The 576,716-nt window shown below is 43.4% G+C and overlaps 1 protein-coding gene across 2 annotated transcripts; it reads right to left on the bottom strand.

Moving 5' to 3' along the window:
* Nucleotides 1-204,694: 204,694 nt before the first annotated feature.
* On the bottom strand, nt 204,695-545,063 carry INSC (INSC spindle orientation adaptor protein). Of its 2 annotated transcripts, XM_060262945.1 has the most exons (13): nt 544,974-545,063; nt 428,458-428,528; nt 358,231-358,576; nt 348,444-348,496; nt 346,507-346,630; nt 339,884-339,997; nt 319,693-319,818; nt 255,987-256,158; nt 244,532-244,710; nt 221,956-222,022; nt 219,260-219,415; nt 216,474-216,550; nt 204,695-204,965 (listed from the first exon to the last, which is right to left on the bottom strand). In XM_060262945.1, the coding sequence occupies exons 2-13, from the start codon at nt 428,484-428,486 to the stop codon at nt 204,837-204,839; spliced, it is 1,572 nt and encodes a 523-aa protein (XP_060118928.1). In that variant the 5' UTR covers nt 428,487-428,528; nt 544,974-545,063; the 3' UTR covers nt 204,695-204,836. The 2 variants fall into 2 exon arrangements, with proteins under 2 accessions (XP_060118928.1, XP_060118929.1); XM_060262946.1 differs by lacking the exon at nt 216,474-216,550 and having other exon boundaries at nt 544,974-545,062.
* Between the last annotated feature and the right edge of the window lie 31,653 nt (nt 545,064-576,716).

Raw genomic sequence — 576,716 nt, 5'->3', positions numbered from 1 at the left:
CCCGATCTCCGTATTAAAGAAAAGATCCTTTCCTCCTAATTCACTCTACCTAGTCTTCATATTGCTAATTTCCCCATTCTAAAATAGGAGACTCAAAGCTATATGAGCAAACATGGAAGTTCAGTTCTGTTTCTTATATTGTCCAGTGATAAACAGTGTCTTTTTTGCCTCCCAAATCGGAATAAAGAGGCGGACACGACTGCATTGGTATAAATAATGGGCTACTTTATTAAACATCATAAACTCCAGCAAGGGCACCCAAAACGCGGCTTGGTCAGGGCTGGGGGTCTCAACAGACTGCTCCCCTGCCATTAGTGGGCAAGAGACCCAGCCCCCAGCTGGAGCTATGTTCCACAGCTTCTGCCAGGCTGGCCCAGCAGGGAGGCTCGCCCCAGAGGGCCCAATCCCAGATGCACGTCTCATTAGAAGGCACCCTCTAGTCACGCCTTCAGGACGGTCTGTATTCTCCTCACCCCGGGTCATCAAACCCCAACGTTGATCATGCCAGACCCCTAATTCCCCAAAAGGGGGATGCTTCATGGTCCTCCCCTAGCCGCATAGTACCATAACCCAGGAAAACCTGCCACCACTAGAGCCAAGTCTCTACTTAGACCTTAGTACCCACTGGGAGCCCCAAGGCCACCAGCAACCCTTGCTGGAGATCTCTCAAGAAAAGCATATTAACCTTTTCTGAGAGATGAACCCCATCCCCTCTGTAGAGGTCCGGAAATTTCCAAGAAAAATCAGGGTGGGGCAGATAGTGGCCCAACCCCCCTTCCAATGCCTTCCTAATTGCCTTATTAGCCTTGTACCGGGCCCTCTCAATAGCTCCAGGGGCCCAAGCACTGCACCAAACAAGGCGGAGCAGCATGGCTGACCAAATTATGGTGGTCCCAGGCCATCGCTCCCTGATTTTACTGAAAATCATCACAGGCCTGCCAAAGGCCTTGCCTTTCAACAGCCCGAGATCATTACCTCCCAGGTGAACAATTAAAACCTGAGGAGGAGGATCCACTCTATCGTGGAATAACAAAGGCAGCAGGCCCAGCCACTGAAGGCCCCGGTGCCCCTGCCATTCAATACAAACATATTGGCTGAGCCCCAGCTGAGAGGTGACCGAAGTTCTCCGTGCCTGGTGAGCAGCCCAAAACACGTGGCTATGGCCACAGACGAGAACTCGGCTCCTCTGGCCAGGAAAAACAGCATCTAAAAGAGAACAGTCAAACAAAAACATAACCATTAACATTAGAACCAACAATCAAACCTAGGGACTGAGCAAAGGTCGAACATAAGACTTGTAAGCCAATGAGCGCCACCGGTAACCCCAGCTCACCTAAAGCCCATGACATCACAGTTCAAAATTGATGCTTCGTCAACGGGCTACCATTACTGTGGCAGAACAGAAACCCCTCGTTATGCCCCCGGACTGCCAAATAAGCCGCTAACGCAGCGACGGGGCACAGTTCGAGGTCTGAACAGTTACCCAGCTCAAGCTCTGTACCCTTTTGAAACTGATCCATCTTTGAGCGGTGAACAGTAATCACCACGTGACCCTCAAACAACCTCACATCCCGTAGGAAAAGAGCCCTGCCAGAAACATCATTTCTGGATTGTGCCACCAGCTCGTTAACTCTAAAGGCCCCCCAAAAAGTCTATTAAGGACGCGGCATGAAACAAAACTGCTTCGAAGGAAGAAGCACACACCAAGCCCCAAACTCCCTTCAGGCCCCTAAGAATCAGCGGAGACAAAGGTTTCCAAGTATCCACCCTAGGTCCAGCCTCTCTGGCCAAACCCTCCGGCATTTTCCGAATACGAAAATCAGCTGTCTCTTCTTTACAGCCCAATGCCTTGCTGGCAAAAGCCAGTGCAGACAGGCGCCCCCTAATGGATCGCACGGCCAATCCCTTACCTCGAAGCGAAACACAGTAATGGAGCAACTGCTCCACCGGGAGAGGCCAAATGATGCGATACCCTACCTCAGCCCTAAAGTCTTCAAATTGCTGCACAGCCTGTTCGTAAGACTTCCTGGTGCTAGGCGCAATGGCTAGGCCTATCGCTCTGCAGACCTCGGCTCTCCAACCAGCCATAGCTCCCGGGGCATTGGCACTGCCTCTCTGTTGGCATCTGGGGCCAGTTGACAAAACCTCTCCGTCTGTTTACGAGAGAGAGTGTCAACCACCCCATTACTCACCCCAGGAACATACTTGGCTAAAAATAAAATATTAAGCCGCAAACATCGCAGAGTGAAGGCCCTCACCAACCTTATAACCCGCCAGGTTTTGGATGAAAGGGAATTAATGACATGGACTACTGCCATATTATCACACCAAAAATGAACGGTGGATTGGCCATATCCTTCCCCCACAGCCAAACCGCGACTAAAATGGGAAAGAACTCGAGAAACGTAAGATCTCTGTTCACACCTACCTGTACCCAGGAGTCCAGCCAACTATCTGTGCACCAATGTCCGTGGAAATAGACTCCAAAACCCAAAGACCCAGCAGCATCAGACATGACCTGGAGCTCAGCTTCAAGCTTCATGTCCTCTTTCCAAAAAGAGACTCCATTAAAGGACTCCAAAAATTCCTACCAAACCCTTAAGTCTTCCCTCATGCTGCTGGTAACCTGTGTTCTATGCTGAGGCAAGCGTAGCCCTGCCATTGCATTACAGAGCCTCCTAAGAAAAGCCTTCCCCGGGGCAACCCCTTTGCAAGCAAAGTTAAGGTGCCCCACAAGCTGCTGCAACTCTAACAAGGTAACCTTCTTTTTAAGAAGAAAGGAAAAAATCCTGGATCTTAACTCAACTATTTTCTGAAAAGGTACCCTGGACAACTGCGCTACAGTGTCAATCTCAATCCCCAAATAGGTCAGCTTTTGGGCCGGACCCTCCATTTTCTCTGGGGCCAATGGGACCCCAAGCTCTGCTGCCAGTTCTATAAAGCCCGACAGCAGCTACCCACAATGCCCAGTCCCCTTGGGGCCCACAAAAAGGTAGTCATCCAAATAATGAACGACATCCTGTAAACCCACTTTCTCCCACACAGCCCATTCCAGGAATGTGCTGAAACACTCAAAAGTGGAACATGATACAGAGCAGCCCATGGGCAATGCCCTATCCATATAAAATTGGCCCTCAAAAGAAAACCCCCAAAACTCAAAATCATCAGGATGCACTGGCAGAAGGCAAAATGCAGATTTAATATCGCATTTTGCCAACTCTGCACCCACCCCACAGCGTCTCACCATGGCAACAGCCTGGTTGAAGCTGGTATACCTAACGGAACATAAGAGTTCAGGGATTCCATCATTAACAGATCTCCCTCTGGGGAAAGAAAGATGGTGAATCAAACGAAATTCACCCGGTGCCTTTTTAGGCACAACACCCAATGGGGAAACCCTAAGGTTATCCAATGGTGGATGGGAAAACGGGCCTAAAATCCTACTTTCAGCTAACTCTTTGGCAATCTTTTCTCTAACAACCGGCTCTAAGCCCTTAACAGAACTAAGATTTCCAGACATAAAAGGGCCCCGAGGCCCTTGAAAAGGGATCCTAAAACCACCCTTAAAACCTTCCAACAAATAAAAACTGTCTGCCCTACGTGGGTACCTGGATAGCCAACGCTCAAGAGGACCCACCTTTATTGGGCTGGGTCCCTTTTCCAGTCTGATAGGTACCACCTCCGCCACCAGGCTTCTTAGGATTTTTGCATCCTCTAGCTCTTGGGCAGCTGTCAAAGGAGTGAGACCCACCGCACATGGGGCATTCGTGCTTAAACTGGCATGCTTTCCTGCTACACACCCCCTGAGAATCAAATTCCCAACAGAGCAGGTGGTGTTGAACCCCCTGCCCCGCTGAACCATGGGGAGAGCTGGAGGATGCAGAAGACGTAATGAATGACCTGCCCACCAAACGACCGCTATCCGAGCGGTCACCCAAATTTGGCTGAGCTGGGGACATAACCTGCAGCCGCAGCTGCTGTTGAATCCGATCCGGTAAGGAAGGATACAAAGCAGCCCTCATCCGAAACTCCTGGTCATACTGCAACCCGGCTGGACTGCTAAAGGTTGTGTACCCTTTATAGATAATGTCCAAGTATTGAATAAGGGCAGCTGCCCTCCAAGGCTGAGCCCTGGCAATCACCCCAGCATAAATGAGAAACGCTGGAAGCCAATTAGCCCAGGTCCAATCCACTTTATGCTTCCTTAACTTCTCTTTTTCCTTCTCATCTAACTCCTCCTTATCCTTCTTTTCCACCTCCCGAAAAAGGAGGGAAAAACCATCTACATACTCCCCTTTTAGGATTTTTTCCCTGGTTGCGGGTAACAAGTGATTCCCCAAGGGCAGCACTACGTCCCCAAAGGGTAAAGCAGTAAATGGAACAGCCCCATACAAAGGAGGGTTCCCCAAGCCCCCCATATATGAACCTGCCATGCCCTGCTGCCCCAAACCTGACCACACTCCACCCTGGCCAACCTGCCCATCTGACCAAGCCCAATTAGACAACGCAGCAGCCCCCGCAGAGGAAGCAAACCTCAAACCCGCACCCAGGATGCCCTGTCCACTAGGCAAAGCCTGGCCCCAAGGCCCCCAAGGCCAAGCAGACCCAGCATATAATTGCGAAACCTCCCCAGCCTTACCAACCAATCCTGAAGGTCCCAATGATGACCTGATCCAGCCGCACCAGCCACAGACACCGATCCGCCATCTGAACCGTCGAGACCCACGGTACTGCCCGAGAATGCACCAGATCTGCCCTCAAGAATCGACAGTCTAGTGAAAGCATTCGCCTGAAGGGGTCTTTTAGAAACATTACCCTTTTCCCCTCCCTCAATAGGAGAAATACCTGAGACCTGCTCCAGCGCCCAAAGCCTCTGCATAATATTGCTACCAACAGCCTTGTCACCCTCATCGTCCGACGAAGATAACGGGGGTGGAAGCCTCTTAGCTGGGGCCTTAGGAGCCTGCCTTCGGTGCCAGCTTTCCCCCCTTAGACGTGCCAGACCCTTTACCACCCAACATCATGTACCACAAACAGTGACCCACAAAATGGCCACCAACCAGAGCCCGTCAAAAATGGCCGCCTTTCCCCTGAAGAATGGAACAAGAGCCCTACCAAACTAGCCGCCTTCCCACTGGGAAGAAAAGGAACAGAAATCCTTTTAAAATGGCCACCACCCCTTGGGAAGAAAGGAACAGAAGCCCTTTCAAAAATGGCCGCCTCCCCCAAGGAACAGGAGCCCCAATCAAAATGGCCACCTTCCCCCTGGAAGAATGGAACAGGAGCCCTTTAAAATGGCCACTTCCCCCTGAGGAGAAAGGGAACAGGAGCCCTTTCAAAATGGCAAAAAACCCTGGTGGTCTCCCATCCAAATACAAACCAGAGCCAGCCCTGCTTAGCTTCTGAAATCTGCTAAGAAAGAAGGGTTGGAAAGATGGGACTTTATTCCCCCCAAAAAACCCTGCAGGAGTGAAAGACCACCACCAAGAAACCCTTTTTTCCGTATAAGGAGGGGAGAGCCAGCCACAACAAGAGCCCCCAAATGCACTTTAACATAAAATTCCTACCGCCTTGGAAGCAATCCCACGCCGCTAGAACTTCCAAGGAGTTTGCTCCAAAGCCTTCTGTCTGTCTCAAACACCTCCTGCCGACAAGAACACACCACCCGGATCCCTCACCACCGCCGAAACACGTTGTGCAAAAGACTCCACCGACGCCAAACGACGCAACGCGAGGCCAGGCTCAACGGAGCACCTCAACACACTCCCAGTCTTGGACTGATCATCAAAGAACTGCACAGGGGAATGGAGGTCTGGCCGTTAAAGCGACCAGGCCCCGCCCCCTAAATTCACTCCCAAATGGGCGAGAGTCCTCTCTCCCTCCTGGGAAGGCAAACAATGCCTCTGCAGCCTAGCAGCCTAGCAGCTTTCTCAGGGGGAAGCGGCCATTTTAAAAGGCTCCTGTTCCATTCTTCCAGGGGGAAGGTGGCCATTTTGATTGGGGCTCCTGTTCCCTAGAGGAACAGCAGCTTTGCTGCAGTCTGCAAGCATACGATTCTCTCTGTCCCTAGAATGTGTCTTTTGTTATGCAGTGTGAGTTTAAGGAATAGCCACCATGTCCCATGCTGCCACCGAATTGTCAAGGAGCTTTGCAAAGTAGATATCTGTTGTTGTTGTTGTTGGGTTTTTTTTTTGGGGGGGGGGGTAGTCCTTTAGAAATATTCATTTTCTCTACTTTATTACAAGTATTCATTTTGTTACTGTATTCATTCTTGTTTCTTTAGTTTCAATCAGAAACATATTTCAAGCTGAGAATTCTAAAAGGATAGCTGTATTAGTTTCTTGTTAGAGTATTTTGCACGCAGCAGAAGAGCTGAAGGAGAGGGACAGGCAAAAACACAGGAATTAATAGACAAGAGAAACAGATGTATTCAATGGTAGATATATTTACCAGGAAAGTATCCAATATTCAGAGTCGTTGCCAGGCCAAGGTCATACACAGTAATCAGTAGACACTTCAGTAGATAACAGTATACAGCAGTAAGTATACACAGCACGATCCAAGCACAGTAGCCTAGGATCCAACACCAGCAGTGTCTGCTGCCACCCAGACAGTGGGCCGCACAGTACCCACAATCCTTACAGGCAGACTGAGCAGGCTCACTGAGCTTCCCTAAGTACACGTACCAATCATGCAAGGTTGCATCAGCTCTGTGAGTCAGCACAAAGCCTAATTACAGGTGAGGTCATCCCACCTTACCTCAGTAACAGGTAACAGCTGGATCATGATGCAGCATGACTCAGCATGACATTGCAGAAACAACATTACTATTACTAAGATGGAGTCAGTCAGCCATTTTTAGGACTGAGTTCCAACATTTCTTCCATTAAAAAATAAACACAGGCTTCATAGCACCTTGGAGACTAAATTCTATATCAGCATAAGCTTCTGCCAGTTAGATGTTACTTCATTTGATGCATGGAATAGATAATCATTTTGCAAACATCTTTGTAACTAGTGTTATAAATGGTAGAGTGGTGATGCAAAAGTTGTAGCATACAGATACTTGTCAGTCCTGCTATAAATGATTTTGTTGTCAGTTCCTGCCTAAAGGACTGGAACTGTTGTGGCTGTTACACAGAATGGATTAGGGGAGAAAGGAAAAGTCCTAGTTCTCATAGGTTACATGGAACACAAGGTCCAGTCAGAAAATAATAAATCTGAAAATGGGTGAGGATCATCGTCGTTGTCATCGTCGTCATTGTTGTTGTTGTCATCGTCATCATCATCATCATCATCAATTAGATTTAATTGATCGCCCCATCCCAGCCAAGGCCAGGCTCTGGGCAATGTACATTTGATAAAAACATAAGTGGGAGCGGGGCATGGACTCATGGAATTGGACGTGTGAGGGTGGAACTCCCCTCCTGTTCACCCTCAAACTGCCACACAAATGCTGATTTTTAATCTCTCCATATACTATGAACATGGAGGACGACTTCTGGTTTCCGGGCGATGAATGAAGGTGGCTGCCGCCGAAGCTCCAAAAACGCTAAGTTGTTTTATTAGCCTTTTAAACAGCATTTACTTTTTTTCTGTTCCTTTAGGCTGTTAATTGTTTGAAGCAGCTTAACAGCAACATAGTCAGTTCTTCCTGGCCGACTTTTATCTCCTTGTTTTATAAATAGCTGGTCGCTAGGTATTTACTGGCTCGTTTCCCAGCTGATGTTTTTAGAGGAATAGCATGTAATTGCTTGCAACTTGAGAAGTTGCTAAATTTTGCCATGACTGAAAAGACTGTGTTTGGTGATGCATCCCTGCGGTTTAATATCAGCCTGAGTCAAGGAAATAAAGCAGTTACTTTTTGCTATTATATTTTGAGACTAATATGGGTGTGTCTAAGTGTAGAGGTAATTTTCCCAAGATGACTGAATGAGATCCTCTTCATTGTCTTCAATTCCAAATACTTCTCCATTATCGGACATTAAGATCATCTCGTGGAACGTGGCTGGTTGTTGGAATAAATCCAAAGATGCGGAATTTATTAGTTACCTTAAGAACTTTGATGTCATCTTACTCCAAGAGACATGGTCCCAAAGTCCGATTCATCTTGAAGGTTATGTCCTATTTGCTCCCAGCCTTTAGAACCAACTCAAGAGGCCATTTTCAAATGGGTTTGTTTATATTTGTGTCTCTTCTTCATAATTCTGTAGGCATCCCCCCACAGGCTGGAAGCGTTATGGAACAAGCTATCAAGCTTGTTTATGGGAATCTTTCTATGATTTTGGTAAAGATATATATCCCTCCTGCCCTAGATAAATCGGCCCTTTACATCATTGGGAACGTTTGAATGTAATTGTGAGTGAATTGGAAACCAAATTTCCCTCTTTTTAAATAATAATAGCATGAGATTTTAATGCAAGAGTGGGCAATGATGATAAAATCTTTTTTAAGGCCCTTAACCTCAATCTAGATGATACCTTACCACCTTTTTTTCCTATAGGAGGCAATCTAAAGATAGCTATTCAAATTTGGCAGGCATTTGCTTTGCCAAATTTTGTATCCAACACAATAGGGTCTGGTTAAATGGTTTGGAAAGATTTTCTTAATGGGGGGATTTTACATTCATTTCTATGAAAGGTTGCAGTATAATTGATTATATTACTGTCCCTTTCTCACTAGAATTTTACATAAAAGATTTCTGTATAGGTCATCTCATTATTAGTGATCACCTTCCACTTATCTTGACCCTTCATACAGAGTCTTCCCCAGAGTCTTAATCCCTCTTTACACTTGTTGGAGTCTACGTCCTTACCAAAAATCTGCTGGAATAGTCAGACTGAACAAGCAGCTCAGTTACTTTTAAATTCTCATTCCCTTTTGAATCTTAAAAGGGTTTTAACCACCGCAACAAATTCTTCAGTGCTAATAATAGCCTATGATTCTCTAGTATCTAACATTCTTAGTTCACTAAACATTAAAAGGAAAGAAACATAAAATCTCTGCAGCCCTGGTTTGATGAAGAATGTAGAGTCGTTAAAACTCTGTTGCACAACACCTACAGATGTTACCACAACTCTGGGGCTTTGTCTTTACCATCAGAGTACTTTGATCTTAAAAATAAGCTGTCCCAGGTTATTATAAGCAAAAAGAATGATTATGCTAAACTTCAATGGGGGGAGCTATACCAGGCCATAATCTTAAAGAACTCTAAAAAATTCTGGTCTATTGTATCAGGTGCCCATAGAGTTGATGCCCCTTCTATGTCTGCCATTTCCCTCAACGTCTGGTACCAATATTTCTTCTCTATGTTCTCCCAAAGTAAACTATACACTTCTAGACCTTTTGAACTTTCTCAGGTAGATCTTCCAGAGTGGCCCTCTGTGACTTCTGATGAAGTTAAAGATCTAATTTTGCAATTGAAATCAGGTAAAGCTGCAGGACCAGATGTTATTCCCTCTGAAATCCTAAAGTTAGATCCAGATTGGTGGGCTACTCCTCGTGCATTTCTCTTTACTAGTATTGACAGAACAGGCATGATCCCTAAAGCCTGGCTTAATTCAATAGTGGTTCCAATTTATAAAAAAGGAGATCCCGCCATTCCAAATAATTACAGGCCAATTAGTCTCCTATCCACCATTGGTATATTATATTCTAAGTATCTGCTGAGGAAACTTGAACAATGGATGACATGAGAAAAAATTCTTAGTTCGGAACAGCTGGGTTTTTGTAAAGGCGAAACTACTCTCGATCATTGTAATACTTTGTCCCATCAAATTTCCAAATACACCATTGGGAAAAAGATGAAATTGTATGTAGCCTTTTTAGACTTAAAGGGAGCATTTGATTCAATTGACAGAGACCTGTTGTGGGATAAACTGGAACAAACAAGTATTGATAAAAGACTCCTTATGCTCATTAAAAAATTATATACTTTCAACTTTTGTCAAGTCAAATGCTCTTTATCAGGCAATCTTACGTCAAAAATCCTGTTAAGAAAGGGGGTTAAACAAGGTTGTGTGTTGGCCCCCTTTTTGTTTAACCTCTTTCTTAATGATCTTGCTCCCTTTTTGTCAGATACTGACCATCATAGTCCAAAACTTGGTGCCAGACATGTTCCCTTACTGTTATATGCAGGCGATACAGTCTTACTATCTTGTTCCAGAATTGGATTAAAGCGTTTGGTTGTTCTCTGTATCACCTTTCTTAACAATAATAAACTCCTATTGAACTATGACAAATCTAAAATTGTTGTTTTTTCCAAATCTTGGAAACCAACTAAATGGTCAATAGGCGGCAAAGAGATAGAACAAGTAAAATAGTACAAATACCTAGGAATTCATTTTCAATATAACACACTTTGGACTAATCATTGTAACTGTATAATTAAGTCAGTCAATGTTAGCGTTGCAGCTATCCAGCGCTTCTTTTACAGCAGAGGCAATCAGTTTATCACAGCAGCGCTAAAAATCTTTAAGGCTAAAGTGATACCGCAGCTTTTATATGGGGTCCCAGTGTGGATCACAGCCTTGGATAATAACATTGAAGGTGTCCAATCAAAATTCCTACGGAAAATTCTGGGATTCCCAAAGTGCGTATCATATGCAATTTTGTGTTTAGAAACAAGGACAAATCTTGTGTTTAGAAACAAGGACAAACACAAGCATGGCTAATGTCACTTAAATACTGGCTATGGCTACATTTCCACTCTGACTCAGAGAACCTTTTATATCAACTGCTCTCAGAATCTAATTTATCAAATTGGCTAGTATTTATTAAGAGGAAAATTAAATCTATGGGCATTGATTTAGATTCACTTCTTATGCTATCCTTAAAAGAGGCATTTTTGAAACTTAAGCTCAGAGTTCTAGATATTGAAATGCAAACGTTATATGGCCTGGCCAACAAGTCTTGCTCCCCGCTGAATTTCGAACTTCCTCTCTCAGTAGGGAAATTAGCATCATATTTCTCCTCTCTACAAGCTCCACAGCAACAGCGTGTGTTCTCGTTAATGAGATGTAATGCATTACCATCTGCTATCCTATTTGGTAGATTTAACAGGATTGAGTACTCTAATAGACACTGCTTTGTAATCCCAAGTGTATTGAAACTATTTCCCATGTATTATTGAACTGTCCTTTTTATTATGATATTCATTGTATATACCTGAACGATAGCAGATATGTTGGGCTGTGCTGATTCAGGCAAATTCCACAAACTTTTAAATGACACTTGCGCTGAGGTAACTTTAATGGTGGCTAGATTTCTTCAATAGGCCATGGAAATACGACAGAGAATGGTTCTGGAATGACCACATTTTATTTGTTTTAATTATTTAATTTGGCTAAACTCCTCATATATATTTTACTTATTTTATGTATATTAGCTCCCTATGTACTCTATAATCTAGGATTTTATATTATTTATATTGCTATTTTACTGCTAAATCTGTTTTATGCCAATAAAGGCTTGCTGTTGCAACTCCATTACTATAAACTTGGGGAAGGTACTTGGATAGAAAATGAAACAAAATAAACCTGAATTGGCATCACTTTGGGCGTATCTTCAACCAATGGCCTCGGCGGGGCCTTCTTCTCCTGCAAAATCAATGAACTTTAATATGGTCACTGCCTCACCATTGCCTTTACCTAATTGCGGTTTCTTCACCTTGCAAGAATTTCAAGATTCTCTCCAATCGTTTAGAAGTGGCATTTTAGATGCTACTCAAAAGATTAACTGAGTAGATAGAAGTTATGCAATCTTCCCTAAATTATGTCTCTCAGATGGCTGAGACTGCCATGCAAAATAGCCTGGCAAACCAAGAAGGTCTTCAAAACCTTGAAAAAAAAGACAAGTGGTCCACTGAATGGATACTCACACTGGAAAATAAGGTATGTGAACGCAATGTGAAATGCCGCAGATTTAATGAGAAGGAGGAAGGGAACATCTCTTTGATAAATTTTTTAGAGTCATGGTTGATGGATGTGCTTCAATTGCAGGATCAAAATCCCCACCACCACCATTCAATTCGCTTACAGAATGGGTGTTTATTCCCCTTCTTGCCCACAAGGTCCTAGAGACATAGTATTTGAATTTATGGACCTCCATTTAAAACCAAGCTACTTTCTATCTCCAGAGAAAAAGGGGGGCTCCCATTTAATGATAGGATTATTCAACCATTTCCGGATTTGACAGCTGAAACTCTGCATATTAGAAGACAACTGAAATTCATCATTCATCATCTGGCAAATGATGAATATAGATTCACTATAAATGGTTTCCATCAGAGAACCTTATTGTCTGTAATAGAGGCAAACCATAGACTATTGAAAGCATTGAAGCTGGCCTCTCACTCCTCAGATCCTTGAAAATAGAAGTGCCTATGGATCTTGGAAAATACTCAAATAAACACAAATGATGCCGATAATGTTTCCCCTCAGAAAAATAACAAGCTCCTGGTTATAGATACCTCAAGCGATGGTTAATATTCTGCTTTATTGGTTGCAATATGTTTTTCAGGTTTTCATGCTTTTGCATTTGTGTGTGTTTTCATATATTTGGTGCTGTTATTGACCATTTCCTCTGGTTTGGGGGGGGGGGGGGGTTCAGGGGCATCTTTTTTCTTTAGTCCCTAAGTGGTGAGGTGGATGTGGCATAGTGGCCACTCAGACACAATCCCTGTTGGGATTATTTTTACTTTATTTTATTTTTCCTTTGGGTACTTTGGGCAAGGGGAGGGTGATGATTCACAGTTAGTTTGTTGCATTCACCCTTTCAAGATACTTTTTAATATTATCTTTCAGTTACGGCAGTTGTTTTATGGTTGGACATTGGGGATTGGGGTGGGAGGTGGGGCATTCTAGCAGTTTTTGTTTACAAGTTTTTTTTCTGTCTGTCTGTCTACTGAATGCGCGTTTATTTACGCAGGGTGTTATTGCCTTTTACTGCAAATATAGTTGGTTGTTAGCATTAACTAACAAGACCTGTTAAAAGTGTATTTTTTATATTTGTTGATCCTATCAAGTGGAATGGGGGAGTAGTTGACTCTTTGTATCATCTTTATCTGCTGCCTATTTACTACTTTTGCTCAGCAGGGTTAAATTAATTTATTATAGTGATGTGATTTCCTTAGCTAAATTTTTATTATTAATGAATTCTTATTGATATGAAATCCATATGCATGACTTTGATATTTATCTGTTGCCTATATGCTACACCTGCTCAATGTTATTAGATCAAAAGCTGCTACTACATCTTCTAAAGGCTTTTAAAAGGTTTAAATCAATGTATTATATTAACATGACTTGTTAGCCGAGGACCTGTCTATCTACGGGACCGCTTTTACCTATATGTTCCCCAGAGAGCACTGCATTTGGGAGCTCAAAATCTGCTATCTGTTCCCAGACCAAAGGAGGCCAGATTTAGCTCTACACGGGCTAGGGCCTTCTCAGTGGCAGCACCAATGCTGTGCAATGCTCTCCCAGAGGCCATAAGAGCCCTGCGAAATCTCTCCCAATTCTGTAGGGCCTGTAAAACTGAACTTTGTCGACAGGCCTATAAAAACTAATGTGGGAGAAGGCTGCCTCTTCTATGCTGCTGAGCTATACCATCAAAAGGACCACTAACAATCAGAAGAAATGTGACATCACAAATAATCTGATCCACCTATGTTGAAATTCTTGTATAGCACCAAATAGTTTTAAAATTGTTATTATTCAATTGTATTGTTATAAAATTGTAACTGAAATTGTGGTTTTAATATGACTGTTAGCCACCCTGACTCCACTTGCAGAGTGGGCGGCATATAAATTTAAGAAAAATAAATAAATAAAAATAATTAAATTTTTATTACTACTGAATTCTTGTTAGTATATTATTCCACTGAATTTTATCTGCTGTCTATATGTTACTCCTGTGCAATATTGTTAGGTCAAAAATTGCTGCTACCCGTTTTAAAGGTTTTTAAAGGGTTTAAATTAATTCATTATATTAATGTAATTTGTTTAGCTAAATTTTTATTATTAATTAATTTTTGTGGCTATGAAGGCCTTATGCATGATCTTATATCACATCTGTTCTTTTTAAATGAGATGTGTTCTTCCAGGTATTTTTTAAACACAATTTTTTTTATCAGTGCATTTCTCTAGAATTCAATAATATACTGCTACTGGGTATTTATTTGTTATTTTCAAAAATATTCTTAGCTGAGAGTTGGGCCCACCCCTTATCCCCCTTTATTTGCATCTTGCACTGGGTTTTGTTATTATTTAATGAATTTTACTGTAGTTACATTAAATTGTAATGGTTTAAATAACAATATTAAATCCAAGCATATTCATACTTATCTAAAAAACTTAAAAGCTGATGCGGTCTTCCTTCAAGAGACACATCTTAAGAATGGTATCACTTATCTTTTAAAGTCAAATTGTTTTCCTTCCTGCTTTTATGCTCTAGGCTCTTCTCATGCTAGAGAAGTTGCTATTCTTGTCTCAAAGTCATTTCATTTAACTTGTCAAGAAATCAAAAAACACCCTCATGGCAGGTATATATATTTTGTTTTAAACAATTTTATTATTCAGCACAATTAATCAATTACTATCCAAAAATAAACATCAGAATATTGCATCACATTTCCCATCTCCCTCCACCCTTTCTGTGACTTCCCTGGTGCATTCTACTTAAAATATAGAAAGAATAAAAGGTAATATTAACCTTTTAAAAACCTATTTTTAAAAAAGAACTTATAACTATAATAAGATACAAATAAGAGCAAAATTACTTACTACTATTATTATCTACCTTAATTAATAATCCATTTATAGTATTATTATACTTAATTCTTAACATTGCCTATCTTAATTTTAATCCATTGCTCCCAAACCTTATAAATGAAAAACATTATATATTTCTATAATTAACTATAACACTTAGTAGCACTTTACTTTTTAAAAAAATTAACCATTATTAAAAATCACCAAGTGTCCTTTCACCTTCCACTGTTTTTCAACATATTTTTGAAATTTATCCCATTCCTTGTTAAATTTATCTACATTAAGTTCTTTTAACATTCTAGTAAGCTTGTCCATTTCGCTCCAGTGCATAATTTTCATAAGCCAGTCCCATTTTTCTGGTATTTTGTTTTGCTTCCACAACTGTGCATATAATGTCCGTGCAGCTGCAAGCATGTACCAAAGTAATGTTCTATCTTGTTTCGGAAAATTTTCCATTTGTTATCCAACAAAAAGATTTCTGGTGCCTTCTTTATACTGTAACCCAAAATCTTTGTAATTTCTTGCTGTCTCATTTGCCAAAATTGTATAGCCTTTTCACAGGTCCACTACATGTGATAGAAAGATCCTTCATGTTTTTTAGATTTCCAACATCGATCAGACATCTGACTGTTCATTTTTGACAGTTTCTTAGGAGTCATATACCATCTGTATAACATTTTAAAACAATTTTCTTTTATGTTATTACATGTCGATATTTTCATAGAGTTCTTCCATAGATATTCCCATTGTTCCATCTGAATGTATTTATTTACGTTAATTGCCCACTTTATCATTTGAGATTTAATCATTTCATCCTCTGTAGACCATTTCAATAATAGTTTATATACCTTCGAAATCATTTTTTCATTATCACCAAACAGCATTCTTTCCAGTTCAGTTCGATTTTGTCTTATTCCATCATTTCTAATATCTTGTTCAAGCAGACTTTTAATTTGTTGCAATTGAAACCAATTATATTTATAATCCAATTCTTCCACTGATTTTAATTCCACCTTGCGCCTTGTATTTTTAGCAATTGTTTGTATGTTATCCATTTTTCTTCCTGAATATCAGAGTATAATTTTATTACTTCTGTCGGCACAATCCAAAGTGGTTTCCTCTCATCACCATATCTCTTGTATTTCAACCAAGTTTTTAACAAATTACTTCTTATATAATGAGGTGAGAAAAAACCATCCACCTTACTTTTCCCATAGCACAAATATTCATGCCAACCAAAAATATTTCTATGGCCTTCTAATGTTAATAATTTTTTTATTTAATAACATTATCCATTCCTTTATCCACACCAAACAAACTGCATCATGGTATAATTTTAAATCCGGCACTTGAAAACCTCCCCTTTCCTTTGCATCAGTCAAGATCTTCATTTTAATTCTTGGTTTCTTGCTAACCCATATAAATTCTGAAAGTTTCCTCTGCCATTTATTAAATTGTTTATCTTCTTTCACTATTGGAATTGTTTGGAATAAGAACATAATTCTTGGTAATACATTCATCTTAATTACCGATATTCTACCCAGTATAGACAGGTTCAACCTATTCCATTTTAATAAATCTCCATCAATTTTCTGCCAGAGCTTTTCATAGTTCTTCTTATATAAATCAATATTTTTTGTTGTGATTTCTACTTCTATATATTTTACTTTAGAAACCACTTCACAATTTGTTAAATTTTGTAGTTCTGCCTGTTTGCTCTTTGTCATATTTTTACACAGAATTTTTGACTTTCTTTGTTCACATAAAATTTTTTAAAGCAGCAATGGTGTAACTTGAGTCGGGTTTTCATTTATAAACATAACATCATCTGCAAAGGCTCTGTACTTACAAAACAACCTTTCAATTTCAAACCCTCTATCTCCTTATCTTCTTGGACTTGCATAAGCAATATCTCTAAAGTCGTTATAAGTATCAATTGCCTTGTTCCTTTACTAATTACCATTTTCTCTGTTAAATCTGCATTAATACAAAGTCTTGCTTGTTGGTCAGTATATATCACTTTTACCATTCACTCAAAGTCTTCACCCAATCTCAATTTCTCCATTACTGCAAACATAAATTCCCAATGTAGATTGTCAAAAGCTTTCCCTGCATCTGCAAAGAACAAAGCCACTTCTTTTTCTGGATGTTTATCATAGTATTCAATTATATCAATTACTGTTATGATATTGTCTCTAATCTGCCGTCTGGGAAGAAACCCTGCTTGCTCTTCTTTAATAAAGTTATTCAAATGCTGATTCAGGCATTCTGCTAGTATACTAGCATACAGTTTATAATCATTATTAAGTAATGAAATTGGTCTATAATTTTTTACATTTGTGGCATCTCTGTCCTCTTTCAGAATTAATGAGATTACTGCTTCTTTCCAAGTATTAGGTAGCTTCCCTTCAACTCTTATAATGTTCATCAATTTCAGAAGCTTTGGAAGTAGAATCTCCTTCAGAACTTTATAATACTTTGCTGTAAATCCATCTGGACCAGGAGCTTTTCCCAATTTCATTGAATTAATTGCCGCCTCTATTTCCTCTTTTTCAATCGGGTCATTTAACACTTTCTTCATATTTCCCGCTAAAAGTTTTACATTTATTTTCTGTAAAAATGTCTCTATTTTTCCTTTATCCACCATGTGACTTTTAAACAATTTTGCATAATATTTATAAAATTCTCTTTTAATTCCTTCCTGTTTTAAACAATTTTATTGATAGCATATGGTAACAATATCCATTTATATAATCTCTATCCCTAACCCATATGATATTTTCTAATCCCCTCTCCCTCTGTTACTAGACTCCCGCCAAAGTTATATACTTAAAGTTCACTTATAAAGGTACCTTTAACTATAACAATCTAAATTCATATTCTACCTTTTTCTAATACTCATTATTAAAAAATTGTCCAATGTCTTTTTACATTCCATTCTTTCTCTACATAACCTCTAAATTTCTTCCACTCCCTTTTAAACACTTCCAAATCATAGTCTCTTAGAATTCTTGTTAGTTTATCCATCTCACTCCACGATAAAACTTTCACAATCCAATCCCATTTCTCTGGTATTTTTTCTTGCTTCCACAACTGCGCATACAATGTCCTAGCAGCTGAGAGCAAGTACCAAATTAAAGTTCTATCTTCTTTTGGAATTTTTTCCATTTGTAATCCCAACAGAAAAGTCTCTGCTACTTTCTTGAAGGCATATCCCAGAATCTTAGATATTTCTTGTTGTATCATCTGCCAGAACTTTTTCACTCTTTCACATGTCCACCACATATGATAAAAAGAACCTTCATGTTTCTTACATTTCCAACATCTATCTGACATCTTTTTACTCATCTTTGCCAATTTTTTAGGAGTCATATACCACCTATACATCATCTTAAAACAATTCTCTTTAATACTCTGACATGTTGATATTCTCATAGAGTTCTTCCAAAGATATTCCCATGTATCCATCTGTATTTCCTTGTTTGCATTAATTGCCCATTTAATCATTTGAGATTTTACTACTTCATCTGTAGACCATTTCAACAATAACTCATATATTTTCAATATTAATTTTTCATTATCTCCAAGCAGAACCTTTTCCATTTCTGTTTGTTTGCGTCTAATTCCTTCAGATTTAATATCGTTTTCCATCAAACTTTTTATTTGTTACATTTGAAACCAGTCATACTTGTTGTTCAGCTCTTCAGCAGATTTTAATTCAACTTTATCACCTTGGATCTTTAGTAATTGATTATATGACAACCCTCTCTCTTCATCAGATTCAACCGTTATTTTTATTACTTCTGCTGGTATTATCCATAATGGCTTTCTTTCATCCCCATATTTCTTGTACTTTATCCATGTATTTAACAAATTATTTCTGATATAATGGTGAGAAAAAAACCCATCCATCTTTTTCCCCCATAGTACATATAAGCATGCCAGCCGAATTTGTTTCCATGAGCTTCTAGCAATAAAAGTTTTTTATTTAACATCATCCAATCCTTTATCCACGCCAAACAAACTGTATCATGATATAATCTTAGATCTGGAAGCTAAAATCCTCCCCTCTGTTTAGTATCTGTTAAAATTTTCATCTTGATCCTTGTTTTTTTTCCCAGCCCATACAAATTCTGAGATCTTCCTTTGCCATTTATTAAATTGTTTACTATTTTTCACCATCGGAATAATTGAAACAAATACATTATTCTTGGCAAAATGTTCATCTTAATTGCAGAAATCCTACCCAACAAAGACAGATTAAGTCTATTCCATTTCACCATGTCTTCATCCATCTTATGCCATAACTTTTCATAATTATTTTTGTACAAATCAATATTCTTCATTGTTATTTCGAAACCTAAATATTTAACTTTAGAGGTAACTTCAAATCCCGTCAAACTCTGCAATTATTTCTGTTTATTTAGTTGCATATTTTTACATAGAAATTTCGATTTTTCTTTATTTATATAAAGTCCTGCCATTTCTCCATATGCTTTTATCTTAGCTAGCAACAAAAGTATCACTTGTATCGGATTTTCAGTTATGAACACAATATCATCTGCAAATGCTCTATATTTATAAGAGAATCCTCTGATTTTCATTCCTTCTATTTCTTTATCATCTTGTATTTGCCTTAGCAAAATTTCAAGAGTCATTATAAACAACTATGGTGAAAGCGGACATCCTTGTCTTGTACCTTTGCTTACCTTCATTTCATTTGTAAGGTCTGCATTTATACACAATTTTGCATGTTCCATATATGTTTTCTTTTGTCATTCTTATAAAATGCTCTCCAAGATTTATCTTTTCCATTACTGCAAACATAAAGTCCCAGTTCAGAATATCAAAGGCTTTCTCTGCATCTACAAAAAATAATGCCACCTCTTTTTCAGGATGTTTCTCATAATATTCTACAATATTTACAACAGTTCTTATATTGTCTCTTATTTGCCTTTTAGGGAGAAATCCTGCTTCATCTTCCTTTATAAAGTTAATCAAATATTGCTTACGTCGTTCTGCCAGAATTCTTGTATATACCTTATAGTCATTGTTTAATAATGAAATTGGTCTATAATTCTTTACATTTGTGACATCTCTGTCTTCCTTAGGAATCAACGAGATTACAGCTTCTTTCCAAGTATTTGGAATTTTCCCTTTTGTTCTTATCGTAGTCATCAATTTTTGCAATTTTGGTACTAACAACTTCTTTAAAAAAATTATAAAATTTAGTTGTATATCCATCTGGCCCAGGAGCCTTACCTACTTTATTACATTGATTGCTGCTTCGATTTCAATTTTTTTCTATTGGATCATTCAAAATCATTTTCATATATTCAGTTAAGGGCGCTATTTTAATATTTCATAATACTCTTCCATTTTTTCTTTTTTTATTTTCACACCTTTGAATAAATTTGCATAATATTTTAAAAATTCCCTTTTGATTCCTTCTTGGTCTATTATCTCTTTTCCATTAGCCACAATTTTGTTAATAATTTTATTTTCTTTCTTTTTCTTCAATTGCCAAGCTAAGTACTTCCCAGGTTTATTCGCACTTTCAAACTATTTCTGTTGCAAACTTTTCAAATTCCATTCTAGTTCTTTATTCAACAAATGTTTCACTTGAGTTTGTAATATAGTAATTTCCCTTATTATTTCCTTTTTCCCTGGTCTTTTTCTCCATTCCCCTTCTTTTTTCTTTATTTCATTTTGAATGTCCAACATCTGTTTTTCTTTTGCCCTCTTATCTTTATTATTCAATGTAATCAATATTCCTCTCATTACTGCTTTGTAAGTATCCCAAACCGTCTGGAATTCTATATCATCAGTATCATTTATTTGGAAAAAAGCTAGGTTTCCTTTTCTAGAAATGTCACAGTTTCTTTATCTTGTAACAAATCCTCATTTATTCTCCATCTTCTTGTTTTCTTTTGCAGTTTTGTAGCCCAAAATATTGGATTATAATCTTCACGTATCTTTGGTAGAATCTCTACTTTTCTAGTTATGAGGCCCAAATTTTTAGAGCCCCATAACATATCAATTCTAGAAAAAGTATTATGTCTTGCTGAAAAAAAGGTATAGTCTCTTACTTCAGGGTTAAATTTTCTCCAAATATTCTCCAAGCTTTCTTGTTTAACCAACTCAAAAAAAGATTTTGGTAGTTTCCCTCCTTTGTTATTGCCCTTTTAGCCAGACCTACCTATATTGTTTTGTATTGTTCCATTAAAATCACCCATCATCAAGATCTGGTCATAGGACACTTCATCCAACTGTCAATTGATGTCTTTTTTAAAAAAACATCTTTTGCACCATTTGGTGTGTATAGTCCTAATAACAATGTTTTCTTTGCGTCAATCATTACTTCCACTGCTACATATCTTCCATCTTTGTCTTTAAATATCAATTTTGGCTCTAATTGTTCCTTAATATAAAAAACCACACCCCTTTTCTTTTGTTCCGCCAATGAAAAAAATTCCAACCCCAATTGTTTATTCCATAAAAATTTGTAATCCTTTTGTTATATATGAACTTCCTATAGACAAATTATATTACATTTTTGTTTTTTAATCCAATGAAATGTTACTTTTCTTTTTTGTGGTGAATTTAGTCCATTTATATTCTAAGATAGTAATTTGTAATCCATTATGGTGCAAAGTCTTTATTTTCTTCAAAAAAGCTACACATCTCCTGCTCATTCCTTATTGTAATCCTTCTTCCACTTAGCTCAAAGCCCAAACCTTCAGGTATTATCCATCTGTATCTCGTTCCCTCAGCACGTAACTTCTCTGTCAGTCTCTTGTATTTCTTTCTGTCATTTATCACTTGTCTTGGCAGCTGTTTCATTATTTTGACTCTGCTCCCTTCCACTGTCAGAGCCTTTTGAAAGTTTTTATTCAGAATTTTCCCTGCCATGTCTTTTGTCCTTAATTTTATAACTATGTCTCTTGGTAGGCCTTTATCTTTTGCATATGATGAATTAACTCTGTGCATACTGTCAAACATGTTTCTGGACCTTTCAGGATCTTCCTCTAAAAAGTCAGCAATTATTTTCACCATATATTCCATTAAATCAGTTTCCTCCCCTTCAGGTACTCCTCTCAGACGCACTTGAGTTTCCATTTATCTGCAGTCATGTACTGTTACCTTCTCTTGTAGCTTTAAGAAGGTGGAAGCATGTACATTAACTTTCTCTTCAACATCCTTGACTCTTTGTCACTACAACCACCTCATTTTTGAAATCTTCAATTTCTTTTTTAAGATCTCCAATGTCCTTCTTAAGTTCTTTTTTACAAGCTGTTAACATCTTTTCCACACCCTTCATAATCCTAGCCTCCATAGCATCAAACTGACTTTGCTCTTTGTCCAAAGAGTGGGCTCTTGCACGAGTTTGTCTTTCTTCTGACATAAAAAAAACCCCTTCAAAAATTCTAAAGTCTCCAATTTTAAAATCCAACACCAAATCTAATAGCTTAGAACTTTTAAAATGAGACTAATTTCACCATTCTCCGACCTTCTTGAGCTTAAATATTGATTTTTAAAAGTTTTTTAGAATTTTCTTTTCTTCAAAATGGCGATTGTAAATTCTCTATGGTTAAAATTCCTAGCATAGGCCTTCTTCTTGCTCCTCTCACCTTTTTTGTTAGTCCCGTTTCACTCTTTACTTCCTGGTTCACTAGGCCCCAGTTCACGTTCTCCAATTATTATGATCTTTGGAGTGCTTGTTATGTTGATTGCAAGTGCAGAGCTATGACACCGATGCATACGTCAGCCACCACAGGTATTCAAAACAATTCTTTTCTTTCACAGTTTCTATCAAAATCCTTAATTTAACAGAGTCCAAGTTTTAAGTTTTCTTTTCCTCACCTCCCCTTCTTTGTAATTCGATCTTTCCCACCTTCCAATGTTATTTAGATTAGCTTTAAAAAGCCTCAGAGTGAGAGATTGTAATTAAGTACCTCTTAACAGCTATGCAGTTTAAACTTCCGTCTTCTCAGTTTTCAGATGTTTATCAGTTCCAAAAGAGAATGAGATCCCGACAGGCTTATGCCAATTAAATGGCTCTATAATCCTCTGTAGATGCTGAAAACACCACTCTTCTTCGGCAGTCCTCAAAGCCTCAAAAAAATCTCCTCTGAGATCTTTTATTAGCCAAGGTTAACCATCTCAAAGTTGCTGTACGTATCCTGGACAAATCTCTATCTGAGAAATGTAGGCAGAAAGCCAAAAGAAAGACTTTTTACTATCCTGAACAGAGAATTAAGTTTCCCCTTATTTTTTTTCCCAGATCTGTCCAAAATATTCTTAACCGTTCCATTAAAGTCTCCCATTATCATAATTTGTTCATATGTCACTTGGTCAAGTTGTTGCATAATGTCCTTAAAGAAAGAGTCTTTAGCTCCATTAGGAGCATACAATCCCAATAACAAAGTTGTTTTGTGGTTTAACATCATTTCCACTGCAATAAACCTACCATCATCGTCTTTAAAGATCAGTTTTGGTTCTAAGTCCTGCTTCACATAAAAAACCATGCCTCTTTTTTTCTCCTTGGTCAGTGAAAAAAATTCCAAACCTAATTGCTTATTCCATAAAAAATTGTAATCCAATTGTTTAATATGTACTCTTGCAAACAAATAATGTTACACTTTTGTTTCTTAATCCAATGAAAAGTTGCCCTTCTTTTTTGTGGTGAGTTAAGTCCATTTACATTCCAAGATAATAATTTGTAATCCATCATGGTTTTCTGGTTTTAATCTGTATCCCTGAATTCTTTATTTTCAATCAGGAATTTCTCCATATCTTGCACACTTGTAATGGTACATCTCTTCCCTTTGTATTCAAAACCCACACCTTCTGGAAGAATCCACCTATATCTCAATTCACTCTTTCTCAACTGATCCGTCAATTTTTTGTATAGTTTCCTGTCACTTAGAACTTTTCTTGGTAATTCTTTCATGATTCTGACTTCACTACCCTCCACCATCAAATTACCATCATATTGTTTACTTAAAATTCTGCCCGCCAAGTCTCTTGTTACACATCTTACTACCACATTCCTTGGTAGTTTATTTTTCCTTGCATACTCGGAATTGACCCTGTAAATATAGTCATATAAATAGTTAGTCTCATCAGGGTCATCACCAACAAATTCAGCAATAATCCTTATTATGTATGTTCTTTAGTCCATTTCATCTTTTTCAGGCACCCCTCTCAAACGTATCTGGTTCTCCACTAATTTGCAATCTTGCAGTACTGCTTTTTCCTACATTTTTTTTTATAGTTGAATCTACTGTATTAATTCTTACATCATGGTCTGTCACTTTATCTTCAACATCTTGAATTCTTTTAGATATTGCTTTAGCTTCTTTAGTGAGAACTTCTATATACTTTTTTAATTCCTTCTTAAATTCACTTACAGATTCCTTAATCACCTTCACCAGTCTTGCCTTCATGGCATCCATGTGTTCTTTTTTCAGATTTGTTAACTTCTTCTAGTGTTTTGGCTCTTGTCTGTATCTGTTTCCCTGGCTTTTGAGCTGACATTACTGCCTTCCCATTATAAATATAGGCACCAAAGTTGATGTCACCAAAGTTCTTTAAAACTGTACAGTCTTATAGATCAGGATATGCCCTTTCAGGCAAGCCCAAAATCGCCGTCCTCCTAAGCTCCAAAGCCAAGATATTAATTTTTAAAACTTTGTACTTTCCAAATAATGGCTGCCGATGTTTCTCTATGATTGTGATCCTAGAGAGGCTTAGGAGGCTTACTTTTCCCCCTTCTCTTAATGGCCACCACTTCCCTTTCTTGCCACAAAGTCTTGTTCTCTATGGTAAAGAAGTCTCGTGATAGTTCTATGATGTCACTTCCTGTGACATCTTGTTCTGCAGTTCTCTTCTAGTTTGGAGGGGGTAGCTGACTACAGGTATGCATAACAATTTCAATTCCCCCCCTTTTTAGCTGTTACTTTAATTTTCTCAGTTCCAATTTTCCCCCTCCTCCTCCTTCTTTGTTTTAGTGTCTTATATTAGTATCCAGCTTTTTATTTTTCTTCCAAATAAATCTTAATTTAGTCCCGGAGCAGTAGATAAAGATCTTTTACCTTTTAACGACGTGATGCTTCAAAAGCACCATTCAAACTCCCTTAGAAGTTAATTAGTCCCAAAGAAGCTTTGGCTCATGATGAATTTAAGTCGATTTAATGACTCCAGATATCCTCTGTAGACGTTGGAATGCAATTATTCTCTGGAGACTCTTCAAAGTCAAAAAAGAAACCCCACTGGGATTCCTCGTTAGCAAAAGTAACTCTCCTAAGAATTTAATAAGCATGTCTTAGCCACCTTCTTGCCTAGAAGATGTGGATAGCAGGCATTAAAACACCTTCTCTGCCCAAAACAGAGGGTCTAGTTTGCTCCTCACTGAGAAGCATGTCAATCCTCCAGGAATCCAAAACTGGAAGCCACCGGCAGGTATATATATATTTAAATGGTAGTTTAAATGGCACTGCAGTCACTTTAGCATCAGTTTATGCACCTAATTTTGGGCAACTTTATTCAGAATACACTAACTAAATTACATGATTTCCAAACAGGGTCTGCAATATTGGGAGCAGACTGTAATTATTTGATAGACCTAAACCTAGAGAGGAGGTCAAAGTTTAATAAGATGGTTAAAAAACCAACATTCTGCAACACACTGTCCTAACTATACTGGACTGCACAAACTCATGCAAGACTTTGACCTTATTGATTCATGATGGTGTCTACATACTCAGGAACATGATTTCACTTATTTCTCAAATCAATTTCAAACGTATACCAGAATAGATTACGTTTTTCTTTCCAGCTCTTTAGTTAATCAGTTGAGCTCAGCTACTATTGACCCCAAATGCTGGTCTGACCATACAGCTGTATGTACTCTGTGTGTTTAGGGGTGAGGCAGACAAAGATAGAAGTTATACTTGGAAGTTTAATAATTTATTACAAGAATTATTAAAAAACTGGAACAGCACATGTCTGAATTTTTTCATCAAAACCCTTTTTCGGGATACTTATACAGCAGTTCATAGAGGTTATTCTATCTCCATTGCCTCAGCTCATCACAAACAGTGGGCTAAAATATAAATAGATTTACTAGATCATATTAAAGTCCTGGAAGATAAGCATAAAACCTGTGCTTAAAAGATTTATAAAAAACTTGACTGAGCGCAAAACACTGGAAGCTATGGAAATCTTTATGGTTAAACAAAATCTCCTTTATTTAAAACAAACTTGGTGGTATAAAGGTCCCAGATCTTCCCATTTATTAGCTTGGAAGGTGAAGAAAAGAGCAATGAATTATTGGGTCAAAGTCCTTAAGGATCTTTCATGCAAAGTGCACACCTCTTCTTCCTCTATTTTATCTATTTTTAAATCATATTATTCAAAGTTGTATCAGTCTACTAACCCCCCTATGAACTCTATTTTTTCCTTCTGTAAATCGGTTCCATCACTGAAAATATTATCAGAATCCCACCAATCCTTTTTAGATAGACCAATTGATGAACAGGAGCTAGAGCTTGTTATTAAATCCCTGAAACTTAATAAGGCTTCAGGCATTGATGGTTTCGCTCCTGAATATTATAAAGCTCTACGTAATGTACTTTCTCCCTACTTGTTAGTCCTCTTCAATCATATATTAGACTCGTGTTCCCCTCCACTCTCTTGGTCAACTGCTAATGTTGTGGTTTTTCCTAAGCCTGATAGGGATCCTTCTGATCCCAAATCTTATCACTCATTAATGAATTGTGATTATAAATTATTCGCCTCTGTTCTAATTCAACGACTGAATAATATCATGTGAATATATATCCATTGAGCAAACAGGTTTTATCCCGAATAGGAACAACACAGATCATATTTGAAAATTAATCAATGTAATCTCATTTTGCTGTATTCATAATGTTTCTGATACTTGCTTGTTAGCATTAGATCTAAAAAAGGCCTTTGACACGGATGAACCTTTATATATGCAATCACTGTTGTGTGAAATGAACTTTGGCCCAAAGTTTAGACATACAATTGGAGTCCTTTATAATTCTCCTCAGGCTATTTTGCACATTAATGAACTCAATTCATTGGTGATTCCCTTAACAAGAAGCACGAGGCAAGGGTGTCCCTCGTCTCCCCTTCTCTCTGCCCTTGCAGTAGAGCCTTTAGTCATTATATCTGCAATAATGTTTTGAATCCAGGAATTTTGGTGGGTACCAATAGAGTTAAAATAAGTTTATTTGCTGATGATTTAGTTTTATTCATTTCTGGCCCTAGCACCTCTTTCCCTCAGATGGAACTTCATACTAAGCAATTTAGTGAAGTATCAGGTCTTAAAGTAAATGTTTCCAAATCCCTCTTGTATCCCATTAATCTTCACCCAGACACTGAAAGACACATCTGCTCTACCTATCAGTACTGTTGGGCATCTTCTAAATGGAGGTGTCTAGGTGTTAATATTCCTTCTTCTTTGTCTGATCTCTTACACTTTAATCATTTGACACTCTCTGAGATTATTAAGAGCCTGTTTACTCATTGGTCATCTAAGTTCTTATCCTTGTTAGAAAGAGTACATCTGGTGAAAATTATTCTATTACCTAAGATATTATTTTATTTTCGAGCACTTCCCATAGACATCCCTCTTTCACTCTTACAAAAATGGCAGAGAAACATTAGTACTTTTATTTGGCAAGGTAAACGCTCAAGACTCTATTTCAATGTCATTCATCAACCAATTCACTTAGGAGGATTGGCAGTGCCTGATAATTGTTGCCATTATGAATCTATAGTTCTGTCTGGCTTGATTAAGTTTTATAGGCCTGCTTATTTGGCAGAATGGAAAGCACTGGAAGAAATTGAATTAGCATCTTCCTTTCATGGATCTATTTGGCACCATAAATCCTGTCTCCTTCCTAATCCATTCCTCAAGGCCATCTATAAAGTTTGGAACAGGACTTCTTTCTTCCTGCCCCCCCACCCCCCACCCCCCATCTCATTACTGACTGAATTCACAAACCATCCAGATTTCCCTCCGGCAATGCATGCCTCTTCCTTTATCATTTGGAAAAAAGTGCAGTTAATGCGCATCATAGATGTGTTGTCTAAGGGTCATGTAATGCCAAAATGTGAGCTGGAACATAAGCACAATTTAGTTTTACCTTGGTTTGAATATATGCAAATTCGTAATTTTATTGAAAGCCAGTTTGGTGTAGTGGTTAACTTATCTGGGAGAACTGGGTTTGATTCCCCAGTCCTCCACTTGCACCTGCTGGAATGGCCTTGGGTCAGCCATAGCTCTGGCAGAGGTTGTCCTTGAAAGGGCAGCTGCTGTGAGAGCCCTCTCAGCCCCACCCACCTCACAGGGTGTCTGTTGTGAGGGAGGAAGGTAAAGGAGATTGTGAACTACTCTGAGTTTCGGAGTGGAGGGCAGGATATAAATCCAGTATCATCTTCTTCTTCTTCTTGAATCGCATCCTTTTCATCCCGCCCGAGAGCTAAATTAACTGACTTTGAAAGCATGTTGACATTAGATGGTGTCCTGGTTAATGGTTTAATTTAGAGTATTTATCTACCCCTTCTAAAGCATGGTGACTCATCTCAATCACCCTGTAAGTTAGCCTGGCAGAATGACTTAGGATATGCCCTCACAGATGATCAATGGGCTCAAGTTTGGAGCTCCCCTCTTCTTACTTCCAAGTCTCTGAATATTATTCTTTAGGAGTATAAAGAGGCTTCATGTTGGTATTTACGTCTTGTCCATTTATGTTCCAAAATTATTCCTCATCTTGTTGGAAAGGCTGTCGTGCAGTTGGTTCTTACCTGCATAGCTGGTAGCTCTGCCCAGTCACTACAGAATTTTGGAGTAGTGTCTTATCGCGTATTAAACAACTAACTGGTCTGATTCTTCCGCTGTCACCTCAATTAATTTTATTAAATATTTGGGAAGACTATAATGTTTCAACTCCACGACGTGATTTTTTTAATGTTCATGGCAGTGAAGCATATCTTAGCACTGAAATGGAAATCGGTAGACCATCCTTCCATTAGGTCCTGGGCTTCTCAATTAGACAAAGTGGTGGGCTTTCATGGCTCTACATTACATCCTGGTAGCAGGACAAAAAATTATGTAAATGGGAACCCTTCTTAAATTGGAAATTTGGGCCCACCTGTGCTGCATTTGCTTTGACCCATGAAGATTACATCTCGTGTTTAATTTTGTGTTAGGTAGTTTAATAGTGAGTTATTACAAATTGTTTTGTATTTGACAGCATACCTCTACAGATGAGTTTTCTATTGAATCTGTATGCTTATCTTATTTATTAAGCAGCTCTAGAATTATACTGTGCACCATTATCATCTGTGTTATGTTTAGGCAGCCTTATGTGTGTATTGATATTCTATTTCGCACTATTCTGTAACTTATTTATTTCTCAATAAACTGGTTATTAATCTAAAAAAAAAAGATAAAAACGTTAAGTTAAACAATACATTTTAAAACAGTAAAAACAGTAAAAATTCTGAACCCTGATGGCATCATGATGATTATCGGGGGGGGGGGGGGGATTCTAGCAGGAACTCCTTTGTGTATTAGGCCAAACATCCCTGATGTAGCCAATCCTCCAAAAGCTTACAAGGCTCTTTTTTGAAAGCTCTTGGAGGGTCGGCTACATCAGGGATGTGTGGCCTAATATGCATAGGAACTCCTGCTAGAATTCCACCTCTGGTGAATATGTTTAGCCTCCCAGGCTATCAAAGCATATGGCACAGGGGAGGAAGCTTCTGGAAGGGGATGGGCAGAAAGAAGGGTGCCAACCATTGCTGTCCTCAATTGAAAGCTTGGCAGAACATCTCTGACTTACAGGCCCCGCAGAATTGCAAACAATCATGTATATAATAAATTATGGTGCACTAGAACAGTTGGTCACAGATCCAACTAGAGAGGTAGTGATCTTGGACTTGGTTCAGAGTGAGTTTTAACACCTGGTGAGAGGTGTTAAACAGTGACCATAATGCTACTAAGTTCAGCATTTGGCTCAGTGGAAAGTTACCCCTAATGTCCAAAAGTGTAACATTTGATTTTAAAAAGAAGGATCCTTACAGACTGAGGGGAATAGTAAAAAGGAAGGGGAAGGGGAAAAACAAGAGAGTTAAATACCTAGAGGATGCTTGGTACCTATTTTAAACCACCCTAATTGAAGCTCAAATAGAATGCATTCCATGGGTTGGGGAAAGCACTGCCAAGTCTAAAAGAAGGCCTGTATGGTTAAAACACATGTCAGGGAAGCTACAAAAAGTAAGGAGGCTTCTTCTAAAAAGTGGAAGGTCTGACCTGGTTAATTGAACAGAAGGGACAGAAGGCTCTGGTAAAAGAAATGCAAGTCAATAATTAGGCAGCAAATCTCTCTCTCTCTCTCTCTCTCTCTCTGTCTGTATATAGATAAATAGATGATAGATAGATAGACATATATATAGCTATGGGGAAGAGGGGTGGGCTCCCTCTTGGGTATCCTGCCCCCCCAGGGAAAGTGTATGCGCAATACATAGCCTCTTCTTTCCCGGTGTAGTGAACGCCGCGTGGTCACTGTCCGGCTATGCCTGGCAGATGGTCACTGCAATGGCCTCTCCTGCATTACTGCATCCGTGGCAACACCTTCCCGCTGGTCCTCCCCGTTTCTCACAGAGTTTGCCACATCATGGTGCAACCGAATGTCCGGCGGTATAACCGGATGGGCAGGCTGGGCTCACCAACCTCGCCAGCCAAGAGAAGGAAAACTCTAACATCAAACCCGGGCAGATAGAGCTCATTAATGTAATACCTACCACCTGGAGGACTCGCTGCCGGCGTCCCGGCTTACTGGGCCATGGCAGATGACCCCAAGGTGAAAGGGTGGAGCCAGTACCGCGCACACTGTGCTTCACCTAAAAATTCCTCTGCGTAGGCCTGAAGGGCATATCCACATCCACAACCGACAACACACCAAGTCCTGCAGCGATGGGCAAGGGGCGAAACGGCAGGTGGAAGATGCCACTGGAAGCCGCAGTCCCGATCCTGCATGTAGGCGGTTCAGGGTATTGGTCGCCTGATGCTGACCCGGAGACGAAAGCATTTTTCGGCAGCACCCTGAACGTCCAAGCAGCCTTATCTAGGGACAGCACTGCTTGCTCCACACGGAGAGGGGCCTAGAAAAGGTGGCCTAAACAAAGCTCGTCTCCCCCACCCCAGTTGGCTAGCCGCGGTCAACGGGCATCCTTACTTGCGGTCGAAAAATAACAACAAAGAAAAGGCATGCACCTGCCTCACAAAGTGTGCAAAGACTAAAGCTTGCGTGTTGGAACATCAGAACCATGCTTGACACAGTAGACAGTGGTCGCCCTGAACGATGCTCTGCTCTAGTTGCCCACGAACTTCTCAGGTTGAATATGGACATAGCAGATCTCAATGAGGTCCGTTTCCCTGAGGAAGGTAGTCTTCAAGAACATGGTGCTGGCTATACCCTCTACTGGTCGGGTAAGTCAAAGGCTGAGAGCCGCCTTTTTGGCGTTGGCTTCATGGTCAGGAACTCCATTGCCTCCAAACTTGAAAACCTGCCAACAGGTCACTCAGATCGCATCATGTCCATGCACCTCCCACTTCAAAACAAGCAGCATGCAACACTCTTCAGTGTGTATGCCCCAACCGTTCAAGCAGATCCTGCAGAAAAGAACAAGTTCTATGCTGATCTACGCAACCTCATACGGAAGACCCCTACAGAGGACAAGGTGATCATCCTTGGTGACTTCAATGCCAGAGTAGGTAAAGACTTGGAAGCCTGGAAAGGAGTACTTGGCAAACACGGCATTGGCAACTGCAATGATAACGGGCGCCTCCTGCTAGAATTCTGCATGGAGCACCAGCTCACCATCACCAACACTATCTTTCAGCAGAAGAACAGCCTGAAGACAACCTGGATGCACCCACGGTCCAAGCACTGGCACCTTATTGACTACATTCTGGTGCGCCAGAGAGACCTTCGAGATGTCTTACACACCCGAGTAATGCCCAGTGCGGAATGTCATACGGATCATCGTCTTGTACGCTGCAATCTCCGTCTTCACTTTAAACCCACACCCAGGAGAGGAGGTATCCCTCGGAGGAAGCTTCAGGTTGGCAGCCCTCAGTCAGCTGAAGTTAAAGCTGCCTTCCAGGCAAAACTCCAGTGAAGAATTGAGGACCCCAGTTGCCCCACAGACCCTTCTCCAGAAGCACTCTGGGAACACCTAAAAACTACCATCCTGTTGATCTCTGAAGAAGTCCTCGGGTTCTCCACAAGGAAGAACAAGGACTGGTTTGACGAGAACAATCAAGACATCCAAGAATTACTAGCGAAAAAGAGATCTGCCTACCAAGCACATCTTGCTCAGCCCTCCTGTCCCGGGAAAAAAGCAATCTTTCGCCTTGCATGTAGCAACCTCCAGCGCAAGCTTCGAGACATTCAGAACGAGTGGTGGATCAAGCTTGCAGAGAGAACCCAGCTGTGTGCAGACACTGGTGATTTAAGAGGGTTCTACGAAGCCCTAAAGGCAGTATATGGCCCATCATAACAGGCTCAGAGTCCCTTGCGTAATGCAGACGGCCAAATGCTCCTCACAGACAAGGCATCCATACTGAACCGGTGGTCGGAGTATTTTCAGGTTCTCTTCAGTGCCAACCGCGTAGTTCAAGATTCAGCAATCCACCTCACCCCACTTCAACCAGCAAAAACAGAGTTGAATGAGATCCCCACCCTAGAAGAGACTGTTAAAGCCATCAAGCAACTGAAAAGTGGCAAGGCAGCGGGAGTTGATGGAATCCCACCAGAGATCTGTAAGCATGGGGGCACAGTACTACATAGCACACTTCACAAAGTACTTGTCACCTGCTGGGAACAAGGCAAACTACCACGGGACTTTCGCGATGCAATCATCATCACTCTACACAAGAACAAAGGGGAAAAGTCAGACTGCTCCAACTACCGGGGGATAACCCTGTTCTCCATCGCAGGCAAAATCCTTGCCAGAATACTCCTGAACAGACTGGTGCCCACCATTGCAGAAGAACTCCTCCCAGAGAGCCAGTGCGGCTTCAGAGCTAACAGGAGCACCACCGACACAGTATTTGTTCTCAGGCAGCTCCAAGAGAAATGCAGGGAACAAAACAATGGTCTATATGTGACTTTTGTCGACCTTACCAAAGCTTTCGATACCGTTAGCAGGAAAGGCCTGTGGCAAATCTTGGAACGTTTAGGATTTCCCCCAAGGTTCCTCAGCATGATCATCCAGCTACATGAAGACCAGCGAGGCCAAGTCAGACACTGCAACGACCTCTCTGAGCCCTTCCCAATAGGCACAGGTGTAAAGCAAGGCTGCATTCTCACGCCAACTCTCTTTACGATCTTCTTTAGCATGATGCTTCAAAGAGCCGCAGTAGATCTAGATGATGACGATGGTGTCTACATCCGCTATCGCACCGATGGCAGCCTGTTCAACCTGAGGCGACTAAAGGCTCACTCCAAGACAATGGAAAAACTTATCCGAGAGCTACTGTTTGCTGATGATGCTGCACTCGTCTCCCACTCAGTATCAGCTCTGCAGCATATGACGTCCTGCTTTGCAGAGGCTGCCAAGCTATTCGGCCTAGAAGTTAGTCTGAAGAAGACAGAAGTTCTCCACCAGCCTACACCCCAGGAAGATTATCACCCTCCCTGCATCACTGTGGGTGAATCAGTTCTGAAGACAGTCCAGCAGTTCAGCTACCTGGGGTGCATCATCTCCTCAGATGCCAAGATCGAGGAGATTGAGGAAGAATCGCACTGCTACAGCACCAACCCCAAATCAGACTTTTCCCTGCAGCCACTGTGGCCGGATCTGCCTGTCCCGCATTGGTCTTGTCAGCCACCAGCGAGCCTGCAGCAGACGTGGACTACTGCACCCTTCTTAAATCTTCGTTCGTGAAGTCAAGCCGAGATATCTATCTATCTATCTATCTATCTATCTATCTATCTATCTATCTATCTATCTATCTATCTATCTATCTATCTATCTATCTATCTATCTATCTATCTATCTGTCTGTCTGTCTGTCTGTCTATAGATAGATAGATAGATAGATAGATAGATAGATAGATAGATAGATAGATAGATAGATAGATAGATAGATAGATAGATAGATAGCTGGAACAGGAAACCAGCCGGAGAAGCAGTGGGGTCTTTGGATGATAAAGGAATAAAGGGCTTGCTAAAGGAAAATGGGGAGATAACAGAGAAACTCAATGACTTTTTTTTTGTTTCTGTGTGGAAAGAATGGGGCATGTACCCATGCCACAGCCCCTGTTTTCAGGAAGGGAGTCTAAAGAACTGAACCAAATTGAGGTGAGATGAAATTCTAGACCTGGGGAAATTAAAAACCAATAAGTGTTCAGGTCCTGATGGCATACCTCTGAGAGTTCTGAGGAACACAGATGTGAGATCATTAATCTACTAACCTGTATATTTAACCTATTACTAAATTCAGCTGCTGTACTAGAATGGAGAGTAGCAAACATGACACCAATTTTTAAAATGAAATCCAGAGGCGAACCAGGATATTACAGATCAATCAGCCTAATGTCTGCCTCAGGCAAATAGCAGAAACTAATCAAAGAGAGAATTGTTTTCCTGACCTGGATATTTCAAGCAAGCCTGATCTCATCAGATCTCAGAAGCTAAGCAGGGTTGACTCTGGCAAGTACTTGGATGGGAAACCTTGGAATATCAGGAGTCAGGAGGCGGGGGCAGGCTTTATTCAGCCACCTCCCTGGATATCTTTCAGGCCCCCAGTAGGGGTCAATCACCAGAGGTTGCCATGACTTCCAGGTGCACACACTCAAACACTCTCACATGCACACACACACATGCACATTTTAAAAATACAAAAATAGAGAATTGTTAGACACATAGATGGACAAAGCTTGCTGATGGCAAATCATAATGGCTTCTGCAAATATGAAGTAGAAATGCCTTTAAAAGATAGCAACTTGTTGAACTATCTGACAAGTAAAGATCACATGACTGGACATATTGCATCAGCCTGCAGTTGGTGCTTCAGTGACTCAGCATGTCTGTACTGATTGGGCAAAAATTATGTGTACTGATTGGGCAAAAGGACACATAACTCTGTATATAAGTCTGTGCTATACTTGCTAGTGTATGCCATTGTGGTATCAGGTGTCTGGCGAGGCAGTTTGTCAGTAAGAACTATGACTGACTATAAGAACTATGTATAAATATTGTAAATAAAATTGTAAATAGAATCAACCTCTGCTGGTGTGTATATACACTGCTTTGGAGCTACAACATCTACCCTGATATAAAACTTCCATCAGGGTTATGGGCCCAGAATTCTGTGCTGCTCTGTGGAGGTTCTACTAGAGGTCCTGAGGAGGATATTTTGCTGCCAGTGACGCAGAGGGTGTGAAAGCAGAGAGTGACCTGTCTTCCACCGGCGCTGCAATTGACCTTGAAGAGTCGGAGAAGGAGGCCGTGAGTGACCAGTGCTTGCCTGTTCGTGAGGTAACCATGGCCCAAGCGGCAATGGCTTTGCTTGTTGAGAAGCTGACCTCAGACACCTATATGGTTTGATCACTCCGAATGGAACATTATCTAAAGCGGGAGGCTTTGTGGGAGTATGTTGCGTCTGCCCCGCAAGCCCCAACAGCTGCAGATACCATCAAGGACCAAAAGGCCTTGGCAACAATCATACTTAGCATTGCTGATGACCATCTTGTGTATGTTGCACACAAAGTTACAGCTGAGGAGGCATGGGATAGCCTCAGGGCTGTGTATGTTCAGCAGACAGCTGGCTGTCTCATATCTTTAATGAGGCGACTGTATAGGACGGTTATGCAGCCAGGCCAGTGGGTTCGGTCTCATCTAAATTCCTTGGCTACCTATTTCCAGCTTCTTGTGCAGAGAGGGAAGCAGATCCCTGAAGATGATCTTAAGCTCTTTGTCAGAGCATTTTGACCCACTTATTACTGCGCTGGAATCGATGGAACCTGCAAAACTCACTTTAAGTTTTGTTTCTGGCCATCTTCTGGATGAGGAATCTCGTCAGCTTCAGAGAGATGTAGTTGCTGACAAGACCGGGAACCATGCCAAGCCGGAAGGGAGGAGAGGAGCCGACAGTTGTGTTCTTGCCAAAGACAACATGGAGAGCTGCAAGAAACTGCAGGAGCCTGTTGCCTTGAGAGTGCCGCACTGTTTTATCCGTGGAGCTACAAACCATCTCAAAAGGGAATGTACAGCTACACTGAAAAGTGGAAGTGGAAGGAAGCCTTGTTTTGTGCAGAAGCTACAAGCCACGTTAGTTATGGCAAATCCACCATCTATGGAGGAGGTTTGGATTATTGACTTGGGTGCATCTCAGCATTTTGCCTGGGACAAGAATCTTCTGCAGGATATTCATCCTTCTACATTGGAACACGTGAGTCTGGCTGATGAACGCTCTGCTGCCGTAATGTGTCAAGGGAGTGCATGTTTTCCAGCTTTGAACCATGTATTTAACAATGTGCTCTGTGTCCCAACCCTTGAAAACAACCTCTTGAGTATTTGTGCCTTGGACAAGGCTGCTTTCAGTGTTGTGTTTAAGAACAAATGCTGTAACATTCTCAAAGGTGAAAGAGTCCTTGCTATTACACACCCCACCCTCCTTTTTACACACCCCACCCTTGACCGCTGCCCCCAGTGTAGCACACGTCGTGGTACAAGCTCGATGCCTGCACCTGCCTCCGCACTTTATCAACCCAGCATCTTACTGAGCACTTTACCCAAGCACTTTATCTACTCAGCACCTACTTAGCACAGACCTGCACTGACTAGCACAATAGCACTTTCCTTATTCAACATCCTACCTCCATCCACTTAAAATCGACAATTTATACTTAAATTTTAGCCAATTAACTCGTGATTGTGATTATTATATTGATTGGGTCTGATTTTTACATGTTATTTGGCAAATAAATTGAGGGTTATTAGGGAGAGATTGTATTAATTATTGCCACTGATTTATAATATGTATTTTACCAATTAATATAAAGAGATTGTGGGGCGGGCTTAATCAGGTTGATTTGGAATTAGGATTAGTGGAGTGGAGTGGATTGGGGAGTAGTTAAGGGTGGTGCTAAAGGATTCTTGAAGCGGTGGCTATGACAACAACAAACACCACCAGTGGGAGATGACAGGCCCAGGGATTCCAGTGCTCATGGGGAGGGGGAGGTATGGCGGTGGGAACAGACAACGATACAAGGGAAGGGGACAGAGACCAATTAGGGCTCGGTCACCTTCCAGTCTGTATCCCATCCCAAGGGTGGCAGGTAGTAGGGCCAGATTAAATAACCCACCTCCGTCATTGGTGTTATGTAATGCCAGGTCCATTAATAACAAGACCTCTGTCCTCCGAGAGTTTTTGCTCGAGCAGGACATGGACCTGGTTTGCGTGACTGAAACCTGGGTACAAGAGGGAGATCTGGTAGCTCTCTCTCAAACAGCTCCCCCGGGTTACTCGGTCTTTCACCAATCGCGGACTAGTGGGAGGGGGGGAGGAGTGGCGTTGTTCATACGTGAGGCTTACTCCTTCAGGGCACTCCTGGCTCCAAAGATTGAGGGTATTGAATGTGCGGGCCTGGCGTGGGAGGTTGGAGAGGGGTTGGCAATTTGGCTGGTGTACCGTTTGCCTAGCGCACCGGCCAACGCCTTACCATCCCTGCTTGAGGCCGTGGCAGGCTGGGCATTGGAGCACCCAAGGCTGATGATCCTGGGTGACTTCAATGTCCATGCGGATGACCCGACCTCTAAGCCGGCGGCAGACCTAGTGTCATCCACGGCAACACTGGGACTCTCTCAATTTGTCACAACCCCCACCCACCAGGCCGGCCACATGTTAGACCTGATCTTTGCGGCCGGGGTTATGGTGGACGATGTAACTACAGAAGTAGTGCCATGGTCAGACTACCTTGCTCTCAGGGCTCATATGGACATTCCATTCTAAACCTGCTTAGGCGACGAGCGTATTATGGCTTGCCCACGGAGCAAAATGGACCTGGAACGGTTCCAGATGGCTCTACAGGGTTCCTGGCCTTCTTGCGGTTCCCTCGATGGCCTTATTGAGTCTTGGAATAGCTGACTCTCTACGGCCATTGATGAGATCGCACCTCGGCGCCCTCTGCGACCTCGGATCAGGCTGGCTCCGTGGTATAACCCGGAATTACGCCAGCTGAAACAGGGCCTCAGACGGCTAGAGAGGCAATGGCAGCGTACTCGGGACGAAGCGACTAGAGCATCTTATAGAGAATTTATGAGGTCCTATGAGATGGCAGTCAAGGCCGCAAAGAAGACATACTTTGCGGCTAAGATTGCGTCTGCAAATTCGCACCAGGCACAATTATTTAGAGCAATTCGGAATTTAATTACATTGCCACAAGGCAAGCCAAATGTTAAGGAATTGGAGATAGGCTGTGAGGCTTTTGCGAAATTTTTTACAGACAAAGTCCAATCGCTCCGCCACATTGCCCTGCCATGTTGAATACAGTAAGTGGACTCGAGGCTCCGTGCCTGCCTTCTGGTTTGATCTTGGATCATTTCGACCCCCTCAGCTTGGAGGAAGTCGACAGAATCCTCTCTGCTGCATGCCCAACAACTTGCGATTTGGACCCCTGCCCCTCCTGGTTAATTAAAGCTTGCCAGGAGGAGCTAAGATGTCCTATATGGGATATCATAAATAGATCTCTTTCAGAGGGTTTCTTTCCAACTCCTCTGAAGGAGGCAGTGGTCCGCCCTCTCCTGAAAAAGGTTACATCAGATCCGGCCAAATTGGCGCATTACCGGCCGGTTTCAAATTTGCCCTTTTTGGGCAAAGTAATAGAGAGGGCTGCGGCGTTGCAGTTGCAGAGTTTTCTGGATGACGCTTCCACCTTAGATCCTTTTCAGTCCGGCTTCCGCCCAGGCCATGGAACAGAGACGGTGTTGGTCGCCCTCATGGATGATCTCCGGCGACATCTGGATCAAGGCAGTGTGGCGGTATTGCTGTTGCTAGACCTATCGGCGGCGTTCGATATGGTCGATCACTGGCTGCTGACCCGCCGCCTCGCCGACGCAGGGATTCAGGGTTAGCCTTACAGTGGCTTTCCTCTTTCCTTGAAGGTCGGGTGGCGATTGGGGGAGAGCTGTCTCAGAGGCACCCACTTAATTGTGGAGTGCCTCAGGGGGCGGTTCTCTCTCCAATGTTATTTAACATCTTTATGCGCCCCCTTGCCCAGATCGCCCGGGGACATGGGCTGGGTTGTCACCAGTATGCTGATGACACCCAGCTCTATCTATTGATGGGAGGCCGGACCGCTGATGCCCCTGTAGACCTGGACCGGGCATTGCAAACCGTTGCTGATTGGATCAAGCTGAGCGGGTTGAAATTGAATCCAGCGAAGACAGAGGTCCTTTGCCTAGGCCGCAGCACCCCGGAAAGAGGGATTCCCCTTCCAGCTTTTGATGGGACACCACTGGTACCACTGCGTGAAGTCAGGAGCTTGGGAGTGCTGCTGGAGTCCTCCTTGACAATGGAGGCCCAGATAGCAGCCACTGCCAAATCCGCCTTTTTTCATCTTAGGCGGGCAAGGCAGCTGGCCCCCTTCTTGGAGCGAGGCGACCTGGCATCAGTGATCCATGCGATGGTCACCTCGAGATTGGACTACTGTAATGCCCTCTACATGGGGCTGCCCCTGTACCAAACGCGGAAACTGCAGCTAGTGTAGAACGCAGCAGCCAGGCTACTAGTGGGACTACCTCGGTGAGAACACGTGTGGGAACTGCACTGGCTGCCAATTGTATACCGGGTTCGTTACAAGGTGCTGGTTATCACCTATAAAGCCCTATATGGCCGAGGACCTGCCTACCTCAGGGACCGCCTCCCTCCATATGTTCCCCAGAGAGCACTGCGTTCCAGCTCACAAAATCTTTTGGAAATCCCTGGGCCTAAGGAGGCCAAACTTAAAACAACCAGGGAGCTGGCCTTCTCTATAAAAGCGCCCCAATGGTGGAATCAGCTGCCGAAGGAGGTGCGGGCCCTACGGGACTTCAACCAGTTTCATAGGGCCTGCAAAACTGCCCTCTTCCAAGAAGCCTTTAAGACGTAACCAGAATGAATATGACGCTGCCTGGATAAATAGAGACTGTAGCACCACTGTATTGTTTTAGCTTATTTTAAAAACTTATTTAGCTTATTTTTAAAACTAATTTATATTTTGTATTTATATTGTTGATTGATTTTATCTGTTACTGTCATGCCATGATATTGTATCATGCTCTGTAAGCCACCCTGAGCCTGTGGGGAGGGCGGGGTATAAATAAAAATTTACTTACTTTCTGCTATAGGAATGCTCAAGAACAATGTGTATGTACTGGATAATAGGTTTGGTAAGGCACAGTATGTTAACAATAAGAGCCCCCATGACAACTGCATTCATTTGTTGCATAGCTGTCTAGGTCATGCTAGTTTTAGCACCATTAACAAAACTCTGGTATTAATTGGCAAAGAGGTAGTAAAACACTCTTGGATTGTGATGTTTGTAAACAATCCAAATCCAAAATGCACCCAGTAGCAAAGCAGAGTGTAAGGGTAACAGAAAAGCCCTTAGCCCTAGTGCACTCTGATGTTGTGGGGCCATATCCCCATAGTCATTCTGATCCACGTTTTGTGTTGGTGTTTATGGATGATTTTTCTCGGTTTACTATAAATATTAATATATATAAAAAGAGAAAATCTGAGGTATGTGCTACAATGAAACTGTGGGCATCATGTTGTGACAGGATGCTTTCAAATATTTCAGTCATCATTTGAAGTCTTTTTTATGGAGGTATTAAATCATATGCAGAACAATTTAATGGAACAGATAGGGGATTAAAATTTAAACTTGATGGATTAGAAAATGGATTGAAGGACACAAAAACGGATATGACGAACTTGACACAAACCAAAAATTCTATTGATACAAAACAAATACTAAAGGAGCAAGATACGGGAGACTTTGAAATTAAACGAAGAAATGGAGAATAGGATTGTTAGATCATACATGGATAAGGTAAAATATACATCAAGATTTTTAAGCATACCAGAAGAAATAAATGAGGATTTATCTTGTTCAATAGTGGGAACATTGGCCTCCATGTTGGAGAAGGAACAAAAAAAAGCCGAGAGGGAAATTGACTATATATATAGGCTAAACGCTCTAAAGCTAAAAAAGAATGGTTCACTTAGAGAAATACATTCAAGAGACATAAGGAAACAGATCAAAGATGCAGTTTGGAGGATGGAAAGGAAGCAACTTATTAGAGGTCAGAAAAATAAAATAATGAAAGAGATATTATTGATAATTAGGCATTTAACTCCAAAATCAAGAGAGGTTTTAAATAACCAAGAGAGAAATAGGCATAAACGGAAAAAATACCAAAAATGGAGGATTCATCTGGAAAGTATGGAATTTACCAAACTTAGATAACTGGATGGTGCTGCTGAATGGAATGCCAAAGCAAATAGTTATAGATAAGTGGTAAGGAGTATGAAAGTAGTAAGGTATTATGTAAGGTGTTGAGTGTCAACAGTAAAACATCTTTAATGAGTTTTCCTTGAGTGTAAATGAAAAAGATAAATGGGTTTAATTTGTAATGCAATAGTGAAGGTGAATGCATTTAATGGTGAATAGAGATAATGGAATTTGAATGTATATATAACAGTGAAAACACTGTCTTCGATCTCCGTTTTAATAATTCTATTTTTTTTTTGGTTTGGTAATGGGCTTGTACACAATATGTTAATTTAATAAACTATAAATATTAATATATAAAAAAGAGAAAGTAAACAAACATGTAGACAGCAGTGATCCAGTAGACATTATATACCTGGACTTTCAAAAGGCTTTGACAGGGTCCTCACCAAAAAATCATGTCACCCCATAGTCGACATTTCTCCAAGCTAAAGAGTCCCAAGCGTTTCAACCTTTCTTCATAGGGAAAGTGTTCCAGCCCTTTAATCATTCTAGTTGCCCTTTTCTGGACTTTCTCCAATGCTATAATATCCTTTTGGAGGTGCAGCGACCAGAACTGCACACAGTACTTATTCCAAATGAGACCGCACCATCGATTTATACAGGGGCATTATGATACTGGCTGATTTGTTTTCAATTCCCTTCCTAATAATTCCCAGCATGGTGTTGGCCTTTTTTACTGCAAACGCACATTGTCTTGACATTTTCAGTGAGTTATCTACCACGACCCCAAGATCTTTCTCTTGGTCAGTCTCTGCCAGTTCACATCCCATCAACTTGTATTTGTAGCTGGGATTCTTGGCCGCAATGTGCATTACTTTGCACTTGGCCATATATATATATGTGTGTGTGTGTGTGTGTGTGTACACACATATATTGACCACTGTGTGACACAGAGTGTTGGACTGGATGGGCCATTGGCCTGATCCAACATGGCTTCTCTTATGTTCATAAATCCCAAGTCTTGGTTAAAACTTGTACAGCCGTGGCCAGTCCCAAGTTCAGTTATTTAATGGTTATAGTGAATTTGAAATCCAAGGTCTTTGTTTCTTTCAGGGTGGGGGAAAGCTAATATTGATCTTCTAAAGTCAAATGTAGTACAATCATCATCACATGATTCCACATGACGTCATCATCGATCTGCCATTTTCCTGTTCTTTCCCTATTTTAGCCCTGTTCTTTTCCCAAGGGCTGATACTTTTGGGGTTTTTTTATATATATATAGCAATTTGCTTTATTGGCATTATAAAACTGTTAGTATAGAAAGAGTAGGATAAGAAAATGTAGAAATAATAAACATGTATAAAAAACATATTCCATCTTTCAGTTCCATTCTTAAAAAGTCATGAATTAAATCATTATAAAATGGCTTAGTTTACCATAGTACTACGTATAAGTAGAGCTGCCTGGAAGAACTTTGCCACAGTTTCAGTAACAGCATCAGCAGTATTGTTTAGCAAAAAAAGCAATTTACTTTTGCGCAAAATAGAAATATTATCTCTGTGGTGTGCTGATGGTTTTTTAAGTACTATTTCACCTTGTTCTTGGGATTGTGGGAGTTTTGGGTACATGTGGTTTGGCAGCATAACAGAAAAGCATAGTTCTGGTTGACAGTCTCCAAACTATTTGGCATGGTCACTTTTTAAAAAATATCGATATTGCTGCTATTACAATATTGAGAATTGATACCACTCTTGTCATTTATTTATTTAATTTATATCCCGCCCTCCCCGCCGAAGGCAGGCTCAGAGTGGCTCACAGACCAAGGGTCAACGCAAGTACATAAGAACATAAGAGAAGCCATGTTGGATCAGGCCAACGGCCCATCAAGTCCAACACTCTGTGTCACACAGTGGCAAAAAATTTTATATACACACATACACTGTGGCTAATAGCCACTGATGGACCTGTGCTCCATATTTTTATCTAAACCCTTCTTGAAGGTGGCTATACTTGTGGCCGCCACCACCTCCTGTGGCAGTGAATTCCACATTAACTCCCATTAACAGCCTGGCTGCAGTGTCCTGCACTACCTGAAGTCACCAGATTTGGGACAAGGGCAGCCCCATGCAGAGAGCATTACAGTAATCCAGTCTTGAGGTGACCGTGGCATGGATCACTGTTGCCAAGTTGTCGCGTTTGAGAAAGGGAGCCAACTGCTTCGCCATCCGCAGATGGTAAAAGGGTGACTTAGCAGTGGCAGTTGCTTGGGCCTCCATTGTCAAAGAGAGATATTAGGCAATATTTCTTGCTTCATGATGCCGTAGCACTAATTTGCTCAAAGTCAAGTTACAGATATTGTGCACCTATTGTATACATTGCAATGGGACAATTGGATTCCACCTCTGATGTTTGTGTATGTTGGTTTAGTCGCTTTGGATAGACTTTCTGCTCATTAGTTCTTTAAGTTAGAATTGTCCTGAAACCAGCTGTTCCATCCCTGTATCTTCTTGCCAATAAATGGATGTTGTTTTGAGCATACCAGTCTTCACAGTATGATCCCAAGAGCAGGGCCCTAAATGAGTGCCCTGTTTCTGATTTGCAAGAAAGAGAACATTTAAAAAAAAAACTGTGTCCATTAAGGGTATGGAGCATATACACATAAACTTATACATGTAGACTTCATGCTGGTAAACCAGAGAACAGTAACCAGAAAAAAGCCCAAAGGAAAAAAGTCCCAAAACCCCACAGACATAAATGCTTACAGGAAAAAAAGCCATCTATGGTGCTTTACATATTTTTCCATGATGGCTTTTTTCCCTGTGGGCGTCTTTCAATAAGGGCTTTTTCCCATGTGGGCTTCTTTCCATGTGGGTTTATTTCCACATGGAAATAAACACTGTGAGCATTTATGTCTGTGGGGGTTTTTCTCTGGGCTTTTTTCCTTTGTGTTTTTTTTCCTAGAACCCCAGAGAACACATGTAGGGTGGACATTGGGCCAATGTTTTCATGCCCATGTTCCCTCTATGTGGATTGATTTTTGTATATGTAATAATGTGTGTAATGGACCACTTTCAGATCAAAAGATTTTCCCATTGAGTTGTAGGCTTCATTCATAGAGTGCATTGTCTCACCCCTCCCCCCAATTACAGCTTACCACTGAAGAAGATTTTATACAGAATTAAGTTTTGTAACTGGTGAAAGTGTTTTATGAAAATATTAGAGGTTGTTTTAAAATAAGTGTATGTGTAACCAGTTCCTCTGTTGCAATTTTGAAATGTACCTATTTTTAGCATATGCTTGGCTGTTATTTTGTAAACTTATTTTCTATACTGAGAGAAAATGCATTAGTAAAACAAAATGATTTAAGGAAGGATAGCAAATGTTCTTTAACCTTTTACTCTCAAATGTGTGTTAAGCTGCAATTCCATCATGCCACATAACTTACATTGTTTTATCGTCTATTTTCGTTATTAAAAAATCTTGGATTTATGATCTAAAAAAGATTTTAGTATCCATCCATATGAAATATACTAAATACACACACGTAAAACCACATATATCATTATTTTCAAATATTCATTGGATGAGTAAATACATTGTACACATACCAGGAGTTTGTTACTCTACATAGTGTTAGGTGTTTTACAAAGTTTGGGAGGGGTTTTCTTATGGATTTCATTATATCTTTGCAACCCTCTTCAAACAACAACACTTCCAATGACTATCTCTATAGTTTGAGAACAATAAATCTTAATATAATGGAGTTAACTGTATTACTTCTAATTGAAGATAATCTTGATTGCAGCCAAAGGGCACCATTAATGCTCTGAAGAAATGACTAAGATTTCAGCATTTGAACATTGTACAGAAAATAGAACTAATTAGCACTAATTTGGTTTGAAGATTAAAGAAGAATCTTTTTTAATTTTTAATTGAAGATAAACTCTCAGAACAAAGAAAGAATAAGTACTTTTTCCAAATGAAAAGAATTTTTTTTTTTACTTCTGCATGATCACATTCATATGGGACTATGGGAATCCTGACCCCATTAAATATCAAATAATAAGCATTTAATTATTGACAGCAAATACATTTTTAATAATGATACATGGTTGTTGTTTTTTAAAAAATAAAGACACAGACAATAAAGTGCTTCTGACCCAGAATTTCTTTTAGGGGCCCTCATCACTATATAATCTATAGCCTAATTTTAAAAGGAAAGGTTCACAAAAGGACATGTCATTTTTCTTTCTCTGTACTACAGATTGAGATACCATAAGTATAGTGTCTGTGAAAATGCTCCCTAGAAGTACCCCAGTTCTTTCTTAATCATGCACTTAAGCTAAATAATACATTGAATGTGTCATAACAAGGAGGACAGTCATGATAAAAAGTGATTTAACCCCTTTTTACTCTACAAAATAATACTTTCTTTTCTTTACCTGGGGACTAGTTGTCATTTATAATTTCTGACCTAGGAAGACATAATGGATTTACAATGAAACCCTGATGCTTTCCCAAGCAATATGGAGATGCAGAAAATAAGCACCCCATTACATTAGTAGACAAAGGGGGGCATGCTTTCGCTAGAACTCTAGATTGTTCTTCTGTGTTATGTTGGCAAATAATGTTACATTTGTGGAATCTGAAAGGATAGGGGGTTTTTTTGTTAATCACAGTGACTGAAGATTTTAAAAAATGATGGGAACTTATTCTGACATAAAGACAGGGAATGTGGCCCTTTTTAAAAAAAGAGAAAAAACCAAGAGGAAAGAGGCCATTGGGCTGAAAAATGTCACCCTCATTTTGTTTCAGCAGGGAAAAGTAGTGAAGGGCTCCCTTTCCCATCAAAGAATCCAGCCAAGTGAAGCAAAAACTTGAACCCAGGATGGCCAATTCTTTGCTTAGAATGTGAACATTTAGAACTATAAAAATGCTACAAATACTGAACGTTTTCTTGATAAACTAGACTTGCCAGGCCCCAGGTCCTGGTGGGGGATCCCCTGGTTTTGCAAGCTCCTCCCCACCACCAGCCTGCTGGCCAGCAGGGTGGGGGAGAAGCCCCAACAGCTACAATGCGCCTTAAAACTTTGGCAGGCTTAAAAGAACCTTGCAAACTGCTTGTGTTTTGGACTATGTGTGTGCCTTTAAATCTCAGCAGGAGAAAAGCTACATGGGCAGGGTATGCAAGCAGAGCCATGTGACTGTTCCTAGTGAGTGTGTGAACAATGTGAGAAAGAAAGAGGAGCCAGTAGTGTCCCTCTGTTTGTTTTGCATTGATTTCAGAAATTTTGTATATAGAAGAAGAAGAACTGCAGATTTATACCCTGCCCTTCTCTCTGAGAGACTCAGAGCGGCTTACAATCTCCCATATCTTCTCCCCCCACAACAGGCACCCTGTGAGGTGGGTGGGGCTGAGAGGGCTCTCACAGCAGCTGCCCTTTCAAGGACAACCTCTGCCAGAGCTATGGCTAACCCAAGGCCATTCCAGCAGGTGCAAGTGGAGGTTCAAAGCCGGTTCTCCCAGATAAGAGTCTACACACTTAACCACTACACCAAACTGGCTCTCCCCAGAACCTGATTATGGAATGGAGGAAAACTAGACTACTCTCCTTCATTTTCCTCTTAGTCTGAGGAAGTTGGTTGAAATACAGCAGATGGTTACATTCAGGAATTCCCATTATTAAATTGTCCCAGTGAGATCACAAAAGTGTGAACTTGCAAACTGTTTCTTTTGGCTGCTTTGTGAGCTTGTGTGTGTGTTCACTTCCATTTAGTGGAAGTGCAACTGCTGGGGGACAAGGAAATGAAGACTGTATTCAGGAAAACTGCACTGCTGTATTTTTGTTTATTTAGGGAATGGGAAAGTCTCCTGGCTCCACCCCCAGAGTCCTTAGATATTTTCTGAGTTGGACCTGGCAACCCTATCATGAAAATGCAGCAGAATCCTGAAAGCTCTGCAAATTTGAATTTTCAGAACAGCAGAAACTGATACAGAGCTACAATTTTTGACCCAAATATATGCCACTGTCAGATTTGGGTAGAGTTGCCAGGTCCCCCCTGGCCACTAGCAAGGGATGGGAGAGTAGGGTTGCCAGATCCAGATTGGGAAACTTCTGGCGATTTGGAGACTGAGTTTGAGGAGGACAGGAACCTCAGTGAAGTACAATGCTAGAGTCTACCTTCCAAAACATCCATTTTCTCCAGAGGAACTGATGTCTGTAGTCTGGAGATGATCTGTAAAACCAGGGGATTCCCCAGCTTCCTGGAAGCTGGCATCCCTAGAAGAGTGATCTCCCTCCCGCCGCCAACAAAGATACGTCCTTTGACAGCTTGCCTGCATGATATTAACATCAGCCCCTACTTCTGCTAAGGACTTGTAAAACTAGCCATTACTGTTAGCTCGATTTCCTCAGGGAATGTGGAAGAGCAACTGTATTGGACCTGGCCAGAAGCTTTAAGCATTAGCTAAGACTGATGATCCTTTTGGTCTAACAAAGTCTGGCCATAATCACTTCCATTCTTTCTTGGTGGCTATGAATTAACTGAATGATCTATCAATACACATATTGCTTTGGATGTTTTTACTTATGTAAAAACTTTACTTCACTGGGTAAGATTCCATCTGTGATTATGTCTCTGTAGATAACCCATGAGCACAACATGACAGTAAGTGACCTGTATATGCACAGCATAAGGGTTAGGATTTTGATTGGTAGAGAATTCCATGGATATCTGACATCCCAGCCTACTTAGGTTTTTCTGTCTAATTTCTCCATTGCTTTAATCTCTCTGTACAAAACACTCACAGGAGCCACACCAACCCCTGATCTATTGCCACAACCTTTGAATTTTCAGCTTTTATTCTTTTAAAAGTTGGCTTCCATCTATATTCCATGAAGTTATAAAAGAAAACGCACATCACACATTTCCCTCAGTAATCCTGCAAGGAAAAGGACTAAAGATTTGCTTTTTTTTTTTTTAATGAAAGCTGGGAATCCAGAGATCATGGGATTAGATCAATAGAATGTTAATGTGACAGGCCTTTTCTATCAACTAATAGACCCACACAGCCTCCTATAATTTGAGGAGAATTACGTTTGTTTTAAACCATAAGCCCTCTCCTCAGTTACCAGGTGTTCTAAAGGTACCAAGTGTATAGGCTTTGGTTCGCTGCCAGAATATAGAGATCATTGAGGCAGGAATTGTGTATAAACAACACAGAAGATTAATCAATTCAATAATTAAAATCAAGTTGTATAGAGCCCATTCTCTAAAGCAGGGCTCAGGGCAGTGTACAACAACATACTAAAACAAATATATCATACAGTTAAAAACATTTAAACATTACAATAAAATTCCAATATCAATTCAAAATTAAATGGATGGTGGTTGAAATTTCCAGTCCTGCTACTAGGGGTGTGCAAAAAAAAAAAAAAAAAAAAATCGGATTCGGGTGTATTCAGGGCTAAAAAGTTTAGGGGGGCATATATCTCCTAATAGCAGATTCAGTAACTGAATCTGATTCAGGAGATATTCAGCTATTCCCGAATATATTTATTTATTTATTTTATTTGGGATTTATATCCCGCCCTTCCCACAAGTGGCTCAGGGCGGCTTCCAGTGATAGATCCAACAAAATTACAGTATTTAAACATATAAAGAGATCAGCATTTAAAACAGATAAAAACAGATAAAACCATGGTTATCAATAAATATTAATAAATATATCAACTGTATATAAAAGAAAGAAATCCGGCAAGAAAGAAATCCGGCAAGGTATAATGGTCCCATTATACCCTATGGACCATTGAAATCAATGGCAAAATAGGATATTTTGAAAGGTGGTTGGAAGGCAGGGGGTTTGAATTAGAGGCTCCATATTTTCAGGAATGCTACAGGAGTCTCCCCCCTACAGAACCCCCAAGTCCCAAAATGATTGGACCAGCGGATCCAATTCTGTGGGCACCCAAAGAGGGTGTCCTCATCTTTCCATTATACCCTATAGGCCATTGAAGGCAATGGCAAAATAGGGTATAATGAAAGTCAACTGGAGAGAAGAGGGTTTGAGGTAGAGGCACCACATTTGCAGGGCAGCTACAAGGGCCTCTCCCCTACAGAACCCACAAGTTCCAAAAAGATTGGACTAGGGGTTCCCATTCTAGGGACACCCCAAAATGCCCATTTTTCCCAATGGTGGGGGAAAAGCAATCAGTCAGTTTTCCCACAGTGGGAAATTTGATTCTGGGGAGCAGAGGGTTTGAGGGAGAGCCCTCAAATTTGCAGGGCAGCTGCAGGGGTCTTTCCCCCACAGGCAGTGCCATGTCCTTGAGCAGAACCAATGCCACCATGTTACTGCCACTGGCACAAACAGTACATTAGATCAAACTAGAAAATCTCTGTTATTCAAAAATTGGAGTGGTGGCTCTCTGCAAGGACTGCTGCACAGAACCAGTGCATTGAATACACTACTGCCATGCAGCAGAGATGGGGCATGGGCTTCCTGCATGTCAAGCATCTGCCCACTGAACCACAGCTGTACAGAAGTAATACCTGTGTGGAATCCCTCAACACTCCACTTGTTTGTCACTGAAATAAAATCTTGGAAACTGGGGCGCTTAGGTTTTTAAAGAAGCTGATGGAAAATCAAAGCTGCTCAAGGGGAACCTTGACTGGCATGCCAAGTGGCATGCAGATATCACCTCTGCTCTTCTTTTAAAAGCAAGCATCTTGGGAACCTGTCATTGCACCATACTTATCCTACATCTTGGTTCTGGCATGGCACATTCCCAAAAAGAGAAGCATTCTTTTTCTAGTACAACAAAGCTGAGAGACCAGTCATCATAAAAACAGTCAACACAATGGAACCCCCAGGTCATAACAGAGATATTGGCTTCCTATCTCAGTAGACATAATAATTAATAACGAAGTTGTTTAGTTCTCAGCTTTTCACAGAAAACAGATTATGTTGGTCTTAAAGGTGCCACTGTAGTCAAACTTAGTCCTCAGGCATGTTATTAACCCCATCAGTACCTGTTCTGAATCCAAAATTGTAGGGGGTTTTGCTCTTGTTTAATATGTTTATCCACTTCTAGCTGCAGTTACTAAGTGATTTTGGCAACAAATCCCCCCCCCCCTATGAAATATGAGGGGACACCATATTCATTTAATCTCATGGAGCTCTGGTGTTGCTTATATCACCTAGCATTGTACTTTGCTTGCCCTGAGGTGCCACTGGCACACTTCTAAATGTCATTCTCTCACATTTAGGTGTTCAGGTTTGTAGTTGTATGCTGCTGTATTCTTTCCTTGCTCCATTTTTAGTTTTACTCAGTGAACACCCAGGTCTTAGTATGCATCTTGACTCTAACAGGTTCTTCCTGACCATCAACCAACCCAGCAACAATGCCCCACTCCCCCCGATAAGGCCAAAATCAACTCAACCTGAACCTGATTTCAAACTGCAACAAAGATAGAAAGACAGAAAGAGTAATCAGGTAACAGAGGAAGCAAGTCACAAAGAGTAACACAAGACTGTATCAGTAACACCAGATGCAAGGCCCACCCAGGAAAAAGGGCAAAAACACAAGTCTGTATAAGACAAAACAACACAGAGAAACACAGCAATCCACAGACACCCACCACCAGTCCCCTCCCCGGCAACCAGAATAGGGAGGGGGGGAGGGATTTAAAAAAAAACCAAAACCCCAATCCTAAATTCACAACAAATTACACTGTGCAGCAAAAAAAAAAAATACAGAAAAGCAACAGCAGTATACAGGAGAACCAAACCACAAGACATAACCCCATGACAGCAGCTGCCCATCTACCCCAAGCAACAAAGGAAACTCTTTAAAAACATCTGTCAATGTCCACAAAACAGTAACAATAAAATCTGCAAACAACCATTAATACAACTTGTGATCAGAAATTTAACCAAACAATGAACAACAGTGAACAAAACACCCTGCCCCCCCATCCAGCAACAAAATAATAACAGCAATAATACAGTAATATATTGAATGAAAGTATTGAAATGTTTCTACAACTAGCTTTTAAACTAGCACAAAATTTTAACTTCTAAAGACTTGACCAACCCCCTCCTTACCCCAAAAGAAAACCCTAACCCACCCAAAGCAGGCACTCATCCTAAACAGGGACACTTTATAAAAAGAGACCAGTAGCTCTTTTAGAACTGAATTCTGGTGAAAATTAAGAGCTGAGCAAGTTATTATGTCCACTGAGATAGGAAGCCGATATCTCTATGAAGTCCTGGGGGTTCCTGAGTTTTGAGTATTTTTGCAGTGAGTGGTCTCTTAGCTTTGTTATCATAGATAAGAATACTTCTTTCTTCAGGTGTGTGCCATGCCAGCACCAAGAACTAGAATAAGTACAGTTCAATGACAGGATTCCAAGTTACCTGCTTTTAAAAGAAGACTAGAGGTGATATCCATGCAACTTATTACCACATAAGTTAAGGTTCCTCTTGAGCAGCCTTGACTTCCCAGAAACTTCTTTTAAAACCCAAGTGTCCTGTCCTAGTTTCAAAATTTTTCTTTCTTACAGTGTAGTGTTACAGGATTCCCCACAGGTATTTCTTATTTAGGGCTATGGTTCAGTATGCAACTCCTTTGCATGTGGAAAGTCCATGCCCCATCTCTGCTGTTTGGCACTTGTGCGTTCAATGCACTGGTTTTGTGCTGCAGTCCCTACAGAAAGCCCCCATCCCAATTTTTTAAATCTGAGGGATTCTCTAACTAAGGTCCTGTGCATTGCACTATCATTGCCACAGTAGCACTTGTTCTGCTGAGCAACTGTGTTCCTTGCGAGCTAGCACCCTCAGCACAGTTGACTTGACTGCAGAGATTCTCGAGGAGAATCTGACTGCTGCCTGGGGCAGGCTGTCCCATCATAGATGATGCCCCTAGAGTTAAACCCCCTGGTCCAATCCTTTTCAAAGTTGGGGGTTCTGTGTGAAAGAGGCACCAGAAGCAGCCCTGCAAATTTGGTGCCTCTCACACAAACCCCCTCCCCCCACAGAGGGACTTTTCCAACTGTAATTACAGTGGGGAAAGGGCCCTATTTGGGTGCCCCTAGAATTGGACCCCTTGATCCAATCTTTTTGAAACTTACGGGTTCTGTGGGGGAGAGGCTCCTGCAGCAGCCCTGCAAATGTGGAGACTCTACTTCAAACCCCCTGCCCCCCCAGCCGCACTTCATTATACCCTATTTTGCCATTGACTTTAATGGCCCATAGGGTATAATGGAGGGACAGGGGCACCCTCTTTGAATGCCCCTAGAATTGGACCCCTTGGTTCAATCATTTTGATACTTGGGAGTTATGTGGAGGAGAGGCTCCTGATGAGACTCTGAAATTTTGGACCCTCTGAAACCCCCTGCCCTCCAGCTGCACTTCACTATATTACCATTGTCTTCAATGGCCCATGGGGTATAATGGGGCCAAATGAGAGTCGAATTTCGGCAACAATTCGTGGCTGCAGTATACGACTCCCGAATCAGAGAATCTGATTCGGCTCTATACAGCATGAATACAGCCTTATCAGCTTTTTTCGGGGGGTGTATTCAGTTCAGCCAAACCGAATGTACACCCCTACCTGCTTCTGCCCTGCAGGGGGGAGGGGGAAAGTGTGCCTGCTAAATGGATGCCATCACTGTCCTTGACCAAACGCCCGGCAGAACATCTCTGCCTTACAGGCCCTGCAGAACTGCATCAAGTCTAGCAGGGCATGGATGTTACTTGTCAGAGAGTTCCACCAGGTAGGGGCCAGGGCACAAAAAGTCCTGGCCCTGGTCAAGGATGCTGGATATCTCTTGGGCTGGGGACCACAAGGAAGTTCTTATCAGCTGAGTGTAATGCTCTTTGGGAAGTATACCAGGAGAGACGGTCCTAAAGATACATTAGTCCCAAACCATTATGGGCCTTAAAGGTGAGCATCAAAACCTTGAACTTGATGCAGTGCTCAATGGGTAACCAGTGCAGTTTGCACAGCACAGATCAAATATGTGTCATTTACAGGTTGGTTTCAAGGAACAGATCAGCAACACAGGTGTCCAGGTAGACAAAGAAGAAACCCAGCTTAGGCACATAAATGTAAACTAGTTATGACTTCAGAGAGTAGTATGAATTTTTTCTAGTGCTTTCAGGCAGCCTGCCAAATATTTGCAAATGGGTTGACAAATATTCAAACTTATCATTGAAAAATCAGCTCTTATTTATTATCAGCAAATAGAACATGAGTCAAACTGACAAGTGTTCAAGCATCCCACATTGTGGGGAGGATTCAGCTGGAAACTTTGTCTAGACGCCTGTGGAGGCCCTCAGCAGTTTTGCCACACAAGAATATGAACAAGAAGAGGTTTGGCCAGCTGTCAGGCAGATTTCTCTTCTTCCCCAGAAATCTCTGCTTTCTTAAAGCATAACATTTTTCTTCATTTTAGACTTCTCAGTCTGTTATCCCTCCTCAGCATTTTCATCCAATTCGCCTTCCCCTGTATATTTAATTTGTCAACTTTGCAAACCTAGAGGACGAGGCTCGCATTTTTAAAATTTTATCTTATATACAGGGCTTAGTTTCTGTTGGTATACTAGAAACAGACAAATTAAAACAACCGTTTTTACTGTTGTAATATATTTTAATAGTGGTTTTCACTAGAACTACAGCAACTCATTGTTAGACATACACTGCCATAATTTTCTTGCTCCACACAGGAAAATCTAGGTGAATAGAGACCACCCTATTCCTGGATTTTGCAGCCTCACTTCTTATCAAGACAGACACCTTACTTCCTCCAAGGCCACTGTCAGAGAAGTGGGTGTCCCAGGTGAGCAGGAGTTGGGAGCAGTCTCCTATACCATGTTTTTCGGCTGCGGTGGGGAAGCTCACAGCTGGTAGCGTAGGGCCCAGTGCACCATATGTTTCTTCTATATGTGGAAGGGTGGCTGCCAGTCAAAGAGGAATCCCAGCAGGAGATGCCAAAGGCCAGTGATATGGGACTTAAAGTGCAGGGAGAAATGAGAGGGGTGTTCGCAGGTGAGACAAGGCCCTGCCCGGTAGATCTACAGGATGAGCAGTGAATTGTTGTTTATTACATTTTTAGACCACTCTTCCCCAAAGGGCTCAGGGTGGTGTACAACATATTTCAAACATAGAATAGGCTAAAAATACAACAATAAAACTAATAACAGGTATAAATGAGTCAGGCTCCTAAACAGAGGGACAGGGATAGCAGGATTGAGGGGGAGGGTTGGTGTGTGTGAGGGTGGAATTGGTGGGCTGGGATCAAGGAAAGAAGAGAAGGATAACAGTGGAGCTTTGGAGCCAGCCGGGGAGAAGAGGGAAGGGCCTATCAGTAGAGTCTGTGTGAGGTCTAGACTCTAGAGGATTGGCAGGACTTGTAAGGGTGACCCCAGAGTCCTTCCACCCCTTTCTGAGGCTGGCTGAGGCTAAGGAAAGGCCTGATGTGACAGAGAAGGGTCTAACCTTCAGAGGACCAGGAGGGAGGCAACAGAATGATTATTAGAATGAACAGAGAAGGTAAAATGGTATGGTAAAAGAACCATGTTCCTTCCCTGGCCACACACCCCCCCAATGGAAGAAGGACTGGCTGCTGGCAAGGACTGTGATTCTTGTGCAAGGTGGTCATGGGGGAGGCAAGGGGTCTCTCACCTCACACAGTCATCTGGTGTGAGGCAAAGAGAGTCTTGTTCTCTTGTAGGAACAGCTAGATTTGTGTCCAGTAGCACTTTAAAGCCCAGAAGATTCAGGGGATATAAGCTTTCAAGAGTCAAAGTTTCTTTCATCAGGTACAAATGGATGACTTTCAAAAGGTTATAACCAGTGTTCCCTCTAAGCTAACTTAGTGTGAGCTAGTTCACAGATTTTTAGCCTCCAGCTCACACTTTTTTTGTCATAGCTCAGGAAGGATGGCCCCAGAGCACACTAATTTATGCAGTAGCTCACAACTAATGCCAGTAGCTCACAAAGCAGAATTTTTTTCTCACAAGACACTGTAGCTTAGAGGCAACATGGGTTATAATCCCTTGTTGGTCTCTAAAGTACTACTGGACTCAAATTTACCTGTTCTACCACAGACCAACACAGCTACCCTCTGAAACTTGTCCTGCATGTGGCCATTCAGAGTAGCCTCACCCAGGGTGATGCAAGGGGAATCTTATTTCGCATTTTGCAGTCTCAGGTGAGGTGAGAGGAGTTTTGTCATGCATGGAGCAGTATTAGACAAGGAGAGTGTTGTGCAGTACCACCCTTAGTGAGATGAGGAGTCTCATGTTGCAAATTAGGCATGGAGAATCTTCTCTTATGTATGGCCACTTCAGAAAAAAACGATAGGGTGCCTTGGAGCAGCCAGTGCAGTTGCCCGCCTCCCACTTCCTCAGAGGAAATCACGGGGGTGGGATGAGCCTATGAAGGCTCACAGGGGGAAGTTTGGCCAATCAGGGAGCGGTTGGTTAGCCAGGTCTGGCAGCGGCTGCCATCCCCATGAACAATCTGGTCCAGCGTGAGCTCGGACATGGACGTGCACTTGCACCTGGAGCTTGTCAAGCCACATGGAGTTCCACAAAATAAAAACACAAGGCTGGAGGGACTTTGAAGAGAAGGTTGCAAGGGAGGTGTTAGGTTTTGTGGTGGCAGGGGTAGTTTTTTCTCTCTTTCTCCCCACCTCATTTTTTTACCTGCACTTTCTCTCCCTCCCCCCATGGTTTTATCTGTGCTTGGCAATATGGCTGCTGCATGTAGTCCACTGGGAGCGTCAATCATGGGTGGGATTGTCAGCAAGGCATCATCCCCTACCCCCCCCCCCCGCAGTCTTACTTCCGCTGAGGGGTGTTTGATGCTTGTGGGGGCACTTTGGTGGTGCTCCACTAGGATGACCAGAGGAGACGAGGCAGGCAGCAGCACCCTTCCTTCCCCTGGCTGAGTCTTAATGCCACTACAAAAGATGCTTACAAGAAGTTTTTGGGTGCCCTGAGGTGCCCAGGCAAGTGAGCAGAAAACCCTCTTCTCCCCATGCTGCGGTTTCCTGCACTCACTCTGCCCCACTCTGAGGCTTACTGCCATCACAGGCAAGGGGTGCTTGCTTTGTGTAGTGGGGGGGGGGTCACCTGGAGGCACCCTGGTGGGAGAGGAGAGCTGGGGGAGAGTGGGCATGGGATTAAGGGCAGGCGAGGGTGACCAAGGCTGACGGGGACATCCCCCTTTTCCCCGCAGAGCCTTTCAGCTGCTGCAGCCCTCTCCTTATGCAACTATGGTGGGAGGGGCTAAGGAGCATTTCATCAGGAGTAGAGGGATGTAACAGGCAAGGACGCTAAAGCATGGCCTCACTTGGAAGGATGCAGCCATTCCTTCTCCCTCAGCTGGCTGACTGGGGAGGGGGAAAGCAGAGAGCTCAGGTTTTTAGATGGATGGTAGAGACATATCAGCATCCCCTTAGCTTGGGAAGCAAGCACCCATGCCAGGATAGATTATTGCAAGCCAACCAGTGGCATTCAGGACAAGCAGTTTGAGAGGGCAGCAGACACCCCCCCACCCAGAGACCCCCTGTGTTGCCCTGACACCCCCTGCCATGTGCACAGAACATTTTCCCCAGGAACCGCAGAACTCAGAGTGCGAGTGCATCAGCCACAGAACTGAGTCCACCTCATCAGCCCCCCCCAGTGCCCTGCGTACAGCAGCCCTGTGGGGTCGGGTAGGCTGTCAGCCCGGGCAGGCCGAGGGGCGGCACTCCCCTCCCCTGTCCAGCCACGCGTAGGGCAGCGTGGCAGCTCATAGACTGTTCCCCCCCAAAAAAACATTCCCTCGGAGAGGCCACTGACCGGGGGGGTGGTGGTGCCCAGGGAAGAGACAACAGAGGGCACAGCTCAGAATTTATTTTTCTTGAACAGAGTGCAGCAGTCTCCCTGGCACGTGCTGGGCAGTCTCGCCGTGGGTGGGGCTCCATTTCGAGCAGCGGGCAGAAACAGCTGAGGGAGTTGTGGGGGGGCGGTGAAGTGACACATGTGGAAGCCTCTGTATTGGAGTCCCACCTGCAAAACAGAGATAGAGATCTATATAATACTTACTATAATAGAGATAGAGATCTATATAATACTTACTATAATAGAAATAAGACATATCTCTTGAATACTATTCAAATTAATTTAAATTATTAGGAAGAGTGCATACCCAATATTCAAACATAAGTAAAAGCAGGAGAAGAGAGAAAAGTACATTCAAAAATGTCAAAACAAAGATGCTTCCAAATTGTGATCTTAACTTCTAATTTGTAAATTTATAACTTTTAATACTTCCAGATTCACCGAGGATTTAGCTTCTAAAAATAAAATATCCCTTTAGCTATTCAAAATATTTTTATTCTCTATAGTTTGTTATTAGCTATTGTTTTATCCTTTTAATATTTTCTCCCCAGTGTGCTTTAAGGTTTTTTTTAAAAAAACACCCTCTTTATAAAAAAAATGCTTATAACACCTTCCCTGTATTGTTGATATCACCATTTCCTAGATTCCAGCCTATTTTTCCATCCAATTCCCTATTTTTAATGTAGTGTCCATACAAACCTGCAAATTCCCTGTTTTAGACTTTTATTTATACCATCCAATTGAAAAATTTAAAAAATAAATAATAAAGCCCTAAAGATCCAAATTTCCATCTCAAAATAATACACCAATTCCATGAAGATATGCCAATGTTATCCAAATGAAGACGCCAGAGCTCATAGTCTTTTAAAAAGAAAAGTTTTAATTGTCCTAGAGATTGCCATAAAACTGTGGATTTTTGTTGAATCTGCCAATTCTCCCCTTGTTGCTCTTCAGTACAAGAAGCAATGAAGCCAAAACAAAGTCACTCTCCTTTGTGTTCATCTTGATAGGTTGTAGTTTGGATTTCTGCTGTGAAACTGCGTATGTCACCTCCATTTTGAGTTCACACAAAACATTTTCAGATACTTCTTTGTTCACTTTTCCCAACTCATTAGGAAGATCTTGATCATCTTGTTCTATCTGCTCCTGTATAATTTCAGCCTCATTACATTTAACCAGAAACTTCTCCACCCGATCTGTTATCAACTCCTTTAAGAAATCAATTCCCTGTTTTATAGAGGATATGGTAGCCATAAAGTCTTTTGGATCATCCGTTTTTACTTGCTCTATCATCTTTCCACAAAATAATTCAGTTCAATAGTGAAGGCTGAATAATACCTCAAAGCCCCAAATTAACAAATCCTTCCAAATCTCTACTTAAAAGATATTTTTCTCTAACATTCCAGTTTGACTCAATTCAGCTCCAATAAGTCCTCAAATGCATCTCCATTTTAACATCAGTCAGCCTGTGTTCAAGTTGCAATATGAGATGTTGTTTAGTTTTAAACCAAGCCAGCCCAAATCTGTTTGTTATTTTCTTTTGGAAGCCGTTCTTATGGGGGAGGGGTTCTCTTCCTCCCCCTCTTTCAGAACAGTCCAAGTTGGTTTTGCAATAAGGATTTCAGTAGTCGGTAAAGTTGTAGATCAAACTTACTTGCAAGGTACCATTTTGATAGTTGTAGTAGAAAAGAAGATGCTTTAAAAGATCGTGAGCATGAAAAAGAGAAGAAGCCAGTGGTCATCTCTGTTACCATTCAGAAATGGTGATCAAATCAGCTGGGCATCACAGCAACAGCTGCTCAGGGAGTCAGTCTCCACCAAACTCCAGAGCCTTGTCAATCTGCTTGCCTCCCAAGACCCTCCCTGAGTCTTGGAGTCAGAAGACCCCCCAACTGCCAGATTTACAAGCAGCTGCCAAAAGCGAGTCCAGGGCTGCTCCTAACGTTGAGATGCCGGGACCGGAAGCTCTGGTAGCTGAACAATGTCATAGGTGTGTCAGTGGTCTCAGGGGCTGGAAGCATCATTCCACACCCCGGGGTACAGTTCTTGTTGTCGCATCTCTTCAGATCTGATAGAGTGCATCTCTCCGAGACTGGGACTGACATTTTCTTAGCTGATCTGCATGACCTGGTGGTCTCTGATTGGCAGGAGGAGAGTTAAGCCAAGGCTAACCCCCTCTGTGGTGGAAAAGCACGGGTTAAAGGGCTTTTTGAACTGGCAAGCACCCCGAGACAGCATCAATGGGGGGCAATAGGGCTACCTAGAGACTTTTCAATACAGGTGGCCTGGTTGGGAGCCTCTTTGGGGATGGGGGAGCATACTACCAGCCTTAAGGCTTCACAGTTGTGGGCTGGGGTGTGCATGCCCATCCCCTCTACACACTAGCATGCAGGCTGTGACGGGTAACGTATGGAGCATTCCAGACCTTGCCCCAAGCCAGGGTGGGTTTGCCCTGTTAGGGAGCTTGCTTTGCAAGCTCAATGTAACCCATGCTTTATGATGTATGTAATGGTGCAGATCAGTTTAAGTGTAAATAAAGTCCCAGTTTAGCCCATAACTGGTGTAGTGTTTTCATTCTAGGGCTGGGTGGGCATAGCAAGGCATGACTCATGCAGGGGAGTCCCAGATTAGAAAAGGAATGTCTTTTCTTGTGTGGGTTCTCCTCAGGTGAGGAGAATGCAAAGCAGTTCCAGATGTTATATAAAGTTTCTCCTTTTGCTTATGCTACCCTGAGAAAAGCAAGGAGTCTCTCCTCTTGCATAGTGGAAGTGCCAGGTGAGGCTAGAAGGCTCTCATTTTGCATGGAGACACCCTGGTAGAGGCAATAGTATTCTTCTTTGATGCAGGGCATTCCTTGGTGAGGTGAGGAGAGTCCCATCACATTCAGGGCAGCCTTGGATAAGGCAAGGCCAGTTTAACTATCCCAAAGGGAGCCCCAGCATAGAGGTCAACACCCAGACCATCAGCCAACAAGGACTTTTCCTAGTAGCTTTTATGGCCAATCTGCCCCTAATGATAATACTAGTACAATATCCAACAATACATGGCTCCTTTTTGAGACTCTAAAAATCTATTTTTATGTTTTCTTATATTTGTTATTTTTTCCTCATTTTGATGTTCCTGATCCCAAGTAAAATCCACTTCAGGTAAGTATGAAAATAAACCCTTAAACCAAAAACCACCAATTGAAGTGACAGGTAAGAGTTAATTTAGGTAAGAGTTAATGAGCTCTTCTCTTAGTTGTGTGTGCAGTCTAATCTCTCAGTATTTGGTGTTCTCTGTTAAACAAGTAGAACAGACATTTTCTTATGGTGAGTTAAAAGAATTGCAGAAAGAATTTCTTAGAGAAAACAAAGGAATGATTATTTAAGAATGTTAATTTAATAACACACTTGCACCCTTTACTTCTGTCTGATGGTTTAATTATTACTAACTCAGTGCAGTTCATTAGGGACCTATTGTGCTGCTGTTGGCAAAACAGTAATGTCACTGCATGTTAAATAATTAAAAAGAGTAAAAACAAACATTTTCTTTTGTACCCTGAATTTATAAATTGCTTCAGTATGTGCATCCCTTTAATCAATAAGTGCTAATCTATTTTATTTTGTGCAGCAGAATTACAAACTCCATCTTCATATTAGAATAGTGTACATTTTCTCCTCTTCACAGAATTGCTTTGTAGAGGACAATTCTATTCAATATATGTTAGCAGGATGAAAGGAGTTTTAAAAACTGAGATAATCTCATCAGTGTTCCATATTAGATTCATTTGGGTGGTAAGACAGTGGATTCAAATCAAGCCGTACACCAGTTTGGTGTTACACTATGATCCACTTTTTTCTACCTGGACAGATGGTAGAGGAGGGAGATCAATTTAGGTATGCATCTTGTGTCCTGGAACCACATAGAAAAAACTTGGGTTCAAACTTGTCTTTCATTGAGTGGAACTGCACTTACATATACACTACAACTACAACAACTGGGAGCTTGCAGGACCAGTAGATGGTGGAGTGTTGACAACACATCTGCCATGACTTCAGTTCCAAGGAAACACAATTGAAGTTAGAACTCTTAACTGTATGGTAAAACAATAGAATGTCCAGTGATTCTTAGAAGAATGTAATGTCACTTCTGTGTTCTCTGTGGAAGTGACATCACACACCCTCTGCCATTTTAAATTTTTTCTCCCACCGATCTCTCATCCCACCCCCAGAACAGTAGTAGACAATGAGGGTTACCAGCAGGTAGTCTCTCATTCCCTGATAGTTAGAATGATTTCTCAGTAGAACAGGCTTCCTTGGGAGGTGGTAGGCGCTCCTTCCTTGGAGGTTTTTAAACAGAGGCTAGATGGCCATCTGACAGCAATGAAGATCCTGTGAATTTAGGGGGAGGTATTTGTGAGTTTCCTGCATTGTGCAGAAGATTGGACTAGATGACTCTGGAGATCCCTTCCAACTATACGATTCTATGATTCTATGAGAAGGGGAGACCTGGCAACACTAATTTACACACGGGGAAGTAATTTTTGTTTATTCTTCCTTCTTGCTGCATTCCATCCACCAACTACATCCCATACCACTAAAAAGGGTCCCTGATTCTCAAAATCAGTTCTTCATGTGCAGTGAAGTCACAACAACAAGGAAGAGTAGGAAAAGCCACATTCCATGCACAGCACCCTGCTTTTAGTTAATTGGATCTGTTCCATTTTTATTGACTCATATACCAGCTTGGTTCAGTAAATGGCTTTTAAGAACCAGTCACCAAAAAGGCAATTTAAAAATTACATGGCTAACATGATGGAGCTCCTTGTGATGAGTCATTTGTGTCAGCAGAGTAGAAGAGAGTGGCAGTTCTTTACTCCCTGGTCCTTGACCATTCTGCAGAAACTGCAACCAACCACCTGAAGCATCTGTGTTATATTGCATGACAACAGAATTTAGCAGAGAGACTTCATGGTTTCCATGGCATATTCTATGCCTCACTTTTACAAAAACATCCAGTGCATAACTTTAGGGCCACATTGTTGCCATTAATATATTAGATACTCAGTCCTAGTTGACATTTGTAAGAATCCAATGAACAGAATCCTCTCAAAGTGAAGCATTTCAAAGTCCTATTTATATCCATGAGAAACTACATATATCTCCCATTAAAGTTTAAGGTTGCGAGCACACTACAGAATGGTGAGATCTGGCTGTGCTTTTAATTACACTGTTTAATTTTTTTACAGAAAGTGTTGATCAGACATCCTTCCCTGAACTGGCTTCACTGTGCAGTTGCCTCATGGTTGATCATTCAGATTGTTGCAGCATCCCTTTATTTTTTTGTCTTTCACCCTTGTGCATAAGCATGTATCTGAATCTCCAGCTCCTTTTTTGACAGCTCTACAACCCCTCTACCAAGTACTCCAGCTCATCTCAGCCTCCCTCCCTTTACCTCTCTTCCTTGGAATATATGGGGAGGAGGGTAAAGTGGAAATATACATAAGAGCATTCCCATTGTCTTCAGTACATTAACCCCTGTGTTAATCATGAGATGCTCTCAAATAGCAACTCTGGTGCAGAAACAGGAGAGATGGGTTTGGGAGGGGAGGGGCTGTTGCTCAAAAACAACTCCCCCAGGGACTCTTGATCCAGAATTGGTTGCGGTGATTGACAACACCAGAGGTGATTATGGGCTCATGTGCAAAACACTACCTGATCATAGAATCATAGAGTTGGAATGGACCTCCAGGGCCATCTAGTCCAACTTCCTGCACAATGCAGGAAACTCACAAATACCGCCCCCCCTAAATTCACAGGATCTTCATTGCTGTCAGATGGCCATCCAGTCTCTGTTTAAAAACCTCCAAGGAAGGAGAGCCCACCACCTCCCGAGGAAGCCTGTTCCATTGAGAAACCGCTCTAACAGTCAGGAAGTTCTTCCTAATGTTGAGCTGGAAACTCTTTTGATTTAATTTCAACCCATTGGTTCTGGTCCTACCTTCTGGGGCCACAGGAAAACAATTCTGCACCATCCTCTATATGACAGCCCTTCAAGTACTTAAAGATGGTGATCATATTACCTCTCAGCCGTCTCCTCTTCAGGCTAAACATCCCCAACTTGTTCAACCTATTCTCATAGGACTTGGTCTCCAGACCCCTCACCATCTTCATCGCCCTCCTCTGGACCCATTCCAGCTTACCTATATCCTGCTTAAAATGTGGTGCCCAAAACTGAACACAATACTCCAGGTGAGGTCTTACCAGAGCAGAGTAAAGCAATACCATCACATCACATGATCTGGACACTATACTTCTGTTGATAGAGCCCAAAACTGCATTTGCCTTTTTAGCCACCACATCACACTGTTGACATGTTCAGCATATGATCCACTAAGACCCCTAGATCCTTTTTGTACATACTACTGCTAAGACAAGTCTCCTCCATCCTATAACCATGCATTGGATTTTTCCTACCTAAATACAGAACTTTGCATTTATCCCTGTTAAAATTCATTATATTGGTTTTAGCCCAGTTTTCCAGTCTGTCAGGGTCATCCTGTATCCTGTTTCTGTCTTCTACTGTATTTGCAACCAATCCCAAATTAGTATCATCGGCAAATTGAATAAGCACTCCCTCTACTCCATCCAAATCATTTATAAAGATCTTGAACAAAACAGGCCCCAAGACAGATCCTTGAGTCACTACTCTTGTCATTTCTCTCCACGAGGATGAGGAACCATTCACAAGCACTCTTTGGGTGCGATCTGTCAACCAGTTACAGATTCATCTAACGGTAACAGGGTCCAAACCACATTTTACCAAGTTGTCAGCAAGGATAGTATGTGGAACCTTATCAGAAGCCTTACTGAAATCAAGATAAATGATGTCTACAGTATTTCCCTGAACCAGCAAGGTAGTCACTTTCTCAAAAAAAAGTGATCAGGTTAATCTGACATGACTTGTTCTTGAGAAATCCATGCTGGCTCTTAGTAATCACATCCACTCTTTCTAAATGTTCCAGGACTGACTGTTTGATGATTTGTTCTAAAACTTTTCCAAGTATGGATGTCAAGCTGACAGGTCGGTAGTAGTTACCCGAATCCTCCTTTTTCCCCTTCTTGAAGATGGGGACAACATTCACCCGCCTCCAATCTTCTGGCACCTTTCCCCTTCTTCAAGAATTCTCAAAAATAATAGCCAGAGGCTCAGAAATTACATCTGCAAGCTCTTTCAGAACCCTTGGATGCAGTTGATCTGGCCCTGAGGATTTAGTTTCATTTAAAGAAACTAGGTGTTTATGTACTACCCCTATGCTGATCCTAGGTTGGAACGTCATACCCTCCTTATATGTTCTGTTTTTGCCATGTTTGTTGAGCACTGTTTCCCTCAGAAGAGAAGACTGAGGAAAAGTAGGAATTGAGCAGTTCTGTCCTCTCTTCATTACCTGTTACAATTTCACTTTCCTGCCCTAGCAACGGACCTACCATGTCCTTGCTCTTTTTCTTACTCTGAACATAAGAAAAGAATCTTTTTTTGTTGTTTTTAGCATCTTTGGCCAGCCTAAGCTCATACTGAGCTTTCCTAACTTTTTCTCTACAAGCACTGGTGATTTGTTTATATTCATCCTTGATTATAAGGCCCTCCTTTCAATTCCTAAAGGAGTCTTTTTTATTTCTCAAGTCTTTAGAGAGCTGTTTATGGAGCCAACTCAGATCCAAAAGGAAAAAAAGGAGGTGGAAATGGAAGGGAAGGTTCAGACTTCCCAAATGGCTGGACTTTGCAAAAGGGGAGTTCGGTCAGCTGGAAATGTGGGGTGAAAGTGGTTGACCACCAGTTACTGACCCGCCACTTCACCAACACAGAGATTCAGGGGCTGGCCTTGCAATGGCTTTCCTCTTTCCTTGATGGTCGGGGACAAAGGGTGGCGATTAGGGGAGAACTGTCCCAGAGGCACCCACTTAATTGTGGAGTGCTGCAGGGGGCAGTCCTCTCCCCAATGTTGTTTAACATCTACATGGGCCCCCTTGCCCAGATTGCCCGGAGGTATGGACTGAGTTGCCACCAGTATGCTGATGATATCCAGCTTTATCTACTGGTGGACGGCCGGCCTGGTGATGTCCCAGAAAATTTGGACCCGGCACTGCAAGCCGAGGCAGGTTGGCTCAGGCTGAGTAGGTTGAAGTTGAATCCAGAGAAGACAGAGGTCCTTTGCCTGAGCCGTGGTGGCCTGGGAAGGGAAACCCCTACCAGTTTTGATGGTGCGCCACTGAAAATGGCGCACAAGGTCAAGGGCATGGGGGTGCTACTGGAGCCTTCTTTGTCAATGGAGGCCCAGATAGCAGCCACTGTTAAATCTGCCTTTTTTCATCTTAGGCGGGCGAGGCAGTTGGCTCCCTTCCTGGAGCATGATGACCTGGCAACAGTGATCCATGCAATGGACACCTCGAGGTTAGACTACTGTAATGCCCTCTACATGAGGCTGCCCCTGTTCCGAACCCGGAAACTGCAGCTAGTTCAGAACATGGCAGCCAGACTGTTATTGGGACTTATAAGTGGGAGTATATACAGCCTAGGCTGCAGGAACTGCACTGGCTGCCAATTGTGTACCGGATTCGTTACAAGGTGCTGGTTATTACCTTTAAAGCCCTAGGGACCATTTCTCCCCATATGTTCCCCAGAGAGTACTGAGATCTGGCTCGCAAAATCTGCTGACAATCCCTGGGCCAAAGGAGGCCAAATTGAAAGTTATGAGAGAGAGGGCCTTCTCTATTACAGCCTCCCACTGGTGGAACCACTTACCAGAAGAGGTACGGGCCTTGCGGAGCCTTGACCAGTTCCGCTGGGCCTGCAAGACCACCCTCTTCCAGCTGGCTTTTTAATGTGGAATTATTTTACCGTCGTCATTAAAAACTGTATCATATCAAGATTGTAGCACCGAATTAAATTGTGGTTTTAAAATTGTTAGTTTTAATTGATGGTTTTAATGTAATTTAATATTTAATTGAGAAATATAATTCTCATGAAATTGGGGTATTTTATTATTGTATTGTTGTAATGTCTATATTTTATGCTATGTAAGCCGCCCTGAGCCTGCTTTGGCTGGGAGGGCGGGATATAAATTGAAAATTATTATTATTATTATTATTATTATTATTATAAAGCTCTGGTGTCCATAAAGACTGGACTTTCCATTATCTCTGATTCCAAGATGAGTCAGAATGTGGTGCCAGCAACTGGGGAATGGGAGGCAGATGTTACTGTTTGATTGTGCTCTTTAAATCCACAAGGATACTACAGCAATATTTGATCAAACTGCTCATGTGTCCGTAGTTTAAATATATCGAAAACTGCTTAATTTTCTCTGGATTATATCCTAATTTTTTTTCAGCCAAACATAGTGCTAATCATATAATGTTTCTTCTCCCTATTTAAAATGATGTAAAAATGAAGTTAAATGCCTTTTGTATTTTGATGCACAATAAATGTAAATAATCAGAGTAATAAAAACTAATTGTTCAAAATATAGCCTTTGTTGTGTCCAACCTATCACTTTATTATATGAAATAAAACAATAATGCATCTGTATGCATATACAAAACTGAATCATAAGACCTGCATCTAGCAATTATTTTCTCTGCATCTAGCAATTATTTTCTAAGTTTTCAAACTCTGTTCTATCTAAACTGATGATAACAGTTAAAAAGAAGGAGGTTTTGAAAGCCATCTGTTTTTGCTAATGTGGCTTTAAGTCTTAATTTTGCTGCTGCAAAGTGGAGTTATGTCAGAAGTATTTAGATGAAAGGTATGCCTTGCTAAATCCTGCCCCTTCTTAATTAAAAACATGAACATTACAGTTCTGTCTAAGTCTGCTCCTCTCGTGTGCTGCCTCGTTTTTCAGTTGTATGATACTGAGCTGATCTTTTATCTGCAAAGTAATGGACACTATTTTTGGATATTTATTAATTTTTTTAAAATCCCAATGGGAATATTGACAAGGAAAATAGAAATAATTCCTCAGAAGGCTAGGAATTAATAAACTATTGCTTTTTTCTTGCAAGACACACCTTTTTTTTAGAAGACTAGATTATTAGAGCCACTGATCAACGCTGTTATTAATTAGGGTGGAACTACAGCAGACTCTGGCCCATTCTGCATGCACAATTTACTGCAGAGAATCCAAGAAGTCAAGCCTTTAAGCTTGACTTTGGATCTGTGTGCCTGCAGCTTGCAACATTCTTTTTTCTCTGGTGTATTTATTCACAGTATTTGGAATATGCCTATATTTATTCTGCAGCTATAACTAAAATCCACAGTTTTTCTTAATTGGGCTGGGAATGTCATGGGTGGTGGTGTCCAAAGGAGTGTATATATTCCCTCAGATTCTTCTCCCCTTCCTTTCTGCCCCTTGAAGGTCACTCTCCTGCCCCAAACAAAATGGAAGTTGGTCCACCCACTTTGCCTCCTCCACCATTCATAAATGTGTAAGCTCCACTTTTCCCCTCATTTAATTTTTTTTATTAAAAAAATTGCATGAGATACCTCTTCACAAGCTCTGAAAGTGGGGAGGGAGGTAGTGGAGGAGGAAAATACTGGCTTCTGTTTCCTGCCTGAAAGCACAGCCATCCCCAGACCCAGAGGCCTCCCAGCAGCGTAGCATTCCTTGCATAACCCTACCAAACTCATCCGCTCATTGGGAAGAGAGCCCTTGGGAGGGGGCACTGCACCTTATGTGTGAGTGAGTTGTGCATCAGTGTGTCTGATGTCCCAGTTCCAAGTCAACTTGAGAGGGGAGTTCTCTCAAAGAAAAAAGGGTGGTTGTGATTGGAACTGTTTGGGAGAAGCAAGTGGAAGAAGAGATTTCATGGCTTTCTCATGCTATAACTCTCACAGGGCCTAAAGGAGCATGACTTTGAACAAAGAGGACTCTTTGTGTACTAGTAAGGCTGAGTCTAGAGACTACATTCCATTGCAGCCTCCACCACCCTAGAGGATACATGGAAAGAGGATAGAAAAAGGGGGAAACAGTCTAGAAGCAGTTCTGAGCAGTAGTGGGAATTCTGAGGGGTAGATTAGAGGACATTTTCAATATTAGCTGCTTAAAAACAAAGGTGACTCTGAGATATGCAGATGTATCTCAGAGGTAACAGGAAAGCCCTGGAACAGAAGTACCTAACATACCTTTGAATCTGCCAGTGACCATTGAGTTGATAACTTTGGAAGCCTTGTTATAACTTGAATTACTATTTAACCCAGTTACAGAAATAGACATCTCCACATGGAGCGAGCCAGGGAAAGTGGCTACAAGGGTAGATCTCAAACCTTTATGCCCTTCCTCCTCCCTCAGCCCAGCAAAGCCCAATCCAGCCCAGCCTTGACTATCTTTGCTGTTCCTACCTCAAATAGTATGAAGGTCTTGTCTCTTGCCCTTTGCCAGGAAAGGCTCTGAGAGGGAGAAGCACAGAATGGGAGTTTTTTCAGCATTGCCTTGAGCTCTGGACTGAATGGCCACCTGGGAGGGTCCCATCCTTACTCTGTCTGTGTCAAGAAGAGGCTTCTTGCCAATGGTTTTATGTCATCTGATTTCTAATACTGATCATTGAGTCTAGTTCTATGTGATATGCTTTTAATATCCTTATGATAACGATTGTTTGTTTATGTGGTTTAATTATTAATCCGTGTATTATGCTTTACTTTGCTTAGCTGCATCACTTGTCAGATAGATAGAATAGAGTGCACAAGAGAAAAGCAACCTGAGTATTGCTGACCTTGGACTGCAGGTGCTTATAAACATCCCTGAGAAAAAACATTTAAGAAAAGACATTTAAGAAGAACAGGGGGGGATTTGCACAGCTAGATATTTTGAACACTTTTTGCCACACACATTTGCGTTGATTATGTCACTCACTGCCATGCATAAGGTATAAGTGTCTGGCCCTGCCTGGAGGCATTAGTCCTAACAAGGAACATCTTGCTGTGAAAATGCATCTTTTCAACAAACTCCTTACTTGACTCCAGTCAAAGAGGCTGAGTTGATGAGAGCTACATAGAATTTGACAGTCTGGTGGAGTGGGGATAGGCAGCAGAAAGGGAGGGAAGGTCCCTCATTGTTTTACACTTATTTTTTTTTTACAAGTGGCATGAGTCTAGCATAAGGAGATTAATGCTAGACTTGCATCACTTGTAACAAAAAATGTAAAATAATGAGGGACAAAGGAGCTTGCGCACCAATGAATGGTGGAAGAGACAGTGTGGGCGGAATGACCTCCATGTGTGTGTGTGTGTGTGGGGGAGAAACCTTTGAAAGACAGGAAAAGAAGGAAAGAAAATCCGAGGGAATCTGTATGCTTTTGAATTTTAATATTTTGTTTGGAAGGGAACCAAAGGGGAAATCCACCACAAAAGGACTCTCAGAAACCTCGGATAAACAGTGATTGGAAAGTGAACTGAGTGCTCAAATGGGGGAAATCAAAGCAGAACAAAAAAAATAAAAACAATGGAAATACAGGGTGAAAGTGGGAGCAAATGTAGAATGAGAAAGACATGCACAGTGAAAATGAGGGGAACCACCTGTATACAAACGACCTCTGTTACTGCCAAACTGGATATGCAAAATTAAATGAAAACAGGGGAGCAGGCAAATGCTGAATCTCCATCCCTATGATCTACCACCTTTCCCTTGAGCCAGCTTCTCAACTATTATTCTCTCAGCAAAAACAATTTGGAGAGAGGAAGGTAAGAAGAAAAATGGCCTTCTTATGGCACTGGAACTCTGGAGCTACCTCTCTAGGGAAATTCATCTAGCTCTCTCTATCATTGTCTTCCAACAGCAGGTGAAGACTTTTGTTTTGTTTTGTTTGGTATTCTCTCACTAACTGTTATTAGCACTCTTCCCTATTTGTATGTTTATATGTGTTTATGGGCTTACATGTTTTATTTAATTGTTGTAACTATTTTACATTTTTTTTTAAATTGTTACAATATTTGCTGACTTGGAGCTTTGGGTGGAAATTTGATATGGAGATGTTTTAAATAAATAAATGGTGGGGGTGGAAAGATTCAACATCCCATTTCATAAATGCTTTATGGAGATACATATTTGAAGACTAGGGTCTGTTGCAGACAACATAGCAGTGATATACACTAACAATTGAATTTAAACACTACTATGCAGTTCAAAAATAATTTTGCCTTGTAATAGTATCACTCTGGACTTGACAGTGAGTTCCAAGCTCTTCCATCTACTGTGGTGTTGGTGAGCCTTTCTGTACAATGTTTTGTGCTTCTGGATAGGGACAGACTTATCCACAGGGCAGCTGTTCCAGGGTTCCCTATCACATCTGCTATGCCCCCACCCCGATCTTTCCCTTCTTGTTTAAATTTAAACTGTTTAAGCCTTGCTGCTTCAGGCTGCCACAACACCAGCCTGAAGAGGACTTCCTTCCTTCCTTCCATTAACTGGGGCGGGGAGCCTTCCTCCCTCCCTCCTTCCCCCCAGAGAAGTATATGGCCTTTTTTGACTTCTCAGGGTGAACAAGCTTGCCACCTGCTGCCCTGCCCTTCCTGCCTTGGATGGCAAGCAAGGACAGAGAAAGACTGGAGGAGGCAGGCAGGCAGGGCAAAATGCCAGTCCAGCACCTGTGCCAGTGTGGTGGGGGAGGAGCTCACTGCTGACATCATGACCTAGGACACATGATGTAGTTGCTGTCCCAGGTCACATGAAAGGTCCCAAACCACCTGGCACAGGTGCAATGAGACCATTCTGCCCTGCCTGCCTGCACCATCTTCCTCCAGTTATTTAATGTTTTAAAATGTGTTTAAGTATTTTAATTTTATTTAATTAGCACTCCTCCAGCACTCACACCCACCAAAAAATTCCTGGCTTCAGCTCATGTGGAGGGAAAGACTGGATTCATGGTTGGCAATGTCAGCTTCAGGGAAGCAGTCAGAGAAATCAGTTGTAGGGTTGTGGAGGAGCCAGAATGGGAGGCAAAAACAGCCCTGTAAACAGCAAAACTCCCATGGCCCAGTCCAAACCCACTTTCTAACAGTGGCAAGAAAGAAGAGGAACAGCAGACTCCTGCCTGAAAGAGCAGGCTCCCACCATTACATTTTTTCCCTTTCAGACTGGTACTGTTCTGGACTTTTGGCCAGGGTCTCAGAATTACTAACACTGCCGCTGCTTATATCTATAAGCAGCTCATTGTCAGTAAAGGCAGGTATGGCAGAGTTGCTCCTTCACTGTGCCATTTCCAGCCCCAAACCTTATCCACCTCAACAAATTATTCAAAGCATTGAAGTATACATTTCTTTAATCAAGCCTCCATAACCTGGAATTTCCACTGTAGGCCACTGTCTTGAAACTGTAGTTAAGTGGATGAGAGAAAACAAGTTGAAACTGAACTTAGACAAGATAGGGTGATGTTGATGGGGAGCCTAATATATTGTAAGGGATTATGCTACCTATTTTATTTAGATGGTTGTTGTTGACCATTAAAAACCTGGGTGATCCTACTCATCTTTTGAAAAAACAAGATTATAAATTGGCAAAAAGTGATTTTCCCACAAGCGCATTTGCCATGGAAGCTCTTTCTAGATTTGGTTGATTTAGTTGATTTAGCTACAGTGATTGGGGATGCCAGACCCCCTGGTGGGCACAGGGGTCCTCTGTTTTAGAGCCCAACCTCTTCCCTGCTGGCCAGTTGGCCAGTGAGGAGATTATCCCCCCCCCCAAAAAAACACAGGGAAGAACTCAGAAATTAATGTGATGTGCTTATGTGACTCAGAAGTAATGTAAGCATGTTGGGGGGGGGGGGAATGCTCTGTTTTTGAGCAAAACTCTAAGGTTGAAGTTAATTTTGCTCAAAAAACAGAGTATCCCTCCACATCCCTTACATACCTACATCACTGCGGGGTCATATGGGGATGTTGTGTTTACTTTTGGCATTCCTCCCTGCTCCCAGTAAGTTCTCCTTCTATTCCCCACAAGCAGCTCTGAAAGACCTGACAACCCCAGGCCTTGAATTCAACAGGTGCTCACAGGAGCACAACTCTTGAACTTTTCTGACACCCCCGTCCTCCTCCCCACCTACCTTGTCCATTGAACAGTAGGTGCAGCTGCACAACAATTTCTGGGTTAGGAGACTAGGCAGCCATCCAGCCACCAGGAGCTTTGCCACATCCCCAGCAGCCCTCATTAACCCCTGGAGAAGCCCATGCCACCCTTTCTCCACTTCTTATGTGATTTTGGGTGGGGAGTGGCTTGCTGACTTTTTGACTGTGGGGGGCAGTGGCCAAGGAGAGCTCCAGGTGAGCGAGGCCTGCTTGGACTAGCTGGATCTCTAGCCATCCCAAGCAGACCTCACTCGCCCAGGGCTCTTCTTTCTTGCATCATGTTGCTTTTGGCTTGGGGGGAATTGCTAATGAGTTATGCTAATGAGCTCCACCACCTATTTTTCTACAAAATGACCCCTGGGCAACCCTAACAGTGATCCATGCTACAGTAACCACATCACAAGTTTGCAGGCCTCTGTGCGTGAGGACATGTTAAAACTCTATGGGCTCCTACAAATAGTCAGATGAAGAGATATGTACTCAAGAGTGTCTTTATTCTCAGAGGAAGTCCAGGTACAAATGCAGTCTCCCCTCATGATTACAACACTTGAAGTTTTGTGCCTCCCTGGATATTTCCATGATAGCCCTTATCCAAGCATCTTGTCTCATATCTCCTGGGCACAGAACTGCATCTCCTTGGGTACTTTTATGTTGAAGCTGAAGAGAGGTGCCTCTTCTCCCAAACTGCCCTGACTCTTTCTTCCCTGCCTCTTGCTCCATTTATGCTGTGGTGTGTTTCTGCCCTACCTCTTTACTCCTCCCAGGAAAACTTCTCTTTCCTCCAGCTGAATAATGAGGGCTGTGCTCACTCTGGGACACTTCTTCAACCACATGTATCTGACCTCACTTAGCTCTTCCTTCACCCCAGTTGTGTTGCTGATGCTGTGGGTGCACAGGATCACATGCCCATGCTAGCTGGTCAAGTGAAGTCTGGGAATGAACTTGCTGCTGCCCCCACCCCGGACAGCCATCCTCCATTCCAAACCTGGAAAGCTCCTGTTTTCACACTGCAGTCACAAGGCTTGGTGTCTTCTGGCTGATCCAGCAAGTGGCTCCAGCCAGGGATGGGGCAGTCAATATGGTCTGGGCCTCACAGCCAGATTACTCTAGTAATCATTATGTGAGGCTGTCTTTGGACTATTCAGAAGCTTCAGTTGCTTCAGAATTCAGCAGCTAAACTGTTGTCTACAACTAGCCATTTTGAGCAGATAAATCTTGTCTCAACATCATAGCACTCACTGCCAGAGTGATGGTTATTTAAAACCCTTCATGAACTGGGACCCACATATTTAAAACATACAATCTCCTGGTATGATCCTGTGCAACAACTCTGGTATTCCCAACAGGTTCTTTTGTCTGGTTCCTTACCTATACAACTAAATTCTGCTATAGTCCAGTCCTGGCCTTTTCTATGGCAGTTCTGGTCTCATGGAATGACCTTTTGTCTGGTTCCTTACCTATGCAACTAAATTCTGCTATAGTCCAGTCCTGGCCTTTTCTATGGCAGTTCTGGTCTCATGGAATGACCTTTTGTCTGGTTCCTTACCTATGCAACTAAATTCTGCTATAGTCCAGTCCTGGCCTTTTCTATGGCAGTTCTGGTCTCATGGAATGACCTCCCTGTGTCTGTTAGGGATACACTGAACCTCCTGGATTTTAGAAAACTCTGAAAACCCAACAGATAGGGCGTTTTCGCACTGACCTTTTACTGGCGCGACCACCCTCCTCATGCCGGCGGATCTGCAGGGATTTCGCACCAGAAGCGCCGGCGCAGCCAAAAGAGCCGGCTACTTCCGTCGCGAAACCCGCTCAAACGTTTTCCTGCTTCTTGGCGGTTTCCGTTTGAGCTGGTTTCGCTACGGAAGTTGCCGGCTCTTTTGGCTGCGCCGGCGCTTCTGGTGCGAAATCCCTGCAGATCCGCCGGCGTGAGGAGGGTGGTCGCGCCAGTAAAAGGTCAGTGCGAAATCAGCCATAATGTTTTGACATTTGATCTGTTTCTGGACTCATTTTTTTCTAATATGGTTGTGGTTTTATTATTGCAAATCTTTAATTTGTTATTTTAATTTTTTTGTATGTTGCTTTGCACTCTGATTTTGTAACAGAAGTAGGTTACAATATTTTAAATAAACACCACAGAATACCAAGAAACCTGTGCTCCCATGAATCTCCATGTAATGATTTGCTTAAGGGGAAACCTAAAAAGCTGTGTGAAAAGATCCTTTATGAGACAATCCTAAGGAAAGTTATATCCTTCTAATTTAATTGACTTCAATTGACTCAGAAAGATGTAACTCTCCCTAGCTTTAACTGGAAGCTTCTACATTTCCAAGTACATTACAAAAATGAAGATAAGCATAACCAACATACTAAAATAAAGTAGTTCTACTCATTTTCAAGTTAAAAGTACAGTTTAACAATTCTTACATAACTTAATTCAAGTTATGTGTGAACCTATCAGCCGAAGCAGGTAATGAGAACTTTAAATCTAGCCTCATGAAGCAAAGGCAAGTTGAATGCTGGTAAAGCCAAACCAGAGATAAGTATAAGCACAGACCTCTTTAGTAAAACATAGATCTTCTTTAGTTTATGCTACATTCACAGGAGTGTTTTATAGTCCTGCATAGAGGTTGCCATAAAACAAGATTTTAAGGATCTCTTTCCCATATTTCAGCCATAAATGTCTTAAAGATCTGAGAGGTGAAACTACCAAGGTTCAATATTAACATGTTTATTACAGATGACCTCACTATTGTGTTCCCTATAAAGAAAAAATATTACAAAGCATTAACATATTTTGAGCCTTAAATTAATAGAGATTTACTGTTTATATGTGAATCTAATTTTCTTACTTGCAGTGTGATTATTTTGTATGATAATTTGGTTGACAACACCATTAATGAACATCCAATCAAAAAAGTCAATGAAATGTAATATCAACAGGGTGGATTTTGCAGCTAGTCACACTATTAGCAAAAATAAATCCATCTACTACTGAGTTTGTAACCAGGAATTTCACAGTAAATCTACTATTTCCAGGAACCAGGAAATAAAGTGATGCATGTCATTGTGAAAAAGTACCATACAATCATTTGCTGTGATCTGAAAGGTATCTTTGATTATTAGATGGATATCTTAAATGTAGGCTGCATACATTGGTCTATAATAGCCTTGTACTTTAGGGCAACTATAAAAATACTAAATGGAGAGGGGTGTCGCGTTTTCAGCGTGCAGGCAGGCAGGAGTCCAAAGCCAGTCCAAGGTCAAAGTCCAGGAAATCAAGCAGGAGCCAAGTCACCAATGGAGAATCACAAACTGGAATCAGAAGTCAAAGTCCAAAAGCCAAAAGGTCAGGGTACCAAGGAAATCAAGCAGGTCAGGATCAGGAAGGAGTGTGGATGCAAGCCAGAGAGTAGACTTGTTGCTTCCACAAGGTTACCAGGTCCTGGGTGGGAGCTACATGGGAGCCTCAATCAGCCTGCTCCCTGGGTGGCAGTGACTCTGCTAGAACTCAGGGCTGAGAGATCTGAAGCATCGGCGTGCTTCATGTCTTCGCTCTGAAAGTTCTTTCCAGAGCCTGCTTCAAACTCTTGAGATGGGAGGAGGAAAGCTTGGAGGAGATTGATCGTCAACAGCTGAAACTGGTGCCTGGAGAGTGATTGATGGGTCAGCTGCTGTTTGTTCAGCTGAGGAACTGGCTGGCAACTCTTCCAGGTCTGTTAACCCTTCCAGCTCCTCCTTGTCAGGGCTCATGACAAGGGGAGTTGAAGAAAGATTGGTTTTGTTTCCCACTTTCCTAAAATGCAAGTGTCAAAGATATAAATTTTAGTCTGCATCATTCACTAATTACCCCAAGCCTCTGCAACTCTCATATTCTTAATAAGCAACACCATTTCTTAAACAAAAAAAGAGTAAATCTGATTCTATAATGGCTTGGTTTGGATATAACGTATTTTACTCAGAAAATCTATGGTATCTGTTAAAACATTTCAGTATATTGTATGCTTGTATGCTAATTTGCTGTTCAACCTCTGCCTTTTATATACATACATACATGCTGTCCCTAATGTCTTAAATATTTAAATGGTTTAAATGGTTTAAATGTTTTAAAATTTTAAATGTATTAATTATTTTAACTGTTTTATGCTTAAACTGTATTTATGTGGAACTATGTGCTGTGAGCCGCCCTGAGCCACTTGTTGGGAAGGGCGGGATAGAAATTATAAAATAAATAAATAAATAAATATAAATAAATATATATATATATATATAAAAGGGAGAGGTTGAAAAGCAAATTAGTATACAAGCATACAATATACTGAAATGTTTTAACAGATACCACAGATTTTCTGAGTAAAATACAATATTTAAACAACCTTCCAGAGAACACTATTTTAGCCACCATGGGGATGGGATCTCTGTATATCAACATCCCACACCAAGATGGATTACAAACCATAAGGAATACTATTACTGACAAACACACAGCTGACTGCCACCAAATTCTGCCACTTTGTTCTCTCCACGACGACTTCAGATTTGGCAATGAACTGTTCCTCCAGATCAATGATACATGGGCACCCAAATGGCCCCACAATATTTATTTATTTATTTATTTGTTTGTTTGTTTATTTATTTATTTATTTATCTAAGATTTATATCCCGCCCTTCCCACTAGGTGGCTCAGGGCGGCTTACAACATATAAAACTAACATAAAATCTAAAATTAAGCATTAAAATCAACATTTCATAAGTTATAGTTAAAAATCTAAACATTTGTTATATACAAATATGCCAATATATATGCAAATATGCCAATATGTTATATACAATATGCCAACACCTTATGGCTGACTTGGAGCCTGTTTTGTTCAACATCTTTATAAATGATTTGGATGAAGGAATAGAATGAATGCTTATTAAATTTTCAGATATTAAATTGGTAGGGGTAGCAAATACAGTAGAAGACAGAGAAAGGATACAGCATGATCATGACAGGCTGGAAAACTGGACTAAGACAAATACAATGAATTTTAACAAGGATAAGTGTAAAGTTTTGCATTTAGGTAGGAAAAATCAAATGTATAATCATAGGATGTGGGAGACTTGTTTTGGCATTAGTATGTGCGAAAGGGATCTAGGGGTCTTAGTGGGCATTCCTGACACAGTGATTCCTCATTGGAACAGGCTTCCTTGGGAGGTAGTAGGGTCTCCTTCTTTGGAGATTTTTAAACAGAGACTAGAGGGCCATCTGACAGCAATGCAGATTCTGTGAACTTAGGCAGATTATGGGAAGGAGGGCAGGAAGGGTTACAGCAGTAGTTAGTTCTCATACTCCTTTCTTACATGTCCAGGGAAATGTTGATTGCCACTTTAGGCAATTTTTTTCCAGACTAGTTTGGCCAGGGACCCTGGAGGTTTCTTGCCATCTTCTGGGCATAGAACAAGGGGCACCAGGTATGGAGGAGAGGTATTTGTGATGATCCTGCATCACAAGGGTTGGACTAGATGATCCTGGAGGTCCCTTCCAACTCTATAATTCTACAATGATGCAACTTTTGGTGCAACTTAGACGCAATGGCATCACTCCAGGGGCAATGCTGTAGCACTCAGCCAAGTGCTAGAGAGTCACGCTGTCATGATGCCATCACTTCTGAGTCACACCAGAAATTGCATCATCACACAGGATATGTTGCACCATCACATGGGCTCTCACACCCCCTTGGTAAGTTCCTGCCTCCCCCTGTATTCCAGTGGTTGCCCAGACATGCCTGGCAATCCTATCTATCACTGGTCTGAGCAATAGGTCTAAAACAAGCCCAAGCATTTTACTGAAGTAGAAATTGTTTTAATGCACTTCAGTTGTTCTTCTCATATATTCTTGGTGTTGTTTGCAAGATGAAGCAGGCCCCACCAGGCAAAAATGATTCCCCACCTTTTTATTCATTACTATAATTCAAAAGCAGAATACAGAAATCATCCTCCAAGATGTTACATTTTCATGCTTGTATGCAGGAAGGAAAGGAAAGGTCCTCTGTGCAAGCACCAGTCGCTTCTGACTCTGGGGTGACGTTGCTTTCACGTTTTCACAGCAGACTTTTTACAGGTTGGTTTGCCATTGCCTTCCCCAGTCTTTTACACTTTCCCTCCAGCAAGCTGGGTACTCATTTTACCGACCTCGGAGGGGTGGAAGACTGAGTCAACCTTGGGCCGGCTACCTGAATCCAGCTTCCGCCGGAATTGAACTCAGGTCGTGAGCGGAGAGTTCAAACCACAGTACTGCAATACTGCTGCTTTACCACTCTGTGTCACAGGGCTGCTTCGGAAGGAAAGGTCCCCTGTGCAAGCACCAGACATTTCCAACTCTGGGGTGACGTTGCTTTCACAACATTTTCACAGCAGACTTTTTATGGGGTGGTTTGCCATTGCCTTTCCCAGTCATCTACACTTTCCCCCCAGCAAACTGGGTACTCATTTTACTGACCACGGAAGGATGGAAGGCTGAGTCAACCTCGAGCCGCTACCTGAAAACCCAGCTTCCTCCGGGGAGCGAACTCAGGTCATGAACAGAGCTTAGGACTGCAGTACTGCAGCTTTAACACTCTGTGCCATGGGGCTCCTGTATGCAGGAAAGGGGTCCTGAAAAGACAGGCATGATACAACTATCCTAGGTTCTTATTATTCACCTTGATAGGGCTTTTTTGAACATTGTGCTCATCACTGCTCAATGGTACCTGACAAACGTAGTGTTAGTTATCAGCTAGCACAAGCGTGTGATGTTAATAAAGAACTGTGTGTGAATGTGTTTTTAAACACTGCAGTGCAAAGAATGAGCTATTTTCAGCTAACATTGAGCTGCTAATGATTTTAATGAGAGTGCCTTCTAGATTCATATTTTTTTCATAAAATACATCACACTAAAACAAAAATCAATGAGAAACATTAATTAGGGGCTTTTTAGACGCCTTCTGTGGTGCTGTTTTTCTTTTGAGAAGCACCAGATGAAGAATGCTGTGCTTTATTTAAGCTAAGTTGTTTGACATTTAGATGAGAGAAAAAAGAGAAAAAATACTAACAAACACAGGAACAATTTTTGACAGCTCTTTGTCATGCAAGAAAGAAAAAAGGGGGCTGACTGTAAGATCCTACTTTGAAGCCCTGGAAATTTGTAATGAAAAATTTAAGATACAAGAGAGGAAGAAAGATGAGCTATTCATTTGGTTCTGCATATATTAACACTTGTAATTCAAACTAAAGGTTTGCTATGTGTTTTTGTAATTTTGACTCTAATAAATATCTTGGAGAATTGCTTTGATACTCCAAGTTCACGCGTGTAGCTTGCATCCACTAAGAAAAATGGATAACAATAACCAGTGGGCCTCCTAGTACTAATGAGAAGGTCATAGCTCTTTAATTATCACAGACATGAAACTGAAATGTTTCAAAGGCTTTGCAGATTACTCATGCTATGGGAAAGGCTGTGTATCTGTTTATAGGTCTGTATCTCTCTATCTTCTCTCTCCCCCCCTCCTCCCTCGCACACCCACACAGAATTCTTCCATTCTAAATCCCCTCTGCTCTTATGTACATTTCATTTTCAGATTAAGCCTGTTGTTCTTTGCACATGGAATTCATCTGGGAAATTTAGATGAGTGATTGTTAGCAGAGGGCAGTGCAAAGTGGAAGAAGGGTGAATGGAGGCTGAGGTAAGGAGATGTGAGAATTAGGGGTGTGCATTTCACACGGCCGAACCTCATAGACCACTGAATCACCCCTGATTCGGAAGAATACGGCACCGTATACTTCTGATTCCATTTTCAGGTCAGTAAACGGGAGCCGTATATGGCTCCCCGTATACTTCCGTATAGATATTTGGAAGTATACGGAAGTCAATGGAAAAGGCAGGAAAGGAGCTTCTGCAGCCTCAGGGGAGCTGCTTGCTTCCTTTCCTGCCTTTGGAAGCCTTTTCCCGCCTCTCCCAAAGTCTCCCTGGGATCAGGGAGGGAGGGGGGAGAGGAGCCCCAGCAGCCAATCCAAAGTATGCCTTTGCAAAATGCATTGCAAATGCATGCTTTGCAGGGCTTTTGTGTAGCTGATGGCTGGGCTAATCCCTCAGCCATCAGCTACATTGTTGTTCTTTTGTTCTTTTGTTTACTTGGGGAGTAGATATGATGAACTATTGGGAATGTTTCCCTGCTGATGTGCGTAGTGGGGCTCTGTATGTGTGTGATGATGATACCAATTCTGAGTCTTGAGACATTGGGGGGGTGGCTCATCCAAGTCCTAATACTTATATACTGGCCCAAACTATTCAGCCAATACCTGAGTACCCGCAACTTTAACAAAAAACACAAACAAAGAGTGGTATACAGGAATTCTGAGACAATCCCTTAAAGACAAATGAGTTCATTTTATTTGTTTTCACTTTCCGTTCTTCCTGTTGACAACTTTAATTTGACCATGCACAAATCAGAATAGGACCTGCTTAGGTTCTAAAAAATATTCCTTCTCCTCCAAAATGCTTGTTCCAATAATCAGTCCCTCCATTGACTAGCTCTTAGTTACCAGGTTCAAATCAATGTGCTGGTTATCACTTCAAAACTCTTCATGGTCTTGCAGCCTTATATCTGCAAGATTAGCTATGCTCCACCACAACAGCTTCACTCTTCTGAGCAAAGCATTCTGAAGGTGCCACCATGCAAATTTTTAGGATACATGGTTGTTCTCTGTTGCAACTTCTATCTTGTGCAATGCCCTGCCTGACCTACCTGAGGAAGTCAGGAAAGCATCTACACTTCTGTCATTCTGTAAATTATGTAAAACAGAATTGTTTAGGATGATTTGAAAGAGGAACAGTGCAAAGATATAATGGTTCAAGAAGGTACTTTTATAAAAGAACAGTCTGTAGACTATACAGCAATGTAAGTTATTATCTTTTTATTCTATGTATTATCCTGTTCTTACTGCATTGTATTCTGAAATACTATTTTTAGCATTAAAAGGGAACCATATGTTGACAATCATTTGAGGGCCAATTGAGTAAACATGTTGCTTTTATTAAAGAGGCAAGTGCTGCTTTAAAGACGATCATCTGCTTTATAAAGAGTAAAGGTAGAATTTTGTTGCTGAAGCAAAAAGCAATTTTCTTTTTAAAAAGGTATTGTTCATTTGGAGAAAACTTCAGATCACTCCTAGAGTTATCTTCTTTTGTTATGAAACAAAATAAACTATTGACTCAAAAATCTGATTCAATCTCACCTATTAATCATAAAAAAACAAGTTTCCTCTCAGTGGCATAAAATATAAATGATGTATTATTGCATAGCAACCAAAACAGGCTTTCTTTTTCAGACCACATGTTTAATTGTTCAACTAATGGATCAAGTTATTTTTCTATTCCTTATACAAAGAATATTTCCATACGTAATACATCAGATCATTTATTTCATTCAGTTCACACCGTGAAAAGATATTCAATTTACTAGCCCCAAATTATAGCAGTTTCCATCAGATTGAAATGTAACTGCTTCCCTTGACATTGATGTACTATGTAGAAAAAAGATAAAATACAATAATTATTACAAATAGTATTTTAGTGCAATTAATAACTGAAAAATCAGAATTAAAAAGTACTTTACATACAATGAGCAACACATTCCTTCATTACATCTTTCCCCTTATGCCAAATTTAATTGCCTCCAAATTTCTTTATCATGTCCTCAGCTTTGCTTGTACTTCTTTGCAACTCTGAAATTCTCTCAGGACATAAGTCATATGTGATATCCTCTTCAGAATATTTTGTTCATACTAGTCCTCTACACCTTCTTTGTCCAGATGCTATTCCCTAACCCCTAAAAGTCTTTTACCTTGATCTATGGCTACAATATCTCAACGTGCAAGGATGGAAGAGGGTGATAAATGTCAAATTCAAATTCATCTTGGTTTTGCCATATTGCCTGTCAGCTGTAATATCAGATGCAGCCACTTCATTTAATAAATCATGTTTTTAAAAATTATTCCAATATATAACTGATTCCATGCTGAACAGAAGAGGTTAATCTGCCTTTTTTTCAACCTTATCCTTCTCCCAAGAGGCTCATGGTTAGGGTCAGCACTAGGGTTTCTGGCACCCCAGGCTGCCCCCACCTGCACCTGCCCCACCAACCGCAGGGAGGGGAGGCGCAGCAGTGGTGGTGTAGCCATGGAAGGCAGGCTCCAGGGTATGGGCAAGTGACGCATGCACAGTGCACTCTTGGAGGCACTCGGAGACTGCCCTAAGAAAGGCAGTCTCCAAACATGTCTGAGAGCACACTGCACATGCGCCTCTCCCCAGCAGCCCCCACTCAGCCTTCTTGGGGCTGCCTGAGAAGGCTGAGTGAGGGTTGCAGGTGAGCAGCGCATGCACTCTCAGAGAAGCACTTGGAGACTGTGCTTATTAGGGCAGTCTCTGAGTGCCTCTGAGAGGACACTACACATGTGCTGCTCACCTGAAGCCCCTGCTCAGTCTTCTTGGGCAAACCCAAGAAGGCTGAGTGGGTGCTGCTGGTGAGCAGCACACCAGTACATGTGCAGTGTACTCTTGGAGGTGTTTAGAAACCGCCTTTCTTAGAGCAGTCTCTGAGCACCTCCAAGAGTGCACTGTGCACGTGCCACTGCAGGTGCAAGTCATGGGTGAATAATGTGTGTGCTCTCGAAGTGGCATTCAGACACTGCCCTTCTTAGGCCAGTCTCTGAGCACCATTGAGCCCACTGTGCATGCAGCACTTGCCTATAGCCCCCACTCAGCCTTCTCAGGTCTGTCCAAGAAGATTGAACGGGGCTGTAGGTAAATGGTGCATGTGCTCTCAGAGGTGCTGGGAGACTGCTCTAAGAAGGGCAGTCTCTGAGTGCCTCTGAGAGCACACACACCACACCTGCTCAACCATCCTGGGTCTGTGCTTCCAGCAGAAGCACAGAGCTGAGAAGACTGAGTGGTGCGGTGGGCAGATGGTGTGTGTGCTTGGAGATATTCGAAGCTTGCCCACCCTTGCCATGGAAGCCTTCTGCAGCAAGGGAGAACAGGCTACAAGTGCCTCCAAGCGCCCTTGTGGCTAGGTGGTGCCCTAGGCAGCTGCCTACCCAGCCTACTGTATTTTTTTACTTAAATAAACTTTATTAATTATTCAAAGAACTTATGTACAAGGTGAGATATACAAAAGAGACTGCAAGATTTAAATAATAATATACCAAGAAAATTCAAATAATAATATACCTAATGTAAAAGTCTGCCAAGAAAACATCCTGATGTGATGTCAGGATGGGTCGGTAATGACCTGGTGATCACCCAGGGGATTACCTTTACCTTTTTACAATATAAATCTTCATTATATGATACTAATATAACACAAACCCATACCTTTTCAAAAATGAGTTCTTTCCCCTTCTTATTCTCAATTCAAGGAATATAATTATAAATTCAACATAACATAATAATCTTTATGCTTCAAATGCATTTCAAGTGGTTAAAATGTTAAGAACAAACCCAAGTGAAGCTTGGATTTCAATAGAACAAGAATATGCTGATCCCTTTTCATTAAGAAATACTCTTTAGACAAAATATAATAAAATATATTTTTTCAATCACAGCAAATCCTTTTTTGGAAAGTACATTGCAAATCTGGGATAATTTGATGAAAGACATTGCCCCTGACACTTCTCCTATGGCTAGTATATTAAACCAAATCTGATTCCCACAATTTTTAGTAGCCAAACTTTCACATCCATGAGCAATGAAAGGAATGGATATTTTACAGGAGTGGGTACATAGTGGGAAAATGATTACTAAAACACAGGCAGAAGAAAAACTAGAGAACTATGAATTGGTTCTTATATTCAAGATCTGATAATCTTCTTTAATTAAAAAAGGAGTTTTGAACAGCATTTAACAGCATTTAACACAGTTAGAGCTTATATTAAAGGGATTGGAAGAAAATGAAAAAGGAGTACTTTCAAAATTATATAAATTTATTATAGAAATATTTTATCCTTACCCTCCAGCATACATTAAACATTGGTAATGAGAAATAGCAGTGGATATGAACTGGCACAATATATGGATAGCCTCATCCAATTCCTCTAAAATACTGAATATTAGGATACAATTTTAATTTCAAACCTTTAGTGGCATAGCATAAAATTCAGAAAAAAAGATTTGGATAGACAAGATAAGTCGGAATTGAACTTAGGTTAGAAATAAAATCAAGCATAGTCAAAATTGTGTTGGAGAATGGTGGCCAAAAATTTTGCAACAGCTCAGGTAATTTCTAAATTAGAGTTGTTTAGGAAAAATCAACAGAAAGACAAATTGTTCTGATTGACGGTAGGAGGGGAGAATCTGCGAAACAATTCCTGACGGGGTTTTTCATACAGATGACAATTATTCAATAAGTGAAAAATTGTATCAGGGGCGTTTGCACCACAGGAACAGAGTCTTTCATGAAAAGGAATTTGGAGATATCTCCCCCACAAGACCTTGGAGGGAAATGCATTCAATCTGGCCAACATAAAAGCTCAAAGATATGTACAGATCACTAAATTAGTTAAATATCTGTGCATCTTACCATAACAGATGTCCAAACCTAAAGTAGCTGGAGAGATGGGAGGACCAGACCACCTCACATGTCTCCTGAGAAACCTGTATAAGGGTCAAGAAGCAACTGTCAGAATGGGATATGGAACAACTGATTGGTTTAGAATAGGAAAAGGAGTTCGACAAGGATGTATAATGTCACCCTGCTTATTTAATTTATATGCAGAGTACATCATGTGGAATGCTGGCCTGGATGAAGCAGAAGCCAGAATTAAGATTGCTGGGGAAAACATCAACAACCTCAGATATGCAGATGACACTACTCTAATGGCAGAAAGTGAGGAGGACCTAAAGAACCTCTTGTTGAGGGTGAAAGAGGAGAGCACAAAAGTAGGCTTGAATCTCAACATCAAAAAAACTAAGATAATGGCATCTGGCCCCATCACACCTTGGCAAATAGAAGGAGAAGACATGAAAGTAGTGATAGACTTCACATTTCTGGGATCCAAGATCACTGCAGATGGTGACTGTAGCCATGAAATTAAAAGACGTTTGCTCCTTGGGAGGACAGGTTAGGCAAACCTGGACAGTATAATAAAAAGTAGAGATATCTCCCTGCCAACAAAAGTCCGTATAGTCAAAGTGATGGTATTCCCAGTAGTAATGTATGGCTGTGAGAGATGGACCATAAGGAAGGCCGAGCGCAGAAGAATAGATGCTTTTGAGATGTGGTGCTGGAGAAGAATCTTGAGAGTCCTTTGGACTGCAAGAAGATCAAATCAGTCAGTCCTAAGGGAAATCAACCCTGACTGTTCCCTGGAAAGTCAGATGCTGAAGCTGAAGCTCAAATATTTTGGACTCCAAATGAGAAGGGAGCACTCCCTGGAGAAGATCCTGATGCTAGGAAAGACAGAAGGCAAAAGAAGAAGGGGATGGCAAAAGATGAGATGGCCGGACAGTGTTACTGATATAAGTAACACAAATTTGAGCAGACTTCGGAGGATGGTGGAAGACAGGAGGGCCTGGTGTGACTTTGTCCATGGGGGTCGCAAAGATTTGGACTCAACTGTGCGACTGAACAACAACAACAACCTAGTCCTAATTGCTGGCAGGGCTTTAAATCTAAGGGTACTCCACATCATGTGGTGGAGGTGCATACCGATCCAAAAATTTTGGAAGGAAATATATGATACAACAATTTCTATTTTTAGGATTTCAATTCATTTTACCTTGAATTTACTACTATGTGATATTTGGACAAGTTCCTCAATAAGGAAAGACCAGAAAACCGTACTGTCAATTATGTTTGCAGCTGCACATTTGACAATTGCAAAATCTTGCAAGTCACCTCAGTTGCCAACATTAACATTTTAGTATAATAAACTTCAGGAACTATATGTGATGGGAAGAATAATTAATAATCCCTATTTTGAGGATAATACCATGAATATTTTCAATAACAGATATGATGAAATGTGGAGACTTATATTAAATTATTTCAAAAATAACAATATCCTGATGAAAAGAAAAAATTATTATGTACTGGGACATGCCGGCCCTGCTCTCGGTTACATATATGAGCTTTCCCTCTCCTTCCTGTCATTTGATTCCAGTGGCACCTTTACGGTAAGCCGATAGCTTACCGAGTCCGGTACAAGGTGCTGGTTATTACCTTTAAAGTCCTATATGGCCTAGGACCTGCCTACCTGAAGGACCGTCTCTCCCCACATGTTCCCTAGAGAGTACTGAGATCGGGAACTCAAAATCTCCTAGTTATCCCCGGGCCAAAGGAAGCCCACTTAAAATCAACAAGGGACCAAGCCTTTTCTATTATGGCCCCCTCCTAGTGGAACCAGCTGCCGGAAGAGGTGAGGGCCCTGCGGGACCTTGCCCAGTTCCGCAGGGCCTGTAAGACAACCCTCTTCCGGCTGGCCTATGACTAGCTGGTACAAGAAACTGAGCGTAGCTATACTGGATGTCTGCTGCCCCCAATGTTTTAAATGTTTTAAATGGTTCAATGTTTTAAATGGTTTAATGCTTAAATTTAAATGCTTTATGCTTAACTCCTATTTATGTTAGATTCCTGTGTTGTAAGCCGCCCTGAGCCACTTGTTGGGAAGGGCGGGATAGAAGTCATAAAATAAATAAATAAATAAATAAATAAATAAATTTTTTTGGTCTTAAATTGCCACTGGACTTAAACTTTGTTCTAGTGAACTTCATAGCAGAGATGGGATTTAACAATCACAAATGACTCCTATGAGAAGGAAAAATGAGAGAAGCCTAAAGAAGCCAAGGTAGATCCATAGATAGCTTTCTAAAGACTTAGGAAATAAAAAAGACTCATTTAGGAAATGGCAAGGTCTTATTAACAAGGAAGAATATAAACAGATAACCAGTGCTTGTAGAGAAAGAATTAAGAAAGCTAAAGCTCAGTATGAGGTTAAGCTAGCAAGAGATGCTAAAAACAATAAAAATTGTTCTTTTCTTATGTGCAAAGTAAGAAAAAGAAAAAGGACATGGTAGACCCCTTGCAGAGATAAGAAAGTGAAATTGTAACAGTTGATGAAGATAGGGCAGAACTGCTCAATTCCGACTTTTCTTTAGTCTTCTCTTGTGAAGGAAACAGTGCTCAACATTGCAAAAACAGAACATATGATGAGGGAAGGGAGTTGCAGCCTAGGATCAGCATAGGGGTAGGTAGTACATAAACACTGAAAATGATTCCTCATTTAGCACTTGCCTCCCTTCTGTGCAGGGCTCCTTACAGGATTCTGTATTGGCATCTTTGGAGTGGGGCTGTGTGTTCCCTGCTTGCTCCCTGCCCCAATCAAACTCAAGAGTCGAGAATGATACCGGGACAAAGACTAATGCAGAATCAGTCCTAGTTTGCCCCCCAAGGTCGGAATGAAGAGTGCATTGGAATGCATTGGAATAAAATTTGGGCCACTTTATTAATTAACAGCATAAACAGCAAGGGGACCCCACCAGCGGCCTGGCCAGGGCTAGGGGTCACCACGACCGCTCCCCTGCCATTAATTGGCAAGAGATCCACCCCCCCCCCCAGCCAGAGCTGAGAAACTCAGCTCCCTCCAGGCAGGCCCAGCAGGGAGGCCCGCACCAGAGGGCCCAAACCCAGATGCACGTCTCGGCAGAAAGGCACCCTCTAGCCGAGCCTCCTGGACAGTCTGCAATCTCCAAACCTGGGTCTCCAAACCTCAAGGTTGTTCATGCCAGACCCCAAATTCCCCAAAAGGGGGATGCTTCCTAGCCGCATAGTGTCCTAAACCCCAAAAACCTGCCAACAAAAGTGACCACCTATTTAAAGGCACCTTCCCTAAGCCAATTCCACAATCCACTGCACTGCTATGCAGGGTAGGAGAAAAACACACCTCAGCATCAGCCAATCAGCCGAGGTGTAAAAAATTCCTACCCGGCTCCTCAAATGAGGCAACCAGCAAAGCCTACATAACAGCCAGGGCGGGAGGGCTGATCGACGAAGGACTGCTGGGGGAAAGCTGGAGCTAGCCGTTAAAGCGGCTAGCCCCACCCCCCACATTGCACGCCCAAACGGGTGAGCTCTGACTCCTCCCTCCCAGGGAGGCAAACAGAGCCGACATAGCCTAGCAGCTACGCTGCAGGCTGCAGGCTCACGATTCTTTAAATGAAACTAGGTCCTCAGGGCCAGATGAACTGCACCCAAGGGTACTAAAAGAATCTACAGACGTACTTTCTGAGCCTCTGTCCATTGTTTTTTGAGAATTCTTGGAGAACAGGTATGGTGCCAGAAGACTGGACAAGGGCAAACTTTGACCCCATCTTCAAGAAAGGGAAAATGGAGGATCCAGGTAAATACAGACCAGTCAGCTTGATGTCTATACCTGGAAGTTTTAGAACAAGTTAACAATCAGTCCTCGAACATTTAGAAAGGATGGCTGTTTCAAAAATGCTAACAAACCAGGTAGATGGCTAGCATACAAACTGAAAAAGGAACAGGTGACAAGAATCATCCTAGCCCTTAGGGGAACCGATAACATAGATTTATAAATAAGGAAATGGCAAAGATAATTGAGAACTACTATAAAACTCTTTATAAAGTCTCAAAAGTAAATAAAGAAGTGATTGTAAACTACCTTGCTCATTATAGTCCTAAACCCCTCACTGAGAACAACGTAAAATTTTAAATGAGCCTATAACTATGAAAGAATTGGTGGAAGCTATGGCAAAGCACTTGGTCCAGATGGTCTACCGGTAGAATATTATAAAACTTTTGAAGATAATTTAATCCTTCCATATAAATTCCTGCTAGACAAAATAGGAGAGGAAGGTGGGATACCACATTCCTGGGAGGAAGTCACTATTTAATTGATTCCAAAAAAGCAAGCGACTCAAAAGAGGTTAAGAATTATAGACCAATCTCTTTGTTAAATGTTGACTATAAGATCTTTGCATCTATATTAGCTCAATGTTAATAAAGTATAAATAACAAAAAAAAATCTATATTAGCTCAATGTTTAAAGAAAGTTCTTGTGGAGGCCATTCACTCAGATCAAGCAGGTTTTCTTCCTAGAAGACATTTGAGTGACAATGTGAGAGTAATATGCAATATTTTAGAGTATTATGATGCCCATCCTGACAAGCAGTTGGCACTAATTTTCCTAGATGCAGAAAAGGCCTTTGACAACCTTAACTGGCAGTTTATGTTACAACAATTGAAACTTATGAACAATGGAGCAGATTTTCTAAAAAGAATTCATGCTATTTACTCCCATCAAACAGCAAAAGTGGTAATAAATGGAGACTTAACAGATACTATTGAGATTAAAAAATGTACAAGATAAGGCTGTCCTTTATCTCCACTACTATTTAGTCTTATGCTAGAAACATTATGTAATCGGATCAGAGAAGATTTAAACATTAAAGGACTTTCATTCAGAGGAGAACAATTTAAAGTAAGAGCATTTGCTGATGATATGGTTTTCATTTTAGAACAGCCTACCAACTCTGTCAAACATCTAGTTCTAAATCTTAAGCAATTTGGAGAAGTGGCTGGTATGAGGATAAACTACCAAAAACAAAATTTCTAACAAAAAAGATGACTGCAGTCCAAATTAATAAACTTCAAGAAGTCAGGATTCACCTACGAGAAGAAAGTAAAATACTTGGCCATTCAACTCACCAACAAAGTAAGTACCATATATAGAGAATAATGAAAAAATAATCAAAGAAATTAAAAGGACTTGGAAGCATGGAAAGATTTGAGTATCTCTTTAATGGGAAGAATAGCAACAATTAAAATGAACCTATTACCAAGGATAGTATTTCTTTTTCAAACAATATCTATAGTGTTACCTAAGGCATTTTTCCAAGAGTTAAGTAAACTAACTACTAGTTTTATTTGGCAGAACAAAAAAAACCCACCAAGAATAAAGTTGAAGGCATTACAAGACTCTAAAAGGGCTGGACTTGCCCTCCCAGACTGGCAACTTTATTACACAGTTTGTGTTTTAACCTAGGAGAGAGATTAGATACTATTGAGAAATAGGAGATTGCTAATACTAGAAGGCCACAATCTTGCTAAAGGATGGCACTTGTATTTGTAGTACCAGAAAATGGATACTCTAAAACGCTTTAATACTCATTTAATAAGAAGGTATCTTAACCAGGTGTGGTCTTGGCTAAAGCCAAAAATCTACAATAAAGTTCCTAAATGGGTCTCTCCAACTGAAGCCCTCATTCAGCCAATATTACTATCTTCAAACACGATACTTACTTATGAAGAACTGTTAAAGGACAATGACGAATTGAAATCACAAGAAGACTTAATGGTTTACAATGTTAACTTTGATTGGTGGACCAGACTTCAGCTTGAATCGAGGTATACTAGAGACAAGGTATTACTACTCAACAATATGGTTTTGATAAGATTATTTTGGGAGCAGATCACCACTTAATTTTTTAAAAAATTACTCAATGTTCCTTCAAATGAAACTACAAGATGAGGAAGTAAAAGAAGTGGGCCCAGAACTTGGGCTACAATATTGAAATGGTAGTTTGGGAAATGTGGAAATCACACATAAAGCTTACCATTAAAGAAAATATTTATAAAATGTTCTATAGATGGTATATAATGCCTGATAAGCTGTCTAAAATGTATACTAGGGATGTGCAAAAAAAAAAAAAAATCGGTATTACACGGATTCGGAAGTATACGGGGAAAAAAATTCAGAATCCCCATATACTACTGAATACCGTATTCGGAATAGCCGCATATACGGTAGATGCGCGGCTATTTCAGAATATACGGCCCTATTATACCCTATGGGCCTTTGAAATCAATGGCAGATAGGGTATATTTGAAGCAGCCTGGAGGGGAGGGGGTTTGAGGGAGAGCCCCCAAATTTGCAGGGGACCTGCAGGGGACTCTCCCCTCCAACTCCCCCAAGTCCCAAAAAGATTGGGCCAGGGGATCCCATTCCAGGGTCACCCAAAGAGGGTGCCCCTATTCCATCATTATACCCTATGGGCCATTGAAATCAATGGCAACATAGGGAATAATTAGAGGCTACTGGGGGGCAGGGGGTTTGAGGGAGAGCCCCCAAAACTGCAGGGCAGCTTCAGGGGACTCCCCAGCATGCAACCCCCCAGCCCCAAAAGACGGCACCCATCTGTGGGCACCCCAAAAGGAACACTGCTCCCAATGGTGAGAAAAAACCAATTAGAGCCACTTCCTCACTGCAATTGTCATGGGAAAAGTGGCTCTGGGGAGCAGGAGGTTTTGAGGAGAGCCCCCCAAACACCATCCGAATAAGCACAGCCCCCCGAAACCTGATTGGCCAGTCCAACAAGCCGCAGAGCACCCTGCAAACTTCAACCAGGCTCCATGCATTTCTCTTGCACCACCCCAGAGGGAGGCAGATGCTGCTGCTGCCCTCTTAGCTTTTGCAGGTGGAAAGCTGGAGGAGCTAATAACATGCATGGATGAAATGGATGGGCCAGGTTGGAATGGAGTTATCTGCATTTGGATGGACCTCTCATATCCATCTCTCTCTCCTCCCCCCCCCCCCCACATTTGGTCTGCAGCAGGACCTCACTCTGATAACTTCCTTGGGCCTTGGGCACTTTTACCTTCAAGGGCCCCTCCCACCACAAGAATATCAATTTTACAAATTATTTTTGATATAACTTTAGGCAAAATTTAATCAATTTTCATGAGCCCTAATTTTTTTTTCTGAGAAGATTAAACATTTTCTTCAACTCTTCAATCCATTTAGAAGGCAGAAAGGGGATGCTAATTATTCTTCCCTCACCTCAAGCTGCATCTTTTGCCACTTGCTGCTGACCCACCAACTTGTCCTGAATATCTTTGGATTAGCTGGTCACTATTTGAGGCCAAGCAGGAATTGGGGGGGGGGGGGGGTCATCATTTCCCAGATTGGCATTTGGTCAGGGCCCTTTTTCACCTGCTTTGTGATACCCAGACTGGTAATTATGTAATTAAGTAAGTAAATCCTGGGTTAATTAGGCTTTAGCAGGGAGAGGGCAGTATGCTCATTAAGGTAGGAATAAGTGGTGAGCACTCTGAGCCATTGGGTATGATGGAGGGTGTGTCCTGAACAGAGTGTCATTTGCTGGATGGTGGGGTGGGACTTGGGAAGGAGTGGCTCTGGTTCTGAACAACATCTTCCTGAACCTGGTAGTGGCTTAATTGTGCATCAGGGTAAGAGATTGGGACTGGGCACCTCTTAGCACTCTGTGTACAAGTGAGAATAAACAAGCCAGTGGTAGCTGCTGGCCAAGTTGGGAGCCAGGGTGGATTTGCCAGAACAAAGGCAGCCATGGACAGCCTGCCTAGTACAGCCCAAAATTACAACATAGATTAGCAGATTTGAATAAATTTAAATAAACTAGTTAAACCCATGTTGTTTTCTCGAGGCATGATTTGAGGTACTGGGGAAATGGCTTTCATTTGTATAAGCAATACTTATTCTATTATAAATGCACTTCTCAGCTTCAATAACTCTATGGGAGTAAACAAAAATATTTAAGAACTCTTGTCTTATAACTGAGAAGAATTTGAAACAGGAGAACTTTTGTACAGTTCCAAAAGAGTAGTATTATATTCTTATAAAGAGTGACAAAAATCCCATTAAAAACTTTAAACAAATGACATTTAAAAGTATTTATGATCAGAGGGTTTTTTGTAGCAGGAACGCCTTTGCATATTGGGCCACACACCCCTCAATCCTCCAAGAGCTTACAGGGCTCTTATTACAGGGCCTACTGTAAACTCTTGGAGGATTGGCTACATCAGGGGTGTGTGGCCCAATATGCAAAGGAGTTCCTGCTACAAAAAAGCCCTGTTTATCATAAATTATTATGCCGACGCAGGGATTCAGGGGCTGGCCTTACAATGGCTTTCCTCTTTCCTTGATGGTCGGGGACAAAGGGTGGCAATTGGGGACGAACTGTCCCGGAGACGCACGCTTGATTGCGGAGTGCCTCAAGGGGCGGTGCTTTCCCTGATGTTGTTTAACATCTATATGCGCCCCCTTGCCCAGATTGCCCGAAGGTATGGGTTGGGTTGTCATCAGCATACACCCAGCTCTATCTACTTATGGACGGCCAGCCTGCCTGCGTCCCAGAAAACTTGGACCGGGCGTTACAGGCGGTGGCTAGGTGGCTTAGGCTGAGTGGGCTGAAGCTGAATCCGGTGAAGACAGAGGTCCTTTGCTTGGGTCGTCGTGGCCCGGGAGGGGAAATCCCCCTGCCAGTCTTCGACGGGGCGCCGTTGACAGCGGCGCACAGGGTCAAGAGTCTGGGGGTACTATTGGAGCCTTCACTGACAATGGAGGCTCAGATAGAAGCCACTGCCAAGTCTGCATTTTTTTCATCTTAGGCGGGCGAGGCAGCTGGCTCCTTTCCTGGAGCAGGACGACCTAGCAACGGTGATTCATGCTACGGTCACCTCGAGGTTGGACTACTGTAATGCCCTCTACATGGGGCTGCCCTTGTGCCGAACCCAGAAATTGCAGTTAGTGCAGAATGCCGCTGCCCGGCTGTTATTAGGGCTCCCAAGATGGGAGCACATTCGGCCGAGGCTTTGGGATCTGCACTGGCTGCCAATAATATTCCGAGTCCGGTACAAGGTGCTGGTCATTACCTTTAAAGCCCTATATGGCCTAGGACCTGCCTACCTTAGGGACCGTCTCTCCCCACACGTTCCCCAGAGAGTACTGAGATCGGGTTCGCAAAACCTGCTAGTAATCCCCGGGCCAAAGGAGGCCCGTCTGAAATCCACCAGGGATCGGGCTTTCTCAGTAACGGTGCGTTACTGGTCGAACCAGCTGCCGGAAGAGGTGAGGGCCCTGCGGGACCTAGGGCAGTTCCGCAGTTCCGCAGGGCCTGTAAGACAGCCCTCTTCCGGCTGGCCTATAACTAATTGATACTGAGAATTTTTGGATGGAGCTAGAGTGCACTCTGACAGACAGCTGGTTTTTATGTCCTATGTTTTATTAATTTATTGTTTTAACTGTTGCCATGTAATTGTTTTTAAGCCAAACCTATGTAAGTTTAATATGTTGTAAGCCGCCCTGAGCCACCTCGGTGGGAAGGGCGGGATATAAATAAAAATATTAAATAAATAAATAAATAAATAAATCATAAATTATTATTGTTGCTATTTTTCATATTTATTGTCTACTGAAACTACTGAAAGCAATGTACAAACAGAAACAACAAAGAATTTAAGAGCAACTCAGCTTGGACAGTAACTCTTACAGTTACTGCCTGAATAATAACAAAATTCACTTCCATCTCAGAGAAATTTCACAGACATTTCCAATACTGTTCTTTGGAGAATGCCTGCCTGTATTGGAGGCTTTGTTGTTGTTGTTTTACTTGTGTATTTTATACCCTTATAAGCATTAGGAGAAAGATAAAATAAGATATAGTTTTCTTTGCATTGTACAGTTATTTATGTACTTCTGTTAAAGTAAACAGAAAACAGAAAACAGCCGAATACATCCAAGAGAGCCTCTGCCTGTAATAAAAATTACAAAAAAAAAGTCTTGCTACCCAGAGGACTAAAAGTGATGGATAGAATAAAAACTTTACCAAAAATATCAATAAAGGATGCATATTGAAAGAGATGCCCAGAAAAGGATAGCTGCATAGATTTCAAGATACTCCAAAGGCTCCTGAGTACAATACCCTTAAGTTTGCTTTGCTGAAATCTGTTGGCTATATTCTCTATTATTTGCCTTCTTCCTTCATTTGTTCAGTGCTAGTTCAATTTATGTACCCCAATTGGATATACCTGGCAAACAAGATCACTTGTGCATAATATAGTTTACATGTGTCAAAGGTATATTCCTTAAGAGTGTATTTGTTTTCTATAAAGAAATATGAACTCCTGCGGTACTGTGTCTATTCCACACACACACACACACACAACCCCCAGTGTCTACTTATCACCACATATGCTTATCAATAAAATCACAGGTAAAGTTGTTCTATGTCTAGCATATCATATTCAACAAATTAAGTAGCATGTTGTTATACGTGGACAACTAGTCAATCACAAAATACTCATGGGCAAGCCATTCTTTGGTTTGCATTCCCTCAGTGTATGTTGATGCAATGTTGTTGTGTAAGGCAACAGTAGTGTGGTTTTATCTTGAGAAATTGCTACCAATTAGTATATCTCTATACATCTCAGAGATACTTAGAATTTGGGATATGGCACTTTTTACACAGAATCTTGTTAAAATGTTTTCTTTTTCTTCTCAGTTTCTCATGTGAAGTATATTTTTAATTATGCATCATCATCCATACATAAATTCATTTACGCATATTAATTTTTGCTCCACTTAGCAGAGTGGTCACTTAATTAAATGTCTTCAGTTGTTTTAATGAAAAGGGGGGAAACTGAATTTAAACAGATTCTTCTAATGCCATATATTTAAACATACTATTTGTTGCCTTTATTTCAGCCCATTTATAGCACTGATACTAGGACATCTGTGAGTATGAAATTAAAAAGTAATATCCTTTTCTAAAGCCTGTAGACTGTTTAGCAGATTTTTAAATGAAATCAAAATTATACAGATTTTTCATTTTGATAATTTTACCAATTCACTAATTCTTTAATCTTTACAGGTCATTGAACAGTTTCCCATTAATGAGGAGTAGTTAAGAAGAAATTTTACAGTTTTTCTTTTTTTCTTATTCTCACCCCCCTCTTTGAAAAATGTTGCATATCATTTGCAAATTAGAAAGAACTTGTTCCATTTATGGTACATTTATTTAAAATAATCGAAAGCATGAGATCCGGCTGAACACTATGTGCAATGATGCTTTAAAACAAATTACCATTTATTTATAAGCAAGAAATAGACTTTTTAAAAGCATAGAGACTGCATTTCGTTATTAATGGTGTTCTTCAAGCAAAACTGATATTTTTCAGTGTGATGATGCTGAGAGGAAAAGGGGGGGGGGGGCAGAAAGATACTGGAAAAATTGCCTTGGGAGCAAGCCAGGTTTTTGTACATATAAAGATTTTATTGGAACAACCAATCAGTCCATGGGCAGGTCACACCTTCATACAGTAAGAGATCTTATGTCAATCTGTACTCATTTAAGCACCTCTTCAAATAATAATTCTAATATTTCAGCAGCAAGCCGCATTATTCAACGGGAGACATAAAACTTCCTTTCTCTTCTTCAGTTTTGGCTTAGCAATGAGGAATTCAAAACTCAACCATCAAGTTAATTGCCTGAGGGAATTAATATTTCTCAATTACTCAGGACTATAATTTCATACTGTGGAAATATTGAAAAAGGTAATTACTTCGGTTCAAGCATGTTAAATTACTATTATTCCATACCACATGCTTCTGAAATGAGTAGCATGTTTATCTTTCTAAAGTGATGTGTTAACCACCTAGAGCTTCTAGGACCACAACATGCCTGAGAGCCACTTGGATGACATCAGCAGACACAGATATTCTAGCACCTGAATACCAATTTTGTATGCTAAATGAATAATCACTTGCCTAAAATTAAAACTAGAATTACCTCTTCATGAAAGTATCTGTAATTTTCTACCTGATGACCTTTCTCCAAGCCTGTTACAGCCAGACCCTTTAAGAGAACCAGGGGGGCTTGGCCACCTCTAGCTTTGGAGACCTTAGTCAGAATACACATTAAAATGATCTCACATGAAAATCAAAGAAGGCACAACCTCCCCCCCCCCCGAGATATAATTTAATTTAAAATAAATAAATAAATAAATGGAGAATTTTGGTGTGGTAGAGAAGCACAAAATAAATTGTGTAATCAAATGCAAAACCCCCACAAATTTCTAAATTGGAAGCCCATTTTGAACTTGAGGCCCAGGACAAATGGATCTCCTGCTCCCATTGTTTGGTCTTGATAACAGCTGACACCTTCAAAATCAATCTGAATTCTATTTGCTTTAGTTAAACAATTAAGAGATAGCCAACACTACATGCAGGTTTTAATCCAAATAAGCAGTTCTGGCATTTCACATCAAATGACACCTTTTAATAACTTGGTCTTCCAAAACCCATATCAGGCTTTATGTTTGGCATATCAGCATTATGTATGGTGTTATTTCACCATTCTAAAGGAAGTACGTAGTGTCAAAGACAGGGTCTTGTCTGTACTTCAGCTTTCTCCACACAGTGAACCACTTACTTCCTACACAGTCTCACTTCAATTATATACTTTGTGAAAATATTTTTTTCTTTTTATGCTTTTATTTGAATTATTTTTCCTGTTTCTGGGTTTTATTATTTTATACATTTTATTATCGGGTATTATTATCTTTTAAATTGTAATTGTTGTTTTTAAGATGAAACTGTCATTATTAGCTAGTTTTATGATGGTTCCATTAGATAACTTTACCCCTTAATTTTCCCAGTGCCTGTGTTGGTCCCACTGAAGCACCCAAGTGTAACCATGAGATTCATGGATCTCAGGAAAGCACACTCTTGTAAGAAGGAAGGAAGGAAGGAAGGAAGGAAGGAAGGAAGGAAGGAAGGAAGGAAGGAAGGAAGGAAGGAAGGAAGGAAGGAAGGAAGGAAGGAAGGAAGGACTCTTCAAAACTCAATACCAAAAATATTTTTAAATGACAAGCAAAAGTCTAATTTTGAAGGGGTTTCCTTCAAATTTGTTTGATTTCTGTGGTATAGAAGGGCACAAGTGCACTATTTTGTTCCATTGTTCTGGAAATCAAGTATGAGTGTTGTCTTCTAATTCTGCAGTCCTAGTCCTACTGCATTATTCATTGGATGTCTTATGATTGCTTTGTTGTTGTTGTTTGTTTGTTTTGCTGGGGGGTTGTTTGTTTGTTTAAATCATGTAGTCTACCTTGAATCTCAAAGACAAAATTGGGCTATAAATAAAGTAAATAAAAAAAATTAGAACCTTGTTTGATTTCTAGTATGTTATGGTGCAGAAACAAAAGAATAAAACTCCAAAAAAAATAAGATCCTTTCAAAATTAGTTAAAGCAATTCAATGTACAACATTCTAATTATGAAGGGAATTTTAATTTGTGTTGTTTTGTTACTGGAATATAGACAATTACAACTGCAATCGCCCTGTTATGGAATACAGAAATAAAAAAGAGAATGACATCTCTACATATACATGGAAACAGGGGAAGTAGGAATGATACTCTCAGTAACCCTTAAGTTCTGATCCTCAGGTTCTACAAATTTAAGAAATAGTTGCAGGAGCAAAATCACTGGATTAGAAATTTAAAGAGTGGCAGCTTTGTTTTTGAAGTACTGAAATCACAAAAATTGTAGTGACTGTGTGTGTACAGCTATCATTTGACATGGAAGTGTTCTCTTATATAAATGTTTCAGCATCTGTGCATAAGCAGCTCCTGGCTGTGAACCTGATGATGGCAGGACTCAAACAAGAAATGAAAGGAGTTGAATGATTCTCTGTTATTTATACTTGGTATGTTGTTCGACTATATAAGTCTTATTCCCTTTATATCGAACATTCTGGTGGTCATAATTTATGCAAGTTTCTTGTTTTTGTTTGTTTGTTTGCCGCTATGTCTCTCTAAAATAAATCTATATTTCAATAGAAAATATTGGAAATGTCTCATTAGTAGATAGTCACTTTGAATTTCAGTTTAAGTTATTAATAAAAAGAGCATTTGAGGCATTTAAGAATCTTGTCATAATAACTTCTGATATAGTACAAAGGATGGGCTTTTAGATTGTAGATAATAGTCAGACTGTTTTTTTCAAGAGTTCAGATTATATGTATCAAGTCAAATGGAATGAGCTTGAAAGTACAGTTGCTTTCCCTGTCCCAGAGAGCCTGTTACCATGAGGTCCTGTGGATATTATGTGTTCAACATTCTATGAAAAAGTGAACAGAAAAAGCTTTCAGAATGAAGTCAGCTGTAAATGCATGTCATGTTTTAAACTTCAGATGAACAATCTAATGATTGGAGGGGGTTTTTTAAGTTAGCATATTAATTACAACTCTTTAAATTATTAATAGGCTTACAATCCAAAGTTCAGGTATACCTTTTAAGCTGTACAACTGTACATTTATAAGAATAAATGAATATATTGCAAACTACAAACTGACAGCACAATGAGTTTGCAGAGGTAAGCTCTCAGTACCTTTTCCTTCCTGCAAAAGACCCCTGAGACCTCCAAAAAGCTAATGATCATGGGTCACAGTCAGGGATCCTCAAGGGCAAAAGTGGCAAATGGGATGTCAGGGATGAGGGGAAGTCAAATAAAATTGCTCCATTCTTCTTGTTCCACTAAACTGTCCCTGCTAACAGCAGTGGGAAACAGAATTTCCCCTTATTTCCTCTTCTTGCTATACCCCCATATTCCCTACTTGGTATTTTGTCCATGAAGTCCCCTCAACCCTGAGTATTGATTTTTCAAGAGTCACGGGACTGCTGAAAAATGAATAGGCAGGAAAGAACCACTTCACTGGAATTTTATAGGATCCTAACCATAAATTATCTACAGTATTAAAACAAAGTGTTTCCACAATATTTCAAGTACTCCTGCTAGGTTTCTTGAAATTGTTATGTTTATATGCCAAGGGTGTATCTCATTATTAAAATTACCAAGACCTTGTGGCCACAACCCACTAGAATTAGCAGATTTGCACCCATTAAAATCAACTAATCTAGGTCTGTTTTCCATAGTGACCAACCAATTGCCTGGGAGGCCCACTGCAATAACACAGGAGCTAAAGCCTCAGGTTGATGTTCCCTCCCTGCTGTCAAGACCCCAGCAGTTCAAAGAGCACAAACAGTCCATTAATGGTTGTTTATTGACTCATGACAGTAGTTTATGGGCAGGACGGACTTTGCAAAGACTGACAAGGCAGGCTTTTTGCCCTCATATAGGCTAACTTAAACAGTTACATTTTCAAAGGAAAGCGGGAAGCAAGAAAGTGGGAAGCATCAATCCCTCACCCCAAGACATTACCAGGCCCCTTTTGCAGGTGATCCTAATCTGGAGGAGCGATCTTGGTTTCCCTTAGTAATCCCCTCAGACCAGTGTGAAGGAATTTAGATAACTGTTACAAAGAAATAGCCGCAGCAGAAGCGAGGAGATAAAAGTGAAAGTTCTTCAGCAAACAGAAAAATGGCAAGACACTTGACATACTGCCCCCCAAGCCCTCACCCCCCCCCCATCCAGCTTGTCAGGGAAGCAGTGATGAAAGTCTTTAGTCAGTCGGGGGGCTCATGTGTCAGAAGCTTTCACCCATTCCGCTTGGCTAATGGAGAAGTGAGTCCATTTGATGAGATAGTAGAGTTCACCCCGCTTCCACTTCAAGTTGAGAATGACTTGCACTTCATGGTGAATCTGACCTCAAACCAGAGTCGGAGCTGGTGGTGTCGGCTAGGAGTGCCAGGATGAGGGTTTCAGGAGGCTGGAGTGAAAACAGAGGTGGACATGTTTTAATGCTTTAGGCAACTCAAGTTCAACAGTCTGTTTAATGGGGAAGGGCCCTAAATATTTTCACCCCAACTTTTTCAAGGGTTGAGAATTGGGCAAGTTCTTAGTGGAGATGTACACCATGTCTCCCACTTTGAGATCCCACAGTTTGGAGCAGTGTTTTTTATAAGTCTCATTGACTTTTTTCCAGTTCAGACTGGATTACTGACCAGCCGCAAGCTGTGGACTTCCACCATTCAGAAAACTTGGGGGAATCTGTGGGGCCAGCACCATCAGGCAATTTCAGGAAGGGCTTTCCTTCATAATCATTCACAATGAAGAATGGGCTGGTGTTGGTGGATACTGGTGTTATAAGCATATTCTGCAAAGGGCAAGAGGAAGACCAAGTTGTCCTGTTGGAATGAAATGTAACAGCGTAGGAACTGTTCAAGCATGTCATTCACATGTTCCATCTGTCCGTCCGTTTGTGGGTGGTAGTTCAGCAGTATTCTGCCTCTGACAAAGGAGGTCACATATAGCAGTTGATGAACTTCTATGGATTTGTTTGATCACCACTCCATCATATGGCAGTGACATCTACAAGTTGATAGCTTGTGCAAATAAGTATTTTATCAGAAAAAAAGAAGAAAGTTGATTATTTTCCCGCTCTCTTCATTTTAGGCTGCTAATGTGCCACAATAACAGAATACATGAGACGATATATAATGAACATTTTGGACTAGTAACCTTTCTGGCTGTATTTGTAAAGCTAGAGAATGGTCCAGGCTTCTGACCCTCAGCCATGAATAATAATAATAATCTGTCCTTCAGGTTATATGTCCTGTATATTGATATAGCAGCTTGCCAGGTAGAACTTCAGCTTCACCTAGTGACAAGACAGGATTATACAACAATAAATTACCAGGCAAAATCAGTATCATCTTGAAAAGAATGCATGCTTAAATAAAAATGTAATTCAGAAAACTAACAAAAAATGATGACTTTCATTCAGTTAAGAAACTGTAGCCAGTAAATTGTAAACATTTTAATTAAAAAATTGAACTGAGAATTGTCCATATTACTTAAAAATAGATCACAAGGAGAAATACACTGAACATTAACACGCTATTATTATCCTAAAATAAATACAGGAATAAAGGGCTATAACTTTCTCTCTCACTTGGAAATGATATCTTAAAAAAAAAAATCTTTTAGAAGTTCCTGGGAAGTAAATTCTTCACTACCATCACCAAGTGGCATGACATTTTCAGGAATGTACCCAGAGGATCTTCCGTCCAAACTTTCAGGCACATAAGAGGAAGTATCCTTTTGAAGTTCAAATTTCATGGTTCCTATCTGAAAACAGACAGATACTTTAGGAAACATCCTTCATAAATTATATGTATCACAGGAGTTTCCACATGAAAATATATACAACTTTATATTATGGTGCTGGGAATACCACAGGGAAGTGGACCCAGTGCAAATCTTGTGACTTCCAGCATCTTACAAATGTAAGAGTTTGAGCTCTTTCTCAGTGCTGACTTTACAGAATCTGATGACAATTTGGCCCCTCCCAGCTAAGACTGGGGGCCGTCATTTGCCTCCCCTGGAAGGAGAGGAGGCATGGTATGTTCCTGGCATATCTGGGAGTCCAGGGGGCGGGCTTATTAGGGCCAGCCCCAACCCCTGTGGCGCAGTTTGGACGCTGCTCTCGCAGGGATCGGAGGCCTTTCAGCTATCCACTGCGAGGAGAAGCCTGGGCAGTGTAGGTGGACCGTTGAGGCCCTGAAGCAAGTATGCGGCAGTGCAGCGAGTGGTGGCAGGCGATTTTTGCAGTGAGCATCGTCCCGGAAGAGGAGCAGCAGCCCAGCAGAGCTTGTGGCAGTGTGTGGAGCATGGCAGCGTTAATGGGACTGGCCAGGGGGGGCCAGCTGGGGGGCAGCAAGCCGTGCTAGCTGCAGGGGGACAGAGGGCAGCAGCCAGAGGCAGCTGGTGGTTATGTCAGCTGTGCCTTAGCTGGGCAGCAGTTGTCGGGCCTTCCAAGCGACGCATACTAGCATGTCAGGGAGGGAGCCGGCGGCGGTATAGGGTTGGAAGAGCGGGACCTCACGAGTTTATCTTGCAGGTGTGGCCAGTGGGGCTCATTTAGCAGGCACTTTAGAGCCCTGAGGGCTGGGGGTTGCCCCCATCAGAATGACCAACAGGTGCAGTAAAGGGGGGATGGCACCCAAGAAGGGGCAAGGCCCGCCCAAGGGCAAGCAGCTGGCCAAGAGGCCACCCAAAAGACCAGCAGTCTTCGGACGAGGCAGAAGGCCAAACAAGGTGCGCTATCATCAAACAGTTGGTGACGTTGGAGAAGGCTAAGGGTGTAGGTGGCACCCCGTGGAGATTCGCTGATCTCAAGGGTTCTTGGAGGGCAGCTACTATGTCTTTTCAAAAAGAGATCCTTGCGCATCTCTCTGCATTACAGGAAGCCGGCGAGGGCAGTGGGGCGAGGGAGTGTGAGCAGGTCAAGGAGGACTAATCGGAGGAGCTCCAGGCTCTGGCGGTAGTGCCCCTGATGGGGAAGGTAGATCTCACGCCCTGTCTCAGGGCATGGCAGGGCCCCGGGGACCGAACATGGCAGCGAGCTCACAGGGGCCTTTATCGCCAGCATCAGCTAATATGGCTGGCAACAGGTGGGTGGGACCAACATGGGGGCAGCCATCTACTAGCAGAGCCATGCCCACAACAGGGGTAAACCCAACGTACATACCGTCATTGGTGGTCCCCTTGGCACATGCCAATGCCAGCAGGTGGCCAAGGGGTAAAGGCAGGTGCGACTGCTGTTCAGGGGGCAATCTGCTTCCTCGTCCCCAGCTTGGCCTGCAGGGCAAAGGGGTGGATGGGGAACAGCATATCACCTCCCAGTTCCTTACAGTTCTGTCCCATTTCACACCCTCCCCTTTAGTCATCCAGCCATACCTTTGGGTGACAATCTCATGGTGGCAACCAGGGAAAATTTTTTAAAAGGGGAATACATGGACGTTTTTAGTTTGCTATAAAGGGAACTGGAGAAGAAGACCAAAGAGAAGATGGATGAGAAAGCCAAATAAAAGCTAAAGCACAAGAAGGTTGACAGGACCTGGGCTAATTGGCTACCAGGTTTTCTCATCTATGCCGGTGTCATCGCACAGGCGGACCCGTGGCGAGCTACTCCTTTTTTCCAGTATTGCGATATCATATATTGTGTATACACAGATTTTAGCGGGGGGGGCGTGGCTTCAATATGATGAGGAGTTCAGGATGAGGGCAGCGGTTAACCCCAGCCTGCCCTGGGATCAAATTAATCAACAGCTGTGGCTGCAGCTTATGGTCCCAGCGAAGCCGAACATTGGGAACCAGTCTGATAGCAGGCACATTGTACAAAAATCTTCAGCTCCGATAGGCACCCACGTTCCCGTGGGGCAGTTGGTTTAGCCATGACTGCTTTGTTGGGAGTTTACCTCCCAGGGGACCTGTGCCAGAAAAGCGTGCAAGTACAAGCATGAGTGCCCGTTTTGTGGGGGCCCCCATGCCTTTACAGTCTGTAATAGGGCTAAGCCCAAAGGAGCTGGCAAGCATGGTGGGGGGACAGGGCCTGGTCAGCAGAATGGAAAAGGGGCCCAGCCCCATTCGTCTGATGGTCCTTAGGAACCTGTTGCGAACCTACCCCAAAAAGGGTGATAGGGGATATTTGTTAGCGGGGTTCACTAAGGAATTCCACATACCATATCAGGGACTGCAGGCTCCCTTTTTCTGTTCAAATTTACATTCAGAGAAAGGTTTGGAACACATAGTGCGGGCTAAAATTAAGAAGGAATGTGCCGAGGGACGGGTCATGGGCCCTTTTTGGGAACCTCCAGTCATCAACCTACGAGTGTCTCCTTTAGGGGTGGTACTCAAAAAAGTGGCAGGTGAGTTCCACTTAATTCACCACCTCTCTTTCCCTAGGGGGCACTCAGTGATCAATGCCATACCAGTGGAATTGGCGTCTGTAAAAAATACGTCTTTTGATTCGGCTGTACGTGTAGTCCGGCACTGTGATGTAGGTGCGGAGATGGCAAAATGCAACATTAAGTCAACTTTTCGCCTTCTCCCAGTGCACCCTGATGATTTTGTTGGGCTTGACATTTGAGGGCAGTTTTTACATGGACAGGGCCCTCCCTATGGGATGTTCCATGTCCTGTGCTGCGTTCGAATGTTTCAGCTCATTTTTGGAGTGGGAGCTGCAGGTCAGGGTGGGGTCACGTGACACAGTGCACTATCTTGATGATTTCTTCTTTGCGGGGCCTGCAGGATCTGGACAATGTGCCAGGCTGTTAGCCACATTTGAGGAGCTGGCCAGGGAACTGGAGGTCCCATTGGCAGGGGAAAAAATGGAGGGCCCGGCTACTGTCCTAACTTCTTTGGGGATCGAGCTCGATACCAGGCAACAGGCTTCACGGCTGCCTGCCAACAAGCTGAACAATATGCTCAGTATGGTTTGGACAGTTAAGGGAAAGTGTAAGGTTTCCATCCTGGAGCTGCAATGCTTAGTGGGCCACTTGAACTTTGCATGCAAAGTGGTGGCACCAGGAAGGGCATTTCTATGGTGGTTATGCAATGCCATGGCTGCCCCAAGGATGCCGTAGCACCGAACCCGGATCACAGAGGGGATGTGCTAAGATCTAGCCCTATGGGGAAGTTGTTTACGCACATTTAACGGGATTTCATTTTGGAGGGAGGATCTGTGAATTGAGGCGGAGCTTCAGATTACATCGGATGCCACTGGCACAATAGGCTTTGGCATCTATTTCAGAGAGCACTGGTGTGCAGAGCGATGGCCCCCAGAGTGGCTGGAGTCCGGCTTGTGCAGGAATATGACCTTTTTCCTATGGGGCTTGGCTCTTGCCAACCGGACAGTGCACTTCTGGTGTGACAACATGGCAGTAGTGCACATAATTAACAATTTGACCTCAAAATCTCCTCCTGTCATGGGCCCAGTGCAGGCCTTCACGTTGCGTTGTTTAAAACTAAACACGTTATTTTTTGCTAAGTATGTTCCAGGTACTAGTAACGGTGTGGCGGACGCTCTGTCTCGCCAACAGATGAAGCGATTTCGTCAACTCACCCCGGAGGCCGACCAGGTACCTGTATGCATTCCCAAACACTTATGGAGTCTTGGAGAGCAGAAGCTAGCTGGGCGATTCAACTCACCATAGTGCCTAGCACCAGAAGGTCATATAGCCGGGCAGCAAACCAATTTAGTGCATTTAGAGGGGAGGTGGGCCTAGCTGAGTGGTGGCCAATACCAGTGGAACACCTGATGCAGTATTGTGTGTTCCAAAAAGGGAGAGGTCTCTCGATTAAAACCATTAGAGGCCAGTTAGCAGTGCTGGCCTTTTAACCAAGGCCCAGGGATGCAGGGAGGCAACACGGGATTTTGTATTCAAAAGATGTTGGAGGGGTGGTCCCGTGAGGCTGGGCCCTGGGGCGACGAGAGGCAGCCCATGTTTCCCAATGTCTTGAAAGGCCTTCATGCCATGTGGCCACTGTCTGCAGGTCTGCTTATGAGGAAGCGCTATTTCATGCTGCAGCATTAACGGCCTTTTTCAGGGCATTGTGGGTCTCTGAGTTTGTGGTCCTTTTTCGCCGCAACACCTCAGCCCATGTCTTGTTAATTGGCGATGTGCAGTTCAAATGGTACCAGGTGCTATTGCACATCAGGTGGTTGAAAATGGACCAGAGACAGCATATTTTGTTGATCCACCTCGGTGGTAATGACCTGGGCTTGCTGAAAGGCAAGGCCCTCTCATTGCAGGCGCAGGCCAACCTTAACCTGATCCAGGATAGGTGGCCTGGCGTCCAGATCCTTTAGTCAGTAATGTTGCCACGTAGGGAATGGAGAGCAGCCTGGGACCCGGCTGGATTGGAGAGGGCCCGCAAAAAAGCTAACAGGGCCTTACAGAAAGCCCTTGAACAGGGGCTTGGAACCTATATCTCCCATCCGGCCATACATGCCAGCTTAGCGGAGCTGTATAGGCTGGATGAAATACACTTGTCGGAAATGGGCAATATGGTTTTTATTGAAGACATGCGGCAAGGGCTTAAGAGAGTATTGGCTGGCCAGACGGGCACGAGGACCTAAACAGAGGCTTGGCCCCGGTGGTGGCATGGGTATTGGTGAGTACCTGGGGCACCCTTTTTGGGAGGTAACGGGCTATCTGGATCAGCCATTAAGCTTCACAGCTTGGGGTTGGAATGCAGATGGCCTGGGGATCCCCACACAATGGGGGCTCCATATTCCAGGCTGAACGGTTTGGGGAGAGTTGGGGCTTTGTTAGGTGGGGATCAGTTTGGACCCCACCAGCCGGGTGGGAGCCAGTAGATTGGCTCATACCCGGGGCAGGGTGCTCACCCAATCCAGGGCAAGGGGGTTGACAGTGCCTGTCCCCGGCTTGCCTAACCCATAGTTTGCCCTTGCCGTTGATGTTAAAATTAATAAAGTGGCCTTTTAATCCCAAAATACCTGTCTCTGTCTCATCATTTCGACTGGGGAGGGGGCAATTGATTTTCATAGCAACCATCCTTTCATACAAATGTAGCTGACTCCTGTTTGCGTATTATGTTGCACAATATATATTACTTTAAACTATATTACCATGCTGTATCTGTCATGGATGGAGCAAGTAACTTATATGTGGAGTTTACTGGGAGAGTGCTGGGGTAGTTGTGAATTTTCTGTGTTGTGCAGGGGTTGGACTAGATGATTGTTGAGGGACCTTCCAGCTGTTTCTATGTGCCAGTGAAACAAGCTTCCCCTAGATATTTTAGTTACTAATTTTTAAGGAATTCTAGGCCAGCGAATATTGTTTTCTTAGTGAAATTCCTTGTTCATGAGAGTTTGGGCATTATGTGTAAGAAATCGTTAATATAGTATCCTCTGTGGTTTGAATTCACCCTTTCTCCCTTTTATTCCTAGTTGGGATTGATTGATTGTACTCAAGACTGTAGGTTAGAAGAGTGAGGGGGAGAGACAGTAAATTCACTAGTTCAATCTTCAGTCCCTGGCATCTCCACTTAACAAGGACCAGGCAGTCAGCGATGCAGAAGACCTCTGCTTGAGACCCTGCAGAGCCACTGCCAGTCTGAGTTGACAGTACTAACTTTGATGGACCAATGGCCGGATTCATTATAAAGCAGCTTCATTTGTACAGATACCTTCATGTGTACAAGAGTGGAGACCTAAGAGGCCAGTGGTATCTATGTATCAGTTAAAATCCTGTCTCTCTAAAAATTCATGTGGTAGGAACATGTTGACCTTAAGAATAATTATGGGCATGTGCTTCTATCTAAAATTAATTAAATTTTTAAATTGAAGATGGTGTAGGGGTGTGTCAAACTAGAATCTGTGATACCTAGGCTCAAATCCTTATGCCATGGAAGCTTTATGGTTGATTTTGGTCCTCTCTCTCTGTTCCCCCCCCCACACACACACAGCCCACCAAACCTTCCTGCCAGGGTTGTTTTGATGGAGGAGAAAAGAAAAATGTAAGCTACTTTGAATCACAACTGGGGGGAAAGTGGAGTATAACTATAAATAAATAAATATAAATACATTCACTACAGTGAAAACTTCTAAGCATGACACATTCTGTGGGATACCACCGATGTCCTTCTATTAAAACATTTTTATTTTTATTTTTTTAGTTACCACTATACCATTTGTGTTCTATGCTATCTGATGTGCCCTGATGTTGAAGAAGAGATTCAGTTCACTTTCTACAGTTTGCAAACACAAAACACTACCTGAAAACCACTAACAATAGCTTCATGCAGTACCTGCTTTCAGAGTTCTCCCTGGAATATTGGCTAGCTTGAAAAAAATATGTTTCATGAAGCAAGATCCAGATTTGCAAAGTACTGTTCTAGCTGAATTGTTTGAAAAGACATATGGCATCCCAAGTGTAACAGATAGTTGAATCTCAAAGGGGAACAATTGTTCATTCATCTGGACCAAGTGACATTCTTTATGCAAGAATAATTCCTGATTAAAGGATGAGTTTTAATGGAAACTAATTAGGCAACCTCTTTAGCCTGGGCATAATGATCAAATGAGCTGTCACACTGTACCTGATACAATGATCTCACTTCGTACAAGATTTTATTCCTTAGCAATTACACTCCCACATTGCACTCCATGTGTTTATTGCCTGGAGCACACATGTCAAATTAAAGAGCAGCTTATGCACCTGATATTTAATTATTGCCTAGCACTACAGACAACCGGGAAATGTCAAAGCGAGCAGTCCTCCATAGGAGCCGCTAAAACTGATATCTTCTTTGGTGAATTAAAAAAACAACACAGGTAAAATATGTATGGACAATTCAGTTGTCTCACAATATCACTGTTACAAAATATGTCCTCCCAAATCTTAAATAATTTACCATTGCAATAAATAAGATTCTGTCATGGCAGAGAAGTGTATAATGAATGAGCACACATTTATTTAGATTAAAATGCCTAGTCAAAGGCATTTACAAAAATATGGTCACATCTGAACTATTTCTGTCTCGTTCATGTTCCTTCAAAATTAGTAGAATCTAGGTTATTTGTACAGTTACAAAGTAATACAGAAGTGTTACAACAAGTGTTCACGTGGCAGCAACCATACTTTGGCAATTCCGTTATGCCACATTACTTTAAAAGCATCCTTAGTAAATTGGAAATGTTCCTAAATTCCTTCAAACTCAAATCACTGCTTTAATTCTAGTTGTAATACAGCTAAAATGAAAACCTGCCGTATTTTTTAAGCAAGCAAAAGCATTTCCAGAAAACTGAGACACATTAATCGGAAAAGAAAGTTTTATAGCTATGCAAGAGGGGGGGAAAGGTGAGAAGGTGAGAAAAAAGTCCAACTAGGCCAGTTGAGGGAATGTAATTTAATTTAATTTTATTTCTAAAAAGGCATTCTGTGAAAGCATTCCTTTTAACTTACTGCTCTGCAATAGAACACCCAAAGAGGAATCTGTTGGTGTTCGGGAACTAAGAAAGTTGTATGTGTGCATCTTGGACAAATCCTATTCCAAATAAAGGAATTTAATTACCCATCATCTTAATTGCACAGTCTAATACTAGAAAGGCTTAATAAGAGTGCTTTTGTATTTACAAAACTGCACAGCTTGTGAAAGACCCTCAAAACATTTGGCAGCAATCCCAGTCGAGGTATGACTGACTAGAACCTCTAATGACTACAACATGTAAACAAGTGTTTTGTTTCAACTGATAATCATTAACTTTCAGTGTCAGACTTATCCCACAAGGTTTTGTTCACTGCTTCACCAGACTGCTTTACAAAGGCATCTGGGGCTATGGGAGAAAGAGGAGGGAAAATGCAGTGCGTATTAAAAAAAGAAAAAGAAAAAAGCAGAACACTATAAAGTCTTGTCCATCTCAAACTAAAGTGGCACTATGCAACTGAAAGGGGTCATTAGGTAAAATTATTGTAACAAGGAACAAACAACCATGCTAATTTCTGCCATTCTTTGATGGGTCTGCTCACTGCTTAATGAAAGCAGTGGTGCTATATGTCCTATGTTTTACTTTTTAAAAAAGATGCCAAATGTTCAATGCTCCAGCAATAAAAAGAGAAGGATTGGAAAGCAATTATTATCCTTGGAGTGGCAAACACGCTGAAACACTACTTACGCCTAAAATAACTGAACTAAGAAGATAGGGTTATTCTAAATTACAACTTACCCCACTCAGGTCGGGCCCCCCACATTTTAATTCTGCCAAATCAAATGTAAGACTTCTGTGTGAAAATGACCTCAAAAACTGTTTTCCACAGTGTGGAAATATTTCTCACTCCTTGACATAGTAGTCCCAAGCAGTTTACCCATAGACTTCAATAGACTTACAAGGATATACACTCTGCTTTGGTTTTATAGTCAGAATCATGTTTTGGCACCACTAAAGCCAGTCTCTGTTTGGGATCCTTAGATAGAGAAAATTGGGTTCAAAATGGAACAAACATTTCAAGATCTGATTTCATAGAACCAGAATTTCATTTCTACATAATAAGGTCAGTAATAAATTCAGTATGTTTACTTGCTAATGAATAACACCAGATATTAGTATCCAGTGTAAAAATCTATTACATGCTTGGTGAGATTCGATGTACAAAATTAATTTTTCCAGGTATCCAATTCAGGATGATGAGCTGTAGTGACTTTCCTATCTCTGTAGTGCCTTTCCTATTGAAGGAAAAGGTTTATTCACGCAATTCTCATACTTCTTTGATATAATTCCTTGGGAGGGGAGGGGAGAGAATGAGAGAGAGAGAGAGATGTCAAGAAAGGAATACTGGATTGAGTTTTTCAAATGTCTTCAAGTCTGTAATTGTTTATTTTAAGTAACTGCTTCACTTGCTAATAATTCCTCCTAGTTTTATTATATGTATTAGCACATTATGTTTTTATGTTCCAATTATGGCCCATGATTATTAACAATGTTAAAATATCATTACTGCCAGCAAGGCAACATTATCATACCTTCGGATTATAATTACATGGTTTTAAACAAAATCCCCCCAATAGTACAACACATGGCAAAATGCAGAGACAGCAACAAGGAAGGAAGGAAGGAAGGAAGGAAGGAAGGAAGGAAGGAAGGAAGGAAGGAAGGAAGGAAGGAAGGAAGGAAGGAAGTTATATTCCTTCCAGATGTTAATAACTGGTGAGGGTGGGTATTTGATGACATCAGTAGGAAAAAAACCAAGCTAGATCCTGAAGAAACCTGTTGACTTCATGAACAATCCTTGTAGTAATGGTTCCTATATACCAATAAAAATTTTGATTGCTTATATTCAGCAGGTTTCATTGTTTAGAAATGTGCCATCGTACCTTCACACACACACACACACACACACACACACACACACACACACACATATATATATATATATATAATAAATGAAAAAACTGCACTTGAGATTAAAGTGAATTGTTAGGGGCAAACCAAGCCCACTATATTACTGCAAATATTTTGACTGTTTTAAATAGGAGAAATTGATAATTTTAGCTGTATAGAACTTGACATAGTCTGTTCTAATTTCATATAAATGATAAGTATTTTCTGTCTCCCATTTCATTTTCTGAGTATACTTATGTATTAAGACCATTCACAACAAGTTCTCATCTAGGTAAAATGTCCACTTGATGTATTTTTATGGTAGTTAGTTTGTTTAAAACTTTAGAAAATTTGTAAGGGAGACATACTACACAGAGGGTATTCAACAGCTAAATGTCTGCACAGAGATAGGAGAAAATATCCCATAGCACAATATAGTCAGTTTAGCACAGCAATCATTCTCCTTACGTATATAAATCAATGACTTTCAGAATAAAATTTGATAGGATTTATGCTTTTTCTGAAGAAGAAGAAGGAGGAGAAGAAAATGACTGGTTTTGTCCCTCTATTTCTAATGATTCTATTTTATTTTCATGTATAAATAGCATTTCCCCAAAGAAGATTCTACATAGTGGTGGTTTTCTATACTTGAGATCAATATATTTTATATTATTTCAAGCTAACAAGCTATCAGCACTATTACAACATATTCAAAATTTTACCAAGTATAATTTTATATAGAATGTACTTCAAAGAAATCACAAAATAATATATCTAACATTTTATCTAAAATAGAGTTTTATTTTTGGTGGCATAAACATTCTTGAACTTGAATCCTGTTTCATCAGGTACCCCCTGCAACATGTCAGGTATAATTTCCTTCAGCTGCTTTTTTCTAAGCAAGCTTGTAGCCATCTCTGTATAATTCTAATAACACATTCCTAGGAATAACTTCCATTGAATACACCTGAGTTGGATTTTTAGTAAACTGTTTAGGACTATACTGTATGGCTGTCAATTTTATTTTGGGAGACTTTTTAAAAAAGTAACATAAGATCCCATAAGATTCTGCTAGTGATGTACCTTATTTTGTTTTATTGTTCTGCTGTTTTGGTTTTATTGTATTGTTTTAAATTTGACTTGTTGGTATTTATTGTCTAATTTATGATGTGATGCGCCCTGATCCCATTATGGGAAAGTGTGGAATATCAATTCACTACATAAAGAAATAATTGAATAAACAAAGGAACTAAAAAGCTCTGAATTTATACATAATGTTATTTTTCTACCTTTCAATAGATGCTTGAACAATAAGCCAATTTAAAGAATGCATTTTTTTCTTGAAGTATCTGAGTTAACCATTATTTTGCATTTACACAGTAAGTGTTGGCATTTAAGACATGTGTATATTAAAACTTTACAGAAGAAAAAGTGCCTTTAACTTAGCTGTTAATTGGACCAATAAATTAAGCTACTGAAGCACAATTTAAAAAAAAAAGGCATATCCTTGAGGCAAGAAAACAATTTGGGTCAGGCTAGTTGCTTTTTCCCCTCTCTCATGGATTGCTGCCTTGTTGTGGCTAGAGGGCTTGTGCGGTTCAATGAGGCTGTGGGCTATGCCATGCAGGGCCACTCAAGATGGACAGGCCACCGCTGAGACTAAATGTGATCCACTGGAGAAGGAAATGGCAAACCACTCCAGTATCCTTGCTAAGAAAACCCCATGAACAGTAACAAAAGGCTAAAAGATATGGTGCTGGAAGACGAGCCCCTCAGGTCAGAAGATACCCGATATGCTACTGGGGAAGAGCATTCAAGTAATCACAGAAAGAGTGAAGCGGCTGGGTCAAAGCCGAAAGGACGCTCAGCTGTGGATGTGTCTGATGGTGAAAGAACAGTCCAATGCTGCAAAGAACAATACTGCATCGGATCGTGGAATGTAAGATCTATGAATCAAGGTAAGCTAGATGTGGTCAAACAAGAGATGGCAAGACTGAACATCGACATCTTGGGAATCAGTGAACTAAAATGGATGGGAATGGGTGAATTTAACTCAGAGGATCACTACATCTATTATTGTGGCCAAGAGTCCCATAGAAGAAATGGTGTGGCCTTTATAGTTAATAAGAGAGTGAGGAAGGCAGTAATGGGATACAATCTCAAAAATGACAGAATGATCTCGGTCCATATACAAGGCAAACCATTCAGTATCACAGTAATCCAAGCCTATGCCCCAACCACTGATGCAGAAGAGGCTGAAGTGGACCAGTTCTATGAAGATCTACAACACCTTTTAGAATTAACACCAAAAAAAGATGTCCTCCTCATTAAAGCGGACAGGGATGTCAAAGTAGGAAGTCAAAAGATAACCGGAAAAACTGACAAGTTTGGTCTTGGAGAACAAAATGAAGCCAGGCAAAGGCTAATAGAGTTTTGTCAAGAGAACAAGCTGGTCATAGCGAACAACCTCTTTTAACAACCTAAAAGGACATCACCTGATGGGCACAACAGAAATCAAATTGATTATATACTCTGTAGTCAAAGATGGAAAATCTCCTTACAGTCAGCAAAAATAAGCTGACTGCAGCTCAGATCATGAGCTACTCATCGCAAAATTTAGGCTTAAACTGAAGAAAACTGGGGAAACCATTAGGCCATTCAGATTTGACCTTGATCACATCCCTTATGAATATACAGTGGAGGTGAAGAATAGGTTTAAGGAACTAGAGTTGATAGACAGAGTGCCTGAAGAACTATGGATGGAGGTTCATGACATTGTACAGAAGGCAGCAATCAGCACCATCCCAAAGAAAAAGAAATGCAAGAAAGCAAAGTGGCTGTCTGATGAGGCTTTACAAATAGCTGAGGAAAGAAGGAAAGCCAAAGGCAAAGGTGAAAAGGAAAGATTCACCCAACTGAATGCAGATTTCCAGAGAACAGCAAGGAGAGATAAGGAGGCCTTCCTGAAGGAACAATGCAAAGCAATAGAGGAAAATAATAGAATGGGAAGGACAAGAGATTTCTTCAAGAAAATTGGAGAAATCAAGGGAACGTTTCATGCAAAGATGGCCATGATAAAGGACAAAAATGGTAGGGACCAAACAGAAGCAGAAGAGATCAGGAAGAGGTGGCAAGAATACACAGAAGAATTACACAAGAAGGATTTCAATGTCCCGAACAACCATAACAGTGAAATCGCTGACCTTGAGCCAGACATCCTGGATTGTGGTCATATAGGCTTTAGAAAGCATTACTAACAACAAAGCGAGCGGAGATGACGATATCCTAGTTGAGCTATTCAAAGTCCTAAAAGATGATGCTGTTAAAGTGATGCACATATTATGTCAACAAATTTGGAAAACACAACAGTGGCCACAGGATTGGAAAAGTTCAGTTTATATTCCAATCCCAAAGAAGGGTAATACCAAGGAATGTTCAAACTATCGCATCATTGCACTCATTTCACATGCCAACAAGGTCTTGTTAAAGATCCTACAAGCTAGGCTTCAGCAGTATGTAGATCGGAAACTACCAGAAGTTCAAGCTGTGTTTCAGAGAGGTAGAGGAACGAGAGATCAAATTGCCAACATTCAATGGATTATGGAGAAAGCATGGGAGTATCAGAAAAACGTCTATTTTTGGTTTATTGACTATGCTAAAGCCTTTGGTTGTGTGGATCACAACAAATTGTGGCAAGTTCTTAAAGAGATGGGAGGACCAGACCATCTCATATGTCTCCTGAGAAACCTGTATAAGGGTCAAGAAGGAATTGTCAGAATGGGATATGGAACAACTGATTGGTTTAAAATAGGAGAAGGAGTTTGACAGGATGTTGTCACCCTGCTTATTTAATTTACATGCAGAGTACATCATGGTGGAATTCTGGCCTGGATGAAGTAGAAGCCAGAATTAAGATTGCAGGGAAAAACATCAACAACATCGGATATGCAGATGATACCACTCTAATGGCAGAAAGTGAGGAGGACCTAAAGAACCTCTTGTTGAGGGTGAAAGAGGAGAGCATAAAAATAGGCTTGAAACTCAACATCAAAAACATTAAGATAATGGCATCTGGCCCCATCACACCTTGGCAAATAGAAGGGGAAGACATGGAAGTAGTGACAGACTTCACATTTCTGGGATCCAAGATCACTGCAGATGGTGACTGTAGCCATGAAATTAAAAGATGCTTGCTCCTTGGGAGGACAGCTATGACGAACCTGCGCAGTATAATAAAAAGTAGAGACATCGCCCTGCCAACAAGAGTCCGTATAGTCAAAGTGATGGTATTCCCAGTAGTAATGTATGGCTGTGAGAGATGGACCATAAGGAAGGCCGAGCACAGAAGAATAGATGGTTTTGAGATGTGGTGCTGGAGAAGAATCTTGAGAGTCCTTTGGACTGCAAGAAGATCAAATCAGTCAGTCCTAAGGGAAATCAACCCTGACTGTTCCCTGGAAAGACAGATGCTGAAGCTCAGATATTTTGGGCACCAAATGAGAAGGGAGCACTCCCTGGAGAAGATCCTGATGCTAGGAAAGACAGAAGGCAAAAGAAGAAGAGGACGGCAAAAGATGAGATGGCTGGACAGTGTTACTGATGTAACAAACACGAATTTGAGCAGACTTTGGAGGATGGTGGAAGAGAGAGGGCCTGGAGTGACTTTGTCCATGGGGTTGCAAAGAGTCGGACTTGACTGCGTGACTGAACAACAAACAACAAGTTGCTTTTTAAAAATCCAAATAAGACAGAGTTCTTTATTTTTAGAAAGTGAAACTATTTAAACTAGAGTCTGAGTCTATTTGCACTGCAAATTTCAGAACACATTTTAAAACTTATTTCATCCCCAATACATAAAGTGAAGCTGTTGTCTTATGCTGAATACACTGATTGCCTGGCACCACCCAATGGTAACCATCAGAAATGCAGATAGAAGTTTTCTAAAACAAGAAAGTAAATCTGTCCAAGCATACCTAAGCAGTGGATGGAGGATGGAAGAATGTTGCTTTAACTTTAAGGGAAAAAATATTAAACAGACCCTCTAGCAACAACTTTTGTCATTTTTACAAGGATGGTTTCCAAGGGTACAAAATATATGCCACCTAAAATTGGTACTGAAACCAAGTTAAATGAATAAAAGTGAACAACAATCAGTGGTGGCATCCAGTATGTGATTAAGTGAGGAATTCCTAGAAACACCTTAGATGCACAGTACAGTTCCTGCTGAATCTCATCAGTGGTATGTAAAATAACATCATTTCTTTTAATCTGCTTTTTCAATATGAGAGTAATTAATTCTATAAAGTTAGAGGGACAGTTGGATTCAACTACCATTAACTTAGTTAAATAAACTGCAAGCAAATTTCCAATAACTTTTAGAAATATTTTAAGCAACTGTAATGTTAGTATTTCTTGAAAGAAAAATTTAAGAGAGATAAAAGAGTTGCTTAATTTAATGCATCTAGCATGAAAAACTTTGGTCCACAAAGATAAGCAGGGGGTTTAACTATGCTAGAACAGTACTATGAAGGCAAATTATTTTGGGGTAGATAGTATTAGGTTGGTAATGGGATTGTCAAGTACATTTTAAATTTCTTGCTTTAAATTTAAATAATTATTTTGTATAGGGATGGGCACAGATAGAAAAAAATGGTTCAGTCCAGGGCTTGTGAGCCAGGAGGCCCCAGAGCAAACCCCAGACTAAACCACAACTCATACAGAACCAGTTCAGGCAGTGTCAGGCATGCCAATGTTATTTCCTGCATACCCACATTACCCAGAAGCAACACACACGTGCCAGTTTCAAATAGCATTGTGCCCTGTGTCACTTCTGGAAAATGTGGGCACACTGGGGGTGGGGGGGGGGCTGATGTTACCCAGATGCCACAATCCTGAGCCCATCTGAAAAGCTCAGTGTGAGTATTCGGGAGAGGCACCTTCCCCAGACCTCAGGTCGCAAGACCCAAACCAGGCCAAGTTCAAGCCAGACTTCAGCTCAGCGTTTGGAGTTGTGTCCATACCTAATTTTGTATGATTTAGTTAGAATTATCTTAATATCCTTGTTTATGGTTTATATGCATAATTTCCTTTGTTAAAAGAAGACCCCTCAGAGGTTAAAAAAGACCTTCCAGTGTTTTTTGTAATGCAGATAGAAAATTTTTTACCTTCAGAGCATGACTTTGGCTACAGCAGCCAAAGTACCTCTGAAAATCTTGTTCCTGGGGATTCCCCGGGAACCAGGTTTGATTCCTCACTCCTCCACATGCAACTGCTGAAGTGACTTAGCTGGGTTGGAGGGAGGTGCTGGGATCTGGGACAGAAATGCTGATGAGGTGAGTGTAATTTTCTTACCCTAAACTGCTGGGGAATATGAACGTAGGATAGCGAGAGATACCAAAAATAACAACAAAAACAGGTTCTTTTCTTATGTCCAAAGTAAGAAAAAGAGCAATGCTTATAGAGAAACAGTTAGGAAAGCTAAAGTTCACAAAAAGAGCAAGGACATGGTAAGCCCATTGCAAGGGCAGGAAAGTGAAATTGTAACAGGTGATGAAGAAAGGGCAGAACTGTTCAATTCATACTTTCCCTCAAACTTTTATTGTGAAGGAAATGGTGCTCGACATGGCAAAAACAGAACATATGATGAGTAAAGGGAGATGCATCCTAGGATCAGCATAGGAGTAGTACATAGACACCCAGCTTCTTTAAATGAAACTAAGTCCTGAGCCAGATTAACTGCATCCAAGGGTACTAAAAGAACTCACAGACATACTTTCTGAACCTCTGTCCATTATTTTTGAGAATTCTTGGAGAACAGGTGAGGTGCCAGAAGACTGGACAAGGGTGAACATTGTCCCCATCTTCAAGAAAGGGAAAAAGGAGGACCCAGGTAACTACTGGCCAGTCAGCTTGATGTCTATGTTTGGAAGTTTTAGAACAAGTTATCAGTCAGTCCTCAAACATTTAGAAAGGATGGCTGTGATTTCTAAGAGCCAGTATGGGTTTCTCAAGACAAGTCATGTCAGACTAACCTGATCTCCTTTTTGAGAAAGTGACTACCTTGCTGGATCAGGGGAATGCTGTAGACATAGTGTAATGTACTGATGTCGGAGATGTTCAGATAGCAACATGCTTTCTTAGCTAGTACATCACAAAGACAACATGGCAGGTCCGGGTCCCCTGTTATATACATTTCCTGGAACAACCTTCTTCCTGGTCAGGTCCAAACCTGGCCAGTTAATCGTAATAGGCAGGCTGTGTTCGTCCCTTCCAGGCACCGCCCACAGATGCGCTGTGCTGTACTTTCCGGACGAACGCCAGACACAACACTCCTCCCCCCCTAGTTCAAGATTATCTTTCAAATGAGTGGGCAGCCGCTGCTCTCTGAGCGACCACCAAGGTTTGATCTGAGGACCTGCGACTGCTGCCTGGGGTTCTGTAACCGCTGGTTCCTTGCTTTGGGCCGTGGTCGGCAAAGCATTGTCTCGATCCTGCGGAGGTATCTCCCCCACCCTGTAAGGCTCCTCTGCCAGTGACCTGGAGAGCTCGGCAGGCTTGCTTCTTGCGGTGGCCCTGTGCTCTCCCTGTTCCTCACTCCCCCTGGCCCTGCCGCTTCCTCCGGCAGAGTGCGGTGGCAGAGTTGGTCTATGTGTCTGCAGAGGAGCTGTCCCCCTTCTGATGAGTTGCAGCACCCGAGCTGGTATCCACTCTGGCCCGCTCGCAAAGTTCTTGGCATAGACCGGATCTCCTGGAAAGAACCCCCTAGTGGTCTCCCTTGTCTCCGGGGAGCTGCAGAGGTCCAGGGCCCAGTTGGGTTGCAACCTATCTAGCCCGTAGCCTATCTGCTTACGCCCGTAGCCGAATTGGGGTTGATCCTGTTCCCAAACAGGAAGGCAGACAGTCGGTGATCTCAATCCCCTTGAACTATGCGACCCAGGGCCTCCTTGGTTGTGCGAACCATGCACTCTGCTTTGCCGTTAGTGGCCGGGTGAAAGGGAGTGGACCGTATGTGGTGGATGAGGTACCTATTCAGGAATTTCTGGAACTCCCGGGAGGTAAACGCTGTGCTGTTGTCTGTCACTACAGTGCCAGGGATTCCGTGGGTACAAAAAACCAACCATAAGGTTCTGACTGTGGCCGCAATGGAGGTGAAAGTGACTGGGATGACCTCCAGCCACTTAGTGTAAGCATCCACCAAGATAAAGAATATTTGCCCCTGGTATGGCCCTGCAAACTCTAAGTGTAGCCGGGACCATTGTTACACCTCAACTAACTTTTTATTGGGGAATATTAATATTTCTTAGCTCAAAATGGTGAGTCTAAGAGAGGTGAGGTGAGCCAGGATCTCTGTCTATGTTTATGGAGATAGACCACTGAAAATCCTTTGGTTAATAATAGATTTTATTATAGGTATAGGTTTTCAAATAGTTGCATCCCAATCAAACAATTTCAAGCATACAAGAGGAATACAGTGGTTAGCTGAATAAGTATGGATGTGGGGGGAGGTTATACAATACCTAGATCTTGCAGAGTAGGCTCAGTCAGAGGAAACACAAGGCCTCTGGAGGGAGATTTCTCTTGAGAAGAAGGGGGGTGAGGGTAGGAAGATGGAGGGAGGAGATGATGGAGGAATTCCCTTTTCTTCCTTTTTTTCTCCTATTTCTCTAATCCTGACAGGTGGGATTCCCTGTTTTCTAGGGTAAATTACGTCATACCAAGCAATTCAATTACCCAATGAGGAAGCAGAGTGTCACACCAATGGAAAATCAGAGTGTCATATGTGGAATATCCAATCAGAGATCATTGTGTCATAGATCCACACCCCAATAGAGGAATTTTAATTACACTGGCCAAATGACTTTTTATGGCCCTGTTTTTCCAAACTGATTCCTTTGAAGCTCCCCAAAAGTGATAGATTTCTCCCTTAATGTCAAACATGGATAGGCATCCATCAAGTGTTCAGGTGATTGGTTGACTTTGATAGCCTTAGCAGTAATTAAAGAAAAATAGAAACTTTGTTTCCTGGCAGAAATATGAGACCACTTTACAGGTATACCACACATTCACAACAAGATGGCCACTTAACCTCTAGCCTTTGTGTTTCTGCTGTCTTGCCCTGAAGAATAACAGAACATATATATACAAGTCATTTATTTGTGTTGCAGGAGTCCTGGTAACCCTTATTTTTTTATGTTTTGATAACAGGACTTAAAAGGTTGCCAAAAGAAGTGAATGAACTTTTACAGCTCTGCCCACCATGTGTCCCTCTCTGGGCCTGGAATTCTTCATTTCCAGGAGCAGAAAGATGGATGCTTCTTAGCTGTTCAGTATTTGGCCACAATGTATGTTCAGCCTGTGAACCAGACTTGACATCATTCCAGCCTGCCTAGGGCCTAGAAGGAACTGCATTTTTCTCCGTTATGCGCAAGAAAGACCATTCCAATTCAAATGGGCATTGCTGTGTCATATTAATATTCTAGGGTTACATTGCAATATCACATTCCAGGGGTGCATGGCTTGGGAATCAGTACAGGGGTGTCTTTCTGGATATCACCACAGCACCTGATTGGATTCCCCACGGTGAACGGGGGTGCTGGGCAGATTCAGCCGGGACTCTTGGCAGGACGGGCACCTCCTAACCCACCCCTCAGTCTCTTCATCCATTCCCGGCCACCATACATATCTCCACGCCAGAGCTTTCATACGCACTATCCCTGGGTGCCTCTCGTGCAAGGCTTCAAGTACTTGCTTCCAGAGTGGGGGAGGGACCACCACTCTGCTGCCCCAAAGGATACACCCTTTGTGTAAGGAGAGTTCTTCCTGGCGGGAAACAAATCATCTGAATGCAGCGTCCAATTTGCCCGTGGGCCAACCCCTCCCCACCCAGTCCGAAACGCATACAAGGATGCGGTCTCTGCTCGTGAAACTGGCTACCTCCGCTGCGTGGAGGGGCCACTCCGGCAGAGACTCCAGGAGCATCATGTGGTGGGCCGGGGATGGATCTGGGTCCATCTGCAGCAGCAGAAGGAGGCTGAGGGCGTCTGTGTGGCCCATTGCCTTGCCGGGGCAGTAGATGAGCGATTAGGTGTATGAGTTGAGGAACTTGTTCCAATGCAGGACCCACTGTGACAGGATCTGCGGTGTCTGGCGGTCTGGGGCGAGTAGCCCGAGCAATGGCTTGTGGTCTGTGGCAATCGTGAAGTGCCTACCATACAGGTAGTCGTTGAATTTGTATATACCCACCACGATTGCCAAAGCCTCCTTATCTATTTGGGTGTTATTGCACTCAGCCTGGGTCAAAGAGTAAGAGTAATAGGCCACAGGGATCTCTCTCCCGTTCGGGAGTTGGTGGCCCAGGACAACACCCACTCCGTAACGGGAAGCATCGCATGCTAAAATCATGGAGAGGGACTCATCAAAATGGTGGTGTACCTCATTTGAAACCAAGATGTCCTTGACTGCCTGGAAGGCTACGGTTTGCATTTTTCCCCAGACCCATAGGGCGCCCTTATCTAGGAGTCTGTGTAGGGGTTTGGCCAGGGCTGCTTTGTGGGGCAAGAATGAGTGATAAAAGTTCAGGAGCCCCAAAAAACTTTGTAGCTCCGCCCTGCAAGTGGGAGCTGGGGCCTTACTATCGCCCTGGTCTTGTCGGCTGTTGTGTGAATTCCTGTGGCATCCAACGCAAACCCCAGGAATTCCACCCTTGGCACCCCAAATGAGTACTTCTCCCGCTTCACTTTGAGACCCACATTATGGAAACAGCGGAGCACCTCTTGAAGGCGGCGGCAGAACTTGTCCACAGAACTCGTCGGCGTCAGGTGCAGCTATCAAAACATCATCGAAAAAGGGTTGTACTATGGGAATCCCTTTAAGGAGAGAGTCCATTAAGTTTTTGGAAATTCCCAGAGCCACACTGACCCCAAATTGTAGCCTTCGCACCTTGAAAGCCTCCCAGTGCGTCACGATGGTCTGAGCCCAGCCATTTGCTCATCCACCAGAATGAGTGGTATGCTTGGGCCAAATCCAACTTCCTGAAAATCTTGGAATCGGCCAGGGAGGCATGGACATGACTGACCACCAGAACGTGGTATGGGTGGTCCTGTAGTGCTTTATTAATTGTGCATTTTTAGTCTGCACAGATGCGCACGTCCCCATTCAGCTTGACTGGGGTGACTATGGGGGTTTCCCAAGTGGCATGGTAGACGGGCTCTAGCACCCCCTGGGCCATGAGGTGCTCCAGTTCAGCTTCGATTTTTGGCTTAAGTGCAAACGGAACCCACTGAGCCTTCAGCCTTAAGGGCCTAACAATCGGGTCCAGCTGCAATGCGATAGGTGGCCCCTTGTACATTCCCAGAGCCCCATTGAATACTTCCGGGAACTCCTGGAACACTTGGTCAAAATTGTCGGCCTGTATGTGTTCCACCCCTACAATTTTGATGCCCAGGGGCTTAAACCAAGCCAATCCCAATAGGATAGTGAGCCAGCACTTCAAGAATGTCCAGAGCCCCTTTAAAATTTTTGAACTCCTCTCTAACTTTGGCCCACCCCATGATCTGCACTGGATTCTTTTGAAAGTTCCGCAATATGAACTTCGCTGGCCACAGGGCCGACCAGTTGTGGGGGCAGAGTTTACTGAGGGTCTCCTGCGAAATAATGGAGATGGAGGATCCCGTGTCCAATTCCATGAGGCAGGGACCCCCCTCGATCAAGACCTGCACTTTGACCTTGTCGGGGGTGTCCTGGGATAAGTTCATTATCTGGATGCTGTTTGCAGCCATCATGTGTGTGACTGTCGAGTTGTGGTGTGCAGACTGGGGCCTCCTGTTGGGTCTGGCCCTGCAAGCTCGGGCAATGTGGCCCACATTTCCGCAGCTTCTGCAGTTCGCATTATGGTAGAGGCAATCTCGGTGCTCGTGTGGGTCCCCACAGCTGGCGCATTCGGTGCTCGGCTTCTCCACTGCCCATGGTCGGTTTGGTGTTTTCAGCCCGCTGTGTGGCTGGCAGTGAAGCTGATGTGCCCCTTCCTCGTCAGAGCCGTCTGAGATTGAGGCAGCGGCGGCCTGGTTCACAGAAGGGCTGGTGTGCATCTGTTCAAAGGCAGTTGTCTGTCGGAGCACTTTTGTGAGGTTGATGTCTTTGTCCTCATATGCTAGCAACTTTTGGCACATTTTCTCCTCCTAGTCACCCACCACAAAATGGTCCAGCAGGATCTCTTCCAGGTCCCCCATGAAATCACATCTCAGGGCTAATCCACGGAGCTGCAAGATACTCGGCGGCAGACTCAGTGTCTAGCATGGTAGAATTCCACTGGTAATTGATTGTTTTAGGGTCCTCCATAAAGCTGGCCTGTGAAATATCATGGAGGACTAAGGTCTATTAACTCCATTATTCTTTCCCCCTCCCCCTTCTTGCTTTATTGCTTGCAAAATAGAAGTAGAGAGAAATGAAACTAACTTGAGAAAGAGTAATCAGCATCTTCCCATACATTCCTGTTAGGGAGTATGGCACATCTGGGGAAAGCAAGGATGGAGTCCTGATAACGCTATGAGAACATAGACATCTATGATAGTTTATGTGTGAGAGTGTATCCCTCGCCCCCACCTTTGGAATCCTTTTGAAGTATGCCTTAAAAGTATTGTATCAGTGTATCTTTAGCATCACTCTCAAGAATCTGTTACACAGAAAGTATCGGTCTATCAATAAACGTAGTTTTGTATCAAACCTGACTCGTTATTGAAAACCGCATGGTTGACATTTTGAGCGTGATCCTATAAGAAGTTTAACAGCCCTGGCGACTTTGTAACCAGATGGCTGAAAAGACTGCAGTGAGCAGTGAACTTGCAGAACCTGAAGAAGGGGCGAGGGCACCAACACCACCGTGGCACATGCTGGATGCTTGGAGAGTCGCTGGGAAGGGCTCCCCTCTCCACATTCAATAACTCTCGGTCACCCCGTGCCAGTGGCAGCCGCGTACCTCTACCACCATGATGGACGAGGCCCCGGCGTGCAGAGATGCCATCCTAACCAGGCACATGCGCCGGGTCAGGATGACCACAGGAGCAAGCGAGGCAGCTGAGCCTGGAGAGGAGGGGAGCGCAGCAGCGGACTGCATGGAAATCGATCCACCTTTGGTAGAGGTGGAGGCGGCTGGAATCCATGAAATAGTGGGCCCGGGGGATGAGGAAGACAAGATTGCTCGAGAATTCTGTTTGATGGTAAGAAAGGAAGTCGAAGAGGTCGCCAAGGGGTTGTGAGATGAGATGCAAGCGATGACCACCATGATGGATGGAGAATTCAACTGACAAGTTGACCATATCCTGAGGACAACTGACCCAAGAAGAGCCCCGCAACCACCTGTGGCTAGACCCTCGGCAATACCACCCCGGGTGCAACCAGCGGCACCCCTGGCCCCTCGAGAAAGCGGCCGAGGGAGGGAGTTGGAGGCCACCTTCGATGGGGACCTCGAAGAGGTGGAGTACTTCGATGGGGACCTCGAAGAGGTGGAGTACAATCCAAGCCAATAGCTACATGCATTATTGGGGTAACACCTTCCCTGACGAATTTAGCCGTGTGGACTATCTGGGATCGAAGCTGAAGGGAGCCGCTAAGCGATGGTATGTGAGTTTGTATGAGGCCATGAGCCCGGAACTGGACAACGTGGCCACCTTCCTCCAAGCATTACTGACCCAGTATGAGGACCCCCTACAGAAGACCCGCGCGTTAGTCACCCTGAGGGACATACAACAAGGTTCTAAGTTGATTTGTGAGTACGCGGCCGAGTTTCGCACCAATGTGGCTAAAGTGAGGGGGTGGAGTGAGCTAATGAAGATCGAGCATTTCACCCGGGGGCTGAATGTGAGTGTTCTGGATCAAGCCCTGAGACAAGCGAGGCCAACCACCCTGGTGGGGTGGATACAGCTGGTGGGAGAGGTAGAGACCAACATGAAGAGAGTGGCCATGCAACGCCAGCAGCAGAGCGGCAAGATGGGTCATGATCAGAAACCAGGGGTAAAGACAGAGGCAAAGAAGACCCAGGTGGGGGGAGGAGCAGGGAAGCCCGCGGTGATCCGCAAATGTTTCCATTGCGGGGACCCGAACCACCTGGCCAGCAGCTGCCCTAATCCCCCTAGGCCGGCATCAACCACCACTAAGACAAGCACTCCAACTCCAAGGAAGCAGACCAGCCGCCCTAAGGATGCGGCGAAGAGCAACGTGGCAGTGAACTCCGTGCTGGACGAGGAGACCACCGTTATCGATGAGCCGAGTGAGATGTCCTGGGAGGATGAGCCAGCGGGAAATGTGGACGACGTGCTCTAAATGGTGCCAATCAGCATGTCGCCAATGAACCAGCACCACTCAGGGTGAGAGTAACGGGGTCGCTATATTTTGTACCGGTGATTTTATTAAATAGCAGACTCAGGAGGTTCATACAGGTGAAAGCCTTGATTGACTCGAGGTGCACGAGGGACATAATCACCCCTAAACTGGTGGATGCTTTGGGGCTCCTCACGGCAGCTTTGCCACATGCCATCCAATTTGAGCAAATGGATGGGTCAGTGATGAGGGGGGAGCCATGCGTATTAGAGACTCAATTGTCATTTGTGGACGTTCACCACAGATGAGAGTGGCATAATGGGCATTTGCCTATGGCTTCAGGAGGTGGGGGAGGGCCCAATTTGATGCCCCTCTGGCCCAGCGTCCAAGGCAAATGCCTAATTTGCCTAGTGACAGGGTCACCACTGAATGTACAGCTTCCTGTCTGTATTGCCTCAATACACTGGAACTGTACTATTCCCAAAAAGAGTGTTTCAGGAAAGGAAAGGAATTATTGGAGCATGTTTAGACTATGATGGCATGTGGATGCTAAAACAAAAGTGCTTCAATTTGGTAGCCAAAGTGGAGAAAAAACGCTGTGTGGAAAAAGCCTAATAGTGAAGTCCTAAAATAACTTTTCTGTGGGTAAGCCTAATGAATGCAATTGGATTTGTTTTTGAGTTGGCTTACATAGGACCACTTCTTTGCAATGCAATCATAAGCAGAATTACTTCAATTACCTTATAAAAATGTAAGTCTGCTTAGGTTGGCACTATAAATTCATCACATTTGTGTTCTTCTGTACTCCATAGTACATGTTAAGAAACAAATAAATTTCAGCTTCCTGTTGACCAGGTTAGATTGACAGACCTGCAGTGACTTCTGTTGACTTTGAATGGTGTAACTCCACTTGAGGTAGTACTAACAAACGTAGTCTCACTCAACCCCCAACCAAGGTTTTTGTGATGAGAAAAGGAAGTCCTATGTACACCGTCACCATCACTGCAGACTTCTTGGAGGGAAGGGATAAAAATGTCATGGATCATGAATAATAAGCCACATGCTAGTGAAACCTTATACAAGATTTGGAAAATATTTATACATGAAAGGAAAATTGTTTATGAGATAGGTAACATATGTTCAAATAATTTCTCTATTTTAGCACTGTAAACCCCACTGCTGAAAAACCTTTCAACTTTACATATTTCCAAATGACTATTTAAAAGCTTTTATTTACCATCCATATTTTTAAAATGTGTTAATTAAAATAATCTCTTTTATACTTATTAAAAATAAATTACTACACATTTTAAAATTTTCATCCCTGTAAATTTTCCTCGTAATTAGTTATTTAAACTGTGCTGAAAGTCCCAAGGCAATAGATTTCAATATTAATTTTTTTCCATCTCAATTTTTTTAAAGGGAATAGTTCCCCTCTTTTAGTCTGAAATTTTAATTTAACGGTATTAAGAAGAAGAAGAGTAGATCTTTTATACCCTGCTTTCCCCTAACTTTTAAGAGTCTCAAAATTGCTTACAATCTCCTTCTCTTCCTCTCCCAACAGGCATTTTGTGATGTAGGTGGCATTGAAAGAGTACTGAGAGAACTGTGATTGGCACAAGATCACTTAGTGAGGTTCATACAGAGAAGTGGGGAATCAAACATGATTCTCCAGATTAGAGTCTGTCGTTCTACAACACACCACAAATAGTAATTTTATTATGATGTATCCTTTGTCATTTAAAGTGGGCATCTATGACTCTCATTTCTGTTTCAGCCTCTTTAATTCATAATGCAGAACAGGACAGGATACATTTGAAAAATGGAACACATTATCAGAAAAAATATAAAATACCCTACTTCCAAACTAAATATTGTAATCACAATTCAGAGATGTGTGCTGTAGGTACAACCATTACCTGGGATTCCTGAAGAAGCTACCGACCAACCCTGGGCACATGCATATTTTTCACTTGCAGATTTATCCAATGCCAGGATGAGAACAAAACACTTGAACTGAAACAGTTCACACATTGCTCCAAAGCCAGATGTAGACATTCTGCAGTATGCATAGTCACATCATTATTTTATTTCTTCCTCTCATTTCTGGTGATACAAACTGAATGAAATAATATCACACAGCTCCCCAACAAGAAGCAACAGCTGTCAGTGAATTATACCACAGTTAGAGGCTGAAAACAGAGCATGATGACATCATGTCACACTGTATGTATTTCTAAACATTACCAGGAAAAGAAAGGAGATTCCCCATACCGTACTGTACTGTACTGTACCATACCACACCATACCATCAAAATAATACAACACTGAGTTCTTTGTGTGCCCCTGACATTCAACAGAACACTTCTATATTTGCCTGCCATATAGGAAAAGGTGTCTCTAATCAGAGAACTTCAGATTAGAGTTGCCATGAATTTCGCAGTGAACTTGTTCAGCCAATGAACTGACCTTGTTTGACATTCACAATCCAACTGTGAGCTGATCAAAGATGTGTTCAGATTGCAGTGAGCAATTCAAACAAAGCAAGTAATTTTCAAGCACTTTGGAGACCTGATGGTCTGAATTCAATACCTTTGCCCCGTAAACCTAAAGATGAAGATGTAGAATCCCATGTCTAGCTAATCCTCAATAGCTTGCTCTCAGATGTCATCTATTGTTTTATCTTGTTACATCCTGAAGTTTCATGCAAAAATTAGTATTAATTATTATACTCCTAGGATTCCAGAACATGAACACTGTCCCTCTTGCGCTACAGAGTACAAACAAATACAAAGTGCATACATTAAAGTATGAGAAAGTGATGCATACACTACATGTTCTGTATGCAAATTCTCAGGATTGTAGCTAATTATATTGTCAGAAAGCAGAACCAAGATATTTCTACAATGATGCCCCTTTCTTGTGGGAATACCACTTTAAAAAAGCCTTTCTTTGTTAAAATATATAAAGATATGAATTCATATTTTTGTGCAAATGAGTTTTACTTTTCAAGGATTGCATTCCTCTCCTTGGAATATCAGAGAGAGAGAGAGCACAATATTTTGTAAGTATGATTAAATTTAGATTATAGCACTTTAGTTGGGATGCAATTTCAAATGTGTCACTAACATAAAAGAACAAAAGATATCAGAACTTTCACTATACTATTTTTCTCATGTAACAACTTTTGCAACAACAACATTAATACATTCCATGCATTTTGTTAGCGTTACAGTGCCATTCAAAAATGTCATAATTCAAAAGGCAGCTGCATGGAAACAAGCCCTGACAATATCTAATTGAGCCTTTTTTATTGCTAATATAGTAATAGAACTGTACTGTCCAGGCCACATTTTGGATAGAAGCTTACAGGAGTGAAGCTCTGGAACCTCTAAATTTTCTAATGCTCTTTCTTTCTTACCCCTCCCCCCAAATACTTGCTTCTGGGCTCCATTGTTCAGACCTGTGAGAATTTTGCTGAACTCAAAGATTTGACAGACTTTCTAATTTTCCATCCCCCCACCACAAAAATGGAAAAATAACCAAAAATATAAAGCAGATAGATGGAAATCTTCATCATGCCACTGTGACCACATAGGAGAAAGTAATTTAAAAAACATGATGGTAATAAGGTTTTATTATGATGATTATAATTCAAGAAGCATGTTAAAGTAGATGCCAAGCTGATATTATTTAGTACACTTTCTGGTGATGTCAGGGGTGAATGGCATCTGCAAATTAGTTGTGCTAATGAACACTGGCACCTCTTTTTCTATTAAATGACCGCTGGTACTGTCTATATGTATTTTATGGTCAGATCTAAAGAGTTCTGTGAGCAAAGAGAACACTTCTGTGCAGACATTGGTGGGGGGAGAGTTAGACAAAGAGGTGCCAATTTTCTTGACTAACTACTTCAAGTTACATATTGAATATTGCTCCACAGAATCTTCAGCCTTAAGAAACAGCCTTTTTGTTGTTGTTGTTCAGTCACACAGTTTGGCCCATTTCTGGACACGCTGCAACAGCGGCCATAGGCTGGGGGCTGCGTTTGCCTCCTTGTTGGAGGAGGAGGCTGATCCGGCTTCCCAGACATCCAGGACTCACTGGAGGACGGAGTGTCGGGACTATAAGAGTCCCGCCCCCGCCCTGAAGCCATGCAGTTCTCTGTGGCTCTCGGCCCACCCACCCACCCTGCAGCAGTACAGGTTTAACCGGTCGCCAGGTAGGAATTTTTTCACTCTAATCTGATTGGCTTATGGTGAAGTGTTTTTTGCCTACCTTGTACTGCTTATTAGAGAGGGAATAGATGGTAATAGTTTGTTAATTGTTGGCAGAATGAGCAAGAGGTTACGGAAACCCAGGGGAGCACCCAGGGCACTGCACCAGTTGGGTGCAAGCAATTGGCAGGAGTGGCAGATGGGCTCTACGGCTCAATGTCACAGAATGCCGATTGTGTGATCCCTTCCCACAAGACTGGCTCTTCCTGGGTGATTATGCCAGTGTTGGGTAGGATGATCTTGCCTGGCCAGCCTGCCATGAGCCAAATCTGTGGCTCATGACAGGGGCAGGGTGGCTCGCTCACAACTGAAAAAGGAAGGGTCAGGGGATGACCCCGGGGCTTGTCCAGCTTCTGGTAACCCTTGCCGTTTCAGTTACATTAAAGTTATGTTCAATAAAGGGGCCCATTTTACCAAATATACTGTGTCAGCCTCTTCATTCTGATTTGGGGGGCAATCGAGTCCGACTCTGTCTTTCCCAGCATCAGAGTTTTCTCCAGTGAGTGCTCCCTTCTCATGTGGTGGCCAAAGTATTTGAGCTTCAGCATCTGACTTCCAATGGAACAGTCTGGGTTGATTTCCCTTAGGACTGACTGATTTGATCTTCATGCAGTCCAAGGGACTCTCAAGAGTCTTCTCCAGCACCACAGCTCAAAAGCATCTGTTCTTCTGCACTTGGCCTTCTTTATGGTCCAACTCTCACAGCCATACATTATTACTGGAAATACCATCGCTTTGACTATACGGACATTTGTTGGCAGGGTGATGTCTCTACTTTTTATTATACTGCCCAGGTTCACCATAGCTGTTCTCCCAAGGAGCAAACGTCTTTTAATTTCATGTCTACAGTCACCATCTGCAGTGAACTTGGATACCAGAAATGTGAAGTCTGTCACTACTTCCATGTCTTCCCCTTCTATTTGCCAAGGTGTGATGGGGCCAGATGCCATAATCTTACTTTTTTTTTTATGTTTCAAGCCTATTTTTGTGCTCTCCTCTTTCACCCTCAACAAGAGGTTCTTTAGGTCCTCCTCACTTTCTGCCATTAGAGTGGTATCATCTGCATATCTGAGGTTGTTAATGTTTTTCCCGGCAATCTTAATTCTGGCTTCTGCTTCATCCAGGCCAGAATTCCGCATGACGTACTCTGCATATAAATTAAATAAGCAGGGTGACAATATACATCCTTGTCGAACTCCTTTTCCTATTCTAAACTAATCAGTTGTTTCATATCCCGTTCTGACAGTTGCTTCTTGACCCTTATATAGGTTTCTCAGGAGACATGTGAGGTGGTCTGGTACTCCCATCTCTTTAAGGACTTGCCACAATTTGTTGTGATCCACACAATCAAAGGCTTTAGCATAGTCAATGAAGCAGAACTAGACGTTTTTCTGATACTCCCATGCTTTCTTCATAATCCAGCAAATGTTGGAAATTTGAACTCTAGTTCCTCCACCTCTCCGAAACACATCTTGAAAGTCTGGTAGTTCCCGATCTACATACTGCTGAAGCCTAGCTTGTAGTATCTTCTCTGCTCCCTTTGTTGTTAGTAATGCTTTCTAAGGCCCATTTGACTTCACACTCCAGGATGTCTGGTTCAAGGTCAGTGATTTCACTGTCATGGTTGTCAAGGACATTGAGATTCTTCTTGTATAATTCTTCAGTGTATTCTTGCCACCTCTTCCTGATCTCTTCTGCTTCTGTTAGGTCCCTACCATTTTTGTCCTTTATCAAGGCCATCTTTGCACAAAACGTTCCCTTGATTTCTCCAATTTTCTTGAAGAGATCTCTTGTCCTTTCCATTCTATTATTTCCCTCTATTGCTTTACACCGTTACTTTAGGAAGGCCTCCTTCTCTCCTTGCTGTTCTCTGAAAATCTGCATTCAGTTGGGTGAATTTTTCCTTTTCACCTTTGCCTTTCGGGTTCTTTCTTTTCTCAGCTATTTGTAAAGCCTCATCAGACAGTCACTTTGCTTTCTTGCATTTCTTTTTCTTTCATAGAATCATAGAGTTGGAAGGGACCTCTAGAGTCATCTAGCCCAACCCCCTGCACAATGCAGGAAACTCACAAACACTTCCCCCTAAATTCACAGGATCTTCATTGCTGTCAGATGGTCATCTAGCCTCTGTTTAAAAATCTCCAAGGAAGGAGAGCCCACCACCTCCCGAGGAAGCTTGCTCCACTGAGGAATCACTCTAATGCTCAGGAAGTTTTTCCTAATGTTGACCCGGAAACTCATTTGATTTAATTTCAACCCATTGGTTCTGGTCCTACCTTCCGGGGCCACAGAAAACAATTCCACACCATCCTCTATATGACAGCCCTTCAAGCCCTTCTCAGCCGCCTCTTCTCCAGGCTAAACATGCCCAGCTCCTTCAATCTTTCCTCATAGGACCTGGTCTCCAGACCCCTCAAAATCTTTGTGGCCCTCCTCTGGACCTGTTCCAGTTTGTCTATATCCTTCTTAAAATGTGGTGCCCAATACTCCAGGTGCGGTCTTACCAGAGGAGAGTAAAGTGATACCATCACATCACGTGATCTGGACACTATACTTCTCTTGATACAGCCCAAAATTGCATTTGCCTTTTTAGCCACTGCATCACACTGTTGACTCATGTCCAACGTATGATCCACTAAAACCCCTAGATCCTTTTCGCGCATACAACTTCTAAGACAAGTCTCCCGCATCCTATAACCATGCATTGAATTTTACCTACCTAAATGCAGAACTTTACATTTATCCCTGTTAAAATTCATTTTATTGATTTTAGCCCAGTTTTTCAGCCTGTCAAGGTCATCCTGTATCATGTTTCTGTCTTCTTCTGTGTTTGCAATCCCTCCCAAGCCCTTTGGGATGGTGTTGATTGCTGCCTTCTGTACATTGTCATGAACCTCTGTCCATACTTCTTCAGGCACTCATTCTATCAACTCTTCATCTCCACTTGTATATTCATAAGAGATGTGATCAAGGTCAAACCTGAATGGCCTAATGGTTTTCCCAGTTTTCTTCAGTTTAAGCCTGAATTTTGCAATGAGTAGCTCATGATCTGAGCCGCAGTCAGCTCCAGGTCTTGTTTTTGCTGACTGTAAGGAGCTTTATCTTTGACTGCAGAATATATAATCAATCTGATGTCTGTGTTGCCCATCAGGTGATGTCCATGTGTAGAGTCACCTTTTAGATTGTTGGAAGAGGGTGTTTGCTATGACCAGTTTGTTCTCTTGACAAAACTCTATTAGCCTTTGCCCGGCTTCATTTTGTTCTCCAAGGCCAAACTTGTCAGTTGCTCTGGTTACCTTTTGACTTCCTACTTTGGAATTCCCTATGGTGAGGTGGACATGTTTTTTGGTGTTAATTCTAAAAGGTGTTGTAGATTTTCATAGAACTGGTCCTCTTCTGCATCAGTGGTTGGGGCATAGACTTGGATTACTGTGATATTGAATGGCTTGCCTTGAATACGGACCAAGATCATTCTGTCATTTTTGAGATTGTATCCCATTACTGCCTTCCTCACTCTCTTGTTAACTATAAAGGCCACACCATTTCTTCTATGGGACTCTTGCCCACAATAATAGATGTAGTGATCCCCTGAATTAAATTCACCCACTCCCGTCCATTTTAGTTCGCTGATTCCCAAGATGTGGATGCTCAGTCTTGCCATCTCTTGTTTGACTACATCCAGCTTACCTTGATTCATAGATCTTACATTCCACGTTCCAACACAGTATTGTTCTTTGCAACATCGGGCTTTCCTTTCACCATCAGACACATCCACAGCAGAGCATCCTTTTGGCTTTGGCCCAGTCGCTTCACTCTTTCTGTGGTTACTTGGACTTGCCCTCTGCTCTTCCCCAGTAGCATATTGGGCACCTTCTGACCTGAGCCATATCTTTTAGCCTTTTGTTGCTTTCCATGAGGTTTCTTGGCAAGGATGCTGGTGTGGTTTGCCATTTCCTTCTCCAGTGGATCGCATTTTGTCTGGGTTCTCAGCTGTGGCCTGTCCATCTTGGGTGGCCCTGCATGTTATAGCCCACAGTCTCACTGAACTGTACAAGACCTTTCGCCATGTCAAGGCAGCAATCCATGAGAGGGAAGGAACAGCTTTGGAGGTGGGATTTAACAAGAAGATGCAATGGGAAGAGCAGAAAAACCCTGCTGCACATCTGGAATATGGGGCAGACTTGGATTGAAGACCATATTTAAAGTTTCATAGAATTCCTTTGTAGCATTTTTTTTTTTGCAGGTACCAATATTAATTCCTTGAATTTTAACATATATGAAGATTGTCAATAATTGCTTTATGACTGACAGGGGAATCATGGAGATTTACTCCAGTCTAAATACGTTAATTTCAGTAGGTTTACATTGGAGTATCTCTATATGGGATTTCACTATGAGAATATTTAGTGTAAAGAAATACTGTTCATCTGATAGTATGCTGAAACAGGTTTCTATAAAGCTCACTGGTAAAATGAAGTTGGGAATCTCAAGCCATTTCTCCTAATTTGAATTTGTTTGCAAAGATCTATGAATTTGTTCTAAGCAACATATTTTTCAGACTTTCTAATACAGTTGGGTGCAGCTTTAAAATTAATAGAATCTGGCAATTTTAAACTTAGCATATACTTTACATGCAATAGATAGTGCCTTAAAAATAATCAACTACTTCTAGGCATGGAATCTTTACAAAACAAAATTTGAATAATTTGAACAAAACAAAATTATCCCATATGTTGAATTTGGTATCTGCTACAATTTAAACCTTACTCTTTATATTTTTTTTTTCTGCAATCAGTCTACAAGTTGCAAATTTGACTTGGCTGCATTCCTTTCTTCTGTTGATCTCCCCTCTGCTTTTTTTGCCTTATGGAGTCAGAGTAGAACTAGTTTATTTCTTTTGCATGCTCCAAAATTATTTCTGTAGAAGTTTGCAATTTTCGGTAGCATCATGCCACCACTGCCTTTTAATATTTTTTTGGTGTGCATGTGATTTTGTGTTATATTTACATGATGTAACAGATGGCCTGTTTGCTTAAATATAGTGAGGTCATTGGACAATGGGTTGCCCACCACTGAATTCAAATGTGGTTGGCAGTTGGGGGGAATTGACAAATTTTAAATTTTAATTCTTCTAATTGGTGGTTTCCCTCAGTTATTTTGATTCATTTTGAATTGAAGAATCATTGCTTTCTTTTTCATCTTTCTTCCTCCTGAAGAAAGTGCCACAGACCCAGCACACAGTGTGTTGATGTTAATAGTGCATGTCATGGTACCGTGCTTGAAATCCTCACTGAATGCTTGCTTTGTTTATTTAGACAGGCTTCAAATAAGGAAAAGGTGCCACTGTGCTGTATATTCCGTTGGAATGATAAAATGAGTATCTAGCCATACTGCTGTACTGAGGAACTCCTATTGGGCCTGCTGTTGTAGAAATGGTTGTTCTCCATCAGTATTAGGTCTACCCAGGAGCACAGATTGGTGGAAGGACTTTGTGCTGGAAATATGGAATATCACAGCGGATGTACAGTCTCCATATTAAATTGAGATTTCATATAACCCACCAAAAATTTATGGAAATAGATTTGACCCTGAGAGGTGAGCTACTAAGGCAGAGCACCATGATTCCATTAAGAAGAGACTGGTGGTGGCAATTTGATACCTAGTGGATGCAAACTCCATGAAGTCCACAAAGAGTTTCGTGTAGGACTCTCCATGGTGGGGGAAATCATCCTGAAGGTGTGCTTTACCATGGAGATCAAGCTCCTAAGAGAACCATCTGCTTAGGCAACAAGGTCACAAAGTTAAGCTATTCCTTTAAAAAAAACCCTTCTTATATTGATATAATGAGAGTCTTATAATGATCTAATAATTAATTACCCCAGTCCATCTTCACAAAATGAACTATATGTATTATGTAATGTGGATTAATGGAAGACTGTGCTTGACTTGCTTTTGAAGTTAATGGATGGCTTCACACATCTGGGGTCCCTGCACAGCATAGGTGCTATCAACAGAACACATCTCCCCATTCATTCATGAGGAAGAAGAATTGATGAACATGGCAACCAAAAGAAATATTGCTCAATCCTGCTCCATGGGACTGTTGACCAAATTGGGTGATTCATTGATGCAGAGGTGGGATGGAGTGGTGGGAATCACAATACTATTGTGTTCTGTGGCTCTAGAATATGCTCAGCAATAAATGTGGGCATTTTTGTTCTTGGGAACCCCACCATCACTTTCAAAGATGTGAGTTCCAGCTCTTATAGTTGCAGCTGGCACTTACTCAATGAGGCAGTGGTTAATGAAACTGCACAACAGAGCTAAGGACATGCAGGAGAAGAATTTTGGCTATGAATTCTGTGGTAGGGTGTGCCTTGGGCAGGCTAAAGGCTTGATGACAGTGCTGTTCAGCAAGCTTCATAGTATTTCAGGAAAATGTCACACAATGATAATTATGTGTGGGATTCTTCACATTATCTGTGAGGAAAAGGGACATGATAATCTTGTGAAGCACTGCAACCTAGGACTGATACTTGTGCCAGAAGGGGGTGAAGACTATGAGGGAACCAACCAGTGCCATCTTGCAGAGGGGAAGTTGATGCAGAATTTAACTTATTAAACACTTTTTTTCTTACTGCAGGGAGGGGATGCATTACAATAAAAAAATCCTGCATGAGAGGCTCCTAACCAGCTGCACTTTGCCTGTGCACTGCACAAACACTTTGTCTGGCAGGCAGCAAAGCCGCGGCATGCTCTGGGCCTCAGCTGGCCCCACCTGTCCTGCTCTTACTGGCTCAGCACATGCTTGTCAGGGAGAAATGCTCATCTGAGAGGGAATGAGTAGCCTCAATTAACCTTGGGAGCTTCATGGCTGATAGGGACTTGAACCCAGCACCAGCCCTCCACTCTAGCCACTGTGCCACACAGGACCTTCTTGCCAATGCTTTTGTGGGGCTGAATGGCCCATTTCCCAACCAGAGCAGGCAGCTGCTTAGACAGGAGAACATGCTCATCATAATCCAGATATTAGTGCTGCACTGGCAGATGCCTTGTGACATGCCAGTGGCTGGGAAGCAGCAGGAGCACCCTCATGGCCAGCCCAGGAAAGCCGCACTGTGCCAGCCAATGGGCAGCCCCTGGCCAGCATGGCACACTCAGCAGCCCACCACTGCAGCCACAATCACCTGGCACCCAGAGGCAGGGAAGATTGGGTGGGGGTACATCATATTCAAAAGGGGTGCAGCCCTGGGCACCACCCTATGTGTTCTGCTGTTCCTTTGAAAAAAGGTTGTGTGGTTGTGTCATCATGTATTTCATTAGCAACAGAACATTATAACATAATATTGTTGGGGTTTTTGTTTAAAAAAGGCTGGATGTATGGGGGAATAGCATGGTTGCCACCATAGCCAGCAATCGTCAAACTAGGTATAACAGTTCATAATAGCTCTATTCAGTAATTCCGAAGCACACTAAATGTGTTGTCATGTATTTCCCCATCAATGGAACTTTCTCTTTTCTTGTGTGTGCATATTCCTTAATGTTATAACATCATAACATTGAAAAAAAGGCTGGAGGTATTTTGGGGAACAGCAATGTTGCAGCCATTTCAAAGGTCCTCTGTTCCTCCTTAGCTGGCAAAGAACCCCACAATTTCAGTTTCAATTTCATACCTTTATTCTCATAAAAGCAGTGGTAGTTTACAATCAAAAATAGATACAGAGGCCTCACAAATGATAAAAATAGGAGCATAAAACAATCAGTTAAAATAATAGCCAATTATATAAATCAAGAATGAATAGACACCCAATGATTAAGACACAGTGGTGTGCTTAGACTTAATTCTGTAAAAATTTCACTAAAAGGTAGTCAAGTCAAGTTAGCCTTTATTGGCATAAAATATATAAATATATATATCAGAGCAAATTAGTTAAAAAGGTAAAATGGAACGATTGCATACATATACATAAGAGTAAGCATATAAACTGTTTCATGAGATCCGTGTACCTTTAAAACAGAGTAAAGAAACGTAGCTACCTTCTCAGTGACACTAGATGAAAAATCATTCAAAAGTCTATAGACCTTAAGTACATCAGAACAATCAACCATGCTAACTAAAAGAGGATGTAAATATCCACTGTATATGAATTACAAGATCTGTATACAAATTATAATAAAGAAGAATTTGAGTAATTGACTTCACACATTTTTGTTTACAGAGGCAGTATCTGACTGAGTAGACTGTCTTGTTGAATCTGCCATAAAGAATGGCAAAGGGCATGGTGTTACATTTGGCAAGGGAAAAAGCTCTATGCCGCTGTGGCACCTGCAAGACAGATAGATATAAGGCCATTTTCCCAGTACTGAGAGGGATCTTAAAGCTCAGTGTGGAACAAGTTTTCTTAGCCAGACTGTATAGTTCTTGGTGCTCAATATCTAGCAACCTGTTTTTAATTTGTTGGACTGTAGTGTGAAGGACAGCATGGGCATTAGTTCTAGACCTAAACCCATTTCTTTGATTTTTTTTCTCAATATGTGCTGACCAATTTGACAGCTCAGAGAGCATTTGATTGATATAGCTCCCCGGTTCAGTTATAGTGCAAGCGTAGCCAGAATTTGAAGGTCATGAACCATGCACTAGTAACCATTGGGGACATGCCAGTTTCTAAGCAGATAACTGTATATGGGACACATTTTGGCATGCCCAGAATTTTACACAAGAATTTGGATTGGGCACATTCAATAGCATCTTCATAAGATCCAATCCAGATTGGAATGACATACAGAAGTTGTGAAAACACTTTGGCTTTGAATATTTTTATGGCAGCTGGCATTGGCAGGGTGGGGGTGATGAATTCAGCCTCCCCCCCCCGCCCCCTAGGCAAACACCTAATTTGCCCCCTCCTGCACCTCCTTCTCCCTCCCTTCCCCACCCCAGGTCTATTTCAGTGTTTGGAAGGGTGATCGAGCGCTGCTCCAGGCTGTCTAAAGATGGCTCCCCTAAACTGCACTGCATGCTCACTCAATGCCCAAGCAGGCCGGCAACAGCATGAATGAACTGCATCCTGAAAGGGCACTGCCGGTGCTCCCTCCTCCCGACTTCCTTCCGATGCAGGAAGTGGAGAGGAGGGAGCAGCGGCGGCGCCCTTTCAGGAAGCGGTTCGTTCATGCTGCTGCTGGTCTGTCTGGGCACTGAGTGAGTGCACAGCACAGTTTTACCTGCTGATCAGCTGAGTGGCGCTCGATCGCCCTTCTGAACATTGAAATAGACCTGGAGTGGAGAAGGGAGGGAAGAGGAGGCATGGGGGGGGGGGATGTTGCGCTGTGGGGGGGGTGGCATGGGAGCACTATGGAGGGGGGCGGCAGGCCCTCCGGCCGGTGCTGCCTCTAAGTATGAGTCATTGATGTCTGCAGTCGTGGGATTATTTTCACGTATGTCTGAAGGAGAAAGAATCCACAAAAAAACTTTGGAAAATTGGTAGGTCTCCCAGCTATAAACTATAGGTGGGATGGCACCTTGATGGTGCATCCTGATATATAAATTTAGGACTGATGGCGGAAAATGGATGCATCTACAACTAACATCGAAAGTTAATGTTTCTTTGGTACACAGAGAATAGTCAGGAAGAGGGCCATCAATGTAAACATTGATGACAAATGGAGGTAGTTTTATGGAGAGATACCATAAAACAGGTGCCAGAGATTTTGCACTTTAAAGGGAAGGAAGTTTCTCAGTAAAATAGAATTCATATCTTTGATATCTTCAAAGAAGGACCAGCTGGAATGCTGAGAATGTTCCTGTTGCATGTACTTACCCCAAGGTGTGACAAGAGTCATCATTTTGTGAAGATAGCTACCCCTTTTTCATTATTATGATACCTTCCAGAGGCTGGGCTCCTGCAAGCTGGTCAGGCCCTTTGGCTGGCACCTGGAAATGTCCCATGTATAAGTCAGGGTGCAAGGCCTTGTAACTTCTGGGGTATATTACCAGGCTTTGGGGGTGCCTTTCAGCAGGCTGCCCCAGTTGGAGGGCAGAGAGGTGAGCTACAATGTTGAGGCTTTTAGCCACATGCTTTGGCCTCACACTGGCATCTCCTCAGATGTCAGCTCTTTATAAAAAGGAAGGTTGCAGGGGCACTGTTATGAACAGTGGCTGTTATGAATGACCATTTGTTTGTAGTCAAATCTTAGAGTTCTTGCTTTTGTCCTGTACTCCATGGTGAAGCAGCTGTGGCCCATGGACTGCATCTGCTCCACAATCCTTTCCAAGACTGTGTTCCAGTGGCAAGACACCAGCACCTCCTGTACTTACTCCTCCTCCCAGATGGACAATGCATCAAGTGTCTCTCTCATGCCAGAAAACTCCACAGTCGTTGTTTACTGTCCTTTGATATTGTTGTGCCAATGCTATTAAAGTGTCCCATTTTGGGGAAAGAATTTGTTAATACTGAAGAATTCACAGAAGCCGGAACATGTTCATAGCAATATGTAGATTTAGAGCTACTAAGACCTAAACATTTTTTAAAATTATCCAATTTTTAAAACCTCAGGTCAGGAAGGAGGACAATTTGCAAAAAGTTGAAAAAAGATGAGATGAGGACATCTAGATCACACACTTCTCGGGTGGGGGGACAATTAAAAATACCTAATTTGGGTAGAACAATTGTGAAACTAAAACCCCCAAAAGGAAGAAGTACACAGATTGTATAGCAATCTAAATCCTGTTGAGAAGTACAGCAACTCCAGGAGTATGATCTTGAGTGATGCAGTGGCTGAACATTATAGCTTAACCCCACCAGTAATGTACCATCAATATATTGCTATCAAAGTTACGTTAAAATAAAAAATTGTCTGTCTTCCACAGATATACCTCTACAAACATTTGTTATTTAAAACATTAATGGTGAGGCAGAGGTAGGAGTGGAGGGCTGGTGAGGAGGGAGGATGCAGACTGGAGGTAGCTTCTTGTAAATTGGCAGGGCCCGCCCCCCATCCACAAAATGAAGAATTATAGATGAAAAATAAAAGCAACTCCAACTCAGTTCATGAAAAAGACTGCGGTAATTGTGGTGCCAGAAAATCAGGGTGGGGGGAGAGGCAGAAAAATAAAGTCACTGCTAGGAGCACCCAAACATGTTTGGAAAACCCCAAAACCCTGATGCAGTATGGGACCAGAGCCAATGGAAATTGCATGTGCAGAAAGGACCTTCGAAAGAAAAGCAGGATCTCTCAAGGCATAGCAACCTACTGAGATTTTCAGCAAAGCCTTTAAATTGCATACAAAGTGTTCATCATACTTTTACCATATATTTTTGGTATCATGAAAACTTTGTGGTATCATCAAGAAATAGAAATCACTTTACAAAGGAAATCCCTCACCCTTTGAAGGAGTAGAAGTACATTCCAGCTTATATAAGAAGTATATTTTTGTTCATGTACAAATGTTTCACTTTTTCAAAAGAAATGTATTTCAAAATGGACTAATAGAAACCTAATTTCTTAAGAAAGGGAAGGTTTAAACATTAGTTCCAATGTAATGGAGAGAGTTAGGAGAGAATACTTAGTGGCCACCCCAGAATTCAGAGTCCCTCATTATCCTTGGAAAAATTTACATTTGGGTTGATGATAATGCTTTTCAACTGTCATCTTGCATTTTTAATAGCAGAAGTGTCCCAGAACTTATAAAATATGGCTATAGACAGCAGTAACAAATGTACAAGTTAGCCTTCTCATAGAGTGCTGATGCCCAGAGGCTACAGTCAGGCACTCTGGATATGAAAATGGATATACCATATAATCAGGAACATAATGCCCATGGCATTCAACTCCACTTAGCCTGCAGGCTTCTAAAATTATGGGGGAAAGTCTACCTGATTGTGGGAGATGATATTAAGGTACAGAATGCCAAAGAGAATCATATTTCAAGATGCATTATGTTTCATTTTACATGAGCAAGTCCAATTTATTGTGCACAACAACCTTGTCCTCAAAAGGCTCTTATGTGAATCAGTTTATTTGGGTAAAAAGTTGTATTCAATAGGCCTTGGCATGGATCTTCTATGTAGAGATTCTGTCTATGGAGTCTTCATTGGTATGAGTTAATTCCCATGAAATGGCAACATGTTATATTAGTAAGTAAGTAAGTAAGTAAAAAATTTTTATTTATATCCCGCCCTCCCCCGCCAAGCAGGCTCAGGGCGGCTAACAACAGCAAAATAACAATACATTTAACAAAACATTAAATTAACCCCAAACCGATTAATACATTAGTTAAAACAGTTACTAAATATTAGTGTGTTCCTTTCATGATTAGATGCTCTGCTCTGTAGATGGATTTCAACATCTTCTAAAACACAATTCAAAAACATTTTTAAAACACACACACAAAAACCCTACAAAACATCCAGTCACTTACTGCCCTGTAACCACACTGAAATAGTTCATCCCCATAAAATGCAAGCATTAAATACTGTGAGATTTATATTTATTTATTTAAAACATTTATATTGACTAAAATACCTGATGTGGCTAAAAAAAAAAGTGCAATGCTTACAACAAACAAGGGGAAAGAACCAGCATAAAAAGGTGGAACAGTTTTAAAAAAGGAAAAGTGCAGTTCAATAAAATATAATTAAATTTACCCTATGGAAGAGAATGAAACTTTTATATCTTAAAAACAAAGCAAGGCCAATTCTACAAAATTACCAGTAGGACTGAAAATCAATAAGATCAGAGCCATGGAAAGAATAAATACTAACAGCAATCAGGCCCATAGCTACAAGGGGGCCTGTTGGGGCACAGCCCCACGACTTCTTGCCAAGGCTCCCTGACTCCGCGGCCCCAAGAAGCCCCCAAGTGATGGAGAGGTTGCTGGCGGGGTGGCACCAGAAGCAGCAGGGGCCTCCTGCTTGAGTTAAAGGGCCTGACAATCAGCTGATTGGCGAGCTCCTTAACTTAAGGGGGGTGCTGGCTGCTGCTTCTGCCCCCCACCAGTGCACTATTTTAGTGTCAGAGAAGGAAGGTTGGCAGCCAGAGCGACTCTCCCTACTGCTCTTGTCGCTGCCCTCCCTTTCCGCCACTAAAACTGCATGCAGGGTCAGGGGCAGAAGCAGCCCCCAGCACCCCACCTGAGTTAAAGGGCCCATGGAGCAGTTGGGGGCTGGAAGCTGCTTCTGCCCCTGTGTGCTATTTTAGTGACAGGAAGGGAGGGCAGCGACGAGAGCAGCAGGGAGAGCCACTCTCTCACCAGGCTTCCTTCCACACCACTAAAATAGCATGTGGGGCCAGAAGCAGAAGCAGCCCCCAGCTGATCCGCGGGCCCTTTAACACACCGGAGACTGGGGGCTGCTTCTGTCCCTGGCCCACTTACTATTTTAGTGGCGGGGAAGGGAGGGTAGTGACCAGAGAGGCAGGGAGGCTGCTCTCTCACCAGCATTCCTTCCACACCACTAAAATAGCACATGGAGCCAGGGGCAGAAGCAGCCCCCAGCACCCCGCTTTTGTTAAGGGGCCACAGATCAGCTGGGGGCTGCTTCTGCTCCTGGCCCCATGCACTATTTTAGTGGTGTGGAAGGAAGCCTGGTGAGAGAGCGGCTCTCCCTGCCACTCTCATCGCTGGCCTCCTTTCCCTGCCACTAAAATAGTAAGTGGGGCAGGGACAGCAGCAGCCCCCAGTCTCCCGTGTGTTAAAGTCTCTCCCTTTAACTCATGCCGGAAGCTGGGGGCTGCTTCTGCCCCCAGCCCCACTCACTATTTTAGTGGTGGGGAAGGGAGGCAATTAGAGCAGCATTTAGAAATCCATCATCTCATCTGAGCTGAGAGGGAGAAATAAATTTGAGGGTCACTTGCCCATTTATTGCATGATAGCTCACTTCAGATCTCCAGATAATGTCCAGAATGAGGCACTAAGGATTCCAGGTAGTACTACAGACCATGGAAGGGTCAAAGACAGACAAAGTCTACCCAGTTTGCCACTAAAAGAAATAGAATGGAGGACAAACTTCCTTGCCATTTTCACAGACTGGTAAAGGGACTGGGTGGTGTCTGCACAAATGTTTAATCCTTTATTCCTTTGGCATGTTAATTCTCATCAGTATGTCTAATCATCAAAATGACTAAAACTGTGAATACTTAAATCTAGATACTGAAGCTTTGAACAAAAGACAGATCATTCTACAAACCTGAAAAGCCACAGGTTTGCAGGAAAAATTTAATCTTTAAGAAAAGAAAGAAAAAAAAATTGGGGTGTGTACCTCCCAAAATAATAGAAGCAGCACCCATTTCTTTAAGAAATAAATTCCCTCTGTAATTTATTTATTTATTTATTTATTTATTTATTTATTTATTTATTTATTTATTTATTTATTTATTTATTTATTCTATGACTTATATCCCGCCCTTCCCATAAAAATGGCTCAGGGCGGCTCACAGCAAATAATAAAACAGAGTTTAAATTATTATTACATATATAAACATTTTAAAAAGTCAGAACATTTAAAAACCTAAAAACCTTAAAATCTTAACATCAAATCTATACAGTATGGTTCACAGAAGTCTAATAAGCTACATTTATTTCCCAGTCAGGTGTAGGCTAACCGGAAGAGGGTTGTCTTACAGGCCCTGCGGAACTGAGCAAGGTCTCGCAGGGCCCTCACCTCTTCCGGCAGCTGGTTCCACCATGTAGGGGCCATTATGGAAAAGGCTCTGTCTCTGGTTGTCTTAAGATGGACTTCCTTAGGCCTGGGGATGTGAGAAGGTTTTGAGTCCCAGAGCTCAGTACTCTCTGGGGGACATGTGGGGAGAGACGGTCCTTCAGGTAGGCAGGTCCCAGGCCATATAGGGCTTTAAAGGTAATGACCAGCACCTTGTACCGGACTCGGTATGTTATTGGGAGCCAGTGCAGAGCCCGAAGACCCGGCCAAATGTGCCCCCATCTTGGGAGGCCCAATAACAGCCAGGCCGCGGCATTCTGCACCAGCTGCAATTTCCGAGTCCGGCACAGGGGCAGCCCCATGTAGAGAGCATTGCAGTAGTCCAACCTCGAGGTGACCGTAGCATGGATCACTGTTGCTAGGTCGTCGCGGTCCAGGAAGGGAGCCAACTGCCTTGCCCGTCTAAGATGAAAGAACGTGGACTTGGCAGTGGTTGCTATCTGAGCCTCCATCTTTAGGGAAGGCTCCAATAGCACCCCCAGGCTCTTGACCCTATCCGCCGCCGTCAGCGGCGCACCGTCAAAAGCTGGCAAGGGGATTTCCCCCCCCCCCCGGTCCCCGACGACCCAGGCAAAGGACCTCTGTCTTCGCAGGATTCAATCTCAGTCCACTCAGTCTGAGACACTCAGCCACGGCCTGTAGTGCCCGATCCAGATTTTCTGGGGCGCAGACCGGTCGGCCGTCCATAAGTAGATAGAGCTGGGTGTCATCAGCATACTGGTGACAACCCAGCCCATACCTTCGGGCAATGTGGGCAAGAGGTCGCATATAGATGTTAAATAACATCAGGGAGAGAACCGCTCCCTGGGGCACTCCACAATTAAGTGTGCGCCTCCGGGATAGTTCCCCCCCAATCGCGACCCTTTGTCCCCGACCTTCAAGGAAAGAGGAAAGCCACTGCAAGGCTAGCCCCTGAATCCCCGCGTCGGCGAGGCAGCAAGTCAGTAACCGATGGTCGACCGTATCGAACGCCGCCGATAGGTCCAACAACATCAGCACTGCCGAGCCACCCCGATCCAGATGCCATTGAAAGTCATCTACCAGGACAACCAACACCGTCTCTGTCCCATGGCCCGGGCGAAAGCCGGACTGAAGTGGGTCAAGGATGGAAGCGTCCTCCAGGAAAGTCTGTAGTTGCCTCGCCACTGCCCTCTCAATAAGTTTGCCCAGAAAGGGCAAATTTGAGACCGGCCTATAGTGTGCCAATTGGGCCGGGTCTAAAGATGGTTTTTTTAGGAGGGGGCGGACCACAGCCTCTTTAAGCGGCGCTGGAAAAAGCCCTTCTGTCAGGGATCTGTTTATGATATCCCGCACAGGATATCTGAGATCCCTCTGGCAGGATTTAATAAGCCAGGAAGGGCATGGGTCCAATTTACAAGTTGGGCAGGCAGATAAGAGAATCCTGTCAACTTCCTCCAGGCTGAGGGGGCTGAAACCGTCCAGAGTATAATCCGAAGACATGCTCGGGGCCTCGGTTGCGCTAACTGTCTCAAAATTGACGGGGAGGTCAAGGCGGAGTGATGCGATCTTATCCGCAAAATAGTTCGCAAAAGCCTCACAGCCTATCTCCAATTCAGTAGAATTTGGTCTGCCCTGAGGCAGCATAGTAAGATCTCAAATTATATCAAACAATTGTGCCGGGCACGAGGTTTCAGACGCAATCTTAGCCGCAAAGTATGTCTTCTTTGCGGATTTGATTGCCATCTCATAGGTCTTCAAACTCTCTCTATAAGATGTTCGGGTCACTTCGTCTCGAGTATGCTGCCATTGCCTCTCTAGTCGTCTGAGACCCCGCTTCAATTGCCGCAGTTCCTGGTTAAACCAGGGGGACGGCTTAAGGCGGGGGCGCAGAGGATGCCTAGGTGCGATCTCCTCGATGGCCCTGGAGAGTCCATCGTTCCAGGACTCTACCAGATCATCCAGGGAATCGCCAGTGGGCCAGGTATCCCGCAGGGCCGTCAGGAACCGTTCCGGGTCCATCAAGCTCCACGGGCGAGCCAAAATACACTCTCCGCCTAAACAGGTTTGGGGTGACACATCCATACGAGCCTTGAGGGCAAAGTGATCCGACCATGGCACTGCTTCCATTGCCATATCGTTCACCAGTACTCCCGCCGTGAAGACCAGGTCTAACGTGTGTCCCGCCTGATGAGTGGACGTTGTAACAACCTGGGAGAGTCCTAGTGTCGCCATGGATGACACTAGATCCATCGCCTGGCTGGAGGTCGTGTCGTCGGCATGGACATTGAAGTCACCCAAGACCAATAGCCTTGGGTACTCCAATGCCCAGCCCGCCACGGCCTCCACCAGGGATGGTAAGGCGCCGGCCGGTGCGTTAGGCAGTCGGTACACCAGCCAGATCGCCAACCCCTCCCCAACATCCCACATCAGACCGGCACATTCAATGCCTGGAATCTCCGGGGCCGGGAGAGCCCTAAAGGAGTAAGCCTCTCGTATGCATAGTGCCACTCCTCCCCCCCGCCCGCTAGTCCGGGACTGGTGAAAGACCGAGTAACCTGGGGGGGTCATCTGGGAGAGAGCCACCGTCTCCCCATCTCGCACCCAGGTCTCGGTCACGCAAGCCAGGTCCACGTCCTGTTCCAGTAGGAAATGCTGAAGGACAGCGGTCTTATTATTAATGGATCTGGCGTTGCATAACACCAGTGTCGGAGGCGGGTAGATTCGTCTGGTCCCACTACCTGTCACCGTCGGGATGGGACGCAGGCTGGAAGGTGGTCGAGCACTCTCATGTCTCGGCCTCCTTCGTTTGTAAGTCTGCCTGCTCCCACCGTCATACCTTCCCCTCCCCAGGAGTACCGGAATCCCCAGACCAGTCATCTTCTGTGGTGGGCACCAGCTCATCGATTGATGATGACAATAGCACGGGAAGTAAAGTGCTGCTGTATACAGAATAACAGAGTGATAAAGTGCAGAGTGTTAAGGTGCAAAGTTCTTCTTCTTATGTTATGGAAATTCTAAAAGTCTAAAGTGCAGTAGTGTCCAAAAAGGTGCAAGGCGGCAAAGAGGTGGAAGTTAGTTCTTAGTCCTGATCTTATTCTTAGGTGGTATAGCTGCATAGTTCTTATAGTTGCTAGTATTGATGTTCCTATTGGGGGGGGGAGAGAGAGTCTGAGGACCTAAGGCAACCTCCACACAGCTCTAGGGATCCAGGGGGGTACTAATCCTCCCCATTTCCCACAGCCATCGGGCCGTCGCCCTAGTGACTCAATTACAGGATGAATTGTAGTTCACCCTCTCTCCCACTGGGTGTCCTCAGCTCACTCTCCACCCTATGTGCGGACTCCAGGTGTTTCCAATTCCGCAGTTGTCAAACGTTAGGGAAGAGAGGAGAAAGGTGGAAGGGAGAGGCAGAGAGAGAGGGGGGGCCGTCATCCCACCGGTAGCCCAGCTACCCTGGTACTTCGCCCCCCTTTACCCGCAGCTGCCTCCAAACACCCTAAGTCACAATCTCCCCAGTCAAAACGCCATTCCTTGGCGCTGCTCGCCACTCCTCACGCTCTCCGCCTCGCACCCCTGCCTCGTGCAGTCTCTGGCGCGGTCTCCGGCAGGACGGTCTCCCAGGCAGTTGGTCCCCAAGCGGACGGTCCCCCAAGCAGTTGGTCCACGGACTCCACCGCCCCAGACTCCCGGCCGTCTCCGCTCGTCCGCGCTCGCAGCCGCCAGCGCTGTCAGCCCGACTCAGTCCGCACTTCCAGCCACGCCGTCTCCACTGCCTCAGCGTCGGCATTAGGGCCGGGGCCGTCTCAGCCCTCGTTGGTAGGCACTTTCAGTTGCTCACTTAATCGTCCTCCGTCCTCCATCTGCTCCGTCTGTACCAGCAGTAGGTTAGTTCGCCGGCAATGTAGCTTAATTATAGATGTTATAGATGTTATAGGTGGCGTCTCCAGCGTTCCAGCAAGGTTTGCTGTATATTGTTGTTGTTGTTATGATAGGAGCTCTAGCGCGGAGCTCCTCACCTCGCCGCCATCTTCTCCACCATCTGAATAATGGTGAATAATGAATATTGTGGGGGTTGCTAGGCAACTGCAACAATATTGCTGGCCTTCATACATTTGCTTTTGCAAGTTAAAGGGTAGATGAGAGGTGATGCAGTGTTTTAGACTAGGATCTGGGAGATCCAGGTTCTAATCACCACTCTGCCATGGAAGTTCTCAGCCTAATCTACATCTCCAGGTGGCTGCTGTGAGAGTAAAATTGAGAAAAGGAGAATAGTTTAATCTTGGGGTTTTCATTGTGGGAAAAGGCAGGGTATAAACAAAAGATAAATATGACTGAAAATGTGGGCAGACAAAAGATAGATTGGTTGGTTGATGGGAAGGAGAGAATGAAGTAAGGGATGGCTGTCAGGAGGAGGGGAAGAGGAAAAAGTGTAGGGAGGAGGATCAAGTGGAGAGTGAGATGCAGATTTCCTAGAATGGCAATCAGCACTGCACAACTGGGCCTGGATTCACACAACTGGGCCATAGTTTCCCCCAGGGCTTTTTTTTGCAGGAAGAACTCCTTTGCATATTAGGCCACACATCCCTGATGTAGCCAATCCTCCGGGAGCTTACAGTAGGCCCTGTACTAGGTAAGTTAGTGTTCAGTTCTCCCTTGCTGTGCCAACTGCCCTTCCTGAGGGGCTTCCCCCATATGTATCCTAAGCATGTATTACAGGAGGACCAAGCTTTGTGACCCCATGTCATTACCTGATGCCTCATCATCTGAACTAGTCTGTTCTAGCTGTGGTTTATATTGTGCTTTGGAAGGCTGTGATTGACTTATCTGAAGGTGCACTGATGCTTAGGAGTGGAGTAGAGATAGGACTTGTATTTTCATTTGCATGAGCATCTATGAAATGTTTAGGAGGATACATCAGGGTTTTCAGTGGCATAACACTGCACTGGTGTGAGGGACATACCCAGAGCTGCAGAAACTGATTAGGCCAGCTCTGCCCAGGACACATCCCTGAGATTATCAAATTCTACACCAACATTGGGATATGCTAGTATGTGTCTTAATTACACTTGTATAGAGTTTAGCCACCATGCTAGGTCCTTTGGTGAGAGGGATTAAGATTGCACTGTTATTTTCCCAATGAATGTGTTTCTCACAGAAATCAACAGAAAAATGAAGACAGTCATGAACTGAATGCAGTAATGAATGAAAGGGAAAAATAAATAATATATATATATTGTGCATTTTACAAAGCATTTCTGTGGAAATGAAGTACCCAATAATGAGATGAAACATCTGCCAATGTGAAGCAGTGTCTAGAGAATCAGACCCAAATAGAATATGGATAATATGAGATCATAAAATCCACAATTAAGAAAGTAAATTATTTTTGAGTGAACTGTTTGATACCCAGACAGAGAAGAGGTTATATAACTTTGTGTGTGGTTTTCTTTGCTGGGATGAATTTGGGAACCAAAATCTGAAGTTCCATTTTTAGACATGCATCCTCTGTGCAGAAGAACATATGCTTGTGGTTTATCTGTTGCCAGAACTTAACATTATATTGCACTACGTTATGTTTTATTGTGTACACATGAAACTAATAGCAAACAGTGGTATTTAGTAATGAAATATAAAAAGCTATTCAAAGAGAAATTAGTATGTAATTTTAAAGAGAAATTAGTATGTTCTCTTTGAATAGAGCATCTACACATTCTAAAAACTGACTATGATAGGATAATATAAGAATTTATACATTGTCCCTCTCTCTGAATCAGAGTCTCAGAGCAGCTTACAATCTTCTTTATCTTCTTCCCCCATCCTGTGAGGTAGGTGTGGCTGAGAGAGCTCTCACAGAAGCTGCCCTTTCAAGGACAATCTTTGTGAGAGCTATGGCTAACCCAAGGCCATTCCAGCAGCTGCAAGTGGAGGAGTGAGGAATCAGACCTAGTTCTCACAGATAAGAGTCTGCACACTTAACCACTACACCAAACTGGTGTAACAAACAGTTTTTTGGGGAAGAATCCAGGAACAGGTTCATTCAGAACTCTATTAAGAGAAAAAAAAGAGAAATAGAAGCTCCAAACTCTGAGAATCTTTCTGCAGCACCAACATGCAGAGAATGTATTGTGAATTGTTCTCCAATGCAATTATTAAAAAATGGGAAATTCCTGGTTAGGAATGAGCATGAACCACAAAAATGTGGTTCAGTTCAGTTCATGGGTGAAACATGAACTGAACCACGAACTCCATGAACCCAGTTAGCTTGCATACAAATTGAATTGGGTGTGTGAAGTTTGTGCCTGAAACAGCTGAGCTGCAAGGGCTCAGCTCTTTTTGATCTAAACAACTGAGGACTGCTCCCACACCTTAGCTGCTTAGATTGGGAACAGCTGAGCTTCAAGAGCAGGCTCAGCTGTTTTGAACCTGAAACAGCTGAGTTGCGGGAATAGGCTGCCCCTGTGGCTCAGCTATTTATGATCTTTTGGTGGCTTTTGCAGGAATATTCTAGTGTCTTTCATGGGAAGGAGAAAGCAGGGGTTTAAACCTCTGCCTTTTGCTCCCTGAAAACCCATGAAACTCCATGAATAGCCTTAAAAGCTTGTAGAGGTTTGTGGCTGGGCTACAGTTTGCAAACCACAAACTGGCCACGAACAATCTATTCCTGATCCCATGACCTGATCCTTCTTTTAGTCAGGAACTATGGGTTCAGTGAGATCTCACATTTAAATAAATGGGATACATCACAAGTGACCGCTTATTTTCTTTTTAACAAAAGGGTTAGGTCAGGATGTAAGACCTACTCTGTGCCATGTAGTGATTAGTCTGAAAAAACTGTCAGTACAAGGCCAAAGATTTTGTAGGCAGGGCTGGCGTGTTGGAGTAGGCCAAGTAGGCAGCTGCCTAGGGCGCAACCTGGCCTAGGATCACCACGAGGTGCACCCCCCCCCCATCCTCATGTGCTGCAGCCACTGCCTTCCTGACCTTGCCGATGCCTTCCGAGGCTCAGGAAGCCTCAGCAAAGTTGGGGACGTGGCAGCAAGTGTGCTCAGAGTTCAGCTCTAAGCATGCCCGCTGCCATCCGGACCTCGCAGAGGCTTATAGCTGATAAAGAACGTATAAAGAATTTGGTTTATAAAGAACTTATAGCACCAGAGCACTTTGTCAGTTATTGTCTTCAGAGAAATTGAGGAAAACATTGGCTACCTTATTCAGAGACTAAATGCAGGAGAAAACATCCCCAAAATCTGGAGGTCAGAAGGTCAAGATTGCATCAAAGGTTTATGAATTCCATCTTGGTCTTTCGACCAATCTTTTCCTTTCCTTTTCAGATCTCCTCTGATCAACAAATCTTGAGCAATGACTGCTAGAGTACTCAGAATGTGAACTTTCATATGCTAAAAGCACACTTCATCAGAAAGCTCACATTTTGAATAAAACTTTGTTGGTCTTAAAGGTGCCACTGAATTCCAACTTTGTTCTATAGTTTCAGACCAACACAGCTGCCCAGTTGGATCCAAAAGAGTACTCAGTTTCTGAAGGAAAATATGGTAGACAGGAGTTTAACAACCAATAAGATTATATTCAGATCACTAGCCTCAGATAGGGAATAACATCCCTTTGAGAATTACTGAATGATAAATATGAGTAAAAAGGAAAATCCACCAATTCCTAAAAAACAATATAAAAGAAAACATTCCAGAATTTTATGAGATAAAGTATCAATTTTACCCAGACCACAAGAACAAAGCTGAATATGGAATATTACAAAACATCTCATGCAATACTTCAGAAGGGTTAGCATCAGGGCTTTTTTTTGAGCAGGAATGCACAGGAACGCAGTTCCGGCAGGCTTGGCACCAGGGGTGTGGCCTAATATGCAAATAAGTTCCTGCTGGTTTTTTTCTGTTAAAAAAAGAGTCCTGGTTAGCATTAAGATGAGTTAGAGCAAATGCCCTAGCATGATGAGGAACCCTTAAATATCTTGTGTAGGACAGCAAGGACTGAGGTGGTGAAATGCTAAAGATTTCGGCTGAACAAACTCTATGAGCACAAATCACCACTATCAGAATTGAGCTTGATGAGATGACGCTTAACAATATTGAGGGTCTTTGCTTTACCCAGCTGGAGAATTTCTTCTAAAGTCAGGCAAGCTGTTGTAATTTAGTGTCAACTGTCTTCATCCATACAGAGTAAAAAGCATCTCATTTAAAGCAAAACAGCAATCCATCCACTTCTATTGGAAAGATAGTCTTTATTCTAAGCTTAAGAGCACTAAGCCATGCTCTAGCTTCCAATGACTTTTGGCCTAGTTCAGCTCTGAGACACATCAAGAGACGCCCATTATCCCACACAAAAACTGACAAAGGGAATGATCAGTAGATCCTGAGATTGTTGTTGTTGTTCAGTTGCACAGTCGAGTCCAACTCTTTGCGACCCCATGGACAAAGTCACGCCAGGCCCTCCTGTCTTTCACCATCCTCTGAAGTCTGCTCAAATTTGTGTTTGTTACATCAGTAACACTGTCCAGCCATCTCATCTTTTGCCATCCTCTTCTTCTTTTGCCTTCTGTCATTCCTAGCATCAGGATCTTCTCCAGGGAGTGCTCCCTTCTCATTTGGTGGCCAAAGTATTTCAGCTTCAGCTTCAGCATCTGTCTTTCCAGAGAACAGTCAGGGTTGATTTCCCTTAGGACTGACTGATTTGATCTTGCAGTCCAAGGGACTCTCAAGAGTCTTCTCCAGCAACACATCTCAAAAACATCTATTCTTCTGTGCTCAGCCTTCCTTACAGTCCAACTCTCACAGCCTACATTACTACTGGGAATACCATTGCTTTGACTATACAGACTTTTGCTGGCAGGGTGATGTCTCTACTTTTTATTATACTGCCCAGGTTTGCCACAGCTGTCCTCCCACTGAGCAAACGTCTTTTAATTTCATGGCTACAGTCACCATCTGCAGTGATCTTGGATCCCAGAAATGTGAAGTCTGTCACTACTTCCATGTCTTCCCCTTTTATTTGCCAAGGTGTGATGGGGCCAGATGCCATGATCTTAGTTTTTGTGATGTTGAGTTTCAAGCCTACATTTGTGCTCTCCTCTTTCACCCTCAACAAGAGGTTCTTTAGGTCCCCCTCACTTTCTGCCATTAGAGTAGTGTCATATGCATATCTGAGGTTGTTGATGTTTTTCCCGACAACCTTAATTCCGGCTTGTGTTTCATACAGGCCAGCATTCCTCATGATTGCATATAAATTAAATAAGCAGGGTGACAATATACATCCTTGTTGAACTCCTTTTCCTATTCTAAACCAATCAGTAGTTCCATTTCCCATTCTGACAGTTGCTTCTTGACCCTTATACAAGTTTCTCAGGAGACATGTGAGGTGGTCTGGTCCTTCCATCTCTTTAAGGACTTGCAACAGTTTGTTGTGATACACACAATCAAAGGCTTTAGCATAGTCAATGAAGCAGAAATAGATGTTTTTCTGATATTCCCATGCTTTCTCCATAATCCATCGAATGTTGGCAATCTGATCTCTAGTTCTTCTACCTCTCCGAAACTCAGATTGAACTTCTGGTAGTTCCTTTGCAATAAACAATTTTATTGGTAACATATGGTAGCAAATCTATATCTATATCTTACAACTTAAAAAAGGAAAGATTTATCTACCCCATATCTTACTTTTCCCCCCACCCCTCCCCCTGTTACTTGACCCCCGCCAGTGTTATTTACTTAAAGAAAAACAAATATTAAAGGTACCCTTAACTATTAAAAAACCAAAAGTTATATTCTTGTTTTAAAAAATTTAATCATTATCAAAGATTGTCCAATGTCCGCCGCTCCTTTTTACATATCTTCTGAACTTCCACTCCATCTTAAAAAATTCTAAATCATAGTCCCTTAATATTCTTGTTAATTTGTCCATTTCACTCCATGACATAACTTTTATAATCCAATCCCATTTCTCTGGTATTTTTTCTTGCCTCCACAACTGTGCATACAATGTCCTAGCAGCTGAGAGCAAGTACCAGATTAAAGTTCTATCTTCTTTTGGAAATTTTTCGATTTGTAATCCCAACAGAAAAGTCTCTGCAACTTTGTTAAACTCATATCCCAAGATATTAGACATCTCTTGCTGGATCATCTGGTAGTTCCTGATCGACATACTGCTGAAGCCTAGCTTGTAGGATCTTTAACATGACCTTGCTGGCATGTGAAATGAGTGCAATAGTGCGATAGTTTGAACATTCCTTGGCATTACCCTTCTTTGGGATTGGAATATAAACTGATCTTTTCCAATCCTGTGGCCACTGTTGTGTTTTCTAAATTTGTTGACATAATGTGTGCATCACTTTAGCAGCAGCATCTTTTAGTACTTTGAATAGCTCAGCTGGGATACCATCATCTCCGCTCGCTTTGTTGTTAGTAATGTTTTCTAAAGCCCATTTAACTTCACACTCCAGGATGTTTGGCTCAAGCTCATCGATTTCACTGTCATGGTTGTCTGGGACATTGAGATCCTTCTTGTATAATTCTTCTATGTATTCTTGCCACCTCTTCCTGATCTCTTCTGCTTCTGTTAGGTCCCTACCATTTTTGCTTCTGTTAGGTCCCTACCATTTTTGTCCTTTATCATGGCCATCTTTGCATGAAACGTTCCCTTGATTTCTCCAATTTTCTTGAAGAGATATCTTGTCCTTTCTATTCTATTATTTTCCTCTATTGCTTTGCATCGTTCCTTCAGGAAGGTCTCCTTATCTCTCCTTGCTGTTCTCTGGAAATCTGCATTCAGTTGGGTGAATCTTTCCTTTTCACCTTTGCCTTTCATTTTCCTTCTTTCCTCAGCTATTTGTAAAGCCTCATCAGACAGCCACTTTGCTTTCTTGCATTTCTTTTTCTTTGGGATGGTGCTGATTGCTGCCTTCTGTACAATGTCATGAACCTCCGTCCATAGTTCTTCAGGCACTCTATCAACTCTAGTTCCTTAAACCTATTCTTCACCTCCACTGTATATTCATAAGGGATGTGATCAAGGTCAAATCTGAATGGTCTAATGGTTTCCCCAGTTTTCTTCAGTTTAAGCCTAAATTTTGCGATGAGTAGCTCATGATCTGAGCCGCAGTCAGCTTATTCTTGCTGACTGCAGAGTATATAATCAATCTGATTTCTGTGTTGCCCATCAGGTGATGTCCTTTTAGGTTGTTGAAAGAGGTTGTTCACTATGACCAGCTTGTTCTCTTGACAAAACTCTATTAGCCTTTGCCTGGCTTCATTTTGTTCTCCAAAACCAAACTTGTCAGTTTTTCCAGTTATCTTTTGACTTCCTACTTTGGCATCCCAGTCCCCTTTGATGAGGAGGACATCTTTTTTTGGTGTTAATTCTAGAAGGTGTTGTAGATCTTCATAGAACTGGTCCACTTCAGCCTCTTCTGCATCAGTGGTTGGGGCATAGACTTGGATTACTGTGATATTGAATGGTTTGCCTTGGATACGGACCAAGATCATTCTGTCATTTTTGAGATTGTATCCCATTACTGCCTTCCTCACTCTCTTATTAACTATAAAGGCCACACCATTTCTTCTATGGGACTCTTGGCCACAATAATAGATATAGTGATCCTCTGAGTTAAATTCACCCATTCCCATCCATTTTAGTTCACTGATTCACAAGATGTCGATGTTCAGTCTTGCCATCTCTTGTTTGACCACATCTAGCTTACCTTGATTCATAGATCTTACATTCCACGTTCCAATGCAGTATTGTTCTTTGCAGCATCGGACTGTTCTTTCACCATCAGACACATCCACAGTTGAGCGTCCTTTCACCTTTGGCTCAGCTGCTTCACTCTTTCTGTGGTTACTTGAACGCTTTTCCCCAGTAGCATATTGGGCACCTTCTGACCTGAGGAGCTCATCTTCCAGTGCCATGTCTTTTAGTCTTTTGTTTCTGTTCATGGGGTTTTCTTGGCGAGAATACTGGAGTGGTTTGCCATTTTCTTCTCCAGTGGATCACATTTAGTCTGGGTTCTCAGCTGTGGCCTGTCCATCTTGGGTGGCCCTGCATGGCATAGCCCACAGCCTCATTGAACCACACAAGCCCTCTCGCCAATATAAGGCAGCAATCCATGAGAGGGAGATCCTGAGATTACTGAGATCCAAACTGAAACACCATAGAGTAACTGGGAAATTATTTTTGAATCGAACACTTGAATTTCAGCAGGAACAGGGCTTTTTTTGTAGAAAAAGCCCAGCAGGAACTCATTTGCATATTAGGTCACACCCACTGACATCACTATTGTTCCACATAGGGCTTTTCATAGGAAAATCCCAGCAGTGCCTCATTTGTATGTTAGGCCACACCCCCTGACACCAACCCAGCCGGAACTGCATTCCTGCTCAAAAAAGCCCTGAGTAGGAATATATCGCCCTCCTCTAAAGAAAAAGAAATGTAAGATCACTCCTGTAATAGACTTAATCTTTTGTGTGTGTGTGATTTATTTGTTTACTGCAACTTAAGCTGGGGAGACCAAGAAAGGTTTGAAAAGAAAACAATTCATTAGTAAAATTTTCTAACTTGTTCAATATGAAAGCTACAACCCGTTTAGAAAGTCTTAAGTTACTATTTTTGGAGAAAACCAGTCTTTTGGAGAAAACCTGAGGTACTGCTCAGTGTATAATATGTTGATTACCCAGATATTATACACTGAGATATTAGTGTATAATATCTAGATTAAGCAAAGTAGTCTTTTATCAGTTGATGAGCCCTCTAGTTTTTCCTATAGCTTCATCTGGCTGACTGAATCAAATGCACCCTTGAGGTCCATAAAAGCCACATACAGCTTCCCCTTTGGCAATAAAAAAATCTGTAATGTTTCACAAATTTGTGTGCCATTCTTCAGCCAATCTTTGTATTGATAGCCATATATCATCTAGGCTTTTTATCTTGTAGGTACTTTTCAGCAGTGAATCTCTAATTTAAGGAAATACTGTGAACTCAGCTGTATGAAACAATCTGTGATGTACTGATAAATGGACAGTCTAGTTTCACTAAGAGCTGATATCCTTCAGTGAATTCATCCTGTACAATCCTATCAGTACATGAATTTGTTGTGTTCAGAAAAAATTACTCTTAATTATTGAGATCAAGAGGAGTTTAATGATGAAGATTCCTTCTGTATATAATTACAGCAAACAACTTGCTTCTAGAACTTCCTTTTGACTTTCTAGTCTGCTACCTCTACCATCCTGGGGGAGGGGCAAAAGTACTCAGGGAGCCAACCATTTGCTACACCAGTGTTCCTCAGAAATCCACTAGTATATACCCAAGATTCAATGAGTGAGGAGGCCTGCTGGGAGGATTATATGTATTGTGCAGTACAGGCTGACTGCAGTGACTGCTGCAGATCTTACCGTTCTGCCATATCCCCCATGGTTTCCCAGAGCAGCTTGCTAAGGCTGTACTGAACAGAGGGAATTCATAACTCTTCTCATCAGAGCTTAGTGTTTTCCTGCTGCTGTTCAATAAAGTCTGGTGTATTCAAATGTCATGTCTCTGTCTGTTTGGTGTCGGTCAGTTAAGGCTTGCTCCACTCCCTCCTACCTCCATACCCTCATGCCCTGCCACACTCTTCCTAAGTTCCACTTCCCTAAAGGACTTACCTGAACAATTTCTTCTCCACATATCTCAAAGGGTGGGCTCTGATTCAAAGGAAGTTCATGCTGGTGGGATTCATTTTCTTGATGTTCATGGTGCCATTGATCTTCTGTAGTATTGAGTTACACTAGACTGATGTGCACCTCCCCCCTTTATGGTCGCCACTCACTTCCCACTGAAACACTCTGGTGGCTGCTGTATGCACTCATGGTTGGGGGCTGCAGGTTGTCCAAAGAGAAACATGTGTGCCCCTGCAAGGGATGGGCCTCTGGGTAGAAGGAGAGCTGAGGTACAAGGGGGCTGATGGCTACTACAGATCCTTGCATATGATACAAAAAGGTATTGAAAAGGCAAAATGTCAGTCCCGGGTAATTCACTGGCTGAACTATCCCCTCCCCCTTCTGCAGTTAGTGAGGGGGAAAATATTGCCTGGTGTCTCCCCATGTGGGGAGAGAACCAGGGGTGCTGGCCATGCATTTCAAATGCCTTTCAAATGCCACACCTGTCATTGTGAGGTTCCATGCCCAGCCCTGTATGGTTGGTGGTGAGGCCATGTATGGTTGGTGGTGATGCCAGAGCTGTAGTGGAATGCATAATGTCTAACGGTGTTTCTCCTTTACAGGTGTCTGCTTAGCCCAGTACTTAGGGCCCTCATCTTAGGTATTGAGGCTGTGGGTTACATAGTAACACAGACATTCGTCTGTGTGTGCTCCACAGGGTAGGGGAGTGTCCAATAACCATGGCTCCATTGGTGGTTGATGCTTGACTGCACCTTTTGTGACATTCAGGAGGACATCACTGCTTGCTGTTGCATGAATGGTCGATATTGCCAGGGTTGCTCAGGACTTTAGCATGCTCTCTGTGGGTCTGTGTCTGGTGGAATGAGCTTAAGTTGTTTCCCCCACCAAAGAATGTCCATAGGAAGCCAGTCATCAGCACTGCAGTTATGCTGGCAGCCAGCCACCACTGCTGCTGCAGCCTTCAGCACCGGGCTGCCCAAAAACTGGCATAAAATAACATATGGTCAACCTAGAACAGTCTGAAATACTGGCTTGGCTCAAGAAATTGTATTGTTATGGACACCACTATACTGATATGCTATCACCTTGCACTTTGAAGGATGATAGGGATGATATCAAGGATAAACAAATAAATGTACTTTCCCATTTTTAAAGTGGAAAATAAAGTAGAACTTTTTAATTAAGATGCATAATGCAGTACCTTCTGTAAATTAGAAAATTAAGCTTTGTATATGGCTAGAGGCTTTAAAAATATACACTGCTAATATTTTAAATTATGCAGTTGCTTTAAGATATTTCTCCATCTCTCTGTGAGCCTGAGACAAAACTTTTATCAAAAAGAGGTTCAAGATTGCTTGAAGCAATTCATCTCTTCCCCCACCAAAGTTGCAAACTGTTTTTTGTTTGTTTGTTTGTTTGTTTTACACTATGGATTGGATCCTACAAATCCCAAGTGAAAGGAGCTCAAAATGGCAGATTCTCAACCTTCCCCTCTTCCCAGAAACCCCCTAAGGCTGCTCAAAAGTCAATATTTGGGGTTGGGACAGCCCCATGGGTTAAACACTGTAAAATAGGGTGGGAAGTTGATGCAGTGGGAATGGAAGAAGTAAGTCAAATTGCCCTTCCCTTTCTTGCATCAGTAAAAAAACATGTTCTGCTGAGCTTCTTTCTCTAGGAAGAAATTATAGTAATTTCTCTCTGTTTCCACTTTCCACTGTCAGTGGTTGCCAATGGTCTGGAGGGGGGAAATCATGTCTCTTTAATACAAGCATAATGTATAAAAATGTGCATATGAAGTTTATCATGTCATGGAGGTAAATAATATAATCTGTTAAATAAAGTCCCATAAAGCCTCTACTAGAAGGGTAGGACATTTTTTCCTCCAGACTGCTGGCATCCCTGCTTTCATGTCTCATGACATGGAAGCAGAAGGTCAGGAAGAATCTGCTTCCACCAGAACAAGGTGTTTGTGGTTTGTAGGATCCAACCCAATATGCTTATTCCAAAGGATTTCTCTGTTTACTAGCTAGATAAAGGGGTAGTTTGATGAGGCACTGTAAGAAATAGTGTTGCCAGCTTTTAAAGGGGATCCCTCTAGCTATTCCTTTAATATCATTTTGATCTGCAAGTAATCACCAGGAGATGTTATTTAATTTAATGCCATGAACGCTTCAACTGTTTATTTCCACTCATTGGATCTCTGTTAAAGGGACAGGATACTTTCCCCTCTGTCCATTTGGAAGCATTAGTAAGAAGCAATTTTGCATTTCCCTCCTACATTTTATCCAGTATACAGAGTGCATTTGGTTATTGTACTTGGTTATTCAGGAAATCTTAATTATCTGACAGCAGTTGTAATCCTTCTCCATTACTATCCATACATCTTACTTCCTTTGACTCCCTCATTGTCTTCCAGTGTCCCTTTACCATATATGTTACTCATTCTCCATTATCAACATGATGGGTTCTTCTTTTTCTGTTTTCACATTCTTCCATATTTCTCCTCAAAATACACTTATCCAAGCATGCCCATTCTTTTGATCAACTCTTCATGGTGACCAGGGCTTTCTTTGTAGAAAAAGCCCAGCAGAAACTCATTTGCATTTTAGGCCACACCCCCTGACATCATCATTGTTTCACATAGGGCTTTTTGCAGGGAAAACTCAGTGGAACCTCCTTTGCATATTAGGCCACACACCCTGGAACCAAGTCAGCCGGAACTGCGTTCCCGCTTAAAAAAAAAAAAAGCCCTGATGGTGACATTAATTTTTCAGTAACAGTAATTTTCCCATAACACTTCTGTATGTGAACATAACTTGCCCACATTTGTCAAATACACTCAGGCTGAATTCAGACAGGCAGCACCTGCAGCAGCATCTCAGATTTTTAAAAAAGCCATCACAGTTTGAGATGCCCCAGGGTGCTCAGCGGCACACACCCAGGTGCCAAGACACGCATGGGCTGCACGCACACTGCAGGAGCAGTCACGCTGCTCAAGCACATTACAGGCACCTCTCTGGCGTGCCCCAGCTGTTCAGACGGCTGGGAAAGGCACCAGGGAAGTGCTTCAATGATTTGCCACTGGGAAGTACCCAGTGGCTTTTTGAAGTGGACATATCTCCCATCTAAATGCAGCCACAGAGGGTTTTGCTAGCTGTTTGCTTCCTGACATCTCATACCCTAATTTTCTGGTAAGTTACTGAACATTCTGTTTAAAGGCTTGACAAGCACTCCATGCTTTGAGGGATATCCTTAATCATCAATGATTGTCAAAACCTTCAGCATTCCAAAGAAAACATCCATAGCTACTTCATGGCCTTTCCTTTTGTATATTGTATTTGTGAGCCCTAATTTGCCTGGTCAACTCTGTCAAATTTTCACTTTATTTCTTTGTGGTTAAAATCTGAACTATCATTTCTCAATTTTCCCTCCCTATGCTGCCTCGTAGCCGGATTTTTTTCAGTCTTTCTGGCTTCTCTTTGTGGAAAGCATTTAGTACTGCAATGCAAGAATCAAAGGGAATGGTTTCTACCATAGCTATACTGGTATTGTTGCTGAATGCTATTTTTATATTTCGATACCACAGAATGTAATTGCCACTTCATCAGAAGATCTTAGAACATACTGTTCTTTTCTAGTTTCCACAGAACACAGTAGCTATTTGGAATATTACACTGAAGGAAAACAATTTGTTATTATTTTTGTCTATTAGACCCAGGTTTCCTAAAGCAGAGTTATACAGATAAAAATTATTAAGGGGGGAATTATTTCCATTGTAAGAAAAAATGACAAAGAGTTAGTGATGACAGAGTACCCTGGGCTTGATTTAGAATTGGATTTACATTTTCCTGAGCCCAATTTCAAGTCTTAGAAGCACCAGTACATTCCTATTTACCTCCATTAAGAACCAAACAGTGTTTCCAGATGTTTCCCATCTCCCAATCATATCCTGCTAGGCTGGTGGCAGCTATAATGACAATGGTAACAGCAGGAGATCTGAGATCTGCTCCATCCCCCTTGGTGCTTGGAATCCCTGGTGCCAGGGGCAATGGGAACTGCAATTGTCCCATGGTGCCTGAGTTCATAGGAATTTTCCTATTGAGAGTAGGAAAGGAAAGAGTGTCTCCTGATCACTCTGTCTTAGACTTCCCACACTATTACTGGAGTTGACACCACCAGCCAGGCATATAAAGGGAAAAAGGTATGGGGCAGAGCTGGGAAGTTCTATTTCATTCAATTGTAGCTCAAGTTGGAAACATACTCTAGGGACATGCCGCTTGGTTCAGAACACTATGCATTACAAGGTGGCTGAATCTGAATAAGTCTTCTCTCTTTTCTTTCATCTAGGAAGAAGGAGGAAGAGGAGGAGATGGTATTTACACCCTGCCCTTCACTACCTGAAGGAGTCTCAGAGTGGCTTACAATCAGCTTCCTTTTCCCTCCCCTCAACAGATACCCTGTTGAAGTAGGTGGAGTCGAGAGAGTTCTCACCAAAACTGCTCTTGAGAGGAACAGCTCTGTGAGAATTTGTGAATGACTCAAGGTCACATCAGCAAGTGTATGTGGAGGACTGGAGAATCAAACCTGGTTCTCCCAGATAAGAGTTCATGCACTTAACCACTACACCAAACTGGGTCTCAGAAATATATTTTGCCCTTAGAACTTATTATCATATATTTCCTTAATAACTTAATGTTACCTGCAGAAGAAATAACAGCCTTGGATGTGATTAGAGCCAGCATGGTGTAGTGGTTACACTGCTGAGCTAGGATCTGGGAGATTCAATTTAAAATTTCCACTTGACCATGGAAGTTCAATGGATGACTTTGGTACAGTCTACAGTCCATCAGCCTCAACTAAATCATGGGATTTTTCTTGTGAGGATAAAATGGGAGAGAGGAGAATGGTATTGACACTTTGGGTCCACATTGGGGAGAAAAGCAAAGGATAAATAGCAAAAATAATTACATTAAATGAATCAATAATTTGGGTCACAGAAGTGCCATGGGGTCCTCTTTCTCCCAGCAGGTCCCTGTTTTGTGCCTGCCTTCCTACCCACTGACTCACATGCCTGTGCATCCTTCCCACAATCCCTCAGAAGCCCTCTCATCACCTGCACTGACAGATACCTGCACCACTCACATGCCCATTCTGTGACAATGCTGGGCAATGTGTATAGCTGGAGGCATGGAGAGCAGAGTGCTTTCAAGCAAGTGGAGGGAGAAAGGGTATGTGGGAAGCAGAAGATGGGTGTGGTCAGTGCCAGTGGGCCCTGCTAGAAGCCCTGACCTCTGGCAGCTGCCCCACTTCAGGGTATGCTGACACTAGCTCTGCACTCACACATTTCCCACCATCATGTATAGTCTAATTCTCTGTCCTGTGCAAAGATGCACCATTTGTAACTCACTCAGGAGCACATGTTTCGCCATGCAAAGTTGGAGTAGGTGAATCAGGTATTAAGATATCACTTCATGGTATGAATGGTTAAAAATGTTCTCAGCAATGTCCTTTCTCTCTTCAATTTCTGCACACATAAATAATGTGTTGTAATGACAGAATTTTATGAGAATTTTATTTAAAGGCTTTTAGAACATAGAAATAGCTTTCCACATTCTATGTACCGTGAAATAGCCTGCACAATATGATAATGCTTTGTGATTTGGGAAACACCAATAGAAATCTGCTGAAGATAAAAGAACAAATGCTTGAATGATCTGCTGAACACTGGAGTCATTAAAGTAATTTACATTATAATGTAAAAACACTGATGTTAACAAGGGAGTAAGAAGGACATAAACCACACATTAATGCCAACAGTGTAGCACTTATGTTATAATAAACCCTGATACCTTAACATTTTGAACAACAAGTGTTATCACTCCAGGATTCATGTATTCCTGGTATGTAATTTGCATTCACACACCCAGTCATCATTGTTTTAGTATTATTTGAGATATAAGTTATCACAGAATTCATTTCTAATGCATTTTACATTATCACAAATGTGCATTAAGCCTTCTTTACTTAGTCCCTTTGACTAGGTGGCCTGCAGTGATTTAATGACCTTACAAAAAAGATGCAGCACATTATGGAATGCAATGTGAACTATGAAGCTGCTATGGCTTACCCATTTACTAGATGTTTAGCTTTCTAAGCCACATGCTATTTTAATGCATGGACTTAGCACACATCCAGCTATGTCTGTATGTGATTTAGTGCACATTTGATTGATCTGACTCAGAAGCCCTTAAAATTATAAAATTTCATTATAAGAGTAACACTACAGGAGGTGGGCAACATAAGTTCCACTCATTCCAAACAGACAACCCATTAGATTATAGAAGTGCAGTGTGACTAAAATAATCCTTCTCTGCTTTTAGAGTAGGAAGATGGGAGGTGGAGGCCTGGACCACACAGAACTGTGGAACAAATCTTATGCCAAATCAGGCAGAAATGTTGGAATGGGGTAGAGCCCTCCCCAGATACAGGCAGTGTTTTGAAAAATATCCCATAAAGAGTAATCTCCCTGAAGCTGTTGAAAGAGAATGGGGCTTTTTTTTTTAACCAAAGAAAACAAATACTGCTCAATATTTACATTAAAAATATATGTATAGATTATACTAAGCAATGGCTGGTGTAGTATAATGCTTTAACTCTGATTAAGAAAGGTCCCAAATGTACAAGGAAACTATGACTTAGCCATGAACAGGTAGCGAAACGGCTTAAACATGGTGTGCTAGGTGGCACTGTAACATTTAATGCCAATTAACGGAAACCATAATTTGCAAACCCATTTCAAACCATGATTTATAGCCAATCATTAATCCTGCTCCAGGTATTCTGACATAACTGTAAAGGAAAACAAACCACAGCTCTGCATTATATCTGTAAAGGTCCAATAGTTTAACTCGGAATGTTGCCTGTAACTTTTTATCAGTGTAATCTCATATAATGTTCTATTTCTGTAACTTTGTTCATGAAAGAAAAATTAAATACATGACTTCTAATAGTTGCCTTAAAATACAGCTATGGTGTAAATTCACAGCAAGATCATAATGTTATTATGGAATGATTCTACCTTTTCAGTCATCTATCACCTACCCAGGTGGTGCACACCTGTAGCTATTGCATTCCCTTCTTATTTTCAATATATAAGGCTTAGGTAGTAAACATACATTGCACACTTTCTAAGGTGTCAGGAGGATGGAATAACCCTTGGGAATCAGACAATAACAAAGTGGTGGTTTGTATGCCAGCTGTTTTCTGCCAAAAGATGCAGAGATGCTAAACAAGATGCATCTTTACCACATCTGGCTAGTAAAAAGCTTTATTTTTTGACATTATCAACCTTTTTAGTATTCAACAAAATCTTTTAATCATCTGACTTTTAATAAGTTAATCCATTCATTGTCTGGAGCTGTGCAAAGTGACATAAAAGCACAATGAAGCCTAATTAGACTTGTTCTGTGAAAGTTAATTTGTCAAACCCAGAAGCATAGTTCAGAGATAAATGCTAATATTTGAAAGTCAAATTAAAGTTGAAAAGGTTTGTAATAACAGTTAATTAACTCTTGTTTTGTTTTTGTCTTAGAAAACTTGAACCAACTGAAATACTGCCTGGTTCATCTTTAACACTTTGGACCACAAAGATAAAATTCAAAGCTTTGAGATAAGGCTTTGATGTCAGTATTCTCCACAGATTAGATATTATTTTAAGATCTCTTTGTTTAAAAATTCATTTTTATTATCCCTGCATGAAATGCATGGCAATTCCCAAAATAACTAACCATCAGGGCAATTAACATCTTCGATCGACACCATATTCCTGATAATTAATACAGACTTTGTACCTCCCCTGTGATAGCTGCAAGGGTTTGATTTTTCTGAGCAACTGTTCATTTACAGCATCAGTTTCATCCTAATGAAAATGGATTGTGAAACTTTAATGAACAAGACTTTGCTGTCATTATAATAAAGACTTTGAAACAACACGAAGACCTACATAACAAGCATCTGACTACATGCATGCTGCTACAGTATATCAAGCCAATTAAGCTATACAATGAATATTTACACTGTTGTGCATTTTTCTTTAACCATATGACATAAGATAAACTCATAAAAGTGAGCATTTCATTCTGTTCTGACAGTCCCTGACATTAGAGTTTAATAAACTAGCATCTGTAGTGTGATGGGACTTGATCTGCCCATCTTTGTGGTAAACAATTTAAACCCCCCTCCCAAAAAATGCCTGAAAATCCAATTTACATACAGTAAATATGTGCTTGTTATAAAGAGGAAAAGCCCAGCAACAATGGGGTGCTCTATATCTACTGTTTGGTGTCTGCATCTAGTAGCAGGTATTTTATAAAATCAAGTAATTACAAAAGACATCTGCCAAGGCTCATAAGCTTGTTACCAACCTGGGTATTTATCCCTTGGCATGGTGTAAAGTAAATAATTTATCTGTTCCAAGGCAGACAACTCCAGTGGGAAATGCTTTGTTTTGTCAGCAGTTCTGCTTTAACTAACTACAGACAATAGTTCTTTAAGCTGTGACTTTACAGGGTGCCCTCTAGAACCATTTTGTGGTGATATCTTCAGAATTCGTTTCTAGCAACCAGCAGCATGCTGCTAGGCTGCTAGAATGTCTTTGTCTCCCTGGGAGGAAAGGGAGGACTTTTGCAGCCCATTTGGGCATGCTTTTGAAGGGGCGGGGCTTGCTGTGATAGCAGCAGCACCATCTGCCCCCCTACCTCAATCTCCAGGCTGAGATCGGGGCAGATGGAGCTCCTTTGGCAGCTCTGCTGTATTTGTCAGTTTCAGGGCTGGGAGACTGAGCAGTGCGTTCGCTTGCTCCTCTGCTGCCTGATCAGATTGTAGATAAGGCGCGCTCCTGAAAAGCGGCCTGGATGGAGGCTGTAGGGGCTTGTCTCAAGTTCAGCTGCTGAGATCAGGCGTTGGACTGATGGTGTTTTGGAAGAAGAGCTCCATTTCACGGCCTGTTATTTCTTCCCTTTCTCCCCCCTCCACCCCCCCCCCCAAATAAGGATTCAAGGGTTCTCAGGGTAGTGGTGTTTTTCTGCGCACCTTTCTCTTTTAGTTTGGACAAGGGGAGGGGGATTTTGTACGGGGCCAAAATTTTGTTTTCTGGGCTGCTTCAGGCTGGGTCGGCCATATTTGCTTCTTCGTCATAAGGACAGCAACCATTTTGGAAGCAGTGGAGTGGAGGCCATTTTGCAGGTCTGTTTCAGTATAAGGCAGCTTCATAAAGGCATCCAGTATCACCTTCTGATGGTTGTTCTTTGTGAAGGTGTAGGCAGCCATTTTAAGTGGTGCCCAATGGCAGTTTCCCGAAAAACTGGGTTTTTTTCTGAGCTTCAAAATTTCCAGAAATTTTACTTCTCTAGAAGAAAATAAGTAAAGACTCCTCCTCCCATTTATAACTTGTAGTTTGGCCCTCAGTTTCCAGGAGTTACATGGTTGGAGGTAACTGCCAAGTTAGCAGTCCTTAAATGCATAAATGTCTTTCAACCATCCTAGCTACATACATTTTGTTTAATACTATTGTGTTATGGTATGCCCCGGGGATTTCTATATCAGTGCTCCAAGATGGTTTGGACATGAGGGGACTGGATGGTTGGTGATATGGCAGTCTATGCTTCAGGGAGGCATCTATAAAGCTTTGTTCTATAGTTAAATAAGAGAAAAACTTTGACTTTTATTAGAAAGCAGTATTATATGCTTCTATGAAAACATAATTAAAGGAAGATGGTTACAAATCATTCACAGTTGCTTTCTGTTTCCTATTCATGTACTGGCTAATACTTGCTGACTGGAAGCTCTGTATGATGTAGGAATTGACATTAAAATAGTATTCTGCTTCAATGTGGATAGTTTTGTTGAAACAAAAAAAATCCAAATATGTATGCTAAAAAATGCAAATATGCTTAGATTCCAAAGTGTTGAAGTCACTTCTGGTTAATCAAGACAGACATTAAGACTATTGTATGATACCATAAGCCTTTGTTTATGCATTATAATCATAAATGTTTCTTTTCCCAGTATCTCCCCAGAAATCCTATCTAATAAAAACCCATTTCCAGATGACTTGACTGGAGACAGCAATCTAGACAATTCAATTACTTGTTTACAGAAAGCATACTAACCTGAAAGTCTAGTATTTGAATGTCATTTGAGAAAATTCAATTGTTCCTGGAAAATCTATTCTGTTGTAACACCATTGTGGATCCAGGGCCAGCCTAGCCCTTCTGGTGCCCTAGGCAGCAGAGCTCCATCCTGCCCCAGTCACTGGGCCTGCTGCCTACTCATGAGTAGCCCCATGCCTACTTGCGAGTAGGCGGCAGCCACAGGGATACAATAGAAGGGCTAGGGCCGGCCCTAAGGAAAGGAAAGGAAAGGTGCAGCGGTAGCAGTGACTGGGAGGGGGGGGGGGTAGGGCAGAAAGGGAGGTAAGGGAAGGAAAGTGCAGTAGCGGCAGCAATGGGGGGGAATTGAGAAGAAAGGGAGGGAAGGAAAGGAAATCAGGGGGGTGACGGGAAGGGAAGGAAAATGCGGCGGCAGTGATGGGGGTGAGAAGGGAAGGAAAAGGGCAGCGGAGATGGGGGGCAGGCGGGAAGGGAAGGAAAAGTGCGGCAGCAGTGGTGGCGGCAATCGGGGGAGCGGGAAGGGAAAAAAGAGCGGCGGTGATGGGGGCAGGCGGTAAGGGAGGGAAAAGAGCAGTGGTGGTGATGGGGGGTGGGCAGAAAGGGAGGGAAGGGAAGGAGAAGTGTGGTGGCAGTGGAGGGGAGAGAGGCAGGCAGGCAGGCAAACTAGGTGTTTGTCAATTTCGTGCCACCTCCCTCCCGGTGCCCTAGGCAACCGCCTAGTTTGCCTAGTGGGTGAGCCAGCCCTGTGTGGATCACATGTGTTCACCTCATGCATGCAACCAAAATAAGAGTCAATTATGACTTCTGGGGTTGGATCACGGAGATTTGAGACGCTTCTCTAAGAGGAGTGGACCGGAGCCTTTTGTTTTAGGCAGAGAAGACGATCTCAACACCAGCTGTCTACTTTTCTCAGACAGGGGAAAGGCCAAGATGTGCTCTGGAAAGTCTGAGGGGGTTTACTTTGGCTGAAGAGGAACCCCGGGGGGGGGGGGCTCCTTTGAAGCTTTGAAGAATCCCCATTGAAGGATTGCACTCCAACATCTACAGAGGGCTCCGTGGTCATTAATTTGACTTAAATTCAACTCGATCCAAGCTTTCTTGGGACTATTCTAAACTATATCTATTTACTTCTGGAAAGGACGGGGTTGAGAAGGGTCTACTCGGTGGTAAGGTAGAAAGATTGCTATCTATCATTTTGGGACTAATATAAACGTCATATGAAATAAGGATAAAAATTTGGACTCAATTACAATAATATAAAGTAAAGAGGAAGAGAAGGGGGCAATTTTGAGACTTTTTGGAGTTTTAGTTAAGAGCAAAAAAACAACTTATGTTTTGAATACCTGTAGTTTCTTCATGAGCCCCCATGAGGGGAGTGCTTCAAAAGGGAGTGCTTCAAGCTTCAAAATCCAGTGGTCAAATTTAATTTGGTGAGATCAAGTCAAGAGCCTATATTTGCTATGGGAGGACAGTAATGTCAGAGCATAGAGTGGGACTGAAGCTTCGTCAGAGGGCCAATACATTGGTAGAAGTAAAGATGGCAAAAGCAGTGCAAGAACAACTTGATGCCATGGAGGTGAGGTTAGTTAAAGTGATGAAAAGTATAATAACTGACAATGTTAAAGAGTTAAAGAAGGACATTAAAATAAGTGCAGAAGCAGTAAAGATGGAAATTAAGAAAAAGATTGAGGATCTCAGAAAAGACTCACAAGCAACATTAAACAAAGTACATATTGTGGAAAATAAAGTGTAAGATCAAGATTCCATGATTAACAAGTTGCAGGAGAAAGTAGTTCTACAAGACTGTAAACTAATGGAAAACCAGATACTTTTGAGAGGAGTGCCTGAAAATGAAGAACTGGATTTGAAGACATACCGTATTTTTCTGACCATAAGACGCACTCCCTCCCCAAAAAAAAGTGGGGGGGGGAGTGCGTGCATCTCATGGAGCGAATACTGAAGAAAAAGGAGACGAGGCAGGGAGGGGAGGGAGCCTGCAGCCCCGAGAGACAAGCGCCGGGATTGCTCCTCCGCCCCCACCGCAAACCCAGATCCAGACTCACCGGACCATAAATGCTTCCACTGTAAACCCGGTCACCGGCGGGACACGTGGCTGGCTCCCTCTACGCTTGCGTGCCTGGCTCCGTCCACGCGCCTGGCTCCCTCCACCCCACCGCAAACCCAGCACTTTGCGCATGCCTGCATGCCTGGCTCCCTCCGCACCTGCGTGCCTAGCTCCCTCCGCCCCACCGCAAACCCAGCGCTTTGCACGCACCTGCATGCCTGGCTCCAGCCCAAAGGCTGCAATGGCGCCTGCATCCCCGATGGCTGTGCTGGGAGGCAGCGGAAGATGGCAGAAGACGAAGGTGCGTCTTATGGTCCAAAAATACGGTACATAACAGGAATAATTGATGAGTTTTTGGATATGGACCCTGAACATTCTAGTCATTTTTATGATTATATATATAGAGTCAACTCAATGTATGCAAAAAAAAAAAAGCTACCAAGAGATGTGGTAGTCAGATTTGTGTCAAGGGATATGGTGTGAAGAATCCTAAGTAAACAATTTGAAAAAGCTTTGGAAGTGGATGAAAGTAGAGTGAGAATTAGGAAAGAATTGCCAAAAAAAGTTATAAATGACAGGAGAGTATACAAGAAACAGACTGATAAATGGCAGGACAGAGATGTGTGATACAGATGGATTCTACCAGAAGGCTTAAGCTTTGAACATGGAGGCAAAAGGATTACAATTAATAATGTTCAAACAATGAGAAAGTTTTTTGAGGATCACAGGGACTTTGATGATACAGAATAAAAGAAGAACCATTATGGATTAAATTATTATCTTGGAATGTAAATGGACTAAATTCACCGCCAAAAAGGTTACATTTCATTGGATTAAGAAACAAAAATGTAACATAATTTGTCTGCAAGAAGTACATATTAAACAAATGGATTACAATTTTTTATGGAATAAACAATTGGGTAAAGAATTTTTTTCCTTGGCTAAGGAGAAAAAAAGGGGAGTGATTTTTTATGTTGAACAGGATTTGGATCCAAAATTGATTTTTAAGGACAATGAAGGAAGATACTTAGCTGTGGAAGTGACAATGAATGACAAAAAGACATTTTTGTTGGGACTGTACGCCCCTAATGGAGTGAAAGACTCCTTCTTTAAAGATATTGTGCAACAACTAGATGACTTATAAGCAAATAATGGTAATGGGAAATTTTAATGGAACAATTGTTAATGATCTGGATAGATCAGGGAGACCAGGGAAAAAGAATAAGGAGGGGAAGTTACCAAAGTCATTTTTCGATTTAGTAAAACAAGAAAGTTTAGAAGATATATGGAGGAAATTTAATCCTAAAGTGCGGGACTATACCTTCTTTTCAGCTAGGCATAACTCTTTCTCAAAAATTGATATGTTATGGATGACAAAAGAGCTAGGATTTATGACAAAAAAAATAGAGATTCTTCCTAAAGTTGGAACTGATCACAATCCATTGGTGTGGTCGGCAAAGAGTGTGAAAAGATCAGGAGATGGAGAATAAATGAAGATTTGCTACAGAAATCTGAGATAGTTGTGTCTCTTGAAAAAGAAACTAAAGCTTTCTTCCAAATAAATGAAAAAGAGGATATTCAATTTCAAACTGTGTGGGACATGTACAAAGCAGTAATGAGAGGCATTTTAATTACAATGAATAATAAGGATAAAAGGCCCCAGGAGAAACAAAAGTTGGACATTCAAAAAGAGATTGGGAAAAAAGAAAAGGAATTGAAAAAAAGATCGGGGGAAAAGAAAATAATAAGGGAAATTACAATATTGCAGAATCAATTGAGACATTTATTAAATAAAGAAGTTGAATGGAATCTTAAGAGACTCCAACAGAAATCTTTTGAAGGAGCAAATAAACCTGGAAAATACCTGGCTTGGCAAATGAAGAAAAAAAGGGAAAATAAATTTGTAAACAAAATTATATCGAGAGGTAAAGAAATTGTTGATCAAGCAGGAATTAAAAGGGAATTTTACAAATATTATGCTAAGTTATTTCAAGCTCAAAAGGTGGATAAAAGTAAAATAGATGCATATTTACGGAAAATTCAAGTAAATCCCTTAACAGATAATATGGAAAAGGTATTAAATGAACCAATTGGAAAAAATGAAGTTGAAGCAGCCATAAATTCAATGAAAATGGAAAAAGCACTGGGTCCAGACGGTTCTACTGCAAAATTTTATAAAGTCCTTGCAGAGACATTGGTGCCTAAGTTTCAGAAGCTGATGAACATCATACGGATTGATGGGATAATTCCAAATACATGGAAGGAAGCTACAATTTCGCTGATACCAAAAGAAGATAGAGACACAACAAATGTAAATTATAGACCAATTTCATTACTGAATAATGACTATAAAATATATGCTAGGATACTAGCAGAGCGACTCAAACAGCATTTGAATAACTTTATCAAAGAAGAACAAGCAGGATTTCTACCCAGGAGACAAATTAGAGACAATATTAGAACTGTTATTGATATTGTTGAATATTATGAGAAGCACCAGGAAAAGGAGTGGCATTATTTTTTTGCAGATGCAGAGAAGGCCTTTGATAATTTGAATTGGATATGGATAAACTTACAAGAATCTTAAAAGACTATGATTTGGAGAAGTTTAGGAAGGACTGGGAGAAATTTCAAAATTATGTTGAAAAACAATGGAAAGTAAGGGGAAACAGTGATTTTTGGATAAAAGTTGAATGGAATAATGGACTATAGCTTAAAAAGTCTATAAGGGGGAAATTTCTCTTTGAAAAATGAAGATGAATATTTTTGTTTTAATTTCTTCCGTATTGCTATAAGGTTTTAAAATGGAGATTCTTGATTTGTTAAGTTACCTTTCTTTCTTTTTTTCTTAATTTTTAGTAAACACCGGTGGAGGTCAAAAAAGTGGGGGAGGAGTGGAAAGGGGGGAAAGCAATGTATTGTTTATATTTGGTATTTTTTTTAAAAAAAATTAAAGATTATTGTAACAATATATTGCAAATGAATAAATTGTTTGACATGCAAAATAAGAGTCAATTATGAAACCCAGTGTAGTTTCATGGTTAGAGTATTGAGAAGCAGGGAGACCTCGGTTCAAATCCCTATTCTGCCATGAAATTTGATGTCACTCTCTCCCAATGTAGCCCCACATCACATGGCTGTTGCAAGAATAAAACAGACTAGTAGAGAACCATGTACATGGTCCTGAGCTCTGTGGACAAAAGATAGGATAAAATTAACTAAATAAATAAAATAATGTTAACCCTCTAAGGAATGCTTCTATGTTCAACCAGCATCCATGGACAAATGCTGCTGACACTGCTGCCTGTACAAGAAGCTTTTCTTTTCAAAACAACCTGCAGTAGGGCTGCTGACGGCATGTGAAAACCTGGAAGAACAGAACATCCAGGTTGCTGCCCAGAGACATCTGTCTAGGTGGCTCATTATAAATTACCCTTCTCCAACACTGGTGCTGTGCAATGTCAGGTCTATCAATAATAAAATCTCTGTCCTCCAGGATTATCTGGTGGAACAGGTGGTAGACCTGGCTTGTGTTACTGAGACCTGGGTGCGAGATGGTAAAACTGTTGCCTTGCAGCAGCTGCTCGCCCCCCCCCCCAAGTTTTTCGGTCCACCACCAGTTCCGGACTAATGGGCGGGGTTGTGTGTGGTGATGCTTATCCGGGAGACTTTCTCCTTCAGGACACTCCCTGAGACACGGAATGCTGGCATTGAAAGTGTAGGTCTGGTGTGGGATGCTGAAGAGAGCATGGCCATTTGGCTGGTGTACCGTCCACCTAACACACCAGCTAGTGTTATGCCTGCCCTAATGGAGGCTATATCTGCTTGGGCATTGGAATATCCCAGACTATTGGTTCTGGGAGACTTCAATGTCCATGCAGAGGATGTGACCTCCTCTTAGGCTAAGGACCTGGTGTCCTCCATGGCAGCACTAGGGCTCTCCCAAGTTGTTTCAGTTCCCACACATCAAGCAGGTCACAGGCTAGATCTTATCTTTGTCTCGGGGATAGGAGTGGACTGTATTACAACAGATGTGGTGCCACGGTCAGACCACTTTGTCCCGAAGGCCCGGCTATCCATGCCTGACCCTCCCTGTTTAGGCGGCAAGGGGATTTACGCTTGCCCGCGGAGCCAAATGGACCCAAGTAGGTTCCAGGAGGCTCTGCAGGATCCAATTCCCTATGGTGGCCCATTGGATGAGCTGGTGGAAGACTGGCATAGCAGTCTTTCTGAAGCCATCAATGTGGTCACTCCCTGGCGCCCTCTCCGCCCCAGTACCAACTTGGCTCCTTGGTATTCCCCGAGCTGAGGTGGATGAAATGGAAACTGAGATTACTAGAGAGAGTGTGGCAGAAGGCCCAAGATGAAGCTACAAGAACATCTTATAGATCGTTTATGAAGACCTATGAGATAGCGATGAAGTCAGCAAAGAAGGAGTTCTATGCTGCCTCCATTGCTTCTGCAAAATGGCGCCCAGCTCAATTATTTAGACTAATTCTGTCCTTAACATCTTTGCCTCAGGGCATGCCAAACACTAGGGAATTGGATATAGGCTGTGTGGCTTTTGCGGATTATTTTGCAGATAAAGTCTTGTCGCTCCGCTGCAACCTTCCAGCCACAATTGATACAATAATGGAACTGGAAGCCCCTTGCCCGTCTTCAGGTTCAGTTTTGGACCATTTCAGCCTGCTCTCCTAGGATGAAGTTGACAAGACCCTGGCTGCTGTGAAACCCACCACGCCCCCTTGATCCTTGTTCGTCATGGCTGGTAAAAGCCTGCAGTGACAGCATACGAACTCCCCTGAGGGATGTCATCAACTTGTCCCTCTCAACAGGGGCATTCCTGGGGGCTTTGAAGGAGGCAGTGATCCGTCCTCTCCTGAAGAAACTATCTCTGGACCCTACGGTCCTAGCAAACTACTGTCCAGTTTCAAACTTGCCATTCCTGGGCAAGGTAGTGGAGAGGGCGGTGGCAATGCAGCTTCAGGTTTTCTTGGAGGACGCTGTTGTCCTGGATCCCTTCCAGTCCGGCTTCTGCCCTGCCCATGGGATGGAGATGGTGTTGGTCACCTTGGTGTATGATCTCCGGAGGTGTCTAGATCAAGGTGGTTCGGCGCTGCTGATCCTTCTTGATCTGTCAGCAGCATTTGATACGGTCGACCGTGAAGTGTTGGCCCACTGCCTCACCGACGCAGGGATACGGGGGTTGGCCCTACAATGGCTGGTCTCCTTTCTCCAAGGTCAGGGATAGAGGGTGGCACTTGGAGGTGAACTATCCCATGGGCACCCATTACAATGTGGTGTGCCACAGGGAGCAATTCTCTTCCCAATGTTATTCAACATCTACATGCGCCCCCTTGCCCAGATCATCTGGAGGTACGGGCTGGAATGTCATCAATATACAGATGACACCCAGCTCTACCTGCTGATGGATGGCCACCCAGATTTGGCCCCAGAGGAATTGGGTAGGGCATTGGAAGCTATGGCTGGTTGGTTGCAACAGAGCTGGCTGAAACTGAATCCATCGAAGATGGAGGTGCTGTGCCTAGGTTACAGGGGACTGGGATCAGAGATCAGGCTCCCATCCTTTGATGGGGCTCCATTGATGCCTACATCAAGGGTGAAGAGCTTGGGAGTATTTCTGGGTGCTTAACCATGGAGGCCCAGGTTACCACCACTGCCAGATCGGCCTTTTTCCATCTGAGGTGAGTCAGACAGTTGGTCCTGTATCTCGACCCCCACGACCTGGCCACAGTAACCCATGCAATGGTCACTTCCAGGCTAGATTATTGTAACTCTCTCTATGTGGAGCTGCCCTTGACCCTCCTTCAGAAACTCCAGCTGGTGCAGAATGCTGCTGCACGGATGTTGACTTCGTCGCCTGTACAGCCATGGATCCATCCTGTGCTGCGTGAACTGCACTGGCTACCCATTGAGTACCGGATCCAGTTCAAGGTGCTGGTACTTACCTTTAATGCCCTATTCGGCCAGGGGCCAGCATACCTTCAGGACCACCTCTCCCTATATGAGCCCCGTAGATCCTTACGATCAGCAAACCAACAACTTTTGGTAATACCCAGCCCCAGAGATGTCCATCTGGCCTTGACAAGGGCCAGGGCCTTTTCAACCCTGGCCCCTTCCTGGTGGAATGAGCTCCTCCTGGAGATCTGGGCCCTGTGGGATCTGCTTCAATTCCACAGGCCCTGTAAAACAGAGCTCTTTTGCCAGGCTTTCAGCTGAGGAAGTGGGCATCACATGCTATCAGCCTCCCCGCCTCATTCCATCTACAAGATCTGCTGGACCTGGACAATAGGTCACATCCGTGAGGCAGAATCTGCCATCTTAGTCTGTCTAATTTTATATTTTATATTTTAAACTAGTCTTTTACTGTTTTTACTGTTGACTGTTTTTATGATGTAACCTGCCCTGAGCCTGTTCTACGGGAAAGACGGGCTAAAAATCGAATTAAATAAATAAATAATCCCTGTTCCCAAACCACTGACACAAATGCTTCTTACATTTGTACAAAAGGGCAAGCTATTATACCTGAGTAAAGCCCCATATATTAAGCTTCAAGTCATCATGCAGTTTGCAGTCCTCAAACAACTTAATCATGAGTAACCATAGTCCACCAACTACTTACTTTGAAGTAATTACATTGACCTCATTCACATGTTTGCAATGTCAATACAGATGCAAAAAGTGTTAGCTGAAGAGTTGACTTTGGCACCATCATTGCCTATGAAATTTATATTTAACAGATGCATAAAGCCCATTATACACATATTTTGGAACTGACATCAGTTTAGCCAGCGAGACTGGCAGACTCCCTGAAAATACAATTACATAATAAAAGAGTTCAGTATTTTGCTTATTGTATCTGCCATTTCTAGGAAATTACTGTGTACCTAATAGAGTTTGTTGCCTCCTTATTTAACATTTCATTTTGTTAATGTTATTAAAGTTTGCAAGTTAAATTATTAGAAAAGCAGAACAATTTCCTTTCAGATTACAGCCAATGTTTCTACAAGAGCCATAACAGACTGGGGGTGCCGTCAGATCAATGCAGCTGAACATTCCACCTGTACAAATGAGCTCATTGTCTGTGGACTGCAAGCCTCTCTGCACCTCTCCAAGCAGCCAGTTTTCAGTCCTGGTTTTGAGCCTGCTAGACCATGTTCTGATGTCAGACTTGATATAAAAACATTCTTGTTTCTCTTAGTTGTAGACGACATGCAGGAACAAGACAATGGGACCTTAACTGAAATAAAACGAAGAAAAAATGCTTAATATTTTCGTTCTAAAATTGCTACTAAGATATTACGTGCATATCATGGTACAAGAGAAACATTTTTTATGGTGGTTTGTTTGGTTCATTTTTGTGGTTCATTCTCCAGACATCCTGGCACCAATTCAATAAATTCCTAGGCAATGCTGGGGGTGGACTTTTGGAGAGTCCTAGAAACACTCAAAGCAGTTGTCCATAGTTTGATTGGCAGCTCTAGGAGCCAAACACTGCTATATGGGAGCAGATTATATACCAGTATAATACCACACCCTGACTCAGTTTAATTCACTTTGCAGCACAAATTAAGAAGAGTTACTTTACTTGTTTCCTGCATTGCTGATTTAGGGGAGGCTTTGAGGGACTCCTTCCCCCCCTCAACATAGTGGGACAATTTTTTTAAACATGACTTCCAGCTGGGAAAGTGTTCCTTGCTGTGGTTTCAGGGACCAAACCTGAAACTAGAGATAAGCTCTCCTGGGGGGGGTAGGTGCTATAACTCAGGCATCCCAAATCCAATATTTGACAAACTTGGAGGGCTGATGGATGAGAGCCTGCTGAAGAATTTGGTGTCTCTAACTCATAAGGGGGCTGTTCTACCACCTCCTGAACCAAACGAACAGCAAACTGTTTTGGGAAATCAAATGAATCATGAACCAACACAAACCACCATTTTCCTGGCCCATGCCCATCCCTAATCTGGACCAAAAATGATTAAAGTGTATACCTAAGAATGTAACATGTGAATGTGATCAGCACAGGTTTGCAAAAATGTATCATACAGGTTCCTAGGAGTTAAGAGCTGTTTTAGCCTGATTTCAGTCTGACTTGCAAAACTGAGTTGTCTGCCACATAATAAGGTGAAACAATTTTACAGTATAATCCTACACATGCTTACTTAGAAATAAGGTTTATTGAATTCAATAAAGCATAATCCTCAAGTACATGTGCATAGCATTGTCAGTTTAATCAGCCCCATCTGTACTGTTGCACAAGCATCTAAAAAGTCTTGTCTACGTAGATGATGATTTTCTGATTGAATTGTTTTCTATATTTTGTAATCTATTTTGTGTCTCAGTGAGAAAGGGAGGCTATGAATTAGGTAAATAAATTGTGCCATCTAGGCTGGGTCCAGATGGCCAGTTTAAGCCGACACAGGCACAGCCCCCAGATGGATTAAAAAGTCAAGTTTATACATGCATATCTGCCTCCCGTCCTGTTTCCGTACTCACCCTGTCCTCCAACGTCTCTGAGGTGGCTCAAAAAGCTACCATTTTGAAAGTGGTAGTAAATCCTTCTGCTGCAAGCCATTCACCTTTCTGAGCATCTGAACAGGGGAGCGCACAAGTGAGGCAGATTGGCAGTGTGAACCCACCAGGCAGCCCCAAGTCACTTCTGGATTTTAAACAAAAAACTAAAACATTGCCACTGAGAGCATGACCTCTAAAATATATGGGAAAAAAGAAATCCAACACGTGCTAAAGGAATGGTGCACATCAGCTAATACATTGAAAAATATTCATACAATGTAATAAATCCATAATGTCAGCTAAATCATCGAAGTATAATAATTCCTATATATTGAAAAATGTCGAATCCAATAAACTTTTCCAATAAAGTACTTGTGCTGAGTTGTTTATCCATAAACATGCTAATTCTGGACACCACAAAGCTGACGTCGCTCACTAGCTGGTTAGGATGTTTCATTCAACCTTACTCATGGAGGGAATGGTAAGTTGTCCAGAAAGTCATATATCACTCCAATATATTGACATTCACACCAAGCACAGATTGTCTACTACAGAGAAGACTCTCAAGATTCCCCATGTACCTGTCTTGGAAGGTAAATCAGCAGTAAACTTCTAGGCAGGTTACTATGTTGAAGGACTCCCAGGAAAACCCATAGCTGTTTTTAAGTGTTAAAGAAGACACTGGAAAATCTGGTCATAGATCTTCTACGCCACATGTAGTACAATGAGGGAAAAGAGAAGTTACCCTGAAATGGCAAAAGGGAGATGGAAATACATTGCTGGGGGAAAAAATGGCCTGCAGAAAGTGCATGTGGAGGAAGGAGATTAAAGGAAGAAAGCTTTTAGGTATCAGCAACTGGGTGAAGGAGTAGCATAACTACATGGGAGCAGGGAAAAGACAACTCTTCATGGAGCTTGCTTTTCTTGTCTTGATGGCAGTTCCAACCATTTGATGTTGCCTGGGTCCCTCAAAGGTCCAGGACTTCCCTGAATCACTGTCTTCCCTTGCTTCAAGAGGAAGCCTGTTACAGCAACCAATGATGGAGAGTGAGGCAGAGGCAGGCATTCACGAGGGGGCTGGGAAAGCCATCTCTTCACGTCAGCTGACTCAGAAGCACAGAGGAAGCTCAGGCTGAGATGCCAGTGGCCTCAGAGTAAGGCAGCAACATGGGCCAAGATCCAGCACTGGTGAAGATGCCACCTGCACAGGAAATCACAATGTAAATGGGACCACGCAGGAGAGGCTAAGCCACAACAAAAAAGAAAAAATTCTCCATGTAAAATGCAATCTGAACAGGGGAGCGTGCAAGTGAGGCAGATTGGCAGTGTGAACCCACCAGGCAGCCCCATTTTTACTTGTTGTGAATAATAAGTATCAAAATACAAAACAAATATTATCAGTATATATCACCAAGTTAAAACCTCATAAGTTATTCAATGCTTCTACTGCCCTTATGTGGCTGAAATTTAACTTGATGCACTGATAATATTCGTTTTGTATTTTGATACTTATTATTCACAAGTTAAAATTGCATTTTACATGGAGAGTTTTTTCTTTTTGTTGTGGCCTGCACAGGAAGAGCTGGAGAGAGTGGCACAGGCAAGGATCAACAGCTTGATTCCCAATGCAAATGCTGGGGTTCCTTGTGTGCAGCTGCTGGGCTGCGGAAACCTCTCTCATGGGAGCAGAAGGTGGTGTGGCAGCTAGCAGGTCTGAGGTGTCCAGTGCAGTAGTGGCCAGCACCTCATGGTCAAGGGGCTCACCCAAGTCCAGAACTTCCACGGTCTTGCTGGTGGCTGGGAGCAGAGGTGGAAGCTCCAGAGGCCGGTCCTCTGTGGTAACGGGTGGAACCCCCTGAGGTTCTGGCAAAATCTGATGATACAGCTGTTGTATGTGCCTTCTTAGGACTTGACCATCATCCATGGAGACCTTGTATGAGATGGGCCCAGTGACCCTGATGATTCTCATGGGGAGCCAAGCGGGTTTACTGGAAAAGTTCTGGGCAAAGATGGGGTCACCTGGAAAGAACCCTCGGGGTGCCTCACAGACCACGGGAAGCTGGTGCTGTTTCAGGGCCCAATCCAGATGTAGGCAGTCCAGGTGGATGGTGAGATGCTGTCCCATGAGCAGCTCTGCTGGGCTGCAGCCAGTGGCTGAGCTTGGAGTCACCCAGTTGCTGAAGAGGAAGGAAGCCAGGTGATAGTTCCAGTCCCCATGAATGATCAGGCACAAGAAGTCTTTTGTGGTGTGGACCATCTTCTTGGCTTGCCCATTGGTGGCCAGGTGAAAGGGCACAGACCGCACATGCCTGATGAGGTAGCGGCCCAGATATTCTTGAAACTCCCCAGAGGAAAAGGCCATTCTGTTCTCTGTGACAAAGGTGTCTGGCAGCCATGGATGGAGAAAATCTGGTTTAGGGCCCAAATGGCTGCCCACAATGAGATGGAGGCTAGTGGGACCACTTCCAGCCATTTGGTGTATGAATCCACCAGGATGAAGAAGATTTGGTCCTGGAAAGAACCCACAAAGTCCAGGTAAACCCGGGACCAAGGGGTGTGGGTGGATTCCCACTGTTGCGCTGGGGCCTTCAGAACCTCCAGTTGGGTCTCCCAGGCCTCAATCTCCCTGTTGATTCCTGGCCACCACATGTAGCTGTGGGTGAACACTTACATCCACACGATTCTGGAGTGCATCTCATGCAGGGCGGATACAACCACCTGGATTCCCCACAGCAGACAGCCCGTGTGAGGCAAGAGTTCATCCTGGTGAGAAGCAAAAGCTGTAAAATTCAGGCCCACCCCGCTGGCTGGTCCGGAAGTTCTTCCACCAGGAGGACATGGTGAGCAGGAGCAGGATCGGGGTCCATGGAGCATAGCAGCATGTGGCTGAGTGCGCTGTTGTGGCCCATTGCTTAACCTGGCCGGTGCTGCAGTTTGTACTGGTAGCCGGCAAGGAATACAGACCAATGCAGGACCCAAGGGGACAGCATCTGGGGTGTCTGGTGGTCCAGGGTGAAGAGGCCCAGCAGGGGCTTGTGGTCTGTGACAATGGTAAAGGGCCAGCCATAAAGGTAATCATGGAACTTTTTCATCCCCACCATAATGGCCAGTCCTTCCTTGTCAATCTGTGCATAGTTGCGCTCAGCCGAGGACAAGGTGCAGTAGTAATACGCTACTGAAACCTCCTGGCCATCTGGTAGCTTATAGCCCCTGGACCGCCCCTACACTGTATGGTGATGCATCGCAAGCCAGGATGACAGGCAGCTTCTTGTTGAATTGCACCAGGATGGAGTTAGAGATGAGTAGATCTTTCACTGCCTGGAATGCATTGGTCTGCCTGCAACTCAAAAGCTGATGAAGGGGCTCGGTGATGGCAGGAAGGCATGTTTCTGTGTTTCGTCTGACACTCTTTGATATAGAGAATGGAATGTGTGAATAGTAGTGCTTAATCTATTGCAGAAACTAAAGGTAACCCGCTTGGCCTCCTAGGAGATGGGAGTTATCTTTGTACCAAGGTTGCTGCTCACTCCCTTGGACATGTAGCTGAGAGCTTTGTAGTAAATATGTGTGTGTGACCTGTAACCACTAAATTTAAACTGTCTTTCTGCTCTGAGACCAGGCACGCTTTTACAAATCATTGCAAGGGTATATAATCTGAGGCTGTGACATTGTGTATAACTTTCAATACTCCTTGACATCAAGGCAGTGTCTATGTATCCAGATCCTTACAATAAACACTTATCCAATTCCATGGGGAGTCATCATTATTGAAGGAAAATTGGGAACTTGACACTTACTCATCAGTGCAGGGGCATTGTGATGGCCTTCACCTTTTCTTGTGTGGGTGAATGCCACTGGCATTGACTGTAAAGCTGAGGAAGTCCACCCAATCCACCCCCAAAAGGAATTTCTCCCTCTTTGCCTTGAATCCGGTGGCCTGGAAGCACTGAAGCACGGAGCAGAGACAGGCGGCGAACTCATCCTCCTTTGAGGCGGCGATCAGAACATCATTGAAGAATGGAATGATTCCTGGAATCCCTTTTAAGAGAGAGTCCATTAGATTTTGGAAGATTCCTGGAGCTACGCTGACCCCCAATTGTAGCTGCCAGACCTGGAAGGCATCCTGGTGGGTCACAATGGTTTGGGCTTCTGTGGTGGCATCACCCACTGGCAGTTGCTGATAGGCCTGGGCCAGGTTCAGCTTCCCAAGGACCTGACTCCTGCTAGCGATGCCAGGACATGGCTGACTACAGGCACCAGGTATGCATGGTCCTGTAGTGCTTCATTGATTGTGCATTTGTAGTCCATGCAGATGCAGACGTCCCCATTGGCTTTTATGGGGGTGACAATGGGGATCTCCCAGAGGGCAGGGGAGACTGGTTCCAGAACCCCTTGAGCCACCAATTGGTCCAGTTCCTCCTCTATTTTTGGTTTGAGGGCAAATGGAACTCTGTGAGCCTTCAGCCAGATGGGGTGCACCTCAGAGTTGCGGTGCAGTGAAACTGGTGACCCTGTATAGTGGCCAAGTGTTCCATTGAAGATGGAGGGGAACTTGTCACACATGGCCTTAAAGTCCTTACAGTCCTGTTTGTGGACCCCCGTGACTGAGATCCCAAGGGGCTTGAGCCAGGCTAGCCCCAGTAAGCTGGCCCTTCACTACAAGTAAGTCCAAAAGGCCACTGAAACACTTGTATCTGACTTGAACTTTGCCTACCCCCAGCACTGTGACTACATTTTGCTGAAAGTCCTGAAAAATAACAGCGGACTCCCTCCTCAGGCACAGTCTGCATAGGGTCTGCTACTGACTCGTTGGGTCGTTGGTTTCACTCAAAGAAGTCAAAATGGCTGTCCAGGCGAGTTGATTGTGGTGCAAAATGGGTCATCAGCACTGTAATGATCTGCTCATAGGTGGCACCCTAGAGTGAGAGAGGCGCGATGAGGCTTTGGGCAAGCTCCAGAGTGGCAATCCCTCAGGAGCTGAGCAGCAGGGCCTTCTTCTTGGCAGTGCCATAAATCTCCTGGAACTCCAGGTTGTATTTCAGGTGTTCCACCCATGACTCCCACAGCTTGGGTTGAACTCTGGGAGCAGTCCTGGAGCAGCAGCCATAGTTCCAAGATGAGGAGCGCAGTGCAAAGTGGCACTGGTCAGTGGCAGTGCAGTGCACTGATCAGGCGGACAGGCTCAGCTCACTCAGCAGGATCCTACCTTCGTTGCCAATGTTAAATACTGGGTTTAGTGGAAAGAACTAGGACTCCCAGAGTAGTGATCAGCATCTTTTACTCAAGTTATTTCAACTATGCATAAGCATGGAAACAACCAGACTTGTTATATACAGTGAAACTCCACCCTGCTGTAGACCCATAGGTGCATTCAAACTTCACCTCAGTCCCCCTATAGGTAAACCATGGCAGCCCGGCCAAGCAGACTGCAGGTGTTTCAATCCTACCTTTCCATTGTCTACAGGGTCGAAGCTCACACAGTTATAAGATCCTCAGCCCGGACATAACACATGCTAAGGGAGGAGAGAGCCTACAAAGAAACCTATCAAATATGTAGGCCAAATGACAGCGTTTCCCTTTCCCAGAAGCCAGCAGAAGAGGCTCCAGATGAACCCTCCGTTTGGTTTAGCTGCTTTGTAGCCTGTATTCTGTCAGGAGTTGTGGTATGCCAATCCTCAATTATGCTGGGGGGAAGGACATATTATGTAAACCCCTGCTGTATATTTGTTCCAATTTTTTTTAAAAATAATAATTTCCACATGGTGTCAGTTTAAAAATAGCTTGCCATCAAATGGAAAAGGGGTGCTATTCACTTGAGGGGGAAATTCTGCAGCACTTTTCCATACACTCAAAGCTTTTAAACAGAAACAATAAAACTGTAAAAGCATACAAATCAAAGAAAGAAATTAACAACAAAAAGTTGTACGGAAATTCTACAGTAATATGGGTGTTTGGATCTGATCAGGGAAGTAAGTTGCAAAGCATAGGAGCAATTCTGAAAAAGGCTGTTTCTGTTCTAATGCATTGGCCGCCCCTGTCCCATTGGCTTCTTCAATAGGCCCAGTGGGGGCCAGGTCGGGCTCTGATTTCCTGCACTTGATGCAGTCCACCTCCTCTGAGCTGAAAGCAGCAACTGCCATCAGCCTCTCAACCCTCCCACCCCATGGGGCCACAAACAGGACCCATGGTCAGTCCGGCCCCAGCTTCTGTTCTGACATTATAATGCAACTGTCAAATGACTGCTGCCCTCGTTTTAGTTTGCTGGGGGGGCTGTTTTTGAGCAGGAACACAGTTCTGGCTGGCTTGGTGTCAAGGGGTGTGGCCTAATATGAAAATGAGTTCCTACTGGGCTTTTTCTACAAAAAAGCCCAGTGTGGAACAATGGTGACATCAGGGTGTGTGACCCAATATTCAAATGAGTTCCTGCTGGGCTTTTTCTACAAAAAAGTGCCCTGGTTTGCTGGGAAGGCTCATACATGAAGAGACAGCCCATCAGGTATATGGATCTCAGGCCCCAGAGAGTTTAAGGCTCAGTCACTAACCACCTGATCCTCTTAAAATGGCAAGAATGCAGCCCTTTCCAGCCAACACTTTGTACTGGGTCTTCACAGCCATCACCACCAAATTTTTCATAGTCACATCAACAGATCATTAATACAGAGTATTAATTCTAAATGACATGTTAGGGCAGAATTTAGTATAGAATATTTTTACTTGATGTTTTTGTTTTCTGTGTGAAATGGAAAAAAAATGTGTGTGGGGGAAGAATTTAAATCACACCTCCAGTCTGAACTTATTTATGTAGCAAACATTTACATCTATAATAGCCTATCATAGTCATAAAACTGATGATGTCATAAAAAGTTTAACAATGGCTTAGTCCCAACAAAGTAAAAATACAATTCTCCTGTACCCCTTCAGCTACTGAACATAAATGGGGTGGGGAGTGCCCACACCACCTCTGTAGAGAAAAACTTGGTGAAAAAGAAATGATTTGATGGCCCTTTTAAAAGCCTGTAGTAAGGACATTATGATGTCCTCTCCCACTTCCCTCTGTTTTCTCTCTTTCTGAGCAAGCAGACCTTTTTATCTATGTTCTTTTCTGAAGAACAATGGTTGTCCCACACTATCACAGTATGATATTTTGCTGCTGACTAAGCCCTGGAACCTGAAGGAAGGGGAAACTATATTCCTTTAACTTAAGCAACTGAAACTAAAAAAGTTCTTTTTAAGTGCAAAAATAAAATATTTTATTCAACATAAAGGTAAGAGAAAATCAGGGATAAAACGTCTAAGGTAAATCAGTTACAGGCAGAGACTGCAGTTCAGATATTTCAAGAAATTGAGAGTTTCTTAAGCTTTTCACAGATGAGGGACTTTTGTTCCAGTGTTCCCTACACACTACAGTACACTTTCTTGGGCATATTTGACTCTGTTGGTTTCCAGAAGGCAGGATTCTCCGTCCAGTACCCAGATTCCTTCACTATACACACCAGTACTCTTCCTGAGTTTTAACTGACTTCTCAGGATTTAAAAGGCAGTTTCTAAACACATCTGACCAGAAATCACTTCATTCTTCAGAGCTATCTCCCAGTTTTAATTGGGTATGTAAATCCCTCTCTCACTAAAGCAATGGCCCCCAACCTTTTTGGAACCAGGGACCGGCCCCAGGGCTGGCAGGGTGTGGGCACCGAATTCAGCCTCCCCTCACCCCCTAGGGCCGGGGAAGGGGCAGAGAAGCGCTGTCTTTCTGGGCTCTTCAAAGGCTGACCCTCCCCACCGATCAGCTGATTGACAGGAAAAAATGCACAGGAGGCTGGCTGCTCCTAGGCCATTCTGGCATGCTCACGATCAGTGCTGGGGGCAGCAGCAGCAAGCGACCCGTTGAAAAAGTGGCCCCACCCTTGCCTCCTCCCCACTTCCTTCCTCGGCGTGGGAAGGAAGTGGGGAGGAGGCAAGGGTGGGGCCACTTTTTCAGCGGGTCACTCACAGCTGCTGCCCCCAGCACTGATCATGAGTGCACCAGAGGGTCATAGGAGTAGCCAGCCTCCCCACCGATCAGCTGATTGACAGGAAAAAATGCGCAGGAGGCTGGCCGCTCCTATGCCCTTCTGGCATGCTCACGATCAGTGCTGGGGGCAGCAGCAGCAAGCGACCCGTTGAAAAAGTGGCCCCACCCTTGCCTCCTCCCCACTTCCTTCCTCGGCGTGGGAAGGAAGTGGGGAGGAGGCAAGGGTGGGGCCACTTTTTCAGCGGGTCACTCACAGTTGCTGTCCCCAGCAGTGATCATGAGCGCACCAGAGGGTCATAGGAGTAGCCAGCCTCCTGTGCGTTTTTTCCTGCTGTTCAGTGGGGGGGGGGAGGTTGGCCTTTAAAGATCCGGGGAAGCTGGTGCTTCACTGTTCCCTCGCAGGAGTTATAGATGGAGGAGGAGATACTGAGGGGGGGGGGGGCGGTAATGTTGCTAACAGGCCATGGACTAGTACCGGTTAACGGCTTGGGGGTTGGGGGCCCCTGCACTAGAGGATCAATTCTCTTTTCTGCCCCAAATGTGATGCTTTAATAATTGTTCTTATGTCTTTACTGTTGTTTTATCTTGTTTGGTCACACTAATTTGATTGTGTGACCCTTAATCTTTGTGCCGCCCTGAGCCTGCCTTTGACAGAGAGGGCGGGATATAAATTAAATAAATATAAACAAATAAATAAAATGGGAGTCTTCATTTAACTACCTACTCCTCCTGCCAGCCTTCTCAGTACTCTGTCTGTTAAACTGTTCTCAGTTACGGCTAAACACAAACCCTGTAAATACTAAACTCTTCTCTGTCAGGTCTAGACTCAGACATGTCATTATTAGTCTTATCTCAGTCAGGGCTGAATTCATGCTCCATGCTCCACTCAACTCTTCTCCATCAGGGATGGACTCAGACTGCTTTCTCTTCAATATTCAGTTCTGAAGTCTCTCTCTGCTCAACTGATACTAGCCAATTAAATTCCTTGGAGCAGCCTGTCACTCAAGGCTCTCTGGCTCTGTGAGGAATTAACCCTTCACAGTCCATTAACTGTTTATGTAGCACTTATAAGATTCTTAAAGTGCAGTCAATCATAGAGCTCATGAGCACTTTAGCTGGCAGCTCTTTGAAATGATGTGACCAAGCAAGAACTGTGCTAACTGGTTCCTGCTAGTAAATAAGAACATAAAGTTCATTGTCAATCTCTAGTACATTAATCATATTCTATCAATACTGTGGTTTTTCCTCCTTCTTTCTTGTCCCATTTGATTAGTTTCAATACCATTGTAGGCATGCATAGGTGATGATATTGAGACACTGAGAGATGGAGGGAAAGAACTGTTTAAAATAATAAACATTTCTAGAATATATATAGCATTGTCATCAGACTCTAGATGTCAGTCAAAATACATCTACAGAGCGTAGAAAAATGCACTGTGAAATGTTTTACATTTCCAGTAGATGTCAGCACATCTCACTCAGTAAGCAGATGAGGAAATCTAAACACTGTTTAAAAGCTAGGAGAGAGAGAGCAAGGGAGAGAGAAATTTCTCTGCTCTGCTTCAAAGAATATAATCTTAAATGCTATTTTTAAATTAAAAATCTGTATATTGAAGCCGCATCTCAAAGACACCCTGAATCTGCTGTTTGCCCTATTGGGAGAAGTATGTTTCCTCTAACAGGGCAAATAGCAGTTCTAGTGGTGTTTATCCCTTCTGCCCCATTCTGAATGCAGGAGGCCCTGCATTTGCTATCCATCAATAAACAGTGGCCATATCATACATCTCCCATTGTCTCAGCTACTTTAACTTGGACTCTCAGATCGTTGATGCATAACAATCCTTTGGAAACTGATAAAGGTGAAAAAAAAAATGGTTTGATGGTCCTTGCTGTTCCTGCCTGGCCTCACCAAAGGCTCCTAAAACAGAAGTAAATCTGCAGCAAAATACCTTATATTTAGTGTGTGTACTGTTTAGAGGAGGACAATCTTAGTAGTAGTAGCTGTTGGTGTGGCTGACAAGAAAAAAGTTAGAGGAGTGTGTTTAATGATTAAAAAGGAGGCAGAGTGGCTCTACTCTAGCATCTTGTTGCAAGTGCAAAGACTTTGGGGGTTCTGGAACAAGGTGTCCCCAGTATTGTCACTGTCAAAGTAGACAGTGCTGAAGAATGCTTTTGCTGGTGTTTGGGGCACCCTGAATGCATACTCATACTTGCCAGTCCTGTATGTTGTTGACCCAAGTAGCTTGAGAAACTCTTTCTCTAAAAGTACAGGACTTTTGGGGAAGCACAGATTATTACACACATTTCTAAAATTCACGATCCAGTAACCATAGCCAAAATGAGAATGAAAACTAAGTCGGCACAGTGTAATAGAGACCTGACCTGGCTAATGCATGCTAGCCTGATCTTGGAAGCTAAGCAGGGTTGGCCATGATTAGTATTTGGATGGCAGACCACCAAGGAATGTCAGGGTCTCTATGCAAAGGCAAGCAAACCACCTCCAATATTCTCTTACCTTGAAAACCCTATGGGGTCACCATAAGGTGGCTGTGACTTGATGACAAAAAGAAATTTAAAAATAGAATGTTATATTTGTAACGAGTAGAAATGTGTTCAAATCCCCACTCCGCCATGAAACTCACTAAGTGGCTTTAGGACAGTGACAGGCTGTTGTGAGAATGAACAATTTATGCCATCCTGAATTTCTTGTACTAACTTGGAGGGAATAACAAGTACAAATCTAATACATGCCATGTGGATGTCTGTGAATAAAAAGAAATGATCTTTGAACTTCTGTCTCAGTGCCTTTAAATTAAAAACTCTTTCCAAACACAGCTATAAAATGAAAATCTCCCCTCACCCCCCTCACCCCAAGTCTCCAGGCTGTTTATTAAAAGGATGGCACAGTAAGGAAACAATGAGAGCAGCCAGCCCTGAGAAAATTGGTTAATGATTAACTTTAAGGCTCCAAGAAACATCCATGCTTTTTTTTTAATTAAAAAAAGCTAATAACTCTGTCTACCTGGAAGAAACAAAAACTCTGATTATTTGTCTGGGCTAGCTACAGTACTTTTATTTGAAGAAAAGCATTTACTATGAATAGACAGAAAGTTAAAAAGATGACTCTTACAAAGGTTGAAGACACAACTGCTTTGAAATGGGCAAGGGTAGTAAATCGTGCGGAAGAGAAGAGAAATGCTGACAAGATCAAAATTCTTCAGAAAGCTGCAGCCCTCAGCTGCAAGGAGCTGGATCGAGAAAAGGCAGCTCTTCAGAAATTTCTGGAAAGAGTTCAAATGTCTACAGGACACCTAAATAGAGGCACTCTGCAACTAAATGAACATTCAAGAATGAACAAAATTCTTCTTTCCAAATAATGCAGTATCCACTGAGTGACACCTGGGTTTAGCTGAAATTCATTTTTGCCACACAACTTTTCTGGTGCTCGGAAACTGCTGAAACCAGATTTTAGTATGTAAAAAAGCAAGGCTACTCCTTAAGAACATGGACTGTTTTTGCATGGCCTCATTGAAATGGTGAGTTTTGTCTTGGAAATTTAAATCAGCCTGAGTAATCTGAATAAAAATGAGACATGCTAGGAAGGGCTAATTAACTGCAGTTTTCAAGACTGAACTGAACCTTTTTATATAGTCTCTATATTGCTGATGGACTTTCACTAAGACTGCTGGAACTTCAGTCATTCATATTCCAAATTATGCTTCAAGGGGAAAAGGGAGGCAGTGTGGTGACGCAAGGATAATGTTGTATAGTTTGAAAACTATTTTTTATTTAACTGCTTTACAGCACACTCTTGTGCTGTTACTCCAATCTAAGCTCATTGATAAAGGATTGTTCTGTCAGAGGAGTTTTCAAGGAAGTTTTGAAAGAGAAAAAAAACCCACAAAAGGGATAAAAAGAAGCTCGAATAGCAAGAGGGACTGAGAAGGGTCACTTTGTATTGCATAATAAATACCAGTAAAAAAGGGAGTTTGGTGTTGAGTGGATAAAAAGAAACTTCTCAGCCAAGACTGACCATACATGATAGAAGGTTATTTTCAGTGAGAAACTTAATTTATAAGGACTATACAGTTTGGATCCTGGGTCCTCACCTTGTATCATGAGACAGCAAGTACACATGACTTCTGGGTTCTCCTCAATTCCCATGCATGTGGCACCTGATTCAGATTGTGACTACAGTAAATGTGGGAAACCACCCCTGCTCCCTGCACAGAGAATGCAAACTCCCAGGAAAATTTCTACTGCAGCCATTCATATACATTCAGTTTTTGAAGCAATTTGTTATTAATGTTACAGGAAAAATCATTTTGCATAACCACGCAGGCTGCGGAAGAAAAAAAAATGCAAAGTTAGAAAAAATGAACATGCTATTTATGGGTTCTATGTCCAATCAACAGCTTTCATTATAATGCATGGTACAACACAGTTGCAGTAGCAGTCCTATAAGTGTCTTGTAAATTGGACAGTAGAGCAGAAGCAAATATCATTCCAGCTGCAGTAGCCAAAACCCTGAAGGGTCAAGAATACCATATTCAGATTAAGTTGACACTAATTGCTTTTGGAAGTGCCTGCATAAAACCCAAAGGGGCAAATTCTGGCATGTAGTACAGCAAGGCCAAAAGATGGTGGATTGAACTTGTATATCGTTGAAAATGATGCTCCTCTGTTACTAAAAATGTTGCATGCTTCATTCTAGGTTTATTTTAATCCAAATGAACATGTGGAAAACCAGGCAGACACATTCAACTATGGCTATGAAGATCCTGTGAATTTAGGGGGAGATATTTGTGAGTTTCCTGCATTGTGCGGGGGGTAGGACTAGATGACCCCGGAGGTCCCTTCCAACTCTATGATTGAACCTGGTTATGGGTTCTGACACAGAAGGCAGAGGGATTGTAGTAGCTCTGGAATGATGTTTGCTTCTTAGGGTTACCAGGTCATTCCTAGCTGCAGTCTTCTAACACAAACTGTGTTAGTCTGAAGAAGTTGGTTGAAATACAGCAGATTGCTATATCCAGCAACTCCCATGAGAAAATTGTCCCAGTGAGATCACAAAAGTGGAGGCTTGCAAACAGTTTTGGCTGCTTTCTGAGTGCATGTGTGTTCACTTTTATTTAGTGGAAGTGAAACTGCTAGGGAACCCTCTGAAGGTAAAAAAGAGGAAGAGGAAATGAAGTCTGCAGCCAGGGATGACCTGGTAACCCTAAGAAGCAAACATCATTCCAGAGCTACTACAATCCCTCCACCTTCTGTGTCAGATCCTACCTATGAAGAACAAGTAATTTACAATCTAATGGACATAGAGCCTCTAAATGGTGTGTTGTCAAAACAACTCTGTAACCGCACAAGCACAGACTATGACTTATAGGTTTATATGATCCTGGGCCTGAGTAATGGGGCCTAGTTACTCTGGGAAAGTCTGTATTGGACTGACTACTGGACATATTTCTGTACTGGAGTGACTACTGGACATTTCTCAGGCTACCCTTGGACCCGGTGACTGATTAACAAGGAATTTGGAGGGGAAACTAGAACCAATTGGAGTGTGAGGGGTGGTGCCTGGGAAGAAGGAATAAAAGGCCTTGCCCAAACGGGGAGGATGTTCAGTCCTAGGGAGCAGAGCTGAGGAGAGGATGCTGCAGACAGAGGCCAGTCATCAAGAGACAGCTAGGAACAGTCTAGATAGGCACATTAGGGTGTTTTATTTTGTTTGTTCACCTGCCTTTACTGTTCCCATTATTCTACAATTATTATTCTGCCTGGGTTCTGACAACTCATTTAGTCACATATAAAGTAAAATGTCAACAAATCTGGAAAATGCAACAGTGGCCACAGGATTGGAAAAAATCAGTTTATATTCCATTCCCAAAGAAGGGTAGTGCCAAGGAATGTTCAAACTATCGCACCATTGCACTCATTTCACATGCCAGCAAGGTCATGTTAAAGATCCTACAAGTTAGGCTTCAGCAGTATGTAGGAAAGTGTACCCCTTTGGAAATTCTGCATGAGCCATGCCTCCTAAGGAGTCCACTGCACATAAAGTGGTGGCTAGTGCCCAGGCCAGTCCCTGTAAGAAGGGCACTTCCACCAGTAAATAAGCACCAGTTAACCTGCTGCCCTGCCCAGCAGGGGCACCACCACTAAAAGTAAGTCTGGCATCTCTTTTGGTATATGAAGCCCAGACTTTTGGTGCTAGGCAAAGCAGGATCTAGACCCAGCCGTTAGCCAGCAGACCTCTCTGTGTGCACAGTCTTCTCACAGAGTGCCTCCCCCTCCTGTGGGGCCTGACAATGTGGTTTTCCAGCAAGGTGCTAGCTTAATTGTCAGAGCAGGTTGATCAGCAGCAAAATAGCCCTGGAGCCCCCAGTGACTACAGATACTGAAGGCAAGAGGAGGCCTTAGTTTCCTGAATTTGACATCTCAAGTGACTCCAGAAAAGTGACATCATTGTGCCAGGCATGTTGAGCCGGGGACACTATAGGATTTTTGTCTCTTTGCTCCAGCAAAGAAGAGTCACACCAAGCACCACAAGTTGTAAGGGTCAGCAAAGGCCACTTTGAGCAGCAATGGGACTTTGGGTGAGTCTTTCTCAGAAGAGGATTCTGCTCATGCCTCTAGTAATTATTGGGTGGCTGGTGCCCACATATCTGGCATATCAACTTGGGTCCTCAGGTATAGGGGAGGGTTGAGCCCAGTTCAGTGGTGGTCTGGGGCTCCTCATGCTTCATCCACCTACACCGATTATGAAGACCCACCCCCAAGCATCCACCTCCCTTGTACGGTCAAGGAATATATCCAGGATGGACACTACATCAGTGTTTTCACTCTCCCTCAACCCAAGGCTGAGGAGGGTAGGCTATGTGCCATGACAAGAAGAGTGCTATTGGGGTGGGGGTGGGACAGAGCACACCTTCCAAAACTGGTTGATGGGGTATACATCCTTCATGGAGGTCTTCCAATCTGCTTACCCAGATTATGGCTGGCATTTGTCCAAGCACATGGAAAACATCCTTAGGTAGGGTTGCCTAGTCCCTCCACTGCTGTGGTGGGGGACTTCTCTTGTGCACACTTTGTGTACATGGCACAATTACATCACCCACAAGTGACATTGTTATGCCAGGCATGTCAAGCCAGGGACGCTCTAGGACTTGCATCCCTGGCATGACACTCTAGAATTTGCAGTAAAAACTCTATGATACCATAGAGTTTTATTGAGAATCCTAGAGCATCCTTTGTGCAACATTCCCAGCTCAATGACATCACTTTCAGGTGATGTCATTGCGCAGGGCATGTTGTGCAATGATGGGGCCCTTTGGGGACAGGGATCCCCCTAGCAACCTACTTTATGCCGGTGGGTTGGAACCCCCCAAACTGGGGTATCCCCTAACCCTGGCAGGAGCTTGGCAGCCCTATCCTTAGGGCATGGTCCTTAATGAGTGACAGCAGAGCCATCTAATATAGTGATGCCTTTCAGAAGCAGGCATCCCATAGTGAAATGACCAAGTGGGACCTTATTACTGACAAGTTGTAGCTGTCAATAGTTAAACCTCATTTCAAGGCCAGGTCTGATCCCACCAGGGCTATGGCAAGTTTCCGTGGGACATCACCTGTAGTGACGGCTAGGGAAAGTATCATAGAGCAGGATGCAAATTTGACCATAATTGTGATGCTTGCTTTGGCCCTCATCCCAGGCTGTCTTTCCCTCAGGACACCAGCACATTGTAGTCCATTTGCAGGGCCCAATCCTCCACCAACTCAGATGGCTTAAAGGATAGTTAGGTGTCACCACTGGCTCAGCTAAGTAGCTCCCCTCAGTATGCAGAGCTGTGTTTGTCCCAGTCCCCCATTCATACCTTTATTCCTTTGTTGGCCAATTACCCCAATAGGAATGCCACAAGATACCTTCTTTAGGGCTTTAATATTGGTTTCTGCATCCTGTTCACTGGCCCCAGGTTCCCACAAACTGAGGTAATCTCAAGTCTGTATGGAAGTTGCCAGCCATCATTGCCCAGAAAGTTGCCTAGTAGTGCACAGCAGGGAGAGTGGTCCACCGTCTCAGCTCTCCTCCCATTCCTAATCTTAGGGGTTTGCCCTTGTGTGTAATGCCCCCTCCAAGGCCCTGGGGAGTTCAGGCTGATGCACCACCTGTCATGCTTCTGTTTGCACTGGCCTCCTTTCAGGAATTAGCAGCTGAACCAGGGTGTGTGTGTGCGCTCCTGGCTCAGGATACAATAGAAGGCCTCTGATGTGTTTGGAAATCCTTTTAAATTCAATGCAGGACACATCTGGTATACCCAATAACAAACACCTGCTCTCTGGGCTCTCGTAACACAAGAAAGCGGCAGGACCCAAACAGATCCAGGCACTCCTTGGTTGCCTCAGCTTTGCCTGTTGGGTCATGTCTCCAGGTGAATTTTTTGTGCACAATTCCCTCAGGCCACTGAACTTTTTTTCATCTCCACATGTGAGGGAGGACCTGCATGCCTGACTCTCTTTTTAAATCAGGCTTTAATTGAGTGTTCATCTGGCAGTCACCTTGGAGACCAGGTGAGGATTTGCAGGTTCACTCAGACATGTCCAGCAGTTTGGGGTTCAGTTTTGATCTTGCAGGTCGCTGGGAAGCCCAACACTGGCCTCCAATTTGGGCTGGGACCAGTATTCTAAGGAACCTTACCTTCCTTGAGTTTTTCCCAATTCTGTTGGCAATGCTCATATGGTGGGACCTTTTCAAGAACAAATGGGTCCTGTTCTGATGCAATAACTAGGCTATGGTCAAGGTGATTAACGAATTGCCATCATGCTCTGTGCAGGTTATGCAGTCAGTATGCATGTTCGCCTTGTGATCTGCCTCACATCTAACATATCCTTCTCAACTCAGTATATTGCAGGCAGCAGTAATGACATTGCAGATACCTTCCATAGGAAAGACTCCTGGAACTGGCTCCCCAACATGGAATACCACCTGGACCACTGTCCAGAGGAGCTGTGGACTCTTGCCCTTACCCCATAGGACTGCAAATGCTCAGTTGTATACCGCATGTCATGACTTTTAAAATGTTCACCTTTCCCCCTTTTTAATGTTTTTTTTAATTAGAAAAAAATGTCAATATTTTATAAAAATTCTATTTTTCCCCATAAAAATAGGTCTCAATTATTTGAATACTGCATGAACAACAAGAAGACTGTAGATTTATACCCTGCCTTTCTCTCTGAACGAGAGACTCAGAGTGGCTTACAATCTCCTATACCTTCTATCCCCACAACAGACACCCTGTGAGGTGGGTGGGGCTGAGAGGGCTCTTACGGCAGCTGCTCTTTCAAGGACAACTCCTGTGATAGCTATGGCTAACCCAAGGCCATTCCAGTAGGTGCATGTGGAGAAGTGGGGAATCAAACCCGGTTCTCCCAGATAAGAGTCCGCACACTTAACCACTACACCAAACTGGCTCTCAATAATAAATAGCCTTTTGCTCTCAACAATAAATAGCCTTTTGTTTTCAGTATTGTATATGTTTACTTTAAATCTGAAGATCATGCTAAGCTCAAGTAAATGCTTTCTTGACAAGCATTTACTTCTTTCAACTGCTTTCTTGACAAGCATTTTCTGTTTATTCTTCCAGGTTCAAATAACACTCAAGGATGCTCTAACAAGCTTTTGTGCCATATATGTGGTTTTATTTCTACAACAGCCCTTCAAGTTACACTAGTATGAGACATGGTGTAAAGGCTAGCCAAATAAGCTTTATGGTTGAATGGGAATTTGAACACAAGTCTCTCTGCTCTATATCCAGCTCTTCATATCAGCTCTATTTGTTTTACATGTTCCATATTCATCAAAGCAGTTTTAAAACAAAAGCTTTCCTTGCTCAGTTTTCCTTTACTTTATTGAATTCCTGCTGCCTCAGGACCTATCCCTGGGGAAGTTAGTGCTGGCTCATTTTATAATTTATTTAACATATCATGTACACAACATCTGCAGCCTGAATGAAATATGAATGATTTAACATTAGCTTCATAAGACAAGAACTTTCAAATGTTTTATGCTCCTAGACAAAGAGGCTCTCCTATTTGCTTTCGTGAAGTATACCTAAAGAATGGATCTTATTAGCATGCTTGCAAGATAAATCTTAAACAAACTCTTGTTAATCGATTCATTCATAGGATATATTTTCACTGATGTAAATATGGAAGTTGGTTCATTGTCAGAAGTGTCACATAAGCTAGCCCACAAATTCCCCTGTACTGAACACATAGCCTTTGTCAATCAAGGCTACTAATCACTGCATTTGTAGGGGATTGGGGGCATAACCCACATATCGGTAGGACTCATGGCTCAGGACCCCTAGGCGGATTCTTTTTACTTCTTGATAAGGCATTCTTTCCCATGCTGCTGCTTCAGTGATTTAGTTGCAAGGGAGCATGACAGGCACCAAGCAGCAGTGGAGATGTAATTTTGAAGACTTGGAAGTGTAGAGAAATTGTCATGAAGAAGTTATATGTTTTTCAGCATCATGCTCTGAATTTAAGTTCTGGCTGGAGGGAAGTCTTTGAGTGATGATTTTTATGACTTCAAAGCTTATGTCCATGGCCGTTTTCGCACTCAAGTTTTACTGGCACCACGACCCTCCTCACGCCGGCGAATCTGCATGGATTTCGCACCAGAAGCGCCGGCGCACCCAGAAGCGCCGGCTACTTCCGTCGCTAAGCCAGCGCAAACGGAAATCGCAAAGATGCAGGAAAACGTTTGCGCTGGCTTAGCGACGGAAGTAGCCGGCGCTTCTGGGTGCGCCGGCGCTTCTGGTGCGAAATCCATGCAGATTCGCCGGCGTGAGGAGGGTCGTGGCGCCAGTAAAACGTGAGTGCGAAAACACCCCATGTTATTGTCAGACATCACATTCTCTATATATTCTGCTCTGTGCTTGGTTCTAAATTGGTAGAAAGCAAGGCTGTCAGGAAGATCTTCCTGACAGTTAGAGCAGTTCTTCAGTGGAGCAGGCTTCCTCGGGAGGTGGTGGGCTCTCCTTTGGAAGTTTTCAAACAGAGGCTAGGTGGCCATCTGACAGGAATGCTGACACTGTGAACTTAGGCAGATCATGAGGAGAGCAGGAAGGGTTGCATCAGTGCTAAGTTTGGGGTGGTGTTTTTTGCTACCTTCTGGGCATGGAGCAGGGGTAACTGGGGGTGGGCGACAAAATATTTGTGACTTTCCTGCATTGTGCATGGGGCTGGACTAGATGACCCTGGAGCGCTTCCAGCTCTATGATTCTGTACATCATTTGCTTTTCCACACTGACTGTTTTGGTCCTGCACTGTGGGCTGGGAACATATTACTTGCTTTCTGGAATGTGCAAATAGTTGCTGTTTTTTTCCGGGGGGTGGGGGTTGGTACTAATTATGTGTGCAGACCACCACTTGTGCTGTGGAAATATCTTTTTTTCGTGCTGTGTAAACCAGAGCATTGGATTCTGCTAACCACCAGGTCTGCATACATGCACAGAAAAATATCCAGTCATCTTTTAAAAAGGGTGAATTGTTTTGTGGGCAACTCCAAAGGCCCCAGCATTCAATTTAACAGCTTTATTTATAGTACTTAGCTTCTGGACTTGATATCTGGAGGAAGGCTTGTTCTTGATCTTGGAGGAAGGCTTGTCCAGTAACTTCTCTGCTAGCCAGGAGAAGGTGGAAAGTTTCTGTAATTTTCACCCAGTACCTTCTGCACCTGACAGACACAAATCTGACATCAGGAATTACAAAAGTGAGAAACCTGTGGGAGAATACTTTAACCTTCCAGAACACTCAATGGGTGACCTCAAAGTTGCTGTTTTAATGCAAAGGAACTTCAAGAACAGGATGGCGAGGGGAATTGCTGAATTACAAATTATTATGAAACTTTGAACAAACACCTCCCCAGGACTGAACAGGGATATTGGTTTCTTATCTCATTACATATGCTAAACCCACTTTCACCAAGTATAGCTATATAACCACAATATGCCAATGTATTTCTTTTTTTAGAATAGTATATCAGAATAATGTTTTTTGTACTGACATACTCAAATAAGGGATCTTGGCTGTTTATCTCATTAAATCTACTAAACCCATCTTCCACTATATTTTAGTATTTTTTTCCTAATGGCAAACCAGAATGATGTTTATATGTATGTTACATGTTAAAAGGTAAATTAGTTGAGAAAGAAATGCTCTCATTTTGGCCCAGGCTTACTAGCAATAGAATAATTAACAGACATTCCCACATTCTGACATATTATATTTTATTGGTTTCCCACGCTAATGCTACCCAGAGCAAAGGTTTCCTCAATTTGTTATTTTTTCTATTCTGCCATTGGATTTTAACTTTCTACCACTTTGCATTCTAAACCACTGCCCACCAGCTATATGCAGCTCTGCTCACTGTACCTGATTCCTCATCTGAAGAAGTGTGCATGCACCCGAAAGCTTACATTCTGAATAAAACTTTGTTGGTCGAAAAACTTTGTTGGTCGTTGGTGCTACTGGACTCCTACTTTGTTCTATTGTTCAATTAGTGTTGGGCCACATATATGCAAACAAAAAATATTGTTTACTTTTTGTAAGTTAAAATATTTCAAATTACTTTCAGACCAGGAGTTTCCAATGCAAATTATCTTTAATAGTGTTGGGAACAAAAATATAGAAATACTTATGATGCAAAGAAATGTTAGAGCAAAAAAAATGTAAACAGTTTCTTCTAAATGTGGTTTTACATTTCATGTCTTGAGTATGTCTCCAATATTACGTGGCATACAAAACCAGACTTTACAACATGCTTGCTCCTCAAGCCAAGGTTGTACAATATCTGATTATATATTTAAAATATTCCTATATGAAATCACAGCTGGGCATTCCAAAAACAAGAACTTCACTTGGTGCCTAGCATTTGCACCAAATCTTTCAAAAAGTTTAGGCTGCTATCCAGCTCTCATTTATGTATGACTAACCCCCATTTGTCTTGGGAAAGAAACATGGGAAATGAAGCTTGTACCTTTGCGATGAGAAATGAAATACAATAGCCCCAATCTGTGCTTTACAACAGGAAATTATGAGCAATGGCTCAGATATGTCAAACTCCAAGAGAATAATCCACAGGTATATTTTATTTTATTTACTTTATTTATCAGATTTATATCCCGCCCTCCCTCAACAGGCTCAGGGTGGCTAACAACAGTTTAAAAACATTAGCAATTAACAAACATATTAAAATTAAATATATAAAAACATTTCCATACAAATTAAAAATCCGAGATGGCAAGCTTCTGATTTCCATTATATTAGTTCAGTGAGATTGTCGACGCTGAAGGTAATAGCCATCTCCCTCTAATCATTAAAGGCAAGTTTGAATAGTTCGGTCTTACAGGCCCAGTGGAACTGTGGCAGGTCCCACAGGGCCTTGATGTTTTCGGGGAGGGTATTTCACAAAGTGGAGGCTATTACCGAGAATGCTCGGGCTTTAGTGCTGGCCAATCAAGCTTCTTTCGGTCCAGGGATCTTAAGGAGATTTTGAGACCCTGAACGTAGTGCTCTCTGGGGTATGTATGAGGAAAGGCAGTTCCAAAAGTAGACAGGTCCCAAACCATATAGGGCTTTAAAGGTTATAACTAGCACCTTGAAGCAAATCCAGAACGCCGCAGACAACCAGTGTAATGCTTTCAGCACAGGTTGAATGTGCTGCATTAACAACCTGGCTGCTGCATTTTGCACCAGTTGCAGCCTCCGAAGTTGAGTCAAGGGCAGCCCCATGTAGAGGGCATTACAGTAGTCTATTCTCGAGGGGACCGTTGCATGGATCACTGTTGCCAAGTCGTCGCGCTCCAGGTATGGAACCAACCGCCTTATCCGCCTAAGATGGTAGAATACGGATTTGGCAGTGGCTGCTACCTGGGCCTCCATTGTCAGTGAAGGCTCCAGGAGCACACCCAAGCTCTTGACCCTCGACACTGGTGCTAATAGCATCCCACCAAAGGCCAGCAAGGGGATTTCCCTACCTAGGACACTGTGACTCAGGCACAGGACCTCTGTCTTCACTGGGTTCAATTTCAATCGACTCTGCCTGAGCCATTTCACTATGGCTTGCAATACCAGGTCCAGATCTTCCAGGGCGCAGCTGGACTGGCCTCCCAACAATAGATAGAGCTGGGTGTCATCCGCATACTGATGACAACCCAGCCCATATCTCCAGACAATCTGGGCAAGGGTGTGCATGTAGATGTTAAACAACATCGGGGAGAGGACTGCCCCCTGAGGGACCCCACATACAAGAGGATGCCTCTGGGACAACTGCTCCCCTATAGCCACCCTTTGTTCCTAGCCTTGGAGAAAAGAGGTAAGCCATTGAAGGGCAGACCCCTGAATCCTCACGTTGGCGAGGCAGTGGGACAGAAGCTGGTGGTCAACTGTGTCAAACGCAGCCGACAGATCTCAAGAGATCATCCATGAGGGCGACCAGTACCGTCTCCATCCCTTGGCCTGGCCAGAAGCCGGACTGAAATGGGTCTAAGACGGAAGCGTCATCCAAGAATCCCTGTAACTGTACTGCCACTGCCCTCTCAATGACTTTACCCAGAAAGGGCAAGTTCAACACTGGCCGGTAGTTTGCCAATATGGCCGGGTCTGAAGATGGGTTTTTGAGGAGAGGGCGTACCACCATCTCCTTAAGGGGCATAGGAAAGGTTCCTTCAATCAGGGACCTGTTGATAATCACCTGCAACGGGGCTCGCAATTCTGTCCAGCAAGCACGTATCAACCAGGACAGATACGGGTCCAGATTGCAGGTAGTGGGACGTATAGTACAAAGGACCTTGTCAACTTCCTCCAAGCTGAGTGGAGTGAAATGGTCCAGGATCAAACCAGAAGACACACTTTGGGCCTCAAGTTCACTCACTGTGTCAAGGTTGGTGGGAAGATCACGGAGGAGCAGCAGGACCTTATCTGCGAAAAAATCTGCAAAAGCCTCACAGCCGATTTCCAATTCCTTATCGTTTGGTCTGCTCTGTGGCAAGTTTGTAAGCATCCGAATTGTTCTAAATAATTGGGCTGGGCGAGAATTCACAGCTGTAATCTGGGTTGCAAAGGTTTAAACAGTTTACTGGAATTGGATACTTCTTAGTTTCTTATACCACTAATTTAGGATGATGTTACACTTGCTATGGGTGTGTCACCCATGCTGGCTATAACTTTTAGAATGATCACATTTTCAACCCCCTGGTAGACATTTCTGGTCCCATTCTTGAGTGTAGAAATGCTGAAAAATAGTGATCATCACTGGAAACAGTTCTAAATGTTATGGTTTTGGAAGGACCAGTGAGATATCACTTTCTGGCACAGAAAGTATAATATGTACAATGGCCCTTTATAATTTCATCCATGTGGGCCTCAATCCACCTTCACTGAAACTGTGAATTTGGTGATCATCAATTAGTGCAGGATTATGTTAACTATCTATGTGTGTTCTTCTGTGTTCCTAGATGATTTGTTAAAATCAGTATATCTTGATAAATCAGCTAACACTTATTTTTTTTAAAAAAAATGGTAAATATTTAACAAACTTACAAGAAGTCCCTACACATAAATCAGAAAAGAATTTGCTCTAATCCAAACATAAAAATATGATGAATGTCATGGGGGGGAGGCATTCACAACTGGCTTTAACAGACATTTTTAGAAATGAAAAGAGAAAGAATTACTGGAAAGGTGATCAGTTCTTCCACCATGACTACTTTTTACACTGCAAATCAAAAACTCTTGAAGCTCCTTTCTTATTTTAGGAAAGATATGTCTGCCAGCACTTTCTTAGAGGTGTATAGTGCATTGCTTCCCCCCTAAGGGGGAAGGGACGGTGGCTCAGTGGTAGAGCATCTGCTTGGGAAGCAGAAGGTCCCAGGTTCAATCCCTGGCATCTCCAAAAAAGGGTCCAGGCAAATAGGCGTGAAAAACCTCAGCTTGGGACCCTGGAGAGCCGCTGCCAGTCTGAGTAGACAATACTGACTTTGATGGACAAGGGTCTGATTCAGTATAAGGCAGCTTCATATATATAAGGGGAATGTAGCAGTATAGAAAAGACATATGGCATCTCCCAAACATATTTCCAGCTTTTCTGAATTCGGAGCATTGGTAAACTTATCTGGAACCAGGGTTTTTTTTTTTTTTTTTTTTTTTTTTTTTTTGGGGGGGGGGGAGCAGGAACGCACAGGAACGCAGTTCCGGCTGGCTTGGTGTCAGGAGGTATGGCTTAATATGCAAATTAGGTCCTGCTGGACTTTTTCTACAAAAAAATTAAGGAAATTTAAGAAAATAAATAAAATAAAAGCCCTATGCAAAACTATGGTGATATCAGGGGGTGTGGCCTAATATGCAAATGAGTTCCTGCTGGGCTTGTTCTACAAACAAAGCCTTGTCTGGAACTCTGAGGAGGATGGGGCAACTGTTTGAGTAAACAGGAGCTACTCATGCTGAGCCTCCCATTCTATGCAACAGCCAAAGCAGGCCTGCATGAACCCTCAGTTGACTGGAAAATGGGAGGAGGTCTTTTCTGCCTGCACACAGCTGCATCGATTGTGAATCAGGAAGGAACTGAGCTCTTTGCACCCCTATGCCCATTGTTATGGTCTCACCAGCACCAGCTTGAGAGCAAATAGCACCCTAGGCAAGTGCCCCTCACTGGTGCCATCCCGGGCACACTCCACTTGCCCCCCTGATGCTGCCTCGACCACCCAGCCTCCTCCTGATCACCACCACTGCATTCTGCTCTCCCTCCCCTGCTGCCACCGCAGCTGCCACCAGCCTCCTCTAGCCCATCGTGGCCACGCTCCACTCACCCCCCCCACGCTTGCCGCTCATGCCTGCGCGTTTAATCAAATGCACAGGCACAGGTTGCGATAAGCCAGTAAGGCTGTAGTCATGGAGAGCAGGGGGAGGGGAGTGAGTGGTGGCGAGAGGAGCATGGTGGTGGGTTGTAAGGAGCTGGCAGTGGCTGCAGTGGCGGGGGGGGCAGCGGAGTGCAGCTCTGGGCAGGAGGAGGTTGGCAGTGGTCGCAGCAGGGGGGAGGAAGGCAAACTAGCCAGTTGCCTTGGGCACCACAGAAGGGGGGGAGCCCAATTCGTCACCCCCTGCCTCTCGGCACCCTAGGCAACTGCCTAGTTTGCCTAGTGGGTGAGCCAGCCCTGGGTCTCACAATATATCAACTTATAATAATATCATAATAAATTAAATCATAAATAATGTTGTTAGCAATACAATCCTATATAGCATCAATTGCTTTGTTTGGTACATTGCTCTGTTTGCTACATTGGTCTATTTGTCTACATTGTCTATTTATACAAAACTCTCTTCCATATTGGTACAAAGCAGAAAGGAATCCACAAGCCTTGGCTTTACCAACTGCTGGAAATCTGATTCTTGAAGGCCATCAGGACTCATTACAGCTAGTCGCCGTAATGCCGCCTGTAAAAAAATGAGATAATACAGTTTTAGAATACAAATAATACAGTTTTAGAATACATGAGATAATACAGTTTGAGAACACACGCATAGCTGGTCTTGAGGACAAAAGGAGATTGAGGAAGAATCGCACTGCTACAGCACCAACCCCAAATCAGACTTTTCCCTGCAGCCGCTGTGGCCGGACCTGCCTGTCCCACATTGGTCTTGTCAGCCACCAGCGAGCCTGCAGCAAACGTGGACTATTGTACCCTTCTTAAATCTTCGTTCGCGAAGCCAAGCCGAGAGAGAGAGAGAGAGAGAGAGAATACAAAGCTTGCTTTCTGCAAGGCTAGATGCAAACTACCAGCTGGTAAGAACTACTTGTTCAGACTGACTCATATGTCAAGAGCTAGCAGCAGTCCATTGCACCACTTACAATGAACTCATTCAAAGCCATGGGCATTTACATGAAATCTGTGAAGCTGTTGACTGCTGTATGAAACAGGCTGTTCTAGGCTTGTGTGCTGTATAAAACTGAGCATTCTGCAGCAAATTTGCTTATTTAGATGTATGGGGTTCAGAATGGGTAACACCAGCAACTTTATTAAATAGGTGGGCCCCTGACTGAAAACATTTCTTCATTTATACTGCCATATTGACTTATCTTTGCCCAATGGATGTTTCCATTTTAACAACAAATGTGACATCCTTTCTTCTGAAACCTAATCTCAACTGTGAGTGCTTGAAAAGAAAGCCAATTCTGCCAAACTTTTTCTTCTGGCCAAGTTACTTTTGGACTTGTAGAGAACAGCATCACACTAACTTTTGAAACATAACCAGTAGTTGAAAAAAGGCTAAGAGATCACCATGTAAATAAAAATCTTGATATTTACAAGATGGATAAAGATGGATCTACAGAGGGATAAAGTGTAATAATAAGAATAAATAGGTGTGCTTCCCCAGATGTGTTCATATTTTACAAATATCTGTCTTTCCACTCTGTGCTTTGCCTAGGCAACTGATGCCAAAAGAATACTTGAACTTCACTCAGCAGGCCAAAAGAGTAAAGTGATCTTGTGGAGTAGGACTTTTCCCATTTTTCCCCTGTTGAAGTGAACTTTTTGTAGCATCAGTTCACTTCCACAATTCATGCTGGTTATACACTCTGGCTGGGCTTTTAAAGGTTTCACATTTGTCAGTATGGGTTAGTCTGACTAGAGTCACATTTGGAAGTATGCATTATAGTCCAAGTGAGAAGAGGGTCAAGAAGACTAGGATAAAGAGTAGTTAGAAAGAGAGAGTGATATCCAGGCCTCAGATTCAGCAGGAGCTCACAGTTGCTTTTGGTGGGGGGCGGGTTGCTTTTGGCGGGGGGGCGGGGTGGCATATGCTAATGAGCTCTGCCACCTATTTTTCTACAAAACGACCCCTGGTAATATCTATCTCTGTCTCCGTATACACACACTTGTGCTAATTCCTTTATAGAACCCTTTATAGAGAAGACCACTTTAAACCATGCTATGTGAAAGCCAGTCTTGCCTCAGACCCTAAAATCCTTCAGCTGGCATGCCATTTTCATTTCTATGGGGTCCATGCCAGTGAAGCACTTTGAGGGTCAATCTTTTGCTGGACTTTACATCCTGCAAAGATTTATAGCATGACCTCAGGCAAGTCACTTCATCTATCTGCTTAAAACAGTACGATTTAAAATTTACACAGAAATTATCTTTGCAAGGTACTTAGCATACTGCTGGTTCCATTTTGATTGGTGTCTATAAGCATTACTGTATTACAAATAATAAATCACATGATTTCCAAGCATGTGGGGACAAGAATTGGAGTACAAAACTCCATTGTACAAAGAAATATTGCCCACTTATCTTCATTAAAAATAATGTCGCTATTATACAAATTATTTTATCTGTCATAAGAGTGCAGTTACAAAATACCGGATATCGCTTGCAGCAACTTGATAATAAATTTAAAAATGAAAAACAGCTAACTGTCTTCTAAAAGAAAAGAAGAGTATTCTGGACCAGCAAGCCAGTACTTTCTAACTTTTAAAATCCCATTCTAGTAAGATCATGGGAGCACATTTGTCCATAACACAAGGATACTAGGAACTTAAGGGCAGGGGCCTGGGGCTCAGCCAGAGGCATTACTAAGATAGGTCCCTAAAAGAACTGGGATCCAATGGCATCATAGGGAGGAGCCAGTGACATCACAGGGAGGGGCCACCATTACCACTGCCTATGGAGGTGGGGCCATGGGCAATTTAGGGAGAAGCTCCCCAGAAATTTAGCGGGAACACCCCTAACGATGCCCTGGGCTGGGCCAAACCCAGAAAAAGGGGGAAATTCACCAGTAGTTATAGTGGTATTTCAGCGGTCTCCTGCTGTGTCCTATTTTTGAAATTCATTTTTAGAATGGTCATTTTAAGATCTGCAAACATGCATGTCGTGTGCATAGGATAAACTAATGGTCATAAATTTGACAGTAAAAGGCAACGCAGAAAAGCCTTTAGAGGAACTTTTGTTTTTTTAAAGTTTCCCTGGATGTTCATTTACAGGTGTTCTGTTTCTGCCTTATTCATAAGAGTAACATTGTACTGAAATTTTAAAAATCATGGCATCACAGATACCTTCATTTGGTAAATACATGGCTGGAGTCTCTGAGCTAGGGCAAATAGAAGACAGTTGTTGTGCGTTCAAAGCAATTGTGCAATAAAGCAGCTACTCTGTGGCCCTCATTGAGTGCCCTGGAAGGTTCAAGTGTTCTCCCATAGGCTTCTCAGTCTGGTGATTCTTGATGTCAGATTTGTGTCCATTGTATCTGGGGATCTGAAAGACTTTTTCTGTCATCTATGCCTGAAGGAGTACTTCCAACATATGCAAGAAGAGAAGAACACTTCACCCTTCCAGGACACTCAATGGGGGACCTCAAAGCAGCTGCTTTACTGCAAAGGAACTTTAGAAACAGATGGGAATAGGAGATTGCTGAATTGCAAGCTATTACAGCACTCAGAACAATGGAACCCCCAGGACTTAACAGATATATTGGCTTCTTCTCTCACTATATATGCTAAGTCAATCAGTTCTCACTTATACCCAGAAATCAAACTAGGTTGTTCTAAATGGTACCACAAACTTAGTTCTTACATCCATAGATAATTGCTTTATTATCAGTATACCAATTTACTGCAATTTTTACATCTTACCTAACGTGTTACTCCAATCTTAGCTGTAAGTATCGCTCAGTTACTTATACATTTTTACTCCAATTTGCTCTTCCTGGCAATTTAACCTCCACCCTTACCTATATGTAATATTTGAAAAAAATCTGTTTCAATTAATCTTAGGAAGTGAACATGCTGCTGATGCTTTCACACATGGTAAAAAATGCAGTTTCAATCCACTTCAGTGATGGTTTGCAAGTGGATTTTGCCATTTCACACAATAAAATCCAGTTACAAAGTGCATTGAAAATGGATTGAAAGTGCATTATTTAGCATGTGTGAAAGTGCCCTAAGTCTCTCAGTTCTTACTTATAGGTATAATGGAACTTTACTTGACTTACACGTACCACTGGACTCAAACCTTGTTCTCATACCTGCTTCTTAACTCTTGTATTTGCTTGGTAATTTACTGCCATTCACAGATCTCTCACACATCCAGTCTCAGCTATAATCACTTAGTACTTATGCATCTTGACTCTAAATTTTGTTTCACTTGTATCTGATGAAGTGTGCTTGCACACAAAAGCTTATACCCAGAATAAAACTTTGTTGGTCTTAAAGGTGCCACTGGACTCAAACTTTATTGGTTCAGAACAACACAGCTACCTACCTGATTCTAAATAAAACAGTGTGCATGCACACAAAAGCTTATACCTAGAATTATACTTGGTTGGTCTTAAAGGGGTCACTGGACTCCAACTTTGTTCTGCTGCTTCAGACTAACATGGCTATCCCACCTGAATCCATTAGCTAGTTGGTTGCCCCTTTGAACCTGTACCACACCATTTTATGTAATAGCAAAATGAAAAACATGAATGCGTACAGAGTGCACATTCCTTTGCAATGTTGTCTCTGCACTGCACACAGGACAAAAGGAAATTTTAAAAGACCTCTGATCTTCATGTCCCCTCCACCCAATCTCACTTTCCCCAAAATGTAAATTGGAGCCAAGCAAGTATGTTGAGCCCAACAAAGGCCTTTTATTCTGACTGTTGCCAACCTGAAAGTGGATGCTGCCAGCCAGAGTTAAGGACTATACTTTCTTTTCCAACAGACACCAAAAATATTTAAGTATTGATGTGTTCTGGATATCAAAACCTTAGTAATCGATTTAGAGGGTCAAAAGATACAGCCAAAAACTTTTGCAGATCACAATTACCTTTTGCAATATCAAACATTCTTCAGCCCTCTAGGCCAGCTGGATGGATTGACAAAATAGACATCTGTCCTAGATTCAGGTGAGAGATCTGTCCTCCCTGATGGATCCAGCAGCAAGAGAGCTTCTCTTTCTATTGGCCAGAAACATTATCAAAGCTCTTTCCCCACCCCCTTGGCCCAGGTCTGCTCAGGTCAAAACAGCTTTTCCTGTCTCCAGAGACACATATATTTTTCCTGCTTGGAGAAGGGAGGGGAGAAGAGAGTGTTTATGTATCGATCTATCTATGCATTGTCTGCTCTGCTAGCTTAATTAGCATTTGTAAGAAGGTGAGCTTCGAAGATCATTATACCACTGACTCCCTTCTTTCTAGCCCACAGGAAAAAAACACACACAGGGAGATTTTCCTGCCTCACAATGTCCCAGGAGAAAAATGCATTTCTTCACAGGATCCACTATCCCATTCATGCCCTTGAAGATCATTATCTCTCCTTCTTGAAAATCTAAAGTGGATTGGAAAACATTTTTATATACTCAAGGGAGTTTGTCACTATGCCTGGCACTGGTTGTCTGGGGGAGGCCTGAGCTCCCAAGCCCCTAAGTCCTCTGCTGGTTCCCTGGGGGGAAAATCCAGAGGGGGCTCAAGCCCCTGAGCCCCCCCGTAGTTTACACCTATGCTTAAGGGAATCCAAAAGCAGGATGTCACTGTGCTCTTGATAAATATAACAGAAAAAGGTCCAACACTGTGATGAGTGGGCATGTGTGGAGGTGTAGCCTTAGGTTTCCAGTATTTGTATAGGAGAAAATAAGGAGGCAAGCTAGGGAATGTCATTACAGTGGACACTGAGCCTGCCTTCCAGCTCACCAATCGCATTGTCTGCAGAAAAGTCAAGTTGATCTCATCAGCTTTGTCCTAGATAACTTAATAGCAGCCCCTGAGAATGTAGCCAGTTCCTATAGCCATAGCTGCACTCCTTGATCTATATATTCCTAGCCTGTGCAGTGTGACTGAATGTGAACTGTTTTTATATACTTTTCATCTAAGCATAGCCCAAATAGACTGCATAATATCAATACTTGTCTGAAGGCATAGGCAGCACCTGTTCAAGTAGCCTTATTACCAGAATTGCTTTTTCAAGTATGAGAAGAGAGGCAAAATTTCCTCACCTGCTGCATTATAATGGGGGGGGGGGGGGAGAGAAGATACTCCTCTTGGGGAAAAAAGTACAGGTAACTGTAATTTCTCCCTCCCCCCAGCAGGACTGAAAAGCAGATTGGAGGTGGCTTTTCCCAGTAAGAAAAAAGCAGTGAAGGAAAGACTTAAAACCTCTCTCCTGTACTGATCTTCAGCCCTCCCTTGGCTTCCAGTGTAAACAACTGAAAGGCTGTGATGTCAGTGTGTATGTGGGGGTAACTTGAACCTGCTTGTATGAAACCATAGCCATATCTATCTCTTGGGTAGCCCGCCACCAGCTGGACAATTATGCACTCTTTAAACTGCTCCCCTTATCTGATTCACTGAAAGGAATGTGTGTGTGTTGTGTGTATGGAATAACTATTCTCCCTGTTCCCAACCTCCACCAAATGGATACACAGCCAGGTGCACTGCTCTTCATGGATGAAAAGCCAGGTGTATGGGTGAGAGTTAACTGCATTCTGAGTTCTTTACAAGAAAAAAAAAACTTTAATAACTAACAAACATCCTCTACAAACTAAAAGCACAAAGCATGGGAACATAATTCAGAACAAAGTACAGATGTTACAGAGAATCCTTTATATAATAAAAGCCCTGTGGTGAGGCCAAATCCAGGTCTCCCATTGGCTTACGGGTGCACTCCATAAACCATTGCCCCATCAACTGCCACTCAAGGTCTGTTGCGTACGATTGGTTGAGGACTGAGGCACTACTTTGCAGAGGAGATAGAGAAAGCCTTCTCTCATTTGGCTGATGGAGGGAGTAGAAGGGAAATTGCCACAGAAAGCCTTCCCCTAATTGGCTGAGGGCTCCTGGATTTTCCTGGTGAGTGTATAAAAGGAAAGGAAGGGAGCAGAGCCCCTTTGTTTGTTTGGAGCTGCTCTGCTTTGGTTTTCCAGTTAATCTTAAGAAGTTGGTTAAAATGCAGTAGATAGTTCTGGTGAGTAAATTGCTCCAGTGAGTAATTGCCCCAGTAAGATCACAAAAGTGTGTGCTTTCCTACTGTATTTATTTGGCTGCTTTGTGTGTGAGAGAGTGTGTGTGAGAGAGTTTAGTGGAAGTACAGTCAGCTGCTGCATGCAAGGAAATTAAGACTTTATCCAGGGGAATGACAATGTTGTATTCTTATTTTTATTTTTTTGCAGGGGGGAATGGGAAAGTCTCCTGGATCCACCCCCAAAATCTCCAGGTATTTTCTGAGTTGGGCCTGGCAACCCTACTGCCAAAATTGGTTCTGTCAGTAAAAGACAGGGGAAAAGACCCTTTCCAGGCCTATTTTGATGCCACCTGACTAATATGACTTAACTAGGCACTGCTTGCTCCTGTTCAGAAAATACAAAACACACACACACTGTGATATACTGGCTAACAGCATATTTAGTAAAACATTTTAAAGAAACATTTTAAAGAAGTCATATAGATCCTTTTAAATACATTATAAAGAAGTTCAGCTTTACAAGATCGCAAAGAAAGGTCTATCCAACAAACACCTGATGTAGGGTCATTTCATCAAAAGTCTTCCTCAGGAGTACTTCTATTTTCTTCAAAGTTATCAGCTTCTTGTTACAATTCAGTGTTACTATTGGAAGTCAGCCAGGTCTTAACATCTTCCCTAAACAGATGCAAAAGCCTTCAGAATTTGGCTGGCAAAATGCTCTCTGCAACCTCTATTTTTTTCAGAATTTCTCATACTGGATTATACTATGGTTATTATAGCAAGTTGCAACACAAAGCTGGATGGAAGTGGATAATTTTTTAAAAAATTTTTAATGAATAATTTTTAAAAAATATATTCTTGATTATTATCAAGAATTTACGTTCCAATCTCACTTAATTGTTTCTATTTATACTAGGAGCAAGCCAGTCCTCAGCTTCTTCCCTAACAAGATGCAAAAGCCTTCTGGATTTGGCTGGCCAAATGCTCTCTGCATTACATTTATATTAGGAGCTAGCTATTCCTGAATCTCTTTTCCAGGGGTCCATTTGTAGAAAAATTGGTGGTGGATAGGGTTGCCAAGTCCAATTCAAGAAATATCTGGGAACTTAGGGGGTGGAGCCAGAAGACATTGGGGCGGAGCCAGGAGCAAGGATGTGACAAGCATAATTGAACTTCAAGGGAGTTCTGGCCATCACATTTAAAGGGACCACACATCTTTTAAATCCCTTCACTCCACAGGAAATAATGGATAGGGGCACCTTCTTTTGGGGCTCATAGAATTGGACCCCCTGGTCCAATCTTTTTGAAACTTGAGGGGGGGGTATTTTGGGGAGAGGTACTGGATGCTATGCTGCAAATCTGGTGTCTCAACCTCAAAAAACAGCCCCCCCCCAGAGCCCCAGATACCCACGGATCAATTCTCCATTATTTCCTATGAGAATAAGTCTCCAAAGGGAATAATGGAGTGCCCTCCCCCCATTTTCTCTCTCACACTCACACACACGCTTAACTGTCTCTGGTGCAAGTGGGCAGCCGTGTTGATCTAAAGCACTAGATCAAAGCAGGAGTCTCTGGTGCCTCCACAACGAGGTCTGGAAAGTACAGGGGCTTGCTGCTCTTTTACACACACACTCACTTGTCCAAAAGGAAAGCAAAACAAACAGAGGGGCCGCGCTCTCACAAGGTCTGCTGTTGCTAACCCTTCCCCATGAAGTACTTCCTGCTCCAATTTAAAGGCACACACTCATTTTAAAACTGGACCTGTTTGCAGGTCCTGCCCAAGATCTAAAGGTACAGGGTGGCTGTGAGGGAGGAGCTTCCCCCACCGGCCAGCTGGCTGGGGGCGGGGGGAAGCCTGTAAAACTGGGGAATCCCCGACTGGGACCTGGGGATTGGGAAGCCTAGTGGTAGAGCTCATTAGCATAACTCATTAGCATATGCTGCCCCCCCAACCAGCCAAAAGCAACACGGCGCAAGAAAGGAGAGCCTTGGGCAAGCGAGGCTAGAGATCCAGCCAGCCCAAGCAGGCTCTGCTCACCTGGGGCTCACCTTGGCTGCCCTCCCCCCATAGTCAAAAGGCCAGCAAGTCACCTGCCAGCCAAAATCACATAAGAGAAGTAGAGAAAGGGTGGTGTGGGCTTCTCCAGGGGTTTATGAGGGCTGCTGGGTGTGTGGCAAAGCTCCTGGTGGCTGGCTGGCTGCCTGCTCTCCTAACCCAGGGATTGTTATGCAGCTGCATCTACTATTCAATGGACAAGGCAGATGGGGAGGAGTAGGGAGAACCCTCAGAAAGGTTCAGGAGCTGTGCTCCTGTGAGCTCCTTCTGAATTCAAGGCCTGCTCTTTTCTAACCAAATGCAAAAGTTTTCTGAATTTAGGTGGCAAAATGCTCTCAATACCACTTAAGTGTTTAATTTAGAAGCAAGTCAGTCCTGAACTTTTTCTCTAACTAGATGCAAAAGCCTTCTGAATTTTACTGGCAAGATGCTCTCTCCAAAAACCTTGAAAACTAACTCTACTTAAAGAAGGTCCGGCCCCTTCCCAGCCAAGCCGGCTCGCCGGCATTCAGGCTGGGGGACGTCTTTGCCCCCTCGGAAGGAGGGAGCAACAGAGCTATAGGCCCGTATCCGGGTCTTGAGCTGGGCGTGGCGTCGGGGCTATATAAGCCCCGGCCCTGCCCAGAACGTCACAGTTCTCTTGGCTCTCTGCCCGCCCACCCTCCCTTTGGCAGTACAGGCTTCGGCCGGTCGCCTTATTAGGGGCCAGGTAGGAATTTTTTCACCTTCACATAATTGGCCCATGTGGAGGTGTTTTTCGCCTACCTTGTACTGCCTGGTACAAGGCAGGTTTAGTGGTAGGAGTTTTAATATGGTCGCAGGCTGGAGGATGTTTGGCCACAGGGTTTTCAGGGGAGCACCTATGGCCTAGGACCATTGGTGCGGTGGTCTGTATGAACCACAGATGGGCTACACGGCTCAGTGCGGGGAATGCAGATCACGGGGAGCCTCACCTGGGCGGATCTTTCCATGGGGGATTGATGCTAGCCCAGGTGGAGAATGGCTGGGGGCCTGGCTGCTCAGCTACAACCCGAATGCGGTGGGCTTGTGCTGGGGGCAGGGTGGCTTGCCCTTTGGACAAGGCGGGGTCAGGGGGTGACCCCAGGGCTTGTCCCGTTCAGGTCCCATCCCTGCCAGTTATTGGTTATAAGTTATTTAATAAAGCGGCCCGGTTTTTACACCCAACACTTGTGTCTGTCTCTTCATTCCGACTGGGGGGGGGGGGGGCAAAGCTAATCTAGGTAACTCCATGCAGCTGTGTCTTGAATATCTCTTTTTTAAAGGTATAAGACACAGAGATATATAGTAAAGATTTAGTGATACAGTGAAGATTCATAAATATTGTTCCATAAGATCCTCAGGGAAATAATAAGTTTCTGGTATGATTTTAAAATGTTTTAAATACTTAATTGATATATAATTGAAGAGGATGCTGCTGCAGTTCTTTATTAAATGTAAGCAATAGAGCCCAATTCATATCTCAATATTATATTTAAAGTACACGGAAGTGGAAGTATGACATATGGTTTCAGCCCACAATCACTTTGACAGCCACTGTGATGTCACAGTCAGTGCTTCAGGGTAGAGTCTGCCAGACCCAGGTTCCTACTGTGGAAGCTGATGGGTGATTTCAGTTCAGTCACACTTTCAGCCTAACCTACCTCACAGGGTTGTGCAGATCAAAAGGGGGAGAGAGAAATGATGTAAGCTGATTTGGTCCATGCTGTGGATAAAGACTGAGAGGGGGGAGGGAGAGATGGAAAGATGAAGTCAGGGTCACATCAAGGTAGGTTGATGGTTGGCTGGGAAGGAAAGAGGGTTGCCAACTCCAGGTTGGGAAATTCTTGGAGATTGGAGGGGTGGAGCCTGGAGAGGGTAAGGTTTGAGAAAGAAAGGGAACTCAGACAGCTACAATACTATAGACTGCACCTCCAAGCCAATCATTTCCTCCCAGTGAACCAGTTGCCAATATCCAGGTGATCACTCAGAGGCCTGGAGATCACTCAGAACTACAACTGTTCTCCAAGTGGGCAGATATCAGTTCCTTGGGAGAAAATTGTACACTCTGAGTCATTATACCTTGCTGAGGTCTCCCCCTTAGGACAGCCAGTGTGATATGGCAGCTGGCACTTCAGAGCAAGGCCTACCAGACCCAGCTTCTTGCTGTGGAAGCTGACTGGGTCATTTTGGACCAGTCAGACTTTCAGCCTAACCTGCCTCACAGGGTTGTTTTGCAGATCAAAAGGAGGAAGAAGAGAATGATGTAAATTGCTTTGATCCCCACTGTGAAGAAAAACTGCACTTTTCCTAGATAGAGGCTGCAGGGAGGGGGGGAGGAGATAGAAAGCCATCTACCCATCTCTTTTGTCCCCCATTTCTTCTTTCTGAAGATACCCCTTTCTCTGATAACCTACCCCACATTTCCCCACTTTCTCCATTTTCCTTCCCAACCGCTGCCTTCTTGACATACCTTGCCTCCCTCTATCTTTTCCTTCTCTCCCCAGCCCCCTGCCAAGGCCATGAAACTCACCCATAGCAAATTTATACCACCCGTATTTCTCCCCACAATGGGCCTTATTACTAGATAGGTGATAAAAGACAAAAGGAATACCGACTATAGACACACCTAGATGCTGCAGCCATTTCAGGACAGGAATTTTCTTGTTTAAAAAATATAGTGGGGGGTCTGGTCCTGCTTGGGACTGCAGCAGGGGGGAGGGGCTCCCATCTCCCTTTTATGCTCTTTATTCACAAGGGCTCTTTCTAATTAGGGAAATCAGATACACATGAGCTATGTTCACCTTAGCACACTGTGGGTTCTGACTTGGGGAAAAGGGTTTGTGCAAACAAATAGAGTGAATATTCTATTTAGATATAGGAGAAACTGAAACTTAATGTAATTTCTTCACAGAAAGGATAATGAAAAGCAGTAATAATTGAATGTACTCACTAGACATGCCACTAGAACAGAATCACTGTTATTTCTTTCAGTAGGAGATCTGCAAACCTCTATGAGACGCGGTATACCTAGATATGCAAAAAAGGAGAGAGAATATGTAGAGTATATTTCCACAACTAAAATTACTCACATTTAGAACATAATAACTCTGCTGGATCAGACCAATTGTCCATCTAGCTTAGTATCCCATTTCACACAGTAACCAACTAGTTACCATGGAAGGCCAACAAATAGCACATAATAGTAGTGTTACCTTGAGGTGGGGCCTGGAGTTCTCCAAGAATTACAACAGATTTTAAGACTACAGAGATTAGTTCCTCTGAACGCTTCTGAAAGTTATGGCATTACCTCCTCAGTGACCTCCCCCTTTACCGCAAACTCTGCACTCTGGAGGCATTAGGAGTTTCCTAAACTGGAGTTTGATACCCTACCATAGAGGCCAAGACTTACCTTAATATTGCCTCCTAGCACTGTTATTCTGAGGTTTGTTAACGGAATGGACATGAACCTTACCACAAGCCTAATTTCATCACAAACTTAACTCGTTCATGGTTCGTGAGGCCTCAGTTCCTGAGACTGCATCTCCCATGAACTAACCCATTTCTTTATGGAGATTCATTGGCCACCCCCCAGAATCTACAACTGGGTGACTGCCTCCCAGACACAAGGGGGAGCGTGGTGGGATAACCCCAAAACCCTGTCACCAAGGGGAGGCAGGTGGGTGGCTATCTCCCTGGCCTGAGGAAAAGGGTTAGTTATCCTGGCTAGAATCCATCTTTACAACTAGTGACCACCTCCCAGGCTCAAGGAGGAGTGCGGCAGGCCATCTCCCAGAACCCTGTCACATATGTAGCTTTCAAACAATGACACCATAGCTGAAAGGGTAGTAACTAATTTTTTTTAAAATGTGCATCCCTTTTCAGATTCGTTTCTCCATCTCTCTCTCATATCTGTCTGAGTGTATATTTCTTTTTAACAGCAGTGATTCCATTTTAAGAAGATAGAATCACATTTCTTTTCTTTGTACATCTAGAAAACCTCAACTATGACATGGATTACAATGAACACTACTTTTTAAAAAAAAATCTGGAAAAAGAAAACTTGAAACTTTCTGTCATCGTGGTGCTTGGGCAACCTTTTTAATGTGTTCTGAAGGGAAGATATACCTTGTGTTTGAATGAAAGAAAACATTCCCTTAGCCTCCTGCCTCTGCATTTTCACAATAAGCTGTCTTGATGTCATTTCTAACATCGACAAAAGTGAGAATTTAAAAAAATATTTTAAGTCACAGCAACATCATAGCACCATTATGACACACAAGCAGCAAGTGTTTTTCTCTGCTCTCTTGGTTAACATTTTAAAAGTTCCTGAAGTGCTCTCTTCTCAATAACTAGGCCAGACTGCAATTGGACTCTCCAGCAATTAGTATTATCGAATTAGTGATTAGTATTAATGATAATTAATTAATGCTAATTAATTAATTAATGCTAATTAATTAGCATTAATTAATTAGCTAATTAGTTCATATGTTGCAAACAGAGATCTGATTTTTGTTGATCAATTTGATAGTTTGTTCAGTAGGTTGTTTCACTGTTACCGATTCCTCAATAGCAGTCGCTCTGCTCCAGGACTTCTGCCTTCCTCAAATCAAGTGATCAATTCCCCACCAGTTGCCGCACAGGCACATTTTGATCCATGGCTCCCTCCAATTTCCCTTGCAGCTTTCTGCTCTGGTTTTTTGGAGATTCAGAAGCTGCAAGGGAAATTGGAGGGAGCTGCAAGTTAAAATGCAGACACAAAAAGACTAATGGGGAATCGATTGCTTAATCTGAGGAAAGCAGAATATCCTGGGGTGGAGCAACTGCTAGTGAAGAATTGGTCTGTATTTTTTACTAACCATGCAGTACAGCACAATTGGCTTTTGCACATGTGTGTTCTCACACAGCCTGACTGAAATTTAATACTTTCCCATCCTTGCTACATAACTGCTCCTCTAGAAAGATAATTGTTTAAATAGACAATTGGGTTACTTGCAAATCATATAAACCAATCATCAGTGAGTGCTGTGTTTCAATAAAATCCTACCTTGCCACATTCAGCTAAGGAATCCTTAGTTACACTAATGACTGTCAATCACTTTAATTATCTGTATTTGCAGCTTTGGGAAAACTTAATGCAAACCTGTTCAGCAGGAGTTCATGGCTGCTCAACACAAACCAAATAAACCAAATTATCAGTTCACATCTGACCTTTGAACACACTAAGTTCTTCCATTGAACATATTCACAGTGAAATTCTGAGCATCCCTAACCCTTAAATCCTACAACAATGATCTGAAATAGCTTCTACATGGCCACATTTGGGGCTTATTTCAACTTGTGTACATGGGGATTTTTTTTTTCTCCTGCAAAAATTATATGCATGCATGTAAATTGACTATCATAAATGCAAACAACCACCTTGAAAGTCAGATGTGACAGAAGAAAATTAGCATTAGTACTGATAATGCACAAGCTGGATATCTGTGCTTGGCTCAGCTGATTCCTAAAATTTATTCACCACGTAGTGCATGAAAGGAAATGAAACACTGCATGAATTGAAAAAAAGAAACCTAAACATTAGTAACTTAATGTAATATAACTGATGAGGTACCTAGCAAAAAAACAGAGTGAGTTAAATGAGATCTTACAATGAAGAAAATAAAAGCTGTTGCTTCCTGGGTCTTAGTAGGATGTGAATTTTAGCATATTTTACAGGTTAAGCTTTAAAATTCTTACAGCTGAGCTTGATGGCAGCATGTGCTACTTCAGGATCACGGCTCAACCGGGCAAGTGTAACTGCAGCTTTTTGCTGAACTCGTTCACAAGCAGCTTCTTCTGGTGAATTCCCAGATGACGATTTCTCAAATAGCATTTCCATTAAAACCTGAACACCTACAAAGGAGTGCGAGATTACTTGTAACTATTCCAAACTATAATTAAAACCTTTAGCACAAAAGCAGCAATAAGAAATTAGGCAAATTATACAGCACCAACCAAATATTAACAGCAGTATCAAAATCCCCCCAAATATCTTCAAAATTACACCATCACATTGTGAATAAGTACAATTTTCATTTAGTTAAATTTTGTAAATAAAGTTAAATAAATGAACGCCTAACAGTCCCTCCAAGCACATATACAGGAAACTGGTTGCAGGATGATTTCTATGGTACTATAGTGACTCAATGGGTGGGTCCAGATGGGCAGTTAAAGCCAACACAGGGACAGCTGGCAGATGGATTTAAAAATCAAGTCCAAATGTGTACATTTGCCACCTGTCCAGCTCCCATACTCACCCCTTCCTCTGGTGTCTCCAAGGCGGCTCAAAACTCTACCACTTATAAAGTGCTAGCAAATTCTTCTGCCACATGCCATCCACTTTTCCTCACATCTAAATATGGAAGCATGCAAGCGAGGCGGATTGGCAATGCGAACCCATCAGGCCACGCCAAGCTGCTTCCAGCTTTTTCTTTTTTAAAAAAGCATGTCCACTGAGTGCATGACCACTAAAATGAATGGGGAAAAAAGAAACCCAGATTGTGCTAAGGAGATGGTGCGCAACAGCCATCTGACTGTGCTAAAGTGACCCCCCCCAGGATATGGGTGACTTGTGTGGGAGCATCTGACAGGGAATAATCTGCTCCATTTTGAACTGGCCCAATTTGATATGCCTCCCATGAGCCCAAAGCTGCCGGTCGATACCCAGCTGATAATGTATCTTATTTAATTTTTCTGTGATCCTTAGCAGGAAATATTTATTTCGAATTTGAAAAGTTTTCTTCAACTTGTTAAAATGATGCAGGTAACAGATCTAAACTTAATTTCAGACAAATGGTTCTGACTTAACTCATTACTTAGGCAGAGACTAATGATATCAGAACATAACCCTCCTGTAAACAAACTAACAAAAGATATCTAATCCTATTATTTATTCATTATTATTTTTATTTACAAAATTTGTATCCCATCTTTCTGCCCTTACAAGAGCCACCAAGGCAGCTAATGATTTAAAAGCTACATGATAAAATCACATTTTTAAATTATTAAAATCAACTCTCCCCAACATACAACATTAAAACCATTAAAATTAAGTTAAAACGCAAACAAAACATAAAAACAGTAATTAAAACATTTGTTAGAAAAGAGAGAACACTGAAGAAATACCAAAAGAAACAAAGATGTCTGCACACTATGGCAGAAGATGGCAACAGATGGGGACAGATGAATTTCACTGGGGAGAGCATTGGTACCATGACTGAGAAGGCCCTTGGCAGGGTTGTCATCTGCTTAGCTCAGATGGCAGGTGCACCTGAAGCAGGGCCTCCAAAGATGACTTCAGTGGTTTGGCATGTTCATAAGGAAGTAGGTGGTCCTTCAGGTATGTTGCCTAACACAATCCCATCCAGAATGCATGGCACTTTAAATACTAGGTCAGACTTTCCACCCACCAGTAGCACTTCCATCTTGTAAGGATTAAACTTCAGTTTATCAGCCCACTTTCACTTCAAAACTGCCTCTAGGTATTGGTTCATGGTTTTTACAGCCTCCCTGGAATCACCTGGAAGGGTGAGGTAGAGCTGAGTGTCATCTGTATATTGGTAACAGTCAGCCAAAACCTTTAGGTGACCTCAAACAGTGGTTTTATGTAGATATTAAAGAGCATAGGGGATGAGATGGAACTTTTCAGAAACCCATAGGACAAAAGTCAAGGGGCTTAGCAGCAGTTCCCCAGTACCATTGTCTAAAGCCTATTTCCTTCCTGTTAGCCTCGTGGTGCAGAGTGGTAAAGCTGCAGTACTGCAGTCGGAGCCCTCTGCTCACAACCTGAGTTTGATCCCAGCGGAAGCTGGTTCAGGTAGTCGGCTCCAGGTTGACTCAGCCTTCCATCCTTCCGAGGTCAGTAAAATGAGTACCCATCTTGCTGGGGGGAAAGTGTAGATGACTGGAGAAGGTAATGGCAAACCACCCCATAAAAAGTCTGCTGTGAAAATGTGAAAGCAACGTCACCCCAAAGTTGAAAACGACTGGTACTTGCACAGGGGACTACCTTTACCTTTAGGTTGCTGCAAGATACAAAATTTTTAAAGCAGCTATTCCTATTTTATGAAACACTACTAATTTTGTATGGTGGAACTATTCAGGAGGACTTTTAACACTGACATTTAGTAGTTTTTGAGGGGAGAGTTAGATTTGTTTTTTGGCTCATGTTTTTAAATTGTGGATGTACATTATCACTATAACCTGCTTTGAGTTTGCTTTCAAACATATGATGCAAAATGTTCTAAATAAATGAACAAAAGCTATTAGAAGGATTAACTTGAGTTCATGGTAAAATAACGAAGATTTTTCACAATTCACAGAAATCAGTTGTAATGTATACACTTGTTCTTTAAAGGCTGTCTTTCATACCTACAAACATTTGAAATACATACCATTTCCTTCAATTATGTCTGAAGCACACTGGTCCAGGACAGACATGTTTGCTAATATTGTCACAACCTATATTAAGAGAGAGGCAACATTTTGATTTTTTTTCTTTTCAGAATGGCTTCACATCACTATGTAAACAACCAATTCAGGAGTATCAGCTGCCTCCATGTCTGAAGGTCCTCTTACTTCCTGATTCACCAGCCAGTGTTTCCATTATTATTATAAATGCATGAACTGTGACTGAACATATACAATGGAGCCCATGCCATCTCCTATGAGAAGGGGCATAACTGCTTTCCAAGCCCTACCCTGTTTTTTTAAAATGATAATAATTTAGTTGTTAAACATTCAGCTACAGGAATGCTCATGAAGCTTTTTCGCTATAAATAGTCATGACCACTAGAGATGGGCATGAACTGTATTTTTGTGGTTTGGTTTGTTATTCATGGTTGAACTCTGAACTCTTATATCTTTAAAGATACCATGATAACTATTGGAATGGCAGAGATTACTGTCCCTCCCCGCAATCTATTAGCAAGGTCACTACCTCTCTTCATTTTAGAGTCAGCCATACACCTTTCGATCTAACTATGACTCATATTTGCTAGGTTTGAATTCCAGATAATATCATCATATATAATAATAATGCAGAATGAAATAATGAAAAGGCATATAAGGAGAATTTGACTTAAGGTTTTGTAGGCTTGAGATCTCTTATGAAGTCAGAGAGATAGACAAGGACAGATGTTTAGGCAAGGAAAAACTCCTCCATAGCCTTCTAGTCTCCACATTCTACAAATTAGCAAGTATAAGACTTATAAGCTAATAATATTTGTTTGCACTGAGTGTGTGCTATACAGTGTAGGGAAAATGCATGAAAGAAATAAACATTTGGGTAACATAGCTTCTGGCTCTGTCTTGTGTATTCAAACAAACCCTTACTGATAGATATAAGTAAGCCAAGTTGCTATCAGTTTGGCTCTCACCAGACCATTATAGTAACAAAGGAAATTTGCTTTAGGTGATAAGGCACACGAAGGTCGTCTCCTTCTGCCAGCAGTTCAATAGTGTCATCTCTCTGAATAAACAGATCTACTTAGAATGCAAATGACTTGATGAAACACTAAGTAGTGACAGGTAGAAAAATGAGAACTCGAGACACATCTCTGTATTTATTCAATGATAATTATTAACAGAGTTTCAGGCACAGTGTATATATTTCTTCACTTTAAATTATATTCTGTTAATGAAAATTACTTACTCCACACAGAGCCTATACACCACGTGGCTTTCTAACCAAAAGATGAAGAATTCAATTATGGACAATTTGAATACATTCCAATTATTCCACTCCTTCAAGTTATTTTATCTAATGAGTGTTCTTGGAAATTTTAAAAAGTGCCTATTTCCATACTGCAAATTATCTGAGTGATGGGTTTACATTAGTTCAGCTAGCTCATGTCCCCTGCTGCTAATTATCCAGAATTTTATGTATGTGTGAACGTATCATATATGCTGCTATTTAATCCTTTAAACACACTACAGGAAGACTGTGGGAGTCAGCATGGTATAGTAGTTAGAATGTCAGACTAGGATCAGGTTTAGATCCTGTCTCTGCTATGGAAACTTGCTGGGTGACCTCGTGTCAGTCACACACACAGCTTAACTTACCTTGCAAGGTTGTTGTGAGGATAAAATGAAGGAAAGGGGAAACTGTTTAGGGTCCCCATTGGGAGATAAGCAGGGTATTAATGAATTAAATAAATAAATTATTTGATTCGTGTTATGTATAAATCTCATTTAGTCACCAGTATTGGGTAAACTTTAGAGTTTTTTTCAGCTCAAAGCTCCATGTAGTATGAAATTAAAAGAAACGATATCATGTCATACTAAATGAGACCAATCATCTACACAAGCCAGGAGCCTGCTGCTAAACATTACTATAATGAGTTACTAGACTTGGGCAATCCTTAGGCTTCCCAAATCTCCCGCCTGGGCAGGGGACCCCTGATTTGGAGCCTGCTCCCCCCGCTGGCCAACAATCTGGAAAGTGGGAGGAGGGGGAGGGGAGGTGGAATGGCCGCCCTTCCCACCCAGCTCCGATCCCAGCAGTTTTTCTCCTTGCCCTTCCCTTCCCACCCAGCCGGATCGCAGCAGCCTTTCTTCCGTTTTCCCAGGCTGCTTCCGGCCCCAATCAGCTGGCTGGCGGGGGGGGAGGGGAAGCGGGGAAGCCCCAGGACCATGTGCCTTTGCACCTCCGGTGGCAGCAACTGGTGAGTAGGGAGGCCAATCCCCCCTTCAGAGCCGACTAGCCAGAAACGGGGAGGAGGGGAAGCCCCAGGACCATGTGCGTTTGCACCTCCTGTGGCAGCAACTCGTGAGTAGAGAGGCCAATCCCCTCTTCAGAGCTGACTAGCCAGAAACGGGGGGGGGGGGGAGAGGAGGGGAAGCCCCAGGACCATGTGCTTTTGCACCTCCTGTGGCAGCAACTCGTGAGTAGGGAAGCCAATCCCCCCTTCAGAGCCGACTAGCCAGAAACGGGGAGGAGGGGAAGCCCCAGGACCATGTGCTTTTGCACCTCCTGTGGCAGCAACTCATGAGTAGGGAGGCCAATCCTCTCTTCAGAGCCGACTAGCCAGAAACGGCGGGGGGGGGGGCGGAGAGAGGGAAACATCTTCATTATTCCCTATGTAGAGATCGATTCTCATAGGGTATAATGGGAAATTGTTCTTGAGGTTTCGGGGGCTCTGGGGGAGCTGTTTTTTGAGGTAGAGGCACCAAATTTTCAACATAGTATCTAGTGCCTCTCCCCAAAGTACTCCCCAAGTTTCAAAATGATTGGACCAGGGGGTCCAATTCTATGAGCCCCAAAAGAAGGTGCCCCTATCCATTATTTCCTATGAAAGGAAGACATTTTAAAAAGGTGTGCTGTCCCTTTAAATGTGATGGCCAGAACTCTCTTGGAGTTCAATTATGCTTGTCACACCCTTGTTCCTGGCTCCGCCCCAATGTCTCCTGGCTCCACCCCCAAAGTCCCCAGATATTTCTTGAATTGCACTTGGCAACCCTAGCAATCCTAGACTTGCTCAATAATCAAATGTCTAGCAATAACTAACTTCCACGGAGGATCCAGCTTTCTACTCTGTTGGTTCATTAGAATCACTTATCTTGATAGAGGTTATATAGAATCCGTACAGTATTTAATTTGCATAGCAACCATTCACATTTTTGTTAGTGACAGCAGTCACAGAACATGAGAAACAGGGATAGGCAAAGCAGTTTGGATAAGACCAAAGCCAACATAAACTGGCAGAAAATCAAATATGTAACTACTTTCATGTATCTTCATTATATGAACTATGAAAAATGCCTTTGAAATTTGGGGTTGGTTCCTTTGAGAAGCTAATGATTAATAACTATACAGTACAATGATTTTAGCACACTAGGGAAACAGGACAAAATTCCAGTAATCCAGTCATTAGGACAGCCATATTATTAGGTCTGGTGACCAAGAAAAGAAAATACAATCTTTGGCCTCCTTTACTGCTCCACAAAGGAACACTGTTCAGTGGCTAGTCTGCAGGCATCAGCTCTACCTGTAGAGGGCCCAACATCCATACAAGGCTTTTTAAAGGTTATATCCCTCAGAATCGTATTTTCAAAGAGTAAAAGAACTAGCTAACAATCTTCCATGGCTGCGAAAATCTTCCTTGAAGAACAGAAAGCATAACAAAGTTGGAGGGAGGAATGAAAACAGAAACCTGGAGGAGGAATATGGATACAAACAGAAAGAGAAAGGAAGACAGAAATGGTGTAGTAAGATCAAGGAAGGAAGGAGGAGAGAAGATATGGCAAGCACTATGAGGAATATAAGATGTACACCCAACGAATCTGCCAAAGGTAGTTAACCCTCCCAAGGGAAAAAACCCAGCGATACTACTTTGGCATAGGAGTCAAAGTGACCCCACATTACAGCAAAAAGCAATGGAAACCTGATAGCTCTCTCAGTCATGGCATTAGCTACTAAGAAAAAAAAACCAGGCCTCAAAAATAACTTTTTTCAGAAATGCAGGACAAAGGAGAGATAAATTTGGAATTGGGGTCAAAAGTATGGAAAATGTGAGGTTCAGAGGATGCCTTCAAATATGTCCTGGCTTGTCCTGTAACGGGTATGATCCGATTTCCAAAAGTGCAGTGTGGTTCCATTTGAGCTTTTCTAACAGGCTGTGGGCATAAAAGCCCCCTGTGGGTAAAAGCCCCATGTTTGTGCTCTGTTTGACAGAGCACAAACATGGGACTTTTACCTCTTCCTATTATATGCTCAACAATTCAGGTTGCAAATACTACTTTCCCTTGTGGTCATTGCAACCCCCAATTCCAAAAGTGTTCTAAATCCTCAAAGCAAGAAAAAAAAAAGTCTATAGATATAAATTATGAGAAGAGGTTTTGTTTTCAATGTTTGCTCCACCTTTCTATAAAATGGAAAAAAACATACTAAAATCATTTTAAACACATTTTAAATCATATTTAAACATGCTAAAATTATCCCCTCCCCAATATCTTGGGGGTTAATAGTAACCCAGGGCTTATAATCCTGGGTGATTTCAACGTCCATGCTGATGACACGGCCTCCAATCAGGCGATGGGTCTGGTGTCATCCATGGCGACTCTAGAACTCTCTCAATTTGTTACGACACCCATGCATCAGGCTGGACACATGTTAGACCTGATCTTTGCGTCTGGGATTTTGGTGAATGATATCACGGTAGAAGCGGTACCATGGTTGGATCACATAGCCCTCAAGGCCCGTATGGAGACACCGCCTCAATCCTGTATGGGCGGAGAGCCTATTTTGGCTCGCCCGCAGAGCCTAATGGACCCGGAACGGTTCCAAATGGCCCTGCAGGATCCCTGGCCCTCTAGCGATTCCCTTGATGACCTGGTGGAGGCCTGGCAAAACCGGCTATCCAGGGCAATGAATGAGATCACACCTCAACGTCCTCTGTGCCCCCGTGTAAAGGCTAGTTCCATGGTACACCTTGGAGTTACGCCAGCTGAAACAAGGGCTCCGGCGACTAGAGAGGCAGTGGCGGCATACTCATGACGAAGCGATGAGAACATCCTACAGAACTCATTAGGGTTTGTAGAATCTTTCGGGCTCAAGTGTCGTGTTCTACTGGAGAAAGTTTTCCTTCCAGACGTTTCGTTCTCAGCTGCGGAGAACATCCTCAGTGGCATTGCAGCCGGAGCAGGCGCTCTGACCTTCTTGGCTGCTGTGCATTGAGTGGGGCCAGGGCTGCTGGAGAGCTGCTATTTCTAGGCTGGAGGGGGTGTGGTGAAAGGGCAATTGGTTTGTGGATGTGCCCATTGTTTGGTGGGGCTTCCTGGAAGGGTAGTGATAAGGAAACTTCCAGGAAGCTCCACCAAACAATGGGCACATCCACAAACCAATTGCCCTTTCATCACACCCCCTCCAGCCTACAAATAGCAGCTCTCCAGCAGCCCTGGCCCCACTCAATGCACAGCAGCCAAGAAGGTCAGAGCGCCTGCTCTGGCTGCAACGCCACTGAGGATGTTCTCCGCAGCTGAGAACGAAATGTCTGGAAGGAAAACTTTCTCCAGTAGAACACGGCACTTGAGCCCGAAAGATTTTACAAACCCTAATGATGTTACCAGCTGTGAAAACCTGAAATCTTTAATCCTACAGAACGTTTATGAGGTCTTATGAGATGGCAGTCAAGGTCGCGAAGAAAGCTTACTTTGTGGCCAGGATTGCATCTGCAAATTCGCACCCGGCACAATTGTTTAGAATAATTGGAAATCTTACTGCACTGCCTTAAGGCAGACCAAATGTGAGAGAATTAGAGATAGGCTGTGAGGCTTTTGCGAAATACTTTGCAGATAAAATCACATCGCTCCGCCAGGACCTGCCTATCACATTGGATACAGTACAAGAACTTGAGGCTCCGTGCCTGTCTTCTGATTTTGTTCTGGATCGCTTTGACCCACTCAGCCTGGAGGAAGTCGACGGAATTCTCTCTTCCGCACACCCAACAATTTGCGATTTGGACCCTAGCCCCTCTTGGCTGATTAAACCTTGCCAAAGGGAGCTTAGATGTCCTTTACGGGACATCATAAATAGATCCCTCTCTGGGGGGCGCTTTCCAACACCCTTGAAAGAGGCTATGGCCCGCCCCTTCCTGAAAAAAAGTACAGCAGACCCGGCCGAATTGGCAAATTACCGACCGGTCTCCAATTTACCGTTTCTTGGTAAAATTATTGAGAGGGCAGTGGCGTTACAGTTGCAGGGTTTTCTGGATGACGCTTCTATCCTAGACCCTTGCCAGTCCAGCTTTCGCCCAGGTCATGGGACGGAGACAGTGCTGGTCGCCTTGGTAGATGACCTCCAGCGGCATCTGGACCAAGGCGGTGTGGCGGTGCTGATGCTATTAGATCTGTCGGCTGCATTCGATATGGTCGACCATCAGCTACTGACCTGCCGCCTTGCCGACATAGGAGTTAGGGGGCTGGCCCTACAATGGCTTTCCTCCTTCCTCAAGGGATGGGGACAAAGGTGGCAATCAGGGGTGAGCTGTCCCAGAGGCACACACTAGATTGTGGGGTGCCACAGGGAGCAGTTCTCTCCCTGATGCTATTTAACAACTATATGCACCCCCTTGCCCAGATTGTCCGGAGGTATGGGCTTGGGTGTCATCAATATGCAGATGACACCCAGCTCTATCTGCTAATGAACGGCCAGCCTGACTGTGTTCTAGGAAACCTGGACCTGGCATTGCAGGCCGTGGCAACCTGGCTTAGGCTGAGTGGGCTGAAGTTGAACCCGACGAAGACAGAGGTCCTTTGCGTGGGTCGCAGCGCCCTAGGGAGAGCAATACCTCTCCCGGTTTTTGATGGTGTGCCGCTGAAAGCGGCGCACTGGGTCAAGAGCTTGGGAGTTCTACTGAAGCCTTCATTATCAATGGAGGCCCAGATAGCAGCCACTGCCAAGTCAGCATTTTTTCATCTGAAGCGGGCAAGGCAGTTGGCTCCCTTCCTGGAGTGCTGGGACCTAGCAACAGTGATCCATGCAATGGTCACCTCAAGATTGGATTACTGTAATGCCCTCTACATGGGGCTGCCTCTGTGCTGAACCCGGAGGTTGCAGCTGGTGCAGAACGCGGCGGCTAGGCTGTTATTGGGGCTCCCGAAGTGGGAGCACATACAGTCGGGGCTACGCGGACTGCAATGGTGCCGGTTACTTACCGGGTTTGTTACAAAGTGCTGGTTATTACCTTTAAAGCCCTATATGGCTGAGGACCCTCCTACCTGAGGGACCATCTTTCCCCATACGAACCCCAGAGAGCACTGAGGTCAGCAGGGAAGAAGCAGTTGGCTATCCCCGGACCAAAGGAGGCAAAACTACAAAATACTCACACACGGGCCTTCTCTATCGCAGCTCCACACCTATGGAACCAGCTCCCGGAAGAAGTGCCAGCCCTGCAGAGCCTTGACCAGTTCCGCAGGGCCTGCAAGACCACTCTTTTCAGGATGGCCTTTGCCGCCTGAGCGACTGATGCTAGGTGACTTCTACCACCATTATTTTTATGAACAGAATTAGCACCTGAAATGTTTTTGTTTTAAATTGGAATGTTTTGAGATTAATGTGATTTTAAACCCTTGTATAATTATATGGACATGTTGTTAGCCGCCCTGAGCCTGCTTCAGCGGGGAGGGCGCGATATAAATAAAATTTATTATTATTATTATTATATTATTATGTGAAAAGAACAAAGAATGGAATTTTTCTCCTTCACTATGATCTCTCCAGGAGTTAAAGCCCTCATTTTATGGTGGTCAGCATCTCATACTGCAGAGCTGGGAGTTGCTAGGCTAATGAAATCTTTATTAGCAAAAAGATGACAGACTTGTGGCCAAATCTCAGGATGCTTCCATGTGGAGTGGACCCATGAACAGACAAGACAGTACTTTCTACAAACCTGGAACAATGTGCCATGTTTGCAGAAAAATCTGAAGTCTTAAGAAAAAGAAGAGAGGATTAATTTGGATATTAGGCTAGTGAGGCTAGATTCAACACAGTTCCAGCACTGCTGTATATTAAGCCAGTGGAATGCCTATAGCTTTAAAAAAAGATTCCCTCAGAGGCTATTGCTAGGTAACCATAACAGTATTGTCAGTGTTCAAGACTTAGTTTCTGCCAACAAAAGGCAGCAGGAAGAGCCCTTTCCAGGGCTGTTGCAGTGTTTGAGGGAGGAGTTGTAAGTGCCAGGCCTGGCAACAATCTCTGATACCATCAGACTTGCATGATTCATCCAGGCTTGGATGAAACAGCAGCCATTCCACAAAAGCCAGTGTGGTTAGAGCTTCAGTCTAGGATCTGAGAGACCCAAATTTGAACTACCACTCTGCCATGGATGTTCACTGGGAGATCTTGAGCCAGTGACCCAATATTGACCTAACCTGCCAATATTGGCCTAACTTGCCTCACAAAGTGGTCATGATGATAAAATGGAGGAGAGGAGAATGTTCTTAGCTGTTTCTGGTCTCCATTGTGGAAAAAGATGGAGTATAAATGAAGTAAATAATAAATATAGCTTACGATGGAGGGTAAATAAAAGATGGTTTGGTGGATAGGTGGGAGTGGGAAAAGGGGAGAGGATATGGGTGTTGTTAGAAAAGGAAAATAGGAGGATATAGGGAAACTGAGGCTCCCCTCACACATTTTGTGGATATGCAACTGAGTCTGGCCTGTTAGCCAGCACCACACAATTTGGCAATAGTTTCCCAGGCAGGGGGGATGGGAAAGCTGGACAGGAGGCAGATAAAGTAGATTGGCTTTTGAGTGGAAAGGAGAGAGGGAAGCAGGACAAAGGGATAAGTTATGGGGACTTTCAGGGAAGGGAATTAAAAAAAAATAGTGGAGGAGGAGAAACAAGATATCCTTGCAGGTCCCCTGCTTGTATATTTTTTATGCTGTCGTTATCATAAACAGAAAAATTCAGTCCTAAAACCAAAGTTACTGTGTCATTTCATAATGCGCCAAAGTAAATTAGGTGTTTGCCTAGGGGGTGGGGGGGAGGCTGAATTCAGCACCCCCACCCTGCCGGTGCCAGCTGCCATAAAAATATTCAAAGCCAAAGTGATTTCACAACTTCTGTATGGCATCCCAATCTGGATTGGATCTTATGAAGGTGCTATTGAACGTGTCCAATCCAAATTCTTGTGTAAAATTCTGGGCATGCCAAAATGTGTCCCATATGCAGTTATCTGCTTAGAAACTGGCATGTCTTTAATGGTTACTAGTGCATGGCTCATGACCTTCAAATTCTGGCTACGCTTGCACTACAACTCTGAACTGGGAAGCTATATCTCTCAAATGCTCTCTGAATTTAATTTGTCAAATTGGTCAGCACATATTGAGAGAAAAATCAAAGCAATGGGTTTATCCCTAGAACTATTGTCCATGCTGTCCTTCACCGCAGTCCAACAAATTAAAAACAGGTTGCTAGATATTGAGCACCAAGACCTATACAGTCTGGCTAAGAAAACTGGTTCCCCACTGAGTTTTGAGATCTCTCTTAGTACTGGGGAAATAGCCTCATATCTATCCGTCTTGCAGGTGCCACAGCAGTGTAGAGCTTTTTCCCTTGGCAGATGCAACGCCATGCCCTCTTCCATTCTTTATGGCAGATTTAACAAGACAGCCTGCTCAGTCAGATACTGTCTCTGTAAGCAAAAATGTGTGGAGTCAGTTACTCATATTCTTCTTTATTGTAATTTGTATACAGATCTTCGTCGCAAGTATTTACATCCTCTTTTAGTTAGCATAGTTGATTGTTCTGATGCACTTAAGGTCTATAGTCTTTTGAACGATACTTCATCTAGTGTCACTGAGAAAGTGGCTAAGTTTCTTTATTCCGTTTTAAAGGCATGTCAGAGGATCTCATAGAAAGTTTATGTTTATGCTTTTCCTGAAGTATATGTATGCAATCATTCCATTTTATCTTTTTTAAACTGATTTGCTCTGAGAAACAAAATAAAGTGTTAATATTAATTTATCTAATATATCACTAAGCAGAATTATTTTGACTATATTTCACTTCAGTTAATCATATAAAGACTAATTAAGAAGAACGTGAGGTTTTTTCCCCCAGTAATACAGATATGAGATCTAGAAAAGCAATAAGAACTTAAGTTTCATTTTTGCATGTAAATCAACAGAAAGGAAAGATTCTTTAGGAGTGCCATTGTGGCTTGGAGAATTCCTAGAGATGTTGGGGCAGATGCTGGGGTATCCAGGTCAATTCCTAGAGATGTTTATCTGGATACCCCAGGCTAGTTTGATTAATCAGATCTCGGAAACTAAGCAGGGTCAGCCATGGATAGTATTTGGAAGGGCGACTTCCAAAGAATACCAGGGCTGTGACTCAGAGGCAGGCAAAAGCAAACTACCTCTGAAATGTCTCTTGCCTTAAAAATAAATCTAGCATACCACCTAGTGGTACGTAATGCTAAAAGAGCTAGAATCTCTGGCTGCCAGACAATCTTAAGGTCTTCTGGAAATTCTACATACAATGCCATATTATAATTAAGTTAATACCTGGGAAATGTTTAGTCTGGGGAGAGAAAGGAGCTCAGCAGGGATAGGATGACATATAATGTTCCTTTTTAAAGCTTCCATTTCTCCAGAAGAGAATGATCTCTGTAAAGTGAAGGTCACTTGTAATTTCAAATGAGTTCGACACCCCTGCTCCAAATACTACATCTCCTGTATTTGGGTTCAAACCTGAGTTTGGGATCTTCACAAAGGCATAAAGTCTTAATGCAAGGTGTGTAGCTATCTATTTTTACTTTTAAAAACTTTTTGACACAATTCTCATCTCCTTTAAACCATCATCTTAGCCAAAGTAAACAAACCAAGCATAATGTTTATACCGATCCATGTTCTCTATAAAATGCATATATATGTCTGTGTATATATACATACAGAGGGAGAGAGAGAGAGCAATGTTACATCTGTATTGCTAGAGTTCATAAAAATAGGCTCCACAACTCAGCCCTGTTCTTATTTTTGTATCCATTACTGGCAATTGTGCCACTTGTTTAATTTCCTAAGTATTTTGTGAAATTTAATTATGCAATCCATCATCTTCAGTTTTGTTAAGAAAGACAAAACAATTACCTCACTCCTTACTATGTATCAATGCTTTTGATGTCATTTTCTAAATGTGAGCCCAGTCACTTCGAAAATGACTGTCACACATGCCAGGATGCATTAGGCAAAATATTGTGAAGAAACAAAGAAAATTTTGGCCAAAAGACACACTGTGATATTTACAAAGAAAGTAAATGGCTTCTGCTCAAATGGCTTCTATTTTCCCTTAACCAAATAGATTAATGGTATCCTACTAGTCCTTTCACTCTCAAGAGTATGGTCTGTGTGACAGCCCACATGCAGGCCTTTTTAGTTGCTGGCCAACTGTTATGGAACAAGCTCCCAAAAGGGATGAGGCAGGCACCTACCTTGGGAGCCTCCAGGCAAAGCTTTAAGACAAATCTTCTAAATAAATGAATAGTACCCCGAATAAATATGGGAATTCATATGTAATTCTAACTGAACATGGACATGCGAAGATGCCTCATACTGAATCAGACCCTTGGTCTATCAAGTTCAGTATTGTTTACTCTGACAGCAGCAACTCTCCACGGTTGCAGGTAGAAATCTTTTACATTACCTGATCCTTTTTTAAACTGGAGATGCCAGGGATTGAACCCAAGTCATTCTGCATGCAAAGCTCTTCCACTGAGGCACAGACCCTCCCCTGACTACCTACATCATTATCACAGAAATCATGGTGACCAATGTAGACTAGGTGCTGTCTCATGAGTTCAACCCAGCACTAACTGCATAACCTCTGGGGACACAATAATGTGTTAACTGACTGAAAGGAACTGGGACATGGGGAAAAACAATCTCAAAAAACCACTGAAATAACCTTGGTGACTCTACTGTCAAAGGTGTAGATCTACTTTAAAAAGGCACACAATTAATGAATGACCTTGTATGACCCAGTGCTGGAGCACTGATGAAATTAAATAGGTACACACCCAGTCAATGCCTGGGTGGGAGCCTATTGAGAGAATCTCATGCAAACTGCCCTGACTGTGGAATATAAAGCTAAATATAAAATACAGAGGAGCATCCTCAGTGGTTTTTCCTTTCACATGGAATCTTTCTTCATATGCTACCAATGATTGAATACCTTGAAAGCATGCTTTTTGGAGGGATGGACTTTAATATTCTTCATAGGAATACCACTTTGCTATGGCGGTAACATTTAGAGGACACAAGAGGATGATTAAGAGCAATAATAGAAAACTGGAGAAAGGGCTTGTTGTTCATTAGTAAAAAGAACTGTAATAGCAAATTAAATTCAATCCAAGTCATCTGTTTGGGGATCAGGCTGCAGAACACTAGGAGTCCTACCTCGTCTATCTACCACCTGATTGCTGTCTGAAATGAGCAACATTATAGAAAAATTCTGTTATCAGAGCTAACAGTGATGCCACAAAAAGAACAAACACAAATTGTGGTTCATTTTCTATTAAGAAAATTGCTTTATTTAAATTTATCATTTTTGTACAAGCCATCACTGCTGTGTTTGAGGAAATGCTGAATAACATTTGATCTCAATTAAATTATCTCTCTTCCATTTTTGGCAAAATGACTCATTGAATAAAAACGTCATTCCTATCCACTTGCTCTTTTAATCATTTCTAACTTACAATATATTTGGAGCCTGGCATGAATAATCTCATCCATTTTATTGAATGGAGTTATTTGGTCTTTCAAAGAGAACACTTATTTAAAAAAATGCTTAGTAGCAATAAAAATTATATTCATATCAAGTAGAGTGTAATATAGCTACAAATAGTAATATACCACAGTTTGAATGTAACTACTTTGTATGCCTATCATATAATATCAAATTGGAAGTAAAATTTTAACACATATTAGTACATTACCAGAAACCTGGTAAAATTCTCCTCACCGTGTAGCAGAACTTTTCAAAAAGACGGTCCAAATGACAAACTAAATATATCTCTGCCAGCTAAAATCTTAAAATCTGCCATGATTTATCATTTATCCTAGCTTTCTGGATAGCTCAAGATCACATTTATAAACCAGTTAAAAACTAAATACCATAAAATACAAAAAAGTAATAAAAATGCAAACAATAATATTAAATGAATTCACCAATCTAAATTATTACTTAATAGAAAAATAGAGGAGGGGCACTGACTAAATGCCGCATACTTCCTGCAAGGGAAGGATCATTGAAACAATACAGCTTTATAGGATTTTTACAAGATGAAGAGAGATGCCATGTGCATTGCCTCTAGGAACCCTTTCCACAAAATTGGCAACAACCACTGCCAGAAATTACAGGAATGGGCAGTGCAAGTGCGAGACACAATGAAGGAACCAATGAAAGGCTGCTGGAAGGAACACAGATGATTTACAGGTCCAAACAAGGACGTGCACTACTAGTAGTAGATAAGGGTATCCTATCATCATCAAGCCGCATACCAAAGTGACAGCTGCCCCCCCCACATACAAAATGAATACCGGATGTTTCCTATGGGGGACTGAGGCAACTGTCCCTGATGGGAGGCTAGTGATCTCCTGATCCACCCATCCAACGAATGCCAGATGTTTCCTATGGGGGAAAAAGAGGGGTCAGCCTATGCCTTTTGGTGTAGCCTGCTTCATATTGTTTGGGGAAAGCATGCTTTGCTACACAGACATTATTTAGAGAGTTCTGGAGAAACAACTGTTCTAAGCTGACACAGTTTGGAGACGAGACATACCCAATGGATAAAATGATGGATTTAAACTGAACACAGCTAACCTTATACCGGTAAAATGTCTCTTTAACATCAGGTTGCATGTTGATACAACTCTCTGGGACTCAGTAAAGCCATAGAGTTTTGCCTGAATCCTAGATCCCTGGTTTGCCATCCCCCACAGTTATTTGTTGAGAGGATGTTGTTGTGTGTAAAATGGTTGCTATTTTGCACTGGTTTCTGTTTGCAATGGCTGAGCTTTTCAAAAACAGGTGTGTTGTAATTCTAGGAGATCCCCACCCAGAGGTTGGCAACCCTAATGCTGGGCATTTGTGCAAAAGCTGTGCTTTGGGGGGAAAAACTATGTTGGGGGTGTTAAAGGTTTTTCAGTGTCTCTCTGTGTGTATTACGGGGGGGGGGGGGGGGAGAACATAAGAACATAAGAGAAGTCATGTTAGATCAGGCCAATGGCCCATCCAGTCCAACACTCTGTGTCACACAGTGGCCAAAAAAAATTATACACACACACACACACTGTAGCTAATAGCCACTGATGGACCTCTGCTCCATATGTTTATCTAACCCCCTCTTGAAGGTGGCTATGCTTGTGGCTGCCACCACCTCCTCTGGCAGTGAATTCCACATGTTAATCACCCTTTGGGTGAAGAAGTACCTCCTTTTATCTGTTCTTACTCGACTGTTTAGTTCTCAGCTTTTCACAGAAAACAAATTATGTTGGTCTTAAAAGTGCCACTGCAGTCAAACTTAGTTCTCAGGCATGTTATTAACCCCATCAGTACCTGTTCTGAATCCAAAATTGCTCTTGTTTAATATGTTTATCCACTTGTAGCTGCAGTTACCACTCTCATTTTGGCATCTAGTGTTTCCTGGTAACAAATCCCCTCCCCATATGAAATATGAGGAGACACCCTTTTCATTGAATCTCATGGAGCTTTGGTGTTGCTTATACCACTTAAAATTGTCCTTCGCTTGTCTTGAGGTGCCACTTCTAAATGACACTCTCTCACATTTAGATGTTCAGGTTTGTAGTTGTACGCTGCTGTATTCTTTCTTGATCCATTCTTAGTTATACTCGGTGAACACCCAGGTCTTAGTATGAATCTTGATTCTAACTTGTTCTTCCTGACCGTCAACCAACACAGCAACAATGCCCCCCTCCAAAAAGGCCAAAATCAACTGAACCTGACCCTGATTTCAAACTGCAACGAAGATAGAAAGAATCATCAGGCAGCCAGAGGAAGCAAGTCACAAAGAGTAACACAAGACTGTATCAGTAACACCAGCTGCAAGGCCCACCCAGGAAAAAGGGCAAAAACACAAGTCTGTATAAGACAAAACAACACACAGAAACACAGCAACCCACTGCCATCCACCACCAGTCCCCTCCCCAGCAACCAGAATGGGGGAGGGGGAAGGAACTTTGAAAAATCAATCCTAAGTTCACAAGAAATCACATTATGCAGCAAAAAAAAAAAAGCAACAACACTATCCAGGAGAACCAAACCACAAGACACAACCCCACAACAGCAGCTGCCCATCTACCCCCAAGCAGCAAAGGAAGCACCAGTAAACTCTTTAAAAACATCTGTCAATGTCCACAAAACTGTAACAATAATAAAATCTGCAAACAACCACTAACACAACTTGTGATCAGAAATTTAACCAAACAATTAACAACAGTGAACAAAACACCTTGCCCCCCCATCCAGCAATAAAATAATAACAGCAATAATACAGTAATATCTTGAATGAAAGTAATGAAATATATCTACAACGAGCTTTTAACCCTGCACAAAATTTTAACTTCTAAAGATTTGACCAACACCCCCCACCAGCCAAAAGAAAACCCTAACCTACCCCAAGCACACACTCACCCTAAACAGGGACACTTTATAACCAGTCACTCTTTTAAAACCAACAGAATCCAAATTCCGGAAAAATTAAGAGCTGAGCAAGTTATTACGTCTGCTGTCTGGAACAGTAAACAGCATCTACTGGGTCACCCTTGTCCTGGGGGTTCCTGGGCCTTGAGTATTTTTGCAGTGACTGGTCTCTCAGCTTTGTTATCATATATAGGAATGTTTCTTTCTTCAGGTGTGTGCCATGCCAGAACCAAGAACTAGAATAAGTACAGTGCAGTGACAGGTTTACAAGTTACTTGCTTTTAAAAGAAGACTAGAGGTGACATCCATGCAACTTGAAAATGTCAAGGCAGTGTGCGATTGCAATAAAAAAGGCCAACCCCATGCTGGGAATCATTAGGAAGGGAATTGAAAACAAATCAGCCAGTATCATAATGCCCCTGTATAAATCAATGGTGCACACTCATTTGGACTACTATGTACAATTCTGGTCACCACACCTCAAAAAAAATATTATAGCATTGGGAAAAGTGCAGAAAAGGGCAACTAGAATGATTAAAGGTTGGAACACTTTCCCTATGAAGAAAGGTTAAAACGCTTGGGGCTGTTTAACTTGGAGAAGCATTGACTGAGGGATGACATGATAGAGGTTTATAAGATTATGCATGGGATAGAGAAGGTAGAGAAAAAAGTACTTTTCTCCTTTTCTCACAAGACGAGAACTTGTAGAACATTCAATTAAATTGTTGAGTGGTTGGGTTAGAACTGATAAAAGGAAGTACCTCTTCACTCAAAGAATAATTAATACATGGAATTCACTGCCACAGGAGGTGGTGGTGGCTGCAAGCATAGACAGCTTCAGGAGGGGATGGATAAGCATATGGAGCAGAGGTCCATCAGTGGTTATTAGCCACAGCGTATTGTTGGAACTCTCTGTCTGGGGCAGTGATGCACTGTATTCTTGGTGCTTGGGGGAGGGCACAGTGGGAGGGCTTCTAGTGTCCTGGCCCCACTAGTGGACCTCCTGATGGCACTTGGGGTTTTTTGGCCACTGTGTGACACAGAGTGTTGGACTGGATGGACCACTGGCCTGCTCCAACATGGCTTCTCTTATCATCTTATGTTCTTAACTTATTGTCACATAAGTTAAGGTTCCCCTTGAGCAGCTTTGACTTTCCAAAAACTTCTTTTAAAACCCAAGTGTCCTGTCCTAGTTTCAAAAAAAAAATTCTTACAGCGTAGTGTTACAGGATTCCTCATAGGTAGGGCTATGGTTCAGTATGCAACTCCTTTGCATGTGAAAAGTCCATGCCCCATCTCTGCTGCTTGGCACTTGTGTGTTCAATGCACTGGTTCTGTGCTGCAGTCCCTACAGAAAGCCCCCATCCCAATTTTTAAATCTGAGGGATTCTCTAATTTGAACTAAGGTCCTGTGCATTGCACTGTCATTGCCACAGTAGCACTTGGTCTGCTGGGCAACTGTGTTCCTTGCACGCTAGCACCCTCAGCACAGTTGACTTGATTGCAGAGATTCTATAGGGAATCTGACTGCTGCCTGAGGTAGGCTTTCCCATCATAGATGGTGCCCCTAGAGTTGAACCCCCTGGTCCAATCCTTTTGGAAGATGGGGGTTCTGTGGGAGCGAGGTACTAGAAGCACCACTGCAGATTTGGTGCCTCCCACTCACACTCCCTCCCCCACAGAGGCACTTTACTTACTGTAATTACAGTGGGGAAAGTGACTGATTGCTTATTTCTCATCATAGGGGGAGAGGGCCCTATTTGGGTGCCCCTAGAATTGGATCGCCTGGTCCAATCTTTTTGAAACTTGGGGTCTCTACCTCAACACCCCTGCCTCCCAGCCGCACTTCATTATATCCTATTTTGCCATTGACTTCAATGGCCCATAGGGTATAATAGGGCCAAATGGCCGCCAAATTTCAGCGGCAATTCGTGGTTGCAGTATACAGCTTCCAAATCAGATCAAATAATCTAATTCGGTTCTATATATCCTGAATACTGCCAAATCAGCTGTTTTTCAAAGGTGTATTCAGTTCGGCTGAACCAAATGCACACCCCTACTTAAGATCATGAAAATGTAATAGTACCGGTTGGGAATAGTGACCATATTGCTATTAAATTTAACATTTATGTAAATAGGGAGTTGTTCCAAAAGACCAACACAACCACATTTAACTTTAGAAGGGGTAACCTCTCTCATAAGAGGGGACGTGAAGAAGAAACTGAAATGTAAAGTAAGGAGGGTCAAATCTCTTCAGGAAACTTGGGGACTATTTAAAACTACTCAGATAAAATGTATACCACAGGTTAGAAAAGATTCAAATAGGTATAAAAAAGGGGCCTGCATGGTTAATGAACAAAGTAATGGAGGCAGTAAAAGATAAAAATGATTCCTTTAAGTGGTGGAAGGCTAGTCTGAGTGAGGTAAATAAAAAGGAGCACAGGCTTTAGCAAACAAAATGGAAGTTGGTGATCAGACAGGCAAAAAGGGACTATGAGGAACACATTGCAAAAAACATACAGACCAATAATAAAAATTTCTTCAAATAACAGGAAACCAGTCAGGAAGGCAGAGGGGTCCTTGGATGACCAAGAGATAAAAGAATTACTAAAGGATAGGGAAATGGCAGAGAAGCTGAATGCTCTTTTTGTGTCTGACTTCACTGTCGATAATGGGAAGTGCTTGCCCACTCCAGAACCGTCAATTCCAGGAAGGGTGTTGAAAGACTTGATTCAAATTGAGGTGACAAGACAGGAGGGCCTACGACTAATGGACAAATTAAAAACTGAGAAATCGCCAGGCCCAGTTGACATTCATCCAAGAGTTCTGAAAGAATTCAAATGTGAACTTGTGGATCTCCTGACAAAAATATGCAATCTGTCACTAAAATCTGCCTCCATTCCAAGGACTGGAAGGTAGCTAATGTTACCCTCATCTTTAAAAATCTCCTCTTCCAGAGGAGAAATTACAGGCTGGTCAGTCTAATGGCAATACTGGGTAAATTGGTGGAATTTGTTATTAAAGATAGAATTAATAGAAATATTGATGAACAAAAGCCATCGAGGAAGAATCAGCAAGGATTCTGTAAGGGAATATCTTGTCTCACTAACCTTTTAGAGTTCTCTGAGGGGGTGAACAAGAATGTGGACAAGGGTGATCCAGTAGATGCTGTTTACTGTTCCAGGAATTTTTGATCCAGTTTCTCATCAAAGGCTCCTAAAGAAACTCAGCAGTCATGGGATAAGAGGACAAGCCCTCTTGTGGATTAAAAACTGGTTAATTTACGGGAAACAAAGTATAAATGGGCAGTTTCCACAGTGGAAAGTGTAAGTGGTGGGGTACTGCAGGACTTGGTACTAGGTCTGGTGCTTTTAAACTTGTTCAATAGTGATTTGGAATCAGAAGTAAGCAGTGAAGTGGCTAAGTTTGTAGATGACACTTAGTTGTTTAGGGCGGTGAAAACCAAGGAGGAATATGAGACACTCCAGATGGATCTGTTGAGGCTGGACAAATGGGCATCATTCTGACAAATGAGGTTCGACATGGGCAAGTTCAAAGTAATGCACATTGGAGCAAAAAAATCCCAACTATAAATATACATTGATGGTGTCCAAATTAGTGGTAAATGACCAGGACAGAGATCTTGGAGTCATGGTAGATAACACACTGAAAATATTGACTCATTGTGTGGCTGCAATAAAAAAGGCAAATACTATGCTGGGGATCATTATAGAGGGAATTGAAAACAAATAATCCATTAATCATAATTCCCTTGCATAACTCTTTGGTGGAGCCTCATTTGGAATAATGTGTACAGTTCTGGTTCCCCGCACTTCAAAAAAGTTATTTTAGTAGTCCTGACCTGGACTAATCTCATCAGATCTCAGAAGCTAAGTAGAGTCGACTCTGGCAAGTTCTTGGATGAGCGACCTCCTTGGAATACCAGGAGTCGGGGGCAGGGTTTATTCTGCCACCTCCCTGAATATCTTCCAGGCCCCAAGTAGTGGTCAGTCACCAGAGGTCTCCATGACTTCCAGGTGCCCACATACACTCATGCACATAAAAAAATACAAACACACCAAAGCAAAAGATGTTGTAGTAATGGAAGAGGTGCAAAAAAGGGCAACTAAAATGATTAAGGGGATGGAACACTTTATCTATGAAGAAAAGTATGCAGAAATGGCAACTGAGGATTGACATTACAGAGGTTTACAAAATTATGCATGGGATAGAGAAAGTTGAGAAAGAAGTACTTTTCTCCCTTTCTCAAAATATGAGATATCATGGCCACTCAATGAAATTGAGCAATAGGTTTAGAACATATAAAAGGAAGTACTTCTTCACTCAAAGAGTAATTAACACATGGAATTCACTGCTGCAAGTAATGGTGGCAGCTACAAGCATAGACAGCTTCAAGAGGGGATTGGATAAACATATGGAGCAGAGGCCCATCAGTGGCTATTGACCACAAGGTACAGATGGAACCTATGTCTGGGGCAATGATGCTCTGTATTCTTGATCCTTAGGAGGTCACAGTGGGAGGGCTTTTGGAATTCTGGCCCCACTGGTGGACCACCTGATGACACTTGAGGTTTTGCTACTGTGTGACACAGATTATTGGATTGGATGGGTCATTGGCTTGATCTTAGTTCTTATGCTGTTCATAGAAATGTGACAGATCAGCTGCTGTCCTTCAGATTTCATGAACTTTTGTTCTCTGTATTTGCCCATGTGCCTGTATTACATATATTCATATATATATGCACAAACATACATATCAACTGAACATTACATTTAATGTATTCAATAGATGTTTGTAGCACAAAAGATTTGCTAGTTTTTAGAATGCCACAGGGCTCTTAACCTATTCTGGTAAAAACTTCTAATATAATCAGTCTTCTGGAATTTACTTGATAAATAGTTGTCTATATTCATAAAGTTGTGAAGCCAACCAAGGTCTCTTGGTATTTTGATCCCAATGTATAATCTCCAGAGGATGGTTTGTTTTACTAGACGTTAGTATACCTTTACATTCTCACAACACTTTGCAAGACTCCACTTTAACTCAAATTTTAAAAAGAACCCACAAACTTTTAAAAATTAACTAACTATACAACTACTATGATGTAGTTGTACTCTATACAATTATAGTCTATACAATTACTAATTGTAGTCTATACAACTACTATGATGTAACTAACTATTCAACTACTATGATGTATTAACATTTCTGTGTTTCATTAATAAAAAGGAGTCTATAAGAAAGAAAATAAATTCAGAGCTGCTTGCTTGATAGTTGCCAGCAGAGACTGTAAATGGCTAGATACTTGATCCAGAGCCCACTGACGTCAATTAAAGTTGTCCATTTGGCTTCAGAGGAGTTTTAAATTAGATTTTGCTCATGCTTGTAGGGCTTTCCTGGAACTCAAAGATGCCTACCTTAGACCTATACCATATAAATCCTGTATGTATATTCCCTGATAACTCACCAGAATAATTTATATAAAAATGTTTACATGTGTATAATGCCTTGGAAAGAACATTAAATTACTCAAAAATGCAATATTATACAACATAAATGTGAAAGTTAGAATAAAAGTTTAAAGGAAGTCCCTGCGTGTGTGAGTAATATTTTCATGCCGTTATTGTTTTGTTATACTCCATATATATTTATTGCTCACAGACCATTTGGTCATAAGCAAATGGCAATGAAATACAACATTCATCAATAATATAGATTTTACAATTTTTACAAATTGTTTTGTTATAGCAAAGCAATACTTCAACAGAGGTTGTTTTCACGTGACAGCTGAAAAAACCTCAGAGGATCACCTGAGTGGTACAGATAGATGATCTGTTTTGATAAAAGGTAGCTGCATTTTCTATAAAATATGAGAAGGCAGAGAACAAATTGTAAAATTATTTTAAATTCTTCTGCTCACCTACTAATTATTTCCATTTTTATACAATATATCCTATAGCAAATATTGCCCAGAGAGTTTTTGTGATCGAACATCTCAGTATGAAATAGAGCCATAACGTCTGGTTTTTAAATATCACACCTGCTAAGTGGAATAGCACCATGTCTGTTTCCTGGGGTTTCCCACATAAAAACTATTATGTTTCAAATGTTTGCCAGAGACTAAAATAAAAATATATGTATACAAAGCTATTTCCAAGTGTTAAAGCAAAACCATTTAATAAGTCCAATTTCAGTACTTAGTTGTGTTAAATCAAGGACTCAGTCCTTGGGTAAAATCAATGCAATTATTAGAGTTTACTCAACTTTAAAACTAAATGCTTTTGACCTTCCCCCTCCACCCATACTTCATTCTCACAAATATCAGTTATAATTAGGGATTTTTTTTTTCTGCTGGAGCCCACAGGAGCAGAGATCTTCGTAGGCTGGCCAGTGCTCCAGCTGGCCCGACCTGCCATGCTGCAGCCACGTGCTCCCAGGCCAGGCGGTGTGGCCTACCATTCAAATGAGCTCCTCCTGGGCTTTTTCTACAGAAAAAACACTGGCTACAAGAAAATCTCTTAAAAGGTCTTTGTATATTTCATAACTTTTATATGAATGATTTTAATATACTCTTTTCTGAATAGTTATAGCGGTTCAACAGGTTAAAAGCATAATTGTTTTTCCTTCCCTTACTTCAGTGGACATTTATGATTTTCATATAGCTTATTCAAGCATACAATTTACTATCAATAAATGTGTACATGCAAACCATGCCTACAACTTTCAGCTATGACAGCCATTACCACCACTACCTACAAAAATGTAAATAAATATATATTCACTTACCTGATCTCGAGAATAAGGAGTATCCACTTTCTGCTTGTCACCACAGGCTGCTAGAAAAACGTTCACTGCATTTAACTGAAGCAACATTTCACAGGCCATTGTGTCAAAAAACGTAATGTTGGCAAGTGCAGCTGAAGCAAGAAGGAAAACTTCTCCAGAAGTAGCCTCTTGGCACAGTTCTAAATATGCAGAAAATGTTTGATGTCCTTAAATCATGTCATTAAAATATTAAGTTTCAATGTTCGTATAAAATCTTTTATAATAAATTGTTCACATTACACTACTCCTTCTATAAGAATTCCTTGCAGTGGAGAATCCATTCCTATATCCACAAAAGAACATGAACATATTAACAGTACAATCCAAGCAGAATTATACGGTCGTTTTCGCACTCACCTCCAGCCGGCGCGACCCCCCTCTTCACCGCGCAGGATCTGCGCGGATTTCGCACTAAATGCCGCGGAGCAGCCTTTTGCGCTGGAAACTCCCGTCGCAAAAGCCGCTCAAACGTAAATCGCCAAAAAGCAGTTTGGCGTTTGAGCAGCTTTTGCGCCGGGAGTTTCCAGCGCAAAAGGCTGCTCCGCGGCATTTAGTGCGAAATCCGCGCAGATCCTGCGCGGTGAAGAGGGGGGTCGCGCCGGCTGGAGGTGAGTGCGAAAACGACCTACCTCTCTGAGCCACTGACTTCAGTGGACTTGGGGGAGGGTGTAACTATGCTTAGGCTTGCATAGTAAGACTCTTTTTTGAAACAAATGGGGAAGACTGAACATATAAGAGCCCTGCACAAGCTTCAGAGCATATATAAGAACAAAAATATGCAATTCAGATTCGGAAATATTTGGAAGAATTGCAAAAATGTTATATTGGGAATAGTTACAACTAATTTCAAATTAGAATTTTGGATTTCCAGTTAGTCACAATAATTCCTGATATTCAGAGTCTCAGTAACTCTTATAGAATGCAGGCTAGGCTAGGGAACCTAATTCTTTAGACAGCTTGGTCTGGCTCTTGAGAAAAGAAACTGAAAAGTTCCCCAATCAGCAAGGCACCAAAGGTGGTTAAGCAAAGACCTCAGTGTCCCTTAATTGGTATTGTCATCATGGTTTGGCCAAGGTGTGAGGAATGGGGTGAGAGTGAAACCAAAGCCTGTGAGTGATGTCTATCTGCACTTATGAAATACTGAACCAGGCACAGACACCAGAAGGTACATCCACATTGGTTCTTTCTAACTGAAAGGTTTGCATAGCTGCTTATGTAAGTCTCCTGCTGTTGCCTGACCATTTGTTCTGCATGCTGAAACAGTCTTCTCTGTGACCCTTTCTAAGCACCTCAATCTACATTAGATTTCCTCTTTATTCCTTAATGTATATTAAGAATAAAATAGAACCTGGATCTATCTAGATTAATAGTGAAATTTTATATTAGATTTGAGCCCTTTTGGGGATCTATCAGGAATAAGGGTAAGTTTTGTAAGATAGATAGAGATAGATTTAAATAGTAGATTTTGTTTATGTATGTAAGTGAGATTTTCATTGGGGAGCTGTAGCAGAATCAGATGCTGTTGTTTTTCGTGAGGAGAGCCTGCCAGTAATATGAAATGTGGGCATGGTGGAGGGCTGCAGGAACAGTACAGGATATGCAGTGCTTCAGTTTGCTGACTCCTCCTTCCAGCTGCTATCGCAGGATTGTGCTCACTCATTCAGCTCTGTTCTGTCCAGTGCTGTTGGGTGCTAATGCACTTCCCTACAGAAACCCCAATGAAGAAATTACAGTATAGTTCTATGCAGAGACTGAACTACCTACACATAGGATCACACTGATAGTCTCTTCCTCTTTTTCCTTCTAAACATTAATTGGCAGCCGTTTAGGAATTTAATGCAGATAAATCACTTACTTGTCCAGCAGGGAAAGCTTTGAACTCTAATGTTCACCACATATTTCCTTATGTTTAACTAAAATTGCAATGCCTCCCCTGAAATATGTTTATCATTTAGAAAACATTGTATTTTTTTTCAGCATTACTTATTAATTACATGTATCAGGAATTTCCATTTGTAGTGCCAATGACTCTACTAACAGGAAGAACACAGATCATTATGATTATTGCTTTATTTAGTGGTTTGGGCTAATACACATTGCTCTGTTAGAAGTCTACATTGGATGTTACTCAAGATCATGTTATATAGCTAAGTAAAATGTGATAGTATGGGATGGATAAAACTAATTGATCTATGAGAGCATAATTCTACAATTTATCTTGGTTTCACTACAACTTCGTCTTTAGAATCTAAGAATACCCTGCATAATTTTTTTGTTGCAATCCTCTTAAAAATGCTGCAGACACAGCTATTATTATCATAACCTTCTAAGTACCTTTTAATTCCTGTACACATTTATTTTAACTAAGGTCTGACTCACCCAGCAATTTGACTTCAATGTGGTTTAAAGATTAAACATATAGAGAAAAGTAATTCAATTACTCAGCTATAAATATTAGAAAGAAATTGGTGATTGATTATTGAAAACATCCCCTCTCCCAAGTTGCAGTTTCTCTTTCTAAAAGTACTTAGATATGACTAGCCCTGTCCAAACTAGGCAGTGCTTTGGAAGCAACAATAGGGAAAATGTCTAATTTTTCCCAATATGTTCAAACACCTAACCTATTTCTTGAAAATCACTCTGACTGTACCCCATAATCTCTTCTTCAGCCTCATCAGTTTGTGTGGTAAACACTTCCAGCAAGCAAGCCATCTGAAGGAAGAATGAAGGCAGCACAGAAGAAGAGAGCCAGCCCATAAAACATTTCTGGCCAGACACACATAGTGTGATTCTGGAACTGAGGGATGGCTGGGAGCAAGCATGATGGTCACACATGCTAATTATCTCAGGCCATGACAGCTACTGGGGAGAAATTTAAAGGCAGTTGTGCACAGGAGCTGGAAGGTGAAGCAGGAGTGAGACTCAGAACTCAGATGTGGGAGAGACCAGGGCACCACATGCTGAGGTGAGGATGGAGCCAGGGAGTGAGGGAACTGTCCTTGGCACAAGGCTGCTGGACACATGGGGAAAGGCAAGTCACCACTAAAGATATTTGTTAGAACATAAGAATAGCCATGTTGGATCAGGCCAATGGCCAATGGCCCATCTAGTCTAACATTCTGTCACACAGTGGCCAAAAAACCCGCAGATGTCATCAGGAGGTCCATCAGTCGGGCCAGGACACTGAAAGCCCTCTTACTGTTGCCCCCCGCCCCCAAGTTCCACTCTTTGTGCCTCTTTCCTAGACGATGGAGGCCCAAACATCTCCTAGCCTCTTAAGGATTCTAGTACTGCAGGCATCCTTAACCAGTCTGGTGGTGACAGCCATGCCCACAGCCTGACTTTCAGCCTGGTTAGGGGACAGAAATTGCTTTAGTAGCAATGGTGAATGAGCTGTGCTTACAAACTCAGCCCATAATGGGGAGGGCAGAATATAAATCTAATAAAATAATAAATAAAATAAAATATGGAATTTTACTTCCTGCTAGATTTTTCTTCTGCTTTTGATACAATGGCCGTTTTCGCACTCACGTTTTACTGGCGCCACGACCATCCTGACGCCGGCGAATCTGCATGGCTTTCGCACCAGAAGCTCCGGCGCTCCCAGAAGCGCCGGCTACTTCCGTCGCTAAGCCAGCGCAAACGGAAATCGCAAAGATGCAGGAAAACGTTTGCGCTGGCTTAGCGACGGAAAGCGCCGGCGCTTCTGGGAGCGCCGGCGCTTCTGTTGCGAAATCCATGCAGATTCGCCGGCGTCAGGAGGGTCGTGGCGCCAGTAAAACGTGAGTGCGAAAACACCCAATGTATAGGCTTTTGAAGCAGAGATTTGAGTTGTCAGGAACTGTTCTCCACTGGGTTTAGTCTTCCCTGTTCTTTAAAATCTACATGTTCTTTGAGATGTTATTTTAGCCATTTTCTTTAAGGTCTAGATTAAGCTTTTAAATGAGATCATCAGGGGGTTTTTTGAGCAGGAACCCACAGGAACATGGTTCCAGCTGACTTGGAGCCAGGGGGTGTGGTCTAATATGCAAATGAGTTCCTGCTGGGCTTTTTCTGCAAAAAAAACCCCCTGGAGATCATTCATAGTTTTTGATGAAGCTCAGCTACATGCATATCTTTGACTGCAGATGTAGATATCTCTATCTTTAGCTATCTGTACTTAGATGTCACAAGTGGGAACTCACAAAAATGTGCAAGAGGCATCTCACTCCCCCTCCCCACCATTACCTCTTTTTCTCTTTCATGAAATTCCCCATAGCCTCTCCTCTTTTCCTGCTTCCCTCTCTCCTTCTAGGGTTCCAAACCTCCAGGTGAGGCCTGCAGATCTCCTGGAATCACAACAGATCTCCCAACTACAGAGATCAGTTCCCCTTTTAGGGTTGCCAAGTCCAATTCAAGAAATATCTGGGGACTTTGGGGGTGGAGCCAGGAGACATTGGGAGTGGAGCCAGGAGCAAGGGTGTGACAAGCATAATTGAAATCCAAGGGAGTTCTGGCCATCACATTTACAGGGACAGCACACCTTTTAAAATGCCTTCCTTCCATAGGAAATAATGGCCGTTTTCCCACTTACCTTACCCCGGAGCGACGTCCCTCTTCACCGCGCTGCGTCTGCGCGGATTTCGCACAAACTGCTGCGCAGCACCAGGAAGAGCCGCGTAGTCCCGGGGCTTTTCCATCGCAAATGTAAACCGCCAAAAAGCAGGTTTACATTTGCGATGCAAAAGCCCCGGGACTACGCGGCTCTTCCTGGTGCTGCGCAGCAGTTTGTGCGAAATCCGCGCAGACGCAGCGCGGTGAAGAGGGACGTCGCTCCGGGGTAAAGTAAGTGGGAAAACGGCCAATGAAAGATAGGGATACCTACTTTTAGGGCTCATAGAAACTTTTAGGGCGTTTTGAAACTTGGGGGGTATTTTGGGGAGAGGCACTAGATGCTATACTGAAAATGTGGTGCTTCTACCTCAAAACACAGCCACCCCCAGAGCCCCCAATACCTCCAGATCAATTCCCCATTATACTCTATGAGAATTGATCTCCACATAGGGAATAATGAAGTGCCCAGCAGACATTCCCCCCCCCCCCATTTCTGGTGACCCTGAAGTGAGGGATTGGCGTCTCTACTCATGAGTTGCTGCCAACTTCTTCAAAGTAACACAGATACACCATCCCAAGAGGAAGCCTTTCTATCGGAGATTGAAGCCTCCGGAGGTAAAAAGTCACATGGTGGCTGTGGGGGACGGGGCTTCCCCTCGCCGGCCAGCTGACTGGGGGCAGGAAGAAGCCTGGGAAAGCAGAAGAACCCCCGCTGGGACCTGGGGATTGGCAAGCCTATCCCCTTTAGGGTTGCCAGTTCCAGGTTAGTAATTCCTGGAGATTTGGGGGTGAAGCCTTCAGAGGATGAGATTCCAGCACAAAATCCCCAAGAATTTCCCAACCTAGAGCTGGTAACCCTAGTCAGGCTTGGCCCCAATGAGTCAAAAGTCACCCTCAAAAGTCAAAATAGGCCTAGAAAGGACCCTGCTTTTTACTTACTGAAACCTAGTCTGGAATACTGTGGTTGCCTAGCAACAGCCAGTGAGGGTATCTGTAACTTAAAGCTACAGGCATTCCTTTTATCATTTTGTGTTTGTTTTTGTTTTTAAAAAAAACTCCCAATGTATTTTTTTTTTTTTAAGATTTTATATTTTTCAGAGGGAACTGTGGGACTCCTGGCCCCCTGGCAATTCTCTAGATGACGAAGCGACCAGAACATCTTATAGAGAGTTTATGAGGTCCTATGAGATGGCAGTCAAAGCCACAAAGAAAGCTCACTTTGCGGCCAAGATTGCATCTGCGAATTCACGCCTGGCTCAATTATTTAGTATTATTCGGACCCACAAGGCAGATCAAATTATAGAGAACTGAAGAATGCCAACTTCAGCATTTTTTCATAAGTAGTCTTTCTGCAGTGAGCATTCACAATCAATATACATATTACTAGTATTCTGTGCAGGGGGTGTTATTAAAACAAGTAGTCAGAGTTCTTTGTCCAGCCATTCACCAACCTAGAAAAAAAAATTCAAAACCCTTTTTCCGAAATGCTTTCCAAATTCTGATTTGTTGATTGGAGTGCAGCTTTTCTCTTCTCAACATGGCCTGCCCCCTTAACCACAGGGGGTAGAATTCATAGCCATTTTCCCCTCTCAGCCTAATTTCATGGCATCTTGATTTCCGGTCTAGTTTTATAAATGCATCACAAGAGACCATCTTACTTTTCCTTTATTTATTTCAAAGAGTATCACTTTCCCCTTCCAATTTCACAGCCATCAATACAGTCTCTTTAACAGTTGACCCCTGTAGGTTTACAGTTTCATTAGCTGTCAGCATAAAACAATTCATTTGGTCTTTAAGGAGCTGCATAAATGAGATAAGATCATCTTTCAGAGAAATGAGATTCGAACTAATCTCTTTTCCATGTAACATTTCATTAAGCAGTGCCATTTCTGATATCAAAACTCAGTCTCTTAAATCAGACTGTAAATTCGCTTCAAGCTCCTGTTAATCCCCATTCCACAACAGCTCCAACTGAAGTTTTAGAAACCATTCTTTCAAAGCCAGTTTGGTGTAGTGGTTAAGTGTGCGGACTCTTATCTGGGAGAACCAGGTTTGATTCCCCACTCCTCCACTTGCACCTGCTAGCATGGCCTTGGGTCAGCCATAGCTCTGGCAGAGGTTGCCCTTGAAAGGGCAGCTGCTGTGAGAGCCCTCTCCAGCCCCCACCCACCTCACAGGGTGTTTGTTGTGGGGGAGGAAGGTAAAGGAGAGTGTGAGCCACTCTGAGACTCTTCGGAGTGGAGGGCGGGATATAAATCCAATATCTTCTTATCTTCATCTTCTTCTTCAAATACACTCAGGCGATAGAGACAGAACTCTCTACAATATATCTCCTTTGTGTTCAGATCATATTGCAACTTCTTAGTAATCTCTTTGATGTATTATGTCCAATTATAATTCAGATCAATTTTAGTGATTATATTCAATCCAGTTTAAATAATTAAGACTGCTCATTGCATTTCGAGGCCGCTTCTAAATCATTTGAGCTGGTCTTTTGTTGTTATGCAGAGTGACCCATCAGGGAGTAGGATTAGAAAAACACCTACTTGTTAAGTAGAGTCATCACTTTAAAAGTAGAAAAATGCTGCTTCAAAGGCGTACTGGAGAAAGTGAAAGCAAAAAAGCGGTCGGGTGTTCTTTTTCTGCTGATATGCCAGCTTTCATGGCCGTGGAACTTCAGGATGTACAGAGAGCCCAGGGGGCAGCTGCCACTAGACACCCCCCCCCCCGTAAAGGTCCCATGCTGAAGAAAAAGCCTCTCTGGGCTTTTTCTCTGGGGGCATCACTTCTGTGACACCCCTCCAATGGCCAGACTCAGAGTTGCCACAGAGAGACGATCTGCAAGCAACTCTGAAGCCAAGTGACGGATCCCAGAAGTCCTTCCGGGCAATCTGGGCAAGGGGGCACATGTAGATGTTAAGCAACATAAGGGAGGGCACTGCCCCTTGTGGTACCCCACAATTAAGTGGGTGCCTCCAGGACAGTTCTCCTCCAATCACCACTCTTTGTCCCCGAGCATCAAGGAAAGAGGAAAGCCATTGCAAGGCCAACCCCTGCATCCCTGCGTCGGTGAGGCGGCGGGTCAGTAACCGATGGTCGACGGTATCGAACGTGGCCAATAGGTCTAAAAGCATCAGCACCACCAAGCCGCCTCAATCCAGATGCCGCTGGAGGTCATCCACCAGGGCAACCAGCACTGTCTCCGGCCCATGACCTGGGCGAAAGCCGGACTGGTGGGGGTTTTATTGATTTTATTTGTACTTAATTATTATATATTTTAATCTGCTGTATGTTTGATGATAATGTACATTGCCCTGAGCCCTTCTGGGGAGGACAGGTTATAAACTTAACTAACAACAGCAACAATATTCTAGCGCCTATTTTTAAAGAACCATTGCAAAATCCCTGGTGGCCCTGTGGGTGGGGGGAAGGTGGCTACTCATGGTAAATTGGGGAAGGGAAACTGTGGGGAAACTTGTGATGTGGAAACGCAGTTGCTGGTGCACTTTATCTATAGCCACAAACTCCTGTCCCTGTGTGGAAGACATCTATCTATCCAGAACACTTAATTTCTTAGATCAAAGCTTTCTAGTAAACTCCTTTGGGCGTTTTTTTACTCCAATTTGTTAAATGAATATGGGATAGGAAAACTACACCAATGGCAAAAAACACATAGATTTCTGGATTTGTTGTTACATGTATGTGGGGGTGTAATGAAGATTTCTTTTAAAGGGTATTGTGGATTTTAAATATCTAATTATATATATATATATATAGGAGAGTCAGCTTGGGTTGATTGGTTCTTCTGGGATGCCTATTTTTGGTTGTCATTAGCCAGCTGAGGGGGATTTATACTGTTTCCCAAAACTGCTTATTTATTATTGTTTTGCTTGGCAAAAAGCCGTCCTGCTTACCGGCTCGTGATTATGGGACTATGTAAGTAGTATTAGTTAATTATATTTTATAACGTTATTTTGTTTTCACCAGTCTATTCTGAAACTGCCTGCCAGCTCATTAAAGTAATATTTTTGCTTATCTTTGAGTTGTGTTGCCTTGTCTGTCACTGTAAAGAAAACACCTTGCTCTGCCTCGGTGTGAGGGGAGTATAGGTTGTTACCGGGGGGGGGGGTTGGCGGGTGTGTGTATGTCATGATCCTAGGCCTAGTGAGGCTTACAGGCTCCAGGGAAACCTGTGTTGAATAGCTACAGGGCCTACATTTCCCAGGATTCCTTCTGTCCCTCTGATTGGATGGGCAGAATTTTGAAGGGAAAACTTAACCAGAGGGGTGGAACCTGGAAGGAAATAAAAGGCCCCGCTAGAGAGAGAGGGTTGTTCTCTCTGGAAAAGCTACAGTTGGGAGAGTTTTCTCTGAAAAGTCTGGGCTGGAGGAAGGCTGCAGTCATGAGAACTCCATCATCCAAAGAGTTGTGAGCCAGTTGGAATTAGAGGAAGGGAACATATAGTTAGCTGTGTCAGGGCTTTCTGTTTTGCTTTGTTCCACCTTTACTATTTCCATGTTCACTATTGAACTAAAAGTTACAACCCACTTGTTTGTTCTTGAGCACTTGCAATAAATCTATTGTTGTTATATTGCATGTTATTAGAATATTATTATTAGAATGGAAAATATTACATCAGATTATTAAAAGAGATCATTGATGTTGACACATTTTTCTAACTATATCTTCTTTCCTCAACTAATAGCTTCTATGTATAGTATATTGAAAGATTTGTGCTCTCAGTAGCATATAAATAGTGAAAGTTAAGCACACTTGAACAAATTGCTTTAAATGTCTCTAGACAAAACTTTGGACAAAAGTTCATGGATCACTGCTTAGTCATTCCCTCAGTCTTTATTTTAAAAGACAGGGCTTGAAGTACAATGTAGTCATCAGGAACTACTTTTATCTGATAGACAATTTTAAAACAAATTTGTTACAATATTATGATTAAAAAATGTATGTTCTTATCTCTGGTCCACACCAGGGGTAGATCCTCACTGACTATATTCTGTGAGAAGTTAGTAAAACTGTCATGAAAATGAGAAACACACCACTAGATACCACCCTTTAGGCTATATGCAGATATTAATTGCTATCATAACTACTACTAATTACACAAAGGTTATTACTCAATTGATACAGTAATATGAAGACAAAGAAATAGTTCCTTAATTTATAAACTAAACATTAAAAGGTAAAAAAGTAAATGTAGTCCCCTGTGCAAGCACTGAGTCATTACTGACCCAAGGTGTAGCATTGCATTATGACGTTTTCATGGCCGACTTTGCCACTGCTTTCCCCAGTTAGCTACGCTTTACCCCCAAGCAAGCTGTGTACTTATTTTACCAACCTCAGAAGGATGAAAGGCTGAGTCAACCTTGAGCTGGCTACCTGAACCCAGCTTTTGCTGGAATCAAAATCAGTTGTGAGCAGAGCTTGGACTGCAGTACTGCAGCCGACCACTCTGTGCCATGAGGCTCCTAGAAATCTAAACATTAGGATATGCCAAATAGAAAATAAAGAAGTATATACCTGCAGAATAATATGGCTTTTATATTAGTATAGAAACAGTTTAGATAATATGTATTAGAGTCCAGGTTTGAGGTGAATCTGAGAATGATAAGGATATCCAGATAAGGACAGAAATTAAGATAGAGTCCAAAGACAGGACATATAGGTTGGGGTCCAACAGATCACCATATGTATGAGTTTGTAATCAATATTTTTATATTAATTGTTATTATTAAAAGTAGCAAGAATGTAGATTATTAATTTGTTTAATTATATAATTATGGAGGACATACAAGTGCATATAACATTTTATGACATTTGAAGTTATAAAAATTAATGGGAGCCTTACCAAGTGGGACAGATAAGCTATTCTTAGAATTCTTCTTGGGAGAAGTTGCTTGCCTTGTGATCCAAATTACTTTTGGACAAGACTTTTAATGGGCTCATCTAATTGATCCCGTTTTTACATACAGGGCGTTTTCGCACTCACCTTCAGCCGGCGCGACCCCCCTCTTCATCGCGCAGGATCTGCGCAGATTTCGCACTAAACGCCGCGGAGCAGCCGGAAGAGCTGGAAACTCCTGGCGCTTTTGCGGCGCAAACGGAAACCGCCAAAAAGCTGTTTCCGTTTGCGCCGCTTTTGCGCCGGGAGTTTCTGGCTCTTCTGGCTGCTCCGCGGCGTTTAGTGTGAAATCCGCGCAGATCCTGCGCGGTGAAGAGGGGGGTCGCGCCGGCTGAAGGTGAGTGCGAAAACGCCCACATAGAATTAATGGATGGATGATCATTCTTTAAGTTAGTCAAAAGTAAAGATTAATAGTTAACTTTTGGTTAACAAATAAAATGGAGGCTAGATTGTTTAGGAGTATACCCACTATACCCACAATGAGCCAGGTACATTGTTGGGTATATCTCTAGATAGGAGATTAATGATAGGACACAGGTAAACTGTTTCTCAAAAACATTACTATATCAGAACCAGGCCTTAAAACAGTCATCTGTAACCATTATTGAATGAGAGCTGGACATCAGGCCTAAGATTAGCATTTTATTATAAGATACGTTGTGGGAGGGGGGGGGTAGAGGTTAACCTTCAACAGTCTAGCTATGATTCAGATCACTGAAATATGACCATTGAATAGTAAAACATAGAAGCATGACACTTTGAGTCTTCCTGAATAGAGAAAAAGGTGGAATATAAATATTTTAATAAATACTACAAATGCTTGCAGGAGAACATGCTTCTTCCTTTTTTAAGTATTTAATGTGCAATTTGCACAGGAAAATAATTAAACAAGTCAAATATACATACTGAGAAGTGCTGTGACTATTTCCTCCATGTTTTCAAGAAAGCTACTGAGATGCTCAGTAACGGAGAGATGAGGAGATGTAATCTGTGCTATTACAGCTGCTGCTTCTGCATGAGTAGCTTGGGAGTGGGTGCTGTCTGTAAGGATGTCAGCTAAGCATAATATTCCATCAACCTAGGTGAAAAAGGATACATTGAAAATCAAGTGCATATTTTAAGTATCAAACTACCTTGGGGTTAAAGCATTTTATATCAAGAAGAATAAAAAATAGACTGTAATACAAATGCCAAATGGTGAAGAATTAAGCATTATAATGTCAATGTATGAATTAAAGGTAGTAGCTGTTTCTTTGTTCTGTATTATCTGTTCTGAATTGTAACATGACCCCAAAATGAGGGGAAATCCAACCCCAAAACCAGAAGTGCTGCCCCAGAGTAACCATTTGAGTGGGGAAACAAAAAGGACAACTGATCACTGAGAAGGCTTGTAGCTAGTTTAGTCTAACAGTGATCAATTTCATTCTCCCCCCCCCCCCAATTAGAAGCAGGGGGGAGCAAAACTGGTGATGAAATGGCTGGCAGCCATTTGAGTGGTCCCTTTTGCTTCCCTCTAGGACCACTCAAATGGTTGCGTCCCCACTTCCTGTTTTGAACTGCTTCCATTTTTACTGGAAGTGGTCCAAAATGTCATTTGCGGTCAGCCTCTCTGCCCACCCCCTTGAATGCCCCCCAAGGTGCCCTGCCAGCAAGGTAAGAGAACCTGGCAAGCCTATACCTAGGGCTGGTGTGTAGGGGTAGGCCAGGAGGCCCTCTCCCCCTGCCCCATCGCTCTTGCCTTCCTGGGTCTGCGCAGACCTGGATTCGAAGGAGAGCATGCACCACCCTGCTATTCTCACCTTCCTGGGTCTGCATAGACCCAGGAAAGTGAGAGTGGTGGGGCAGTGGAGCAACGTGTACACTCCTGAACCCACCTTTGACAGGCTCAGAGGAGTGCACAGTCCACCACCCCACTCCACCCTCACCTTCCCAGGTCTGTCTGGGGTGGGGCCAGGGCCTAGAGCACCAGGAACTCTGGCAACAGCCCTGATACTTTTATAGGCTTAAGACCACTACTGTAAATTCCCTGCTTCAGGTGTGCATGATGTTCAAGTTCTGATTAATTGAATGATATAAAGTATCACATGATTTGATAAATGTAAGTAACATGATGAGCAGTCAACCTAAAATCCACCTTTTCCTTTGTAATTAAGGTAACAAACACATCATTTCAACAAAACATCATGGTGCTCCTAAACACGTGCCTAACATCTTGGGAACAACAAAAGAAATGATCTAAAATCTATGACCGTTTTCGCACACAGCTTACCTCGCAGTCACAATCCTGTTCCCTCCTCAGCGTCTGGTTGGATTTCCCACCATCTGTGCCAAAGTTACAGGAAGTGCCGCAGCTTTTGCGTAGCAAACGTAAACCACTAAAACCCAGTTTACGTTTGCTACGCAAAAGCCACGGCACTTCCTGTAACTCAGGAGCAGATAGTGGGAAATCCGACAGACGCTGCGGAGGGAACAGGATTGTGGCTGCGATGTAAGCTGTGTGCGAAAACTGTATATGGTCTGCCTTTACACAACAGGACATCTAGCAGAATAACCTGTAATTGATTCTACTATACCTTTAATTTGGTCCTGAATCCTCATGAATAAAGTATGAATGCCAGGTCTCAAATAATCTATACAAAGAGTCCCCAAGCCTGTTCCTGATCTTTGTTGCAGGAGCAAGAAGGAGACTGAATCCTAGTACGTATCACACTGGATCCCATTAGCCCCACAAAGAGCATATTACAACAATCAAAAGGAAGAATCATCAATGGTTGTCTCTGTACTCTCTCGGCAATGGTTGTCCATCACCAGGAATGCAAAATGTGGTCCTCTGTCTCTATCCTGTACCTTAGTCTCCCTACAGATTAGCCTTTGCCATTGCCTAGCAAGTCCAGACTGAGAGAACTGTAGTTACTCAATGGTAGGGATGGGCACAAACCTTGGTGATTTTCAAGAGGAATTTAGGGTCATGGAGAGGTTCATACCCATCCCTACTCAATGATGAAAGACATTTTACTCGGAATTAGTTCAGGGGGGTTTCTTCCATATATCATGGATTGGATTTAGCAGAAATATTTTAGTGACAGAAGGGAATTTTTATTAACTTCCCCTTCTTGCTGCAGACCTCTGATTATAGGTTTTTTGGGAGTGGGAAGTTTTCCCCCAGGAACAGCACTTGGAGAGCATTTTGCACTGTAGTGGGGGGTGAGGAACTGCCATTCCACAAATGGAAATCCCTTCCATCAACAGAGATTTTCTACAAGCTCCAAGTTCTTATGTTCCAGAGTTAAGATCTGATATTGAAAATACTGCAGGAATTAAGTCTGACTCAATTCTTTGGAAAATGCCAGCTGGTAAAAAGTAGCTATTGATTGGGATGGTGTTAGAGAACATTCAAGGTGTGCCTGCACACGCATCACCCTACAATAATCCTTTGACAGAAGTAACTCAGTATGTTCAGCATTGTTCATCATACACCGTTCAGCACCTTACAATACAAGTATCCTTCTAAATTTTAATGTTCTTCCATTCATTCCTTAAATTGTTTGTTTAAAGCTTTTGTTGCTCTCATTTCCGTTATTTATTAAGGCACAGTGCCAGGTTGTCTTAATTAAACATTCCTAGCTGGCCATACATTAAGGTGTTTAGTTTGACTTGTCACTTAAAACATCCTATGAGAAGGGCTCAATGAAGTAATGCTATTATCTTTCAGATCATCGTGCTTAGAACAACAAGGATAAATTTATCATTGGACAATTTATTGTACAGTATACAAATAAAGTTCAACATTTGATGTTCAGAAATGACAAAAAGATACGTTTCCACCATTTATTTTGTTGTCAACAAGCTTTCATCCATCTACTCAGCACAAGATTTTTTTTGTGTGTGGTGACACTAGAGGTCAAATCCAGCAATTTGCAGAAGTCATTTTTCTCCAAGGTATATCAAAAAGATCCCCATGTTATACATATAATGTCCATACAAATGATTAATTGTTATCTAATATGTGCACTAGATATTACAGTAATCAGAGGATCAAGTTTTATCACCTTTGAGCTTTGCAGTATTAAAATGTATTTAATTTTTAAAACAGATGCTGAACAGCAGATGCATGATAACGCTAACAGGTTGCAGCACAGACTACAGCAATCTTTAGTCTGCTGGTGGGGGACAGAAGTTGACAGACTATGGCCAGGGCACAGTAAATGTCTCCTTGTGATGGCGTGGTCACTCCTGCCTTGAAGCAGGCCATGATGTATCCACTATGAAAGAAACCTACTCTGGATCCAGAAGAGCTAAGTAACTATCATCCAGTCTCAAATCTACCGTTCTTGAGCAAGGTGGTTGAATAAGTGGTGTCTGGTCAACTTCAGGGATTTCTGCATGAAGCAGATAATTTGGATCCATTCCAATGCTGTTTCAGGCTTGGTTATGGAAATGAAATGGCTTTGGTTGCCTTGGAATATGACCTGCACTGGTTGATGGGCAGGGGATTGTTAATTCTCCTGGATCTCTCAGCGGCTTTAGATACCACTGACCATGGTACTCTTTCAGGGCTGGGAATTGGAGCACTGTTCTGCAGTGATTTCAGTCCTGCCTTGAATGTAGGTTCCAGAGTGTGGGGCTGGTGCACTGCTGCTTAAGCCGATAGTTGTCCTGGTGCCTATGGTTATCCTGTGGTGCACTGCCTGGCTTCTGGGCTATGGTTGTCCTGCAAGGTTCCATCTTATCCTCTATGCTTTTTAATATCTACATGAAGCCATTGGGAGTGATCATCCAAGAGATTTGGGCTGATCTGCCACCAATATGCAGATAACACTCAGCTCTTCCAGCAGATCCCATGGAAGCTGCAGAAATTCTAAACCCATGTCTAGAGGCAGTTTTGGGATAGATGAGGGCTAACAATCTGAAACTAAATTCTGACAAAATAGAGGTGCTACTGGTGGGGGGAATGTTTGACCCAGGAACTTGGATATCTCCAGCTCACTGAAAGCGGCGCACTGGGTCAAGAGCTTGGGAGTTCTACTGGAGCCTTCATTGTCAATGGAGGCCCAGATAGTGGCCACTGCCAAGTCCACATTTTTTCATCTTAGATGGGCGAGGCAGTTGACCCCCTTCCTCAAGCGCCAGGACCTAGCAACAGTGATCCATGCAACGGTCACCTTAAGACTGGATTACTGTAATGTCCTCTACATGGGGCTGCCTTTGTGCCAAACCCAGAAGCTGCAGCTGGTGCAGAACACAGCGGCTAGGCTGTTGTTAGGGCTCCCGAAGTGGGAGCACATATGGCCGGGGCTGCGTGGGCTGCACTTGCTGCCAGTTGCATACCGGGTTCGGTACAAAGTGCTATTTATTACCTTTAAAGCCCTATATTGTCAAGGTCCTGCCTACCTGAGGGACCGTCTGTCCCCATATGAACCCCAGAGAGCACTGAGGCCAGGGGGAAAGAACCAGCTGAATATCCCTGGGCCGAGAGAGGACAAATTGAAGAACACAAGGGAACGGGCCTTCTCTATCGTAGCTCCACACCTGTGGAATCAACTTCCGGATGAAGTGCGGGCCCTGCGGAGTCTTGAGCAATTCCACAGGGCCTGCAAGACTACTCTTTTTAAGATGGCCTTCGTTGAATGCTGAAGTAATGACAGATTCGCTGTTGTTGTATTCCACCATCAATTTATTAAAAACCTGTAATTTAGCACCATAACTGTTAATTTTAATTGGAATGTTGATTTAAATGATGGTTTTATAATGTAGTATCTATTGAATTATATGATTTTATTGTATTGTATTGAACTAATATGTTGTGAGTCGCCTGAGCCTGCTTTGGTGTGGAGGGCGGGATATAAATAAAAAGTATTATTATTATTATTATTATTATTATTATTATTATTATTATTATTATTATTATTATTATTATTGATGGGGTTGTACTCCCTTATCAAGAGCAGATTGGGGTTGCCACTGGACCCAAGACTGAATAAATGTGTAGAGGCTGTTTTGGGATGGATGAGGGCTAACAATCTGAAACTTAATCATGATGAAATGGAGGTGATATTGTGAGGACCCAGCAATGGGGGTGTCTTCTGCAAAATGTGGTGCAGTCCCCTAAAGCAGTAGGTTTGTAGACTGGGGGTGCTGCTGGACTTGAGCCTCTTGTTTGGATACAGGGGTAGCAGCAGTAGCCAGGGTTGTCATTCATCAGCTTTAACCCTTCCTGAGCAACAAAGATCTTGCCACTGTTGTGCGTATCCTGGTAACACTGTTGTGCATTTCCTTGGGCAAGGCCCTTCCCAGTCATGTCACCAAAACTTCCAAACTCCCTACCTAGGGTGATTCATCTGTCTCCTGCTATTATTGGTGTTCACTCAATTAACTCTTATTAGCTTTTCTCCATTTGTGTGTTTATAAGTTTATTTACAATAAATAAAGCATATACTTTAGATATGTTTGTATTTTAATAAATATGTGTAATATTTTAAAAATATGCCATATTGGGGAACCTGCATTGGGTGGGAAGATGGCATAGAAATGTTTAAAATAAACGAATAATAGCAAACCTGAAGTATATTTGTATGAGGCACGGAGCAGAAAACCATGATGAATCTTTGGAGTGATGCAGTTCATAAGTTATTTTTTTCCCCGCTTGACCTGAGATATAGGACAATTTTTAAAATCATTTTTAAGGTGAAGAAATCCAAAAAGGAAATAGCGGGGATCAGAGGAAATGTATAAGGATTATAGAACATAAAATGAAATGAAACTGAGTGTGGGAGCTACAGCAAATCTACTCAGCTCCTTCACCCGCCACAATGAAAGACAATGAAAATCATCCCACCAGTCATTGATAGTGGCATATCAGGCGCTTGGCAGCCTCCTAAGCAGAACAAAAAACAACAGTTCTGTCAAATCCTTGTGGACTTTCATGTGTGGATCATAGGTTACATCAATTTAGTGAGTGAAGAATTCACTAGAGGTATGCATTCAATATAAACTGAACTGAATAAATACCCAAAAAAAACCTTATTGGTATTTTTCAGTTATTTAACCTACCAATATAGTTAAACCTGAAAAAAATTGATTTTGTGTGTCTTTTATTCCGGTTAGCCATACCATACCATGAGCCATAAGCCAGCCCCAGCCAAGATGGCACAAAGCTGTCTACTCCTTGCCACCCTAGCAGATTCTCTCTTGCAGCTCCAAGCTTGACTGCCGCCCCCCCCCCCCCCCGCATGCAGGTGAACTCATCACTATGGACTCATGGTGTGGCTTGAAGAAGGCATTTAAAGGGACTACACCCCTTTACACTTTAAATGCTTTTTTCCCCCCAGATCCTGCACACCTTTACATGCCAAGCTGCAAGAAAGGATCAGCTGGGGTGGCGTGGAGCTAACAGCTCCATGCTGCCTTCCCTGGGGCTGACTCCTTTTTACAGCTGGTTGAAACTGAGTTGCAAAGGGGAGCCAGTCCAAGATTAGCCAGGGCAGCAGGAACCAGCTCTGCACTGCCCCAGTTAATCCTCTCTCGCAGCTCCAAGCACCAGCAGTTATGCTGCAAATTTGGTGACTCTACCTCAAAAAACAACCCCTGCCCAAACCCCTGATACCCCTGGATTGATTCTCCATTTAGTTTATGGGAAAAGATCCCCATAGGGTATATTGGTGCTGGAAAAAAACTGGCAATCTCGATAGTTCCCAAATCCCAATACCCTACCAATACCTAGATTCAGGAATATTAGGAAATAATTATATTTTTATAGTTCAGTATAAATAATACCATTCTTTTTCTTGCACACCCCCAATCTTTACAGCTATAGTATGTTTCTACCAAGGGTTGGCTTTTGATGAATGCAGCTGGAGAGGCAATCCCTGTCCACCAGTGTGGAGAAACGCCATTTTAGTCAGTGGTGGTGCTTCATTTGGCAGGGGTCAGTAAATCCCTCAGCAAGCTTTGTAGCCTTCCCCTCACTCCCCCCCTCCCTTCCAGAGCCAAACCAACAACGCTAGGGGGAAAATCTCCTAGAGAGGCAGGAAGTGCTGTTGTTCCTTGCATGTGTTAGGCAGGAAGAGAAGCCAGATTTGAACTAGGGCTCGAGCAAGCATGTGGTGAGCAATGGAGGCTCCTGCCTGGGGGGCCCCCAGGCAGGCAGACTAAGTAAGTAATTCACAAGACAGGGCAAGTTTAGATCAGGGCCAGCAGGACGCGTTTATAACACATTTTGTTTGTCAGGCTGTTTGCTGTGCGTGTGCTGTGCTGTGCTGTGCTAACTTTTTAAACGCAACTGTTTTTGTTTTGTTTTTCTTTTCCTATCATTTTTACTGTTTAAATAAATGTTTTTTCTGTTTTAAATACTGGCAGTCAATCTCTGTACCACATAGATCCCCAGACCGCTTTAGACCACGCTGTGTTATAACGGGGGCCCCGGGGAAGGGGGAAGGCATGCAGTTGGATAAGGTGCCAATCCTCCAGGGGTGCCCCAAAGAAGTGCTGAGGTCTCTGTGAAACCCAAGTGCAGGGTGGCAGAGGACCTGGAGGCCTAGCCTCACAGCTGGAGAGGGGGATTGGGAGTCCTGTTCCTCTCAATCGGAACCCCGGGACTGAGCAGGTGGTGGCAGCGCGCCCAAGGGGCAGGAGGAGAAATAGCTCCCTCCAGGAGTTGGCAACTCAATAGGGAGCTGACGGGACCGGGCCTGAAGGCAGAATCGGGCCGGTTCCGTCACAACCTGAACTATGAATACACAGCTGCCTCCTGTAATGGAAGAAAGGGCTCCTCCACTGCAGTCTATATTCATAAAAGGCTAGTTGTAAACCAAGAAGAAGCAGAAGGCCAATGAGAAGAAAGGAAAATAGGAGGAGGTGCATAAAGGCAGACACACCTGCGGCTTTCTTGGATGAATAGTTGAGTGTGTGTGAAGACTGCTGGGAAACAACTGGCACTGCATCAAAAACCAGATAATGAGATATTGGGGGAAATAACCATTTAATAGCAACAGATCTTTGTTCCGTACCCTTAAAGTGAAGACGACAGAATAATAATATTTATATTAAAGAACTGACATACAATGAGGATCAACTACAGTTCAGGACCTAATTCATAAACTGCTGTGTCATTTGCCCTAATCCAGTAAAAAAAAAATGAAAATTGTTTCTTAATCAAACAATAGATACTACTTAATGGGCTTTTTTCTATGCAAAACATCAGGAATGTGTCTTATAAAATAGATCTCTTGGTCAGCAGTTGCTGTTTAGTGATCAGGCTGATATCAGAAGAATTAAATGGGGTCTGCTTTAGCCATTCAGTGTTGTCTTCTTTCAGATGACAGGTTTGCTGCCATGCAGCATTTGGAAACAGGGATTAGAGTTAATAGCAGGAATAACTCTATTGGTGAACAAGCAAGAAAATTATATTACATTTCCAAAAGAGACTCAGGATACCTTCTTTCCCCTCCTTTACAGTGATATAATATACTCTAAGGTATACTTTTATACTATTTTGGTCTGATCCAGAAGTAAAGGGGGGGGGGAATAAAACTCCACCAGGCTACACCATTTATAAGTGTCCAACAATAAATTTTAAAAGGACAAGAGAACAATCTAATAAAAGCACTTTAACATCCAAAAAGAAATTGCTGTTCAAAGCATTTATATAATTAGCTTTCACACTGAAAGGAACTTTGGACTGCTGCCCTGCTTTCTGTTTAATTCTGGGGAAGTAATCAGCTAAAATGTCAAATGTGTCAATGCCTTGGCAATTCCAGAGAATGGATCAGCTGGATCATGCAAACAAAAGAATTCTATGAATGCAACAAGATGCTACAAAGACTGCATTTGAGGAATGTTATGCAAGAAAAGCTTGATTATAACATTCAGTAATACTGAAGATTAGAAAAGCACAGAGCTTCCACTAAAATGCCTTCCTTTAGTAAATGTAGTCATTATTACAGGTGGAAGCATGTACCACGGTATACCACACAAGACTCATGTGCAAACCCCTTAGAGACTAGTGCATGAGCTGTCCCAAAAACATGCATGTGGTGATCTGTTCAGATATGCTGATTTTGTGTAATTACACTGTTTTCATGCTACTACTGTCCAAATGGCTTGCTACAGTCACATTCTTTTAAAAATGGTATTATTATACTGTTACACTATTTCTAATACTCTTGGTGTGGTGTAGTGGTTAGTGTTGGACAAGGATCTGGAAAACCCACATTCAGATCCTTACTCAACCTAATCTATATTACAAGGTGAGGATAAAATGCAGAAAAGAACAAAGTAAGCCATTCTGTTTCCCCATTGGGGAGAAAGACAGAGTACAAATGAAGTAAGAAATAAAAAGTGCTAATTTGCTATAAAAAAAAAATACCAAGCTATCCTTCCCCAATGTACGTTATCGGAAGCAGATGTGCTAATAGGTCACTGAGTACAGTACTTTTTTGTGGGACCACCACCCTCACCCCCATTTCATCACCAGTCTGCCAAAGGGCACCTAGTTTTAAAGAAAAGCTTTCTGTTTGGAGACTCACTATTTATCAGACTCCTTCCCATGACTAAGTGGTGCCAGGTAGGCGGGTTCTGGGTGAAATTTACACACACACACTCAAATGACTGAGAGACCCCAAAAGGACTATAGTAAAAAGGGACAGCCTTGGGGAGGCAGATTCTGACATCTCTGTCTGCCATGAAGCTCATTTGATGATGCAGAGCCCAACATTCTCTCTCAGCCTAATCTACCCTGTGCTGAACTCCTCAGAGGAAAGACAAGATAATCAACATGATAGAAAATTGATAGTCATTCAAAATTAACTGAAGAAGTCAAAGCAGCAAAAGTTTTACAACAAACAATTTTCTGGAGTCATGAGTTCTAATTCTAGCACAACACAGCCCAAAACGATGTGCAATAGTTGTGCAAGTCAGTAGTGCGCCTATGCAACTCAAGACTGGAGGCAAGTGCTAGGGCAACCTCTTCCCAATCCCAGTGGGTTCCAGCAACTACACTACACTTAATTGCACAGAACAGGAACTTTAATGTAGAAACAAACCCAAAGGGGTGTGGAGTGTGGAAATAGAATCTGCAAGTCCCTGGCAAGGCCTTTAGTGCTTGCCAGGCAACTCAAAAAAATTCACCAACTCCAGGCCCTTCTTCCCAGGGCTTGACACCACCCAACAACAAATTCTCTACCTGGAGCTTCAGTCCTGCAGCAGGAATCCCCAGAATTCTCTGCTCCATCTGTCTGTTTCTCTCTGTAAGGTTGTTCCTCACTGCCAGCCTGCTCCTCCTACCTGACTAGGCCCATCAAACCTCTCCTTGCTTTCATCCTGACCTGGGTAGCCCAGCCAAGCCCAATTTCATCAGATCATGGAAGCTAAGCATGGCTGAACCCGGCAAGTATTTGGATGGGAACCTCTCTTCCTCTCTCCTCCCCTTTGGAAAGAGCAAGATTAGCCTCTACAGAGCCAAGAGTGCTCTGAGATATAGTCTCTGTGAAATCCCATTACACTACTCCCCCTCTTTAAAAAGAAGATATGTCATCGCATCCAAATTACTCAAAGTTGTAGTCATTATGCCAGCAGGAAAGTCTGCATACTCACTGTGATCATCTGAAGAAGAAGACTGCAGATTTATACCCTGCCTTTCTCTCTGTATCAGAGACTAAGAGCGGTTTATAATCTCCTATATTTTCTCCCCACACAACAGACACCCTGTGAGATGGGTGGGGCTGAGAGAGCTCTCCCAGAATTTGCCCTTTCAAGGACAACTCTGCAAAAACTATGGCTGATCCAAGGCCATTCCAGCAGCTGTAAGTGGAGGAGTGGGGAATCAAATCCAGTTCTCCCAGATAAGAGTCAGCACACTTAACCACTACACCAAACTGGCTCTGGGTTCATTTGCTTCAGTATCTTAGATTTCTTGGTTCACTGGGTTCTCACTTTCCAGTCTTCTACCCTCAGATGAAATTGAACTTTCCATTAGTGAAGCACATATCCCTGACTGGTTGGCTTCATATGGTGTTTCATTTTCAGAATCTGTTTCCTCTGTAATACCTGTTCTTGGATAGGAGCATCTATCGCCCCAGCTCCTATTGCGCTCTCATGCTTGTTTTGTTGACTCAGAGCACTGGTCTGCTCCATATTTTGATTTGGTGTATGCATTATCTGCTCTTCTGTAAGATCTGGGATTGAGTTCATTATAGTGCACAACATAAATATTTCCCTCTAGAACTGAGATAGTTTGTATAGCGCTTCTGTATTCCCAAGTGCCCTCCTGTTTACCCATTGTCTAGTGATTTTAAGGTCTTGAGAACAGACCGTTGTTCAACCAGTATTTCTTTATAGGGTTGGTCCCCCACACTTTTGCATATCTAATTAACAGTTCTTCCTCTATGCACGATAGAGTTTTTCTCCTAAATTGCTAGAGCATCCCCATGCAAAACCATAGAGGGTTTCCCGAATTACTAGAAAATCACTGCACAACCGTGTCCAGCGTTCCCAATGACATCATGCCACGTTCCCGTGTCCGTGTTCCCAATGACATCACGCCACGTATTAACAGTCCTTGTTCTATGCACAATAGAGTTTTCCCCTAAATTGCTAAAGCGTCCCAGTGTGAAACCAGACAGTTTCCCCCAAATTGCTAGAGCGTTCCCACACAACGTGCCCAGCGCAATACACCACTTCCCAATGGCATTGCACTGTGTGCCGCCATGCATAATGGGGCTCTTTGTTGGCAGGGATCCCCCCAGCAGCCTGCTCAATGCCAGTGAGTTGGGACCCCCAAAACTGGGGAAACCCCTGCTCCAGCAAGAGCTTGGGAAGCCTAGCAAGGCCTTTACTGCTTTCCAGTCAATTAATAAGAATTCACTTCAGCTCTGCAACAGGAACCCCCACAATTCTATGCTCCGGTCCTTGTTTCCCTTTTTCCAGTTTTCCACCAGCCTGTTTCTCCTTGTCAGCCTGTTCTTCACAGCCAGCCTTGCCGTGCCCAGAAGACCCTCTAGCCATCTCCCAGCTCCCTGTGAGGAGACCAGTCTAGGAACTTACTACCAGGGAACTTTAAGTCTAATATCAGGAGGGAGGCAAAGCTCTTCCACCTTCCCCCCAGGTTGCTGCCACCTGACTGGTATGTTTTGCAGCCCCAATATGAGGCTTGCAGCCTGCAGCTTTGCTGCTAGGCTGCTACAGCCTATTTTGCTGCCCAGAAAAGGTTAGAGTTAGTCTTCGTCCGTTTGGGCGCCCAAGGTGGTGGGCGGGGCCTGGCTATCTTAACGGCCAGACCTCCGGCCTTTGCTTACAGTCCTACAGACAATCGGGTCCGGGGAGCTCATTTCGCGTTGGGGTGGCCTCTGTGGTGTCGGATTGAGGAGCGCGTGGGAGGCCTTGCGGCGGCAGCGTTTTTACGGCAGTTCTGAACACTCTGTGTCATTTAGCATCGGAGGCGTTGTTGGCTGAGTCTCTATTGGGCTGGGGTGGTCTGCTGGGGGCTCTTGCTTTTGGGCTTTCTTTGGAGGCTGGGGTGGTATGCTCTCTCCCTTTTTTGGGAGGGAGATTTGGGGCTGGATTGAGTCCCAGGGAGGTGTTTAGGGGCCTTTGGTTGCTGGGGACTGCCTTCTTTGGAAAAAAGGGGATGGAGTTGGCCATTTGAGTCCTTTTAGGATTGAGTCCCAGGGAGGTGTTTAAGGTGCCTTTAGTTGCTGGGGACTGCCTTCTTTTGAAAAAATGGGGGTGGAGTTGGCCATTTGAGTCCTTTTATTTACTTTCAATGTGGGGAGATAAAGGAGATTGTAAGCTGCTCTGAGACTCTGATTTAGAGAGAGGGGCAGGCTATAAATCTGCATTCTTCTTCTTTGGTGGCCATTTTAAGTCCCTTCTTGTGAAGAAAGGTAGTCATTTGAAAGCACTTGTGAGCGGCCATTTTTAAGCCCCTTTCTTCCTGAAAGGGTGGCAGCCATTTTAGGAGGCATTTGTGAGTAACCATTTTGTGGGTTATATTTTGACTGTGAGAATGTCAGGAGGTAAGGGGTCGGGTAGGTCTAAGGGCAAGAAGCCAATGCCTAGGGCACCCAAGGCTCCTGCTAAGAGGCCACCACCCCCTTCATCCTTGTCTGATGAGGAGGGTGATGTAGCAGTTGATGCTAATATCATTCGCAGGTTGCAGGCTTTGGAGCAGGCATCAGGCATTGCTTCGCTAGTGGAAGGGGATAGGGCCTCCAAGAGGGGGCTGCAAGCTAATATACTTACCAGGCTGTCTATTCTTGAGGGCAGGTCTGGTGGAATTGTACTTGGCACGGATGTTGGTCCCAGTGGTCCTGACATGGGTGTGGTGGCAGCGACTGGAACATCGGGAGTTGGATTGCCAGTGGTTCCCACTGGAGTTGTAGGTAAGTCTGGGGACAATTGGCAGGCTTGTGCTGGGCAGGCTTGGCCATGGGGACCTTGGGGGCCTGCCTTGTTGGCCGGGTAGAGTTCTCCAACTGCAAGCCGGGGGGGGGGGGGGGGGACCTGCTTCCCCTGGGGCTGGGTCATTTTCGAATTGGGTTTGGTCAGGTGGGCATTGCGGCCCTTGCAGGGCTTGCCCAGGTGCAGGGCACCCTGGCATGACAAGTTCTTTTATGGGTGCACCTTCTCCTTATGGGATGGTTCCTTTCACATCTTTGCCCTTTGGGGATGTTGCCTTGCCGTTAGGGGACCACCTGCTACCCGCAACCAGGGAGAAAATCCTGAAAGGGGAGTATGTGGACATTTTTTCTCTGCTCTTTCGAGAGTTGGAGAAAAAAGATAAGGAGGAGTTGGATGAGGAGAAATTAAAAAAGCAGAAGGTGGACAGGACCTGGGCAAATTGGCTGCCAGGGTTTTGTATTTATGCTGGGGTGATTGCCCGGGTGCAGCCTTGGCGGGCAGCTTCCCTTTTCCAATATTTAGATATAATTTATAAGGGCTACATGGCATTTAGTGGCCCTGCCTGGTTGCAGTACGACCAGGAATTTCAGATGAGGACTGCCCTGTAGCCATCTCTTCAGTGGGACCATATCCATCAGCAGCTGTGGCTGCAGGTCATGTCCCCGGCTAAGCCTAACTTGGGTGATCGTTCTGATAGCGGTCACTTGGTGAGCAGGTCATCTACAACATCTTCGACTTCATCAGGCTCTCCCCATGGTTCAGTGGAGCAGGCGGTTCAACCCCGCTTGCTCTGCTGGGAATTTGTCTCTTTGGGAGTGTGTAGCAGGAAGGGTTGCCAGTTCAAGCACGAATGCCCCATGTGTGGTGGGTCCCACTCCTTTGACAGCTGCCCCAGAGCTCGGGGGCGTAAGAATGCAAAGAAGCCTGGTGGGGGTGGGGGATCCTATCAAGCTAGAAAAGGGGCCCAGCCTGATAAGGGTGAGGCCTCTTGAGCATTGGCTGTCAAGGTACCCTCGAAGGGCAGACGGTTTGTATTTGTTGGAAGGTTTCAAAGTTGGTTTTAGGATCCCTTTTCAGGGGCCTCGAGTCCCATTTATGTCTGGGAACCTTAAGTCTGTTAAGGGTTTGGAACAAGTTGTTAGAGACAAGATTGCCAAGAAGTTGGCGGAGGGTAGGAACTTGGGTCCCTTCTCTCATCCTCCAGTGGGTACTCTTAGGGTTTCACCATTGGGCGTGATGCCAAAAAAGGCGCCTGGTGAATTTCATTTGATTCACCATCTCTCCTTCCCCAGGAGGAAGTCAGTGAATGATGGGATTCCTGAGCACTTATGCTCAGTTAGGTACACTAGTTTCGACCAGGCGGTAGCCATGGTGAGGCACTGTGGGGTGGGGGCTGAGTTGGCAAAGTGTGATACTAAATCTGCATTTTGCCTTCTTCAGTGCATCCCGATGATTTTGAGCTCCTGGGGTTTTCTTTTGAGGGCCAATTTTACATGGATAGAGCATTGCCAATGGGCTGCTCTGTTTTATGTTTTGCTTTCAAGTGTTTCAGCACATTTTTGGAATGAGCTGTACGGGAGAAAGTGGGTTTACAGGATGTCGTTCATTACTTGGACCCAAGTAATTCTCTTTTTGTGAGCCCCAAGGGGACTGGGTGTTGTGGGTTGTTGCTGTCTGGCTTTATTGAGCTGGCGGTGGAGCTTGGGGTCCCTTTGGCTCCTGAGAAAACAGAGGGTCCGATCCAAAAGTTGACATTTTGGGGGATTGAGATAGATACTGTGGCGCAGCTGTCCAGGGTACCTCTTCAAAAAATAGTTGAAAGGATTTTTGCCTTTCTTCTAAAAAAGAAGGTTACCTTGTTAGAGTTGCAACAGTTAGCGGGACATCTTAACTTTGCGTGCAAAGTGGTTGCTCTGGGGAGGGCTTTTCTTAGAAGGCTCTGTGATGCTATGGCAGGGTTACGGTTGCCTCAGCATAGAACATGGCTTACCTGCAGCATGAGGGATGATTTGAGGGTTTGGCAGGAATTTTTGGAGTGCTTCAATGGAGTCTCCTTCTGGAGAGGACTTGAAGCTTGAACCGGAGCTCCAGGTCATGTCTGATGCTGCAGGGTCTTTGGGTTTTGGAGTCTATTTCCACGGACATTGGTGCGCTGAGGGTTGGCCAGACTCCTGGATACAGGTAGGTTTGAACCGAGATCTTACGTTTCTCGAGTTTTTTCCCATTTTAGTCACAGTTTGGCTGTGGGGGAAGGATATGGCCAATCACACTGTTCATTTTTGGTGTGATAATATGGCGGTAGTCCATGTCATTAATTCCCTTTCATCCAAATCCCAGCGGGTTATGAGGTTGGTGAGGGCCTTCACTCTGCGTTGTTTGATGCTTCCTGGGGTGAATAACGGGGTGGCTGACACTCTATCTCGCAGACAGATGGAGAGGTTTCATCAGCTGGCCCCAGATGCCAACAACGCCAATGCCCCGGGAGCTATGGCTGATTGGAGAGCCGAGGCCTGCTGAGCGATAGGCCTAGCCATTGTGCCTAGTACCAGGAAGTCTTACGAACGGGCTGTGCGGCAGTTTGAAGACTTTAGGGCTGAGGCAGGGTTTCGCATTGTTTGGCCCTTTCTGGTGGAGCAGTTACTCCACTACTGTGTTTCGCTTTGAGGTAAGGGATTGGCCGTGCGATCCATTAGGGAGCGCCTGACCGCACTGGCTTTTGCCAGTAAGGGAGGAAACAGCTGATTTTCGTATTCAAAATATGCTAGAAGGGTAGGCCAGAGATGCTGGACCTTGGGTAGATACGCAGAATCCTATGTCCCCATCAATTCTGCGGGGTTTGAAAGGGATTTGGGACGTGGTGTGTGCTTCTTCTTTTGAAGCATGTTTGTTTCATTCCGCGTCTCTGGTAGCCTTTTTTGGGGCCCTTAGAGTTAGCGAGCTGGTGGCACAGTCTCTGTTGTTAAGGGACCTGAGGCTATCTGAGGGTAAGGTTGTCATTACTGTTCGTCGCTCTAAGACGGATCAGTTGCAAGTAGGTGCCGTAATTGAGTTGGGTAGTTGTTCAGAGCTTGAGCTGTGTCCAGTTACCGCATTGGCTGCTTATTTGGCAGTCTGGGGGCCCAAGGATGAGTTTTTGTTTTGCCATTATGATGATAGCCCATTGACGAAGCATCAGTTTTGGGCGGTGATGTCACGGGCTTTAGGTGAACTGGGGTTGAATGGGGTGCAGCCTCGACAGCTGTTGCCATGGGGTATCCTTCCTCCTCCATTCAGCGCTTGGGCCGTTGGCGTTCATCAGCCTACAAGTCTTATGTTCGACCTTTCCTCAGGCCTTAAGTAACTTGTTTGTTGGACTGTTACTGCTTCTGTTCTTGTTTAACTGTTTTTTCTCTTTAGATGCTGTTGTTCCTGGCCAGAGGAGTCAAGTTCTCGTCTGTGGCCATAGCCACGTGTTTTGGGCCGCTCATCAGGCGTGGAGAACTTCGGTTGGCTCTCAGCTGGGACTCAGCCAACATGTTTGTATTGAGTGGCGGGGGCGCCAGGGCCTTCAGTGGCCGGGCCTGCTGCCTCTATTATTTCAAGATAGTGTGGGTCCTCCTCCTCAGGTTTTAATTGTTCACCTGGGAGGTAATGATCTTGGGCTTTTAAAGGGCAAGGCCTTAGTTGGCAGGCCCACAGCTCCGGCTGGGGGGCTGGGTCTCTCGTCCGCTAATGGCAGGGGATCGATCGTGGTGACCCCTAGCCCTGGCCCTGGCCAGGCCACTGGTTGGGTGCCCTTGCCGTTTATTATGATGTTTAATAAAGTGTCCCAGTTTTATACCAACGCATCATGTCTGACTCTATTCTGACCTTGGGGGGCAATCCACCCTGTTTCCTCTGAGGGATCAACAGTCTCCAGATAACCAAAGACATGCTTATGGCATTCACCTTCTTCTGAGTAGGGTCAAAAGGCAATGGTTCCTTTGCAAGCCACTGACACCAAATAAAAGGTTAAACAAAAATTTATTCTAACAGTACAGGTATTTTCCCAACACCATGTAATAAAAAAAACAAAAAGTTTAAAAAGCTGTCTAGTTACCTTGATCCTCAGGCCAATTGTAGAGAACTAAAAAGGTTCAGAGTTCCATAGGCACTCCTTTCTGGGACGGGATGGCCAAATCCACCAGGGTTTCCAAGAATATTCTTACTGACCCTCAGGTCACCACAACTCCTTGCCTAAGCAAGCAGCCAGAAGACTAAAACTAAGAGGAAAAATCTCTTTTACTAGCCCATCAGCCTCTAATTGGCAATTAAGGCCTGATGCCTTGCAGCTGGTGGCTCCACCCTGGGGCTTACAATAGAAGGTGAGAAATCCTGTAGAACTTAGGTCTACTTAAAACTTAACCCTGGCACTACAAGTCTACTCCTGCCTACCTAGGCTCACAAATCCTCTCCTTCCTTTCCTCTGGAAAGAGGAGGGCTAGCCTCTTCAGAGCCAGGGGTGTTGCTGGGAGGTGAGGTCCCTCTGAAATTCCATTATAGACTCTGGGTGTGAGCCAAGAGCAGCAGCAGGCCTATTGGCTTGATCAGAATGTAGATCAGGTGAATCATAAGTGATTCCAGCAACTTTATAACAAACTGAGTCTGTGGTATATATATAAAGACTTAATCAGCTCATTCGGGGGCAGACTGCAGATGTGAGGATTTATAGGACCAGTCCCTTCTGGTCTTGATGTCATAACACAGCAGGATAAATGTACTCCTCACCCTCTAAGGGCAGAATGAGAATGAAGGCTGGAAGCAGTCTACTGGAATGCCGTCTTGAGCCAATGATAAAGCTGTTGAATATTTGTGGATTGTTTCCCTCACCCATCTTCTCCCCTAGATATGAAGGAAACTGGAAGCATTGGAATGCTGGAAGGAAAACATCACTTACCCTGTTGAAGGAAGAGATGGCTGGACTCCATATATGCTATATTCTACAGGTTGACCTGACAACTTTTTTACAATATATTAACTACAATATCAAAATATTTATTACATATTTAATGTTAAACCAACTGAGGAAATCTCCACAAGCAAGGTTACAAATATTTTTTTTTTTAAAAAAAGTAATACACGAGACTGTACTTTCCATTTCAGGTCAATTGATACACAAATCACAGAAACTGTCAGCTTACCTATAATAATGCTTTACCTAAAACTTGGAACTGGAGAAGGCCAAATATTAGCAATTTTCACAGAGCCCTCATTTTTATCTACCCTGAGGGATGACAGTCAAAAGCAGAAGCTTGTTACACATCCAGAAAGGTTTATATTTATACATAGCAGGTCACCTTTAAAAATGAATACTCACCGAAAAAGGGGGTGGGGAGTTCAGATCTAATTTTAAATAAATAATGTCACTGGCAGTTGATTACATATTATTAGACACCTAGCACCTAGTGTTTGAATAGAAGTATTATTAGACTATTGCTGATCATGTTGCGACACTTTTGTTAAACTGGATGTATGTGTGAGAGTGAGAGGGGGAGAGACCACATTTCATGCTCAATAAGTATTGTTAATGTATACTTGATAACAAGGAGCAAAACATAAAATAAAACATTACTAAAGGGTATGTTGCAATAAACAACAAATAAAGAAGGGGACACGATCAGTCATTTTAAAGAACAAAACTGCTAGTTCTTTAAATGCTTTGGCACATAGAGAAAACATCAGTACTTTTGTGACTTAGACTTCAATAATCTTATGGACCCCAATGTAGTTTTCAATTCCTTTGCTAATCCAGCACTATTTAGGAACTCAGTCTTCTGAAATGTCAACAGTCTACCCTGGTTTTATCTACTTGGTATTTTAGGAAAAATCTTGCTCAACCTTCTGAGAAGGCAAACGTGTTATTTAGCCTGCAAGAACCTCATAGCTGAGGAAAAGACAAGCACAAAAGAGTTTTAAGATTACAACTACCGTAGATTTTATTTAGCAACTGCTGCAGTCTTTAACATGTCTAGTCTAAATACCTGAAATACTCTGTTGTATTTAGGGTTTACTATATTTAAATATTTGGGGTGGCCTGGCTTATTTTATACAGAGGGACATGATTTTTCAGAGTACTGCTGTAACATAAATAAGTAAGGGGCAACTGAGGACATCTGAAGATCCTACTAAGATAGTAGAAGTAACAACTGACTAGTATTACCAGGGCTTTTTTTGAGCAGGAACACAGTTCCGGCTGGCTTGGTGTCAGGGGGTGTGGCCTAGAATGTAAATGAGTTCCTGATGGGCTTTTTCTACAGAAAAGCCCTGTGTGAAATAATGGTGACATCAGGGGTGTGGCCTAATATGCAAATAAGTTCCTGCTGGGCTTTTTTTTTTTTTTTACCAAAAAAGCCCTGAGTATTACCATCTGAACTGAGATTGTTTTCTCCTTTGCTTGGAAGAATTTAATCTGGTCATGACCAGAAGTATGAGTCCTTTGCAATTAGTCTGTGGCTTGCATTCTGGGGTATGCATTAGCTAGCCCAGTTAATCAGGACCTGCCCAGGACCTGTTGCACTTAACTACTGTTTGAGTTAGTTGTTCTAGAAATTTTGTTTGGGAGAAAAGTAGCAATGACTTCCTGAAATAATTTAAAATTAAACAAACAGCTTGTGTGAAGAATAGTCTTTGCCAGCAGAAATGTATTCACTTTTGTGATACAAAGTACAAGAAAAGATTAACACAGTGAGACTCTAGCTTGAAAATAGGAACTATAACTGGTTATGATCTTCATATTCAGTTATCCTTAGCCTTCTTTTATGTTTCAAAAAGAATGATAACAACAAAAGGTCATATCATCACACAAAAGATATGTTAGATGCAGGGTTCCCTCTAAGCTGAGTTAACGCGAGTTAGCTCACAGATTTTTAGCTTCCAGCTCACACATTTTTGTTTTAGCTCAGGAAGGATGACCCCAGAGCACACTAATTTATGCAGTAGCTCACAACTTTAATGCCAGTAGTTCACAAGACTGCAGTTTAGAGGGAACATTGGTTACATGTCAGAAGTGACAAAGCTATAAGGGATAAATACATTAAACACTTCTCTTGGCACTAATTTTCTTACTGCTGCTGCTGCTGTTGCTAAAAAAACCCAAACAAAATGGTGGGGACTTTTTGCATTGCATTGTTTTGATAGCAAACTTTCCTAAGGCACTTATGCACAATTTTGTATGATTTCCACTTTGTGAGGTTTTTTTGCATTTAATCAGCCAGCAGGTGGGGCTAAAACAAAGACAATAACAGATTAACTGTTCCATTACTAGTTCTGCTTGCCTACCTTTCTATTTAGTCTCAGTCACTTGTGGAAGGCCAAGGGAGTAAACAGGTCTACTTAGAAGTAAGTAATATTTTATTGAATGCAGACTGCTGCCAGTAATGTGTACATAGAATTGCAGCCTACATAAGCTCATCTGCTTTTCTCATTGCAGCACATCTACACCAATAATAAAGTCCAGGAAACTGATTTAGCCTTCCAGATTTCACTGGAACTTAATTGATGTCAGGTATGCATAGGGTTAAGAGCCCTGTGGTGCAGAGTGGTAAAGCTGCAGTACTGCAGTCTGAGCTCCCTGCTCATGACCTGAGTTCGATCCCAGCAGAAGCTGGGCTCAGGTAGTCGGTTCCAGGTTGACTCAGCCTTCCATCCTTCCGAGGTCGGTAAAATGAGTATCCAGCTTGCTGGGGGGAAAGTGTAGATGACTGGGGAAGGCAATGGCAAACCACCCCGTAAAAAGTCTGCCATGAAAACGTTGTGAAAGCAATATCACCCCAGAGTCGGAAACGACTGGTGCTTGCACCTTTACCTTTATGCTTAGGGTTGCTAAGTGCAATTCAAGAAATATTTGGGGACTTTGGGGAAGGAGCCAGGAGACTGGGGGTGGAGCCAGGAGCAAGGTTGTGATAAGCATAATTGAACTCCAAAGGGAGTTCTGGCAATTAGATTTAAAGGGACCGCACAACTTTTAAACGCCTTCCCTTCATTGGAAATAATGAAGGATAGGGACACCACCTTTTTGGGCTCACAGAATTGGGCCCCCTGGTTTGAAACTTGGAAGGTATTTTGGGGAGAGACACTGGATGTTATGGCAAAAATATGGTGCCTCTACAGCCTCTACAGCCACCACAGAGCCCTAGATACCCGTGGATCAATTCTCCACTATACCCTATGGCACGGATGTCAAATATGCAGCCCGGGGATCAAATCAGGCCCCCGGAGGGCTCCTATCAGGCCCCCAAGCAACTGGCTGTCATCTGCTTCCCCTCTCTCTTGCTTCCTTCTGTGTTTCAGCTCACTTTGTCAGGCTTGCTCAATCACACAGGAGCTGCAGAAGAAAGCCTCTGCTTTCTCCATTGACTGAGGCTCCTCCCTTTGGGAGGAAAGTGGGGGAGGGAGAGCTTGTTTTGCCAAGTTCTCTCAATTGCACAGCAGAGCTACTGGGTCAAGCCTCTCTTCCTTCTACTGGCTGAGGCTCCTCCCCCTCCTGATCCCCTGGGGAAGGAAGGAAAGAGCCAGAGCTTCCTTTGCCCAGTTCCCTGGATTGCACAGGAGAGATACAAAGAAAGCACCTTTAGGACCAATGAGTTCTAATGTTTTAAGCATGTTTTATTTTAAGGGTTTTTTTTTTAAAAAAAATCCTTAATTGTGTTTGTGTGCTTTATAAAATGTATATTATAATTACATTTTATGACACACATGGCCTGGCCCATTTTTGTCAGGTCTGGCCCGCATAACAAATGAGTTTGACGTCTTTACCCTATAGGAATCGGTCTCTTTAGGGAATAATGGAGTGCCCAGCAGACATTTCCCTCCCCCTCCCCACTTTCTGATGACCCTGAAGTGGGGGAAGGGCCTAATTTTACATCGTGCCAACTGATTCACCTTAAAAAAAAGTTTACCTTATTCGCAGCTTGTTAGGGCTAAACGCAATTCTACTGAGATCTCAGATTTTGAGAATGAAAAAACTAGGATCTGTAAAAGATTTAGAACATGCGGTTACCCCGAATCCTCTTTGCAATCTGCTTGTGATCGCATTAGGAGGGTCACTAGGACCTCGATGTTGGGCATAGGTTCCACTTCAACAATCTGACAGTCTGTCATGTGCTTTTCAGTTTTCTACTCTTTCATATCCCATTCAGAAAATTTTGAGTAAATATTGGTTTTTAGTCAAGGATATTCCAGGATGCAGCACATTCCCTAAGATTGGCTATAGGAGGACTAAAAGCATTGCTGATGCCATTATTAGGTCTGATTTTGTTCAAAAGGAACCAGCAACATTACAAAATGGAGGACATTATAAATGCAGAGCTTGCTTTGCATGTGCCCTCTCTTTGGACCTCAGGGAATTTGGGCATCCGACAACAGGCTTTAGGGTTACTCTTAAAGACACAACAACATGCTCTACTAAATTAGGTATATATGGTATCCTTTGCCAATGCCCTAAACTGTATCTTGGGAGTACAACACATGTCATAAGAACATGTGTCCTTGAACATAAATCTCATCTTAAGAACACTGTGGCTGATGCTCCACTTACAGAACACTGTGAAACAGGGGATCAAGTACGGCCCTGTCATGTTCTGTGTGCCTTGCTGCACTGAATTATCTTACTGAAACATTGTTGAAGAGACTTTGGAGTGCTGGACTCCTTAGCAGAACCTACCCACCACAACCTGAACTACATTTCTGGACTCTCTCAGCGTTGATTCGTTTATTGAGAAACTTGAGTGCGGGTGTTGTCTTTGTTTGCTTTATGATTGAATTCACTCTATATTATTACTTTATATTTATTTATAAATCACTTGTATAATTTGTAATTACTTTTGAGACTGGTTTTTCACTTTGTCAGGCTGGGCCATGTGTGCCATGAAATGTAATGCCAGCTGATCTGGCTATCAGTCCTCAGATTCAGTGGGAGCTCACAGGAGCACAGCTCCTGAACCTTTCTGAGAGTTCCACCTCCTCCTTCCCACCTTGTCCATTGAATAGTAGGTTCAGCTGCATAACAATCCCAGGATGAGCTCCACCACCTATTTTTCTGCAAAATGACCCCTGCTGGCTATGCTGATCGATGCTTTTGTAAATTTATGATTAGACAACTGTCATGCACGCTTACACTGAACTGCCCTTGAAGACAACCCAGAAACTTCAGCTGGCCAGAACACAGCAGCCCCATTATTGACAGAGGCCAGCAGATGGGAACATATCTCATCTATTTTAAAACAGCTACCTTGATTGCCAATTTGTTTTCAAGCCCAATTCAAGTTTCTGATTATACCTTTTAAAACCCTTCCTAGTCCACGTACTAGGTTTATTAGATTAGGCTAAAGGTAGGATAAATTAGAAGTAGACATAGAAATGAGTATTAGCATAGGAATTAAGAACCAGGCCTCGGATTCAGTGGGAGCTCTCAGGAGCATAGCTCCTGAGCCTTTCTGAGAGTTCCATCTCCTCCTTCCCACCTTGTCCATTGAATAGAAGGTAGGTACAGCCGCATAAGAATCCCTGGATGAGTTCCACCACCTATTTTTCTACAAAATGACCCCTGCTAAGAACTACTGATGATCAAGAGATCATCATTGATTGGAATTGGTCTGAGGCTAAGATTAACTTATAGTGATGTCTGGCCAGGGGATCCCAGTGCTCCTGAGGCAGGGAAAGTATAGTGGTGGGAATAGGCAGAAGTTAAAGGGAAGAAGACTGAGATATGGAAATCCTCGCTCTCCTTCCAGCCTACATCGCATCCTGAAGGTAGCAGGTAGTGGGGCCAAGGAAATTTACTCACCTCCATCCCTGGTGCTGTGCAACCCCAAGTCTATTAACAACAAGACCGCAATTCTATGGAACTTCCTATGTGAGCAGGCTGTAGACCTGGCTTGCGTGACCGAGACCTGGGTGTGGGAGGGAGAGACAATAGCTCTCTCCTAAATGGTTCCCCCTGGGTACTCGTTCCTGCACCAGTCATGGACTAGCAGGCAGGGGGGAGGGGTGGCACTGCTGATACGGGAGGCTTACTCCTTTCAGGCGCTTCTGTCTCCAATGATCACTGGCATAGAGTGTGCTGGCCTGTTATGGGATGTGGGGGAGAGGTTGGCTATCTGGCTGGTGTACTGACTGCTTAATGCACCAGCCAGTGCCTTACTGTCCCTGACGGAGGCTATAGCAGGCTGGGCGCTGGAATATCCATGGCTTTTAGTCCTGGGTGATTTCAACGCCCATGCCAATGACACGGACTCTATGAGGCGACGGACCTGGTGTCATCCATGGTGACACTAGGGCTTTACCAATATGTTACAACCACTACCCATCAGGTTGGGCACACGCCGGATTTGATCTTTGCAGTGGGAGTTACGGTGGACCAGATTATTGTCACAGCAGTGCCATGGTCAGACGACTATACACTGAAGGCCCGTATGGTCATTTCACCACAACCCTGTTTAGGTGGCGAGCATATTTTGGCTTGCCTGCAGAGCCAGCAGGACCTTATGTGGTTTCTGATGGCACTGTGGGATCCTTTGTCCCCTGGTGACTCCTTAGATGATTTAGCGGAGACGTGGCACCAACAACTCTCTGCAGCCATTGATGAGATTGTTCCCTGGCACCCTCTTTGTCACTGTTCACTGTTCACCATGGTACACCCCAGAACTGCGGCTGATGAAACAGCGGTTTAGATGGCTAGAGAGGCATTGCTGGCATACTCGTGATGAAGTGACTGGAACATCTTATAGACTGTTTATGAAGACCTATGAGATGGCAGTCAAGGCTGCCAAGAAGGCTTACTTTGCAGCCCAGATTGCGTCTGCGAATTCTCGCCTGGCCCAATTGTTTATCACTATTCGGTCACTCACAAATTTGCCACAGAGCAAACCAAACGATAGGGAAACTGGCTGTGAGACTTTCACAATTTTTTCGCAGATAAGGTCCTGACACTCTGCCGTGACCTCTCTGCCAATTTTGATACAGTAAACGAACTCAAGGCCTTGAGCGCATCTTCTATTTCAACTCTGGACCATTTCACCCACTCAGTCTGAGGGAAGTCAACAAAGTCCTCTGTTCTGTGCGTCCTGCTACTTGCAATCTGGACCCGTGTCCGCCCTGGCTGATTATGTGTTTACCGGACAGAATTACTGGGGCCACTGCAAGAGATCATCAATAGGTCCCTGGTAGAAGGGACTTTTCCCACACCCCTCAAATAAGTGGTGGTTCATCCACTCCTTAAAAAATCATCTTTGGACCTGACCGAATTGGCCAACTATCGGTCAGTCTTGATCGTGCCCTTGATCGTGCCCTTTTTGGGCAAAGTTATCAAGAGGGCAGTGGCAACACAGTTACAGGGGTTTTTGGATGGCACTTCCATGCTAGACCCATTTCAATCTGACTTCCGTCCAGGTCATGGGATGGAGGTGGTACTGATCGCCCTCACAGATGATCTCCTAAGACATCTGGATCAAGGCGGGTCAGCAGTGTTGTTGTTATTAGATCTGTCAACTGCTTTTGACACAGTCGACCACCAGCTGCTGTCACACCATCTTGCCGATGTGGGGATTCAGGAGCTCGCCCTTCAATGGCTTACCTCTTTTCTCCAAGGTTGGAGATGGAAGATGGCCATAGGGGAGCAATTGTCCCAGAGACACCCACTCGTGTGTGGTGTGCCTCAGAGGGCGGTTCTCTCCCTGATGTTATTTAACATCTACATGCACCCCCTTGCCCAGATTGTCCGGAGTCACAGGCTGGGGTGTCATCAGTATGCAGATGACACCAAGCTCTACCTATTGATGGGTGGCCAGGCCGGCTACATCCCGGAAAATCTGTACCTGGCTTTGCAAGTCATAGTGAAATGGCTCAGGCAGAGTTGACTGAAATTGAACCCAGTGAAGACGGAGGTTCTGTGCCTAAGCCAAGGCGACCTGGGAAGAGGCACCTTTGCCAATCTTTGATGGGGCACCTTTAGTGCCAGCTTCTAAGGTCAAACATTTAGGGGTATGCCTGGAGTCCTCACTGACTATGGAGGCCCAGGTGGCAGCCATTGCCAAATCCGCATTTTGTCATCTTAGGCAGATAAGGCAGATGGCTCCATACTTAAAGTGCAGCAACTTAGCCACAGTAATCCACATGACAGTCACCTCAACAATAGACTACTGTAATGCCCTCTACATGGGGCTGCCCCTAACGTGAACTCAAAGACTACAACTGGTGCAGAATGCTGCAGCCAGGTTGTTATTGTTATTACCTTTACGGGAGCACATCAGCCTGTGCTGCAGACACTGCACTGGTTGCCTGTGGCGTTCCAAGCTCGCTTCAAGGTGCTTCAAGAAGACTGCAGATTTATACCCCACCCTTCTCTCTGAATCAGAGACTCAGAATGGCTTGCAATATCCTATATCTTCTCCCCCACACAACAGACACCTTGTGAGGTGGGTGGGGCCGAGAGGGCTCTCACAGCAGCTGCCCTTTCAAGAACATCTCCTGTGAGAGCTATGGCTGACCCAAGGCCATTCCAGCAAGTGCAAGTGGAGGAGTGGGAAATCCAACCCAGTTCTCCCAGATAAGAGTCCACACACTTAACCACTACCCCAAACTGGCTCTCACACTTTGCTTTTAGACATATAGATGTTTTTAATTAGCATTTGGAAGCTGCCTTGAGACACAAGGAAAAGGGAGTTTACAAACTTTTATTAATACATAAATAAAAGCAGCATTTGGTTTTCATGGGAAATACATGGATTTGTGTGTCAATTTAATAAAAAGGATAGAGGAGTCTTTCCCATTAAGTATAATTGGGCCACAGTCAGTGAAATATTTGATGAAGCCCATCGTGCTTGCTTTTCCCTGCACAAGTTCTCCCATACTGATTGGGGTGATACTAGTTGGGTTAAGTTAAAGTGCCATTCTATCTCACCAAGATCTAGGTTACTCTGTGTAATATTTTTCAAGTTAAATTGGAGGCAGTAAAAGTGATAAAGCAGGGGATGACATTGACAGGCTGCAGTCAATGATTCCTTTATTGGTATGCTTATCTATTAGCTTAATTGCAAATAGCAGTACTGTGAATCCCCTCTTTATTTCACATCTGACTTCAGCCTGAAAGCAAAAACAAGTAAATGAAAATTAACAGCTAAATATTTATCAAAGAGCATATTTTAAAAACCCAAGGATGTTATTTTCAACAATCTTTATACTTTTAAATGAAAAAAAATCAGGTGCTAGCAGCTGTGCCATCATCCTACAATGCTGCTGGCAACTGAAATCACATTATATTAGTAGGTAAGTAGGTATATGATTCTATATTAGTATATTTTCTTTAAACGGTGTTGTATACCATTTCAAAGTACAAGCTTTGTACAATTTTTAGGCTTTCTGTTGTATTATTATTACCACATTTGAATATTTGAAATCATTTGAACCTCCACTGTTGTGGTTCACATATCCACTGGATGTCACTGTTACACAATCCTGAGACAGCAGGCTGATCAGCTGTTGCTTCCACTGGGTTTCAATCACTATTCTGAAAGTTTATTGTGAACTTTTAGTAAGACTTCATTTAACAATAATCATTCCTTCTGAAAACTGAAATATCATTCTGAAATTAACCATGGAGATTTTGTTCATAATTTTTAGGCTTTCTGTTCAGTTTTATCACATTTACTCTGGTTAGGGGATTTGATTAGGGAAGAATTAATTAGGGAATTTAACCACTCTTTGTGTCATCTGCCACCAAAATCCTGGTCTCAGTGGGAGGTTTTCTGAAGTAAGAGACTGCAGCTGACACAATATCACTTGTAGGATAGTTCAGGAAGGCATTTCCTGCCTGCTAGATCATCTACGAGATACATAAATGTTAACTGCACTACTTAAATACTATCTTTTTGTTCTGTAATCAGTGAAGTTGAACAGAAAGCTTGTACTAGATTCAATATATCAGATAATATTCTGCTACCATTTAAAAGAATTAGAAAATATTATAGCAGCAAACCTGTGATTCCCAAACCACCCTCCCTGTTTGGTTGGCATATTGTTTTCATATTAATTTATTACATGTTTTGAAAGCTGAAAAATTCCTAAGAAACAAAGCCTTATTCTAATCATAAACTATATACCATTTGCTTCCCCCCCCCCCCCCTAATTTTGTTCCTTTTTAAAAATCTCTTTTCTTGTTTTTGGACAAGTTAAGGTCAGATTCACATTGCCATTTTAATGTGTCAGCACTGGATTACAAGATGAGTGCTGAAAAATAGTCATAGGTTTTTATAATTTTTATTGATTTTAACTACAAAAAGAAGAAGCACAAGCATAGATACATTCAAGAGGGGAAGGGGTGTATACAGAATGGGAAAAACAGAAACAAAGAAGAATACAAATATATCAGTTATAATTCTACCTCCAAATAAAATACCCAATTATTTCTACCAGCCAGTATGAAGTTCTCCACATATTTTACCATCTTTGTCTTTCATTATAATTTTTTTTACTAAACTATTACTTGAAATACAAGTCTAAACAATTCTTCTTCAACACATATAAGTATAAAAAAGTCAGAGCAGTCTCAATACAAAACTGGCTGGCCGAGCTTAACCATATTGAAAGCACAGACTAACTTGTTAGTTTAACAATATCATCATTAAAATAAGCATATAAAATTCATATCTTTATCCTTAACAAGCTAAAAAAATACAACATAGTAATTTATCTATCTCAGTATAGACAGTTTCTCCAGACAAGCGTACTAAAAGCAGATCTGCCAGATTACAAAGTAATTGTGCTGTCTGCCTTCTTAACAATTGATCCAAATTAACTATTTATTTATATAATATTTTGAAGACCCTTCTTCCTAAAAATTCTTCTCAAAACTTTTCCATCCTTTAACTCTTATATCCCTATTGTTCTAGGAAAAGCAACTTAATATAACCCAAAAATCTCACTTGACCTTTTAAAATCACATATCAGTTCTTATTAAGAGTTCCATATCCAACTACCCACAGTGAGAGAGAGTGCCAATTCAAAAACCCTTCTTCCTAAAAAATTCTATATCTTGATTTATGGCTAAAATACACCTTCTCTTTCCTTAATACAATCTAAGACAAATACCTTTATCCTTAACGAGCTAAAAATAAAATACAATAGTTTTTCTATCTCATTATAGACAATTTCTTCAGACAGACATACTAAAAGCAGATCTACCAAATTACAAAATAATTGTGCAGTCTACCTTCTTACCAATTGATCCAAATTAACTATTTATTTATATAACATTTTGTAAAACTTTTCCGTCTCTAAAATCTCACTTACCCTTTTGAAATCGCATATCAGTTCTTATTTAAAAATTCCGCATCTAATTGCCCACAGTAAGAACAACAATTCAAAAATCTTTCTTCCTCAAAGATTTCCACATCTTAGTTTTACTGCTTAATTCAACCATAATCAAAATACGAACTAGCTTGTTAACAATATCATCATTATAATAAGCATTATAATAAGCATAATTTGCTATTAAAAGCAAATTTACCAGATTACAAAATAATTATACTGTCTGCCGTTTTAGAAGTTAATCTAAGTTAACTATTTTTACATAAAATTCTTTTCAAAACTTTTCAGTCCTTTAGCTTTTATATCCATCTTACTCTAGGAGAAACAACTTATTATAGCCCAAAAATCTCACTTAGCCTTTTTAAATCGCATATCAGTTCTTAGTACAAGTTCCATATCCAACAATCCACGGAGAGAGAGCTAGTTCAAAAACCCTTCTTCCTGAAAAATTTCCACATCATGATTTTTTGGTTAAGATGCACCTTCTTTCTCCTTAATGCAGTCAACCCTCTCAGTAAAAGTAGGAAGAATTCCACAGCCTTTGTTCCTCTCGACGTAACTTCAATCAGTCTCAATTTCCGGTCTTTCTTTTTAGCTGTGCCATAGGGTTCCATTTTGGTTTTCTTTGGATTGTTTCTCAGCGGATCACTCTCCCTTTTCACTTCCACAGACGTCACCAGATTCTCTTTAGCACTCTGCTCGTGTAGATTTGAGATTTTGCTAGCTTTCAGCACAAAAGCTCCCATTTGTTTCTTAATCAACTCTATTAATGAACCAAGATCCTGCTTCAGAGAATTTATGCCACTTAAAATGTCTTTTTTATACAAGATTTCACTTGGCAAAGCCATTTTTCTCTGTCAACAAACTCAGTCTATTAATCCAAGTTGAAAAGTAGCTCAAAGACCCAGATAATCTGTCTTTCCAAATCTCTTCCAGCTGAGATTTTGAGTGTTAGCATTTCAATTTCAATCAGATGACAAAGAGAAATCTCTCTAAAATATATCTTGTTTTTGTTCAGACCATATTGCAGCCAAATAATAACCTCTTTAACAGATATCCAATTATAGTTCGGGTCAATTTAAGTATCTATAGTCAGATTAATTCAGATTATTTCCAGTGTTTAAAAATGTTCTTTAACTTTTTGAAGCCTCATTCACAGGGAAAGTGGAGATGTAATCGACCTCTTTCCCTTCTTTGAACAGATCCACTTGTTGTTATGTAAAACGACCCATTAGCCAGTGGCATTGAAAGCACACTTACTTGCCATGTAGAATTGTCATGCTTGAGGTAGGGAAGTGATAGATCAGAAGCTTATTGAGAAAAAGAAAAGCAAGCGGTTGGGCATTCACCCTTTTCTGCTGTATTGGCTATCATGTCAGGGGGAGCTTCGGGGCATACAAGAACAGGAACAGCCACCACTGTGCCCCTGACTTGCTGTAAAAGTCCCATGCCAAAAGAAGACCCCTCCACCCACCTGATTCAGAGGGGCCGCAGACGAGACAACCTGCGGACCCTGCTGAGCTCAAGGTGACATTACCCAGTACTCTGCAAAATAGTCATCTACCATCACACAACATTATAAAGCAGAGCTAGTAAAAACTGAATGAATAGTAGCATGATTCAGCCACTGTATTTAATGGTCCCACAAGGCCTGTTGCTATTCACTTATTCACTTACTTCATTTTATATATTTATTTATTTTATTTCTGTTAATTTATACCCCATCCCTCCTGTGAACCCCCCCCCCCCCATTTTTTCCCTCAAGGGAACCCAAAGTGGTACAGCATTCTCTCCTCCTCCATTTCATCCTCCTGATAAGCCTGTGAGATATGCTAAAATGAGAGTGTGTGACTGGCCTCAGGTAACTCAGCAAGCTTCCTTGGCAAAATGGGAATTCAAACCTGGGTCTCCCAAATCCCAGTCTAACATGCTAAGCACTACACCACACTGTCTCAAGAGCAGAAGAAACTGTTCTGGGTTTGATTTAATTGTAATCTGAATTTCCTAGACTGTGCTGCTGTTCTTCTGTCTATTCTAGAATCCTCTCTCTTCTGATGCCATTGACCAATATGTTTTTCTTGCCTATTTGCAGAAGAATGGCAATAAACCACATGAGACCCCGCTTCAGATGCCAAAGATGCATGGAAAATTATTAATCAATGTGAGAATAGTTTGGGGAATGTTAAGATAGTATGTGGATGATAATAGTGTATACGGCGACTGGATTGGTAGATGATACTGGGTTAGTGAACGTGATCTTTAATGCACTATGCATTTTTCCCGGCTACCATCCATTCTCTTTTCATAGTTCAGGTGTAGTTCTATGCATGTGATTAACAGATTTTTTACATTCTGTGTATTGTATATCAAGTGGTATATTTATAATGGCGTAATATGAATAAATATATTACCTGTTAGCACAGAAGGAAGGAAGGGAGGTACTCTCTTTGCCACTCTCTGGGAAGTTTTGGACAATAGTTGGGTAATCTCCTTCCTCTATGCCAGATAATCTCTTGTGGATGGTTTATAATAGACTTCACCACCACACAAAGAGGATTCACAGCCTAAATTAGTTATAGAAATGAAAAATGTTCTCAAACACTAGCAGCTATGCATTACTAAAATCAAAAAAGGAGATATATTTGAGTTAGTGAAAAGGCTTAGCTGTTCATCTCTCAAGATTTCAGTGAAAAATCAAAGTCAGCAGTATGGTTTGTAGTGAGATATAAAGCCAGCTTGTCAGCATGTCTACTTCATTATAGTAGTGTGTTTGACTCTAGTACAAAATATCCTTTGGTAAGGAAGATCCATGCCAATAGATCCTATTTTTTTTTTTTACTTTTATGAACGATTTTAATCAGTCAGACTACTATTTGTTAATGCTTCCAAAGTCCAAGGCCTGAATGCACACATTTGCACACCAGGTTAGCACTTTCATTGAGCTATCTACTATGACCCCAAGATCTTTTCCCCTCTCAGTCTCAGCAAATTCAACCCCAACTTCAAGTATAGGCTGATAGGGTCTGAATTCACTGAGTGAGAGGGGAAATGATCTCAGGGTTGTAGTAGATAGTTCAAAGAAAGTGTCAACGCAGTGTGCTGCAGCAGAGAAAAATGCAAACTCATTGGGGATTATTAGGAAAGGGATTGAAGATAAAACAGCAAATATTATAATGCCCTTCTATAGCTCTATGGTGCAGCCTCATTTGGAATACTACCTACAGTTCTGGTTACAATATCTCAAAAAGAACATTGCAGAGCTTGAAAAAGTATAGAAGGGGGCAACCAAGATGATCAGGGAGCTGGAGCACTTTCTCTATGAGGAAAGGCTGAAGAGTCTGGGACATTTCAGTTTTAAAAAGAAGCTATTAAGGGGGAGCATGTTTGATGTTTATAAAATCATGGACAGGGTAGACAGAGTTGACAAAGAACTATTTCTCCCTCTTCCAAAATACTAGAACTTGAGAGTATCCAGTGCAGTTTATGGGCAGCAGATTCAGGATGACTAAAAAGAAATACTTCTTTACCCGTTTCGGGAAGGGCAGAATAGACATGTAAATAAATACATAAATACATAAGTGAAATTCACTGCCAAGTGGTGTCATGATAGCCACAGGCATAGATAGTTTTAAAAGGGAATTAGACAAATTCATGGACAATACCTTTATCAGTGGTTATTAACCATGGTGACTAAAGGGAACCTGCATGTTTAGACATAGTTAACCTCTGAATCCCAATGCCAGGAGGCAACATCAGGAGAAGGCCTCCACATCTATTATCTGTTGTTGAACTTCCCAAGGTATTGGTTGACCACTGTGAAAGACAGGATATTAGACTAGATGTACCACTGGTCTGATTCAGTAGGACTCTTCTTATGTTCTGAGTCCTGCATATCTATCGTGACTCAGCACAGAAGTTGTGTACATTAGTGTTTCATCTGCATTGTATCCTTTTAAACTAAGAAGGTAGCTTTGGATGTGACTTCCCAGAGTCAATGGGATTTCGTCTTCTTTTTTTGTATGTGGTGCTTAGCTCCCTTTTTTGCATAACCATTAATTTAAACCACAGCCCTGGACCCTACCAACCTTTCCCCTGCAGAGCAAGGAGGGGTCCCTTTGAAGCATATACCAAATCATGGAACCTGTGCAGACAAAAATGAGATGAGGACTTCAGGGAGGAGAGAAATGGGATAAAACTGCTCTGTTTGATTTTGCACCAGCAGGAAAGTTGGTACAATCTAACCCACAAGTATGAGGCTTTTATCTTGCGGGGGGGGGGGGGTGCCTTCTCCTGAATAAGCAGCTAAAAGAAGCATTACCTAAACCAGTCTTGTTTTCCCACAGATCTCTCTCAGTTCCTGCCACTGTCTTCTGAAGAGGGAAGGAAATGTTTAATACTTTGCTGCTGTAAATCTCTTCATTGATTTTCATTAAACACTACCCAGAGTATAAAAGCTGAGCCAGCATTTCCTTCCTCCAGAGAAAAGTCAGTTTGCTTGCCAGGTGGGTTTCCCTGAGCTATAATAAAACAAAGTTATCATTAGTCACATTGGATCTGATTTCGCCAGTGCTGATTGGGAAACATTCATCAGCTCTGAATACTGCCTCCACTTTATCCATTATTATAAATCCCTAAATAAAATCAAAAGCATTATTTTATGACTGGAGTGAAGAATTAAACATATAATCCCATAAAATCAGTCTCCCCCCCCCCTCCAAGGCTTTGGGGGGAAATGTAGTAGCACAAGAGAAAATTGCTAAAGCAGAGCTTTAAGCAAAACTCTTCAGCAAAAAAATTATTCCAAATATTCAGGTACCCAAAAAACCTTGCAAAGTTTTTAAACAAAGCAGTTTCTTAGTAGAAGTAGCATATACATGTCCTAAAAATATAACAAACTATGCTGAATGTTCATTGTAGAAACTTAACAGTGTCAGCCTAACCAGAGTTACCTCTCCTAAGTCTGTTAACTTTCAGGGGTCGTTTTGTAGGAAAAAAGGTGTTCATCCAGGGATTGTTATGCAGCTGCACGTACTATTCAATGGACAAGGTGGGAAAGAGGAGGTGGAACTGTCAGAAAGTTTCAGGAGCTGTGCTCCTGTGAGCTCCCACTGAATCCGAGGCCTACAGACAAAAAGATGCAAGCCTGCTTAGGATGGCACAGCTAGGGTGTTTGTTTTTTCAGTGCACTTGTACACCAAATCACCTTCAAAAAGCTCATTAGAGTCCCATAGTAATATCACCTTTTTTTTGAAATATTAAAACAATTTTAAAAATCTGCCTATTCCTCAGTTCATTTCTGCTCCACTCTAACTCAGAAAAGCACAAATATATTTTAAAAACTACCAAATCCGTAAGAGTGCAACAGTGCTGATATAACAAGAAAATCACAAAATGATCAGTCAAACCCTGTCAAGGGAAGCTGATCTGTGCCATCTGGAAAGTTGTAATTCTGAGTGATCTCCAGCCCTCACCTGGAGATTAAGCAACCCAAGAGAATTATTGTTGAAATATTGGATTGCTTATATTTGAGTTATTAGTTCATTTGTGAAATAAGTCCTTGTCTCATCCAATGGTTTCCCAATTTGAATGTTGATTTGTGAATTTTTCATAGTTGAATGCATACAAATTTAATACTTATTATTGTGTTATCGGCTCTACTGGCTTTAGTATATTGGAGGCTGGTGTATCATGGAGCCTCAGGTTCTCCTACTCTCAACTGGAGATTGGCAACAGTGGTTCCCCAGGAGGAAGTGTCTGTCTGAGGTCTCACCCCTTCTCAAACCCCACCCTTTAAATTTCCAAGAATTTCCAAACCCGGAGTTGGCAACCCTATCTCCTTCCCTTTATCTGCCCCTCTGACTTCAGCTTTCCATCACCTCCCTCCTCCTTGCAGCCTCTACATAGGAAAAAGACAGTCAGTGTGGGGGGAACCAAAACAGCTTGCATCATTCTCCTCTCCCCTCTTTGATCTGAACAACAATTCTGTGAAAGCAGGTTAGGCTGAAAATGTGCGAAATCACCTAGTCAGCTTCCACAGAAAGAACCTGGGTCTGGCAGACCCTGCTTTGAAGCACTAACTCCTATGCCCTCCTCAAATGCCACCACAGAATCTCCAGGAATTTCCCACCAATCTGAAACTGGCATCCATAGTCAGGACTGGTCCTAATGAGTTCTGTCTCAGAGGCTTTTAGTGATACCTTTCAGACCAACAGTCTGTCTCTGATGACATTGTTGGCCTTAAGCAGAGAACTTCAATTTATCTCTGTGTCTCATTTTCCCTACATATCTCTCTCTCTGTATCTGGTCTGCTGCCAGAGGACACCATTTCCTTCCCTTTCCAGAAGAGGATAGGGAGGAGTCCTCAGCCAATCAAGGGAAGCCTTTCTCTGGCTGTTTCCCTCCTCCTCCCTCCCTCAGCCAATTGAGGGAAGGATTTCTTTCTCTCCTCTATGAATCAGTGCAACAGACAGCTCAGCCAATGGAAGAGTAGGGATAGCCAGTAACTGCCAGAACTAAGATTGGTTGCCTTTTACTGACAGAATCAGCTTTGCTGACTAGCAACAGCCACTCAAGCGGGAGAGAGGAGCAGACTCAGCTAATGGCACATAAGTACTCTTGATTAATAGTCTAATGGGCCAAAGGTTGATTCACCTTAGTCCCAACCAATCAGGTTACTCAGTTTTGCCAAGACCAAAGGGCTTTTATTATATTATAGATAACTGAGCTGGTAGGATCTTGTGGATGCAATGGAAGATGCATAGAATTCCTTCTTAACAGCTTTCACTGCCATCTCCTAGATTTTCATAAACCTATAAGATGCTCTTGCAGCTTCATCATGAGTATGCTGCCACACTCACTGTAGCCATGTTAGCTCTTGTTTTATCCTCCATAGCCCTGGTGTATACCAAGGGGCTAGATTGGCATGGGAACAAAGAGGCAATGCAAAACAATCTCCTCAATGGCTTCAAGGAGTCAGCTGTGCTAATCCTCTACCAGCTCATCCAACAAGTTATCAGGAGGCTGCGGATCCCGCAGAACATTCTGGAAACCAATTGGATCCATTACCAATTGGCTAAGCATAAATCAGCTCACCACCTAATCAAGGAGCTGGGATACTAAAACAAGCCTTCAGAACAAAGTGGTCTGACCATGGCACCACTGCAATATATTCCAGATCCACATTTATCCCCATCCCAAAAATCAAATCTAGCATGTGGCCTGATGCATGGGAGCAGATACAAACTGAGAGAGTCCCAGTGCTGCCATGGATGACAATAGGTCCATAGCTTAAGAGGAAGCGACATCATCTACATGGACATTGAAGTCACCCAGGACTAAAAGTCTAGGGTACTCCAGATTCCAGCCTGCTACAGCCTCCAACAGGCTTGGCAGAGTATCTGTCAGTGCATTAGGTGGTCAGTACACCAGCCACATAGCCAAACTCTCCTCTGTGTCCCACACCAGGCCAACACAATCACTGCCAGTGATTTTAGGTTTGGGGAGTGGTTTGAAGGAGAAAGACTCTTCAATAAGTATCACCGCCACCACCCCACCCAGTGGTTCAGGATTAATGAAGGATGGTGAAACCTGGGGGAGCCAATTGTTTCAAGGCGACCATTTTGCCTTCATGCACGCAAGTCTCGGTCATTCACACCAGGTCCATTTTACAAGCTACAAAGCAATCTTGCTAAATAGAGGTCTTATTATTAATGGGCCTGGAAAGAGACAGGATTCCCAACTCTAGGTTAGGAAATTTCTAGAAATGTAGGGGGTGAAGCCTGAGGATGGTGGGGTTTAAGAAGGGGAGGGATATCAGAAGAGTATAATGCCATAGACTCCATTCTCCAAAGCAGCCATTTCCTCTGGAGGGGGGCTAGAAATCACTTGGAATTACAATGGCTCTACTGATGACAGAGATCAGTTCCCCTGGAGAAAATGGTTTGCTCTGGAGGGTGGACTCTATAGAATTGTACCCCACTGAGGTCACTTCCATCCTCAAACCTCATCCTCCTAAGGCTCTACTACCAAATCTCCAGGAATCTCCCAACTTGGATCTGGCAACCCTAAAGGAAATTGGTCTCAGTAGTTGGGAGACCTGTTGGGATTCCAAATAATATCCAGGTTGTCAACCCCAGAAGAATACAAGGAAGCAGAAGAAGGAGATAAGCCAGGGGTGGCCAAGGGTAGCTCTCCAGATGTTTTTTGCCTACAACTCCCATCAGCCCCAGCCATTGGCCATGCTGGCTGGGGCTGATGGGAGTTGTAGGCAAAAACATCTGGAGAGCTACCCTTGGCCACCCCTGAGATAAGCTATGGGGCTTTCAAGAAAGGGAAACAGGAAATAGCGGGGAGATGGAAATGAGATGCCTCTTGCAAGTCCTTGTGAGTTCTTGCTTGTATTATCTAATTGTGTCATATAGTTAGATTCTGAAACACACTTGTCAGGATTTCAGAAGGAGTCACAAGTTTAGGAATCATCCTCCTACATCAATTGCCTCATATGTTTAATCATTTTGTGTCAGTTACTCTGCCTTTTCATTGATGATTATGATTTAAGCAATACTGAACAAAGGAAACATTCACCAGCAATACATAAGAAAGTCATCAGCTTTGAATGCTCAGCATTAGATACCAGGCTTACTAACATCATGATAGAAGAAAATAATTAACTTCTTTTTGGTTAACATAACCAAATTTTGTAATTTTATGAACTATACTGTAGATCATCACTATCAAACTGCAATATTTAGTGATATACTTTTGTGTTTAAACTTAGTTTCCAGACTATATCGTTTGTGGTGGAGCAACAGTTTCTGCCAGCCCAACTTTAAATAAGGCAAGAGAGCACTGTTGGTGCTTGGTAAATTATGGGTTGCCTCATAGGTGTGGTCAGTCAGAAGGGTGCTGGAGGGGATATTTCCAAGATTTTAAGCTGGCCCACCCTTCCTACCTGTGGACAACATGGGAATTGGTAGCTGCCTTTGGAGGGACCCCACAACTGGAGGAGGGAGCTTTCAAGTTGGCTTGGAAAGGGTCTTTTTCCTTTTTCCTTTTTGCTTACTTCATAGTTTCCTGGAAAGTTGTAGTATTTTCTGATTAGGACATGTCTTTTGACTGATTGTTCCATAACTGGTTTTGATAGGAATAGTGCAAGTTGCTATAGTTTAGGTAGGGATAACTGACAAGCACCCTGATCTCTCTAAGCATGGAGTGTTATTCCCAGGCTAGCCTATCACTAGTTCAAGCAGCCTGGTGTGTTGGGTGGCTTAGCAGCTTGATGGCTGATCAGCATCAAACAAAGTCTTGGTTGCTGCAGCAGCATGTGGGACACTGGGTGCTTTCACATGATGACTGTTTGCAAGTGGATTTTGATATTCTTACAGAGTAAAAATCCAGTTGCAACGTGTGTTATTTACTGTGTGTGAATGCACCCACTGTTTTACATGCTGGTAAGGATAAACAAAGTCAGCAGGAATGCTAGCTAAGTTTGGAATCAGTGTGGGTTTGCACAAAATGCTGGCAACCATAATAGACCATTTATTAAGCAGAAACTCACACTTATTCAGGGATATTTAAACTAATGTAGATCAGCTATCAATAAACTAGTTAATTTGTGTACTGTTGTCTCATGCTCTTATTTGGGGATATTGGTACAATGTGTATATTGTCCCACCCTAATTAATCAAGGCAAGTTAGAGAAATTACTCAAGCCTTCTGTCTCTGTACAAAGCCCCTTGTCCCAGTCTTCTTCACAATGCACTCAAACCCATGAAGCCAACCATCTCTAGTTCTTCCAGCTGGTCTTAGAACATTTCCCGAATTTCTGTCTCACTGCACTTTCTCAGCTAAAAGGTTTTTCCCAACTCAATGTGTGTAATCTCTTCTGGCACAATTCTTGCTTTTAACCCACTTAAATATAATGAGTTCAGCCACTCACCATTGAGGCTGGATATATATTGCAATCCGACAATCTAGAAACCTTGAAATACTATAACCATTCCAAAATTGCTGAATAATTTAGCATGATCCACAGCCTTAAAAGACTTGCTATTCTCTTCTCTTGTCACACCCTTTATTAATGCAACTATATGCCACAGAATACAGGAACAGCCAAATGCCATTATCAGCCTCTCTCTAGCAAGCGTACAGAGATCTCTCTTTCTTCTATTTTTATTTAAATAGGTAAATATCCAGCTGTTGGGCTCCACATGACATTTTAAACAAATATTTGTTGTTCAGTTATAATATTTAGGCAGCTATTTGAATTATTGTTTGCAGTGATAATATGAAGCAACCTCCTTGATTCAAAGAGAAATAAAGGTTTAGTTAATGCATAATCTAATGTTCCCCGAAGCACAGGTGCTAATTTATACTGCAATAACTGGTATTCATTACTGGCATGGCACTATATTCCTCTTACTCTAATTAGAATTTGCAGTTGATTCCTACTGGCAAATACAATGTTTTGGAAAGATGCCTTAATGTTAGCAGTAATAGAGTTACTGCTTATCTGGATCCCAGCAGTCAGTAACTGTTGTATTCACAAAACAACATCTTTCATTCCTGTTTTCCTGGCCTAAAAAAAAATGCTTTCTCAGAATCTGAAAAGAACATGGAGCATCCCACTGGTGATCACACATCCATACACTGATATAATTTAATATCATGGGCCATTGTCTGCTTGGTAGTGTTACCAAGCACAACAGCCCTCCAACCAAAGTTGGTCTTTCCCAAGAGCAGAGGAACCCCTAAACCCTGCAAAAAAACCTATGGCCTTCACAGCAGTGCCACCATTGCAGCCAGGAGTGGTAGAATCATAGAATTATAGAGTTCGAAGGGACCTCCAGTGTCATCTAATTGAACCCCCTGCACAATGCAGGAAATTCACAAATACTGTATCTCCTAAATTCACAGGACCACCAAAGGAGGAAAGCCCACCACCTCCCAAGGAAGCCTGTTCATAGAATTATAGAATCATAGAGTTGGAAGGGACCTCTAGGGTCATCTAGTCCAACCCCCTGCACAATGCAGGAAACTCACAAACACTTCCCTCTAAATTCACAGGATCTTCATTGCTGTCAGATGGACATCTAGCCTCTGTTTAAAAAACTCCAAGGAAGGAGAGCCTACCACCTCCCGAGGAAGCCTGTTCCACTGAGAAATCGCTCTAACGATCAGGAAGTTCTTCCTAATGTTGAGCTGGAAACTCTTTTGATTTAATTTCAACCCATTGGTTCTGGTCCTACCTTCTGGGGCCACAGAAAACATCCTTTAGATGACAGCCCTTCAAGTACTTGAAGATGGTGATCATATCACCTCTCAGCCTCTCCAGGCTAAACATGCCCAGCTCCTTCAACCTTTCTTCGTAGGACTTGGTCTCCAGACCCCTCTCCATCCTCTGGACCCGTTCTAGTTTGCCTATATCCTTCTTAAAATGCGGTGCCCAAAACTGAACACAATACTCCAGGTGAGGTCTTATCAGAGCATAGTAAAGCAATACCATCACTTCATGTGATCTGGGCACTATACTTCTGTTGATACAGCCCAAAACTGCATTTGCCTTTTAAGCCACTGCATCACACTGTTGGCTCATGTTCAGCATATGGTCCACTAAGACCCCTAGATCCTTTTCGTACATACTATTGCTAAGACAAGTCTCCCCCATCCTTTAACTGTGCATTGGATTTTTTCTACCTAAATGCAGAACTTTACGTTTATCTCTGTATCAAAGCTGAGCCTGTAAGGAGCCGTTGATGGACCTGAGAGAAATAAAGACAAGGCTGGTTGCCACATTCCTCTGTGCTGCAAACCCACCCCAAGTCTACTCTACTTCTTAATGGAACAATGGATAAACAATTGGTATAACCCAAAATTCCCTGTTTCCAATGTGGTAAGAAGCTGACTATTGTCTGTCAGCAAATACAGACAAAAGATCATGCCTCTAGCCCATCTCCGCTGGTATGAATGGATTATGACTGATACTATGTCTCCTATTGACCACACTGTCACATTTCAGGTTCAGCAGAACCTCTCCTCTCCAGCTAATCATGTCTTTCCTGAAAGCTATTCTTCTAGTTGATAGTCTTCATCTGCATTTTCTCTCCTCAGCACCAGACTATCTAGAAAATAATTAATTTCACCATTTTTACCAAATAGCCACCTCCTGACTCCATTCTCTAAGCAAACATAAAACATTTTTGTGTCTAGCATCTGGGATACATTCAACTCACCCTCACTACACAATGGCATTCCCATCAAACTATTGTATAAACCACTTAACTAGGGTGGCCAGACCGTCCCGGTCTCCCGGGACTTTCCCGGATCTGGCCCCCAATTCCCGGCTCCCGGGCTGGGTATACCGGGACCATTAAGAGGTCCCGGTTTAGCCAGCCAGAGAGCCGGGGACCGTGCGCCCGGGCGGGGAAGGCGGCGAGTAAGGGAGGGAGCGACCCTGCGCGTGCGCAGATCACCCTGCGCACGCGCAGGGACGCTCCCTCCCTCACTCGCCGCCTTCCCGCCCGCGCACGGGGCCGGGCGGTGGCGGCGGAGGCCCGGGAGAGCGTCGGAAAGGCCCGCGGGGGTCGCTGGAGGCCCTCCAGCGACCCCCGCGGGCCTTTCCGACGCTCCCCGGGGCTCCAAGCTCCCACCCCCCGTCCTCCTCTGCCCGGGAGGGCGTCGGAAAGGCCCGCGGGGGTCGCTGGAGGGCCTCCAGCGACCCCCGTGGGCCTTTCCGACGCTCCCCGGGGCTCCAAGCTCCCACCCCCCGTCCTCCTCTGCCCGGGAGAGCGTCGGAAAGGCCCGCGGGGGTCGCTGGAGGCCCTCCAGCGACCCCCGCGGGCCTTTCCGACGCTCCCCGGGGCTCCAAGCTCCCACCCCCCGTCCTCCTCTGCCCGGGAGGGCGTCGGAAAGGCCCGCGGGGGTCGCTGGAGGCCCTCCAGCGACCCCCGCGGGCCTTTCCGACGCTCCCCGGGGCTCCAAGCTCCCACCCCCCGTCCTCCTCTGCCCGGGAGGGCGTCGGAAAGGCCCGCAGGGGTCGCTGGAGGCCCTCCAGCGACCCCCGCGGGCCTTTCCGACGCTCCCCGGGGCTCCAAGCTCCCACCCCCTGTCCTCCTCCGCCCGGGAGGGCGTCGGAAAGGCCCGCGGGGGTCGCTGGAGGCCCTCCAGCGACCCCCGCGGGCCTTTCCGACGCTTCCCCGGCCTCTACCACCCCCCCCCCCGTGCTGGCGGAGGCCCGGGAGGGCATCGGAAAGGCCTCTCCGCCGCCGCCGCCGCCGGACTCACCGCCGCCGCAGGTAAGGGGGCCGAAAGCGGGGGGGGGGCTGGCGGTTGGGGGTGGCCTTCCTTTCTTCCCTCCCTCCTTCCTTCCTTTCTTCCTTCCTTCCTTCCTTCCTTCCTTCCTTCCTTCCTTCCTTCCTTCCTTCCTTCCTTCCTTCCTTCCTTCCTTCCTTCCTTCCTTCCTTCCTTCCTTCTGTTCTTATGTGACGCAGAGTGTTGGACTGGATGGGCCACTGGCCTGATCCAACAGGGCTTCTCTTATGTTCTTATGTGACGCAGAGTGTTGGACTGGATGGGCCACTGGCCTGATCCAACAGGGCTTCTCTTATGTTCTTATGTGACACAGAGTGTTGGACTGGATGGGCCACTGGCCTGATCCAACAGGGCTTCTCTTATGTTCTTAAGTGTGACACAGAGTGTTGGACTGGATGGGCCACTGGCCTGATCCAACAGGCTTCTCTTATGTTCTTATGTGACGCAGAGTGTTGGACTGGATGGGCCACTGGCCTGATCCAACAGGGCTTCTCTTATGTTATGTTCTTAAGTGTGACACAGAGTGTTGGACTGGATGGGCCACTGGCCTGATCCAACAGGGCTTCTCTTATGTTCTTATGTGACGCAGAGTGTTGGACTGGATGGGCCACTGGCCTGATCCAACAGGGCTTCTCTTATGTTCTTAAGTGTGACACAGAGTGTTGGACTGGATGGGCCACTGGCCTGATCCAACAGGGCTTCTCTTATGTTCTTATGTGACGCAGAGTGTTGGACTGGATGGGCCACTGGCCTGATCCAACAGGGCTTCTCTTATGTGACAATACTGACTTTGGTGGACCCAAGCACTGATTCAGTGTAAGGGAGCTTTGTGTTTGTGTCTTCTAGTGCAATTTTGTTCTCAGATCCTGTATTTACTTCATCAGTATATGGGATAAGGCACTTTCTCAACTGTGCTGCATAAATCAGCCTATTTATTTTGTCCTGTTGGCTCTGTTGGCTCTATCTGCGCCACCTTCATCACTTTCGGGGTGTGGATCCCCCAGTGGAGTGGTCTCCCGACTCCCTCCGCCGGCTGTTTCTGATAGCCCTGCGCCCCCTCTTTCATTTGATATGTGTCCCGTGCGGGTGCCACCCTCCCGCCGGGAGATGCCGCAAAATGAGCCCCCTTGAGGCTTATGGCGGCAGGGCTCGGGGGAAGCGAGCTAGACTGCTGTTCTTTTGAGGGGTTATAGAGTGTTTCGAGCCCGTCCCTGTGGCATCGGTCCCATCATTGTGGGGCCCAGGGGGCCAGCGCAGCGGCACGCTGAAGCAGCCTGTCGGTCACTTCCAGGTTCCTGTCCTGCATCTCGACCTGTGTTATTAGTGACAGGCTGCTTCGGCGTGCCGCTGCGCCGGCCCCCTGGGTCCCACAACGATGGGACCGATGCCACAGGGACGGGCTCGAAACACTCTATAACCCCTCAAAAGAACAGCAGTCTAGCTCGCTTCCCCCGAGCCCTGCCGCCATAAGCCTCAAGGGGGCTCATTTTGCGGCATCTCCCGGCGGGAGGGTGGTACCCGCACGGGACACATATCAAATGAAAGAGGGGGCGCAGGGCTATCAGAAACAGTCAGCGGAGGGAGTCGGGAGACCACCCCACTGGGGGATCCACACCCCGAAAGTGATGAAGGTGGCGCAGATAGAGCCAACAAAGCCAACAGGACAAAATAAATAGGCTGCATTATGCAGCACAGTTGAGAAAGTGCCTTATCCCATATACTGATGAAGTATATACAGGATTTGAGAAGAAAATTGTTTCCGGCGGTGATATTTGGGGGATTTTTGGGGACGTCACAGGAAGTGCTGTGAAGTCACTTCCTGTTTCCGGCAGTGGCATTTGGGGAAAATGATGTCACAGGAAGTGATGTCACTTCCCGTTTCCGGCAGGTGACGCGGGGAAAATGATGTCACAGGAAGTGATGCCACTTCCTGTTTCCGGTGGTGGCATGACGTCACCGGAAGTGACGTCACCGGAAGTCACCGCGCACCCCTGCCTCCCCCCCCCCCCGTTGTCCCTGGCTGGCCTTCAGACATTATGGTCACCCTACACTTAACACACCCAGCCATACCTCCAGGATATGAATTTGTCTACTCTGGACATGCACTGTGTTGTGTGTTCCTGGCTTCAACCACACACCCAAGATGCTAGTCATCTTGTCCCTCTCCTCCATGGACTTCCACTCTTCCTCTTTGGACAAGCAGCTATGAATCTTCCACCCCAGAAAAAAAAAAATCTGCCTCCCATTTGCTCTGCTAAAACCTATTTTTCTGGTGTTCTTATGTGTGCGTTTGTTTAATTTAGTGTATGTGTATTTTTATCATATTTTTATTTTTAATAAAATTCCTTCCTTTCTTCAGTTGGTTTGGTCATTTCAAAATATCTCTCTCTGAACTAGTACTGGTACACACTTTGTGGGAATCCTGCTCCTAAAAAGCTCTACCTAGCTCTGCCTCCACTAATTCCCCCATAAAAAAAGAGAGCCCCAGCGTTAGTGGTAACAGTAGGGTTGCCAAACAATGCCTGGCAACCAGTGGAAGGGTTTGGGCGAGCACAGTATAGCAGGAGGAAAAAATCCCTCCAAGCCATATAGTTTCCCGTAATTCCTAGAGCTACCCTTTGCCACTTCCTGTATCAACTTTCAGTAAATAAATAAGTCTTTTCCCCCTTTAATTTTCCTCTTTCCACTGTTCAGAGCATAATGATAATGATGCCATTTACATCTACATTTTTGGACTACATTTCTCTTCAGAAATGTATTCTACCTTTCTTTATCAAGGCAATGTACAATCACAATCATATTAAAAATCAAATGTAATAAGAAGCCCACCATACATAACAGTGTAAAAAAAAAATCAAATTTGAAAAATTAACAGAAATGCTTATTATAACTGTGTGCCCAAAAGCAATTGAGCAAAGGAATACCAATGAGCTACAATTTAAAATGTCAATAAGTTCCACAGAAGGTTTTTATGATTTGCTGTAACTCAATAAAGCCACTTTGATGAGGGTACCACTCCCAGTTACCACAATACAGTATTAAATATTCCATTAGCCGACACAGCCTCTTTCACCATTTCAAATAATCTTGTATAAGTATTTGCTTCTTAGAAAGCAATCCTAGACAGAGTTACACCCTTTAAAGTTTGTTGACTTTAATGGACTTAGAAGGGTGTAACTCTCTTAGGACTGCACTTTTAGAGGACTAATTGACCTAAAAGTAATTTTGACTGGAGTTATCTAGACTTTATTGCTTCATTCTCAAACAATTTCCAGTTTTATAAATTTGTTTACCATTTAAAGTGCTGATCTGAAGTCTAATGCACTATTAGATGTTTGAGATCCATGAGGGAAGGAGGCAAATAGATGAGGGGAGAGGAAGAGGTGGAAAGAAAGCAACTTTAACTTTAAATGTGTTTCCCAAGCCACTGGCTGGCTTTAAGAAGTGATTTAAAGAGGCCTTTCCCAAGCCAGTCAATGGAGTGGTGGGGGCTTCGAGAGCCACACAATATGTGTGAAAGAGCCACATGTTTGGCCATCCCTGGTCTAGTGGTAGCTTGTAGACTAACAACATTTATTCAAACATGCCTACATACTTCCAGCTACCATTCTTCCAGCTACCATGATTCTTCCAGCTACCACCTGAAGCATATAAAAAAATCCATAGTCTACAGCAGGCATGTCCAATTTCAAACAGGTTGTGATCTGTTTTTTTTCCGGACAAAAGTGCTGGTGATCTACCACCATGAAAATTAAGTTTCAAATTAGTTTCAAATTAGATTTTAACCCACCAAAGATGGGTTCCACTGCCTCCTCCCATTTACAATGCACCTTCTGTCATTTACTGGTAAGCAAAATCTCTCTCTCTCTCGGCTTGACTTCGCGAACGAAGATTTAAGAAGGGTGCAGTAGTCCACGTCTGCTGCAGGCTCGCTGGTGGCTGACAAGACCAATGCGGGACAGGCAGATCCGGCCACAGTGGCTGCAGGGAAAAGTCTGATTTGGGGTTGGTGCTGTAGCAGCGCGATTCTTCCTCAATCTCCTTTTGTCCTCAAGACCAGCTATGCGTGCATTCTCAAAGGAAGAGACAGCCTGGTGGATGGTGTGCCTCCATGCTTTGCGATCTGAGGCTAGGTCAGACCACTGGTGATGGTTGATGCGACAGGTGCCAAGGGATTTCTTCAAGGAGTCCTTGTACCTCTTCTTTGGTGCCCCTCTATTTCGATGGCCGGTGGAAAGTTCGCCATACAGAGCAATCTTGGGAAGGCGGTGGTTTTCCATCCTAGAAATATGCCCTGCCCAGCGCAGCTGCGTCTTCAACAGCAGTGCTTCGATGCTTGTAATCTCCGCCCGCTTGAGGACTTCAGTGTTGGTCACAAAGTCACTCCAGTGGATGTTGAGGATCGTGCGAAGGCAGCGCTGATGAAAGCGCTCAAGGAGTCGCAGGTGATGACGGTATAAAACCCACGATTCGGAGCCGTAGATGAGGGTTGTCATCACAACCGCTTTGTAAACATTGATCTTTGTGCCTTTTTTCAGATGCTTGTTGCTCCACACTCTTTTGTGCAGTCGGCCAAATGCACGGTTTGCCTTTGCCAGTCTGTTGTCAATCTCCTTGTCGATCTTGGCATCTGAGGAGATGATGCACCCCAGGTAGCTGAACTGCTGGACTGTCTTCAGTACTGATTCACCCACAGTGATGCAGGGAGGGTGATAATCTTCCTGGGGTGCAGGCTGGTGGAGAACCTCTGTCTTCTTCAGGCTAACTTCTAGGCGGAATAGCTTGGCAGCCTCTGCAAAGCAGGACGTCATATGCTGCAGAGCTGATACCGAGTGGGAGACGAGTGCAGCATCATCAGCAAATAGTAGCTCTTGGATGAGTTTTTCCATTGTCTTGGAGTGAGCCTTTAGTTGCCTCAGGTTGAACAGGCTGCCATCAGTGCGATAGCGGATTCAGAGATCGACAGGATGGTAGTTTTTAGGTGTTCCCAGAGTGCTTCTGGAGAAGGGTCTGTGGGCCAACTGGGGTCCTCAATTCTTGACTGGAGTTTTGCCTGGAAGGCAGCTTTAACTTCGGCTGACTGAAGGCTGCCAACCTGAAGCTTCCTCCGAGGGATACCTCCTCTCCTGAGTGTGGGTTTAAAGTGAAGACGGTAAGCAAAATAAGCAAAAACAAAACAGAGAGACGAAGATCCAGAAAGAACTGTGAACAGTTTTTCTTAAATTTTTATTGTTATAACTTTAACTGTCTTAATAACTTTCTTTAACTTTTATTGAGTATTTTGTGTTAAATGTAGGTCAAGTATTGATCCAGGCTGATCTTGCACAATCTTTAAAACTTCGCTCTTGCTAATTAGTGAGACATCTGAGCCTACATTTTATCCACCAGCTTTTTGAAGTTGGGTGAATAGTGCGTGAGGGCCAGTCTCAGGGAATCCTGTTCATCTGTCATGTCAGAACGCTGTGTACTCGTCATTTTCAGATGGGAAAACGCAGATTCACACAAATAAGTTGAACCAAAACAGGAGTATACAGCTTCACTACATCTTCTCAAGTTGGGAAATTTGTCTCTAGGCACTAGCTTCCAAAACAATTCTTGCTCAGCATGGGTCTTAAGAAAAATATCATTTTTAAGGGTTACTATTTCATTTTCAAGAGATGCCTTGTTCAATGAGTAATTTTTACTGATAGCAGCTGCAGTTTCCTTAATGTCCATATCTGTTTTGAATGGGTATGACAAGTACTCCACAACTTTTTCAATTCTTTGGAAGTCACAGAATCTTTTTTCGAATTCCTGGATAGCAGAGAAGATTTCTGTCACATACTTCTCATTCTAAAAAACAAAATTTGAATATTGTCCCAGATGGTCCTGCATATTAGGAAAATGATCAAAAGTGTTGTTTGCAACGTCAGTCATCATTAGCTCAAATTTGCTCTTGTAGGATGAAACTGTACTCATCATCTTGCCAATGCATGTGTTTTCACCTCGTAGTTCAATGTTCATATCACTTAGCTCACCTGTAAAGTCAGCGAGAATCTAGAGCGTGCAGCCTGCAGCGTAGCTGCTAGGCTGCTTTTGCTCCGTTTGCCTCCCTGAGAGGAGGAGTTCGCCCGTTTTGGCGCACAATTTGAGGGGCGGAGCATAGCCGTGTTAATGGCTAGCTCTATGCTCCCTCTAGCACTTCGACGGGGATCGGCCCTCCCGCCCGCCCTGTATGTTATGTAGGTTTTGCTGGTTGCCTCATTTGAGGAGCCGGGTAGGAATTTTTTACGCTCCGGCTGTTTGGCTGTTGCTGGGGTGTGTTTTTTGCCTACTCTGCATAGCATTACAGTGGATTGTGGAATTGGCTTAGGGATAGTGCCGTTAAATAGGGGTCACTTTAGTTTGCAGGTTTTTGGGGTTTAGGACACTATGTGGCTAGGGGAGGACTGTGAAGCATCCCCCTTTTGGGGAATTTGGGGTCTGGCATGATCAACCTTGGGTTTGGAGACTCGGGTTTGGAGAATGCAGACTGTCCAGGAGGCTCGACTAGAGGGTGCCTTTCCGGAGAGACGTGCGTCTGGGTTTGGGCCCTCTGGTGTGGGTCTCCCTGCTGGGCCTGCCTGGAGGGAGCTAAGTTGCTCAGCTCTGGCTGGGGGGCTGGGTCTCTCACCCGTTAATGGCAGGGGAGCGGTCGCGGTGACCCCTAGCCCTGGCCAGGCTGCTGGTGGGGTGCCCTTGCTGTTTATTCTGTTAAGTTAATAAAGTGGCCCAATTTTATTCCAATGTATTGTGTCCGACTCTTTATTCCGACCTTGGGGGGCAAATGCCAGATCACATAACCACTCCTCATCTTCCAATTCTGCTTTGTCATCTCCCCTCTCCTTCAAAAACCTTATTTCATTCAGCAGATCACGAAATCTTTGCAGAAATTTGTGCCTATTTAGCCACCTTACATCTTTGTGCAAAATGATATCCGCTGCCCCTTCATCAAGAGAAAGATTCAAAAGCCATCTTTGAAGTGATCTTCCATGAACTGAATTTACAATTTTGAAAGTGATGTCCATGACAGTCTTTGTATTGAGTCTCTTGCTTGCCAAAACTTGCTGATGAATGATGCAGTGGTAAGAAAGGAAAACTGGAAAGTCATCATGCTGTCTAAATAGGCCTGTTAACCTCACCTGTCTTTGCTCTTGCTTCACCAGTAGTGATGGAAACAAGTTTATGCAATGGAAGATTACACTTTGTCACAAAAGAATGGAAAGAGCTGAACATTTCCTGACCAGCAGTTCTCCCTTTTAAAGAAATCATTCCAAGTAGTTCTTCTCTAACACTGAAGTCTTCAAAAACCATCCGGATAAATACTAGTAACTGGACTATGTCTCTTATGTCTGTAGACTCATCCAGTTGGAGTGAGAAAGCAACACAAACTGTAACATCCTCCAACAATTGTTCATTTGTGTCTTTTCTATTAGCCACATGACAGTGTTTCTTGACAATTGTACATCTTGAACAGCAGCTATGATCTTTTTAATTCTTAAATCCTTCAAAAAGATTGTCTACTGCTTCAAGAAAACAATCTTTTACAAATTCTCCTTCACTGAAAGATTTGCATTTCTTTGCAATCAGGTTGCTGACCTGGAAGGATGCCATGGTTGCATCATGAAAGTGGTAGGTTTTGCTCTTCTTTGGAACACTCATCTTTGTTATGCTGGGGTGGCTTGGGTGCTAAGTTAACATTGGCTGAATCTGGTCCAAAACTGTCACTGTCCCAAAGTATTAAAGATCAACAGGAACTGAAGACCTCTGGATGATGCCAAAACCCCACATGCAGTTCTAGAAGTAAAAATAAGAATTTATCATACTGGCGCAAATAATCAAATACCACCACACCAAACAATCATCAAAAAAGCCCAAACACCTGTCCAGCAAACCATGAGACCAAGTGGGGCTGGTGATTTACCACTGACCCCTCCACGATCTACTGGTAGATTGCGATCTACCTGTTGGACATACCTGGTCTACAGCCAAACACTGTGTTACAATCTTGTTGGCTATGACACTAGGGTTGCCAGCCCCCAGGCCCCCAGTGGGGGTTACCCCACTTTTAAAGGCTTTAAAACCCCACCCCCAAACAAGGACATTGCTGTGTGACATCTCCAATGCAATGGTTTTAGGGCAAACTTTATTGTTTTGAAGGCAAAAAACCATAAAGCTTTGCCCAAACACCACAGCATTGCATGCAATGTTGCTGATGCAATGATGTAGCCCAAACACCAGGGTGTTGCATGTGATGTCTTTTACACAGTGATGTCACTTGCGAGTGACATCATCACATCAGGGATGTCCCACACACCCCCAGAACACACCCCCAAATTCCCCTACCCCAATGGTGGGGCGATCTAGCACCCCTAGATCTTACCTGGAAGGTTTACAAAAAGCACTCCCCTATCAAAATCTGAAAAAAAAATGGTTTCTTTCCATAGCATCTAAAGGAATGGGCTCTGGTTTACAAAAACACATGCTGTAATAAATGTTGTTAGCCTTTACCACTGCTTTATTTTGATCTTATTTGTTCTGTTTTATTTAGAACTTAGTCCTCAAAACAAAAGAAGTGTCTAGTGAACATTTATTTCAGTATACACTTTTGTTAGTCAGAGCTAACTTTTATCAGATGCCTGATTCACAAAAGCTTATTCTGAAATAAACTTTGTTGATCCCTAAAGTACCACTGAACTTCTGTTTCATTTTGCTGTTACAGATTTAACATGGCTACCCATCTCAAATCACTCCTCAAAGGACCACTTGAAGCAGCTCTAAATATTTAAAAAATCCAAATCCAAATACCTTTATTGGCATGGAAATAAAAAGTACAGCATGGGAAATTTACAGAGTTTCAGTTATAAAAACCAGTCAAAAATCAAGAAAGAGAGCTGATTTTTTTTTCTCCCTGATTGTTATGGAAGCAAAGATACTTTAATAAGCAAAGGTACTTTGCTTATTAAAAGAAATCAACAAACATAGACAACTAAAAATGATAATGGAAAAAATTAAAACAATACTAAAAGCTTTTTTTTTTTTTTTTAGCAGGAACGCAGTTCCGGTTGGCTTGGCATCAGGGGGTGTGGCATAATATGCAAATAAGTTCCTGCTGGGCTTTTTCTACAAAAAAGCCCTGACTAAAAGCAACTGATGCACAAAGACAGTCAAAGCTCAAAAGAACCAGTCTTCATTAAAAATTACTTTAAAATGGCACAGAATAGAACAGCCAACATTCATCTAAAAGGTCATAAAAATCAGACACTTCAAATAGACTTCTAACGGAACCCACTACAAATAAAGTATTTAAAAATTCAGACTGTTACATCAACATTTTTTTAAAAAAAAAACCTTCATGATTTTTAATGGAACTGATACTAATTAAATAATTAAAATTTATTTTGCTCCCCATTGTACTTTTAAGAAATGTTCAGGTGCATTCAGACTACACTAATTCATTTTATATCTGGATTTTTATTGTGTAAGAATACCCAAAATCCAGGTGTAAAACACATTAGTTAGTGTAGTGTGAAATCACCCTAAGTATTGCTAATGGAAAGAAGACCAAAAAAATTTAAAGGATGTCACTTACCTTTAATTATCTCACCAAATACAAGATCTCATATTGCCCAAAACAACTCTGGTTCTTAGAAATGTTTACAGATTCTCTTTAAATAAATTTCTTCCCAGAATCTGAAGTTCCAAACTGCCTGATCTTGCAAAACTGCTCTGTCAGGAATCCTCTATTTTTATTTATAAATTTCATACAGAATTATAGATATTTGCCTTTAGTACATAATTGATTGATTTATTAATGTATACCTTACAAGTGTTAGCCTAAAAGATTCCTGAAAGAGCTCACAAATCAAAGATACAAAACAATAAGAACTAAAACACTTTTAAAAATAGCAGCCTAAAAATAATAAAAAACAAACATGTTACCTGCACATTAATTTTATTCAGGGCTTTATTTGTATCAGGAACTCCTTTGCATATTAGGCCACACCCTCCTAATGTAGCCAATCCTCCAACAGCTTACAAGGATCTTAGTACAGGGCCTACTGTAAGCTCCAGGAGGATTGGCTACTTTAGGGGTGTATGGCCTAATATGCAAAGGAGTTCCTACTACAAAAAACTCTGATTTTATTAACAACCTACCTTTCCCCCACAGAACTCAGAATAAAAAGCATTAACAGGAGATCTCCCATCAGGCAATGACGAGCCTAATACCTAGATCCAGGTGAGTAACCATGTTGGTATGAAACAACCCGTACCAGTCCTAGGGTGCATGGCACCCCAGGAAGGCTCCCTGTCCACCGCCACCCACTGCTGCCACCCCCGCTGCTGCCACCTCCCACCCTCCCTCCTCAGTGCTGCGCTTCATCATGCCCCCCCCCAATTGATCAGAGGAGCATGCCGTGATGAGAATCAGCCCTACCGGCTTTGAGGCGGCCGGCATCTGAGTGTTCTTTGAAGACAGTGCTGGAGGCAGGCCTGTAGCCATGTGGAGGGGGGGGCATAGCCTTTGACTAGTGTGGCCCCTCCTGGTGGCCCATGAACTCCCTGCCGAACTTGCAGCCCCCACTCCCCTCTGCGGGGTGCCTCCCCCTCCCTTTCTCCTTCCCACCCCATGAAGTACCGGCTCCTCTTGGGGCTCTTTCCAGCCCCCCCCCCCCCACATTTATCATGGGAAAAGTCATGCAGGGAGGCCGGTGCTCCTCTCCTGGCCCTCCAGCATTCTCCAGAGCTTTAGCACTGGGGCCGAGGAGATAGGAAGCACCAGCAAGCCCTGAAAGAGTGCCTGCCGCCACCTCTGCTTCCTCCCTACCTCCCTCCCATGCGATCTGGAGGAGGAGGTAGGGAGGAAACAGCGGAGGCGGCAAGTGCTCTTGGAGGGCTTGCTGGTGCTTCCTTTCACCACGGCCCAAGTGCTAAAGCTCCAGAGAGGCAACCTTGTGGGCAAGCTGGCCCTGGAAACAATAGAATAAAATTAGAGTCCAGCGGCATCTTTAAGACCAACAAAGACCTTTAAGACAACAAAATTTTATTCACATGAAAGCTCATACCTTGAATAAAACTTTGTTGTCTTAAAGGTGCCACGGGACTCTAACTTTAGACTGATACCTGCTTAGGTTCAGCAAGGTTGGTACATCACCTATCTTCAGACATGTCAAGAAACTGACCTGGGCTGGTGGTCATTTTATCTTTCATTGTTTTGTCTTATGTTGTATGTGCTAACGGCCCTTCAAAATGTCAAATGACAACACCCATAGTTAAGGATTTACTGAATTGTAACTAAAGTATTTAAGGCAATTTGGAACATCAGGTGTTAGCAGTTGTTTGTATATGTGCCTGTGAGTGACTAGTACCACCTGAGAATTGTCAAGTAAATTGGGTTTAATGGCAACCTACGTAGTGAATGATCTATAGAGCTTATTCCTAATGGATGGAGGAAATATAGTTTGAATAGAACTTTTTTGGTCTTAAATATATAAAAACAACTTTATGGCTATCATTAGGGTTTATAGAATCTTTCGGGATCAAGTGCCGTGATCTACTGGAGAAAGTTTTCCTTCCAGACGTTTCGTTCTCAGCTGCGGAGAACATCCTCAGTGGCGTTGCAGCCGGAGCAGGCGCTCAGACCTTCTTGGCTGCTGTGCATTGAGTGGGGCCAGGGCTGCTGGAGAGCTGCTATTTGTAGGCTGGAGGGGGTGTGATGAAAGGGCAATTGGTTTGTGGATGAGCCCATTGTTTGGTGGGGCTTCCTGGAAGGGTAGTGATAAGGAAACTGGCTGTTGAATGTGACCATTGTTCCGTGTTAATTGCTGGGAGGGTTGGAAGGGGTTTGAAGATAAGGAAGATGGTTGTTGACTGTGCTGATTGTTCTGTGGAATTTGCTGGTTGTTCTGAGACTTTCTGCAATTTATAGTCTGTAGGGTGTTTTGCAGAGCTGGGTACCAAGATTGGTGGATGAAAATGCCTTCTTCCTTTCTGTTAAAATTGTGCTGGTGTTTGTAAATCTCAATAGCTTCTCTGTTCAGGCGGGTATGATAATGTGAGACCTGAACAGAGAAGCTATTGAGCGGTAATAACGATAATAACTGTTTTAAGGAAGTATTTTCATGCAGATTAGATTATATTAGTATTGATACTTGTATTTCTCTTTTTCTATTTCCCTTTTCCCTGTTCCCTACACTTTTCTGGAAAACTAATAAAATTTTTCAAATGGGATTGGTAACCAATTAACATATGATAGCTAGGCTATTGTAACTGAGACCCAGGTTTAAGCAAATATAGAAATGCACAGAGGCAAGTCAAGAGAGATATGTATGAAGCTAGGCAGGACATAAAGTTATGCTGTGTGTGATGCCTGAAGATGCCTTGATGAAGACATCCTCAGAGTTTTTCAAAACTTCCACTCTGCTACACTGCTGCTGCTTGTCAAGCTTCTCCTGTTATTTTGAAGTTGTATGCTGTTAGAAGTAAGTTATTGGTAAGCAAGTTAGTTAGCTTTCTTTGTTATATAGTTTTGCTCTTCTGTACACCCTCATTAACCTACTTGAATTTTTGTTATCTTTGTAAATAAATTTCTATATTATTTTAAATTGGAGGGAGTTACTGGACTGAACCTAGGTGTTTAGTGCCATTTCACGCTACCAGAAAGAGAAACCTCTTGTTTTAATTGGCACTGTTATCTTTCCAAAAATGCTTGACCCAAACAGATATTGGTTCTAGATATCTTGACAAGAGCATACAGTCATATTGTTGAAGGTACCCTTGACTCCCACCTGGGACTGAACTGAGCATTGTGGGGGTGGGGACAGTGGCTGGTCACCTATTAGCTACTTGGTCAGGGTTGAAGAACAAAAACATGGTCCAGCAGAGGGAAGTAGGAAGGCAATTACAGGGTTAAACCAATGAAGGACGAGACTGAAATAGGAAAGTCTGATGCTGGCGCTACCAACCTTTACTCCAACTCTTGGAAGACAACCCACCCTCCTGTGAGAGCCGGGAAGCTGTAAAAGGACCCACCTCCTCTTTAAGCTGGCCTTTAAAAGTCAGGAAGAGGCCAAAAAGGACAAACTGATTTGGGTTACAGGCAGCAAAGGAGCCAACTGAGGGAAAGGAGGAGGATACAGGTGAATCTGGAATCCCCTCTCTTTCCACAGCTGAGGCCTTAAAAAGAGCTTGCAAGTGTTCTGTTGTACAGGACACCTGATAGATAGAAAGGAGCCTGAACACAGAACCTGACAAATATCACGATGCATTAGAACTATATCATGTAAAAAAGAATACAGATGCCACAATAACATTATGATTATTCTTTTTTCAATTCTTTATCATTGTATATGTGCGTATCATTCATCTAGATGGCAAATAAGGTACTGATGGAATGAAAACTGAAGCAAATTGTGCATGGTTAATTAAGACTTTTTTCAACGTAAACTGGAATTAAGGATGTAATGTACTGGGAGACGAGACGTGGTGAAGGCATAGGTCTTTATTGGCTGGTACATCACACGCAACGTCTAACACGCGGCCGGGTCCGCTAATATATACATGCCTCCCGGAACATCCCCTTCGCTGGCCAGCCCAATCCTGGCCAGTTAAACTTCCCGCCCTTGGTCAGGATTGGCGGTGGCTTTTCCCGCGCTGCGCACGGCGACCCGAGGGTGGCTCGGGTCGCGCGCCGCTTGCGCTGAGACCGATACACTACACTCCTCCCCTCCTAGTTTAAACTACATAGTCCTGTAGGTACGCTGGCGTCTTGCGTTCCCGTGTTGATCTCCTCGGGGTTGCCGTTGGTGCGGGGCCCGATCCCAACGTGGGTGGCGCCGTTTCTGGCTGTTGCCGGCCCGGGTCGGGTGCTGGCTCCGGTTCTGGGCCCGCGGCTGCGGGGGCCTCGTACGCGGGTAGCTCCTGTATTGGCGGGGCCCCTTCTGGCGGTTCCGTTGCTGGCGGTTCCCTACTCTCTGCCTCTTCTGCCTCCTCGGGTAGGGTGCGGCGGCGCAGCTGGTCGATGTGCCGTCTCAGCACCTGGCCTCCGGCGGTGGTTACCTCGTATGACCGGGAGCCTGTCACCCTCAGAACCCTTCCCGCCAACCACTCGGGGCCGCTTGCGAAGTTTTTCGCATACACGGGGTCGCCCGGAAAGAATCCTCTCACTGCTTCCCGGACCTCGGGGGACCCGCGGACATCCGGCGCCCGGTCCGGGTGTAACCTATCTAGACGAGTGGTCAGTTTCCTCCCCATGAGCAGTTCTGCGGGGCTGAAACTGGTTACAGGGTTTGGGGTGATCCTGTTGTGGAACAGGAATGCTGAGAGGCGGTGGTCCCAATCCCCCTGTACTATACGGCCGAGGGCCTCTTTGGTGGTCCGCACCATGCGCTCCGCCTGGCCGTTGGTGGCTGGGTGGAATGGGGCGGACCTTATGTGCCTTATGAGGTACCGGTCGGTGAACTCCCGGAATTCCCGGGAGGTGAATGCCGTGCCGTTGTCCGTCACCAGGGTGTCAGGGATCCCGTGTGTGCAGAGGACCCTTCTGAGCGCCCTGACTGCTGCTGCGGTGGAGGTCGAGGCCACCGGGATTACCTCTAGCCATTTTGTATATGCGTCCACAAGTATAAAGAAGATCTGGCCCTGATACGGCCCCGCGAAATCCACATGGAGGCGGGACCACGGCCGCCAGTTCGACTCCCACCTGTGGACCGGGGCGGACGGCGGATTGGGTCTGGACTCCTGGCATGGTTGGCACCTTCTTACCCACCCCTCTATTTCGTCATCCATGCCCGGCCACCACACGTAGCTCCGGGCCAGGGCTTTCATTCTCACGATGCCCGGGTGGGTCTCGTGGAGATCCTCCAATACCTGTCTGCGCAGGGGGGGGGACCACCACCCGGCTCCCCCAGAGTATGCACCCCTTGTGTGTCGATAGCTCGTCCTTCCTGGACGCGAACGGCCGAAATGCTTCTTCCACCTTGCCCGAGGGCCACCCCCTTCCCACCCAGTCCCTGACCCGTGCGAGGATGCGGTCTCTCCCAGTCGCCCGAGCCACCTCATCCGCGTGCAGTGGGCGCTCGGGGAGCGACTCAATGAGCATCACCCCATGTGCCGGGGCGGGATCTGGGTCCGTTGTGGGTAGCGGCAGGCGGCTGAGGGCATCTGCGTGACCCATTGCTTTACCGGGGCGGTGTATCAGTGCGTAAGTGTATGAATTCAGGAACTGGTTCCACCTTAAAACCCTCTGCGACAGAATCTGGGGGGTCTGACGATCGGGGGCTAGGAGGCCGAGGAGCGGCTTGTGGTCAGTGGCGATGGTGAAACGCCTACCGTAGAGGTAGTCGTTGAACTTTTGCACCCCCGCCACGATCGCCAGGGCCTCCTTATCGATCTGGGCGTAGTTCCGCTCGGCAGGGGACAGAGTCCGGGAGTAGTAAGCGATCGGCGCCTCTCTCCCGTCCGGGAGTTGGTGCCCTAAGACCGCTCCTACTCCGTAGGGGGAGGCGTCGCAAGCCAGGATCAGGGGTAGGTTTTCATCGTAGTGATGCAGTACCGCGTTAGAGACCAAGAGGTCTTTCACTGCCTGGAACGCCGCGGCTTGGCGTTTACCCCAGACCCACGCGGCCTGTTTATCTAACAAGCGGTGCAAAGGTTCCGCCACGGCGGCTTTGTGTGGCAGGAATGCATGATAAAAGTTCAATAATCCTAAAAAACTCTGTAGTTCTGCCTTGCATTTGGGGGCAGGGGCCTGGACTATGGCCCTGGTCTTGTCCGCCGTCGGGTGAATTCCAGCCGCGTCCACGGCGAACCCCAGGAACTCCACTCGCGGAACACCCAACAAACATTTCTCCTTTTTGACTCTCAGCCCCGCCGCTTGGAACCGTCTGAGGACCTCTCGCAGGCGGCAGCTGAACTCTCCTTCGGTGGGGGCGGCGATTAAAACGTCGTCAAAGAAGGGTTGAACTCCGGGAATCCCTTTCAAGAGAGAGTCCATTATACTCTGGAATATTCCCGGAGCTACACTGACCCCGAACTGCAGCCGTTTAACCCTGAACGCGCCCCTGTGGGTCACGATCGTCTGCGCCTCCGCTGTCTTAGCGTCGACCGGCAGTTGCTGGTATGCTTGTGCTAAGTCCAGCTTTCCAAAAACCCTCGCCCCGGCTAGTGCTGCTAGGACGTGGCTAACCACCGGGACTGGGTAGGGGTTGTCTTGCAGCGCCTTATTGATCGTGCACTTGTAGTCAGCGCAGATCCTAACCTCCCCGTTGGGTTTGACTGGCGTTACTATGGGGGTCTCCCATTCCGCATATGTTACAGGTTCTAGGACGCCCTGGGCTGTTAGGCGGTCCAGTTCTGCCTCTATTTTAGGCTTAAGGGCGAACGGGACGCGCCTCGCTTTAAGCCTTATGGGCCTGACCGTTGGGTCTATCGGTAAAGTGATGGGCGGACCCTTGTAGCTCCCCAAGGACCCGTCGAAGACCTCGGGGAACTCCCGGCAGACCCCGTCGAAATTGCTGGCCTGCAAGTGGTCCACCCCCACCAGCTGGATCCCCAGTGGATTGAACCACGCCAACCCGAGAAGTGTGGTCAGTTGGCGCTTGACCACTAGGATGTCTAGGGGCCCCCTAAAACCCCCTCTTTCTACATGCACCCGGGCCCACCCCACGATGTGTACTGGGTTCTTCTGAAAGTCCCTCAGTACGAAGTCCGCTGGCCTCGTTTGGATGCGGCGGCGGGGACATAGTTTCTTGAGGGTTTCCTCCGAAATGATAGAGATGGAGGAACCCGAGTCTACTTCCATGATGCAGGGGGCGCCCTCGATTAGGACCGACATTTTGACCTTGTCTGGGGCCGAGAGGGGCAAGTTCAATACCTGCAGACTGGTGGATGCCGTCGTGTGTGTGTCCAGGGAGTCGTGATGCGCTGACGGTTGGCGGCGGCTGTTCTTGGCCCGGCAAGCCCGGGCGATGTGGCCTGTCTTTCCGCAGCTGCGGCAGTCCAGGTTGCGGTACGGGCAGTCCCGTCGCTCGTGGGGGTCGCCGCAGCTGGCGCACCTGGAACCAGTGGTGGCGGTGGCCCTCTCCGTCGCTCGTTGTCTCGCGGGGGCCCGTGTGTCCGTTCTCTGAGGCCTCCGGAGCTGAAACGCTTCTTCCTCTGCTCGGTCTTCCAGCTCTGTTTCTCCTTGGTGGACTGCTTCGCCGCGTGGCTGGCCGAACGCCTTGGTGGCCCTCTCGAACGCCGTCGCCTCGTTGAAGGCTTGTTGTAGCGTGAGCTCCTCCTTAGCGAAGAGCTTCTGCTGCAGTCGTTCGTCTCGGAGGCCCCAGACGAAACGGTCCCTCAGGGCTTCGTCCCTTTTGTCAAAATTGCAGTTCCCGGCGATCTGCCGAAGGGCCGCCAGGTAGACCGCCGCTGTCTCCCCCGACTTTTGGTCCCTCTTGTGGAAGAGGAATCGGCGGGCGACGATGGACGGTTGGGGCGAAAAGTGGCCCGTGAGGAGTCTCACGACTTCCCGGTAGGTCCTCTCGGTCAGCTTAGCTGGAGCGGAGAGGCCTCTTGCGATCTCGAAAGTTTCTTCTCCACAGACGCTCAGCAGGACGTCTCTCTTCCTGTCGTCATCTTCGATCAGGTTCGCCCGCAGGTAGCACTCGACCCTTTCTGTGTAGGTCTCCCATCTCTCGGGGTGCTCCGGGTTGAATTCCGCAAGATGGCCCGTCGTTGCCGTAGAGCTCGCCATGGTGGCGGCGGGCTGTGCGATCCTGCGGTCTCACGCCTTCCTCGTCTCCGGCCCGGTCAGGTTCCCCTCGGGGCGGCCGGACCTATCTAGATCCCATCCTCGTCGCCAGTGTAATGTACTGGGAGACGAGACGTGGTGAAGGCATAGGTCTTTATTGGCTGGTACATCACACGCAACGTCTAACACGCGGCCGGGTCCGCTAATATATACATGCCTCCCGGAACATCCCCTTCGCTGGCCAGCCCAATCCTGGCCAGTTAAACTTCCCGCCCTTGGTCAGGATTGGCGGTGGCTTTTCCCGCGTTAAGATACAGTAAATTCCGGAACAATAAAAGGAAAGGAATGGGAGAAATCCATTCATTCCTACAGTGGTTCCTCCACATATTACAAAAGAGAAAACTATGGCCATTTTATTGAACATATTGTAGTCCGTATTAAAAAGACAATCATAGTATAGCAAAATATATTTGGCTGCCATGCTAGAATCCAAGCTCTCTGATTTTATAATTCTTGCTAAAATCTACTTAACACTATCTGTCAACTACTGATGTAATGTGGATATGCAGCTTATAGATAAATGGAAAACTATTTTTTCCAGAGCTGTTTTTGTAGCAGGAGCTCCTTTGCAAATTAGGCCAAACCCTGATGTAGCTAATCCTCCTGGAGCTTACCAGTAGGCCCTGTACTAAGAGTCCTGTAAACTCTTGGAGAATTGGCTACATCAGGGATGTATGGCCTAATATGCAAAGGAGTTCCTGCTATTAAAAAAGCCCTGATTTTTTTTCCATGACCCCTGAACAGAAGGCAAAAAAGTAAGATAATGTGTAAACTCCCTAACTTGAAAAGTATGGTTCTCAGTGTTTCATCACTAGCATCAATAGCTACAGAGGAGTGCACAAGTGACAACAATGAATCACAAAAGCTTTGAAAAAATCTTATTCACTCATCAAACCATAAAAAAACCCTCTAACCTCCATATCACAGAAGTTCCTATGGAAACTAAAGTATTAATATGCCTTGCCCTGCTGATAAAGAAGGTCTTACAAATTCCTTCATTTCAAATTTCTTTACCAAAAGCATAGCAGAAAACAAACTGAAGATCTACTTATCAACTCCTACTACAACTAAACGCTAGAAAATCTTGTTTGACAATTGGCTTATAGTTTTCATTTTTGCTGTAGATGTTCTATCATTCTCTGCTTCTGTTCTGGGCACTGGATTACAAGGCATGTCATTGTGAAGCTGAAATGAAATCATTTATCATTAAGTTGAAGAGGCACATTATTCTATCTTACAAGTTGTGCTTCATGAAATACTAAGGATGAGGGTCATGATTCAGTGACTGGTAAAAGTGTTCATTTCCAGAGTAAAAAAATATACTTCTGAGAGAAGAAATGGGCACTATGAGGAGTCAAAAAACACTGGAATTGTCATGCTTACTCAAAGAGTTTGTCAGATCTACCTCTGAGAGTTAAAATTAGCTTGTACATATATTGACAAAAATCTCTTTCTGCTGTTGAACTGCAACTCAACCCCTTATATATCACTGTATCACCTCATACTGTGCTATTCTAAAGGGACATCAGGGAAAATCTGCTTAGATCTCTCCATGTTTCAGTGTATTTTAGTTTTGTGGAGTATACATATTTCAGAACAGGTCATATACATTCAGAAATAATCACTTCATATATTCCTGGTCATGCTATTTACTTTCCTCGTGTAAATGGTAACTACTTCAAGATTATTATTGAACAAGTTATTATCATTCTAATGAAATGATGTAAATAATGAAGCGTTTGGTGTGCAAAAACAGAATTCATCATTGTCACCATCATGAAAAATTCTACTCTTGCTGACTTATAATTTATGATCACATGTTAACTTGGAGCATCTTGAGGGCTCAGTTATGCTCTCACCAGAGTGTACAAGCACTGAAGAAACTTCTGCTTGCTCTCATGTGTAGGTAACATGAACTACCATTTGTAAAGTATGTCATTATTAGTATACAGGTATTCCAGGTGGGCCAATCTAAAAAGACAGACATCCATCTAAAGTGACCTGTGAGTTACGTAACAGTATTAGGGAGCACCAAAAAATGAATACACCCACACACACAAGACACTTGGAAGAGGTCCTTCCCAACAGGAACACAAAAGTAGTTAGTAGCTCACAAAAAGTATAGCTCATGTCCATTAAAACAATCTGCTTATTCCACATAGTTTACAAACTGTACTTCTCCCTCACACATACACCAGACAAAATAGAAAGACACACTGAACATTCTATGAACATAGAACATTCAATTGGTGAAATATTTTGCAATAATTCTACTTGGGATACATGCTAGGGTTCCCAACCTTCAAGTGTGGGCTACAGATCTCCTGGAATAACAACTTATCTCCAGACAACAGAGATCCATTCCCTGGAGAAAATGGCTGCTTTGGATGGTAGCCTCCAGCGGTCATTTTGTAGAAAAATAGGTTGTGGAGCTCATCCAGGGATTGTTATGCAGCTGCAATACTATTCAATGGACAAGGAGGTGGAACTCTCAGAAAGGTTCAGGAGCTGTGCTCCCGTGAGCTCCCACTGAATCTGAGGCCTGGTAGTCTCTATGGCACTATACCCCCGTTGAGGTCCTTGTCCTCCCCAAGCTCCACAACCAAATCTCCAGGAATTTCCCAACCAACAGTTAGCTACTCTAGGTCATGACCATTTTTAAAGAGCTTTCTATTGGTTCCTATGTCCTGTGTTGTATTATTAATATGGTAGCAAGCAAACTAATAAGAATACAACATTTGTTCTGCAGAAACAGAGTTCTGAAATTAACTGAAGTAATACCTTTTCCAGTTGTTGGATTCCTTCTTCCACACAGCATATAGATGCCAACGTCCTTAGCACCTGGGGGTAAAGGCACTTGAAGCAATCCTGGCGGCATATCTTAAAAAGAGCAACAATGCCACCCTCCTGTAGAAAAAGTTCCATGGAAGGGGAAAACACAAGATAAATTATATTTTCCTTCAGTGTGGTATTGGGTATTCATTGCTGGTTTAAGTTTTATTTATGATCACTGCACTTTTAGTAAACTCTTCTAAGCACTTTTCACCTTAACAGCAAATCAAGTTTATTGGGGTTTTTTAAACTGAGTGTTAGAGATGAGACCAAATTTTGCACAATTTTTTTTTCAATTTGACTATGTACATTTTCATTTCATTTCTCCTTGTGAAAAATTAAGTCATTTCCCACATCACTTTCAGTTTACTTTTAAAATACAATCTGTGCATACAAAAGGTGGTACTCACTACAGATTAAAACGCCCATAATTAAACTATGACTGATTCCTCACTAGCAGTTGCTCTGCCCCCAGGCTGCTGCTTTTCCCGGCTCAAGTGATCAATTCCCCACCAGTTGCTGCATGGGTGCATTTTGTTCTGCAGCTCTCTCAAATTTCACTTGAAACTTCTAGACCCCCCCCCAAAAAAAGAGCAGGAAGCCGCAAGGGAAATTGGAGAGAGCTGCAAATCACAGTTTGCCTGCGGAACAACTGGTAGGGAATTAATTGTTTGAGCTGAAGGAAGCAGAAGCCCAGAGGCGGAACAACTGTTAATGAGGAATCAGTTTATATGTTTTGTGGAACATTAAAGGTGAACAGCTTTACTGGACAATAAGCATTTGTGGGCTACAGGCTACTTCATCAGGAACGTGCCAGTTATCTCTGTTGGGAGGTTTTAGTTAAACATACATGCAACTCTTATGTCTGCCTAACTCTGCTTAAAATATGGTAATCAATAATTCAAAAAAAAAAAGTACAGTAGCACGTTAAAGCAGTCCCCCCCCCTCCAACTTTTAAAACTATGGAATTCTGACACATGCTGTTGGGTACAATCACAAAATAGCTATGGTAGGAGGCAGCACTAAAAACAATTGACAAAGATGTTGCATGTACTCAAAGCTATACCACACCACTGTATATACTTATAAATTGTATAGTATAGCAAAGTAGTGAGTCTCTAATAGTTACACAAACAGTACAAAAACTCAACTACACATTATATGACTCTATAGACTGTGTAAAAAACATACTGAGCCACGGCTGGCATTGTAATCAGCTTGGAAAATTCCACAAACTACATAACGAATGTTCTAAGCCACTATTTGCATAGGGAAAAGTCCACAGGGTGCCTCAAGTGTTATAAAATTCCAGAGGAGGTCCCATGGTGAAAACTTCTCCTTTCGTGGTTGCTCTTTATCTATGGTGAGATATAAAATTCATGCTTATAACAGACTTGTCACACAAAGGATTTGAAATCAAAGAACAGACTAAATTTTATCTAGAGCACAAAATTTACAAACCACTCTTTAACTGGCTGCAAAGCCGTCAAATGCAGAGCAACTTTGCTATATACAATTTACTACTTTGCTATTGCTATATACAATACAATTTATTAGCATATACAGTGTCATGGTATAGATTTGAGTACATGCAACATCTTTGCCAGTTGCTTTTTGCTAGGAGGCAGCACTAACCATAAAATTGTTGTTGTTGTTGTTGTTGTTGTTCTGAGTTAATTAATTGCCCCTTCCTGGCTGTTGCTGGGCTCCAGCCAATGTACATCAGTTAGTATCAAACAATATATAGATTAAAACCAATAGAACAGCTAAAATTAAAAACATTTTGCAAACCCCAATGGCACCCTCCTAATTTTGTTCTGATTCCAGACTACCAGACATCATGTTGCTGTTGTGGGGGGGGGGGGGGGGAGGAGACTCAGAGGAATGGAAAATGAAAATGCCAACTAGGCAAACATCACTGTCCTCAGTTAAAAGCCTGGCTTAACATCTCTGCTTTACAGTCCTTTAAGGTCCCACAGGGCCCTGATATCATCTGGCAAAGAGTTCCACCAAGTTGGAGACAGGACTGAAAAAGTCCTGGCCCTTGTCAAGGACAGCTGGACTTCTTTAGGGCTGACAATCACCAACAACTTATTACCAGTAGAGTGTAATGCTCTTCCAGGGATATAGTGGAAGAGACAGTCTCACAGGTATGTCAGTCCCAGACCACTCAAGGCCTTAAAGCTCATAAACAAAACCTTGAATCTGACTTGGTACTCAACCAGTAGCCAGTGTAGCTGGTGCAGCACAGGTTGAATGTGTGCTATCCATGGCATTCCTGTCAGGGCTCACACCACTGTGTTCTGAACCCATTGGAGTCTCCAGGTCAGTTTCAAAGACAGGCCAGCATAGAGTGAGTTACAGTAGTCTAGTCTGGAGGTGACTGCTGCATGGATTACTGTGGCTAGGTCAGAGCAAGACAGGAGGAGAGCCAGTTGTCAAGCTTGGCAAAGATAGAAAAATGCCACTTTGACAATATGCATGACCTGGGCCTCCATTGAAAGAGAGGTATCCAGCATCATGCCCAGGCTCTTGATGGATGGTGCCAGTGTTAGTTGTGCCCCATCAAGAGCAATGTTCCCTCTAAGCTCCAGAGTCTTGTGAGCAAAAAATTTACTTTGTGAGTTACTGGCATTAAAGTTGTGAGCTACTGTATAAATCAGTGTGCTCTGGGGTCATCCTTCCTGAGCTAAGAGAAAAATGTGTGAGCTGGAGGCTAAAAATCTGCGAGCTAGCTCATGCTAACTCAGCTTAGAGGGAACACTGATCAAGAGCCAGTAGTCTGTGCTCTGACTCCATCCCAACCACTCCCAGCTCCAAAACCTCCTTTTTTATGAGTTCAACTTCAGCCTGCTCTTTCTTAGCCAGCCCACCATGACCTTCAACTCCCTCAGCCAGTTTTTGTGGGACAGAGGCTGATTGGTCACCCAACAACAGATAAAGCTCAGTGTTATCTGCATACTGATGATACTCAAGCCTGAAACTTCTTGCCAGCTGGGCAAGGGGGTGCATATAGACGTTGAACAATATCAGTGAGGGGAGTGCCCCTTGAGGGACCCCAAATACCCTAAATAGTGGACACATCCTTACCCTGCACCACCCTCTGTCCTCAACAATGAAGAAAGGAAGAAAGCTGTTGAAGGGCCACCCCTCATATTTCCATATCAGTGAGGCAGTGAGTCATAAATTCATAATCAACTGTGTTGAACACTGCTGTAAGATCCAAGAACAACAGCAGCACCAAGCCACCTCGATCAAGCTGTCTATGGAGATAATCTGTTAGGGCAACCAGTACAGTCTCCATCCCATAGCCAGAGTGGAAGCCAGACTAGAATGGGTCTAGTGCCGATGTGTCTTCCAGGAAGCCCTGGCGCTGCTTGACTATCACTCTGTCAATTACCTAACTCAGAAATGGTAAGTTTGAAACTGGGTGGTAATTGACTGGATCTAAAAGATCCAGAAATACCTTTTTCAAGTATGGTACAACCACAGCTTCCTTGAGGCCTTCCTCCTGTCTTCCTTCATAGGGCCTCATCACCAACCTTGACCAATCAAGAGGCATGAGATGCAGACAGCCACATAATGCCAGGGAGAGAGGTTATTCAGAAGTCTAATAGTAACTCTTCAACAAGGCATGGAAAAGGTAATTTAATTAAACTGCACAATCACCAATTTAATTTAACTGTACAATCACTGAAATGCTGATTTTATGCACTATTATGTGCAAGTATCACCATACTGAATGTTGATGAATTTATCATAGAATTTAAAAGGCGGGGGTACTGTTTTAAGATGCCACTGTATTTTTTTAGAATTATTGATTACCACATTTTCAGCAGAGTTAAGCAGAAATAGAACTTGCATTTTATATGTATGTCTAACTAAAATCTTCCAACGGAAGATAATTGGCATGTTCCTGACAAAGTGGTGTGTAGCCTACAAATGCTTATTGCCCAATAAAGCTGTTCACCTTTAATGCTCCACAAACCATATAGATAGTAGGATGCCTTTTAAAATAAATTATTGTTGTTTAGAAATATTTTCTTGCTTACCACCAGTCATATAGTGGAAATTCTTGAACTGTGGTGGTAGCTGCTGCCAAATGAATGTCCTTAAAAATCTGCACAACCAATCAGAACTCCAGGAAAGGTGTTGACAAGCAGCATGGGCACTATGCTGGGTTTAGTCTCTTAAAGACTAAAAGGTGCCATAACAGGGTTTGTTTGGGGTTTTTTTGTAGTAACACATGACAATGGCTACAACTCTGAAATTCATCAACATTCACTATGACACTTGCACATAATAGTGCATAAAATCACAATTTCAGTGATTGTGCAGTTTAATGAAATTATCTTTTTTCCTGTCCTGTTTTCATTACACAGCAATTGGGTGATTCAAATAGCTTTATTGGAATAGGAACAGCAAAGCAATGTTCTATTGATTTCTGGAATAAAAAGGCTATCATTCTCCTTATTATTGAGAAGCCCAATGAAGACAACAGGACTAATCCAGACTGACTGCTATCAAAATTTAGTTTGAGTCTATATAGAAAGAAAAAGAAAACCATTTAAGGTTAGCTTCAGGGGTTTTTGGTGGGGGTGGGGTGGGGAACAGTTACCATTTGTACATAGAATATACTTTAAGTGAACTTTGATATAAAAGAGACAATTTACCACTAAAGGTAAAAGTAGTCCTCTGTGCAAGCACCAGTCATTTTCGACTCTGGGGTGACGTTGCTTTCACGTTTTCACAGCAGACTTTTTACGGGGTGGTTTGCCATTGCCTTCTCAGTCATCTACACTCCCCCCCCCCCAGCAAGCTGGGTACACATTTTACCAATCTCAGAAGGATGGAAGGCTGAGTCAACCTGGAGCCGGCTACCTGAACCAGCTTCTGCTGGGATCTAATTCAGCTCATGAGCAGAGGGCTCTGACTGCAGTACTGCAGCTTGACCACTCTGCGCCATGGGGGGCTACCCATTTTACCACTACACAGAAATTTTATTTACAAAGGCAGTTAATAAAAACTGTATACATTACCCCAGAACAAAATCTGATTAGCTCTTACACAATATGGTTTGGATCTTCTTCCGTGAGTGGAAAGAGTTTCTTCTTATAGAAGAGAGAAGATTATTTTTCTCCCTTTATGCTACAGACCCACAAATCACATCCTACACCATTCCCATTCTCCCAGGAGCAATATTGGAAAAGCACTTCTCCAGGAATGGGAAACAGTAAGGGGATACAGTAGAGAAATAGAGATGGGGAAGAGCTATTATTTAACCAGAACTGCTTATAATCCCATAGATCCAACCCAGTAGAAACTTCTGAAAATGCTCTAGAATTAATGCAAATAGGTGAGGTATGCACCACTAAAGAACTAAAACAGTTTCCAGGAGAAAGTTTTCAGAATGTTCTTGAATAGGGAAGAAATCAAGAGTGCCAGGCCTTTGGCTTATCAGTACTACATGGGCCAGCCATAACTCACTTTTAATACCCTATTACTCAATATGAACAACAGAAAAAAAAAAAAACACTGCTTGTCAATTGCTAATTATAACATGATTGTGTCAGTTTATAAATTTTCACACATGTGAATAACTATATTATACTTTTTCTGAATAAAGTACTGTGGTAGAGTTTGTCACTGAGCATTTAAAAACCTGTACAATTCATCAGTTAATGGAATGACACCAAGATTGTTGGCATTATAGAAAGGAAATGCTTCTTTTCTACTGCTTTATTAAGTGGGAGTTATAAATGGATAGTATTGCTAGATCTCCACTGACATTAGTGCATTAGCTGCTAACAACTGAGACAAAAAGGCACCCTTTCTCATCTTTCACTGAAGAAAAGTAAGCCATCAGCAACCTGTCAGCAGGAAGCACAGAGCATGAACTGCAAAGAGCTATTTGCAGCTTAGAAAATCTAATAAGGAGAGGACAATCTAGTGTTCAGTACCCAGTGGCTCTTGCATTTTATGCTTGCAGAGAAAAGTGGTTGGTCAAGATGCAAAGACCTCTGGTCCTAAATCAACCCAGTCCAAAAGGACATTATTATTAAATTTGTGTCCCACCCTTAGAAGCTCATGCCCCCAATTACCCTCATAATCACCCTGATAAGGTTAGGCTATCAAAGAATGATTAGGCTCACAGCTACTTATGGATTTGAATCCACGTTCTTTCAGGCAAATCAAACTCTTTATCTATTGGCGTGTGCATCCTGAAATTCCAAAGCAAAAAAATAGACATGAAAATCACTGCTACAGATTGTTGCCTAGATTTCCAGAACAGTAAATACAAATACAAGATGCTTTGGTACTCTGGAAAATACACCCCCCCAAAAAAAAAAAAATCTGTGTTGTATTTGGGTTTAGGTGCTTAATGTCGTTAGCAGCAACAGGTGTCTTAGTTTAATTTTATTTGCCTGATCTTCCAGGCAATGGCATTCTTCTTTCCAAATGGATCTTTGCAAGGGATCAGAAGTACTCTCATCCAGTCACCACTGGAAATAAAACCTGAGAAGGAATTTTTAAGACCTGCAGCTGCTGATGTGAGCTAGGTGACATTTTCAGAGCAATAAGGGACCAGGACCTTCTCAAAGAGTAGTTGTAATTAAGGTACCTTATAGTGGACATCCATTATAGGGTACCTTAATTACAACTACTCTTTGAGAAGGTTCTAGTCCTTTACCTTTATAGCGGATATCCAACATGAACATGTGTATCTCATAGCAACACAAGCAACCACACACACTATTCAAAGACTGAGACAATTTTGTGCAAAGGAAGTCTTCTTTATTTTGTGTAAGGAGACAATGAACAACAACAATGAAGGATGGCAAATGCAGAGTATTTAGCAAAAGTGTTAAAAAAGTTACAATAAAAATATGTGGGGGGAAACCCAGAAGCAGTCAGTATTTTATTTTTAAACACTGGCCACCACCATTTTCCCCTCAGAGGAAACAGTGGAGAGAAGTATATTGAAAGGCATCTACCACGGGAATCTGTAAAACTGAACCCCTTTGTTCACACTGCTTGACATTTAGTAATTCTTTAGATTATAGGGTGCACTATGTTGTGTGCACCCTTGTTCTGGAAGTCCCAGGCTAGTCCTATCTTATCAGACCATGGAAGCCAAGCAGGTTTTGGCCCTGGTTGATATTTGGATGGGAGACCATCAAGGAACTAGAGAGGAAGGCAATGGCAAACCATTTCTGTAAGACTCTTGCTTTCAAAACCCCATGGGGTCACCATAAGTCAGCTAGAATTTAACAGCCCTATACATACACACTCACACATGTATTGTGTGTAAATGTAGTTCCACTACCTTTAAAAACAACTGCACAAGATTCTGCTTGAAACTTTTAAGCATTCTTGTATTTAATGGTTAAACAACAGGCTTGTGTGTCAAAGCTCTCTGGTATGAAAAGCTGGAATGATATTAAGAACTTCTAAATATCACAGACTCAGAAATACTACAAGGTTGAGTAAGGTTGTGATGATAATCCATTCCCCTTCCTTTATTAAAACTCCATTGATTTTCACAGAATGCCTACACAATAAAAGGAGAGATCTTGCTTTGTTCCCTCTCATTCCTTCTGTGTATTAAATTGCTTGATTTAAAATCCTTCTTCTGTGTGCTACTAGCCATGTATAAAGTGATAGTGACTTTCTAAGAAGCCTATAGTGACATTCTTTTAAAGGCAAGGCTTAACTAACTTATCAAGTTTGTATTGTAGGCTATAAATATCTCTGATATTCTCAATAGCTCCTTTTTGAGAAGGCTATTTATGATTAGAACACATTCACATTAGTTGTCATTTTTTGGAGTTAGGGACTCGCTTAGTTTGATTTTAACTGGGAGAAACACTGGCTTGAATTCACTGGTAATTTCTATGGATGAAAGTTATTTCTATCTGCAAAACAGGATTTCCTCATATCTTTCCTCCCTCTGTTCTGAGTGACAAGGGAAAAAATGAATTCTTGTAGTTAAACAATTTTATTTGGTAATATATGGTAATTATATCCAATACTAATAAAATATTAATAAACACTTACTACCTTCCCCATACATTACACTTTCCCCTCCTCCCCTCCCCCCAAATCTTGACTTCCGCTGGTACCAATTACCTAAAATTCTGATATCAAAAGGTATCTTTAACTTTAAAAGAATCTTAATTTAAAAAAGGAAATATATATATATATATATATATATATCATTTTGCAGAGAAATAAACAAACACATTTCTTATACTTTATAAAGTCCCACCCAGTTATTATAGTTCATCTTCTTTCTTCTCCTAAACAGTGGTGTAGGGAGGGGGGGCGGGTCGCCCCAGGTCTGGGGGGCCCTCGCATTGCCAAGGGGGGTCCCGAACAATTGGCTGGAAGCGAATGCAAGCCCTTGGCAAGTTGTAGGGGGAGCGGCGGCCGTCTGGAGCCGAGGAAGGTGCATGGCTGGCTCCCTGCAGCCCGAGGGGGACCCCGGCAGGCGCCACCGGTGACTTCCTCCCGCTGCAGCGCTTGGTGATTCGGTAGGTCCCCGGGACGAATGGGCTCTCTCGGGCGCGCCTCTGGGGGAATGAAGCCGGGAAGGCGGCAGCCAAGGGAGGCTGGGATCCTGCGCACGCTGCCCTGGTACGCCGGAGAGCTTGCTTGCGAAGAAGGCGGGCTTCAGGTCGGGCTGCCTTTTCGGGCGTCCCCTTTGCAGAGCGGCGCTTTGGAGCGGTTTTCTTTGCAAAGCATTTTTTTTTCTTGTTCTTTGCGAGTTCGTTTTTTAAAACTGTTATGTAAGGCTTTGTAGATCGTACATGTAAGGAACGGACGGGTTGTCATGCTTGGAACGTGTGAAGCGCTCGTGCTCTCCCCCCCCCCCCACATAGGGGGGCCCACATAAATCTTGGGCCCCAGGCCCCCAAAACCCTAGCTACGCCCCTGCTCCTAAAAACCTAAGTGGTATTCTCAAAAATCACCCAATGTCCTTTGACTTTCAATTCTTTTTCTATATATCTTCTGAATGTATCCCAATCCCTTTTAAATCCCTCTAAATCATAGACTTTCAAGATTCTTGTAAATTTATCCATTTCACTCCATGACATAACTTTTACAATCCGATTCCATTTTCTGGTATTTTATCTTGCTTCCATAACTGTGCGTATAATGTCCTAGCAGCTGAAAGCAAGTACCAAGTTACAGTTCTACCTTCTTTTGGAAATTTCTCCATTTGTAACCCCAGTAGGAAAGTCTCTGGAGTTCTCTTAAGTTCATATCCCAAGATTCTAGAGATTTCTTGTTGCATCATTTGCCAAAACTGTTTTGCTCTTTCACAAGTCCACCACATATGGTAGAAAGAACCTTCATGCTTTTTACATTTCCAACATCTATCTGGTATCTTATTGTTCATTTTTGCTAACTTTTTAGGAATCATATACCACCTGTACATCATTTTATAACAGTTTTCTTTGATATTATAACATCGAAATTTTCATAGAGTTCTTCCACAAGTTTTCCCATGTTTCCATCTATATTTCTTTATTAACATTAATTGCCCATTTTATCATTTGAAATTTTACTACTTCATCTTCAGTAGACCATTTCAATAATAGTTTATATAGTTTTGAAATTCACTTTTCATTATCTCCAGGCAGAACATTTTCTAGTTCAGTTTGCACTTTCCTTATTCCTTCATTTTTAATATCATTTTCCACCAAGCTCTTTATTTGTTGCATTTGGAACCAGTCATACTTATTATTCAATTCTTCAGCTGTTTTCAACTCTATCTTGCCACCTTGTATTTTTAATAATTGATTATATGACAACCATCTTGCTTCACCCATCTCCGCCGATATTTTAATTACGTCTGCTGGCACTATCTACAACAGTTTCCTTTCATCTCCATATTTTCTGTATTTCATCCACGTATTCAACGAATTACTTCTTTATAGTGATGAGAGAAAAAACCATCCATCTTTTTCTTCCCATAGTACATATAAGCGTGCCAACCAAATTTATTTCCATGACCTTCCGATACTAAAAGTTTTCTATTCAGCAACATCACCCATTCTTTTATCCATACTAGACATACTGCTTCGTGGTATAACTTTAAATCTGGTAGTTGAAATCCTCCTCTTTCTTTTGCATCTGTTAAAATTTTCATTTTAATTCTTGGTTTCTTCCCCGCCCATACAAACTCTGAAATTTTTCTTTACCATTTATTGAATTATTTACTGTCTTTCACTATCAGAATAGTTTGGAACAAATACATGATTCTTGGTAAGATATTCATTTTTATTGCAGCTATTCTTCCAAGCAATGACAAGTTAAGTTTATTCCATTTTACCATATCTTCATTCATTTTTTGCCATAGCTTTTCATAGTTGTTTTTATATAAATCAATATTTTTCATTGTAATCTCCACACCCAGATATTTTACTTTAGAGGTAACTTCACATCCCGTCAGCTCCTGCAATTCTTTTTGTTTACTCCCTTGCATATTTTTGCATAAAAATTTTGACTTCTCTTTATTGAATCCTGCCATTTCTCCATATTCTTGTATCTTACCTAGTAATAATGGCATTACTTGTATAGGATTTTCATTTATAAACATTACATCATCTGCAAATGCTTTGTATTTATAAGTAAAGCCTTTTAGTTTCAAACCTTCTATTTCTTTATCTTCTTGAATTTGCATCAACAAAACATCAAGAGTCAATATTAACAACAATGGAGAAAGAGGGCAACCTTGTCTCGTTCCCTTACTAATTTTCATATCCTCTGTAAGATCCGCATTTATGCAAAGTTTTGCATACTGTTCAGTATACATTGCTTTCACCATTCTTATAAAGCTTTCCCCTAATTCCATTTTTTCCATCACTGCAAACATAAAGTCCCAGTTTAAATTATCAAAAGCTTTCTCTGTGTCCACAAAAAATAAAGCAACTTCTTTTTCTGGATGTCTTTCATAATATTCTACAATATTTACAACAGTCCGTAAATTGTCCCTAATTTGTCTACTGGGAAGAAATCCTGTTTGTTCCTCCTTAATAAAATTCATCAAATATTGTTTAAATCGTTCTGCTAAGATTTTTGTATATATTTTATAGTTGTTATTTAACAATGAAATTGGTCTGTAGTTTTTTACATTCGTGACATCTCTATTCTCTTTTGGAATCAGCGAAATTACTGCTACCTTCAATGTATTTGGTATTTTCCCCTGCAGTCATAATATTCATCAGTTTTTGAAGCTTCGGTGTTAACTCCTCTTTAAGGGTTTAAATTTTTTTTGCTGTATATCCATCTGGACCAGGTGTTTTTCTCATTTCCATTGAATTAATTACCGCTTCAATTTCTATTTTTTTAATTGGTTCATTCAAAACTTTCCATATTTTCTGTTAACGGAGCTATTTTAATTTTTTGCAAATATATTTCCATCTTCTCTTTGTTTATCTTAAAGCCTTTAAACAATTTGGCATAATATTTTAAAAAATTCTCTTTTGATTCCTTCTTGATCCACAATCTCTTTACCACCACCTACTATTTTGTTAATAATTTTGTTTTCTCTCTTTTTTTTCATTTGCCAAGCCAAATATTTTTCAGGTTTATTTGCTCCTTCAAAAGATTTCTGCTGCAATCTTTTCAGATTTCATTCCAATTCTTTATTTAACAAATGTCTCATTTGTGTTTGAAGTATTGTAATTTCCCTCATAATTTTCTTTTTACCAGGTCTCTTCCTCAGCTCCCCCTCTTTTTTCTTTATTTCATTCTGAATGTCCAACAATTGTTTTTCCTTTGCTCTTTTATCTTTATTATTCAGTGTAATCAGTATCCCTCTCATTACTGCTTTATATGTATCCCAAACTGTTTGAAATTCAATATCCTCCATATCATTTATTTGGAAGAAAGCTTTAGTTTCTTTCTCTAGAGATGCCACTATTTCTTTATTTTGTAGTAAATCTTCATATAACCTCCATCTTCTCACCTTTTTGGTCGACTTAGTTGACCACAATAATGGATTATGATCTGCTCTGTCACAGCTGGGGCCGGGTCAGGCAAAGTCCAGAGGCAGTCCGAGGCCTGCAGCCAGCAAGCAGGAGTGTCCGAGGTGCCAAATCCGAATCGCTGTGCAAATATCGCAGGTCCGAGGTCCAGAAGCCGAGGTCAGGGAGTCCAGAAGTCAAAAGCCAAAGTCAGGGAGTCAGGAACCAAAGTCAAGCTGGAGTGGATGCTAGAACGTCAGGGAGATGACTAGTTGCTTCCACAAAGCCTCCTCCCAAAGCTCACAGCTATATAGCCCTCTGCTGGCTGTTGCCCATTTGGGCTAATTGCTGGCTCTGGGAGGCAGCCAGGATCCTGTTACAACTCAAGCATCCTTGCTCTTAGGAGGGCCAGAATCCTCTCAAAACTCAGGACTCAGGGAGCATCTTGCTTGTGAGCGTGCCGCCCTCCTCCGATCCCTGAGGTCCTGACGGAGGCAGTCACGCACACGAGCCACCCGAGAGGGCGAGGCAGGGGGGCTGGGATCTTCTTCAGCAGAAGGCAGGGGTACTGGTGCAGGTGGCAGGGGCACAGTTTCCTCTGCAGACTCGTCTTCCTCTGCAGGGTCCCCAGCACCCATGACACTATCCCCCCCCAGGGCCCCGCTCCGTCGAGGGACCTGGGAGGTCGGGGTGGTCGTTGTGGAACTGTTGCACCAAGTCCAGGGCATGAAGATTGTCCACGGGCTCCCAAGACCGGTCTTCTGGGCTGTATCCCTCCCAGTCCACAAGGTACTGGAGGCCTCCGCGATGGTACCGGGAGTCCAGGATCTGGCGCACCTCGTATTCTTCCTCGTCATCCACCAACACCGGTGGTGGTGGCGGTGGGCAAGGAGGCCGAGCTGGGTCAGGGGGTGCAGCTGGAACAAGGAGGGAGTGATGGAACACAGGGTGAATGCGGAGGTGAGGTGGCAACTGGAGCCTGAAGGCGACGGGGTTTATTTGGTCCATGACGGGGTAGGGTCCAATGAACCACGCATCCAGCTTGTGAGACCGACCAGGCCGGCGCAGGTAGCGAGTTGAGAGCCACACCTGATCCCCCGGCTGGACTGGGGGGCCTTCCTGCCTCTTCCGGTCCGCAGCCAGTTTATATGCTTCCTTGGCCCGCTGTAGCTGCTCTCGGAGCAAGTCTTGGCTGGCGCGGAGTTCTTGCAGGTAGGCCTCGATGGCAGGGACATTCGTGGGTGGCAGGATCGCCGGGAAGAACCGAGGGTGGTAGCCGTAGGTTGAAGCAAATGGGGTCATTTGGGTAGACGAGTGGACCGTGTTGTTGTATGCAAACTCCGCTAGAGGCAACAGAGTGGTCCAGTCGTCCTGCTGGCAGCAGGTGTAGCAGCGGAGATATTGCTCTAGCGTGGCATTGGTGCGCTCTGTCTGACCATCTGTCTGCGGGTGGTAGGCTGAGGGCAGGTGCACTCGAGTACCCAGGCTGGAATGGAGGGCTTGCCAGAACCAAGAGGAGAACTGGGGCCCCCGGTCTGAGATCAGGTGGGCTGGGAGTCCGTGCAGACGAAAGATGTGTTGCAGGTAGAGCTGAGCTGTCTCCTGAGCTGTGGGAAGTTTCGGGCACGGAATGAAGTGGGCCATCTTGGTAAATAGGTCGACGACCACCAAGATGCAAGTCTGACCTTTGGATCATGGGAGTTCCGTGATGAAGTCCATCGAGATGGTATCCCAGGGTCCTGAGGGTGCGGGCAAGGGCTGTAACAACTCCGAGGGTTTGGCCGGGATGTCTTTGGCCCGCCGACAGATGTCACAGGAGCTGACATAACGGGCAACATCGGAGCGAACTCGTGGCCACCAGAATTCTTGCGTCAGCAAGTGGGTGGTCTTATGCTTTCCGAAGTGCCCGGCGGGCAACGAGTCGTGGGTCAGGCGTAGCACTTCTGCCCGTAAGGGCCCGGGCGGCACATAGAGGCGTTCGCAGTGTAGCAAGAGACCGCCTCGAGTCGTGAACTCGCCTGCCGAGTCATCTTGGAGGGCCTGGAGGTGTTGCTGGACCCAGAGATCATTGGCCTGGCTAGCACGAATGTCCTCCACGAGTGTGGGTGAAGTGGAGGTGGCTGCAAACACTGAGGGCGGCAGGATGGGAGCAGCGGGCACGGCCTCAGTTGAAGCAGGGGCGTATTCCGGTTTCCAGGAGAGTGCATCTGCTTTCTGGTTCTGGGTATGGGGGATGTAGGAGATCTGGAAGTCAAAGCGAGAGAAGAATAGGGACCACCGGATCTGGCGCTGGTTGAGACGGCGGGTGGTCTGGAGGTGCTCTAAGTTCCGGTGGTCGGTGAGCACTTGAACAGGGTGGCGAGCCCCTTCGAGGTAATGCCTCCAAACCTCAAAAGCCGCCTTGATCGCGAGCAACTCTCTTTCCCAGATGGTGTAGTTCCTCTCCGCAGCGGTGAGCTGGCGCGAGTAATAGGCGCAGGGCTGGAGTGGCTGAGACGGCTCCTCGCGCTGGAACAGCACTGCTCCCAGGGCCACGTTGGAGGCATCAGCTTCCACCGTAAAGGGAAGCTGGGGGTCAGGGTATCTCAGGAGTGGCCCGGTGGCAAAACGGGTCTTCAGAGTGGAGAAGGCGTTATCGGCCTCTGGGGACCAGCGGAAGGGTTCTTTGGGGCGGAGTAGTTGAGTCAGGGGTGTTGTCAGGGAGGCATAGGCCGGGATGAATTGCCGATAGTAGTTGGCAAACCCAAGGAACCGCTGCAGGTCTTTGCGATTCTGAGGAGCCTGCCAGGTCAGGACCGCTTCCACTTTTTTCGGGTCCATGAGGAACCCCTGCGGTGACACAATGTGACCGAGGAATTCAACAGAGCGCAGGTCAAAGTCGCACTTCTCCAGCTTGGCGTAGAGGCCATGGGTTCGTAGGCGCTGCAGGACTTGGCGGACATGCTCGGCGTGCTGGGCAGGATTGCGGGAGTAAATTAGGATGTGATCTAGATATATGATTGCGAAGCAGTTGAGCAGGTCCCGGAATATGTCGTTCATGAACCTCTGGAAGACAGCGGGGGCGTTGGTCAATCCGAAGGGCATCACCAGGTGCTCGTACTGCCCGTATCGGGTCCCAAAGGCGGTCTTCCATTCGTCTCCGGGCCGTATGCGCACCAAATTGTACGCTCCATGGAGGTCCAGCTTGGTATAGAGTTGGGCCCCCTTTAAGCGATCCAAGAGTTCAGGGATCAGTGGTAGAGGGTACCGGTCGCGGATGGTGATTTTGTTCAGGGCCCGGTAATCATTGCACAGCCGCTCCCCACTTTTCTTCTTCACGAAGAGGACTGGGGCAGACAGGGGAGAGGTTGAGGGTCGGATGAATCTGTGTTTCAGGTTCTTATCTAGGAAGTCTCGCAGAGCGGCCAACTCAGGCTCCGACATTGGATACAGACGCCCCACCAGGAGTGGTGCCCCAGGTATCAAGTCAATGGCACAGTCATAGGGCCGGTGAGGGGGAAGCTGATCCGCCCCTGTCTCCTCAAAGACATCGGCGAAATCCGCATACTTCTGAGGGAGCTGAGGACCACCACTTGGGATGCCGGCTGCCAGAGTGGTGGGAGGAGGCAGGTGGGGGCATGGGTCTCGGAAACATAGTTCCTGCTGGGCCCAGTCCACGATGGGGTTGTGCAGCTTCAGCCAGGAAAGGCCCAGAATCAGTGGGAAGCGAGGCATGCGGGCGACATTAAACTGCAGCTGTTCTTGGTGCTGCTGGACATGGAAAGTGATGGGACAGGTCTCCTGGGTGACGGGCCCAGAACGGAGGCGGCGCCCATCAATAGCCTCCACCAGCGACGGAATCGCTTTTGTCTGCACCGGAATCTGGTGCTGCTTCACAAAGGCGGCATCTATAAAACAGTGGGCTGCTCCTGAGTCCAGCATGGCATACACGAACAGCCAGCGTTTGTCAGGCAGACGGAGTTTGACAGGTAGCAGGAACGGGCCCGGGGTCTCAGCCCGCTGTTCGGAGGACCCAGCTAGTCGCCCCAGGCTGGGGGGTCCACTTACACCTGGGGCTGCCCTTTTGGCGGCGGTGGCAGCGAAAGTCCGGGTGTCCGATGCTTAGCAGGACAGCCGGAGGCATAGTGGCCTGCCGTACCGCAGTAGAGGCACAGATTCTGCGTGCGGTGTCTGGCCTTTTCCTCTGGGGTCAGGCGGGGTCGAGCAGCTCCAAGCTGCATAGGCTCATCCTTGGCACTGGTACTAGCTAGGGACGGGCTAGGAGCCAAGTGGCATGGCGCAGGGAGCTGGCGCCCTCTGGTCTTGGCTTGGCGGCGACTTTCCAGGCGGCCATCGATGCGGAGGCAGAGGGTGATAAGTTGTTGGAGCGTGGGTGGTTGCTCTGCCCTGGCCAGCTCATCCAGGACCTCCTCTGCCAACCCCTCGGTAAACTGGTCCATCTGGGCAGCCTCATTCCACACCAGGTCTTGGGTCAGGAGCTTGAATTCGGTGGCATATTGGGCCACCGAGGAGTTGCTTTGCTTCAGTGCCCTGATCTTCCGGTTGGCTGTAGCTGCTTGGACTGGGCTAGAGAAAGCAGCAGACAGGTGGGCCTCAAACCCCTGGTAATTAGTTAGTAGGGGAGAGGACGTGACCAGCAAGGGTGTGGCCCATTTGGCCGCTTGCCCCTTTAACAGACTGATGATGAAACACACCTTTGTCTTGTCACTGAGGAAGTCCCGTGCTCTCAGTTCAAAGTACAGCCGGTACTGTGCTAGGAAGGCAGGAAATTCTTCCACGGCACCCCCAAACCTGTCAGGTGGGGGAACTGGGCACTTGGCTGGAGCACTGGCCGCAGGTTGTTGCTGCAAGTGCACTACTGCCTGTGTTAGCTGCTGTACCTGGGCTTGGAGCGCAGCCAGTAGTTCTGTGGTTTCACTTGCTTCAGCCTCCATCCTGTGGAGTGGGTGTTTGTCGGGTGGAAGCAATCTGTCACGGCTGGGGCCGGGTCAGGCAAAGTCCAGAGGCAGTCCGAGGCCTGCAGCCAGCAAGCAGGAGTGTCCGAGGTGCCAAATCCGAATCACTGTGCAAATATCGCAGGTCCGAGGTCCAGAAGCCGAGGTCAGGGAGTCAGGAACCAAAGTCAAGCCGGAGTGGATGATAGAACGTCAGGGAGATGACTAGTTGCTTCCACAAAGCCTCCTCCCAAAGCTCACAGCTATATAGCCCTCTGCTGGCTGTTGCCCATTTGGGCTAATTGCTGGCTCTGGGAGGCAGCCAGGATCCTGTTACAACTCAAGCATCCTTGCTCTTAGGAGGGCCAGAATCCTCTCAAAACTCAGGACTCAGGGAGCGTCTTGCTTGTGAGCGTGCCGCCCTCCTCCGATCCCTGAGGTCCTGACGGAGGCGGTCACGCACACGAGCCACCCGAGAGGGCGAGGCAGGGGGGCTGGGATCTTCTTCAGCAGGAGGCAGGGGTACTGGTGCAGGTGGCAGGGGTACAGTTTCCTCGGCAGACTCGTCTTCCTCTGCAGGGTCCCCAGCACCCATGACATGCTCCTACTTTAGGTAAGATCTCTATTTTCTTTGTAATAAGACCTAAGTCTTTTGTACCCCACAACATGTCAATTCTTGAAAAGGTATTATGTCTTGCTGAAAAAAAGGTATAGTCCCGCACTTCAGGGTTGAACTTCCTCCATATATCTTCCAGATTATCTTGTTTAACTAATTCATAAAAGGACTTTGGCAATTTTCCTTCTTTATTATTTTTTCCCAGATCTATCCAATGCATTCTTAATTTTTCCATTAAAGTCCCCCATTATCATAATTTGTTCATATGTCACATTATCCAGATTTCAAAAGGTCCATGTATCTGTTTGTAATAAAGATTACATTCTCTGATGACAAATGGTCAGGGGTCGTTTTGTAGAAAAATAGGTAGTGGAGCTTATCCAGGGATTGTTATGCAGCTGCACATACTATTCAATGGACAAGGAGGTGGAACTCTCAGAAAGAGGAGGTGAAACTCTCAGAAAGGTTCAGGAACTGTGCTCCTGTGAGCTCCCACTGAATCTGAGGCCTGCAAATGGTTATGCAGTTTACTACTCCTCCAACAAGAGTTTGGTACTGGAATTAATATGACAGTTTATCACCCTTCACTACACTGAAGTATTTGGGAAGGAAAGTGCTAAGTAATGAACGCATATTCTCTCATTAAGAAGCTTGAATGTGCTGCTGCATCATCTTGGTGAACCATGTGAGCTAGATCTTATTTAAGCCAATAATTAATTAGTTGGACTTGGAAAGCTGCTACTCTTTCAGCAACAATTTCTCCCTTTTATTTGTGATAACATAATAAATAATAGAACAAAGCAGTAGACAAGTGCACCTTTAAGACCAACTAAGTTTTATTCAGAATGTAAGCTTTCGTATGCTTTTAAGCAGACTTCATCAGACAAAATGGGAATGGCAAGCAGCAATTCTTAATATAAGTTGACAGTGAGTTGGTATGTGGAATCATGAGAATGTTTTTAGCAGATTAAAAGAATCACAAATAGGGATCTGTGTTTGTTAATGTTAGAACAAAGCAGAGCTGAAACAACACTGGAGGGTGATAAAAAGCAGACTGCTGTTGTAAGTTCGAAGTGCCATAAATCTAGGTAGCATTCTGGCATGGTTTCTCAAGAGGTTATAGTTTGTCATCCATTATAGTTTGTCATTAAAAAAAAGAAGACGACATTAAAATACAGTCTATTGCTTTGTTCTATTGCTTCAGACCAACATGGCTGCCTATTGGGATCTGTCTACATAGAATAAATAATACTGGCCTACTTTACAAAACTGTTGTAGGATGACTGCAATAAAGGAAGTAAAATGCTGAACTAAATACTGAAACAAACTGTATCAACACCAAGTATTATTATGTGCAGGATTAATCCCACATAACAAATGGTCAGCTATTTAAAACACCACCATCTGTTTAGCAGGAAGGAATTTCTGGAACCAAACACACACACACATTTATTTCCCAATATACAGACAGTACAGTTAGAACAAACTGCAATGACTCTCTGTTACCATTTTGTGATTGGGGTAGGCACAGATTTCAGTTTCAGGAATTGTGGAATTTGAAACTCATGCCTTTAAAAAGGCCCCAAATTAAACAATTTGCATTCATTTCCTCCTTCCCAGGACACAGGTCAGTCAGTTGTTAGTTGGCGTCTGTTGTACTTTCAAATTTAGAGGACTTCCAAAAGCTGAGGTCAATTCTTCCCACAGAAAACAGTAGTACTATAAAATTTAAAGGGACAGAAGATGCCAATTAACAATTGATGATTGGCATGAGGTTCCATTCTCTTCTTCCCTTTCTCCTGTACCCCCAAAACTGCAACATTCCTGATATTCTGGAAGATATTTTTTTGTCACTCCCCAGAATTTTAGGAATGCTTAAGGTTATTTCAGATATACCCAAGCTGATCTAAAACAGCTAATTACAACTTGAGCAAATCCAAATGCAGACTCCTAGTGACAATGCAAAACATACATGCACCTTGAAATGTTGATTTATTTTTTTTTGCCCTGCCCTGTGATCTTTGCATATGACTGCAGTCAGAAGGGCAATCCAAACACAGAACTTCTTTTTAGTGCATTTATTTACATTAGTAGATTAATTGACTTTGAATGGTATAACTGCTTAGGTCTGCACTGTAAGCATTACATGTGTTTCGCTAATTTTTGCTAGAAGAGTGAGATTTTAGCTGAGTCTCTGTCCATGCTGTTTTTGCAGGACAAAATGATGGTTCAGAAGTGTAGATCCTTTTCCATCATAGCACACTGATTATGGAATTCTTCATTTTAAAGCCCAAGATCATTAAGGTAATTCTGGAAGGCAGGAGGGGAAATCTCCATTTTAGTGAGATTTTAGGTTGTTTAGACTGTTGCTACTGTTTTAATATACTTGATTACTAACTGGGCTTTTTTACAGCAATGTATTTGTTAGCCTACATGTGCATTTATTCAAGCTGTCTAGCCCCACCCCCTTTTTTCAGATTCAAAATAGCTTTCAATGTCTCTCATGGCACGTCTCCATCGAATTTCTTTGTGATCAATTAGTCATAAAAATTCATTCACATATACAAAAATTCCAATTGATTTTGAGAATGAGTGAGAGTCCAAATTTGTCTTACCTTAGCAATGATGCGACACAAATGGGCACCTTCCTGGGTAAGACTGAATAAGTTGTTTGTAGAGGATTCAGCAGAATACAGATTATCCGATGAATTTATTTCTCTTATGAGATTCTGTTTAACACATACCAAAATACATTTCATTTACTTCTATTCAAAAAGAAAGTGCACCATATAGGGCTTTGTTTATATCAAGTTTAGTGTATTATAACTGGGCAGGATAATTATTTTTTTCAGAAAATACTCTGTCTTCCAGTTTGTTGATGCCGTTATTTGTTCCCCAAGCTATTGAGCTTCTATTATGAATTAAAAAAAATAGTTTTGCAACTAAAATTGTGCTACCATCTAGAATTTAATATACAATATTTTACTACATTAATAGAAAATTATGTAGCTGCAACCTAACCACGGTAACGCATGCAACAGTCACCTTCAGAATAGACTGCTGTAACTTGCATTATGTAGACTTTCCCTTGAGGCTGACGTAGAAGTTCCAACTAATCCAGAATGTGACTGTGCGGGTCCCTAGAGGGACAGGGACCCCTAGGATGGCACATACACAACCTGTGGTTTGCAAACTACATTGGTTACTGGTGGAGCACTAGATCAGATTCAAGGTGTTGGTATTAACCTTTAAGGCCATTCACAGTCAAGAGCCCACATACCTTCAGGACTGCCTCTCTCAATTATATCCCCAACAGGTACAAAAAAGCAGGTACAAAAAAAATCTCCTGGTGGTTCCCGGCCTAAGAGAGATCTAGCTGTCCTTGACCAGGGCCAGGGCCTTTTTGGACCTGACCCCTGCCTGGTAGAACTCCCTGCCAGAGAACATCCATGCCCTGCAGGATTCATTACCCTTCCACAGGGCCTGCAAGGCAGAGGTGTTCTGCCAGGTCTTTGGTTGAGGACAGTATCAGGGCAATAAGTAATCTGGCGCTCTCAAGTTCCCCAGCCCCCTTTCCTACCTCAGACGTTGATCAGTGGTGACACCTAATTTTTGCCATCTGGATTATTTTAGAAATTGTATTTTGACTGTATTTTAATTGCTATTTGATATGATTGATTTAGACTATTTATTGTTTAGAGAGTTTTATCCTGTTGTAAGCTTCCCTGAGCCCTGCATGCAGGGAAGGGTGGCCTAAAAGCCTAAGGAATAAATATATAAAGCAATAAACAAAAAGCACTACAAAGTTTGGCACACTGTAATTTTAAAGATACAAATGATTTTTTTAAAATATATGTTAAACATACAGTCATGAAACTCATCCACCATATTTCTAACAATGGTGCTCAATGGTGGTTACTAAGGGACTTTTAAAGCAACTTCATAAAATATTTTGTTTTTATTCCAATATTGTGTGGCATAATATTATTTTAAAACAAAGAACACATACAATTCAGGCATTACATACCTAGTAAACGTGGGCTAGAGCATACCAAACACCATGTAGAAAATCTATTACACATACTCCAAAATGTGAAGATAAACTCTGACAGATTAGGATAAAGCAGTACAAAACTGGCCCTGGTCTGTTAGCTCAGGCTAGCCAAATCTCATCAGATCTTGGAAGCTAGGCAGGGTTAGCCCTAGTCAGTATTTGGATGGTGTTACGGTTTCCCCTTACCCGAAGCTAGGGACAGGAAGAAACCCTGGGTCAAGGAGCAAGGCAAAACAAATCACAAAATTAGAGGGGGGATAGTTCTCACTCTAGCCTAAGATGGTATCTGCCACCAGCCTCTTCTTGACTCCCCCCCCCCCAACATCCGAGTGAAGAGACAAGCTTCGGGAAGTAACAGAAAAGTCAGCCCTGCAAGGTTGGCTTGCAGTCTTAGTTTCCAAATTAAGATGTTATGGGTGGTCAAGTTTAAGACTTCTGGATTTAGCTTTTGAGGCTACAGAAGACAAGAAACCATACCAGGTTAAAAAATATAAGTGGTTTATTAAAATGCAAAGGTATTTCTTAAAGGACACGATTGTAAAGGGTAAAATCAAAAAATCCTAGCATAACCAGCATAGCTATTACAATATTCAATAGTTCACAAAGTTTGCCAGGTTCAGCACCAGCCAGCGCCTTACCATCCCTACTGGAGGCGGCGACGGGCTGGGCGTTGGAGCACCCAAGGTTGATAATCCTGGGTGACTTCAACGTCCATGCTGATGACCCGTCCTCCAGTCAGGCGATGGACCTAGTGTCTTCCATGGCGACACTGGGACTCTCTCAACTTGTTGTAACCCCCACTCACCAGGCTGGTCACATGTTAGACCTGATCTTTGCGGCCGGGGTTGTTGTGAGCGATATAACCGCCAAGGCGGTGCCATGGTCGGATCACTTTGCCCTCAAGGCCCGTGTAGACTTGCCTCCCCAAACCTGTTTAGCCGAGGAGCCTATTATGGCTCGCCCGCGGAGCCAGATGGACCCGGAACGGTTCCAAATGGCTCTGCGGGATCCCTGGCCCTCTGGCACCTCTCTCGATGGCCTGGTTGAGTCCTGGAATAATCGGCTCTCCAGAGCCATCGAGGAGATTGCACCTCGGCGCCCTCTGCGGCCTCGGACTAAGCCGGCTCCGTGGTATACCCCGGAACTGCGCCGGCTGAAGCAAGGCCTTAGACGGCTAGAGAGGCAATGGCGGCGTACCCGCGACGAAGCGACTAGAACATCTTATAGGAAGTTTATGAAGACCTATGAGATGGCAATCAAGGCCACAAAGAAAACATACTTTGCGACCAAGATTGCATCTGCAAATTCGCGCCCAGCTCAATTGTTTAGAATAATTCGGAACCTTACTTCACTGCCACAGGGCAACCCAAAAGCTAAGGAATTGGAGATAGGCTGCGAGGCTTTTGCGAAGTTTTTTGCAGATAAGGTCCAATCGCTCCGCCACGACTGCCCCGCCAATTTAGACGCAGTAAGTGAACTTGAGGCCCAATGCGTGTCTTCGGATGTAACCTTGGACTGCTTCGACCCGCTCAGCTTGGAGGAAGTTGACAGAATTCTTGGCACTGCACGATCCACAACTTGTGATCTGGACCCATGTCCCTCCTGGTTAATTAAGGCCTGCCAGGAGGAATTGAAATGTCCTATACGGGACATTATAAATCGATCTCTTTCGGAGGGTGTTTTCCCAACATCCCTGAAAGAGGCAGTGGTCCGCCCTCTCTTGAAAAAAGCTACATCAGACCCGGCCGTATTGGCACATTACCGGCCGGTCTCAAATTTGCCCTTTTTGGGCAAAATTATAGAGAGGGCTGTGGCGTTGCAGTTACAGGATTTTCTGGAAGACGCTTCCACCTTGGACCCATGCCAGTCCGGCTTTCGCCCGGGCCATGGGACGGAAACAGTCTTGGTCGCCCTCATAGATGACCTCCGGCGGCAACTGGATCGGGGCGGCTCGGCGGTATTGCTGCTGCTCGACCTGTCGGCGGCGTTCGACATGGTCGACCACCGGCTGCTGACCCGCCGCCTCGCCGACGCAGGAATTCGGGGGCTAGCCTTACAATGGCTCTCCTCCTTCCTTGAAAATCGGGGACAAAGGGTGGCAATTGGGGGGAAGCTGTCTCAGAGACACCCGCTTCATTGTGGGGTGCCTCAGGGGGCAGTTCTCTCCCCGACATTGTTTAACATCTTTATGCGCCCCCTTGCCCAGCTTGCCCGGAGGTATGGGCTTGGTTGTCATCAGTACGCTGATGATACCCAGCTCTATCTATTGATGGAAGGCCGGACTGGTGATGTCCCTACAAATTTGGACCGGGCGTTACAGGCCGTGGCTGACTGGCTCAGGCTGAGCGGGCTGAAGTTGAATCCAACGAAGACTGAGGTCCTTTGCGTGGGTCGGGACGGACCGGGGGGGGAGATTACTCTGCCAGCTTTTGACGGTGCGCCACTGACACCAGTGCGCAAGGTCAAGAGCCTGGGGGTGCTACTGGAATCCTCGCTATCGATGGAGGCCCAGATAGCTACCACCTCAAGATCCGCCTTCTTCTATCTTAAGAGGGCGAGGCAGTTGGCTCCCTTCCTGGAACGCGACGACCTAGCAACTGTGATCCACGCAACGGTCACCTCAAGACTAGACTACTGCAATGCCCTCTACATGGGGCTGCCCTTGTGCCGAACGCGAAGACTTCAGGTAGTGCAGAACGCAGCGGCCAGGCTGTTGATGGGACTACCTAGGTGGGAACATGTGCGGCCGGTGCTGCGGGATCTGCATTGGCTACCGGTCGTCTACCGCGTTCGGTATAAGGTGCTGGTTATTACCTTTAAAGCCCTATATGGCCGAGGACCTGCCTACCTCAGGGACCGCCTCTCCCCATATATCCCCAGGAGAGCGTTAAGATCTAGCTCCCAAAACCTCCTACAAATCCCTGGGCCAAGAGAGGCTAGAATGAAGATAACTCGGGAGCAAGCCTTCTCATTAGTGGCCCCGCGCTGGTGGAATCAACTCCCAGAGGGGGTGCGAGCCCTGCGGGACCTGAACCAGTTCCGCAGGGCTTGCAAAACCTCTCTTTTCCAACTCGCATTTGAATTAGGACCAGACTAACTTGATAAAATCATTCTACTCTAGCCATCTTATGTTGTAACTGAAGCTGTTAATATGTAATTGTGACACCAGAAATTATAGCACCTATTTTTATGTATTTTAATCTATATATGTAATTGTATTGTACTTATAATGTTTATCTGCTTTTAATTGAATCATGACGTAGTCGTGTCTGTGAGCCGCCCTGAGCCCGCCTTTTGGTGGGGGAGGGCGGGATATAAAAATAAAATTTATTATTATTATTATTATTATCAACCTCTGGTTCTCAGAGATAAACCAGGGCTTCAGCCCATTTCAGGAACAGCAATCAAAATGGAATCTGTAATGTATGTGGACTCAAGTGAGAACTAGGCTTCCCAATCCCCAGGTCCCAGTGGGGGATCCCCCAGTTTTACAGGCTTCACCCCTCCCCCAGCCAGCTGGCTGGTGGGGGAAGCCTCACCCCCACAGCCATTATGCACCTCCATGAACAATTCCCATAAGGAATGGAGAATTGATCTGCGGGTATCGGGGGCTCTGGGGGGGCTGTTTTTTGAGGTAGAGGTGCCAAATTTTCAGTATACCATCTAGTGCCTCTTCCCAAAATACCCCCCAAGTTTCAAAAGTATTGGACCAGGGGATCCAATTCTACGAGCCCCAAAAGAAGGTGCCCCTATCCTTCATTATTTTCTATGGAAGGAAGGCATTTTAAAAGGTGTGCTGTCCCTTTAAATGTGATGGCCAGAACTCCCTTGGAGTTCAATTCTGCTTGTCACACCCCTGCTTCTGGCTCCACCCCCAATGTCTCCTGGCCACACACCCCAAAGTCTCCTGGCCCCACCCCCAAAGTCCCCAGATATTTCTTGAATTGGACTTGGCAACCCTAGTGAGAACTGAAAGCGTGCTCCTGCCGGGCTCATTGGAGCCAGACGGCCAGAGCTTGGGGACTTGGGAACAATGGGCAGTAGGATCCAAAACCCTGATGCCTTGCTCCAATCACGGGCCCCCTGCTGGTTTGAATGGTCCAATCAAATGCTCACACAGGAACACAAAAGTGTATATAGTTGGCCCTGTGGGCCTAGGTAGCCAGTCTTATATGTATGCCTCAAGATGCTGTAATCAATAAAGAGCTGATGATTCACTACCACCTCGCCTCTGCCATGCATTGAACCCACTATATTATAGAATCCAAGCAAGGCTGAGTTGAGCCACCACTGAAATTATGCTTGCCAAGTGATCATCAAGCCAGCAGACAAGACAAAAGCTGCCTAACTTATAGCAAAGAATTCTGATGGGCCTCGGACCCAGAGAAACTAATCAGAATCAGAAAGATGATGTAACTCTCTTCTCTTGTTTCTGAGAAACATGACCAAATGGATTAGCAGTCCATTTTCTCAGGTAGCAAGGTCATTCCTTCAGATGTTAAGTATTTGCTAATTAGGAGGCCTAGGTGAGGATGGCACCCTCCTATAGCCAGATAGAAGCAGTTAACCTGAAGGTCACAGTTCTTGTTGTTTCAACAACCTCTGTGAGAAACTATTTTGGAGGCCTTAAGCCTGAACCAAGATTTTACACTGAGCAAAACTTGAGGTGAACCAGAATTCTTTACAGTTGGGAGACCACCAAGGAATACTAGGGTCATGATGTGGAGCCAGACAATGACAAACCACCTCCAATTGCCTTGAAAACCTCATGGGTCACCATAAATCAGCTGTGATTTGATGGGCAAAAAAAAAAACAACAGCTGAAAACATGTATTCATAAAGAGGTGGGGTTTTGGTGCCCCCCCCTATTTTTATGTGCATGTGTTGGGAGGGGGGGGTTGAACATGCATTTGTGTGTGCCCCTGGAAATTATAGTGACCTCTGGTGACTGACCCCTACTGGGGGTATGGAAGATATTCAGAGAGGTAGATGAATAAAGCCTGCTCCTGGCTCTGGCTCTGGTATCCCAAGGTGGTCTCCCAACCAAGTATTTGCCAGAGTCAATCCTGCTTAGCTTCCAAGATCTGACAAGATTGGGCTTGCCTGAGCTAATCAGGTCAGGGCCATGTATTCTTAAAGTATTAATAAATGCAGCTGTGCACAGAGTACTAAATATTTACTAACCTTTATTTCATGTGTTAAAGCTAGTTCTATCAGTTGGCCAAAATAATGTGCAACTGTAGTTAGTGCATCATTAATGCAAATTTTCATACTCTTTAATATCTGTTCATCTTCAATTTGTATGCACCTTAAAAGAAATGTGACAGCTCAATTAATAACACATTAAAACATCAGCTTCTTTATCCATGACAGTAGTCTGTAGTTTTTTTGTTTCTTATACAAGCCTTATCTCCACTGAATACAATGGAGATTTCCAAGAAAATGTGCATAACATTTCCCTGCATGTAATATGGTATATGAGCAAGAATAGTCTTACTTGTGGCTCATCCCAGGCTTTTGCCAGGCCCCATACTGGGGTGGTGCCCTAACAGTTAGAGGGAGTAACAGAAAATGATGGTGAAAATGGAGTCAAAATACAAACTATAGTGCATTTTTGTTCAGAGTGGGTTGGATGATAATAAATGACATGGGTACCCAATTCTTGATTTTTGCCCAGACCCTGTGATCACTAATATTGCCCCCACATGTGAGTGTGTAAGGTATTGAAACATAAATGTGCATGCTCCAAACAAATTTCTATCCTGACGAAGGCAAAACTGGAGCAGTCCTGAATGATTTACAAATACTTGTTTTATGGTGTGATACATAAATATATAACATAAAATAAATCATATATAATATATATGACATATTTTATGACTTTCTGGTCTCTTATAAACTGCCTAGAACAGAACACTGGAGAGGTGACATAAATTCCCTAAATAAATTTTAAAATGATGAGCTCAAACTTCAGATCTAAATTCAGTGTAAAGTATAGATAATCCATATGTCCAAATTCAGGCCGGGGAAGATGTTGTTGCTAAAGTAATATTCATAAGAGAAGTCCAATAGGTTTCCCATGAACATCTGAAATCATATGGAAGATAATGTTCAAAAAGTACAGTAATAAAATCATTAAAATGATCAAACAAATGAAATGGAAGAATAAACAGTTGTGGTTAGGGGATGCTGCCACAAGGTAAGGCAAAACAACAATTACCTGGCTTAACTTGGCAGGAGATCATATGCTGAAGCAATTGTGATGTGATGTTTCTGTGCTTGAAATTACAGATGGGCACAAACCACATTTTTGCAGTATGGTTCATGGCTGAACCACCAACCAAACCACAAACCCATATGAACTAGGAGTTGGTTCATGAATCAACTGGTTTGTATTGGTTCATGAGCCATTTAAAGTTTAAACCCCTGCTTTCTGTTCTCCGCAGGGTTTTTTGCAGTGCTTCCAAACAGCTGGTTGGTTTAAATGGCTCTGAGTCCCATTTAAATGGCTGCTATCTGCTATCTGCTCCCCATGAAATTTGCAGCAAGCAGAAAGCAAGGATCTGCCACTCATCTGTTTAAATGGCTCAAAGCCATTTAAACCCTGTTTCATGTTCCCTATGGCTTTTTCATGGTGTTTTTCATGAAGAGCAGGAAGCAGGAGTAACCACGAACTGCATCAAAATTTGTGGAACTACATGGCCATTCTTAAGTTCACAAACATCATTTCACAAACCACAAACCAACCAAAATTCATGACAAATTTCATTTGTGCCCATCCATACTTCAAATATAAGTATAAGGAGGCAGCTCCTCATGGCAAGCTGTATATTCAAAATAGCTCCTCACACATTTCTGGTGTCAGGAACAGGCTAGAAATGAGGATGGCTTTTTCATAATCCAGGCCAGAAATGTTTATCTTCCATCCTATGGTCCTTGAAGTCAGTTATGGAACTGGTGACTTCGGCCAGATCTAGGATCTAGATTAAATGCTTGGAAAATAATGAAGTGCCATATTTAAGCTTAGAGGGAAGATTTGAGCAGGTTCTATGGGAGGTTGGCACAATTTTTTTCTAAATAAAATAAGTAAAGATATGATTACTAGTAACATTTAATATTACCTTTCAGTAACTGTAGTAAGTTCTGAACATTTCTCCACTAAGACTTTTTCATACTATAGTAGAAAAAAAAGAAATACAAATATTGTGTGTCAGTATATCTGGTTCTCAATGTAACCTTATCTATGGATACATAAATTCAGACTGGAGCCATGGGCAGGCAACACAGATCTTTCTACAAGCATTTTAAAAGTCCAGGTTTTCAGAAAATTCTCAAATTAAGCAAGAGATATTAACCACCTGCAAATGATTTTTGGAGCATCTCTAGCTTTACAAAATGAATACCCTTAGTTAACCACATAGGAGCCTCATGGCACAGTATTGGCAGTATTGCAGTCCAAGCTCTGCTCACAAGCTGAGTTCAATCCTGGTGGAAGCCGAGTTCAGGTAGCCGTCTCAAGGTTGACTCAGCCATCCATCCTTCCAAGGTCAGTAAAATGGGGGTAAAGTGTAGATGGGGGAAGGCAATAGCAAACCACCTCATAAAAAGTCTGCCATGAAAACGTCATAATGCGATGTCACCCCAGAGTCGGAAATGACTGGTGCTTGCACAGGGGACTGCCATTACCTTTAGGTAACCACCAGGGCCGGATCTAGGGGGGGGGGCAAAGGGGGGTGCTTGCCCTGGGCGCTGACAGGGGGGGTGCCAAATTGGGTATGGAGTACATTGTATTCTATGGGACCATAAGATAGAATGGCCCATAAGGGGGCGCCATTTTTTCAATTTGCCCCCCCTCAAAAAAGATGTAGATCCGGTCCTGGTAACCACATTAATATTGACAGACTTCAAGCCTTTGTTTCTGTCAGGAAAAGGCAGAGGGAAAAGGCAGGAAAATGGCCTTTGTCTCATTTGGCCCTTGGACTCATTGGAAATAGGCCTGGCAGCAGCCACAGGATGACTCAACACCATACAACTTGAAGGACTCATCCAGAACTGCCTGCATTCTAATGTTCAACAGCAGTCACCACATGAAAATCATTGCGAGTTTCAAACTAGATCTGGGAGACCAAGGTTCAAATCCCCACTTCATTGGGAGCTCACTGGATGACTTTGGGCCAATCATACACTCTCAGCCTAACCTAACTCATGGGATTGTTGTGAAAATACAATTGAGGAAAAGAGAATTATGTAAGCTTCTTTAAGTTCCCCATTTTGGAGAAAAAAAGGATATAAAGAAAGTAAATGAATAATAAATATAGCTGACAGTGGGGCACAGATAAAAGGTAGGCTGGTTGGTGAATGGAAAGGTGAGAAGGAAGAAGGGAAAGGGGAGAATATGGGACTGCCAGAAGAAGGGAAAGAGGAAATGGTATGAGGAGAGGGATACAGAGGAAAGTGAGGTACCTTTGCAGGTTCCCTATTGTGAAACTGGGCCCAGCCTGGCCAGCACCATGCAATTTGGACTGAGTTTTCCCAGGGAGAGGCTGCTGGGTGCTAGGGAATTAGGGAAAGCTGAAGATAGGGGACAGATAAAGGTAGGTTGGCTGGTGGGAAAGGAGGAGATAAAGAAGTAGAAATTTAGAAAGGCTATGTGTAGATGGAAAGGAGAGGAAGACTCAGGGAAATGAGAGGTTATGGGGGCTTTCAGGAAAGGAAAAGAAAAATAGTGTGGGAGAAGAAAATGAAATGCTCCCTCAATCAAAAAAAATCCTTATGGGCCTTCCACTTGTGTGTATGTGTACGTATAAAACACAAGCATAAAACACATTTGCATTTTGAAATCTAAGGAATAGCTGAATTACAATAATTTAAATGGACGGATTGTGAAGCTAATTTAGAGGTTATTTGTAGCAACAATACAAGTGTTAACTTTTTTTTTATCTGTAGGTCAATATGTCTACACAAGGATAAGCCTGTGGTTAGAATGTTGTGTGAAGGCAGAAAACAGTATGAGCTGGAAATTAAGAGCAGAGAATCAATGGACATGGAAAGTATTAATCGTTCTTTCTACCTTCTTCCTTATTTTGCACTCCATGCTTGGTAAAGCTGCTCTTCTTTAAAATATAGGGCCATCTGTGTTTTGTTATAAATGCTTGCATGGAACCTAGGACCAAATTAGACATGGCCTAAGAAAATTGCTGAATAGGATCTATTGCAATTCCTTTAAAAGGTAGAAACAGTTCTTAAGAGATCTGTGATTTGTATCAGAGTTTTGGCAGTAGCTAGAGGGTTACACTTTCACCACCCATGAGAAACCATACATACATATCCTCAGTCATACCTAGTTTGTCTGTCTTAGCATAAATCCATACAGAAAAGAGGTTATTCTTCTCCATAAGAACATAAGAGAAGCCATGTTGGATCAGGCCAATGGCCCATCCAGTGCAACACTCTGTGTCACACAGTGACAAAAAAACCCCCAAGTGCCATCAGGAGGTCCACCAGTGGGGACAGGACACTAGAAGCCCTCTCACTGTGCCCCTCCAAGCACCCAGAATACAGAGCATCACTGCCTCAGACAGAGAATTCCAACAATAAGCTGTGGTTAATAGCCACTGATGGACCTCTGCTTCATATACTTATCCAATCCCCTCTTGAAGTTGTCTATGCTTGTAGCTGCCACCACCTCCTGTGACAGTGAATTCCACATGTTAATCACCCTTTGGGTGAAGAAGTACTTCCTTTTATCTGTTTTTACCTGACTGCTCAGCAATTTCATCGAATGCCCATGAGTTCTTGTATTGTGAGAAAGGGAGAAAAGAACTTCTTTCTCTACTTTCTCCATCCCATGCATAATCTTGTAAACCTCTATCATGTCACCCCGCAGTCGACGTTTCTCCAAGCTAAAGAGCCTCAAGCGTTTTAACCTTTCTTCATAGGGAAAGTGTTCCAGCCCTTTAATCATTCTAGTTGCCCTTTTCTGGACTTTTTCCAATGCTATAATATCTTTTTTGAGGTGTGGTGACCAGAATTGTACACAGTATTCCAAATGAGGCTGCACCATCAATGTATATAGGGGCATTATGATACTGGCTGATTTGTTTTCAATTCTCTTCCTAATAATTCCCAGCATGGCGTTGGCCTTTTTTATTGCAGTTGCACACTGTCTCGACATTTTCAGTGAGTTATCTACCATGACCCCAAGATCTCTCTCTTGGTCAGTCTCCTCCAGTTCACACCCCATCAACTTGTATTTATAGTTAGGATTTTTGGCCCCAATGTGCATTACTTTGCACTTGGCCACGTTGAACCTCATTTGCCACGTTGACATTTCACAATTTTATCTATTTATTTAACGGATAATTTTTGTGTCAATACTATTCAGAGTAATAGCATCATGACATAACACATAACATATGAAATGTGCATTTCCTAATCTCCCAAGGGATTAATTATAATACTTTACCAAAGGGGTGTCAAACATGTGGCCCAGGGGCCAAATCAGGCCCTCAGAGGGCTCCTATCAAGCCACTGAGCAACTGGATGTCATCTGTTTCCTTCTTTCTCTCTCTCTTGCTTCCTTCTGCATCATAGCTGGCTTTGCCAGGCTTTCTCAATCACACAGGAGCTACAGAGCAAAGCCTCTATTTTCTCTATTGGCTGAGGCTTCTCTATTGCGGAGGAAGGAGAGAGGGATAGCTTGCTTTGCCAGGCTCTCTCAGTCATACAGCAGAGCTACTGAGCCAAAACTCTCTGCCTTCTGTTGGCTGAGGCTCCTCACCTTCCTGGTCCCCTGGGGAAAGAAGGAAAGGGCCAGAACTTCCTTTGTCCAATTTCCTGGACCCCATGGGAGAAATACAAAGAAAACATCTTTAAGACCAATGAATGCTAATGTTTTAAGCTTGTTTTAAGGGGGGGGGGTGTTTGTAAAATCTTTAATTGTGTTTGTCTATGACCTTTATAATGTTTATTGGCAAGTCCCAACTGAAGATTTTAAATCATGACCTTTTATGTGTTTTTATAATAGTTTAATTATATTCCATATGGTGCTGGAGAAGAATTTAATGGATACTGCCAAAAACACAAATAAGTGGGTTCTGGATCAAATCTAGCTGGAACTCTCCCTAAATGCTAAAATAACCAAACCGAGGCTATTGAGCTTTGTTCACATTATGAGAAGACTTGACTCACTGGGAAAAGAAATAATGCTAGGAATTCGGCCCCCTCCCAGCCGAGCAGCTGATCGGCTGCTAAGGCTGGGGGACATCTTTTGCCTCCCTCAGAAGGAGAGGAGGCAGTGGATCAGCCCAGCCATCCAGGAGCTCAGGTGGAGGGCACAGGCTTATAAGAACAAGCCGTGCCCCCTGTGGTGCAGTTATATGCCGCTCTTGGGCCGGGAAGGATAGCTTTCGGCATCTCTCCATGGCCAAGTGGTGCAGAGCCTTGGCAGTAGCGCAAATGCAGCAGCAGGACTCGAGGCAGCGGAGAAGCGTGTCATTCACAGTGGTGGTGGAGTTCGGCGGCAACCCAGCAACAGTGCGGGGGGTGAGGCTGCAGCAGTGAACGATGGGCAGTGTGGGCTGCGAGGGAGGTGCCACTGAGGCGAGCAGCCACTGTAGGGAGAGCCAGTTGCTCCAAGGGAGCTCAGGCCGTCCTGGTGGGGGGATAGTTAGTGCCTTGGTGGGGGGCATACATTTCCACAGGGTTCCCTCCTCCCCCAGAGCGTTTAGGCAGGGGCATTCAGGGGTGGCTACCCAGCAGAGTAGGGGGGCCAAATAGAGGTCTTGGGATGCCAGGGCCCCTCCCAGGGCAAGCAGCCGGCCAAGAGGCCCATCAAAAGACCCAGCACAACACAGCCCCAGCCCAATGAAAAGGACGAGACCCATACAATGCGGGCCATATCGGATCAACTGGGGGCGCTTGAAGAGGCCAGAGGTGTGGGTGGTAATCAATGCAGATTCATGGGTCTCATGGGTTTGGGGCGGGCAGCCAAGATGTCCTTCCAGCAGGAGGTGCTGGCCTGTCTTTCTGCCTTGCAGGAAACCAGGGAAGGCAGCAGTGGCATTGGTGGGGCCAAAATAGCAGAAGACGACCAGTTTACGGAGCTGGACGCAGTGGTGGTGGTGCCCTCCAAAGGGGAAGGTAGGTTATTCCCAATGCAGTAGGGCTTTGCTTGGCCTTGGGGGCCTTGGAGACCAGAAGGTCCTTTTTTTTTAAATAATAAGTTTTTATTGATGTCCTCACTTTCAGTCATGGCAGGTAACAGGGGGCGGGACCTTCTACGGGTCAGCCTTCATTTGACAGCATTCTATCCGCTCAGGTTACCACCCCAACACAAAGCCCATCGGGCGGGTGGTTCCCTTGGCATATGCCACCTACCCCGAGTGGCCAGGTGGGAGCTTAGCAGCTGCAGTAGTGCAGCCAATGCAGGGAGTGTTGCCTTGGGGTTGGCAGCCTGCGGCTTCCTTCTCCCTGGCCTGGCCGACAAGTCAATGAGAAGCTGAGGAAATTTCTTCACACACCCCAATCCCTTACAGTTCAATATCATTTGATATTGATATTGGGTCCCCTTTGGGGACCCGGCTATGCCGTTGGGTGACCACCTTACAGTGGCAACCAAGGATAAGATTTTGAAAGGAGAATATGTGGATATATTCAGCCTCCTGTATCGGGAGCTGGAGAAGAAATCCAAAGACGAGTTAGACGAAAAGGATAAAGAAAAACCCAAGTGGCGAAAAGTGGATAGGACATGGGCTAATTGGTTGCCAGGATTCCTCATCTATGCAGGAGTCATCGCGTGGGCCCAGCCATGGCAGGCCACCCCCCTTTTCCAGTATTGCAATATTATTCATCAGGCATATATGGATTTTAGCAGAGGGGTGTGGTTACAGTATGATGAGAAGTTCAGGATGCGGGCTGTGGTTAATCCTGGCCTACCCTGGGACCAAATTTATCAATAGCTATGGCTGCAGCTCATGGCTCTTGCAAAGCCCAATGTAGAGGACCAGTTGGGCAGCGGGCACATTGTTCACAAATCATCTAATCCACCAGGTACCCACGCCTCCGCGGGGCAGTCGGTTCAGCCATGACTGATTTGTTGGGAGTTTACCTCCCAGGGGGCCTGTGCTAGAAAAGCGTGTAGGTGCAAACATGAGTGCCCGCTGTGCGGGGGCCTTCCACGCTTCTACAGCCTATAACAGGGCCAAGTTGAAAGGGGTCGGCAAGCGAACAGGCAGGGGCGGGGCCAGCCAACAGACTGGAAAAGGGACCCAGCCCCATACGTTTGACGGTTCTTAAGGAGCTGTTACGCGACTACCCTAATCGTGTTGACAGGAGATATCTCCTGGAGAGTTTCACTAAGGGTTTCAGAATTCCCTATCAAGGTCTGAGGACGTTGTTTATATGTTCAAATTTGCATTCAGTTAAAGGTTTAGAGCACATTGTACAGGCAAAAATTAAGAAGGAATACTCCAAGGGCCAAGTCTTCGCCCCTTTTCAGCACCCCCCAGTGCCTAACCTGCGGGTTAGTACCCAGGGTACATTAGGCTTAGTACCCAGGAAGACAGTGGGCGAATTCTGCCTAATTCATCACCTCTCTTACCCTCAGGGGCTATCAGTGAATGATGCCATACCAGAGGAGTTAGCCTCAGTTAAATATACTTTATTTGACACGGCAGTGTGCATCGTCCATCATTGCGGTGTTGGCACGGAAATAGCAAAATGCGACATAAAGTCAGCATTTCACCTACTCCCAGTTCACCCTGAAGATTTTGATCTGTTAGGCTTTGCATTTGAAGGCAGTTTTTACATGGACACATTGCTCCTGATGGGATGCTCTGTATCGTGTGCTGCTTTCGAGTGCTTCAGTTCGTTTTTGGAGTGGGCACTGCAGGCCAAGTCAGGGTTGCACAACACAGTGCACTACCTGGACGATTTTCTTTTTATGGGCCCTGTGGGATCAGGACAGTGCACACAGTTGCTAGCAACTTTTGAAGACCTGGCCAGGGAACTGGTGGTCCCATTGGCAAGGGAAAAAACTAAGGGCCCTGCTACTGTTTTAAACTTTTTGGGTGTTGAACTTAATACCAAACAACAGATGTCACGGCTGCCTTCTGACAAGCTGCAGAACCTGCTTAGCATCGTCTGGATGGTTAAGGGAAAGCGTAAGGTTTCCCTACTTGAAATTCAACAGTTAGTAGGCCACTTGAACTTTGCTTGCAAAGTAGTGGCACCAGGCAGGGCGTTTCTACGCCAATTGTGTGATGCTATGGCTCCTCTCCAGGTGCCGCATTATCAAACCTAGGTCACAGAGGGCATGCATGGGGACCTGTGTGTGTGGGAGAGCTTTCTGTGAGCCTTCAATGGGGTTTTGTTGGTGGAAGGATATGAGACTGGAAGCGGAGCTACAGATTATGTCAGATGCTGCTGGCACCACCGGCTTTGGCGTCTATTTTAGAGGACACTGGTGTGCCAAGCGATGGCCCCCAGAGTGGATCGAGTCTTATTTGTGTCGGAATTTGGCCTTTTTGGAGTTTTTTCCCATCATGGTGGCTCTTTTTCTCCGGGGTCCTATCCTGGCTAATCAGACGGTTCATTTCTGATGTGACAACATGGCCGTTGTTCACGTCATTAATAATCTGACATCCAAGTCTCCCCCTGTTATGGGTTTGGTAAAAGCTTTTACCTGCATTGTTTACAGCTGAACACAATATTTCTTGCAAAGCACATTCCAGGTACTAGTAACGATGTGGCAGATGCCCTATCTTGCCAACAGATGGAGTGATTTTGTCAACTCGCCCCAGAGGCTGACCTGCTACCATCATGCATCCCCAATCACCTATGGAGCCTTGGAGGGAGGAAGCTAGCTGGGCAATTCAACTTGTCATAGCTCCTAGCACCAGAAGATTGTATGGCCAGGCAACAGGCCAATTCAGTGCTTTTAGAGGGGAGGTGGGCCTAGCCAATAGTTGGCCAATACCAGCTGAACAGCTGATACAGTTCTATGTGCTTCAGAAAGAGGGACCTTTCAGTTAAAACCATTAGAGACCAATTAGCTGCCCTGGCTTTTTTGAGCAAGGCCCGGGGGTTCAGGGAGGAAATGAAGAACTTCCAGATACAGAAAATACTGGGGGGATGGTCCCGCGAGGCTGGTCTCCGGAGTGACGAGAGGCAGCCCATTTCCCCAACCGTCCTAAAAGGCCTTTACACCACCTGGGCCTCAGTTTGTGGTTCAGCTTACAAGGAAGCGCTTTTTCATGCTGTGGCCTTGACAGCTTTTTTGGGGCCCTGAGGGTGTCGGAATTTGTGGGTTTTTCATGTCACAAAATGTCAGCACGAGCCCTGTTGGTAGGCGATGTTCTGTTTAAAGATGACTAGGTACTATTGCACGTCCGTCGTTCAAAAATGGAACAATGGCAACAAGGCTGCATGGTCACCCTGGGAACGTGCTCTGATCAGGAGTTGTGCCCAGTTTTCGCCGAGTTGTTCAATGGAGGTCTAGGGCCTTTAGGACATATATTTGGCCCCTGGTAGGACAACTGTTCCCCCACCCCCACCCCCACTTTCTCCGGTTAAGTCAGCCCTCCTCTGTTTGTTAATAGTTCATGTTTGTTAATATGTTAAAAAGGAGTCTGTTTTCCTTTTTCAGGAGCTGTGGCCTGTTTGGAGAGGAGAAGGATCCTCATCTGCAGCCACAGCATGATCTTTTGGGCAGCCCATCAAGCCCAATGGACACCAGTGGGTTCTCAGGTGGGCCTCAGCGAGCAGGCCGTCATCGAGTGGCAGGGTTGCCGGGGCATGCAATGGCTGGGACTACTGCCACTTGTTTTTGAGGGGAAGAAGGGTCCTCTGCCTCAGATTGTGGTCATCCACCTTGGTGGCAATGACTTGGGCTGGCTGAAGGGCAAGGCCCTATCCTTGCAGACTGACTTTAAGGTGATCTGTGACAGGTGGCCGGGCGTCCTGATCATGTGGTTGGCCATGCTGCTGCACAGGGAATGGCGGGCAGCTTGGAATCCAGCTGGGCTGGAGAGGGCCCACAGAAAGCCAACAGTGCCATACAGAAAGTCCTGGAACAGGGTCTCAGAATCTACATTCCCCACCCGACCATACATGCCAGCCTAATGGACCTGTATAGGTCGGAGGGAGTGCATTTCTCAGAAAGAGGTAACCAGATTTTCCTAGATCTTCAGCAAGGGCTCAGAAGAGTCCTGGCATGTTAGATGGGCACTAGGGCCTAAGCAGAGGATTGGCCCTGGTGGTGGCATGGGTATTGGTGAGCACCTGAGACACTGTACTTTGGGGTAGCGAGCTATCTGGATCGGCTGTTAAGCTTCACGGCTTGGGGCCGGAAGCCAGGTGGCCTGAGGGATCCCCTCACAATGGGAGTCATCCATGTCTCAGGCTGTACAGTTTGGGGAGGGTGGAGCTCCATTAAGTGGGGATCATCTGGGCCCTGCCAGCCTGATAAGAGCCAACAGACTGGCTCCTACCCGGGGCTGGGTGCTTGCCCAAATCGAGTCAAGGGGGTGGACAAGCAACTGTCCCCTAGCTTGACCTGACCCATTAGTTCGCCCTTGCCGTTGATGTTAAGTTAATAAAGTGGCCCTTTAATCCCAAAACATGTATCTGTCTCATCATTCCGACGGGGGGGGGGGGGGGGGGGTGGCAAAATTAAAGGCAGCTGGAAAAGAGGAAGACCCAACATTGACTCAATTTAGACTGCCAAGGTTCTCAGCTTGCCAGACTTGAGCAAGGCTTTTAATGCTAGGATATTGTGGAAGTCATTAATTCATACAGCTGTCATAAATCAGAAGCAACTTGATGGCACTTAACACATACACAAAAACCACCACAGTTCCACAAAGCAGAAGACAACTAATAAATGTTTTAAATAATAAATATAAATACCTGGTGCATTTCATCCCAAGAATTCCTTGTGAATGTATTGTATTCATTTATCATTGAACGGACATGGCAGTTGACTCTTACTGTCATGCTATGGACTCTCTGCCATCTGTTCTTCTCTAGTTTTTGAACTATCCTGGTCAGCTCAGTACTTATAATCCAAGCTCTTTTCAGTAACAATTGCAAGTTATCACATGCGTTGTGTTGTGATGATAAGGAACATTCACTCTCAGCATCTTCTTCTATGCTGATTGGTTTTGACTGAAGAACACACATGCATTCACAATCGGTCATAAGCTTCAAGTCTTCCATCCAACGCTGGACAGAGTCCACTTGAATTAAGTGCGTGCTAAAAATAAGAGAGGAAAATAGAAGGGAAAATGTTATGCGTTAGATTTTTGTTTCTTCTGGTGAAAATAAAATATTTGGTGCACAAGACTATTCCAATGCATAGATCTCAATATGTTTTGAGGGATGAGCTCTTCATTAAGGGAATGCAAGATAACTTTATTAACTAAATCACCTGGAAAATAACTACTACTAACCAAATGATTACTTTAGGCTGTAGCTGGCACTAGCTCTTTGGGGAGCCAGTTAAAATTATTTTGCATACTCCTAATGAAGAGCTAATAACTCTAAGCGCCTTGTGAGCCACACACTGGAATAAAGAATTTTAATCCTGTTCTGTTCTGTTAGGATCTTGGGGGAGGGGGGTAGAGCTGCTCCATTGTGCCTTTTATTACCTCCAATATGCTGTTGACACCCAGCTATTTCTGGTGATGGGTGACCAGTCAGATACCACTCTTATTAACTTAGCCAAAAGTTTGGAGGCTGTGGTGGGATGGTTAAAGCAGAGCCAGTTGTAACTGAACCCTAGTAAGATGGAGATCCTGTGACTGAGTGGAGGGGAGGCCAGATATAGAATGCCAACTCTCAGCCCTTGATGGGGTGCTGCTAATACCCACACCGACCATCAAGAGCTTGGGTGTGACACTGGATGCCTCCTTGACTATGAAGGCCCAGGTCACTAACGTTGCTAAGTTATGTGAGCTACACTGGCTTCCAGTAGATCAGATTTAAGGTGCTGGTTTTTACCTTTAAGGTCCTGAACATTCAGGGACCCACAGACCTTTGGGATCACCTCTCCTGATATGCCCCAAGAAGAGCCCTCTGCTCTGAAAATATGAACTTACTGGTGGTCTCTGGCCTGAGAGAGAACCAGTGTCCTCAGCCGGGCCAGGGCCTTCTTACCTGGTAGAACTCTCTACCAGAGGACATCCATGCTCTGTGGATTTGCTTCCTTTTCACAGGGTATACAAGGCAGAGATGTTCCACCAGGCTTTCATTTGAGGCAGTGACGCTACATTCAGTAGCCTAACACTCTCATACCCCCTCCTCGTCCCCCGTAAGTCTTCCTCGGGAGGCACAGATGAAATTATGTTTGCCATCTATAATATAATTTAATGAAAATTTATTAACCTGTTTGTAATTTAATATATTGTATTTTATTATCCTGTCAGCCACCCTGAGCCTTGGTTTTTTTTATTATTATTTCATTCGATTTATATTCCACCCTACCCCACCGAAGTTTGCAGGGAAGGGCAGTGTATAAATTGAATATAATTAATAAATAATCATACATATTAATCCTCTGATGCACCTAGAAGGTCAGTTGCCAATGTAGGGTCCTAAGTAGAAGTTTCCCTCATTCTCACTAATGTTAGGACAAGTTCAAGCACAACAATGAAAAAGCACATCTGGCTAACTCCAAGCATGAACTGAATAGAGAAGTTTTGGATCTGGAGCTTTGAATCTGAGCATATGAAATACCTGGCATTTTGTAGTGGTTGGAAATGGAATGCTGAACAAGGATCTGGGAGATCCAGGTTAAATCTCCTCTCTGCCATGGAAGCTTTCTAGGTGACCTTGGGCCAATCACATAGGATCAGCCTAATCTACCACACAGGGTTGCTGTGAAAATAAAACAGAAGAGGAAGAACACTTGTAGCCACTTTGGGTCTCCATTTAGGAGAAAAGTATGATGTAAATGAATAAATAAATGATATATCGATCATCAACACAAAACTGATTTACTGGGTAACACCTAACATCAATCTAGTCCAAAACATCTTAAGGTCAGGTGCTTTGCTAAATTCCAAAGAGGGCATTGCTGAAGATAGCCGATCCATGTTGTGAATCCCTACAATCTGATAAACTGCATCTGACTGGATCCAGGGCTGGATCCAGTGTAGCACTCTATCGACCAGCAGAATCCTGGCACCCAAACAGTGTGGCTTTCAGTTTTCTCACTCTCATGGCACCCTGAAATGCCCCCCAATCAAGTTCTAGGGGTCTTACTCAAGAGCAAAATTTGGGGGAGCAGTTAATGTCACCATGGGAAGGTGGAAGTTGTAAAAGTCATACTCTGTAGGCAGCGATAACCCCCCTCCCTCCAACCCCCCCCCCCCCACTCTGCTGGATCCAGCCCAGTGGTTACAGATTGTATTACCCTGGCTAGTAATCAGTATCACCATCATCATCAAACACATATCCCATTAATGCAATTAATTCTCTTTGAAAGTTATCTGGGCAGTGTCCACTTTTATTTGCAATGAATTATGTAAATGTATTGTGTATTTTACAAAGATCCTTTTAATTAGCCTTTTTTGCATTTCCCTCTAGTTCTAAGATTTTTTTTTTAAGATGGTGAAATCAGAACCATAAAAAAGGCACATGTGGTAAATCACATATTTATACATTGGCATTATCCTATGTGGGGTGCATTGCACTTGCATCCCCAAGCTCCAGTTTGTTATCTGTGTCCTGAGATGGAATATCTGTAAGCTATGCTTGAAATATTCTACAAAATGTTAGCTCTCTTCCTTGACTGCTTGTGCAAAGTACCTTCTCTCTAAAGTTCAAAAGCACCTTTTTGTACACTATTTCTAAATGAAATCCTCCACCACTCGGTATAGGACCAAACACTCAAGTGCATTATCCACAATGATAACTCACATCAATTTGTGTAATCATACATTATATATAGAATCTGCCAACAGGTATCAACAATTACCATGAGAAAATGTCAATTACAAATTTGCAATATTCCAGATGGGTAACTGTTAGGAGTAAAATAAAACAGGCGGCCAGGGGCAATTTATAGACTAACAAAATTTATTCTAGTATAACCTTTCATGAGGTAGAACTCCCTTATTTGGATGCATAGAAAATGTAATAAACACCTGTCCATTATGACATCTTCCCATTTTGATTCAAAGACTTTTATTCAGACATTTCTTCTCTAATCAGTAAATTCCTTGAGTGATCCTGAATAAAAGATTAAGGAACAATTACTTCATTGACAAGAGCTTGCAAAAGAATACTTAAGTATGTGATTTGGAGGTGCTAACGTTATGACTGTAAAGATCCAGACTGATTTCTATGGAAATGTTTTCAGATAATCCTGGATTGCCAGAAGTAAAATGTTACTGATACCAGGAAGCGGGCTGGAGAGGTTTAGAAAACAAAACAAACCTCACTTCTCCACCAACATAACTCTAACACCAGTAAGGAGATGGGAGAGGCAAGTACTAACTGGTGGTGGTGAGGAGGGGGGGGGGTGTGTGATTGACATCTTTAATATAATGACACCACTTCTGGCATGATAAGGAAGCAATGTCATTATGCCAGAAGATGACACTAGCATTTGGCCAAAACTCTAAGGGTTGGGATGAATATTAGGTTCTCACCCAGGGAGAGAATGCCACATGGGTCAGTTCAGAAACAATGTCATTGTGCCAGAGATGCCAATTAAACCCTCATCTGGGTTTTCCCTGCGTAATCTATCCTGCTGCCTAACTAAGCTGCATGATAGGGTCATCTATGTCTGTGCTCCATCAGTGCAGCGCAGGAACAATAGCTCTGGCAGCCCCAGGCTGTAATCACACACATTAAATAACTCACTTTCAACCCACTTTAAATGCACTTTCCAACTGGATTTGACTTCGTGAACTGGCAAAATCCATTTGGAAAGTGCATTGAAAGTGCATTAATTAGTGTGTGTGATTAGAGTCACAGTCCCTCAGCTATCACAGTGTGCGCGGTACTGGCTCCACCCTTTCACCTTGGGGTCATCTGCCATGGCCCAGTAAGCCGGGATGCCGGCAGCGAGTCCTCCAGGTGCTAGGTGTTACATTAACAAGCTCTATCTGCCCGGGTTTGATGTTAGAGTTTTCCTTCTCTTGGCTGGCGAGGTTGGTGAGCCCAGCCTGCCCATCCAGTTATACCGCCGGACATTCGGTCGCACCATGACGTGGCAATCTCTGTGAGAAACGGGGGGGGGACCAACGGGAAGGTGTTGCCACGGATGCAGTAATGCAGGAGAGGCCATTGCAGTGACCATCTGCCAGGCATAGCCGGACAGTGACCATGCGGCATTCACCACACCGGGAAGGAGAGGCTATGTATTGCGCATACACTTTCCCCATTTTCACCTAAAAATTCCTCTGTGCAGGCCTGAAGGGCATATCCACATCCACAACCCACAACACACCAAGTCCTGCAGCGATGGGCAAGAGGCGAAACGGCAGGTGGAAGATGCCACTGGAAGCCGCAGTCCCGATCCTGCATATAGGCGGTTCAGGGTATTGGTCGCCTGATGCTGACCCGGAGACGAAAGCATCTTTCGGCAGCACCCTGAACGACCAAGCAGCCTTATCTAGGGACAGCACTGCTTGCTCCACACGGAGAGGAGCCTAGAAAAGGTGGCCTAAACAAAGCTCGTCTCCCCCACCCCAGTTGGCTAGCCGCGGTCAATGGGCATCCTTACTTGCGGTCAAAAAATAACAACAAAGAAAAGGCATGCACCTGCCTCACAAAGTGTGCAAAGACTTAAGCTTGCGTGTTGGAACATCAGAACCATGCTTGACACAGTAGACAGTGGTCGCCCTGAACGACGCTCTGCTCTAGTTGCCCACGAACTTCTCAGGTTGAATATTGACATAGCAGCTCTCAGTGAGGTCCGTTTCCCTGAGGAAGGTAGTCTTCAAGAACACGGCGCTGGCTATACCCTCTACTGGTCGGGTAAGTCAAAGGCTGAGAGCCGCCTTTCTGGCATTTGCTTCATGGTCAGGAACTGCATTGCCTCCAAACTCGAAAACCTGCCAACAGGTCACTCAGATCGCATCATGTCCATGCACCTCCCACTTCAAAACAAGCAGCATGCAACACTCTTCAGTGTGTATGCCCCAACCCTTCAAGCAGATTCTTCAGAAAAGAACAAGTTCTATGCTGATCTACACAACCTCGTATGGAAGACCCCTACAGAGGACAAGGTGATCATCCTTGGCGACTTCAATGCCAGAGTAGGTAAAGACTCGGAAGCCTGGAAAGGAGTACTTGGCAAACACGGCATTGGCAACTGCAATGATAACGGGCGCCTCCTGCTAGAATTCTGCACGGAGCACCAGCTCACCATCACCAACACTATCTTTCAGCAGAAGAACAGCATGAAGACAACCTGGATGCACCCACGGTCCAAGCACTGGCACCTTATCGACTACATTCTGGTGCGCCAGAGAGACCTTCGAGATGTCTTACACACCCGAGTAATGCCCAGTGCGGAATGTCATACGGATCATCGTCTTGTACGCTGCAATCTCCGTCTTCACTTTAAACCCACACCCAGGAGAGGAGGTATCCCTCGGAGGAAGCTTCAGGTTGGCAGCCTTCAGTCAGCCGAAGTTAAAGCTGCCTTCCAGGCAAAACTCCAGTCAAGAATTTAGGACCCCAGTTGCCCCACAGACCCTTCTCCAGAAGCACTCTGGGAACACCTAAAAACTACCATCCTGTCGATCTTTGAAGAAGTCCTCGGGTTCTCCACAAGGAAAAACAAGGACTGGTTTGACGAGAACAATCAAGCGATCCAAGAATTACTAGCGAAAAAGAGATCTGCCTACCAAGCACATCTTGCTCAGCCCTCCTGTCCTGGGAAAAAAGCAATCTTTCACGCTGCATGTAGCAACCTCCAGCGCAAGCTTCGAGACATTCAGAACGAGTGGTGGACCAAGCTTGCAGAGAGAACCCAGCTGTGTGCAGACACTGGTGATTTAAGAGGGTTCTATGAAACCCTGAAGGCAGTATATGGCCCATCATATCAGGCTCAGAGTCCCTTGCGTAGTGCAGACGGCCAAGTGCTCCTCACAGACAAGGCATCCATACTGAACCGGTGGTCGGAGTATTTTCAGGTTCTCTTCAGTGCCAACTGCGTAGTTCAAGATTCAGCAATCCACCTCACCCCACTTCAACCAGTGAAAACAGAGTTGGATGAGATCCCCACCCTAGAAGAGACTGTTAAAGCCATCAAGCAACTGAAAAGTGGCAAGGCAGCGGGAGTTGATGGAATCCCACCAGAGATCTGGAAGCATGGGGGCACAGTACTACATAGCACACTTCACAAAGTACTTGTCACCTGCTGGGAACAAGGCAAACTACCACAGGACTTTCGCGATGCAATCATCATCACTCTACACAAGAACAAAGGGGAAAAGTCAGACTGTTCCAACTACCGGGGGATAATCCTGCTCTCCATCACAGGCAAAATCCTTGCCAGAATACTCCTGAACAGACTGGTGCCCACCATTGCAGAAGAACTCCTCCCAGAGAGCCAGTGCGGCTTCAGAGCTAACAGGAGCACCACCGACATGGTATTTGTTCTCAGGCAGCTCCAAAAGAAATGCAGGGAACAGAACAAGGGTCTATATGTGACTTTTGTCGACCTTACCAAAGCTTTCGATACCGTTAGCAGGAAAGGCCTGTGGCAAATCTTGGAACGTTTAGGATGTCCCCCAAGGTTCCTCAGCATGATCATCCAGCTACACGAAGACCAGCGAGGCCAAGTCAGACACTGCAACGACCTCTCAGAGCCCTTCCCAATAGGCACAGGTGTAAAGCAAGGCTGCGTTCTCGCGCCAACTCTCTTTACGATCTTCTTTAGCATGATGCTTCAAAGAGCCGCAGTAGATCTAGATGATGACAATGGTGTCTACATCCGCTATCGCACTGATGGCAGCCTGTTCAACCTGAGGCAACTAAAGGCTCACTCCAAGACAATGGAAAAACTCATCCGAGAGCTACTGCTTGCTGATGATGCTGCACTCGTCTCCCACTCGGTATCAGCTCTGCAGCATATGACGTCCTGCTTTGCAGAGGCTGCCAAGCTATTCGGCCTAGAAGTTAGTCTGAAGAAGACAGAAGTTCTCCACCAGCCTGCACCCCAGGAAGATTATCACCCTCCCTGCATCACTGTGGGTGAATCAGTTCTGAAGACAGTCCAGCAGTTCAGCTACCTGGGGTGCATCATCTCCTCAGATGCCAAGATCGACAAGGAGATTGACAACAGGCTGGCAAAGGCAAACCGTGCATTTGGCCAACTGCACAAAAGAGTATGGAGCAACAAGCATCTGAAAAAAGGCACAAAGATCAATGTTTACAAAGCAGTTGTGATGACAACCCTCATCTACGGCTCCGAATCATGGGTTTTATACCGTCATCACCTGCGACTCCTTGAGCGCTTTCATCAGCGCTGCCTTCGCACCATCCTCAACATCCACTGGAGTGACTTTGTGACCAACACTGAAGTCCTCAAGAGGGCGGAGGTTACAAGCATCGAAGCACTGCTGTTGAAGACGCAGCTGCGCTGGGCAGGGCATATTTCTAGGATGGAAAACCACCGCCTTCCCAAGATTGCTCTGTATGGTGAACTTTCCACCAGCCATAGAAATAGAGGGGCACCAAAGAAGAGGTACAAGGACTCCTTGAAGAAATCCCTTGGCACGTGTCGCATCAACCATCACCAGTGGTCTGACCTAGCCTCAGATCGCAAAGCATGGAGGCATACCATCCACCAGGCTGTCTCTTCCTTTGAGAACACACGCATAGCTGGTCTTGAGGACAAAAGGAAATTGAGGAAGAATCGCACTGCTACAGCACCAACCCCAAATCAGACTTTTCCCTGCAGCCACTGTGGCCGGACCTGCCTGTCCCGCATTGGTCTTGTCAGCCACCAGCAAGCCTGCAGCAGACGTGGACTACTGCACCCTTCTTAAATCTTCGTTCGCGAAGTCAAGCCGAGAGAGAAAGAGAGAGAGAGAGAGAGAGAGAGAGAGATACAGGGCCCTCAGCTATGCTGTTTAGATAGGATACTACTTTCAGACAAAATATCCCCAAAATATCTTAAAATTAAGACCAATATATTTCACAGAAGACTTTATGGAGCAGAAAGGCTAGACTAGTATTAGAAATATTACAATTGTAAACAAACAAATCTCATCTATTTGATTGCTTTGCCTTTTAGACCCAAAACAGAGGGCTTGGCAGACAATTCTCTGATTTTAGAGCAGTGCAAAAGCAGATCCCAGCAATAAACTATGCTAGGCAACTCTTATGACAGATTTGGAGGCAGCCAGTGCAAGGTTAATTCCCAGTTGTGGTAGCCCAGGTGAGATTTCCATCTTCTCAGCAGCAGTCTTGGAGATATCCAGGGGTCATTTCGTAGAAACAGAGGCACCAGATCTCATTAGCACAACTCATTTGCACATGCCACACACCCCTGACATCACTGGAAGGTGTACTAAATTATATCAGCTCAGCATCAACCATAAAATGCTTCTTGAATTATAATTTTCATAATAAAACCTTACTCCCATCATACTTTTTAAATGACTTTCTCTTATGTGGCCACAGTGGCATGAGAAAGATATCCATCTGTCTGCTTTATATGTTTTGGTTATTTTCCCACTTTTTGTGGGGAAAAATATTATAAAGTTTCTCAAAATATTAGAGTTCAGCAAAATACTCACAGGAGTTTTTGAACAATGGAGATCAGAACCAAGGTGGTGGGGTTTTTTTGTTTGTTTTGGAGGGGGCAGAGTTTAAGAACAAAAAAGCACAAAAAATTTAGAGGTTCCAGAGCTCTACTCCTATGAGCTCCTGCCCAAAATGAGGCCTCGTGATATCTATGCTATACTACATATTTAAACTTATTTCAATCATGCTTGGAAGCTCTAAAAAGATAAAGGTAGTCCCCTGCGCAAGCACCAGTTGTTTCTGACTCTGAGGTGATATTGCTTTCACAACGTTTTCACAGCAGACGTTTTACAGGGTGGTTTGCCTGGGGTGGTTTGCCTTCCCCAGTCATCTACACTTTCCCCCCAGCAAGCTAGGTAATCATTTTACCGACCTCGGAAGGATGGAAGGCTGAGTCAACTTGGAGTCGGCTACCTGAACCCAGCTTCCACCAGGATCGAACTCAGGTCGTGAGCAGAGCTTAGGACTGCAGTACTGCAGCTTTACCACTCTGCGCCACGGAAGCTCTACAAGGGGCAAATTTGGAACTTTTACTACAGAAAGTGATGTCAGTGATTGTGGAGTCTACATGAAGACTTGGCACAACATTCCTTGGAGGCCTAAGTGTGGACTGCAACATTTAGATTTTGGCTAAAAAGATATGTTGCAACAGCAGAGAGTGACGATTTGTATTGTTTTTTAAAAGGATGGGTGTAAAAGCCTTTGGTTTAGACTAATTGAGGCATGACGACAACTATTTTATTTATTTAGACTTGTTAGGCCACTCATTCCCTGAAAGTGGGGCTCAGGGCAGCTTACATCAAAAATACAATAATACCAGATTAAAACAACATTTAACGGGGGGACGTCACTTCAACATGGCGGATGCTTTCTGAATGAGCTCAGACCTCCTTCCCTCCTCGATGCTAAGAAACCTACTTTGGATAGTCCAGATTTCTTTTAAAAAATGAGAAAAAGCCTGCGGAAAACAACTAGAGCCACAATCAAAGCTACAAGACCAGTAAAAAACTTTTTTTCTCAAACAACAATACCCCGTTGGTAAACAGGGTTTCTACTCCACTTAAAAAACAACATTTAACATTCCAGCAACTGCAATAAAACAGTACAATCCAAGATGGAGATAAATTTCCAGTCCCCACTTGCCCTCTGGGTTCAGTGAGATGTAGGGCAGTGGGAGGGAGAAAGCAGGATGTGAGAGTGCCAGCCTGTTGCTGTCCTCAACGCAATGCCTGGTGAACAGGCCCAGTGCTAGGAGGTCTGGCACCCCAGGCAGAACCCCGTGTCCTCCCCGCCCCCAACATGCATGGCTCAATGACATCACCAGAAGTGACATTATTGGGGGCGCACAAACACTTGGCCCACCCCATGCCTGGCCCTCTCCCACTTCAAAGGAAGCTGGGAACAGGCTGCCTCCTTCTTTCTTGCAGAGAAAGAAGGAAGCGGCCTCTTCCTGGCTCCCTCTAAAGTGGGAGAGGGCCGGATAAGGGGCTGGCCAAGCCATGCATTTGGAAAGAACGAGCAGCTCGGCTGCCCCTTGTCCAGCCCTCTCTCGCTTCAGAGGGGGCTGGGCAAGCACCACTTCATTCTTTCTTCACTCTGATTGCTCTTCTTGGGACATATTGAGACAGGTGGTCCTAAATGTATGTGTGTCCCTGACCATTAAGGATCCTGAAGGTCAAAACCATGTGTTCCACTGGAAACCAGTGCAGGTCACACAGCACAGGTTATATTTGTGCCATCCAAGGAGTCTTTGTTAGGAATTATGCAGCCACATTCTGGATCAATTGGAGCTTCCAGGTCAGGTACATGTCAAGAAACTGACTTTTCACCCATTGTGTGTGTTTGTATTGATCAACGTATGTGTATCAATGTTAGATATGTATTATATCAATGTTAGATAAAAATATGGAGCAGAGGTCCATCGGTGGCTATTAGCCACAGTGTGTGTGTATATATATATAAATTTTTGGCCACTGTGTGACACAGAATGTTGGACTGGATGGGCCATTGGCCTGATCCAACATGGCTTCTTTTATGTTCTTATGTAGTGTAATTTTATTTAAGTTGAATCAGAATTTGTACTAGTAAGTGGGTTGTGTCTGCAGGCAATTACCTAGTTAGAATTCAGGGTAATTAGTCATACCTGTACGCTCAGTATCCATTTGACAAGTAGATCATCAAGATCAGAGTTGGGTGACAGCTCTTAATTAGATCAGGTTCAGGATTGGCTAGTCAATCAGCCAGTTATGTAACGGCTAGGATATAATCTGACTAGAAGCCACACCAAATCATCACATGACATGAGATACCAGGATGACATGACAAGAAGACAGAACACAGAATCATCAAGACAAGCGGTGAGAAGCAGTGACATCTGACTGCGTTATGGTGCCTGACCAAGAGACCGTCAAGTGAGTAAGGCTTAGGGCAAGTAGCCAAGGAATGCTGCACGGTCTATTATAGGAGACAGCTGACTGGTTGCCAAAGTCTTTTATCTTAGTGTGTTCCTTTGTGTACACTGTATTATCTTTGTTTGGTTTTGATGTCCATTTTATGTTTCTCTTTCCCCTTTTGTAAATAAAGCCTTGTATATATATTTTTTCTATAATTTGGCTTTGTATTTTGTAGATCTGTGACCAGGAAAGCCCCTAGACCATAAGAACCCATAAAGAAATGGTTTTGTAGTTTATAAGCTATTTTCTGTTACTTTTCTCCCCTCCTCCTTGCAGGTCTGAAGGGGCATAACCTAAACCCCCTAGACCTGGATGTGTGTATTTGACACAAGGGTAGGCCCGCATAGAGCAAATTGCAGTAATCTATTCTGGAGGTGAAAACAACAGCTTGGCAATCTTCATGCCCTGGGCCTCCATAGGTAAGGTGGCATCCAGGATCACACCCAAGCTTTTGACGGTTGGGGCCAGTGATAAGGGCACCCCATCAAGAGCTGGGAGATGGCAACTCAACCTTACCCCCCCCCCCCCAGCCAAAGAACCTCTGTCTTAGCCAGATTCATTTTCAGCTGGCTCTGCTTTAACCACCCAACCATGGCCTCCAGACCCTCTGCCAAATTCACAGGAATGGTGTCAAGCTGTCCACTCACTGTCAGAAATCGAGGTTGGATTACTGTAATGCCCTCTACATGGGGCTGCTCCTGTGCTGAACCCAGAAGTTGCAGTTAGTGCAGAATGCTGCTGCCCGGCTGTTATTAGGGCTCCCAGGATGGGAGCACATTCGGCCAGGGCTTCGGGATCTGCACTGGCTGCCAATAATATACCAAGTCCGGTACAAGGTGCTGGTTATTACCTTTAAAGCCCTATATGGCCTAGGACCTGCCTACCTTAGGGACTGTCTCTCCCCACATGTTCCCCAGAGAGTGCTGAGATAGGGCTCTCAAAATCTGCTTGATATCCCCGGGCCAAAAGAGGCCTGTCTGAAATCCACCAGGGACAGGGCCTTCTCAGTAATGGCCCCTTGCTGGTGGAACCAGCTGCCGGAGGAAGTGAGGGCCCTGCGGGACCTTGGCCAGTTCCGCAGGGCCTGTAAGACAGCCCTTTTCCGGCTGGCCTATAACTAACTGGCATTGGAAACTCTATAGAAGATTGCAGTGTAGTATTCTGATAGATCGCTTGTTTCTATGTTTTACCATTTTACTGTTTTAACGGTGTAATTGTTGTATTTTAAATCCAAAACCTATGTTAATTCTTATGTGTTGTAAGCCGCCCTGAGCCACTTCGGTGGGAAGGGCGGGATATAAATTGAAATAAACTGAAATAGCTAGATGTCATTGGCATATTGATGGTACTCAAGCCTGAAACATAACACTAGCTGGGCAAGGGGGTGCATGTAGAAGTTAAATAGCATCAGGGAGAAAAGTGCCCCCTGGAGGACCCTGAATTCAAACAGGTACCTTGAAAACATCTCCCCCCCCCCCAAAAGGCCACCCTCTGTCCCTGGCCATGAAGGAATGAGGTAAGCCATTATAAGTCTACCCCATGGATCCCAATGTAGGCAAGGTGGTGAGTCAATAGATGGTGATCTACTGTGTCAAACACTGCTGTCAAATTGAGCAATATCAGCAGCACCACACCACCCCAATCCAGCTGTCTGTAGAGATTGTCTGTGAGGGCAACCAGCACTTTCTCCATCCTGTGACCAGGGCAGAAGCCAGATTGGAATGGGTCCAACCGCAAAGTGTCATCCAGGAAATTCTGAAGCTGTTCCACCACCGCTTTCTCAATTACCTTACCAAGAAATGTAAGATTAGAAACTGGGTGGTAATTGAACAGATCCATAGGATCTGAATTCAGTCTTTTAAAGCGCAAGGTAACCATTGCCTCTTTCAGCCCTAATGGGTGAGCCCTGAGTCCAGGGATATGTTGATGATATCTTCCAGAGACCCCCACAGTCCCTCACCACTGGCTTTCACCAGGCTTTAGAGATATAGATCTAGGAGGCAAGTGGTTGACCCAACAGCACTCAGAATCCTGTCAACACCAACCCAGAAGAGCTGGTTGAAGGTGTCAAAGACAGAATCCAAGACAGTCAAGGGGCCTCCAATTCATGTACTGTATCATAGTTGGCTGGAAGGCTGCAAAGGGGCAACAAGTCTTTATCTGCAAAAAAGCTCACAAATACCTCATAGCTTATGAACAAATTACTAGTATTCTGGGTCCTCTCTGAGAAAGAAGCAATGGACCAAATTACTCTAAATAATTGAGCTGGATGAGAGCTAGCAGACACAATGAAGGCTGCACAAAATTCTTTCTTAGTGACTTCACTACCATCTCATAGGATTTCATAAATGTCCTATTAGATGTTCTTGAGGTTTTGTCGCAAACTCATTACCAAATGTGCTCCAGTTGTCTGAGTTCCCGTTTCATTCCCCTGGGTTCCATAATATATCAGGTAAATATTTTCTGTCAGGGATGAACAGCATGTCAGGGGGTGATTTCATTGATGGCTTCAGAGAGCCAAAAACATCAGACCTCTACAGGACTTTTTTGTTGCAGGAACTCCTTTGCATATTAGGCCACACACCCCTGATGTAGCCAATCCTCCAAGAGCTTACAGGGCTCTTAGTACAGGGCCTACTGTAAGCTCCAGGAGGATTGGCTATATCAGGGGTGTGTGGCCTAATATGCAAAGGAGTTCCTGCTACCAAAAAAATCCCTGGTCCTCTATCAACTTATCTAAGGTATCATCAGAGGGCATCAGATCCCACAAAGCATTCTGGAATCCATTGGGATCCATTAGTCTCCATGGGTGAACATAAATCTGCTCTCTGCCTAGATGGGGAGGCCAACAACACCCAGCTGGACCTTCACCACCCAACACCCAACAACACCCAGCTGGATCTGACCATGGCACCAACATCTTGGTCATCAGATTCAAATCCACCCCGTGCCAAAGATCAAATCCAGCATGTGACCTGCTTGATGCATGGGACCTGATATATTCTGGGTGAGCCTCAGTCCTGCTATGAATGATACCAAGCCCATGGTCTGTGGAGAGGTGATGTTGACATGGACATTGAAGTCCCCAAGGTTTACAAGCCTTGGGAACTCCAAAGCCCAGTCGGCTTCTGCCTCAAGCAGACCTTGGGGACTGTTTACTGGGGCACTAGGCAGACAGTATTCCAGAAAGACAGCCAAACTCACCTCAGAGTCCCAAGCCAAGCCAACACAATCAGTCAGTAATCTTCATTACTGGGAGCATCCTGAAGGAAAAATTCTCTCAGATAAGTATCACAACCGCCCTGAGCCACTTGTGGGAAGGGCGGGATATAAATCCTAAATAAATAAAATAAACCCCATCCCCTGCCCCACTGTTTGAGACTGATGGAGGACCAAGAAACCTGGGGGAGACAGCTCTTTCAAGGCAACTGTTTCACCTTCTGTTAGGGATATCCATAGCTGATGTTGATAGCTTAGGGATGACAGCTTCACAAACTCTTATAATAAAGAGTCTGTACTAACTGGATTTCTAAGTACTAGTAAGAGATCCCATAGAGTATGTGCTCCATTATATTTGGGTCTTCTCCTGTCAGACTCCTTGCCATTATATTTTGATCTATAGACAGTACCCAAATATAGGGGACTATTATGTTGGCTCACCTGTATGCTGTCCCTTTGAAAGAAATGAACCTCAGTTGGCCATTCCCAAACTACCAGTGTCACCTACACCCTTGGAGTGCCACAGAGGAAGGCTGAAAACAGAGCTACAGACAAGATGTGCAAAGTGCACATCTCCTGGCCCTATGCCAGCTGCTTGCTGATGACAAAGATGAGAAATTGCAGGACTGCTTCTCAGCTAGCTGCAAGCCTGACCCTTAGTTTGGTGGCTATGAAACCAACCAAGAGAGGCTGCTAGGCATGGACATAATGCATACGTTAGACACGAAATCACCAATTCTGTCTTGCATGATTCTTCTACATGTACAAGTTTAAGATTTCCTAGCTGGACAATTCTGATAGTTGGTGTGTGGCAAGCTAAAGCTAACACCTTTAAAGTTATTTGAGTTAATTATAGTTTGCTGTTCAGGGATACAGTCTGGGTCATTCCATTGTTTTCTGAGTGAGACAGAGGATCAGTTCTAGTTATGGACTAACATGGCAACTACTACCTTTAAAAGTTACATTAGGTGATTCAACAAGGTTTGTAATTTTTGCAGATACAGGCATATCTTGAAATCCCGGCGGTGTTCTCATCCTGGGCCAATCATTCATTTGAAATATTTGGGCCAGTTCCAGTGATGGTGAGACTGAGGCTGATTCCACACTAACCTTGCTCCATGCCAGGCTTCCGTTTCTCTCAAGCAAGCTAGCGATTTTGCACCAGCTGATCTGTGCCGCCATTTTGCATGGGGGAAACCTGCAATTTGCTGTGCCACAGCATAAATCTGTTTTTTCAGATTTACACTGCGGCACAGCAAATCTCAGGTTTTTCCTGCGCAAAATGGTGGTGTGGATCAGCTGGTGCGAAATCGCTAGCTTGCTCTGGAGAGAAATGGAAGCCTGGCATGGAGCAAGGGTTAGTGTGGAATCAGCCCCCGTTGGGGCTTTACTTCGTGTATGTACTCAGTGATGTAGTAAGTGCGGAATGCACGGAAACCATTTTTCCACCAGGTGATAAGAGAAGGCAGTCTTCCCAAAGGCCTGGTGTGCCATTTGGTTGAGAATGATCTCATTCACATTAAGAGTATTACCTTCACAACTAAGGTCTTAGGGACCTGATGAAGATCAGATATGTGCCCACAGATAGTTCTAATGTGGACCAAAGTTCTCCAGAGGAGAGTCTGGCCCATTGGCAAAGAACAAGACAGACACAAAATTAATTCATCATTAAGGAGGGTAACTTTGATGGATGAGCTTATATATCTCATCCAACAATTCACTGCAATATGCCCCACCTGTACAGAAAGTATGGATTCTACATCTCCTTGGGTGTGACACTTATCTGGTTCATCTGCCTCCATGCCAGCAAGACATTATAGTCATCAGGAGATGCAGGGGCATTTAGCTGGGCTAAAACCCTTATTTGGCACAAATATGGCAGGTTGCTCACAGCAGGTACAGATAATTAGAAGGCACCTTGAGGCACTGGGCATGATGGAGAGTTGTGTCCTGAACAGCCCATTGTATGCCTTTTGGCTTGGTAGGCTGGGATGTAGTGCCCTTGGGGCTGAGCAGCATGGTTCCAAGTCTGGCAGAGAGAAATAAGGCTTGGCACCTTCCAGCACATTGTATGTACAAGCAAGGATAAACAAGGCTGGCCAAATCTCAGGCCAAGTTTGGAGCCAGGGTGGATCTGCCCAACCAAGGCAGCTATTGGCAGGCTGCCTAGCACAGCCCACCCTTAAAATATGTTAGCATATTTTAATAAATTATGATGTAAGTAAACCATTGAAATAAACTAGTTAAATCCATACTGTTCTCTTATGTCCTTACTTGGGAGTGGAGTATACCTGGGCCATGAATATTCAAAGTAAAGATTTTTTTTTCAGCATTTTTTTCCACAATCCAGAGGCATACAGAAAAATATTCTATATAGAAGTATTTCATCCTGGGCACACCTAGCTACCTATTCCATAGTTGGCCATTTCAGTTTCATCAGCTCCAATCACCTGTTCAGTAAGATTGGGACACACGCACCCTGATCATCCCTAACAGACCATCAGAACTATAAAAGCTGACATTGACAAGCCCTCTGTCCGTATGGCTAAAAAACAAAACAAAACTCAATCTAGCATCAGAAACAATGGGCATAGCCCACAATGCAAGGTGAGGAAGTATATGTTTAGTCTGTGTGGTTATTTATCCAGCAGTGTATGTGTCACTGCACAGAATGATCTCAAAATTCAGTATTCCAGTTTACAGTAAACAAGAATTAAGGGGGGGAAACGTTTATAGCTAAAGAAAGGCAGTTACATTTTCAGTGTAATAAACTAAAATTGTCATTTCTTAGAAAAATTAAGACTACAACACTGAACTCACTCTGAAATAAATACAGTGAAGTATAAATGAAGTTGATGGGACTAATCCAAGTAAATGGTTCAAAGATTACAGTGTTGGACTTCAGTCATGAACACAGTTGTGAGCATATTTGCATTAAAGTGAGCACAGCATGTGTAATTAGATACACAATTGCAGCAGTCCTGGGACATAATTCATAAACTATCATATTTACAATTAAGCCAGGTCACTTCCATTAAAGATAGTGCTAGACCAGCTTGAGGGTAATAACTCCAGTTTAATTGGAAAGGAGCATGTGCCATAAATCACTTAGGCTGTGTTACATAATATAATGTTGGCTTGATGTTCTGTTCTTGTGGCAATCCTGTGGCTTCTTTAACTGGGAACTCAAGAAATCTAAGAAGATTCCATGCTGTTTTTCATAAATATGCGCTAAACCTGACCACGTATTCTGTGCCATTAAAGGGCAACCCAGGCTATGGGACAGCTCATTTTCTTGAGACACAAAATTGAAGGCTGAACTAAACCACTGTACTGCTGTCTAATTAACAGAAAAGAAAATGAAAAAATATTATGTAAGTATTCCCTTCAATATTTCTAATACTTTTGTGGTCAAAAAGTATGAGAAACATATGTGATTTTTTAAAAAATCTTTTTTTACTTCCTTCTTTTACATTTCTTTAAAAAAAACCCCATATATGTAAGCATCCAACAAGGTTTCAGAACATTTGACCATATGCCCTAACCAAAATTACATGTTTTCATAATGGTCTAAAACTATGCTTACAGAGCACAACAGACAGAAGCCAATGGAAAAGTCTCACAAACCTGGGATGAATTATGCAGAACCCCAACTCAACAGTGATTTATCAAAAAAAAAAAAAAGTTACAGTTTTGATTTACAAATTTCAGCTATGAGCACATGCAGAATTATTTTAATATAAAGCAATTTGTTAATTGTAACAAACAATAGTGGAAGTTATTAAATCAGCACAAATAAGAGGGAGATTTAAAAAGAAACATATCTAGTCATACTCAATTTCAGCTGAGAAGTATCCTGTGCCACAAGTATTCCGCCCTACCAGATATCTGCCATCTGCAAACAACCCATATGCTTATTTTTCCAAACCAAATTTATGTTTGTTTTTCACATTCAGTGAAGGATGCACCTCCCCCCCAATACTTACAGAAATAAGTGCCAGGGCTGGAAACGCAACATAGATTTTTGTGTTAGAGCACAAGATTCAGATTAAATAGGAAAGACAATTTCCCACATTTGGACCTGTGTAGAAGGAGCAATTCTAGTTTGGAAACACAATTCTACCTCCATTAAGTACTACATCTATTTTGGCAGTATAGTGAGGACAAAAAGCCCTAAAGCCGTAACCTAAACAGTCTGGGACCATCTTATCTCAGTGACTGCCTCTCCCAGTATGACCCCCATTACCTCCTTAGATCATCATTAAGAAGCCTTCTATAGGTGCCTGGCCTGTGAACTACCCACCTGTCAACCACCAGGGCAATGGCATTTTCAGTGACTGCCCCCTCTTTCCAGAACCAGCTCCCCAGGGAAGTTTGTGCCCTGTAGGATCTTCTAGCATTCCACAGAGCATGCAAGGCTGCTTTGTTTCAGGTAGCCTTTGGGGAGCTAAACCAGGGAGCTGGCCAGTTGTTTTAATCCTTCAGGTTGGCTTGTCAAATTGGTGTTATTGTTTTATATATATTGTAATAATTTGTATTGTGTTTATATTTATTGTATTTTAAAAGTTGTAAGCTGCCCCAAGGCCCAGTGGGGAGAGGGTGCAGGGAATAAACAAACAAACAAATAAAGCATGTTATTTAAAAAAAAAAAAGTTCAGTCCAGGTTGCCCAACTGTCTCCCCACAGCCACGCAGCAGCTACTAGGAATGTTGGGTTACAATATGGGAGAGTGTATTGGGGTCAGAATGCTGCAGTGGCAGAGAGGGTATCTTTCCTCCCCTTTATCATTTTCCATGCCAAAACCTTGCTGGGAGGGAGTGATTTCCCTGGTTTTGCTACTCGATGTGGACTATTCTGCGCATATACAACAGGGAAAACGAGGAGAACTTCCTGCAGGGTTGTTTCAGCATGGAAAAACAGCAGTGAGGCAGAAGCCTCTCTTCCCCTATGGCAATGTTCTGATGCCCATTGGGCGTATCTTTATTTTTAAACAAACTGATACTATCCATAGTTGCTATGTAGCTGCAGGAAGACAAAGTCAACAGTCCTCAAACCCCAGACATAACTCTTTAAAAATCGTGTCTAGTTTGGACTTAGTATCTTTGGGAATATATGGCAGAATGACTACTAGTTTGTATCTGATGGAGTCAGGGTCTGGTTGACTGATTTTGAAAGAACTGTGGGTGGGGTTACAAGTAGGATTAGCATGTGTAGACTATTTTCTTGTCCGAGTAAAAATGAAGTGTAAAATGATGCATCCCACAGCCTGATGAATGCAACTGGTTTTCAGATAGCATGAGAGGATTTTTCAACTGTTACTGTCATTCAGTGTTTCTTTTGACGCCTCAGCTGACTGCTGAAATGAGGACATGACACAGACAACTTTCACAGTAGCTCCTAAGTGCCCACTCTCAGCTCTAAGAGCCCAGTCAGCCCCTTGGTTTACTGAGGGACTGTGGAAGATCAAAAGATAAGAGAAGGCAGCTAGAGCAACAGTGGAAAACAACTTGGAATGAATCCAACAAGGCAGAGGCCATTTTAAAGCCTACTCTGGGATGGTGAGGGCTATAAAGAAACAATATTTTTCTTTCACCATTGTCTTAGTGCAGTGTAAACCTGCAGAGCTCTTCCAGATGGTCAGGGGGCATAGAGTTCTGGTCCAAAGTAGGAGGTAGATTGTACAGCAGCCTGCTGCAATCATTTTGCTAAATCTCTTGCATCCAATCTGATCCAATCAATTTGCAGTGACAGGATTGGATGGCCCCAGGGTGTTGACTTGTCCAGCTGGGTAGGATACCTTTCAGCTTACTCATTCTGAGGATGTGGACAGAATTCTTGGAAGTTTAATATATACCATTTGTTTCTATGACTTTTGCCCCTCCTGGCAACTTAAATCTCCCAGGGTGGAGCTTGCAGACTGGGTCAGACTTGCAGACTGACTTGCAGACTGGGTCAGGGAGACAGTAAAAGCCTCCTTGAGAGATGGAGTGGTCACCACTGCCTTGAATTGGGCAGTGATGCTTCTCCTTCTAGAGAAACTTACTCTAGACCCAAGAGAGGTGAATAACCACCATTTGAAATGTATATCTTGTCTCAAATGTATATCTTAAACAAGTTAACTAAAAAAGTGATGACTGGTCAACTTCATGAATTCCTGAATGAAGCAGATTGTTTGGATCCATTCTAATCTCATTTTAGGCCTATTGTGGGACCAAAACATTGGTTCTTGGGAAGTGCTGCCCTGCTCCTTGGCCTCTGTCCTATAGAGTCCTAAAAGGTTCCATATTGTTCCTCATGGTTTTTAATAGGTCATTTGGAGATCTGAGCTGAGTTGCCACAAATATATAGACAACAGTCAGCTCTATCTCACACTTCCAGCAGATCCCAGGAGGCTGTGGAAACTGTGAACAGATGCCTGGAAGGAGTTTTGGGATGAATGAGGGCTGGTGATGCTATGTGCTGATACAGGAATATACTGGGATATCTCCCTTTCTGGATGGAGTTGAATTCCTTCTAAAGGAGCAGGTTCACAGTTTGAGGGAGTTCCTGGACCTGTGCTTCTTACTAGATAAGCAGGTGGCAGTAGTGGCCAGAGGTCCCTTTTACCAACCTTGGTGGATAAGCCAGCTATGGCCCTTCCTGGACAGGAAAAATCTTGCTACTGAGGTGCATGCTCTAATTATCTTTACATTAGATTCCTGCAGTGCTCTGTACACGGGACTGCCTTTGAAGACTGTTTGGAAGCAACAAATGGTTCAGAATAACACATCCAGAATTTTTTACTGTGGTGTATTATAGGAATCATATAACATGATGTTGTGGGCCACCCCGAGCCCTATAACCCAGGGAAGGGGAGGAGTATAAGTCTTAAATTAAAAGTAAAATAAATACAACTCCAGCATTGTTCAACCTACATTGACTACAAACTTGCTTCCAAACCCAACTCAAGTTGCTGACATTGGCATTTAAAGCCCTAAACAGCAGGAGGCCAGAATATCTTAAAGACCTACCCATCTACTACAATCATCTTCAGAGGTCCTGCTCTGCATGGCCCCACCACGTGAGGCTAGAAGGGTGGCAACACAAGAAAAGGGCTTCTCAGACATGGCGCCGAAACTCTGGAACTCACTTCCCAGGGAGATTTGCGTGTCTTCCTCTATCATTGTCTGCTGATGGTAAGTGAAGACTTTTTTGTTTGGTTTGGTGTTCCCCACTAGCTGCGTTGTTAAATGTGTTTGCATGTTCATACGTTTAATCAAATTGTTTAAATACATTTTGTTTTAAATACTATTTTAATCTCTTGATGTTTAAACATTAAACTGTTTTAATGTTTTGATGTTTGCTGCCTTATAAAACCTAATTGGGTAGAAAGGTAGCACAGAAATGTTTAATAAATAAATAACATTTTTAAAATTGTGAGAAGTCTTTCAAGAGAAGAAATGGACACATGCTTGTCATTACTAAATGGAAGGAAAGTTGTATGGGTGGTGAGCTTCCAGTGGTTGCCCCCGGGCCAATCCTTACTCCGTCATAGGACATGCCAGGGGAGGAGAAATGAGAACCTTCCCAGGCTGTTTTGGCTTCCGAGTCCACTCTTGCTCACACACACACACACCACTTTGCTTTGCTGAAACCAAGGCTTAGAAATAGGAATTTCAGCTGAGTACTAGTAACTTGTTGGACATTTTGGGAATAGAAACATGTAAACAGGCATTGTGGCAATTGTACAACCTTTCTTGGTATGAACCCAGAAGTAATGTCATTGCATTGGTGCAACACTGCTGGAACACCTATTTTCCTCCCGTTTCCCCTCAGCTGCTCTACTTAGCAGTGGCTGGCAACTGATGCTGCAAGGTGGAAAATCTCCCACTATAGCAGGAGACTAGGGCCCTTTCTGCATTCTGTTTTTACTCCATAGTTTCCCAGCACTCAAGTTGTTATGCCTTTGATTCAGATTATTTGCTTTCATTCTGCACATGTTGAATTGTCTTGGTATTTTGTGCCTGGAACATCACTATCTGCGGATTATGCTTTCTGTATTTCCACCCAATCAGGAGCCCATCAGGAATTCATTTGCATATTAGGCCACACCACCTGGCCTGGGAGCATGTGGCTGCTACATGGCAGATTGGGCCAGCCACAGCCCTGACCAGTCCAGCTCTCTCTGGTTTCTTCAAATGGTCCTTGCACTGGTTCTCTTATGCCTGCATCCCACAAATGATCAATAAAACTACTAATGAGGGAGTGGAGAGCTCAGGAGGATGCTAGTTGAACGTTGCTGGCATTTTCCTCTGATGGAGCATGAGAACAGAGAATAGGATACTGTACCTTTAAGAGGTACAGGTAGTCACTCTGATGACCTCGCAGCTCAGTAATTTTTTTCACCAGTGATCTCTGAGTTTAAAATAAATAAATAAAAGTTTTTCCCTCCAAAATATACCTGTTCACTACAAGGCTTGAATAGACAACCCTTGTATAATGAATACAAAGCTTAACTCACTGAGCCAACTGGCTGCTTTGCCTAAGTTGAAGAGCGAGGGAAGCATCTTTCAAAACATTTAACTGAAGACCCAGCTCCTCCCTCCTTCTGTGATTCTGCAGAAAGAAAGGGAAGGGAGGAGGGAATCCATGCCCACACATACAAAACTGACACATTTGGAAGAAGGAAATTCCTTAGTCCTTTATATTTACTGATTCCTTCTTATGCTCTCTCTGGTTTCTTAAAAGTTTGCCTGAATGGGAGGACATGTCCTCTTTTGTCCTTGGATAAGGAGAGAAAGAAAACAGCAGGGATTAAAAAAAAAAAAAAGCAGGAATGCACAGGAACGCAGTTCTGGCTGGCTTGGTGTCAGGAAGTGTGGCCTAATATGCAAATGAATTTCTGCATATTAGGCCATATTTCGGTAGAAAAAAACCCTGTGCAAAACAATGGTGACATCAGGAGGTGTGGCCTAATATGCAAACAAGTTCCTGCTGGCTTTTTCTTCAAAAAACCCCTGGAAAACAGAATTGAAAGGGTGCAAAATACAAATGCAGAAAGGGCCTAGGCCACTCTGCCTGGAAAGCTGGGCAATGTTATTATGGTTCCCTAGCAATCCCAAAGATAGCCATGAGAACAAAGAATTGTTTCTATTAATTTGGCGAGTATTAAACCTTTCTAGTTTAGATTTCAGATTCTTATGAAAACCTGTGAGTTCCTTCAGGTTTCTGGAAACATCTGTCTCAGCTGTTTCTGTTTCCAGTTTATAGGTTTTCTGATCCACATTTTAAGCCCCCAGAATTAGATACATGATAACACAGTAAACATTTACAGACAGACAGATCCAAGTAGGCAGCCGTGTTGGTCTAAAGTAGTAGAACAAAATAGGAGTCAAGGAACGCAGTTCTGGCTGGCTTGGTGTCAGGAGGTGTGGCCTAATATGCAAATGAGTTTCTGCATATTAGACCATATTTCGGTAGAAAAAAACCCTGTGCAAAACAATGGTGACATCAGGGGTAGACAAGTAGTAGAACAAAATAGGAGTCAATAGCACCTTCATTGGATCTTATAGTTGTACCATTTTACATTCTAAACCACTGCCTACCAGATAATTTTACTATTCTGTCATTGGATCTTAAATCTGTACCATTTTACATTCTGAGCCATTGCCTACCAGCTATGTGTGGCTCTGCTCACTGTGGCGGATTCCTCATCTGACAAAGTGTGCTTAGAGCACATGAAAGCTTACGTTCTGAAATTTACAGACAGAGTGAATGGTGGTGTTACAGAACAGGCTGAAGAGGCTGCAAATTTATCAACAGTATCACATTATCCTAACATGTTCCACAGTCCTGAGATGCTCAGGAGAAAGAAAGGCAGGATTGCCACACTATGGAAACGGAGACACTGGCTGTCTAACCTATACAGTCTATTTCTGTATAGAAGATTCTGTTAGGGTTGCCAAGTCCCCTCCACTCTCTGGTGGGGGACTTTTGCATGTGCATCAAAATGACATCACCTGGAAGTGACGTCATCGTGCCAGCAATGGCACTCGTGGCCGCTCTAGGCATTTCTGGGAAAACTCTATGGTTTTCTCAGATGCTCTAGCCATTTGGGAGGGGAAAACTCTATGGTACAATACATACCATAGAGTTTTCCCAGAAGCACCTAGAGCGGTCGCGAGTACCATTGCCAGCACGATGATGTCACTTCTGGGAGATGTCATCGTGCTGACATCGGGGGAGGTTCCCCCTGCTGGCCCAATGTGGGCCAGAGGGTAGGGAACCTCCTGGGTGGGGGATGCCCCACCCAGACCGGGGGCTTGGCAGCCCTAGATTCTGTACGAATAACACAATGTAAATAGGTAGCCCTCTTATGATTCCTGAAGGGATCAGGGACATCACAGTAACAGAAAGAATGAGACCTTGGTTAGCAGCACAGCAACAAGCAATTGTGAGGCAAGATTAGAAGAGATAATAAGGGTTTTCTTCCATTAACAAGAGTGATACTCCACACAAAGCACACGGATACTTATGTAAATCTCTCTCTTCTGCTCCTAACACAATATGTCCTATTAAACTCCTTCAGATTTGAAATCAGTCTCATAGACGTGCAGCATCTTTTATTGTGTGATTGCAATACAAGTTTTCTACATTAGTAACTACATTTCTAATACACTGAATGAAAATGAAATGCATTAATATCTACAGTAACTGTGCATTCTTCCTTTAAATTTACACATCAGGGAATAAAATAGAAGACATAATACCAGTTTAGCCGCAGTTACTGGAAGAGGAACAATATGTTACCCTACATTTAATGAGATAAAGGAAATGGATAAATGCATAAATGAGGATAGACTTGCAGAAGGAATCAGCAACAGGAAGACAGAGTGCCTGCTGATTTGGCAAATGCCTCTGACATGCACACCATTTTTTACAAACAGGCCCACATCTGACTTTACATGACCAGAGCTACTGGTTAGGGAGGAATAACTAATATACTTGCTGATTGTCTTCTGCAAATGCCCTCCAGCCTGTATATCTGTGTTACACAGAAAACCAAGGGAGCTGGAAAGCTATGTTTCCTCTCTAAGATTGACTCTAGGACCAGATCATGTAAATCATGTAGATATATTTGCCTAACACACATACAGTATTCCTATTACACTATGCAGGAAAATATATGTTGGTTTAGTCACCATGAGAATCTGCCTTCCTCATTAGAAGAGTGAATATTAGAAACCATAAATAAGAAAAGAGAGAAATCAATGGATTTTTAAAAATTCTATCAATTAGAAACATTGCAACCTTTCCTTTGCAGTAGTGTATGAGCCATGCAATTCTTTGTTTTTGACTTTCAGAACCAAAAGAAAACAGTCTTCATAAGAAAGAACACAATTTACTTAAGTAGAGGAATAGAATTTTCAGAACACTAAACATATGTCTGAGAGTTCTACCTAGAAATAATAGTTGATATTACCATGAAGGCAAGAGAGGTAAGGGAAATTCATGCTACCTCTTTTTTTGCAATTCCCAGTATCAGTTGGATTTTAGAGATCATTGAATATAAGAATAGCCCTGATAATCAGACCTAGGGCTGCCAACTCTGATTTGGAAAATACCTGGAGATTTTGTAGGTGGAGCCTCAGGAGGCAGGGTCGGGGGAGGTGCAGGACCTCAGTGGGATATAATGCCACAGAGTGTGCCCTCCAAAGCTTTCATTTTCTCCAGGGGAACTGATCTCTGTTGCCTGAAGATCAGTTCTAATTCCAGATCTCCAGGCCCCACCTGGAAGTTGGCAACTCTACATAGTGGCCCATCTATTCCAGCATCCAGTTTTACACAGAGGCCAACCAGTTCCCCTAGAGAACCAACAAACTGGGAGCAAAGACCTTCCCATGATGCTGCCTCATAGAATTCGTATTTAAACATTTACTGCCTCTGAATATGCAATATCTCATTAGCAGATATTGATTGACCTCCTCTCTATGAATCTTTTAATTCCATCTGTGCTAGAGGTTATCATTGCAACTACTGGCATTTAATTCCACCATTAAATTACTCACTTAGTAAAGTCCTTCCTTTGCCCATCCTAAGTCTGTTGTCCAGGACTGTGTGCTTCTGAGTTTATTTCAGTTCAGAAGGACACGACATGTTCGTCTATATTACACAACACCATCGTAACTATCAAGGTCCATGAGTAAGGCCTGTTCATCAAAAGTTAAACTATCCAAAATTTGATACAGGGAAGGCAATAATGACAGGAATTAAAGAGAAGACAAGGATAAGTAAGGACAAACTGAACTCTTCATTAAGTTACTAAAATTTAGACAGTTTGGGTAGGAGATGAACACTAAGGAGTTTTGCCAAGGCATCACAGAAAAGACAGGCTTACTTGACAAAGCTGAAGAGAATGAGGTGGGGAGAAAGTATCTTACTGATGTTGTGGGTGGTAATTCTGGCATAATGGCAAGCAAGAATAAATGTAGCATCGATTGTGCATGCAAGAAAATGATAACTCTCTTAACTGCAGAGCTATATCCGTTTATGCTTTTAAAAGTATTAGCCTAACATATCACATTAATAACACTGTTCTTTCTTGAAGAGGTTCAGAACATATCAGCATTATAGCATATTAACAAAAGGCAATTTAAATAGATTTAACAATGGAAGAAAACATCTGCATAGAAATTCATCAATAAAAGTAATTCAGTAGAAACTAAAACCTTAAAGTACATTTACCGCCCTTCCTCTCCCTAAGCTATCATTCTCTTTCAGTTTTGGTAACAAAAACATCTCCAGCCTATCTATGCCTTTGTGACTCTTCAGAGGATAGTTCAAATTGATACAACCACATTTGCAACCTATGGATGGCATGCAAAGTAAGCTTGCTTCATTTTGATCTTTATTACAAAATTGCTGCTGCACATCAGTGATCAGTGTGGTTTCCTGGTTCAGAATACAAACTGTGGGGGCATGTAATGCTTGTTTCCAATCTACAGTGAACATTAAACCACTGAGGGTTGTTTTTGGTTTCTTTATTTCCCTCTGCATGGACTATAGTTGAGCTGGAAAAGAATTCTTCCCACATATTGACGACCACCACAGGCAATAGTAAGAAGGATGAGAGCGTGGAAGATCTCTGGACCCAGAAACTGGAATGCTGTTCAATGCCAGGAGCCCTGGAACATTTACAGAGCACAGGCTGTCCATAATAAGGGCATCAGGTTTCCTGAACCACCTCCAACAGAAGGGAAGGGGAGGCTTAAGAGATATAAACTGCAGAAATCTTCAGGGGATAGTTGGTATGTGGAGTTTTATTGTATTGGTTTTAAACTGCAATGTTTTAATTCTGATGTACTCAGCCTTGAACTATGAGGAAAGGCAAGAAATAACAACAACAACAACAACAAACCCAACAATATTTCCTAGGCTCCCCAAAATCTTAGATGCTGTAGCAGATAAAATTCATTTCCCCAGAAAGAACAGAGGTCAGGTACTGAGGAAGCTCCCTCTCTTTCATGACCACAGCCACCCACACATAAGAGATGGCAGAGGACTTCGCCTGGGTGCATTTAGAAACCACGTTGCCTTTTCAGTTATTTATTTGGGAATGCTGTGGGATTTCCAGGTACAGAAAACAGATCTACTTGCTGGGACATGCTGGGCCCAATCCCAAATCAAACCAGATAGAGTCTAGCACTTTTAAGAAGTACCACTAATTGCTAATTGCATAATAGCCAGTGTGGTGTAGTGGTGAGTGTTGTTGAACTAAGATTAGAGAAACTCATGACGGAATACCCACTTTGCCATGGAAGTTTCATGGGTGACCTTTGCCAGTCACATATGATCAGTGTAGCCTACTTCACATGGTTATTGTTAGGATAAAATGGAGGAAACAAGAATGATGTGCCACTGGGGAAAGTGGGAGGTATAAGTGAAATTGTTGACGCTGTTGCTGTTGTTTGCCCAATCCTGGCTAGTCCTGAGTTCTGGGCAATGTACATAAATAATATAACAATTGCATAAATTTAAAACCAATAAAACAATTAAGTTAAAAGTATATTACAAACCATGGTGGCCTACTAAAAAGCATATTACAAACCCTACTAATTTTCTTCTATTCCAGACTGCCAGACGATATATGGGGGAGAGAGCTCAGAGGGACTGGGGAAATGAAGTGCCAGCTCAGCAACCATAGCTGTCCTTAATTGAAAGCCTGGCAGAACATCTCTGCTTTAAAGGCCCTGTGGAATTGCATAAGATACTGCAGGGCCCTGGGTTAATAGGTTAATGTTGTTCAGGTTAATGGGTTAATGCTAACAAATATTTTATAAAAACTTATATTTGTTGTGCTCAGCTGCATAGAAAACAAATGGATTTGTCATGAGAAAAATGATGGTTTTTGTCCTTCCACACATACACACACTTTCCACTTCACAAACTTTCCATGGAATCCCTAATAAAATGACCATCAACATTATTGCATGGGCATTACCTTATTAGTTGTTACATTTATATTGATGCATATTAGTTGCAGCTGCACAGAATTAATTTCAGTACGCTGTCTTTATTTTCACCAGTGGTGAAAGGTATGTAATGGCTCCAAATATATAGTGCCCCTCCCACAGCAATGCACTTCAAGCTGTGGCAAGGTGGCTCCGGGTGGCTCATGCTGAGTCAACTGAAGTTGAATCCGATAAGACAGAGGTCCTGAATCTAAGTCGTGGCGATCTGGGAACCAAGGTCTTGCTACTAACCTTGGATGGGGCACCACTTACATCGGTGCCCAAGGTTAAAAGCTTAGGGGTGCTCCTGGATTCCTCTTTAAATATGGAGGCCCAGGTGGCAGCAACTGCCAGATCATCCTTCTATCATCTACAGCTGATAAGGCAGTTGGTCCCCTATCTCGAACGCAGCGACTTGGCGACAGTGATCCTCACCATGGTCACCTCAAGATTGAATTACTGCAATGCCCTCTACATGGGACTGCCCTTGTCTCAAACCCAGAAGCTTCACTTGGTACAGAACGCAGCAGCCAAGTTGTTAATGGGCCATCCTATACGGGAACACATTCAACCTATGCTGAAAGCGCTGCACTGGTTGCCTATTGCATACCGGGTTCGTTTCAAGGTGTTGTTTCTTGCCTTTAAGGCCCTGTATGGCCAGGGGCCTGCATACCTGAGGGACCGCCTTTCCCCACATGTTCCCCGTAGAGCACTTCTTTCTTGATCACAAAATCTACTTACAATCCCCGGCCCTAAGGAGGACAGGCTCATGTCAACTAGAGTCAGAGCCTTCTCTGTAGTGGCCCCATGCTGGTGGAATGAGTCGCTGGAAGAGGTCAGGGCCCTGCGAGAGCTCATACAGTTCCACAGGACCTGTAGCACGGCACTCTTCCACCAGGCATTTGTGAACTAGGCTGCTGGCCACTACAGTTTAAAGCAACATATGAATCACCACCAACAATCTTCTGTATAGCAGCTGCAGAGAGGATAACTTAAGATCTGCTATATAGAGAACTATAAAATTGGAAATGTAAGATCATGGCACCAAAACATTTTTATGTATTTTATGTGTATTTTTACTCTATGTTTTATGGTTTTAATGATGTACTACCATGTTGAATCATGCATATGCATGTCTGTGTGAGCCACCCTGAGCCCACCTCAGTGGGGAGGGCAGGATATAAGTGGAATAAAATAAATAAATAAAAAATAAATGCTGGTGAGCCCCATGCAGGTCCTGGCCTCCACTGAGACTTCCACAGGATGAGTAGGACATAGGTGCATGGTCAGCACTTGCTCAGACAATGCCATTGTGGCTTTCAGGTTTTCCCCAGAAGTAAGCAATTACACTAGCAACTCAGCCTCCCCCCCATCATGCCCTTGGTCCCAGCCCTCCCAGCAGTTGCCAGGCTCAGCCCAGTCAGTATGGTTACATCTGTTTTAAAGCCAGTTACAGCTGGGAATAGTATAAGAGAAATAAGTATAATCTAATAGTTTCATAAAGAAATGTACTGACTTCTGAGTGTTTTCAGCGTCATAGTTCATATTTCTTTCTATACAGTCTTTCAAAATTACCTAAAGTAATACAGAAAATGTTTTCACGTGCAAAATTTAGTACAGGCATAATAATGTTTCTTCCTAATTACAATGGTATGAGTTGAAAATTCACTTTTGAATGATGAGTATATAAATAGGATATGCTTGATGCTAACCTTAAAAACCACAGTGATTGACAAGTACTTTTTCACAAAAAACTGCATTTTTGTTGATTCTGAAATAATAAAATTACCAGACCAATTCACCAAATACTGCAAAGTGACTCGCATCATTACATACTGTGGTTAATTTAGAAGTTATTACTGCATAAGGAAACAGTTGTCTAGACCCAAGTAATTATCTGGCAAGATCTAATTGTTCAAGTCCAGTGAACTTTAATTACTTTTTTAAAATTCATGACAGTCAAAAGTCTGTAGTTAATGTCATATATCTTAACGAATCTGCTGCCACATTTATAATATACTTTAACAACATATTTACATGCATAGGTGTCACACTACATGTTTAGAATCAGAACTGAATTTCTGAGGTTACAAGTTGAGATTGTAGATAATATTGAAGTTAGAAAGTTACTTGTAACGTTTAAAGCCTGTTCAAATCCAAAGCACCTGAAATATTTTCTTGTTCCTATAAGGCCAATCAATACAAATATATTTGCCTCAAAAAGGTCTGCAGAGCAGCCTCTGAGAACTATAATTTCCAGATACAGGGCTGGGCTGGCACAGCGAGGCTACCACCAAGCCGAGTCCTCTTCCTCTTCTGTGGGCAGATTCGCAGCTTGCAACTTGAGTGGCATTTAAAAGGGGATGTTGAGCCCTCTTCCTCATCTGCATGAGTCATGAGGGTGGGAGGGACTGCAGCCTTCTGCCTTCTTGAAGCCAAGTTTTCTTCCTCTTCTGCCAGCTGCAGGTGAGGGGGGGCTGTTCTGTTGGCAGCTTCCAACTCTATTATTTCTCTCTTCTTCCCCCTCCCCATTCCCCTGCCCCACAGGATTTCCCAACACCCCACCACCAAAATTTTCTGGCTACACCCCTGCTAGCTTCTGATCACTAAAAAAAAAACAACAAAAAAAAACCACCCAGTTCTCCAGGTTACATCATCTTGCCTTCAGGGGTGTGCGCAGATCGTCCTCCTGCAGCACCTTTGAATCAGGCAGTTGGAGGGGCATCACAGACATGGCGCCTCCATAGGAAGACCCTGGAGGGGTTTTTCTTCGGCATGGGACTTTTGTGGGGAGCTAGGGGTACAGCGGCAGCTGCTCCTGTGCTTCTTGCATGTCCCGAAGCTCTGCCGCCATGATAGCTGGCCAGCAGCAGAAAAAGAAGAATGCCCAATTGCTTTCTTTCGCTCTTTTCAGTAAGCTTTTGATGTATCGCCTTTCTACTTCTAACGTAACAATTCTACTTGGCAAGTAAGTGAGCTTTTAATACCACTGGATGGGTCGTTTTCCATAATAATGAGCGGCTAGCTCAAAGGAAGGGATAGAGGCTGATTATACGCCTACTTCTCTTGCAACTGAGGCCTCAAAAAGTCTATGAGCAATCTTAAGTATCGGTAAATACTTGACTTGGACTGAATATAAATGCTTAAATTGACCCAGATTATAATTGGATATATGTTCAGGAGACTATTATTTGGCTGCAATATGATCTGAACATAAATGAGATATAAGGACATAAGAGAAGACATGTTGGATCACGCCAATGGCCCATCCAGTCCAACACTCTGTATTACACAGTGGCCAAAATAACACACACACAAACACTGTGGCTAATTGCCACTGATGGACCTCTGCTCCATATTTTTATCCAATCCCCTCTTGAAGCTGGCTATGCTTGTAGCCGCCACCACCTCCTGTGGCAGTGAATTCTACATGTTAATCACCCTTTGGGTGAATAAGTACTTCCTTTTATCTTTTTTTACCTGACTGCTCAGCAATTTCTTCGAATTTTGTTTAACAGTGTTATCCATTCTTTCATCCACACTAGGCAAACTGCTTCATGATATAATTTTAAATCTGGTAATTGAAATCTGCCTCTCTCTTTTGCATCTGACAGAATTTTCATTTTAATCCTTGGCTTCTTCCCAGCCCACACAAATTCTGAAGTTTTCCTATGCCATTTATCACATTGTTTGGCATCCTTCACAATAGGAATAGTTTGGAACAAATACATTATCCTTGGTAGAATATTCATTTTAATTGCAGCTATTCTGCCCAGCAATGACAGATTAAGCTTATTCAATTTTAGCATATCTCCATCCATTTTATGCCATAACTTCTCGTAATTATTTTTAAACAGATCAATATTTTTCATTGTTATCTCCACCCCTAGATACTTTACCTTAGAGGTAACTTCACAACCCGTTAGTCTCTGTAATTCTTGTTGTCTATTCATCTGCATATTTTTACACAGAATTTTAGATTTTTCTCTATTTATAGAGAGTCCCGCCAACTCCCCATATTCTTGTATTTTAATTAACAGCAAAGGTGTAACTTGTATGGGGTTTTCATTTATAAACATTATATCATCAGCACACGCTCTGTATTTGTAAGTACATCCTTTTATTCGTAAACCTTCTATATTTTTTTCTTCTTGAATCTGCATCAATACAATTTCAAGAGTCATTATAAACAACAGTGGTGAAAGCGGACAACCTTGTCTAGTACCTTTGCTAATTTTCATTTCTTCTGTAAGATCTACATTAACACACAACCTTGCCCTTTGTTCGGAGTATATTGCTTTTATCATTCTTATAAAACTTTTTCCCAACTTCATTTTTTCCATTACCGCGAACATAAAGTCCCAGCTAAATTGTCAAATGCTTTCTCTGCATCTGCAAAGAATAATGCTACTTCTTTTTCTGGATGTCTTTCATAATATTCTACAATATTTACAACAGTCCTAATATTGTCCATTATTTGTCTTTTGGGAAGAAACCCTGCTTGATCTTTATTTGGTAAAATTGCTCATATTGATATAAGAGTTGGATTAATTATTAAAAAGGCAAAAAGCACAATTATTTTGCAATCTGATAGATTTGTCTCTAATATGCTCCTTTGGAGAAACTGTTTATATTGAGATAGACAAATTATTATGTTGTATCTTTTTTAATTTGTTAAGGATAAAGATATGATTTTTATGTGCTTATTTTAATGATATTGTTAAACCAACAAATTAGTTTGTGCTTATAACATGGTTAAGCTAAATCAGACAGCTTTGTGTTGAGATGACTTTGAATTTTATATATATATATATATATATATATATATATATATATATATATATACCTATTTGTCTTCAAGAAGAACTGTTTAGAGTTATATTGCTAGTAAAAAATTTCTATAATGAAAGACAAAGATGGTAAAATATAGGGAGAACTTTGTACTTGCAGGTAGAATGATCTGGGTATTTTATTTGGAGGTATAATTATAATTGATATATTTGTACTTCTCTCTGTTTTGGTTTTTCCCCACTCTGTAAATGCCCTTCCCCCCCCTTTTTATGTATCTTTGCTTTTGTTCTTTTCTTTTGTAGTTAAAATTAATAAAATTATAAAATATTTTTTAAAACCCAGCCTATAAATAAATAAATATTCTTTGTTGTTTACATACCAGTCCTGTCTCAGTGACCTTTGTGTTCTTCTCATTCACTACAAGACTTAACTCATGGCAGAGAACCTATTTGCTGTCCTTTTTCTAAAGCTTCCCCTCATATGGGTGAAAGCGCTAATCCAAAATTTCCTTTGCAAAACATTTGTATAGGTTAAGCTACATCAGAACAAAGAAGCCAGCCAGGGTTTGTGGAAGGTAATTGGGACACATGTTAGTAGCAAACTTTCAGATCATGGGGAAAATGTGGGGAAGGTAATGACTTCTGCATCCATCTCTCCTCTTTTTACAGAGGATACTGTAGAAATATCTACACCTGAATTATTCTTTTGCAGTAATATATCTGAAAGACTGTCACACATTAAAATTTTCACAGGAGAAATTTTTCAAACTAGCTGATAGATTAAAGAGCAATTAATCACCAGGCCTAGATGGCATTCACCCAAGAGCAGGGAAAGAATTCAAATGGAAACTTTCTAAACTGCTGAGTCCAGTATGTAATTTCTCCTTGCCATAAACTTCTATCTAAGAGCAATGGAAGATAGGGATATGAAAGGTATTTTTTCCAGCTAAAAGATCTTTATTGATAAAAGTCAGAAGATACAATGAAGGGCATAAACAACAATATAGAAAATCCATTAGAACAAGATACTGATTGCAGTAGATGATTACCAAAAATACAATTTGTATAGTTCTTCAGGAATTTTATCCTGTACAGTCAAATATTCCAATATATGACAGGTATTAAACTTAAAAACCTAAGGGTGGCATTCTTGCAAATGATACTTTCAGTTTGCCTGGGTCTGAAGAAATTAAAATAAAAAGCAGCACAGCTACACGCGAACAGAGGTGTATTATATTTTAATAAAATGGTCAATAAAGAAAGGAGGAATTTGATATAGTCTGTAGTGCACGCTTACAACAAATCTAGTAATACAGTGTCTGCAGAGACTTTCAGTGACATTACCTTCATTTCCATCAAGACATCCTCTTTGCCTCAAAAATTCTGTGAGGCATGCAATGTAAAAATGTATTGTTCACCACTTACTCTACTATCCATACAAAGTATCTGCAAGGGACTCACACAACTGGAAATTCATTATATGAGGAGGTAGTTCAGTAGTGGATGAACCACAGCAGAAAAAAAAGGCAGATGTGTAAAGGGTTAAATATACAATCACCCTTCTGCCTTTTAAAAGTCTATAACAAAACATCTGTTGAGGCTTGGTTACATGGACTTGCAGGAAATAAAACACCCTAATACTTTCTTCTTCACCTACATTTGTTCAGTGTTGGAGTCATGAAATTGCCCTATATGATTTGACACTAGAGATAACTGACTTCTTATGCAGATACATGAATCCAAGATATCTTTACATGTGAGTGGCCAAGGTCAAGAGTACATAACCAGAGAAATAAAAACATGTTAACCCTCTTGTCATAGAACGGAAGAAAGGAAGATGTACAAATATATAGAACACCAAGTTGATTTTTCACTCCTGGTCACAGATGCCACCTGTTTATCCAGCTGCAGGCCTAAGTCAAAGAACACCCCCGGACTACAGACGTGTCCCTTCACAGGTAGTGCAACCCTATCCAGAACAGGTGACACCTTAAAATCTTGGGTCAGAACTTCTGCCTACCTGTAGCACTTCTGTCTTTGCAGGATTAAGTTTCAGTTTATCAGCCTACATCCACTTCAAAACTGCTTCTAGGCACCGGTTTCTGAGTTTCTATACCTTCCCTGGGAACAGCCAGAAGTGAGAGACAGAGCTGACTGTCATCTATGTATTAGTGACAGCCTAGCCCAAATCTCCAGATTACCCCACCCAACAGTTTCATGTAGATGTTAGAACATAGAGGACAGGATGGAATCCTGCGGGACACCACAATCCAAAGTCCAAGGGGCTGAGCAGCAGTCTCTGAGCACCATCTTCTGAAACCTACCATCCAGGTAGGACTGGAACCACCACAGAATAGTGCCTCCCAATTTCAGCCCAGACAGGCTGTCCAGAAGGATACCATGTTTTATGGTATCAAAAGCTGCCAAGAATCAACACAAGTGCACTCCCTCTGTCCATCTTTTGGTGCAAGTTATCCATCAGGGCAACCAAGCCTGTTTCAATCCAAAAACTGTCTAAACTCAGACTGGAAAGAATCTAAACAATTTGCCTCATCAGGAAACCCTGGAGTTGTCCAGCCATTTGACCTTGCTCAAGAGTAGAACATTTATGTCTGGTTGATAATTACTGAGATCTCCGAGGCTGAGGGGTAGGCTTCTTTAGATGTAGGTGTCGGAGTATAAATTAGCAGATTTGTAATTGCCAGGGTCTGCCTCTGTCCATCCACTCCGGTGAGCAATAGTTTAACACAACCAACCCCACACTGTGCTCTTAAACTATATACAAGCTTTTATTATACATATATACTGACACTACATCATAATGCGCCGCCAATCAATCATATAACAGTGAGAGGATAGTATGTACAGCATAGTTCCAGTAATATACAGTTGCTGCTAATTGCTGCACCAATGAGGAGACAGTGCTGAGTCACTCTGCACTCCTCACCTGATTACATCATCCATCTGGCCAGAACCAGTTCTTATCTGCCAGATGATCCTCAGTCATCTACTTGACGGTAGCTGTCAGATCAGTAAGCAATGCCTCATGCCTTACTGGCATCTTATCCTATGCCAACACTCCCCCTAAGGCATTAGGCATGAATCCTAAATTACATTTCAGTCTGGTATACTGTTCCACATTTAAGGCCTTAGTAAACATATCTGCCACATTTGTTCTGGACGTGCAATCCTGCAACATTATCAACCCTCTATTTACAGCATCCTTTACATCATAGCTGCATTGTTTACAGTATACCTGCATCGGTAGTTTACATTTCATTTCTAGATCCAGTAGCAATTGGTACAACCATCCAACTTGTATTATACAATCCCTTTTCACTGTTAATGAGTCATTCTCTTTCAGCATGGCTTGCTGCCAAGCAACTCTTTCTGGCCTAGGCATAGATAAGATAGCCTCATAGATCTGTGGCTCTTTAATGAAGACATGGTTTAGAGAGTTATTTTGATACCCATATCTCTCTGGTGGAATTCCTTTAGTACTCCGCTCTGACCTCCTTGGTTCATCAGTACTCTGCACACCCTCAGACACACTTGGAGAACTCATCTCCTGTTTTATGATAGTACTTTCACCTCCCACCATCATAGGTAATGCTATCTACTCAGGCACATCGTTAGCACGTATCCGGTTCCAACCCACATTTTTACAAAAATTGGCAGATCTACTGAAGTATATTCTCAGGTTCTCATTGGCAAATCTGTAGGCTTTCATGCCTGTCTGATACTCAAGAAACACAAGCTTCTTTGATCTATTGCCCCCCTTCCTTCTCTGACTCAAGGGAATATTCACCCAAGCCTTTGTGCCAAAAACTCTCAGGTGATCCAGAGAAGGGGTTTTGTTATACAACATCCTATAGAGAATATTGTCAATAGGCTTTGTCCAAAGTTTATTTTTAATGTAACAGGCAGCCTTCAAGGCTTCTGCCCAGTAACTCATTGGTAAATCAGCATCTTTCAGCATTGCATGCATCGTGTTTTGCAGCACACCACCCCTGCATTCAGCAATACCGTTCTCTTGGGGTGTTGCTGTGTTGACTACCCTATGCTTAATGCCTTGGCTATGTAGCCAGTGTTTAAACGTTGTAGACATGAATTCACCACTCATGTCTGTCTGTATAGCACACAGACTTCCGAGCTGATTTTTTACTCTCCTGTGCCAATACTTGATGGTGTTGCATACCTCTGACTTTTGTTTTAACACAAAAACCCACAAAAATCTCGAATAATCGTCCGTCAGTAACAATGCAAATTTGTTGTTTGAGTGACTCTTAGCAAACGGCCGTATCACATCAGTATGAACTAATTCCAGGGGTTTATTTGTCACTCTCTCACTTCTCTGTGCTACTGGGACTTAGCATATTTACATACTTCACAGTCTAAATACTGTTTGCATTCCTTCATACAATTCCTCCCCACAATTGCTAGTGTTTTATTAATTGCATGAAAGTTAGCATGCCCTAACCGTCTATGCAATAAGTGCACACAGTTATCATGTGGAGGTACATTTAACACAGTTTTAGCTGTCATTGCATTAGTGTCTAATATATACACGTTATTCTGCAATTTAGCCATTCCAAGCTCCTCACCCCCTCTGCATATTTTACAAGTCTTATCAGCGAATGTCACTGTAAATCCTGCCGTGTCAAGCACAGACACACTCTACAAGTTGTTCTTCAGAGCCCATACACATAAAACATCAGTAAATGTGTGACACAAAGTGGGAAAAGTCACACATTCCTGCCAAGGTACCTCTGAATAGCTGCCATCAGCCAAGCTGACAGTTTGCCACCAGGGTGATTGTTTATTTTGCAGCAACTGTTCATCCTTGCAAAAAATCTGCAAAGCACCGGAGTCAATAATCCACACTCCTGAATTAGCAGCAGTCACCACAAGTGATGCATTGGAATAGCCCTCAGGACTTGCAGACTGGCCTCCACACTTCAATCTGGCTCTCCCCTCTGGACACTCATGCCTCAGATGTTTTGCTGAGCCACAACAAAAACATTTCTTTATTCCCAGGGCAACCTCCGACTCTGCTCGAAGTCGATTCCTGGCTGATGCTTCCCTGCTGGCCTCCTCCTTCGCTGTCTCCCCCAGTCTGGTATGCTGCCAAGCTGATAAATGACCAGACTACTGCAAATGACGCTCCTCATTGAGTAGACATCCTGTAACATACTCTAAGGTTAACTTGCTGGCTTCAACCATCTCCAGCGCAGTCCCGAGCATGTTGAACTCTGCCGACAGCGAACTCAGGATGAGATAGACCTTATCTTCCTCTGATACTGTTTTTCCTCTCTCAGCCAACTCATTGCAGCACAGAGCCGGAGTATTCAGATGTGCTCAAACGGACTCCCCCAGCTTCATCATAGTCCTGTAAAGCCGCCAGGTAAGTGCAATAAGTGAACCGGCTGTTACTTGCACATACACTGCTCTCAGAGAGTCCCAAGCAGCTTTCAACGTGTGCTTACTGGTCAGGTGGATTAATTGGTCATCTCCCACACTCAGGACAATAGTTGCTATCACCTTTTCATCCTTGATGGTGTCCTCCACACCCAGCTGGTCCGGAGGCGTCTTGACCACAGTCCACAAACTTTCTCATTTGAGATAATGCTCCATGTGGAGAGCCCACACACTGTAATTAGTGGAGGTGAGCTTTCCCACAATCTGAGCTGTTGCGATTAGAGCCATGATGGAAACCTTCTGCACCGCTGTTCCAAGCCTCTCTGAGCAAGTCCACACTCTTGCACACCAACCACGGCAGCAGATGTCCGCTCCGGCTCGATACTCCACAGCAGGTCAACTCACCGAACACCACAGACGGGTCCAAACTGGTCAGACTGGGCCCATAACCCTGTCGGTGTATAAGTTAGCAGATTTGTGACTGCCAGTGTCTGCCTCTGTCCATCCACTCCGGTGAGCAATAGTTTAACACAGCTAACAGCACACTGTGCTCTTAAACTATATACAAGGTTTTATTATACATATATACAGACACTACATCATAATGTGCCGCCAATCAATCATATAACAGTGAGAGGATAGTATGTACAGCATAGTTCCAGTAATATACAGTTGCTGCTAATTGCTGCACCAATGAGGAGACAGTGCTGAGTCACTCTGCACTCCTCACCTGATTACATCATCCATCTGGCCAGAACCAGTTCTCATCTGCCAGATCATCCTCAGTCATCTACTTGACAGTAGCTGTCAGATCAGTAAGCAATGCCTCATGCCTTACTCCTATGCCAACAGTAGGTGCACCACAACCTGTTTCAAGGCCCTTCAAACTTCCAAGTATTCTGTCCACATCCTCAGACTGAATAAACTGAAATTTTTCCCAAGCAATTGAACAAGTCAGCACCCTGGAACAAACTGTCCCTGCACTGCTAACATACAGGCCAAGTCAGAATGGATGCAAGAGATTTCATCTGCAATGTAATATGCAAAATGGGCTACTGAGCAGTCCACTTTCTCCTGCAGTCCAGAGAGGTCAACAGGCCTCTGACCACCTGAAACAGATCCACTGGCCTACCATTTGCAAACACAATGGTAGCAGGAAAGTTGTTTCTTTGCCACCATCACTGACATGGACTACACTTAAAATATGTTTTTGCCTCTGCTTATGAAGATAACAGACAGGAAGCATCTTGGTATGCTGCAATGAGGGGGGGGGTGAAGGAGGCAGATGGTGCAGGGGAAGAAGCAGGACTGGCAGACAGTAAGAGTTGCTTAGTGAGGAGACTATTGGAAGGGGAAAGAAAAGCAAGGCCAGGAAAAGTGGGTGCTAAGCACCGGGAGCATTTGGGCTTCTGCCTCTGTCCTTTCTTCCCCTCCCCCCCCCCACCATTTCCTCCTCCTCGCCACTTTGAGGGAAATGGAAGGGTGACAAGGAAAGGCAGGCACAGGCAATGAGTGCTTTGGTGTTTGGGCTGAAGACACTGCTGCTGAAGATGCTCTTCCTCTACCCACTCCTTCACACTACTTTCTCCTCATAGTAGACAGGAAGGAAAGACATGGGTGGCCAGAGATGGCTGGCACTGAGTATTTGTGGTGTGTGAAATTAGATTGATCCTCTTGTTCTACCAATTAATCTCTGAGTGGTTGAGTGCTGGCAGTGTTTGGGCTTGGGAGGAGTTGCCAGGACTCCCTCCCTCTGAGCACCCCCTTCACTTCTACCACCATGCATTGAAGTGTTCTACCTAGAGAGGCTCCCCAGGCCTCAGAATTGGGGTGTGGGTAAGGGTTGTTATTCCCAGCCCTGTTCCTTGAGAGAGAGTTCAGACTCAGCACCAGTGTCAATGTCCCCTCATTCCTCCTCAACTGCGTGATTTGAAATCCTTATTTTTATTCTCTCCCCTTGGTCTGTACTCCACTCTGCCCTCGAGCCCAGGCCAATCCCACCCCATCCTTCCCTGGCCTTTAGCATGGAACTGTCAGAGCACATGTTGCTTCTGTTGAAAAGACAAGAACACCCTGAAGGGAGCAGCAAGAAGGCAATTAGATACGTTAGTGAGGACAGCACCTTCTCTTTCCTGTTAAGTGTTATACCTTGCCTGTCTCCAGATGGCTACTCTTAGGGCAATGTTATCCATTTCTCTTCACTAAATAAGACCAGAGTTTATTCACTTCCTAGTGAATTTCAATACCTCCATTTTCCATTATTCATAAGTATATACAAACTCCAAGTTCTTAGTATAGCTAAATACATTTTTTTTCAAAACACAAGCTACAAACAAGTAAAAAATAACCAAGTATCCTGTGTTAATTATTTCTTTATGTTAAAATAAATGATGTACTACTAAATATGAAAGGAATCTCAGAACTGAAGGACAGAAGTAGCTGCAGACACCAGTATCTTTGCAACAATACAACAATGGTTTGAAGGATATAACTTCTGAATCTAAATTAGAGTTCAACTATCTTCTCTCTGACTTCCCTGTTTCTTAGATCCAAACTGCATGCTTCACTGCTCTCTCGATCACCTTTCTGAGAAATGGCAAATTAGAGACAGGATGATAATTGGCCATATAATTTTCTGTAGTGGTTTTTTGTAGGTAGTGGGCAAAAAAAACACCTCTTTTGTCTGCTGAGTCAGTGACTGATTGATGATATTCACCAAGGACACATTAATGTGATCATTACATGATTTAAGCACTGTGGGACTGCCCCATGGGGAAAGGCTCTTGCATCATTTTGTGCATATAAGGGGCCTAAGAATCTTACTATATTTAATTTATTGTTGCAGCAAATCCCTACATCTAGCCCCCAAACCCTTACAACTGAGGTTGCCAGCTTATCCACACTGACAGACAGCCTCCTACCCTTTTCCTCTTACCCCCTGCCACTGCTGTATTGAGCACTGGGAACAACCAGGGAGAAAGAATGGTGTTACACAACACTGCAACATTTCCTGCTGAAAAACTTGAAGTGACATCACGACATTGAAAAATGATCTAGGAATTTAGGTAAAGACCATAGAGAATAGGGGAATTTCTAGATCATTGTGTGACACTGTGACATCACTTTCAGACTTTTTGGACAGAAATAGCATTGTGATACCATGTAATGCCATAAGTCTCCCATCAGTTGCCAAACATGGGCTAGAAACTCTACATCTAAAATTACTTGAATTCATTTCTGAATTTGAATTGCTGTTGGGAGTCTTGATACAAACACACAGATATGGCTCACGTCAGTCTTTTTCAGTTCCTCTAGTGTATTCATTACATATCAGCTTTGAAGAGAGGAAACTGGGTTAGACAAGTATTGATCCAATTAACCACACTTTTGTGTATTCTTTACCCATCTAATTCCAAGATATCGGAAAATAAATAATCATGAAAGTTTGACAGTATTCATTAAAATTCAGAAAAGCTTGCCTAAATAGTGTGGTTAGCTTGAGTGGAGAGCAGATTATGTTTGAAAATCAAGGTTACATCATAAAGAAAATGTGCATATTTTTATAAGGCTTTCAGATGGAGATAGGGCTTTTAGTCATTCGAACTGCTTCTTCATGATAAAAAAAAGAAGCACTACTTATTGTGAAAGGAGTCCAAAAAGCCATAAGAAAAACATGGAAACATCCCATGGCTGCCATAAAAACTTTGCATAGCACCTGTCCCTGGAGTTGCATGCCTGCTTCCCAGGTGTATGGGGACTGTCTTAAAATCCCATGGAGATGGGGCTTTGGCCTCTGAACCATTTTCACAAAACTGAAGTGGTTCTGAGGTGTTCTCTGCATAAATGTATGTTTATCTGTCATTATACATAAGTTTCCCAAAGTGGAATTCTTCCAGCCCTTGACTTTGTTTTGCTTTTTTCTCTCTCCGAGGATTACAGAGTGGTAGTGGGAGAGGAGGCAGGAATCCTCTGCCTTGCCATCTGTTGCACTGTACAGAACCCAGTCCACAATTTCTTCTGTTGATCTTAGGGTTGCCAGGTCTGACTTAGGAAATATCTGGGGTATTTGGGGGTGGAGGCAGGAGACTTTGTGGCTGGAGCCAGGAGCAAGATTGTGATAAGCATAATTGAAATCCGAAGGGAAGGAGTTCTGGCCATCATATTTAAAGGAACCATGTTCCTTTTAAAAGCCTTCCCTCAATTCAAAATACAGGAGGATGGGGACACCTTCTTTTGGGGCTCATAGAATTGGACTGCCTGATTCAATCTTTGTGAAATTGGGAGGGGGCAGGTTGAGGAGAGGCACAATCAGCTATGCTGAAAATTTGGTGCCTCTGCCTCAATAAACAGTCCCCCCCCCCAACCCCAGATATCCATAGATCAATTCTCCATTGTACCCTAAGGGGACCAGTCTCCATAGGGTATAATGGAGTGTTCAGTGGACATTCCCCACACACACACTTTCTGATAACCCTGAAGTGGGGGAGGGCCTCCAAACCAAGGGATTGCCTGGCCCCAACTGGGGACTAGCAACCCTAGTTGATCTCTATGTGTTCAATGCCCACTAAAAATATTCATCAGCTATTTATTATTATTATTATTATTATTATTATTACTACCCTAAGGTACAATCCAATGGCCCACAACACAGTAACCTTGTTGAAGCTTAGCAGGTGTCAGTTTTCTATTGACTTGGGAGAGTTGGTTTTCAGATGTAACAATTTCAAATCAAAGATGAAAAGTAAGATAGTCCAGCCAGCTTCCTGGCCAAAGATTCCTCAGCCATCATTCTGTTCTCTGTCCTTTAAATGAACCAGTATTACCTGACAGACAGACACATTGTACAGAATTTGTTTCCAATTTGTCCTACACCATGGTAGGAATTGATTGTGTGTTCAAATGTCAAACCTCAAAAATGAGAAATATACACTTGTTCAGTCACCACTTCTAGATGTCAGGATATAATACGCAAAATATCAGAACACTCTTGCTTGGATTTCATGCCCCTGACAACCTTCTGACATGCAAGGGTATTTTTAACAAGAATGGGAGGCTGCTGTTGAAATGTGAACAGCTTTTGAAGACAACAGTGCCTAAGCTCCAAAGGAACTAAAAACTTCAAGCAACTGTCATTCTTTGACAAGCTCAAATTCACAGTAGATTGCTGGTGAAGGAAAAAACTTTGGAAATTGAATATTCTGAAGCCTACTTCACCATGATATATGTTCTATGTAGCACACTCTTCTATAGGGCATTGTCTGAAAACTTTGTACAGATTGCATATTTTCCCATAAACACACATACTGAAAGGCTGTAATATTACATTGGTTAAATTAACAGTTTCCTAGCACATACATGCTGCATTCCAAAGAGATGTTTACTCATAGACTAGAATCTCAAAACTCTATGCACACACCCATGTTGATCTGTGTGCACACAAGGATTCTGAAAAATTTCTGTTCCTGTTATACCCTTTGCACTGCATTAGATGCTGCATCAGATGATCTCTCAAGCCCAGAGAAGCTTTCTGGGGAAAGAACAGGGCTTTTTTTTTTATCAGGAACACATGGAAATGCATGGGAACGCAGTTCTGGCTGACTTGGTGTCAAGGGGTGTGGCCTAATATGGAAATGAGTTCCTGCTGGGCTTTTTCTATTTAAAAAAGCCTTGGGAAAGATTCATGACCAAGCTCCTCCAGGCACTGGTTGAGCAGCTAGACCCTTTAGAAGGTAGAGGTCAGACCTCATTGTCACACAGAAAGTGTTTGAGTCACTGTCAGCGTAGGGTTCATGGACGCTCCAACAATGGACAGACTCTTTTCATTTGAAAATAAGTTTCATTTATTGGATACATACATGTTACTGCTACGAGAGTTCTTTGAAAGTGATAAGGTACACACACACTAGTTGGCCTTTATGGCCCGGGATCAAAGCTAGAGGGTTTAAATCATTCTCACAATACAGTTGCATTCTACTTCTAAGAGGTGCGAGGTTCACACACTGATATCTTGTATAGCTAGCCGCGTCCGTTCCCTCTCCCCCACAGGCAGCCTTGCAGCGGCTGAGAGCCGGCCACATAGTTTGCACTTCAAACCCCTTTACAGCTCTTGGCGCCAAGCTCCTCTTCCCCCCCCCCACTCCTCCTGCTCTCACAGCTAAATTATAGTTACAGTTCACAGGGTTAGTAAGCAATACAACAGTTTAGGCATTCTGGTTAGTATCAATTTGAACACAAGCTGACAGTCACCCTGGCCGCTAACAGACCAGCCCTTTGGGCCAACCCAGAGATGCCTCAGAAGGTGCCCGAAAAAAACCATCCACATAGTAACATCTGGCGGCCGTCCCAATCCCATACTCACCCCATCCTCTGGGCTGAGCCACCCGCCTCAAAAAGGCACCACGGCAAAAAAGGTGCCTTTTTGCTGGGGCACCTCCGAGGTGGCTCCCAGCCATCTGGAAGGCTGGGAAGTGCCAGAAGAAGAAGAAAAAGAAGAATTGCAGATTTATACCCTGCCCTTCTCTATGAATCAGAGACCCAGAACGGCTTACAATCTCCTTTATCTTCTCCCCCCACAACTGGCACCCTGTGATATGGGTGGGGCTGAGAGGGCTCTCACAGCAGTTGCCCTTTCAAGGACAATCTCTGCGATAGCTATGGCTAACCCAAGGCCATTCCAGCAGGTGCAAGTGGAGAAGTGGGGAATCAAGCCCGATTCTCCCAGATAAGAGTCCACGCACTTAACCACTGCACCAAACTGGCCTGGAGAGCTGCAAACGGGACACTTGAGCATTCCAGACGCTCCCTGAGTGCCCACGGCCCACCCCTTTTTCGAGCGCCATCTGGAAGCTCCAGGGCGCTCTATTTCTGGCTGGCTTTCTTTGGGGTGGCTTCAAGCTGCCCCAAATCGGCCGTCTGATATCAGGTAAAAATATGCTGGTCATTTGACAGAAGAGTGTTGCTGCTTTTCCTTCTGGACACTTCAGTGGCTTTCACTATCATCAGCTAGGCAGGTACCAGAAGTTGTGTCTGAGTACTAGGGATGTACACGAACCAGGAAAATGGAGGTTTGTCCCAGTTCATGGTTCACAAATTGGATCAGGTTCATGAGGTTTGTGGATCTACCCTCCCTCTCTGCTGGTGGCAGCTCCCCATTTAAAAGTCATTTAAAGGGAATGTTGTGCCACCACCACAGCATGACTCACAAGGGAACTGAGAAGGCATTCAAATGCCTAATCCTAATCAAATGCTTTTCAGTTGATTTGCTGAGTCATGCCGCTGCCAGAGTAGTGTCAGACTATAAACATAACAGCAGCAAATTTCTTAAGGTTGATAAGTAAGAATACATTTCTTTATGTTGGTAAAGGTTTTTTAGGTTGATAAATATATCAGGTAGACCAGAACAGAAATCTATTTTCTTTATAAATGTCTTTGAGATTATCACTGGCTTGAAAATCAATTAGTTCCATCTGGAAAAGTTACTTGCATCTTCTGGTGCTACTTCAAATAGATTCCGAAACATTCTTATTTCCTTCCCATGCTTATGGCAATTAGTGAATCTGTTTTAGAATTCCACCTGCAACAGGTTCAGTGTTTTCATACAACAATGAATAGTAAATTCCCCTCCTTCTCAAATTTTAGTCCATTGCAACCTGAGAAGTTTGAAAAGTTACTTTTACTGACTTGCTTCACAACAATATTTAGTTTTGCTTCAAAAGCATTCAATTCAGAATACAAAACACACACAAGCTTTCATTTTCTCTACAACCTTAGATTTAATGTATTTTGATGCTCTGTGATATCTAGCCAGGGTCAGAAAGTACTTCTTGACCTTTTCATTTCTCCTTGAGAAAGACTTCAACTTCTTTATGAAGACTTTAAAAAAGCCTGAGGACTTTGCCTCTGCTAAACTATCTGCATAGTACAATACATCTCCATATTATGCATCTATCCCTGAGAGAAAATCTTTAAACTGACAATGAGTAAGGCCTTGATGTCTGATGGAATTGAATACAACAACAAACACCAAACTTTCCCACTGAATAATCTTACTACACACGTTTTGCTGATCAATGGTGCAGTGAAATGTACCATTTAATTTCCATATCTCTTCGTTGACTCTTGCAACTATATCAGTTTTACTTCCTGCCATATTTCTTGCACCATCAGTTGTGATGCTTTTCAATTTATCCCAACTCAGACCAAGATTTTCTACTGATTTACACTTTCAAGAATATGTTTTCTGCAGTTGTAGTGCCTTTCAAACTCTGTAATACACACAACTGTTCTGTAATTCTGAAGCTGGAATCTATTCCCCTGATAAAAATTAGTAGTTCAGCAGTGTCTGTAATGTCATTGCTGTCATCTAATGTTAAAAAGGGGGGGGGGGTAATCAAAATGTTTTGCTTTGACAATCGGTGACTGTTCTGGAGGCCCAGCAGCTTAGCTCAGTCTTTAAAGCGCTGTTTCCAGATGTGGCCAACTCATGCAAAGACACTTGTAGAACTTTTACAGACTTTATTGAAATTCCGAGCATTTTACAGGCTACTCACTGCGTTCCTGTCATAAAGTGGGAAATGCATGCTGAAATAGCTCTTACAAATGATGAATGTGAGGTGGGAAAAGCGATGCATGACTCTGGGCCGCTATGTTGCACTAGTTGCTTAACAAAGGATTGTAAACAAGCAGGAAGAAGACAATAAAAATAACCTTCCCAAGTCCGCAGAGGAGGCTAGAACCTTCCAAAATTAGCCAATTAAGGAGGATTATATAATCCCACCTGACCTACAGCACCTAAAAACTACAGATCCCATCACCCCATATCCTTAAAGGTACAGCATTTCCTTCATCTTATTGAATTAATTCTCTGCCCCCTTTCATGGGCAGAACAGTGACATATACAGCTCTTCTAGTTCTTCAGCATGTCTGGGAATTGTAGATGCAGATAAACTGACACAACTAACACATGAACAAAGTAGGAGTCCAGTAGCACCTTTAAGACCAACCAGATTGTATGCAGAATGTAAGCTTTTGTATGCATGCATAGTTTATCAGACGAAGGAATGGTGTATCGTGAGCAGAGTTACATATAGCTGGTGGGCAGTGGTTAAGCATGCAAAATGGTATAGAGTTATAATCCAATAGCAAAACAGTGAAATTAACAAATTGAAAGGACATTTGGTCTGGATAGCATCTGCATGTCAGAACTGAAGGTGTTACAGGGCAATAAAAGCAGTCTGTTAATTGCTCTCTGGTTTCTTAAAGTCAGGGTTAAATTGAGAACTATTTTCTCAGAAGTGTTCTTGTTACCTAATTCAGTTTTTAACATGTAGCATACATTATAAACATCATTTTAGTTTGCCAATACAAAAAAAATACACTAGAATATAGTAGAAAATTGGTCCAGTGCACTAGTGTATTTTTTTTTGTATTGGCAAATTTTTTGTATTGTAGCTGGTCCTCACAGTAGTCAGGTTCTCCTCAACATGCTTTCTAAAACTATTTTGCTACAAAAACATTGATTTTAAGAGACTTTATCTTGTTCACTCACACCTCTCCTTGATATACTGAGTAGCTCTTTTGACAGGATTCAAAACATTGTACAACTTTAATACTGAGACAGTTTCTTATCCCTGTTTACATCTTATCCTTGTTTAAAAAGTACAAGTACATCTTATCCTTGTTTAAAGCACAGATGTACTCAGTAGTCTGTCACTAAAGACAGTGCTCATCTGCATGTTTTTGTTTCTTTGAAACAGCACTTTCTTTTGCAGACATCTCTCATAATTTTTTAGCAGAGCAGCAGTTGTAGAGTTTATCCTTGAATAAATTTTTTAAAATGAGAGGTATAATTTTAGGGGCCTGATTCTTACCTTTCCCATCAAATCCACCCCACTCTAGCTGCTATTAGCTGAGGCGGGGGGGGGGTATTTTGACCATGGCAAAGAAGAGAGGAGACCCTTGTCTCTCTATCCACTACAGTTCTTAGAAGTATTGGACAAAATGCACAGGCTAGGAAGAGATCAGCTCCCCTGGAATAAATGGCTGCTTTGAAGGGTGGACTCTATGGCATTGTACCATATTTGTGTTAAGGGAAAGTATTTGCAGAAACAAAGTCAGGGCAATCAAAAACCTGTACAAGATCTAGTGTGATTTTCATACTGTAGTAAAATTTGCTTAGTGAGTATACTTCACAAATCTTTCACAAGGAAATTTGTATAATCATCTCTTCAGTTCTTTCAGCTAGAGTGAACCAGTGTTCCCTCTAAGCTGATGTAGTATGTGCTAACTCACAGTTTTCTAGCCTCCAGCTCACACCTTTTTGTCTTAGCTCAGGAAAAATGGCTCCAGAACAACCTAATTTATGCAGTAGCTCACAAAGTAGAATTTTCACTTTCAAGACTCCACAGCTTAGAGGGAGTATTGCAAATAGTCCCAAACTAGGCCCTTCAGAATATGCATGGCTTCAGGCAGACTTTCAGTTGAAGAATGGTGCACTCCTATCTGGGATGGTTGTCCTCTTCCATTGAGTTCACAGTTTCAGGGGTGATGCACATGGAGCAGTGAGGGAGGTAGGGGACACCCACCTAGTCAGCCAGATCAGCCGAATCAACCCTGGCAATCAATAGGGTGACATATGTCGCACCATGATCTCCAGGTTGATTTGCTTGATCTGACTGACTAGGTGGGTGTCCCCTACCTCCCTCACTGCTCTATGTTCATCCCTCCTGAAGCTGCATGCTCAAGGGAAGAGGATGACCATCCCAGACAGAAGGAGTGTGCTGTTCTTCTGCCAAGGATATATGATAGCTGCACTTCCCTGATAGAACCTCCAAACAAGCTCAGTTGAGACACATTCACCAGACCCTGACATGTGAGGTTTCCACTCAGTCTACTGCAGTTCAATGGCCGTGGCAGGTCCAAAGAGTTCCTGTGCAATCATGAAATCATATCAGCTGCATATACTGCCCTGACAGGCAGGCACACATTCACATAAGCAGCAATTTCATATGAACATAGTCACAAGCCTGGCAGTAACCTTACACATCAAGGATACATGAAGACTGCCAGCATGCCACAAGGTTTATAGACATTCAAGGATGCCAGTAACAGGGTTCCACTTCAAGAGAACAGGCTATTCATCAAATCTTTGTAAATAAAAGTACACCTGTATGTTTCATCAGTTTCACAGGTGTGTAATGTTCCAGGTCTATAAGAACATGTACTGAGAAACACTGATAAGGACACGCTTTTATTAACACATCACTTTGTAATGTTAAAAGTTCTAGGAGATATCTGGCTGCATCATTCTAGTTCCTCACATATTAATTTGAACTAGGGAATTGCAACACTTCACAAATACCAATAAGTTAATGAGTGAAAAGTTGGGGTCAAACATACAAGAGTATCAGCCTGTTTGATTGAAGCTAAAAGTACAATCATTGACAAGGCTGTGAAAGTGTTCTGTCAGTTCTCTTTTAGTTTTGCTTGTTAGATGTGACTGAACAACCAATTTAAGACCTTCACCATCCTTCATCTGCAGAGAACCAAATTAAGTCAATTAAATCAAGAAAGTATTGTCAAATTTAGATACCATATATGTGCGTAGGCAAGATGATAAGTAACTTTCATAACAAGTGGCTTTCATTTCTTATGTGAAGGAAGGAAATTATTTTTACAAATCAAGAGTAGATATATAAAAATTAGAGTGTGAACAGCCATTCAACTAACTTGTCAGTTTCATTGATTTTTTTTAAAGCTCAGAAAGCCTGTTATATGGTAAAGGAGAAAGGTACAGCCAATAAGAAGGTAGGGATCATGGACAACAAATAATTACCTGCTAGATTTTTCACACTTATTTATCTCAGGCTCTGGTCAGATTCATTATTTCAAGAGTATTGACAACATTTCAGTATTACATAGCACATAGGTAATACATCACACCTAGAAGCTGCTTCAGCATACCATATTGTGAGTGCTCCAGGCAGTAAAATGCCTTGCCTATGCCAACCAGTGATGTAAACAGGATCAAACCCACTAGCATTTCCTGGTCTCCTATTCATCAGGAAAGCATCTTCCTCATAGTATTCTACAGACTGCCAAATGTTTGTAAGCGAAGAGTTGCTCTTTTGTAGCAACTCAGTCAATCTTCACTGATTTTTGTTTGTTTTGATCATTCATAAATAAATTTCATGCATGCTTCCTCTAGCATAAAGATTTCAGAAAGATAAAATTAGGTGCGTGTTTCTTTCCAAACTTGGAAGCAGCATTCTGGTCCTTTTTTTGCTTCTGCCTTTAAGATGTTTAAAGGCACACTTGCCTAATTGTAAACACCTTTCAACCATGTTCTGTATTAATCTGGCTACATTATTAGAGCTCAGATGCTCATATACAACCAGGAATGATCACATCAACCATGCAGAGCTGCTTCTATGCATTAATTCACTGAATCTTAATATGATTTTTCTAATTCATCAAGAACAATAAATGTGAACAAGATCCAACAGTGTTTATGTCTCCGGGATATCCAAATTTTTAACTGCAAGCAAAAATGTTGAAGCATGCTAACAGAAAATTTTACACCATAAAAATTTGGGGAGGGTGCAAAAAAACTTCACATATTTCATAACTAGGATAGTCCCAAAAATTATTTAATAGACAACAAAGCCAGAAGCCTCTGTGTCAGATAATGCGTCATCTTCAATATTAGATACAAAAGCAATAATGAAAAATCCCACTCATGCCACAACCTCATGCGCATAGGTTAATAACCTTATAGCAAAACAATGTTCTTAAAATAGCATACAGATGGGGGAAAAAATCCAGCATCAAATGCTCATATTAGATACTTGATCAAAAGACTTCTAGAAAGATACTGCTTAGCAAGAACAAACTTGAAAGACATTTGGAATGAAGAGAGATAATTTACAACAAAATGAAAGTTAAGTATAACAATAGTTAAAAAGAAAAATTAGAAACTGCAGGATTTTGAGAATATTAAAAAAAAAGTTGTCTGAGTGTGGCTTTGGCTAGTGGATTTTTTTCTCTTTGCTAGAATTTAATCTGTCTGTCTGTCTGTCTGTCTGTCTGTCTATCTATCTATCTATGATTATCAAGCAGGTGATCCACAAGGGCTTACACAGGGAATCTCATTTTTCCCTCCCCTTTCCCTGCTTTTTCTTTCCTTCCACCAGTCAACTTATATTTATCTGCCTACACATGCACACACCATGTTCAGCTTTCCCTCCTTCCCTGGGAAAACTCTGGGCAAGTCCAGGTGTCTGCTTAGTTGGATTCAGTTGCATGGTGTTAGTTTCTAAGCCAGGCCCCATTATACAATGAGAAATTTGCAAAAACATGCAACAGTTAACTCATTTCCCCTCCCCATACTATTTCCTCTTTCCTCCTCCAGGCAGTCCTCTTTCTTGTTTTCTTCTCTCTTTCACACTCACCAACAAACCTATCTTTATCTGCCCTCCATCTTCAGCTATAATTATTTACTTCATTTATGCACTCACCTTTCTCAATAGTGGGGACCCAAAGCAGCTTACATTATTCTCCATTTTATCATCACAACAAATCTGTGAGCTGGGTTCAGTGGAGAATGTGTGACTAGCCAAAGTTTACCCAGAAAGCTTCCAAAGCAGAGTAGGGATTTGAACCTGGGTCTCCCAGATCCTAGTGTGAAACTCAGATAGTTACACCACACTGCGTTTTGTGGGGTGACTGCTATTGAACCGAAGTAAGCAGACAAAGTTATGTAAGTCATGCAAGTCGAACAGTAGCAAATGGGTCAGTGGTTGCTGCCATGCCTGGACCCTATGAGTCTGCTCTCAAAGGGCAAAACAATCCTGGAAAGGGACCTGCCCCCTTCCATTTTTCTCAGTTAGAAACCAATAGTGTTGTGGTTCCCTAGCAACAGCCATTGAGGGCATCCTTTTCTGAAGGCTACAGCTGTTCCTTTTTATCATTTGGAGTTTTTAACCCCTCAGTGTATTTTTTAAAATAAGATTTCAGATTTTTCTGCAAATCTGGAAATTTTCTCAGGTCTGTAGAAATTTCTGTCTTGTCTGTCCATGGCCCTAGTCACAAGATTTAAGTATCCACAGATAGATCCATGTTGAAAATTAGATATGAGGATTAACAACTTTCTTTCTTCTTTTAAACAGTTGTCTGTTCCCACAAATGAGACATGCTGTAAACAAGCACTACACTTCAGCAGGTTAGTGGTCCAGGCATCAAACTCCACATAACCAGCTTGATATATGCAAAGGGAGTATATGCACAATTTTTAACCTGGAAAAATACTACATACAGCTGACATATAGGGTCCATATACAAACACTACAAGAATGTGTTCATTTCTACACATAAATGACAGGATAAAGAGGGATTTTGCAAAAACAAAAAAATTGGCAAAACCATTAATTTAAAATGTATTGCTGCAAATTCTCCCCCTCCCCAGGTTATGCATTTGTCCCATGAAGCTCATAAATTATTTTTAAACAACAGAGGCATGTTGGCTTTCCTGCATTGTAGGAAAATTAAAGGATTATAACTTCCCTATTTATCTCAACAGGAAGTCCCACTAAAATGCGAGCAGGTATAATAGCATAAAAAACACAGGCTCTTATTTGGAGTTATGACCGAAGCCACAAATTTACTAGGTGTCTGTTATGTATATGAATCTGTGTGTACCAAATGGTGTTCCTTCCTGGCTCATTGGAGCCTTACAGACTGAGCTTGGGGACTTAGGAACAATGGGCAGGAGGATCCAAATCCCAACTGTCCTGCTCCAATCACAGGCCGCCTGCTGGTTTGAATAACCCAATAACGTGCTAGCGCAGGAACCCAGTATTGTATATAGTTGGCCCAGTGGGCCTCTTTCTCCAGTTCTGTTAGTGCAGCCACCCACCTTGCTGTACTCAATAAAGAGCTTGTTATCACAACTACCTCACCTCTTCACTGCCTAAGAACCCACTATATTATAGTGACAACAAAGGTGGGATCCTGGTAGGTGATCCAGCAACTGGCACTGCACCGCACCTCACAGCAGCTGCTTCCAGCTCCGCGCATCGCACCGCCATCGCTGAGGAAGGTCGCCAAGCCAGGACCGGAGATGAGCAAAGACCAAACATCCCGTACCTCAAGCACCTCTGCATTGCCAGCTGCTGACCTTCTACCAGCAGGCTACCACATGGCTGGCCAGTCTGGGCTGCAGGGCTTCATCTGAGAGTTCAACCCTGAGCAACTGGAGAGATGGGGAAAATGGCTGAACTTCTTCATCTTATATCACAAAATCATGGATGAAGAACAGTAGAAGCATCTACTGCTCAGCTGCTGCGGGGAGAACATGCTGGAACTGGCGGAGAATTTTCTGTCACTGTTGATGCTGCGCGAGGTCACCTACAAGGCCATCGTAGAGAAGCTGACCAACTATTTCTCACCTCGGCCAACCCACACAACCTGGCGCATCACGTTCCACAAGTGGAACCAGAAGGCAGGTGAATCAGTCACTGCCTTCCTCACAAAGCTCTGCCGCCTTGCTCATGAGTGTGCATTCGTGAATCTTGATGAGAACTTGTTAGACTGCTTCGTAATTGGCCTCCGTGATGAACGAATGCAGTCGAAGCTGGCAGTCAAGAAGACCCTGAGCTTGGAAGACGCTTTGAGTGAAGCTGCCACCTAAGAGAAGTCACACAAGGAGGGCACTCAACAGGAGCACACTAGGTCACCAGCGGCTCCAACCCCAAGGACTCAGAGGAGGACGATGCCCTCAAAGTGCACCTGGCTCAACTGAAGCAGCTGCCGCCAACAGAGATGGCAAGAACCCAAGGCTGTGTCAGCTGCAAAGACACTCACGAAAGATGCTCCTGCAAGTACTGTGATGCCGTTTGCCACACATGCGGCTGGACCAGCCATCTGGCTCGAGGTTGCCACTCAAAGCCATCGCGCCAGGGCCAGGGGGGCTCTGTGTGACAGAAAAATAGCTGCCGCCACAAGTTCACATTGGTAGAGGACATTCAAGCATTCATCACAGTGGGGGATCAGGTATGCCAGCTTCCCATGCCTTCTCCTGATAAGTTCAACGTGACTGTACTTATTGATGGCAAGCCCTGCAATATGGAGGTAAACTCAAGTGCGGGCCAGACAGTCATCTCAGCCCACATGTTCTGTAAACTGTGCCCTGGGGGGGAATCCCAGCTACTTCCATCCCCATTTACGGTCTGGGACTTTCAGAAATGGGAGGTCGCAGTGCTAGGAGTGGGGGTGGTTAATGTAAAATACGGGAAATTCTTGGGCAAGCTTCCCCTAGTCGTGGTGGAGGGAGACCTATGTAGGCTACTGGGGAGGTCTTGGTTCGAGGCCCTGGGTATCTGGGTCACAGGGATTCATCAAGCCTTCTCAAGGAAGGACTTCCAGAGCATGTGTGAGGAGTTCCCTGCAATTTTTGATGTCACACTGGAGACCTACACAGGGGCTCTGGTAACCCTGAATCTGAACCCGAATGTGCAGCCTGTATGGCTGAAGGCCAGGCAAGTGCCTCTGGTGCTAAGGCCAAAGATAGAAGAAGAGTTAGACCACCCAGTGGCGCAAGGGGTTCTAGAACCAGTAGCAAATGCAAAATGGGAGACCCCAATTGTAACCCCGGTTAAACCCAATGGCAGTGTCCACATTTGTGCAGACTACAAATGAACCTTTAACAAGGCACTGCAAGGCCATGCATATCCAGTCCCCATAGTCAGTCACATGCTGGCTTCTCTGGCAGGAGCGAAAATTTTGGGGAAGCTGGATTTGACTCAAGCTTATCAGCAGCTCCCCATGGACACCATCACGTCAGAGGCTCAAACCATCATAACATACAGGGGGGCCTTCCTGGTCAAGTGGCTGCAGTTTGGGGTCAGCATGGCCCTAGGGATCTTCCAGAACTTAATGGACTCTCTCTTAAAAGGTATCCTCAGAGTCCAACCATTCTTCAATGATGTGCTGATCGCCGCAGCCACCGAAGAGTTCACCCTGAGCTTCCGGGTCATGCTACAATGTTTTGATGGGGCGGGCCTCATGGTCAAGAGGGAGAAGTGTGTGTTGGGGGTTTCCACTATTGACTTCCTGGGTTACACAGTGGATGCAAATGGAATCCATCCAGCCAAGGACAAAATTAGAGCCATTTGTGAAGCACCTGCCCCCACAAACAAAGGCAGAATTACAAGCTTTCTTGGGCCTCCTAAACTTTTACCATGCCTTCCTCCCCCACAAGGTGGCAGTAGAAGAAGACGACGACATTGAATTTATATTCCACCCTCCACTCAAAAGTCTCAGAGTGGCTCACAATCTCCTTTATCTGCCTCCCCCACAACAGACACCCTGTGAGGTGGGTGGGACTGAGAGGACTCTCACAGCAGCTGCCCTTTCAAGGACAATCTCTGCCAGAGCTATGGCTGACCCAATGCCATGCCAGCAGGTGCAAGTGGAGGAGTGGGGAATCAAACCTGGTTCTCCCAGATAAGAGTCCGCACACTTAACCACTACACCAAACTGGCTCTCTCACACCAAACTGGCTCACCAAACAGTAGCGGAGCCCTTACGCAGGCTTCTAGACAAACAGGCTCCTTGTGTTTAGGGTTGCTGGCAAGCCGCCGCTTTTCAAGCGGTACTGACTTCTAACAGCTTGCTGGCGCACTTTGATGAGCAGCTGCCCGTTGTTCTGGCCTGTGACGCTTCCCCATATGGGCGCTATTTTGGCCCATGTGCTACCAGACAGCCAAGAAGTTCCGGTAGCCTACTACTCACGGACATTGCAAAAACTGAAGCACAACTACGTACAGATTGATGAGGGCCTGGCCATTGTGGCAGGGTTAAAAAAATTCCATGACTATCTGTATGGCTGGCCCTTCATCATCCACACAGACCACAAGCCCCTCCTGGGTATGTTTGCCCCCAACCGCCAAACTCCACAAATGCTATCACCATGGGCCTTGTGGTGGTCCATCTTCCTCGTGGAGTACCAGTATGACCTCCAGTACCGCCCAGGGAAGGCCATGGGCCACGCTGATGCCCTGAGTTGCTTGCCGCTGCCTTTCATGGCCGCTGATCCAGCCCCTGCACACCAGATCATGGCTTTGGACTCCCTGCTGGACTGCCCGGTACATGCCAAGGACATTGCCCGCTGCTCCAGGAATGACAGGATCCTCTCTCATGTTTTGGACTGGGTGCGGAGGGGATGGTCCATGGGCCGGGTGGGGTCGAAATTTGCTGCTTTTGTGTCCCACAGGGATGAATTATCTCTACATAAAGGTTGTCTGTTGTGAGGGGACAGGGTGGTGGTGCCCCCAGTGCTGAGTCAGCGGGATCTCACAGCGCTGTACGAAACCCATCCAGGGATTATGCGCATGAAGGCGCTGGTCTGCAGCTATGTATGGTGGCTGGGAAAAGATAATGCTATAGAATCCTGGGTGGCTCAATGCCAACCATGCCAGGAGACCCATCTGGTATTGCCTTGAGCCACTGCCCAACAGTGGGAGTCCACGCGCAACCCCTGGTCCCGCCTGCACCTCAACTTCGCAGGGCCCTTCCAAGGGCAAATATTTTTCCTCATAGTGGAGTCCTATTTGAAGTGGCTCGAGGTTATACTGGTAGCGTCCACCTCCTCCCGGGCTGCACTTGGGGCCCTCCACAGGGTTTTCGCCACCCACAGCCTGCCCGACACACTGGTATCCAAAAATGGAATGGTCTTCACCTCAGCTGACTTCCAGGATTTCTGCAGCCGTAACCTGATTAAACACATGAGGTCGGCCCCGTTCCATCCTGCCACCATTAGAGAGGCTGAACGGATGGTGCGGGCGACTAAGGAAACGCTCTGCCACATCATTTATGCGGACTGGCAGGCCCACCTTGCAGAGTGTCTACTTGCACAACATTCCATCTCCAGCACAGTTACCAGCTGTAGTCTGGCAGAGCTCCTCATGGACCTGTGGCTGACAACCTTGTTAGACCACATGCACCCAGACCATGCCCCGGACCTTCAAGAGGTTCTCAAGGTGGTCCGGGCTCGCAGGGGGTTCGACACAGAGGACTTGGTATCTGCCAAAAACTTCATGGGGAGGGGGGGTCCAGCATGGATACCGGCCCAAGTTTCCAGGGTGCTAGGGGCAGTCATGTACAAGGTCACTTCAGAGGACGGGTTTACATGGAGGTGGCACATAAACCAATTGCAGTCACAGGAGGGGCCAGTGGGCAGATGCAACGCACAGGCCACACCAGACACAAGCAGTCCAGAGCCTATCGAAGCTGAGGGCCCAGTTCCCATGTCCCCATCTATACCCGAGACCTCTAGGAAACTGGAACCACCATATATGCCCAAGACCTCCAAGGTCCCAGAATCACTAGCCAAAGCGCCTGCATCCTCTGAACCATCGCCAGCTGCGCAAGAAGCCATGACCAATCCACCTCCCACTCCAGCGCTCTGGAGGTGGACACAAGAGTGGCGCAAGCCTGCCTATCTACAGGACTATGATTGCTAAAGCTTGCGAACTTGGGGGGAGGGATGTTATGTATATGAATCTGTGTGTACCAAATGGTTTTCCTGCCTGGCTCATTGGAGCCTGGCGGACTGAGCTTGGGGACTTAGAAACAATGGGCAAGAGGATCCAAATCCCAACTGCCCTGCTCCAATCACAGGCCCCCTGCTGGTTTGAATGACCCAATAACATGCTAGCGCAAGAACCAAGTATTGTATATAGTTGGCCCAGTGGGCCCCGTTCTTCAGTTCAGTTAGTGCAGCCACCCACCATGCTGTATTCCATAGAGAGCTTGTTATCATAACTACCTTACCTCTTTAATGCCTAAGAACCCACTATATTATAGTGTCCTTAGGTAAACCACTTTCTGACAGCCTTAGCCCCATCAGCAATACAAGAACAAGCCCATTCCACTTAACAGGACTGCTGCAAAGATTACTGAGAAAATGTGGGAAGTGCTCAAACACAGAGAAAATACTATACATTTTTTTTATTTTTTTTCTCTATTTGTAGTTTAAAAATGAATAGTAAAGGAAATAATAACAAGTATCCCATAATTTCAAACATTGAATACTCTTTTTATATTAAACTAGTGGGATAAAAGCTCTCTTAAGTAGGATTTTCTTAGCATCACAGATCAAGCAGTTTTAATTTATAAGAAGATCAATTTAAAGAGGTTCCTTGGATAGATTAATTATTAGGCTATTTCAAGCAGTGTTCTGGAAAGCTGCACCAGACTATAAATATGCATGTGGTGACCTTATCTGAAACATTTCTCCTTACAGCTGTGTCCAAATAGTTAAACTAGAAAAGAAGAGGAAATTAGGGGAATAAAAAGAGAGAGGATTGTAGTGTGTTTAATACACTGCTCAAGGGAGAAGGAAACTTGCATTGACTGACCATAGACTTTCTGGGTTTTGTAAAATTGCAATAGCTGAAGATTTTCAACTCAAAATTTTACTATTCAAAATTTTCATATGTTAATGTTGTTTTAATCCTTTCATTTACTGTATATGTTCCTGAGCCCTATTCTTAGGGAGGGGTAGCCAATAAATCAACTCTAATAAATAATTCAAGTGACTTCATGCATGGATCTCAAACAGCCCAATTTTAAAAGCAATTGGTAACCAGACGCAGCAACTAAAATAACAGCTGGTTTTGAAAAGGTTCTAAGATTTATTTTTTTAAAGAAAGAGACAGTTATTACACTGAATACCAAAAATATATGTTGAGGGGGGTCTGCTTTTCATAGTCTGCATACCTGAACCTGCTTCCAAAGATTAACCAACTAAACTTGGTTACTCATATTGGTGTACAGGGCTTTTTTTGTGGGAAAAGCCCAACAGGAACTCATTTGCCTATTACATACCTCCTGACATCACCATTGTTTCACACAGGGCTTTTTTTGGTAAAAAAGGCCCAGCAGGAACTCATGTGCATATTAGGCCACACTCTCTGATGTCAAGCCAGCCAGAACTGCGTTCCTGTGCATTCCTGCTCAAAAAAAATGCTGTTGTTACATGTATCTGGTCCATAACATGTAAAGCATCCTTTATATGTATAGGATGAGTGTCACCAGGCAACTATTTGGGACCAATCAGACTAGTGTATACCCGATTATAAAAAACAAAAAAAGCATTTACTATAGTGGATATATATAAGTTTTTACTCCAGCTTGAAACAGAAGAACAAGCGCAAAAATGTATGATTAAATGGATGCAAAAATTTTAAAGAACAGATATCTCTGCAAAAATGGGAATGACTATGGGAAAAGATACCAAATTTGCAGCCAGACACAAAATGGTACAAAATATTTTTAGATGGCATATAACTCCAAAGGATATTGAGAAAGCAGATGAAAAACTACAAAGGAAAATACTCGAAATGTCAAGACATGGATAGAACCTTTTTCATATGTGGCAGACTAAAAAAGCAAAAAAAGAGAAAGGAAATACACAGAAAAACACAGAACATATTAAAGTTCAAATTATCTATGGAAGCTAAGAACATGCTACTAGGGTACTGTCAAACCACCAAAAATACTAGAAGAGATATTCAAATACATGGTGACAAGCAGCTAGAATTATTACAAAACAAAATGGAAACCAGACATCTGTCCATACTTAGAAGAACGGGAAAATAAACTTCTTGAATATACAGTAATGGCAAAATTAATAACCTCTTTAAGAAACAGAGATGGAGTGGGTATTATGTGTACTATGCAAGCAGGAGACAAATTTAGAATGAGCAGCTGTTTAAAACATTGTAAACAAATCTATGGTAATGAAATAGAAGCAGAATAAGAACTCTTGGGACTCTTGGGAGCACATTTCTTCTTAATTTTCTTATTATGAGATATATATAGCACACCTTCCTATGTGTTTTTGTTATATTACCTACCTGTAAAAATAGTAAACATACAGCTCATCAAGTCAACTTATCTGAGAAACTGATCAGTTACAAAACTTGAGGAGGGATGGAGTGTGTACCAGGCCTATAGGGGCCATGCCCCCTGACTTTCTGATGCCCCCCACCCAACTCAGCCTTCCCCAAGTTCTCCAGGGCCTTCCTGATCTGCCCCCCAACCCATGGCCTCCCCTCTGTTGCTGCAGAGATCACCGCTGCATGCCTCTAGGGTACCCCACTTGAGCTAAGAGGACTCCAAGTTATGGAAACAAAATGGATTCTGATCAGAAACAGGCCAAGGAAATATTTCATTCAAAATGAGCACAGAGCTTGTTCTGGTTATTACCTAAGGCACCCCTTAGGTCTGGCTACTCTTCCTCCCCACCCCCCAACTGAATGATGAGATTAGAGATTCAGCAGGTAATGTATTGTTTCTGTCTTAATCCTCTCCTACTGATTAATCAGCCATCTTCCTGACTCTTTACTGCAACTCAGCTGCTCTTTTGTTTAATGCTATGGTAATGTCTGATACCTGGACAAAGTCTTTGTTCTCTATGCTTGCTTCTCCTCAGGGGTAACTGAGGAACTGGCTGGCAACTCTTCCTGGTCTGTTAACCCTTCCAGCTCCTCCTCGTCAGTGCTCATGACAGCTCTCCCCAAGGCATATCAAACACACTCATGGGCATCAGATTGTGTCATTTTAAAACTGCATCAGACACACTTTTAAAATAATGATTTAGAAGCCATCCTAATGCCTAAAGAAAAAATAAACGATCGCATTAGATCTGAGGTAAATTCCAAGAACAACCACAATGGTAACCAACTTCAACAGCAGTGAAAAAAGGAATGAGGGCAGTCCACCTGACTCAGAAGACCATTGAATCGGTGAATTTGGGGCATGCTCACTATGCTCTGAGGCGGATTGCCCAATTTTACAAAGATTTAAGCTGGTAAATCAATCTTTGTGGCAGGACTGCCCAAAGGCAGTCCCCAGTGTGGGGTTGCACATGAAAATGGATGATGAATCATCAGTTACCATGCCAAGATTTGTTTTCTCAATACGCTGTACATGATTCAAACCTAAATGTTAACCAAGATATGCCAAAAACTAATTGCCTATAATATTGGCTGTACTACATACCTTTTAATAACTGTGAAACTGCAATGTTTTCTAGAAACATGGAATGACTGGCAATTATGGGGCTGAAAGGACTTCAAACAATAGCATTCCCATAGCAAAGAACTATTTTCCCAAAGTTTTATTTGTTTAGATATTATAGCCTACTTTCCTCCCAATGGAAATCCAAAGCAAACAGCTAAAAAGGATTGACTCTGATAAGTACTTGTATGTGTGACTTTCTTGAAATACCAGGAGGTGGGAAGTGGAGGCAGGCTTATCAAGCCACCCTGAATATTCTCCAGGCCCCCAGTAGGAGTCGGTTCCAGGTGCATGCACACATATTTTTAAAAAGAATATCTGTACCAACATCATCATTCCACTTTTCAACTACAGCTCTGTTAAAGTCCCCCCCCCACCTTTCTAAAAATTCCATAGAATTTCCATTCTGAAAAGAAGCCATATCACAAAATAATCAAGTTTAAATAGGGAAGAAGGATTCATATGTATTTGCATTTCCAAATACTTCATTGCCCTATCAGATTTATCACTATTACATTGTTATAGTTTAGAAATGTCTAGAGAATGTTTGCATTGCTGCTGTTTAAGCTTGATTAATCTCCCCATCCCAGCTCACGCCAGACTATGGGCCATGTAGAACATGTATTTAACGACAACACTAAGTAGTATACAGGAGATAAGGAGTACTTAGTACAATTAAAGCAAATAATGCCTTTTTGAAGCCAGATACAAAAAAATTGCCACCATTTCAATAGTTACAGTGCTTTTTGAGGGGAAAAAGGAAAAGGGATTTATAATTATCAGATTGGTCTATTAAATCCACTAACAGATCTCAATACTTAACACGAATGTCAGAGTAATAATCACAATACAGAAGAACATGCTCAATACTTTCTACTTCCTTTCTTCCACAATCACATAGCCTCTGCTTGCAAGGGATCTTCAGAAACCTCCCATGAAGTACTGCAGAGGGCAGCACATTGAAACATGCTAACATATAAACTCTGCGGGCACATGGATCACTAAGGGAGAAAAAGTATGTTGCTATTGCCGTAATAGGAGGAATCCCTAATCTCAGAGGAGAACATCTACCAGAAGCACGGCTACACAGTTCTAGTAACTCAATAACCAGGATAGATCCAAGTGGGCAGCCGTGTTAGTCTGAAGCAACAGAACAAAGCAGTAGACAAGTGGCACCTTTAAGACCAACTTAGTTTTATTCAGAATGTATGCTTTCGTATGCTCTAAGCAGACTTCATCAGACAAAATGGGAATGGCAAGCAGCAGTTCTTAATATAAGTGGGCAGTGAGTTGGTATGTAGAATCATGGGAATGTTACCCAGATTTATGGCACTTCACACCTATGACATCAATCTGCTTTTTATCACCCTCCAATGTTTTTTTCAACCCAGTTAACAACATTAACAAACACAGACCCCAATTTGTGATTCTTTTAATCTGCTAAAAACATTCCCATGATTCTACATACCAACTCACTGCCCACTTATATTAAGAATTGCTGCTTGCCTTCCAATTTTGTCTGATGAAGTCTGCCTAGAGCATACGAAAGCTTACATTCTGAATAAAACTTAATTGGCTGTAAACATAACACTTGTCTACTGCTTTGTTCAATATCCAGGAGTTTTTGTTTAAGTAAAACAAAAGCAGACTTTTCTGACAGGGAAAGCAGCTCATCAAAGTTTATCCCTATAATAGCTATCTTCTCTATAGATGTCAACCAAGAGGACTGATGAAACTCTGTTAAGACTAAAGAAACAAGACAGTTGAAATAAGTCTATGCCTTTAAGGGTGTGGGGTGTGTATTAAGGGCATGGCCAGCCAGTGCATGGCCCTGACCCTCTCCTCCCATATTTTCAAGGCTGACCTCTGTGGCTAAGAAGAACATAAGAGAAGCCATGTTGGATCAGGCCAATGACCCATCCAGTCCAACACTCTGTGTCACACAGTGGCCAAAAAAAAAAACAGGTGCCATCAGGAGCATCTGGGGCAGTGATGCTCTGTATTCTTGGTGCTTGGGGGGGGGCACCATAGGAGGGCTTCTAGTGTCCTGGCCCCACTGGTGGACCTCCTGATGGCACTTGGGTTTTTTGGCCACTGTGTGACACTGAGTTGGACTGGATGGGCCATTGGCCTGATCCAACATGGTTTTTCTTATGTTCTTATGAGATCCATCAGTGGGGCCAGGACTAGGGGTGTGCATTCGGTTCAGCCAAACTGAAGAAACCTCCGAATCACCCCTGATTCAGAAGTATATGGCGCCATATACTTTCAAATCCAATTTGCACCCATAATACAGCAGCCGTATATGGCTCCCTGTATACTTCCAAATCAATATTTGGAAGTATATGGAAGTCCATAGAAAAAGCGGGAAAGGAGCTTCTGCAGCCTCAGGGGAGCTGCTTGCCTCCTTTCCCACCTTTGGAAGCCTTTTCCCACCTCTCCGTTAGCCTTCCTGGAATCAGGGAAGGAGGGGCAGGGGGAGAGGAGCCCCAGCAGCCAATCCAAAGCAAATTGCAAATGCATGCTTTGCAGAGCTGCCGTGTAGCTGATGGCTGGGCTAATCCCCCAGCCACCAGCAACATTGTTGTTCTTTTGTTTACTTGGGTATCCAAGCAAACAGTGTTCTCTGGCCAATCACAGAGCAGTGGTATTTTTTGAAACTGCTCTGTGTAGGGCCAGAGAACCTTTTTAAGGAGTCTGCCTGGCTGGACTCCATTCCATTGCTGCTGTGTTGGTGTGAGAGAGAAATTGGGCTGTGCTGGCCCTTGGCCTCAGCTGCTGCTGCTGCTCTCTCTCAGCCTTGTCTGACCTGCCTGGAGAAGAGAAGACATCTAAAGGTAAGGCAGTCTTGGGGTTCTTGTTTTTATTTTAGTTAGTAAAAGGACTTTTTAAGATTCAGAGTCCCTTTACTTATCCAGATTTGGGTGGTGAGTACTGGGTAGTTTGTTTGGGGTTAGGGGGTTCTGCTGGGGGAGGGGGGGTTGCCAGTTTGCCTATATCTTACTTTAGTGAGAGGACTTTTAAAAGTGCAGTGTCGTTTTACTTTTCTTGATTTGAGTGGCTTGGATTTCCTGGGGTTAGGGTGAAGGTTTTTTTGGGGGGAGGGGTTGGTAAAGTTCCTGTATTGTTAAAAGTCAAGGTTTTTTTACTGTTTTAAAAGGATTCTGTGTTTGATTTGTTGCTGCTGTGTTCTGCTGTTGTTGTTCCTTTTCTCTTCTGGTTCTGGTTCGGGGGGGGGCTGTTTGGCCTAATTTTCATTGTTAAAAAGGTCACTTTTTTAACAGTTGGGTTTGTTGGCCTTTTCTCAGTGAACTGTTTGGATCTGTTGCTGTTGGTTTTGCATCATGTCCTGTTGTCCCTTTTCCTGGTTCTGGTTTCGGAGGGGGCGGGGTTGTTGACTGATTTGGCCTGAGGTTTTTTATTGTTGAAAAAGTCACTTTTTAAACACTTGAGTTTGTTGGCCTTTTCTCAGTGATCTGTTTGGGTCTGTTGCTGTTGGTTTTGCATCCTTTCCTGTTGTCCCTTTTCCTGGTTCTGGTTTGGGGAGGGTTAAAAGTTAAGTTTCTTTCTGTCACATTTTGGGTTTTTTTAATTACCTCTGGTTGGTGTGTGAGCTGTGTGGGGTGGGTCACTTTCATGTTTTTATAGAGTTATTTTTGGAGTCTGAGGATGCTTTCGGTTTGGCTAGGGCCAATAAATAGGCTGCCCCACTAATAAGGGTGTTTTTAGGGATTGTGTTTTTTGAAATGTAAAAAAAAAATTAATCCAGTTTATCTTCTTTCAAAATTTAACTAGACCAGACAGGGGCGATTTAAAAAGATTTTAGGTTTCTCATAAAAGGCAACGTGACTACTAGGTCACATCAGGCTCCCTTTTAAAGAAACTAGGGTTGCAGTGCATCTTGCTTTCAGCCACTGAAAGCCGGTGCATCCTTAGATTTCCATAGGGTAAACCACAGCTTCTCTCTAGTTATAGGGAACACCTGATTTCTAGTTTGCAAGGAAATCCGGTTTGTCCCAGGATCTAGTTAGGAGAAGTTTAACTAGGAGGATATAACAAGGATTGCCTTCATCTCAAGGTAGCCTTTTAAAAACTGTAGCCAGGTAGAGGCAGGATCACCTAGTCTCCTAAACTTTACCAGACTACTACTACCCCAACCGAAAGAAGGACAGGTTAGGGACCAAAAAAACAAACAAACAAGTTTTGGTGGGAGGGTTTTTAAAAAAGAAGTCAGGGCACCTGTTGGTTCAGGGTACAATGTGCACCTCATGGTGCACCCTGGTTAATGCAAAAGAGCCTGGACCAGCCAACCATCCATCACTCAAGGTAAATCTAAATGCTTCTTGCTTTGTGTCAGATACAGAATGATGTGGAGCTAGGTGTGATCCACCGCTTCTCTTGTTTGAGAGTTGTATTGTTTGGGGCAGGGCTGGAGAGCTGGCATCTGTAGATTGTGTGTTCTGTGGCACGGAAGCTGGCATCTGGGTGAGAGACCCAGAACCAGCATGCTTGTTGTGCTTGGCCAGCTCTCCCCATGTTGTGTGGGTCAGGGCTGGAGAGTTGGCATCTGGGTTTGCTGCAGCCAGGTCTACCGAGCAGACCTTGAGCAGATTGTGTTTTGTGTGGCAGTGACATTGGCAACTGGGTTTATATTGGTTTCAGGCCAGCAGGGTTCATAGAGTAGATAGATGTAGTGCATTTGGGTCCTATAGAGATTCTCTAGTGTGAAGTTAGGTTTGGTTTTGGGTGCCCCAGGAATTGGAGCCCCCGGTCCAATATTTTTTTGGCCTTGTGGGTTTTGTGTGGGACAGTGCCCTGAAGCTGCACAGCAGTTTAGGGGGCTCTCCTCAAAACCCCCTGCTCCCCAGAGCCACTTTTCCCATGACAATTACAGTTAGGGAAGTGGCTCTAATTGGTTTTTTCTCACCATTGGGAACAGTGTTCCTTTTGGGGTGCCCACAGATGGGTGCAGTCTTTTTGGTCCAAGGGGATTGCATGTGGAGGCGTCCCCTGAAGCCACCCTGCAATTTTGGGGCCTCTCCCTCAAACCCCCCTCTGGCCAGAGCCACTTTCCCCACAGCAATTATAGTGGAGGAAGCAGCTAATTGGGCTTTCCCCAGCATTGGTGGCAATGGGACTTTTGGGGAGCCCAAAGACACAAACCCCCTGACCCAATCTTTTTGAGACTTGGGGGTTTTGTAGGGAAGAGTTCCCTGTGGGTTCTCTGCAGTTTTGGGAGCTCTCCTTCAAACCCCCTGCCCCCCAGTAGCCTCTAATTATGCCCTATGTTGCCATTGATTTCAATGGCCCATAGGGTATAATGGTGGGATAGGGGCACCCTCTTTGGGTGCCTCTGGAATGGGACCCCCTGGCCCAATCTTTTTGGGACTTGGGTGGTTTGTAGGGGAGGTTCCCTGCAAATTTGGGGGCTCTCCCTCAAACCCCCTCCCCTCCAGGCGGCTTCCAATATACCTTATTTTGCCATTGATTTCAATGGCCATAGGGCATAATGGGACCATATTTTCAGAAATAGCCGTGCATCTACCGTATATATTCTGAATACCGGTATTCAGAAATTCCGAATTTTTTGGCCCTGTATATTTCCGAATCCGATTAATTCCGATTTTTTTTTTTTTTTTTTGCACTCCCCTAGCCAGGACACTTGAAGTCCTCCTACTGTTCTTCCCCTCCTCAGACATCAAGCATACAGAGTATCACCACCCCAGACAGAAAGTTCCATCAATTACACTGTGGCTAATAGCCACTGATGGAGCACTGCTCCATATGTTTATCCAATCCCCTCTTGAAGCTGTCTATGCTTGTAGCTGCCACCACCTCCTGTGGCAGTGAATTCCATGTGCTGATCACCCTTTGGGTGAAGAAGTACTTCCTTTTATCCATTCTAACCTGACTGCTGAGCAACTACTATCCATTCTACTACCAGCTGGGCTATTACCAGGTGGTCAGTTGGTTCCTTCCTATCCATCATGGCCACACCATTGCATTCCTGTGACATTTTGTGAGCATGATGGCATGGTTGCTGGGGACACTGGCAATGTCATGTTGCAGCATCATTCACCTGGTCCCTAGACTGTGTAAATTTGCTTTTAGGGATGGACCAGCAGTGCTACTGTTGCTGTAGATGTCCATGTTCCCATCAGTAGCCCTTGGGATGATGCTGTAATAGCACGAAGTACTTCAGTTTTTTTGGGCAAAAAAAAAAAAAATTGCACTTTAAAAGGCATCATGACCATTCTTGGGTCAATAATGCATATTACTTAGTTAATCTAACAACAGGGCAAGGAGGGGCTGGATCATGAGCTCAGTCACTATTAGACTAAACACTGTGGCTATAGCTTTACCGTTCACTAGTTTAAAAGAATACTTGGAATGTGAATTGTTTAATTATCATGACAAGGGACAATTTACTTTTTTATTTAAACACAGGGTTGGAATTCTAGCAGGAGCTCCTTTGCATATTAGGCCACACACCCCTGATGTAGCCAATCCTCCAAGAGTTTACAAGGCTCTTTTTTGTAATCTCTTGAAGGACTGGCTACATCAGAGGTGGGTTGCCTAATATGCAAAGGCGCTCCTGCTAGAATTCCATCCCTGTTTAAACATGAAGTATCTCAAGCATGAAAGAATTGCAACATAATACTTGTAAAAGGCCTTTTATAGATGTATCTGGAAGTCTTCAAAATGCCTTTTCCTTCTGTATTTCCTGCTTTGCAGGAAAACAATTAAGCAAAGTGAAGTAACCATGCCTTATTTTTCATTATGCCTTCAGTTTACAGCACCAGATATACAATTGTGAAAGGCCATCAATTCTAACTCAAGTCCCTAAATGGCAACTTTATGACCTCAAAAGTTCCAAAGCCTAATGGTGGAATAGGAAAGAGGGTCACTTTGTTAACATCTGAGTCATCAGCTATACTAAAGCCAATGTTGAAAACTTGCTCTTGTTTCTGTCATCAACAAACATCTATACACTGAATAAGTTGTGCCAGCTCTCAAGAATCCAGCTCCGTGGAATTAATTATGTCTAGTACTCAATTGCTGCATCTCCTCAAGGATCTGTAGGATGAATTATAAGGGCATAAAATACAATTTCAGTTTCCTGCCACCCACCCACTAAAAGTAGATTTAACAAATACTTGATTGTTAAGCATTAATTTTATACATATTGAGTTTGCAAAATCAGCATTATGATGATAACAGACTATTATTTCTCCAAAACGTCTTTAGGGCAACTACACACACTCATTTCACTATGTGCCTACATCCAAAATGCAAATTATTTATGCATCCATATAACCCATGTAACAGCAGTTTCATATGCAACATTACTGTGTTCCTTGCTAGATTTCTTTTGTCTGAAGTAGAGATTCCCAAAGATTTCAGAGACACTACTTGGATTGTACTAGAGTAGTAATTATTCTTCTTCTCTGTTTATCATTCCACTTTGGAAGTTCCAAGCATTTTTAAAAGGAAAAATACTGTCTTTTTACTAGTCTTAGAAGTATGGAATATCAAATCAATTCTGCAACTTCTTTAAAACTAGCTAAGTTCTATGGTGCATTTAATTATTGTGAAACATTGTTCCAATGCAACTAGTGTTATATTATTTTTGCAAATAAATCCTTCACTTTATAGATTTACATCCTTTTCATGAACACTACATGCACTCCAGTGCACATGTGAACTCCTGAATCTGTAGGAGATTCCATTCATGTCAACAGTGAAGTCTAAACTATATATGTAGAAAAATGTGTTCATAGTTTGATTCCCTGGATAGTGAAGCTCTTCTGAGTGCATGAATTTCTCTAAATGTCCATTTTTGAGATGAATCCTAGGAACAACACTGACAAATAACACTCAGTGTTTTTGTTTTTTTAAAAAAACTGCATTACTTACCGTTGAACTGGGAAAGCTAGAAAAGCCATGCCTATGTCAGTTTGTTTGCATGTGTCTTCAGAGACCAAAATCTAAAATGGAGGAAAAATAATTGAGATATTATATTACACAACAGATCACTGAATTTTCTCATGGCTTAAGATACAGATGTTAGCCTCAGTAAACTGGTTTGAACAACATCCTGCCCTAAATGTAATGAGGAGCTCACATGAAATTGTTTCAGTTACTTCTAAAATGTATATTTCAGTTGTTCAGTTAACAAACTTATGGCCGACTGCAGGAGCTTAGTAAATATGTCGAATTATGAATTTCCTCTCTGAGTATTCTTTGTGATCATAAATGAAGAAGATATAATAGATTTTTTTCAGCACCTCCAAAGCCACTAGGAATCCAAATAGTACTATAATGTTGCAAAGGGGACAAGTCCAGTATGAGTAGGCTCAGTTCATGCAACTGACCTGTCAGATAACAAACTTGGAATAAAATGTGTTATTTGAATCCATGTGTGTTAGATCTGCCCTATTTAAACCTCATACCACCACACAGACAACTGATAGCATCTTACATGAGACAGATAAGCCAAGTACTCAGGTGACACAAGAGACTAGTAAAGGCAGATATTGTGACATGAATTATGATAAAAATTAGGCAATTACTCTAAATAAGAAAATACAATCGCCTTTACTCTAGTAAATACATCCAAATAAATCCTATAAGTATCTGAAATGTCCAATTTCCTTCACAAAGTTACCAACGGTTATACACATCAAAAATTTACATAAGTCAAAAGTATAGCCCTGTTGGAAGCCTTCAGTAACAGCAGATATTGGTTTAGGATAGAGTATAAACTTCTCAATTCTCCATTTCAAATAGGTCTATACTTTTACTTTCAAACAGGATTTATTTAGATGTATTTATTAGAGTAAAGGCAATTGTATTTTCTTATTTAGAGTAATTGCCTAATTTTCATGGTAATATAGATCACAATATTTGCCTTTACTAGGTACTCAGGTGAGGCATGCTCTTGCCGACTGCCAATTCCCAACTGTGTGCATCACACAAATTAGTCCAGTATAATTTTAAAAAGTGATGCAAAAAACAGATCTCAGGAGCACCTGAAGGGTTCCACAGGACAAAGTGCCCACACAATTAATCTCTTAGAACACTGCAAAAAACTAAGCCTGTGCTTATCAACACAATTGAATACAAAAAATAACCATCAAATTTGTAAAAGTATTTAACAGAGCGGATTCAAACATATAACTGCGTAGTCCATAATAATGTTCTTACTCTTCAAGTTCCCTGGGACTATGTTTCAGTGTTATGAGACTTGCAGTAAAATTCACTGAAGTTAATAGGCTTAGAACAGTCCGATAAACAGTCCAATAGGCTTAGAAAAATGCAACTCTGCTTAGGATAGAATTGAAAAGAACAAACTACAAGTGATGGAAGCAGAACTTAAACATTGGGCGTTTTCGCACTGACCTTAATCGGCAGCGACGCCCCTCTTCACTGCGCAGGATCTGCGCGGATTTCGCACCAATTGCCGCGGAGCACCCGGAAGAGCCGCAAAGTCCCGCGGCTTTTGCGGCGCAAATGGAAACCGCCAAAAACCAGTTTCCGTTTGCGCCGCAAAAGCCGCGGGACTTTGTGGCTCTTCCGGGTGCTCCACGGCAATTGGTGCGAAATCCGCGCAGATCCTGCGCTGTGAAGAGGGGCGTCGCTGCCGATTAAGGTCAGTGCGAAAATGCCCCTAAAATCAGCAAGGATCTAGCTTTCACACAAACCACGGATATGTGGAGGGACATGGGGGCAGGGTGGATGAGTGAGAGGGCAGAGCCAAAACTCTTCTTTCATGCTTTTTCAAGTCTCCCAAGAAAACTCATGCTTTTCAAAGTTAAAAAAAATACTCGTGCCAGGACATACAGTTGGAAATAAGCAATTTTGTGGAGAAAGTGCAGTTTAGTCTTGAATTTGTTGTAGTGGTTAAGTGTGCAGACTCTAATCTAGGAGAACTGGGTTTGATTCCCCACTCCTCCACATGCACCTGCTGGGTGATCATGGGTCAGCCACAGTTCCCGCAAAACTGTTCTCTCAAAAGCAGCTCTCTGAGAGCTCTCTCTGCCCCACCTACCTCACAGAGTGTCTGTTGTGAGGAGGAGAAGGGAAGGAAATTGTAAACCACTCTGAAACTTTGAGTGAAGGGCAGGGTATAAATCCAATCTCTTCTTCTCTTCTTCTTGTGCTTTCAAAGCAGGGTAGACATGTTAGCCTGTTGCAGGAAACATCAAGCTAATGCTGTGAGAAATCTGTAGACTATAACATGCCTCAAGCTTTATTAGGGTTTGTCTGTTCATATTTAGATGAAGTTGGCATATAAAATTGCTCCAAATATGGCCCCAGTGTCATTTTCAAGAAAGCTTCTTGTTGCTAATGTTTTTTCTACCTGGAATCTAAGATCAAGGCTGCCAAGAGCCACCATGGACTCCCAGACAAAGATATCACCTGGGCCCTCCATATGACTCTAATCCAAACCAAATATAACAAAATCACTTTGCTTGCTGTTACTGTGAATCTACACTTTAAAAAGAATCTGTCCATTTATGGGAGGCATAGCTAACCAGAGAGTAAAGCTAGAAGACTCAAAATTGGCCACCAGCTTCAAGAACATTGTGGGAGTTCCAGACCAAAGTCTGAAGGGCAGAGGGAGATCTTGGTCCAAATGACACACCTATGCTATGTGCAGTGGAAGATAATGGAAGCTGCAGTGCCAAAAATGAAGGCAACATGTAATAAAATAGCTTTTTGTTGGGATCTTTTATCATCTGCTACCAAAATGTTAGAAAATACATGCTAAATTCAGAGGTTTGGAGTGGCAGTAATTGGAGTCGAGGCTTAAGCTTAGCAAAAGAAATAAAGTTTACTAGAAAACATCAGGATAGGGTACTTGGGATAAAACAGAAAAACATCTAGCTTACCAGCTAGTTCTATCTACGTCTTATCTACATGGCTACTTCTTTGTCTTCACTGTTCTTCTCCCCAAAAAGCATTTCGCCAGGAAGAAGAGCAATAAACCTTGCATACAAGATCAAAGCATTTCACACCTAACATCCTCTCTAACCAATGTTGTGTTCACAACTTTCGCGGGCAAAGTAAGAACCATCCCACAATTGAGTTTAGGTCACAATACATCACTTCCTCTATCAGGTAAACAAACAGTTAACTATATAATGGCTGGAATGTGCACAACTTGTATTCCAACAAACCCCTTCTCAAGTTATGCATCATTTCAGTCATTAGCAATTTCAATCAAGTTCATACTTTCACGTAGTCGTTCAAACTTCAGTCTGTCGAGCGGCTTCGTCATGATGTCTGCGATCATTTCTTCAGTAGGGCAGTACTGTAATTCAATCAGTCCTTCTTTAATCATCTCTTGCACAAGTAAACACTTGATGACAATATGTTTGTTGTCTAGTTTTATATTCTCAGCTTTGCATATGCTTATACATGCTTGGCTGTCTTCATACATGAGTACTGGTTTAGGTTCCTCTATTCCAAATTCCTTAAGAAGAAATATAATCCATTCCAGTTCATTGCATGCCCTTTGAGCAGACACACATTCAGCTTCAGCAGTAGATTGAGCTACAATCTTTTGTTTCTTAGTGTTCCAGTCAATCACACTATCTCCATAGAAGAATACATTTCCACTTGTAGATTTTCCATCTCCTTCATTTCTCCCAAAGTTGGCGTCCATGTAGACTACTAGTCTTGGGTTGTCACATGCTGAAATTAGTAATTTGTAATCAGCAGTTTTAAACAGGTATCTTGCCAGTCTCTTTATGGCATTCCAATCATGATAATACGGTGAACTTGTCTTTCTACTCAAGATTCCAACTGCAGTAGAAATATCTGGTCTCGAGATTCTGCTTAGGTACAGTAGTTTTCCAATTGCTTCTCTATATTCACGATTGTTCTCAAGCAATTTTCCTTCTTTCAAAGTTAAGTATGCTGGATCAAGTGGTGTACTAATGTTTCCATGTTTCTTTATTCCCATGGATTCAATAAAGTCCATAATTTTGTGTTTTTGGTTCAGCACAAAACTTCCATCTTCAGCTCTTTCAATTTGTATTCCAAGGTAATGCTTTATGTCTCCCAGTTGTTTGACTTCCACATCTTTATTTAGCTCATCAGCAATTTCTTTGATGTCCTCCTTGTTGTAGCAACATAAAATCAGATCATCAACGTAAGTCAATATGTACTGATATTGTCCATTTCTGAGTCTTGTAAACAAACAGGGTTCTGATTTCCCTTGTTGAAATCCTTGCTTCTTCAGTAGTTCCGTCAGCTTATCTGACCAACCTCTCGCGGCTTGTTTTAATCCATAAATTCCTTTTTGAAGTTTACACACAAGTTTTTCCTTTCCAACTTCTTCAAATCCTTCAGGTTGTTCCATGTAGATTTCCTCTGTTAAGTCTCCATTGAGGAAAGCTGTTTTAATGTCCACGTGTTCAACTTGCATGCCTTTGGAGGCTGCAATTGTTAGAAGTATTCTGAACGCAACTTGACTTATGACAGGTGCAAAAGTCTCTGTATAGTCAATTCCTTGTTCTTGCTTGTATCCTTTTGCTACTAACCGTGCTTTGTATCGATCCACACTTCCATCAGGATTGTATTTTACTTTGAGTATCCATTTACAACCAATAGCTGTTCTTTCAGGAGGTAAGTTTGCAAGTGTCCAAGCTTGCTTGTCATGTAAAGACTTCATTTCATCATTCATTGCATCCATCCATTTCTTTCTTTCTGGATCAGGTAGCTGATTTATTTCTTTCCAAGTTGAGGGTTCTTTGACAGGTTGTATTGTTGCACAAATTCCAAGTCTTGGCGGTGGTACGCCTTTGTTACTCCTTGCTGACTTTCTCACAGTAACTGTGGTTGTCTCTGCTTCTTTTGGACTCCCTGCTTCCCCTTCTGATTCAGTGCCTTTTTGTGAAGGTGGACCTGCCTGTTCACAGGTGGTCTCTGCAGGTTGCCAAATAGCAAGTTCACTGAAGGTAACATCCTCTATAGGATTCTGTACTGTGGATTCAGCTTGCATAGGAGTTTGCAAAACGCTGTTGCCATCTATATATACAACATTGCATTCTTTGACAGTACGTGTATCAGGATCTAGGATTCTGTATCCTCTTCCACCATTGGCATAGCCTACAAGTATACCAAGTTCTGCTCTGGGGTCTAGTTTTCCCCTTTTCTCCTTAGGTACAAACGCGTATGCTTTGCAACCAAAAGGTCTTAAATGTTTTAATCCAGGTCGTTTGCCACACCAAATTTCAAATGGCGATTTATTAGTCACTTTGGATGGAATTCTGTTATGCAGGTAAACTGCAGTATTTACAGCTTCACCCCACATATGATCTGGCAGTCCAGATTGCATTAGCATTGATCTGGCCATTTCCATAATTGTTCGGTTCAGTCTCTCAGCTGCACCATTCTGCTGTGGTGAGTAGGGTGTAGTAGTTTTATGTTGAATGCCTTGTTGTTCCATAAACCTTTGGAACTCACTGCTACTGTATTCAGTTCCATTGTCTGTGAACAATACTTCTGGAATTTTTCCAAATTTATTTCTCACAGCAGCAATATATGACTTAAATTTGTCAAATACTTGATCTTTGCTTTTAATCAAGTAGACATAGACATATCTTGACTTAGCTTCCATAAATGTCAAAAAGTACTTGCTTGCACCAGCCGATTCTTTGATTGGCCCTGCAATATCTGAGAATACCATCTCTAGAAAATTTTCATTGCGTACAGTATTTTTGCCTGTGTACCTTGGGGCGGTACCTTTAGCCTTTAAACATATATCACAACCAGATTGCATTTGATCACAATCAATAACATCAATATTACATTCCTTCAACAATTTTTGCACACTTTGCACACTACGGTGTCCCATAGTTATGTGCCATTTAAGAAGACATGATTTATGCTTACATACAGATTGCATTGTATTATACACTGGCCCAATAACATTTGTTACATCAGAAATATTTTCAGCATCATTTTGCATATCATCATCATCAACAACATTTAGGTAATGAAGACCATCAACTACATCAAGCGTAAGTTCAGTTCCAGATTCAGGATCAACAATACTTCCATTTTCTTTTCTGAGTACAACCTCATGATCTCTTCTGATAATTCTCTTTGTTGAAACTAGGTTGCTGACTGCCTCAGGGGCATATGCACACTCTGTTAGTGTAACCTTTTTAATTTCTTGACTTTCATCCATAACATTTAAGATCACAGTCCCACTTCCTTTAACTTTCAGAATTTGTCCATTGGCTTGCTCTAATTTAGGACAGTTGTCCTCATCCAATTCCACAAAAGATTTCTTATCTTTACAGACATGAAAATAAGTTCCAGAATCTATCATCCAATGATTCTCAAGATTTGTATTTGATTCAGTAATTGTATATGTGGGATTTCTTTTAGACACATTCTCAGTCTTTGTTGCTGGCTTTGAAGACTTAAAACCACGTTTTTGCTGGTTGCTATTCATCATTTGCCCATTGGGTGTCGCTGCTCCAGTAGAAGCATTATGATTTTGTTTTAATTTCTTTTTACAATGATACTGGTAATGTCCTACCAATCCACAAAAATGACAAATAATTTCATTTTTCCCAGGATGCACTCTAAGTACAGACATCTTATTCTCAGTTTCAAAAAGTTCTCTCCTTCTGGCCTCATCTTTCAAGTATTCCAAAACATAGTCAAGTTCCTGTTTGTCTCTCATCCTCAACAAGGATGCAGTGCCTTTATAGCTTTTGGGAAGAGACTTAAATAAAGCTGCAATAATTTCTTCATCTTCCACTGTGGTTCCAATTCTTTTAAGCTCTGAAACCACCTCCATCATCTTATTCAGATGAGTAGCCATTGAATCTGTTTCATTCATCTTAAAACTGTGCAGTTTCTCTCTGAGAAATATTTTCTGAGTCATAGAAGGCATAGATGATTGCTTTTCTAGGTATTTAAACATTTCTGCCGCTGTACTACAGTCCAAGACTCGAATATTGTCCTGTTCTGGTATGGCACTCAGAATTAATAATTTTGCACGATTATCTTTAATATCAAAATCTTGGATTTCATCCTTGTTTTCATTGAAAACTGCCTCATAGCAATTTTTCTCCCGAAGGAGCAGTTTCATTTTCATTGACCAGAATCTAAAATTGCTTTCATTTAAGCATGGAATTTTCACATTGATCAAATCATTACTCACAGAACCTTGCATTGCGTTTCCTTGGGCGTCGTTCCTTGCAAGAGCTGATGTTGAGGGATTTTCCCCTTCTCTGTCGGACATCCTCGAATTCAGGCTTTAGCAGGAGAGCAGGAGAAATGCAGCGTTGAGGAATTCTGTGTTTCCAGCTTCCACTTTGAAATGCAGATCCTCGCTCAGCGGCCTCAAGCAATGTAACAAGGCTCCCCGGTGAGTGGGTCCTTTGTTCCTTTGATTGTTCCGTTAGCGAAAAATACAGCCTTTCAAGCAGCTTCTGGTCACTTTAAAATACTTTTTTACTCTCTGCCTGTTTGCCTTCAAAAAATCACTTTCCAATATGCCAAGCTCCAATATTTAGCAGTTTGATGGAACCAACCAATCTCTCTGGCTACCATTTGTTGGGATCTTTTATCATCTGCTACCAAAATGTTAGAAAATACATGCTAAATTCAGAGGTTTGGAGTGGCAGTAATTGGAGTCGAGGCTTAAGCTTAGCAAAAGAAATAAAGTTTACTAGAAAACATCAGGATAGGGTACTTGGGATAAAACAGAAAAACATCTAGCTTACCAGCTAGTTCTATCTACGTCTTATCTACATGGCTACTTCTTTGTCTTCACTGTTCTTCTCCCCAAAAAGCATTTCGCCAGGAAGAAGAGCAATAAACCTTGCATACAAGATCAAAGCATTTCACACCTAACATCCTCTCTAACCAATGTTGTGTTCACAACTTTCGCGGGCAAAGTAAGAACCATCCCACAATTGAGTTTAGGTCACAATACATCACTTCCTCTATCAGGTAAACAAACAGTTAACTATATAATGGCTGGAATGTGCACAACTTGTATTCCAACACTTTTAAGCTATCTGTCATGTCTACTTGTCATGTGTCTCTAATATACCAATCCCTAATGCACCATAGAAGGTTGCTGGGTGGCACACTCTCAGCCAGACCTACTCATAGGGTTGTTGTGAGGATAAAATGGAGGACAGGAGAACAATACAGTTTTGGGTCCACATGGGGCAGAAAGAGTGGATATGACATTTGTTATAAATCTAATTTAAATGACACTAAAAGACTGCATCATTTGTCATATAGCAAAGCAGCCTTTACAAAGGGTCATTAGATCTTCTACCAGCATAATGATGATAACAACCCAGTGCCTGCCTACATGTACAGCGACGGAAACAGATTAATGCTCTATTCCCATGCATGGAAAGGGGGGGGGGGAGGAATAATACTTTTACTGCTTTGTTAGATCATGGGAAAATATTAACACTCCCCTTTCATAAAATTAACACAAGTTTACTTCTGTACTACTATTAAAATACATTCTGTTGCCAAGCAGGATATGGATGAAAGAGGAGTTAAGACCAAGATGTGAAAATAAAAGGGGAGATGACTAAGGAAGGCAATGGCAAATCAGCCCATGAAAAGTCTGCCAAGAAAATAACAATGTGATGTCACCCCATGGGTCAGTAACAACTCAGTGCTTGCACAGGAGACTACCTTTACCTTTTTACAGAAAAAATTGGTGGAGGGAAAGAGAAACAAATGAGAAAAGAGTGGAAAAATTAGGTGGAGGGAAAGATAAATGAATGAGAGAAGAATGGAAAAATTAGGTGGAAGAAGAGGGTAATGAATTTTTAAAAAATGGAAAAGGAGTGAAATTAAGGAAAAGAGCAGGAAAGGCTTTTTCATCTTGCCGGAACACACTAAATACGGCTTTCCTTCAGTCTTACAGAATGGGAAGTCTAGTTAAGAGTGCCTTTTACTGTGTTCAAACTTTCCTGCGTCCCTAAGTGGCTGCAGCCAGTACTAAGATCGGCACACAAGAACACATGAAGTACATGTTACCAATATTACTCATTTAGCTAATATTTGTATTAGGGTTGTCAGCAGGGCCGGATTAAACCCTGTGGAGGCCCCTAGGCAGTTGAAATCTTGTGGCCCCCTTCACAAATTATCTCCAAGTTGGAGCACCCGCCCCACTGCCCCTGCTTCCAGCTGCAGCCGGCAGGAAAAGTCTTTTCCAACTCTGAGGTGACGTTGCTTTCACAACGCTTTCACGGCAGACTTTTATGGGGTGGTTTGCCATTGCCTTCCCCAGTCATCTACACTTTCCCCTCAGCAAGCTGGGTACTCATTTTACCAACCTCAGAAGGATGGAAGGCTGAGTCAACTTTGAGCCGGCTACCTGAAAACCCAGCTTCCACTGGGATCGAACTCAGGTCGTGAGCAGAGTTTAGGACTGCAGTACTGCAGCTTTAACACTGTGCCATGGGACTTTTGTGTCAGCCAGCAGGAATCAGTGGCTAAAAAAATGGTATTTCCCCATTTTCGCACAGCCGCTCTCCCCAGGCTCTTCCCACCCCATTCCTGCATCCCCCGGTCTCCCCGCAGCCCCGTTGTCGCCGCTGCTGCTCTCCCTGGGCTCTTCCCTCCCTCCCCCACTCTCCCCATGGCCCCATTTTCCCCACTGCCACTCTCCCCAGTCTCTTCCCTTCCTCCCCCGCTCTCCCCACGGCCCCATTTTCCCCACTGCTGCTCTCCCCGGGCTCTTCCCTGCCTCCCTCGCTCTCCCCATGACCCCATTTTCCCCACTGCTGCTCTCCCTGGGCTCTTCCCTGCCTCCCCCACTCTCCCCACGGCCCCATTTTTCCCACTGCCACTCTCCCCGGTCTTTTCCCTTCCTCCCCCGCTCTCCCCGCGGCCCCATTTCCTCCACTGCTGCTCTCCCCGGGCTCTTCCCTGCCTCCCCCGCTCTCCCCACAGCCCCATTTTCCCCACTGCCACTCTCCCCGGGCTCTTCCCTGCCTCCCCCGCTCTCCCCACGGCGCCATTTCACAGCTGCTGCTCTCCCCAGGCTCTTCTCTGCCTCCCCCCTTTCCCCACTGCCCCATTTTTGCTGCTGCCACTCCCCCCAGGCTCTTCCCACCCTCAAGAGTGTGAGAGCAAGTGAGCTGGGGCTGGGCTGCTGGCCACTGGGAAAAGCAGCTGAGCTTCCACAGCCCCCCTACCCAAAATTTTATGCCCTGACCCCCCTCACCAAGAAATTTCTGGCTACGGGGCTGAGCCTGCAGCAAAAGCAGCCCCCAGCACCACCCAGGAGTTAAAGTGTTGGTTGGCCTGGTGCAGCCAGATGCAAAAGCGGGGCTGAGGAGCTGCTGAAGGGCAGGCAAGCCTGACAGAGCTGACTTGCCTGGCTGACTTTCTCACTTTTTTTGCTGCAGGCAATTTGGATTTCTGCTTGCGAGGGGGGAAGTGTCCTGTGCCCACTGCCCACTACTCAACCAGAGCCCAGACAGAGTTTTGCAAAGGCTTCTCTTTTTTCCCTGCCTGACTCAGCTGAAAGTGCCTTGCAAGCCCGGCGAGCGCAGAAGCAGTTTTCTCACTCCAGAGATGGGTTTCCCTGGGGCTGGGTTGGCAGATGGGGAGGAGGCGGGGCAGGCAGATAAAGAATGAAGCAAGGGGGAGGGGTCAGGTGAAGAGGGAAGCCTATGAACAGTGAAGCAACAGGGAGGGAGGGGATGAGCGGACAAAGGGGGAAGCAATGGGGAGGAGGCGAGGCAGGCAAGCTGAGGGGAAGGGGCCGACAGAGGAAGAGGCAAACTAGCCGCGGAGGGAAACTGGGGTGGGGAAAAGCTGGTCCCGAGGCCCCAAAAGGCATGGGGGCCCTTAGGCAAGTGCCTCATTTGCCTAATTGTTAATCCAGCCCTGGTTGTCAGGTTCAACTCGGGAAATATCTGGGGACTTTGGGTTTGGAGTCAGGAGACTTGGGGGTGGAGCCAAGAGTGAGGTTGTGACAAGCACAACTGAACTCTGAAGGTAGTTCTGGGCATCACATTTAAGGGACTGCACTCCTTTTAAATGCCTTCCTTCCATAGGAAATAATGGAGGATGAACTATTATTTTGGGGCTCATAAAATTGGACCCCCTGGTCCAATATTTCTTAAACTTGTGGGAGAGGGTTGAGGAGAGACACCAGATGCTGTGCTACAAATTTGTGCCTCTAACTCAAAAAACAGCTCCCCATAGATCAATTGTCCATTATATTCTATGGGGATCGGTCTCCACAGGGTATAATGGACAGAGGACATTCAACACCCCCCCCCACTTTCTGATAACCATGAAGTTGGGGGGAGGGGCTCCAAACCAGTGGATCCCCTGCCCCCTACTCAAGATTGGCAACCCTAATTTGTATAGGAGACTTTTCTTTGGAAAGTCCTTCTAAATAGTGCACATCCTATATAAGGTTGCCAACCTGGAGGGTGCGGGGGGGTGGGGGGAGTAGAGATTTCCTGGGATTACAACTTATCTCCAGACAACAGAGATGATGCTTCCAGATATTTTTGATGAAAGACAAATCCGTTCTCTGAAATAATATTTTGAATTGGAAAATATAATTGGACTAGATGACTCTGGAAGTCCCTTCCAATCTATGATTCTATAAACACCTACTCTTTTTCACGCTTTCAGGGGTATATAAAAAAAAAAATCTTGAACCCCTATCCAGCAGTTTGTTCCAGAAATGGGAATTGCAGTAAAATTATGTAACTTCTTCACTTCTTCACTTTGAGCACCTTCCCCATCCACATGAAACATACTACTCACAGATCCAGCCCATCCATTTCCAATTATTCTCCAAAGCGACACAAAATCTGCATACTCTTAAGACAAACTGATGCTCCAACCTGGCTGGAACTTCACACTAACAAAAAAATAATGTACTCCTGGATTAGGAACCTTTCCCACAAATGAGTGCTACACATGCAGTTCTTGCCCTGATCCAGTCTCTAGGTTGCATCCAGATTAAATTTTCCAAAGACAGAATGGAAATTTCCTGCCTCCCACTTCCCATTCCCATAGATCTCTTGAAAATGCTGCTCTTGGAGGATAGGGGACCTGAGGAATGGCATGAGGAGAGTCCGCAGCAGACGGGAGAACCAGTGGAAATCGCCTGTTTGGTCTGGATCAGACAAACTGAGACCTATCGCTCCCAGTCAGAAAAAAGCAATATATGGCTGATTACAGACCGGCAATCTATGGCTGATTACACACCTCTGAAGTCAGCCCAAAAAATCTGTTCAGAGGGCAACATCTGCCAGCCATCCTCCTCCTGTCCTCACCCCATCCTCCAGGTGCCTAAGGCTGGCTCAAAAAGCTACCACTGGAGGGGGAAGGGTGCAAATGAGGCGTCTTGGTGGTGTGGAACTGCCAAGTCACCCCAAGCTGGTCCTGGTTTTTTTCTTTAAGAAATCATTCGGAGCGCTGGAGCATTCACTTGCATCAGAGCTTGCGCCCAGGTAAAAAAAAAAAGGAATCCGGCTTCTGGGTCACTTTCCTGTGCGAAGGCACCCAGCCGCCTCACAGACAGGATGCAGATGGCATCCGGGTGAGCGTGTGGAGGCTCCGGGACGGCTTTTTTTGAGACTGCAATACTGACTCACACATGCATGTAATTCTAGTGGATATATCTTTTAATTCATCAAGAAAACCCAGGGCCTCCTTTCCCTTTCCACTAAGGAACACAGCCCTCTCTATGCCCTTAGGGAATCCTGGCTGCCTCGTAAAAGTAAAACTAGTACAGTCAGAGAGGCAAGATTACAGTAACAAAGGGAACAAAAAAAGGAAATAAATAGTGAGAGTTGTTTCATATTGGCTTTTTAGATGGGGATTTGTTTGGTTTTCATATTAACTGCAATAATTATAAAGCATCCCATTTTTGTGATTGCGGTAATTAAGTAAAAAAGGAAATGCACATGTCTATTAATTTCAAGATCAGCAGTTCTACATACTAATAAACACAAAAACAACTAATTTGAAAATAAATGTCATTGCATTGCAGAACATAACTCCATGTAGTTGGGTTTTAGGACAGAAACTTCAGACTTCATGCTTAAAGGTACACGTAAATCCTTTTGAAGCCAACATCACTTATTTTAGAATAATAGTCAGTCAGCAAATAAGAGGCAGAAAGAGATAATGGATACTTAGCAAAGAAAGTTTCTGGGTTTTGAAATAACCAGAGAACCATGCCAGTGGACATCAATGAGAAGCAAAGGGTGGTGGCCAATGCTCCCTCTAAGCTGTGGAGTCTTGTGAGCAAAAATTCTACTTTGGAAGCTACAGGCATTAAAGTTGTGAGCTGCTGCATCAATTAGCTTGCTCTGGGGCCATTTTCCTGAGCTAAGACAAAAATCTATGAGCTGGAGGCTAAAACACTGTGAGCTAGCTCATGCTAACTTAGCTTAGAGGGAACACTGGTTGTGGTATGGATAAAGTACCACAAGAGCCCTGAAGCATATTCTTTATCAAATGTCCCTAGTCCTTAGTTTTCTGTAGTGAAGAGGCCTATAATTATAGAGAGAACCCAAAATTTGACTAGCAAAATTCTATATAACACTCTCTCAAATGTGTTATGTGGCAAAGTGATCTGGTATGATTTTGAGATGTCCCATTTAGTCTTACTGCATCTTATAGGATTGGATCCACAATAAGTTTTCTACTAATGGAAGGCATTTTCATCAGTGGAATAGAACTTTTCTGCCTCTCCCCCTCCTACTGTGGTCCAGCCATCTCCCTTATTGCTCCTGTGGGATGCTAGGTGGAAGCAGGAGGAACAAATTAGGGGTGTGCAGTAAGAATTACACCTTTCCATCTGTTCAGCTGCAGTGATATGACAGGCTTAGAGTGGTCTGCCTCTGCCTCTAATTAATCCAGGGTTTTTTGTTGTTGTTTTTGTAACAGTGTTTTGATCAGACATCCCACCCTTAACCCACTTTACCACACACTAACTCCATGGTTGACTGAACAGATTACTGCTGTGCGGCAACCATGGAGTGGGCAGTCAGGCAGCTTTTTTCATCGTTTGTCTTCTGAGCATGCACATAAACATGCAGTGGAAAGTGCTTCAGACTCCTGGCAGGATGGTGGCAGCTGGTAGCCAATGAGATTGCTGGAGGAGGCTGCTGGGATATGTAGTGCAGCATGGACCAGGGCTTTTTTTGTAGCAGGAACTCCTTTGCATATTAGGCTGCACACCCCTGATGTAGCCAATCCTCCTGGAGCTTACAGTAGGCCCTGTACTAAAAGCCCTGTAAGCTCTTGAAGGATTGGCTACGTCAGGGGGTGTGACCTAATATGCAAAGGAGTCCTGCTACCAAAAAAAAGCTCTGGAATAGGGAGAGTGTTTTTGAAACTGTGCTTTTGAGGTTTTTAAAGAAAACACAGTCTTGAGATACTCCAGAGAGAGAGAGAGAGAGATGTCTGTAAACTGTCTGTAAAACATAAATGCACAAGCCATGATTGACAACCTAGGGGTAATTATGTGCTTATGCACACATCACTAACTGATAAAAAAGGGAGGGCAGCTTCAGCATCTGACCTTCCAGGGAACTGTCTGGGTTGATTTCCCTTAGGACTGACTGATTTGATCTTCTTGCAGTCCAAGGGACTCTCAAGAGTCTTCTCCAGCACCACAGCTCAAAAGCATCTATTCATCTGCGTTCGGCCTTCCTTATGGTCCAGCTCTCACAGCCATACATTACTACTGGGAATACCATTGCCAAGATCGACAAGGAGATTGACAACAGGCTGGCAAAGGCAAATCGTGCATTTGGCCGACTGCACAAAAGAGTGTGGAGCAACAAGCATCTGAAAAAAGGCACAAAGATCAACGTTTACAAAGCAGTTGTGATGACAACCCTCATCTACGGCTCCGAATCGTGGGTTTTATACCGTCATCACCTGCGACTCCTTGAACGCTTTCATCAGCGCTGCCTTCGCACCATCCTCAACATCCACTGGAGTGACTTTGTCACCAACACTGAAGTCCTCAAGAGGGCGGAGGTTACAAGCATCGAAGCACTGCTGTTGAAGACGCAGCTGCGCTGGGCAGGGCATATTTCTAGGATGGAAAACCACCGCCTTCCCAAGATTGCTCTGTATGGCGAACTTTCCACCGGCCATCGAAATAGAGGGGCACCAAAGAAGAGGTACAAGGACTCCCTGAAGAAATCCCTTGGCACCTGTCGCATCAACCATCACCAGTGGTCTGACCTAGCCTCAGATCACAAAGCATGGAGGCACACCATCCACCAGGCTGTCTCTTCCTTTGAGAATGCACGCATAGCTGGTCTTGAGGACAACAGGAGATTGAGGAAGAATCGCACTGCTACAGCACCAACCCCAAATCAGACTTTTCCCTGCAGCCACTGTGGCCGGATCTGCCTGTCCCGCATTGGTCTTGTCAGCCACCAGCGAGCCTGCAGCAGACGTGGACTACTGCACCCTTCTTAAATATTCGTTCGCAAAGTCAAGCCGAGAGAGACCATTGCTTTGACTATATGGACTTTTGTTGGCAGGGAGATGTCTCTACTTTTTATTATACTGCCCAGGTTTGCCATAGCTGTCCTCCCAAGGAGCAAGCGTCTTTTAATTTCATGGCTACAGTCACCATCTGCAGTGATCTTGGATCCCAGGAATGTGAAGTCTGTCTTAATTCTGGCTTGTGCTTCTTCCAGGCCAGCATTCCTCATGATGTTCTCTGTATATAAATTAAATAAGCAGGATGACAATATACATCCTTGTTGAACTCCTTTTCCTCTTCTAAACCAATCAGTTGTTCCATTTCCCATTCTGACAGTTGCTTCTTGACCCTTATCCAGGTTTCTCAGGAGACATGTGACGTGGTCTGGTACTCCCATCTCTTTAGGGACTTGCCACAGTTTGTTGTGATCCACACAATCAAAGGCTTTAGGGTAGTCAATGAAACAGAAATAGATGTTTTTCAGATACTCCTGTGCTGTCTTCATAATCCAGCAAATGTTGGCAATTTGGTCTCTAGTTCCTCTACCTCTCCGAAACCAAGCTTGAACTTCTGGTAGTTCCCGACAGACATACTGCTGAAGCCTAGCTTGTAGGATCTTTAACATGACCTTGCTGGAATGTGAAATGAGTGCAATGGTGCGATAGTTTGAACATTCCTTGGCATTACCCTTCTTTGGGATTGGAATATAAACTGATCTTTTCCAGTCCTATAGCCACTGTTGCGTTTTTCAGATTTGTTGACATAATATGTGCATCACTTTAACAGCATCATCTTTTAGGACTTTGAATAGCACAACTGCGATACCATCATCTCCGCTCGCTTTGTTGTTAATAATGCTTTCTAAGACCCATTTGACTTCACACTCCAGAATGTCTGGCTCAAGGTCAGCGATTTCACTGTCATGGTTGTCAAGGACATTGAAGCAACTACATTGGATCAAACTGCTTGTCTGATCACAGCCTTAGAGAAAACTTCAATCTGAATACAACCCATACCAACATTCCATCTTGAACTAGAAGGGTGTGATCTGAAGCTGAGAAGGTACAAGCAACATAAAAAAGTGATTAACTATTTCCATACAGCTTTCTCCACCAGCAGCTGGTCCCCACCCCACCATATCACAGACCAATGTTTGTGACCAAAACACTGAATTTGTACCTGAAAGAGAGGAAGAACAGTTGGAAGGAATAGCTGCAGGTTGAAAATGGAGGGTGGAAAGAGGGTGAACATGTCAAGAGGGCGAACACAAGAGTGTGAACCTGTGGCCCTGGCACACACTGCAGAGAGTGCAGTAGGCTGGCATTGAAGACCCAGTCAAGGCTGGGTATGTAGCTCTGCTGCACAAAGCAACTATGTCAATGCGGGGGGGGGGGGGACTATAAGTGTCATTGTAAAGAGACCAACAGTCTGCCCTAATAAAAGGGAAAGTTACATATCTTTAAAAAACTAGATGCGAAAAGTTCTGAAACAAACCAGAGTGGAAAAACAGCTGAATGCATTAGCTGAGCTTACAACCTATCAAAAAGAATTGGAAAGCTTTATGTGGGAAGCATCACAGAGCTTTTTATTTTTTAAAAAAGTATCTTGTTAACAAATTGTATGGCATGTTCATCTTCAGTTTAACTATGTCTTTCTACTGGTCTAGTGGCACACTGCAAGATTAAAATAAGCTATGTGAATCATTTGAATAGAAATTGTGTTTAGTGTGTGCTAACAGTATGTCTGGAATGCCTCTCATCCCTTATGTATCCCACCCTGAATGCCCCAAGATCCTAAAGAGGTTTTGCTTGGTGTGACCTGTTACCAGGGGCAACAGTCCTCCAACCAGGAGTGGTCTTTTCCCAAGAGCAGAGAAACCCCAACACCCTACAAAAACTATGGGCCTTCACAGCAGTGCCACCATTGTAGCCAGGAGTGGTGTCAAAGGTGATCCTGTAAGGAGCGATTGCTTGGACCTGAGAAAGATAAAGGTGCCAAAAATGGGGCTGTGCAGCTACATTCCCCCCCCCCACCCCCAGTCTCTTTTCCTCCTTGGTGGAACAATGGCTATAAACCATTGCTATTATCCAACAGTCCCTGCTTCCAGTGTGCTAAGAGTCTGGCTATTGTCTGACAGCAAGCATGGACAAAGGATTAGGCCTCTAGTCCAGAGGTGTCAAACATGCAGCTCAGAGGCCAAATCAGGCCCCTGGATGGCTTCTATCAGGCTCCCAAGCAACTGCCTATCATCTGCTTCCTTCTCCCTCTCTCTTGCTTCCTACTGCATAACAGCTTGCTTTGCAAGGCTTGCTCAATTGCACAGGAGCTACAGAGCAAAACCTCTATTTTCTCCATTGGCTGAGGCTCCTCCTTTGGGGAGGAAGGGGGGAGGGATAGCTTGCTTTGCTAGGCTCTCCCAATTGCACAGAAGAGATACTGAGCCAAGCCTCTCTTCCTTCTATTGGCTGAGGCCCCTCCCCCTCCTCATCCCCTGGGGAAGGAAGGAAAGAGCCAGAGCTCCCTTTGCCCAATTCTCTGGATCCCATGGGAGAGCTGCAAAGAAAGCGCCCTTAAGACCAGTGAGTGCTAATGTTTTAAGTATGTTTTAAGTTTTTAAAAAACCTTTTAATTGTGTTTGTGTCCTTTATAAAGTTTATGTCTCTGCTACCTAATCTTAAATAAGTACACACATGGCCCAGTCCAACATGGCCCAGCCCGGCCCAATATGGCCCAGCCTGACAAGGTCTCATTTATGTCAGATTCGGCCTCCATGAGTTTGACACCCCTACTCTAGCCCATCTCCATTGGTATGACTGGATTATGAATGATAAATATCTCCGATTGTCAACTCTGTCACATTCCAGGTTCAGCAGAACCTCTTCCCTCCAGCTAATCAAGTCTTTCTTGAATGCTATTCTTCTAGTTGGTAGTCTTCATCTGCATTTTCTCTCCTCAGCTCTAGCCAACCAAGAAAATAATTAACTTCCCAATTTTTACCAAATAGCCACCTCCTGGCCCATTCTCTGAGCAAACATAGAACATTACACTTTTGTGTCTAGCACCTGGGAAGCATTCAACTCACCCTCACTACACAATGGGAATTCCATCACACTATTGTATAAACCACTTATACAATAGTTACCCAGCCATACCTCCAGGATATTTTTTTTTACCTACTTAAGGAGGCACTGTGGACATGCTCAGTGTGTCTCATCTTGCTAGAGACTTGCAGACTCTGTTTGGGCCACCTTCCATATTCACATCCTCTGTTCCATGAACTCCTGGACCTCATCTGGACAGGAAGCCTATTACTCCTCTGAAAAAAATACCTCCTAAAAAACTGCAATTCACCTCTGTATTTCTGCAACTTATGTGTGCTTGGTTTTCTGTTTGCATTCATTCTCTGTGTGAATGGTTTTATTGTTTTCTTATTAATAAAGCAACCTCCTTTGATTAAGCAACAGCCTGGTTAATTCTGAGAGTTTGCTAAGGAACAATGCTGGTAAACAATTAGTGTAAAGGCCCCCTGTTACTGCCTCTCGAAAGCCAAGGCCTCCTAAGAGCTAATATCCTCCCCCAAAAATATTCTGGTAACAGTGTCCCTCCCCTCACTACCAGAGGTTAGGGAGATCACAACAAAAAGCAAAACTGACCCATTTGTGGTGCTTTTTATCCCCCCCTCCCCCAATCTCTGTCCACTCTGTCCAACACATCAGAGTGGACAGAGATTGGGGGAGGGGGGGATAAAAAGACTAGTGGTTTATAAAATCCTAAGAATTACTGTGCAATGTGCCTCTGTGTTCTACTGCTTCTTGTCAAGTTCAGTACAATCTGGTAACTCTGATATCTCAGTGACTTCCAACCTGAATTTTGTGCACTTGATTCATAATTACATTTTGTTTGTCTAATTTGTTTCCACTCAGGTGGAACAGGGTATCGATTTGAACACCCAACAACTTCTTTAAAATGTCTTTCCTGTAATAAAGCTAGGATCTCTTAACATCCTTTGGGGGGGAAATCTTGTATCACGAGGCCTGGTAGTAAGGCTTTTAGCATGCCCTTGAACACAGGATATTCTAAGGTTGCCAAGTTCCCAGCTTCCTGGAGAGGGGAATTTTTGTACATGCAAAGCGCACATGCAGTCCGATGATGTCACCCAGAAGTGACATCATCAAAATGGTGGCGCCCTGTGTGGGGCCGCTCTAGGCATTTCCGGGAAAAACTCTATGATTTTCCCAGACACTCTAGCCATTTGGGAGGTAAAAACTCTATGGTACCTATTGTTTGAAATCCTATGAGATGGCAATCAAAGCCGCAAAGAAAACTTACTTTGCGGCTAAGATTGCGTCCGCAACTTCGCGCCCGGCACAATTGTTTGATATAATTCGGAACCTTACGACACTGCCACAAGGCAGACCAAATTCTATTGAATTGGAGATTGGCTGTGAGGCTTTTGCGAAATTCTTTGCGGACAAGATCGCGTCACTCCGCCCCGACCCCCCGGGCATATTTGAGACAGTTAGTGGAACCGAGGCTCCGGGCCTGTCTTTGGATTGTGTTCTGGATGACTTCAGCCCTCTCAGCCTGGAGGAAGTTGACAGGATCCTCTTATCTGCACGCCCAACAACTTGTAATCTGGACCCTTGCCCCTCCTGGCTTATTAAATCTTGCCAGAGGGAGCTTAGATATCCTATACGGGATATCATAAATAGATCCCTGACAGAAGGGCATTTTCCAACGCCGCTCAAAGAGGCAGTGGTCCGCCCCCTCTTAAAAAAACCAACTTTAGACCCGGCCCAATTGGCGCATTATCGGCCGGTCTCAAACTTGCCCTTTTTGGGCAAGCTTATTGAGAGGGCAGTGGCAGTGCAGTTACAGACTTTCCTGGAGGATGCTTCCGTCCTTGACCCACTCCAGTCCGGCTTCTGCCCGGGTCACGGGACGGAGACGGTGTTGGTCGCCCTGGTGGATGACCTCCAACGGCATCTGGATCGGGGCGGCTCGGCGGTGCTGATGTTGTTGGACCTGTTGGCTGCGTTCGACACGGTCGACCATCGGTTACTGACCTGCCGCCTCGCCGACGCGGGGATTCAGGGGCTGGCTTTACAGTGGCTTTCCTCTTTCCTCGAAGGTCGGGGACAAAGGGTCGCGATTGGGGGCGAACTATCCCAGAGGCGAACGCTTGACTGCGGAGTGCCTCAGGGGGCGGTTCTCTTCCCGATGTTATTCAACATCTATATGCGACCCCTTGCCCAGATTGCTCGAAGGTATGGGCTGGGTTGTCACCAGTATGCTGATGACACCCAGCTCTATCTACTTATGGACGGCCGACCAGTCTTCGCCCCAGAAAACCTAGACCGGGCATTACAGGAAGTGGCTAGGTGGCTCAGACTGAGCGGGCTGAGGCTAAATCCAATGAAGACAGAGGTCCTTTGCTTGGGTCGTCAGGGCCCGGGGAGGGAAATCCCCCTACCAGCCTTTGAGGGTGCGCCGCTGATAGCGGCGGACAAGGTCAAAAGCCTGGGGGTACTATTGGAGCCCTCCTTAATGATGGAGGCTCAGATAGCAGCCACTGCCAAGTCCGCATTTTTTCACCTTAGGCGGGCAAGGCAGCTGGCCCCCTTCCTGGAACGTGACGATCTAGCAACAGTGATCCATGCCACGGTCACCTTGAGGTTGGACTACTGCAATGCTCTCTACATGGGACTGCTCTTGTGCCGAACCCGAAAGCTACAGCTAGTGCAGAATGCTGCGGCTCGGCTGCTGTTAGGGCTCCCAAGAAGGGAGCACATCTGGCCGTGGCTCCGGGACCTGCACTGGCTGCCGATAGTTTACCGAGTCCGGTACAAGGTGCTGGTTATTACCTTTAAAGCCCTATATGGTCTAGGACCTGCCTACCTGAAGGACCGTCTCTCCCCGCATGTTCCCCAGAGAGTACTGAGATCGGGAACACAAAATCTCCTAGTCATCCCCGGGCCAAAGGAAGTCCGCTTAAAATCGACAAGGGACCGGGCCTTTTCTATTATGGCCCCCTCCTGGTGGAACCAGCTGCCGCAAGAGGTGAGGGCCCTGCGGGACCTTGCCCAGTTCCGCAGGGCCTGTAAAACAACCCTCTTCCGGCTGGCCTATGACTAGCTGGTATAAGAGACTGCGCGCAGTTATATTGGATGTTCGCTGCCTCTAAATGTTTTAAATGTTTAAATGTTTTAAATGTTTTAATGTTTTAAATGGTTTAATGTTTGAATTTAAATGTTTTATACTTAATTCCTATTTATGTTAGATTCCTATGTTGTAACCCGCCTTGAGCCACTTGTTGGGAAGGGCGGGATAGAAGTCACAAAATAAATAAATAAATAAATAAAATAAATGGCTAGAGCGTCCGGGAAAACCAGAGAGTTTCCCCAGAAACATCTAGAGCGGTCCCACACGGGACGCCACCATTTTGATGATGTCACTTCCTGGTGACGTCATCATGCCAGCAATGTAGGGGAGGTTCCCCCCACTGGTCTTAGGATATTCACAGGTTTCTTATTCCCACCTGCCCCCATTGTGACTCTATTCTGCCTCTATCCACTTTCTCTCTCAAAAAAATAGGCTGCAATAAATGGCTGCACTCTTTCTACCCCCATCTGTGCCTGCATCTCTAATAAGAGCATCATAGAATCACTGCTCTCCTTATAATACCCTATGGAGTCTGGTGTGTAGGTGCAAGCTTACAGATCCAGATAGTCTGCACACAGGAGACTCTGGCAGCTTCAGCAATAGGTTTCTTTATTGTTTCTACACTTGCAACTACAACCCACACAACACTGAACTAGAACTTCATGAAGTCCCTCCAATACAGGCCTTGAGGGGTGGGAAACAGAAACTAAATTGTGAGGGCTCACTTAAAGGAATACAAACACACATATACACATCACAACCCCCAGCAATCCTCCAACCAGGAATTGCTCCGCTTAAAAAGCCCTGAGGTCTGAAACAGCAGCAGAACACCTTTGTTTTGTACATCACTTTCTCCACTGTTGCCAGGCACTTTTTCCATAGATCAGCCCAGCACTTCCAGTTAAAAGTGTGCCCTCTGCAAGACTATGGGCATTGGCAGATGCCCAGCCATGCCAACCTCTGACATCAGCTTTGCTTACCATTAGAGAATTTTAAAAATTGCTAACGGACATTTAAGTATGTTGCTATTAATTAACCTCAAGTGGCAAATTGAATGAGTAGCAACACCTTGCTTTTAAGTGCCAAGAACCAAGAAAGAAAATCTCTTGGTGCATTTTATCATTTTATTGGATATTCAATAATTACCATCAAGCACTAACACAGTCAGTCATAAGGAAATGCTGCAGTATGATACTTTTCTGCCTAGATATTGATTCCTCAGCTTGCTTTCTAATGACTTTTCTTTTAAGAGATTCATACACCATCTCTCAATAACATGATGCCTGGATTAAGGGCAGCTTTTTCAAATAATAAACTATTTTTAAATAGGCTTGTGTTCAGAACTGAGTACACATTTATCTTTGTTACAGCAAACATTCTGTAATATTAATACTTTAATAGTACCTTCATCAGCTTCAACACAACTGCTCAAAAAATAAGAAATATTTAGTGCAAGATCACATCGTTTACTTTAAAATTTCAGACAGGTGTTAAGTATGCACCATACATTTAATCCAGATGAACTGTTTAAATATCAAAACAAAAATGTTGGAAAAAATCTTGCTTACACAGACATTTTTGATGACCTGTAACTGCATTATATCATTGTAGCATCAAGGAATCCTAAATATATTTATGGCAGTTTATACAGTTTGTAAATCTTTTAAAATGCATTATATTTTCCCCATAAAACATAGGTGATAGTGTTTCTCATTTCACCTCTGAAGACCTCACATCATTCTCCCAATTCCTACAGTTCTTTTCTACTTAAACTGCTTTGGCACTGGCTTCAGTGAAAAAACTTCCACTCTGCTCCAACAATATACAAACTAGGTTTTACCAAGCTATAAATATGACATCAGCAACTTACAACCTCTACTGGATAAAGACAATTCACAACTACTGGGGGGCAAACATTTTCTTGCACACAGACAGCCCCACATTCTCAAAAAAATCCTCACTCACAATAATTCGGCCTCCTCCCAGCCTGGTCACTACTTCGGCTAAGGCCAGGGGTTGGGTTTGCCTCCCCAGAAGGAAGGGAGGCTAACGAGCCACCCGGCCATCCGGGACTTGGAGAAGGGCGGGGTGCTGGGGCAGTTTGGAAAAGCTCTCGGCGAGGGAGGACACTTTTCAGTGATCCTCCTGAAGGCCGAGAGCTTCGGAGAGCTGGGTGAGCAGGCTCAGGAGCGAGCGGCGCAAGACATGCAACAAGGGGCAGCGAGCAGCAGTGAACGGCAAGGCATAGTGAGTAGCAGCGAGCGGTGGCACACATGGCAGTCAGCTGCTGACGGGCGTGGTTTGCTGCAGGGCACCTTGTGTGGCGTGGGGAACGGCGGCACGGCCTCCGGCGCAGCAGAGACAGAGGTGGTTGGCGGCAACAGTCACCAGGGTTGGCGGGGCACAAGCAGGGTGATGGTTCACTAGACACCCCCCCCCCCCCATTTTGGTAGCAGGCGGCACTCGGGCTTGAGAGCTCTTACCACTGGGAGAAGTTGAGGGGCCCAGAAGGGGTTGACTAACAGGCAAGGGCTTCCACCTCTCCCCCCCACCCACATGCCTCTCTTTTTTGTTCTGCCATGGGCCTCAAAAAATGGCAAGGCTCTTCCAAGGGGAAACAGCCCCTGCACAAGCCTGCCAAAAGGCCACCAAGCAGTCCTGTCCCGGGTGAGGAGGAAGAGGCTCATACCAGGCGGGCCATCATTGAGCAGTTGGTGGCCCTGGAGAGGGACAGGGGACTAGCAGTGGGCCCTTCTGGCTTAGCTAAGGGGCGTAAGGCAGCTAGGTTGTCCACAAGGGCCTCAACCCCAGTATCACATGGGTCCAGATTAATCAGCAGCTGTGGCTGCAACTGATGTCCCCGGCTAAGCCTAACACGGGGGACAGGTTGGATAGCAGCCACCTGGTTAGTAAACAATTCAATACTCAGGGATCCTGTGCTACAGCGGGACAGTTGGTTCAACCCCGACTGTTGTGCTGGGAATACACCTCTCAGGGTGTATGCACACAAAAGGCAAGTAAGTACAAACATGAATGCCAGCTGTGCGTTGGTGCCCACACCTTCTCTGCGTTCAATAATTCAAAGCCCAGGGGCAGAGCTAAGTGACCTGGGGGCACAACTCAGCACTCTGCAAAAGGGGCCCAGTCCCATCAGGCTGAGGGTACTTAGGAATCTGCTCCAGGAGTACCCCAGGCCAGCTGATGGGGCATATTTATTAGAGGGCTTTACCTTTGGATTTCAGATTCCTTTTCAGGGCCCAAGAGGCCCTGCTATGGCATCCAACTTGCAATCAGTCAAGGGCATGGAGCACATTGTGCAGGAAAAAATCGTGAAGTTGTGTGCAGAGGGACAAGTTCTTGGCCCGTTTGCTGCCCAACCAGTGCCAAACGTAAGGGTGTCCCTTCTGGCTGTGATACCCAAGAAGGCGGTGGGCGAATTTCGCCTGATACGCTACCTTTCCTATCCTCACGGGGGTTCAGTGAATGACGCCATTCCCGACCACCTTGGTTCAGTACGCTAAACTTGGCCAATTGCAACATTAAGTCGGCATTTTGCCTGCTCCCAGTGCATCCCAACGATTTTGGGCTGTTGGGGTTCTCCTTCAAGGGCAAGTTTTACATGGACAGGGCACTCCCAGTGGGATGCTTGGTTTCGTGTTTGGCCTTCGAACACTTTAGTACCTTCGAGGAGTGGGCCTTGAAGACCAGGACGGGGTCAGCAGATGTAGTTCATTACCTTGATGACTTTTTGTTTGCTGGCCCAACAGGGACGGACAGTGTGCCCGCACCCTGAGAGTATTCATCGGCCTGGCTGGGGAATTCGGGGTTCCCTTGGCACAGGAAAGGACAGAGGGCCTTCCATTGTTCTGACCTTCCTGGGTATCAAACTGGACACCATCCAGCAAGCTTCACAGCTGCCAGTCCAGAAAGTTCAGGATCTTAGGGCACGGTTGGCCGCGCTGAAGAGCAAGAGGAAAGTGTCCCTTCTCGAGTTGCAGCAAATTGTGTGTCACCTTAACTTTGCTTGCAAGAAGGGCCTTTCTCCGGCGTCTGTGTGATATTATGGGTAACTTGAGGCTTCCCCACCACCGTCTTTGTTTGACCAGGGGCATGCGCTGCAATCTGGAGGTTTGGGAGCAGTTTTTAACTTCCTTTAATGGCATCTCTTTTTGGAGGGAGGACATGAGGACTGAAGCCGACCTACAGATCATGTCGAATACTGCCGAGACAATAGGATTTGGGGTGTACTTTCGCAGACATTGGTGCGTGGAGGAATGGCCCCAGGAATGGTTGGCCAATGGCATTTGTCGCAACTTGACATTTTTGAAATTTTTTCCCATTGTAGTCTCTGTACGACTGTGGGGAGCTGAGTTGACAAACCACATCGTGCATTTTTGGTGCGACAATATGGCAATGATGCACGTGATTAACACCCTTTCTTCCAGATCAGAGGAGGTGATGGGCCTGATTAGGAAGTTCACGTTGCATTGTTTAAAATTAAACCTGTTGTTTCTGGCCAAAAAGGCCCCGGAGTCAATAACGGGGTAGTGGATGCTCTCTCTCGTCGACAGATGGAGAGGTTCCATCAGTTTGCCCCAGAGGCTGACCCCCTTCCAGTGAGTATGCCACCAGAGCTTTGGCAGCTTGGCAGGCTGAAGCAGACAGGGCAATTCAGTTAGCCCTCGCCCTTAGCACTAAGCAGTCCTACCAGTGATCGGCAATGCAATTTTTAGCAAGTGCGGGGCTCAAGGAATTGTGGCCCATTCCTGTGCATCAGCTGATGCACTTTTGTGTGCATCTTAGGGAAAGGGGCCTGCAGGTAAAGACCATCAGGGTGCACCTGGCAGCCTTGGCCTTCCTGAGCAAGGCTCAAGGCTTTGCAGAAAACACCACAGATTTCCGGATTAGAAAAATGTTGGAGGGCTGGACGAGGGAGCAGGGCCCCAGATGGGATGAGAGGCAGCCCATCTCACCAACGATATTGCAAGGCTTGAGTTGAGTGTATGCGGAGGTTTATGCAGACAGTTTTGTGGACAGCTATTTCACGCTGCTTCACTGACTGCCTTTTTTTGAGCCCTGCGGGTTACTGAGCTGGTTGTGCAGTCACGCAACAACCAGTCTGACAGGGCTTTGAGGGCCGGAGACATGAAGTTTGTGGGTGAGCAGGTGGCCTTGACTGTCCATAGATCTAAGACCGATCAGAGGTTCAGGGACACAGTGGTAACACTGGGTCCCTGTGCACAAGGGGAACTGTGCCCAGTCCGAGCCTTTAGACGCTACATTGAGGAGAGGAGAATGGCCCAAGGGGTGTTATTTTGTCATAAAGATGGCACTCCATTGACTAAATATCAATTTTGGGCCATTACAGCGAGGGCGCTCGAGAGGTTGGGCTTAGGTGGGGTCAAGTTTGGCACCCACTCCTTTCACATTGGCGCAGCCTCCACTGCTGTGGGCTACCCCGGCCTGGCCATTCAGCGGGTGGAGCATTGGCGGTTGGTGGCATTCAGGTCCTATGTGTGCCCTCTGACTGGCCCATGATATGTTGTGCCCATTGGCACAGTTGCCCCTGTTGGGCTTGTTTTGTTACCTGTTCTGACTATTGTTTCCTTTCAGGTGCTGTGGCTCAGAGGGCGAGATTGAGAGGTCTCATTACCAGGCACAGCATGGTGTTCTGGGTGGCCCACCAGGCCCAGTGGACCCCGGTGAATTCACAATTGGGGCTCAGTGAGTGGGCTACAGTGGAGCAGCAGGGGTGCTGGGGCCTTCATTGGGCCAGGTTGCTGCCACTCCTGTTTCAGGAGAGGGACGGCCCTCCGCCTAACATTGTGATTATCCACCTGGGTGGCAACAACTTAGACATGATGAAAGGGAAGGCCCTTTTGATGCAGGCTGTGGCTGTTTTGCGGGTCATTCAGGACAGGTGACCTGGTGTTCACATTTTATGGTCAGCCATGTTACCCCGCCAGGTTTGGCAAGCCGCATGGGACCCGGTGGGAATGGAGAGGGCCAGACGCAGGGCCAATAGGGCCTTACAAAAAGCCATGGATAGGGGCTTGGACACCTACTTGCCACATCCCAGTATAAGGGTTGGTCGGGCAGAGCTGTACAGGGCTGACTGTGCCACCTGTTTGAGGTAGGAAACAGGGCCTTTTTGGAAGATCTACGGTTTGGGCTCCGGGCAGCACCGGGCAGCTCCCGGTGGGGCACGAGTGCCTAAGCTGAGCTCTGCCACCCCCCACCCCCCTGACTCAGAGTTTCCAATGAAGATGATGGGCACTGGATTCAGGATAGACAAATGGAAATACTTCTTTATACAATGAGCAATTCAAATGTGAAGTTTGCTGCCAGAGGATGTAGTGATGGCCAGTGGCATAGACAGCTTTAAAAGGGGATCAGACAGTTTTAAAAGCTTGGCTCAGCCCTACCCACTTCGAATCGATGTGGCATCCGAGTGTTCTCTTAAGAGTGTACTGAAGGAGGCTTCTCCACCTCCTTTCTGGAACTGGAAGGGAAGGGAGCAAAGCCTCCTCCAGTGCTCTCTTAAGAAAATGTTCAGATGCCTAGGCCACCTGGGCACTTTGAAGTGGGTAAGGCTGAGCTTATCAACTCTCCTCTGAGTATGCCCAGGGGGGCAGAGCGTGGCTCTGCGCTGCTGAAGGGAGGGAGGGGCCAAGGCGGCAGTGGCAGTGGGGGGGGAGAAAATTAGGCATTTTCTTGGGCACCAGTGCCCCCCCTCCAGTGCCCTATGCCTAATTTGCCTAGTGGGTGAGCCGGCTCTGATCAGTGGATATTAGCCATGTTGACAAACAGGAATCTGGTGACTAAAGAAACTTTCACATTCAGAGGAAGCAAGCCTCTAAATCCCAGTGCTAAAAAGCAACATCAGGAAATGGCCTCAGCCTCTATGCCCTGCTGCTGGGCCTCTAGAGGAACCAGTTAGCCACTGTGTGATAGGATGCTGCACCACTAGTCTAATCCAGCAGGGCTCTTCTTATGTTGTGTTCATCTCCTAACCGGATGAGCTACTTTGAAAATCTATACTCATACCTTCTTGTATTACTAATTGTTAGTTTAGTTTGTTCACGGCTTTTTCTGACAGCCTGCACATACTGGCAGTATCTCAAAGCATTGCTTGGTAAACAATGATGACATTTCACATTATTTGCAAGCTGACACTAGTATTTCTCATTTCAGAGTTTATTAAACCAGATTACTGCTTTTGACATTAACCTGAAAATCTCAAAGACAGCTTTGGACTGATATGAAGACATCCATGGTCTTGTAAGCCATAGTATAGTGATGCAAAGAAAAAGTTCTTAGAGCAATTATCTTTCACCAACAAGTAAACAGGATGTTAGCATTCAACAATGATCTTCCAAAGTATTTGTTTTTATTTTCCCATGCTCTCTACCCTCAGTGTAGAGGAGCAAGGAAAGAATAAAAGATAAGACCAAAGATTGTAGCTTTCATTCATTAGAAAAGTCACAGATCCTCTCTAGCTAAAAGCTGAATATAGAACTACATCCAGAGAATCTGTTCAATGACATATTCAGGCTTTATCTGGAAGCCTAGGGAAAAGTACAAAAAGCATCACAATTTCAGTTCACTATTCCATTTCCTAGGAAGTGAAAATGGCATATAGCTTCACCAGCAGATTTATTTGACAGTCTACCACCTATTCACAATGCAACACACTTAGGACATACTATGAAAAACCAATTTAGAATCTCATTTTGCATCCTTTGATTTTTATTTGAAATATCATATTAAGTGGCTAAAGCCAAACTGTTACTTAAAACTGCCCCAGTCTCTTGTTTGAGAGACAGTGTAGTGTAATGGTTGTTAGCCTAGCATCTGAGAGACCCAGTTCAAATACCACTCATGCCATGAAGGATTACTAAGAGACTTTGAGCCAGTCATACTCTCAGTCTAACCTTGTTGTAAGGATAAAGTGGAGGACAGAAGAATTATGTAAGTTTCTGTGGATTCCCATTGGGGAGAAAGGTGGGATGGAAATGAAATAAATAAGTAAATTGATAAGGATTCTCAACAGATTTTATATACACATTCCTAGAAGCTTCCTAGCCTTTGAAGGAGGCTGTCAAGCAACTCAATAATTTTTAGTTGATTAACTGTCTGTCTTTTAATCTCTTGATCCAATTTAAGTGATTTTAAACTTCAATATAAATGTATCATGAGATAGTTATTTACACATTTTCTATAATTCAACAAAAGCTGCTATTATTTATTAGGAGAACAGGCCATCCTTCATCCTCAGAAACAAATCATCTCAAATTATAAACAAGCATGCCCTTAGCTCACAGCTTTCCAATTAAAATTGACCCCAATCAATTAAGACTCCACCTTGTTCAGATATGGAAATGCCATTATAGTTTTGGGGCTGTGAACAAAAGTGCTTCAGTCAAAAAGCACAATATTTAATGCTGAGTTCAAAAAGTATTTGATTCTTTTATATACTCAACATAAAATATGTTGTAAAATGTGCCCATAAACCACAAGCAGCACTTTCCTGTCACTTCATTTCTGGTGCAGCCCCTCCTGGGGCTGCACCAGAAATCCATAAAAGATATCCATAAAAGATATTCTTGAGGCTCAGAGGACCCACATAATTGTGTAGACTACAAAAATATAGGGAGAGAACAAAGCTGTGAGAAGGAAACTCACCAAAGAATTCAAGCTGTGAATACCACATCATGATGTTGTCTGACTTCAACTGGATGTTGAACAGTCACTAGGACACTTTACAGTCCTCCAAAAGCAGGTCTCTCCCTATTGAATTTTTTATATTACATTCAAATTCTAAACAAATTTATTTGTAAGGACTCAGTTTTGGCATCACTAAAATTTGTTTCCAGGTAAGCATATTTCTATCTTCTTAGATCCAAAAAAATAATTTGATCTTTATGAAACTAACTTAGTTCTTCAGATTTGGCAATCATTTTATTTATTGAGAAAATTTATATTTGGTCTCTCTAGAAACCTGCTTTAGGCAGCTCACAGGATAAAACTATACAATACAGTAATATTTTTAAAACAAGCCATTAAAAACAAGATGTAAAAAACCAGCTGGAGTATAAAAGTAACACAAAGAGTAGCCTAAAAATTACAATAATAATAAGAGTTCACAGTTAAAAGCAGAGGAAGGGAACGACTTTCCTGAGTCTCTGTTCATTTATTTTCTTCCTGTGCCAGGTATAAAGCCTGGGTGTGGCCAAGAACCTTTGGGCTTGCAGCCTTCACCTGGGACTTGCAGTATGGGCCTTTGGAAAAGCCAGCTGATGAATCCAGGATTGACCTAAGACAAAGCTGTAAGCTTTGTTTGCTTGTTTCTATGTTGTGTTCTGCTACTTTGGGTCTGTCAGAGAGAAAAAGGAGCTACAAAATTAAATAAATAAATAACATGTAATATGAACAACTACAAAGGGTGGATTTCTTCAGTTAAAAGCCTGTGTAAAAAGAAATGCTTGTGCCTGAAACCTAGAAGAAAGTAATAGAGAAAGTAGACAAACCTCAAGGCAATAAGGACATTTCAAAGGCAAGGTGTCAACACTGGAAGAGCCCATTTGTAGTTGTCACCCACTGTGGCAAGAAAGGACTTGTGAAAAGGATCTTAATTGGTAAGCTGGACAATTAGGGTTGCCAGCCTCCAGGTGGGGTCTGAAGATCTCCTGCTTTTACAACTGACCTCCAGCTGGCAGAGATCAACTCCCTGGGAGAAAATGGCTGCTTTAAAGGGTGGACTCTTTGGCATTGTACCCTGCTAAGGCCCCTCCCCTCTCTAAACCCTGCCCTCTCCCAGATCCACCCCCCAAAGTCTCCAGGTATTTTCCAACACAGATCTGGCAGCCCCATGGACAATGCAGGAAGAGGCAGTTATTCAGATACCCCAGCTCCAAGCCATTTAGATAGCAAGCCTAAGAAGGTCTACTCTGAATTCTATTATGGCTTATTCAATAGGGCTTACTCCCAGGAAAGTGTCCTTAGAGTTGCATTGTTAGGGACTTACTCAGTTGTGCTTGGAAACAGATGGGCAGCCAGTGTAGATTTTCAGCACAGTAACACAATCTCTGTTGTTTAGCCACCAACAATAGCCTGGCAGTATCTTGGACCAACTCAAGTTTCTGGACAGTTTTTCAAAGACAGCTCCATGCTGATCACATTACAGTAATCTTACCTGGATATGATCAGAACAGAGATCACACTTTTCAAGGAATGACTCTAGCTGGCACATCAGCTAAAGCTGATGAAAGATGCTACATGCCATGGGGCAGATCTGAGCCTCCAACTGTAAACCAGCAGCACACACCCAAGCTACAAAGCTGCTGCAGTCAGGAACAGACTGCTGCAGAGAATGGGGATAAACTGCAGCAACTAGTTTTGTTTGCTGTCTAGAACAAATTGAAGTAAACTTCAAACTTTTTCTTCCCCTGAAACAGGATGCCTAATCTAGGATTGTATTTTTAAATATGTTTTAATATTAGGATGAGATCAAGTGTTGATGTTTTTATTCAATTAAATCAGTTAGGTGGGGGTGAAATGGCTTGCTAGGAAAGCCCATCAAGTCTTTTCTGTAGGGTTGCCAGTTCTATGCTGGAAAATACCTGGCGGGTGTTTTGCGGGTGTCCCCAGGAAGGGGGAAGGTTAGTGGAGGGGAGGGGCCTTAGCATAATACAATGCCATAGAGTCCACTCTTTATAGCAGCCATTTTCTCCAGGGGAACTGACCTCTGCCTGCTGGAGATCAGTTGTAAAAGCGGGAGATCTCCAAGCCCCACCTGGAGGCTGGCAACCCTACTTTTCTGCAGTGATAAATATGAGCTTTTGCACACAGCCTAAGTATTTCGGTATGGCAGCTGGTCAGTTACTAAACAGTAACAGGTTTCTGCTGGCATTTCAGACAGACCCGATTCAGTATACACACACACACACACACACACACACACACACACACACACACACACATATATATATATATATATATATATATATATATATATATATATATATATATATATATATATATATACATACACACATACACACACACACACACTGTGGCTAATAGCCACTGGTGGACCTCTGTTCCATATTTTTATCTAACCCCCTCTTGAAGCTGTATATGCTTGTAGCCGCCACCACCTCCTGTGGCAGTGAATTCCACATGTTAGTCACCCTTTGGGTGAAGAAGTACTTCCTTTTATCTGTTTTTACCTGACTGCTCAGCAATTTCATCGAATGCCCATGAGTTCTTGTATTGTGAGAAAGGGAGAAAAGAACTTCTTTCTCTGCTTTCTCCATCCCATGCATAATCTTGTAAACCTCTATCATGTCACCCCGCAGTCGACGTTTCTCCAAGCTAAAGAGCCTCAAGCGTTTTAACCTTTCTTCATAGGGAAAGTGTTCCAGCCCTTTAATCATTCTAGTTGCCCTTTTCTGGACTTTTTCCAATGCTATAATATCCTTTCTGAGGTGCGGCGACCAGAACTGCACACAGTACTCCAAATGAGACCACACCATCGATTTATACAGGGGCATTATGATACTGGCTGATTTGTTCTCAATTCCCTTCCTAATAATTCCGAGCATGGCGTTGGCCTTTTTTATTGCAATCGCATACTGTCTTGACATTTTCAGTGAATTATCTACCATGACCCCAAGATCTCTCTCTTGGTCAGTCTCTGCCAGTTCACACCCCATCAACTTGTATTTGTAGTTGGGATTCTTGGCCCCAATGTGCATTACTTTGCACTTGGCCACATTGAACCGCATCTGCCACGTTGATGCCCACTCACCCAGCCTCAACAGATCCCTTTAGAGTGCCTCACAATCCTCTCTGGTTCTCACCACCCTGAACAATTTAGTGTCATCTGCAAACTTCAAAGAACCTCAAAGAAAAATGTCAAGACAGTGTGTGTTTGCAATAAAAAAGGCCAACGCCATGCTGGGAATTATTAGGAAGGGAATTGAAAACAAATCAGCAAGATAAAATCGGAATAGTGTGAAATGGCTTGCTTCAATCACAGAAACCTATGGGGGAAAAACATGTGTCTGAAAACTCCCATTCCTTTCCTGGATTACTCCAGGTCAGCACAATACTGGCTCCCTTCTGGTTTCCACTGGTAAGTGTGAAAAGGGTCTATGTTTCTGTTGAAATATGCAGTGAACTAAATGTCCATTAAGACAGCAGAAAAGGAAAGGAAAGAATTCTTCCTTTAATTAAAATCTTCAAAAAATGTAGGGAAATAGTAAGCATTACTCATGGCAGAACTTCCGGATAGAAGGTTTTGTTTCATGACTCATCCAGTGAACACAAGGAGAGTTCATAAGTAGAATCTCAAGAGTTTTAAATGACAAATTAAATTCTTTGGTGGTATAAGAAATGGGAACATTATCCAATAACCCATACAGCTCACTCATGCCCTGATATTACTTGGGAGCTTGACATCAGGGGAGGTCTCTTCTAGGCTCATATTGTGCAATAGAGATAACATGTAAATTTGGTCAAAGTATCAATAAAGAAAATTCAGATTATATTGTTACATACAATATTAGAAAGGGCAGTAGGCTAATCCTGTAAATGCAGGCATAACCCCCTATTCTGTCTAACATTATCTTTGGGTATCCTGAGTTAAGAAACAGCCATTTTTGTGGAAGTTAGTTAAGCAGGGAATGATCCAAGAACTGGATCTCAGACTTTTTTGCAATGATATAGAGACTGGAGTGAATATAGTCTGGCATCACAACAAATCAACTCCAAAATCCTCTGCAATGCTACCAAAGATACTAGAATGTATGAACACTATATGGTGTTCGTGTATAGGCTTGTTTCCTCATGATCTCCTTTAGTATTATAGATGAATTCCCCATTCCAATCAACCAGTATTTGGTTACCTGTCCCATTTCCTGTTTTAATGCACAAAATTAACCAGCATATTATCCTGTGCAAAACCTACTGAAATGAATATGAGGTACATTGTGCTCTTGCAAAATTCTAAAAGCAACTGAGCCATGTTTTCTGTCCACCAGTCAGCTAGCTTGTGCCGCACTTCATGACAAATTGCTGAAAAGAGAATTCTTGCTGAAAAGAGAATTTTTAAAAATTTACATCAACTTATTTGAATTAGATCAATTTATTAACTCCTCTCTAAAATATAGAACAAATAGCTTAGCTACAATTTCTCAGAGGCGCTTGGTAAGATATTTAGAAGAGACTTTACTACCTTTTTCTTACAGAAAACTGCCTGTGGGAATCAACAAAACATAGCAATCCCATCTACGTGATCATAAAGCAAGCCATTTTTAAAAAACCCTGAAAATGGGGGGGGGGGGGGGTTTCAGACAGTTGAGATGGGCTTAGATGACTAACATAAGATGCATCAGGACACTTATTGATGGTTACTTGAAATTTAAGGAGCAAGCGAGGGCTAGTTTTAGGATTGCCAACCTACCAGAATGATCACTGATCTGCAGATCATGAATATCAGTTCCTTTAGGGGGAAAAGGACTGCTTTCGAAGGTGGACATTATACCCCACTGAGCCCTCTCCCCAGACCCCACCATTTCCAGACTCTGCCTCCAAAATCTCCAAGAATTTCTCAGTCTAGGGTTGGCAACTACACCTGGCCTACATATGCAGAAGGGCTATTAGTTCAGACTGCAGATGGGGGCTGTCCCCTCATTCTGCAGCATATGTGGCCCAAGTCTCAATTTGTGTAGTCTGTACAATGAAGCTTCAGACGTTCAGCTGAACATCTGTACTGAGTCTGTGTATACATCTCTCCATACCATCAAGAATTTTGGAATTGCAGGAAGAATGGGGGCAGGGACATGCTCAGTACTCTTATCTCCCTAAGTATTGTACATACAGGGCTCTTGTGTATGCGTATGGAAGACACAGGACTGTAAACTTTTTCATATGAGACAGATAGCAGTAGACATGATTATTTCAAACTGTGGTTGACAGGACATGCCACCGAATTCAAGCAGATTCAAAAAGATTCATCTTCGGACTTCTTTTGTAACATTACTTCTACATGAGCAGTGCTACAAGGAGCCTATGAGAAGACCTTCAATCGGTTTTAGCAGGAGTTGCATTGTGAGAGACCATTCCACATTACATCTTTCTTTAACAGACCTATCCACTTTTAGAAGAAGCAAATGCAGAACTTTCAAGCTGAATTTTCATTGCTGCTCACATGTTCTTAACAATTTCAAAAAGTAAGTGAATTGGCTAGAACCTAGCTAATACAAGGAAGTGTTCTGTCATATACAAATGCAGGCTGAAATTGCATAATTAGCAAGGCCAGATGTCTAGGCTATTTTATTACCTGCTCATCTCTACTTTTTCCCCCAAGAGAATTTAGCCAATATTAGTCAGCTCAAGCATTGCTTGCAAGCACTCAGGGGCAGGGTAGATAATTAAATGAGGGGGATCCAAAACACAGCTACACCTATAAATTGTATTATTATACTCAGTGAAAACAAAGCCTTGACAAAATACACCATATTTTATGTGAATTCTTGATTCTTTTTCTCCCTGTAGACTGAATATGTAATTTACAAGAAAGGGGACTTGAAGCCTTAAGTGCTCATGGGCTTTATGCAGCTCGCTGTATTGATGGTACCATTAAGATGATTCCATTTTAGACCCTCGAACGCATTAAAGCCATGACTTACTCACATCCATTTGGCTAATGATACCCTACTCCTCTGAAAGTAAATGACAGCTATTTACAGTAAATTATTCAATTAGATAGAGAGAGAAGTGCTGTGTTCATTTTATATTGTTTGACACGGCAAAAATAGAAGTGTATAAGTGTGCAGGTGGGGCATTTTAATCTTACAGAATCAATTGTTTAATCTACAGCTGGAGAGTAAATAAATATACTCCCACATATCATTGTCGGCATCTAATTGACATAGCAAATGCTGTGTAAGATGTTGAAGTGTTATGGTTTCTGTTTCATTTGTAATTTCATTCTAACTGCACAGTTCAACATGCAAAACTAAATAAAAAGGACTTTGAACACACTACCAAACTCATAAATTATAAATACATTTAAAAATTAAAAATCTCAAATGAAAAGTCTAGTGTGCTGCAGAAAATTAACACTTTCATTTGCTTATGAATTAGAGACTATTCTTGAAAAGCTAACATGTCAGGAGTAATCTGTAGTTCTGCTTGATGTGAGACATCCCACAAGTTTAAATAAAATTTCAATACTAGGGATGCACAAAAAAGTGGTTCTTATGTTTCTTTCAAAACTTCCTTTAGTGACACTCTCCTATCTCCATAAAGGAGGCAGAAGGAGCACTGGATGGTATGTGAGCTTTTCTTTCCTATAATCTTCATAGATGAAGCAGTCAGAGCTTTTAAATGAGGAAAGTTAAATCCTGCCTGCTTTTGTGCCCAACTTCAATTTATGTAATTTCATTTGGAATTATTCTCCCAGAACAATTGACTTCCCAATATCTGAGCCTGATCCGAATAAAATATTCTTCAAAACAGCAGATTGTATCAATATATGCAAGGGGATCTTCCCTGATTCACATTCAAGTTTTGTTCAAAAGCTTTACCATGGCCCCCGAGCCTAGAGACATGGAATACCCAAGATCTTATTGGGTTGTTGAAGCAGCTAATCAGGAATGATTTGGCCTTATATATTCTGACCACACCTCCACCATGCAGGCTTTTCTTCTGGCTGTGGACCCACCAACCTTCCTTTAGCATCATGAAATTTTTCAGTTGCTTTTGGGCCAAGCAGGAGTTTTGGGAGTCTCCTCTGTTTGGCTATTGAGGAGGCTTCTTTTCTTTTCTTTTCTTTTCTGCCTGCTTCTTAATGCTGGGGTAATAGGGATTAAATAAGCCTGGTCTGTGGACTGTTCAGACCATAACTAGTTTGGCAGAGATAGGGCAGGATGATTACAACCGGTAGGGATAACTGCCAAGCACCCTGAGGCATCAACAGTAATGGAGGGTGGGTCCAGCACAGTTCATCACTGTCCATGTGGTAGGGTGTAGCTGAGAAGGAGTGCCCTCAGTGCTGAAAATGGTAGTGATTGTGCAGTGCATCAGGGAAAGGGGACAGGGAAAGGGGACCTCTTGGCACACTGTGTACAAACAATGATAAACAAGGACAGCAGAAGACACAGGCTAAGTTTGAATTTAGAGTGAGTCTATCCAACAAAGCCCTCTATTGCCTGGCTGCCTTGCACAGCCTGCCCATTTAAATATGTTAGCAAATTTAATGATATAACACACTCTTGCATAAATAATTAACTGAATAAACCAGTTAAACCCAATATTGTTGTCTTGTGTCTTCATTGGGGGGGGGGGTGCCAACACAAATAGACTGCCCTACTTCCACAATTTAATTGATCAGCTTATGCACGTTGGATCGCCATAAAATTGCAATGTTTGTATTTTAGGAAGTGAATTTTCAGCTTCTAAATTACATTCCCCTACCCAGTCTGTAGGACATGTAGGCTGCCTCCCACTAGACAGCAAAGCCTGGGCCTCTATTCGCACCCCCCCCCCCCCCCGGCTGCAGACCTGTTTTTCTGCCAGTGTGTGCAAGGAAAGTTTTTTTAACTGCATCAACTACAAGGCAGGTAGGGAAATGCCCTATCATAGAGTTAATCTGAACTATAACCTTAGCAGACACAGACCCACAGAACAGAATAGCTGGTGCAAAAACAGTTCCTATGCTTATAGAGAATCCAAACACTTTCCCAAAGAAAGAAAGATGGTACAATGACTGATGGGAGGTGGAAATACAAATTAAGACAATCCTATCACACACACAGAGGATACCACTCACATCAGCCTGCCCTTTCCCAAGAGACAGACTAAATGGTTCAAGGTCTGTTCATCACCAGTGACAGGAACAATAAAGTACTATATCTTTGAGTTAAACCACACTGCCATGCTACCAGGCCCCTTGGAACAGTCTTCTCTTTTGCTGAGGCAGGTCCAAAACTATCACCATACTCTCCAAGAGTCAAATCTGAACTCTGCTTAGCTTCCCTCCACCATCCCATCCCCCTTCTGAAAAATGATTGGATGCTGGAGCCGCACTTCCATGGGCTCAGCTTAGTGGCTGTTTTTCCCTTCAGGGGCAGGACAGCCAAGAGCAGTACAGCCGCCTGTCCGTCACAATGGGTAGATCTGCTAATGGTTCTCAAAAGTCCCTCTTACTATTAACTACCCTTTTCATCCCCTGATGTCTGAAAAACTGAAACAAGACAAACTGTGAAAATAACTATAAAATTGGAAGGACCACTTCAAGTGTCAGGAATAATTATATTTAGAGTTTGGGCATTTATTATATTTACAAATGGGCATAGATTAGATCTGCATAAGTAAATTCTCACACACAAGCTTGGTATTTACCGTATTTTTCGGACCATAAGACGCACTTCCCCCCCCAAAAAAAAAGTGGGGGGGGAGTGCGTGCGTCTTATGGTCCAAATACTGAAAGATGAGGGGGGCCTGCAGCCCCTGGGAGACAAGCGGCGAGATTGCTCCCTCCGCCCCCATCGCCAACCCAGCACTTCGCAGGGAGCGATCTCGCCGCTTGTCTCCCAGCCAGGCACGCAGGCGCAGGGGAAGCACGCCTGGCTGGGAGACAAGCGGCGAATTTGCTCCCTGCAAAGTGCTGGGTTTGCGATGGGGTGGAGGGAGTGATCTCGCCGCTTGTCTCCCAGCCAGGCGTGCTTCCTCCGCGCCTGCGTGCCTGGCTGGGAGACAAGCGGCGAGATCGCCCTCACCGCAAATCCAGCACTTCGCAGGCGCCGGCATGCTTCTCCCATGCCTGCGTGCCTGGCTCCGGCTGTGCGGCCCCTGGCCGAGGTGGTCCGAAGGCTGCAATGGCGCCCGCATCACCAAAGATGGCCATTTTCGCACATAGACGAAGGTGCGTCTTATGGACCGGTGCGTCTAATCGTCCGAAAAATACGGTATTTATTTATTTATTATTATTAGATATATATCCCATCCTCCCCGCCAGGGCAGGCTCAGGACGGCTTATGGCTTATCTACAGGACAAGCTTCCGTGGTTTAAATGTGCACATGCTTCAACAAAGTATCTCAGGAACTGAAATGTGGTGAGGATATGGAGAATTCTGTTACTTACAGCTCCTCTGTTTACTCATAGAACTATAGTTCCCAGTGTTCTCTAAGAAGGAATTTAAGCAGAATTATTTTGGCAGTTTAAGTGTGACTGAAATAACATTTAAATAATAAAGTCTGAAATGCAGTTATAAATCAACATTTCCTGAATAGCCCTCAGTCAATTCATAAAGCAGATAGAAGATGAAGGTTAAAGCAGAAAGTTTTAAATCAGGATTACAGCTGAACATCAAGAAGACAAAAGTAATGACTACTGGGGAATTAGACAACTTTAAGGCTGATAAGGAAGACATTGAAATTGTTCAAGATTTTCTGTCCCTTGGCTCCATCGTCAACCAAAAAGGAGAGTGCAACCAAGAAATCAGTAGGAAACTGAGACTGGGAAGGGCAGCCATGAAAGAGGTAGAAAAGATTCTTAAGGGTGAGGATGTGTCACTAGTGACCAAGATAAAGTTAATTCCCCATTACTATTTAGGGATGTGAAAGCTGGACAATGAAGAAAGCTGACTGGTAGGGTTGCCAACTCTGGGTTGGAAAATACCTGGAGATTTGGGGGATGAAGCCTGGGGAAAGTGAGGTTTGAGGAGGGGAGGGACCTCAGCAGGGCACAATGTCATAAAATTCCCCATCCAAAGTAGCCACTTTCTCCAGAGGAACTGATCTCTGTCATTTGGACTTCAATTGTAATAGTGAAAGATCTCCAGGCAACATCTGGATGTTGGCAACCCTACTGACTGGATAAAGTTGATTCCTTTGAAATGTGGAGTTGGAGGAGAGTTTTACGGATACTATGGACCACCAAAAAGACTAAGAAGTGGGTTCTAGATCAAATCAAGCCTGAATTCTCCCTAGAAGTTAACCCATTTTCATTTTATTTTTTCTAATAGCAAACTAGAATGATTATTTATAATGTATAGATTGATGTTGAGAAGTAAATTAGGTAGACTATAACTAGGAAATACATGTCCTTTTGTAATTTACCTAGACTTCCAGAAACACCAATTGGCAGGAAACTTTTATTACCTTTTATGGCTACCAAATGGCCTTCTAAATTGCCATACTGTTCTATCATGTGATCCCAGCCAGTTTGTCCTCTTAATCAACAAACTGCATGTATTTCAGCCCACTATACCTGATCCCCTTGTCTGAAGAAGTGTGCTTTTAGCGCACAAAAGTTTACGTTCTGAATAAAACTTAGTTGGTCTTAAAGGTGCTGCTTGACTCCTGATTTGTTCAACTACTGCTTCTTAGATTTTTGATTTGAAAGACAAGATACAGATGGACATGAACAACAAAGGTTTATTTCACTGAAAATAAAGTTTTTAATAAGGTAAATATGATGTGTGGATAACTTAAATATATAAAGTAAAGATGGCTCTGAAATAAAGTAAATAATCCCTGATGGGAGGTTTAATTCCCATTTCTCTGGACAGGGTACCTCAGCAGGTTCTAGGCTACTATTTTCTCTCACAGAGCACCTTGCCATAGAACTTACACAAACCAATTAGGAATGATGGGCCTCAACAGGATGCTTATTTTTACCACTAAAATAAACTTTCTTCCCCAACCCCCAGACCCTAATTAAAAAGCCAAATAAAGTCCTGACTAAGCTGATGCTCTTTTTCAGAACCACAAAATTCCTACCCAAAAGGGTTTTTTTTTTTTTTAATTTGCCCTTATTAAGCTGAGGCTGGCTCCCCGCTCCCATGTAGTGGAGTTCTATGGGATCTGACAGACTGGCAATCATTTGGATTTGCATGAAGCCTAAATCACAAGGATTGAGTCACAGAACCCTGGAGGAGAGGCGGGACTTTTATATAGTCAATTTATATATTTTAAAAAGGATTTTTAAAAGATGAGTGCCACAATATGCATAACATCAAAGGTGAAGCAATACTCAAGAAATGTCAAGGTTTCCTTTCTTATTGATTAGTTCAGTTTCCAAGGTTAGCAGGCACCCTAAGCCTGGCTTCTTTGTCATTTATTACCACCAACTGCCTTCATCCAGGTTCTTAGGCCACCATTACCTAGGCTTGCCAACCCCTAGGTCCAAGCAGGGGATGTGGTGAACTGGCCCTCTCGAATGTGATAATGCGAGAGATCCAGGTGGGTGAGCCCTGGGCATGGAAGGTGCTGTGGGCCAGCTGACACCTCCGGATGAGCCCTGGTCCCCAGGTAAGGGGCTGTCGGGAGCCTGGTCCAGGAGGTCTGAGAAGAGGGGTAGGAACTCTGATGCCGGACAATTGTACATCACCATGATGATGACGATGACGACAATGACAACAACGGGAACAACAACAACGACCCTTTAAATCTCAGCAGGACATTTTAGAAGAAGCTTGCAAACTGTGTTTGGGAATGTGTGCATGGCTTTAAATATCAGCAGGATGAAAGCTGCATGGGTGGGGGCGAACAGCCATGAGCCACATGACTCTTCCCAATGAGGGTATGAAGTGTGTGAGAGAGGAAGAGAACACAGTCCTTTGGTTTGGTTTGCATTTGTTTCAGAAATTGTATGTATAGTAAAATGGACAGTAAAGAGTTAAGAAGAACCTGATTATGGAATGGAGGAAAACTTCACTCCCTAGACTGCTCTCTTACTTATTTTCATTTTTCTGTGTTAGTCTGAAGAAGCTGGTTGAAATAAATGAGATTGTTACATCCAGCAATTCCTGTTGCCCCAGTAAGATCACAAGTGTGGGCTTACAAACTTATTGTGTTTGGGAAAGGATACATTGTTTATTTTGGTTGCTTTGTGAGTGTGTGAGTTTGTGTGTCCCTTAATAAACCCATGCTTGGAAATGCTACCAAACCTGACAAGGAACTTGTGGGGATATGCTGGGGAACCCTTTGAAGGCAAAAAAGAGGATGAGAAATGAAGACTGTATTCGGGGGAACTGCACTGCTATTTTTTTAAAAAAACATTGTTTTCCTTTATTAAGTATTCCAAAGGGTATTACAAATCAAAAGAAAAACTTTTACAGAAGGTAGATAGGTAAGTATATAGCTTCAAGTTTAGATTTTAAAAACAAAAGTAACGTAAGACATTCAGTTGACCATCGTTAGAAGTATAGCATTTGATTGTACATCGAATTCTTAGGAATTATGTCTAAAGTTGCCAGATTTTCTACAATAGGAAACCAAATTGATACAAAAAGCTTTTCGCACTTATCAACAGAAGAAAAAAACATTGAATTGGAAATTTTATCCATTATAAAATGTTCCCGCAGACATTGTTGCCAGTCAATAATTGTTGGCTTATAACAGGATATCCATTTGGCTGCAATGGTAGCGTGTGCTACTGATAGCAAAATGTGTATCCTTATATTTTCATTCAAGTTATCATTTGAGGGAGACCATTTGCTTAATAATAAAACTTTGGGGTCAAATGGAAGCTTGATATGGGTAATCTGGTGTATTTCTGTAATAATCTTTTCCCATTTTTTAAATATATATATACAGGTTCACAAGGAGTGGAAGAATTCACCTTTAATACCACACTTCTTTGTGCATTGGGAGTCAACACTTGGACTTATGTGATTCATAACATTTGAAGGTAAGTACCACCTTGTAACAAGTTTTATTGTTTGAAACTCAATGTTAAACACTTTGGAAGTATAACAAGGTGATTTCCATATGCTTAACCAATCTTGTTTGATTAGTGTGTAGCCACTATCTGCATGCCAAATTTTTTGGTATTTTAAAATAGGGAACTGCACTGCTATATTTTTATTTATTTACGTAGGGAATGGGAAAGTCTCCAAGCTCCACCCCCAAAGTCCCCAGGTATTTCCTGAGTTGGACCTGGCAACCCTAGCTTTACCTGGCCATGGTAGCTCCGATCTCCAGCCTCCTTATCTTCTGATAGAGTTAATACTGGCAGTAGTTAGGTCACCCAAGCCTGCTTCAGTGGTAATTGTGGCCTCTTGGCCAGGAATGCCATCTTCCCAGTCCACGGGAGTCCTATGTCCCTACCCACTGTAAAGAGCTCAGTCAGGCTAGCAATTCTCACTCCCTGGTAGAGTTGCCAACTCTGGGCTAGGAAATGCCTAGAGATTTGGTGGTGGAGCCTGGGGAAGGTGGGGTTTGGGGAGGGGAGGGACCTCAGGAGGGATAATGTCACACAGTCCATCCTCCAAAGCAGCCATTTTTTTTCTAGGGCAACTGATCTTAGTCATCTGGAGATCAATTGTAATCATCTGGAGATCTCCAGGTGCCACCTATAAGTTGACAACCTTACTTCCCAGTTCCAGCCAGTTACTTTCCCCCTACCTCCATCAACTGGGCCCTTTTCATTCTCCTCCTCCTGGTCCTGCCCAATTCCTGCTGGCCTCTGCCTACGCCTTTCTCCTATGGAAATCTTTGCTCTCAAGTAGGTCTTTTCTTCCTCAGGAACTGACCCTCATTGACCTTCCTCCTATCAGCTCCTGCCATGCCCTTTCTGAACCCCAGGGTGCATTCTTCCATGTTACAGTGTTGCCAGCATGTTTAAGGCAGTGCCCATATTCTACCTCTTCCTGAGCACGGCAGTGCCCAAAGATGTAAAAAGGGGCAATTTGTCTACTACATAATGCTACATTACATTTTTAGTTTTCCGCTGAATTATCATTTACACCACAAGGCTGATGCCCTTATTTTAAAAAATTTAAAAAAAACTTTTTGTGCCAAGAGCTACTTTTTAAATCCTTTGCAAAATGGACTGTTTTCCTTAAGCTACTACAAAATACTTTTTTCCTTTAAACCTCACTTTTCATACAATAAATTCCTTGTTCTCTTCACCCTAATCAGACTAAACATATCCAATATCTGCTGACCTTTCTTTAGCTCACTAGGAAGCAGCTCACTGTTAGCGTGATATTTGATGATCTTCTAAAACTCCCTTCAGCTTACATTTTACATCCAGATACCTGCCAGAAAATGGTGTTGGCTTTGGGCCAAATTAGAAAACCACTCTTCATCTAGTAGCATTTTCACATCAATGAGTGTCTTTGGAGTGCTGTATAGGAAAGGCTAACTGAAAAGGATGGCAAAATTAAATTCAGATCCAAGCAGTCTCTTGTATAGGAAAGGCTTTAAAGTTCTAAACAATTTGTGGCTATTTAGCCACTATTAGTGAAGGAAGAAAGAGCACAACCATTAGACAAAAGTTAACTTATTTTACAAGCTTTTCTTGTACAAAAACAGAATTCTAAGGGCAGTTTTATATGCACTACATGCAAACACATAGTGGTCATACGGAGAGAAGGTACTTCAGTCCCTGGAGCAAGTAGCAGTTTGATTATGGGAGGTTTCTTTTGAAACTTTCCCATGTATTTGTGAATATATAATGTGTAAGTCTTCTTAGCTTTAGCAGTTACCGTATTGTTTAGTTTTGCTGTTTAATGAGAGTGAAAATATACCTTACAAGGTCACCTCTACATTATCTGTATGATTGCCATTTTTGTATGATCTTTTATAATTCAGTGTATTTATTGGAGACCTTCAAAAATTTGAGGGGGGCATTTCATTTTCTTCCCCCACTATTTCTTCTTTCCCTTCCCTGAAAGCCCCCATAGCCTCTCACCTCCTGCTTCCATCTCTCCTTCCCACCCACCGGTTAACCTACCTTTATTTGCTCCCCTGTCATCTGTTTTTGCTCCTTTCCTCCCTCTGGCAGTCTGTACCTGAGAAAAATGTAGCCCACGTGCATGGTGGGAACCCCACAAGACCAGGCCCAGCTGCATGGACTTGTGGTAGCACCTCATTTTCCCCTGTATCCCCTTCCCCACACCATTTCCTCTTTCCCTCCTTCTGGCAACATCTATATCATCTCCTTTCTCTTTGTCCTTTTCTCCTTCCCACTCACAAACCAGCCTACCTCTTACCTCCCCCCTACCTTCAGCTGTATTATTATTATTTATTTCATACCTTACCTTTCTCCACAATGGAGACCCAAAGCAGTTTACATTTTCCTCCTCTCCTCCATTTTATCCTCACAACAAGCCTGTGAAGTAGTTTAGTTCAGCTTTATTGCAGTCAGGGGTTTTTTTGAAAAGGAACACACAAGAATGCAGTTCTGGCTGGCTTGGCATCAGAGGGTGTGGCCTAATAAGCAACTGAGTTCCTGCTGGTCTTTTTCTACAAAAAAAGCCCTGATTATGGTCAGCGACCTGATCCAACTGACAAGAACATTATCAAGTACACAGGTATTCAAGTTACGCTCCAGATAAAATAGAAACAGAAAATTTAACAAAAATCTAGATAAAATTATATCGTAGAAAGAGAATAAAATATAAAATACATAAAATAACATAATGGATAACCATATTTAAAATTTGAACCTGGAATCCAAAAATCAAGAAGTGTACAACAGATCTTGTGATGAAATCTAAGTCAAAGGGACAGGACTGAAATTTATTGCACACTTTTTTTGGGGGGGGGGGGGGTTAACAGTTTATTGATAGCATATGGTTACAAAACTTAATTGTTTCTTAATTATTTCAGTACTAACCCATATAGCATTTCAATCCCCCCTCCCTCCAATGTTGACTTCCCCGAAGTTATAGATTCAAGTTCAATACTAAAGGTACTACTAACTGATCAAAATTCAAGGTATATATTTTTCTTTTTTCTTTTTTCTCAATAATGCTAAAAAATTGTCCAATGTCTTTTTACATTCCACTCTTTCTCCATATATCCTTTAAATTTCCTCCACTCCTTTTTGAATATCTCCAAATCATAGTCTCTTAGTGTTCTAGTTAATTTGTCCATTTCACTCCACGATAAAACTTTCATAATCCAGTCCCATTTCTCTGGTATTTTTTCTTGCTTCCAAAGCTGCGCATACAATGTCCTAGCAGCTGATAGCAAGTACTAAATTAGAGTCCTGTCTTCCTTTGAAAATTTTTCTAATTGTAATCCGAGCAAATACGTCTCTGCAGTTTTCTTGAAGTCATAACCCAAAATTTTGGAGATTTCTTGTTGTATCATCTTCCAGTACTCTTTCGCTTTTTCACAAGTCCACCACATATGGAAGAAAGAACCTTCATGTTTTTTACATTTCCAACATCTATCCGACATTTTCTTGCTCATCTTAGCCAGTTTTTTCAGAGTCATATACCACCTATACATCATCTTAAAACAGTTCTCTTTTATACTCTGACAAGTTGATATCTTCATTGAGTTCTTCCAAAGGTGTTCCCATGCATCCATTTGTATTTCTCTATTCACATTGATTGCCCATTTGACCATTTGAGACTTTACTACTTCTTCTTCTGTAGACCATTTCAATAATAACTTATATACTTTTGATATCAGTTTTTCATTATCACCAAGCAGGACCCTTTCCAGTTCTGTTTGTTCTCGTCTAATTCCCTCCGATTTAATATCATTTTCCATCAAGCTTTTAATTTGTTGCATTTGAAACCAATCGTACTTTTTATTTCGCTCTTCTGAGAATTTTAATTCAATTTTGTCTCCTTGAATCTTGAGCAGTTGATTATATGACATTTCTCTTTCTTCATCGGATTCAGCTGTTATTTTTATTACTTCAGCTGGCACTATCCACAGCGGTTTTCTCTTGTCCCCATATTTCTTATATTTTATCCAAGTATTTAGTAAAGTATTTCTAATATAATGGTGAGAGAAAAAACCGCCCATTTTATTCTTCCCATAATACATGTACGCGTGCCAGCCGAATTTATTCCCGTGGGCTTCTAACCGTAAAGGTTTTTTATCTAACAGCATTAGCCAATCTTTGATCCATGTCAAACAAACTGCATCATGATACAATCTTAAATCAGGAAGTTGAAAACCCCCTCTCTCTTTGGCATCCGTTAGGATCTTCATCTTACTCCTTGGTTTCTTTCCGGCCCAAATAAAGTCAGAGATTTTCCTTTGCCATTTGTTAAATTGTTTGGCATCTTTTACAATCGGGATGGTTTGAAACAAATACATTATTCTTGGCAAAATATTCATCTTGATTGCAGCTATCCTGCCCAGTAAGGACAAGTTAAGCCTATTCCATTTCATCAAATCTTTGTCCATCTTACACCACAGTTTTTCATAATTATTTTTGAATAAATCAATGTTCTTCATTGTTATCTCTTTTCCAAGGTACTTAACTTTAGTTGTGACTTCACAACCCGTCACCTTTTGTAATTCTTTTATTTTATTTGGTTGCATGTTTTTACATAAGAATTTCGATTTCTCTTTGTTTATATATAATCCTGCTAATTCTCCATACTCTTTTATCTTAGCTAACAACAATGGTGACACTTGAATCGGATTCTCCAATATAAACACTATATCATCTGCAAAAGCTTTGTATTTATAAGAGAATCTTCTAATTTTTAAACCTTCTATTTCTTCGTCTTTTTGAATTTGTTGTAACAAAATTTCAAGAGTCATTATAAACAACAATGGTGATAACGGACATCCTTGCCTTGTTCCTTTACTCACTTTCAATTCTTTGGTAAGATCTGCATTTATACACAGTTTTGCTTGCTGATCCATACATATTGCTCTTGTCATTTTTTATAAATTGTTCCCCTAAATTAATTTTTTCCATTACCGCAAACATAAAGTCCCAATTCAAGTTGTCAAAGGCTTTTTCTGCGTCGACAAAAAATAAGGCCGCTTCCTTTTCTCGATGCTTCTCATAGTATTCCACGACATTGATAACAGCTCTTACATTGTCTCTTATTTGTTTTTTAGGAAGAAATCCGGCTTGGTCTTTGTTTATAAAATTGATCAAATATTGCTTCAATCGCTCTGCTAAAATTCTTGAATAGATCTCATAGTCATTATTCAACAATGAAATTGGTCTATAATTCTTTACATTTGTGATATCTTTATCTTCCTGGATATTCCGTAGATACTCTTCCACTTTTTCTTTGCTTATGTTCATACCTTTAAATAAATTTGCATAATATTTAAAGAATTCTCTTTTAATTCCTTCTTGATCCACTATTGCTTTCCCATTTACCATAATTTTATTTATAGTCTTATTTTCTTTCTTTTTTTTCAATTGACAGGCCAAATATTTACTGGGTTATTGCACACTTTTTTTAACAAGTTTTATTAAGTTTTATGGGGGAAATTAGGGAATTGGGGGAAGGACCAGGTATAGGGTATAGACAATAAAATAATAGATTGCAGTTATTACTACATAAAAAACAAAAGAAAAAGTATAATTCATTATACCTGCAAGTATTCAAAATTAGTACATATATATTACCTTTAAATTCTACAAACTTTTTATGACCTTTTGATATTATTGTAAAATCCTACTGTTTTACAAAATATTTAGTGGCAAATTCCAGATTCTTATCTATCATGTCAATGATTATACAAAACCAAATCTGTATATCTTTAATCTACATAAAACAACAAAAGAAAGAAGGAAAATAAGAGAAAAAAGGTTCAGATTCTGGTCTTCAGTGCAAGCTTATTAACTAAAAGGTTTCAGCATAGAGCAACAGCAGCTGTATTTCTCTATTTAAGTTACAAAGAAATCTCAAGGCTAATGAAAGCAAAACAAACTTCTCATTAAACATGAAAGGATTCTAAGTTAGATGGATACAGTTATAATGTACATGTCTTATTAGCAAATGTAGATAACTTTAGGCACCTACTTGAAAAGTTAGCTCTCTTTAATGAGCAAAAAGAGTGGGTTTTCTAAAAAGAAAAGAAAATAAGTAAGAAAGAGAGGAGGAAAAAAACCCCATGAAATGCTATTTTTATAGCAGCACTCATCTTCAGCAACAAAGAACAGAGCAAAAGGCAATGGCCATTCCCAATTGCTCCCATAACTTCATGCTAAACAGAGAAGGGAACCCTTGATCTAAAGGGAAGATTCATCTCAATCACATCAGATTGCACTCACTAACTTTCCTGGAAAAACAAAGAAAAAACTCTTAGTGGATTAATTAATTGGCAGACATCTCAATGCATGGGGATAAGCAAAAGGGCACCTCCTCATCAACCATTCAAAAAAGAGCAAAAATATTCAAGGTATGTACACATTTTCCTTATATTCCCTTTCACATGACTTTTTGTATGTGTGTGCATATCTTTGTTTATATGTGTGTGTATATCTAGCTATAATACTCCAAATCCTAATTAAACAGCTTAACTTTTGGGGTATATTTGAAAAAGTTTTACAGGTTATTAACATCATTAAAAACCCTCAGTTTTAGCAACAATTGCTAAACCTTCATTCTGACTTAAGATTTACAGAAGATCGCATCAAGGGAAAACAAATTTCCCATTCAATTTAAAAAAATAAAAACCAAATAGTCCTGCTTTGAGTTTTGAGGAGACCCTTAAAAATCAAAATTCCAAAAATTAAGTCCCAAAGTATTATGCCCATTATAGACTCTTTTTCTTAAAATCCTTCCAGGTTTTAATTCTCTTGGGTCTTGCCACAGTTCTGCAGATTTTGCTTGAATCCACAAATTTCTTCCTTCTAATTCTGACTGATATTACAGCAAGCTTGCAAGCCATGTAACATTGCTTTTCTGTTTCTTTATCTCAGTGATTTGTGCTTTCTCTTTCTGCCTCAAATGATCATGAGCTACTTCCATTTTGCCTTTGCACAATACATTCTCAGACACTTGTATATCAGTCTTCCAATTCATAAGATATCTCTTGTACACCTTGAGATGTCAAATACTGTATATTACTGGTTTAGCTACATTTGTCCAGAAGCTTTTGAATACAGTCTGATATGAGTTTTGTTAAAGAGCCAATTCCCTGCTGAATAGAGACCATGGCAATAAAGTCCTTTTGCGTATTCAATTCAGTTTGAAATGCCATCTTCTCCTCGATAGGAAACAATCCAATAGCAAAACAATTAAGACCAGAAATCCAAATTAAAGTCTCAATTAGCAAATTCTTCCAAGTTTTTAATTAAGAATTTTCTTCTCCTGAGTTCCAATAGAAATTAGATCAGATAGATCACAAGATAAGTTTGTCACTTTAAAAAGTTGCATCGAGCCTTTCCTCATAATATTATTGTATTGTAAGTCCAAATACTATGTTGTTTAATTTTGTACCAAATCAATCCATAAGTAAATATTCACTCCAATTTCTTTTATTTAAAATAACAAAAGTTGTTGCAAGTTTATTCTTTTAAGTTTGAAAGCTGGTCTTACATGGGGGGAGGATCATAGATCTTCCCCCTCATTCTGAACAGTCAAATTTGGTATAATAGTGAAAGTTTAGCTGGTAGGTAACATTGCAAAAAAGACTTACTTGCACGGCAGGCTTTTGCTGGTTGTAGAAGCAAAATGCTTTAACATCAAGCAGTTCTGTTACCGGTAATCATAGCTGGTGCCAATCAAAATGGCAATTGCAATGGTGAGGCTTCCGTTTAGACAAGGAGTCCCAGGGCTCCACTGTCGCTGAAAATCCTGGGTTTTGTCACACCCCATGCTTAAAGACCCCTTTTCTGGAGTCCCTTTGGGTATCCGGATGTCCAGACCCCCTCAACCCGTGCAATTCGAGGGGGATCGCAAGTGCTGCAATTCCCCCTCGATGTTGCTGTGCTGAAGCCAGAACAGGTAGTCCCAAATTTATTACACACTTTGATCACCTGTGCACATAATCTAGCAGTTAGCTTGGTAATAGCTGAAAATTTATCTGTAATTAATTTATCTAAGCATATCTGAACTGTCCCTACCATGGAACTGTCTACAAGGGAAAGAATTGTTTCATCTCAAATTTGTTTATAGAGTGGGCAACAGAAAAAAACATGTCCCATTGTTTCCACCTCCACTAAAGGGCAGGGGAAAATCCTCTCAGAGTATACAATCTTTTTATATCTCCCTTCCAAAATCATGGAAAGCATGGCATCACATCTGGTCAGTTTAAAAACCCTTCTGTAAAGGGAGAAATCTAGAGATTTAAGATACTGGGCCATTGACATGATGTTCATCTTCTCAGGGGCCCTGAAGCCAGGAGACATTAAGTCTTGCTGGCATTCCATGTCCCATGTCCTTTGCCTGACTGTGAATTTGGCCTGCTCAATGGTCTGCAACAAAACGTCACCAGGTAAAAGACCCATTCTTTCAAGGCTTCCCTCAACCCTGTGAAGCTAAGCCTGTGAGGTAAGTTATGCTGAGAATGTCACCAAGCTTCTGTGGCAGAATGGGGATTCAAACCTCAGTCTCCCCCCTGTCCTTGTCTGAAACTCTAATGACTCCATCACACTGTTTTTTGTGAAGTAGTTTCTGTTGAAAACTAGCAAGCAGCTGGGCCTGGGTAAGTCATGCAAGTCAATGATAGCAAGTCACCTATATGAGGCCTCTTGCCCAAATTGCCCGAAGGTACGGGCTAGGGTGTCACCAGTACGCTGATGACACCCAGCTCTATCTACTGATGAACGGCCAGCCGGTCTGCGCCCTGGAAAATCTAGATCGGGCACTATATGCCGTGGCTGAGGGGCTCAGACTGAGCGAGCTGAAGCTTAATCCTGCGAAGACAGAGGTCCTTTGCCTGGGTCGCCGCGGCCCGGGAGGGGGAATCCCCCTACCAGTCTTTGATGGTGCACCGCTGACAGCGGCGGACAGGGTCAGGAGCTTGGGGGTGCTATTGGAGCCTTCCTTAAAGATGGAGGCTCAGATAGCAGCCACTGCCAAGTCCGTGTTTTTTCACCTTAGGCGGGCAAGGCAGTTGGCCCCCTTCCTGGAGCGCGACGACCTAGCAACAGTGATCCATGCTACGGTCACCTCGAGGTTGGACTACTGTAATGCCCTCTACATGGGGCTGCCCCTGTCCTGAACTCGGAAATTGCAGCTGGTGCAGAATGCCGCGGCCCGGCTGTTACTGAGTCTCCCAAAGTGGGGACACATTTGGCCGGGTCTTCGGACCCTGCACTGGCTTCCAGTGATATACCGAGTCCGGTACAAGGTGCTGGTTATTACCTTTAAAGCCCTATATGGCTTGGGATCTGTCTACCTGAAGGACCGTCTTTCCCCACATGTTCCCCAGAGAGTACTGAGGTCGGGAACACAAAATCTCCTTACTATCCCTGGGCCAAAAGAAGCCCGCTTGAAATCCACCAGAGGCCTTCTCTGTTATGGCCCCTACATGGTGGAATCAGCTGCCGGAGGAGGTGAGGGCCCTGCAGGACCTTGTTCAGTTCCACAGGGCCTGTAAGACGACCCTCTTCCGGCTAGCTTACACCTAGCTTGAGAATTCAATGTAGCTTGCCAGATTTCTTCTTATATATATTTGGAATATTTATTAATTTTTAAGGTTTTATCTTTTTTAAATGTTTAATTGTTTACATGTTTAAATATTGTTTAATTTTTATGTCAGATCTATTGTTGGAAGCCGCCCTGAGCCACTTGTGGGAAGGGCGGGATATAAATTCTAAATAAATAAATAAATAAATAGCTGCTGGCTGGCCTGATCCTGATAAGTCCTCTCTCAAAGGCCAAAACAGCCTTGGAAAGGTCCTTGCCCCCTTTGGGTTGCCAGCCTCCAGGTGGGGCCTGGAGATCTGCTTTTACAACTGATCTCCAGCTGGCAGAGATAAGTTCCCCTGGAGAAAATGGCTTCTTTAAACATGAACTCTATGGTGTACAATGCTGATGCCCTCCCCCCCCCCAAAATCCCACCCTCTCATGGACCCACCCCCCAGAGTTTTCAGGTATTTTCCAATACAGACCTGGCAACTCAAGTTCAGTAGTAGCCTGCTCCCAAATTCTAAGAGCACAAGCATATGAAAGACTCCAGCTGTTCAGAGGTGAGGAAAAGCCACTTTGCCCTTATTCAGATATTTTCCTGTTACTGATAACAGACTCCTGGGTTGAACTCAGATTACAATGAAGAGAAGTGGGGAGATGTGCAGGTGGAAATTCTCTCAGAGTATACAATTTTCTCATATCTCCTTTATATAATAAGAATATATAATCTCCCTTGTATAATAAGAAAGGGAGAAGAATTAAAAGACAGCACTTGTTTTCATGATGAAACAACAGAAAGAAAAAGAGAAGAGAACCTGTTATGAATTGTATATGTATTTACTTGATAGATTTTTATGGCAACACAGAGGATCTTTGTTTAATTTCTGAAAAGCAACATATAGGGGTTAATATTTTTACAAGAAATGCATCAGTCTGAAATTCCAATTGTGCATCTAGCAGAAAGTTGCAGCTGCTAACTAGAGGAAAGCACTATGTATATTCAATTTGACTTCAATAGAGGGGTATAACTTTGCTTAAAATCAACTCTTCTACTTCAGACATCAGAAACCATCTAATTTGTTGTACTTTTCCTGCTGTACATTTGCATCTGGACTGTATTGGCCACACCACTATCTACCAGGCTACACCACTGGATTGTCACAGTGCCCTTAGCCCCACCCCCTCATAGACGAAAGAGTCCCTATGCAAAGTAGGATAAATTGTTGTAAAAATCAAGCAAAACAATGTGACAATGGGCACCCACACAGAGTAATCCTCTCTTCTCACAATCTTTCATTACATTGGAAAACATTTATTTTCCCTACCTTTTCAGAGTCTAGTTTGTGGAGTACCGCCAGTTGTCTTGACTGCTTTCAGCAACATTATCTGTACATCTAGTTTCTGGTCTGCCTTCAAAAATAGCATTCTGCAGGCTACAGTGTACACTCCCTCCCTCTCTTCTTAAAGGTATACTATTCTTATCTTTAACAGAATGGCTACATATGGGCACTACAGACCATACTTTCACAACCATAATCCTACGCTGAATCTTAAATAAGCAGTTCTAGATACACTGCAATACTCACTTCACCCAATAGTGGACATCATGCAGCATCTGAGTCTCAGATGCCACATCAGCCATGCATTTCTGACAATCCAGTACCTGAATCCTCTTTCTCTGTTTTTTAAACACACTTCTTTACCCCTTCAGGCAGCCAGTTTATCAAGTACCTAATGGACCTCATTACATTTCTGGCAAGTTGGCAACTATGTACAGCCTGGAAGCCATATGTAGTGCAGTCCTAATCTAAGTTATATTGAAATGATTTTTTATCATTTTACCATCTCCACATTCTGACTAGTTGATCAGTGAAGTCTTGTTTTAAACCCCACCAGTTCCAACCCATTGTATCTGCTCATTCTTAACTGATACTTTAATAATTCATAACTTAGTCAAACCTAGCTGTTTTTTACCTCTTGTTCCCAATCCTGGTGTAAGGTCTTTGTTCTATTCAATGTCCTTGATGGCCAATGCATGGAAGTCTCATGTATGCCACTCAGAATCCCAAAGGATCACAGAATCATGGAATCACAGAATCACAGAGTTGGAAGGGATCTCTAAGGTCATCTAGTCCAACCCCCTGCACAATGGAGGAAACGCACAAAAACCTCCCCCTAAATTCACAGGATCTTCATCGCTGTCAGATGGCCATCTAGCCTCTGTTTAAAAACATCTAAGGAAGGAGAGCCCACCACCTCCCGAGGAAGCCTGTTCCACTGAGGAATCACTCTAACGGTCAGGAAGTTCTTCCTAATGTTGAGCCGGAAACTCTTTTGATTTAATTTCAACCTATTGGTTCTGGTCCTACCTTCCAGGGCCACAGAAAACAATTCCACATCATTCTCTATATGACAGCCCTTCAGGTACTTGAAGATGGTAATCATATCACCTCTCAGCCACCTCCTCTCCAGGCTAAACATCCCCAGCTCCTTCAACCTTTCCTCATAGGACTTGGTCCCCAGACCCCTCATCATCTTCATCGCCCTCCTCTGGACCCATTCCAGCTTGTCTATATCCTTCTTAAAATGTGGTGCCCAAAACTGAACACAATACTCCAGGTGAGGTTTTACCAGAGCAGAGTAAAGCGATACCATCACATCACGTGATCTGGACACTATACTTCTGTTGACACAGCCCAAAATTGCATTTGCCTTTTTAGCCACCGCATCACACTGTTGACTCATGTTCAGCGTATGATCCACTAAGATCCCTAGATCCTTTTTGCACATACTACTTCTAAGACAAGTCTCCCCCATCCTATAACCATACATTGGATTTTTCTTACCTGAATGCAGACCTTTACATTTATCCCTGTTAAAATTCATTTTATTGATTTTAGCCCAGTTTTCCAGCCTGTCAAGGTCATCCTGTATACTGTTTCTGTCTTCATCTGTGTTTCCAACCCCTCCCAATTTAGTATTATCTGTAAATTTAATAAGCATTCCCTCTATTCCTTCATCCAAATCATTGATAAAGATGTTGAACAAAACAGGTCCCAGGACAGATCCTTGAGGCACTCCACTTGTCTCTCCTCTCCAAGAGGATGAGGAACCATTCACAAGCACTCTTTGGGTGCGATCTGTCAACCAGTTCACTTGGATCAGCAAGACACAAGTAAACAATTTACACAAGTAAATAGATATTATTTATATATAATGATTATTTATTATTATAAATAGATAATGATTCCATACAAGCTTAGTCAGAGTCAGAACTAAATCCTACCAAGTTCAATTAGACTCCCTCTGAAATAAGTGAGTGCACAACTTAACTGAAGCCCAAATGTGCCTCATATGGCTTCAGACAGATGGGGAAATAATGAGCACTTGTGCTGGCATTTAAATATGATTGTAATCATCAGAGGGCCAGCAGAGGGGAGGACTCTCTTGCAATGAACTGTTAAAAAAAGCTGCTTTCTATGGTTAGGTTACTTCCAAATTAGCTATTTAATGGAAATTGTATACTAGTGCTTTTCTGTGTTCTGCTCTCATCTTTTCTCAGACTTGATTCATGAGGATTTATTTTTATGTAGTTCAGTTGCAATTCTAACAAGTCCAACTTGGACTGTGAAAATGCTGTCAGGTTTCTCAAGGCTACTATCCCTTTAAATTTTGCTTCATTGCTTTATAGTCACTTCCACTTTATTATTTAGTGTTTTTCTGTTCCCTCACAGTGAATAAGGCATTACAAAACTAAGGCATTTAATCCTTAATTGGCAATTCCTGTTTGAGAAGGGCAGTACTTTAATTACTGCTTTTCTCTTTGCAGGCCAAACAATTGCTTATTGACTTCTTTAATTTACATTATTATATTTTCTTATTTCATATCTTTCAATTACAAACATCAAAAAGGAAACCTAATGTGCAACCACTTGAGCTGCAAAGACAGAAGCAGTCCTACAGGTTTCCTTTTCCTCCTGACCAATAATAATAAAGGATCAATTCAGGAATGCCATAGTCTTGTAAGTGAGCAGAAAGCAACTGATTTAGGGTTTGTAGAATCTTTCGGGCTCAAGTGCCATGTTCTACTGGAGAAAGTTTTTCTTCCAGACGCCTGGAAGAAAAACTTTCTCCAGTAGAACACGGCACTTGAGCCCGAACGATTCTACGAACCCTAATGATGTTACCAGCCGTGAAAACCTGAAATCTTTGATAAGCAACTGATTACTCAGTAAAAGAGAATCAGGAGCAGCTGTAAAACAAGCATCTGTAATTTAAAGAGACCATTACAAGGATTAGTGGAAACTTTGCTGAAGAGTACATACCTCCATGCATGTAAACATTTACTAGGGCCTTTGCCATAGGGATGGGCATTGCCAGATTTCTGTGAGGAATATAGTACTGTATGAAGTGTCCTTTGTGCTAATAACAAGGACAAAAATCACTGAATGCTACAAACTCTTCTAGCATCTATAGCATATCAAAACTACTGTTCCAAAGCCTCATTCCTTGTATGTCAAAGAAAATACAGAGGCCAATAAATTAAGAAGAATAAACTGTTCCATAGAACTGCAATGGGTGGTAATAAGAGGCACAAAAAAAGTTTAATATTGGAGGTATACATTAGACTCCCAAGCAAAACAGTTAACCTGAGAAAGAAATAAGAAAGGAAACCTAAAGCAGAAGATGTAGTGATAGGCAAATACAAGTATTTTAAGTGTCCTGCCCTGTTTTTCTACCTAATGGGGAACTAAACAGTTTTTAAAACACAGTTTAAATAACACATTTCATCCTCGATCTGCTGGCCCTGGTTACCCAGTACCACAGGTTGCAAACCACACACTAAGAGCATAGAACCCTTTGGCTCTTGCTAGGGTTGCCAACTCTAGGTCGGGAAATTCCTGGATAATTTGAGAAGGATAGAGTTTGGAAAGGGGAGAGAACTCAGCCAGAATGTGATGCCATATAAAGTCCATCCTCTGAAGCTGCCATTTGCTTCAGGGGAACTAATTCCTGTAGATTGGAAAGTAGTTCTGGGAGCACTCCAGGCCTCACTTGGAGGTTAAGCCAAAAGAGAAGCACAGAAGTGGGTAAAGACAAGTAAAAGCCATGACTAGAAATAAGTAAACAAAAATTATACAAAAATTCTATTAATCAATCTCTGTCTTCATACAAAATTCTAATTCAAAATTCCAATAATACAAAGTCTTTATAAGAGTTCATCAGTTTTCACAAAACATTAACTCCATCCAATTTCACATGAGGGTTTTCCTTTCCACTCTTCTTCCACCCTTCCTATAAAGTGCTTGTGCAGTCCAAACCTTAAATAAAGCTTGTACATGATTTGAAATGATGTGGTGTTTTCATTAATTTCATAAATTTAAGCATGTACCTGGGATACTAAATTTCTAATCCCGGGTTCATACTTATACTTATCCTGGGTTGTATCCTGCCATGGAAGCTCACTGAATGACACTGTCTCAGCCTAACGCACTCACAGGTTTGTTGTTGTGAAGATAGCATAGAGAAAGTGAGAATGATGGTGTAGGCTGCTTTGGATTCCCACTGGGGAGAAGAGTGGAGCATATATAAATAAATAAAAATAATACACCTTTAATATAAGCAAAAATTCTGTCACAGTAACCTCAAAGTTTCTTCCAGACTTGGATGTTTCCAGGACTGTTCTGTGCTATTGTCCTTTTCTTCATATGCGTAATATACAGCATGAGAATGAAACAAAACATGAGCAGAGAAGCAGGGTGGAGAGCAGCGAATGCAGCGTTTAAATGTTATTTTGTCTCTTCCTTCCATCCGCCCGGGGGGGGGGAGGAGACGGGGAAAAAGTTCGAAGATAGTAAGAAAATGCCTTTTTTATATATATATACGATACCAGAAGGTGAAGGAGAAGGATGAGAAGACGAAGAAAGGACGTTGGAGGTAGATTGCAGAAATCGGGAGACTCAACGAGGTAGGTGTGATCCGGTCGGCGGTAAAGAAGAAACTGAGTGGCTAGACGCCTCCCCCTCGTCCAGGCATGCGCAGATGATGCCTCCTCCCCAAGACGAGTGGGAGGCGCGCCAAACTAACGCTCAAGATTGCTTTGAATTCTCCGGGGTTAGGGCCGATCCTGCGGATTACCCATATGTGTGAATGCACAGAGACCACGAAGAAGATCAACCCGTACCCTGTCCCAGTGGTCAGCCACGTCCTCGCATCCTTGGCCAGCTCTAAGATTTTTGGGAAGCTGGACCTGGCCTAAGCATACCAGCATCTCCCAGTGGACGCTGGGACTGCTGGGGCCCAGACAATAGTGATGCACAGGAAAGCTTTCAAGGTGCAGCAGTTGCAATTTGGGGCTAGCATGGCTCTGGGAATCTTTCAGAGCATAATCCTCAAAGGGATCCCCAGAGTACAACCTTTTTTCGACAACGTTTTGATCGCCGCCCCGGACACCAAGGAGTTCAGCTGCCTTTTACAAGAAGTACTCCGCTGCTTCCAGACTGTGGGACTTAAGGTGAAGTGGGAGAAGTGCTCACTCGGGGTGCCAAGGGTGGAGTTCTTGGAGTTTGCAGTGGACGCCTCAGGAATCCATCCAACGGCCGACAAGACCAAGGTGATAGTCCAAGCCCCGGCCCCCAAGTGCAAGGCGGAACTGCAAAGTTTTTGGGGACTCTTGAACTTTTATCATTTCTTCTTGCCCCACAAAGCTGTCCTCACCAAACCCCTACATAGGCTCCTCGATAAACACGCCCCATGGGTCTGGGGGGGAAGCAGGTTGCCGCTTTTCAGGCAGTCAAGGACATCCTGGTTTCCAATGCTATACTCCACCATTTTGATGAGTCCTTGTCAGTGATTCTAGCCTGCGACGCTTCCCCGTATGGGGTGGGTGCTGTCCTGGATCATCAACTTCCGGATAGGAGGCCCCCATGGCCTGACCCCAGACCCTGACCCCGGCATAGTGTAGCTATGCCCAAATCGACAAAGAGGCAATCGTGGTGGGTATGTACAAATTCAACGACTACCTATACGGCAGGCATATCACGATTGCCATGGACCACAAGCCATTGCTGGGCCTCCTTGCCCCGAACCGCCAGACACCACAAACCCTGTCACAGCGCATCCTGTGGTGGAACCAGTTCCTCACCTCGTACACATATAAGCTCATTCACCACCCCAGCAAAGCAATGGGACACGCAGATGCCCTCAGCCGCCTCCCACTGCCCTCGATGGACCATGGCCCGGCCCCTGCCCACCACATGATGCTACTGGAGACTCTACTGGATAGGCCCTCCACACCACTGAGGTAGTCCGGGCCACGGGAAGAGACTGCATCCTCGCATGTGTTTTGGACTGGGTGGGGAGGGGGTGGGCAAACTGGATGCTGATTTCAGGGCATTTGCATCCTGCCGGGATGAACTGTCCATACGCAAGGGGTGCATTCCCTGAAGTAGCAGGGTGGTGGTGCCCCTCCCCCACTTCGGAAGCTAGTGCTCGAAGCCTTACATGAGATGTACCCGAGGATAGTGCATATGAAGGCCTTGGCACGTAGTTATGCATGGTGGCCAGGGATGGATGAAGAGATAGAGGAGTGGGTTGGAAGGTGCCAACCCTACCAAAAGTCCCAGCCAGATCTGCCCAGCACCCCCATCTACTGCAGGGAGTCCAATTGCGTGCTATGGTCCCGGCTACACCTAATCTTTGCAGGGCCATAACAGGGCCAAATATTCTTTATCCTGGTAGACACCTACACAAAGTGGTTGGAGGTGATTCCTGTAGCTTCAACCTCCACCGCGGCCGCAGTCAGGGCCCTACGGAGGATCTTTTACACCCACGGGATCCCTGAGAACTTAGTCACAGACAATAGCACTGCTTTTACCTCCCGGGGCTTCCAGGAGTTCCTGAATAGGTACCTCATCCGACACATACGGTCTGCTCCTTTTCATCCAGCCACCAATGCCCAAGCAGAGCGCATGGTGCGCACCACTAAGGAGGCCCTGCGTTGAATAGTGCAGGGGGATTGGGACCACCACCTGGCAACCTTCCTTTTCAGGAACCAAATCACCCCCAACCCAGTCATCGGCCTAAGCCCTACAGAGCTGCTCGTGGGTAGGAGGTTAACCACTAGGCTTGATAGGTTGCATCCTGACCAGGCCCTGGACCTCCACAGCTCCCCCAAGACAAGAGAAGCCACTAGGGGGTTCTTTCCAACAAACCCAGTCTATGTGAAAAACTTTGTGAGCGGGCCAGAGTGGTTACCAGCCCAGGTGCTGTGGGTCACTGTGTGCCACTCATACGAGGTCTCATCAGAAGGGGGCCAGTTCCTCCAGAGACACATAGATCAGCTACGCCATCGCACCTTGCCAGAAGAACCGGCAGTGCCTGGGGGAGTGGGGTGATAGAGGTAATGCCACCAAAAGCCACCCAGCCTGTGCCAGCCTCCCCAGCCCTGCCGGTGGAGGAGCCCCACAGTGGCTGGAGCAGCCCCTCCCCAGTGGGAGCGCAAGGGGAGGCCCCGGAGCGGCTGCAGGCACCAGACATTGCTCTTCAGACTCTGGCCCACAATGAGGCACCAGTGGCCCCTACAGCAACAGCAGCCGCTCCGGTGCCCTCGATCGAACCTAGGAGGTCGAACAGGGAACGAAGACCACCGGCTTACTTGAAAGACTATGTTTCTTGAAACAGGGAGGGAGGAGTGCTGTGTCTTACATTTCAGTCCCTGAATTACAACATAGCGCATGTCTGCGCGCGCGGAGGTTACCAATGGGAGACCGCAGGTCACCGGATGTAAGGACTAAATACATTCCGCCTATGAAGATCTGTGGCGGGAAGTTTAACTGACCAGGATTGTACCTGGCCAGGGAAGTGGGTTGTTCCAGGAGATGTATATAATCGCGGACCCAGCCCCGCCATGTTCTCTTTGTGATGTACTCGCGAATAAAGCATGTTGCCTTCTAAACGTCTCAGAACTCAGTACATTACAGAATACATATCTAAATCTATGACAGATGCAAAAGAAATTATAAAAGCAATTGATCGGGATCCATTGTTGTCCTGTGTGCAAAAGATGGATGAACTTAGAGGAGTGGCAGAGATCTACATCTTTTATTGATTTAAGAAACCTAAGTATCTAGGATGAATGCCTTTTATTAGGATCCCAAGTAGTTATACTACCTCAGAGTCAACCTGCAATGCTAAAATTGCTACATGAAGCACATCCTGGCATTGTATGCATGAAAGGATTAACACTTACATATTACTGTTAGGTTACATAGCCTGGCAACTGGCAAAAGTTGCAGGGAGATAGGAACACTGAGAGGGACATTATCATTGTTCTCATACAATGATACAACTTCTTGCATTACCTAGAAACAACAGCATTGCACCTGGACAATACTCTGGCACTCATGCAAAAACTCTAGTTTGGGGTCAAGAGCTAGATTATCACTCATAGTATGACACTGTTGCTTCCAGATCAAGCTAAAAGTTGCATTATCGCACAGCAACAATAATCTCCTCCCCCAATTTGGCCAGCCAGTTTCTGCCTGCCAAGCAGCTGAGCATCAGTGGGTAATGCCAGCAGTCCCCTGCAGGTCTCCTGCCATAAGTGGAGAAATTATAACCCTAATTACAATATGTATTGTAAATAATAAACCAAAAGGAGAGAAGCATAATATATGATCCAGCAACTTGACACCTAATGGCCCAGCGACATGTGTGTGTGTGGAGGAGTGTAGGCAGGCTCCTGGTGATGGGAGGGGGGCTTGAGTGGAGGCCATTTCTGAAATGAATGCCCTGCTGAGGTGTTGTGTTCTACAGCTCAAATAAAGCAGATTTATACCCTTGCCTTGCTTTTGTAGACTCCTAACCTTATAGATGCTTGTGCGTGTGTGAGACAGAGTGGAACAGAGACATATGAGGGTTAGCCATCAGCAATGGCATAAAATCACATCTCTCCAGGAATCATCAGAAACTCACCTTCTCCCAGTGAGATTTGGCAATCTTTGTGTGAGAAAGAATGTATATGCATCCGTGTGTGTGTGTGTGTGTGTGAACATGCACATGCTAAACACAGACATCACAAGTTATGGCAAATGATAGATTTCTTAGGAAATAGGTATATTCACGCAAAGTCAAAATAGGTGGGTAGTTCACACTGACACCAGGTACATAGTCAAAATGAGTGGGGCAAGACAAGGTGTGAACAGAGGGCAGCAAAGAACAGATAACATGTTCAGTAAAGGATTAGATTACACAGACATATTCCACTTTAATTTTGCCAAGGTTTCTAAAATTTCATTTTGATATTGTATGTCTGAAAAGCTTTCTAAGAAAAATGAAAGAACTTATTGCAAATCCACCAGACTTGGTGACCAGAGAAAAAAATCTTGCCACCTTCTTAAGTACGTTGTCCCTGATTGAGAAAAAGAGAAATGACAAGTATAATGTAGTATTATTATTAAAGGTGCCAAATAACCACCATTCATTTTCAATTTGCAAAAATGCATTTTGAAACTAGGACATTGGAACTATACTATACTATTAAAGACAAAATGTCTGTCTAATCATTACTATAGTTACCATAAGTATTGCAAGGCAGCAAGAATTTGTGGCAGGTATTCCTGGACTGATAAATGACGGCCCTCAGCTCTAGTTATGACACAAAGTCAGGTCTACATTTCTGCCTACCTCTTCCTTACTTATTGTTATTTTCTCTCATATGCAGCAAATTTTGGGTGGGGGTGGGGCTAAAAGTCTATGTTGAATAATGGTCACTAGAGTGATGCTCTTTCATCTTTCAAACACTGACTCTGGCCAAGAAGTTGGATCCAGCATAAAAGTTCCTCTTGCACAAGCAGATATGCAAGAAGATGGCCACATTAACCACTTAAGCTAAGTCAGACTGACCATATATCCACTTGCATTTCTGCTTTTGCAAGATCTTCTACAACCAATTTCTGGGCACTATAATATTTTAGGTGCCCCCTGCACCTAAAAATTTACCCTCTGCCCCCCCCCCTAAAATCTTCTAGCTATGGGCCTGATAATATATAGGAAAGATATAATATAAGATCTTGCACATGCGGAACTGCATGATGATCCTTTATATTTCCACTTGCACATTGCTGGATCACAGCCCTTATTTTGGGTCAAGAGCCTGATTTAGCTTGCTACATTGTTTCTTATAGTAAGCTCCCACAAACAAATCTGAGATTGAGGGAGGGGGGTCAATTTGCAGTCTCCACATTCAGTCTCTTTGTATTTTAATACTTAGCATTTTAAGGTAAAAGTCCCAAGAACTAATCCAGTGCTAAATTTAATGAAAACTATGTATTAATTTTTAAAGACATTACGAGATTTAACTCTCTTTATATACATGAAGCCTTGTGAGAGGCTGAGCACACTTCAGAGAGGTCTGAGAGAGAGCAGAGCAACTCTGAGTTAAGCTGAGACAGCTGGAGAAGTTGCTGAGAATTTCTGAGTTTGTGTGACTGCTGAAAATTCTGAGTTGTGGTTGTGCTGGGTTAGGGTTAGGGTCTTGGCCTGTGGCTCTTAGCCTGGGGGCTCTGTAAGGACCAAGAACCCAGATCCCTAATTTCCTTGTGCTCCCAATATGGTAAGTTGACCCTCCAGAAGGGGAGCCACATAAACAAACAGGATTTAAAGGGGACTGTATTTTTTTAAAAAAAGCTATCATGAAGGTAGAATGCCAGCAGGGGGGTGGGGGCTTTCCAGTGTTTTGCACTGAGTGTCACATGTATGACTATCTGCCCATAGGACAGAAGTCTTGGGTGTGTGCTCAATGCAAAGAGCTCCTGGTCCTCAGAGAACGAGTTCATACCCTTGAGGCCGAGGTGACTGACCTGGAGAAGCAGAAGCAGTCAGTTAGGCACTCGGGGAAGACTCTTGGAGGAGTACTATATGACCCCGCTCTGAACGTGGCAGCCCCGTTGCTGCCAGGGAGCATGAGGGTCGAGAGGAAACAGGTCACCGTGCTGAGGATAAGGGGAATGTGCCCTCAGAAGGGACCTCTTCTTCAGTTGGTGAGCGGGAATCCTTTCGCGCCAAGAAACCATCCCTGGGCGGAGAGAGAGGAGGGGTCTTGGTAGTTGGTGATTCGATCCTTAGGCAAGTAGACAGCTTGGTGGCAAAACCGCGTTCTGACTGTATGGTGACTTGCCTGCCTGGTATGAAGGTAGCGGACCTTACGTGTGTAGTAGATAGGCTGATAGACAGTGCTGGGGAGGAGCCAGTGGTCGTGGTGCATGTTGGCACCAACGATGTGGGGAAATGCAGTCGTGAGGTCCTGGAGGAAACATTTAGGCTGCTAGGCAGGAGACTTAAGGCCAGGACCTCCAAGGTAGCCTTCTCAGAAGTGCTACCTGTTCCACATGCAGGGGTGGAGAGACAGGCACAAATTAGAAGTCTCAATGTGTGGATGAGACGATGGTGTAAGAAGGAAGGGTTTAAGTTTGTTAGGCAATGGGATGCTTTCTGGAACAAGCGGGAGCTGTACAAAATAGACGGTCTCCACATGTCCCCAGATGGAACCAGGCTGCTGGCGCTTTAAATCAAAAAGGTGGCAGAGAAGTTTTTAAACTAAATCTTGAGGGAAAGCTGACAGGAGATGAAATGTCTCTGGTTTGGGAGGACTCATCTCAAAGAGATGAAGGGTTAGCTGTTACTTTTCTACCGGGTAATGGATCAGAGTTGTCCACTGAGATGGTGACAAACAGTATGGAGCATCTGCCAAAGTCTCGAGGCAGCGGGAGGAAGGTTGCAGGCATAGCTTGCCTGGGAAAGTATTTTTTTTTAATTTTTTTATTTCATTTGATTTATATCCCGCCCTACCCCACCAAAGCGGGCTCAAGTATAGATATTTGTATGCAAATGCAAGAAGTGTTCGAAGTAAAATTGGTGAGTTGGAATGTTTAGTGTTGGGAGAAAACAGACATTGTTGGAATTTCAGAAACTTGGTGGAATGAGGAGAATCAGTGGGACACGGTGATTCCTGGATGTAAGTTATATCGGAAGGATAGGGAGGGAAGGGTTGGAGGTGGGGTGGCTCTGTATGTCAGAGAAGGTATATGGTCCAGTTAGACTGAGGTCAGAGAATTAGATTCCCTTCTAGAAATGCTTTGGGTTGGAATAGAGGGCCCAAGAAGAAATTTAACTATGGGAGTTTGTTATTGCACACCAAATCAAAAGATAAACGAGGATTATAATATGATGGAAGGATTAAAGATAGCAGCTAAACGTAAAAATTGTGTCATAATAAGTGATTTTAACTACCCGCAGATTGATTGGGTCAATATGTGTTCTGGTCGAGAGAAAGATATTGAGTTTCTTGATGCTCTCAATGACTGTGCTATGGAGCAGATGGTCTCAGAACCAACCAGGGGTGGGGTGATCCTGGATTTGGTCCTAAGTAATGCCCAAGACTTGGTGAGAGATGTAAAAGTGATCGCACCGCTTGGGAGCAGTGACCATAACGTTATTGATTTCACCATTTGTATAAATAGAGAGTTGCCCCCCAAAAGATCTGCACAACCATGTTTAACTTTAAAAGGGGTAAATTCTCTGAGATGAGGAGGCATATGAAGAGGAAACGGAAAGGAAAGGTAAATACAGTCAAAACCTTTGGGAAAGCTTGGAGGCTATTTAAAACTACAATCCTAGAAGCTCAGATAAAATATATACCACAAGTTAGGAAAGGCACAAACAGGTATAAGAAAAGGCCTGCATGGTTAACAAACAGAGTAATGGAAGCTGTAAAAGGTAAGAAGGACTCATTTAAGCGGTGGAAAGCTAGTCCAAGTGAGATTAATAAAAGGGAACACTGTGGGAAATCAAATGCAAGACTGTGATCAGGCAGGCAAAAAGGGACTATGAGGAGCATATTACAAAAAATATAAAGACCAATAATAAAAATTTCTTCAAATGTATTAGAAGCAGGAAACCAGCCAGGGAGGCAGTGGGGCTCTTGCATGACCAAGGGGTCAAAGGATTACTGGAGGAGGATAGGGATATGGCTGAGAAGCTGAATGCATTTTTTGCCTCCATCTTCACTGTGGAAGATAAGAAGTGTTTGCCCGCTCCAGAACCACTAATTTTGAAAGGGGTGTTGAAAGACCTGAGTCAGATTGAGGTGACAAGAGAGGAGGTCCTACAACTGATAGATGAATTAAAAACTAATAAGTCACCAGGTCCGGATGGCATACATCCAAGAGTTCTGAAAGAACTCAAAGTTGAACTTGTGGATCTCCTGACAAAAATATATAATCTTTCATTGAAATCTGCCTCCGTTCCTGAGGACTGGAAAGTAGCAAAGGTCACCCCCATCTTTAAAAAGGGTTCCAGAGGAGATCTGGGAAATTACAGGCCAGTCAGTCTGACTTGAATACCAGGAAAGTTCGTAGAAACCCTTATCAAGGACAGAATGAGTAGGCATATTGATCAACATGGGTTATTGAGGAAGACTCAGCATGGGTTCTGTAAGGAAAGATCTTGCCTCACTAACCTGTTGCATTTCTTTGAGGGGGTGAACAAACATGTGGACAAAGGAGACACAATAGATGTTGTTTACCTTGAATTCCAGAAAGCTTTTGATAAAGTTCATCATCAAAGGCTCCTTAGAAAGCTCGAGAGTCATGGAGTAAAAGGACAGGGCCTCTTGTGGATCAAAAACTGGCTAATTAATAGGAAGCAGAGAGTGAGTATAAATGAGCAGTCTTCGCAGTGGAGGACGGTAAGCAGTAGGGTGCCGCAGGGATCGGTACTGGGTCCCAAGCTCTTTAACTTGTTCATAAATGATTTGGAGTTGGGAGTGAGCAGTGAAGTGGCCAGGTCTGCAGATGACACTAAATTGTTCAGGGTGGTGAGAACCAGAGATGATTGTGAGGCACTCAAAGGGATCTGTTGAGGCTGGGTGAGTGGGCGTCAACGTGGCAGATGAGGTTCAATGTGGCCAAGTGCAAAGTAATACACATTGGGGCCAAGAATCCCAGCTACAAATACAAGTTGATGGGGTGTGAACTGGCAGAGACTGACCAAGAGAGAGATCTTGGGGTCGTGGTAGATAACTCACTGAAAATGTCAAGTCAGTGTGCGATTGCAATAAAAAAGGCCAATGTCATGCTGGGAATTATTAGAAAGGGAATTGAAAACAAATCAGCCAGTATCATAATGCCCCTGTATAAATCGATGGTGCAGTCTCATTTGGAATACTGTGTGCAATTCTGGTCACCGCACCTCAAAAAAGATATTATAGCACTGGAAAAAGTCCAGAAAAGGGCAACTAGAATGATTAAAGGGTTGGAACACTTTCCTTATGAAGAAAGGTTAAAACGCTTGGTGCTCTTTAGCTTGGAGAAACCTCGACTGCGGCGTGACATGATAGAGGTTTACAAGATAATGCATGGGATGGAGAAAGTAGAGAAAGAAGTACTTTTCTCCCTTTCTCACAATACAAGAACTCATGGGCATTCGATGAAATTGCTGAGCAGTCAGGTTAAAATGGATAAAAGGAAGTACTTCTTCACCCAAAGGGTGATTTACATGTGGAATTCAATGCCACAGGAGGTGGTGGTGGCTACAAGCATAGACAGCTTCAAGAGGGGGTTAGATAAAAATATGGAGCAGAGGTCCATTAGTGGCTATTAGCTACAGTGTATATATAATTTTTTTTTTTGCCACTGTGTGACACAGAGGGTGTTTTCGCACTTACCTTTTACTGGCGCGAGTACCCTCCTGACGCCGGCGAATCTGCATGGATTTCGCACCAGAAGCGCCGGCGCACCAGAAGCGCCGGCAACTTCCGTCGCTAAGCCAGCGCAAACGGAAATCGCAAAGATGCAGGAAAACGTTTGCGCTGGCTTAGCGACGGAAGTTGCCGGCGCTTCTGGGTGCGCCGGCGCTTCTGGTGCGAAATCCATGCAGATTCGCCGGCGTCAGGAGGGTACTCGCGCCAGTAAAAGGTAAGTGCGAAAACACCCAGAGTGTTGGACTGGATGGGCCATTGGCCTGATCCAACATGACTTCTCTTATGTTCATGATGTGATCTTGTATTTAGTCATTTCAGTCAACTCTCTAGAAACCACTTGCTTTCCTTCCTTTTCACATCCTCTCTCTTTGTCTTGCATTTACATCTATGTATTGAAGTAAGATTTTTGGTATCAGTGATTATTAGCCAAACAATAATTACAAAGCAGGGAAGGAAATTATGAAAGCATTTGTGTGGTTTCTGCTTCCAAGAAAACCACTTCCTTAGACCAACTTGTTCCATTTATCATTTATTTTGCATCTAACTTAGGAAACTAAACTGGACAGGGGAAAAAGTTGTATTATCTCATGGGATGAGGGGGTTTCCATATAGTGTTGCCAAATAATGTGCATTTTATTTCTATACCAAGTATAAATTTATTCATCTAATAGTTCATCTCCATCCCAAGAAAACTTCAACTTCCTAACCTTTTGCTCATTCCTCAGGTGTTAAATGGTCATAGGAAAAGGTTATCAATCCTACCCCTCATACCTAGGGTTACCAAGTCCAATTCCAGAAATATCTGGGGACTTTGAGGGTGGAGCCAGGAGACACTGGGGTGGAGCTAGGGGGAGGGGGGGAAACGGCGCCAAGGAGCGTGGCAAGCCGCCCCATCTCGGAGCGGGCGATGCCGCTGCGCGGCTGCCACCTCTTCTCCACTCACCGTAGCTGCTCCTCCGAGATGGGCTCAGGCTGATTTACAACTAGAGAGCTCCAAATTTGCAACTGATCTCCAGATTATAAATATCACTTCCTCTGGAGAAATTGGCAGCTTTGGAGAGCAGGTTCTTTGGCATTACATCCTGCCATGGTCTTGCCCCTCCCCAAACACCACCCTCCCCTGATTTCACCCCCAAATCTCCAAGAATTTCCCAACCCTGAGCTGGCAACTCCCTATGTACCCCTGAACCCGAGCACGCAATAAAGCTTCACCTCAAACAGGCTCTCCATTAGTTTCACAAACTAGGGAGAGTGAAAAAGAAGAACAGCACGTGAGAACATGCAAGTTGAGTTAAAAGGGTGGGAAGCCGTTGCTCGACTCCGCGTCGCTCCTTTTCTACTCACATCCAGTTTCCACCGTAAGAGCCACAGGGGCAGAGCTCCAGCAGCAGCGCGGCCGACAGCATGCACAGGCAAGGCAGTCCAAAGGGCGCCCCTTTCTCCATAACCGGGGCATTGAGGACCTTTACGAGCGAGCCTCCTGCCCGGCTTTGCCTTCCGGCACGCGCACGTGACTCTCCCCAGGTGAGGCTTGGATAGTGAATAAGGCTCGAAGGAGAGTGGCCAGCCACCCCATCTTAGCTGCTCCTCCGAGATGGGCTCAGCCTGAGCCCATCTCGGAGGAGCAGCTACAGTGAGCCGAGAAGAGGCAGCCGCAGCGCAGCGGCGTCGCCCGCTCCGAGATGGAGCGGCTGGCCACTCTCCTTCGAGCCTTATTCACTATCCAAGCCTCACCTGGGGAGAGTTGCGGGCGCACGCCGGAAGGCAAAGCCGGGCAGGAGGCTCGCTCGTAAGGGTCCTCAATGCCCCGGTTATGGAGAAAGGGGCGCCCTTTGGACTGCCTCGCCTGTGCATGCTGTCGGCCGCGCTGCAGCTGGAGCTCTGCCCCTGTGGCTCTCACGGCAGGAACAGACAAAAAAAGCTAGCCTCCTCAGCCCAGAGGAGGGAGGAAAAGGGGGCATTTGTTGCAACAGAATTAGGTCCTCCTTTCCTTTCTCTCGGTTCTTCGGCAGCCTCTGGCTGAGTTGGCCAAGTTTGTGAAGTCAGAAGGGAGAAGGGGGGATGGGAAGAGGCAGCTAATGGAAACCAAACCCGTTTGCTGCTCCTGCAATGCTGAAACCCTCATGGCTGGTCTCTCAGGCCAGCCCTTCCAGAGTAACGCGCGACAGGCTGCCCAGCAGAAAGTTCTTTCCTTCTCCGGCTTGGGGTGGGCCCTCCAGAGAAAACATCCGCTCCACAAGCATTGCCCCGGCCTTGACTTTGCAAACGTCTGCAGGCAGGCCAGAACTGCACATCCCTTCTGCTTAAGGAATTCATCGGCTTTTCTTTGCTTGCAGCTGAGCAGACAGCGCCTCTTGTTGCTGCTTGTATTTCGAAGCCAAAGCCTCAGCCGCCTTCACCTTCTGCTGGAGGTGGTTGTACAGAAACGCTCTGGAGGCCAAGCAGGCGAGGGCCACCAAGCAAAAGCCAGTTTGCAGAAGACCCTTCTGTCTTCTGGTGCACAGCCCAGTCCCCATGGCCAGGGGAGGGGTCCCTCCAGCCACAAGATCTCCGAGACCTCTCCCTGGCTGCTAGAACATCTGGTCCCAAGTTGCAGACGGCAGCGGTTAGCCCTCTCTTCTAGCTGCAGCAGAAAGCTGGACGCCCTTCCGTTATTGCATTTCTTTGGTAAGTCCAGGTGCTTTGCAAGAACGGCTTGAAAGGAAATAAGGAGGGGGAGGGTTGCCAGAGAAGGAGAGAAACAGTTTTCTTCTTTCTTTTTTTTTGGCGCTTGGGAGCGAGGTGAGTGGAAGAAGAAGGAAGAGGAGGATGCGGAGCTGGGTGGAGCTGAACTAGGAAGGAAAGGGGTAGCGGCGGGTGGCCGCTGGCCACGCTCCTTGGCGCTATTTTCCCCCCTCCCCCCACTTCCGTTTTTTTGGGGAGCGGGGGAAGAGGCTAGAAATCCTGGGGTCCCCCGCCAGGGCGGGAGGGTTGGGAAGCCTACTCATACCACTGAAAGATCCAACCTAAGAAACAGGCTATTAGACAGCTTTTTTCATCAATCAATCAATCAATCAATATTTATTATGGTCAGAGACCAGCATAAGCTCTTTTTGTATACCTGGCTGCCATACAGGCAAAAATTAAAACCAGTAGATTTAGAAAAATCATACAGACAGTTGCTACAGGGGGAAGAGATTATTAGAAAGAATAGTGCTCTTTGGCACAGAATGTTAGCTCCAGTACAGCACATTACTTCACAGCCAGTGAGCAGAATACCACCCGTGAATGTTAATATTATAACAGATTGAGCAAGGCTATTTTGAACCATCAGTGACCATCCAGGATTTTTTGGCAGAAAAATCCCATCAGGAACTCATTTGCATATTAAGCCACACCCCTGATGCCACCATTGTTTCACACAGGGCTTTTTTGAAGAAAAAGCCCAGCAGGAACTAATTTTCATATTAGGTCACACCCCTGACACCAAGCCAGCCAGAACTGTGTTCCTGTGCGTTCCTGCTCAAAAAAAGCCCTGGTGACCATTAAAATAGGAATATCCTGTCTGTTCACAAAAAGTGCACAAATGTTTCACTTGTGAATAGATTTCAACATCAATTATCTGCTAAATTGGGGTTTCTGATGGAAAATATTAAGGAATGTTGCTTATCTGGTTTTATTTTTTAAAACTCCTGCATTCCAGATAAAAGTTGCCATGGATGAAATGGGATTAGAGGACCACCAAACTATATTGGACTATGATTATGAATAAGGATATTGGGTTGATACATGTCAATGATGAAGAATATGTGAAAACCAGAACAGGCTTATTGACACTGGAGCTTAGGTTAGAAACTACTGTATAGGAAAATCTTTAAAAGGCTGGGCAGGTCCCCAGGTACTGTCTGTGCTTGAACAGAGGAGGCCAAACTATACAATGTGGGGAGCTCCAAGTGCCAGATTAAACCCTGTAGAGGCCCCTAGAAGAAGAAGAATTGCAGATTTATACCCCACCCTTCTCTCTGAATCAGAGACTCAGAGTGGTTTACAATCTCCTTTATCTTCTCCTCCCACAACAGAGGGAGGAGGCGGGTGGGACTGAGAGGGCTTTCACAGCAGCTGCCCTTTCAAGGACAACTCCTCCAAGAGCTATGGCTAACCCAAGGCCATTCCAGCAGTGCAAGTGGAGGAGTGGGGAATCAAACCCGGTTCTCCCAGATAAGAGTCCACGCACTTAACCACTACACCAAACTAGGCAGTCAAAATCTCAGGGGGGCCCTTGCAAATTATCTCAGAGTTGGAGTGCTCACCCCACTGCCTGACGCCCCCACTGCAGCCTGCGGGCACCTTTTCAAAAGCCTCTTTGACAAATCTGTGGTGGAGAGGCAGAGAGAGGCAAACTTGGCAATGATGCCAGAGGCAACTGTATCAGGCAAGTTGGGCAAAGAGCTGCTCAGTTGCTGACTGTGCATGCAGGCTGGGAGGGCTGCAAGCAGGGGGAAAACTGGAGGGGGGGAGCCAGCCCAGGGGCCTTGAAGTTGTGCAGGCCCATAGGCCAGTGCCTAGTTGGCCTAATTGTTAATCTGGCCCTGGAAGCTCCTCAATCTAATCTCTGGAGTCTGGACTGTAATTTAGCTGAAAAGGGGAGAGTATAATGGGGAATTAATATGCATTGGCGATACAGTGTTTAAGAAAACGGTCAAAAATGTTACCTCATCAGAAATGTTTTCAGGCTGCTTTAAGTCTTAGCAGTTATAATATAGTGCCTTCAGACCCCAGTGAGCCAGGCAAGAACTCCAGTTTATAGATACAATTCTAAGCACATATACAACATCAGGATACAAATAGAAAGAGATAACACCACCATCCCATCCTCAGGGCCCTGATCCATGTCAGGAACCCCTACAGTTGCTTTTTAACAACTTAACATGCTGGGTGATTCAGTTACAGATTCTAATTTCAAAAGTTGCTTGACACCCCTCCCCACAGTGTGTTTCATTGAATCTTATATTAGTATTAATATGAAGACAGCCAATCAGAAAACTGCTTCCATAATGGCATTGTTTAAACTTTTAAAAATTTTAGCACATGTGGCTATTTTTGCCTTCTCTCCCTCACACAAAATGTTTTCCCTCCATTTCTTCTTGCTTGCCTGCTGATCAACCCCTTTGTCTATTTTCTTCGTCTGCTTTGGCCTACAGCTGTCCCACTCTGACATGTTATTATATATTTTGGTGCTAGCCCAACCCAAGGACTTGAGGAAAGAGATAAAATCACTTTCTTAAGTTATACCACTGAAATGGCACATGACAGGCTCTTGAAAGTTCAAAAACAGTATTTTCTTTAACTTTATGGGGGGAAAGGCAGGTGAAATCAGAGGTAAGATGTCTGAGGTGAACAGATAATAACTGAGATAATTTAGTAATTATACAAACTCCAGATAATTTGTTGTCTTCAAGTACATGTTTTAGCTTTTCACAAAGTCTTTGAATATTTGAGGAGAGAGATTTTATTTTCAGTGTTTGTTTAAATATTCCAATGTAAGTTTAGGAGTTTCACTGACTTTTCAAGTTTTAGAAGGCAGGGATACACAACCAAGTACCCAGGGCCAACTCACCCACTAGGCAAACTTGGGATTTGCCTAGGGTGCCAGCAGGGTAGGAGTACCAAAATCGGCCCCTACCCCACCCCCTAGGCAAATCCCTAGTTGCCTGCCTGCTTTTCCCTTCCTCCCTCCTACCCACCCTCCCAATTTTTAATGCCCGGGGAACCGGCGGTGAAGCGCCGGCTCCTGGGACTCATTAAAGGCACCCCCCACCTATCAGCTGATTGGCAGGGAAAGCCATGAGGAGGCCAGTGCTCCTATACCAGCCGTCCAACGCTCTTTGGACCTTCAACGCTGGGGCGGCAACAAAATGAAGGACCAGCAAGCCGCTGAAAAAGTGGTGGCCACCGCTGCTTCCTCCCCATTTCCTCTCCGGGTCATGTGGGAGGGAAGCGGGGAGGAAGCAGCAGCTGCCACAACTTTTTCAGCAGCTTGCTGGTCCTTCCTTTCGTCGCCGCCCCAGTGCTAAAGGTCCGGAGAGTGCCGGAAGGCCATTATAGGAGCGCTGGCCTCCCCGTGGCTTTTCCCACTGATCAGCTATCGGCAGGTTAGGGGGGCACCTTGAACAGCCCCAGGAGCTGGCACTTTGTCGCCAGTTCCCCAGGCATTAAAAATTGGGAGGGTGGAAGGGAGGAGGAGGTGCCATGGAGGGGAAGGGGATGGCACAGGAGTGGTGGGGGGCAGCGGGGAGGGCAGCAGACATCCAGGCTGCCTGGTGCACCATGCACCCTCGGGCTGGGCCTCCAAGTACCCAAAAATCCTTCTTTCTAAACAAACTAGGGCTCATTCCTCTCTTTAGAGCTATTTCCCTTTTTACTGGGCAGGAAAATACTTCTCTACACTAGAAGCTCTTTCCCTTGAATGGGGGTCTTCAGTGATCCAGTTCTTCTTGCCACCTTCCCAGTCCTAAGTTAGTGCTAAACTGTTTCCAACTGTCATTTCTTAACTGATGCTCTCCACCAAATTTCATTTGAATGGCCTGTTACTCAAAGGTTCTCTGACTTTACTAGGTATTAACCCTTGGCAATCCATCACAGCACAGTAATACAAATACCTTTGATTTTAAATTAGCTGATATTTCCCCTTATCATACAAAGCGAGCTGCCTTTTTAACAGAAGAATCCAGGCATTGTTAAAAGACGTTTTCAAGCCAAAGCACAAAAATGTCACTATTAATAAGCCTTCTTTTGAGGCTAAAGAACAAAAAATTTGTTCTGTACTCAATATCCAGCAACTTCATTCTCATCTGACACAGAAATCTGATACTATCTCTTTTGAGATCCTAAGCTAATCACTCAGATATGACAAATTGTACCAGGAAATTAAATGTTTGTAATAACTGCAAATGACATCTACATTGTCCATGATCTTCAAATTCTTAGCTAAAAACCACACACATCACTTGGGAGGAGGACACTTCAAAAATATCCTTTTTAGGAAACACCTTTCATTTCAGGCACTTTTTATTTATGAAAATATTTATACTACTTTTCCTTATGGTTCAAAGTGACCTACAATTATAGTTTAAAAACATTTCCAGTTAAAACCAAAATAAAATAACAAACTCCATACATTTCCCTCCACCCTTTAAAAGATATTTCTGATTAAGACAAATCACATCAGATTCACAAATTCAGTTTGTAGCATGGGGTGAAATAGGATGGATATACACCAGGCCCTGAGAAGTATTATTAGTTCCAAAAAGTTACCTCCAGTACACTTTTTGCTAGCTTCTCTCTCTTCAGAAATTTATTATGTATCAGTTCAAAGACGATAATTTTCCTGCAGAATTTGTTACTGTGCAACAGACACATAAATCTATCTTTGCTGCATCATGTGCATAGCAAAATACATGTGCAAGCAACTGCTCTACTGAATATATTGAAGATGTTTAGATAGACAGACAGACGGACAGACAGACAGGATTTGTACGCACACACCCCTTATACTGAAGTACTAGCTGCATAGAAAAAGTAGCATCCGAAGCAGTTCTATATATTTTGTTGCTTCCAAAACTTGGCCTAGGCAGGCTACAACTCTGTTTATTATGTGAGATTTTTATTTTATTTTATTTTATTTGGGGGGGGGGGGGGTGGCAGGATTCAGAAATCACAATGAAAACAGCAGACAACATAAACATAACTCTTGCTCTATTCATTTATGTAGGTGCCTTTTCTTTCCCAGCAGTGCAAAGGCAAACACATGGTATTCTATGTTACAGAGTTACTCATAGGCAATTAACACTTGTCTTCATACAGTTTAGGCTAACAAAAGCCTTCTGAAATATTGATTTCATAAGGTACCTGGCACCCTACCTCCTTCAATAATAAATGCAGAGAGAAAGAAAATTACAATAGCCATAAAGTGTAGGGAAACTGATTAGATCGTTATAACTGTCATCATAAAGCACATCCACAGACTTTTCCAGGCATGATTTATGCATCATTTATTAAGGTCTGTGGTTTGTCACAAGAATATTGTTTCAGAAAAAGAGGATTAAAAAAAATAAACCCAACCACATTAATTGCCCTTTACTTCATTTCCTAAGAGTGTGAAGAATGAGTTTTACAGAGAGCTTAGTAGCTTGACTTTTTTTCTTTCTAATTGTCCATAATCTTAAACATCCCATGATCTTCAACACTTTTCACACTAATCATAAATGCAGAAAAACACACATTAATTTTGTTGAAAAATTTTTTGCTCTGTCTTCAAACCACTTGAGCCAGATATCCATACATAAGACAGGTACACCAGTCCTGAATTTTTCTGTAGCTGTGGTAACACATATACAATGCTGTGTTTCTAAAAAGTTTAAGAAAGAATGTGGAGAAACATGGCAAAGGAAACTGACAAAACAAGAGGAAGGAGATACATAATGCCTGCAGCAGTCAACTAATTAGGATTGACCATACTTGACATTTTCCAACAAATGTTCAGCATCTCAACAAAATCAAACCACATAGAAGAGAAAACGAAACATAATCCAGAAATAACAGACTGGAGCAGTTCCTGATTTACTTTGTTTTACTATTGTTGTGTCATGATGTATAAGACAACCACAGATTCCTATGACTTTTCATTAATAAAAAACAGATGACAGCAGTAAAGAGCTTCTGCAATGGATTTACCTGTGTGGAATGGGTTAAATATGAGTTTTTAAAAGTCATAACCATACAAAAAGCAACAATATTATTGATAAACACATACTTGTACATTATGCTCAACGTATAGCATCATAACACCTGTCAGAGCACCTTTTCTGCCCTCAATCTATACAGTTACTGCACTCAGTCTCTGGGGCCTTCCTCTAGGGTGCCAACTCCTCAAGAGGTTTGGAGGGTTGCAGTTAGGGGGAGGACCTTTTCAGTAATGGCCCCCTGGCTTTGGAACAACTTCTCACCTGAGGCCAGGGCCATAGTCATGGGGAGCCTGAGGCGCCAGACCCCTCTGTTCACTCCCCCTCTTCAGCTTTATAGCAGCTCTTTTTTACATTTTAAAAAAATGCTATGTCATTTTGAGCTCCACGACCTCCCCACCTAAAAATTTACCCCTTGGCCCCCCACCCACTTAAAATTTTCTGGCTACGGGCATGCAGGGCCTGCCGGGTGTCAGATTTGCCATCCTTCAGGTGCCAGGTCAACAGCTCTCTTCACAGAGGTCTTTAAAGATCTTTTCAGACATTCAGGGGCCTGACATGATTAGTGAGTTGGTGCTATTAACCGTTCCTGTTGTTTTTAATGTTTCTACTATTTTCTAACATTTTATATTAATTTCTATTTATTGTATTTTACTGTTTTGTGTTGTTGTAAACCGCTCAGAGAGCTTCAGAGAGCTTCAGCTATGGGTGGTATAGAAATTCAAATAATAATAATAGCAAATATTATTAGCATTACACATTTTTTGAAATATTCCTCTGTATATAAAAGAGTGGAAACAAATGTTAGATTGTTTCACATGCAAATATCGGCTAATTTTAATTATCTTTACTGGGTATACCTTGTATTTTTTTCTTATCCACCTCCTTGAGTACTGAGGAGATGCAGGATGAAAAGACAAAGGAATATATGAATTGTGGTGTAATGGGTCAGAGTAGTGTCCGGCAGACCTGAGTTTGAATCCCCACTTCATTACATGAAAACCTCCTGGGTGACCTTTGGCCTGTAACATCCTCTTAGCCTCACCTACCTCACAAGGCTGTTGTGAGGATAAAATGGAGGAAAGAAGAACAATGTAAGCCACTTTAGGTCCCACTGAGGAGAAAGGCAATGTACAAAATGTTTCCCCTTAAACTGTCATTCACCTTCTTGAGCATTAAGAAGATGCAGGACAGAAACACAAAAGAATATATGTGCTAGAGCTCATCTGTGTAAAAAGCCCACAGTGTGCCGATTAGGTAGAAACATGGAAAGCAGTTGGAGGGGACAAATATAATGTGGCATTTTTCCATGTCCATGTTATAGATTCCCAGAGTGGATTGTTACAAAATCAGGTATCGATGAATTAAGAATTCAAGCTTAGAGAGTTTAGTGATAAGTGGGCCTGTAGCCACAGGGGACCCCGGGAGGGCAGACCCCACTCCCCCTCTTCAGCTGTATGGCCCCTCTGTTGGAGATTTCCAGCCAGCAAGATTCCTGGCCTACAAGGAGCCATTGAACTAATAAGCCCTATCCCTTTGGTTTTCTCCCTTTGGCTGCTGCCACGGGCCTGGGAGGCAGAGAAGGCGGCAGCACAGAGCCAACGAAGGGCTGTGGCAGCCAGCAGTGGGTGGCAGTGGCAGGGCTCAGCCAGCATCTGCTGGGGCCTGTATGGAGGAAGCCGGGGCTGGTTACATCCTGCCTCCTCCCTCCCTAGAGTGGCTGATATATTCTGATCAAGGCAGGAAGGAGTGTGGTGGGCCTCACTAAGGACCGCTGCTGGTGGCTGCCTGCAAGTGAGCACTGGACCAGGGCAGGGAGGATGGGAGGGGAGCTGGAGGGTGGCTGGGGAGGTGGCATGCTCCATGCAAGAAGAGAGAGGCAAGGGAACTTAGACTGGAGTGCCTTAGGCATTACAACTTGCCAATGGCCCTCACCTGGCAGTCGTCCCATTTTGCCATGCCTTCCTTGATGGCATGGGGCCCACAATCAATCCCTTCAACATGAAGAGCCTCCTGTCAGACTCTCCCTATCCCCCTGGAAAGTGCAGCTATGTGAGTAGAGCCAGCTGGAGGTGGGTAGCAGTGGTGGCTCTTTTTTACATTTAAAAAAAATGTGATGTCATTTTGGGCCCCACACCACCACCACCCCTAAAAATTTTTGGCTACGGGCTTGGTGGTAAGCCCAACACCAGAGACAGGGGAGGGCAACTGACTGTATTTAGGAGCTAGTTCAAAGACAGTCTGACACCCATGAAAGAGACAGAACAACATCTCATTGTGTGCACACACCCATACTTAAAAAAAAAAACCTCTAGTCTTTTCACAATCAAAAATTTCATTCCTAAAAATAAAATTGCAGAAGGAATGGAGCACAACAGGGCAGGGCTTTTTTTGAGCAGGAACACACAGGAACACAGTTCTGGTTGGCTTGGTGTCCGGGGGTGTGGCCTAATATGCAAATGAGTTCCTGCTGACCTTTTTCTACAAAAAGCCCTATGTGAGACAATGGTGATGTCAAGGGGTGTGGCCTAATATACAAATGAGTTCTTGCTGGGGGTTTTCTACAAACAAAGCCCTGCAACAGGGTGTGGTGGATTACTGCAACAAGCTTGTCCAGGGAACGATATCGTTATATTTCAGAACCTGTTTTTAGGATAATCTTATTATTTTAGTAAGTGATGAATAAAGTTAGCCTTTTGTGTAATCTGCTGCCACAGACAGAGCCCCGTCTGAATTAATCTTTTGGGATATCACTAGAAAAATGGGCATATCTGCCTCTGGCAATTAACGCTATGAACATCTGGTGGAACTCTGTACAGGACTGTAATAGTCACAGAAGAATCTGCATATCATATCATGAAACAGGTAGCTTCACATTAATTCCTGATGGAATCTGGAGGAAATGGCAGAAAGATGCCTCTACTGCTGTATGGACCACTGAAACTCCTCAGGCTTTATAAGGCATCTTTGGGGGCACTCCTGCTCCTTTTATTGCAAAATTCTGCTGCATTCTCCCTCAAAAGAAAAAAGGCAGAAAGCCTTTTAAATGGTACTCTGCAATCGAGGGTTTTTTTTTCTTTTGAGAAGGACAGAGGTAATTATGTCTTTCATTATTATACTTTGGTGGCATTAAGACAGAATACGAGCAAAAAGGAATAAATAATAAACCACAAACATTACTTTGCTTTGCCTATGGGTTCTTTTCAAGCTGTTGAGGGCATCTTTTTCCACTAAGAACTGAAAAGTACCTTGGATCAAGCAATAATTTTTGTGTATCAGTTTTTAATAGCTATTGGTAAACAAAAATTCTTGATTATGATCAGAACCCTAAAAGTACCATGTACTTACTGAAGCAACACAAAGACAACTATTTAGGACAAGGAGGTTCCTAGACATTTCCACATCAGTTCCAATAACAGAAGTCCTAAGGTAAAGAACAAACAGATATATTGTGGTGGGGGGATACATGGTTTTATTTTTGTTTGCCTTGACTCTTCTCTTGTCTTCTCATTTCTTAAAATAAAATAAAAAAGCTTTCATGCATATGGAAAATGCTATGGTCATACAGAGTTTGCTGCCATTTTCACCCTCTGTTATCCATCATCCACTTAAACAACCAACTGACTTTACTTATTTATTTTTCCCCACCTTCCATTTGTAGGAGCTACAAGGTACTTACAGCAATAAAACTCTGTGTGTGTGTTCAGTAAATACTCGCATGAAGCCAGCCACAAAGAAAATGCACAATTCACACCAGCAATAAAATTAAGCAGATTTCCCACTTGAGTTCCTTAAAGACACATGACCAAACTTTAACATCAAGAGTTGAGGAATATGCTGTTATGCTTCTATTTTTGTAAATTTTGTAACATTCTGCATGATGGAATTCTAGCAACCTCAAAAACTTGCACAATATTTTGTGTCAGTTTGGTTGATCCTAATGAAAGGTATTACATGGATTTCATTCTTGGTTTTAGATTTTGTAGGACTGTAGAACTTTCTGTATTGGAAGAGCATGACGGACAGTGCGTGTTAGCAGAGCGGCGTGCTATTAGGCTGATAAAAATGGTAACGCAGATAAGAAGAGTCTTCACACTGGTTCTACTAAAACTATCAGTGTATTTACAAATATTTACAGATAAGTGCAATATAATTACAATCCAGAGCTCCAAAGTGCTAAGCCAGACAATCATCAATACAGAGAGAGAAAGTAACCTTGCTAGTTAGCACTTTTATAGCTCAGCCCACCAATCAGCAAATATGCTGACTCACTGTGACTACAGGCAATTACCGGGCATTGCATCAGCCAGTCCTGTGATCACAGTCACATGACCTCATCACTCTAACAGTAGATGACAGTAGATGATCTAAGATGCAGTAACTTCTAAGCTACACAGTTACTGACAGAGCAAGAGTTAAAATTCTATATAAATAGAAAGTGAAATGTTTGTCTAATCTCTTAATTTCAGTGTTCTCCAGCTGTGCAATGAGAATGATGGGAATATAAATATAACCACATGTGAAAACCTGGTGTAATTGGGACATTCATGTGGTTGTCATGGAAGTCATGAAATCCTTATCACACTAAAGGAAGATGCTGAAATCCCCTAAAGCAACTCAGCTCTATCTTGCCTGCATGTTTTAGTCCTGTTCAGAAGATGAAGCACATTTTCTCCATCTCTCTGCTACAAACCAAACAAAAAAACCAAAATGAAAAAGGGAGGAGGCCACCAACCAGAATGGATGGGATAGAAAAAGTTGTGATGAGAGAAAAATTTCCTGCAATCTTTGATAGTAGCCTTGAGTTTAAAGAATCTGATTTTGATGCAGTCAGTGTCGCAGAATTTTGGGTTGGGTCTCTTATGAAATGGGCACTAAGCTTTTCAAACACCTTAAGCCTGCTACGTTTTTCTTGGAGCAAGCTCTCTCTCTATACAATTTTTGGTTGTAATTATGGAATTTGGTCACTAGAGGCCTCAGTCTTTCAGCACCATGGGCATCTATATTAGGGCTAGATGGGATTAGTGGGTGAAGGTTCAAGCTGCCTCTTCAGGCAGGAAGACCATATTTGGAATGGTCCTTATTTGGCAGGGAGGAAACAAGATGGAGGAGGCCTGCTACAAAAGTGGTTCAAAGGTAAACGTGAACTAAGAACAACTTGAGCTCTGATTGTTTATAGTTGGCTGTAAAATTGTTTACAGTTAGTGACCCAGTAGATCTGATATGAGATCATTGGAGCCTTTATAAACTGTGAATTTTTGGGCAAACTGCTGATCTGCACTACACTGCCTCTGTGTCAGATCATGCCAAGCTAACTAGAACTTAGACTCCTGAGTTGCTCTGCAGAGACAGTTTCTCTGCTGGACAACCAAAGAGGAGAAACAACCTTTGCTGATTTTAAATCATCTTCTGTTTGAGATCTCAAACAGAGAAAATGCTCAGAATCTAGAGCATAGCACCTACTAAGACTTGGGACTTTGATTTTAAGTGGGAAAATGTAACTAATAGGGGAAGTCCCTGTTGAGATTTATATTTTTCATGATTGCTTTATTGTATTATATGCTTTATGCTTGATTGAATTCTAACTGTAACTGTTTTCTGTTTGCATTTCTATCCATATATTTTAAGCCTTCTATCTAATATAGAAACTGAAACATACTAAGTTTATCTAACAGCTTTGTATTCTATCCAGTTGAAGCTTTCTGTCTAAAGGAACTGTATGAACAACTGCACTAATGTAATCTCTTGTTTTGCCTTTCTAACTATATTTTAAGCCTTCTGTCTAAAAGAGAAAATTGGAGTCTAATAAAGTTTATCTACGAGGTCTTAGAACTTATTAGTGATTATGTATCAGCTTTCTGAGAGCCCAGTACTGCAGTCCAAACCCTCTGCTCACAACCTGAGTTTGATCTTGGTGGAAGAAGGCTTCAGGTAGCTGGCTCCAGGTTGACTCAGCCTTCCATCCTTCCAAGGTCAGTAAAATGAGTACCCAGCTTGCTGGGGGGAAAGTGTAGGTGACTGGGGAAGGCGACGGCAAACCACCCCATAAAAAAGTCTGCTGTGAAAACGTCATGATGCAACATCACCTCAGAGTCGAAAATGACTGGTGCTTGCACCTTTACTAGCCTTCTGATAACTGCAGGTTGTTGTGGTAACTGCAGATTTTTGGTTTTGGTTTTCTGTTGTTGGGGGTACAATAGAAATCCCCCAATAATTTTGGTGACTTGTGCATAAACAGAATTCACTAACAGTCAGTAGTTAATTTAAAGATGCAGTCAGTGGCCAGATTTGATTTTGGATGAGTGAGATAACCTAGCTTGTGTTATGAATTGGATCAGGCAGCTAAGAGTATTGCCCCTTGTTATAAAATGGTCAAGTCTGCATAAATGTGCAAGCATAAATAGAATCTGCATGACTTAGTATATCACAGTAGCATGAGGTTAATTAGGAGATGCACATGAAGGACTATAAAAATTAATCTGCTCTAAAAATAGTTATGCAATCAACATGAAAATAATTTAAAATTGTCTGCTATAAAAAAATGGACAGCAGCAGTTTTGCAAAACATGGTTGTATCAGAAAACACCCGATTGCATCCCAAACCAAGATCCAGTCAAAAACAAGAGCAGGGGCAATGATGGACAAATCCAAATGATTCTTCTTGTTTAGAAGACATGCAGGAGCAACCAAAACAAAGATGGGAAAGGATTGGAGATCAGGTTAAAATAAAAGTACAGATGAATTTATACACTGTTTAAAACAAAAATGTCGATTTATGCTGCATGAATTTGCAATATGACATAGCTTGATCAAGTTTGAAAATGGGAAAATATTTCTTTGAAACATAATCATGTACACACAAAAAATTAGTCCCATATATTATATTGAATAAATCATGGCTTGCTTTCATAATCACTTTTTATGGGTCAAAATAGAGGTTCCAAAGAACCAGCACGGATAAATAACTTTTAACAAGGCTGAAAAATCCCTCAGACATTTCCTACACAAATCATATTTACCCAAAATTAATTTCAAAGTTAGAAAAGGAAAACTGGTGATGTTATTTCAAAATAACCTGCTTCATCTTAAAAGTCTCTCAACCATAGTTTCCAATCCCCAGGTGGAGGCAGGGGATAGGCTTCCCAACCCTCCTGAATTTTCAGCCTCCTCCCCCGCTCTTAAAAAATCTGTGGGCAGGGGGAGAGAGAACATACCTGTAGGCATCATGTTGTTTTACAGCTTGGGATCCGTTTTTAAAATGTGTCTCTTTAAGGCTGCACAGGAAACAGGAACGGCCCCTCCCTTTCTTTTCCTGTGCAGCCTTACTTTCGTTTTCACAGCGAGCAAATTCTGCTGGAAGAAGACCAAGTACGGTAAGTATTTGTGTGTGTGTGTGAGAGAGGGAATAATAGAGTGCCTAGTAGACATTTCCCTCCCCCCCCCACGCTTTCTAAAGGGGCAGGGAGGGGGGATTCCCTGGTATGGAGCCCTCCCCCCCTTTAGAAAGCGTGGGGGGGAGGGAAATGTCTACTAGTCACTCTATTATTCCCTATGGAGAACAATTCCCATAGAGAATAATAGGGAATTGATCCATGGGTATTGGGGGCTCTGGGGGGGGCTATTTTTTGAGGTAGAGGTACCAGATTTTTAGTATAGTAGCTAGTGCCTCTCCCCAAAATACCCCCCAAGTTTCAAAAATATTGGACCAGAGGGTCCAATTCTATGAGCCCCAAAAGATGGTGCCCCATCCTTAATTATTTCCTATGGAAGAAGGGCATTTAAAAAGGCATGCTGTCCCTTTAAATGTGATGGCCAGAACTCCCTTGGAGTTCAATTATGCTTGTCACATCCTTGTTCCTGGCTCCACCCCCAATGTCTCCTGGCTCCACCCCCAAAGTCCCCAGATTTTTCTTTAATTGGACTAGCAGGGGATCCCCCAGTTTGGAGGCCCTCTCCCCACTTCAGGGTCATCAGAAAGTAGAGCGGGGAGGAAACGGCTGCTGGGCACTCCATTATTCCCTGTGGAGACTCATTCCCATAGGGAGTAATGGAGAATTGATCCACAGGTATCTGGAGCTCTGAGGAGCTGTTTTCTGAGGTAGAGGCACCAAATTTTCAGCATAGCATCCAATGCCTCTCCTCAAAACACCCTCCAAGTTTCAAAAAGATTGGACCAGGGGGGGCAATTCTAGGAGCCCCAAAATGAGGTACCCCTATTCTTCATTATTTCCAATGGAGTGAAAGCATTTTAAAGGTGTGCAGTCCCAACTTCAAGGTTTAACACCTCATTGCTCTGCACACAGCCCTGAATTGGGCAGCAGGACGGTTCTCCCAATGGGGGGGACTGATTGGAGACCCAGGCAAGGGTCTCCTTAGCAGGTGGCTTGATGGAGGCAGTGGTACCTGATGGTGGTTGGGTCCAAAAGCCTCCAGTCACCCCAAAGCTCTGCCACGGTCTGGAAAGGCAGCAGCAGTCCCAGTGCAACAAGAGGCGGGGTCCGGCACAGAAGAGGTGACCCCACAGCAGCGGCCTGACATGATGTTGGTGTCAGTGGAGGAGGGTTCAGCCATGAAAAAGGATAAAAAAGGAGTGGCTGCCATTGGGTGGGTCTACTTGGCCTTGAGGACCCTGGGGCCAGTTTATGGCCTCTGGATCCCCAGGCTTCCTGTAAAAATATGACCCATCCCAGATGCCCATGCCTATGCAATACAGTGGTGGGCATGGCGGATAAATCAACCAGGGCCTTTGAGGGTGGGGTATTGCCCACACTCCTCAGGTGGTGCATTGGGGGTTGGGAGTACCCTGGCCCATGGGGTGTGACATATGAAGCAGTTCCTATGAAACCATTACCTTTCAGCAGGGTTGCCAAGTCCAATTCAAGAAATATCTGGGGACTTTGGGGGTGGAGCCAGGAGAAATTGGGGGTGGGGCCATAAGCAAAGTTGTGACAAGCACAATTGAACTCCAAAGGGAGTTCTGGCCATCACATTTAAAGGTACCGCATACCTTTTAAATGTCTTCCCTATATTAGAAATAATGAAGGATAGGGGCATCTTCTTTTGGGGCTCAAAGAATTGGATCCCCTTGTCCAATCTTTTTGAAACCTGGCGAACATTTTGAGGAGAGTCATCAAATACTATGCTGAAAGTTTGGTGCCTCTGCCTCAAAATATAGCCCCTCCAGATTAATTCTCCATTATACTCTATGGGAACCGATCTCCATAGGGAATAATAAAGTGTCCAGCAGACATTTCCCTCTCCCCTCCCTTGTTTCTGACAACTCTGAAGTGGGGGATTGGCTTCTGTACTCATGAGTTGCTGAACTTTCAACTTCTTCAAAGTAACACAGAGCAACCAAAGGTTCAAGTTTACCTTTCCTATGCAAACGACCTCTGAAAAGATTGTGCAACCAATGGAGGGTCTGAGCTGCTTTCACAGCCACTGGGTGCAACCATATTATTCTGCCTGTTCCCCACCCCCGTGCACCCCCATTCAGCCTTAAAGACACAGACACACCATCCCAAGAGGAAGCCTTTCCAAGTGGAGTCTTAAGCCTCTGGAGGTGGAAAGGCATATGGTGGCCGTGGGGGCAGGACTTCCCCCCGCCGGCCAGCTGACTAGGAGTGAGAAGGAGCCTGGGAAAGCGGGAGAACCCCCGCTGGGACCTGGGGATTGGCAAGCCTACCTTTCAGCCACTACACAGCATAAGATATGCAGAATGTGTTTACCCTGCTATATAGGGAGTTGGAGAAGAAGGATAAGAAGCACCTCTAGGAGAGGGACAAGGAAAAACATAGAAGGTGTAAGGTGGACAGGCCCCTTCCCCTCACTGCCAGTGTCTAATTTATGGTATCTCTGTTGAGGGTTGTGCCTAGGAAGGCCCCAGGAAAGTATCACTTTGTACATTACTTGACCTATCCCAGGGCAGAGGTAGTGAATGATGTGATACAAGAGAGCTTGTGTTCAGTTCTTTACATCTCCTTTGATCAGGCAATGTGTATAGTGTGGCAGTGTGGGGTGGGGGCCGAGTTGGCTAAATGTGGTATTAAATCAGCCTTTTGTTTCTTGCCTGTTCACCCCTCTGACTTCAAGTTATTGGGTATTGCATTTGAGGGGCAGATTTATATGGATTGGGCTCTGCTCTATGTCATGTGCAGCTTTTGAGTGCTTTAGCTCCTTTCTGGAATTGGCCCTGTGCTATAGGACAGGGATGATGGCTATTACACATTATTTGAATTATTTTCTGTCTGCAGGGCCATAGGGCTCCAGACAGTGTAAAAAGTAAAAAAAAAACTTTTCTAGTTTGGTGAGTGAGCTTGGGGTCTCATTGGCCCATAAGAAGTAAGAGTAGCCAGTGACTTTTTGGAGCATGGAGCTGGATATGCGGAGGCTGTTGTGACAAGGCGACTGCTTTATGAATCACCCCACTAAAATAATCAACCTGTCATTTCTTCAGTTGTCAAATATTTTCCCTTCAGAAATTGGCATGGTAGCCACAGGTAAAGAATGAAATAGTTTTTGTTTTATTTGAACAATCTGGCAGTGAAGGAATCAATATTTACATAGGGGTTTTGGATATGGAATAGGTAGGCAGAAAGTCACATATAAACACAGAATGGTTTTTGAAGTTGTAGACTTCACAAGAGATGGTGTTCTACTTAACATTGTTTGGCTTTCACTAAAGATATTGCAGATGTTAGGAGACTTATTCTTAGAGGTTATTTGCTATAGAGTTCCTTGTAAACTTCCCACTTGATTAACATACAGTCTTGAGAATATACACAGCTTTGTCCTTGTGTTTAAGACTAAGATCTTCCCACTAGACCCCTTTTCCTGGTAAGATTGTTAATATCTCTTCTTTAAGATAAATAACCTGGGTATTTGGCATGTTGAGAGCCTTTCAAGTCCACTTCTAAGAATGTTGCCCAATCCTTATCTTCCAGAATGACAGTCTTTTCTCACTGGACAGTAAGTTTAAAACTGGAGAACTAAAATTCCCTCTCAAGATGTGTTTGTTTGTTTTACACACAGTGAGACTTGTTTAACGTTTGGGAACAATCTCCCACCAGAGCCTCTTCTAGATTCAAAGATGCACCACTCTGGCTCTGAAATAGACTCTCTTTTTTTGTCTCAGGGTCTTCTCACATTAGAGAGACCAATTTCCCACTAGGCTTGTTCCAGGTGAAGAGCCCTTTTGCCTCTGGCACTTCTCTCCATTTTCGCACATGCTGCTGCAGAGCTGAGAGTTGGTGCTCTGCTTTCCCACTGCAAGCAAGATCCTCTGACAAGTGGTTTCTGCTTGCCACCAGAAAGCAGCATGCCAACTTGCAGCTCCACAGCAGCTTGTGTGAAAACAGAGAGAAGCACCAGTGGCAAAAGGGCTCTCCACCCAGAACAATCCCTAGTGCAAAATCAGGCAGAGACTCTCAAAGCAACCACTCTCTAACTCTTCAACTGCTTCTCCAACTGCCTAAGTGACCCCTTTCTCACCTGTTAGCTGCAGTTTCCCAATCAGAGGGAGCTCCATTAGCTGTCATTCATATACAGTTCCATTACTTGTCTCTCATATGCACTGCCTCTAAGCATGCATATTCCTGCTGCCCGTCACAGCAGCCTTCACAGTTACCTAGAGAAAAGGTTCATGACCTTTGGGTATGGATTTCAGCATTCAAGGGTAGGAGGAAAGCTATGTTGATTGAGATGCAGAAGTCAGTGGGCTTGGCCAGTTACAGTAATGCTTGATTCAGTACTGTGTTGACTTTAGGGGCAAGGGGATAGTGATTCTGTCTATCAGGGGCAAACTGGCAGCCCTGGTATTCATGAATAAACCTAGGGACTTTGGGGAAGTCACTGGGATCTTCCACATTCAGACAATGTGATTGGCAAAGTGGGTGCATGGGCTGATGGGAGGGAGTCATATCCCCCAAAGTTTTGAGGGGCTTGTGGGGGGCCTGGCTGGCAGTTTGTAGTAGCAGCTATGAGGAATAACATGGCAAGTATTGTATACAATACTTGACATGTTATCAAACCCTTGTAACACATGATGATGATGTATATAAATATTGTAGATGTGTTGTAGATTTCCCACAGGCTTGCAACAAGATTTTGATATTTTAATTGAAAGAGGAAAGGTAGCTGGCCACATGTCTCAAGTTACCAAGTCATGGTGTATTGGAATTTTTGGACTTTGTGTGACAGTGCTCTATCTTTATTTGTCTGATTTTCTAATACATTTGACATATACTCATGTTCTAAGTGATTATTTACATATCTTATGATACAGTTGATGTTTATTGTTTATTGAAAATGATGAAATAAAGACTACTATACATTTATTGAATGGTATTGGATTATATTACAATGGAGTAGTAATTTTGTATATCTCATATTGTTATAGCTTCTAGACTCAGTTGTTTAGCTGTACTTTTGTATACCGCCACACCAGTGTTCCCTCTAAGTTTTTTAGCCTCCAGCTCACAAATGTTTTCCTCAACAAAGGAAAAATGGCCCCAGAGCTAACTAATTTATGCAGTAGCTCACAACTTTAATGCCAGTAACTCACTAAGTAGAATTTTTGCTCATAAGACTCCACAGTTTAGAGGGAGTATTGCTCTACACCACTGTTTATCCTCTTGTTGTGTCCTTCCAATATACATAATAGTCATTTTGTACAAATAGGGCAATGCAAAACTTAACTACTTCTGTACATCAGTGTGATCAGAGGGAGGTCCCTTTAAGAAAGGCACAAGGTAAGCAAGGTGTTCTGAGTTCCCTGATGGAGCAATTAGGGAAACCGTCTGACAACAGGGAAGTTTTGGCAGGGGAACAGGGGTTAGACCCATGCTAGGGTTCCCAGAGCTGGACTGAGTATGAAGAAGGAGAAAGTTGAATAGTGAATGAAGGCATCAGTGATTGACTCAGGAAAGCTGGAGGAAGAGTAAAGAACTGGGCTATGGCCAGGTTTTGTCTCTGTTTACCTGGCTGTAAACTACACTCCAATTGATGACAAATAAAAGGATGCAAGCATACTAATCAGTATCGGTCATAGTTGTGATGGTCAGAAACCCAGAATTTTTGCAAGTACATTTTCATATATACATTTTGCAAGTACATTTTCATATATATAACCTAGTCAGACAAAATGGCAACCACATATATTAGGAGAATTGTGGATAGCGTGTGAAGTCAGTAATCAGCTTGATAAAGGTGAACAAGCTGAAATTTAATTTTGACCAGATAGAGGTTCTCTGACTTACTAGAAAGGCAGAGCAGGGATTTGAGATCTGCCTGTTTTGGAAGAGGTAACACTCCCCTTGAGAGTGCTACTTAATATAGAAGACACCTTAGAAAACCATATGGCTGCTGTAGTTAGTAGTGCTTTCACCCAGAGTCAGCTGGCATACCAGCTGCCCATTCTTGGCTAGCCATAGTGATCCATGCCTTAGCTACATCCACACTGGACTATTGCAATGCACTATACTTGGGGCTACCCTTGAAAAGTATTCAGAAGCTGTGGCTAGTGCATAATGCTGATTGGCACCAGTCATCAGGATTGTGTGACTCCAATGAGTTCATGTAAAGTAGAAAGGTGGCTAATAAATGTTTTAAATAAATAAATGCACACACTAACCAAAATTGTAATGACTGAAAAGGGCTTCAGCACACTTAATATTCTCAAGTGAGAAAGGGATGCAGATTTGGAGGCAAGGAACTTGTCAATATAAGGGGTGTTTTGCCAGGATCTGCTGCCAAAAGGCACAGGGATTTGCAATGCCCTGCACATTTTACATGACATATTTTGTTCCAACTCTCCCACATGCAAATCCATCTGTAAATGTCCCAGGTTTCTTTATGTACCAAAATTAGTAGGTAAAGAGCATGTTCAACTTATAGGATAGCTGAATATCTTGCTTGCTATTCTAAGCACTAGATGGGGATTTTGTATGGGCTAAGAAATTAAAGAGCAAATTCTTGACTAGTTTAGTTTTTAGTTTAGTTTATTTACGATTTATATCCCGCCCTTCCCACCAAAGTGGCTCAGGGCGGCTTACAGCATATAAAATCTAACATAAAAATATTAAATTTAAACATTTTACACAGTTAAAACATTAAAAAAGCATAACAGCAGTCTAATAAAACTACACTCAGTTTTCAATGCCGGTTAGTTATAAGCCAGCTGGAAGAGGGCTGTCTTGCAGGCCCTGCGGAACTGGGCAAGGTCCCGCAGGGCCCTCACCTCTTCCAGCAGCTGGTTCCACCAGGAAGAGGCCATTACAGAGAAGGCCCTGTCCCTAGTAGATTTCAAGCGGGCTTCCTTTGGCCCGGGGACGACGAGAAGATTTTGGGTTCCCGATCTCAGTACTCTCTGGGGAACATGTGGGGAGAGACAGTCCCTCAGGTAGGCAGGTCCTAGGCCATATAGGGCTTTAAAGGTAATGACCAGCACCTTGTACCGAACTCGGTATATTATTTTGGCAGCCAGTGCAGAACCCGGAGCCCCGGCCGAATGTGCTCCCGTCTTGGGAGCCCCAATAACAACCGGGTGGCTGCATTCTGCACTAACTGCAACTTCCGAGTTCGGCACAAGCCCCATGTAGAGGGCATTGCAGTAGTCCAACCTCGAGGTGACCATTGCATGGATCACCGTTGCTAGATCGTCACACTCCAGGAAGGGAGCCAACTGCCTCGCTCGCCTAAGGTGAAAAAATGCGGACTTGGCAGTGGCTGCTATCTGAGCCTCCATCATTAAGGAAGGCTCCAATAGTACCCCCAAGCTTTTGACCCTGTGCGTCGCCATCAACGGCGCACTGTCAAAAGCTGGCAGGGGGATTTCCCTTCCCGGACCCCAACGATCCAAGCAAAGGACCTCTGTCTTCGCCAGATTTAGCCTCAGCCTGCTCAGCCTGAGCCACCCAGCCACGGCCTGTAATGCCCGGTCCAGATTTTCTGGGGCGCAGGCCGGCCAGCTGTCCATAAGCAGATAGAGCTGGGTGTCATCAGCGTACAACCCAGCCCATACCTTCGGGCAATCTGGGCAAGGGGACGCATATAGATGTTAAATAACATCGGGGAGTGAACCGCACCCCGAGGCACTCCGCAATCAAGCGTGTGTCTCTGGGACAGTTCACCCCCAATCGTAACCCTTTGTCCCCGACCTTCAAGGAAAGAGGAAAGCCACTGTAAGGCCAACCCCTGAATCCCCGCGTCGATTCAGAAAGCAGAAAGACAGGGATTATTCTTGCTTTGCTTTCAATTTGCAGTGACTGAAATTTTATTCTTAGCAAATTCTACTGTCATGCTGTATGATGAGGATGGGAAAACCCAGTATTAGTGCCTATATGATTCTCCAATGGGGCCAATACCACTGAGGACGCTAGGTCAATCCTGCTCCCCCCTATGCACACCCTGAGATGGTCCTAACTAATAAGGGTATGCAATTATGTACTGTACTTCCTAAGTGACAATGGTCTGGGATTGTGCCTAATCCTTTTTTAGTATTTGTTTAAGCACTCTGTTAATGAGAACCTGAGTCCCTCTGGAACATCCCTGTTTACAAGGATGAAGCACAAAATACATATCAAATTATCCAGACAGATGCCTTTTTAACAAGGAAGGGATGAGATAGGACAAATCCACTTTCCTTTAATAGACTTTTCTATATACTGAATTTTTCTATTCCTATTTTACACTGTTAAGAATGGATCTATTTGAAAGAGCTGAATGAAATGTTCTTTCTATATGCTTTTTCCAAATTCACATTAGTTTTTAATAAGGGGTTCCTATTTCTTATTCTCACTTACATCAATGTCCCTTTAGTGCTATACAAGTGCCATGGGAGAACTGATAAGTCTCTAATTTTGTGGCATTCTAAAACTAGACTCCAAGTGCTCACAATCTTGTTCATTATATGCTTACATAAATGGCTGTTTGAGTCCACTATCATGCAAAACAATTTCCAAAGGAAACTCTTCTATTAAAGCAGAAATCATTGTTTCAATTATTTTCCATGAAAATATTAAATGAATTCAATGTTCCTATTTTAAGATGCACCTTTGTTAGGTATTGCATTAATTGATGGGCTAATTTTGACACTGTTTTATTCTACGCCCAGTGATGTTGCTATCCTGTTTATGGCTTTTAAATGCCCATTTAAAATCTTACTCAAGGAGACAACAAAATTATAAATGGGTGTTTCAAAAAGACTGTGATTAGGGATTAGAACACTTGGATTGATCCTTATATCTTGGAGAGTGGAGTGATTTCAGATGTCAAATTATAACAACACACATTGGTAATGAGACAGGAAAACTAGCTCTCAATTCAGCAGTCTCTCTTTCTAATATCCCTTTGAAATTCCTTTGTAAGAGCACTGCTACTCTTAAATTAGCAACTGAAAGTTGAGGTTTTTCTAACGTCAGACTTGTGTCCATTTATTCTTGCATCCTACTGGAGTGAATCCTCCTGGATGGAATTGAGACTTAAATTTCCGATCTCATTACCAATGCTGCTAATCTCCACACCTACTACCCCTCTGCATATCACCCCTAATCCAATCAAGAATGATTATGATCATTAATCTACTATTCCCATTCAGCATCTGAAATCACCTTTATAAAGTTTTTATCTCCACTACCTCATGTTATATTTTATAGCATGCATGACCCAGACCAACAAAGAGACATTTGTGTCAAATCCATTCCTCATAACAAATGAATCTGGCATCTCTGCCTTATTCCGTTGCCTTGTCCTGGGGGAAGCAAACAGCCCTCTGTGCAGTTTCTCTGGTGATGGTATTTGAGGCAAGATGTTCTTTTGTTTAATCCCCATGCCTCTTAGTATAGTTTCTGCTCCAAGTTGGCTGGGAGACAGGGAAGAAAGGTTTGGGTTTGGGTTTGTTTTTTGGTGTGTGTTGCATTCAGTGCAGTGGAAGTGAACCCATGCAATTGCCACTATGCCTCTCCCAGGCTCTTTTTTTAACACCCCCTCTTCAGTACTCATTCATTCTCTGCTCTCCTTTCTGCAGTCTTAAGCAGCACACCAAGGCTGGAAGTGACCTTTTTCTTCACTGTAGTACAAAAAAGGTCATGGGTTTTGCCAGGTGCTACATCCCCTCCCTAGTAAATGCTGAGGAGGCTTGTGTTTTCTCTGTAAATTAAGCTGGCTGCTAGAGTCACAGAGAATGTGTGTGCATATTTACCAGGAGACACCAGCCCTTATATTTCTGGCTGCTTAGGAAGCAGCCTGTCTGTTGGCCTCTCCCCTTTGGCTTGCAACCCTGCCCAGTAAGCCAGCAAAAAGGAGCCGGGGGAGGGGGCAAAACAGAGAGTAAAGAGCACATTTCTGCCACTTTCAAGTTTCACCAGGAACAAATGGCCTTCCCTCTCAGCAAAGGGCTGGGGCTGCAAGTGCAGATGGGGAGGGCTTGCCTGTCACCTTGACCTGGGGGAAGCAAGCAGCCCTCTGTTTGTGCAGTTTCTCCTGTGATGGCATTCAGGGCGATATGTTCTTTTGTTTCATCCCCATGCCTCATAGTATGGTTTCTGCTCCAACTTGTCAGGGTGGGGGGAGAGAAAGGGGTTTTCATGTGTGTCTTAATGTTTTAAGCATGTTTGTGTTTTAAGTAACAAATTAATATCTTTAATTGTGTTTGTGTTTATATCTCTGCTATCTGGCATTACATTTTATGAGACACATGGCAACAAAGTCCCATTTATGTTGGATCTATAACAAATGAACTTGATGCCTCTGATCTAAACTGAGTTAATCACCAGTTCACATAAAATGTTCTTCCTCAGTTCAAATACAATGTTTTTATATGAAGTACAAGAAACAAATATTGAAGAATCACAGAATGTAGTCACAAAAATATTAAACTTTTCAACTCTTATTTGATTTATCTAGTAATATTTTGGAGTCCCGTGGCATAGAGTGCTAAAGCTGCAGTACTGCAGTCTAAGCTCTGCTCACAACCTGAGTTCAATCCCGGCAGAAGCTGGGTTCAGGTAGCCGGCTTATGTTTGACTCAGCCTTCCATCCTTCCGAGGTTGGTAAAATGAGTACCCAGCTTGCTGGAGGGGAAAGTGTAAATGACTGGGGAAGGCAATGGCAAACCACCCCGTAAAAAAGTCTGCCATGAAAGCATTGTGAAAGCAACGTCACCCCAGAGTTGGAGACAACTGGTGTTTGCACAGGGGATTACCTTTACACTCTTAGTAATATTTTACTTGCTATGTAACTAGCTGCTTGAGTAAACAATCCATACTAGTTCCTTACACAAAAACAGATACACAATATCCAATTATCAGTTGTCAGAAGGTTATCATGTCAAACCTTTTGAGGAAGAACAGATACTTTGATCAGGTAGCAGCAATGCCCACCAACGTGTTCTCATGCAGGCGATCTGCATTAAATAGCCCTTGACTTTTTCAAACCAAGCCTTCTCTAGCACACCATAAACACCTTGTTCTTTTCTTCTATTAACAAACCTAGCTAACAATGCTATTTTTCATTTAAAGCAGTGACAACAACATTGCTGGAAGTTCCCTCTACCTTTGAAGGGGGACCCCTGAATAATTAATGAATACCCCTATAATAATAATAAATGAAAATATACTCTTGTCTTTAGAAACAAAAAGGGTGTCTGATGCAATGTGATAGAAGCAGACAGCCTCCAATGGGTGTGAATTGCAGATGTATATCGGATAACAAAGAAGGCCTAGCTGGGAAGCTCCTTGCTAAAAGCTGATAAGGCAGAAGGGAAGGGGAAAATGGGAAAGTACTAGAAGAGGGGGTGGAGGAATGTTGAATCAGATAACTGGGGAGGGCCTGCTTGCTGAGCTTACTTTATGCTTAAAAAGGATGCTCTGAGAAGTGTGGGGGGGGGGGTTCAGTATTTTTGGAAGCCTTGCTGCTCAACTGGACCCTGCTATTGGTGCCAATAATAAAACCTCGTTTCAATCAGTAATTGTGCGGCCTTGTTATTCCACTGCTACACCTTCATGGCAAAACCTGAAAGAAGAACTGCTGCTGAAGAAAGAAGGAAGGGTCCAATTCCACCTTGGATCAAAAATGAAGCTTCACAAGACTTTACAAAGTCTTGTAAATGCAGAACCCTGACCTGAGATTTTAAAGAGATCTGGGCCTAAATGATCATTCCCAACTATCCTCTGGCTTGTTTGGCCAGAAGAGCAACCGACCAAGGCTTCAGCTGTCTGTGCTATATGGATGGTTGGGAGAGAAAAAAGTCAGTTCCTACTTGATATGGGGCAGGGTGATTAACAGGGTTTTTTTTTAGTTGCCCAGGTTTACTTTTTCGAGGTTCTCTCTTTTGCCACAAATTTGGCTGAGCTGTTTGAAAATGCACATTAATCTAATTTAAAAAAAACCCTAAGTATCTATGGTCTACAGGGGCTAACTGATGTGAACATAAATCACCACTATTATGGACAAAATAGGAATGCATCATGAAGGCCATTTTGAAAGAGATGAGCTGGAAGGACTGGCATAACTGGAGATGCTGAAATGTGGGACTGTTTTCTATGGAAGCAAAGTTATTGTATGATTAACAGAGTTGTAGGCACCTCAAACAGGAAACCGACCCCATATTAATCTCTCCCCACAACAGGAACTATTCAACAGCTGTATCTTTGGGTCAGCTGTGTGGTACCAAAAGGAGACTGGAATCACCTAGCCATGTCATTTAAGCAGGTAACTTATTAGGAATAGTTTAGCACTCCACCATGGTGTAGGCTAATGATTATGTTAAACCATATTGATTCAGTAAAGTTGTGGGTTGCTTTAATCTCATCCACTGTTATCCATCTTTTATTTATTTTATCATATTTCTATCCCACCCTCCCCTGCAAGTGGGCTTAGGGTGGATTACAACAGAATAAAACAATTGAAAACATTGCAACATACTCAGTTAAAACCAACACACACCAAATACCAGAGTCTACAAGATGGCAATTACAGTTAGACTGGAAGTCCTACATGAATCCAGCATGATTCAAGATTTGCTCAAGATGGACCAAAATATCAGGGAGTGTACATGACCACCATCAGTTTCACAGTTAAATTAGTGCAACTCCATTAAGTAAGTGGGGCAAGGTAGAACAGGGTGAAGCAGGGGAGAAGGATGCAATTTGGACACCCGCCACCTCAACCAAAGGCCTGGTAGAACAACTCCATTTTGCAGGCCTAACAGAACTGTAATAGGTCCTGCAGGGTCGTGATCTCATTAGGAGCACATTCCACCAGGCAGGGGCCAGAGCCAAAAAATTTCTGGCTTTGGTTGGGGCTAAAAAGATGTCTTTCAGGCCAAGGATTACCAGCAGTGTTCCCTCTAAGCTGAGTTAGCATGAGCTAGCTCGCAGATTTTTAGCCTCCAGTTCACACAATTTTGTCTTAGATCAGGAAGGATGACCCCAGAGCACAATAATTTATGCAATAGATGACAACTTTAATGCCAGTAGCTCACAAAGTAGAATTTTTGCTCACAAGACTTCAGCTTAGAGGGAACATTGATTACCAGTAGGTCTTTCTCTTCCATCCTCCAACTTGTAGTATCTAAAAAGCTAAATCACAACTATTTGGGCTAAATTTAATCTTTCAAAGATATATTTATAATGATTTTTATATAAAAACACAAAATTACTCTGACACTATGGTGATAAATGCAAAGGAAATCTATTGCTTAACATATTAAAAAGAGTTGCTATTTATACTTAGGATGAAAAGCAACTATTTATTGGAACAATATGAAGAGTCTTGAATAAATTACCTTGCAGAAGCTCAAATGCAGGTTATAAAATGATCCACTTTCTTAACTGGCAGATACCCCAGAGTCCATCAGGACTGGAGTGATGCCGACTCATTTTATCTGAAGTTAGTCATTTGTAAGCATCCTTGGATCTAGATACAGTTAATTGCCAAACCAATAGACTATAATCGAATCAAATTTACTAAAGTATCCTATGAATATGCTGAGTTCTTAAACAGCAAAGATTAAATGGTTCTATATAAACTAAATTTAACCTACAACGTCATCTTATATCATCATAGAGAATTAATAAAAAATACTATTGTCGACACTTAAAAATGTCATAATGAATTAACTTCATAACAGTGGGAAGTTCTAAGCATTTGTGATCCTATAACAGTATATAGTCCTTTTATATTAAATATATTGAGGTCTTCTACATAGCAATGACTCCCTTTGGTTTGCCTGTTGTTGCTGTGGCTGCCAATTCATAGCAATGACAATATGGCTTCCAAAAGCTGGGTTTACCTACACTTTCTCTGCCTTGGTTCTCCACAGCTTCTATTTCCCCCTTGTAACTTCCAGGCTTCGGATTTTCTCCTGAGATACTCCAGTCCAGAGTCCACAATCCAATCCAGCAAATCAACCAAAATACTATTATCAATGAGAAGGCAAAATAGCCTGGATTAATGATAATTAGCCAGGCAAACCAACATTTTGTGAAAGATAACAAGATACAACAAAAATAAAATCAGCTAAGATTTACTCAAATTGAAAAGGCAGGGCAGTACCCTGCCTAAAAGACACCTGATAAGAAAACTTTTCCCCTCTTGGCTTTTATCCTTGGAGCAAACTATTAACAGGCTGCCCCCTCCCTCTATCCAGTCCAGCTGCTAATTAAGATGACTCAGCTATACAGCTCTTAGCAAGATGAAAGTTGGTTCATTCCTGCAACAACTCGCAAGGTCAGTCCTCCCTTCTTTTATCCCTCATTCAGCTCTTTAGTGTTGCTGTTTTGGGCCACAGACGGTCTTTTCCTTACACCAGGAACATTTTCTTTTACAAAAATCAGTTCAAACTGGATTACAATAGCACTGCAAAATTATAGTGATCTCTTGTCATCATCTGATCGAGCTCTTTAAATCCGCACAGGCAACACTAGCATGTTGCATTAAATTGTTCATCTGACTGTGGCCTTAGTTTTTTTAAAAACACATTTTAAGGAAGAGATATGCAAAGAAGCAGTGAATGACTGCTGGTGTTCCTATAGAACACCACCACTTCCAAGAAAACATTTCTGGTGCTATGGGCACAACTATGAGGGGAATTTAGGGCACAAAGACAGTCTAAACTTAGTGGCTAAAACAAATCACACACACACTCACTACCAAGCATTTTACAAGACATCCTGAGATAGGGGCCCCAGCCTTGAGAGCCAAGCAGTTTCCCAGCTCCCAGGAGGTAGGCCATTAACTTTTGTTTCTTCAGGAGTCTAAGCATACATTCCTCAGGTTACATCAAACAGATTGCGGCTCCCATCCAGAGACAGGCTGGGCTCCCATCCAGAGACAGGCCTTGCGTCTGAGGGCTGTTTTGCCTCCTTGCAAGGAGGAAGAGTGGGCAGGGCATCATCAGAGGTGGGGGCGGAGCAGGCACACCCTAGAGGCAGGCTCTGCTCCCTCCTCTCATTCTTTGCCTCGTGCTCAGGGAAGGCAGAGTGCAGCTTGTGTGCTCTTTCCCTGCACAAGGCCTGTTGCCAGTCACCGCAATTTTTTGGGCCACAGTGGTTGGCGCGTCGGACTTTGCTGTGGCTGCTTGTAGCAAGCCACGGTGGACTTCAGGAGGAGTCTCATTGCATCAGGAGCATCTTTGGGAGCATCTTCGACGCAGCGGTTTGTCGCTGACCGTGGTGTTTTTGCTCAGCCGTTTTTTTTGTGCTTCCCCTTTTTGTTTTAGGGTATCTTGCGGTGCCTCTCCCCTTTTGTGCGTGCTGTTCACCCCACCTTTTTTTCCCTCTGTTAAGCCGGCTGAGGAACCAACTCCCCCCCCCCCATCCCATTTATATAATCTTCTGGGGGAGTGCATGGTTACTTCACAGTGTGTGGGGCTGTTCTTCCAGACAGCACAGTTTGGAAGGAGGCCTTAGCTAATCGTGGGTTAAATTGGGTAGCCATTTTATTGGAGCTGTTTGATTCTTCCTCCCTGTTGCTGGGCAGAAGAGTGACCATTTTGTGGATAGCTCAGGGAGGCCATTTCAAGGACAGCCTTTTTATTGGGATTCTTCCTCCCTGTTGCCAAGGAAAAGAGTGGCCATTTTGTGGCTTGCTTGGGGTGGCCATTTTGAGGATAGCTTTAACGTTCATCACCTGCCTCCAGTAGGGCGGGGGCCACATCAGTGAGGGCAGTAGACGGGCTTGTCATTGTTACTAGGCACATTATCATGTCTAAGGGACAGGGCAAATCCAAGGGCAAGTGCCCTGCACTGAGACCGTAGCGGCCTGTTCCTAAGCGGTCAGCACCTTTGCCTTCATTGTCTGATGAGGAGGATGGCACTTTCGAGCAGTCTGTGTTAGCCAGAATAGTCGCTTCAGAGGGGTTGAGTAGTAGACAACCGGTCGTATTGGGTGTAACGAGCCTGACTTCCAAGGCAGACAAGCAGGCTGCTAAGAAGCGCTTCCAGGAAGAAATCCTTAATCTTTTGTTTTCCCTTGAAAGCAGGTCTTCCACGGACAAAACGAAGGGTGTGTTGCCTCTTCCAGCGGAGATGCCCAATGCGAATGCTTCACAGAGTTTGCAGTTGGGTAGGGGTGAGTTTGCACAACACACTACTACAGCTTGGCCCTGGGGGCCGTGGGGGCAGTCAGCCACCTTCGGGCCAGTTGCCAATAGCCAGCCTGCAGCTTTTAATAATTCCCAGCCTTGGGCTTGGGGCTTTAACCTGGCTAACCCTTGGGGAGGCCTGCCCAGCCATTTCCCAGGAGCGTCCGTGGCACCCTATGGTGGCTGGGGTGCTTATTACGCTTGGAGTCCATCATACTCTGCTGTGCCAGCTAAGGCTTTACCTTTTCGTGATCTGGCCTTACCTCTTGGGGATCACTTGTTGCCGGCCACCAAGGATAAGATACTGAAAGGGGAATCCGTGGACCTATTCTCTCTGCTCTATAGGGAGCTGGAGAAAAAGGATAAAGAGGATTTGGATGATAGGGAAAAGGAGAAAATCAAGAAGTGGAAAGTTGACAGGATATGGGCAAACTGGGTGCCCGGGTTCATTATTTATGCTGGAATTATTGCCAGGTCACAGCCATGGCGGGCCACATCCCTTTTTCAGGATTTCGACATCATTTACAAAAGCTATGCTATCTTTACTGGCCTGGCCTGGCTTCAATATGATGAGGAATTCAGAATGAGGGCGGCTTTGAACCCAGCCCTTCAATGGGATCAGATTCAGCGACAGCTGTGGCTGCAGGTTATGTCTCTAGCATGACCTAACCTGGGTGATAGGTCAGACAGTGGACATGTTGTTCATCACACAGCCACTGCTTCTGGTGCCCACAGCAGTGCAGGGCAGGTGGTTTAACCCCACCTGCTTTGTTGGGAGTTTGGGTCCCAGGGGGTGTGTGGTAAAAAGAACTGCCCATACAAACATGAGTGCCCTCTTTGCGGGGAGTCTCATCCCTTCACAAATTGTTCCGGGGTAGATTCAGGTGGGGACAGCGCAAGCAGGGCCTGGGCGGCACAGATAAGCCATTTGGTAAAGGGTCCCAGCCCAATAAGGGTGACAGTGCTTGAGGCACGGCTCTGTGATTATCCAAGGGATGAAGATCGGCTTTATTTGTTAAATGGTTTTAGGTTTGGGTTTAGAATTCCTTTTTAGGGCCCCAGAAAGCTATTGATGGCCAATAATTTGAAGTTGGTTGTAGGGATGGAGCACATAGTTCATCAGAAGATTGGGAAGGAAATAGTCGAGGGTAGGGTGATTAGCCCATTTTCCGCACCCCCTGTGAGTACCTTGAGGGTCTCCCCATTGGGCCTGGTGACTAAAAAGTCCCCAGGTGAGTTCAGATTGATTCATCGTTTATCTTACCCCCATGGGGAATCAGTGAATGATGCCATACAGGAAAATTTGTGTATTGTGTGGTACACATCTTTTCACCAAGCGGTGCAGAGGGTAAGGCTTTATGGGGTAGGGACTGAGTTGGCAAAGTGCGACAAAGTCCGCCTTTTACCTCCTACCGGTTCACCCTTTGGATTTGGATTGCTGGGTTTTCATTTTGAAGGGTGGTTTTATATGGACAGGGCCCTGCCCATGGGGCGCTCCATTTCTTGTGGGCGGTATGCCGCCGGGCTTGTTTGAGCAATGTGGTTCTTTATATGGATGACTATCTATTTGCAGGCTTCTTAGGCTCCAGCCAGTGCACCCATTTGATGGCAGCCTTTGCAGCGCAGTCAGCGGAGCTGGGCATTCCTCTAGTCCATGAGCAGACAGAGGGCCCTACCCAGCGATTGTTGTTCCTGGGGGTTCAACTTGATTCATTCCAACAAACTTCACGCTTCCCAAGGGACACAATTCTAGGTCTGCAGGAAATGGTTGCTCAGTTTTTGCTGCGGCAAAAGGCAACCTTGAGGGAGCTGCAGCAGTTGGTGGGTCACTTAAATTTTGCATGTAAGGTGGTAGCTCCTGGTCGCCCCTTTTTGAGGAGGTTGTGTGAAGCAATGGTGGATTACACCAGCCGCATCACCAAATCAGGATTTCACGCAGCATGCGGAAGGACCTTTTATTATGGAATGAGTTTTTAACCTCCTTTAATGGTGTCTCCTTTTGGAGGGCTGAGTTACAGCTGGAAGCTAAGCTACAAATTATATGAGACACAGCGGAGTCCCTTGGGTTTGGCGTCTACTTTCGCAGACACTGGTGGACAAAGGAATGGACCCAGGAATGGGTAGATGCGGGGTGGAACAGAGATTTGAGTTTCTTGGAGTTCTTCCCGATCTTGGTAGCCATTTGGTTGTGGGGGAATGAGTTGGCAGACCACACAGTCCACTTTTGGGGCGACAACTTAGCCGTGGTGAATGTTATCAGTTACCTCACTTCCAAATCCCTCAGGGTGATGAGGCTGGTGCGGGCCTTCACTCTCCGTTGCCTGAGGCTTAATATTTTATTTTTCGCCAGGCATGTGCCTGGGATGGCTAATGGGGTGGCTGACATTCTCTCCTGCAAACAGATGCAACGGTTTCGCCAGCTGGCCCCAAATGCAGATCTTCTTCCGACAATGATGCCCCCCAGGATATGGATGATTGGCGGGTCAAGGCCAGCAGAGCAATAAGACTCGCCATTGCTCCTAGTACCAGAAAATCATACAACAGGGCAGTATGCCAGTTTGAAAATTTTAGGAGCAAAGTTAGTTACCAAAGGGGATGGCCCCTTCCGGTGGAGCAATTACTCCACTATAGTGTATCTTTAAGGTACAGGGGATTAGCAATTCAATCTATTCGGGGCCGGCTGTCTTCGTTGGCCTTCGCTAGTAAGGCTTTGGGTTTCCAGGAGAATACTGGTGACTTCTGCATGAAGAAAATGTTGGAAGATTGGTCTAGAGAAGTTGGGCCCAGGCAGGATTCTAGGCAACCCATTTCCCCTGCAGTTCTTAGGGGTTTAAGATTGGTCTGGGGCCAGGTGTGCATGTCGAAGTACGAAATGCTGCTCTTTCACACCACTTCTCTCATGGCGTTCTTCGGGGCTCTCTGGGTGAGTGAGCAGGTGGCTCAGTCCAAATGGAATGTTTAAGGGAGGGCCTTGATGGCCCAAGACATTCATCTGGCTGGCAGATCTGTATATGTTACAGTTCGTCGTTCCAAGTCCAGTCAACTGCAACGGGGGGATACTATTAGTTTGGGTTCCTGTTCTGATGTCAAGATCTGTCCCATAGTGACTTTAACGCGATACATGGCTGCTCGAGGTTTGGGTGCCAGCCTGTTGTTCTGTCATGGGGACTGCAGTCCCCTGACAAAGCATCGGTTTTGGACAGTGACGTGCAAGGCCCTTGCTATGCTGGGCCTGTCGGGAGATAAGTTCGGTACCCATTCCTTCCGTATTGGAGCAGCATCTACGGCTGCTGCCCTGGGGTACTCCCCGCCTTTCATTCAGAAGCTTGGTAGGTGGCGTTCCTCGGCCTATAAGGGCTATGTTCGCCCTCTTGCACTGCAGTAATTGGCATCACGTTATTAGGGGGCTATGTTATTCATTGTTTCTTCTTTTCTCAGGTGCTGTGGTCTGTGAGGAGAGATAACATGTCCTCATATGCGGACATAGCTTTGTGTTTTGGGCTGCCTATCGGGCCAGGAAGACTTCGGCCGGGTCACAGCTGGGGCTCAGCAAGTGGGCCACCATTGAATCGTGTGGACAGCGGGGTCTCCATTGGTCAGGCCTGTTGCCCCTCTTGTTTGAAGATGTGCATGTGTTGCTGCCACATGCTGTGGTGATACATCTGGGTGGTAATGATTTAGGCCTGCTCAATGGAAAAGCCCTTGTGTTGCAGGCCAAAGATGACTTTAGAGTCATCAAGAGGCATTGGCCGCAGGCTTTGATTGTGTGGTCGGCCATTATCCCACGCCGGGTATGGCATGCAGCTTGGGACCCATGGACGATTGAGAAAGCTTGCCGCAAAATCAATTTAGAACTTAAAAGAGTCCTCGAGGCGGGGTTGGGCCACTTTCTTCCTCACCCTGGGATCCAGGCTGATTGCACGGATTTATACAGGAGCGATGGTGTACATCTTTCGGACAAGGGTAATGACGCCTTTTTAGAGGACTTGAAACTTTGGCTTAAGGAAGTGCTGGGCGTTTAGTGGGCGCAGCTGCCTAAGCAAAGACTTGGCCTCGCGGTGGCTGGGTTTTGGCCTAAATTTTTGTTATGCAGCTCAGTGAGCACCTGTAGCACCCCAGTTTGGGGGCACAGGGTCTCGCTAAATCATTCCTGGACCGTGCAGGATGGTTGAGTGATTAAGTGAACTGCCTTGGGTTTGCATGGATTGATTTGCCCGTTAGCCGTGAGGCTGGGGGGTGGAACTCCAGGGCATAACCTTTGCTAGGCCGCCCAGGTATGAGCCATGTATTTTGGCTATACCTAGGGGCAGGGTGGCTCACCCATCATGCAGTAGGGGAGGGGTATTTCATCCCCTGGCCCTGCCATGCTGCCTGTTATGTTATAGCCCTTGTGTTAATGTAATAAAGAAAGAAAGTGGCCCTTTAGTTACTCAAACCCTTGTGTCTGTCTCTTCCTTCTGTCTGGGGGGGCAATGCGGCTCCCATCCAGAGGCAGGCTGCACAAGGAGGAGGAGTGGGCAGGGCATCATCAAAGGTGGGGGCGGAGCAGGCACACCCTAGAGGCAGGCTCTGCTCCCTCCTCTCATTCTTCGCCTCGTGCTCGGCCCTCCCTCCTGCCCTTGATGCAGTGTGGGCGACTGCTGGTTGCTCTCAGTTTTGGAGGACCGGGTAGGAATTTTTCACCACTTCTGTTTTGGCTGTAGGAAGTGGTGTTTTTTGCCTACCTCACATTGCTTGTAGAAGGGATTGTGGGATTGGCTTGAGTGTGGCTGGTTAAATAGGTCAGTCACTTTTTAGATTGGCTGGGTTTTGGCCTAAACCTTCGTTATGCAGCTCGGTGAGCACCTGTAGCACCCCAGTTTTGGGGCATGGGGTCTCGCTAAATCATTCCTGAACCATGCGGGACAGTTGAGTGATGAAGCGGACTGCCTTGGGTTTGCATGGATTGATTCGCCTGTTAGCTGTGCGGCTGGGGGTTGGAACTCCAGGGCATAACCTTTGCTAGGCCACCCGGGTATGAGCTAGGGGCAGGGTGGCTCGCTCATCATGCAGTAGGGGAGGGGTATTTCGTCCCCTGGCCCTACTGTGCTGCCTGTTATGTTATAGCCCTTGTGTTAATGTAATAAAGAAAGAAAGTGGCCCTTTAGTTACCCAAACCCTTGTGTCTGTCTCTTCCTTCCGTATGGGGGGGCAAACAGAGAATGGCAAGGAACCTGACAGCAACCCAAATCCAAGCCTTATATCTAGTTGCTTGAAAAGGTATAAAACTATGGACTACAATGAAAGTTCACACAGACTACATTTTTTATAATTTAATTCTGATTAACTCCAATAGTACTAGTGATTAATCCTTGGGGGTTGGGAGATTCTTTCTCCCTGTACATAAATTCACTAGCAAATAAAAGCATTGATACACATTCAGTTGCAGGAAGTTGAAAGCACATAAAAACAAATTTAACCAGAAACCACTGAACTACAGACTCTCAACTGATGGTGGTAATGTCAACCAAAGAGAGAGGAAATCAATTCTAAATGAACTGCCTGGAACACAGTATTCTTGCATTGTTCATAATATACTGTTTCTCCACAGGAGACCAATGCACACTCAGCCTCATGTACGTTATATTCCATTTTACCATGTTAAGAGATGTACAGTCTACAACCTGCATTGTAATCGGACCATGCATCATCTGATCGTATTTCAGTACAAATAACTAAATAAAGAACAAGAAAAGGCATACATACGACAGTCTTCATTCAAGACACTTACATTTGTGGCTTTGAATCCATTTTATCTGCTATCAGTCACATCAAAGTGAAAACATTTTCCCCTCTGGAAAAATAATGAGGACAATAGAAGAAACATTTTCTATTTGCCAATATAACGGATGAAACATTTACTTTCTACTTGGTGTAAAGTAACAGCCAGCTTATCAGACCTGATACTGATCCTCCCTAGAGGATTTCAGTGAGCATATCATAGAGGTACAGGTCAAAAGAACTAAGGAACTAAATAAAGACAGGCAGGAAGAAGAGATAAAATAGGGGGGGGGGGTTTACAACCTGGAAAAATATGTCTGTGTTTCTTATTGATTCAATTCCTAGTGCTTTAGCTGCTGTTAAAAACACATTCACATTCACTATGTGCACTTCGGACAGCATAGCTTCTGTAAGTATGCACTTTGTGGGTTTATTTCCTTATTTGTGCAAGTGATTTATGAGCACAGTAAAGGAGATGTAAATGTTGAATATGTGTTATCATTTTCTTGTTGAAATGGGAACTAAAAGGTTGGAAGGGAAAGTCACTAAAGGAAAAGCTCGCTAGCTGAAAAGAGCTACCCTGCTTTCATCTCTTTAGAAGCTATAGTAGTCAAACACAAAAGGGCTTCAATAGAAGAAGACACTCCTTTCTGGCTGCACATCTTTTTTATTATTGTAGATTGTATGTAGGAGTCATGTGACTTGTAAATGTATATATGAATTCTCTGTGAAGCGTGGTTTATCCAAGGATTGTTTTTCCTAAATGCCACAACACTGAAATATCACGGTGGATGCAAACTAGGTTTACCATGATCCTTGCTCTTTCCACCTTCCTTCTCATGCAGAGTACAATGGAAAACTTCCTGGTAAAGGGAGCCTTCAGTTAAATGTGAATTTTCTTTTACATCCAAGTGCAGGAACCTTAACAAACTGAAGTTTGATTCTTCCCCACAAACTAGATCCAGGTTGTAGGGAGAAAAACCCTAGTTTCCCCAGTTTTTCAGGCATTGTGGCATCTGACTATACCAGAAAGCTTTTGATTGCAATCCATGTATGAGGACAATGGAGAGAGGACAAGGAAAGAGGTCAAGCAAGCTGTGTTCTTGCCCTTTGTGAAGAAACAGAAGATTGTTATGACATCTGGGAGTGACTGTGCCATTTTCATCAGCATTAACCTAGTTCATAAGTGCTCAGAAAAACCCAGTTCTCAGAAAGGAGAACCTCCTCCACAACAGAGAGGGCCTGAAGTAAATGATAACTTAGTAGGTGAACCCTAGTCCACAGTATTAGTATCAGCAGGCCTCCTTGTTGTCTCATCATCAAATTGCCTATTAAATGGCAAGGAAATGTCCACACTGAGCCTCTGATTCAATTCTGTTCCATTTTTCTTCTAAAAAGGAACTCAAGACAGTTCTTTAGCCAATTTTTCTTCCTTATACTTCTGAAATGAATCCTGAAGGAGTCACATTTCCAGTAGTATTTGTATTATCTTATTCCTATTATAGTTACACAGAAGAGGCACATACTTAAGGACTTATCTGTTTGCTAGTAACAACTGTAATGAATGGAATGTTGTTAACTGTGAGACATTTCAATATTTCTACACATTCTAGATGACCAAAACTGCATTCCATGAAATGGAGCAAGTTACTCAAGCCTAGACAGACATCAAAATTAGTACCTCTCCTGAGCAAGGCAATGGAAAAATCAGTCTACTTTGAATGGTCCCCACCTCATCTCTGATGCACATGACCCAGTAGGTCTTTGAAGCCCCCCCCCCCAATTTTGTGTGCCCCACTCTAAACTCTGCACATTGGTCTAGAATCTAATTCATTGGTCTAGATCTTTGAGGAGTTATACAGATGTTCTCTTTACTTTTCAGATTCTGGACAGATGAACCACCTCCTTCCCTTGGAATAAGGACTGGGTGAGGAGGCTTTGTCAATATTCAGTTGAAAATTTTGATAGCCCTCTTCACTTAACAGGTATGAAAACCAAAGAACTCTTGTGCATTTTAAATTATAATAGAAATAGAAACTGTACATTTCTAGATCTTCCCCAATTCCCATACTTGTCTATTCTTGTGTGCTTACAATAGTTCATAGTCATCAGAGACTTCTTCTGGATAAACTTCCTCCACAGGATCATCATTTCTCTCACACTATTTAACATTTAAGTACTACTTAACATTCAAGAAAGACAAAGGACTTCGTCATATTCTAGCTGCTGAGATTCAAGGACTATTCCAGGTCACAAAGTGTTAATATTCCAGACAGTGGCAGTAAATCTGAAGGCAGAGGGTCCAAAGGTACCAGGGGTGGTGCATGAAGTTTCTTTAAATTCATGTGTCCCCCCCCCCCCAATAGATTCTGTGCTCCTGTACAACATCTTTTTGGCATGAAGTTGATAAGCTAATAAATTTTCCAGTTCAAACGCAACTAATCTTCAATGTTAACATTAGAACACAAAGTTTGAATCCCATGGCACCTTTAAGATCAGCAAAGTCCTTGAATAAAACTCTGTTGGTCTTAAAGATGCCACTGGACTCAAACTTTGCTCTAATGTTAACATTGAAATTTTAAGTTATATTCCAATATACTAGACAATACCTAAGCAATGCAGCCAAACCATTAACACGGTAGTCAAGAATTGTTCATGTGCATTGGAAGCAAGATTTGTTCAATTTAGCATTCAGAAAGCAAATAATGCTACTCCAGAGATCTTCAAAAATGTTTGAGAAAAGATCTTGAAATGTATGCAGGTATGCCATTACACAGTTACAAGTGAGGGTAGAGTTCAAGAAGACCCAACTAGTTTGCTAGCAGCAGCTGAATACCATCTGGGCTGAGTTTATGACGGATTTCTCACTAGCATTGTTCCACCCCCAGGCTTCTGTTTTTCCCAGTGCAAGTGATTGATTTTCCACCAGTTGCTCCGTGGGTACATTTTGATTTGCGGCTTCGTCCAGTTCCCCTTGTAGTTTTGTGATGCTGCCTTTTAAGGATTAAGAAACCACAAGGGGAACTTGAGAGAGCTGTGCATCAAAATGTCCCTGTGGAGCAACTGATGGGAAATCAATTGCTTGCATTGGGGAAAAACAGAAGCCTGGGGGTGGAGCAACAGTAGTGAGAAACTTATATATTTCTCCTCTTCTTCTAGGTAGTTAAGTCTGAGTTCTTGGCCAAAGCCTGAAAACTGACAACCCTTGTGTGACTCCCCTTTCCACTCACACAAAATGTCTACCACCCTCTTTAACAAGTAGATTGGAATGTCACACTCACCACACTTCTTGTCTTTTTTAAAATATAAAGAGAGCCATGACCACTTCACACCTCAGGTCCTCTGCATTACAGACAGGTTAGCCCTTTAATAACAAACCCTCATTCACACAGCATTATTGGGATTGGCGCTCAAACACTTTTCCCTTCACCCATTTGCCACAATTTAGTCATACCTTATCATATACATATAGACTGAGATGTTAAAATGTATTTGTGCGCTTCTTTTCCTTTGACACACAGCCCACAGGGTTAAAAAAAAGGTTAACTTTTATTTCTGGTATGAACCTAACACTGAGGAAAATAAGGTATAAGTAACCACTCTTCATTTCCATTGAACTTTTGAGCTCAAGTCTAGGGAAGGGCATGAACCAGAAAAATGTTATTCAATGTGGTTTGTAGATAAACCACAGACCAAACTGAACCAGGAGGTTTGTTCACAAACTGGTTAGTGGTTCATGGCCCTGCAAACCCCTTTGAAAGGGATCACAGAAAGGCAGGGTTCACAGAAAGCCTAAAAAACAGCTGAGCAGTGGGGAACACACAGTTTTTTAAAAAACCACACAGCCAAATTTCTGGACAAATGAGTACCAACTTGCAGAGGATTTCATTCATATGTTAGCAGGAACTTTCACATGGCAGAGTAGCAGTGTGCCTCTTCAGTCAGCACACAGATGGATGAGCTAGGATCATCTATTCAGCTGGCTTTTGGGCTACCGTCTGCAGTTTCTTTAAACTGCTGAGTGGGAGGGAGCACCTCCTCACAACTCAGCTTTTGGGGGGCTATCTTCTGCAGTTCCTTTAACATTTAAAGATACTGCACAAGACAGCCCAAAACAGTTGCGGCACTCCCCCCACTCAGCAGTTTTTGTGGCTTTCTGCTCCATCCATGAACCACCTCAAAGCGTTTTAAAAGTTTGTGGACATTTGTGACAAAAGGCCTGCCACAAACATCTGTTCATGAACCATGAACAAGGCCAAATTCATGATGAATTTTGCTTTGTGGTTTGATTTGTGCCCATCCCTACTCAGGTCATATTCTTGCAATTGGGATCCTTTAGTTACAAATGTATTATTTTCAACCACCTCTTAGCAGCTCTTCTGCACAGTTTCACTCAGTTCTCCCCCTCTCCCAGATCCCAAGCTGCCAACTTCTCTGCTACTAACCCCTAACTGTTGTTTTCAAAACAGCTGTTTTCCGAGCCCGTCCCCCCTCAACATTCTGTTAGCTGTAATTGGTTGGGACCCCAACTTACCCACAGATCCCATTTGCAGTCCTGCACTATGGGGAGAGCCAATGGACATGACAACAGCCATGGCTGGCCATATCCAGCAAGGCAGGACAAGTTGCATAGGCAGCTCAGGAGCCAGATGGCAGCAATGGTGAAAAACCTGGCCCTCCCCTTCCCAGGTGGGCCTGAACTGGGCCAGGGGGAGGGGCCACTGGGGGGGAGAAAAGCATCCCATGCAGCCCGGTTAGCTCACCATTCTGTCAGCTCTCATTGGTTGCTTTTAGAGAGAAGTGGAACCAAGCCTGACCATCACCTTGGTTCTTAATCAGTAACTTGCATTCTATGATAGCCAACCCAATCAAAACTCATTCAGGTTGTGTGTGTGTTTAATTTAAATTATTTTGTTTAAATTGTTTTGGAAATTTCTGTAATCTGTTTTCAGTCCCTAACTGCCATAATAACAATAGATAAATGAAAATAATTTACTTTTAAAAAACCAAAAAACTTTCTCTTCTCTTACCTGTACTTTGTTTTCTCTTGTGTCATTTTAGGAATGAGGATCAACAAATGCTGTCTGTGAACTGCAGAAAATGCATTGAAAGAGTTTTTTTCTTAAGGTGAAGTGTGTTTTGTTGAAGTGAAGATGTTTAACACAACACACCAATCATTTTTTAAAAACCACATAGCCAAATTTCTGGACAAAGGAGCACCAACCTGCAGAGGATTTCATTCATATGTTAGGAACTTTCACATGGCAGACGAGCAATGTGCCTCTTCAAGTTAGCTCACAGATGGATGAGCTAGGGTCACCTATTCATGTGATTACTCTTTTTTAAGAAAGAAGGAAAAGACTGTCAGTTGTCCATTTGCTTGAAAACATTCGTGCATTGCATCACCTGTGCAGTAAAAGGGTGGGTTCCTTCCTCCTCCAGCCCCATCATTATCTTTGGTAACAAAGCCCTAAGTAATCGTTCGTTAATTTAGCATGTACTAAGGTCCACCCACTGCAACTTTTTACTTCATTTCTCCCTGTAATTATGTGTATATGTGAAAAAAGGCTCTCTGAACAGAGGTATGCTGTATCCATGAACATAACCCGCCATCGTACAGGTTACCAAATGTCGCCATAGCAACACATAATGGAATGTTTTCAAACAGAATCCCAAACATGCTCAAATCTCAATTCTGCTTTTGTTTAAAAAACAAAACCTCTCTTCACAATTCAATGACGAATTCTTTTTTAAAAAAATGAGTGCCCAACTAGGATTTTATAATATGATTAATTTCTGTTATTTAACAGTCTGCTTTCTAGATACCTTAAAACAATAAAGTAATTGTATCTCATTAAAATTTGAGCTGTCTAGCAACAAATTAGATTTTGCTAATGATAGATACAGACAAGACCTATGATGGTATATCTGCTGTCTTTAAAAGAGACACAGGAACATTAATTTCAGGATCCAAGGTATATACTTAACTGGGTATAGTGCTCTCGGTTTACAGGCTTTGGCCATAAAATTCTGGTTTCAGGCTGATTGACAGGGTAGGTAGATGAAATGTCAATGGACTCAACTTTGATGAGTTCTTTAAAAGCCCTTGTTCTCCTACTACCACATATTGAGGCAAGACAATAGGCAGTGCCTTCTTAGTTGCAGAATGCCCTCCCCTAGCCACTGATCTTTTGCCGTATGTAGTTGGTTTCTGGAACCAAGTGAAAACATATTAGCTTGCTCAGACCCTTAGCTGATTTGTTGGTTGATACATGGGTTTTAAAAAATGTGTACAATATTGTTTTTAAATTGGTTTATACTGTAAAGCTGACCCAAAGTCTTAGGGGCAGGGTAGAAGTAATTTGTTATTCTTGTGAAGTGAATAATATATAAAAACCACAGGACTAGAAGCCTCCTGCTGGCAAGCTTTATTGCCTCCCAAAAGTGGGAGAAAATGAAAAAAAAACAACAACAGTGATGTTGTCTCTGTTGCTCTAGGAAATGCCAGATGCTCTATAATTTTATCATAGGGTTTTCAGCAATTCCTCAGTTCAGCTTTTGCCACTTCTGGGTTTTACCCTGAAATGATATAGCAACATTACTGACCTCACATGCACAACCCTATGTCCTGGGCCCCCTATATCCTGGGCCCCAGCTCTCCTGCCAGCCTACACATGACTGTTTCAGCACACATTTATAGATACTGTATGGAACTGTTCCTAGTGGCCTGCAAAGGTAATAGTAATGCCATTAACACAGCTATTCAGGCCTCATTTTGGGCAGGAGCTCACAGGAACGGTGCTCCAGGACCTGTAAATTTTATTGTGCTCTTTCTTGCTTGCTTCTGGGCTCCACTGTTTGAACCACTTTGAGAATTTTACTGAACTCCAAGATTTGACAAACTTTCTAATATTTCCTCCCACACACAAAAAAATGCAAAAATAACCAAAACATATAAAGCAGACAGATGAAAATCTTCATCATGCTACTGTGGCCACATAGGAGAAAGTAATTTTAAAAGTATGATGGGAGCAAGGTTTTATTATGACAATTTTAATTCAAGAAGCATTTTAAGGTAGATGTTGAGCTGATATAATTTAGTATACCTTCTGGTGATGTCAGGGGTGTGTGGCATATGCAAATGAGTTGTGCTAATGAGCTCCCACATGTCTTTTTCTATGAAATAACCCCAGCTGCTATTCAATATGATATCACTATATTCTTCCCCATGATTTCACTGATCCCTATCCTAAGAATCTCAGAGTTTAGTATTACTGGGTTTCCAGCATCCCAAGTTTGTCGTTTAGTGCCACTTATTTTTAATTTGGGGGGGGGGGGGTGATGGATGCTGGAAATGTCATAATTTAATACCACACATTCTTTTAACATAATATTTTTTAAAAAAACAGCAAGTAAGAACCTCAAGAAAATGCATGAATTTTTTAGCTTCCATGGCCCCAGGCATCCAAACAAGTGAAAATTTAAGCTCTCTGCTTTATTACAGATGCTGCATCTGTCAGTAGCATGAAGTGACCAAGTGGCCAAGTCAGCCAACCTACCAAGCCTCAGTGGAGACCACAGTACACATATTCCTCTTGAACTATTTTGTGTGAACAAAGCAACATTTATGTTTCCCCGCTACAGTGCATGTTACCAGAAACCCAGATCTGAGAAAATGCACTAGTGTGTACTAAAGATGAAAAAACATGCATATTGCCTTGTTCAATAAGTTGACTGTGTGTATTAAGAGGATCTGTCTTCCTGATATGCAAGCCTGGAGTGCTAAAATTATAGCGATTGGAAAGGACTATACTACCGCTTACTCATATATAGCACAATGCTTTCATATTTCGATCCCTTTACCCTCTGCCTGATATGTTAATAATTCATTAATATTCACATTTTGCACTACAAACATAGTAGTGATGCAATAGAGCTCTCATTTTCCTATTTATTTATCCCAGCTTTTTCCTGTGAAGTCTCCAGCCTTGCATAATGAATCTGCAAAGTCAGGAACCTTTGATGGGTAGGGAGCAATGTCACCCAATTTCATGATGTAATTTCCAGTTTGTACCTGGAAGTGAAGTCATGACACTCTGGGAATCCGCTCTTCTTTTTGTGCATGTGTGTGTGTGTTACCATAGAAATGTGTGATTTCTCAAGAACCATCAAATAATTTCTGAGTACAAACCAGAAGTGATGTTGCACATCTGCTTCCTCCCCTTGCTGCTATTGGACTGAACAGCTCCAGTGAATCCTGGAGCCTGGGCGTGGGAACTCATCACCTGCCCTTGGGAAGATGGCAATCCTAGTGAGGCTTCAACAAATAATCAATGGGAAGACTGTTGTGTGTTGCATTTGTGTAACACTACAACTTGCAACATTGCCCTATCACAAGAACTTTTACATCAGTTTCTATTCCTTTCCCAATTTCCACAGAAAACAAGAGTGACATTATATCTATACTTCACATAACAGACAGAACAGAAGCATGACAAGTTGCTTATATATTAACACTTTTAAAAATTAATTTAACTGCTTGATTTCTTCAGATTTAAAATAAAATTCATTACAGCAGCTTTTGATGTTATAACATATCATATTAAAATATAAAGTACAATTAAAGCAAAATAGATCCCATAATTCCAATGAAAAAATTTAAGAATGTACTTCAACTCTTCAGTTGAATTAATAGGACTTCACTGTGTTCAGCTTTGACTGGTTTAAGCAAATATAAAATATGAAGAAAAAATAAAATTAATGCTCGTTTTTTTTTTACAAAACCCACTATTTTTACTTATTCAACAATAACAGCTTCACATCCTCATTTACGTGTATTAGGGTTTTTTTTAGTTTGTTAGCAACTCATAAGATATTCTGCATAAACTGTTAAGAAAAAAGTTACTCTTAGGGTCTTCTCTTTCAATAAATTTTGTAGAAGCAAAACAAGTCTTAAAGCATCTAGCAAAACAGATAACCCAACACATTTAGAGAAACTTTCTGTAGCATGAAGAAGTCTTACAACAGCCTTTGCGGTTAAAAATAAAATTCTATTTGTATAGAAAACCTGAGATAAAATGCTGCACAGCTTTTTTTAAAGATTCGTCAAGTAAAATCAGTTCATCCTGATCATTACTATTAAGTCCTTGCAAAAACTACTGTTGTATCACAGGCAAGGTACAAATACATGACACATTCTCCACAGATCATTGCATTATTTGGCTGTAGCTCATCAGCAAAAACAGAGGTTTTGTTACTGTTTGTTTCATTTAATTTACCAATTAGTTTTGTTATGCTTCAAATGCATACGGTACATCTTGTGCTACCACCAGAGTCAAGACAGGAGCTGAGGATTCAGTAAGAAGCTGTACAGTAGATGGCTCTGGGGCACAAAGTCTTCAAACTTTCATGATTATTTTTACAGATTTCTGCTACTTGGCTGTGTAGAAAAAAACTATTGCTGAAATAGCGAAAAATGGTCAAGAGAGAGAGTTCGATAATACCTTGGAATTATTGTTTTAGTGCTAAGATCATTAGTGGTGTTTTGTTTACCTACAAGCAGCTGTACATTTTTTAAAGGCTTTAAGCTGAAGTAACCCCTCCACTCAAAACCAAACAAGTTAATACTCACCCAATTAAATGACGGTATGCTCTGGGACTATGGGGAAGCTGAGAAGATAAGGTGACCAAATGATAAGTAACAGAAGACTTCAATAAAGCAAACAGATAAAACCAGAAGTTAACCACTGTAAAACCCGTCTTCATTCACTTGCCTGACTATTCTTGAACACTAAATGCACAGCACAAAAAGTCACTTTCAGCACAGAAAGTACATCCTCCTGTCAGTCAAACACTACATAGTTTCAACTAGGCATTCATCCAAAAAGACATGGAATTATTCTATTTTTGTCTCCCATTGCAGTGGAAACATTTTTACAGATCTGTGGCAAGGGCTTGAATTTTTATGGTGGTCAGTTAGAGGAGGAGAAGTGTAATTAAAGGCTCTGTTAATGTTAAACTAGCCAAAACAGAAAAAGGAACTGAACACATTTTTACAAAAAATAAAGATGCAATGATTTTGAAAGGTCAAAAGAATGAAAAGAACTAACACCCATGCTAAAATGTCAGAAATTATATATTAGAAGAAATCTGTAAATGCAATTTAATAACAGCCTTTCAGCATTTCTGTTAAGTTACTCAGGGCAATAAACTGTGGACTTCAATTATTTCTAATTTGATATCATTTTGCCATATGTCATTAAGACACATGCAGAAGCACAAAGGTATACTACCACCAAAAGAGATTTTCAGAAGCTATTCTCATTTTGTTTAATGATAACTCACCAAGCATTTTTAAACACAACTTTTAGAAAATTAGTATCTATTAAGAAATTTATGGAGAGAGGAGTTTCTTTTTATATTTATTTACATTTGGGGGTAATTTGGAACTTGACTTAAAAGGGCCATGCGATCCTAGGTCTTCTGACAGATTGGCTTGTTGTACTTCATCTACGAAGCCAAGCAACTTGCCTATAGAGATCAATGACCACAATTTAGATCTAATTAAATCTTTGAGAAGACCCTTCTGAATGGGGGGGGGCTTGCTTCTGAATAAACTGCATAGGGTTATCAGGGGTAGCTTGCCAGTTTGGTCTGCACCCATAGGGATATCTGAAAGAACATCAATTAATCAAAGAGTGTATTTACTATTGAAGAGAACATAATAGTGGAATGTGGAGAAGAGTAAATATCACAATATCGCTTCAGGTGTAGGGGCTGGGAATAAATTTAATGGATTTTGATTTCAGCCATTAATTATGCTCCAGCAATTGCTCTAGCAATTTGGGAGGGACAACTCTATGGTTTGGGAAGTAGTGGAATCTACCATTAGCACCAAATTATTTTAATATATTTTAATTGTTATACTGTTTAAGGTTTTAATTAGTTAATGCTCAATATTTGTAAATGTTTTTTATTGTTGTAAGCCGCCCTGAGCCTGCTTCGGCGGGAAGGGCAGGCTATAAATCCAATAAAATAAATAAAATAAAATGGTACAATAGGTACCATGGAGTTTTTCCTTCCCAAATTGCTAAAGCGTCTGGGAAAACATAGAATTTTCCCAGAAATGCCCAGATCGGCCAGTGAGTGGCATTGCCGGCATGATGATGTCACTTCCAGGTGACATCATTGCATTGCACACCTGTAAAAGATCCCCCTCTAGAGGCCGCGGGGGACTTGGCAATCCTACTGTATGAACCTCCTTCTTCCATATCCAACCCCCAGCCAATAGACTAAGGGTGTTTTTACACTGGCAGTTTGCGACTCTCTATCACTGCATTGGAAACTCACCTTTTACATTACCTAACATTCTCACAACTGTTTTGCATCGTTGCTGCCCGAAGCATCTATATTTGTTTTGGTGAGATGAGTTTTGGAGCTGCTGCTGCAACATTTTTCTCCACACTAGTTTTGATCTGGTCTTTTCTCTACAGGCATTTCAAACTTGTATTGTAGAAGTTTTCATGCATTTTAAAAGACTCCTCCAAAAGCCACCACAAGGTGCAGTAATTTGCATGAGAACTGACAGCACTTGAAAATTTTACATATCATTGCTTGCCTCATCTAGTAATTTAAATTTGTATTGTTTTTGCAGTGTTGACATAATTTCCAAGCACTGGTATTCTGGCTGCCTCTGATCAGAGACACACACACCCCAAAATTGAAATGCTTAAATGTAAAAGGGAAATAATTAAAGCGGAACAGTGGCAGGCTATTTGAAGACTCTAAAACTCTGGATCAAACTGAATGTAAAAACACCCCTTATCAACTGGGGCAAATGGAATTTGGTAGGCAGGTTTATGTAAATAAAATATCCTAAAGTGGGGGATGGGGCAGTTTCGGGAATTCCAACTCATCTCTAACACTTTCCTCAACAGAATTTTTTAACTACAGCTCCCTCTTGCTCCAAGTTTCCTCTTATTCTGACATTCAAGAAAATGGCAAGGGAGAATTCATGTAGAAAATATCACAAGTTATTTATGCTTGTACTGTATAGAGATACAGAGGCCTGCAAAGATATATTTCTGTTTTTATATGGAACAGGATTTCAAATGTATTCAAAAATGGATTGGTTTTTGCTTCTTTTTAAACGAAGTAAATGATAACACATGTGGCAATGCTATGATTCCAACATCAAACACAGACAGGGACACACCCAATGCTTTTTTTTAGAAGAAAGATGACTAGTCTCAAGAAAATGAATGCTACATATAATTAGAAAAGCCAAGAGAAATGCATCAAACAGCATTTCTTTTCTTAGTTTAGTAACCCTTCCTTAAAATTAAACTCTCTCCCTCTCTATAGGATGTTAGTCTAGCAAATTACAGGTCTTGGCTAAAGTCACGTTATTTCTCAGAAACACAAGAATTCAGAACAAGATTCCAGCAAAAACAGTCTATTGCACAGCTGACCCTGTTGTTCAATGCTTCATTTTCTCTCTTAAACTCTGTGTACTTACAGTCTTTCACTTCTTTACATTCTTGAAAAACAAACTGTCCAGGTAAATTTTCTCCATCTAAACTGCTTGAGAAAGACACCACAGTAATTCCTTCTGCAGCCACTTGACCTTTCATTGGGCTTTCAGAGAAACTCTGGGGCAAAGCATTTACCATTAATTAATTTAAAGGAATAATAAGACTAAAAAGAAGGCAAAGGCCTTTTTTCCAGTCATATACAAATTAATTACAAAGACAATTGGAAAAAATACAGCAGGTTCAGAATGGAGCAGCCCAATTAGTGACAGGCCTAGCCTATGGAAACATATCTCACCTAGCTTAAAATAGCTATAGTGGCTTCCATGTTGTTTCCAAGCCCAATCCTAGGTGCCTGTGAAACCCTTCACCCTCATCCAGCCCATTACTGACTATAAGCTCCAGTTCAGAATATCTATACCATCCTCAGAATTAGGAAGAAAAGAAAGGTAGAGTGGGGTATCATTTGTATATTGGTGACACCACAACCCATACCTGCTGATAACTTCTCCCAGTGTCTTCATATAGATGCTAAATAGCATGGAGGATAAGAAACCTCACAGACCAATAGCCATGAGGTAGTGCGGGAATCCTTTGACACTATCTTCTGAGACCAACCCCTCTCTCCAGATAGGTCTCAAAAACACTCAGCACTGGGACCAAAGGGCACAGTGTTACTATAGTTTTGAGTTCTATATTGCCTTTTTGCCATCACCACCACCACCACCACAGCAGAGGTTCTAATATGGACTATAGGTTGTGTTCTACCAGTTTTGCTCTGAGTGTTCTGCCCAGAGTGCTCTAGTTGTCATTACTCACATTTCATCATCACTAGTTCCCCAGTGAACCAAGACTGCTTGGCTCTGTCCAGGTGGAGAGGTCACTTAAGGGCAATTTTGCCAACAGCACAAGCCTCTCACTGTTCCCAAAAGTGATCAGTCCCTCAACAGAATCATGAGCAGTTGAGGTGGGAAAATCCCCAATTGCCAACAGGAACCCATCAGGATCCATCAGGCACCTGGGGCAGACCATCTTAATTGGTCCATCACCCCTGGGGATGAAAGAGGAAGTAGTCAGTCTGTACTCTTCAGGTAACGATCTGTCCATGACAAGGGAATCAGCTTTAATTCCTCACCTCCAGATCACCCTCTCCACAGCATAATAGATCAAATCAGTGTGTGTCCAGCTATGTGAATCCAGTAGTTACTTGAGACAGACCCATGGACATCGTGGATGCCACAAAATCCTGAGCCACTGCTGACAGCTTAGCCTTGGCAGGATGTTAAAGTCACCCAGGACCAGTGTTAGCAGGTGCCATTGCATCCATGGGGAATTCCTGGTATACCACAGATTCTGCAACAAAATCACTCTCCAAAATCCCCCTCCACAGGCACCATCCCCAAATCTCTACGAATTTCCTTGGTCAGAATTAGCAACCTTATGTATGCATGCTATACAACTAAACAGTTTCTTAATGCATTTTCCATCAGAGACCATTTTTCAGTCAGTAGCTGTTCATCCAAAAGACACAGGAGCAGCTAGATGATAAAAGTTGGGTACAAGAAGTTTTTAATAATTTGTGGGTGCAGTCACACGTCACATTAAAAGCGGGTGTGTAGCGCTCAAATTTGAATAGCTGAATATTGATTCGATGCAGGGCTGAACAGACAAGCATCCAAGAATACAACTCATCCTGTTGTTGAGCGATCAGACATCCAATACTATCATGCTCTTTTCTTGGAGAATTCGTAATCAGATGGTGATTGCAGGGGTGGGGTCCATTGAACATGCGCCCAACTGTTTGGAGGTGGGAAATCAAACGTTGCTTCAGAAGCAGGGGGGAGGGGGGAAAGTTTCTGGAATTAACGTTGCCGATTCAAACCAGGGGGCTGCCAGGAACTACTTTCCTGGAAATTGGCAGTGACAATGATATCTGGAAATCCTCCACACAGAAAAAAAAAGATTTTTTCCTGTTCTAAATAGTGAGATAACATTTCCTACCCACCCCACCCCCCAATTTGATCCTGTGTTGATGGGAGAAGCAGAAGCGTCACCTCAGATTCCTGGATGATCTGGCAATGTGCATGTCTGCTGGGGCTTTTTTTTTTTTTAAAGGTGGGAGGGGTGTTAAACATTCCAAGGGGCAGTATCGCGTGTGAGCTGTCCAAACAGGAAAAAAACGATTGTGTGCCGCTTCTGTGAAAAAGGGCCGGACTTTCTGCGCTATCAAATTAACATGCCATTAATCTGGAGCAAGCCGGAATGACCCCAGATGATGCTCGATTGCCAGATTTGGATGTCTGGACAAACATATTTAATCTGTCAGTGAGACTGAACTGTGTCGCCACTAATGGTACGTCTGAACGCACCCGGTATGTACAATCTTTTTTTTTTTTTTTGCTAGAATGTTATAACTGATAGTTTCATTGTAGATAAGCACCAACATTTCTTTTGCTGCTGTGTTGTTCCCATAACACAATGGTGAATGAGTGACAAATGCTCTTTGAAACAACACTTCTCTGTTTTGGGTCTGGAAGCATGGTGTCCCCCTTCTACTTCTGGAAACTGGTATATGCTATCAGCTGGGTAGGTGGGGTGGCCTTTAGGGAATGATTCAAACTGGAAAGGAATGTATGTGAACTGTTCACAGTGAGAAAGAAAATGGAGTAAATGGAAGAAAACTGATTTCAAAGAATCCTTTCCTGGCATCTGGAAACAGGATTTGTAACAAATAATAAAAAAAATTATGCCATTCTGGAAAAGCTAATAAGATTTTTTGGAAATGTTTATAACATGCCTATCATAAGAATGCATGAAGAACTGAATGAATAGCTTCTGGCTAGTATGGAGTGAATATGCATATTTCTTTCTCTCCGTTGCAGGTTAATTTGGTACTAGACCTATCATCAGCATAGATGAGCGTGAGAGACTTCTGAATCTGTACAACTGAATCCCAGTCTGTTTCAGAGAAAACTTGTGCACAGAACAAATGTTGTAGATTGGTTGACAAATTTCATGAGAACAAATGGATACAAATAAATATAACAATAGTTAATACGGTAGTAACAACACCAAGAGAATAAAAGGACAGGTGTATAGATTTACACTTATGTTAGTGTGTGGTGCTAATAATGTTTAGTAGTCAACTTTTCCTGATGATAGGGAAAGTTGAAGGCAGCAGGAAATGAGGAAGAGCCAACATGAGATGAATTGTCTCAAAAAGAAGCCACAGCAAGGCTGTTAACAATACGATGTTTGGGAGGTTATTAATTTATTGGCTCTATGATTATCATAGAATCTTTTTCATAAATGCTAGAGTTTCCCCCCGTGACATGCCTGGCATGATAATGTCACTTCCAGATGATGTCATCATGCTGAGCATATCCCAGTGTGCCTGTGCTCTTCGGGGGCAGGGCTCCCCCCATCCGTGGCAGCAGGTTGGAGGGCCCAAAATAGGGGAAACCCTGTCTCTGGCAGGAGGCTGGAAACCCTAGTAGGGTATAAATTGACCTCCTGCTTCTTCTCTCTGACTTGCTTTGGAAAAGAGCTAATAGACACATTGTTTTTTGCAACTAACATGGGCACCATGGCAGGACTGTTTCTTAGAAAGCACTTTCTTCTTCCCTCAAAGCATCTATTTTTCTGAAACAAAGAACAAGTCCTAGCAGGTGATCAGAGTTCAGCTCTCCCAGGGCTCTGGCACAATGATTTCACCCAGAAGTAACGTCATCAAAATGGTGGCACTGTGCAGGGCCGCTCTAGGTGTTTCTGGGTAAACTCTATGGTTTTCCCGGATGCTCTAGCCATTTGGGAGGGGAAACTCTATGGTACAATAGGTATGGAAAGCTGGGGATTTGGCAACACTAATGGAGGCTTACTTATATGTAAGTATGCACAGGAAGACTTCACCTTTAAATTCCCTCCCTCATTCCTTTTTCCTGACTCCCCCATCTCTAAATCCATACTGCATCCATCCCTTTCCATTCACTAGCACCAGATGCCCCCCCCCCCAATTCCCTGCTACTAGCCTCACCCAGATCTAGGAATTGCCAACTTTTTTTCTTACAAGCTCCTTCTCCTGTGCCTCTCACAGCAGCTTGAACTGCAGGAACAGGCCAGTAATAAGTGTTTGCTCTGTTTTGTCAAAAGTTCCTTTGCTGGTTTCTATAGTTCAGCTGGCATTAAAGGCAGAGGTGCAAGCCAATGCTCATTCTTGGTCAGCTGGGAAACTTATCTGGAACTTCCACTGCTTCTGCAATGCCCATTCTGAGCAACTGCCTGGAAACTTTTTTGCCTCTCCAGAATCATAATGTGAGTTTTGACAACCTTATCCCCTCCATTGTATTTTTCTCTGGGTCATGAGATAACTGAGAATTCCCTCCTCCCTCCACCTTTTCCACTGCCTCCAGCTAAGGGCTCATTTACCAGATGACAATCCTGTTCCTGTGGAAGAGAAGCTTCTCTATGCAGCTCAGGAAATGGGCAGGGAAAGGAGCTAAGGGTGGGCTTGTTGCAAGGCAGATCATGCAAGGAGGAGGAGGACAGGACAGATGAAGGACTGGAGGCTGCCATGCACATTGTTGTACTTGAGAGAAGGAGCTTGTGAGGCACATGCTGCCTCCCCAGCTCTTAGTGTGTGAGGCTGGCTGGTTATGCAGGCGTAGGAAGGGGGCAGCTCCCATCACCCATCTATCCCTCTCACCCTATGTCTCTTTCGGGGGTGGAGGGATGAAAGAAGGAGAGGGAGAGATTGCAGTTGAAAGGGCAGAGCAGAGGCATTCCAGGGGAAGCTAAACTTTACTGCGCTGGCTGCCAGAGAACCCCATCTGAGGCCCCTCAAACTAACCTTGGGCTCCCTTAATTTTGTCTCCTTGCTCTCCAATGCTGCTGCCAGTGGACTAGTGCAGAAAAACTAGGAGGAAACCTGTCATGTAGAATTCCTATTGCTGCAGTGCTGTATTAGCATTGTAAGGTTACCAACTCCAGCTTGTCAAATTCCTAGAGAATTGAAGCAGTGACTGAGAAGGGTGGAGTTTGAGGACAGGAGAGAGTTCAGCAGGGATGTGATTAGAGTCTATCCTCTGAAGACGACATGTCTCCCTGGGGAACTAATCTCTGTAGTCTGGTTATTACTTGTAGTTCTGGGAGAACTCCAGGCCCCATCTGAAGGTTGGCAACCAGTGTCCTTATTTCCTTATTAATAAAGAAAGTAGGTAATCCATACTTATGGAGTAGCTTTATGGTAGAATATATGTTTCTTTGACAAACAGAAGGTCCCAGGTTCAATCTTATATCTATTCTAGTTTGAATATTGCAATAATATAACTGGAAGTACTATAACATAACTGAGCTTTCTTCCTGCCTTTTTGCTGGAAAAGAATGGCTTGTAGAAATAAGTCATTGTTGCTGGTGATTGTGCTCTGAGACCATTGTGATGGCCTGAGGCCTTTTCATAAGTCTAGACATAGCCCTCAGTATGAATACTGTACAGAAGGTTCCAAGACCCATCCTGCTTGAAGGAATAATGAACTCTTATACTGGGGATAACTCTGGGGGCATCAAGCATATATCACAGTAAGGAAACATTTAATTATCTCCTTAGTTTATGAATAGGATCATTTAAAGAACAAGTTCTAAGGAACAATTTCATATTGTTTATAGACCCTGGGAGCACTTTGTTCCAAAATAACCTCTTTTTTTAAGGATTACCATCAGACTGGAATATTGCAGCTTGGATTGCTCCAGTGAAACAACAGGTTCATTCATACAAATCATCCCGTAAAGTTTTTCAAGTTATGGGGAAACGATTATTGTCACCTGGTAAAAATATAACTATCTCCAATTTAAAAAAAGTTATGAAGCAGGTTTGTGTATAAGGTAAAGAAGTGGAAGTCTTAGCCGATGAAATTTCTGTTGAGCGTGCAGGTATAAGATGGGAGCAGAGGTCATTTTGTAGAAAAAGAGGTGCCAGAGCTCATTAGCACAACTCATTTGTATAATTTATTTGCCAAACACCAGAAGGTACACTAAACTATATCAGCTCAGCATTAACTTAACATGCTTCTTGAATTAGAATTGTCATAATAAAACCTTACTCCCATCATACTGTTTAAATTACTTTCTCCTATGTGGTCACAGTGGCATGATGAAGATTTCCATCTGTCTGCTCTATATGTTTTGGTTTTTTCCCCATTTTTTTGTGGGGGGAAATATTAGAAAGTTTGTCAAATCTTAACGTTCAGCCAAATTCTCACAGGCGGTTTGAACAATGGAGCCCAGAAGCAGAGTAGAGAGTAAGAAAGAAAGAGCACAATAAAATTTAGAGGTTCTGGAGCTCTGCTCCTGTGGGCTCCTGCCCAAAATGAGACCTCCTTGGAATATCAGAGCCAGAGGCAGGGGCAGGCTTTATTCAGTCACCTCTCTGAATATCCTCCAAGCCTGCAGAAGGGCTTGTAGCTCATCCTGCTCCCATCCAAGTATTTGCCAGAGTCAACCCTGCTTAGTTTCCAAGATCTAACAAGATCAGGCTTGCCTATGCTAATTCGTGGTTTTTAAATGGTTTACCCCCATACCTGCATGCTCAACAGTTGTCATGACTTCCAGGTGCAGACACACACACATATGCACACACAAAATACAAAGATTTTAAAAAAAAAATGGTGGATCAGACTCAAAAAGCTTAAACAAGGAGCTTGCACTAACTCAAATTTTGACAATTTCCTTGACCCATATGAATCCCTGTTAGTTTTCTAAGTAGTTTTCCAAGAGGCACAGAGAACTGCTATTCAAGAGAAACATCTCCAAAATGCCTTTTGGCTCACTGAATTCATATAGTGATTAATTATTTTGATTCTGGGTTATTAGTAACATTTGGGTAGCATAGAAAACTTCTTGTTGTCACATCCTTAAGCAAATGGAAGGCTGGGCTCAGCTGCCATCATCAAACGGATGTCATGATGCATCAGGCAAGTGTTGAGGAACAAAGTACATTTCAGATGCCACTACAAGAAAAAGTAACTGATCAGACATGGGAGAAATTGATTAGTTCTTTTTACAAAAAAAAGTCTGTTTGTTTGCCATGTCAGCAAATACACAAAAGCCTCAACTTTTCATCCAAAATACTATTAATTGTTCTGGCAATATTAAATTGGACTGTGAGCAAAAAAAAACCCAGCTACTGGTACTAATCTGTAAAACAGTAGAGAGTCCATAAGCTTTCAAGAAACACAGCTGTCTTCATCAGGTGCATATGACGAATAAAGCTGTGTTTCTTGAAAGCTTATGCTACAATAAAATTTGTCACTCTTAAAGGTTCTACTGAACTCTTTACTATTTGTGACTTGAACAAAGTCACCCAGCAGACACCATGAGGAGGGGGGGGGAATCAAACCCAGATCTCCAGATCAGAGTCTGCCACTCTAAACTACACCAACATTCTGGCTCTCACCATGTTGTTTAGCTGTTACCAGAGGTCACTTTGTAGAAAAAGAGGTGCCGGAGCTCATTAGCACAACTCATTTGCATATGTCACATGCCCCTGACATCATTGGAAGGTGTACTAAATTATATCAGCTCAGCATTTACTTTAACATGCTTCTTGAATTAGAATTGTCATAATAAAACCTTACTCTCATCATACTGTTTAAATTACTTTCTCCTATGTGGCTACAGTGGCATGATGATGATTTCCATCTGTCTGCTTTATATGTTTTAGTTATTTTCCCATTTTTTGTGGTGAAAAATATTAGAAAGTTTGTCAGATCTTATAGTTCAGCAAAATTCTCACAGAGGATTTGAACAATGGAGCCCAGAAGCAATTATTTTGGGGAGGGGATAAGAAAGAAAGAGTACAATAAAATGTAGAGGTTCCAGAGCTTCACTCCTGTGAGCTCCTGCCCAAAATGAGACCTGACTGTTGCCTAGCCAATTGCATGAGAAGCATATGGTTGGATTTATCTTAACTTTTCTCACACAACTATCCAGCAGCCCGAGCAAAAAAAGAGTAGAAACCTTCTTGATATGAAAAGGCACCTTTAGATCCAAATACATTCATTGTATTGTTTTTAGTATGGAAACATGGACTTGGCCTAATTTAAATGTGGGACCTCATGGCTTATTCTGCAAGAGAGATCAAGACATAGTAATTCTGTTTCACAGCCAAGTGGCCAGATGCCAAGGGGAACACAGCTCCTCTACTCATCTACTAAAAGGACAAAAAGGAATTTCAATTTGTTTTTCAGAGTAAGAAAAACCGACCCTCCTGATAGTCTGTATTCTATGCAACAATTAAAAGTACAATAATGCTGTCCTCTTTTGCTTCTAGATAAAGTTTAAGCTGTTGGGGGGATATATGAAATGGAGATCATATTGATGGAGATCAGGATCAGTTTTTTTCCCTTTTGAATAGAGATGGGCACAAACTGCATGATGAGTCAAAATTCATGCTGAATTCTGGCTGGATCAGGGCTTAGGAGGTGATGTTCGGCATGCGTGTGGTCTCTGAAGAAATCTCTGAGCTTTTGGGTGCTGCTCGAGGCTGTTTGGAAAATGAAACCCATCCAGAAACTCTGGTGCAAAAATGCTAAAAAATGGTGGAGATTGTTTTTCAGCCTTGCAAACAAAAACAGGAATTTGACAGGCTGCCGATGACAGAGTGCCCATTTGTCTTAATAGAATTCAGATCTATATAAGAACTCAGATCTATATTTTTTTCCTTTTTTTTTGTAAATTTTATTCAACACCACAAAAAGACGAACATAAACTCAGCTCTATATATGAAGAGCTCACGTTCCCTTTGTTGGTGTTGGGCAGAGAGGGTGTACTCATTAAAGAGTTATGCTGCTGGACATAAGGGGGATTGCTTAGCTAGTTTACTCAGTCAGGAGTTAAGGGGCTTGACTTTGCCCTGGGTTCCTCTGTGTTGTGATTCAGTTTTTGTTTGTTTGCTGCAAAGGGTGCAAAAATCCAGATTGAATTCTTCTTTCACATAGCATATTTGTTTAGCAGAATTTTCCTGCTATGTGCTTCTTGGTGGTTTCCCTTTCTTTTCAATTTATTTCAACCCCTCCCCCCCCCACACACACACACTTTAGGTTGCAGTAAGATGAGGGATTGCTCTTTGGGTATTTTTTTCAGGCTTCTGGCGGGGGGCCTTCAGTTTAGTTCTTTGCCATTTTATCCCCCCAACACACACAGGAGGCTGCTTTTTATTTTGTGGTGATCTTTGTCTTTACTGCCCACTGACTTGACTTGACTTTCCACTGCTCTCCATTGAAAATGCTCCCCATTGACCTGCTTCTCCTGGGGGAGGGGTGATCTGTGTTTGTCAGCCTGCCTCCCTATATCTCCTCTGCCTTGGGGGACCTGTCCCAGTCTTAGGGAATGATTTCATCACTTTCCCCTGTACCATGTGGTTATGGGCAACAAGCACAGCCTCTGCCCTCAGTGGAGGATGCCCCCAGCACATCGTCAGGGGTCTCAGCACCCACTTCCCCTACTCTGTCCATGTCCGTGGGACTCTCAACTGCCACTTGAGAGTTTTCAGCATTGCCACCTAAGCTGCAGCAATGCTGATTCTGTGGAGTTAGGTAAATCTTGAGAAGGAAGGGCGGGAAGGACTGCATCAGTGCTTAGTTCTCGTGGCCCTTTCTTACATGCCCAGGGAAATGCTGATTGCCACTTTGAGGTCAGGAAGCAATTTTCTCTGAACCAGTTTGGCCAGAGATCCTGGAGGTTTTTTTTGCCATCTTCTGGACATGGAACAGGGATCACTGGGGGTGGGTGGGAGGTACTTGTGGATTTTCTGCATTGTGCAGGGGGTTGGACTAGAGCAGGGGTGGCCAAGGGTAGCTCTCCAGATGTTTTTGCCTACAACTCCCATCAGCCCCAGCCAGCATGACTGGAGCTGATGGGAGTTGTAGGCAAAAAAATCTGCAGAGCTACCCTTGGCCACCCCTGGACTAGACAACCCTTCCAAATCTATGTTTCAATTATCCTAGGAAGGGTGGGCCCAGGGAGATGCAGTCACCAACTGGTCAGGTGACTCCTGAGCCTTCAGCAGGGCAGGAGGGTTGGCCCTGCCCTGCAGTCACATTGTCCACGGTTGGAGGGTGATCCTGGGGAGATGCAGCCAGTGACTGTGCAGGTGGGTGGGTCCAGGAACACACAGTGCCTGCAACCATTCAGGTGGCTCCCAGGCATGGTGGGAGGGTTTGGCCCTGTCCTGCACTCACTTTGTCTGCAGTGGGAGGATAGGCCAGGGACTCGCAACCTCCTGCAACCATGCAGGTGGATCCATGGCAGCAAGGGAGGGTTGGGCCTGCCCTGCAGTCATATTGTCCAACCACAGAGGGAAAGTGGGCTCAGAGAGGCACAGACCCCCACAACCATGCAGGTGACTCCCAGACCCCAGGCAGGGTGGAAGGGTTGGCCCTAGGGTTGCCAAGTACCCCGCAGCTACTGGTGGGGGACTTTTGTTTGCATGTGCTCTGCATGCATGGTGCAATGACATCACCAGAAAGTGACGTATTGCACTGGGCATGTCGCACAGGGACACTCTAGGAATTCACGGGAAACTCTATTTATTTATTTATTTATTTATTTATTTAATGGACTTATATCCCGCCCTTCTCACCGAAGTGTCTCAGGGCGGCTTACAACATAATGATTCATATAATTCAATTTAAAACGTTTACAAGTACAATTAAAACCATAATTAATAAAACAAGATAAAATAAAACCAGCGGTCTATAAGAGCATTTTTGTTCCATCCAGAGATGTTCTCATTATCAGTTAGGTGTTATAGGCCTGCCGGAAGAGGGCTGTCTTACAGGCCCTGCGGAACTGCCCTAGGTCCCGCAGGGCCCGCACCTCCTCCGGCAGCTGGTTCCACCAATAAGGTGCCGCTGTTGAGAAGGCCCGATCCCTGGTGGATTTTAGACGGGCCTCCTTTGGCCCGGGGACTACCAGCAGATTTTGTGAACCGGAGCGTAGTACTCTCTATGATTTCATGTGGGGATGCTCTAGCAATTTGGGGGCAACTCTATGGTATCACAAATTTCCTACAAATTCCTAGAGCAGTGTTTCCCAATGGCAGGGTCAGGATCTGGCACTGGGCCATGCAGGCCTCAATCCCAGGTCGTGGGGCTTCCCATTGACATCCCCTCCGCACCTCCCTCCCACGGTCAGTGGAGAGAGAGGACTTTACACAGCCTGAAATTGACCTGGGGTGAGGAAGAGAGGGAGGAGGAGGTGCGGGGGTGCAAACTAGGCCTGCGTTCTCCCTAGTCAGCGGAGCAGCAAGAGTCAGCAGTTTAAAAAGTAAATTGTTCCCATCCTGTTTCTTTGTTTTGCTTTTCTTTTCCTTTCTTCCTTTTGTCCCTCCTTTCACTCCTTCCCTCCCTTTTTCTTCCTTTCTATTTCCTTTCTCTTTCTATTTGTTTCCAACTCTCTCCCCCTCCCTCCCTTTCATTTATTCACTCTTCCTTTCTTTCAGTCTTTTTTTCCCTATTTGCCTTATTTCACACTCCCCTTCCTCTCTCTCGTTCTCTCTGTCAGTTAGTCTTTTCCCGTCTCCCTCCCTTCTCCCTTCCTTCCTCCCTCCCTTCCTCCCTCCCTTCTGTAACGTACTCGAAGCGGAGACGAGAGTAGGGCAACATGGTTTATTAGGAGCACGTTGCAAGAGGGCGAACACGCGGGCCGGGTCCCACTTATATACAATCCCCGGTACAACCTACAGGGTTGGTCAGGCCAATCCTGACCCGTTGAACTTCCCGCCACAGCTGTTGATAGGCGGGGAGATTCGCGCCCTGCGCTGGGGCTTCTGGGACGGCCCAGTTGCCCCTGCGCCCGGTCGCATATTATTTACTGATACACTACACCCCTCCCCCCCTGGTTAATGAACATAGTCTTGCAGATATGCGGGAGGTCGGCGCTCTCTGGTGGACCGTCTGAGGAGGTCCTGTGGGGGAGGCGCCGCCACCGCATCTGATGCTGCGGGGGCCCCTGGTGCGGACGGTGGCGGCCAGACTGGTTCTTCGGCACCTTCGGGCTCTGGCGGTTCCGGTGCTACCTGGGCCGGTGTTAGGGGTGATGGGGCCGCGTCCTCCGGTCGGTCCTCGGCGAGCTCCTCCCCGGCGCTTGCCTCTTCTGTGTCCGCCAGTTCCTCTGGTAGCGTGCAGCGCCTCAATTGGTCTATGTGCCGCCGTAGTACCTGGCCCCCCTCAGTTGATATGTCATAGTGGCGGGACCCGGTGACTCGTAGCACTCGGCCCGCCACCCAATTGGGCCCCCTTGCGTAGTTCCGGGCGTAAACCGGGTCGCCCACGAAGAAACCCCTGACTGCGTCCCGGACCTCGGGGCTCTCGCGGGTGTCTGACGCCCGGTCAGGGTGTAGTCTGTCCAGCCGGGTTATGAGCTTTCATCCCATGAGGAGCTCGGCCGGGCTAACCCCGGTGACCGGGTTGGGGGTGATCCTATTGTCGAATAGGAATGCCGCTAATCGGTGGTCCCAGTCTCCCTGTACAATACGGCCCAGGGCTTCCTTGGTGGTGCGGACCATCCGCTCTGCCTGACCGTTGGTGGCTGGGTGGAAGGGGGCCGACCTTATGTGCCTAATAAGGTATCGCTGGAGGAACGCCTGGAAGTCTGCGGACGTGAAAGCGGTCCCATTGTCCGAAACTATGGTGTCCGGGATCCCGTGTGTGCTTAAGACCCTGCGTAATGCTCGGATTGCGGCTGCGGACGAGGTGGACCCTACGGGGATGACCTCGAGCCATTTGGTGTAGGCGTCCACAATTATCATGAAGATCTGCCCCTGGAATGGCCCCGCGAAGTCGAGGTGGAGTCTCGACCATGGTTTCCTGGTGGACTCCCACCTAGTGGCGGGGGCGCTGGGAGGCTCGGGCCGCGACTCCTGGCACGTCTGGCACCTGCGGACCCAACTCTCTATTTCCCCATCCATTCCCGGCCACCAGACGTAGCTTCTGGCTAGGGCCTTCATGCGCACTATGCCAGGGTGGGTCTCATGGAGGGATTCTAGAACGCGTCTTTGCAGCGGGGGCGGAATCACCACCCTACTACCCCATAGTAGGCACCCCTTGTGGGCCACTAGTTCCTCCCTCCTGACCTTATAGGGTTTGAAATCTTCCCCCATGTTCCCCTCTGGCCACCCCCTCACCACCCAGTCGAGCACCCGTGCAAGTGTCTTATGTTTCTGGGTGGCCTTGGCGACCTCCGCTGCGTGAAGGGGCGGCTCTGGGAGGCTCTCCATCAGCATGACCTGGTGTGCGGGGGCGGGGTCTGGACCCATTTCCGGGAGCGGCAAGCGGCTGAGCGCGTCAGCGTGACCCATAGCCTTGCCGGCCCGGTGTACCAGTGTGTAAGTGTAGGAGTTGAGGAATTGATTCCATCTCAACACGCGCTGTGACAGGATTTGGGGGGTTTGTCGATCTGGGGCCAGCAGACCTAAGAGGGGCTTGTGGTCCGTGGCTATGGTGAACCTCCGCCCATACAGATACTCATGGAACTTGCGGACCCCCGCCACGATCGCCAGAGCCTCCTTGTCTATCTGCGCGTAATTGCGCTCTGCCGGTGTCAGTGTGCGGGAGTAATACGCTACCGGCACCTCCCTCCCGTCCGGGAGTTGGTGCCCCAGGACTGCTCCCACCCCATACGGCGACGCATCGCAAGCCAAGATGACGGGGAGGCCCTCGTCAAAATGGTGGAGCACCGCATTGGACACCAGAACGTCCTTGACCGCCTGAAACGCGGCGGCTTGTCGTTTTCCCCAAACCCAAGGGGCTTTTTTATCCAGTAGGCGGTGAAGGGGCTCTGCCAGGGCTGCCTTGTGGGGGAGGAAAGAGTGATAAAAGTTAAGGACCCCCAAGAAGCTTTGTAGCTCCGCTTTGCAGGTGGGAGCCGGAGCTTGCACGATGGCCCGTGTCTTTTCTTCCGTGGGGTGGATTCCCGCTGCGTCCACGGCGAACCCCAGGAACTCCACCCGCGGCACCCCCAGCAGGCACTTCTCCCTCTTGACTTTGAGCCCCGCCGCCTGGAACCGGCGGAGCACCTCTCTTAGGCGGTTGCCGAATTCTTCGGGGTCCGGGGCGGCGACTAAAACGTCATCGAAGAACGGCTGGACTCCGGGGATCCCTTTAAGGAGAGCGTCCATTATACTCTGGAAGATCCCCGGAGCGACGCTTACCCCGAACTGTAGCCTCCTCACCCGGAAGGCCCCCCTGTGCGTTACTATCGTCTGGGCCTCGGCCGTCTTATTGTCTACCGGGAGCTGTTGGTAGGCCTGGGCCAGATCCAGCTTCCCGAAGATTTTAGACCCTGCAAGGGCAGCCAGGACGTGGCTCACCACCGGCACTGGGTAGGGGTTATCCTGCAGTGCCCGGTTTATCGTGCATTTGTAGTCTGCACAGATCCGCACCTCCCCGTTTGGCTTACGTGGGGTTACGATGGGGGTCTCCCAGGGGGCGTAGTCCACTGGCTCCAGGACTCCCTGGGCTGTAAGGCGGTCTAGTTCGGCCTCTATTTTGGGCTTCAAGGCGAACGGATCCCTCCTTGCCTTGAGCCGAATCGGCCTGACCGTGGGGTCTAGGGGCAGTGAGATGGCCGGCCCCTTGTAGCTTCCCAGGGACCCGTCGAATACTTCGGGGAACTCTTTGCAAATCTCCCCGAACCCGCTGGGCGTTAGGGTTTGCCCCACCCCCTCCACGCGTATTCCCAAGGGTTTGAACCAATCCAGCCCTAGCAGGGTGGCAAGTTGGCGCTTTACCACCAGGATGTCCAGCGGCCCGTAGAAGGACCCCCTCTCGACTTGCACCCACGCCCACCCCGCAACTTGCACCGGGTTCTTCTGAAAGTCCCGGAGTATGAAGTTCGCCGGCCGCAGTTGCAGCCGCTGCCGGGGGCACAGTTCCCTCAGGGTCTCCTCCGCTATGAGGGAAATGGAGGAACCTGAGTCCACCTCCATTTGGCAGGGGTTTCCTTCGATGAGGACTGCCACTTTAATTTTATCGGGGGTGGCGAGGGGCAAGTTCAGTACCTGTAGGGACGTGGAGTCTGCTGAGTGGAGCTCCGCTGACTCGTGGTGCGTGGTCGGCCTCCGGCGGTTGAGCTTGGCCCGGCAAGCCCTGGCGATGTGGCCGGTCTTCCCACAGCTCCGGCAGTCCCAGGTCCGGTACTGGCAGTCTCTCCGATCGTGGGCGTCGCCGCAGCTGGCACACTTGGTGGCCGGAGCCCTCTCCGACGCCGGTGGTCGATCGGCCGCTCGGGGGCGTTGGGCCGCTCTGTTGGGTGGGCCGGCGGGGCGACGCAGCTGGTAGGCTTCTCTCTCCTCCATGCGGTCGTGGTCCAGCTCCTCGTGGTGGACGGTGGTCTTGGGAAAGGTCCTGGAGGTCCTCTCGAACGCCACCGCTTCGCTGAAGGCGCTCTGGAGGGTGAGCTCCTCTTTGGCGAAGAGCTTCTGCTGGAGCCTCTCGTCGCGGAGGCCCCACGTGAACCGGTCGGCCAGGGTGTCTTCCAGCTGGGGGAAGTTGCAGTTCCCGGCGATCTTGCGGAGGGCTGCCAGATAGTCGGCGGCCGATTCTCCTGCCGCCTGGTCCCTCCTGTGGAACAGGAATCTGTGAGCCACCCGTGAGGGCTGCGGCAAGAAGTGGCCCGTGAGGAGTCTGATGATCTCCTCGTAAGATTTCTCCGCCAGGCGGGCGGGCGCCGAGAGACCCTTTGCGATCTCGAACGTGGCAGGCCCGCATACACTCAGGAGAACATCCCTCTTTGCTCCGGCGTCGGTGACCTTGTTGGCCCGGAGGTAGAACTCGACCGGTTCCGAGTAGGACTCCCAGCCCTCTGGATTAGCAGGGTCGAAGGCCTCGAGGTAGCCGGTGATTCCGCCCTGGTTGGCCATGGTGGCGGTGGTGGTCGTGACCGGTCGTTCGTTGCCCAAGATCTCCGTCATAGCCGATAAGGCTAGAATCCCACCTTCGTCGCCAGTGTAACGTACTCGAAGCGGAGACGAGAGTAGGGCAACATGGTTTATTAGGAGCACGTTGCAAGAGGGCGAACACGCGGGCCGGGTCCCACTTATATACAATCCCCGGTACAACCTACAGGGTTGGTCAGGCCAATCCTGACCCGTTGAACTTCCCGCCACAGCTGTTGATAGGCGGGGAGATTCGCGCCCTGCGCTGGGGCTTCTGGGACGGCCCAGTTGCCCCTGCGCCCGGTCGCATATTATTTACTGATACACTACACCTTCCTTCCTTCCTTCCTTCCTTCCTTCCTTCCTTCCTTCCTTCCTTCCTTCCTTCCTTCCTCCCTCCCTCCCTCCCTCCCTCCCTCCCTCCCTCCCTTCCTTCCTTCCTTCCTTCCTTCCTTCCTTCCTTCCTTCCTTCCTTCCTTCCTTCCTTCCTTCCTTCCTTCCTTCCTTGCCATTGCTAATCTGCCCTGCCATTTCATGTTTTCCCAGGCTGCCATTTCATGTTTTCCTTTCTGTCTTTCTTTCTCACTCTCTTTCTCTATTTCTGTCAGTCAATCTTCCCCCCTCTCTTTCTGTCAGGGCGTTTTCGCACTGACCTTAATCGGCAGCGACGTCCCTCTTCACCGCACAGGATTTGGCGGATTTCACACCAATTGCTGCGGAGCACCCGGAAGAGCCGCAAAGTCCTGCAGCTTTTGCGGCGCAAATGGAAACTGGTTTTTGGCGGTTTCCATTTGCGCCGCAAAAGCCGCAGAACTTTGCGGCTCTTCCGGGTGCTCCGCAGCAATTAGTGCAAAATCCGCGCAGATCCTGCGCGGTGAAGAGGGACGTCGCTGCCGATTAAGGTCAGTGCGAAAACGCCCTCAGTCTTTTCCCCTGTCTTTCTACCTCTCTCTCTCTCTTTTTCTAACAATCTTTCCCCCTGTCTTTTTCCTTCCTTCCTTGCCATTGCTAATCTGAGTAGAGTGGGAGATGGGGGGAAGAAACTTGAAATGCCCTGTCATTACATGTTTTCCCAGCGCTGCCATTTTTCTTTCTTTCTTTCTTTCTTTCTTTCTTTCTTTCTTTCTTTCTTTCTTTCTTTCTTTCTTTCTTTCTTTCTTTCTTTCTTTCTTTCTTTCCTGGGGGGCGGGAACAGAAGCTTGAAATGCCCTGCCATTTCATGTTTTCCCAGGCTGAGAGCATTTTATATTTTTAGTTTTCTGCTGTGTGATCCTTGTGCTTTTTTTGCTTTTTCTTGATGTTTTATTTTTAAAATTGCATTGCAAAATCCCACTATTCTTCTACCTTTCCTAAACAAAATGTTTCAAGAGTTTTAGGCTTGTTTGTACATTATTTCCTGTCTCCCGGCTCCATCCCCAAAGTCTCCTGGCTCCACCCCCAAATTTTAGTGGGCCATGAAGGAGAAATGTAAAAATAACCGGGCCATGGGGGGGGGGGGGAGTTTGGGAAACCCTGTCCTAGAACATCCCTGTGCAACATGCCTGGCATGATACATCACTTCTTGGTTCTGCACACCCTGCATAGTGACAGGACTCTTTGGGGGATGGGGATCCCCCTGGCGGCCTCCTCTTTGCCAGCAGGTTGGAGCCTGCCAAACTGGGGATCTCTCACCCCCAGGGGAACTCGGCAGCCCTAGTTGGTCCTGCCCTGCAGTCACATTTTCTGTCTGCAGAGAGAGGGTGGTTTTGGGGATTAAGCCTCCTACTATAAATCCTAGGCCTGGACAGGGAGCTGTAGTCACCTTGTCTGTGGAGGAAGGGTGGGCCTGGGGAGTCAGTGACCTGTCATGCAGGTGGCTTCTGGGCATGGGAGGATTGGCCCTGCCCTGCACTTCAAGGCACTAAAGCCATCTACTGTGCAGGTGGCTCCCAGGTCAGAATAGAGGGGGTTTGCCCTGCATTCATCTGATTGTTGGAGACAGGATGAGCTCAGCCAGGGATGAAACCATCAACAACAGTACCAGCAACAGTTCTCTCCTGCATGCTTCCATGTGGGAGGGAGACGTCCATCCAAGAGAGGTTCAGCCTCTCCTCTACTAGGTCACATAGGGTCTGTCCTGTCCATTCCATTGCTTAGAACCTACACTTGACAACATTTTCCAAGAAAGCATTTTCCTGGGGGTTCCTTTTTTGGTGGGCTGTAAATTGCACATCGCAGTAAAGGCGTATAGGGGGGCATCCTGGGGAGGTCCACTGCAAGTCTGATGCCTCAAGCTTGCACAGGCTCATTCTATACACTCCTGAACCCACACCTGACATCCCTCCAAAAAGCACTTTTGGGGAGGCACCTTATTTGGGGGCCTGCAAATCAGAACTCCCAAGTGCAACTCACACATAACCTGTAGGGCTTGTGGAGGGCATTCCAGGGAGGTCTGTGGCACGTTTGATGGCTCTAGCTCACACAGGGCCCATTCTATACACTTCAGAACCTGCACCTGACATCTCTCTGAAAAGCACATTCCTGGGAGCACCTTGTTTGGAGCTCTGCAACTTTGACCCTCCCCCCTCCCAGGTCCAATCAACACATAACTTGTGGGGCATGTAAGGAGCATCCCAGGGAGGTCTGTCATGAGTAGTTTGATGTCTCTACCTGGCACAAGGCATGTTCTATACACTCCAGAAGCCGTACCTGACATCTCCCCAAAAAGCAGTTTTCTGGGGGTACCTTGTTTGGAGATCCATAACTTGGACCCCCAAGTCCAGTCTTCACTACATATGGTGGGCAGGTAAAGGAGAGCCAGCTGGAGATTCCCTGTGATTTTGGAGTCTCTAGGACCCAGGGGCACCCCACTGTGTCCCAAACTATTTTGAATTGACAGAGTGGCTGGGTTCAGGTTCAGATTCAGGACACATCCCAAACCCAAACTAGGGTTTCCCATTTGTGCCCATCACTATTTTTGAAGCTTAAAACTTTAATTTTAATATTCCAAGGTTTCAAACTATTTAGGAAAATCAAAAATCATAGTCTCCTGCCCAATTCTATCTTATTCCATTTTTAGAGCTAACTGACCCATTAAGTAAGAGAAAACCAGAAACATACAAAACCAAATGGTCGCAAATACGTGTCTCTATCTACCCAGCTTGCTGGGGGAAAAGTATAGATGACTGGGAGAAATAATGGCAAACCACCCCGTAAAAAGTCTGCCATGAAAATATTGTGAAAGCAACGTCACCCCAGAGTCAAAAACGACTGGTGCTTGAACCTTTACTTTTTTATCTAACCTATAATAATATTTCGGGCTCCATTGAAATAGCTGCTTGCATCTTTTGATGAACTTGCAAATGTTTCCTCCCCCTGGGTCAGTCAGCTGCCTCACATGACCAGCTCAGAATTATTGTGTTGGGGAACAGCTCACCTTCATCAAGACTCTTAATAATATATTGTTGCTAAAGTGCATTCAAAACGAAGCGCAGAACAATAAGCAAAACTAAAAGCAGCCCTCCTCAAGTTTGCAATTGCCATTTGAAGTGTGCTAGAGGAAAAACTACAGATTACATAATGCATATAAAGAATATTGTGTGCTGTGTTGTTGTTGCCATCAAGTGTATTCACCAGAATATCTTTCATAGTCATTACTGCATAATTTAGAAGCAAATTAATTATTCACTAAAATGATACACTGTTTAGTCTGATGTTATTTACTGTCAGCATCAAACCATTAAACTCAACTGATGGTTTTAGGTCTCCAACCCTTTGTCACACATAAACAAATATTTAGAAAGCATCTCATTGCTTTAAACTGGGGCTAAAATATATGTGGGGTTAAAATATATCTGTGAAGGAGCTCCTGAGCACTTTTGTTCTTATAAAAAGTGGGTCATAATACCCCAACTGGGACTGTGATGGCAGCATATGGGAAGGGGTACACCACATGGCTTTCTCAACCCAAAATGATTCTACAGAGCAAATGGGCAAACAGACTAGTATTGATCAGGACCTGCATATGGACTTGTATGTTTACCCTAATGGTGCAGCCACCAGCTCTTTCAAGCCACATGCCAAGATGGGAATAAAACCCCTCCCACTTGCATAAAGGTCCCAATCTGAGCTGGTTCCCTATGTTGCAGTTTCTTATATTTAAAAAATGCTTGGGGGCACAGCTGGGGAACTCTCAGCATCACACTTGAGATGGCCCTTGGGAAAGGGGCATTTCCAAGATCAGATTCCAACTTTAGTTTTTCTAGCAGAGTCCCTGTTTTTATTTAACAATGTGTGGTACATAGAGATTCAACACTGGGAGCTTCCCAGTCCTTGTATCCTCAAGTTAAGAATAAACTAACCCTATTGCATTTTTCCCTGTCCTGCAATTTCTAAAAGCCTCTCTGGGTACAAAAAAACCATGGTTTGTTTCAGGAAAGAAAGATATAATCTAATCAAATGTTGAATGTTCATTTTAATCTGAGTATGTTGGTATTTTATCATAATTTTACTGTGTCTGTTTGAAGCAGTCTTCTAGTTTATGAGGTGATTTGTTTCCCAGAAACTTCATTACTGAGTCCACAGCCTCCATTAAAAATTATGCCAGATTGCTCTTCAATTTCTACATAGTGCAGTCCTAAACACCCTCCTAAATCCACTGAATCACTGTGCTTAGCATGTTGTAACTCTGTTTAGGGATTGCCTTGCAAATCTACAGTATCGGTCCATGAAACCAGGGTAAATGTGCAGTATTGGTATAACAGGCAACCAATCCTACTATTATAATCCTTTCCTAAGCAGGTGGTTTTTGGTCCAGCAAACCGTATATTGCAGTGTCAAAATCTGACATTGTCTTTAGTATGATTATAAAACAAATGAAAGATACAGAAGTCTTTTTGTCATCTACTATAGTGAGATACAATCCTGGAAACCCACTGTATGCCACCTAGAAGATACATGGAATAACTACATATCTAAGTGTAATGAGTATGTATTTCCCAGTCTTCTTTAGTGTAAACAAGCAAACATTTATTTCTTTAAAAAGATAAAATTCTTTTGAAAATGAGTTCTGACTAGAATTAATTACCTAAAAGAAAATCCCATTTGCAGGGTCTGAATGGTCAGGAGTAAATTCTGTTTATCTATACACTTACTAATGAGATCATAGCACGGAAATGTTAATTATTCTATGCATTCTATGTTTTTATACTGTTTTATGGTTTTTATGTTCCACTATTATGTCTACTCATGCATATGCATGTCTATGTAAGTTGCCCTGAGCCAGGCCCGATGGGGAGGGCGGGATATAAATGGAATTAAATAAATAAATAAATAATGATCCCGTTATTATGTCAACTTTTATATGTTCTTCCATTTTTATATTGTTTATAATTTCCCATAAATGTCACCTAATTCAGTCCTAATTTCTATATTTGCTTTGAATCTGATATAGCAAGTATATCATATCCAATATATCTAATTCTCACCATGTTGTCATCTGTGGATACTTAAATCTGGAGATCAGAGCCCTGAACAGACAAAAGATATCTTTCCACAAACTTGAGAAAAGCCCAAGGTTTGCAGAAAAATCTGATTTTTAAGAAAATTGGGGGTTTAAGCCCCTAATGTTAAAGAAGCACCTGCAGCTTTAAGAAATGGATACTCTCAGTGTCCATTTCTAAGCAACTGCTACAGTATTGCCACCCTTCATTTTTATCAGTAAAAAGCTGGAGGGGGGAAGCAGGCCCTGTCCAGGGTTGTTTTGGCCTCTGAGAGAGGATTCGTTAGGGCCAGCAGGCCAAGCTGCTTGCTGCTATTCCACAGCAGCCACTAGTAATTATTAGAAGTTCAGACTAGGATCTAGAAGGTCCAGGTTCAAATCCCCACTTTGCCATGAAAGCTCATTGGGTGACCTTGTCCAATCACACACTCCCATTCTACCCTATATCCTATATCCTTATCCTACCAGGCTTGTTGTGAGGATAAAATGGAGGTGAGGATAACAATGTAAGCGGCTTTGGGAGAAAGGCAGGGCATGAATGAAGTAAATAAAAAATAAATATAGTAAAAGATGAGGAGTAGATAAAATGTAGGTCAGATGGGTGGGAGGGAAGGAGAGAAGGAAACAGGGAAGATAATGATATAGTGGTTAACAGGGAAAGAGGAAATAGTGGGGGAAGGAAAATCAAAAGTTCTTCCCAAGAACTTCACAAGTTCTTGTGGGTGTCCACTTTTTTGGTAAGTGAGACACAGGAAAGTGAAGTGCCTCCAACAAGTCCTTGCAGGTTCAGTACCACGCAACTCTTCCCAGGGAGCGGTTGTGTTGGGTTTCTGCTGCAATTTCACTTCCTGTTGTCATGAGTTAATTAAATGTTTGTATATGCATGCTGATGTTTAGCCAGTGAGTATGTAGAGCCAATGAGAGTGTTTGCACGTACTTCCCTCCAAGGCTAGGTGTCAATATGCATGGTGACCATTCAGGGAGAGCCCCAATAGGCTAATCCATATATTTGGGTGGTGGTCTGAGGGAAACCATTTGGTCAGTTTTATAGCCCTTTGTGTTAAGCCCTTAGATCTCCATGCAGTTAGAGTTTGGACTCCTGAGAGTCGAGATGTAGTCTAGAAGTTAGAAAGGAAAATGAATCCTTCTTTGTTTTCTAGTAATCCCAGTTAACCCTTTCCTCATTAGAAAAGTAAACTACTTTTATTCTTAAGCTAAAAACATGTGCCTGGCTTGTTTATTTGTGGTTCTCTCTACACTACTCTGCTAAAGGTATATGTAAAACCCCAACAGGGGAAGGAATGAAGGACAACTGGTGAGTGATAGAGAGAAGGAAGCAGGAAAGGGAGAAAAATTATGGAGGCCTTCAAGGAAGGGAAAGAGGAAATACTGGGAGAAGAGAAATGAGATGCCTTCTGCAAGTTCTTGTGGGTCCCAACTGTTGTAACAGCAGCGAAACTGTATCCAAATGTACTACTCACCTTTATGGACAGCTTGGGCTATAAGATTTCCAGCCATTCATGGTTTGTCTTGGGGTGCTGCTGAACTCTAGATTCTTTTTCACATCTCTTTGTTAGCTCTAGCACTTACAGGCTAATTTGCTGCCATTCATTGATCTTACTGGCCGCCTGATCCTATTTCAGCTGTGACTTATGCATATTGGCCCTTCCTAATAGCTGTCCTCATCCTCTCTTTTTCTATAAGTAGGACTTGAATAGATTCTATTTTGTTGTTTATATCTGAAGAAATGTGCTTGCACATAAAAACTCATACTTTGAATAAAACTTTGTTGGTCTTAAACGTGTCACTGCAGCACTGAAGTCTATATTGGTCTAGCACTATAGCACTCAACCTAGAACTTAAAAAAAAGTTTAAGGAAGATTACACAGTGGAAAAGAGCAGGGGGGAAGCATGGTGCTATTGAAAGCACTGCAGACATTTTAAACAGCACACTACAGTGATTCAGAAGCACAAAGAAGAGATGAAAAGGGAAGAAAACAGTTTACCTCAAGAACTGCTCAAACATCTTTACTAACTGGATGCAAGCAGCTTTGTATGAAAAGGTAAATAAAATCCATTAGCATCCGGTTGCTAAAATGATTGTGTCTGAAATGACACTTCAGAAAGGTCTGAGAGAGAGCAGAGAAACTCTGAGATAAGCTGAGACAGCTGGGGAAGTTGCTGAGAATTTCTGAGTTTGTGTGACTGCTGAAAATTCTGAGTTGTGGTTGCTGGGGAATTGCTGTTTGTTTGGTTGAGTGGGCTGAAGGTGAAGGTGATTGAAAGTGATTGGTGCTGATTGATTAGGAGTGGCTGTGTTCCCCACCCTCTTTGCATTGTTAAGCTGCGCCTTGCCAGAGGCTGAGCACACTTCAGAGAGGTCTGAGAAAGAGCAGAGAAACTCTGAGATAAGCTGAGACAGCTGGGGAAGTTGCTGAGAATTTCTGAGTTTGTGTGACAGCTGAAAATTCTGAGTTGTGGTTGCTGGGGAACTGCTGTGTGTTTGGTTGAGTGGGCTGAAGGTGAAGGTGATTAAAGGTGATCGAAGCTGATTGATTGGGAGTGGCTGTGTTCCCCACCCTCTTTTCATTGTTAAGCTGTGCCTTGCCAGAGAGCTAAAGGGCTCTTGGCCTGTGGCTCTTAACCTGGGGGCTGTGTAAGGAACGGGAACCCAGATCCCTAATTTCCTTGTGCTCCCAATAAGGTAAGTTGACCCTCCAGAAGGGGAGCCACATAAACAAACAGGATTTAAAGGGGACTGTATATTAAAAAAAAAAAAAAAAAAGCTATCATGAAGGTAGAATGCCAGCAAGGGGGGGGGGGGGGCTTTCCAGTGTTTTGCACTGAGTGTCACATGTATGACTATCTGCCCACAGGAGATAGTCCTGGGTGTGTGCTCGATGCAAGGAGCTCCTGGTCCTCAGGGAACAAGTTCATACCTTGAGGCCGAGGTGACTGACCTGGAGAAGCAGAGGCAGTCAGTTAGGCACTCGGGGAAGACTCTCGGGGGTGTACTAGATAAGACCCGCTCTGAACATGGCAGTCCCATTGCTGCCAGGGAGCATGAGGGTCGAGAGGGAACAGGGCATCGTGCTGAGGATAAGGAGAATGCGCCCTCAGAAGGGACCTCTTCTTCAGTTGGTGAGCGGGAATCCTTTCGCGCCAAGGAACCATCCCTGGGTGGGGAGAGAGGAGGGGTCTTGGTAGTTGGTGATTCGATCCCTAGACAAGTAGATAGCTCGGTGGCAAAACCACATACTGACCATATGGTGACTTGCCTGCCTGGTGTGAAGGTAGCAGACATTACGCGTGTAGTAAATAGGCTGATAGACAGTGCTGGAGAGGAGCCAGTGGTCGTGGTGCATGTTGGCACCAACCATGTGGGGAAATGCAGTTGTGAGGTCCTGGAGGAAAAATATAGGCTGCTAGGCGGGGGACTTAAGGCCAGGACCTCCAAGGTAGAAGTGCTACCTGTTCCACGTGCAGGGCAAGAGGGACAGGCACAAATTAGAAGTCTCAATGTGTGGATGAGATGATGGTGTATGGAGGAAGGGTTTAAGTTTGTTAGGTACTGGGATGCTTTCTGAAACAAGCGGGAGCTGTACAAAAGAGATGGTCTCCACTTGTCCCCAGATGGAACCAGGCTGCTGGCGCTTAAAATCAAAAGGTGGCAGAGCAGTTTTTAAACTAAATCTTGGGGGAAAGCCAACAGGAGATGAAATGTCTCTGGTTTGGGAGGACTCATCTCAAAGAGATGAAGAGTTAGCTGTTACTTTTCTACCGGATAATGGGTCAGAATTGTCCACTGTGATGGTGACATACAGTATGGACTGTCTGCCAAAGTCTCGAAGCAGCAGGAAGAAGGTTGTGGGCCTAGCTTACCTGGGAAATTATAGATGTTTGTATGCAAATGATAGAAGTGTTCGAAGTAAAATTGGTGAGTTAGAATGTTTAGTGTTGGGAGAAAACATAGACATAGTGGGAATTTCAGAAACTTGGTGGAATGAGGAGAATCAGTGGGACACGGTGATTCCTGGATATAAGTTATATCGGAAGGATAGGGAGGGAAGAGTTGGAGGTGGGGTAGGTCTGTATGTCAGAGAGGGTATACGGTCCAGTAGGACTGAGGTCAGAGAATTAGATTCCCTTCTAGAAATGCTTTGGGTTGGAATAGAGGGCCCAAAAGGAAATTTAACTATGGGAGTTTGTTATCACCTACCAAATCATAAGATAGAGGACGATTATAATATGATGGAAGGATTAAAGATAGCGGCTAAATGTAAAAACTGTCGTAATAGGTGATTTTAACTACCCACAGATTGATGGGGTCAATATGTGTTCTGGTCGAGAGAAAGAGATTGAGTTTCTTGATGCTCTCAATGACCGTGCTATGGAGCAGATGGTCTGAGAACCTACCAGGGGTGGGGTGATCCTGGATTTGGTCCTAAGTAATGCCCAAGACTTGGTGAGAGATGTAAAAGTGATCGCACCGCTTGGGAGCAGTGACCATAACGTTATTGATTTTACCATTTGTATAAATAGAGAGTTGTCCCAAAAGACCGGCATAACCATGTTTAACTTTAAAAGGGGTAAATTCTCTGAGATGAGGAGGCATGTGAAGAGGAAACTGAAAGGAAAGGTAAATACAGTCAAAACCCTTGGGGAAGCTTGGAGGCTATTTAAAACTACAATCCAAGAAGCTCAGATAAAATATATACCACAAGTTAGGAAAGGCACAAACAGGTATAAGAAAAGGCCTGCATGGTTAACAAACAAAGTAATGGAAGCTGTAAAAGGTAAGAAGGACTCCTTTAAGCGGTGGAAAGCTAGTCCAAGTGAGATTAATAAAAGGGAACACAGGCTGTGGCAAATCAAGTGCAAGACTGTGATCAGGCAGGCAAAAAGGGACTATGAGGAGCATATTGCAAAAAACATAAAGACCAACAATAAAAATGTCTTCAAATGTATTAGAAGCAGGAAACCAGCCAGGGAGGCAGTGGGGCCCTTGGATGACCAAGGGGTCAAAGGATTACTGAAGAAGGATAGGGAAATGGCTGAGAAGCTGAATGCATTTTTTGCCTCCGTCTTCACTGTGGAAGATGAAAAGTGTTCACCCGCTCCAGAACCACTAATTTTGGAGGGGTGTTGAAAGACCTGAGTCAGATTGAGGTGACAGGAGAGGAAGTCCTACAACTGATAGATGAATTAAAAACTAATAAGTCACAAGGTCCGGATGGCATGCATCCAAGAATTCTGAAAGAACTCAAAGTTGAACTTGTGGATGTTCTGACAAAAATATGTAATCTTTCATTGAAATCTGCCTCCATTTCTGAGGACTGGAAGGTAGCAAATGTCACCCCCATCTTTAAAAAGGGTTCCAGAGGAGATCCAGGAAATTACAAACCAGTCAGTCTGACTTCAATACCGGGAAAGTTGGTAGAAAGCATTATCAAGGACAGAATGAGTAGGCACATTGATGAACACGGGTTATGGAGGAAGACTCAGCATGGGTTCTGTAAGGGAAGATCTTGTCTCACTAACCTGTTGCATTTCGTTGCATTTCATGTGGACAAAGGAGACCCAATAGATGTTGCTTACCTTAACTTCCAGAAAGCTTTTGATGAAGTTTCTCATCAAAGGCTCCTTAGAAAGCTCGAGAGTCATGGAGTAAAAGGACAGGTCCTCTTGTGGATCAAAAACTGGCTAATAGGAAGCAGAGAGTGAGTATAAATGGGCAGTCTTCGCAGGGGAGGACGGTAAGCAGTGGGATGCCGCAGGGCTCAGTACTGGGTCCCATGCTCTTTAACTTGTTCATAAATGATTTAGAATTGGGAACGAGCAGTGAAGTAGCCAGGTCTGCAGATGACACTAAATTGTTCAGGGTGGTGAGAACCAGAGATGATTGTGAGGCACTCAAAGGGATCTGTTGAGGCTGGGTGAGTGGGCGTCAACATGGCAGATGAGGTTCAGTGTGGCCAAGTGCAAAGTAATGCACATTGGGGCCAAGAATCCCAGCTACAAATACAAGTTGATGGGGTGTGAACTGGCAGAGACTGACCAAGACAGAGATCTTGAGGTTGTGGTAGATAACTCACTGAAAATGTCAAGTCAGTGTGCAATTGCAATAAAAAAGGCCAACGCCATGCTGGGAATTATTAGGAAGGGAATTGAAAACAAATCAGCCAGTATCATAATGCCCCTGTATAAATCGATGGTGCAGTCTCATTTGGAATACTGTGTGCAATTCTGGTCATCGCACCTCAATAAGGATATTATAGCATTGGAAAAAGTACAGAAAATGCAACTAGAATGATTAAAGGTTTGGAACACTTTCCCTATGAAGAAAGGTTAAAACGCTTGGGGATCTTTAGCTTGGAGAAACGTTGACTGTGGGGTGACATGATAGAGATTTACAAGATAATGCATGGGATGGAGAAAGTAGAGAAAGAAGTACTTTTCTGCCTTTCTCACAATACAAGAACTCGTGGGCATTCGATGAAATTGCTGAGCAGACAGGTTAAAACGGATAAAAGGAAGTACTTCTTCACCCAAAGGGTGATTAACATGTGGAATTCACTGTCACAGGAGGTGGTGGCAGCCACAAGCATGGCCACCTTCAAGAGGGTGGGCATTTAATGAAATTGCTGAGCGGTCAGGTTAAAACAGATAAAAGGAAGTACTTCTTCACCCAAAGGGTGATTAACATGTGGAATTCACTGCCACAGGAGGTGGTGGAGGCTACAAGCATAGCCCACTTTAAGAGGGGGTTAGATAAAAATATGGAACAGAGGTCCATCAGTTGCTATTAGCCACAGTGTGTATATATATCTGTGTGTGTATATGTATATATATATAATTTTTTTTTTTTGGCCACTGTGTGACATAGAATTTTGGACTGGATGGGCCATTGGCCTGATCTAACATGGCTTCTCTTATGTTCTTATGACACCAAAAATCCATTGGCAACCGACTACCAAAATGGATTACAAAGGCAGTCTGAAAGGGGCCTTAATCTGTCTGTGTAAAGCTGAGGTCATTGGGTGCTTTCTCACCACAACTGTTTCCAAGTGAATTTTGCTATTCTTACACAGTAAAAATCCAGTTGCAAAGCACATTCTTTAGTGTGTGTGAACTCACCCAATGTATAACAAAAGATCCCAAATACCAAAATTAGGGAAATAATTCAAAAGGTCAATGGAAAAGAGATGTTATACATTGTTGTGTTATGTTCAAACTATATGTAAAAGCAAGCTCCTTGTTTGTTTAACTCTGTGGGCTGTTTGTCTTGGGAAAAGAAACACTCATGCACACACAAGCTAAGACATCTGTCCATATATACATTTAGATATAACTAAATGGTGGCAGCATGTGAATAGAACAGTGTTTCAATCCCCAACTCCAATAACTCTTTAAAGTGTTTGAGTGAGGGGAAATTAT

The sequence above is a fragment of the Heteronotia binoei genome, chromosome 21 (assembly GCF_032191835.1).
Source record: "Heteronotia binoei isolate CCM8104 ecotype False Entrance Well chromosome 21, APGP_CSIRO_Hbin_v1, whole genome shotgun sequence".
Lineage (NCBI taxonomy): Eukaryota > Metazoa > Chordata > Lepidosauria > Squamata > Gekkonidae > Heteronotia > Heteronotia binoei.
Note: the sequence above shows the minus strand (reverse complement) of the source record. Positions and strands in the feature narration are given on the sequence as shown.

Bases quoted from the DNA above. Each gene is read 5' to 3' on its own strand.
- INSC (XM_060262945.1), bottom strand. From the start codon at position 428,486: ATGGCTTTTCTAGCTTTCCCAGTTCAACG. The intron at 348,497-358,230 runs GTATTTATATTT...TTTCTACTATAG, and splicing joins CTTGGGATGAAATGCACCAG to TATGAAAAAGTCTTAGTGGA. The intron at 216,551-219,259 runs GTAAGAATTTTA...TTGCATATCTAG, and splicing joins TGCTGCCATCAAGCTCAGCT to GTATACCGCGTCTCATAGAG.